Source organism: Musca domestica, unplaced genomic scaffold (assembly GCF_030504385.1).
Source record: "Musca domestica strain aabys unplaced genomic scaffold, Musca_domestica.polishedcontigs.V.1.1 124, whole genome shotgun sequence".
NCBI lineage: Eukaryota > Metazoa > Arthropoda > Insecta > Diptera > Muscidae > Musca > Musca domestica.
The window spans coordinates 750970-1327685 of record NW_026712162.1 but is presented as its reverse complement, the minus strand read 5'-3'; the positions used below and the strand labels follow the sequence as shown (position 1 = coordinate 1327685).

The following is a 576716-nucleotide window of genomic DNA, read 5'->3' as shown; positions in this document are numbered from 1 at the left end:
TGAGTCTTAAAGTTGGCAAGTTGCTCGTGCGGTTAATTTAGTGTTTGGACCGAGTATGCATGTGTGTGTATGAAAACAACTTCTTAAAACATGTTCACCTCTAACTTCTCTCACCTGCTCTCTCTCTCTCTCTCTCTCTGTCTCTCGTTGTTGCCCCTCCAAAAACTTTGTTCATCGGTAAATGCACTCCATGGTTTGGTCTTCTGGATGCTGCTGCTGCTGCTGTTGTTGTGCAACGTGCATTGAAAGTGCAAGTGAATTTGTTAGCTTGTTTGGGCCTCATCGCCATCACACACATGAGCTCATGCGGAGGGGGGGATGCCTTTGTGTGTTGTCTTGGCTGGTTTGCAATTCCTTTTCCTTTTTGAGTAGCAAAATAGAAAAAAATTTAAAAAAAAAAAATTGTTTCACGTTTTTATCTCTGCAATGTAAGCATTTTTTCTTTAATGTTTGTTTTATTTGTTGGCATTTTGTTGAAACCAGTTTTATGATCGATTTACGCTGGCTAAGCTAACATTTAAGTTAGGTTTCGTTTCGTTTCGTTTCTTATGCCACTCTATCATCAAATAAAACAATTTTTAGCCATTTCGATCATTTTTCTAATCCAGCGAATTGCCTGCATGTATGTTCAATGGTCCTGTGTTCGTTCAATATTAATTGAGTGATAGGTTGTTATTAGTTTCCTCCCCTCCCCCTCCTCCCTCCTTTGGTACCAGGACCATGATGACGGATGGTGGTGATAAATTTGATGGATTTTTGCTGATGACTGGCTAAGCCATTCATTTTCGTTTTAGGAGGGGGGGAAATATTTTCACAAAATTATTTTCTTTGTAAATTTCAAAATTATTTGCAATTTGCCAATCGAACCGAGCGTTGATTGCTTTTTTCCCATTCATTTTGTGTGAGTTAATAAAAAAAACGACGTTGGCCAACAGGCTGGGTAAAAATGCGATTTGATTGGAAATTCAGTTGAAGTATTCGTGACATATGGTCACCATTCGTTATCATGTGAGTAGACTTTTCAATATTTTATATTCAGCACAGTTTTGAAATGAGGAGTTTTTTATACCCTACACCACATAGTGGTAAGGGTATTATGTCTTTGTAACATGAGAAGGAAACCAGATAGACCCATAGTTCCTTTTGATGATGACGTTTTTCGTCGATTTAAGCATGTCCTTCCGTCCGTCTGTCCATGTATTTTTGTAAACAAAATGCAGGTCGCATTTATTATTCGATTGAGATGAAATTATCTAAATAACATTTGTTTGGCTCAACGACGAACCCTTTTGAAATTGGTAAAAATCGGTCTAAATTTAGATATAGCTCCCATATATATCTTCGTCCGATTTACCTTTTATTGTGCACCAAACGTGTAATATCAGTCCGAATCGTATGGAATTTTGCATATACACCCAAATTAGGCCGGAAAATATGTATGCCAAATTTGATCGAAATCGGTTCAGATATAGCTATAGCTCCCACATATATTATTCATCCGATTTGTTATTTTTGTTCACCACCGCCATAATATGCACTCTGCAACAACAATATTGGGGGAAATATATCAAATACAGGTTAGAAATACATTTGCTAAATTTTATCGAGATCGGTTCAGATTTGGATATAGCTCCTCCCATATATAACTTCGTCCGATTTACCTTTTATTGTCCAAATGGGATGGAATTTGGCACTTACGACAGAATTGAGTCTAGAAGCTAGTATGTCAAATGTAGTGAAGATCGGTTCAGATATAGCTATAGCTTCCATATATATTTTTCATCCGATTTGTTATATTTGTTACCCACAACCGTAATATACACTCCGTAACAACGATATTCTGGGAAATATATCAAATATATATATATATATATATATATATATATATATATATATATATATATATATATATATATATATATATATATATATATATATACATATATATATATATATATATATATATATATATATATATATATATCTTCATCCAATTTTATGTTTCTTGTGCACCAAATGGCTAATATCAGTCCAAATAATGTGAATTTTAGCACTACCGACCGAATTTAGTATAGAAATAAGTACTTTAAATTTGGTGGAAATCGGTTCAGATATAGCTATAGCTCCCATATATATGTTTCATCCGATTTTGTGTTAAAGTCCCTCACATTCGTAATATACACCCCACAAAAATGATATTTAGTACCAGATATTCGATTCAGCCCAGCAATACATGATTCAAATTTTATCAAGTTCGGTTCAGATTTGGATATAGCTCCCCCATATATCTTCGTCCGATTTTAGGTTTTTATACCCTCTACCATTATATGGAGGGTCGTTCCGTTTGTAACTCCTCGAAATACTCATGTCAGACCCAACAAAGTTTATATATTCTTGATCAGCGTAAAATTCTAAGACGATTTAGCCATGTCCGTCTGTCTGTCTGTCTGTCCGTCTGTCTGTCTGTCTGTCCGTCTGTCTGTTGTAATCACACTATCTTTCGAATGAATTGAGATAGATTTCTAAAATTTTGCACACATGTTTAGTATTCCAGGAGGCAGGTTAAGTTCGTAAATGGGCCATGTAGGTCCACGTTTTCATATAGCCCCCATATAACGGTACCTCCCGATTTTCGGTATTTTAATGATTTTAACGACATTATTCACCGGAATTGTTTCAAATTTGGTATTTGAAGTTCGATTTGGATACTTCACCCTAAGACAGAAAATTGTCATTGCAGGTCCACATCTTCGTATAGCCCCTATATAACGGTACCCCCCTATATTCGGTATTTTGATGATTTTTGCGACATTATTCACCGGAATTGTTTCAAATTTCGTTCGAATTGAATACTACACCCTAAGACAGAAAATTATCTATGCTGGTTCAGGTCTTCGTATAGGGCCCATATATCAGTACATCCCTATATTCAGTATTTTGACGATTTTAGGTACAATACCCACCGAAATTGTTTGAGGTGCGGTATTTGAAGTTCGTAATGGATGCTACAGCCTGTGACAGAAAATTGTCTATGCAGGTCCAGGCCTTCGTACAGCTCCGATAAAACGGTACCTCCCTATATACGATATTTTTATGATTTTAGCAACATTATTCACCGTTTATTTCAAGTTACGAATTTGAATATGGTAATAGCTTATGATAAACAATGCCTATGTAGGCCTACATCGTATACACCTCAATATAATGCTTATAATTGGTATTTTTAAAATTTTAACAGAATGTTATAATGATTTTATTTTCTGAAAATTTCCAAATTCGTTCCGAATGGTGAGGGTATTCAAAGTTCGGCCCGGCCGAACTTACTACTCTTTGACTTTTTTTTTTTTGCATCAAATGGCTAATATTAGTCCAAATAGATTTTCGCACTTCAACCGAATTTAGCATAGAAGCAAGCATTTCAAATTTTCTCCCATATATATGTTTCATCCGATTTGCTGTTTAAATCTCCAACTTTCGGAATATGCACTCTACCATAATTATATTTTGTACCAGATATCTTATAGAGCTCAGAAATGCCCAATATAAACCTTTATTTTACGAGAACTGTACTAAATATGCATAGTGGTGTAGGGTATCATATAGTCGGCCCGCCCGACTTTTGAGCTTTCCTTACTGGTTTTTTTTTTCAAATTTATTTGCTATATCTTCTTAAATAAATAAAAAAAAAAGAATCGATATTTTATTTTGAATCCACCAAATTGAGAGTCAACATGGCCTGGCACATAGAACCTATCCTGTCCATAGTGAATCCATCCATGTTCTATTGAAACTTTGGCCAGACATTAAGTAAACACCAACGAACCATTCTAACAAACAGTTAATGGAAATTTTGGCAAACATGATGGAAATGGATTTTCCCAACAAAAAGGCTTTCTATGGTAGTACAAAAAAGAACGTGCACACAACTACCGATGTAAACATGAAGGATTAATCCAAATGTAGGGTCAATGAACTCTACTGAAGTGATGAGAGCTGTGAGTTATGTGAAAGGAAAAATAATAGAAGGTCTCTATAAAAAATCTGTAATTAATATAAGACCCATAGGAATTCCGTCGTGCAGCCATAATTTCTATCGTCTTTCTGTAATTCTCGAAGGAAGTTTTGATTCAGACCATGGGATCCACTATTCGAGCCATGAGAACAATCTTGCACTGCAACCGGGCAGAAGACAAAGCTAGATCGTCTCCAAGTGTCCTATAAATGGTTCAAAATCGATTTTCAGATGAAATATACATTTTTAAATGATATACAGGGTGAGATGAAAAAACTGTAACCAAATTCAGACTACTGTCAATTCAAAGCCACTCGTCCGGCAGCTGTTAAAATTATTTCAGTGACATCTCATTATATTGTTTACAAGCGTACAAAAGCATTTTAGGGAGAATTTTCCAGAAAAAAAAATTATTCGTGATGGAATTCAAGCGTGATAGGGTGATTTCTTTATATTTGGCTGGAAAACCACAGGTGACTATCGTTAGAGTACTCCAGCATTTAAATGTGAATATATTTTTTGTGTCTCGTACCATCGCTCGTTATCGTGATACTGGTAGCGTAGCCAGATGTCAAGGAAGTGGACGGAAAAAACAGCAACATCAGCAGAAATGGTTCGAAAAGTAAAGAAACGACTTGATCGAAACCCACGTCGCAGCGACTGAAAAATGGCTCGTGAGCTGAACATATCGCAATATTGCATTCGGCAAATATTGAAAAATGAGCTCGGCGTAAAGCCATTGAAATTCCAAAAAGTGCAAGAACGTACACTGCAACAGAAAATAGACTCAAAAGAGCTAAAGAGTTGCTTCGCTTGGCCGAAAGTGGTGAATTGCCGAATATGGTTTTCTCATTCTCCGATGAGAAAACATTCGTTGCCCAGCAGTTTGTAAATAAACAAAATTATCGTGTTTACTTGTCAAAGAGGTCAGCTGAAAATGTGCAACTTCGGTTGGCCACCAGAATTCAAGCGCCATGGCCATGGTGATGGTGTGGGCCTCCATAACAGCAGATGGTCGCTCTCCACTGGTATTAATCGACCGTGGGATCGGAATGCTGAATATTATCGCGAAAATATTCTGGAGGGTATATTAAAGCCTTGGGCACGCAAACATTTTGGCCGCAGACCTTGAACATTCCAACAGGACTCAACACCATCGCACTGAGCACGCGCCACCCAAGAATGGTTACAATATGAGGTTCCTCGCTTCAATTCCAGCTCACAATGGCCAACAAAATCTCCGGATACCAATCCGTTGGACTATTGTGTCTGGAGTATAATGGAAAGCAAGGTTGGCACTAAAAAATACCAAAGTGTCGATCACCTCAAGCAAGCGCTTCGCCGGGAATGGGCCAAATACCGCAGAGTAACATTCGGGCATCCATTTGCTGTTTGAAGGCCATAATTCGTGCCATAGGTGACCAATTCGAGGAAATCTAAATTTATTCTAAAATTTGATGATATTTCCGACATTTTTTGCTTTTATTCAAGGAAATTTAAAGAAAAAAAATTAAAAATTATGGCATTTAACTTTGTTGCAGTTTTTTTTATCTCACCCTGTATTTCCATAATAGCCATTAGTTTAATTAAAAAAAACAGAATTTCCTCTTTTTAAATGGAGACCCTTTAAAGGTTTTCTACGAATTAAAGGTAAGAAAGTCTACCAGATTGAGAATCTTTGTATAAGGCCGTTCTGATGCAGAAGATCTTTTTACAGAGAGGTTCCCTAAAATTAAAGAAAAAACTTATGTTTTTTTTTCGAAATTCTGCCAATTTATTTCTTCTCAGATTCGAGTCAAACATTTGATATTCAGAAAATAAAATATTCGCACTAATCTTGTATTTGTGTAGCTGTATTTATACAGCTGAAATCTAAGAGCAATTAAACTTTACGCTACTTAGGTAACATTAACAAGAGCACCCACAAATATCTAAGCCATCCCAAAGCAGCATGTGTTCCAATTTTTAGTAAGATTATTTTGCAGTGTTTGAATACAAGGATGGAAAAAGTAAAATGCATTTGAAAGCATCGAAAAATGTCAGTTGCCAGAATGAGAGGGTAGCTCCTGTTGCTAGAAGACGAGGAGGTGATTAGGACATATTTTATTCAATTGATGAAAAGAGAAAGAAATTTTCTGGCAAAGAGGGCAAGATTGGGACTTGTTCTCTCCACACAATAAACAAGAGAGACAGATATAAACTCTCAGCAATTGACCGTTTATTTTTGCATCTGCTTCTTGAGGGGGGTAACATAAAGATTATACCTATATATTCCGATTTCCCTTTAGCGTCCAATGAAATAAATTTCGGCAGTATCGAATTATACAGCTGATAATATTAAAAAAGTGACGTTTTCAATTGATTCAAGTTTTTGATCACCTTTTGTGTGCACATATGCTCCTGGGATCTCCCTCATACATAAAATATAGGGAACCTCATAAAAATAATGACACACGTTATGTACATAGAGGGGTACCATTTCTATTGATGAGAGAAGAATGACCTTCTCTATTAAGAAGATTCTAAGAAGCGAAGAGGGAGCCTGTTCTACAAACAGAAACGGAAGACTTATTTTACGAATAGAAGCTATGGTGTCCTTAAACAACTTGAGGCGGAGAACCTGTTATACGTTCATAATAAAGAACCCCTTTTTATAACCAAATCCGGAACTTCTTTCATGAATAGAGGACTGTTAAATCTTACGAAAAAAGAAATGGCTGGACCTCCTCTATAACTGGAAGAGGTAATAACTTCTAAGACAAAATAGAAGAAGAAGAGAGCTGTTTGCCTTCAATCCAGAGTAGTATTTCTGGTAATATGCGCGTAGAAGAGCTTCCACTCTTCTATTTTTTTACAAAGAGGAAGAGGACCTCTTCTATATGACTGAAGATGGGAGTGGGTTCTTATTTAATGGAAGAGCTCCGGCTTCTCTATGAATAGAGGAGATCCTGCCATTCTTTGAATGAACGAAAGGAAAGGAGACTCTGCTTTTCTACGGATAGAAGTAGAGCTCCTGCTCTTCTGCTACGGATAGAAGAGCTCCTGCTATTCTATAGATAGAAGAGCTCCTGCTCTTCTGCTACGGATAGAAGAGCTGCTGCTCTTCTGCTGCAGATAGAATAGCTCCCGCCCTTCTGCTACGGATAGAAGAGCTCCTCCTATTCTGCTATTGGTAGATGAGCTCCTGATCTTCGGCTACGGATAGAAGAGCTCTTGCTCTTCTGCTACGGATAGAAGAGCTCCTGCTCTTCTACTACGGATAGAAGAGCTGCTGCTCTTCTGCTGCAGATAGAAGATCTCCTGCTATTCTGCTGCAGATAGAAGATCTCCTGCTATTCTGATATGGATAGAAGAGCTCCTGCTCTTCTGCTATGGATAGAAGAGTTCTGGCTTCTACTCTTCTGCTATGGATAAAAGAGTTCCTGCTATTCCTGCTACGGATAAAAAAAGTCTTGATCTTCTGTTACGGATGGAAGAGCTCCTGATCTTCGGCTACGGATAGAAGAGCTCCTTGTCTTCTACTGAGGATAGAAGAACTCCTTGTCTTCTGTTGTGGATAGAAGAGCTTCTGCTCTTCTAGCAGATAGCTTTTATAGCAGATAGAAGAGCTCCCGCTCTTCTAGCAGATAGCTTTTATGGCAGATAAAAAAGCTCAAGCACTTCTACACATAGAAGGCTCCCCCTCTTCTAGCCTCTTCTAACAGAAGAAATCCTGCTCTTCTACAAATGGAGGAGTGCCTGCTTTTTACGATTGAAAGGGAGCTTGTATTCTTCTTTGCATCGAAGAGAGCTTCTGCTCTTCTTTGCATAAAATCGAGATTCTTCTCTAGAAAGGAGATTCCAGTTTCTCCTTTTCTCCTGAGCTCCTTTTCTGCTATAACTAGAACATATATTTTTTCTTTCGTTTTCTATCAAAATAACAGTTCCTTTTCCATGACGGAATAATACCACTTCTATCTCTACATAACTTGTATTTTCTCCTTTCTATAAATCATTTACATATATCTCCCTTATTTCAACAACCACCCTAATATCCCCACATATGCCAATGACACATTACAAGGAGTCAGTCATTAACATGTTTACACTCTCTGGTGGGCACATTAAATCAAAAGCAAATACATGTGGTCTAACAAACTGTCAGATGTGTAGGCACTTCCGTAATTACCACGCTCCCTTACCTCCGCTCACCATGTTCGAACAAACGGCAACTTAAAGCGACAATGTTGTACTGTCACTGTAGGAACTGTATGCATATTTAACCAGAGACAGACAGAGAGAGAGAGAGAGAGTCAACAAACAGGCGTGTCTTGCTATCTCCAGAGATACAATTTCCGAAACAGCAACAACTACTACTGCAACTACAACTACAACAAAATGCATTTCTCATGGCTTTACAACTGTTTCTCTGTTGATGTAATTGTTCAATGGAAGTTACAGTTTTTACAGCGGGGTTGGTTAAAACCAATATAAATGTGTGGTACATTTTTCCTCCAGCCCCCGCTACTGACCAGGATCAATGCGTACCACAACATATCATTGTTGTGTTCCCAGTATTCTGTTGTTTTGTTATCCTTGTTTTTTTTTTTTGTTTTGTTTTTGAGTCGGTAGTTTATTTGGTTTACCATAAAAATACATGGGCATTGTTTCTTCTCTTGGGGCATTTCAACTACATTGAGGCTGGAGATGGGTGGTTGGATAAACCCCACCGTAAGCCGTTGCAGCCTCATCATCAGTCATTATTCATATGTGCAATGTTGTTGCAGTCAGTCAGGACATCTGACTGCTGCTGTTACTGCTACTGTGGTGGGTTGTGTGCTTTGCTGTTATTTTTCGCCTTTATTTTTTTTATTTCCGCACACATGGAATTCCAGTTGGGGTTTTTCTTTTTCTTCTCCCTGATACTATGCTAAACTCCCTCAAAAATTTACTGCCCATGGAGGTGAGGGGATCCACATGCCTAACATAGTTGCTTACTTTTGCAGGGTTTTTTGAAGTTGTTTGTTCCTTTTTTGTAAATCGTTTGTGGCTTTTACATTCTCTTGGTGTATTTTTTTTTGGTCAGTGGGTTATAATAGCTTGTGAGAGAAGCTTTTATGCTCTTCCCTTGAACAATGGAATTTTCATAAAAGCCATATGCAATATTGCTAGAATAACTCCCATGTAGCCGGCTCCATTGTACAAATGGGAATTGCTTTGTGAGGATTGTTATTACCGAGGAATTTCTATAATTGAAACATTTTTTTTTCTTCAATAAAAAGTAAACTCAAATTGCTGAAATAAAAACGATGATAATTTCATTGGCAGTTTATTTTTTAGAGGGCAGGGTGTATGAATTTTACTATAAAAATTACAGTAAATGGAAAAGGTGGACTTGACTTGAGCCAAAGCTACCTTAATATCCAATCAAGGTTGATTTAAAGGTTGATTTAAAAATTGATGAATTACTTCCATCCATAATTATTGCAAAGAGGGCGTCCTTGAAGATTTTGATTACGAAAACTCCAGGCAATTCTAGCTTGGAAGGAACATATAAAACATTTTCTTAAGCAATCGCAAAAATTTTTGCAAGGAGGTCCACGAAAAAAAAAAAATTCTTGAATACATAAGGTCCTTAATAGGATATTTAAAGAAATCCACGATTTATAAAATCAAGAAGTCTTTGAAAAATATCTACAAAATCCACGACTTTTATACAAGAGAGGTTCTTGTAAAATATTTTTAAAATCAACATTTTCGGATCAATTTTGAATTTTAAATTCCTAATTTTTATACCCTCCACCTTGGAAAGGAGGGTATATTAACTATGTCATTTCGTTTGTAACATCCTTAAATATTCGTCGTAGATTCCATAAAGTATATATATTCATAATCAGCATACAATTCTAAGTCGATTTAATGATGTCCGTCTGTCTGTCTGTTGAAATCACGATACAGCCCCCATTATTTGACGTAGGGCGCCAAAATTTAACAGAGCAATTTGTATTGTTTCTTGGATGGTTGGTATTGAAAATGAGATATATCGGTCCACGTTCTGGTATAGTCCCCATATAACGGTACCTCCCGATATTCGGTATTTTGATGATTTATGCCACATTTTTTCGCTGATTTGTTTGAAAATTGGTATTTGTATGTCATAACGGGTCCCTGTACGTGTGGCAAAACATGGCATGTATAGGTCCTCGTTTCGGTATAGCTCCCATATAAAGGTACCTCCCGATATTCGGTATTTTGATTATTTTTGCCACATTTTTTCACGGATTTTTCTAAAAATTGGTATTTGTTGGTCATAATGGGTTCCAGCTCCTGTGGCGAAACATTGCATGTATGGGTCCACGATTTGGTATAGCCCCGATATAACGGTACCTCCCGATATTCGGTATTTTGGTGATTTTTGACCCATTTTTTTTCACGAATGTCTCTGAGAGTTGGTAGTTGTAGATCATAATGGGTCCCAGTTCGTGTGGCGAGTCATTGAAACTATAGGTCCACGTTTTGGTATAGCCCCATATAACGGTACCTCCCGATATTCGGTGTTTTGGTGATTTTTGAAACATTTTTTCACGAATTTTTCTGAAAATTGGTATTTCTAGGTCATAATGGGTTCTAGTTCCTTTGGCGAAACATTGCATTTGTAGGTCCACGATTCGGTATAGCCCCCATATAACGGCACCTCCCGATATTAGGCATTTTAATGGTTTTTGCCACATTTCTTCTAATGTTTCCTTTATCCTAATGTGGAGGGTATTTAAAGTTTGGCCCGGCCGAACTTAATGTTTTTTACTTGTTTTCTTTCTTCCTTTCCAGAAAATCAAAGATTTTCTGACTCTTAGTTATGAAGTCCTTGAAAATATCTTTCAATTATCGGGTCAATTTTGAATTTTAAATTCCTTGACAAAAATGTTTGACAAGGAGTTCTGGCCTGGAAGTAAATGAAAAATATTTTCAAAAGTCCATGATATAAATAAAAGGGAAGATCTTGAAAAATATATTAAAAATAAAATTTTAAAAAGAGTTTAAAAAAATATGTGTTTTTTAAAATAAGTTTTAGAAAATCTATGATTCATAATAAATGTTTAAAAACACAATCCTTAAAAACTTTTTTAAAGTAAAAAGATCTACGGCTTTGAAAAATATACTGTTATTGGAAACAATTTTTTAAAAATTTCTAGATTCTTAAAAAATCCACGATTCTTAGAAAATCCACGATTTTTAAAAAATCAAAGATTTTTAAAAAATCAACGACTTTGAAAAAAAAAAATTCATGATTCTTAAAAATTCCACGATTTTTAAAAAATCCACGATTCCTAAAAAATTATTACTTATTTACTTATGCAGGGTGAGATGAAAAAACTGCATCCAACTTCAGACTGCTGTCATTTCTAAGCCACTCGTCCTACAACTGTTAAAATCATTCCAGTGACAGCTTATTATATTGTTTACAAGCGTAGAAAAGCATTTTAGTGAGAATTTTCCAGCAAAAAAAGTTATTCGTGATGGAATTCAAGCGTGATAGTGTGATTTTCTTTACATTTGGCTGGAAAACCACAAGAGGCTATCGTTAGAGCACTCCAGCACTTAAATGTGAATAAATCTTTTATGTCTCGTACCTTCGCTCGTTACCGTGATACTGGTTGCGTAGCCCGATGTCAAGGAAGTGGACGGAAGAAAACATCAACATCAGCAGAAATGGTTCGAAATGTAAAGAAACGACTTGATCGAAACCCACGTCGCAGCGACCGGAAAATGGCCCGTGAGCTAAACATATCGCAATATTCCATTCGCAAATATTGAAAAATGAGCTCAGGATAAAGCCTTTGAAGTTCCAAAAAGTGCAAGAACTTGCACCGCAACAGAAAGAAAATAGACTTAAAAGAGCTAAAGAGTTGCTTCGCTTGGTCGAAAGTGGTGAACTACCGAATTTGGGTTTATCCGATAAGAAAACATTCGTTGTCCAAACAAAAAGATCGTGTTTACTTGCCAAAGAGGTCAGCTGAAAATGTGCACCATCGGTTGGCCACCAGAAAGTACTCAAGCGCCGGCCATGGTGATGGTGCGGGCCGACATAACAGCCGATGGTCACCCTCCGCTCGTATTAATCGACCGTGGCATCAGGATAAATGCCGAATATTATCGCGAAAACATTCTGGAGGGTATATTAAAGCCTTGTGCACGCAAACATTTTGGCCGCAGACCTTGGTCATTCCAACTGTACTCAGCACCAACGCACTCAGCAAGCGCTACCCAAGAATGGTTACAAAATGACCTCGCTTCATTTCCAGCGCACAATGGCCACCAAAATCTCCAGATACCAATCCGTTGGACAATTGTGTCTGGAGTATTTTGAAAAGCAAGGTTGGCACAAAAAATTGGGAATGGGCCAAAATACCGTAGATCAAAATTCGGGCAGCGTGTGACGGTTTCATTGACCGTTTGAAGGCCATAATTCGTGCCAAAGGTGGTCAATTCGAACAGATCGAAACTTATTCTAAAATTTGATGATATTTCCGACATTTTTTGCTTTTATTCAAAAACATTAAAAAAAAAATGTAGGAATTATGGCGTTTGACTTTGTTGCAGTTTTTTATCTCATCCTGTAATCGTATCCTCAATTAAATTGTTGTGTAGATTTTTAACTGTTGGCCTAATACCATTGCAAAGGCGTTGTGGGTCAATGCTTCTTAATAAAATCATATCCCAATCTGAACCGATTTCAGTATAATTTGATAAAATTTACTTTTACACCAAATTCTGTCTTGCCTTCCATATTTCATTGGAATTGATGCGTCAAATATATGAAATCGACCGAGAACATGTATATGGGAGTTATATCCATATCTTAACCGATTTCTAATAAATTTGTCAAATTAATTACTGTAACCAAATTCCGCCACACATTCTGAGTTTCAATGGGATCGGTCAAATATATCGTGTTTCGTGCATAAGATACATTAAATCGGTCGAAGTATATATATGGGAGTTATGTCCAAACCTAAACCGATTTCAATATAATTTGGCAATTTTTTTTCGCACCAAATTTTGTCTCTCTGCCCGAATTTCATTGGAATCGTGTTTGGGGCATCAAATATGTGTAATCAGCCGAACATATACATGGGAGCTATATCCAAATCTAAACCGATAATTTGACAAATTTATTTTTTTGATCAAAATCCCGTCACACATTCCAAATTTTATTAGAATCGAACATACATGTCGTGTTTGGTGCATCAAAAAAAAAAAAAAAATAAATAACCGGTTGAAAATATATGTGGGAGCTTTATCCAAATCTGAACCGATTTCAATATAATTTGGCCATTTTTGTTTTTTTTTTTGTTCAAAATTCCGTTACGCATTCCAAATTTGGAGAGTGTATCTGCAATCGATATGTGCATATAAAATCTAAATATTTGGGAGGAACTTCCGATTCTGATACTATATCTCCAGTTCCAAGAGGAATTTCAAAAATTTATATAGCCTATGTTACTTTCAGGCGATGTTGCGGTATACTTGGAAATTTTCAGGAAAATCTGTTCAGCGGTTTTTGAGTCCATAAATTACAAACGAACAAACATTTTCCGCTTTTATAGATATAAATTTACTGTAGATAAAGCCAGGAAGTCCAAAAAAATATGTTCAAAATCTTGGCCAGGATTCCTTTGAAGAAATTTTTTCAGGAAATTCTGAACAAGAATGTGGAAAGGAAATTCTGATATATGTGTGACTTCCTTCTCTTTCTAAATGGTATGTGATCTATTTGAAAAATGTTAACCAGTTAAGGAGAGAGGGACCGGAGAGAGTGAACCGTCATATGGAATGCAAGCTCCAAGAGATACAATATTTGGGTATTTTTTAGTATTTGTTTTCAGAAAACTACACTTTATTTACTTATTTGCGGTACTCTGGGACTATATGCGAAGGTATAAAATTCTAGCTAGATATGAGGAAAAACGAAGTTTTTTTTAAGTTTTTTAAGAAGAAAATGTTGACCTCTTTGACCCCAGCCGTGACACCCATAAAAATTTTTAGAATTTTTCCACTCCTTTGCATTTTATATCATTTTTAATACACACAACACATAAACTTAGCCATTTTTTCTAAAAGTGCAATGTGTAGTACTTTTTAGTCCCACTTTTGTACAAATTCCTAAAACTCCACTTTACTTTGTGACATTTTGAAAAAATCGAAAAATTTGATAAATTTGAAATAGGTTAAAATTGATATGGTAAAACATGTCTTATTTTGAAATATTTTTAACAACCTTTATAAAATGCCACAAAAATCATCCTCACCTCTCCCTCTTTTAAAGGAAATGATTAATTAGTTCAACGAAATGTAAAATAAATTCAATGTCACACACGTGCCAATATAAAAAAATTGTCTCCGTTCGCTTGCATGGCAAAGACATGTGAAATAATTGTGTGTGTGTTTTTTTTTTTTTCGGTGATGAATATCCTTTTTCCATTTCTATCAATTCTACCAATTAAGAATAAAACAATGATTAAAAGCAATACGAAATATCACACGTGCATATATTTTGAGGGCGAGTGTGTGTGTGAGTGCGTTAAACAAGTATGTACATGACATTGTGTCATGTCAATTATTTTTCATTTCATTCGTCACGGTGATGCGTTTCCTTTCGTGTCAATGGAAATTCCTTGAATTGACAAAAAAAAAAATTAATGTCCTTTTGAACTTTACAACGATGTGGAAATGAGGTCTTTATGATAATTTTTTTATTTAATTCAACTTTATTTATTAAAATTACCTGAAATTTGTAATTTAGGAGTCATAGGTAATTTAGGGGAGTTCCTTTATTAATTTCCGATCAAATAACACATTTGTCAAATTAAAAAATCAACTTTCTGGAACATTAGCTACTTTTAAAAAAAGGTAGTTTTCAACATCTTCAGAAGATTTAATTTCTAACAAGTTAAAAAACAGTAAGTTCTGCCGGGCCGAACTTTGAATACCCTCCACCATTTGGAACGAATTTAGAAATTTTCAAAAAATAAAATCCTTAAAAAAATCTATTACAATTTTAAAAATACCGAAGATAGTAGTTATTTTGGAGTGTATACGACGTGGACCTATATATGCATTGTTCGTCATAAGCTATTGCAATATTCAAATTGGAAACTTGAATTAAACATTCAATAATGTAGCTAAAATCATCAAAATATCGTATATACCGTTATATCGGAGCTGTGATAAGACCTGAACCAGCATAGACAATTTTCTGTCACAGGCTGTAGCACCCATTACGAACTTCAAATACGAACTCTCAAACAATTTCGGTGAGTATTGTACCTAAAATCGTCAAAATATCGAATATAGGGAGGTACTGATACACGGGGCCTATACGAAGACCTGGACCTGTAGACAATTTTCTGTCACAGACTGAAGTTCCCATTATGAACTTTAAATACGTAATTTGAAACAATTCCGGTTAATAATGTGGCTAAAATCATCACAATACCGAATATTTGGAAAGTACCGTTATATGGGGGTTATATAGAGATGTGGACCTGCACAGACAGTTTTCTGTCATAGACTGTAGTATCCGTTTCGAACTAAAAAAATCAGGAGTATATATTTTGCCCTCAGTGGAAAATATCAGGGAAAAAATTGTTCATCTGGCAGTCCCTCAAAAATTCCTTTCGAGTCCTTGCCGATTTAAAATCGAAGGGACTGTTGGTAAAACATGGGGTGAAGTCAAAGTCTCTTTACTTTAGTATATTATACACTAAAGGTCTTTTTATACCCTCAGCCATATGGCTACAGAGGGTATGTATCATTTGATAGGGCCAAAACGTGTCTCATCGAAATAATGGTTTTAAACCCTAGGTCTCAAATCCGTTTCAGGACATTTGGAGTCGATCTACGATTTCCGTTCCTTTTTCCGTCTGTCTGTCTGTCTGTCTGGCTGGCTGAATTGCTGGCTGGTGCGCATGACGACTCTCGAAGGGAGTATCCGATTTGATCCAAACTTGGCACATCGTAATATTTTTTTTTTCAAACTTAGATCGAGTTCGGATATGGCCAATATCGGTCCACTCCACCTGGCACCTCAAACACAGTCGAAATTAAAAAAAAAAAAAAAAACAAATATTTTACTGCACAGAAAGTGAAAGGATAATCCTATTTTGCTCCAACTTTGCAAATCCTAATATTTGTATCTGTGCTATGTCAGGTTCGAAATTTGACAATATTGGTCCACTCCATCAAGTACCTCCCCACAAAGGATCAACCTTTTGGATAATCAACACTCTTATAATATGTGATGTAATACTCCGATAGTCTCCAAATTACACACATCACAGTATTTTTATTAAGCCAAGGTCTGGTGGGAAGTTGCAATATATGGTCCACTCCTTCTGGTGCTTCGTGGGATGGTGTGGAAATTGGGATCCACTCCTTCTGGTACCTTTCCACAAAGGGCCACCAAAAGTGTTTTTTTTTTTTTTTTTTTGAAAGGACAAATGTGTACTTTTTTTAAAGTGTTTAAAGATACCAAATTTTATATTTTCTAAGAACACATTTTCAAATACCATTTGACGTCGCCAAAGACGACCAGACTCACATTTAAAGAATTTTCTTTTGAGAACATTACAGTATTCCAAGGACCAATTGTCGATTTTTTAAACAACATTGTTTCATGACAATCAGTGCAACAGACAAGGATTTTTAAGACTATTTTTTTCAGGGACAATTAGAAAAACAAGCGTAGATTTATTGTCAGAGATCAGCAGATCAACCAAAAATGAATTTATAAAAAAATATTTAAGGATCATGAAAGCCACCAGAAATTGTTCTTTCAATAACATTTTTTTCAAGGAGCATCTGATTGGCAAAAGCTAATTTTTGTAACTCTTTTAAAAAACCATCAGACCCCTTTAATGGGTACATTTTTTCAAAGACACCAACCAAGAACAGTTAAGAGCATAAATCTGTTTTTTTATATATTTTGAAAGACTATCGGTAGAAACAAGAATTTTTTGGAATACTTTTCAAATACCTTATGCGACACCAAATGTGAATTTTAAGAAATACAGAGTGTGATAAAAAAGTCAAAGGTCATAATTTTTACATTTTTTTTAATTGTATTAGATGAGAGCAAAAAAATGTCGGAAATAGCAAATTTTAGAATAAGTTTAGATTTGTTCGAATTGGTCACCTTTGACACGAATTATGGCCTTCAAACGGCCAATGGAACCTTCACACGCTGCCCGAATGTTGCTCTGCGGTATTTTGGCCCATTTCCGGCGAAGCGCTTGATTGAGGTGATCGACAATTTGGTGTTTTTAGTGCCAAAATACTCCAGACACAAAAGTCCAATGGATTGGTATCCGGAGATTTTGGTGGTCATTGTGGAAATGAAGCGAAGGAACCTCATTTTGTAACCACTCGCACTCGCGTGCTGAGTGCGATTGTGCTGAGTCCTGTTGGAATGTCCAAGGTCTGTGGACAAAAAGATTGCGCGTCCAAGGCTTTAATACATCCTCCAGAATATTTTCGCGGTAATATTCGGCATTTATTCTGAGCCACGGTCAATTAATACGAGTGGAGAGCGACCATCGGCTGCTATGGCGGCCCACACCATCAGCATAACCGGCGCTTGAGTTCTGGTTGCCAACCGAAGGTTCAGATTTTCAGCTGACCTCTTCGGCCAGTAAACAGGATCATTTTATTTGTTTACAAACTGCTGGACAACGAATATTTTTTCATCGGAGAAAACCAAATTCGGCAATTCACCACTTTCGGCCAAGCCAAGCAACTCTTTAGCTCTTTTGAGTCTATTTCCTTTCAGTTGGAGTATAAGTTCTTGCACTTTTTTGGAGTTTCAATGGCTTTACCTCGAGCTCATTTTTCAATATTTGCCGAATGGAATATTGCGATATGTTTAGCTCACGGGCCATTTTTCGGCCACTGCGACGCGGGTTTTGATCAAGTCGGTTCTTCACTTTTCGAACCATTTCTGCTGATGTTGCTGTTTTCTTCCGTCCACTTCCTTGAAGTTGGTCCACGCTACCAGTATCACGGTAACGAGCAATGGTACGAGACACAATAGATTTATTTAAATGCTGGAGAGCTCTAACGATAGCCACTTGTGGTTTTCGAGCCAAAAATAAAGAAATCAAACTATCCCGCTTGAATTCCATCACGAATAACTTTTTTGTGGAAAAATCTCAACAAAATACTTTTGTACTTTTGTACGTATAGGAAGTAGTCTATATAGTCCAAATCTGGCACATAGTAAAATTTATATCAGTCTTAGGCCAATATTGACCAACAGCTGCGGATCCTTCCCCATAAAGAGTCAAAAGTTTGAATAATCATAATTCAAGGCTGGGGGTATAAATCTGTCAGCAAAACCAACTGATACTTTTTTACTTCATATATCTGCAGAAGATTTTTAGTCCTAAAAAATCAGGAGTATATATTTTGTCTTCATGGGAAAATATCTACATTGTTTTCTGGCAGTCCTAAAAATAATCCTTATTGTCTTAATATCGGAGAAGACTATTGGTACAATATACTATGGATCTTAAGTAAATACCTCAAAAAGTCATCAGACATAATAGCTAAAAACCCCGAAATGTTAATATTTTAGGAGTTATGGCCATTTTAAAATATTGAATAATTCATGCCTCAAAAAGTGATCACAAATAATAGCTAAAAACCCCGAAATGTTAATATTTAAGGAGTTATGGCCATTTTAAAATATTGAATAATTCATGCCTCAAAAAGTGATCACAAATAATAGCTAAAAACCCCGAAATGTTAATATTTAAGGAGTTATGGCCATTTTAAAATATTGAATAATTCATGCCTCAAAAAGTGATCAGAAATAATAGCTAAAAACCCCGAAATGTTAATATTTAAGGAGTTATGGCCTAAACTATTGAATAATTCATGCCTCAAAAAGTGATCAGAAATAATAGCTAAAAACCCTGAAATGTTAATATTTATGGAGTTATGGCCATTTTAAACTATTGAATAATTCATGCCTCAAAAAGTGATCACAAATAATAGCTAACAACCCCGAAATGTTAATATTTAAGGAGTTATGGCCATTTTAAACTATTGAATAATTCATGCCTCAAAAAGTCATCACAAGTAATACCTAAAAACCCCGAAATGTTAATATTTAAGGAGTTATGGCCATTTTAAACTATTGAATAATTCACGCCTTATTATTTTAATATGTTTTCTAAAGTTTTTGAAATTTTATCACTGAATAGCGCAAAAGATTTTTCAGTTCTTACTTCAAATGATAATATCTCAATTTCACATTTTATTGTTTCGACGCCATTAGATTTCAACTACTCAGAAGCAATAAAAAATATTATTATTTCTAGCTGCACTAATTTAGCCATTACTACAGATAATTGATGAGGATTTTATGTCTGGTGCTTCCTTTCCTTCGAAAGCCTTTACAAGCACTTCTAAATGGTAATAAAATTTAATGGTCAAAATGTTAAGATAATCGTCCAACATAAAGTAGTATTAATTAAGTTCTGCCTACTGCAGTGTTTTTGGGATCTAAGTAATGGATGCATATGATATAAAAAATTAATGTTGAATTTTGTTGGAAAAAATAAATTGAAATGTTGTTATTTCCATAAAAAAATATAAAGAAAACACTGTCATATTTTGCCTTCGAAGCATTAAATAAAAAATATTCGAAAAAAGAAATTTTCTTGAATATCAAAACAAAAAGAAGTTGACCTAAATTTTATTTACATTATACCTCGTATCCTTCCTCTACCAAGGTAAACATACCGTCATTGACATCAACAGCCATAAATCACTGCAACTTTCATTTCAATAATGCAGCCTAAAAGAGAACAACAAAGAAAATACAAATTGTTTTACGTTAATCTAAAATTTATTATCGAACGAAGTTTTAAATAAAAAGGTATGAAACTATTAAAAGTAGATTTGTATTTAAAAGAAATGTGAAAATCTGCGAAAGTGGAAAGAGGAAGTATCAGAACAATGATATAAACACACAAAAAGGATAATTTGTATACCTTACTACACTATGTGTTGACCACGCCAAAAGTTTTGTAACATGGATCTTTCTATCTCATGGAGCTGATTGGATTTGACTGGGTATGTCCGTCTGTCCATGTTAATTTGTAATCACGCCGCAGATCGCAATTATGGCCTGATCCTAACTAAATATTGCAAGGAGTTAGGTTTAGAGTAAAAGTAGAAGCCTAATGTTTTTAGAGATTATGGCAAAGTATTTAGGGGCTAAAATTGAACAAAATCGGAAAATTATCCTGATCTTGCTGACGCTCCACAGGTTACAATTAAAGACAAATCGACACGGAATTTCGCATGGGGTTAGAGCTTAGGACAGGGTAGAAACAAATCATTTTGAATGGCAATTAAATAATTTTTAGTAGAAAATATAAACCACAACTTTTGTGTGAAATTGTTTTAAAACCTATCAGCAGAACAGCAGCCGTAAAAATATTGCAAATACCACTAGTCAAATATGAAAGTTTAATACTTTGCAGAACTGTATGTCATTATTTCAAAATCGACCAAAATGGGTTTGGGCCTAAAAGGTTTTTCCAACATATTATAAGTGTTGTAGGGTATCACATGGGTTGTCTGCCCGGCCATATCCTTGCTTGCTTGTTTAAATCTGATATTTCTTATTCTTAAATAATCATATTTAATAATATTGTTCAAAAATACATGATTGGAGTCCTAATTTTCCTTAAAAAAATATATTTGAAATAGTATTATAGCCTCTTTTGTCTTTTAACATTTTAAAGGACTGTTAATCCTTGAAAAATATATTCTTAATATCCCCAATTGTAGACTCAAATGTTCTAACACAAATATTCTTACACAATGTCAAGGTTGATTGTCATTAAAAAAATACTCAAAATTCTCTATTTTCTGGGGTTACATAATGGGTACAGCAATCATACTCTTATGAAAATTAGAAATTTCGGTTTAAAAAATCCGAATTACACTATTTATTGCTTTAGTCCAGGATATAATGTACATATAAGAATCCAGGCATATGGTTCTGACGATTTAAAAAAAAAATATATAAAAGAAAAAAAAAAAAGATATATAAAAGAAAGATATAAAAAATGTCCGCTTAATGCTAAAAAAAAAAAAAAAATAAATTCGTATTTGCGTTTTTTGATAATTATTAAAAAAAGATTACTCTGTCTGCAATAGAATTTAAACCAATGGGGGATTGTTCCAGACTTAAGCAATAATTTAAATATATTCTTTAACATGTTCAACTTTTTTTTGTCCGGTTAAATATTAAGAATTGAAAAATTTTTTTTTTATTAATTTCTAAAGCCACGATTTTAAGACTATTTTTTCACTGAACTGATGGTCCCTGAAGTTTTTTCAGGGATCATCAGCTCAGAAAAAAGTTTTCCATAAAAATCCGTATTGAGTCCTAAAAATATTCTGAAAAAACTCACATTCTTGAAAAACATATTTTTTCAAGAAATCAAAGTAAATAAAACTTAGTTCCTCAAAGAATAGTTTACGATATCCGGCATTTAAAAAACTCAGATAGTTGAAAAATTATAAAATAGGGTAGTTAAAAAAATATTATTAAAAAATATTTATATTATTAATATTATTCAGTCCTATAAAATTAGTTCCTTGAAACATATTCTATATTCTTCTCTAAAAATAATGTGTTTATTTTGTATTTGAAGATATATTCATAAAATTCCATGTATTTTCGGTATTTTCATGATTTATGCCACATTTTTCATCGGATCTGTCGATATTTTTAGTTCAGAATGGTTTCTACAACCGGTGGCAAAACATTGGCTATATTGGTCCACGGTTTCCATATAACAATTCTCATCGATGCCACAGAATTGGTATTGGAGACTCGTAATAGTTAACAATTCTTGTAGTAGATTTGTAGTTTGAATTGTCTATATATGTTCCTGTTTTGGTATGACGTCTATATATCAATTCCACTTATTTTATAACACACTGAACACATTTTAACTACATTCTCCAACTGATCTTGCTGCTATTTGCAGTTTGAAATGGGACACGTGTAAGTCCTGATGGAAATTCTGATCTGCCGAACTTATTTTTTATACTTCTTAACAATCAAAGTGAGGTCTTGGAAAAATATTACTAAAAACCCAAGTTTGGTCATTGGAAAAAAAATTATTTGCCTAGACTAATCGTGTATTATTGAAAACATTTTTGCCAAAACATGTTTTTTTTTTTTGGAAATCCGATCTTTATAAATACTCTTTAAATAAAAGATTTTGGATAATATTGCTAAAAAACCAAGTTTAATGTTCCTTAAAAATATTTTGCTTTTAGCAATCTGATTGTTCCTGAGGAAAAAATTAAGAAATCATTGTTTATATAACTTAGGTCTTTGAAAAAAATGTTCCTAATATTTTGTGTGTCTTGCTGTCCTTTTAAAATATTCTTAAAAATTCATGCAGATGTCTTTGGTGGTCCTTGAAAAAAAAAATGAAAATAACTTTAATTTTATGGGATCTAATGGTCCTTGAAATTGTTTCGTGGCATGCTATGCTCACGAAATAGTTTTCTTTAAAAATTCACATTTGCCCCTTAAAAAATATACTCGAAACAATCTGATGGTCTTTAAAAAATTATTTAAGAAACAAAGCTTGTGTGGCTTTGGTCGTCTGAAATATCCATGTTCGTGGCTATAAGAATTCTATATATTTTTAAAAATCACATTTGCTGACGCTAAAGGTCTTTGAGAAATATTTCTAAAAATCCTTCATTTGGCAATCTGATGGTTTTTGAAAACATGCTAAAATCCACATGTCCAAATCTAATTTCTCTTGAAAAAAAATTTATTTAAAAAAAATCACGTTTGTGTCTTTGCTGGTCTTTAAAATAAAATATGCGTAAAAATATATATTTTAAAGTGATCTGATAATCCTTGAAAAATGAAAAATATCAACTTTTGTCAATCTGATGGTCCTTGAAACAAAGTTCTTCAAACCCCTCTTGTGGTGGTTCTAATGATCCTTAAAATGTATTTTTTTTATAGATTCTTTTTTTTATCTGATGATCACTGACAACAGATCTACGTTTTTTATTCTAATTATCCATGAGAAAATCGTCTTTAAAATCCTTGTCTGTGTCTCTGTCATGAAACAGTATTGTTAAAAAAATCGACAAATGGTTCTTGAAATCCACTTTGGGTGGCTCTAATGTTCCTAAAAGAATATTCTTAAAATGTGGGTCTTCTTCGGAAAGAAGTATTTATATATCAGTATTTATATATTTATCAACTAAAAAAGTCCACTTTTGGTATTTTAAAAAAAAAAAAAAAAAGTAAAGTAAAATCCAAAAAAATTCTTAGAAAATATTTTTCCGAGATTTAATGGTCCTTCATAAAATATTTTGAAAAGACCAGTTTTTATATAGGTCTGCTCGTTTTTGTAAAAATGTTCTCTTAAATCCTTATTTTGCACTCTGCTCGTCCTTAAAAAATTAAAGTTATGTATTACCAATCATCCATGTAAAAATATTGCTGAAAATCCTTATTTTGGACTCTCCTTTTCCTTTAAAAATGAGAGGATCAGACCTGAGATCGTCCTTTGTGACTCCGTGGGTGTTCAAAAACTCATTCTTGAAAAATCCACGTTATGTTCGTCCGCATCAAATACGCTTACAAATTCCATGTGCTTGTTAGCACACAAAAGGTGCAGGTATATAATTTTCGCAATGGGCAAAACTCCTTCAAATTCTTATTTATAACTTCCATTTGGTTTGGCAATCTCAAATGCTTAGTCGGTCTGATTAAAGTTCAACTCGAATAAAGATGAACAAAGAAAATCTCAAATATTTGTTGCTGTCATAAAGAATAGGATAAAAAAGGAGTAAATAACGAAAAACTCCAAATACAAAAGGATAATGTTTTGCTCTTTAGGGATTGAATTTGATTTTTTTCTTTGCAAGGAATTTCGCTTGAATTTCTTTCTCCTATTTTCTTCTTTACAGGGAAGTAAGTATTAAAAGGAAAACGTGCTGATTTTTGTAGGTTTCTTCATCCCCGACTCCTTTGGAGTCCCATGCCGGAGACATGATTTTTCATTTCGTTTTAACAACAAAACACCATTTGGTAAATCCTTGGGTTTTGTCTTCGTTTTAAGATTTCTTTTATTTGTCAATTTTTCCTTGTTGTTGTTGTTGGCAAATACACAAATACAAACTAAATTTACAATTTTACACATTTTTAGCACATTCACACTTGTGCTGTTATTATTTTTTTCTCTCTTTTTTTCCATTCTTTACAAAAATTGTTTGCCAAAGGCATAGTAGCAACAATAAAACCAACATTGGTGGTAATATTGAAATAATTTTAAGGATGTTTTTTTTAACATTCCAAGTTCCTGAACAACAACAACAAAAAAGTTTTCTTGAAATGTTGTTCTTATTAACTGTTTATCTTTATTGTGTTATGTTGTTCTTGTTAGAAGGGCGAAGACAGACAGACAGCAAGGGCATGAAGGGTGCAAAGCAGAGACACATCTTTATTTAGTTTACCAAACCCCCGTAAGATGAGAAGAGAGAGAGAGAGAGAGAAAGAGAGAGTGGGAGAATACAATAGGAAATTCTACAAAAATTCTAAGGAATTCTTTGTGGATGTTTGTTTCGATGCTTCTGAGAAAGGAAGGAAACAAGGATATAAATATAAGTTTATATACATATAACAGATGTGAGGAATATAATTATGTAAATAAATTTATATATCTATAGAATATGGACTGTTTTTTTTTTTCAAATAAAAATAAGTAAAAAAGCATGGTAAAATAAAAAATCATTAAAAAATAATGCATAATTTTGTCATTGAAGAAATTTCTTAAAAAATCCAAAATTATTTTATTTTGGTCCTTGAAAAATTTGGCATAAAAATCAACGACCTTTTACTCCTACAAAGAATATATTCTTAAACCAGTTAAGAAAGGTCGGAAGTCGGGCGGGGCCGCCTTTATGTAGAGCCATCCACAATATAAATAAATGTTTTTACAATGATCGTTTTTATACCCTCCACCATACATAGTATGGAGGGTATATTAAGTTCATCATTCCGTTTGTATCTCATCGAAATAATAATTTTAGACCCAACAAAGAATACATATTTTCGTGATCAGCGTAAAATTCTAAGACGATTTAGGTCAAGTTCGAAGATGGACTATACCGGTCCACGATATCGTATAGCTCCCATATAACGGTACCTCCGATATTCGGTATTTTGATGATTTTAGCCATAATTTTCAACAGAGTTGTCTTAAATTCTACACAAGGAGTTCTTTGTGAGCACTTTACCCCCTGAATGAGAATTGTTTATATAGGTCCATGATATCGTAAAGCCCCCATATAACGGTACCCCCGATATTCGGTATTTTGATGATTTTACCCACATTTTTCAATGGAATTGTCTGAAATTCCACACAAGAAGTTCCTTGTGGGTATTTTACCCCCAGACGTAGATTTGTCTGTATAGGTCCACAATATTGTATATCACGCCAATATATCGGCACCTTACGATATTCGGTATTTTTAAGATTTTAATAGAATTTTTAATGGATTTTATTTTTTTTTTTTAAATTTCATAATTCGTTCCAAATGGTGGGAGGGTATTCGACCCGGCCGCACTTAGTGCTTTTTTACTTGTTTAATGCATATTTTGCCTTTAGGGCAGTTTAGAGTAGAACGTATATCCTACTGCGAATATGTTTCCACTAAATTAGACGGAGACATTTATAACTGAGCCGATTTTCACCAAATTGGGTATACCTTCTTCTAGGCTGAATTCGGTCGGATGTGCTGAAAAAGCATCCTATTTGAACGAATATTACATATTTGGCACACAATAAAATTGAAATCGGACGAAGATATATATGGAATTTATACCTCAATCTGAACCGATCTTGATAAAATTTAATCAAGGTATTTCTGAGCTCCATAAAATATCTGATACCAAATATCATTCTTGTGGAGTGCATATTACGCGTGTGAGGGACTTTAAACCCCGAATGAATCGTATATATGGGAGCTATAGCTATATCTGAACCGATTTTCACCAAATTCGATGTAGTGGCTTCTAGATTGAATTCAGTCGCATATATCAAAATTAAGGACATTTAGACTGATATAGGCCATTTGGTGCACAATTAACCCGAAATCGGTTGGCGATATACATTAGAGCTATAACTAACTTTGAACCGATTCTAACCAATTTCAATAGAATTCGTCCTTGGGCGAAACAAATATTGTTTGGAAAAATTCTTCTCAATCGAAATCTTCAGAGGATATCTTGTGTTCGTAGAAATAATTGGATGTATGAAATATGAAGATATCCGGATGTGCTTATTTCGGATTTTGTACTCGTTTTGGTTATTCAAAGCTTTGACCCTTTATGGGGGAGGTATCAGAAGAAATGGTCCGATCTCTACCATATTTATAACACATCTTGTTTTAATGGAAATATTGAGATATGCCAAGTTTGAATGGAATCGGAAATTAATTTCGTGTTTCACGAAAATTTCAAAATTTTCACCCTTTGTGGGGGGAGGTACCAGAAGGAGCAGACCCATATATCCCATATTCATAGCAGATTTTGTGTTAGTACAAATAATGGGATATATAAAATATGAAGAGAACCTGATGCTTATTTCGAATTTTATTATCATTTTGGTTATTCTAAACTTTGACCCTTTGTGGTGGAGGAACCAGAAGAAATGGTCCGATCTCTACCATCTTTATAACAGATCATGTTTTGATGGAAATATTGAGATGTACCAAGTCTGAATGGAATTGGATGTTAATTTTGCGTTTTATTAGCTTCATGGATATTCATAATTTTTACCCTTTGTGGGTTAGGTACCAGAAGGAGTGGTCCATCTTCACATCAGACCTTGGGTTAACAAAAATATTACGATGTGTGTAATTTGAAGACCATCCGACTCTTAGGTCACATTTTATAAGGGTTATAAATTTATTCATATTCAATTTTTTCATATTCATAACGTTGACTCTTCGTGGGGGAGGTACTTGATGGAGTGGACCGATATTGTCCTTTTTCGCACAATGATGCAAATATTTGGAATTACAAAGTTGTAGCAAAATCGGATTATTCTTTCTCTCCCCGAGCAGTAAAATATTTTCTTTGAAAATTTTGACCTTTTGTGGCGGAGGTACCAGATGGACTGGACCGATATTGCTCTTGTCCGAACTCGATCTAAGTTTGATAATAATATTACGATGTACCAAGTTTAAACCAAATCGGATACTCCCTTCGAGTAATCGTGCGCACCAGCCAGACAGATGAACGGACGGACGGACATCGCTATATCGACTCCAAGTGTCATGAAAAGGTCGTTGGTCGGATATTTTAATTTTCCATTTATTGTTATAAAATCCTACCCAAATAAAAAATATCCAATAAAAACAATAAAAAAAAAACTTTAAAAAGAAAACTTGTATTTCGAAAAATTTTCATTGTCAACCCGACAACAACTGAGGAGCATTGTTCTCGCCGATTCATCATCAGCATCAGCATTTATAAAGTTGAAAAAGTTTTCGTCGTCTTCGTAATCATATTTCGATGATGTTATGAGAGTTGCATCAAAAGTTCTGCTTTCTGTCTCTCGTTTTCTCGAAGTGTCTTATCTCGTTTAATCTTTCATGGAATTGGAAAAGAAGCAAAAGGAAAAAAGTTCTCTTAACTTGATTTTATTCCTTAAACTATTTGTTCTGTTTGCAATACTTTTATGCATTAAAGTTGAGAGTTTGTTTTTGCCAAGTTAGGATTTCTTGCTTTTATTTTTTTTTATTATTTTCAAACAAAGAAAAGATGATAGGTAGTATTTGTTTAGGAAAAAAGCAGCGATAAGGAATTGAATGGAGATATGAAGTCAGGTATTAGAAAAAGAGACAAATAAAATACAAGAATAGAATTCTGCATAAGGATAAGTGTGCACGAGATAAGAAAAAAATTAAGAGAACGTGTTATGCGTGAAAAAAATTAAATTGAAAAAAACTCCTGAAGAACTTCCAATATAAAATATTAGGGAGGTCCTCAGGAAGCTTCCTGAAGAACTTCCAAAATAAAATATTAGGGAGGTCCTCAGGAAGCTACTGAAAATTGCAAAACCTTCATTTATAGAAGGCCCTCCGTAGACAAAAAAAAAACACTCGAAAGTCTCTATAGATAAAAGGCATCTTAAAAATCGGTGAGAGATCCTGGCAAAGATCATTTGGCTCAACACCGAGAACCTGGTATTTTGTAGGAAATAAGAAGTTTTGGAGGAGAAGTTTTACTATACCCTCAGCCATATGGCTAGAGGGGGTATACAGGGAGAGATGAAAAAAACTGCAACCAACTTTAGACTGCAGTCATTCCCAATCCACACGTCCGACAGTTGTTAAAATTATTCCAGTGACAGCTCTTTATATTGTTTACATGCGTACAAAAGCATTTTGGTGAGAATTTTCCAGAAAAAAAGTTTTTCGTGATGGAATTCAAACGTGATAGTGTGATTTCTTTATATTTGGCTGAAAAACCACAAGTGGCTATCGTTAGAGAACTCCAGCATTTAAATGTGAATAAATCTTCTGTGTCTCGTACAATCGCTCGTTACCGTGATACTGGTAGCGTAGCTCAACGTCAAGGAAGTGGACGGAAGAAAACAGCAACACCATCAGAAATGGTTCGAAAAGTAAAGAAGCGATTTGATCGAAACCCTCGTCGCAGTGGCCGAAAAATGGCTCGTGAGCTGAACATATCGCAATATTCCATTGGGCAAATATTAAAAAAATGACCTCGGGTTAAAGCCATTGAAATTCCAAAAACTGCAAGAACTTACATCGCAACAGAAAGAAAATAGACTCAAAAGAGCTAAAGAGTTGCTTCGCTCGGCCGAAAGTTGTGAACTGCCGAATTTGGTTTTCTCCGCTGAGAAATCATTCGTTGTCCAGCAGTTTGTAAACAATCAAAATGATCGTGTTTACTTGCCAAAGAGGTCAGAAGAAAGTGTGTACCTTCGGTTAGCCACCAGAATTCAAGCGCCGTCCATGGTGATGGTGTGGGCCGCCATAACAGCCGATGATCGTTCTCCGCTCGTATTAATTGACCGTGGCATCAGAATAAATTCTGAATATTATCGTGAACATATTCTGGAGGGTGCATTAAAGCCTTGGACACGCAAACATTTTGGCTGCAGACCTTGGTCATTCCAACAGGACTCAGCACCATCGCACTCTGCACTCGCCACCCAAAAATGGTTACAAAACGAGGTTCCGCGCTTCATTTCCAGCGCAAATTGACCACCAAAATCTAGGTATACCAATCCGTTAGACTATTGTGTCTGGAGTATTTTGGAAAGCAAGGTTGTCACTAAAAACTACCAAAGTGTCGATCACCTCAAGCAAGCGCTTCGCCGGGAATGGGCAAAAATACCACAGAGCAAAGAGAAAATATTCGTTGTCCTGCAGTTTGTGAACAAACAAAGTTATTGTGTTTACTTGGCAAAGAGGTCAGCTGAAAATGTGCACCTTCGGTTGGCCACCAGAACTCAAGTGCCGGCCATGGTGATGGTGTGGGCCGCCATAACAGCCGATGGTCGCTCTCCGCTCGTATTTATCGACCGTTCCGCTCGTATTAATCGACGTTGCGAAAATATTCTGGAGGGTGTATTAAAGCCTAGGGCAAAAAAACATTTTGACTGCAGACCTTGGACATTCCAACAGGACTCAGCACCATCGCACCCAAGAATGGTCACAAAATGAGGTTCCTCGCTTCATATCCAGCGCACAATGGCGACCAAAATCTCCGGATACCAAACCGTTGGACTATTGTGTTTGGAGTGTTTTGGAAATCAAGGCTGACACTAAAAAAATACCAAAGTGTCGATCACCTCAAGCAAGCGCTTCACCGGGTATGGACCAAATACCGCAGAACAACATTCGGGCAGCGTGTGACTTTTTCATTGGCCGTTTGAAGGCCATAATTTGTGCCAAAGGTGACCATTTCGAACAAATCTAAATTTATTTTAAAATTTGATGCTATTTCCGACATTTTGCTTTCATTCAATAAAATTTAAACAAAAATGTAAAAATTATGGCGTTTGACTTTGTTGCAGCTTTTTATTTCACCCTGTATATCATTTGATACGGCCAAAGCGTGCCTCATTAAAATAATGGCTATATATCCTAGGAATCGACATAGCGATGTCCGTCCGTCTGTCTCTCTGGCTGGTGCGTACGATAACTCTCAGAGGGAATATCCCATTTGGTTCAACCTGGGTACATCGTAATATTATTATCAAACCTAGATCAAGTTCGGAGATGGACAATATCGGTCCACTCCTTCTGGTACCTCCGCCACAAAAGATCAAAAACATCCGATGCCACTCAGACTTGGTACATCTCAATATTTCCATCAACACGAGATCTGTTATAAAAATTGTAGTGATCGGACAATTCCTTCTGCTACCTCCCCCCACAAAGAATTCATAATTTAAATAACCAAAACGATCATAAAATCCGGAAAAAGGATCCCCTGCACACATCTTCAAATTTCAAACATCCAACTATTTTTGATAACACAAGACCTGCTGTGAAAATGGGATATATCGGCGCACTCCTTCTGGTACCTCCCCCATAAAAGGTTCACAATTTCCAATATTTTTATCTGCCATAACTTGGGAAACATGTCGGCGATCCTATACAACTTGCTATATCTAAATATTTCCCATAGCCAGAAATCTGATATGACTATGTAATTAATCGGAATTTCTGATTTCTTATAAAATTGGATATAATTGTTCGATTTCTTTAAAATTTTGCACGTGCCAATTTTTTATCTGTATTAAATGAAGTGGACTATTTCGGTCCGCTATATCTGGTACCTGACACATATTTTCCAAAAATTTTCACATATCTCATATAAAGTATAGGAAGTAGACGATATAATCCAAATATGGCACTATACAATATTTATATCAGACTTTATTCAGATACGAATTGGACAATATTGTCCAACTGCTTCGGAACCTCCGCCATAGAGGGTCAACAGTTAGAATAATCATAACTCAAGGCTGGGGGTATACATCTGTCGGTAAAACCGACTGATACCATTTATCTTGTTTTCTTAGCTATTTTGAACGTCTTATATAAGCTTTTTTTTCTTTTGAAGTTCATTTCTTTCCCCTTGTATCCTGTCCTAATACCACCTTAAACATATAATCCCGATTAATTCTTCTAAAACAGAATTATGCTCAGACACATTAAGAGTTATAAGCTGTTTACATTTTTGCAACGACCTTTTCTTGAACAGAAAATAAAAAATACGCAAAATAAATATAAAATAATATTTAATTCCTCCTGGGGCCAAGACAAAACAAAAACATAATGTGATGCCATGGAAGAAATAAACTGAACCAAAGCCCCCCTCTCCACCTCGCTCGGCCTGGCATAAAATGAACATTAGTTACGGCTAGCCGCAAGCAAAACTCTGAAGGTCATGTCGTACATTTATTTTGATAAAATGCTTTAAAACGCTTACAAAATATACCAAGAGATCTGTTTTGGGTACAATTTTCCCCATCCTGCCCCCCCCCACATCATGGACTCTGGGGAGAGATAAATGTCAGTCTGTGCCAAGCACGAGCAACAAGACATAACAAATTTAAAATTTTGTTTTGTAAGAATTTCGTGTGTAGCCTTTATTCCTTCGATGCCGTTTTCTTTGGTTCGACACCGTCAAGGGTAAAGATTACAGTTACGGCCGGGTAACGACATTTTTGTTGCGAAAAACCTTTTGCCATTAAATTTCATTTATGAGCTTAATGAAAATTCATAAATTATTCAATTAAAAATTCAAAGAAAATTTTTGGGGGCGAAAACAAGGATAACAGCTACTCCAAGGTGGGCACAGCAATTTAACCCTTTTTGTCATGTGTGGCAACATGTTTGAGGAGGTCTGGTGGGAAAAATAACAAATGAAAGGAGGTGTGAGATTATCGTTTTGTTTAGATTGGAGTTTGGGATTTCAATGTTATTAATGATGCCTATTTAAAAGAGGTGTGAAAGAGAGGAAATTAAAATCAGTAAGGAAAGGAGAAAAGTCTGGCGGGGCCGACTATATGATATCCTACACCATTATGCATAGTTAGTAGAGCTCCTGTAAAAAAAAAAAATATGAATTGATAGCGATGCATGGTTTTAGAGTAGTCACCATTTGAGAACTATTTCCAACTCTGAATCTATTTTCGGCAAATTTGTTTGGAGGCTTTTGTACCCTTAGTACCAAATAACTTTGCTGTATAGTGTATGATATGACTTCGAAGAGAATTATATTAAAAACATATTTATTTGGGGCAATAGATATACCAGACCGGGTTCCACCAAATGAAAAAAATCGGTTGAATATGAAAATCTATGAAATTTGGGCTGATATTACTTATATGGAGGACAATAACCGTAAAATCGGATGAAGAGGTATATCTAAGGTATATATATAAATCTGAACAGATCTTGACAAAAATTTGCCAGAGGTATTTTCGAGCAGTGTCTGATGCCCGGTATCAAATGTCATTGTTGTGGAGTGCATATTACGCATGTGAGGTACTTTAACACCGAATCGGATGAAACATATATATGGAAGCTATAACTATATCTGAACCGATTTTCACCAAAATTTGAAGCACTTGCTTTTAGCTAAAATGCAGTCAATTTGGGCTGATATTTGACATTTGGTGCCTGAAATCTGACTAAGTTATATACGAGAGCTTTATCCAAATCTGAACCGATCTTGAAAAAATTGTACGCACTTATTTCTGAGGTGTATCTGATGTCTGGTACCAAAGATCATAGTTGTACAGTGCAAATCTGATGAAGCATGTGGCTATATCTGCACCGATTTTCTGTACTTGCTTCCAGACTTAATTCGATGGGATGCGCCAACATTCAGACCATACAGATACTGGGCATTTGGTGCACAGTTAACCCGAAATCGGTTGAAGATGTATATGTGAGCTACATCAACATCTGATTTGATCTCGATAAAATTTGATAGAGATATTTCTGGTCTGTATCAGGTATCAAATATTATTCTTATGGAGTGCATATTACGAATGTCAGGGACTTAAACAACAAATCGGTTGAAAGCTTGATCTGAACCTAATTTCATACACGTACGTACTTTCTTTTAGACTTAATTCTGTTGGAAGTGCCAAAATTCAGGTCATTTGGATTAAACTTGGCCATTTGGCGCACAATTAACGCGAAATTGGTCGTAGAGATATATGGGAGCTATATCTAAATTTGAACCGATTTTCACCAATTTCAATAGGGTTCGCCTTTGGACCAAACAAATATTGTTTGGAAAATTTCATCTTAATCGGATAATAAATGCGACCTGGATTTTGTTAACGAAAAACCTACTCAGAAAGTGAGTCTATGAAGGTCTATCTTGCTTCCTTCTCCATGTTACAAACAAAAAGACATAATAGCCTTACCACTATGTGTAGGGTATAAATATGCAGAAAGTATGACCTTCAATAATTCTCTCTTTATGGAAGACCTTGAGAAGGTCTCCGGTTTTTAGAAGACCTTCACAAATCTTCTTTCTATAGAAGACCTGGGACTGTTCCTGAGAAGGTGTTCCGTCTATGTAAGAAGTTGAAAAAAAAAACCTGATAACTACTGGAGGCCTTGAGAAGGTCGTCAGTTCATAAAAGAAGTTGTAAGATCCTTTTTCACACAGGGGACTTCCAAAGCGAATTCTCTATATAGAAGAACATTAGGTCTTCTGTTTGTATGTGACCCCTCAAATTCCGTAACAAACAGCAATGACATAAATATTTTTCAAAAAAAAAAAAAAAAAAAAAAATGCTGTCGAAGGAATTTCATGAACGCCAAGGAAAGTGGGGTGGAGGATGCCTGCGGTGGTTTTTCACTATAAAGACGACAATAATAATTTTAAGAAAATTCCTGCATATCCCTATGTAACGAAAGGCAATGTATGCTTAACAAGGAAGATGATAGCAGAATAAAATTTAATTGGGTGGCAATGATTAAAGTTCAAAAATATGCCAAGAGAGTGAGGAAGAAGAATTTTTGAAACCTAATGAAAATAAATTAACGTTATATGATTTTCACAAAGAGGATATCAAGAGAGAGCAATCTAAAATGAATAATTGAAATATTATAAATGTTTCTTTTTTTTTGGGGGGGGGGGGGGGGGGGGAGGACAGAATATAGACATGCCCGGCCGGAATATAGCCATGACAAATAAAGAAAATTAAATATTTCCTAATTAAAAATGTGAAATGTTTAAGGAACTTGAATGTTTAAGAAAGGGAGGAGGACTAAGTCCAATAATCCCAAAGAAGAGAATTTTTATTAGATATTTTTCCAAAGGACTTTCAGGGGGACCAGGGGACCTTACAAGTTTCTTTTTAAATAATTTTATCAAGACCCACCTAAAATTCAATCGTGGGTCTTTATATTATATTATTACAGGTTTTTTTTCAAATATAAAATATAATTTTCTCTAACCAATACCAAATATAGTCAGTACCATTTAGTACTTTTCCTACAATTATTGTATACATTTCCGAAACAACCTTCATATCTCTATTCCAAATGCCAACAGTGGCCTAATTATCAAGCTTGAGGACTCCAGCCCCATTTCTTCAACAAATACCAAATTTAGTACCATTTAGTACTTTCGTAAAAATATAGGACACATTTCCATACCACCGCCAAATATTAATTTCGCCATACCATATGTAATCTATATATCAAATTTTATCTCAATCGCTTTAACCACTACCAAGTTTAGTACTATTTAGTACTTTTCGTACAATTTCCAAACCACTTCAATTTCTCAATTTCAGACCTTAATGTCAAATCTAAGGATTTCTTCTAACAATACCAAATATAGTACTATTTAGTAATTTTCTTACAAATATGGGATGCGTTTCCAAACCACCGCCAAATCTCAAAAATAGATACTGTCAATAATTTAAATATCATTTTTCAGAATCGTATCTCTATCTCTTCACTCAATACCAAATATAGTACCATTCCGTACTTTTCGTAAATTTATAGTACACATTTACCAAAATGCAGGATTGCAGCTCTATTGGTTCCCCTAAATGCTAATTGTAACAAATTTAGTACATGTTTTCGAAATTTGTACGTATATGTACTAAAATATACGTACAAATTTCGAAAACATCCTCCCTAGGCCAATCCTACACTCCGACAGTAATTTTATTTCCAAATTTGAGGACAAATTGTAACAATTTTAGTACCATTTAGTATACATAAGAACAAAGTTTCATAACTACCTACATCATACAATCCAAAAGGAATCTTAACTCAAAATTTCAGGTTTCTAAATCTATCGGTTCTTCCAAAATTTAAATTGTACCAATTGTAGTACTATTTAGTACATTACAAATTTTCATAACTACCTGCATCATACAACCCAATTGAAATCTTATTTCCAAATTTCAAGATTCTAACTCTATCGGTTCTCCCAAAAAAATTAAATTGTACCTAATTTAGTACCATTTAGTACACATAAGTGCAAATTTTCAAGACTACCTACCTAACCTAATCCTACAATGCAATAGTTATCGTTTTTTCGAAATTTCAAGATTTCAGCTCCATTAGTTCACCTAAATGCAAATGTACTAAATTTAGTACATTTTAGTACATAGACATGCAAATATTTAAAAACTTTCTCATACGCTAATCTAGCACACCAACAGTAATCTTAATTCACAATTTCAGAATACCAGCTCTACTGGTTCGTCCAAATCCAAATTATATCCGAATTTCCATAATTACCTGCATCATACAATTCGGTAGAAATTGTATTTCCAAATTTCTGGATTCTAAAATTACAGGCTCTCCGAAAATTTAAATTGTACCCAATTTAGTGTCATTTACACTACACATAAGTACAAATTACCAAAACTTTCTACACACCCTAATCCTACAAATTTGACAATTCCATCTCTATTGGTTCTCCTAAAATTTAAATTATACCAAATTTAGTACACATAGGTACGAATCTCCAAAAATATCTACATTCCTTAGTCCTACATTCAGCATTCCAGCTTTATCGAAATTATACAAAATTTTGTACCATTTAGTACATTTCCTGCACATAAGTACGAATTTCGAAAACTACCTCTATACAGGATTAAAGCCACTCGTCCGACAGCTGTTAACATTATTCCAGTGACAGCTCATTATATTGTTAACAAGCGTACAAAAGCATTTTGGTGAGAAATTTCCAGAAAATAATTATTCGTGATGGAATTCAAGCGTGATAGTGTGATTTCTTTATAATTGGCTGGAAAACCACGAGTGGCTATCGTTAGAGCACTCCAACATTTACATGTGAATAAATATTTTGTGTCTCGTACTATCGGTCGCTACCTTGATACTGGTAACGGAGCCCGACGTCAAGGGAGTGGACGGAAGAAAACAGCAACATCAGCAGAAATGGTTTGAAAAGTAAAGAAACGACTTGATCGAAACCCGCGTCGCAGTGGCTGAAAAATGACTCGTGAGTGGAACATGTAGCAATATTTCATTCGGCAAATATTGAAAAATAAGCTCGGGCTAAACCCATTGAAATTCCAAAATATGCAAGAACTTATACCGCAACAGAAAGAAAATAGACTCAAAAGAGCTAAAGAGTTGCTTCGCTTGGTCGAAAGTGGTCGAATTTGGTTTTCTCCGATGATGATGATGAGAAAACATTCGTTGTCCAGCAGTTTGTGAACAAACAAAATGATCGTGTTTCCTTGCCAAAGAGGTCAGCTGAAAATGTGCACCTTCGGTTGGCCACCAGAACTCAAGCGCCGGCTATAGTGATGGTGTGGGCCGCCATAACAGCCGATGGTCGCTTTCCGCCCGTATTAATCGACCATGGCATCAGAATAAATTCTGAATATTATCGGGAAAATATTCTGGAGGGTGTATTACAGCCTTGGGCACGCCAATATTTTGGACGCAGACCTTGGATATTCCAAAAGAACTCGGAACCATCGCACTCAGCACGCGTCACCCAAGAATGGTTACAAAATGAGGTTCATCGCTTCATTTCTAGCGCACAATGGCCACCAAAATCTCCAGATAACAATCCCTTGGACTATTGTGTCTGTAGGATTTTGGGTTGGCACTAAAAAATACCAAAGTGTCGATCACGTCAAGCAAGCGCTTCGCCGGGAATGGGCCAAAATACCTCAGAGAAACATTCGGGCAGCGTGTGACGGTTTCATTGGCCGTTTGAAGGCCATAATTCGTGCCAAAAGTGACCAATCCGAACAGATTTAAACTTATTCTAAAATCGGATGCTATTTCCGACATTTTTTGCTTTCATTCAGTAAAATTAAAGAAAAATGTAAAAAATATGTCGTGTGACTTTGTTGCAGTTTTTATCTCACCCTGTACTGGTTGTCCCAAAATTTTAATTGTACCAAACTTAGTACACATAAGTACGAATTTTCAAAAATGTCTACATACCTCTGTTCGACAATGCAATAGTAATCTTATTTAAAAAAAAATCCAGCATTCCAATTCTATCGGTTTATCCACATACAAATCGTACCAAATTTAGTGGCGTTTAGTACTTTTCGTATACATGAGTACACAAGGACCAAAGCTACATCCTTACATCGACCCTGCTCCTCAACCTTGATTCCCATTCCAAATGTCAAATTTTTAGCTCTAACCGTTCGATGATATGAAATGGTACCAAATGTGTGCTAATATCCAAAAGCCCTTTGCTACAAGGGTAGTAGTGCCAAATACAAAGAGTTCCATATTTCCGTCGTTCAAGTACCCATCCTTATCGGACACCTTGGAACCAAGAGTGACTCTCAGCCAAAATTTCAAGATTCTAGCTTCAACTGTTTCGTTTGGGCGTTGATGAATCATTAAGTCAGTCCGTCAATTACTTTACTCTTTTATGAATAAAGATTTCTTTAAGGGAGTTACTCTAGCTTTTAAGTCGGCAAATTTTGACTCTTAAAGGCTGAATTCCTGAAATTCGAAAATTTAGCGTTTTTTTAAACGGTTTAATTAAATATTTGAATAACAGATACAACAGCTAGTATCTCTCGGGTTCAATAAACTCCAGGACATATGCACTGAACCCAAAAAAAAAAACGTAATCCTTAATTACCCCGCAAAAAAGTGGTAGCGTTACAACAGTAATGCCAAAAGTTCATAGCCTCTTCGAATGTGGTTGTTTCAGACGTTTCTATTTTTTTCTGATTTTTTTCTTTATTTTATTTTTTTTTTTTTTTTTTTTGAGGTCACACAAATGTATATTTTTTATTTCTCATTCCTAGGCTTTGGGCTAAGTCAGGCTAACGCGACAACACAGAACAGAAGGAAGTCGTCGTTATGTGTGTTTTTTTCATGTGTGACTGCACAAATGTCAATAATCCTTAAACCTTTTGACGGTTGGAATGGCGAGAAGGATAAACTTATGTGTGTGTGTGTGTGTATTTTGTAATCATTGGTTAAGAGGGAGCCTAAAAGAGGTTGTGGTTTTTTCACACACCACTGACTAGGCGATGAAAGAGGCCAAAATGCACACACACACACAAAAACACATATAATCTGAACACACACACTCACACACATTTGGAGCCTAGGCATTTAATGTTATTTATTTTTCAAGCTTTTAGTGTGATTAAATATAGCTGATGTTGCTGCTGTTACAGCTGCTCCAATGTTTGTTTCACATTGCTCTCTTATTCTTCTTCCCGTTGTTGTTATTGTTTTTGTTGTCCTCCTCTTCGTTGTTGTTTTTGTTGGGCATATTAGCAAGTGAGTGGTTTGGATGTGGGAATCCTGTTATGTTTTTGTTTTTTTTTTGTTTTGTCTGTTCGCTGTGGTTAAAAAGCCCTAAATGAAACCAACCACATAGATTAAAATGCTTTTCAGTAACGGCTTAAAACGTCCTGAGGGATATTTTCGCTGTGTGTGTTTGTTTGATTGAGGATTGTTCACAACGGTTTTTATTACGTGTGGCCGGTGTGTGCATCGTTACATCAGACATAGTTAACGATATTAAAGTGAATAGTGTGTTTTTGGGGTTTTATGCCATCATCACATTGTAGGGACTAAAGATCCTGAATCCTTTTTTTGTTTGTGTTTTTTTTTTTTTTTTTTTTGGGAGTAGCCCCAAAAGAACATTTATATAAATTATAAAAAACGGAGTTTTAACTATTTTTGGACAGTATATATTTTTTTATAGTTGAGACAAGTGGATCATTCTAATAAAACTCTAATAAAAACATCAATTTAAATTTATTTCTGTCACTTTACCCAAATATAAACATCATATACTAACCGAATTGACTCTTTCTATCTCTTTCAGGTATGTGGGTATACTCTTCAGAATAATATTTTGGGTAAGAATTTTTTTAAAATCTGATGACAATTAAAGTGACTATAGGTTACTTGAATTTTGCAAATATAGCTTTATTAAAACTAGTTTATTTTGTGAAGCGTTTACCTGGCCTCTCCATAGGATTACACGGCCTGAGTTTCGATTTTTGGTACCGTCACCTGTAATTCTTCTTTCAATAAGTGACACTTGAGATATTATAATAAAATATTTCACAAATAGTGTCTAGATTGCTTTTATATCAATAAAAATCGGGTGGCAGGCAATTCATCTGAATACATTCGAGGAGAAAGGAATTTTTTCAGGTGAAAAGATTTCGGCTAGGAAATATTGGTGTTTTTGTGGGATCAGAGGCCATTCTATGGATAATTCTCTATCTGAAATGAATCACGTTGCCTACGATGTGAAGGGAATAGCACTAATAGATCTGGCTCAGAAATGTTTGCGGCATTGCTAGCTCAACTGCTAATGCTTAGGAAGTACTCGAGTAAATTGTTCTTAGTTGGGAGTTAGTTACTACCGGCTAGGAGGTAATCAGGTATATCGCTTTCGGCTTTACAGTATTTGAGCATCGTTTGGTTTGGTTCTTGAAAAAATATTCATAAAAAATCCACGTTTGGTTCTTGAAAAAAATATTCAATAAAAAATCCACGTTTGGTTCGTGAAAAAATATTCATAAAAAATCTACGTTTGGTTCTTGAAACAATATTCAATAAAAAATCCACGTTTGGTTCTTGAAAAAATATTCAATAAAAAAATCCACGTTTGGTTCTTGAAAAAATATTCATAAAAAGTCCACGTTTGGTTCTTGAAAAAATATCCATAAAAATCCACGTTTGGTTCTTGAAAAAATATTCATAAAAAATCCACGTTTGGTTCTTGAAAAAATATTCAATAAACAAAATCCACGTTTGGTTCTTGAAAAAAATATTCAATAAACAAAATCCACGTTTGGTTCTTGAAAAAAATATTCAATAAACAAAATCCACGTTTGGTTCTTGAAAAAATATTCATAAAAAATCCACGTTTGGTTCTTGAAAAAATATCCATAAAAAATCCACGTTTGGTTCTTGAAAAAATATTCATAAAAAATTCAAGTTTGGTTCTTGAAAAAATATTCATAAAAAATCCACGTTTGGTTCTTGAAAAAATATTCATAAAAACCAAGTTTGGTTCTTGCAAAAATATTCATAAAAAATCCACGTTTGGTTCTTGAAAAAATATTTATAAAAAATCCACGTTTGGTTCTTGAAAAAATATTCAATAAAAAATCCACGTTTGGTTCTTGAAAAAATATTCAATAAAAAATCCACGTTTGGTTCTTGAAAAAATATTCAATAAAAAATCCACGTTTGGTTCTTGAAAAAATATTCAATAAAAAATCCACGTTTGGTTCTTAAAAAAATATTCAAAAAAAAATCCTTGACAAAATATTCATAAAAAATCCACGTTTGGTTATTGAAAAAATATTCAAAAAAAAAAAAAAAACCGCATTTGGTCCTTTAAAAATATTCAAAAAAAATTCGCATTTGGTCCTTGAAAAAATATTCATAAAAAATCCTCGTATGGTCCTTTAAAAATATTCAAAAAATCCACATTTGGTCTTTGAAAATTATTAATAAAAAACCACGTTTATTCCTTAAAAAATACTCATAAAAAATGCACGCTTGTTTCTTAAAATATATACAAAAAATCCAGTTCAAAACAAACTACGATTGGTCTACAAAAAATCAAGTTTGTACCCAAAAAAAAAAATAAAAAAACTTTTCGTCCTAAAAAATCTACCAATATTAAAAAACACGTATGGTCCTTAAAAATTTATGTTTGCTCAATAAAAAAATCCACTTTGGTCTTTGGAAATATTACTACTTCACGTTTGATCCTTAATAAATACTCTTAAAGATCCATTTTTGGTCCTTAAAAATATTCGTAGGAAATCCACGTCTAGTCCTTTAAAGATTCTTAAACAAAATCTGAAAGAAATCACGGTTTGTGGCTCCCAAATTCCTTGAACAAATTTCTTAAAAGACCACTTCTGGTGCTTGCTAAGGTCCTTGAAAAGCTATCATCAAAAAAATGTTGACTCTAAAAGTTCTTGAGAAAAGTATGCTGAAAAATCTACATTCAGTAGATCCTTGTAGGTCCTTGAGAAAATACTTGAACAAATCTCACATTTTGTACCTCTGATGGTCCTTGAAAAAGGTATTCCTAAAGAATCCACATTTAATAGCTCTGAAGGTCCTAAAAATATTTTTAAAAAGTCTTTTGGAAAATTATTCTTAATAGGAACAGGTCTGAAGATCTTAAAGCCCATACAAATAATCAGAGAATCCACATATGATGTATTTAAGAAAATCGCTAAAATTCTACGCTTCGTGGCTCTGATGGTGCTTTTAAAAATATTCTTAAAAATCCCTGGGGGTCCTGACGACATTTTTTTAATGTCCTTTAAATATTTTTAAGTCCTGAACAAATATTCTTAAAAACAAAAGTTTGGTGGCTCTAAAGGTCCTCGGAGAAATATTCTTGAATAAATTTGTAAGATCCACAGTTTTTTGTTCTAAACGTCCTTGAAAAAAATATTTTTAAAAAATCCCGGTTTGTGACGCTAAAGGTCCTTGGTAAATATAACTAAAAATACACATTTCAGACTCTGATGGTTCTCGGAAAAATATTCCTTAAAAATCCACGTTTGGTGGCTGCGAAAGTCCTTGAAAAATTCCAGGTTTGGTGGCTCTGTAGCTCTTTGAAAAATTATTCTTAAAACCCACTACCGTTAGCTCTGAAAGCCCTTGAAAAAATGGAATAAAATGTTTTTTTTTTTTTTTTGTAGTCTGATGATCCTTCAGAATATATTCCTAGTCAGTTTACGTTTGGTGGTTTTCAATGTCCTTGAAAAAATATGCTTAAAGTGTCCGTCTAGCGGCTAAAAAAACACGTTTCCGATCCTAAAACAAAAGTTGAAAACAAAAGTTTGGTGGCTCTAAAGTTCCCCAGAGAAATATTCTTGAAAAGTTTTTGAGACCCTATAAAATCCAGTTTTTTGTTCTAAACGTCCTTGAAAAAAATATTCTTAAAAATACCGGTTTGTGACGCTAAAGGTCCTTGGTAAATATAACAAAAAATACACATTTCGGACTCTGATGGTTCTTGGAAAAATATTCCTTAAAAATCCACGTTTGGTGGCTGCTAAAGTCCTTGAAAAATTACAAGTTTGGTGGCTCTGTTTCTCCTTGAAAAATTATTCTTAAAACCCACTACCGTTAGCTCTGAAAGCCCTTGAAATTTTTTTTTGTCTGATGATCCTTTCCAATTTCCTTGAAAAAATAAGCTTAAAGTGTCCGTCTAGCGGCTAAAAAACACGTTTCCGATCCTAAATCTTCTTGGAAAAATATTCCTAAAAATCCATGTTTGGTGATTCCTAAGGTCTTGAAAAATGCTACGTCTGGTGGCTCTGAAGGTCCTTGAAAAAATATTCTTCAAACCCACAAATTATTGCTCTCAAAGTCCTTGGAAAAATATTAATAAAAAATGATTTTTTTTTGGCTTGGTGATCTTCAAAAATTTATTGTAAAAAGTCCACATTTGGTGGTTCCAAGGTCCTTGAAAAAATATTCGTAAAGTATCTGGGTCTAGTGACTCTTAGGGCCCTTGGAAAAAAATCCTAATTCTTGTAAAACCCTGGTGGCTCTAAATATATTCTTAATCCGTGTTTAGGGCTCTTCAGTCCAAATAAATATTTTGTGAAAGCTACCTTAGAAAGGTCCTTGAAAAAATATTGTTTAATATCCTTGAAAAGTATTCCTAAAAATCCACATTTGGTTGCTTGCAAGGTCCTTGGAAAATAATCTTTATTTTTTAAGGTTGTTGTTTTGGTGTCTTTAAAAATGCTTCAAATATATTTTCCTAAAAATCCACGTTTGCTAGCTATAAGGATCCTTAAATATATTTTTAAAATTTTTCCGGAAAGAAAGGCCTAAGGTCCGCTAAAAGATGTACTTAAGAAATCCGCGTTTGGTGGGGCTAAAGGTATTAGAAAACACATTCTCAAATAATCCACGTCTTTTGGTTCTGATTGGATTTGGAAAAAATGTTACTAAAATACTATGTTTCCAGCTCTAAAAACCTCAAAATTGTATTTTAAAAAAAATCCACGGTTGTGCCTTAAGCAATTCTCGGGTGGTTGCTCTGAGGGTTCTCGAAAACATATTCCTATAAATTTGCGTTTATGGCTCTAAAATTCCATTAAAAAATATTTCAAAACAAATCTAAATTTACTAGGCTTTGTTGTAATTTTTTTCAAAAAAATTCACCAAATTTTCAGAATTCCAATCCGAAATAAAACCGAATGAGCAACATTTCGAGCTCAAATACTGCCAATATAGTCTGTAGCACAAATTTCACTTTGCACATGATGTTGCGTTTCTGGGAAGAAGTGATATTTTTGCACTTTTATTTATTCTTCACTTATTTCCCTAATACATCCATTTAATGGGAAACGTTTGCTCCTCGGGGCTACTATTTTGTTACTATATACTTCACACATACACACACATACTGACACTGAATGAAGAATATCTCTCTACCACAGCCTCTTCTGGTTGGCGTCCTCTGTGTGTGTGTGTTTTTGCCAAGCTTGTGCCAAACTGCGTGACAACGAAAATAAGAACACAATTTATATCAGTCATAAAACATGTTTTGATGTTGCCACCTACCTCCCCCACCCACCCTGAAAAACGTACAATTTCCCAGCAAAACAAGAAACAATACCGAAAAAGGAAGGTTAATTTTTTTCTTGGAAAATGCTGTTCTGTGCCCCCAATTCTCTGACTACCCTGGCAAAACCTTTAAGGCCAAATGTTTCAAAATAACAAGCCATTCAATGCCAGAAGTAAGTCTTTCTTCTTTTTTTTTTTTGTTGGTTCTGGCAAACCATTCATGGTATTCATTCCTGTTACTGGGAAATCGAAGTATTGTCCCGCAGAACCGGCAACAAGAGAGAAAAACACAACAACAAAAAATGGAACAAAATGTAAATAAAATTGTATGGGAACAACAACAACAACAGTAACAAGGACGCATGTATGCATGCAGGTTCGCTTGAAGACATATAAACAATTGAAGCATTTACTGAGACACGAAGGCAAATTCAAGCGAACCATTTAAATAGATATTAAATGAAGATGTTACCCCGAACCGATATCGTATGTGTAGGTATGTAGGGGATCCATTCTTCCGCTTACAATACAAGCAAATAGAAATTTTGGTTGTGGCCCCAAGAGCTATTTTTTTGTTTGTGTTGTATGTGAGTGTGTGCCACAATAGAGTTATTTCACTGTGCCAAGGGAGACAAATTGTGTCCAATATTTTTGCAATGGTAATGGAGAAATATTGTGAAATTCGTTATCCCTCTGTTGGCAATAGATTATTTCGTTAAAAGATAATTTTCTATTGATGGAATTTTAAAATTTCTGGAAATTATTTTTTTAAGATATATTGCAAATAAAATTAATTATTTACTGCGTTGTAGACATCGAGGTGAGGATTAATATTTGCTTTTAAATTGGGGACGTTGTTTTAATTTTTTTTTTTTTGTAGGCGTAGTTGAATTTTTATTCATTCTTTAATTATACCCTTAGAAGGTATATTTCATTTGATACGGCCAAATAGTGCCTTATCGAAATAACGGTTTTAGACCCTAGGTCCCTTCGGACCAAATCCGTTTCAGGATATTTGGAGTCGATCTAGCGATGTCCGTCCGTCCGTCTGTCTGTCTGGGACGCATGATAACTCTCGAAGGAAGTATACGATTTGATCCAAACTTGGTACATCGTAATATTATTGTCAAACTTAGATCGAGTTCGGAGATGGACAATATCGGCCCACTGCTTCTGGTACTTCCCACACAAAATGTCTTAATTTTCAAAGGAAATAATTTACTGCACAGAAAAAGAAAGGATAATCCTATTTTGTTCAAACTTTCCGAATCCTAATATTTGCATCAGTGCTAAACTAGACAATATCGGTTCACACCATCAAGTACCTCCCACAACATTTTGTCAACATTTTGAATAATTATAAGTCTTATAAAATGTCACAATATTGTTATTAAACAAAGGTTTGGATTGAAGATGGAATATATCGGTTCACTCCTTTTGGTACCTCCCCCCACAAAGGGTTAAAATTTTGAATATCCAAGAAGCTCATAAAATACGAAATTAACATCCGATTATACTCAGACTTGGTACATCTCAATATTTCCATCAACACAAGATCTGTTATAAAGATGGGAGAGATCGGACCACTCTTCTGGTACCTCTCCCTCAAAGTGTTGATGTTTTAAATAACCAAAATAATCATAATATCCGAAATAAGCATATAATTCTCTTCAAATTACACACACACCACAATGTTTTTTATTAACCCAAGGTCTGGTGCGAACATAGGATATATCGGTCTACTCCTTCTGGCACCTCCCTCACAAGGAGTCAACATTTGGAATACTCATGAAGCTCATAAACCACGAAATTAACATCCGATTATATTCATACTTGGTACATCTCAACATTTCCATCAACACAAGATCTGTTATGAAAATGGGAGGGATCGGACTATTTTTTCTGGTACCTCTTGCACAAAGGGTTCTAGATTTTGGAAAACAAACTCTCAAAGGTAGCGAAATAAGCAACCAACTCTCTTCAAATTTCACACAAAAAAATATTTTTATACCCTCCACCTTGGAAAGGAGGGTATATTAACTTTGTCATTCCGTTTGTAACATCCTTAAATATTCGTCGTAGACCCCATAAAGTATATATATATATTCATAATCAGCATAAAATTCTAAGTCGATATAACGATGTCCGTCTGTCTGTTGAAATCACGATACAGCCCACATTATTTGACGCACCAAAATTTAGCAGAGCAATTCGAATTGTGTCTGGGATGGTTGGTATTGAAAATGAGATATATCGGTCCACGTTCTGGTATAGTCCCCATATAACGGTACCTCCCGATATTTGGAATTTTGATGATTTATGCCACATTTTTTCACGGATTTGTCTGAAAATTGGTATTTGTAGGTCATAACGTGTGGCAAAACATTGCATGTATAGGTCCAGGTTTTGGTATAGCCCCCATATAATGGTACCTCCCGATATTCGATATTTTGATTATTTTTGCCACATTTTTTTAACGGATTTGTCTAAAAATTGGTATTTGCTGGTCATAATCGGTTCCAGCTCCGGTTGCGAAACATTGCATGTATGGGTCCATGATTTGGTATAGCTCCCATATAACGGTACCTCCCGATATTCGGTAATTTGATGACTTTTTGCCACATTTTTTTTCACGTGTTTGTCTGAAAATTGGTATTTGTAGGTCATAATGGGTTCTAGCTCCGTTGGCGAAACCTTGCATGTGTAGGTCCACGATTTGGTATAGGCCCCATATAACTGTACCTTCTGATAGTCGTCATTTTAATGGTTGTTGCCACATTTCCTCTAATGTTTCTTTTACCCTAAGGTGGAGGGTATTAAAAGTTTGGCCCGGCCGAACTTAATGTTTTTTTACTTGTTGCTAACACAAGCTAACAAGTCACAAATGGAATGAAGGATAGATGTACCCACAGTGGTTTTTGGATATTCGAAATTTAAGGTTAGGTAAAAATACTAAAATGGTACTAAACTTATAAAATAGTACCATTTGGTACTACGTCAACAGATAGAGCCAACAATTTGGTATAAGAATCAAGGTTGGAAAATAAATTTGATATATGAAGGCAGTTTTAGAAATGTGTACTAAGTGTGCGAACTGTACCAAATGATTCTAAATTTGGAAAATTTTGGCTTAAGATGACTGGATGAAGCTGCAATTTTAATTTTTGTATTGGGGTCCCTGTTGGTAGTATGTTCCTGGTAAAGAGTTGGACTTGGAAATGTGTATTTGGTATAATTCGGTATTGGGTTAACAAATAGTTCTTGAAATCTAAAAATTTGATATTGGGGTCCACCATTCAAGTTTAGCCTGGGCATAAAGAGTCGGTTTCGGAAATGTGTACCATAATTGTACGAAAAAGTTCTGAATAATACTATATTTGGTATTGGGCGAAGGGATGGAGATAACATTCTGAAACTTGAAATTTAGTTACTGTGCTTGAGATTTGGCGGTGGTTTGAAAATGTGTCTAATATTGGTACGAAAAGTACTAAGTGGTACTTAATTTGGTATTGAGTGAAGGGATAGGGCTGGAAATTTAATATTGAGGTCTCTATTGGTATCTGGAATTAAAATACGGAGATGGTTTTAGAAAATTGTACTTTAATTGTACGAAAAGTACCAAATTTCTTATTGGGTCTTAAGTTAGAACTGATTTTCTGAAATTTGATGTGGAGGCCACATTTGGTGTCTGTGTTTTTGAGATATAGGGGTGATATTGGAAATTTGTACTATAAATGTACCATAAGTACTAAATTGTAATACTTTTGCTTTTGGGCAAAGTCACTTTTGGAACCTATGGTTGAGAGAAAGAGCTGGTTTTGGATATGCGTACTAAAACTGTACTAATTTTGGTGATGGGGGAAATTAAAAAGCTAATATACTGAAATTAGATGTTAAGGTCATTGTTGCTATCTGAACTTGAGATATGGAGACTGTTTTGAAATTGCGTACTTTAACTGTACGATAATAACTAAATGTTAATAAATTAGTATTGGGTGAAGGGATTGAGCTGAGATCCTAAATTTGGTATATATGTCACAGTTGGTGTCTGCGTTTGAGGTATGGAGTTGGTTTTGGAAATTCGTACTATGAACGTATGGAAAGTGCAAAATGCCACAAAATGTGCCGTTGTGTGTTGAGACATACGAGGTGGCGTAAATGTAATCCTCCTATCAGAAAATGCTATAAATATTGCGATTGAGCCCTAATTTTTGGTCTGTTTTGACATTTTTGTTGTAAATACATGCAAAATACACGTTGATAAACAATGTTACGCCACACTGCTCCAGAACGTGGAGAATTGGTGACTATTTATTTGACCAACAATCGATCGGTGACTTTGGCACAAAGTGAATTTCGTCGGAGATTTCCTGGCCGTATAATGCCTACTGGTGAAACAATGTGACTTTTAGCCGCTCGCCTTAAAGAGGCTGGCACAACAAAAGTTTCTGGCAGACCTCGGAGTATCCGTTCTGCAGAAAATATTGATGCTGTACCCGAGGATGTCATGGAAGCGCCGTCGACATCGACCAGACGAAGTGCCACGCAAATATAGTCATGAGTGATGAGGCCCATTTCCATCTTAATTCGGGTGTAACCCACGAAGAACCAGTACACCCGCTCAGAGTCGCTATATTGTGAGTTGTTTTCGCCGGGCCAAACTTTTGATACCTTTGGATAAAGAAAATATTTTTACTTAAAAGTATCTGAATTCAAATACAGTACGACAGTTTGAATAATGCTTCTGAACTTTTCAAAAAAAAAAAAAAACCTAAAATGGGTGAGGCCGTTATATGTGGGCCATATCAAAACGGAAACCTCCATACACAATTTTATATTTCAAGGATTATCATCTACCAAATCTTCTTAAATGTCAAATTTGAAACGATTTCGTGAGTTAATATGGCTAGAATTATCAAAATACAGAATATTGGTGGGTATATGATGTCTCGTGTTGATACATGCTACCTTATACAGTGTATTGTGCCAACGTGCTAAAATTTGAAGATTCTATTAAAAAACAGTTTTTTTCTACCTTTTAGTATGAACTTCCAATAATCCCGCCTCTAACCTCTACTCGCCAACACCTAACCATATGCCAATTGATATCTACCTCCATCACATAACCCAGCAAAATCTCAATTTCGTATTCCATTCTCCCACTGTATATTCTGTTTTTATAAAAACCCCAAAAATAAAACGCTCACAACAACACCGACTACCCATTCAATTTTCATTGATTGAAAGAACTGTAACTTAAGGGATTTAAATGACAGAACCGACAAAAAGTAACTCAAAAAGTTTTGTTTTCCACACAAGCCAAGCCACCCATGCGATAACAACAGCAACTGCTGTATCCCTACTCGCTCTCCTCTCTCTCGCTCTCCTCTAGCTCAATTTTAGATTTTACCTTATGAAATGTGGCAATTTCGTGTGTGTGTGTGTGTATGTGTGTGTGTGGAATGGTTATAGGTAAATTTTGATTTTCACAATACCCAACGTTTACACAAGCAGGTGACAGAGGTCGGTTTGCCAGAGGCGGGCAGGAAGAGAAAGCTGAAAAACTTTTGGCAATGTTTAGTAGTTTTTCATCTTTATTGATGGAAATTTTATGCGTTAGAAACAACAACGCAACTACAACCTCCATATTTTCAACTACTTACCCTACTGGGTATCTTAGACCCCAAACACAACAAGAACCACGGTCATCATCATGGCTGGTTTCGGTGCGAACTTTCTGCAGAGATATTTGCATTTAAGCCACCTTCGGATTTTTTGGACAGAATATCCTTATTTTTTGTGGGGTGGGTGGAAGTGGGGGTTTGGTTTTGTGGTTTTGTAACAACATTCAAATTGAATGGAAATGAATTGTTCAACAGATTGAGTTTGATTTTTTAATGGCCCTAAATGGATGGGAGGGAGGTAGGTAAATTAAAGATTTACCAAATAAATGGGAAAACCGAATTTATGTCACTTGTCGTGCAATGCCTGGTGTTTGGGTTTTTTTTTTTTTGGGTGGTAGAAGACCATAGTTTTGTATTTTATCTTTCGAAATTAGGTCACATGGCATTGGTAATACAATTTTGTATTGATTTTAGTTTTCTGTCCACAATTGCAATTTGAATATGGGGTTAATTAAAAGAAGTTTGAAAGTGAAAGAAAAAAATTGAAAGTTTTTTTTTATGGACTGGGCTACGGAGTGATTAAAAGTGGGAAATATATTAAAAAAAATAAATAAATCAAGACATATTTTAAGTTTTTAAATAGCGAAAATTTTTTGGAATAGCTTAAAATAAATATCCTACTTTTTATAACCTCCACCATAGTATGGAGGGTATATTAAGATGGTCTTTACGTTTGTAACACCTCGAAATATACATTTTAGACCCCACATCATAAAATACTATGTAGATTTAGCGATGTCCGTCTGTCCCTCTGTGGAGATCACTCTAGCTTCCCAACGAAATGAAGTAGGTTGATAAAATTCTACTCAAATATACATTTTTCCTGTATGACTTTTGGTATTGAAACCGGGCCATGTCCACGTTTTAGTATTGCCCCCATATAATGGTACCTCCCTATTTTCGGTATTTTGGTTTTTAAGTGACATTATGCACGGGAAATATTTTAAATTTGAAGTTCCCAATGGATATTACAGCCTGTGACAGACAATTGTCTATGCAGACCCACGTCTTCGTATAGCTCTCATATAACGGTACTTCTCGATATTCGGTATTTTGATGATTTTAGCGACTTTATTCACCGGAATTGTTCCAAATTTTGTATTTGAAGTTCCTAATGGATATTACAGCCTATGACAGACAATTGTCTGTGCAGGTCCACGACTTCGCATAGCCTTCATATAAGGGTACCTACCGATATTCGGTATTTTGATGATTTTAGCGACATTATTTACCGGAATTATTTCAATATTGGTATTTAGAATTCGTAATGGATACTACAGCCTGTGATAGAAAATTGTCTATACAGGCCCAGGTCTTCGCCCTATATAACGGTACCTCCCTATATTCCGAATTTTGATGATTTTAGCTACATTATTCACCAGACTTTTTTCAAGTTTCATATTTGAATATTGTAATGGCTTATGACAAAAGTTGTCTATGCAGGCCCACGTCTTCGTATAGAGCCCAATATAACGGCAATATTCGGAATTTTTAGGATTTTAACAAAATTTTAATGGTTTTAATTTAAATTGTTTGATACCCTCAGCCATATGGCTACAGAGGGTATATATATTTTGATAGGGCCAAAACGTGCCTCATTGAAATAATGGTTTTAGACCCTAAGTCTCTTTGGGCCAAATCGATTTCAGGATATTTGGAGTCGATCTAGGTGCGTTCGTCCGTCAATCTGTCTTGCTGGTAAGCACGATAACTTTCAAAGGGATATCCAAACTTGCTGCTTAGTAATATTATTATAAAACTTAGATCGAGTTCGGAGATGGGCAATATCGCTCCACTCCTTCTGCTACCTCCCACACAAAATGTCAAAATTGTCGAATAAAAAAAATAATTCACTGCATAGAAAGAGAAAATATGATCCGATTTTGCTCCAACTTTGCGAATCCTAATATTTGCACCAGTGCTAGGTCAAGTGCGAAAATGGACAATATCGGTCTACTCCATCAAGTACCTCCCCCACAAAGGTTCAACATTTTGAATAATTAAAACTCTTATAAAATGTGATGTTAGTGTCCGACTGTCCTCAAATTACACACACCGCAATATTTTTATTAGCCCAAGGTCTAGTGTGAAATTGGGACATATCGGTCCTCTTCTTCTGGTACCTCCCCCAAAAAGGGTCAAAATTTTGAATATTCATGGAGCTCATAAAACACGAAATTAACATTCGATTTCATTCGGACTTGACACATCTCAATATTTCCATCAGCATAAAATCTGTTAGAAAGATGGTACAGATCGGATCATTCCTTGTGGTACCTCCCCCACAAAGGGGCAAAGTTTTGAACAACCAAAACGATCATAAAATCCGAGATAAGCATCCGGTTCTCTTCAAATTACACACATCACAATATTTTTATTAACCCATCGGTCCACTCCGTCTGGTACCTCCCCCACAAAGGATCGACATTTTGAATATCAATAGAGCTTATAAAACGCGAAAATAACATCCTATTCCATTCAGACTTGGTACATCTCAATATTTCCATCACGACAAGATCTGTTATAAAGATGGTAGAGATCGGACCATTCCTTCTGCTACCTCCCCCACAAAGGGTCAAAGTTTTGAATAATCAAAACGATTATAAAACCCGAAATAAGCATTCGGTTTTCTTCATATTTCACACATCCCATTATTTCTACTAATACTAAATCTGATGCGAAGATGGAATGTATTGGACCACTCCTTCTGGTACCTCCCCCACATAGGGTCAACGTTTTGAATATCCATGAAGCTCATAAAAACCAAATCAAGATTTGATTCCATTCAGACTCGTTTCATATGAATATTTCCATCAACGCAAGATCTGTTATAATGATGTAGAGATCAGACCATTTGTTCTTGTACCTCCCCCTCAAAGGGTTCAAGATTTTGAAAAAAACAAAAATGCACAAAGACATAATACCCTGACCACAGTGTGGTGTAGGGTATAAAAAACACAAAAAGCGGAATAAGCATCCAACCCTCTTCAAATTTCACACACTCACAAACATTTTTGCTAACACAAGATCTGTTGTGAATATGATATATATCTAAAAACCTCTTGTGGTACCTCAACCACAAAGGGTCAAAATTTCAATAATTTTGTCTGTCATAATTTGCGGAACATGTCAGCGATTCCTTACAACTTGATATATCTAAATATTTATCATAACCAGAAATCAGAAATGAATATGGAATTTATGATTTCGCATAAAGGATACCAGGATACCAAAATTTGGCGAACTTATTGGGAAATTATACTAAATCGTAAAAATACTTAAAATCGGAATTTACCTTTATATGGCGGCTTAATCAAATGGGGGACCGACATTACCATTTTATTTTAAATTCACAGTTCTATATCAAACTTCAAGGCACTGTCTTAAATTTTTGAAAAATATAGCTCAACAAATATTTGTGTATGTTAAAGGCTATATATTGGCCACTAAAAAGAGTATCCTAAGAAGCTAAATCCGTTTTGCGGATTTTTTCCACTAACGATTACCACACCTCAAATTTGCCACAACTCGTTCCGACAACTCGTAGCGAAATTGGAAAAACGCTAAGTTTATCAACTTAGCGTTTTTTAATTTAAACCAAAATTGGAGATATTCTTTATAGTACATATTAATTTTTCAAATTTCTATTGTTCAGAGAGCCATAATGAAATTGTTTCTAAAATATTTCTGTCTTTGACATTTCACCCAAAAGTTAAAGTCATTCATCCTTAATAAAATAAAAGATTTTTTCCTTTTTTTTTGTATATCGCCAATTAATTTTCCTATTAATTTTTCTAACACCTTATACATTACCCAACCCCTCTACCCCCAATAACCCAACAAGTGTCACATCAGAACAAATACATTTGAACATTGATGTCATTAACCTTTTCAACAACTTTTCAACAGTCAAAAAATATACCAGCACTTAACACCAATTGCTTCAGTTGCGTATACAAAAAAAAAAGAAGAACAAAAAAAAAACAACGAAAAAAGACAAGACATATATCTTCCAAATGCCACAAAATCTACCTACAACAGCAAAAGTACCATTCGTCATGTCAAATATCTTAACCGCTCAATTCATACGCACACTCATTGACTCCATCAACTTTTTGACACTTTATTTTGATCGGTTTCCCCTAAAATTAATTTTTGGAAACAAAAAACAAAACCAGAATGAAATGAAATGGAATGAAACTGTAACACCCACACACACGATCAGCCGATACTCACTTCAAATTTGGTTATTTGTGCGTGGCATTGTTATTCCAACAAATAACCACATTTATGACTATAATGTGAGTGTGTGTGTGTGTGGTTGGTATTTGGGGAACAAAAAATATGTAGCTGCTGGTGCGTAAGATAAATATCTGAGCATAAAAATATACACAAGTATATTTAGTTAAGACGAATTTTCTAAGTCCTACAGCTCTTCTATTGATAAGAGAGCCTTTAAAGAGGTTCTCTTGACGGAAGAGGCTTTAAAGCTCTTCAAAGGATTGAAAGGCTACAATAGCCTTTAAAGCTCTTTTAAAGCTAGAAGAGCCTTTAAAGCTCTTTTATAGCTAAAAGAGACTTTAGAATTTTTTGTAGCTAAAAGCGCCTGTAGAGCTCTTTTATAGCTAGAAGAACCTTTAAAGCTCTTCTATAGCTAGAAGAGTCTTTAAAGCTCTACTATAGCTAGAAGAGCCTTCAAAGCTCTTATATAGCTAGAAGATCCTTTAAAGCTCTACTATAGCTAGAAGAGCCTTCAAAACTCTTCTATAGCTAGAAGAGCCTATAAAGCTCTTCTACAGCTAGAAGCTATAGTTAGAAGAGCCTTTAAAGTTTTTCTATAGCTACAAGAGCCTTTAATGCTCTTCTATGGCTGAAAGACCTGTTGAAGCTCTTATATACCTGGAAGACCTGCTGAAGCTCTTCTATACATAGAAGACCTGCTGAAGCTCTTCTATACATAGAAGACCTGCTGAAGCTCTTCTATACATAGAAGACCTGCCGAAGCTCTTCTATACATAGAAGACCTGCCGAAGCTCTTCTATACATAGAAGACCTGCCGAAGCTCTTCTATACATAGAAGACTTGCCGAAGCTCTTCTCTACATAGAAGACCTGCCGAAGCTCTTCTCTACATAGAAGACCTGCCGAAGCTCTTCTATACCTCGAAGACCTGCTGAAGCTCTTCTATACATAGAAATGTAGAAGACCTGCTGAAGTTCTTCTATACATTGAAATCTTATGAGGCCCGCTCTTTTTTCTACTATGAAGAGCATTTAGAATTTTTTTTTCGTAGATTATGATCTTCAGGAGGGAAAAAAAAACAATTTATTCAAAGCTCATCTCGTTATCTCAGTGCCTTACAACCTGTATGACAAACCTATCTAACCACTCAAGTTGCTTGATGCTATTCATATATTTCTAAGTCTATATATATTTTCTATAGCTAGAAGAGCCTTTAAAGCTCTTCTATAGCTAGAAGAGCCTTTAAAGCTCTTCTATAGCTAGAAGAGCCTTTAAAGTTCTTCTATAGCTAGAAGAGCCTTTAAAGCTCTTCTATAGCTAGAAGAGCCTTTAAATATATAGAAGACCTTCTGTTTATAAGAGATCTTCCCAACATAGAAGACCTGCTGAAGCTCTTCTATAAATAGAAACCTTATGAGACCCTCTAAAGCTCCTCCTTCAGAACTTCATTTTTGTGCAGAAGAGTTTCAAGAGTTTCTTGTATGAAGAGCATTTAGAAATTTTTTCCGTAGATTCAGATCTTCAGGAAAGAAAAAATATATAATTTATTCAAAGCTCATCTCCTTATCTCTTTGCCTTACAACCTGTATGACAAACCTATCTAACCACTAAAATTGCCTGATGCTATTCACATGTTTCTAAATCTATTGACAATTAATGGCGTTTCACTTTTCTTAACTGGACTGGTGATGGTCAGGTAATGATGGTGGGCAGTTCTCTATGAACAGTTGATGAAATAAATTTTGAATTGTTTTTGTTTTCTTCATCCTCGTCTTGTTTACAACCTCGAGTTTGGTGGTCATCGCTATGTTATGGACGGTAGCGGCGCATGCGTAGCTGTAATAAGTGGGCGTGATATCGCCTTAGATTACATGTTGTTCGATGTGAGCGTGCTATTGCTTTTGTTGTTGTAATTCATTTGTATGTTATGTTTAGTGTCCATTAGTTTTGAGGTTTATTGCTTTGATTGCATGACATGTATTTCCTTTTCTTGATGTTTTTTTTTCTTCTTTTTCATCAAATGAATGTTGTAAACGAACGCATGGTCAAATGGTGTTAATCTTTGATTAAAATTGTTGGCCAACAAATGAGTTTCGGAAATATGATCGGCATGCCAGCGACATAATATGGTTTTAACATTTGTCGTTAACATTTGGTGTGAAGTATGATTGCAGTTGGTTAAGAATATTTTTAATACAAAATAAGCTATAAGGCAATTGATTTTCGGAGCTGAAGCTGGTACATTTGTAATCCACTTGTAAAAACAAATTACTTTGTAGAATATATAATATCTGACAGATTATCTTTACATAAATATTACCATGAATTACACAAAATGTTGGTAGTTCTAAATTTTGTTAAAATCTGCAAATCAAATATGACTATAGGGGGAACGGTATTTAAACATGCATGACTATATCTAAGCGCGTATCGTTTGAGATTTTAATTAAACCAGAAATATTTTCAGATTACTTATCAAAATGTAATGACATATTTCATAAATTTGAAAATATATATTTTCGGAATATTTATTTTCAAAATAATGTAATTTTAAAGATACGACCTGTCTTTTTAATACCCTGAGCCATTTGGCTATAGAGGGTATATATCATTTGATACGGCCAAATCGTGACATTTAGAGTTGATCTAGGGATGTTCGTCCCCCCTTTCGCCCGTCGGTCTGCTTGTCTGGCTATAACTTTCGAAAGACGTATTTAATTTGATCCAAATTGTTACATCGTAATAGTATTTTTAAACAAAGGTCGATATTTCGACAAAAGAATATTTTACTGCACAGAAAGAGAATAGATAATCCGCTTTGCTCCAACTTTGCAAATCCTAATATTTACTAGGTCAGATGAGAAAACGAATAATCTTTCTCCATCAAAATTTTCAATAATTTTACTTCTTATAAAATATGATGTCTTCAAATTACACACATCTTAATATTTGTATCAACACAAGGTCTGGTGTGAAGATGAAATATATCAGTCCACTCCTTCTGGTACCTCCCTCAAAAAGGGTCAACATTTTGAATAACCAAAACGACCATAAAATCCGAAATATGCGTCCGGTTCTCTTCATATTTTACACATCCCATTATTTCTACCAACAAAAAATCGGCTGTGAAGATGGGATATATCGGTCCATTTTCTCTGGTACCTCCCACATAAAGGGTCAAAATTTTGATTACCCATGAAGCTCATAAAACGGTAAATTTACATTCGATTCCAATCAGACTTGGCACATCTCAATATTTCTATCAACACAAGATCTGTTATGAAGATGGTAGAGATCGGACCATTCCTGTTGGTACCTCCCCCACAAAGGGTCTACATTTTGAATAACCAAAACCACCATAAAATCCGAAATACTCATCCGGTTCTCTTCAAATTACATACATCACAATATTTTTATTAACCCAAGGTGAGGATGGGATGTTTCGGTACACTCCTTCTGGTACCTCCCTCACAAAAAGTCAAAATTTTAAGTGTACATGAAGCTCATAAAATGCGAAATTAACATGCGATTCCATTCAGACTTGGCACATCTCAATATTTCTATTAACATAAGATCTGTTATGAAGATGGTAGAGATCGGACCATTTCTTCTGGAACCTCCCCCACATAGAGTACAAGATTTAGAAAAACAAAACGCTCACACAAAGAGAAATAAGTATCAAATTTCACACATCCAACTATTTTTTTCTAATGTAAAGTATGTTTACCTCACCTCACCTCGGTACCTCACCAGACGGAAGAAAGCAGCAACATCAGTAGAAATGGTTCGAACCTGCTTCGCAATGGCCGAAAAATGGCTCGTGAACTGAGCATATCGCAATATTCCATTCGGCAATTATTGAAAAATAAAGGGCAAGAACTTACACCGCAACAGGAATAAAATAGAGTCAAAAGAGGTAACGAGTTGCTTCGCTTGGCCGAAAGTGGTGAACTGCCGAATTTGGTTTTCTCCGATGAGAAAACATTCGTTGTCCAGCAGTTTTTTTTTAACAAAAAAAATTATCGTGTTTAATTGCCAAAGAGGTAAGCTGAAAATGTGCACCTTCGGTTGGCGACCAGAACTCAAGCGCCGCCCATATTGATGGTGTGGGCCGCCATAACAGCCAATGGTCGCTCTCCGCATCAGAATAAATGCCGAATATTATCGCAGAAATATTCTGGAGGGTATACTTAAGCCTTGGGCACGCAAATATTTTGGCCTCAGACCTTGGACATTCCAACAGGACTCAGCACCATCGCACTCAACATGCGCCACCCAAGAATGGTTACAAAAAGAGGTTCCTCGCTTCATTTCCAGCTCACAATGGCTAACAAAATCTTCGAATTCCAATCCGTTGGACTATTATGTCTGGAGTATTTTGGAAAGCAAGGTTGGCACTAAAAATAGTGTTGATCACCTCAATCAAGCGCTTCGCCGGTAATGGGCCAAGATTCCGCAGAGCAACATTCGGGCAGCGTGTGATGGTTTCATTGACCTTTGCAGGTCATAATTCGTACCAAAGGTGACCAATTCGAACAAATCTAAAAATATTCTAAAATTTGATGCTATTTCCGACATGTTTTGATTTCATTCAATAAAATTTTTAAAAAAATGTAAAAATTATTTCGTTGGACTTTGTTGCTGTTTTTTTTTTTATCTCACCCTGTACATCTGTCGGTAAACCCGCTTTTATGGCGCTTTTATGAGAGTATGAGAGTTTTTATGTCTTCCGGATCCTATAGTAAAATTTCATGACAAATAGTTTTGTAGGATATTTGGACTTCCTACGATCCTGTTTTAAGGGAATTTTCAAGCAGTTTGGACAAAGGATAAAGTTTTAATTTGTTCAACCAAAATCATTTTCTTCAATATTGCCAAGGACATTATATACGGGTTGCCCATATTCGACGGACCTTTGGGCCCCTTGGACCCATTCCAATCGACGAGGCTTGTCCGCAGGCAACATTCTTTGCGTCAATTGAATTTTATACGGGAACAAATGCAAATCAATGCGAATAATCCGTTGTAAAGTAGACCGAGCCATGGCCAACTGCTGAGAACGGCGTTTTTGGGATGTTCTTGGGGACCTCTCAACTCTCAACTCGTACGGCAGCGATATTCTCGGCCGATCGCCTTGGTCGACTTTTATATGGCCTCTTCGGATTAGAAAGAGCCTTACCAGTCGAAAATTTTTCGAATAAACGTTAATGGTGTTCCTAGAAGGCGCACTTCTCACATTTTTTAATGTTTTAAAAGCACGTCGAGTTTTCACAATTGACTTCTTCTGTTGAATGTAAATTTCAGAGCGCTCGCGTGTCGTGTATTGGTTCATGGTAAAAATCTGCTTGGACTGATGCTTCAAACGCGGTATGTCATTAAGCGATGTGACATCTCTGTCAAAAGTTATGGCGTTGCCAGATGGGTCCGTCGAACATGGGCAACCCTGTACATAAAATGAAAGGATTATAAGGATTGTTTATCCGAAAATTTCCAAAAATTTGGAAGAGGGGTGAACTTCCCCCCCCCTTCTTTATTTGAATTTGTGGTATAAACTTTCATTGATACACGTATCTTCTTACTTTCATAAAATCCTGTTTTTTCTGTTATTATTTTTTCGTGTTGCACAGTGTAATTTAAAACCCAACATGATCACCCCCGGATAATCTGTCATTATATTATTACATCTATTTTTATTCTTGCTAACTTCAACATTTTGTTATCAAAACAATCCATCAAAAATTCATTCTTCCCAAGGAATGTCTTTGACATGCCTCCTCAAAAAGGATATCCGAAATTCAAATCTCTGTCCTGACGTCGTCATTTGTCTATTTTTACTTACGCCTAATTATAATTGATATATACTCTACATAGGTAAGAGAGTACGTGTGTGAGTGTAGGACCAAAAATAACTAAACTTTTGTAACATTTTCCCATTATTGCCTACATTTTTGCCTACTCCTTTCCACCAAAAAAAAGTGAGTGATGTAATTGAAACGTAAAACGAACAGCAGCATAAAAATATATTTTTAATGGACGTTTCTGTCAGTGTCACAAAAGTTTCAATGTTGTATGCGCTAGGCACAACAACGACAACAACAGCAACCAGACCAAACAAAAAATTCAAGTCGACATGGATCATTCATGTTTACATACAACATGTAGCAATGGGTGAATTTGAAAGGATACATGTATCTGAGTGTGTGTGTGTGTATGTGTTTGGGTATTTGAAATAACATTACATTGTAGCAACACGAAGGAGATACGTTTAAAAATTATTCAAGTATAATTTGTCTAAATTTATATTTCGGCTGCTGAGGCGTACGAAAGAACATGGAATATGTTTGGAAGAACACAAAACACAACATGTCAAAAGCATAAAACCATGCCACTACTCACACACACACACACACTCACAGACACTTATATGCAACCGAAATTCTAAATGCACGTACTTTTTGGGGATTTAATGTGTATACATTTTGCTTTCCGACATACACATACATGCCTCTTACGTTCGGTTCGGATATTGCTTATTATGTTTGTTAAGTGTGCCAACATAGAAATTTGTTAGTTTTGCATTTAAGTTGGAGTACATTACGCGAGCACACAGTTAGAAGACTATTTATGGGTGGGTCATGGCTGGGAAACACTTCGCAGGTTGTTTATAGCAATAGAAGTTTTACACCCTCATTCATATGGCATAAACGTGCCTCATGGGAAAACGGTTTTGATACCATAGGTCTCTTTCGTCCCTTTCAGGGCATTTGGAGTCAATTTATCTGGATCTGTAAACGATCAATTTCGAAGGTTCGAATTTGCACAAACTTGGAACATCGTAATACTATTACCAAGTTTTATTCGAAATTTTCAATAAAAAAAAAAAATAAAATTAAAAAAATAAATATTTTGCTGCACAGAAAATAAGGAAAATTCGAGTTTGTAAATCCTAATATTTTCATTAAATGGACAATATCAATCCACTTCATCAAGTACCTTTATTTAGGTCCGATACGAAATTTACAATATCGACCCATTTCTTCAGAGCATACTCCATAGAAGGTCAACAATTTGGAAAATCACAACAATAGTCAAAATATATTTCAATAATCGAATATGGGCTGTCGGCACAACCGAAAGATGAAGAGGGTATACAGGGTTGCCCATATTCGACGGACCCATCTGGCAACGCCATAACTTTTGACAGAGATGTCACATCGCTTAATGACATACCGCGTTTGAAGCGTCATTCCAAGCAGATTTTTACCATGAACCAATACACGCCACGCGAGCGCTCTGAAATAGTTGAAATTTACATTCAACAGAAGAAGTCAATTGTGAAAACTCAACGTGCTTTTAAAACATTAAAAAATATGAGAAGTTCGCCTTCTAAGAACACCAGTAAGCGTTTATACGAAAAATTTTCGCCTGGTAAGGCTCTTTCTAATCCGAAGAGGCCATATAAAACTCGATCAAGGCGATCGGCCGAAAATATCGCTGCCGTACGAGCCAGTGTTGAGAGGTCCCCAAGAACATCCCAAAAACGCCGTTCTCAGCAGTTGGGCATGGCTCGGTCCACTTTACAACGGATTATTCGCATTGATTTGCATTTGTTCCCGTACAAAATTCAATTGACGCAAAGAACGTTGCCTGCGGACAAGCCTCGTCGATTGGAATGGGCCCAAAGGTCCGTCGAATATGGGCAACCCTTTACTATTATTGAGCTTGATTCGAATTCGAATTTGGAGATATGCATTTTTTGTGGGAGAATTTTTCATAAATTCAACAATCCTTAAATGATTATACCCTCGGCCATATGGCCAGAGAAAATATATGCCTCATCGAAATAAAAGTTTTAGGGCATTTGGAGTCAATCTAGCGATGTTTGTCCATCTGTCTAGCTGGTGCTCACGATAGCTCTCGAAAACTTGGTACATCGTAATATTATTGTCAAACTTAAATCGTGTACTGAAATGGGCAATATCGGTCCACTCCTTCTTGTACCTCCCCCACAAAAAGTCGAAATTTGCAAAAACATATTTTTCTGCACAGAAAAAGAGAGAGAGAGAGAGACTTTGCAAAACCTAATATTTTTATCAAATGGACAGTATCAGTCCACTTCATTAAGTACCTTTATTTAGGTTCGATACGAAATTGACAATATTGACCCATTTCTTCAGAGCCTACTCCATAGAGGGTCAACAATTTGAAAAATCACAACAGAAGTCAAAATATATTTAAATAATCGAATATGGACTGTGGGTATACATCTGTCGGCAACACCGAATTTTTAACTATTTATACCCTCAGCCATATGGTTGGAGAGGTTATATATCATTTGATACGGGCAAAACGTGCCTGATCGAAATTACGCTTTTAAACCCTAGGTCTCTTTGAACCAAATTAGTTTCAGGACATTTGGGTCGATTTAGCGATGTCTGTCCGTCCGTCTGCCTGGCAGGTGCGCACGATAACTCTCGAGGAGAGTATCCGATTTGATCCAAACTTAATACACTGTAATGTTCAAACTTAGATCATGTTCGGAGATAGATAATATCGGTTCACTCCTTCTTGTACTTATCCCTGTTGTATTTCACTCATACCATTATTTTTACCAACACCAGATCTGCTGTGAAAATGGGATGTAGCATTTGACCCACAAAGGGTCAAATTTTTTAATATCCATGAAGCTCATAAAACGCAAAATTAATATCCGATTAAATTTAGATTTGGTACACCTCAATATTTCCATCAACACAAGATCTGTTGTAACGATGGTAGTGATCGGACCATTTCTTCTGGTACCTCCCTCACAAAGGGTCAAAGTTTTGAGTAATTAAAACGATTATTAAATCCAAAATAAGCATCCAGTTCTCTTCATATTTCACACATCCCATTATTTCTTCTGACAAAAGATTTGTTGTAAAGATGGAATGTATCGGTCCACTCCTTCTGGTACTTCCCCCATAACGGATCAACATTTTGAATATCAATGGTCCTTATACAACGCGAAATTACCATTCAGACTTGGTACATCTTAATATTTCTATCAAAACCAGATTTGTTATAAAGATGGTAAAGATCGGAATATTCTTTGTGGTACATCCTCCACGAAGGGTCAACGTTTTGAATAAACAAAACTATTATAAAATCTGAAATAAGCATCCGGTCCTCTTTATATTTTACACATTCCTTTATTTCTATTAACACAAGATCTGCTGTGAAAAAGGGTATATCGGTCAACTCCTTCTGGTACCTTCCCCACAAAGGGTCAAAAATTTGAATATCCATGAAGTTCATGAAACGCGAATTTGACACCTGATTCCATCCAGACTTAGAACATTTAAATATTTCTATCAACAACAGATTTGTTATAAAGATGGTAGGGATCGGAAAATTCCTTGTGGTACCTTCCACACAAAGGGTCAACGTTTTGAATAACCAAAACGATTAAAAAACCCGAAATAAGTATCCGGTTCTGTTCATATTTCACACATCCCATTATTTCTACTAACAAAAGATCTGTTGTGGAGATGGGATATATCGGTCAACTCCTTCTGGTATCTCCACCCCACAAAGGGTCAGAATTTTAGATATCCAAGAAGCTCAAAAAAACGCGAATTTAAGATCCGTTTCCATACCGACTTAGCACATCTTAATATTTCTATCAACACTATATTTGTTATAACGATGGGACAGATCGGAACATTCTTTGTGGTACCTCCCCCACAAAGGGTCAAAGTCCGAAAGTTCAAAATCCGAAATAAGCATCAGGTTCTGTTCATATTTCACACATCCCATTATTTCTACTTGCACGAGATCTGCTGTAAATATGGTCCACTCCTTCTGGTACTTCCACCACAAAGGGTCAAAACATCCATGAAGGTCATAAATCGCGAAATGAACATCCGATTCCACTCAGACTTGGCACATCTCAATACTTCTATCAACACAAGATCTGTTATAAAGATGGTAGATATCGGAACATTTCTTGTGGTACCTCCCCCACAAAGGGTCAAAGTTTTGAATAACCAAAGCGATTATAAAATCCGAAATAAGCATCAGGTTCTCTTCATATTTCACTCATACCATTATTTCTACTAAAACAAGATCTGTTGTAAAACTGGGATATTTCAGTCCACTCCTTCTGGTAGGTCCCCAACAAATTCTCAAAATTTGGAATATCCATGAAGCTCATAAAACGTGAAACTATACTCCGATTCCATTCAGACTTGGCACATCTCAATATTTCTACCAACACTAGATTTGTTATAAAGATAAAACAGATCGGAACATTCCTTGTGGTATCTCCCCCACAAATTGTCAAATTTTGAATAACCAAAACGATTATAAAATCCGAAATAAGTATCGCATAAAATACGAAATTAGCATCCGAATCCATACAGACTTGGTACAGCTTAAAGATGGTAGAAATCGGACCATTTCTTCTGGTGCCTCTCCCACATAGGGTTCAAGATTTTGAAAAACAAAATGGGCAAAGAAAGCGAAGCTAGCATCCAACTCTCTTCAAATTTAACACATTCAAACATTTTGCTCACACAAAATTTATTGTAAAGATGTTATATATCTGCGAACCCCTTCTGGTACATCCCCCACATAGGGTTCATGATTGTGAAAACCAAACTCTCGAAGAAAGCGAAATAAGCATCCAATTCTCTTCAAATTTCACACATCCAAATATTTTTGCTACCATCAGATCTGTTGTGAAGATGATATATATCTGCAAACCTCTTCTGGTACCCTACCCACAAGGGGTCAACATTTTCAAAACTTTTATCTGTCATAACTTGCGAAACAATTCTTTACAGCTTGCTATATCTAAATATTTCTCTCAACCGGAAGCCTCAAATGAATATGGAATTTATGATTTCGCATAAAATTGAATAGGAATGTTCGATATTCTTGTAATTTACTTTATTTTACTTACTTCGGTCGAAGATATTTGGTACCTCAGGCATATTTTAACATTTTCTAAATAAACATATCTCATAAAAAGTGAAGTAAGTGGCGAATATTGTCCAAATCTGGCACGTTGCAATATTTATATCATATTTATTTAGCTCCGATGCAAAGTGGACAATATTGGCCCTTTCCTTCAAAACCTACTCCGTAAAGGGGCAACAATTTGAATAAGTACAATATATTTAAATAATCGAAAATTGGTTGAGGGTATACTGAGGGTCGGCTAAACCAACAGATACTTTTTAATTGGTCTATTGTTAATATTACGATTTGTTACAAAACTTTTCTTTCCAAACCAACTTATAATGCTTTCTTCACATGGGGCATTTAAAATTCCGATTCCACAAACTAATCTAAAAATAGAATAGTTTAGATGCCATTAAATTAAGAATAAATATCATAGGATGTTGAAGACAATTATATGTTCCAAAAACGCACGATTTTAGAAAACTCTGCCATTTTTTATATACGTAACATTGCCCATAACCTATGTTAAGCGCAGTTTAACTCTTGGAATACCAAAACACATACATGCATATATAGTTATCATATTTCTTTGTCATGGAATGTTCCATTCTATCGAAGTTTTTGTTTTTAATAAATTCTAGTTCTCCGAAGTGATCAATCAGCTTAGTTTAGGTACTTTTGTATAGCTCTTCTTTCACAAAATAGTATATTTCCATTGATTGATTCGTCAATAGGTACTCTACCTATATCCATCGAAATGTATATGGATATGTGAAAAAAAGTACACAGCCATTTAAGTGAACATCAATATTCCAAGTTATGAAAACTTTATTATTATGTCCTGAAGATAAAAGAAGACTTTTAACAGGAAATCAAACAAACAAAAGAAAAAATTGCTAAATATTATCTCCTAGTTCATGGAATAACAAGGTAAACTTTTAATGGAAAAAAATTACTCAATACCAACTATGATATTATGTGATGTTCGGATGAAATCGATAAGTATCCCTTGGCCATGTTATGGAATTAGTATTTTGTTAATAGATTTGTTAGAATATTTTTGAAGGATATCAGCTTTATATTATCAGAATATCATATCGGAAAACATGATAATCAATGAATTAATCCTGTTAAATATTTGGCATGTAATTGAATACAACAGAATCCAGAAGCAATTCTACTCAGAAGAGATTTTCTATGTTGGAAAAAAAAAACTAAACCCCAATTATCAATACTGAAAATTAAATAAAAGCTTAAAATGGCAAAACTCGAATCTTAAATCAGAAAAAAAACAAGTTAAAAACTATCAGTCGGTTCTGCCGACAGACGTACCCTCAGCCAATGTTCGATTATTTAAATATATTTTGACTTCTGTTATGATTATTCAAACTCTTGACCCTCTATGGAGTGTGTTCTGAAGGAATGGGCCAATATTGTCCATTTCGTATCGGACCTAAATAAATACGATATAAATATTGGTAACGTGTGAGTGAAGTACCAGATATAGTCGACCGGAGTATTCCATTTTCAAACTTTATTTAATGCAGATATAAAAATTGGTATGTACAAAAAATCGGACATTTACAAGAAAATCGAACATTTATATCAAATTTTATGCGAATAATAAAATCCATGTTCCTCCCAAGTTTCTGTTTGAGAAAAATATTTAGATATAGCAAATTGTAAAGTATCGATGACAGGTTTCGCAACAAATCTTGTGTTAGCAAAAATTCTGTTTGAATTTGAACCCTATGTGGTCCGATCTCTCCCATCTTTATAACAGATCTTGTGTTGATAGAAATATTGAGATGTGCCAAATCTGAATGAAATCGAATGTTAATTTCGCGTTTTATTAGCTCCATGGATATTCAAAATTTAGACCCTTTGTGGGGGAGGAACTAAAGGAATGGTCCGATCTCTATCGCCTTTATAACAGATCCTGAGTTGATAGAAGTATTCAAATGTACCTAGTCCACATGGAATCGGATGTTTATTTCACGTTTTATGAACTTAATGAATATTCAAAATTTCGACCTTTTGTGGGGGGAGGTACTGCATGAGATTCGCCCAGAACGAGTGCACCGATATATTCCATCTTAACACCAGACATTGGCTTAATAAATCTATTGGGATGTGTTAAATTTGAAGACAATCGGACTCTTACATCACATATTATAGGAGTTGAAATTATTCAAAATTTTGACCCTTTGTGGGGGAGGTACATGATAAACTGGACCGATATTGCCCATTTTCGAAGCTGACCTAGTACCGACGGAAATATTTGGATTTGCAAAGCTGGAGCAAAAGCGGATTATCGTTTCCCTTTCTATGCCGAAAATATATTTTTTGAAAATTTCGACCTTTTGTGGGGAGATGCCACAAAGAGTGGATCGATATTGCCCATCTCCGAGCTCGGTCTAAGTTAGACAAAAATATTACGATGTACCAAGTCTGGATCAAATCGGATACTCCCTTCGAGAGTTATCGTGCGCACCAGCCAGACAGACAGACGGACGGACGGACATCGGTAGATCGACTCCAAATGTTCTGAAACGGATTTGGTCCAAAGAGACCTAGGGTCTAAAACGGTTATTTCAACTTGGCACGTTTTGACCGTATCAAATGATATATACCGTCTCTCTGGCTGAGGGTATAAAAATTGGTAAGGATATGGGATGCTTTTGGGACTACTAGTAATGACAATTACATACCCTCTGCATTGGCAGTAGGTCTAAAATAATAAAAATCAGGAGGTATCGTTACACGGGGTATTGAAGGATGGAGAGACCAACAGATGGGCATGGCTAATTTGCACCCTGATTCCGGGAAAGTATTTTTGTCTTAGGAAAGAACCCGGATACTAGGATATTTGATCCGAAAGTACGGATCCAAGAATCGGTTTAGATCCGGACCTACTAAACCGATATGGACAATAAAGGCATCATTTGGAAGTCAAAGCTATCCTACAGATGGGGTTATTTAAAACGGTTCCGGAGTTGTACCAAATTATTGATGTTTTGGACCAGGATTTTTTTAAAGATTACTAAGAGGAACAAAGCGTTTCTACGGAAATACTGCATCAGATTAGGTAAGGTACGGAAGGTTGTTAAGAATATATACAGGGAATGAAAAGTACCTAATGATATGAAATGTAATTAGCTACATAAAGATGGGGATCATAAAAAGGTGGAGTGAGTTTCGAAAAAAAAATGTACAAAAATTAAAAAAAAAATAAATTTTGTATTGTTGGGAGCAGATACCCCACAGATACCAACAGAGATCTCTATGTCTGTAACGTCCAAGAGAAGTAAAAATTTTTGCGAAGTTTGAATCCGAAAGCTGTAGTTTTTCGTATTTTTTTCGAGGACTACCATACCAATAATCGTGATGGTTTTAAAAAGACCGCTATTTTGTCAGCCGATCTTAAAATTTTCGGTTCGTTCCCACAGTTTGTATTAGGCCTTTTTAGTACTCAAAAGGTAGACTTTCTAGGTTTATTATATTATTTACGTTTTTCCTTTTTCGGAAAGAATAATAGGAAAATGTTCAACTTTTACATCGAAAAATTTTCAAAATTTTTCATTTTGAAGTTTATTAAGGAGGAGATTTATAAAGCCAATTCACAATGGACCCACATCCAATTTTTTTTGCCCACAACTGTGACCTCAATATCAAATTTCCGCTCTATTCCTTCACCCAATACCGAATTTAGTAACATTTAGTGGGCATATCCAAAGCAATCTACATCTCTGCATCCTAGATACCAGCAGTGATCCAAAGTAAGTAACATTTAGAAATTTTTAAAATTTTCAATTTTTTTTTTTTTTGCAAAACCTCAAGAAGATCTAAATACCAGATACCAACAGAAATCTCAATATCAAATTTCCGGATTTCATACAAATTCCATCACCCAATACCAAATTTAATACTATTTACTTCTATTCGTACAATTATAGAACACATTTCAAAAACAACCGCCATATTTCAATTCCAAATACCAACAGAGACCTCAATAATCCAATTTAGTACCATTTAGTACTTTTCATAGAAACCACCACCAAATCTAACAGATACTATCAGTAATCTAAATATAAAATTTCAGAATTTGATCTAGATATTAACGATGTCCGTCTGTCTGTCAGTTTAAATCACGATACAGCCGACATTATTTGACATAGAGCTCCAAAATTTGGCCAAACAATTTGTATTGTCTCTAGAATGGTTGAAAGTTAAAATGAGATATATCGGTCTACGTTTTGATATAGCCGCCATATAGCGATATGTCGCGGGATATATTTATGAATACACCATTAGAAGGACTGATGTACATAAATTTCAATTCCTATATATTTTTGCCCTCCCCAAAAAAAATTAGTTTAATTTCTATAGTGAATGAGAAAGGTTCTAAACATCCTTTCGTTTCACAAATATCTATAAAAAATTACTGATCTTCGGCGGGCCACTTATTTATAATTTTTCTTAAAACCATTATCTCAATACCTTAATTATTTTTTTCTCTTCCAAAATAATTGATAGTTTATTAAAATATAACAGCGATATTTTTTATCAAAATATAAATTTCTGCGAATAAAAATTGTCTATGTTTCTTCAAAAATAGTCTTTAAAAAAATATTCTTTAAAAACCACGGCTAATAGGCTCTTCAAAAAATATTCTTTAAAAATCCGCGTCTCGAAAAATCCACGTCTTTAAAAAATCAACGCCTTCGATATAATCTTAAGATAATATTCTTTAAAAATTCCACGCATCGAAGGCTCTTTAAAAAATCCAAGTCTCGAAAGCCCTTTAAAAAATATGACACAGATATAAAAATAAAAAAGCAACAAAGTATTTCTCACTGTGTATAGAGAGGTGAAGCGACATTTTCAATATTTATACCCTCAGCCATATGGCTACAGAGGGTATATACAATTTGATAAGGTCAAAACGTGCCTAGTCGAAATAACGAATGAACCAAATCCATTTCAGGACATTTGGAGTCGAAGTAGCGATTTTCGTCCGTCTGTCTGACTGATATCTGATTTTTTCCAAACTGGGTACATCGTAATATTTTTGTCAAACTTAGATCGAGTTCGGAGATGGGCAATATTGGTCCACTCCATCGGGTACCTCCCCCACAAAAGTTCGAAATTTTCAAAAAATATATTTTTTTTGCACATAAGGAGAAAGGATAGTCCGATTTTGTTCCAACTTTGCATATCCTAATATTTACGTCAGTGCTAGGCCAGGTGTGAAAATGGACAATATTGCTCCACTCCAATGGTCAAAATTTTGAATAATTACAACTATCATAAAATGTGATGTAAGAGTCCGATTGTCTTCAAATTTCACACATCCCAATATTTATATTAACCCAAGGTCTGTTGTAAAGATGGACAATATCAGGCCACTCCTTCGGGTACCTCCCCCACAAAAGTTCGAAATTTTCAAAAAATATATTTTTTTTTGCACATAAAGAGAAAGGATAGTCCGATTTTGCTCCAACTTTGCATATCATAATATTACCGTCAGTGGTAATAGGCCAGGTGTGAAAATGGACAATATTGCTCCACTCCAATGGTCAAAATTTTGAATAATTACAACTCTCATAAAATGTGATGTAAGAGTTCCGATTGTCTTCAAATTTCACACATCCCAATATTTATATTAACCCAAGGTCTGTTGTAAGGATGGACAATATCAGGCCACTCCTTCGGGTACCTCCCCCACAAAAGTTCGAAATTTTCAAAAAATATATTTTTTTTTGCACATAAAGAGAAAGGATAGTCCGATTTTGCTCCAACTTTGCATATCATAATATTACCGTCAGTGGTAATAGGCCAGGTGTGAAAATGGACAATATTGCTCCACTCCAATGGTCAAAATTTTGAATAATTACAACTCTCATAAAATGTGATGTAAGAGTTCCGATTGTCTTCACCAAGGTCTGGTGTAAAGATGGACAATATCAGGCCACTTCTTTTGGTAACTCCCCCACAAAAGTTCGAAATTTTCACAAAATATATTTTTTTGCACAGAAAGAGAAAGGATAATTCGATTTTGCTCCAACTTTGCATATCCTAATATTTGCGTCAGTTCTAGGTCAGGTGCAAAAACGGATAATATCAGTCCACCCCATCAGGTGCCTCTCTCACAAAGGGTCAAAATTTTGAATAATTATAACTCTTAAAAAATATGATCGTCCGATTGTCTTCAAATTTCACATATCCTAATATTTTTATGAACTCAAGATCTGGTATTAAGACGGAATTTATCGGTCCACTCTTTCTGATACCTCCCCCACAAAAATTTTCGAATTTTTTAATATCCATTAAACTCATAAAACGCGAAATTAACAACCGATTCCATTTGGACTTGTCACACCTGGATACCTCAACCAACACAGGATCTATTATAAAGATGGTAGAGATCGGACCTCACCCACAAAGGGTCAAAGTTTTGAATAACCAAAACGTTTATAAAATCCGCAATAATCGTCAGATTCTCTTAATATTTCAGAGATACAAACATTTTTGTTAACACAAGATCTGTTACGAAGATGGGATATATCGGTCCTCTCCTTCTGGTGCCTCCGCCTCAAAGGCTCCAATATCCATGAAGCCATAAAAATCGAAATCAACATCTGATTCCATTCCAGACTTGGTAAATCTCAATATTTCCACCAGCACAAGATCTGTTATAATGTTCGTAGATATCTGTCCATTTTTTTTTACTACTTGCCCCACATAGGCTTCATGATTTTGAAAAAAAAAAAAAAAAAAAACTCTCAAAGAAAGCGAAATAAGCATCTAACTGTCTTTAATTTTCACACATACAAACATTTTTGCTAACACAAGATCTGTTGTGAAGATGCTATATATTTGCGAACCCCTAGCGGTACCTCAGACACAAGGGGTCATAATTTTCAATATTTTTAGCTGCCATAAAATGCAAAACAACTCAGTGATTTTTTACAACTTGCTATATTTAAATATTGTCAAGAGTTTGAATAATCATAACAGAATTCAAAATATTTTAAAATAATCGAACATTGGCTGAGGGTATACATCTGTCCGACACTATTTTACTTGTTTTTTTTTTATTTCAAAAAACATACAATCGCAAAATAATTTTGAATTTCTCTGCCTCACCCGGATCTAAACGGCCTTGCTTCTATTTGTAGTTTAAAGTGGAACACGTTTGAATTTAGATACTTTTATATAAAAAAAGGCGTCTTTACCCAAAGGAGGTAGGTATTAACAGTTCGCTCCTGCCGAACTTAATGTTTTTCTTTACTTGTTCTGTAACTGTACTGGATTTTAATATTTCTCTCTATGCCCTTTTGGCTTTTAATTCAATTTAATTTTGCATCATTTGATTAAATTATAAAGTCTTTCCAAATAATTTTGATTGAATTATGAAAATCTTTTAAAATAATCAAACAAATTGCAATTGAAATTACATTGCATTTACAATAAGAAAGAAAGGAGAAAAAAAAACAACAGCAACAATAACAAAAGTGTCCATTAGCCAACCAAGGTGAATGCTCTTGAAAATGAAACCCATTATACAAATCACTGGCACAGACTCTCCAACAATTCATTCATGGTAAGACATTTTTTCTCTTCCCCCTCTCCTACCATTTCTCTTTAATCTGGTCTTGGAAAATATGTCTCTGCGGGCAAAAGTGAATTAAACTCAAATTGCCTGTAATAAAGCAAATCATTGTGCCATGATGCCCAAAGATAAGCCATTAGAGGTGGACAGGCGGATGGACAGACATACAGACAGACAGACATACAGACCGATTTGTGCACACAGAGATGTCGGTAATACTAATGTATTACCACAAAACAACAACACTTGACTTTCCTTCTTGGTTTTGAGGTGAGTGTTTGTGTGTGTGTGCGTTTGTCTTGGACCCAACAACTTGTTTACCAATGGTCAAAATATTTAATGGTTTTTCTTTCTCTTCAGACTATGGGAGATTAGATTTCAAGTTTAGTTTGTGGTCCAAACAACAAACTTAAATCTGTCTCATTAGACAGTCAAAGTCTGTGGCATAGGTATTCTCTGCAAACTCATTTCAGACAAGTAGGCTGGATTATTGTGGTTGTTGGTAATGTCTGGGTAAATAGAGTATTTAAGGGGGGAAAGAAATGATGCAATTGACCACTTCATCTTCACCGTAGGTGGACAGTCCGTTTGATGGATAGAAAATAGATAGATAGATAGATAGAAAAACCCGTAAGGAAAAGTGAAAACTCGGGCTGGGCTGACTATATGATACCCTACGCCACTATGCGTATTCAGTTCAGTTTATTGGGGATTTATGAGAAGTAAATCATACTACCCATGAAACAAATAACATTGCTGTATGAAATGATTTTGGCATGAAATGACTTCGGAATGATATAACTTCGATAAGGATTATATTAAAAATGCGGAGTTTCATCAAATGCTAAAATTCGGTTGAATTTGAAAAAAAAAAATCTATTCAATTTGGGACGATATTATATGTACGGTAAGCAATAATCGTAAAATCGGATGGAGATGTATATCGATGCTAATAAAAATCAGAACCGATCTTAACAAAATTTGGCAGAGGTATTTTCGAGCAGTATCTTCATAGCCCGGTATCAAACATCAGTGTTGTGGAGTGCATATTACACACACTTATAACCCCAAATCGGATGGATATGTATATATTTATATGAGTTATAGCTATGTTTGAACCGATTTTCACTAAAATTTGAAAAAAATGCTTTTAATCTGAATTCCATCGAAAGTGCCAAAATTCAGTCCGTTTGAGCTAATATTACCCATTTGGTGCACAACAAAACCTGAAATCGGATAAAGATATATATGGGAGCTATATAGAAACACTTATTTCTGAGCTTTCTCTGATGTGTGTTACCAAATATCATTCTTGTGCAGTGCATATTACGCATTGAGGGACTTGAAAATCGGATGAAACATATATATGGGAGCTCTAGCAATATCTGAACCGATTTTCTCCAAATTGTATGTACTTGCTTCTAGACTGAATTCGGTTGGATGTGCCAAAATTCAGGTAGTTTGGACTGATATCGGCCATTTGGTGCACAATTAATCCGAAATCGCTTGAAGATATATATGCAGGGTGAGATAAAAAGACTGCAACAAAATAAAACGCCATAATTTTTACATTTTTTTAGTTTATTGAATGAAAGCAAAAAAAAATCGGAAATAGCATCAAATTTTAGAATAAGTTTAGATTTGTTCGAATTGGTCACCTTTGGCACGAATTATGGTCTTCAAATGGCCAATGTAACCGTCACACGCTGCCCAAATGGTGCTCTGCGGTATTTTGGCCCATTCCCGGCGAAGCGGTTGCTTGATCCACACTTAGGTATTTTTAGTGCCAACCTTGCTTTCCAAAATACTCCAGCCATAATAGTCCCACGGATTGATATCCGGCGACTTTGGTGGCAATTGTGCGGTGGAAATGAAGCGATGAACCTCATTTTGTAACCAATCTTGGGTGGCTCGTGCTGAGTGCGATGGTGCCGCGTCTTGTTGGAATGTCCAAGGTCTGCGGCCAAAATGTGGGCGTGCCCAAGGCTTGTATACATCCTCCAGAATATTTTCGCTATAATATTCGGCATTTATTTTGATGCCACAGTTGATTAATTCAAGCGGAGAGCGACCATTGGCTGTTATGGCGGCCCACACCATTACCATGGCCGGCGCTTGAGTTCTCGTGGCCAACCGAAGATGCACATTTTCAGCTGACCTCTTTGGCAAGTAAACACGATCATTTTGTTTGTTTACAAACTGCTGGACAACGAATGTTTTCTCATCGGAGAAAACCAAATTCGGCCAAGCGAAGCAACTCTTTACCTCTATTGAGACTATTTTCTTTCGGTTGCGGTGTAAGTTCTTGCACTTTTTGGAATTTCAATGGCTCGGGGTAAGCTCTTTTTTCAATATTTGCCTAATGGAATATTGCGATATGTTCAGCTCACCAGCCATTTTTCGGCCACTGCAACACGGGTTTTGATCAAGTTGCTTCTTTACTTTTCAAACCATTTCTGCTGTTTTCTTCAGTCCACTTTCTTGGCGTCGGGCTACGCTACCAGTATCATGGTAACGAGCGATGGTATGAGACACAGAAGATTTATTCACATTAAAATGGTGGAGTGCTCTATCGATAGCCACTTGTGGTTTTCCAGCCAAATATAAAGAAATCACACTATCACGCTTGAATTCCATCACGAATAACTTTTTTTCTGGAAAATTCTCAACAAAATGCTCCTTTGGCTAAACAAATCTTATTTGGAAAATTTCATCTCAATCGGATAATAAATGCGACCTGCATTTTGTTCACAATTATACATGGACGGACGACGGACTGACATGCATATAGTAACTCAGAAAGTGATTCTATGAAGATCCTCAAAAGTAACTATGGGTCCATCTCTCTTTCTTCTCCGTGTTACAAACATAAGTCATAATAGCATTACCACTATATGGTGTATGGTACAAATAGGCGAAAAATAGAAGACCTTGAAAAGGTCTCCTGTCTTTAGAAGATCTTGAAAATTCTTCTTTTTATAGAAGACCTTGAAGACACCTGAGAAGGTATTCGGTCTATGTAAGAAATTAAAAAATTATATAAGTTCACATATAAGTAGACGACCAATTACTGTTTCTTAGAATATAATATATTCTATGTATAGAAGACCAATTAAATCTACCAAGGATATAGATCCATTGAGGTATTATATGAATAGAAAATCAAATCACTTTTCTAGAATGAGAAGGCCAATGTGACCCCTTAATAGGATTTCTCATCTTTCTTTTATTTGTCATTTCGCAGATCATGTGATTTTCGTTTGTTTTTTGTAGCAATAAATAATTTCTTAGAAGTCCAATGTTTGAGAGGATTTCCTTGAAAATTCGTTTCAATGAAAGTCAATATTTAAGAAGCTGCGCCTGCATTCACATTCGTGGAAATTAATGTTTTCCAACCACTCTCGTTTATTATTCAATGTGCGTTCGCTTAAAGTTTAATTTATGCTTTGTCAACAGATTAATGCTGTAGCTTATTATTCACCCGTGTTTATTTTCGCAGTAAAACAATTAATGTTTTCATTTGAAAAATGAAAATATTTCACATTCAATTAAACTTCGGTAAAATTTAATATTATAATTAGTTAAAAGTTGAAATGAAAGTGAAATTGGATTGGACTGTTTGGAAAATATTTTCAATTGAAGAGCTGCATACGAACACGTAAACTATTTGGTTATTAAATACGTATTTAAGGCAATTACTGTGCAAAAAAATCCTTGCTTAAAAACTATATTTAAAATACTTATTATATTAAATTTAATATTAATTTAAAATTAAATGAAATTAATTTATATTTAATTTTAATTCATTTTTTATATTAAATTTTATTTATTAATTAAATTTAAAATATATATAATATACTATATTTATTTATTATGTATATATTATATACTATACTATAAAAATCACATAAAAAAATCTATCCCTAAAAATGTTAAAAAAAAAACATTAAAATATATTCTGAAAATTACGGTTTGAAAAAATTAATTCTTTGAAACTATATATATTAATAACCATACACGTTTAAAAAATGATTCCATAAAAACTAAATAAAATCAATTCATTAAAAAAAAATTATGAAAAATATACTTTTAAAAATCCAATATTTTAGAAAATAATTGTTTATAATATTATTATAATAATAATAATAATAATAATAATAATAATAATAATAATAATAATAATAATAATAATAATAATAATAATAATAATAATAATAATAATAATAATAATAATAATAATAATAATAATAATAATAATAATAATAATAATAATAATAATAATAATAATAATAATAATAATAATAATAATAATAATAATAATAATAATAATAATAATAATAATAATAATAATAATAATAATAATAATAATAATAATAATAATAATAATAATAATAATAATAATAATAATAATAATAATAATAATAATAATAATAATAATAATAATAATAATAATATAATAATTAACAAGTAAGAAAGCAGTAAGTTCGAACTTTGAATACACTCCACCATTTAGAACGAATTTGACAATTTTCAAAAAAACTAAAATTCGTTACAAATTCTGTTAAAATCTTAAAAATACCGAATATAGCCGTTATATTGGGGCCTACTCGAAGACCTGGACCTGCATAGACAATTTTCTGTCACATGCTGTAGTACCTATTAGGAACTTCAAATACGACACCTCAAACAATTTCAATGAGTATTGTACCTAAAATCGTCAAAATACTGATATATGGCGCCTATACGATGACCTGGACCTGAACAGACAATTTTTTGTCACACACTGTATTTCCCATTAAAAACTCTAAATACGAAAAATTAAAACAACTCGGGTGAATAATGAATTTGAAATCATCAAAATACCGACGTGGGCCTGCATTCGCAATATTTTTTTATAGGCTGTAGAATCCATTATGAATTCTAAATACGAAATTTGAAACAACTGGGGTGAATAATATACCTAAAAACGTCAAAATATCGAATATCGGGGGTACCGTTGTATGTGGGATATACGATATTGTGGACCTATATAGACATTTCTCTTCCAGGGAGTAAAGTGCTTAGAAGGAACTTCTTGTATGGATTTTCAGACAATTCCATTGATAAATGTAGCTAAAATCACCAAAATGCCGAATATGAGGAGATACCGTTATATGTGGCGTACGAGATCGTGGACCTATGTAGGAAATATTCTTTCAGGTGGTAAATTACTCAGAAAGAACTCCTTTTGTGAATTTTCAGTCAAATTCATTTAAAAATTTGGCTAGCGGGATTTCAACAGACGGACGTACGGACGGACAGGGCTTAATCGAATTTTACGCTAATGAAGAATATATATACTTTGTTAGGTCTATTATTATTATTTCGATGAATTTAATATACCCTCCACACTATGTGTGGTGGAAACAGTTATTGAAAACAATTAAAAAGCAAATAAGTTCAGACGGTGCCAATATATAATACGTCCCACCATTGGGAAGAAACTTGCAGAAATTTATAAAGGCTCCATTGAATACGCCTCCTAATTTTTTAAAAATTCCGAATATTATGTGGTTATAAGAAAATATGAACCATTATAACCAATTATTTGCCAATGTGGGCGGTTTCTATTACAAACTCAAATTACCAAGTTAAAAATGTAAAATAGTAAAATATCGCAAAATAAAAGGTACCCTTATATGGAGGATATGCGAAGACGTAGATCTGTACAGTGAATTTTCTGTCATAGAAAGTACTATCCAATGAGAATTCTAAATTCTTAATTTTAAATAATTCCGATTAAAGAGGTACCAATATATGGGGGTTAAACGAACAGGAAGAAAATACGCAAATCACTGTCAGTGTAGGTAGTATCCATAATGAACTCCTAATACCAGCTTCGATAAAATTTCGGTGAAATATGTTACACAAATCAACAAAATACCAAAAATGGGAAGTCCTTTAATATGGAGACTTCCAAGCCACTCGTTAGACAACTGTTAAAATTATTCCAGTGACAGCTCATTATATTGTTTACAAGCAAATGGCTATCGCTAGAACACTCCAGCATTTAAATATGAATAATTTTTTTTGTCGCGTACCATCGCTTATTACCGTGATACTGGTAGCGTAGCCCGACGTCAAGGAAGTGGTGGGAAGAAAACAGCAACATCAACAGAAATGGCTCGAAAAGCAAAGAAGCGACTTGATCGAAACCCGCATCGCAGTGGCTGAAAAATGGCTAGTGAGCTGAACACATCGCAATATTGAAGAAGTTAAAAAGCAGTAAGTTCGACCGGCCCGAACTTTGAATACTCTCCACCATTTGGAACGAATTTGGAAATTTTCAAAAAATAAAATCCTTACAAAATTCTATTAAAATTTTAAAAATACCGAATATAGCCGTTATATTGGTGTCTATACGACTTGGACCTACATAGGCATTGTTTGTCATTAGCCATTGCCATATTTAAATTCGAAACTTGAAATAAACGGTGAATAATGTTGCTAAAATCATCAAAATATCGTATATAGGGAGGTACCATTATATCGGAGCTGTGCGAAAACCTGGACCAGCATAGACAATTTTCTGTCACAGGCTATAGCATCCCTTACTAACGTCAAATACGATATCTCAAACTATTTCGGTGGGTATTGTACCTAAACTCATCAAAATACCGAATATAGGGAGGTACTGATATATGAGGCCTATACGAAGACCTAGACCAGCATAGACAATTTTCTGTCACAGACTGTAGTTCCCATTACGAACTCTAAATACGTAATTTGAAACAATTCCGCTGAATAATGTCGATAAAATCATCAAAATACCGAATATCGGTAGGTACCGTTATGTGGGTATACGAAGAGTGGACCTGCACAGACAATTTTCTGTCATAGGCTATAGCATCCATTTCGAACTTCAAATACCAAATGTGAAACATTTCCGGTTAATAATGTCGCTAAAATCATCAAAATACCGAATATCCGGAGGTACCGCTATATGGGGACTATATAAAAACGTGGACCTACATGGCCCATTTACGAACTTAACCTGCCTACTGGAAAAATAAAAATTAAAAATTAGTTCGAGGTAAAGCCATTGAAATTCCAAAAAGTGCAAGAACTCACACCGCAACAGAAAGGAAATAGACTCAAAAGAGCTAAAGAGTTGCTTCGCTTGGCCGAACTTCACTTGAACTGCCGAATTTTTCACCTAGTACACCTTCTCTGATCCTTGAACCGATATTCTGAATAAAAAAAATCTACGTTTGTGGATCTTATCTTATGATCCGTAAAAAGAATGCTCAACCATCCACCTTGCTGTCCTTTATAAAATATCACTATTATGGCTTTAATATTCTCTGAAATTACATTATTTAATAATTTTTGTTCTCCATTACTCTATGACCATATTGACTGACAATTTAATAATATTACAAACCTTCAGCTAGATGTATAATCCGCTTATGGGATGCTGCTAGTCTATTTTGTATTTCAATACACAAAATTTTCATTCAATGTTTTTTTTTTTAAATAAAAACATGCCCTGCTATTGTTTGCTTAAATTTTAATCACTTAAAGTGACAATGCAATAAAATTTAATATATAAAAAAATATAAACTTTAGTTCAATTTTTGTTCATGAATTTAATTCACTGCAATAAATTTCTATTCAATTCTCGAAATAGAGGTAATCAGATATGTGTGTATGTGCTGCAAAAAATGTGAAAGCTCTTAAATTTCTCAATAAGCATCAATCAATTTCCTTTTCCAAAGAATTCAAATTTATGATTTTTTTTTTTTTTGAATGAAAGAGAAAACAAAACATTGAATTGAAATGTAATAAAGCACAGCACAATTATTGAATTAAATTTTACCAATTATTTCGATAATACAATATATGTGTGTATATATGTATGTAGTAAGCAAACAAAACAAGCATTTTTTTGAGATTCCAGTAAGGATTGGTTTTGTAGTTTTATTTTTATTTTAATATTTTTCCAAGGAAATATTTATTTTATTGTCTAACTTTTACATTAAGTGATTATTTTTTGGAAATTGTTATTATTTATTTTTATACCCTCAGCCATATGGCTACAGAGAGTATATATCAGAGAGTATATATCAGAGAGTATATATCATATATATATATCATACGGCCAAAATGTGCCTTATCGAAATAACGGTTTTAGACCCTAAATGTCTTTGGACCATATTCGTTTCAGGACATTTGGAGTCGGTCAAGCGATGTTCGTCCGTCCGTCCAAATGTCTGTCTGGCTGGTGCACACAATAACTCTTGAAGGGAGTATCCGATTTCGTCCAATTTCGGGCAATGTCCATCCACACCTTCTGGTACCTACTACACAAAAGTTCGAACTTTTTAAATTAAATACTCTATTGCACAAAAAGAGAAAGTATAGTCCTATTTTGCTCCAACTTTGCAAATACTAATATTTGCATCAGTGCTAGGTCAGGTGCGAAAATGGACAATATTAGTCTACTCCATCAAATACCTCCGCCACAAAGGGTCAACATTTTAAATATCCATTAAACTCATAAAACCCGAAATTAATATCCGATTACATTCACGTTTGGCACATCTCAAAATTTCCATCAACACAAGATCTATTATAAAGATGATACAGATCGGACGATTCCTTCTGGTACCTCACCCACAAAGGGGTAACATTGTGAATAATTATAACCCTTCTAAAATTTGATGTTAGAGTCCGTTTGTCTTCAAATTACACACATCACAATATTTATATTAACCTGGTGTGAAGATGAAATATATCGGTACACTCCTTCTTGTACCTCCACCATAAAAGCCAAAACGATTATAAAATCCAAAATAGGCATCCCGTTCTCTTCATATTTCACACATACCACTATTTCTACTAATACAAGATCTGTTATGAAGATGGGATATATCGGTCTATACCTTCCGGTACCTCCCCAATGTGATGTGTTTAATTTTAAGATAATCGGTGACCACTATATACACCGACTCCAATGGAGTGGATCGATATTGTCTATTTTTGCACCTAACCCAATACTGATGCAAGTATTAGGATTTGCAAAGGTGGAGCAAAATCGGAGTATCCTTTCTTTTTCTGTGCAGTAAATAATTATCTTTGAAAATATTGAAATTTTGTGACATGAAAGGAGTTGACCGATATTGCCCATCTCCGAACTCGATCTAAGTTTGGTAATAATCTTACTATGTACCAAGTTTGGACCAATCTATTAATTTTAGAAAATCTTATCCTTTAGAAAATCTTTATTTTTTTTATTTATTTATTTATTTATTTATTTTTTTTTTTTTTTTTTGAAACAAAGTACAAATCTTTAAAATTAGTAAAAAAAATTTAAAACATCACAAATATTTAAATCCTGAGCGAAATAATTTTTTTTATTACACGTTTCAATCTTAAATTTCTAAGAAATTTTTTTAAATAGGCACGCTTGTGGCTACGTCGTCCTTTTGAAAATATTTTTTTTATATCTGCGTTCGTGTCTCTTTTGAGTCCTTTCGAAAAGGACCCACAAAGGGTCAAATTTTTTAATAACTATTACTCTTATTAAATATGTTGCAAGAGTCTGAAACTCTTCAAATTACACACATCACTATATATTTATTAACCCAAGGTCGGGAGTGAATGTAGAATATACCGGCCAAGTCCTTCTGTTACTACCCCCACAAAGGGTCATAACTTGGAATATCCATGAAGCTCATAAAATGCAAATTTAACATCTGATTCCATTTAGACTTGGAACATCTTAATATTTCTGTCAGTACAAGATCTGTTATAAAGATGATAGAGATCAGACCATTCCTTCTGGTATCTCCCTCCAAGGCGCCAAAGTTTTGAACAACCAAAACGATTATAACATCTGAAATAAGCATCCAGTTCACTTAATATTCACACATCCCATTATTTCTACTAACACAAGATCTGCTATGAAGATGGAATATATCGGTTCACTCCTTCTGGTACCTTCCCAACAAAGGGTCAACATTTTGAAAATCCGTGAAGCTCATAGAACACGAAATTAACATTCGATTCCATTCAGACTTGAAATCAATAACTGATTCCATTCAGACTTGGCACATCTCAATATTTCCATTAACACAAGATCTGTTATAAAGATGGTAGAGCTCATACAATTTCTTCTGGTACCTCCCCACACATAGGGTTCAAGATTTTGAAAAACAAAACGCTCATAAGATCCGATATAAGCATCCAACTCTCTTCAAATTTCGCACACACAAACATTTTTCTTATCACAAGGTCTGTTGTGAAGATGATCTCGTACCTTACCCACAAAAAGTCACAATTTTCAATACTTTTTATGTGTCATAACTTGCGAAACAAATATTTTTCTCAAAGAGAAACCTGAGATGAATATAGAATTAATGATTTGGCATATATTTGGGTATAAATGTTCGATTTTCTCGTAATTTTGCCGATCGACTATATCTGTCTGGTACCTCACGCACATTTTAACATTTTCTAAAAATTATCACATATTTGATATAAAGTGTAGGAATTAACCATTATAGTTCAAACCTGGCATGACGCAATATTTATATCATATATTTTTAGGTCCGATATGAAATGGACCATATTGGCCCATTCCTTTGGAACCTACTCCAACGGCCAATCGTTTGAATAATCATAACAGAAGCCAAAATTAATTTAAATAATCGAACATTGGCTGGTATACCGAACTGAGGTATACAAAACTGACAGATACTTTTTAATTATATCCTCCACCATTAACTTTGTCATTCCGTTTGTAACTCCTCGAAATACTCATGTCCTTCCGTCCTTCCGCCCGTCCAACTCATGTCTGTCCGTCTGTCTGTTGTAATCGCGCTATCTTTCGAACGAATTGAGACAGAAGGCTAAAATTTTGTACACATGCTTATTTTTCCAGTAGACAGGTTAATTTCGTAAATGGGCCAAGTAGGTCCACGTTTTCATATAGCCCCCATATAACGGTACCTCCCTATATTCGGCATTTTGATGATTAAAGGGACATTATTAACCGGAAACGTTTCACATTTGGTATTTGAAGTTCATAATGGATTATATAGCCTATGACAGAAAATTGTCTATGCAGGTCCAAGTCTTCGTATAGGCCCCATATATCAGTACCTCCCTATATTCGGTATTTCGATGATTTTAGCGACATTATTCACCGGAAATGTTTCGAATTTGGCATTTGAAGTTCGTAATGGATGCTATAGCCTATGACAGACAATTGTCTGTGCAGGTCCACGTCTTCGTATAGCCCCCATATAACGGTACCTCCCAATATTCGGTATTTTGATGATTTTAGCGTCATTATTTACCGGAATTACTTCAAATTACGTAGTTAAATTTCGTAATGGGAACTACAGTTTATGTCAGAAAATTGTCTATGCAGGTCCAAGTCTTCGTATAGCCCCTTATAACGGTATCTCCCAATATTCGGTATTTTGATGATTTTAGCGTCATTATTCACCGGAATTGTTTCAAATTACGTATTTAGAGTTCGTAATGGAAACTACAGTCTGTGTCAGAAAATTTTCTATGCAGGTCCAAGTCTTCGTATAGCCCCCATATAACGGTACCTCCCAATATTCGGTATTTTGACGATTTTAGGTACAATACCCACTGAAATTGTTTGAGATGTCGTATTTGAAGTTCGTAATGGATGCTACAGCCTGTGACAGAAAATTGTCTATGCTGGTCCAGGTCTTCGCACAGCTCCGATATGAAGGTACCTCCCTATATACGATATTTTGATGATTTTGGCCACATTATTTACCGTTTTATTTCAATTTTCGAATTTGAATATGGTAATGGCTTATGACAAACAATGCCTATGTAGGTCCACGTCGTATAGACCCCAAAATAATGGCTATATTCGGTATTTTTAAAATTTTAACATAATTTTTTAAGGATTTTATTTTTTTGAAAATTTCCAAATTCGTGCCAAATGGTGGAGGGTATTCAATGTTGGCCCCGGCCGAACTTACTGCTTTTTGACTTGTTTTCTTAGATACTTCTGTTTTTATATATATATATATATATATATATATATATATATATATATATATATATATATATATATATATATATATATATATATATATACATATTTTTTTTTTCTAATAAGTTATTTCCTTCAATTTTATCTCGGGTGAAAATTATATTTTAATTTGTAATGTTTGAAAAACAATTTTGTCAATATTTCTTTTATATATGTACTCCTTGGAAATGTACATGTCATAATAGCACTATATATCAGCATCAATTAACAATTTGTTATAATCCGCTCAGGCTTTGTCGACTATGTTAGTGGAAAGGATATTCTTTAAACATTTATTAAATATATAACTTACAAACGTAAAAGTAATTCATTAGACCCATAAACATTCCAAACGAAATTATAATATAAACTATTTGTGTTTTTTTTTTTGTAATGAAAAAGTTCTCAACAAAAGTTTTGGTCAGCTGGAATTTTCCAAGTTGAGGATACCTTTGGCTTACCTCAACAATTCCTTCAAGAGAGTATCTTGTTTATTGACCACTGCTTTCTAATTAATTTCAATGTAAGCAATTCTCTCAAAGTAACAAATTTCCGAACATTAATGAATAGATAAATACACACACATACACCCACCCATACCCGCTGCATCAGTATGTGTGCATGTAGATCCCAAACTATGTATGTTGATTAATTATCATAATTCAATATATGGATTTAATTTCATGAGTATGGGTGATGAATAGTTTGCTGTTTGTTTGTTTGTATTCATTGGATGAATGAATTCAATTGATTGTTGTGGTAGTTTTGATGCTTCCGAATTAATTTCTGCACACATAAATATGCATATACATACAAAATGAACAAATCTTCGATAATTGAAACTAATAATACATTGGTATTTGTTGTTCGATTGAAATTAAAATACCATACACACACACACAAAATATTTATTAATTACTGCCTAAATCTGTGGCAGACCCCAAAATCGGCTCTAATCATAAAGCTGCATATAATTTATTCAGTTCTCACTTGCTGGAATTTAAATGCGATTAGGGAATCGGTTATTTATTATAAATAATTTCCATCAATTTTTGATGAATATTTTATGTATTTGAAGATAATAGAAAGGATAAATGGCGAAAATAACTATAATCGAGGTCTTTCTAAGAATACTATTGTAAGGATCAGCGAGGATTTTTAAATAAATATTTTCATGGACCACCACAACAAATAAGGGTGGATATTTTAGATAAAATTTTTCAAGGTCCACGTGGAGACACGTGAATTTAAAAAAAAAAATATTTTTTCAAGGACCACCACAACAAAAAGCGTGGATTTTTTAAACATTTTTTTAAGGACCACCACAACAATAAGTATGGATTTTTTAAATACATTTTTTTCAAGGACCCCCACAAAAATAAGCCTGGATTTTTTAAATAATTTTTTTTCAAGGACCACCACAACAATAAGCCTGTATTTTTTAAATAATTTTTTTCAAGGACCTAAAAGCGTGGGGTTTTTAAATACATTTTTTCAAGGACCAACAGACCAATAAGCGTGGATTTTCAAAGAATATTTTTTCAAGGACCAAGAGACCAATAAGCGTGGATTTTCAAAGAATATTTTTTCAAGGACCAAGAGACCAATAAACGTGGATTTTTAAAGAATATTTTTTCAAGGACCAAGAGACTAATAAGTGTGGATTTTCAAAGAATATTTTTTTCAAGGACCAAGAGACCAAAAAGCGTGGATTTTCAAATAATATTTTTTCAAGGACCAAGAGACCAATAAACGTGGATTTTCAAAGAATATTTTTTCAAGGAACAAGAGACTAATAAGTATGGATTTTCAAAGAATATTTTTTCAAGGACCAACTGAACAAGATGGTATATCTGCCAACCCCTTCTGGTACCACAACCACAAAGGGTCAAATTTTCAATACTTTTATGTGTCATAACTTGCGAAACAAACATTTCTCTCAACGAGAAACCCGAGACGAATATGGATTTTTAAAGCATATTTTTTCCAAGACCAAGAAGTCAATAATTTATAATTATGGGGAAATTTCGGCAGATTATGAAAGTGGAGCTAAAAAGAGAAGACACGTGTATCGGAGTTTTGAAAGTTTACATCAAAATTTAACCAAAAGGTTTCACACCTTTGGACATTTTCTGAGTAAGATTTCTCGGAATCTATGCATTTAGGGCTTAAAGTGTCTTCACCAATATTGCAGATAATTTTTTGAAAATATGCTTAAAAACTACCATTAAATGGGTCGTAGCAAGTCGTCGTATACGGCCTAAAAGTCTAAATCTTACCTAAACGACAGCAATTCGTACTGACTGAGATGAAAAAACTGCAACCAACTTCAGACTACTGTCATTTCTAAGCCGCCACTCGTCCGACAGCTGTTAAAATTATTCCAGTGACAGCTCATTATATTATTTACAAGCGTACAAAAGCATTTTGGTGAGAATTTTCCAGAAAAAATTTTATTCGTGATGGAATTCAAGCGTGATAGTGTGATTTCTTAATATTTTGCTGGAAAACCACAAGTGGCTATCGTTAGAGCACTCCAGCATTTAAATGTGAATAAATCTTTTGTGTCTCGTACCATCGCTCGTTATGGTAATGCTGGTAGCGTAGCCCGGCGTGAAGGAAGTGGACGGAAGAAAACAGCAACATCAGCAGAAATGGTTCAGAAAGTAAAGAAGCGACTTCAGCGAAACACCGTCGCAGTAGCCGAAAAATGGCTCGGGAGCTGAACATATCGCAATATTCCATTCGGCAAATATTGAAAAATAAGCTCGGAGTAAAGCCATTGAAACTCCAAAAAGTGCAAGAATTTACACCGCAACAGAAAGAAAATAGACTCAAAAGAGCTAAAGAGTTGCTTCGCTTGGCATGTGGTGAATTTGGAATGTGGCGAACTGCCGAATTTAGTTTTCTCCGATGAACATTCGTTGTCCAGCAGTTTCTGGGCCGCCATAACAGCCGATGGTCGCTCTCCGCTCGTATTAATCGAAATCAGAATAAATGCCATATATTATCGCGAAAATATTCTGGAGGGTGTATTAAAGCTGTGGGCACGCAAACATTTTGGCCGCAGACCTTGGGCATTCCATCAAGATTCAGCACCATCGCACTCAGTACGCGCCACCCAAGGAGTCGTTACAAAATTAGGTTCCTCGATTCATTTCCAGTGCACCATGACCACCAAAATCTCCGGATAGGTTGGCACTAAAAATATCAAAGCGTCGATCACCTCAAGCAAGAGCTTCGCCGGGAATGGGCCAAAATACCGCAGGGCAACATTCGGGCAGCATGTGACGGTTTCATTGGCCTTTGACGGCCATAATTCGTGCCAAATGTGAACAATTGGAACAAATCTAAACTTATTCTAAAATTTGATACTATTTCCGACATTTTTGATTTCATTCAATGAAATGTAAAAAATATGGCATTTGACTTTGTTGCAGTTTTTTTTTTTTTTTGTCTTACTTTTTATAAGTCTTTAAAAACACATTTTAGGGTTAAAACAGTACTTTATTTGAGTCTACCCATAAAAAAGCCTACAAAGCATTATTTTAGAAGGATGGCGTCAAAGACAAAAATATTCTTCACCAAATGTTATTATAAGTCAGCAACACGAATGTTTCAAAAAACAAAATTCTAATGTTTTGAAAAATTTTTGTCCAGTTTTCTTAAAGGAATATTAAATTTAGTTTCAGGCAAAAAAAAACTCCTCATCCAATTTTGTTTAAGGTCATCAAAGAAAAGAAATCTCTAGTTCCATTATATATCAAAAAAAAGATATCTGTTTCAGTATTGCCAAAAAAACGCGAAAATATTTTGTAATTTTTTCCTTCGTCTTTTTTATGTTGATGAATGACAGTTAGTTAAATTTTTTAAGCAAAAAGTGTCAATGGAAGTGGTACTCTGCAAATTTCACTTTTAGTCTCAAGATAAACTATGCATTTAGGAATAATCGTTTTTAAGAAAATTACATTCCAAGTTTATGTGCTACAAAGGAAAGTTATGTGTTTTGGTTTTACTCTTACTGTATTATACATCAAATTTATACCCAGAAAATAATAAAAAAATCTTGCTTATCTTTTTTAAAAAAATAGAACTTTTTCATGATTCACTACAAATTTATTTAAAATTTTCCCGTCCAATAGACTGCCTCTTTTGCGGAAAATGTCAAGCACTCGTTTATTAAACGAAACGCTAAAGGAGTTTCGGGTTAATAGGCCAGATTTTGCTAAGGTTTTATGAAGTTTTACTACATACAAGGATGGAGAAAAAATGCATAATATTTAGGATAGAGAACTTTGGATTACCGTCAGAATCACTGCTAAAGGGTGTTTTTTAAGCTAGATAGAACTTCAAATTGTAAAAAGTAACACAAAAAATTAAATTTTGATGAAACTTTTTTTATTTGTTTCAATGCTTGAACATCGCAACGAAATTATCCTTATTATATTATCCTTAAATTATCCTATACTTTGAAAATCAGGCTCTAGAGCAGTTGGCAAATGACCCGTTCTTTTATCGCAAAATTGTGTTCAGCGATGAGGCGCATTTTTGGCTTAACGGGTTTGTTAATAAGCAAAATTGGCGCGTATGGAGTGAGACCAATCCACAAGAGATCCTACAGACTCCATTACATCCAGAAAAATGCCCCTTATGGTGCGTTTTTCACGTTGGCGGCATCATCGGACCTTATTTCTTCAAAAATGAGGCCGGAGCTCGCGTTACTGTCAATGGAGATTGTTACCGCACCATGATCCATGATTTTTTGTTTAAAAATATGGATGACATTGATCCGGAGGAGATGTAGTTTTAACAGGATGGCGCTACGTGCCATACGGCGAACGCAACCATCGACTTATTGAAATCAAAATTTGGCGATAAGTTGATTTCGAGAAGTGGACATGTCAATTGGCCTCCAAGGTCGTGCGATTTGACACCTCTCGATTATTTCCTGTAGGGCTACGTGAAGTCACTGGTTTATGCTAATAAGCCAGAAACAATTGAAGCCTTGGAGGCCAGCATTGTTCGTGTTATTCGTGACATACGGCCAGCAGTGCTCGAAAAATTGGACGTCCAGAATGCACTTCGTCAAGAACAGCCGCGGTGCCCATATGCCCGAAATCATTTTCAAATGTTAATGTCACGTATTGACCTTCCGAATAAAAAAAAAATTTTTTTGATAAAAATTTAATATTTTGTGTTATTTTTTACAATTTCAAGTTCTATCGGACTTAAAAAAACACTTTTTACAAAAAAATCGGCCATATTGATTTTTTTTTGGTATGGCCCTATATATATATATGAGGAAGCAAGGATTTAAGTATATTTTACGTTTTGGCCATGTGTATGATTAATTTTCGCTTCGTTCCTATTGTTTAAAAAAGCTATTTACAAAAAAAAAAAAAAAAAAAAAAAAAAAAAAAACATCAATATAGGTCCGCCATTTCCAAATAAATTTCAAATATATGTAATACACTTTTAATCTATTTAAATAACGAAAGAAATTCCCAAAACATCGCATAAATCATATAAATTTCCCTTTCAAAATTGCAAATTACCAGTTTGAATATTTATTTTCAATGCAATTTAAATAATTTCACCAATAACTTTAATTAGTCCATTTTTTAATGTGATCTTATCTGGTTTTTCAATTTCACACCCAACATTTTATAAATTAGTCGTTTTTTGTTTTCGAATTTTTATCAAATCAGGCATGTAGACACGTTTCCACACCATTAACCAAACATTTCATTTCGAACTGCTAACCAGCCACCCAACCAGCGCTCAACCAGCAAACAGCAGCAATTGGTTTGTCTCATTTTCACCAAACATGTCTCAAATCCGAGCCAATTAGTTGCCATGTAATGTCTATTTAGTTAAATGTTTGACGGTGTGTGTTTTGTGTGTGTGTGTACTTCTTTAAATATGAAAAGTGACTCAATGCGGGGATAAATTGTGCCATGGTTGCCATAGCTGAATTATTGGCGGCTTTATGCGTGAAATGACGAAATTATTTCGCATAAACAGAGTATGCCTGGAAATTACCAGATCGACTGTAATTCCTCAAGTTGTGGGCGTAATGTTTTCTTTTCTAGTCTTGTCGTTTAATGGTATAGACCATTGAGTTATTTCAAATATTTTATTGAATAATTTGACTTGTGAGAAGAATTGTTTTCTAATTTGTTATACAAGTTAAGATATTTTACCGGTACAGGTTTTTTTATGTAAATCAAACAAAATGTATAACAACAACAAATATGTGGGCGAATGGTTAATAATTTAATTAAAATGTAATTTGTTGTAAAGAGGCGATCACTTAAGTACCCTATCTTTGCACGTCAAGAAGTGGGCCAAAATTGTATCAGAAATTTATTGTAAATTTCAAACGGTAAGGAAAATATGTAGTGGCAGAGTTAAACGATAGTCCAGTAGAAGTATTTGTAATCTCAGTCTACTACTTCCATCGTATATAAAGTTTTTCATTCCGTTTGTAACACCTCGAAATGTACATTTTAGACCCCACAAAGTACAGGGTTGCCAATATTCGACGGACCCATGTTTTTTTTTAAATCATAGAAAAAAATAAAAATGTGGCGGTTGGCAATGTTAATCATTTAATTTGTTCCAAGTAGATTTGTTTACATCAATTTTTATACCCTCCACCATACTATGGAGGGTATATTAACTTTGTCATTCCGTTTGTAACTCCTCGAAATACTCATATCAGACCCAACAAAGTATATATATTCTCGATCAGCGTAAAATTCTAAGTCGATTTAGCGATGTCCGTCTGTCTGTCTGTCGGTCTGTCCGTCTGTCTGTCTGTCTGTCTGTTGTAATCACGCTATCTTTCGAATGAATTGAGATAGGTGGCTAAAATTTTGCACACATGTTTATTTTTCCAGTAGACAGGTTAAGTTCGTAAATGGGCCATGAAGGTCCACGTTTTCATATAGCCCCCATATAATGCTACCTCCCTATATTCGGTATTTTGATGATTTTAGCGACATTATTCACGGGAATTGTTTCAAATTTGGTATTTGAAGTTCAAAATGGATACTACACCCTAAGACGGAAAATTATTCGTGCAGGTCTACGTCTTAGTATAGCCCCCATATAAGGGTACCTCTCTATATTCGGTATTTTGATGATTTTAGCTACATTATTCACCGTTTATTTCAAGTTTCGAATTTGAATATGGTAGTGGCTTATGGCAAACAATGCCTATGTATGTCCACGTCGTATAGACCCCAAAATAACGGCTATATTCGGTATTTTTAAAATTTTAACAGAATTTTTTAAGGATTTCATTTTTTGAAAATTTCCAAATTCGTTGCAAATGGTGGAGGGTATTAAAAGTTCGGCCCGGCCGAACTTACTGCTTTTTAACTTGTTGAATATGATATCTCTGAAATGGCCGCCTCTGGCGTTGATGACGTATTGTGCCCTTTTTGCTGCATTTTCCATCGTTTTTGCCAACATTTCGGCCGGAATAGCGGCTATTTCTTCACGAATGTTGTCCTTAAGCTTTTCTACGGTCCTTGGCTTGTTAACGTAAACCTTTGACTTCAAATATCCCCACAAGAAGAAGTCAGGCGGCGTCAAATCGGGCGAACACGGTGGCCAGTCCAAATCACCACTTTTCGACATCAAACGGCCCGGAAACAAATTCTTCAGAAAATCGATTGTTATGCGACTTGTGTGCGGTGGAGCGCCGTCTTGTTGAAACCAGAACTGCCTCATACGCTTTCGACGAATAATTAGCATCACAAAATTGGTCATCATGTCGCGATAACGCTCCTGATTGATGGTAACAACATGGCCATTTTCATTTTGGAAGAAAAACGGCCCAATGACCGTTTTCGCACTAACGCCGCACCAAACTGTGTCTTTTTCGTCATGTAGAGGCACTTCTTGAATCTCCTGAGGATTTTCAGTGGCGTAAAAACGGCAATTTTGCTTATTTACGGGCTTCATCGGACATCATAATTTTGTTCCAAAATTGCTCGTCATCTTCGGCCATTTCGATGACTCTTTGTGCCCATTCCAATCGACGAGGCTTGTCCGCAGGCAACATTCTTTGCGTCAATTGAATTTTGTACGGGAACAAATGCAAACCAATGCGAATAATCCGTTTTAAAGTAGACCGAGCCATGCCCAACTGCTGAGAACGGCGTTTTTGGGATGTTCTTTGGGACCTCTCAACACTGGCTCGTACAGCAGCGATATTCTCGGCCGATCGCCTTGGTTGACTTTTATATGGCCTCTTCGGATTAGAAAGAGCCTTACCAGTCGAAAATTTTTCGTATAAACGCAAAATGGTGTTCTTAGAAGGCGCACTTCTCACATTTTTTTTTAATGTTTTAAAAGCACGTTGAGTTTTCACAATTGACTTCTTCTGTTGAATGTAAATTTCAACTATTTCAGAGCGCTCGCGTGGCGTGTATTGGTTCATGGTAAAAATTTGCTTGGACTGACGCTTCAAACGTGGTATGTCGTCATTAAGCGATGTGACATCTCTGTCAAAAGTTATGGCGTTGCCAGATGGGTCCGTCGAATATGGGCAATCCTGTATATCATTTGATACTGCCGAAACGTGCTTCATATCGGTCTATTCCTTTTGGTACATCCCCCACAAAAGGCCGGGATCTGTGCAAGCTCAAGTGCAAAAATGGACAATCTCGGTCTACTCAATCAAGTAGCTAACCCACATAGGGTCAAATATTGAATAATTATAGCTCTTATAAAATGTGATGTAAGAGTCCGATTGTCTTCAAATTACACACATCACAATATTTTATTAAACCAAGGTCTGGCGTGAAGATGGAATATATCGGCCCACTCCTTCTGGTACCTCTCCCACAAAGGGTCAACATTTTGAATATCAATGAAGCTCATAAAACGCGAAATTTACATCCGATTCCATTGAGACTCTATGTTTCCATCAACACATGATATGATATAAAGATGGTAAAAATCGGACCATCTCTCCCTCAAATAGGGTTCAAGAATTTGAAAAAACAGAACACTCAAAGAAAGCTAAGTAAGCATCCAACTCTCTTCAAATTTCACACATACAAACATTTTTGCTAACACAATATATATTGTGAAAATGCGAACCCCTTCTGGTACCTCACCCACAAAATGTCAGAAAATTTTAATACTTCAGAACCTACTCCATAGAAGGTCTACAATTTGAATAATCAATGATGATGATGGTATACATCTGACGGCTAAAGCGATTGGCATTTTCAATTTATTTTTTGAAAAATGTTAAGAAGTGCTTAAGGTACCCGATATAGTGTGCCGACGTACTTGCAATTTATCTAATACTGATAAAAATATTGGGATGTTTAACACTTTAAAAAATCGAACATTAATTTCAAATTTTATGCGAGTAATTGTTAATCAAAAATTTTGTTAGGGAGGTACCAAATATATATATATATATATATCGGTACCGATACATTCCATATTCACATCAGATCTCTAATTGAGAGAAAAATTTAGATACGCTATAAATCCCAAACAGATTATTAGAAATATAATTGTTCAAAATTGTGACGCTTTTTTGGGGAAGTACCAGAATCCTTATTTCTCAATTGAAGAGCGTTTTGTTATTTAAAATTGAGACCCCTTTGTGGAAAAGGTTCTAGTAATTAGTAAAAATATTGGAATGTGTGAAACATGATGCGAATCGGATGCTTATTTCGCATTTTATGAGAGATATATCTATTCAAAATTTTGACTGTGGGGAAGGTACCCAAAGGAGTAGATCGATATACATTTCATCTTTATGCCAGATCTTGGGTTGAGAGAAATATTGGGATGTGTCTAGTTTTTTTTTTTTTTCAAAATTTGCACCCGTTGTATGGAAGGCACCATACGGAGTGAACTGATTTATTCCATTTTCACACCTTATCTTGTGTTGGTAGAAGTATCAGAATGTTCGAAATTTGAAGACATTCGAACGCTTATTCGACATTTTGTAAGATTTGCATCCATTCAAAATGTTGACCCCTTTATGGGGGAGGCACTTGATAGGTCGATTTTACCCATTTTCGCACCTGACCTAGCACTGAGAGGAAATATTGCGATTTGCAAAGTTTGCACGAAAGTACTAGAGACCTAGGGTCTAAACTCATTATTTCGACGAGGCTCGTTTTGTGTATTTTCACTTTAGCGCTAAAAATAAATTTAAAAAAAAAATTCACAATTAATGTATTTGATCCAAAAAATTAAAAAAAAATCCTAAAAAAAATTCAAATTTAAAATTTGTTAAATTATATTAAAATTTTATTTTTCTTCTTTCCAGGTAAGCTGCAAAATCTTTAAAAGTACACTAAATATGTCGTTATTCATTCGTGGTAAGTACTTACCCATGGGCTGCATATGAGCAGAAATTGCACAGAAAAGAATCATATTCATTATATTTCGAAGAATCACATGGGATTTTCTGTATTGATATTAGCAAGAAAGGCATCTTTGGGAAGGAAGTATATACGTTTGCAAAGAATTTGATATAAAATTGATTCATTGTCTCTATAAAATTCAAATATTTTTTCCATATTTTCTAATACACTGATATTGTCTAAACTTTACAACCATTGGGTCATAATGGGATAATCCGATGTTGAAAATAAGTAAAATATTAAGGCTCCTTAATACAAATCTCAAATGTTTTGCTTCCCTTTGTAAATAAAAACTATAATTTATCCGGATTAATTTTGCAAAATAAAAAAGTCATGTTCGGAACTTGCTTGCAACTGATGTATTTTATTCAATCCATTGCAAACAAAAGGACATAAGCCTTTTTTTTCTATTTTTAATATTGAAAAAAAAGAAACAATATTTTGTTCTAATCCTAGCCTAACACACAATAATTCTATATAGGCCACAGGATAAAAAAAAACAGGACCAACGTAAATCATTCAATGTAAAACTGATGTAAAGTTACAACAAAATAACAAAAACATCAAACGTCGAACGTCGTATGAACAAAACAGAATCTAAACACCAACTAAGTATTGTTCCAAATGGCAACAACAACAACGCTCTCTGCCAACAGCAAAAACAACAACAACAACGTCATAATGAATTCAATAAGTTTCGGACAAGAAGTCAAACCCAACTCAACTAAATTGAATGCAGCAATAGAACACCCGAACAACAATAAAGAAAATAACAGAAAATAGAAACGAGAAGTAAAAAATAACACCCAACAACAATAACAAACAAGTTAAAAAGCAGTAAGTTCGGCCGGGCCGAACTTTTAATACCCTCCACCATTTGCAATGAATTTGGAAATATTCAAAAAATAAAATCCTTAAAAAATTCTGTTAAAGTTTTAAAAATACCGAATATAGCCGTTATATTGGGGTCTATAAGACGTGGACATACATAGGCATTGTTTGTCATAAGCCATTATCATATTCAAATTAGAAACTTAAAATAAACGGTGAATAATGTAGCTAAAATCATCAAAATATCGTATATAGGGAGGTACCGTTATATCGGAGCTGTGCGAAGATCTGGACCAGCATAGACAATTTTCTGTCACAGGCTGTAGCATCCATTACGAACTTCGAATACCACATCTCAAACAATTTCGGTGGGTATTGTACCTAAAATCGTCAAAATACCGAATATAGGGAGGTACTGATATATGGGGGCTATACGAAGACCTGGAGCCGCACAGATAATTTTCTGTCACAGGCTGTAGCATCCATTACGAACTTCAAATACCACATCTCAAACAATTCCGGTGAATAATGTCGCTAAAATCATCAAAATACGGAATATAGAGAGGTACCGTTATATGGGGGCTAGGCGAAGACGTGGACCTGCACAGACAATTTTCTGTCTTAGGGTGTAGTATCCATTTTGAACTTCAAGTACCAAATTTGAAACAATTCCGGTGGATAATGTCGTTAAAATCATCAAAATACCGAATATCGGGAGGTACCGTTATATGGGGGTTATACGAAGACGTCTATCTTAGACTGTATTATTCATTACGAATTTCAAATACCAATTTTGAAACAATTACGGTGAATACTGTCGCTAAAATCATCAAAATACCGAATATAGGGAGGTACCGTTATATGAGGGCTAATGAAAACGTGGACCTACATGGCCCATTCACGAACTTAACCTGCCTACTGGAAAAATAAACATGTGTGCAAAATTTTAGCCATCTATCTCAATTCATTCGAAAAATAGCGTGATTACAACAGATAGACGGACAGACAGACGGACAGACAGACAGACGTACATCGCTAAATCGACTTAGAATTTTACGCCGATCAAGAATATATAAACTTTGTTGGGTCTGACATGAGTATTTCGAGGAGTTACAAACGGAATGACAAAGTTAATATACCCTCCATAGTATGGTGGAGGGTATAAAAACTTTCAGGCAATAAATAGCAAAAATTGTTGCTCCAATGCCAGTCCAGTCCAGTTCAGTCATTGTTGCTGTTGGTGTTACATAAGAAGCCTGGCATTTCATTTAAATGCCTTGCCTTCTCCATTGGATTCCAGTTCTTGAACATTTGAAATACTGAAGTTCTTGTTTTTGTTGTTGTTCCAAACAGATGACATATGAGCTTGAGTTGTTTTTCTTGTCAGGTTTTTCTCTGTTTTTTCCGAACAATGCAAAAAGGGATCAAACTTCCTGAATTGTGGAAGGAGATGAAAGGAAGGGAATAGAGATCAAGAAAATGAAAACAGAAATGAACAACATCGTTGCATGGCAGCCATTCGAAGTAACAAAAGTAACTTAGATGTTGTTGCCAGTGCTGCTTCTATTGTTGTTATTCCTCTCCCATTGTTAACTGCAAGTCTTGGACTTCCTGCAAACATGACGAATATGTTTTCCGAGTTGATCCCTAAACACGGCATTACATTGAAAAGGCTGTCCATAGATTTTAGCCAAGTGAACGGATATCTGGAAGAGAGAACAAAGACGTGTTTTTGTTGTTGTGGAAATGGAGGTGAAAGAAATAATGCCAGTCACAATAGAAGGACAGCAAGAGCCATCAATGAATTTCGAACACAACCTTTTCTTAGTGAAAGAAGGGTATATGATGGAAGATTTTCAAACCCTAGTTCCAGTATAAAACCAGTAAAATAGTATCAGTCGGTTTTGCCGACAGATGTACACGGTTGCCCATATTTGACGGACCCCTGACTCTTTGGGCCCATTCCAATCGACGAGGCTTGTCCGCAGGCAACATTCTTTGCGTCAATTGAATTTTGTACGGGAACAAATGCAAATCAATGCGAATAATCCGTTGTAAAGTGGGCCGAGCCATGCCCAACTGCTGAGAACGGCGTTTTTGGGATGTTCTTGGGGACCTCTCAACACTGGCTCGTACGGCAGCGATATTCTCGGCCGATCGCCTTGGTCGACTTTTATATGGCCTCTTCGGATTAGAAAGAGCCTTACCAGTCGAAAATTTTTCGTATAAACGCTTAATAGTGTTCTTAGAAGGCGCACTTCTCACAATTTTTAATGTTTTAAAAGCCCGTTGAGTTTTCACAATTGACTTCTTCTGTTGAATGTAAATTTCAACTATTTCAGAGCGCTCGCATGGCGTGTATTGGTTCATGGTAAAAATCTGCTTGGACTGTCGCTTCAAACGCGGTATGTCATTAAGCGATGTGACATCTCTGTCAAAAGTTATGGCGTTGCCAGATGGGTCCGTCGAATATGGACAACCCTGTATACCCCCGCCTTGAGTTATGAACGTGTCAGACTATATCGACCACTTCTTCTACTTTATATGAGATATGTGCACATTTTCGAAAATATGCGTCAGGTAACAGATATAGCGGACCGAAGTTTTCCATTTTCATACTTCATCTAATACAGATAACATATATATATGGTATGTGCAAAATTTGAAGGAAATTGAACATTCGTATTCAATTTTATGCCAAATCATAAATTCCGAAAAAATCATATCAGAATACTGGTTAAGAGAAATATTTAGATATAGCAAGTTGTTAAGAATCACCGACTTGTTTCGCAAGTTATGACAATTATATTTTGGCAGATCTTGTGTTGATGAAAATATTGAGAAGCACCAAGTCTGAAAAGAATCGAATGTTAATTTTGCGTTTTACGAGCTTCATGGATACTAAAAATTTTGACCCTTTGTGGGGGAGATACCACAAGGAGTGGACCGATGTATTCCATTTTGGCACCGGACCTTGGGTTAATAAAGTTATTGGGATATGTGAAATTTGAAGACAATCGGTCTCTTATATCATCCAAGTCTGAATAGAATCGGATGTTAATTTAGTGGTTTAAGAGCTTGATGCATATTCAAAATTTCGATCTTTTGGTTGGGGGAGGTACTTGATGGAGTGGACCGATATTATTCAGTTTTGCACCTGATCTAGAACTGACGTAAATATCAGGATTTGCAAAGTTAGAACAAAATCGGATTATCGATTCTCTTTCTGTGCAGAAAATATATATATTTTTTGAAAATCTCGATCATTTGTGTGGGAGGTACCAAAAGGAGTGGACCCATATATGCCATCTTAACACCAGACCTTGGGTTACATTAAATATTGGGATGTGTAAAATTTGAAGACAATCGGACTCTTACACCACATTTTATGAGAGTTTTAATTATTTAAAATGTTGACCCTTGGTGGGGGAGGTACTTGATGGAGTGGACCGATATTGTTCATTTTCACACTTGACCTAGTACTGACGCAAATATTAAGATTTGCAAAGTTGGAGCAAAATCGGATTACCGTTTTTCTTTTTCTGTGCAAAAAATAAATTTTTTGAAAATTTCGAAATTTTGTGGGGGTGGTACCAGAAGGAGTGGACTGATATTGCCCATCTCCGAACTCGATCTAAGTTTGACAATAATATTACGATGTACCAAGTTTGGACCAAATCGGATACTCCCTTCGAGAGTTATCGTGCGCACCAGCCAGCCAGACCGACGGACGGACATCGCTCCAATCGACTCCAAATGTTCCAAATGGTCTAAAACCGTTATTTCCACTATGCACGTTTTGACCTATCAAATTATATATACCCTCTGTAGCCATATGGCTGAGGGTATAAAAATAACTTTCGGGGAACATTTTTTTCATTCAATCCCAACAAACATCAAGACAATTTTCAATGTACCAAAATTCTAAAATATCATTTAAAAATTTTAATTTACCATTTACCATACCATAGGGCAGGGCCAGCCATTTGATACCCTACAACATTAGAATTTGAGATAAAGTTTTTGCAGATCCTTTTGACTAAAATGAAGATTTACCTAAAAATCATCCACATATCTACTATATAATAAAACCAGTAAAAAAAAGGTCAAAAGTCGGACAGGACCGACTATATGATAGCCTACACCACTGTGCGTATTTAACAAATAAGCTTATATTGAGAATTTATGTGAAATAGATCATACCAACTATGCCAATAAAATAACATTGGTGTACGGTGCATGATATGACTTCGATAAGGATTATATAAAACAAATAAAAAAGCTTTAAGTTCGGCCGGGCCGAACTTTGAATACCCTCCACAATTAGGAACGAATTTTGAAATTTCCAAAAAAATAAAATCCGTTAAAAATTCTATAAAATTCTAAAAATACCGAATGTAGCTGTTATATTAACGAAACTTGAAAAAATATGGTTGAATAATTTAGTTAAAATTATCAAAATATCGAATATCGGGAGGTACCGTTATATGGAGGCTATACGAAGACGTGGAACTTTCGCAGACAATTTTCTGTCATAGGCTTTAGTATCCACTACGAACCTCAAATACTAAATTTGAAACAATTCCGGTGAATAATGTCGCTAAAGTCATCAAAATACCAAATATCAGGAGGTATCGTTATATGAGGGTCGTATAGCCGTGGGACGTGGACCTGCACAGACAATTTTCTGTCTAAGGCTGTAGTATCCATTACGAATTTCAAATACCAAATTTAAAGGAATTCTGGTGAATAATGTCGCTTAAATCACCAAAATACCGAAAAAAGGGAGGTACAATTATGTGGGGGCTATACCAAAACGTGAATCTGCATGGTCCATTTTCAATACCAAAAGTCCTGCAGATAGAGGGTGAGATAAAAAAAACTGCAACAAAGTCAAACGCCATAACTTTTACATTTTTTTTAATTTTATTGAATGAAGGCAAAAGAACGTCGGAAATAACATCAAACTTTAGAATAAGTTTAGATTAATTCGAATTGGTCACCTTTGGCACGAATTATGACCTTTAAAGGCCAATAAAACCCTCACATGCTGCCCGAATGTTGCTCTGCGGTATTATGGCCCATTCCCGGCGAAGCGCTTGCTTGAGGTGGTATTTCGGTATTGTTATACCCTCCATCTTGGAAGGGAGGGTATATTAACTTTGTCATTCCGTTTGTAACATCTTTAAATATTCGTCGTAGACCCCATAAAGTATATATATTCATAATCAGCATAAAATTCTAAGTCGATTTAACGATGTCCGTCTGTCTGTCCGTCTGTCTGTTGAAATCACGATACAGCCCACATTATTTGACGTAGAGCGCCTAAATTTCTTTATTTATTTATTTTTGCCACAATTTTTCACGGATTTGTCTAAAAATTGGTATTTGTTGGTAATAATGGGTTCCAGCTCCGGTGGCGAAACATTGCGTGTATGGGTTCATGATTTGATATAGCCCCCATATAACGGTACCTTCCGATATTCAGTATTTTGATGATTTTTGCCACATTTTTTCGCTGATTTGTCTAAAAATTGGTATTTGTGGGTCATAATGGGTCCTAGTTCGTGTGGCAAAACATTGTATGTATAGGTCCACGTTTTGGTATAGTCCACATATAACGGTAACTCCCAATATTCGGTATTTTGGTGATTTTTGACACATTTTTTCACGAATTTCTCTAAAAATTGGTAGTTGTAGATTAAATGGGTCCCAGTTCGTGTGGCGAGTCATTGAAATTATAGGTCTACGGTTTGGTATAGCCCCCATATAATGGTACCTCCCGATTTTCCGTAATTTGATGATTTTTGCCACATTTTTTCACGGATTTGTTTGAAAATTGGTATTTGTAGGTCATAACGGATCCCTGTGCGCGTGGCAAAACATAACATGTATAGGTCCACGTTTTGGTATAGCCCCCATATAAAGGTATGGGGGCTATACCAAATATATCGGGAGATTCGGTATTTAGATTATTTTTGCCAGATTTTTTCACGGATTTGTCTAAAAATTGGTATTTCTAGGCCATGATGGGTTCTAGCTCCTTTGGCGAAACATTGCATGTGTAGGTCCACGATTTGGTATATCCCCCATATAACGGCACCTTCCGATATTCGGCATTTTAATGGTTTTTGCCACATTTCTTCTAATGTTACATTTACCCTAAGGTGGAGGGTATTAAAAGTTTGGCCCGGCCGTACTTAATGTTTTTTTACTTGTTTAGTGTCAACCTTGCTTTCCAAAATACTCCAGACACAAGAGTCCAATGGATTGGTATCCGGAGATTTTGTGCGCTGGAAATGAAGCGAGAAACATAATTTTGTAACCATTCTTTGGTGGCGCGTGCTGAGTAGGATGGTGTTGAGTCCTGTTGGAATGTCCAATGCCTGCGGCCAAAATGTTTGCGTGCCCAAGGCTTTAATACACCCTCCAGAATATTTTCGAGATAATATTCGGTATTTATTCTGATGCCACGGTCGATAAATACGAGCGGAGAGCGACCATCGGCCCACACCATCACCAAGGGCTGCGCTTGAGTTCTGGTGGCCAAGCGAAGGTGCACATTTTCAGCTGACCTCTTTGGCAAGTAAACACGATAATTTTGTTTGTTTACAAACTGCTGGACAACGAATGGTTTCACATCGGAGAAAACCAAAAGTTCACCACTTTTCTTTCTGTTGCGGTGTAAGTTCTTGCACTTTTTATAATTTCAATGGCTTTACCCCGAGCTCTTTATTCAAGATTTGCCGAATGAAATTTTGCGATATGTTCAGCTCACGAGCCATTTTTCGGCCACTGTGACACGGGGTTTCGATCAAGTCGCTTCTTTACTTTTCGAACCATTTCTGCTGATGTTGCTTTTTTTTTTTTTCTTCCACTTCTTTAACGTCGGTCTACGCTACCAGTATCACGGTAACGAGCGATGGTACGAGACACAAAAGATTTATTCACAATTAAAAGCTGGAGTTCTCTAACGATAGCCACTTGTGGTTTTCCAGCCAAATGTAGAGAAATCACACTATCACGCTGGAATTCCATCACGAATAACTTTTTTTTCTGGAAAATTCTAACCAAAATGCTTTCGTACACTTGTAAACAATATAATGAGCTGTCAGTGGAATAATTTTAACAGCTATCGGACGAGTGGCTTAGAAATGACAGCAGTCTGAAGTTGGTTGCAGTTTTTTTATCTCTCCCTGTATAGATATAGAAGATTTTCATTATACTGCATTTTTCTATTATTCTACCAATATAGGACGTATTGCTTAAATGGTGTATATCGGCTCCTTCTAATAACACCTTCACTACAAATGCTTAAAATTTTTTAGATCAATAAAAATGGTAAACAATAATACTTAAACCGGTAGCATAGCGTAATACAACTGTACTGAGTTTTTTCGTTTATGTCCCCTGAGAATCGGAACAATTTTCAAATATTAAAATAAGCTGGTAAAAAAAGTTAAGTTCGCCCTAGCCAACATTTTAAACACCCAACCTTTAGAAAAACAAATATAGACAATTAATAGAATTATTGGGATTGTTAAATACCAAGTTTGTAACACGAACCCTATTACGAACTTCATATACCCAATCCGTAATAAATCTGATAGGAAATATGTGTAAAATCCTCAAAATATCGATTATCCAAAGGTATCCTAGGCACAACGCAGACAATTGTGCCAAGAGTCAAAGCTCGACGTCACATAATATGGGCTGTATCTTGACTTTAACCGACAGACGAATATAGTTAAATCGACGTAGAATTTTATCTTGAACACGAATTTATATATACTTCATGGTGTCTCCAACGAATATTTAGATGTGTTTTAAGGAAATTACACATTTAATACAACCTACAGGGTTGCCCATATTCGACGGACCCATCTGGCAACGCCATAACTTTTGACAGAGATGTCACATCGCTTAATGACATACCGCGTTTGAAGCGTCAGTCCAAGCAGATTTTTACCATGAACCAATACACGCCACGCGAAAAAGTTGAAATTTACATTCAACAGAAGAAGTCAATTGTGAAAACTCAACGTGCTTTTAAAACATTAAACAAGTTAAAAAGTATCAGTCGGTATTGCCGACAGATATATACCCTCAGCCTACGTTAGATTATATAAATATACCCTCTATTGCAGCAGGTTCCGAAGAAATGGGTCAATATTGTCCATTTCGTATTTTATGCCAAATCACAAAAACAGATAAAATTATTGAAAATTGTGACACTATGTGGGTGAGGTGCCAGAAGGGCTTCGAAGATATATACAAATCTTGTGTTAGCAAAAATTTTGTATGTTTGAAATTTGCAGAGATGCTTATTTCGCTTTATTTGAGCGTTTTTTTTTTAAATCTTGAACCCTATGTATGGGGGAGGTACCAGAAGAAATGGTTCGATCTATACCATCTCTATAACAGATCTTGTGTTGATAGAAATATTCAGATGTACCAAGTCTAAATGAAATCGGATGTTAATTTGGCGTTTTATGAGCCACATGGGTATTCAAAATGTCGACTCTTTGTGGGGGAGGTACCAGAAGGAGTGGACCGATATATTCCATGTTAACACCAGATCTTAGGTTTATAGAAATAATGGGGTGTGTGGAATTTTAAGACGTTTGGTTCCTTACATCACATTTTATATGAGTTATAATTAGTCAAAATTTTGACCCTTTGTGGTGGAGGTACTTGATGGAGTGGACCGATATAGCCCATTTTCGCACCTGACCTAGCACTTACGCAAATATTAAGATTCGCAAAGTTCGAGCGAAATCGGATCATCCTTTTTCTTTCTGTGCAGAAAATAATTTTTTTGCAAATTTCGGCATTTTGTGGGGGAGGTACTTGATGGAGTGATCCGATATTGTCCATTTTTGCACCTGACCTTGCGCTATTACAAATATTAGGATTTGCAAAGATGGGGCAAAATCGGATCATCCTTTCTCTTTCTGTGCAGAAAATATATATATTTTTTTGGAAAATTTCGACCTTTTGTGGGGGACGTACCAGAAGGAGTGGACCGATGTATTCCATCTTCACACCAGATATTACGCTAATAAAATTATTGGGATGTGTGAAATTTGAAGACAATCGGACCCTTACTTCACATTTTATAAGAGTTGTTATTATACAAAATTTTGACCCTTTATGGGGGAGGTACTTGATAGGGTGGACCAATATTGTCCATTTTCGCACTTGACCTAGCACTGACAAAAAATATTAGGATTTGCAAAGTTGGAGCAAACTCGGATCATCATTTCTCTTTCTGTGCAGAAAATATATTTTTTGAAAATTTCGACCTTTTGTGGGGGAGGTACCAGAAGGAGGGGACCGATATTGCCCATCTCCGAACTCGATCTAAGTTTGACAAAAATATTACGATGTACAAAGTTTGGACCAAATGGGGTACTCCCTTCGAGAGTTATCGTGCGCACCAGCCAGCCAGACAGACATACGGACGGACGGACGGACATCGCTAGATCGACTCCAAATGTCCTGAAACGGATTTGGTCCAAAGAGACCTAGGGTCTAAAACCGTTATTTCGACTAGGCACGTTTTGACCGTACCAAATTATATATACCCTCTGTAGCCATATGGCTGAGGGTGTAAAAATGTGAGAAGTGCGCCTTCTAAGAACACCATTAAGGGTTTATACGAAAAATTTTCGACTGGTAAGGCTCTTTCTAATCCGAAGAGGCCATATAAAAGTCGACCAAGGCGATCGGCCGAGAATATCGCTGCCGTACGAGCCAGTGTTGAGAGGTCCCTTATACACCACTACAGTCACACACTGAATTTAGAGCACACCAATCTTAATAGGTGTTGTTATCAATGGTGGTTAATCTTGTTAAGCTCCATTTAAGCTGGGGACAATATTGAAACCTATTTTCCTCGTGGAACATTTGCTACACACAAGGTGAGGTATTCTGGTTGCCAATGAAACACACACACACTCATGAGAGCCAGAATACATTCATTCACCCATATCCCCAGTATTTCCCTTTAGCCATTCTCTGGCATAGAATGGAATGATGATGGTGATCCTGGCCGTCCTTGTCCTATGTCCATGGACCGCCACACATCGACAGCCACACATGTGTGAGATTCTTGTGGCTTTGAATTGTGTATTTAATATGGATTGCATTATGACAACTAATGGAATTCTTTTCATTTCATTATAACATTTCCTTCCGATTGGCAGGAAAGGCAAAGTGACAGCAGGCTCCATGACAGTTGAAATCCAGTTAGTTTCATTAAAAACAAAGAGGGGGAGGGGAACACAAAAAAGAACAACATCTAAAAGGAAAAACATTGTTGTCGTAGGGCTAAAGGGTGATGGTGCGAGGGAGAGAGGAAGATGCGGAGAGGGGTGGCTGATAAAAGTTATGTGGAATTGAAAAGCTTTATAAAGCTAGCCAGCGAACACTATCCCAAGGATGTAATTTTACCATACTTCAATTCAATTCTATTTTCTGTTTTCCCATCAGTTGATGCTGTTCCTACTGTCATTGTTGTCGTTGTTGTTGCTGGTGGCAGTGATGCCGATGCTGATGCTGGCTGGATGATGTTATTCATTGCTGCAGATGGTGTTACTGATGTTTGCTTATTTGGTGTTCATTGTGTTTGCAATCATAGAGAAATCTCTTTCAGTTCCGAATGCCGAATGGTGACTTTTTGCATTGCCAGTGTATATGTGTGAGAGTGTATGTGTGTCTAACGACATCAGAGAGTGAGTGTAGGATTGTTTGTCTTCCTTTTCGCTGCATTTAGATCAACAGTGCATTTTTATGTTTTTCTTTTCTTTTTTATCTTTTTTTTTGTTTGCCTTTTAATGTGTTGTTGTTGTTTTTTTTTTTTTTCTTTACTTATTGAAGTTATGCCATTATTGCATTTTGTTATCATCGTCGTAATGGAACAATAAAACGTCCCAACAAAAGGACAACGACAAACTTGCGGCAAAAGAATCACACTTCGCTTTTAGTAAAATTTTCTTGAGAACAAAAGTCAAAGAAAAGTAGATGGCACAAAAACCGCCCCTCCCCTCCATTAATGTACACCCATACCATAAATGTTAAAGAAATTACCAAACAAAACTGGGTCATAAAATGTTTTTGAGAAAATCTTGAAAGTTTATATTTTTACTTCAAAATTTCGGAAAAGTTTTTCTTCCTTTCAAAAGTCAACAGGAAAATGAAAACCTTTGCTAGCTTTGACACATTCTCGGAAATATGACAGGGCTTGACTGGTTCTGTATAATTTCAATAACTCATGCTGAGTAGGAAGGAGGAAAGGAATTAAGTTTAGTATTTTTTTCTATTTTTTTTATGTTTTTTTTTTTATGTTGGAGGAGTTTTGGAGCCTTATGAAAACCATTATTGTAGCTCTGAAAATAGCCTTCACAAATGTACCCTTCAGAATGTTCTGACAGAATCCATTTTATGATACCCTCTTCCATAAATAGTTTGGAGGGTATATTAAGTTCGTCATTCCCTTTGTAACTCATCGCCCTTTCCGTCCGTCTGTTTTAATCACATTTTGCACAGATTTCTCTTTTGTTTGCAGGCAGGTCAAGTTCGAAGATGGGTTATATCGGTCCACCATATCGTATATTACCCATATAACGGCACCCCCCGTTATTCGAGATTTTGATGATTTTAGCCACATTTTCCAACGGAATTATCTGAAAATCCACACAAGGAGTTCCTTGTGAGTACTTTATCCCTTAAAGGATAATTATATATATACAGGTCTACGATATCATGTAGCCCCACTATAACGGTACCCCCCCCCCCCAACCCCAAAATTCGGTATTTTGATGATTTTAACCACATTTTTTAACGGAATTCTACACAAGGAGTTCTTTGTGAGTACTTTCCCCCAGTGTCTATATAGGTCCACAATATCGTATATCCCCTGTATATATCGGCAACTGCGGATTTTGGGTATTTTAAAGGTTTTTAAAGAATTTTTAATGGATTTTTTTTGAAAATTTTCTAATTCTTTCAAAGTTCGGTCCAGCCGAACTTACTGCTTTTTTACTTGTTTAATGTTGAAAATTTCTTAAAAAAAACTATAATCCTTATGGCCTTAGAATAATTACGATATCAGCCTAGAAAAAAATTATAATCACGATAAAATGCAATTCACAAATTTTCAAAAAAAAAGCAACAACATTATGTCCTTGGATATTTTTTTATATTATATTGCAACCTTATATATATATCTTTAAAATATATACACGATTAGAAATCCACAATTATAGCCTTCAGTATATTCCTTAAAAATCCACCAAAAATTTTTTTTGACCTGGTTCTTGAAAAATTCCAGGATAATTTGTCTTTTGGTCCTTAAAAAAAGTAAGAATTGCTGATCTGTTGGTTCTTGCAAAATTCCAGGATTATTAGTCTATTGGTCCTTAAAAAAATTTAGAATTTTTGATCTGGTGGCCCTTAAACAAACTTATTTAAAAATCCAGGATTATTGGTCCGATGGTCCTTGAAAAAATGCGAATATACAAAATCCACTATTATTGAATCTTCTTCAATTTCATGGAGAAAGTTTTTGGAAAAAATCCATGATTATTAAATTTTTCGGTCCTTGAAGCAATCTTTTTAAAAAAAAACTCACGATTATTAAAAGTGTTGTTCATGGATTTTTTTAAATAGTTCAAGGTTATTAATCTGTTGGTCCCTGAAAAAGCACGGTTATTTGTATCTAACAAATCCACAATTATTGGCATTTTGGTCCTTGAAAAAAATCATATATAAATCGAAGATAATTGGTCTGTCAATTCTTGAAAAAAATAAATTAAAAAATCTACGATTATTGCTTTGTTAGCCCTTGGGAATATTTACCTTAAAAATCTAATATTTTTATTGGTTTAGGCCCTTAAAAAATTTTATATAAAAGTTTGGTTATTGAAAATATTTATTTAAAAAATCCAAAATTATTCATCTGTTGACTTTTAAAAACTTAATTTGAGAAACCTATGACTAGTCGCCTGTTGATCATTGAATATATTTATTTAAAATTCCACGATCATTGGTCTGTGAGTCCTTGAAATAAATTATTAGAACAAATCCACGCCTAGTGGTCTGTGAGTCCTTGAAATAAATTATTAGAAAAAATCCACGCCTAGTGGTTTGTGAGTCCTTGAAATAAATTATTAGAAAAAATCCAAGCCTAGTGGTCTGTGGGTCCTTGAAATAAATTATTAGAAAAAATCCACGCCTAGTGGTCTGTGGGTCCGTGAAAAAATAAATTTCAAAAGACCACGATTATTGGTATTTTGGTCCTTGAAAAAATCAATTAAAAAAGATCACGATTATTGGTATTTTGGTCCTTAAAAAATTAATTTAAAAATCCACGATTATTGGTCTGTTAGTCTTTGAAAAAAACTTATTTAAATGTCGCTTATTATCCTTGAAATAATTTATTAGAAAAAATCTACGCCTAGCGGTCTGTAGGTCCTTGAACAAATTATTAGAAAAAATCCACGCCTAGCAGTCTGTGGATCCTTGAAATAAATTATTAAAAAAAAAATTAACCCCCAGTGGTCTGTGGGTCCTTAAAACAAATTATTGGAAAAACTTCACGCCTAGTGGTCTGTGGGTCCTTGAACAAATTATAAGAAAAAACCACGCCTAGTGGGCTGTGAGTCCTTAAAACAAATTATTGGAAAAACTTCACGCCTAGTGGTCTGTGGGTCCTTGAACAAATTATAAGAAAAAACCACGCCTAGTGGTCTGTGAGTCCTTGAAATAAATTCTTAGAAAAAATCCACGCCTAGTGGTCTGTGGGTCCTTGAAATAAATTATTAGAAAAAATCCACGCCTAGTGGTCTGTGGGTACTTAAAACAAATTATTGGAAAAACTTCATGCCTAGTAATCTGTGTGTCCTTAAAACAAATTATTGGAAAAACTTTTTTTTCTGAAATCATCCGCAATGATTGATTTTTTGGTCCTTGAAAACATCAATTTAAAAAGGCCACGATTGTTGGCATCTTGGTCCTTAAAAAAATTAATTAAAAAAATCCACTATTATTGGTCTGTTAGTCTTTGAAAAAAGTTATTTAAATGTCGCTGATTATCGGTCTGTTGTTTCTTGACAATTATTTAAAAAAAAATTATTATACAAAAAAAAATCAAGGCCACGATTATTGGCATCTTGGTCCTTAAAAAAATTAATTAAAAAAATCCACGATTATTGGTCTGTTAGTCTTTGAAAAAAGTTATTTAAATGTCGCTGATTATCGGTCTGTTGTTTCTTGACAATTATTTAAGAAAGAATCCACGATGGTTGGTCTTTTGGTCCTTGGAAAACATTACTTAAAAAATCCACAATTATTGGTCTGTTGGCTTAAAAAATTAATATAAAGGCCCACGAAATGAAAAAAAAATGTATATAAAAAATCCGCGATTATTGGTCTGTGGGCCCTTGAAAAATACTTTATTTTTAAAAAAAATCCAAGCCTAGTGGACTGTAGGTCCTTATTTTTTTTTTTTATTTTAATCCACCATTATTTAGTTTTTTTCACAACTTTGAAACTGTTGTTCTTCTTTTTTTTTTTTTTTTTTTTGAAACTATCCACGGTGATAATTATTCTTTGGGTCTTTGAAAAATTCACTTTTAAAATCCAATATTACTTGTCTTTTGGTCCTTGAAAAAAAAAACATTAAAAAATCGACGATTATTGGTGTTTTGATCCTTGAAAAAAAAATTATTTAAAACTCTACGATTGTTAGTCCTAAGAAAAATTTACTCAAAAAATCCACGATATTGTCCTGTTGGTTCCAAAAAAAAAAAATTATCCGAGAAGTCTACAATTTTTGTCCTTGATTTGGACCATGAATAAACATATTTAAAAATCCACAATTCTTAAACTTTGAGTCTATTCAATTTTATTTTTTAATAACCTCGATTACTAGTTTTTGTCCTTTAAAATAAAATGTCCTCTTGGTCCTCAGATAAAACTGTTAAAAAAGCAGCAATTCTTAGTTTTTTATTCCTTTCATTTTTTTTCTTTAAAAATCAACCATTATTAGTTTTTTGGCCTTTAAAATATATTCTGAAAAATTGATTTTAATACATACATAAAAAACTAATCGGTTGCCAAACATTACACTTCTTATGCTAAAAATGTAATAAAAATGTCAGCTCTTAAAAAAGCGATTTGAAAATGTCAATGTTTACCCACTTGAATGCTAAAACACAGGCAGTCATTGTTTTTTTGTTTGTTTGGATTTTTTTTTTTTTGCTTTTTGCAAACCCAACTCTGTAACATATTTACCCTTAATACAATACTGGCAAACAAAGTGCAAATTCATGTTGAAAATTTACAGCTAATCATCACCATCAGCAGAAGGAGGCGGAGGAGGAGCAGAAGCAGTTGTAATAGCCCAAAAATAGGCCACGTTTGGTTTAGTGTTATTTACACTGGCGGCTGTACAAGGATACATTTGTGTTAAGGGCTGGAGAGGACATCAACGGCGCTTGAATTTAAACGAAAATTTGATCTCATTTTCAAAAGCATTTAAAATTAAAATCCGCACAAAGTGTTAATGAATTAAAATTTAATTTCTCGAAAGTTAATTTCAAATAAGTTCTAGGAATATTGTGTTTTATTCGCTTTTAAATCGGTGTTTTAATGGTATTACATTTCGTAGAAATCGAATTGAACAATTGGATAGCTGCAGAACACGAAATCAGTAGTTTGTGATTTTTGCTTTGTACTGTAGTCCAACTAAGAGTTTAATCGAAATTTACACGCCATTTGAGAATAATATTTCATTTTTCTTCTTCTTGAAATGTTGTCTTGAAGCTGGCATTAATAGTTTACATTTGGTTTCCAGGAAATATCTCCGTGGTTACTAATTATGGAAAATGTCCATCATTTCATATCGAAATTCAAAAATTAAACATGTTTCCTTAAAACTGCCTTCTTAAAAGAGGAAAGTTTTCAATAAAACTGAAATCGTTTCGCTCGGTCTACACCTCAGGGAAGGACACACAATTCACAGAATTTGAATACGCACAGAGTTTGTATTCCAGTTAAAAATAACATAAAGGGCATTCTGCGAACTTTATACTTCCATATTTCCATTATTATTTTATGAAAATATCGAACAAAAGTACATCCACATGTTTGCATGTGGTTGTGAAAAATACCAATTTCCAACTGACATTTTCAATAGAATTTAACAAAGGCTTAAGTTTTACTTTCGCATATTTCGAAACAGCAAGTTCAGGGAAACTATTGTTGAAAAGTTCAGAGAGGTTCAATCGAACATGGTACATATTTTCAATTTAAATTAAAAAAAAACACTGGACAACACTATTACGTCCTTAAATCACATAATTTTTGGAGGACGAATAAACGTGGATTTTGTGAGCAATATTTTTAAATCGTTGAGTTTTTTTTTTTTTTTTTCAATAATTTTTATTTTTCAAGGAACAATTGAGCAATAATCATTGAATTTTTAAATACATTTTGAAATAACCCTCAAAGTAGTAAAAGGGGTTTTTTTCAAAGACTGACTGACCAAACATACATTTTTCAAAGGACCAACAGACCAATAATCCTAGATTTTTAAATTATTTTTTTCAAGGACAAACATACCAATAAGCGTGGATTTTTTAAATTAATTTTTTCAAGGACCAACAGACTAATAATCGTGGATTTTTTAAAAATATTTTTTCAAGGACCTATAGACCAATAAACATGGATTTTTTAAATTAATTTTTTCAAGGACCAACAGACAAATAATCGTGGATTTTTTAAATTAATTTTTTCAAGGACCAACAGACAAATAATCGTGGATTTTTTAAATTAATTTTTTCAAGGACCAACAGACAAATAATCGTGGATTTTTTAAATTAATTTTTTCAAGGACCAACAGACAAATAATCGTGGATTTTTTAAATTAATTTTTTCAAGAACCAATAATCGTGGATTTTTTTAATTAATTTTTTCAAGGACCAACAGACCAATAATCGTGGATTTTTTTAATTAATTTTTTCAAGGACCAACAGACCAATAATCGTGGATTTTTTAAATTAATTTTTTCAAGGACCAACAGACCAATAATCGTGGATTTTTTAAATTAATTTTTTCAAGGACCAACAGACCAATAATCGTGGATTTTTTAAATTAATTTTTTCAAGGACCAACAGACCAATAATCGTGGATTTTTTAAATTAATTTTTTCAAGGAGCAACAGACCAATAGTCGTGGATTTTTTAAATTAATTTTTTCAAGAACCAATAATCGTGGATTTTTTAAATTAATTTTTTCAAGAACCAATAATCGTGGATTTTTTAAATTAATTTTTTCAAGAACCAATAATCGTGTATTTTTTAAATTAATTTTTTCAAGGACCAACAGACCAATAATCGTGGATTTTTTAAATTAATTTTTTCAAGAACCAATAATCGTGTATTTTTTAAATTAATTTTTTCAAGGACCAACAGACCAATAATCGTGGATTTTTTAAATTAATTTTTTCAAGAACCAATAATCGTGTATTTTTTAAATTAATTTTTTCAAGGACCAACAGACCAATAATCGTGGATTTTTTAAATTAATTTTTTCAAGGACCAACAGACTAATAATCGTGGATTTTTTAAAAATATTTTTTCAAGGACCTATAGACCAATAAACATGGATTTTTTAAATTAATTTTTTCAAGGACCAACAGACAAATAATCGTGGATTTTTTAAATTAATTTTTTCAAGGACCAACAGACAAATAATCGTGGATTTTTTAAATTAATTTTTTCAAGGACCAACAGACAAATAATCGTGGATTTTTTAAATTAATTTTTTCAAGGACCAACAGACAAATAATCGTGGATTTTTTAAATTAATTTTTTCAAGGACCAACAGACAAATAATCGTGGATTTTTTAATAAACTTTTTCAAGGACCAACAGACAAATAATCGTGGATTTTTTAAATTAATTTTTTCAAGGACCAACAGACAAATAATTGTGGATTTTTTTAATTTATTTTTTCAAGGACCAACAGACAAATAATCGTGGATTTTTTAAATTAATTTTTTCAAGGACCAACAGACAAATAATCGTGGATTTTTTAAATTGATTTTTTCAAGGACCAACAGACAAATAATCGTGGATTTTTTAAATTAATTTTTTCAAGGACCAATAATCGTGGATTTTTTTAATTAATTTTTTCAAGGACCAACAGACCAATAATCGTGGATTTTTTTAATTAATTTTTTCAAGGACCAACAGACCAATAATCGTGGATTTTTTAAATTAATTTTTTCAAGGACCAACAGACCAATAATCGTGGATTTTTTAAATTAATTTTTTCAAGGACCAACAGACCAATAATCGTGGATTTTTTAAATTAATTTTTTCAAGAACCAATAATCGTGGATTTTTTTAATTAATTTTTTCAAGGACCAACAGACCAATAATCGTGGATTTTTTTAATTAATTTTTTCAAGAACCAATAATCGTGGATTTTTTAAATTAATTTTTTCAAGAACCAATAATCGTGGATTTTTTAAATTAATTTTTTCAAGAACCAATAATCGTGTATTTTTTAAATTAATTTTTTCAAGGACCAACAGACCAATAATCGTGGATTTTTTAAATTAATTTTTTCAAGAACCATTAATCGTGGATTTTTTAAATTAATTTTTTCAAGAACCAATAATCGTGGATTTTTTAAATTAATTTTTTCAAGGACCAACAGACCAATAATCGTGGATTTTTTAAATTAATTTTTTCAAGGACCAACAGACAAATAATCGTGGATTTTTTAAATTAATTTTTTCTAGGACCAACAGACCAATAATCGTGTATTTTTTAAATTAATTTTTTCAAGGACCAACAGACCAATAATCGTGGATTTTTTAAATTAATTTTTTCAAGGACCAACAGACCAATAATCGTGGATTTTTTAAATTAATTTTTTCAAGGACCAACACACAAATAATCGTGGATTTTTTAAATTAATTTTTTCAAGGACCAACAGACCAATAATCGTGGATTTTTTAAAATTAATTTTTTCAAGGACCAACAGACCAATAATTGTGGATTTTTTAAATTAATTTTTTCAAGGACTAATAGACCAATAATCGTGGATTTTTTAAATTAATTTTTTCAAGGACCAACAGACCAATAATCGTGGATTTTTTAAATTAATTTTTCAAGGACCAACAGACCAATAATCGTGGATTTTTTAAATTAATTTTTTCAAGGACCAGCAGACCAGTAATCATGGATTTTTTAAATTAATTTTTTCAAGGACCAACAGACCAATAATCGTGGATTTTTTAAATTAATTTTTTCAAGGACCAGCAGACCAGTAATCATGGATTTTTTAAATTAATTTTTTCAAGGACCAACACACAAATAATCGTGGATTTTTTAAATTAATTTTTTCAAGGACCAACAGACCAATAATCGTGGATTTTTTAAATTAATTTTTTCAAGGACCAACAGACCAATAATCGTGGATTTTTTAAATTAATTTTTTCAAGGACCAACAGACCAATAATCGTGGATTTTTTAAATTAATTTTTTCAAGGACCAACAGACCAATAATCGTGGATTTTTTAAATTAATTTTTTCAAGGACCAACAGACCAATAATCGTGGATTTTTTAAATTAATTTTTTCAAGGACCAACAGACCAATAATCGTGGATTTTTTAAATTAATTTTTTCAAGGACCAACAGACCAATAATCGTGGATTTTTTAAATTAATTTTTTCAAGGACCAACAGACCAATAATCGTGGATTTTTTAAATTAATTTTTTCAAGGACCAACAGACCAATAATCGTGGATTTTTTAAATTAATTTTTTCAAGGACCAACAGACCAATAATCGTGGATTTTTTAAATTAATTTTTTCAAGGACCAACAGACCAATAATCGTGGATTTTTTAAATAAATTTTTTCAAGGACCAACAGACCAATAATCGTGGATTTTTTAAATTAATTTTTTCAAGGACCAACAGACCAATAATCGTGGATTTTTTAAATAAATTTTTTCAAGGACCAACAGACCAATAATCGTGGATTTTTTAAATAAATTTTTCCAAGGACCAACACATTTTAGACCCCACAAAGTAAATATATTCATGATCAGCATAAAATTCTATGTCGATTTAGCGATGTCCGTCCGTCTATCCGTCTGTCCGTCTGTGGAAATCACTCTAGCTTCCGAACGAATTGAAGTAGATTGATAAAATTTTACTCAAATGTATGTTATGTCTGCAGGACTTCTGGTATTGAAAATGGGCTACGTAGGTCCACGTTTTGGTATAATCCCCATATAACGGTACCTCCCGATATTCGGTATTTTGATGATTTTAGCTACATTGTTCACCGGAATTGTTTCAAATTTGGTATTTGAAGTTCGTAATGGATACTACATCCCATGACAGAAAATTGTCATTGCAGATGACATAAAGCTCCCATATAACGGCACCTCCCGATATTCGGTATTTTGATGATTTTAGCGAGTGTATTCACCGGAATTACTTCAAATGTGGTATCCGAATTTTTAACGGATACTACAGCCTATGAAGGAAAATTGCCTGTGCAGGTCCACGTTTTTGTATAGCCCCTATATCTTTATTCGGTATATTGATAATTTTATCTACACTATTCACCGATTCTAAAGTTGCCAAGAACCAATAATCGTGGATTTTTTAAATTAATTTTTTCAAGAACCAATAATCGTGTATTTTTTAAATTAATTTTTTCAAGGACCAACAGACCAATAATCGTGGATTTTTTAAATTAATTTTTTCAAGGACCAACAGACAAATAATCGTGGATTTTTTAAATTAATTTTTTCTAGGACCAACAGACCAATAATCGTGTACTTTTTAAATTAATTTTTTCAAGGACCAACAGACCAATAATCGTGGATTTTTTAAATTAATTTTTTCAAGGACCAACAGACCAATAATCGTGGAATTTTTAAATTAATTTTTTCAAGGACCAACACACAAATAATCGTGGATTTTTTAAATTAATTTTTTCAAGGACCAACAGACCAATAATCGTGGATTTTTTAAAATTAATTTTTTCAAGGACCAACAGACCAATAATTGTGGATTTTTTAAATTAATTTTTTCAAGGACTAATAGACCAATAATCGTGGATTTTTTAAATTAATTTTTTCAAGGACCAACAGACCAATAATCGTGGATTTTTTAAATTAATTTTTCAAGGACCAACAGACCAATAATCGTGGATTTTTTAAATTAATTTTTTCAAGGACCAGCAGACCAGTAATCATGGATTTTTTAAATTAATTTTTTCAAGGACCAACAGACCAATAATCGTGGATTTTTTAAATTAATTTTTTCAAGGACCAGCAGACCAGTAATCATGGATTTTTTAAATTAATTTTTTCAAGGACCAACACACAAATAATCGTGGATTTTTTAAATTAATTTTTTCAAGGACCAACAGACCAATAATCATGGATTTTTAAAATTAATTTTTTCAAGGACCAACACACAAATAATCGTGGATTTTTTAAATTAATTTTTTCAAGGACCAACACACAAATAATCGTGGATTTTTTAAATTAATTTTTTCAAGGACCAACAGACCAATAATCATGGATTTTTTAAATTAATTTTTTCAAGGATCAACAGACCAATAATCATGGATTTTTTAAATTAATTTTTTCAAGGATCAACAGACCAATAATCGTGGATTTTTTAAATTAATTTTTTCAAGGACCAACAGACCAATAATCGTGGATTTTTTAAATTAATTTTTTCAAGGACCAACAGACCAATAATCGTGGATTTTTTAAATTAATTTTTTCAAGGACCAACAGACCAATAATCGTGGATTTTTTAAATTAATTTTTTCAAGGACCAACAGACCAATAATCGTGGATTTTTTAAATTAATTTTTTCAAGGACCAACAGACCAATAATCGTGGATTTTTTAAATTAATTTTTTCAAGGACCAACAGACCAATAATCGTGGATTTTTTAAATTAATTTTTTCAAGGACCAACAGACCAATAATCGTGGATTTTTTAAATTAATTTTTTCAAGGACCAACAGACCAATAATCGTGGATTTTTTAAATAAATTTTTCCAAGGACCAACACATTTTAGACCCCACAAAGTAAATATATTCATGATCAGCATAAAATTCTATGTCGATTTAGCGATGTCCGTCCGTCTATCCGTCTGTCCGTCTGTGGAAATCACTCTAGCTTCCGAACGAATTGAAGTAGATTGATAAAATTTTACTCAAATGTATGTTATGTCTGCAGGACTTCTGGTATTGAAAATGGGCTACGTAGGTCCACGTTTTGGTATAATCCCCATATAACGGTACCTCCCGATATTCGGTATTTTGATGATTTTAGCTACATTGTTCACCGGAATTGTTTCAAATTTGGTATTTGAAGTTCGTAATGGATACTACATCCCATGACAGAAAATTGTCATTGCAGATGACATAAAGCTCCCATATAACGGCACCTCCCGATTTTCGGTATTTTGATGATTTTAGCGAGTGTATTCACCGGAATTACTTCAAATGTGGTATCCGAATTTTTAACGGATACTACAGCCTATGAAGGAAAATTGCCTGTGCAGGTCCACGTTTTTGTATAGCCCCTATATCTTTATTCGGTATATTGATAATTTTATCTACACTATTCACCGATTCTAAAGTTGCCTATGACCCTAATATAAGGGCTAGATTCGGTATTTTTAAGATTTCAACAGAATTTTTAACGAATTTTATTTATTTATTTATTATTATTTATCTATTTATTTTTTTTTTTTTTTGAAATTTTTGAAATCAGTTCCAAATGGTGCAGGGTATTCAAAGTTTGACCCGGCCGAACTTACAGCTTGTTTATTTGTTTAAATTAATTTTTTCAAGGACCAACTGACCAATAATCGTCGATTTTTTAAATATTATTTCAAGAACCAACAGTAGATATTCGGTATTTTGATGATGTTGGTCAAATTTTTTAACGAAATAGTTACAAATGTATATAGTATGTATATAGCCCCATATAGAGGTACCCACAGGTATTTTTCGATTTTGGCCATATTTTCCAACGGATTTGTTTCAAATTCGATATTTATAGTTCAGGGTTTTATGCGCTTTAACTGCATTCTTCAACCGATTTTACTGGCATATGCGGATTGAAGTGCAACACATTTAAAACCAGATACTTTCATTTAAAAACATTTTTAACTAATGTTAAGGGGTACTGAAAGTTTGGGCAGGCAGAAAATATATTTTTTTTCTTTTTCCAAAAAAAAAAAATAAACTGCAAGGACCAAGAGACGTAAAATCATACATTTTTAAGCATAACTTGGTCACGACACGTGAATTTTTAGAATATGTTGTTTATTTTTTCCAAATATTTGTCAACTGCTCAATAATTTTCTAAATCGTGGCCTTTTTGAGAAACATTTTTTAAGAACTAATATGGTCACAAGACGTGATTTTTTACCATTTGTGTCTTGAACACAAGGATAATAACATTGAATTTTTTAAACACATTTTTTGGGAAGACTCAAAAATTACTAATCCATTTGAAAAAGTTTTCCGTATTGTGCTATAACGTTTTGGTTCATAATTTATCTAATATTCAAAAAAAAAAAAAAGAAATTGCATTTTCATTATTTTCCCATTTAAAGGCCACGAACTACTAATTAACCTTTCAATTATTGTTCCATAATTAATGATCGACTATCAGCAAACATTTTAAAATTACCATAGTTGCCATAATATAATTAACGTTCGGAAAATATGCATGAATTTGTTGATTAGTTAATAGTTGATTACCATTTCGCCTCAATAATGTCAATTTATTAATGAAGAAAATTAAAAGCTAATAAATTGATGGCAAATATATTTCCCCTTTAAACCATCAGGTCGTTCATCTTGCCGTTCATGCATAATTTTTAAAAGATATTTCTCCACATATATATTTTTAAATAAAGTAGGAGAAGAAATATCATCTCATCAGACCATGACAAATGATATGTCAAAGGAACGCAAAACAAGCTCGTAAGAGTCAAGCATCGCCAACCAACTGTAAACGCAAAAATTCAAAGGTCTATGGCAGCGAAGAAGTGATGATGATGTGGACGAACATCTGTCAGGAGAACTCCTTTTGCCCAAACCGTTTGTGAAATTTGTAAAAATAGCGTTGTGTTCGCTAACCTTCGTGTATGTTACACAAACACACACAGACACAAGATACTCATAATGTAGTTAAAGGTTAAAAAAGTCATTGACATTAGACCGTGTTTGTTCAACTTTTTTTCAGGAATGTAAGAATTTGCATGTAAATCAGTCTGTAGGTATTGTAATGTGTAAATGAGTTTTTTGGGGGGGACATGTAGAAACATCCATACGTACATACGTTAAAGTTTTCTTTTTTTTTTCAAAATATATTCTCAACTACATCTGAATTGTGTATTTATTTTTAGGAAAATACTCCCTTCTATGAATTTTCAGAGTAAACCCATATTACCAAAAATGACGGATTAACATCCGGACAAAACAACTGTATCCGGAATATTGAATTATTTCTAATTTTATTTGGTTTTGTTTTTTTTTTAAATCTTGAACCCTTTGTAAGGGAGGTACCAGAAGAAATGGTCCGACCTATACCATCTTTATGTGTGAAATATGAAGAGAACCGGATGCTTATTTCGGATTTAATGCTCGTTTTGGTCATTCAAAATTTTTACCTTTTGTGGGGGAAGTACCAGAAGAAATGGTCCGATCTCTACCATCTTTATAATGTTGGTGGAAATATTGAAATGTACCAAGTCCGAATAGATTCCGATGTTGACATCGGGTTTTATGAGCTTCTTGGATATTCAAAATGTTGACTCTTTGTGGGCGAGGTACCAGAAAGAGTGCACCGATATATTCCATCTTCACAGAAGATCTTGTGTTAGAAAAAAAGGAGATGTGTGAAATATGAAGAGAACCGGATGCTTATTTTAGATTTTATAATCGTTTTGGTTATACAAAACTTTGACCCTTTGTGGGGGAGGTACCAGAAGGAATGGTCCGATCTCTACCATCTTTATAACAGACATTGTGTTGATGAAAATATTGAGATGTATCAAGTCTGAATGGAATCGGATGCTAATATCGCGTTTTATGAGCATCATGGATATTGTAAATGTTGATATTGTCCATTTTCGCACCTGGCCTAGCACTGACAATAGTATTGGGATTTGCTAAGTCTGCACAAAATCGGATTATCTTTTCTTTTTTTATATGGTACTTTATTTTCTGTGAAAATTTTGTCCTTTTGAGGGAGAAAGAGTGGAGCGATATTGCCGATCTCCAAAGTTGATCTAAGTTTGACAGTAATATTACGATGTACCAAGTTTGGATCAAATCGGATACTCCCTTCGAGAGGTATCGTGGGCACCAGGTAGATAAACGGACGGACAGCTCTATATCGACTCCAAATGTCCTAAAACGGATTTGGTCCAAAGAGACCTAGGGTCTAAAACCGTTATTTCGGTAAGGCACCTTTTGGACGTGATAAATGTTATACACCAGCCTCTGTAGCCATGTGGCTGAGAGTATAAAAAATCCGTAGTTTTACAGAAACGTTATGTTCTAGGTTTAGGTCCGCACGGAATTCTGAAATATAAACGTTATAACCAATTTAAAGGAAAAAAGGGAGTTTTAATAATTGGGATTATTGTTGGGGAGAAGCAAAATACGGATATTTTAGACTTTCGGCCCTCACCTATTTTCCATCTAACTTTTAACTCCACACAATACACAATTTTTGTTTTTTTTATCGTTTTGTTTCGGAAAGTTTATTTCAGGAGTATAGCAATATTTTCCCTTTTCATACTTGACTTAATTTAGATATAAATATTTGCATGCGGCAACGATAGCGGATGAGATTCTCATGTATTTATACCCTACACCACATAGTGGTAAGGGTATTATGTCTTTGTGCATTTGTTTGTAACAGGCAAAAGGAAACGAGATAGACCCATAGTTCCTTTTGATGAGTCGATTTATGCATGTCCGTTCATCCGTCTGTCCATGTATTTTTGTCAACAAAGTACAGGTCGCATTTATTGCTCGATGCAGATGAAATTTTGCACAGATCATTTGTTTAGCCCAAGGACGAGCCCTATTGAAATTGGAGATAATCGGTCAAAATTTAGATATAGCTCCCATATATATCTTCGTTCGATTTGTTTTTTATTATGCATCAAACGTGTAATATCAGCCCGAATTGTATGGAATTTTGCATATACACCCAAATTAGGCCTGAAAATAAGTATGCCAAATTTGATCGAAATCGGTTCAGATATAGCTATAGCTCTCATATATATTGCTCATCCGATTTGCTATTTTTGTCCCCCGCAGCCGTAATATGCACTCTGCAACAACAATATTTGGGAAAATATAGCAAATACAGCTCAGAAATACATTTGCTAATTTTAATCGAGATCAGTTCAGATTTGGATATAGCTCCCATATATAACTTCGTCCGATTTACCATTTATTGTGCACCAAGCGTCTAATATTTGTCTAAATGGGATGGAATTTGGCACTTATGACCGAATTGAGTCTAAAAGCTAGTATGCCAAATTGGGTGAAGATCGGTTCAGATATAGCTATAGCTTCCATATATATTGATCATCCGATTTGTTATATTTGTTACCCACAGCCGTAAGATGCACTCCGTAACAACGATATTCAGGGAAATATATCAAATACAGCTCAGGAATATCTTTGCCAAATTTTATCGAGATCGGTTTCGATTTGGATATAGCTCCCATATATATTTTTTAAATTATTGTTCACCAAATGGGCAACATAACATCCGAATTTAAAAGATACAAATGCTTCGGCATATTTAGTCCTTTGAACTTTAAACTAAAATTATAATCATAGTGTGTATGATTGAATTTTTTTCCATAAAAAACGTTTAATTGTTATGCGGAGCTCTACTAAATTAACAAAGTGGTGTAGGGTATGATAAAGTCGGCCCCGCCCGACTTTAAGACTTTCTTTACTGTTTTTTTTATATTTTAAACTTTTGAAAAGGAGGCATTTAGAGAGTTTGATATTTAATTTTCACATTTATCGCAAATGGAACACATCAAATCGAAAATTGACAAATATCAAATTTTACAAGAGATTATCTTATTGAAAATATTAACCTTTTGCAGGGGATGTAATTTGGATGGAATTTTTTAAGAATGTCAATTTCGTAGCTGATTTCAGCTTGATATGAATATTTATTTTTGGCAAGTTCGAACTTTTATGTGGAGGTGCCAGAAAAAGCGGGCCCATATAGCCAACCGTTAAAAATATTCGCAGGTATTAAGATTAGATCAAATCAGGTACTTCCTTCGAGAGCTATCATTTTCCCCAGTCAGACAGACGAATGCATAAATAGAATGCGCCCACTCCAAAGATCCTGGTGGGGATTTCCTCAAAAGAGAAATCGGTGCTTTCGATAAGGCACATTATGACCTCATCCAGGTATTCTCTGTATCTATAAGGCATAATATTCAGGATTTGAATTTTTATGATCGCTGGGGACCAATGGCCCAATACTTAGTACCTTTATGTAATGTTTGCAACCCCCAGCCCCCTCAATACATTTTGGACTGATTGGTGTTGAAAATTTTACTCATATTCATCCACATTCGCATTTGGGATTCATTACCTGATATCTCTTGTTTTTCTTTTTTGTCTTTTTCCATTCCATCACAAAAATACCTAATTCCTAATTTTAGCCACTGTTCTCTGAAATGTGTTTGTAGCATTCTTCACGCCATCATTTATCGTCGAATGTGAAAACCTTTTGCCCTAAAGCCAAACATTTTTCAAATGTGTCTATGGTAAGGGACATGTTTGAATCTCCATATGTACATACACGTACACTAGGGCGGAACGATTTGTATGGACGGCAAAAAATGTTAATGGAAGCGTTGCGTTTCTGATTCCTGCGGTTGTACTGAGCAATAAAAAGTCCCCAAGATCATATGTCTACGGTGGAAATCGAACCAGCCCATTTTGGCTTCAAGTTTTTTCTCAGACATTATTTTGTTTTGGAAGATATGAGAATGTTGCCCGGCAGATATTTAAAGAGGCAAAATAGCCAATTTTAAAATGCTCATAACTCCTTAAATATTGACCTTTTGGAGTCTTTAGCAGTCTTTAGAAAAGTCTCTCTAGTCTTTAGAAAATTTTGGCGAAGTTTCAAAAGAAGACTTGTAGCTATGGGCTATAATGTCTCTGATCGCATTACTTAAAAACTACTTCGCTTTCATGGTCAAAAAGTCGAAAATATGGAAATTCAAATTTCATTTGAATTTAATTTTGGGAAATAAGAAAATATTCCTGGGCTCATGTTTCTTAAATTGTTTAAGTTTGAAAGGATTTTTGTAGCTCTTGTCTCGGACTATTATTTCTCTAAATACACAGGGTTGCCCATATTCGACGGACCCATGTTTTTTTTGGGCCCATTCCAATCGACGAGACTTGTCCGCAGGCAACATTCTTTGCGTCAATTGAATTTTGTACGGGAACAAATGCAAATCAATGCGAATAATCCGTTGTAAAGTGGACCGAGCCATGCCCAACTGCTGAGAACGGCGTTTTTGGGATGTTCTTGGGGGCCTCTCAACACTGGCTCGTACGGCAGCGATATTCTCGGCCGATCGCCTTGGTCGACTTTTATATGGCCTCTTCGGATTAGAAAGAGCCTTTTTCGTATAAACGCTTAATGGTGTTCTTAGAAGGCGCACTTCTCACATTTTTTAATGTTTTAAAAGCACGTTGAGTTCTCACAATTGACTTCTTGTAAATTTCAACTATTTCAGAGCGATCGCGTGGCGTGTATTGGTTCATGGTAAAAATCTGCTTGGACTGACGCTTCAAACGCGGTATGTCATTAAGCGATGTGACATCTCTGTCAAAAGTTATGGCGTTGCCAGATGGGTCCGTCGAATATGGACAACCCTGTATAACTTAGGAAAAAAATTGTTTTCACTGTCAAAAAGTCGAAAATATAACAAGTTTTTCACTTTTTTATATATTTTGGCTATGACAACTGAGACTTTCGGCCTAATATTTAGACAAAAATTGTAGGCAAGACAGTAGCTAAGAACGAACTGTCTTTATGTGTAGAACTTGTAAAAGTGCACATTTTCGTTAAAATATTGGTAAATTACCATTAATGTTTTCGAATCGTTCCACCCTAATGTACACATATATGTATGTATTTGTATCTGTGCATGTAGAGCATCCATCCTTTTTCCTGGCTGTTGGCAAAATCTAGGAGCATATATTACTGGCAGACAATGACAAACAAGTACACAGACACACATACACTCACATACATACAATCTGGTGTCTGTCGGCTTTAAAATGTTCAATTTACATAAAAATGTCATCAATATCACAAAAGTGTGAGAGAGGGGGAAAATGTAAAACCCGACCTGCCAGCAACATGAGATGGGTTGTCGCGCAACACGGAGATAGTTATGCTAAAACTGTAATACGGTAATACCTTGATATGATACTTATGATTCCATGGGATTTCTAGCAGATAATAATCATTAATCTCATATTCGAATCGTGGGGTTTGCAGGGTTTTGAAAGATGCGATACGTAACAAGCACTTGGACTAAGTTTTAATGCCATCAACCTTACGGACGTGTTTAGAATAAATAAATTAATGAGTTGATTTTTTTCCATCTTTTTTTTTTGTGTCCTTGAAAGACAACAGAAAAAGTCAATTGTGAAAAAAAAATGTGAGAAGTGCGCGTTCTAAGAACACCATTATACGAAAAATTTTCGACTGGTAAGGCTCTTTCTAATCCGAAGAGGCCATATAAAAGTCGACCAAGGCGATCGGCCGAGAATATCGCTGCCGTACGAGCCAGTGTTGAGAGGTCCCCAAGAACATCCCAAAAACGCCTCAGCAGTTGGGATTATTCGCATTGATTTGCATTTGTTCCCGTACAAAATTCAATTGACGCAAAGAATGTTGCCTGCGGACAAGCCTCGTCGATTGGAATGGGCCCAAAGGTCCGTCGAATATGGACAACCCTGTACTATTTATTTTATTACACCCTCAGCTATATGGCTAGAGAGGGTATATATCATTTGATAACGTGTCTAATCAAAATAACGGTTAAGGACCCTAGGTCTCTTTGGACAAAATCCGTTTCAGGACATTTGGAGTCGATTTAGCGACTCCCTTACAAAGGGTCAAAATTTTGAATAACAAAAACGATTATAAAATCCGAAATAAGCATTCGGTTCTTCTCTTATTTCATAACACCCATTATTTCTACAAGATCTGCTGTGAAGATGGGACATATCGATCCACTCCTTCTGGTAGCTCCCCCACGAAGAGTCAGAATTTGGAATAGCCATAAAGGTCATAAGACGGGGAATAAACATCTGATTCTCCCCCTCTAATTTCACACATCTCAATTATGGCCTTCAAACGGCCAATGAAACCGTCAAACGCTGCCCGAATGTTGCTCTGTGGTATTTTTGACCATTCCCGGCGAAGCGCTTGCTTGAGGTGATCGACACTTTGGTATTTATTAGTGCCAACCTTGCTTTCCAAAATACACCAGACACAAAGTCCAACGGATTTGTATCCGGAGATTTTGGTGGCCATCCTGCGTTGGAAATGAAGCGAGGAATCGCATTTTGTAAGCATTCTTGGGTGGCGCGTGCTAAGTGCGATGGTGCTGAGTCCTGTTGGAATGTCCAAGGTCTGCGGCCAAAATGTTTACGTGTCCAAGGCTTTAATACACCCTCCAGAAAATTTTCGCTACAATATTCGGCATTTATTCTGATTTCGATTAATACGAACGGAGAGCGACCATCGGTTGTTATGGCGGCCCACACCATCACCATGGCCAACGCTTGAGTTCTGGTGGTCAACGGAAGGTCCACATTTTCAGCTGATCTCTTTGGCAAGTAAACATGACCATTTTGTTTGTTTACAAACTGCTGGACAACAAATGTTTTCTCATCGGAGAATACCAAATTTGGCACTTCACCACTTTCGGCCAAGCGAAGCAATTCTTTAGCTCTTTTGAGCCTATTTTCTTCCTATTTTTGAAATTTCAATGAATTTACGCCGAGCTCATTTTTCAATATTTGACAAATGGAATATTGTGATTTGTTCAGCTCACGGGCCATTTTTCGGCCCCTGCGATGCGGGTTTCGATCAAGCCGCTTCTTTACTTTTCGAACCATTTCTGCTGATGTTGCTGTTTTTTTCCGTCCACTTCCTTGACGTCAGGCTACGCTACCAGTATCACGGTAACAAGCGATGATACGAGACACAAAAGATGTATTCACATTTAAATGCTGGAGTGCTCTAACGATAGCCACTTGTGGTTTTCCAGCCAATTATAAAGAAATCACGCTATCCCGCTTGAGTTACATCACGAATAATTTTTTTTCTGGAAAATTCTCACTAAAATGCTTTTGAACGCTTGTAAAAAATATGATGAGCTGTCAGTGGAATTATTTGAAAAGCTCTCGGATGATTGGCTTAGAAATCACAGCAGTCTGAAGTTGGTTGCAGTTTTTTATCTCACCCTGTATGTTGTAGAAGCCAGTTGTAAATATTTTTATATGTAAAATTTTTATATAGATCATTTAACATTTTTTGTCCATTTCAACAAGAAATTCAGTGAATTAAAATTAATTCAAATGAATTCGATATCCAGACAACAAATCGAAGGACGATCATGTAAAATTCGATTCACAAAGCGATTAGGCGATTATCAATAGTAACTATGGACTACCTCAAAACGGCACCTAACTACCTACCTTTATCATCTACTAAATTGACCATAACATCTCTACACAATGTAATATTTAATATTTTTCCACTCTCCATACTCTTTTTTTCTGGCACAACACATTCAATTGTTGAAAAGTTCTCGCAAACAAACAAAATGTAATCATGAGAATTCTATGTAAATTTGTTTCATTGTGAAATTTTGCAGGCACTGCAAGAACAAAAAAAAATATATCAAAGTAGATTCCTGGAAATTTACCATTACCCAAAAATTCGAAAATATACAGCATACATATATTTTATGTGAAACACCACCCCCCACAGAAAAACGCCCCTTTTGCATTCTATGTTGCCAAGGCAACTTTTGTTGCCAAATATGAATGGAAACTGAAATTTACATTTATTGCCATTGGCAATAGAAAATAGTACACCATGCCATAGAAGAAAAAATTACAACAGCCGAGTAAATTGTTAAAAATCCTCTGAATGATGCATATTTGAATTCTCAGCTTTTAAATGCAAATCAATTGCCTGCCTCTGTAAAAATATTTCAATTGAAAAATTTACAGGCATTTGGATAAATTGCTGAATGAATGGATAACGAACTTGAAGGAGGGGACGATTCTAAACATTAGAGATTTGAGATAGGTACCAAGATAAGTGGGGAAAGAATGTATTTCCTACGTCTCATTTTTGACGCTTCGCCAGAGTATGGAGGAGGGTATGTTGGGTTTGTCAATCCTCGAAATATACATTTTAGACCCCACAAAGTATAAGAGCACCCACAAGACGCCACAAAGTCTAGATTGTTTATTTCGAGGACTGACAAACCCAACATACCCTCCTCCATACTCTGGCGAAGGGCAGATCAGCCCAAGATACTATGTCGATTTAGCTATGTCCGTCTGTCTGTGGAAATCTCTATAACTTTCGAACGAATTGAAGTAGGGTGATGAAAATGAAGTTGGGATGCATTTTAGGTCCGTAGAATTATTGATATTGAAAATGGGCTATATAGGTCCACATTTTGATATAGCCTCCATATAACTGTACCACCGAATTTAAGGTGTTTTCGCTGTTTAGGTATTTTTTTTAACAGAATTTCCTGTAAATTCACATTTTATGTTCCCAATGTATAGGAAACATCTTTGCAAAGAACTATCCCTATAGGTCCAGCTCTACGTATAGGCTTACCAGAGATTCGGTATTTTAATGATTTGTGTCACATTTTTCACCGGAAAAGTTTCAAATTTTAAATTTAAAACTCCTTATGGCGTCTAGGTCTTTGAGAAAATTTTCTATAGCTCTTATAAAATTACCATTTATATAAAATGATTTCCAAACAAGTAAAAAAGCTGTAAGTTCGGCCGGGCGAAGATTTGAAAGCCCTCCACTATTTGGAACGAATGTGGCAATTTTCAAAAAAATAAAATCCTTTAAAAATTCTATTAAAATCTTAAAAATACCAAATGTAGCCGTTATATTAGGGTCTATACGACGACGTGGACCTATATAGGCAACTTTTGTCATAGGCCATTACAATATTCAAATGCGAAACTTGAACAAAAATTGGGTGAATAATGTACCTAAAACATCAAAATACCCAATATTGGGAGGTACCGTTATATGAGGGCTACACGAAGACGTAGACCTGCACAGACAATTTTTTGTCATAGGCTGTAGTATCCATTACGAACTTCAAGTACCAAACTTGAAAAATTTTTGGAGAATAATGTCGATTAAATCACCGAAAAAATTGGCTATACAAAAACGTGGACCTACATGACCCATTTTCAATACCAAAAGTCCTGCAGACAAAATACACATTTGAGTAAAATTTTATCAATCTGCTTTATTTTGTTTGGAAGCTAAAGTGATTTCCACAGACGGATGGACATCTCTTAATCGATATAGAATTTTATGCTGATCAAGAATACAGGGTGACATGAAAAAACTACAACCAACTTCAGACTGCTGTCATTTCTACGCTACTCGTCAAACAGCTGTTAAAATTATTCCTGTGACATCTCATTATATTGTTATCTGAGAATTTTCCAGATAAAAAATTATTCGTGATGGAATTCAAGCGTGATAGTGTGATTTCTTTATATTTGGCAGGAAAACCACAAGTGGCTATCGTTAGAGTATTCCAGCATTTAAATGTGAATCAATCTCGTACCATCACTCATTACCGTGATACTGGTAGCGTAGCCCGACGTCAAGAAAGTGGACGGAAGAAAACAGAAACATCAGCAGAAATGGTTCAAAAACTAAAGAAGCGACTTACTCGAGACCCACGATTCGTTAGCTGAACATATCGCAATATTCTATTAGGCAAATATTAAAAAATGAGCTCGGAATAAAGCCATTGAAATTTCAAAAAGTTCAAGAACTTACACCGCAACAGAAAGAAAATTGACTCAAAAGAGCTAAAAAGTTGCTTCGCTTCGGCCGAAAGTGGTGAACTGCCGAATTTGGGTTTCTCCGATGAGAAAACATTCGTTGTCCAGCAGTTTGTAAACAAAAAAATGATCGTGATTACTTGCCAAAGAGTTCAGCTGAAAATGTGCACCTTCGGTTGGCCACCAGAACTCAAGCGCCGGCCATGGTGAAGGTGGGCCGCCATAACTGCCGATGGCCGATCTCCGCTCGTTTTAATCGACCGTGGCATTAGAATAAATGGTGAATATTATAGCGAAAATATTCTGGAGGGTGTATTGAAGCCTTGGGCACGCAAACATTTTGGCCGAGGACCTTGGACATTCCAACAGGAAAGGTCAGCACCACCGCACTTAGCACGCGCCACCCAATAATGGTTACAAAATGAGGTTCTTTGTTTCTTTTCCAGCGCACAATGGCCAACAAAATCTCATGATACCAATCCGTTTGACTATTGTGTCTAGAGTATTTTGGAAAGCAAGGTTGGCACTAAAAAATAGCATAGTGTTGATCACCTCAAGCAAGCGCTTCACCGCGAATGGGCCAAAATACAGCAGAGCAACATTCGGGCAGCGTGTGACGGTTTCATTGGCCATTTGAAGGCCATAGTTCGTGCCAAAGGTGACCAATTCGAACAAATCTAAACTTATTCTAAAATTTGTTGCTATTTCCGACATTTATTGACTTCATTCAATAAAATTAAAAAAAAACGTAAAAATTATGGCGTCTGACTTTGTTGCAGTTTTTTATCTCATCCTCTATATGACCGATTCGAATGAAATTTAGAATGTGTGGCCGAATTTTCGATGTAGCTCCCATATACAGGGTTGCCCATATTCGACGGACCCAACTGGCAACGCCATAAGTTTTGACAGAGATGTCACATCGCTTAATGACATACCGCGTTTGAAGCCTCAGTCCAAGCAGATTTTTACCATGAACCAATACACGCCACGCGAGCGCTCTGAAATAGTTGAAATTTACATTCAACAGAAGAAGTCAATTGTGAAAACTCAACGTGCTTATAAAACATTAAAAAATGTGAGAAGTGCGCCTTCTAAGAACACCATTAAGCGTTTATACGAAAAAGGCTCTTTCTAATCCGAAGAGGCCATATAAAAGTCGACCAAGGCGATCGGCCGAGAATATCGCTGCCGTACGAGCCAGTGTTGAGAGGCCCCCAAGAACATCCCAAAAACGCCGTTCTCAGCAGTTGGGCATGGCTCGGTCCACTTTACAACGGATTATTCGCATTGATTTGCATTTGTTCCTGTACAAAATTCAATTGACGCAAAGAATGTTGCCTGCGGACAAGCCTCGTCGATTGGAATGGGCCCAAAAAAAACATGGGTCCGTCGAATATGGGCAACCCTTTATATATTTATGGCCGATTTCACAAATTTGACGCACCAATTTCAATTAAATATGGAAGGTGTGATGGAATTTGGTGTAAAAGTAAATTTTGTCAAATTATATTGAAATCTTTTCGATTGGGATATCATTTTATTAAGAAGCACTGACCCACAACGCCTCTGCAATGGTATTAAGCTAACAGTAAAAAACTACACAACAATTTAATTGAGGATACGATTATTACGGGGAAGTATGTTGTTGCCTCGATTTCACTAATTGCAACAGAAATGCTACTCAACTTCAAAATATTCGTATATAAAATTATTATACCCTCAGCCATATGGCTACAGAGGGTATATATCATTTGATACGGTCAAAACGTGCCTAGTCGAAATAACGGTTTTAGACCCTAGGTCTCTTTGGACCAAATCCGTTTCAGAACATTTGGAGTCGATCTAGCGATGTCCGTCAGTCCGTCCGTCTGTCTGTCTGGCTGGCTGGTGCGCACGATAACTCTCGAAGGGAGTATCCGATTTGGTCCAAATTGGGTATATCGTAATATTTTTGTCAAACTTAGATCGAGTTTGGAGATGGGCAATATCGGTCCACTCCTTCTGGTACCTCCCCCACAAAAGGTCGAAATTTTCAAAAATAATATATATTTTGCACAGAATGAGAAAGGATAATCCGAATTTGCTCCAACTTTGCAAATCCTAATATTTGCGTCAGTGCTAGGTCAGGTGGGAAAATGGACAATATCGGTCCACTCCTTCTGGTACCTCCCCCACAACTTTGCATATCCTAAAATTTGCGTCAGTACTAGGTCAGGTGTGAAAATGGACAATATCGGTCTACTCCATCAAGTACCTCCCCCACAAATGGTCAAAATTTTGAATAATTACTATCTCATTAAATATGATGTAAAAGTCCGATTGTCTTCAAATTTCACACATCCCAATATTTGTATTAACCCATGGTCTGGTGTGAAGAGTGAATACATCGGTCCACTCCTTCTGGTACCTCCACCACAAAATATTGAAATTTTGAGTACCCATGAAGCTCATAAAAGGCCAAATTAACATCCGATTCCATTTAGACTTGGCACATCTGTCGAAATATTTCTATCATATTTTTGGGTCCGATAGGAAATGGGCAATATTGGCCCATTCCTTCAGGACCTGCTCCATAGAGGGTCAAACGTTTGAATAATATTAACACTAGTTAGAATATATTTAAATAATCGAACATAGGCTGAGGGTATATATCTGGCGGCAATACCGACTGATACTTTTTAACTTGTTAAAGCGCATTTAAGTTAAAAATTGGTAGCCAAGCGCACCTGCTTCAGCTGGTAATTAATAAAAAAATTGCGAAAGAGATATTTAGAATTGGCTAAGTTTAAATGGGATTCATGGATCGATTCCTAATTAAACAGTTTTTACCTCTTTTTATGTGGAATATTGCAATTCATGTAACGAAGACTTTCAATACCTAAAATTCTAAAAGTACTCTTAATATACCTTAATCTTAATGATACTGACATTGATGTTATTTAATGGAAATAAGAAACATGCCTCGTACATGATATAAACAATACATTATAATCATTTTAAATGTTTTATTAAATATATATGTATAACTATATTTTATATAATATTGAAGTTGTTAGACATTTATTTTAAAATTATCTAATATTGCACTTTTGTTTCAACAACAATTACCCAAATAAAAAAAAATACTTCTAAATTGAGTATTTGTTTGCAAATAATTACGCTGAATGAACAAACAAATAAACGAAACGAACTAACGACTAATTGGCTTGTGTTTTCAAGTCAACATTGATTCAGTTTTCAGTTCAAAATGGAGGCATATTTACCGCAGACATGGGAAATTACCGAAGAGATGATGTGATGCAGGATGGCACTCATCCGTAGAAACACTCACACACACACACACACACATTCTCTAAAACCAAACTCTAGCAAAACATATAAAACTAAAACTGCTGGGACGTGACCGTAGCCGTGGGTGTGGCTGGCTGTAGGCATTATGTCTCCGGTTTATTTTTCGCACATATTAAATTCATGTAAAAGTTGGAATGGTTTCTGTTTTTTTTTTTTTTTTTCTAATATATTATATTGCACTGCAACCCACCCATGTGAGGTGCATTTGGGAGAGACAGAGCGATAGAGAAGTTGAAATTAAAATGGTTTAGAACATCGTCTCTCATGTGGTTTGCCATGCCTGACTTTCGTTCGTAGGCCGTCGAAAAGTTGTGAGCAGAACTAAAATTTACATATCTACTAAATTATGCATGCCTCTTTGTTTGCCATGCCTGGCATGTGACAGTGACCATGGAAAGTTGTAACCAAACAATGGAATATGTCAATAACAGCATAACATGCAATAAATTCTAATTTTATAGAATATGCATGGCGGAGATTGGAGATTTGTTTTTTTTTTAATTAAAGAAGGGTTTTTACAAAAATTAATAAAATTTGAAATGTTTGCCAATGGGATACCTAGAGAAGATCCTTTGTGTCGATAATAGAGGACTTTCCATAAACGGAGGATTTATAAAGTTCGTAAGTTCCAGAACGGGCGGTAGAGAGTCCTTTATTTATAGAAAACCTGCGACAGGCCTCTTCTACCTATGGAAGACCTGAAATAGATTTTCTGTGCAAATCAATGAAGTTCTTCTGTCAATATAACGAGTTTTTATACCCTCAGCCATATGGCCAGAGAGGGTATATATCAATTGATACAGCCAAAACGTGCCTAATCGAAATAACGATTTAAGGCCCTAAGTCTCTTTGGCCCAAATCCGATTTAGGACATTAGGAGTTATTATAGATCGAGTTCGGAGATGGGCAGTATCGATCCACTTCTTCTGGTACCATCCCCACAAAAGGTCAACATTTTCAAAAAAAAAAAAAAAAATGCTGCATAGAAAGAGAAAGGATAATCCGATTTTGCTCCAATATCGCAAATCCTGATATTTGCATATGTGCTAGGTCAGGTGAGATAACGGACAATATTGGCCCACTCCATTAAGTACTTTTCCCACAAAGGGTCAGAATTTTGAATAATTTTAACTCTTATAAAATGTGATGCACGACTCCGATTGTCTTCAAATAACACACATGGTAATATTTTTATTAACCCAAGTTCTGGTATGAATATGGTACCATCCTTCTGGTAGCTCCCCCACAAAGGGTCAAAATTTTGATTAACCATGAAGCTCATAAAACGCGAAATTAACACCCGATTCCATTCAGACTTGGTACATCTCAACATATCCATCAACACCAGATTTGTTGTAAAGATGGTGGAGGTCGGACTTTTTTTTCTGGTACCTCCCACACAAAGGTTCAAAGTTTTGAATAACCAAAACGATCATAAAATCCGAAATAAGCGCCCGGTTCTCTTCATATTTCACACATCCATTATATCTACTAACACAAGATCTACTGTGGAGATGGGATATATCGATCAACTCCTTCCGGCCCCTCCCCCACAAAGAGCCAACATTTTGAATATCCATAAAGCTCATAAAACACGAAATTAACATCCGATTCCATTTAGACGTAGCACATCACAATATTTTCATCAACACAAGATCTGTTGTAAAGATGATAGAGGTCGGACTATTTCTTCTGGTACCTCCCACACAAAGGGTCAAAGTTTTAAATAACCAAAACGATTATAAAATCCGAAATAAGCATCCAGTTCTCTTCATATTTCACACATCCATTATTTCTACTAACAAGAGATCGACTGGGAAGATAAATAGAGATCGGACCATTTCTTCTGGGACCTCGCCCACATAGGATTTAAGGTCTTAAAAAAAGGGAAATAAGGATCCAACTCTCTTTAAACTTCACAAGATATGTTGTAAAGATGATATATCTGCACGGCACGGTCTTAATTTAATATGATATAAATATTTCGATTTTTATCATATTTTTTTAACTCCGATACGACATGGAAAATATTGGCCCATTCCTGCGGAACCTACTTCATAGAAGGTTTACAATTTGAATAATCATAACACAAGTCAAAATATACTGAAATAATCGAACTTTGGCTGAGGATATACATCTGTCGACGAAACCGACTGACATTTTAACTTCTTTTGCTAATAGAGAACCTGATCTGTTAATAGAAGACCTACAGTTTTTGGTTTATTAATGGAAAACCCCATACAGGTATTTTAGGTATTTTATGGAAGACCTTCAACATTTTTATATATGTGAAATTTTTTATATGTGAAAAATATATCGAAATACTGGGAGCAAATATTTTCCAATATTGGAGTATTTAATTATTTACTGAAACATTTTTGCATTTTTGATGGACCATCAACAGTGTTTATATGTGTGTTTGTGTTTATTATCAAAAAAAAAGTCTTTGCTGCATTAACATTAAATCAAAATCCATTTTATTATTTTGAAGCATATCATAAATCTTCCAAATGTGTGACAATTGCGCATTAAGGATCCCAATTACCGTTTATGATATAAAACTTCGTTTATGACTGATTCGAAAGGTTTTTTACATATATTTAATGGCTCTGAAAGACAAAAAACATCATACATGATGCAGGAAAACAAAATATTTGACTGAACTTTTGTAGCACAAAAATATTCTTTCTCCTTTGAACACGATCTGAGTTGGGTACAGATTTGGACCGAATTTAATAATTCCTTCGCTCACATAGCCTGATCAACTCAAAATGTTCTAAAAGAAATTTCGTCATAACTATGAACTACCCACACTTTTTCGAAGAAGATGTTGTGAAAACATTAAGAAAAATCCAAAATTTTTACCAAGAAGACGTTGGGAAATTAAAGTAAAACAAGTAAAAAAATCAGTAAGTTCGAGCGGGCCGAACTTTGAATAGTCTCCACCATTTGAAACGAATTTGAAAGATTTCAAAAAAATTAAATCGATTAAAAATTCTGCAAAAAATTGAAAAATACCGAATATAGCCGTTTGATTTGGGTCTATACAAAGACGTGGACCTTTTACAATAGCCATTACAATATTCAAATACGAAACTTAAAAAAAAAATCCGGTGAATAATGTAGCTAAAATCGTCAAAATTCCGAATATAGAGATGTACCGTTATATCGGAATATACTAAGACCTAGACAATTTTCTGTCACAGGCTGCAGTACCTATTAGGAACCTCAAATATGAAATTTCAAACAATTTAGGTAAATATTGTACTTAAAATCGTCAAAATACCGAATATAGTGAAGTATGATATGCCTAAACGAGAACCTGAATACACATTTTTTGTGATAAGCTGTGGTACTCATTACGAATTCTAAATACGAAATTTAAAACAACTCCGGTGAATGATGTCCCCAAAATTGTCAAAATATTAAATAGCGTTATGCGGGATATACGATATCATGGACCTATATAGACATTTCGCTTCCAGGAGGTAAAGTGCTTAGAAAGAACTTCTAGTGTGGAGTTTTAGACAATTGCATTGTCTAAAACTCCACACTAGAAGATTTAGCTAAAATCATAAAAATATCGAATATCGGAGGTGTAGCGTCATATGGGAGATATACGATATCGTAGACCTATCTAGGCAATACTCTTCTAGAGGGTAAAGCACTTAGAAGGAACTCCTTTTGTTGATTTTCAGATAATTTTATAGGAAAAGTTGGCTACAATCGTCAAAAATGCCGAATATCGGGGGGTACTGTTACATGGGGGCTATACGATATCGTGGACCGATAAAGCCCACCTTCGAAATTGACCTGCCTGCAGACAAAAGACTGATCTGTCCAAAATATTAGATTCCTAGCTTTATTCGTTTTGACTCATGTGTGATTACAACAGACGGACGTTTTAGAATTTTACTAATATTATAATTTCGATGAGTTACAAACGGAAAGACGAAATGGTGGAGGGTATAAACAAAATCCGTAGAAAAATACCTCCTTAATGAAACCCCTTATATGGTGGCTATACGACTTGCATACGCAATTTTTTTCTAAAATCATCAAGATACCACCGAATATTGGGAGGTACCGTTATATGGGGGCTATATGAAAACGTGGACCGACATGGCCCATTTACGAACTGCCCACTCGCAAAATATACACATGTTTACAATATTAGCCTTCTATCTCATTTCGTTCCTAAGATAGCGTGAGTAAAACACACAGACAGATGGAATCGCTAAATCGACCAAATTTAAACAAATTTAAATCGAGAAATTTAAACATTTTAGTCTCAAGCACTAAATGGCAAAATATCTTGGATTTTTTTGGCCAAATTGACCGAAACTCGTGAATTAAAAAAATATTTTTTAAAAACCAATGGTCTAATAGTCGTGTGTATTTAACCAATTTTTTCGCGAGAACCAACAGATCATTAATTTTATACGACAATAGTTATATGTGACAGTGACAATAAAAAAGTGTATTTTAGATGCTATGGATAAGAACATTAACAAATCGAAGTCGTGCGGGGCCGTCCATATGATACCCTACAACACTACAATGTGTCAGAAGCCCCCTTATGTCCAAATCCATTTGGAAGATTTCTATCTTTGATATCACGGAGCACTGCCCAGATATTACCCTTAGCATTTTGACCAGGGCCATTTGCCCAATATTTACGCACTCCGTCGTGCTATCAGTTGTTGTGGTCCATTTTACAGCTAAATATAATCCAATGGTCATCCAAAATGCTAGAATTCTTTCCCGTACTTAACTCTCTTCTTATGCAAAATTCCGTGTCGATTGGTTTCAATTGTGTGTTCAGGAACATTCTTCTGTTTTTGGTTCATTTGAACCCCTAAATATTTTGAGATTATCTCCAAAAGCAAAGAGGCTCCTTTGTATCTCCAAATTTGGACTCATCTAAATGATTTGCTTGTCCAAGATATTTGGCTATATTCGTTAACGAAATCAGCATAAACAATTTAAAAAGCAGTATGTTCGGCCGGGCCGAACTTTGAATACCCTCCACCATTTGGAACGAATTTGGAAATTTTCAAAAAATAAAATCCTTAAAGAATTCTGTCAAAATTTTAAAAATACCGAATATAGCCGTTATATTGGGGTCTATACGACGTGGACCTACATAGGCATTGTTTGTCATAAATTCGAAACTTGGAATAAATGGTGAATAATGTAGCTAAAATCATCAAAATATCGTATATAGGGAGGTACCGTTATATCGGAGCTGTGCGAAGACCTGGACCAGCATAGATAATTTTCTGGCACAGACTATAGCATCCATTTTGAACGTCAAATACGACATCTCAAACAATTTCGGTTGGTATTGTACCTAAACTCGTCAAAATACCGAATATAGGGAGTTACTGATATATGGGGCCTATACGAAGACCTGGACCTGCATAGACAATTTTCTGTCACAGAAAACTGAACTCTAAATACGCAATTTGAAACAATTCCGGTGAATAATGTCGCTAAAATCATCAAAATACCGAACATCGGGAGGTACCGTTATATGGGGGCTATACCAAGACGTGGACCTGCACAAATACCTTTCTGTCATAGGCTGTAGTATTCATTTCGAACTTCAAATACCAAAGTTGAAACAATTCCGGTGAATAATGTCGCTAAAATCATCAAAATACCGAATATCGGGAAGTACCGTTATATGGGGGCTATACGAAGACGTGGACCTGCACAGATACTAATATCTGGAGGTACCGTTATATTGGGGCTATATGAAAACGTGGACCTACATGGCTCATTTACGAACTTAACCTGTCTACTGGAAAAATAAACACGTGTTCAAAATGTTAGCCTTCTATCTCAATTCGTTCGAAAGATAGCGTGATTACAACAGACGGACGGACAGACAGACACACAGACGGACATGGCTAAATCGACTTAGAATTTTACGCTGATCAAGAATATATATATTTTGTTGGGTCTGACATGAGTATTCCGAGGAGTTACTAACGGAATGACAAAGTTAATATACCCACCATAGTATGCTGGAGGATATAAAAAGTCAGAAATTCGCATTTTGTGTATTTCGGATATCATCTGCAAGAGATGTTGGTATTTTTTCACACAAAAGTAGTGGTCCATTCTACCCGGTGCCTAAACTCTAACTAACGGAGGATCAGACGACAATTGCAACCTGTGTTGTAAGGTGACAAAATAGTACAACATTTAGTCAAAATGCGATAAAAAATATGCGATTTTTTTAGATTTTATACTTTTATGCCAAGAGGTCATTCTGAATTGACAGAATTTGTCAAAATCGGTCCAGTCATTCTTGGGATATAAGTATTATAGCTAACATCCCCTTCCTTTGTATATATACATTGTATATATTTCGCTATATATATCCGATATAGTTACTATCGGGATCTATGTAACGATCAGAATTGACCTGTTCTTCTATCTCTGATATCGCCGGGATTAAAAATATCCGCGGTTTAATGGAAAATTTGACTTTTTTTAACACAAATGTTATGGTCTATTCCACCCACTAAATATTACCCGATGACCATCAAAATTGGAAAGCTTCTGCCCAGCCCTAAGGTCTAGCGCCATGCTAACTTCCCCGTCGATTGGTCTATAAATGCGACCTGTAGAGGAACTGCAAAATCAGGAAAATGTTCAGTTTTTGGTCCATTTCAACCACTAAATATTATGCGGTAATCTCCAAAAGCAATAGATTTATTCTGGCTCTAGCCCCGCCTCCATTCTAAATTTCGTGAAGATCGGGCCATAATTGCGACCTGTAGAGTGATTGCAAATTAACATGGACAGACGGACGGACGGACATACAAAGCTAGATCGACTTAGCTCGGCGGGATAGGAAGATCCATATATATTTTCCTATGTAAGAAACCAATATTTCGAGGTGTTACATAATTTTTGGCCCAATCAAACTTATAATACCCCCAACACATAGTGTTGTAGGATATAAAAATACATTGACATTTGTTAGTCATGCTTTAAATTTGAATTTTCCATTATTTTACGGCGCCGATGTTTTACCTTCTAGGTTGTAAATATAAGCTCAAATAACCAAAAAACATATTTTCATTCCTGCTTGCTTGCCTTAAGGCCCTTTGACCATCGAACTTATGTAAGACAAAAATTATCTAATTGACATGAAATATACTAATTTTTCTTTAAACATTTACGTGTTTTCCCAAACGTATAACATCGGCCAAGACATATGAATGATTGAAAAACTTTCAAGACATCTGGCCAAGAGATATGTTCTGTTTTTTGACAAGGATACAAACATGATTTTCCACTTACAAGCATTTAAATATACATTAATGTTTACACGTTATCAATTTCCTATATATTTGTGTGTGTGTGTGTGTATTCTCATCACAGTGACGAAATGTAATTAGTAGGGAAACTTCGGAATTGTTGATGTAAATGGCCCATCAATCTTTTGTGTTTTCCACTTGTGTGTGTGTGTGTAGGTTTGCTCAACACGCAATACTTTAATATTCAGGGATTCTATTTTAATATCTTAAGCAATTAACTTTCTTTTGCAAAAAGAAAATTATGCTTTTCAATTATTGTAATTAAAAATATCTTTCACAATCTGCAGAGTTTTTAAAGATATTTTAATATTCTGTGTGTCAAAAAAAAAAAAGAAACAATATTGAAATTACTTTAATATTCCACTTAAAATAATCCCATCTCTTTCTTATGGCCAATTGAACTGAAAAAGTTCAATAATAATTTAATGAATTTTAATTTACAATGCAATGCAACTTCTGCCGCTTTGCTGCTGCTGGCCAGCAGAAGTGCCCTCCGTTTTATTTTTGGTTTTTTGTTTTTTTTTTTCTTCGTGGAAATCATAATTAATTTTAATGTTTATTTTTTGCATATGAGGCCATAAATTATCAGCTATGTATGTATTCTCCCAACTTTTAAAATGGGGGGATGGGGATGTTTTCAGTTTCAGAAGAATTTTCAATTTAATGTAAAGCATACTTTTAGGTATTAATCCCATTTAATTACATACAAGTAGGTATTTTATCATTTTGTTTAATTAATTGCATATCGGTTGGAATGAATGAAATGTGTGTATGTGTTGGTGTGTGGATTTTTTTAATAATTTTTTTCAAGGACCAATAGACCAATAAGCGTGGATTTTTTAATTTTTTTTTTTGAAGGACCAATAGACCAAGGACCAATAGACCAATAAACGTGATTTTTTTTAATTATTTTCTTCAAGGATCAATAGACCAATAAACGTGGATTTTTTAAACAATTTTTTTCAAGGACCAATAGACCAATAAACATGGATTTTTTAAAATATTTTTTCAAGGACCAATAGATCAATAAGCGTGGATTTTTTAAATAATTTTTTTCAAGGACCAATAGACCAATAAATGTGGATTTTTTAAATTATTTTCTTCAAGGATCAATAGACCAATTAACATGGATTTTTTAAATTATTTTCTAAAAGGACCAATGGACCAATAGACGTGGATTTTTTAAATTATTTTTTCAAGGACCAATAGACCAATAAACGTGGATTTTTTAAATTATTTTTTCAAGGACAAATAGACCAATAATCGTGGATTTTTAAAATTATTTTTTAAAGACCAATAGACCAATAAACATGGATTTTTTTAATTATTTTTTTAAGGACCAATAGACCAATAAACATGGATTTTTTTAATTATTTTTTTAAGGACCAATAGACCAATAAACGTGGTCTATTGGACCAATAAATTATTTTTTCAAGGACCAATAGACCAATAAACATGGATTTTTATTTAAATTATTTTTTCAAGGACCAACTGACCAATAAACGTGCATTTTTTAAATTATTTTTTCAAGTATCAATAGACCAAAGTAAACGTGGATTTTTTAAATTATTTTTTTCAAGGACCAATAAACGTGGATTTTTTAAATTATTTTTTTCAAGGACCAATAAACGTGGATTTTTTAAATTATTTTTTTCAAGGACCAATAGATCAATAAACGTGGATTTTTTAAATTATTTTTTTCAAGGACCAATAGACCAATAACCGTGGATTTTTTAATTTTTTTTTCAAGGACCAATAGACCAATAAACGTGAATTTTTTAAATTATTTTTTTTCAAGGACCAATAGACCAATAAACGTGGATTTTTTAAATTATTTTTTTCAAGGACCAATAGACCAATAAACGTGGATTTTTTAATTTATTTTTTTCAAGGACCAATAGGTCAATAAGCGTGGATTTTTTAAATAATTTTTTTTTAAGGACCAATAAACATGGATTTTTTAAAATACTTTTTAAAGGACAAGAGGCCTGGATTTTTTTAAATAATTTTATTTGAAGGACCGAGTGGCCAATAAACTTGGATTTTTTAAATAATTTTTTTCAAGGACCAAGTGGCAATAAGCTTGGATTTTAAATAATTTTTTAAGGACCAACAGACCGATTAGCGTGGATTTTTAAAGAATATTTTTTCAAGGACCAATAGACCGATAAGCGTGGATTTTTAAAGAAGACCAATAAACGTGTTTTTTAATAATTGTTTTAAAGGACCAGTAGACAAATAAACGTGTTTTTTTAATTAGTGCTTTCAAGGAGCGATATACCTATGAATGTGGATTTTTTAAAAAATTTGTTCAAGGACCAATAGACCAATGGATTTTTTTAAATTATTCTTTTCAAGGACCAATAGACCAATAAATGTGGATTTTTTAAATTATTTTTTTCAAGGACCATTAGACCAATAAACGTGGATTTTTAAATTATTTTTTTCAAAGACCAATAAACTAATAATCGTTGATTTTTTAAATTATTTTTTTCAAGGACCAATAGACCAATAAACGTGGATTTTTTAAATTATTTTTTTCAAGGACCAAGTGGCCAATAATCGTGGATTTTTTAAATTGTTCTTTTCAAGGACCAAGTGGTCAATAAGCGTGGATTTTTAAATTATTTTTTTCAAGGACCAACAGACCATTAATTGAGAATTTTTAAGTAATTTCTTCCAAGGACCAACTAAGTGATTAACGAGAATTTTTTTTAATCATATTTTTCAAGGAGCAATTGACCAATAAACGTGCATTTCATAAAATAATTTTTTCAAGGTCCAAAACCTTATTGGTCCTTTATTTTTATATCATTTTTGCACTCAATATACAGAACATGAATTGTGGATTTTAAAAAATTATGGGTAATATTGACAAATATTTGTGTTTTTTCGATTTTTTCATTTTCTCAGTGTTCTTTAATTCATTAAATTTTTTTCTTCTCCTTCTCTTCATTTCAGTTCTTCGCCAAAAATCCCACTAATAACTACATGCCACACAACAACAATACACGAAACTGAAGCAACAACAACAACTACTACTACTACTTCCAGTACATCTCGACGTCCAACATTACAACGTCAAGATTATTCTTGCCTCGATTCCAGTGAAGCACAATCGGACGATAGTCATCTAACACGAGAGTCAATTACACGCGAATCACAAAACGATGAACTATCCTCTTCGACATTGGATAAAATTGATGTGAGTACCCTACCGTTGCCGGCATTGCCACCGAAGAAGCGACGCACCAAACTCAGAGCCAGTCCATCCAAACATCACAATCGCCGTTATGGCAGTCCTCAACACCACCAAACGCCGCACGCACACTCAGAGCTAAGAGACTGTCACAGCCCTAGCGAAAAGTCAACAGCCGGGTCGGCGGCGACGAAAAGCAACGAAGATTACCAACATCTGTCGGCCTTTCAGAAATACGTTGCCAAGCGTCGCGAAAGCCTGGAAGCATCCTCGCGCAGTTTCAACGAGAAACTGGAGGCGCGTAGAATGCATTACCACATGGGTGGCAGTGGCGGTGGTGGATCCAGTGCTTCGACCTCAAGTGGTGCCGGTTTACACATGCCTACCTATTTGTTTGGGGAACATTACTATGGGGGTTCGGGCTCCCGCCAAGCGGTGGCACCTGCCAACAAGGAAGAGATTTATTTGAACAAATCTGGTTGGGTACAGGTCAATACGAAACGCAGCAATGATGAAAATCGTGGCTACCGCCGTTCCAATTATGGCCATCAAAATGGCGATTTGCGCAATACCATACGGGTGATACAGATCGATAATACCAGACGTTCCGACATGACACGGCAGGCATTGCTGCAGCATCAACATGCCATTGTGGAACCACCGAAGTTTGTCAGCAGCAAAGTGGAGGAGTTGATACAGCGCAATGAGGCGCGACTGGGAGCCAGCAATGGCAAGCGAGATTCAGCTTTAAGGCCCGGCTATCGGATTGTGGATCCGCAAATAGCCAGTATACTCAATGAACGTCCTGGTTTCTTGCCTGTGAAAAATCTCAATGATCACGAATCCCCGCCTCCCATAACTCCCATTCTCTCACCACCACCTGCCTTTCAAGATAGTAGCATCAAAGCCAAGTCTTTCGATCGCCGAAGAACCATTGCCAGTCGCCCCAGTCCCCAACCCCAGCCGATTGTCAGCAACTGCAATCTGCAGGCCGGACCCAACAACAAGGGTATGGTCTTTTCGCGCAGTTTTGAGTATGACAATCGCAGGCCCACACCCACGGACACCTATGTGGAGACATTCTCGCGCAGCTTTGATGGCAATCTAACGGAGAGGCCTGTCAAGCCCGTACCCATGCCCCGAGATAGATCGCCCAATTTCAGTACACTAACGGGAAATTCACCAAACTATTTGAGTAAAAAAGACTCGGGTGGTGGTAGTAGTGGTAGCCTAAGATCACGTGACTCTTCACCCAAATATCAATCACCAGCCGCATCCATATCGTCATCGCAATCGCCACAGACCCAAAAGACCACAGCCTATCTGAATACTTCGGTAAAAGAAGCTCCTCCCTCGTATAGTGTGGCCAGTGGCCATAGTACATCACCGGTGGCCAATCGCTACTCACCACGCTCCCAGCATCATGAGCGGTCGTCGTTTGAACGCTCGAAAAGTCACAATGTTATGGGACGTTCAAGAAAGTCGCAGTTCAGTCGTACCGGAAGTGGTAATGTTGGTGCAGCGGCCGTTGTAAACAACTTGAATGTGTCCCGATTTCGTAGCTTCGATACACCGATGAGTCAACGTTTGAATTCATGTGATAGTGGTGCCAGATCAGGTGAGTTGTGATGAAAATTATTCAAATAATTGCTGTAGAAGTTAGTCGGAAGGTTTACTTTGCTCCCCTATAATTCCGATTTCGAGACCCTATCCTATTCCCGTGGAAAAATTTTCAAATTATTTTCCCTCGTCGACCGCTCTATAACAATATTGTACCGTTTTTTTAATTCTTAGAAACGTTTATGTCCTGTGTGCATGTTTTCGAAAACTCCACCTTTTTTTTCTCAGCCCGTTTTCTAAATTTCAAAGGGAAAACTTTTACCAAGCGGTCCACTCCTACTGGTACCTCCCCCACAAGAGGTTGGAATTTTGAAAACAAAAATAATATTTTATAATGCACAGAGAGTTAACATTTTGAATAATTATAAAATATCTTGAAATCGTATATATATATATATATATATATATATATATATATATATATATATATATATATATATATATATATATATATATATATATATATATTTATATATATATATATATATATATATATATATATATATATATATATATATATATATATATATATATATATATATATATATATATATATTAACACAAGCTCTGGTGTAAAGACAGGGTATATCGATCCACTCCTTCTGGTACTTCCCCATAAAGCGTCAAAATTTTGAATACCATGAGGCTCATAAAATGCGAAATGAGCATCTGATTCCATTCAGACTTTGCAAATCTCGATATTTCTATCAACACAAGATATGGGATGGTAGAGATCGGACTTTTCATTCTGGTACCTCCCCTACAAAGTGTCCAAATTGTGGATATCCGTGAAGCCCATAAAACGCGAAATTATCATCCTATTCTATTCTTGGCACATATCAATATTTCTATCAAAACTAAATCTAGTACAAAGATGATAGATATCGGACCATTCCTTCTGGTACCTCCCTCACGACGGGTAAAAATCTTGAATAAACAACACGATCATAAAATCCGAAATAGGCACCCGATTCTCTTCACATCACATCCCATAATTTCTTCTAACACTAGATCTGATTTGAAGGTGGGATATAACTTCTGGTACCTCCCCCACAAAGGGTAAAAATCTGAATATCCATGAAATACATACAACACGAAATTAAGATCCGATTTTATTCGGACTTAGCACGTCTATATTTCAATCAAAGATGGTAGAGATCGGACCACTTTTTCTGGTACCTCCCCCATAAATGGCCAAAATTTTGAATACCCATGAAAACATGAAATTAAGATACGATTTTATTCGGGCTTAGCTCATCTCAATAATCCTATCAAAACACGACCTGTTATAAAAATGGTAGAGATCGGGCCATTTTTTCTGTTACCTCCCCTACAAAGGCTCAACATTTTGAATATGCGTGAAGCCCATGAACCACGAAATTAATATCCGATTCCATTCGGACTTGGAACATCTCAATATTTCTGTCAAAACAAAATCAATTATAAATACGGTAGAGATCCGAACATTCCTTCTGGTACCTCCCCTACAAAGGGTCAACATTTTGAATATCCGTGAAGCCCATGAACCGCAAAATTAATATCCGATTCCATTCGGACTTGGCACATCTCAATCTCGATTTATTTATTTTTTTTCTTAATTTTTTTGTGGAGTCTAACGTCATTATTTCGAAAAGTTACGTAGCATGGATGAGGGTATAAAACACGCATATCCTTGACGATTCTTTGCGTTTCATTCAGCGAGAGATAAAAAAAACTGCAACAAAGTCAAATGCCATAATTTTTACATTTTTTTTTTTAAATTTTGTTGAATGAAAGCAAAAAATGTCGGAAATAGCATCACATTTTAGAATAAGTTTAGATTTGTTCGAATTGGTCACCTTTGGCACGAATTATGGCCCTCACACGGCCAATGAAACCGTCATACGCTGCCCGAATGTTGTTCTGCGGTATTTTGGCATATTCCCGGCGAAGCGCTTGCTTGAGGTGATTGACACTTGGGTATTTTTTAGTGCCAACCTTGCTTTCTAAAATACTCCAGACACAATAGTCCAACGGATTTGTATCCGGAGATTTTGGTGGCCATTGTGAGCTGGAAATGAAGCGAGGAACCTCATTTTGTCACCATTCTTGGGTGTTGGCGCGTGCATAGTGCTATGGTGCTGAGTCCTGTTCGAATGTCCCAGGTCAGCGGCCAAAATGTTTGCGTGACCAAGGCTTTAATAACCCTCCAGAATATTTTCGCGATTATATTCGGCATTTATTTTAATGCCAAGGTCGATTAATACGAGCGGAGAGCAGTCATCGTCTGTTATGGCGGCCCACACCATCACCATGACCGGCGCTTGAGTTCTGATGGCCAACCGAAGGTGCACATTTTCAGCTGACCTCTTTGGCAAGTAAACACGATAATTTTGATTGTTTACAAACTGCAGGACAACAAATGTTTTCTCATCGGAGAATCCCAAATTGGGCAGTTCACCACTTTCGGCCAAGCGAAGCAACTCTTTAGCTCGTTTGAGTCAATTTTCTTTATGTTGCGGTGTAAGTTCTTGCACTCTTTGGAATTTCAATGGCTTTACCCCCGAGCTCATTTTTCAATATTTGCCGAATGGAATATTGCGATATGTTAAGCTCACGAGCCATTATTTGACCACTGCGACGAGGGGTTTCAATCAAAGCGCTTCTTTACTTATGGAAGCAATTCTGCTGATGTTGCTATTTTCTTCCCTCCACTTCCTTGACGTCGGGTTACGCTACCAGTATCACGTTAACGAGCGAAGGTACGAGACACAAAAGATTTGTTCACATTTAAATGCTGGAATGCTCTAATGATAGCCACTTGTGGTTTTCCAGCCAAATATAAAAAAATCACACTATCACGCTTGAATTCCATAGCGGATAACTTTTTTTCTGTAAAATTCTCACCAAAATGCTTTTGTACGCTTGTTACCAATATAATGAGCTACCACTGTAATAGTTTTAACAGCTGTCGGACGAGTGGCTTGGAAATGACAGCAGTTTGAAGTTGGTTACAGTTTTTTTCATCCCACCCTGTATAATCTCAAAATTGCTTAAGAAAAGTCGTCTTCGCTCATTCAAAAAAACGGTGATGTTTTCACCCAACTTTAAATTTAAATTTTCCTTAAATTCCAATTTTCCTTTTTTTTAAGAAAAGGACTTTATGCCCCCAGGCCACTTTGCAAACTTTGACATAAATCATCTTTTAAAGAAATCATCCTTCCTGTCGAACACGAATAACATTTCAAGTTCTGCATCAAAGGCTTGTTTAGCAATGCGAATGAACTTCTTGCCACGACAAAGGAGCCATAACGTTTTGTCTCTCGCTCTCTCTGTGTGTCTCTGTTAACCCATCCATTGATGATGGTTTTGTTGATTCAATGAATTTATTGCTTTTCAGTCAACCATCGATTCCTTTGGCATTGTTTGTCGTCAAGGAAAATGTGCATAGCCAATGTTACGAACCAACGTCGTCCTCATCCTCCTTGTTGTCGTCGTTCACCAAATATAGCAACAAAAACGATAACTACAAAAACGTATATCCTTTTTCCCATTTTAAGGCAATCAAGCATAACAATAATGATAAAACTGATCGAGTTTCAATTGTTTACATTCATTCAATGGAAGAAAACATGGAAACATCTCGACAGGATTTTTGCTTTATCCACCTCCTTCTCCTCCTCCTCCAACTCTTCAAGAAACCCAAAGGAGGCCATATGAAGCAGCATTGACAGTTTGTTGGCTTGTTTGCATAAAAGCAACTGAATATTGCTAAAAGACAATATCCTTAACTTGTAACCAGGAATAGGTCCTTTGTCAATGTTTGTGTTTACAAAATCCTGGATTTACTTCCTGTTTTCCCAGCGAGCTGGCTGACTGGATGGATGGCTGACACAACAAGGAAATGATGATGGAGCGACGAATGCAAGTGAAACACAAACCTATGTTTAAAATTTACAATGGGTAGGCGGGTGTGCGGTGGGGAAGGCGAAAGAATAAAGAGATAACTAAATAATGCATTTAAATTGCTTCATTGCTTCAGTCTGTATGAACAACAGGAGGAGGAGGACTGAGAGGACATTCGTAATACAAAATGTCTGCACAAATATTGAATTATTTATTTAGAAATTGCTGGCCAGCGACTGGGAAAATATGTTATTGTCTCCAAAGGAAGAAGATCTCTTCAACGTTATCGATAGATACAATATATCTGGGAAAGGACATAGTTTTTCTAAGGGAAGTCTATAGAGGGCATACGATTTACAGAATTTTTCTGATGTTCTACCATGTATTCAAGCCCCCATAAAGTCTTGCATCTTTAATATACAGATTACTTAGAAGGTTTTCTGAGAAGTTCGCAAGTGTTTGAAAGGCGTATGGAAAATGTTCGATGTGAAAATGCCTTTAAATATTCTCGACTTTAGTAGGTTTTTTGTAATTATTCGAAGTTTAGGGGTCAACGATCTTTCAAATGTCTTGAAAATCTGATCTCTTAAACATTTCCTGAATAATTGAAGACCGTTAAACGATCGTCTCTCGTAGAGTCGCAGAAGTACAAAAAACTCTTCTAGAGTTGCTAGTAAAAGAAAGGCTCTCAAAAGTCCTTAGCTTGTAAGGAGGCTCCTAAAAAGTCTTCTTTTTAAAGGAGGTAGCTTAAATTACAACTTTAAAATTTGGTATGCGATTAAGTAAAGGTGCGACAAGCTTGGCTTTATGGCAAGCTACCGACGGGAGTTAACTGATTAGACGATCTTGTCTCGTAGAGTTGCAGAAGTACAAAAAACTCTTCTAGGGTTGCTAGTAAATGAAAGGCTCTCAAAAGTCCTTAGCTTGTAAGGAGGCTCATAAAAAGTCTTATTTTTAATGGAGGTGGCTGAAATTAAAACTTTTAAATTTGGTATGTGATTCAGTAAAGGTGCGACAAGCTTGGCTTTATGGCAAGCTACCGACGGAAGTTAACTGATTTTGACCATTTTTCAATAATTATAGAAATAATTCTGTTTAGGGGTCAACGATCTTTCAAATGTCTTGAAAATCTGAAAACTGAAAGTCTCTTAAACATTTCCTGAAGAATTGAAGACCATTAAACGATCGTCTCTCGTAGAGTCGCAGAGGTACAATAAACCCCTATAGGGTTTCTAGTAAATGAAAGGCTTCAGAAGACCTTGTCTTGTAAGGAGGCTCTTAAAAAGTCTTCTTTCTAAAGGAGGTAGCTAAAACCAAAACTTTGAAATTTGGTATGTGATTCAGTAAAGGTGCGCAGGGTCTAGGCAAGCCTGGCTTTATGGAAAGCTGCCGACGGGAGTTAATTGATTTTGACAATTTTTTTTTTAAATTATAGAAAAAATCCTGTAGATTTTAAAAATACTGCTAAAAATTATAGACGTGTTTATTGCCGATTTGAAAATGTACATCGCAAAGTAACTTAAATAGAATAGAAATGTAGTACATTCCACATATTTTTTTTGGAAATTCTCAGATCAATATTCCTTAGAATCCGTGGTTTGTAGGTATATAGTGTCTTCGGTTAAAATAGTCATAGCAATACGAGAACAATTTTAACACTCAAGCGAGTCACCCAAGGGGGTCTTTTTTACACCCTCAGCCATATGGCTGATTGGATATATATTATTTGAAACGGTCAAAACGTCCCTCATCGAAATAACGGTTTTAGACTCTTGGTCCCTTTGAATCAAATCCGTTTCAGGACATTTGGAGTCGATCTAGCGATGTCCGTCCGTCTGCTAGTCTGGCTGGTATACATTATAATATTTTTTGTCAAACTTAGGTCGACTTCGGAGATGGGCAATATAGGTCCAACACTTCTGGTAACTCCCCCACAAAAGGTCAAAATATTCACAGAAAATAATTTTTCGTATAGAACAAGAAAGAATTGACAAATTTTTTTCAAGTTTTACAAATCTCAAAGCGTCCCACTCAAAGCGTCAACATTTTGATAAGAACTTGAAAAAGGCATCCGTTTCTCTTCATATTTCACAAATCCCAATGTTTTTGTTACCTTAAAATCATGTGTGAAGATGGTATCTATCGGTCTACTCCTTCTGGTACCACCCCCACAAAAGTACGAGACTTAAAAATAAAATATTTTACTGCACAAAATCCTAACATTTGCATCAGTGCTAGCTCCGGTGCTAAAATGGACAATATCGGTTCACTCCAAAAAGTACCTCCCCCACAAAGGTTCCACATTTTTTTTACGGTCAAAACGTGCTTCATCGAAATAACGGTTTTAGACCTTAGGTCTCTTTGGGCCAAATCCGTTTCAGGACATTTGGAGTCGATCTAGCGATGTCTCGAAAGGAGTATCCGGTTTGGTCCAAATTTGGTACATCGTAATACAATTATCAAACTCAGATCGAGTTCGGAGATGGGTAATATCGGTCCACTCCTTCTAGTACCTCCCACACAAAATGTCACAATTTTAAAAAAAAATATTTTATTGCACGGAAAGAAAAGGATAATCCGATTTTGCTCCAACTTTGCGAATCGTCATATTTTGATTAGGTAGGTGCAGAAATCGACAATATCGGACATCGACAATATATAAAGGGTCTAAATTTTGAATAACTATAAATCTTACACAATGTGACGAAAGTCTCCGATTGTCTTCAAATTACACATATCACAATATTTTTATTAACATAAGGTCTGGCTTGAAGATGGAATATATCGATCCCATCGTTCTGGTAACTTCCACATCCTTCTGGTAAAAATTTTGAATAACCATGAAGCTCATAAAACACCAAATTAACATTCGATTCCATTCAGACTTGCCAAATCTCAATATTTCCATTAACACAAAGTCTGCTACAAAGATGGTAGATATCGGACTATTCGTTCTGGTTCCTCCCCTACATAGGGTTAAAGATTTCGAATAACCATAACAATCATAAACCCCGAACTGAGCATCCAGTCCCTTCATCTTTCACACCACCGAAGTATGGAGGGTATATTAAGTTTGTCATTCCGTTTGTAACACCTCGAAATTTACATTTTAGACCCCACAAAGTACATGTATTCTTGATCAGCATAAAATTCCATTCCATCACTCTAGCTTCCGAAACAAAGAGAAAACAAACACTTAAATCAAAATGAAGTACGTTGATAAAATTTTACTCAAATGTGTATTATGTTTGCAGGACTTTTGGTATTGCAAATGGACCATGGACCGTTTTGGTATAGCCCCCAAATAATGGTACCTCCCTTTTTCGGTATTTTGGTAATTTAAACGATATTATTCATCGGAAATGTTTCAAATTTGGTATTTGAAGTTCGTAATGAATACTACAGCCTCAGACAGGAAATAGTCTGTGCAGGTCCACGTCTTCGTACAACCCCCATATAACGGATCCTCCCGATATTCGGTAATTTGATGATTTTAGCGACTCTATTCAACGTAATTGTTTCAAATTTGCTTTTTGAAGTTCATAATAGATACTACAGCCTAAAACAGAAAATTGTCTGTGCAGGTTCACGTCTTCATATAGCCCCCATATAACAGTACCTTTTAGCTGACTTTTTAACGTTTTTTTTTTTTTTTTTTTTTGGAAAATTGCAAAATGCATTCGCACTGCCCGGCCATAACTTACGAAACAAGTCAGCGACTCTTTACAGCTTCCTATTATTAAATATTTCTTTAAACCAGAAACCTGAGATGAATATCAAATATATGACCTCGCATAAAATTTGATATAAATGTTCGATTTTCTTGTAATTTTGCCTATACCAATATTGGTATCTGTATAAGATAAATTATGAAAATGAAATACTTTGGTCGACTATATCTGGTATTTCACGCACATTTTAGTATTTTCTAAAAAAATATCACATATCTCATATAAAGTTAAGGAAGTAACCCATATAGTCCAAACGTGGCACATTACAATATTTTTATTATATTTATTTTGGTCCGATACGAAATGGTCAATATTGGCCCATTCCTTCGGAACCTACGCCATAGAGGATCAACAATGTGAATAATCATAACAGAAGTCAAAATATATTTAAATAATCGAACATTGGCTGAGGGTATACATCTGTCGGCAAAATCGACTGATACTTTTTGACTTCTTTTTGATCTTTTTTTGTCTGAACAAAGAAGGCCTTTTATTGAGGTTTTAGTGGTAGAAAAGTTAGTATATGTTATATATGTTTTCCTTAGACATATGCTTTTTATAGGGGTCCTATAAAATAAATACCTTATAATCCAATATTGTATAAACATTGCTCCTTACATCACATTAAATTTCCTATACGCTTAAGATGCAAGGGACCATCAATTGTCCCATGATTGCCTGTTTGGCTGGCTACACATCTGCCAACTTTGAAGGCTTTTGTGGAGTTGGAAAATTCCTCAAATGGATTGACCATGCATTTTGTCATCTTGTCTTCTTTTTTCTTACGATTTTCTTTACTACGTTTCTGCACACATCATTTATTTGGATGCCAATTGAATGGTATTGGCAGAAGACATTTCAAACAGGGACATTTGTGTGGGGTAAAAGCAATAGAAAATATTTAAAGAATTATTTAAAAATTATTTAATGTAAAGCACTTTAAAAATTAAAACAGTTCCAACAACTGCAAATGAAATGGAATGGAATCGTTTTGCAATGTGTATTTGTTTTGTATTCTAAGAATATTTCGTTTGGGAAAAGTATAATGGGAAATCTCATAATATTGACCTGTTTTCAATCTCTTCTTTTTCACATGGACATTCCCATCAAGCAGTATCTTCCTCAAAGGCAAATTTTTGCATCTTTAGCTATGACCTTGGGCTACTTTTTATTACATAACGTTATCTATATTGGCACAACATTTTTCCCAACTGTGCCCATTTCCAAATGGCAGCATAGTCATCTGGCCATACCCCCCAAATAACCATTTTCCTATTAAATAATTTCAATATTTCTAATATTATTTGAAGTGACTCTTGTCCATAATTTTTTTGCATTGCCATACATTCAAATACTTTTTCAATGGCCATTTGATAACTGTTTTCTTTTTTTTTATTTTCTCTGTATTTTTTCTATGTCCTTTGAAAACAAATATTTGAAGCGCACATGTCCTTGTGTGTCTGTGTCACACTCAAAGGCCGTTCTCCGGCCATCTGAGGAGGGACTAAAACTTTGTGAATATTGGTACCGAACAAAACCCTGCTGGATAGTTTGTTAAATAACATAAAACGAAACTACTTCAAACTATTTGCCATTGAATAAGAATATAAAGAAAGTGGTATTTGAACAAGAAAAGATGAAATGATAATGGTCGATCAATTTTTAAATTATTTAGAAAAAAATATCCGATGTTTATTTTAGCAAAGAATTAATAGTAAGGCGAAAGGGATTTAGGTATTGATGAGATATCATGTATTGACCGAATAGGAACAATTTATTTTCAAGAGGGAAAATAATAAACCGCACCGTATGCTTATTTCGGATATATATATATATATATATATATATATATATATATATATATATACAGGGTGAGATATTAACTTTGGGTATATTAACTTTGTCATTCCGTTTGTAACATCTCTAAATATTCATCGTAGACCCCATAATATATATATTCATAATCAGCATAAAATTCTAAATCGATTTAACGATGTGCGTCTGTCTGTTAAAATCACGACACAGCCCACATTAAATGACGCAGAGCGTCAAAATTGAGCATAACAGTTTGTATGGTATCTAGGATGGTTGGTATTAAAAATAAAACATATCGGTCCACGTTTTGATGTAGTCCCCATATAACAGTACCTCCCAATATTCGGTGTTTTTATGATTTTGCCACATTTTTTTACGGATTTGTCTGAAAATTGGTATTTGTGGGTAATAATGGGCCCTAGTTCGTGTGGCGTAACATTTTATGTATAGGTCCAGGCTTTGGTATAGCCTCCCCTATAGTGGTACCTCCCGATATTCGGTATTTTGATGATTTTCGCCACATTTTTTTTCACGGATTTTTCTAAAAATTGGTATATGTTGGTCATAATGGGTTCTAGTTTCGGTGGCAAAACATTGCAAGCATAGGTCCACGATTTGGTATAGCCCCCATACAACGGTACCTTCCGATATTGGGTATATTGATGGTTTTTCACACATTTTTCACGGATTTGTCTAAAAATTGGTATTTGTTGCTCATAATGGGTTCTAGCTTCGGTGGCGAAACATTGTATGTACGTTTTTGTATTGCCCCATATAGCTGTACCTCCCGCTATTCGGTATTTTAATGATTTTGCAACATTTTCCCATGAATATGTCTAAAAATTTGTATTTGTTGGTTAATTGGTTCTAATGTTTCATTTACTCTAAGGTGGAGGGTATTAAAAGTTCGGCGGCCGAACTTTTTTTCAAATTTTATTAAATGAAAGTAAAAATGTCGGAAATAGCATCACATTTTGGAATAAGTTTAAATTTTTACGAATTGGTCACCTTTGGCACGAATTGTAACCTTCAAACGGAAAATGAAACCGTCACACGCTGCCCGAATGTTGCTCTGCGGTAATTTGGCCCATTCCTGGCGAGGCGCTTGCTTGAGGTGATCGACACTTTGGTATTTTTAAGTGTCAACCTTGCTTTCCAAAGTACAATACTCAAACGGATTGGTATCCGGAAATTTTGGTGGTCATTGTGCGCTGGAAATGAAGCGAGGAACCTCATTTTGTAACCATTCATGGGTGTTGGGGCGTGCTAAATGCGATGATGCAGAGTCCTGTTGGAATGTCCAAGGTATGCGGCCAAAATATTTGCATGCTCAGGGCTTTTATACACCGTCCAGAATATTTTCGCGATAATATTCGGCATTTATTCTGATGCCACGGTCGATTAATACGAGTGGAGAGCGACTATCGGCTCTTAAAGCTGCCCACACGATCACCATGGGCTGCGCTTGAGTTCTGGTGGCCTACCGAAGGTGCTCATTTTCAGCTGACCTCTATGGCAGACGATCATTTTGTTTGTTTACAAACTGCTGGACAACGAATGTTTTCTCATCGGAGAAAACCAAATTCGGCAGTTCACCACTTTCGCCCAAGCGAAGCAGCTCTTTAGCTCTTTTGAGTCTATTTTCTTTCTGTTGCGGTGTAAGTTCTTGCACTTTTTGTACCCTCCACCAAAGTATATATATTCTCGATCAGCGTAAAATTCTAAGTCGATTTAGCGAAGTCCGTCTGTCTGTCTGTCTCTCCGTCTGTCCATCTGTTGTATTCACTCAGTCTTTCAAACTAATTGAGATAAAAGGCAAAAATTTTCCACACATGTTAATTTTGCCAGTAGGCAGGTTCAGTTCGTAAATGGGCCATATAGGTCCACGTTTTATGTAGCCCCCATATAACAATACCTCCCGATATTCGGTATTTTGATGATTTTAGCGACATTATTCACCGGAATTGTTTCAAATTTGGTATATGAAGTTCAAAATGGATACCACAGCCTAACACAGAATATTGTCTGTGCAGGTCCATGTCCTCGTATGACCGTCATAAACGGTACCTCCTGATATTATGTATTTTCATGATTTTAGCGAAATTATTTACCGGAATTATTGTGAATTTCGTATTTAAAGTTCGTAATTGGTACTACAGCCTATGACAAAAATTCTTATGTGCATGTCCACGTCTTCGTATAGCCCCCATACAACGGTACCTCCCGATAGTCGGTATTTTGATGATTTCAGCAAAATTATTCCCCGGAATTGTTTCAAATTTGTTAGTTGTAGTTCGATATGCATACTTCAGCCTAAGACAGAAAATTGTGTGTGCAGGTCAACGTCTTCGTATAGCCCCCCATATAACGGTACCTCCCGATAGTCGGTATTAAGATGATTTTAGAGACATTACTCACAAGAGTAGTTTCAAATTACGTTATAGAGTTCGTATAGGGAACTACAGTCTGTGACAGAAAATTGTCTTTGCAGGTCCATTTCTTCGTATAGGCCCTATATATCCGTACCTCCCTATATTCGGTATTTTGACGAATTTAGGTACAACACTCACCGAAATTGTTTGCGATGTCGTATTTAAAGTTCGTAATGGAAGCTGAAGCCTGTGACGGACAATTGTCTATGCAGGTCCAGGTCTACGTATAGCTCCGATATAACTGTACCTCCCTATATATGGTATTTTGATGATTTTAGCTACATTATTCGCCGTTTATTTCATGTTTCGAATTTGAATATGGCAATGGCTTATGACAAACAAGGTCTATGTAGGTCTACGTCGTATAGACCCCAATGTAACGGTTGTATTCGGTATTTTTAAGATTTTAACAGAATTTTTAACGAATTTTATTTTTTTGAAAATGTCCATATTCGTTCCAAACAGTGGAGGGAATTCAAAGCTCGGCACGGTCGAACTTACGGCTTTTTAACTTGTTGGAATTTTAATGGATTCACCCCGAGCTTATTTTTCAATATTTGCGAATGGAATATTGCGATATGTTCAGCTCACGAGCCATTTTTTGGCCACTGCGACGCGGGTTTTGATCAAGTCGCTTCTTTACTTTTCGAACCATTTCTGCTGATGTTGCTGTTTTCTTCTGTCCACTTCCTTGACGACGGGCTGCGCCACCGGTATCACGGTAACGGGCGATGCTACGGGACACACAAGATTTATTCACATTTAAATGCTGGAGTGCCCTAACGATACCCACTTTCGGTTTTCCAGCCAAATATAAAGAAATCACACTATCACGCTTGAATTCCATCACGAATAAATTTTTTTTTTGGAAAATTCTCACCAAAATGCTTTTGTACGCTTGTAAACAATATAATGAGCTGTCACTGGAATAATTTTAACAGCTGTCGGACGAGTGGCTTAGAAATGACAGAGGTCTGAATTTGGTTGCAGCTTTTTCATCTCATCCTGTACATCTTGGTTAAATAGTTAAAAAAATACATTTCAAATTTATATTTAAAGTGGAAATTATATGAAAAAAATTTTTCTTATCTTCGGCAAATTTTGAGAATCCTAGCTGAATAACAAATTGTCCAACTTGCTTTTTATATTAAAAGTGCTTAAAACTCTTCTCAAAATTATTTTTAAACGATTGTCCTTTTCTGTAAATATCTAATTTCTAAAATCTAATTTTCCCAAATCACGAAATGTTGCGTTGCACTCTAACAGCTCTTCATAATCACATAACACCATTCCGCTTATCCAATGCACTAAAATTATTTTATTATTTTTACATTAGCACTCTCACACATACATACATACCACACATTTTTCGTAACTCTGTGACTTTTTTGGAATTGCATTTCCACAGTTTACTTATTACATTGTATTACTTTAAGTGTCCACTCTTTTTTCGCTGCTATCGCATTGCAACCAGCACTGGTATTAATTTTACAAACTTGACTTGATTCAAAATTCTCTCCCTCCACCAACACCCCTCCCCCCAAATGCTGTGTTGTAACGCTCACAAAGTTTTCATGACAAATGTAAAGTTTGCTCAACAAATTTTCAAAAAAAACAACGAAAATTGTACACTGCGATTTTGGCTTAGATTTATTTACTCAGCTTTTTCATGTTCGTCGCCATGACCCAGGCAAAGGATTTGATATTCTTTTCGTTGGGGGTTTTTTTTTTCGCCACACTCAGCCAGCACACAAGGTCCATTCACCAGCCAACCCCCCTGGCCGACCCACTCGAACTGTATCAAAAAGTCCATATAACTTTTTTTCTGTTGGTTTTTATAAAATCTCATATCTGGATGACAATAAATCTGCAACCAATTTGATAACAGAAACTTAGGAGGGAAGAGGAGGACGAAGTTTCTATTGCAAATATTGCTACTGCTAAAGCTGCAGGGATGGAAATTCGTTGAAACATGTCATTGTTCTCAAGCAGATCTTCTTTGGCCTTTGGAAGGGATTCTACGGATCGAAGACCTTGATATGGTATTTTATGGACAGAAGAACTAGAAAATGTTTTCAAAGGCAAGAAAAGAAGAGATATTTTGTCCACGGACCTTCAGAAGGTAGTCCTTAGGAGGAAAATCACGAGAGGGTATTCTATGGACAAAAGTTTTTGGGAAAGTATTCTTAAGAGTCCTGTGAATATTTTATGGACAGAAGAACTAGAAAATGTTTTCAAAGGCAAGAAAAGAAGAGATATTTCGTCCACAAACCTTCAGAAGGTAGTCCTTAGGAGGAAAATCATAAGAGGATATTCTATGGACAAAAGTCTTTGGGAAAGTATTCTTAAGACTTCTGTCCTTAGAATAACCTCTCGAAGGTTAGAGGACCCTGAGAAGGTCTTCTCAGGATTTTTTATGAACAGAATCTGTTTAAAGGCCGTCTATGAACTGAGGATAATGGTTTTCTATGGGCAGAAAGGTTCTTATATTGACAGAGGAATCGTACGAAGTCCTGTGAATATTTTATGTACAGAGGAACTAGAAAATGTTTTCAATGGCAAGGAAAGAAGATATATTTTGTCCACAGACCTTCAGAGGAAAATCATAAGAGGGTATTCTATGGACAAAAGTCTTTGGGAAAGTATTCTAAAGACCTCTGTCCATATAATAACCTCTCAAGAAGGTTATAGGACCCTGAGAAGGTCTTCTCAGGATCCATTATGAACAGAATCTTTTTAAAGGCCGTCTATGAACAGAGGATAGAGGTTTTCTATGGGCAGAAAAGTTCTTCTATTGACAGGGAAACGTAGAAAGTCCTGTGAATATATGCCCTTAAAAATGTCTTCTAAGGACAGAGAAAGATCTTCTATGGTAGAGGGTCTTAAGATGGTCCTCTAGAATTTCTTCTAAAAGAGGTCCCTAAGAATTTCTTCTATGAAGAGAAGACCATTGGAATGTCTTCTATTGACGAAGAAGCCTCAGGAGGTCTTCTGTTGACAGAAGACCTTGAAAAGGCCTTACAGAAGGCCTTCGGATGGACCCCTATAAAAATATGATCTTTAGTAGGTCTTCTACGAAAAGGCGACATTTAGAAGATCTTCCAGCGAGAAAAGGAAATCAGAAAGTTTTCTATGGAGGAGAAGATAATTTATAAACAGAATGTCATGGAGATGTATTCTATAGACAGAGGAGCCTTAAGAAGTGTTTTGTGGACAGAAGATCTTGAAAGAAGATTGTATAGAGAAGATCTTCCAAGGACAGAATGCCCTAAAAAGGTCTTCTATAGACATAGAACCTTTAGAAGGTCTTATACTACGAGAGGACTATTAGAAAGTTTTCTATGGATATAAGCTCCTGAGAAAGTCTTCTATTGACAGATGAACCTTTGTAGTATGTATAGAGGGCCTTCTGGAGGCCATCTTCAAAAAGACGATCGTTAGAATACATTCCATGGACAGAAGTTTTCCTATTGATAGAGGACCTTTAGAAAGCCCTCTATAGAAAGAGATCCTTAAGAAGGTCTTCTATTGACAGAGGAGCCTTAGGAAGTGTTCTGTCGACAAAACACCTTTAAAAGGATCTTCCAAGAACAGAAAACCCTCAAAAGGGTTTCAATGGACAGAGTACCATTAGAAGGTCTTCTATGAAGAGAGGGATTTTAAAAAGTCTTCCATGGATATACAGTCCTGAGAAGGTCTTCTATTAACAGAGGATCTTAAGAAGGTCTTTTGTGGATAGAAGACCCTGAGAAGATGTTCTAAGGAATCTTTCGAAGATCTTCTATGAGCAGAGGTTATTTGAAGAAGACTGTTTTCTTGGCACAGAAATCCTTGAAAAGGGTTCTTTTGTCAAAAAGTAATAAGAAGTTCTTCTATTGGCAGAGAAAACGTAGGAGGTCTTCTGTAAACAGATGGCCTTGAAAAGGTATTCCATGAATAAAATACCATGAGGAGATTTTTCATGGACGGAGGTCCTCAGAAGGACTTCTATTGACACACGATCTTTAGAAGGTTTCCTATGAACAGAAGTCCTTGAAAATATCCTTGAGGGTCAGGAGGTCTTCAAATGGTATTCCATAGACAAAAGCATATGAGAAGGGCTTCTACGGACAGGGAGACCTTAAGAGGACTTCTGTGGACGAAAGACCATGGACAAAGAACGATGAGAAGATCTCTCATGATCACAAAGACCTTAAGAAGATCTTTTGTAAACAGAAGTATTTTAGAAGCTTCCCTGTAAATCAAAGACATTTGAACGTTCCTTGAAGGATGGAAGACCTTTAAAAGGGCCCTTGCGAACATATTCTATTGCCTGATGACCATGCGAAAGTCTTCAATGGGTAGAAGATCTTAAAGAGGTCTTCCATGGAAAGAATTTTGATAGTAGAAGGATCTTTGGAAGTTCCTAAGAGGTTTTTTTTCTTTTGAAAAAAAAGTTGATCTTAACATTTTAAAATGTCCATCCCTGGCTGGCTGTGGCAAAATCAAGGAAAATATTTTTTCTCCAATTAGAGTAAAGTGATATTTGTTATTTCAATGTAGGAGAGCAAGGTCACTTCATAAAGCAAGGAGATTTCAAAAATTAACGCTGGAGTTTGTAATAATCTGGCAACGAATGAAAAATGCGATAAAATTACGAACATTTTTGTACTTTTCTAAGCTAAATGAGAAAATCGAATATTATCATGGAGTTGCTTATGTTGTAAATTAAACGGATTAGAAAAAAACTCAAAACTAATTTTTGACAAAAAAGTTTATCCAAAAATTTCATCATTGGTTTTCACTCATCAAAATTTTTTTTAAATTTTTTCTTCCTCCTTTTTTTCCAGATCTCTCTAACGATGAGTTGGACAATGAGGACGATGATGCCGGCTCCTCGGAATTTCTCAACACCAACAGTTATCATCCGTCTACGTCGCCTTTTAAATCGCAACGCCAGCGTTCGCTGACACCTGATCGCAATGAATCACACAGTTCGTCGAGTAGTTTACGCAAACAGCGCTCACTAACACCCGAATCACGTTCACTAACACCGGAAGATCGTCGCCGTAAGGGATCGCAGATCTCGTTGATGGGTTCGCGTCAAAATTCCAGTTCACGTAGCAATACCCTGGAACGTAAACATGAAAAAGTGAATATTTCACGTAGCTCATCGAGTTCAAGTTACAGTGGCCGGGAACATGATAATCATGGCATTGGCGTTGGTGGAGGTAATGGTCTGAATGTTGTTGGTAGTGCGCAGTATCGGAGATCGGTTAGTCGCAATGCCAAACAGGCGGAGGAACATCGCATTCGAAGATCAAGGTGAGTGAGGTGTGCTTTGTTAAATAAGATCGATTTTTGGAGATTTTTACTTAAAGTGAAGAAATGTACTAAACGGTACAAAATAGTACACAATTATTATTTGTAGTGAGATAGATTTATATGTAAGTGGATAGGTAAATGAAAACAGACATAAAAACATAGAAATAGATAGGTAGATATCAAGAAATCAAAATCTTTGGAAATTTCTCACGGATCCCTCGTAAAAGTACCAAAAGGGACAAATGGGATAATTCTCTGTGATAATGTGATCAATAAGGCATAAGCCACCATTGGATAAAAAATTTGTATATTCGGAAACTCGTACTTCAAGCGTGCGAAAAATACTGAAATGGGCCCTAGTCGTAAAAAACGGCCGGGAAAAATTGCAAACTCAAAATGTTGCATAAAATGGTACAGTGAAGCGATGATTTTGGATATCTAGGTTATTGAAGGGAACAAAATGTACTGAATGGTACATTATTGATATTGAGCGATCGGAAGGGATTTAATGATTAAAATCTTGTTTTAAGGTCAACCTTGGCAATGAAGTAAGTCACAATCCAGCGGAAATTTATGAAAATGGTATATTTTGCAACTAAGCCCATTAGGCCCTTTTAAGAGGACCTCTCAAGTATGCAACGTATTTTTAGAAAATGAGGGTACGAAGTATACAGGTGTAAGAGTATGAGATTTTTCGGAAATTAGTACAATTAGGGTGCAAAAAGTACTAAATTGTAATTGAATGATCGGAAAAGTTAGAATTTTGCCTAGTACGAAGGTCATTCTTGGCCTATGGGTTGAAGTATGGCGATGCTTTTATTCATTCGTACTTTAAGGGTACCAAAAGTACTAAATGAGACAATATGGTACATATATATTTTTTTAAATGTCATCGTTATATTTAAAACAAGTAAGCAAAGGCTACAGTCGAGCGGGGCCGACCGTTGAATACCCTACAACACTATAATAAACGATACAGTTTATATAGGCGAGATACTCGAAAGAATTCCACAAGATATTGTGACAAATAATAAAGGAAAACCATCAGGTTTCGTTCTCTAATTTTTGAATAATGGCAACTTAAACTAATTTAAATGTTTTTCCTAGATCTGGAACCAATATTTCCCAAAGACCTATAATCTCCCAGAAGTGGCAAAAGATTAACATTTATTATTGGTTTTTGACTGAAACGCATCTATATGAGATACAGACATTTGACTATATTCTTCAAAGAAATCAGCGTTATTTGTGAATTCTCCAAAAAGTCACTGGAATAGACATTTTCGTATTTTGTCTACAAAAGTTAGCAAACTATTTCACACATTGAATATTTTTGGATGGCCATCCAAAACTGCTTGGCTTTTGCAATGTCCTGTAACCCCCATTCAAATGTGCCTGAGGATCGGGCGATAATTACGACCTACTGACAATTTTGCAGTTTTTTGGTCCATTTCAACCCCTAAATATATGGCGATCATCTCCAAAAAGAGTAGACTTCTATTCTGACCCTCATCTTATCCCCATGCAAAATTTCGTAAGGATCGGGCCATAAATGCGATCTGTATATGATATCCTGTAATCCTAACTACTTAGTTTTGTTAGCTGTAGAAATATTACCACATGTTGACAAAATTGAAAAAATATGAGAAAATTTAAAAAAATCAATATTTTCATCTTCATAGAGATATTTTTATTCGATTTTTTAGACGTTTTTTCTTTCCTGCCAAGAGGCCATTCTGAATTAATGAGAACTGTCGAAATCAGTTCAGCCGTTCTCGACATATAAGAGATCTTTCAAGCATATCTCCTTTGATAGACATATATATCGCACATATTTTGCTATATATCCGACTTGTTGGATGTTAAAATCAATGTAAAGGTCAGAAGTAACCTTGTCATGGCTTTGTGATTTCGCCGGTATTTAAAATATTCGCGGTTTCATGAAAAATTTTGAATTTTTTCAACACAAAAGATATGGTATATTTTACCCGCTAAATATTATCCGATGACCACCCAAATTGGTAGGCTTCTTCTCCGCCCTAAACTCTAGCTACATGCGAAATTCCGCGTCGATTGTTCTATAATTGCGACCTGTATAGCTACTGCAAAATCCGACATTTTTTCAGTATTTGGTCCATTTCAACCCCTAAATATTATGCGATCATCTCCAAAAGAAATAGGGTTCTATTCTGACCTAAGCCCCACCTCCATTCTAAATTTCGTGAAGGTCGGGCCATAATTGCGACCTGTAGAGTGATTACAAATTAACATGGACCGACGGACAGACGGACGGACGGACATACATAGCTAGATCGACTCAGCTCGGCGAGCTAGGAAGATCCATATATACTTTCCTATATGGGAAATCAATATTTCGAGGTGTTACATAAATTCTGGCCCAATCAAACTTATAATACCCCCAACACATAGTGTTGTAGGGTATAAATATTAAATATTGGCCATTATTGGGTGGAATACGCCCGATTTTTTGAAATACAAAAAGTACTAAATGACACATCAATACTATCAAAATTTGGAAAAAAGTTTAAACTTAGACATTCTGTCAGTCATCGTTCAGAGGGGTAAAAAGAGTATTCACTTTGTGCAATCTGTTAGAGCTAGACATTTTACGTTGATCCTACTCCTGCAGTAGATAATTGAAATTTTAATTGAAACAAAATCGCTTAACTCTTTTATAAAGCGAAGCGGATATTTTAAAATTTTATGTGAGGCTCACTCCAGGTTTAGATGTGGAAAGATTTTTACGATACATATTGTGGTTTTGGGAAAATCGTACAAAAAGGTACTAAAGTGTCCTACACATTTCTATACCCTCAGTCATTTGGCTAATGAGGATATATCATTTGATGCGACCAAAGCGTGACTCATTTTTAGACCCTAAGTCTCTTTGTACTAAATCTGTTTCAGGACATTTGGAGTCGATCTAGCGATATCCATCGGTCTGTCCATCTGACTCTCTGGCTGGTGCTCACGACAACTCTCGAAGGGAGTATCGCATTTGGTACATCGTAATATTTTTGTCAAACTTAGATCGAGTTCGGAGATGGGCAATATCGGCCCCCTCCTTCTAGTACCTCCCATACAAAATGTCAAAATTTTCAAAGAAAATAATTTATTGCACAGAAATTGAAAGGATAATTCGATTTTGCTCCAACTTTGCAAATCCTAATATTTGCGTCAGTTCTAGGTCAGGTGCGAAAATGGACAATATCGGTCCACTCCATCAAGTACCTCTCCCACAAACGGTCAAAATTTTGAATAATTACAACTCTTATAAAATTTAATGTAAGAGTCCGATTGTCTTCAAATTTCACACATCCCAATATTTTTATCAACCCAAGTTCTGGTTTTAAGATGGAATACATTGGTCCACTCTTTCTGGTACCTCCCCCACAAAAGTTCGAAATTTTCAAAAAAATATTTTTTTTTTTCACAGAAATAGAAACGGTGATTCGATTTTGCTCCAATCTTGCAAATCCTAATATTTGCGTCAGTGCTACTTCAGGTGTGAAAATGGACAATATCGGTCCACTTCTTCTGGTACCTCCCCCACAAAGGGTCAACATTTTGAATAATTACGACTCTTATAAAATGTGATCTTAGAGTCCGATTGTCTTCAAATTTCACAGATGGTACCACCTGGTACCACACCCACAAAAGTTCGAAATTTTTAAACAAAAAAAAACAAAGAAAGAGAAGAAATAATCCGATTTTGCTCCAACTTTTCAAATCCTAATATTTGCGTCAGTTCTAGGTCAGGTGCAAAAATTGCTAATATCGGTCCACTCCATCAAGTGCGTCCCCCATATAGGGTAAAAATTTGGAAATGTGATGTAAGAGTACGATTGTCTTAAAATTTCACAGATCCCAATATTTTTACAAACCTAAGATCTGGTGTTAAGATGGATTATATCGGTCCACTTCTTCTGGTACCTTCCCCACAAAGGGTCGAAATTTTGATTATCCATTTAGCTCATAAAACGCGAAATTAACATCGAATTCCATTTAGACTTGCCACATCTGAATATTTCTATCAACACAGGATCTGTTAAAAGACTTTAAGATCGGACCATTCCTTTTGGTAGCTCCCCCACAAAAAGGTCAAAGTTTTGAATTACCAAAACGTTTATAAAATCGCAGATAAGCATTAGGTTTTCTTTATATTTTACACATCCTATTATTTCCACTAACAAAAGATCTGTTGCGTAGATGGAATATATCGATCCACTCCTTCTGGCACCTCCCCCACAAAGGCTCAAATTTTTGAATATCCATGAAGCTCATAATATTCGAAATTAACATCCGATTTCATTCAAGACTTGGTATATCTCAATATTTCCTTCAACACAAGATACGTTATAAAGGTGGTAAAAATCGGACCATTCCTTCTGGTACCGCCCCCACAGAGAGTCATAAAACCATAAAATCCAAAATAAGCATCCGGTTCTCGACAAATTTCACACATGCCATTATTTTTACTAACACAAAATCTTCTCAGAAAATGGGATAAATCGGTCCACTTCTTTTGGTATTTCCCCCATCTTCAAATTTCACAAATCCAAACATTTTTGCTAACGCAAAATCTGTTGTGAAGATGATAGGTATCTGCCAACACCTTCTGGTACCTCACCCACAAAGGGTCACAATTTTCAATACTTACATCTGTAATAACCTGTGAAACAACTCGGGGATTCTATACAACTTGCTATATCTAAATATTTTTCTTATCCAGAAATCTGATATTAATATGTTATTTATCGAAATTTATGATTTCGTATAATTTAAAATTTGCACATACCTGTATTTTATCTGTATTAGCTGAAGTGGTCCGCTATGTCTGGTACTTCACTCATATTTCCACATTTTCCAAAAAATTTGCACATATCTCATATAAAGTATAGGAAGTACACGATATAGTTAAAATATGGCGCGTTGTAATATTTATATCAGTCTTAGGTCATATACGAATTGAACAATATTGGCCAACTGCTTCGGAACCCCCCTTAGGGTCAACAGTTAGAATAATCATAGCTCAAGGATGGGGTATACATCTGTCGGCAAAACCGACTGATTTTTTTTTAACTTTTTTTCTATTTGCAACTAACCCACCTCTTTCTCTCTCTCTCTCCATCTCTCTTTTTGCAGATCCCTCCAACTGACCGAACGTTCACCGAATCGAGCTCACAAGATGATCGTTTGTGTTGGCCAGCCACATGCCAATTCGAATCAGCCACCCATTTATCAACAGGCCAATCTGCGCAATAATCAAATGGCTTCGATGGGGCCGACAAATAATTTTCCACCCACAATACGAACTACCGGAAAATCCCAATCAATTCTATTGGGTCCGACAAATGGAGGTGGTGCGAAAATTGTGCGACAAAACGATATTGATAAAAGTCGTTCATTCGATTTTGATTATTGCAATTACAATTCACAGACGAATGCCATGAAGGCCCAGCACAGCAATAACTCGCTGCTAGGCAGTGCAGGGGTGTTAAATCGCGATGCTGCGATGAGATTGGATTTTGATAAATCACGTTCCTTTGATGATGACTACAGGGAGGCGGTGGTGAGCAATAATAATTTGAATGCGGCGGCAATGCGTTATTTGCAGGCGGCCGCCGAGTCATCGGAAAGGAATCATCAGCAGAGAATGCGTCGATCCTCACCAGTTGAGGGTGGCGGAGGAGGAAGTGGTGGAGGTTCTCGTAATACACGATCACCACAGTCGTCGGGATCGTCTTGCAATAATTTGAGTGTGCCCCGGCAAACCACCAGTCCCCAGAATTATGGCACACGATTGTGTGATCATGAAATGACCTATGACCTAATGCGCAAGAGCTTGGATCGTTCACCGATTATGGAATTCCGTAGAGGTGATAGTGCTGGCGGAGGCAGCAGTGGAGGTGGCGGCGGAGATTATGACATGCCCATTATGCGCAATCGCGAGACGATTAATTCGGGTGGCAATTCGGAATTGAATTTTATGAATAACGATGGTCGGATCTATGAACATGTCAGCTCGAATTCTTTGAAACAGCAACGGTCGCTGCGCAGAACCCATAGTCCCAATGAGTCACACTATTCGCTGGAACGTGGATCCCATGATCGTGGATCATCGAGGGATGAGATGACACCACCTGATGCGCAGCCAGATTATCGCAACGATTACAATGATATGTATCGGCGCACCCGAAGCACAAATCGTGGAAGGTATTGAGGGAAGAATTTATACACCAGCAAAATTTGTACGACTAACAAGTTTTTTGAGAATCCAATTAACTGAATTTGAATTCACAACTCACACATACACACACACACACACCAATTTACAGTGGTGGTTAAAAATTTAGCTAACCTATTGATAATATTAATAAAAATTACAAAAAAAAAGCAAATAAAAGAAAAACTTGTAGTGATTCCCACATTTTTTTTTAAACAAAGAGAAAAATACCCAAAAATACTCAAAAAAAAAATGTTAATTTAAGTGTTGAAATACCAAAACAGCAAGAAAAAAAAACCTACTAATACTATTAAATGTTTATAGAAAACTTTTCCCCACAAAAAAAAAAAATACCAAAAAAAAAATGAGAATAACAACAAATGAATTTCACCACTTTGTGTTTGTTTAAGAAGAAGAAGACTGCTTGGCAAGACATATTTAAAATGAAAACAAAAAACATAACCTAAAAAAATAATTCAAATTAAACATTTTCCGAACACCTGAACTTTTATGGATCAACTAAGAGTAGAATGTATTATGTTTAACAAATAACTAAACAATAACATAGACTAAGCCCAAGAGAAGAAGAAGAAGACGAAGAAGAAGAATAATAAAAAAGAGACAACAGAAAATGATAGCAGAAGAAACAACACACGATTAACCAAGAGTCTGTAGTGCTAATGTTAACTATTAAGAAACTCACCATATTAACAGAACAAAAAATTATTAACAAATAAAAAGGAAGTATTAAAAACCAAAAGAATATTCAATAAAAACGAAATATATCTCCCAAAACAATAACCAAACAAAAGCTTTAATCTCTTCTTAACTGGTTTGCAATGGTTTCCAAATGGGGCAATACTAACAACCACCCTTGATGGTATGTGGCTATGCACAATGTAATTTATGGTAATTCATCACATGCTTAATAATACAAAAACACATACTCACCACCTTTATCTCCTGTATTAGTTTTTAGTTTTTTTTTAATGATTTACATATTTAAAAAATTGTTGTTCTTAATATTTATTTAATTTAAGTTATTTCTAGTTATAGCTTCATTTATTAATAAAAAAATATATATAAAATAATAAATAAAAATTATACATAAATAAATATAATAATTAATTTTTATCATAATTTTTAATAATAATATTATTAAAAATAATATTATTACAATTAAAAATTAATATTTAATAATTTTTTATGTAAGACAACAGTTTGTGTTTTGGCCTTTTTAGTACTCAAAATGCACAATTAGTTCAGAAACTTATTAAATCTTACCGAAATACTCAGATTTTCAAGGTCTTAGTTTTTATTCAATTTTTTTCTTTTTCGGAAGGAATAGTAGAGAATTGTGTACCTTATACAGGGTTGCCCATATTCGACGGACCCATGTTTTTTTTTTTTTTTTTTTTTTTTTAAATCAAAGAAAAAAATAAAAATTTGGCGGTTGGCAATGTTAATCATTTAATTTGTTCCAAGTAGATTTGTTTACATCAATTTTTGAATATGATATCTCTCAAATGGCCGCCTCTGGGTGTTGATGACGTATTGTGCCCTTTTTGCTAAATTTTCCATCGTTTTTGCCAACATTTCGGCCGGAATAGCGGCTATTTCTTCACGAATGTTGTCCTTGAGCTCTTCTACGGTCCTTGGCTTGTTAACTTAAACCTTTGACTTCAAATATCCCCACAAGAAGAAGTCAGGCGGCGTCAAATCGGCCGAACGCGGTGGCCAGTCCAAATCACCACTTTTCGACATCAAACGGCCCGGAAACAAATTCTTCAGAAAATCGATTGTTATGCGACTTGTGTGCGGTGGAGCGCCGTCTTGTTGAAACCAGAACTGCCTCATACGCTTTCGACGAATAATTGGCATCACAAAATTGGTCATCATGTCGCGATAACGCTCCTGATTGATGGTAACAGCATGACCATTTTCATTTTGGAAGAAAAACGGCCCAATGACCGTTTTTGCACTAACGCCGCACCAAACTGTGACTTTTTCGTCATGAAGAGGAACTTCTTGAATCTCCTGAGGATTTTCAGTGGCGTAAAAATGGCAATTTTGCTTATTTACGGTCCCATTCAATGTGAAATGGGCTTCATCGGACATGATAATTTTGTTCCAAAATTGCTCGTCATCTTCGGCCATTTCGATGACTCTTTGGGCCCATTCCAATCGACGAGGCTTGTCCGCAGGCAACATTCTTTGCGTCAATTGAATTTTGTACGGCAACAAATGCAAATCAATGCGAATAATCCGTTGTAAAGTGGACCGAGCCATGCCCAACTGCTGAGAACGGCGTTTTTTGGATGTTCTTGGGGACCTCTCAACACTGGCTCGTACGGCAGCGATATTCTCGGCCGATCGCCTTGGTCGACTTTTATATGGCCTCTTCGGATTAGAAAGAGCCTTACCAGTCGAAAATGTTTCGTATAAACGCTTAATGGTGTTCTTAGAAGGCGCACTTCTCACATTTTTTAATGTTTTAAAAGCACGTTGAGTTTTCACAATTGACTTCTTCTGTTGAATGTAAATTTCAACTATTTCAGAGCGCTCGCGTGGCGTGTATTGGTTCATGGTAAAAATCTGCTTGAACTGACGCTTCAAACGCGGTATGTCATTAAGCGATGTGTCAAAAAGTTTGGGGTTGCCAGATGGGTCCGTCGAATATGGGCAACCCTGTACACTTTTTTGAAACCACCTCCATATGCAGCGACCCTAATAACAAAATTTCAGATTTCAAGTACTACCTCTTCACCCAATACCAAATTGTACCAAATATAGTACTATTTAGTACTTTTCGTGCAAGTGTAGTACACATTTCCAAATCTCTTTATCACAAACCCATCACCAACGGGGCCCCAATACAAAATTTCGAAATTCCAGCTTCATCTATCCACCTTAAACCAAACTGTTCCAATTGTAGTACCATTTAGTACAGTTTTCACACTTAGTACATATTTTCAAAACCATCTTCTTATGTCAAGATTACTTTTCAACTTTGACTCTCGTATCAAATTTCAAATTTTTAGCTCTATCCGTTCACGTAATACCAAATGGTAACATTTTAGAAGTTTTGTACCATTGTTAGACCTTTTCGTACCCTTAAACCTCGAATTTCCAATAACGCTTTGGTACATCTATTTTGCACTCAGTCTGTGACTCTCATTCCAAATTTCAGAATTCTAGCTCAATCCGTTTGTCCAATACAAATTATTCAATATTCAGTACATTTTAGTACTTTTTGTACATTTCCAAACTCACGAATTTCCATTTGAAACTTAGCCATTTCACACTTCTATGTACCAAATCGGACCCTTTGGCAAAATTTATATTTATTTATCCACTTATTTATGTAATAATTTAGTTTTTTTTTTTTTTGTTTTTTTTTATGTTAATTTGTATATGTTTTTTTTATACCCTCCACCATACTATGGAGGGTATATTAACTTTGTCATTCCGTTTGTAACTCCTCGAAATACTCATGTCAGACCCAACAAAGTTTATATATTCTTGATCAGCGTAAAATTCTAAGTCGATTTAGCGATGTCCGTCCGTCTGTCTGTCTGTCTGTTGTAATCACGCTATATTTCGAATGAATTGAGATAGATGGCTAAAATTTTGCACACATGTTTATTTTTTCAGTAGGCAGGTTAAGTTCGTAAATGGGCCATGTAGGTCCACGTCTTCGTATAGCCCCCATATAACGGTACCTCCGGATAATCGGTATTTTGATGATTTTAGGGTCATTTTTCACCGGCATTGTTTCAAATTTGGTATTTGAAGTTCAAAATGGATACTACACCCTAAGACAGAAAATTGTCTGTGCAGGTCCTCGTCTTCGTATAGCCCCCATATAACGGTACCTCCCTATATTCGGTATTTTGATGATTTTAGCGACATTATTCACCGGAATTGTTTCAAATTTGGTATTTGAAATTCGTAATGAATACTACAGTCTGTGACAGAAAATTGTCTGTGCGGGTCCAGGTCTTCGTATAGGCCCCGTATATCAGTACCTCCCTATATTCTGTATTTTGATGATTTTAGCGACATTATTCACCGGAATTGTTTCAAAATTGGTATTTGAAGTTCGTAATGAATAGTACAGTCTGTGACAGAAAATTGTCTGTGCGGGTCCAGGTCTTCGTATAGGCCCCATATATCAGTACCTCCCCATATTCGGTATTTTGACGATTTTAGGTACAATACCCACCGAAATTGTTTGAAATGTGGTGTTTGAAGTTCGTAGTGGATGCTAAAGCCTGTGACAGAAAATTGTCTATGCTGGTCCAGGTCTTTGCACAGCTGCAATTTAACGGCACTTCCTTATATACGATATTTTGATGATTTTAGCTACATTATTCACCGTTTATTTCAAGTTTCCAATTTGAATATGGTAATGGCTTATGACAAACAATGCCTATGTATGTCCACGTCGTATAGACCCCAATATAACGGCTATATTCGGTATTTTTAAAATTTTAACAGAATTTTTTAAGGATTTTATTTTTTAAAAATTTCCAAATTCGTTGCAAATGGTGGAGGGTATTAAAAGTTCGGCCCGGCCGAACTTAGTGCTTTTTAACTTGTTTATTTTTTAATTATTTTTACGTACCTCTTTAATATATATTATTAACGTATTTATTGCTTATTTACAGTAAATATTACTATTTTTTTTTTTGTATTATTTCTTTTGTATTAAGTAGTATTATTTCATTTTTTATTATTAATTTATCATTATATATGATTTTTTTTATTTTTAAATTTTTAACCCATTGATTTTTTATATTTCACTGTTTTTTATTTTAGGTCATTTATATATATTTTTTTTGGATTTTTTATATTTTCATAATTAATAATTTAGTTTTCCTCATTTATAATTTTTTTTTAATTTTCATTCACTTTTGCAAACTTCCACATTCATTTTTTCAGCGATTCCCCAAAATCTTCGCACTCAAAAACTCTGCATATTGCCAAAAACTCCAACTGCTCGCCAGCTGAAGACAGGCTTTGTTCGAATGGGCCCAAATCATGTGGATCGTGCCAAAGTCTACCCTATGACAAACAACACGACTACTTGAAATCATTGACTCTCAAGAGAAACCACCTCAATCGCCCATTATCACTTCAGAACAATAAAAACCACACCTTGCCATCCACTTCTACAAATGGTCATACGAAGCACCCTAATATATCAACTGTTAAGGTCAATGTAAACAATAATGATACTGCCACATTCTCATCATCTTGCACTGAAGAAAAATCACCAGTTGGACCTTTTTCACCAGGCTCTGCACTAACAAAAACACGTTCCTCAAACAATATCTCTCAGTGGACATTGCTGTGCAAAAATGCCACAGCTTCAACTTTTTCGCTCTCAGCAACATCTGCCGCAGCCAAATCTCAAACAACTGTTTATCACAATGGCGGCGACAATGAGAATGGCTGCAGTGCAACACCAACTCCTCGTCATACCCTTGTCAATGTCAACTCGACCATGAACTCATCCCAACTGCGACCGCCATCGTTAATGTCCGGAACTATGTTGACAGACACACCTCGTGTCATTCCACTGGCTGCAACATCTTTGGTGTTTTTAGGTGATTGTGAAATGTCAGTGACACCAAAACGGAACGACTTGGGTGATGAAGTTGATGGAGCAACCAGTGACATTTCTGAGAAACTGCAGGATAATGTGGCAATCGCTGGTATGTGTGATAATGGTGCTGCCAACTTGAAAGTCGACATTGGAACAAGGTAAGTTAATAGGTCAGAGCCCTAAAAATAGTTTCTTGTGAATTCAAAGCCACGATCCTCAATGTCCTTAAAAAAAATTACTAAAAGATTTTCAGTATACGTTCTTTTATACCCTCAGCCATATGGCTAGAGATGGTATACAGGGTTGCCCATATTCGACGGACCCATCTGGCAACGACATAACTTTGGACAGAGATGCCACATCGCTTAATGACATACTGCGTTTGAAGCGTCAGTCCAAGCAGATTTATACCATGAACCAATACACGCCACGCGAGCGCTCTGAAATAGTTGAAATTTACATTCAACAGAAGAAGTCAATTGTGAAAACTCAACGTACTTTTAAAACATTAACAAGTTAAAAAGCAGTAAGTTCGGCCGGGCCGAACTTTCAATACCCTCCACCATTTGCAACGAATTTGGAAATTTTCAAAAAATAAAATCCTTAAAAAATTCTGTTAAAATTTTAAAAATACCGAATATAGCCGTTATATTGGGGTCTATACGACGTGGACATACATATGCATAGTTTGTCATAAGCCATTACCATATTCAAATTCGAAACTAGACCCGCACCGACAATTTTCTGTCACAGACTGCAGTTCCCATAACGAACTTCAAATACCAAATGTTAAACAATTCCGGTGAATAATGTCGCTAAAATCATCAAAATACCGAACATAGCGAGGTGCCGTTATATGGGGGCTATACGAAGACGTGGACCTGCACAGACACTTTTCAGTCTTAGGGTGTAGTATCCATTTAGAACTTCAAATACCAAATTTGAAACAATTCCGGTGAATAACGTCGCTAAAATCATCAAAATACCGAATATAGGGGGGTTACCGTTATACGGGAGCTGTATGAAAACGTGGACCTACATGGCCCATTTACGAACTTAACCTGCCTACTGGAAAAATAAACATGTGTGCAAAATTTTAGCCATCTATCTCAATTCATTCGAAAGATAGCGTGATTACAACAGACAGACGGACAGACAGACAGACGGACAAACAGACAGACAGACGGACATCGCTAAATCGACTTAGAATTTTACGCTGATCAAGAATATATGTACTTTGTTGGGTCTGACATGAGTATTTCGAGGAGTTACAAACGGAATGACAAAGTTAATATACCCTCCATAGTATGGTGGAGGGTATAAAAAATGTGAGAAGTGCACCTTCTAAGAACACCATTAAGCGTTTATACGAAAAATTTTCGACTGGTAAGGCTCTTTCTAATCCGAAGAGGCCATATAAAAGTCGACCAAGGCGATCGGCTGAGAATATCGCTGCCGTACGAGCCAGTGTTGAGAGGTCCCCAAGAACATCCCAAAAACGCCGTTCTCAGCAGTTGGGCATGGCTCGGTCCACTTTACAATGGATTATTCGCATTGATTTGCATTTGTTCTCGTACAAAATTCAATTGACGCAAAGAATGTTGCCTGCGGACAAGCCTCGTCGATTGGAATGGGCCCAAAGGTCCGTCGAATATGGGCAACCCTGTATAACATTTGATACGGGTTTAGACCCTAGATCTCTTTGAACCAAATCCGTTTCAGGATATTTGGAGACGATCTAGCGATGTTCGTCTGTCCGTCTGGTTGGTGGCACATAACTCTTAAATGGAGTATCGGATTTGGTCCAAACTTGGTACATCCTAACATTATTATCAAACTTAGATCGAGTCCGGCGGTGCACTCTTTCTTATATCTGCCCCACAAAGGGTCACAATTTTAAAAATCTATGAACCTCATAAAACACGATATTAACATCTGATTCAATTCAGACTTGGCACATCTCAATATTTTCATTAACACAAGACACAAGGTATAAAGATGGTAGAGATCGGACCATTCCTTCTAGTACCTCCCCCACAAAGGGTCAACATTTTGGAAAAACCAAAACGATCATAAAATCCGAAATTAGAATCCGGTTCTCTTTATATTTCACACATTCCATTATTTCTACTATCACAAGATATGCTGTGAAGATGGGATATATCGGTCCACTCCATCTGGTATCTCCTCCACAAAGGGTCAAAATTTTGAATATCCATGAGCTCATAAAACGCGAAATTAACATTCGATTCCATTCAGACTTAGCTCATCTCAATATTTCCATCAACACAAGATGTGTTATAAATATGGTAGAGATCGGACCATTCCTTCTGGTCCCCCCCCCGCAAAGGGTCAACATTTTGGAATAACCAAAACGATCATAAAATCCGAAATAAGAATCCAATTATTTTTACTAGCACAAGATATGTTGTGAAAATGGCGCACTTCTTCTGGTACTTTTTTGAAAAAAAACTCCCTTCAAATTTCTCACATCCAAACATTTTTGCTAACGCAAAATTACTTGTTGAGATGATAGATATCTGCCAACCCTTTCTGGTACCAAACCCACAAGGGGTCACAATTTCCAATACTGTCATAACTTGCGAAACAAGTCGGCGACCAGAAATCTGATATAAATATGTAATTTATCGGAATTTATGATTTCGTAGAAAATTGGATATAAATATTCGATTTCCCTTAAACTTTTGTACATACCAATATTTTTATCTGTATTAGATAAAATGGAATATTTCGGTCCGCTGTATCTGATACCTCATATTTCCACATTTTCCAACAATTTTTACGATATTGTCTAAATATGACACGTTGTAATATTTATATCAGACTTAGGTCAGATACAAATTGGGCAATATTGCCCAACTGCTTCGGAACCTCCCCCATAAAGGATCAACAGTTAGAATAATCATAACTCAAGGCTGGGAGTATACATCTGATAACATGTTATTATATATCCTTCATTGTTCAATATTCGTTGAATATTCTTAAATTGTTTAAAAAATCTTTGTAAATAGTAATTTAATTGTAAATAGCCAATCCACACCAAAGGTGTTCAAAAATATTTTTTACTAAAATTTAAAAAAAAAAAAACATAAATTTTAAAAAGTTTCTTAAAAAGTCCCTATTTTTGTCTTTAAAAACTGGAATGAAGGTTCTTGAAAAATAGTGCTAACATTTTTTTATTTATTTCTTCGGTTCCTCTTTTATTAAGCTTACGATCTCGACACTTGTGTAAAAAAAGCTTTTTGTCATAGAAGTTATTTTTAAAATAACTTCTGGGAAGAATATCTTAGGAAAAAAAACAAGGGAACTGATGAGGATTGGTACCTCTTTCCGAAACCTAGGTATTCCCTGCCTTACCCTCTGGTAAACATTACCACCGTTCTCCACTAATAAACAAACGTTATTTTTATAAAAACAACAATAAAGGGATTAAGCCTGACCATTTTGCATCAACAAAATTCCTAACATTCCTCGAAAATATTTTATATTAAATTCGATACCTGCAATTCTTGTAATTCTTGAAAAAAATCCCTGAAAAACGAAAAGAATGTCCTTGAAAAAATATTTCTTAGAGTCCTTTAAAACATTTTCCAAAAATGTCTACACCTATTTTCCCCAAAAACTACACTCATGAATATTCCTAAAACACAAATATTTTTAATGGTGCTTGAAAATATTTTCTCAAAAATTCTATGATTATGATTCTCCCTTAAAAGTTCTAAGAAATAAATATATGGTAAAGTACGCATGGGTTTTATCCTCCCAATTTTTTTATAAATTACAATCTATGAAAATAATTAAAAAATGGAATTACTTTTTCATACACTTAACCGCAAAACTCTTGAATAAAAATGTTACACAAAATTAAATGAAATTCATTGAAATGTTCTTTGGGAATTAGAAAATTGCTATGTTCGTGACATACATAATTACACATGCATATGTATACATGTATACACACATCCATACATAAATTCCCGTGCGCCCATACCCATCTCTCTCTCTCTCTCATAATGAACTTAATTGAAATTCTCCGAAAGTAATTCATTCACGTGAACCATTCTCAAACTCTCTGTGTGAAATGAAGAAGAAGATTGATATGTTACAACAAAAATTATTAAGAAAATCCATCAAGGATTCCCTCCTTTTTTTCCACTTCATATAGAATTCATAAATTGAAACAGCTTGCCGGCCACATCTTTACTATATTTTTTGATCCCAAACATATATCTACAGACATTATTCTCACTCACTGCTACATGAATAACATACAAATGAAATGGCAACACACACGCACGCACACTCACACAAAGAAGGAGAAAAAGACGAAGAAGAAGAAATATTTATTGTGAATTAAACAAAACGATTTCTAAATGGACACCAACTGGGTCTTGGCATGCAAACACATATTTTTGGTTAGGCCAGTTTGGCGTATGTATTTAACAAAATAGAAAACCAATTAGTAATAAATACTTAAATAGGCGGCAGAAGAAACTTAACTTCAAAACCAGTAAACAAAGTCTTAAAGTCGGGCGGTCCGACTTTATGATACCCTACACCACTTTGCTAATTTAGTAGAGCTCCGCATAACAATTAAAAGTTTTTATGGGAGAATTCAATCATACACGCTATGATTATAATTATAATTTAAGGTTCAAAGGACTAAATATGCCGAAACATTTGTATCTTTTAAATTCGGACTTGTATTGCCCATTTGGTGCACAATTAATTTGAAATCGGATAAAAATATATATGGGAGCTATATCCAAATCTGAACCAATCTTCACAAAATTTGGCAAAGATATTTCTGAGCTGTATTTCATATATTTCTCCAAATATCGTCGTTACGGAGTGCATATTACGGCTGTGGGTAACAAATATAACAAATCGGATGAACAGTATATATGGGAGCTATAGCTATATCTGAACCGATCTTCAACAAATTTGACATACTAGTTTCTAGACTCAATTCGGTCCCATTTGGGCAAATATTAGACGTTTGGTGCACAATTAAAGGTAAATCGGACGAAGTTATATATGGGAGCTATATCCAAATCTGAACCGATTTCGATAAAATTTAGCAAATGTATTTCTGAGCTGTATTTGATATAATTCCCAAATATATTGTTGTTACAGAGTGCATATTACGGCTGCGGAAGACAAAAATGACAAATCGGATGAACAATATATATGGGAGCTATAGCTATATTTGAACCGATTTCGATCAAATTTGGCATACTTATTTTAAGGTCCATTCTGATCGTACGTGCAAAATTCCATACTATTCGGACTGATATTACACGTTTGGTGCACAATAAAAGGCAAATCGGACGAAGATATATATGGGAGCTATATCTAAATTTTGACCGATTATCTCCAATTTCAATGGGGTTCGTCCTTGGGCTAAACAAATGATTTGTGCAAAATTTCATCTGGATAGGGCAATACATGCGAACTGTACTTTGTTTACATGGACAGACGGACGGACGGACGGACATGCATAAATCGACTCAGAATGTGATTTTATGCAGATCATCAAAAGGAACTATGGGTCTATCTCGTTTCCTTTTGCCTGTTACAAACAAATGCACAAAGACATAATACCTTGACCTCCTTGTGGTGTAGGGTATAAAAAAATCGGCAGCTTATGTTTTACAGGAGGTCTTAATAAGCATAGAACTTTTAAGATAATAATTTCAGGGTCTTTTAGGAATATTTTCAAAGACTATTAGGATCTTTAAAAATTAAAATTTAAAAATTATCCTGAACGTCATTGAACAATATTAGTGAAAGTATTTCAATACAACTTTCTTATAAATCCATGATTATTAAATTGGTACCCCTTAAAAAAATGGTTAATACTTCCACGCCATCAAGGACTGTAAGTGTCAAAGCCCTTACCGAAATTTCTTGAACATACATTTTTTATATTTTTTTTTTTCAAAAGTCTACACTCTTAGAGTCCCTGAAAGATATCCCTTACAATCTTAAGAATTGTCTAAGCTATCTAAGTTCACACATATGGCCTCTAAAGCAATATACAGGGTTGTCCATATTCGACGGACCCATCTGGCAACGCCATAACTTTTGACAGAGATATCACATCGCTTAATGACATACCGCGTTTGAAGCGTCGTCGCGAACGCTCTGAAATTTACATTCAACAGAAGAAGTCAATTGTGAAAACTCAACGTGCTTTTAAAACATTAAAAAATGTGAGAAGTGCGCCTTCTAAGAACACCATTAAGCGTTTATACGAAACATTTTCGACTGGTAAGGCTCTTTCTAATCCGAAGAGGCCATATAAAAGTCGACCAAGGCGATCGGCCGAGAATATCGCTGCCGTACGAGCCAGTGTTGAGAGGGCCCCAAGAACATCCCAAAAACGCCGTTCTCAGCAGTTGGGCATGGCTCGGTCCACTTTACAAGGGATTATTCGCATTGATTTGCATTTGTTGCCGTACAAAATTCAATTGACGCAAAGAGTCCAAAGAGTCATCGAAATGGCCGAAGATGACGAGCAATTTTGGAACAAAATTATCATGTCCGATGAAGCCCATTTCACATTGAATGGGACCGTAAATAAGCAAAATTGCCGTTTTTACGCCACTGAAAATCCTCAGGAGATTCAAGAAGTGCCTCTTCATGACGAAAAAGTCACAGTTTGGTGCGGTGTTACTGCGAAAACGGTCATTGGGCCGTTTTTCTTCCAAAATGAAAATGGCCATGCTGTTACCATCAATCAGGAGCGTTATCGCGACATGATGACCAATTTTGTGATGCCAATTTTGTGATGCCAATTCGTCGAAAGCGTATGAGGCAGTTCTGGTTTGAACAAGACGGCGCTCCACCGCACAGAAGTCGCATAACAATCGATTTTCTGAAGAATTTGTTTCCGGGCCGTTTGATGTCGAAAAGTGGTGATTTGGACTGGCCACCGCGTTCGCCCGATTTGACGCCGCCAGACTTCTTCTTGTGGGGATATTTGAAGTCAAAGGTTTACGTTAACAAGCCAAGGACCGTAGAAGAGCTCAAGGACAACATTCGTGAAGAAATAGCCGCTATCCCGGCCGAAATGTTGGCAAAAACGATGGAAAATGCAGCAAAAAGGGCACAATACGTCATCAACTCCAGAGGCGGCCATTTCAGAGATATCATATTCAAAAATTTATGTAAACAAATCTACTTGGAACAAATTAAATGATTAACATTGCCAACCGCCAAATTTTTGTTTTTTTCTTTGATTAAAAAAAAAAAAAAAACATTCGTCCGTCGAATATGGGCAACGCTGTAATTGTTTATAAGTGCGGTTGTAAGATTTAGAAGATTTTCCAAAATAATTTTAGTTTTATTTAATTCTTTGGTTCCTCTTCTATTGAGCTTACATTTGGTAAAAAAAAGGTTTTTTTTCTCATAGAAGATTTTTTAATAACTTCTGTCGAGAATATCCCAGACAAAAAAAAAGGGAACTGATGAGGATTGGTGGCTCTTTCCGAAACCTAGGTTTTGTAACAACAAAGTACTATGGTATCCCGAACAAACAAAGCCAACACTATTCTAATTCCCAATAATCTCAAAGTCCTTGATAATATCTTGGTAATACATTTTTCTCAAATGCCCTTAAATATATTTCATTAAAAGTCAAAGCTTATGTACTCGAAGGACTCTAAAAATATTTGTTTCAAAATCCACTCCTTTGGCATTGAAGATCCTTAAAATATTTTCTTAAAATCCACACTTATGTGCCCAAAGGTTCTAATGTGTTCGACGATTCTTCAAATTTTTTGAAAAATCAACGCTTAAGTTTTCGAATTTCTTTACAAATAAATTTTTGAAAGTCCACTGCAATAGACATCCATAATATTTTCCTAGAAGTCCTTAAAAATATCTGCCTAAAAAGTCCAGGATTATGAGCCCCAGAATTCTCAGAACATATTCCAGGAAAACCACGCATTTGATCTCGAAAATCCTTTAATATATTTCCTTAAAATCCCCACTTTTGTCCCCCAAGGTCCCCAAACATATTTTGTAAGGTTCACTGAAATATTTTTATACCCTCCACCTTGTAACATCCCTAAATATTCATCGTAGAGCCCATATGTTATATATATTCATAATCAGCATAAAATTCTAAGATGATTTAACTATGTCCGTCTGTCTGTTGAAATCACTATACATCGCACATTATTTGACAAAGAGTTCAAAATTTAGCAGAAAAATTTGTATTTTGTCTAGGATGGTTGAAATCGCAAATGAAATATATTGGTCCACGTTTTGGTATAGTTCCTATATAACGGTACCTCCCGAAACTCCATATTTTGCCCAATTTTTTCCGATTTTTCAGAAAATTGGTATTTGTAGGTCATAATGGGTCCTAGTTCGTGTGGCGAAACATTGTATATATAGGTCCACGTTTTGGTATAGCTCCCATATAACGATACCTCCCAATATTCGGTATTTTGATGATTTTTGCCACATTTTTCCACGAATATGTCTAAAAATTGGTATTTGTTGGTCATAATGGGTCCTAATGTTTCCTTTACACTAAGGTGGAGGGTATTAAAAATTCGGACCGGCCGAACTTAATAATTTTTTTTTACTTCTTTAAAATCATATCTAGATCCTAGAAATCAACAATGACCTAAACATCAAATTTCAGGGTTCAAGCCCTATACATTCATTCAACGACAAATTAGGTACCATTTAATACTTTTCGAACAATCATAGTATGCACTCCCAAATCCGACACCTTTTCTCAAAACTATATAGCACCGGTAGCCTCCATATCAAAATTTTAGAATTCCAGCTCTATCCTAAAACCTAATTCTTAATTTATTACCAAACTTTTCTCTCTCTCCACCCTAGACACCAACAGTGACCTCTATACCAAATATCAGAATTCCATCTCTAAGTCCAACACCCAACGGCACATTTTGCAGTGTTTGACCTCTTTCTCTCATCCCTTCACCCACTGAAAAATTTTGTATAATTTGATTCTTTTCGCACAGTTGAAGTACGCATTTTCAAAAAAAATCTCCATCTCAACTTCGGACACCAAATTTCAGGATGCCAGCTCTGTAATTTCCACCATTACCGAAAATAGTATGATTTAGTACAATTATGGTACGCATATTCAAAACCACTTACTTGTCTCAACCGCAGACACCAACAGTGATATCCACATTAAATTTCAGGATTTCAGCTCTATTCCTTCAATTAGTACAATTTAGTACTTCTCGTGCAACTATAGTACACATTTCCAAAACGGCCTTCATATCTTAATTCCAAATGCCAACTGGGACCTTAATATAAATTTTCGAGATTCCAGCTCTATTCCTTCACCCAATACCAAATTTAGTACCATTTAGTACTTTTCAAACAATTATAGAACAGATTTACAAAACCACCTCCATACCCCAATTTCAGATACCAAATAAAACCAAATTTGAGGATTTCAGCCCCATCCCCTCACCCAACAACAAATGATACTTTTCGTACAAATATAGGACGAATTCCTTAGCCAGATTTACACGACCACCTCCATATCCCAATTTCAGATACCAACAGAGATCTCAAAACCAAATTTGAGGATTTTAGGCCCATTCCCTCATCCATTAACAAATGATACTTTTCGTACAAATATAGGACGAATTCCTAAGCCAGATTTACAAGACCACCTCCATATCCCAATTTCAGATACCAACAAAGATCTCAAAACCAAATTTGAGGATTTCAGCCCTATCCCCTCGCCCAACAACAAATGATACTTTTCGTACAAATATAGGACGCATTCCTAAGCCACAGACACCAACAGTGACATCTACATCAAATTTCAGTGTTTTAGCTCTATTCTTTTCTCCAATATAAAATTCAGTACTATTTAGTACTTTTCGTACGAATATAGCACATATTTCCGAAAAAAAAACTACATATCTCAATTCGAGATACCAACAGAGAACTCAATACCAAATTTGAGGATTCCAGCCCTATCCCTTCACCAAATAACAAATTTAATACAATTAGGTACTTTTCGTACAAATATAGGACGCATTTCGAAACCACCTGCATGTCTCAATTCCAGATACCAACAGAGATCTCAAACCCCAATTTGAGGATTCCAGCCCTATCCACTCACCCAACAACAAATTTTGTACCATATGGTACTTTTCGTACAAATATAGGACGCATTTCCTCTATTCTTTTCTCCAATATAAAATTCAGTACTATTTAGTACTTTTCGTACGAATATAGCACATATTTCCGAAAAAAAACTACATATCTCAATTCGAGATACCAACAGAGAACTCAATACCAAATTTGAGGATTCCAGCCCTATCCCTTCACCAAATAACAAATTTAATACAATTAGGTACTTTTCGTACAAATATAGGACGCATTTCGAAACCACCTGCATGTCTCAATTCCAGATACCAACAGAGATCTCAAACCCCAATTTGAGGATTCCAGCCCTATCCCCTCACCCAACAACAAATTTTGTACCATATGGTAATTTTCGTACAAATATAGGACGCATTTCCTAAGCCCACCAACAACCACGCCCACATCACAAGTGACATCTATATCCAATACCAAATACGAACAGAAATCTCAATACCAAATTTTGAGGATTCCAGTCTTATTCCTTCACCAAATAATAAATTTAGTACCACTTAGTACTTTTCGTACAATCATAGTACATATTTCCAAAGCCACCTGCATATTTCAATTCCAGATACGCACAGAGATCTCAATATCAAATTTGAGTATGCCTGATCTATCCTTTCACCTAATACCAACGATAGTACCATTCAGTACTTTTCGTACAATTATAGTACACATTTCTGAAACCAACATCATATTAGGGTCGATGTTCGCGTGTAACAGCAACAGCCAGAAAAGGTGTGCGAAAGATTTTCTATATATACAGGGTTGCCCATATTCGTCGGACCTTTGGGCCCTTTGGGTCCATTCCAATCTACGAGGCTTGTCCGCAGGCAACATTCTTCGCGTCAATTGAATTTTGTACGGGAACAAATGCAAATCAATGCGAATAATCCGTTGTAAAGTGGACCGAGCCATGCCCAACTGCTGAGAACGGTGTTTTTGGGATGTTCTTGAGGACCTCTAAACACTGGCTCTTACGGCAGCGATATTCTCGGCCGATCGCCTTGGTCGACTTTTATATGGCCTCTTCGGATTAGAAAGAGCCTTACCAGTCGAAAATTTTTCGTATAAACGCTTAATGGTGTTCTTAGTAGGCGCACTTCTCACATTTTTTAATGTTTTAAAAGCACGTTGAGTTTTCACAATTGACTTCTTCTGTTGAATGTAAATTTCAACTATTTCAGAGCGCTCGCGTGGCGTGTATTGGTTCATGGTAAAAATCTGCTTGGACTGACGCTTCAAACGCGGTATGTCATTAAGCGATGTAACATCTCTGTCAAAAGTTATGGCGTCGCCAGATGGGTCCGTCGAATATGGGCAACCCTGTAATACCTGTAGAGAGATGTATGTCTATAGAGTACAGAAAACTATGGCCTGTAAAGGGCTTAGTATCTTTAGAGAATCAGTGAAAGGAAGACTATGTATACAAGTCTTCCTTAAAATTCTATAACTCCTTTAGTAGATGCTTACATTTTTTTTTTTTTTTTTTTTTTTTTTTTTTTTTTTTTTTTCGTTCGTTCCCACGCCTCTCACTCCCACCCCTGCCGACCGAGGGGGCGACCTCCCCATACGTAGGGAGCGCGTACACACCAAAGACCGGGAATGGTGGGTTAGTTGTGAGTTAGTGGTGCCAGCTACAGTCAAGTACATCAGCCGGCAAAGTAATAGGTAAAAATACACTATAGAGAAAGGAATTAAAGAAAACATATAACATTTATAACAAATATAACAAATATAAACAAATAACAGTGAAAATAATGTGTTAAACAAAGACTACTGTTCAAAGGCTGGTGTCTATTGTTTCCGCAGAGGGAATTGTAGACTAGGTGCCGTTAAAATGAACTTAAAGATTCTGACAACTAGTGCTCAAAGGCTGGGTCTACTGGTTCCGCAAAGGGAGATGTAGATCAGGTGCCGCAAAAATGAGCTTTTTAAGATAAAAAAAAAAATAGGTAAGTGGACATATACAATCACATGTGGAGAATAGATCTTTTAATAGAGTTCAACGAATTACTTAAAAAAATACTATTACATAGACTATTGTAAATTACACATAAGGATCTCAATGGATTACTGAAAATTAGTTCTTGCGAGAGATAACTTTAAAGGTTCGAAATGACGAGTTCTACGAGAAGGAATATTATAAGTAACTTCCCCAGTTAAAAAATGAGAATCAATCAAACCGCGTGTTAATTTGATAATAAATAACGCTCTTAGCATAAACCGCCTCCTTTCAAGTGTTGGGAGATCAATTAACAGTAAACGATTTTCATAAGGTGGAAGTAATTCTGTCGGGTTCCAGTTGAGGCCCCGTAGAGCAAAAATCAGGAATTGAACTTGAACTGATTCGATTTTATCTGAGTAGCATTTATAAAAAGGACTCCACAGAATACATCCGTACTCTAATATTGGGCGAACTAAACTTACAAATAATCTTTTGGTGACATATGGATCATCGAACTCTTTAGACCAGCGTTTTATGAAACCTAGTAAAGACTTGGCTTTATTAACACATGAGTCGATATGTAAGTGAAAACGTAGTTTAGGATCTAGTATAACACCGAGGTCAGTAAAGGAATCAACATTTTCTAATTTGTATGAACCAATAAAGTAGTTAGAATGTATTGGCTGAGATCGTGACAAGGAAAATTTTTTGCATTTCTTAAGATTAAGGGACATACCGTTGGCACTGCACCAGTTCACAAGGGAATCTAAGAAAATCTGTAAGAAAATCGAATCGTCAAGGGAATTTATATGCATGTAAAGCTTCACATCATCAGCATACATTAGTATTTTAGAGAATCGAATGTGATCCGGGAGATCATTAAGATACAAAACAAAAAGTAAAGGGCCCAAATGACTACCCTGAGGTACGCCAGAAGAAACAACAATATTTTTTGAAAATGAATCATTGAAAATGACTTTTTGGGTACGACCCTCCAAGTATGATGAAATCCAGCCTAACAGAGCTGTCGGAAAACCCATAGTATCGAGTTTATAAAGCAAAAGCTTATGCACTACGGTATCAAAGGCTTTACTGAAGTCTGTATAAATAGCGTCAGTTTGTTGTTTATTTATAAATCCGTTGTGAACATGGCACACAAATTCTAAAAGATTAGAAGTAGTAGATCTGCCTTTCATAAAACCATGCTGAAAAGGTGATAATATGCTTTTTATAAAATGTGACATCCGACGTGAGACTAAGAGTTCGAAAAGTTTAGGAATGGCACTTAACTTAGCAATACATCTATAGTTATCTATGAAACGTCTATTGCCTGATTTATGGAGTGGAATAACAAAACTCGATCTCCAGAAGCTTGGAAAATAACCTATTTTCAAGGAGTAATTAAATATCTTAGTCAATGGTAAGTATAATTCTCTAGCACAAGATTTTAAAATATAGGTTGGAACGCCATCAGGGCCCGGGGAAAATGAGGAGCGTAATGTCTTTAAACCATTTAAGACTTCGTCTTCGGTTAAGATAATGCAGGGAAAGTGATTCAATGAAGTGGTATGAATTTCGCAAGGGCCTCTAGCTGTGCCCTGGGTATAGGATGACTGAAAAAAGTCAGCAAATAAATTTGCAATTTCAAGATTGTCTGAAGACTCTTTACTACCAAGTTTCATGCTGGAGGGAAATTTCTGAGCTCTCCTTTTGGAGTTTACAAATTTAAAGAAATTCTTTGGATTGTTTAATAAATTCTGCCGCATTTGGGCTAAATGCTGAGAATAACATTTGGAGTTTTCCGAATTATATCTATTTCTTGCCATGGAATATTTTGAATAATTTACGGCAGTGTTAGATTTTTTGAAATTTTTGAAAAGTCTATTTTTAATATTACGTAGACGTCTTAGTGTAGGTGTAAACCAAGCAGGGCCTTGGTCAACTAATGGTTTTGCCATTGGTACGGAGCTAGCTAGAGCTAAATTGAGCTGTTCATAAAATTTAGAAACACGTGAATCAATGTCGCCATTGATGCACCACATAGAACCTGATAAGAAGAACCCCACCACCTTTTTTATTCAACCTGTCCTTTCTGAAAATTAGATAATTATCAGGAAATATTTCTGTATCAAGAATATCAGGTTTAAGCCAAGTTTCAGTAAAAACAATTATTTTATGTTCACAGTATACGCTTTTAAGAAAAACATTACTCAATTTAGTGTTAAGACCTCTTACATTCTGATATAGTATAGATATGACATCATTTAGTTTTTTGATACTGTTGGAATATTCACAGATCTAGGGGTTTTTGTACGTTCTCTAAAAACAAATTCCTTTACTAAGGCACCATCAGGCCAAAACGAGTTACAGACAATAGTATTTACTATTTTGTGAGGCACATTTATTTTAAAAGAGGATATTTCACGTCGTTGAGAGGAACTAAATTTGAATACATTTATATCGTTGTCTGACAGATCGGTTATTTTAGATTTCACATAGTTACGAATAGCATCAGTTGAAGTATTTGGGTGCAGCCTAGATAAAAATACAGTTTTACGAGGCGCAACAACAATTAACTGATTAGAAAGCGGTTGATTAAAGTCTTCATTTAGATCAACTGTAGGGTTTAAATGTGTATCATTTACTACGATAGTAGGTGGGTTGGGAGTATTTTTTGCAAATGACGTTGATGAGGTTTTTTTTCCCTCCAGTGCAAGAACTAACGTTCGGTGCAGGAACAGCCGGATGTGAGTCACTACTGCATTGAGTATAGTTCTCAGTAGGGGGGTTAACCACAGTAGGAGAATTTAAACTTATTAAGTTATCAGGGTCTGAATTAGTGGAACTAAGAGTACTAACAACGCTAGCGGACTTTTTCCTTTTAGGAGAAACATCTAAAAATTCAAAGGTATTAGAAAACCTTTTAAATTTGGCTAACATGCCTATTTCTGTTATTTTCGGAATTATTAATTTTAAATGCACCATCAACCAACCAATTCCAATTAAAACCATTTTCCACTTCAAGACACTTCCCACCGATAGCCATTTAATCTTTCTTCGCCTCAACATTCATTCTTAAGTAGTTTCAAGTTTCTTTGCGCGTTTATTGTTATTTGTTTGTTTGGCAGACCAAAGTGTTTGTTTGTTTGTTTGCTTCAATGCCATGGAAAACCATTAACGGAAAATTGTGAAAATAATTTTCGTATGGTTTGCTTTCGAACAACTTAAGATTCATAGTTCTCCTGTCATGGCATTTAAATATTCATTATTTTGCATAAATCATATTGTTGTGGTTGTTGTTGTTGCTCTTGGATATTTTGTTATCATATTGTTTACTCCTTTAGTTCTAGGCTGGCTGCCAATACCAGAAATGGTTGGGACTACAACGAAAGGCTAACACAGCAGCCACAAGGAGCAGCAGCAGCATCAGCACAACAACCACAAACAGGGGCAGTATCACCACCATCATCGACAATAACAAATAAATCAAGAGATAACAACAGCAGCAACAACAATAATAACAACAAACTTCTAATGACAATGAAAACCGTTGATAGTGCCAATATCGGTTGGAGGGATCCAAGTTCTGGTGATAGTTATAACAGGAGCAGTCATGGTGAGACCAGCCCCCATGGCAATGACAGCAGCTTTGGGACCAGGGCAAATGGCCATTGCAATGCCACTGGGGTCGTTATTGGTGGGATGAGTAACAACGCGAACAACAAGAGCAGCAGCAAACATCCCAACTGCAGCAATTTAGCCAATTCGAATGCAAAGTGCGAACCAACAATAAGTTTCCTGCCAAACGCCAGTGACAGCACGGCGAAGTTCATTGCAAGTTGCACGAAAACTTCAGAAGCACAACCACAACAACAACAATTAGTCGAGTTGATAAGGACTCATCGAGAATCGAGAAGTTTGAGTTCGGTCTCGTTACCGGATATTTTGCATGCAGCTGACAGTGGAATGCATCAACTAGTGGGGTAAGTGGAACTCTTTTTTTAAATGTTTTTTTTTAAATGTAGTAACAAATTATTTAAAAAAAAAATAAAAAATTAAAAAAAATACTCCAGAGCTGAACACTCTTAAAAAAATTACATCGCAAATTATAAAATAAATTTAAATTTCACCATAATTTTGGGTCAATATTTTTAAGGACTCTCCAGCATACTATTCAAGGACTTAGATATTACACACATTAAAAATATTCCCAAGGCTTTTAGACATATTTTTCAATTAACTTTGGGTTCATAATCATAAACATATGTTTTTCGAGAATTTTGTTTTTTCAAGTTCTAACAATGTTGTAAGCGTACATTTTTTTAGGAAAAACATTCCGGAACTCTTGAAATATTCTTCAATGACTATCGTATTTTTCACTACGTATTTTTCTACAAAAAGATACTTTTATGAAAACTTGTCTGGGATCAATCTTATAAGTGAGGATTTTTAAGAATTTTTACATTATTTTTCAAGGCCCGAAAAGGTAACAGGCGTACTTTTTTATACCCTCAGCCATATGGCTACAGAGGGTATATATCATTTGTTATACCCTCAGCCATATGGCTACAGAGGGTATATATCATTTGATGCGGTCAAAACGTGCCTAGTCGAAATAACGGTTTTAGACCCTAGGTCTCTTTGGACCAAATCCGTTTCAGGACATTTGGAGTCGATCTAGAGATGTCCGTCCGTCCGTCTGTCTAGCTGGCTGGTGCGCACGATGACTCTCGAAGGGGGTACCCGATTTGGTCCAAACATTGTACATCGTAATATTTTTATCAAACTTAGATCGAGTTCGGAGATGGGCAATATCGGTCCACTCCTTCTGGTACCTCCCCCACAAAAGGTCGAAATTTTCAAAAAATATAGTTTCTGCACAGAAAGAGAAATTATGATCCGAGTTTGCTCCAACTTTGCAAATCCTAATATTTTTGTCAGTGCTAGGTCAAGAGCGAAAATGGACAATATTGGTCCACTCTATCAAGTACCTCCCCCTACAAAGGGTCAACATTTTGAAAAATAACAAATATTATAAAAAGTGTGAAGTAAGAGTCCGATTGACTTAAAATTTCACACATCCCAATAATTTTATTAGCGTAATATCTGGTGTGAAGATGGAATACATCGGTCCACTCCTTCTGGTACCTCCCCCACAAAAGGTCGAAATTTGCAAAAAATATATTTTCTGCACAGAAAGAGAAAGGATGATCCGATTTTGCTCGAACTTTGCGAATACTAATATTTGCGTAAGTGCTAGATCAGGTGCGAAAATGGACTATATCGGTCCACTCCATCAAGTACCTACACCACAAAGGGTCAAAATTTTGAATAATTATAACTCTTATAAAATGTGATGTAAGGAACCAAACGTCTTAAAATTTCACACACCTCAATATTTCTATAAACCTAAGATCTGGTGTTAACATGGAATATATCGGTCCACTCCTTCTGGTACCTACCCCACAAAGTGTCGACATTTTGAATATCCATGTGGCTCATAAAACGCCAAATTAACATCCGATTCCATTTAGACTTGGCACATCTGAATATTTCTATCAACACAAGATCTGTTATAAAGATGGTATAGATCGAACCATTTCTTCTGGTACATCCCCCATACATATGGTTCAAGATTTTGAAAAAAAAAACGCTCAAATAAAGCGTATTTCGCTCTGCATCTCTGCAAATTTCAAACATACACAATTTTTGCTAACACAAGATTTGTATATATCTTCGAACCCCTTCTGGCACCTCACCCACATAGTGTCACAATTTTCAATAATTGTATCTGTTTTTATGATTTGGCATAAAATACGAAATGGACAATATTGACCCATTTCTTCGGAACCTGCCGCATAGAGGGTCAAACGTTTGAATAGTCGTAATACTAGAAAAAAAAATATTTAAATAAATAATAAAATTAAAAATAATAAAATTTCAAGGACCAATAACCCATTTCAATCCGAGATTAAATTTTTATTTTTCAATTTTCTACTAATTTAAGATCTGCAACGATGAATGGATATATCGGCTCACTCCTTCTGGTACCTCCCCCAAAAAAGATCGTAATTTAAAAAAAAAAAAAATATTTGATTGCACATCATCCGATTTTGCTACAACTTTGCAAATCTTAATATTTGCATCACTGCTAGGTCAGGTACGAAAATGGACAATATCGGTTCACTCCATCAAGTACCTCCCCACAAAGGGTCAGAATTTTGAATAATTATAACACTTATAAAATGTGATGTAAGAGTACGATGATCTTCAAATTACACACATCACAATATTTTTATTAACCCAAGGTCTGCGGTGAAGATGGAATATATCGGTTCACTCCTTCTGGTACCTCTCCCACAAAAAGTCAACATTTTGAAAATCCGTAAAGCTCATAAAACACGAAATTAACATTCGATCACATTCAGACTTGGCACATCTCAATATTTCCATTACAAAAGATCTGTCATAAAGATGGTAGAGCTCAGACAATTTATTCTGGTACATCCTCCATAAAGGGTCAAATAACCAAAACGATTATAAAATCCGAAATAAGCATCCGGATCTCTTCATATTTCACACATTCCATTAATTCTACTAATTTAAGATCTGCAACAATGATTGGATATATCGGCTCACTCCTTCTGGTACCTCCCCCAAAAAAGATCGAAATTTAAAAAAAAAAAATATTTTACTGCACGTCATCCGATTTTGCTCCAACTTTGCAAATCTTAATATTTGCATCACTGTTAAGTCAGGTACGAAAATGGACAATATCGGTTCGCTCCATCAAGTACCTCCCCACAAAGGGTCAGAATTTTGAATAATTATAACACTTATAAAATGTGATGTAAGAGTACGATGATCTTCAAATTACACACATCACAATATTTTTATTAACCTAAGGTCTGGTGTGAAGATGGTATATATCTGTCCACTCCTTCTGGACCTCCCCCACAAAGTGTCAACATTTTAGAAATCCATGAAGCTCCAAAAACGCGAAATTAACATCCGATTCCATTCAGACTTGGCACATCTGAATATTTCAATCAGCACAAGATCTGGTATAAATATGGAAGAGATCGGACCATTCCTTCTGGCTGGTACCGCCTCCGCATTACATTATTTCTATTAAAACAATATATGGTGTGAAGATGGGATATATCGGTCCACTCCTGCAGGTACCTCCCCTACAAAGGTCACAATTTTGAATATCCATGAAACTCATAAAACCCGAAATTAACATCCGATCCTATTCAGACTTGGTAGATCTCATTTTAACACAAGATCTTGTATAAAGATGGTAGAGATCGGACCATTTGTGCTGATACCTCCCCACAATGGTTTAAAGTCTTAAATATCCAAAACGATCATTAAATCCGAAATAGGCATCCGTTTCTTCACATATTTTACACATCCCATTATTTCCACTAACAAAAGATCTGATGTAAAGATGGGATATATCGGTCCACTCCTTATGGTACCTCCCTCACAGATGGTCAAAATTTTGAATATCCATGAATCTCATAACACGCGAAATTAACTTCCGATCCCATTCAGAGTTGGTAGATCTCAATATTTCCATTAACGCAAGATCTGTATAAAGATGGTAGAGATCTGCTGGTACCTCCCCCACATTGCGTTCAATATTTTGAACAACAAAACGTTCAAATAATGCGAAACAAGCATCCAACCCTCTTCGAATTGCGGGCACACAAACTTTTTGCTAAAACAAAATCTTTTCAGAAGATGGAATATGTCCGCGAACCCCTTCTAGTACCTCACACTCAAAGAGTAAAAATTTTCAATACTTTTATCTGTCATAACTTGCGAAACAATTCAGCAATTCTTTACTATTTGCTATATCTAAATAAAGGGTGAGATACAAAAACTGCATCAAAGTCAAACGCCATAATTTTTATATTTTTTCAATTTTATTGAATGAAAGTAAAAATGTTGGAAATAGCATCAAATTCTAGAATAAGTTTAGATTTATTCGAATTGATCACCTTTGGCACGAATTAAAATGGCCAATGAAACCGTCACACGCTGCCCCAATGTTGCTCTGCGGTATTTTGGACCATTCCCAGCCAAGCGCTTGCTTGATGTATTCGACACTTTGGTATTTTTTAGTTCCAACCTTGCTTTCCAAAATACTCCAGACACAATAGTCCTACGGATTGGTATCCGGAGATTTTGATGGCCATTGTGCGCGGGAAATGAAACGAGGAATCTCATTTTGTAACCATTCTTGGGTGGCGCGTGCTGAGTGAGAAAACCAAATTCGGCAATTCACCACTTTCGGCCAAGCGAAGCAACTCTTTTGAGTCTATTTTCTTTCTGTTGCGGTGTAAGTTCTTGCACTATTTGGAATTTTAATGGCATGACCCCGAACTCATTTTTCAATATTTGTCGAATGGATAAATGCGATATGCTCACAAAACCATTTTTCGGCCACTGCGACGCGGATTTTGATCAAGTCGCTTCTTTACTTTTCGAACCACTTCTGCTGATATTGCTATTTTCTTCTGTCCATTTCCTTGATGTCGGGCTACGATACTGGTGTCACGGTAATGAGCGATGGTACGAGACACAAAAGATTTATTCACATTTAAATGCTGGAGTTCTCTAACGATAGCCACTTGTGGTTTTCCAGCCAAATATAAAGAAATCCCACTATCACGCTCGAATTCCATCACGAATAACTTTTTTTCTGGAAATTTCTAACCAAAATGCTTTTGGACGCTTGTAAACAAAATAATAAGCTGTCACTGGAATAATTTTAACAGCTGTCGGACGAGTGGCTTAGAAATGACAGCAGTCTGAAATAGGTTGCAGTTTTTTCATCTCACCCTGTATTTTTAACATTTTCTCATGTTAAGTGAAGTGGACAATATTGGCCCATTTCTTGGGAACCTATTCCAAATATGGTCAACAATTTGAATAATCATAACAGAAGTCAAAATATGTTTAAATAATCGAACTTTGTCTGAGGGAATACATCTATCGACAAAACCGACTGATACTTTTTGACTAGTTTTAATCCGGTTTTATGGATGTAGTCCCAAGCTAAATCTAATATACTGCACAAACTTTGTAATCATTTTATCATACACGACTTTATATATCCCACGATATCTAACGGAAGATATTTAAAAAAATGTTCAAATTCCAAATGCATAGCCTTCATATTCTGATATTATTTCTTCTTACAAAAATAAAATTAAATTAATTTTTACATTCAACTGATACAATTTAAATGACATGTATTTCAATATATATTCGTACATGATTGTATTCTATGGAACTCGTTACATATAAATTTAATGATACGTGCACAGTTAATATTACATGACATCTTCCCCTCATTACATTTACACAACCAACTCCCTACCTACATACCCCCCATTTGGAAAAATTACATTTCGATGAGATTTCCCTGTTCTCGCCGTCGTTACTTGAGCAACACTGATGACATTTAAATTCCATTTTTTAATCGACCCAGATTTCGTCGAGCATTAAGTAATATTAAAATAAACCATTTTTTGCGGTGTTGTTATTTTTTGCCTTCCTTTTACTTCTCTTCTCCCGAATTCCTTCCATTCAGCTTAAAATAATCGCTTAAACACAATTGCCGTGGGAGGGCTTAAAATAGACGTAAATACATGACCTTTAAATTACCTCATACATGTGAGAAGGCTTTCCCCGAGTTTTCTAACCCCAATTTTACACTTTCGTTAAAAATAGCCCGCAAATATCTAAGAGGTGTTTATATTTGACACTTGCAATGAAAACACTAACCATTATTGCTGGTATCGCGTTGATAGGATTGTTTTCTAAAAAGGATTTGCATAAATTAAATTTACCCCAATGAAGAATGTGTTACGGAATTTCTGGGATGTTGAGTGAATATTAAATCAATTTATGCAAAATCCTATTAAAACATGTTTCATATTTGTAAAAAAAAAAATAATTTAATTTTTTTCTCTGGGAATTGTAATCCTAGTGTGGAGGGAAGAGCACTGAGGAAGGTAAATGAATCAAAGATAAATATCGCTAAAATGCTACTCAATATTGAATTAAATCTTTAATGTTGATTTTTTTTTTAAATATTTCAAGGACCAACAGACCAATAACCCAGAATTTTTTAAACATTTTTCCCAAGGACTTCTAGGGTGTTTATTTTAAATAAATCTTTTCAAGGACCAACATACCAATAAGCGTGGATTTTTCTAACATATTTTTTCAAGGACCAACAAACTTAAATTTTTAAAGAATATTTTCAAGGACCAATAAGCGTGGATTTTTTAAATTAATTTTTTTCAAGGACCAACAAACTTAAATTTTTAGAGAATATTTTCAAGGACCAATAAGCGTGGATTTTTTTTAAATTAATTTTTTTCAAGGACCAACTAACTTACATTTTTTAAGAATATTTTCAAGGACCAATAAGCGTGGATTTTTTTAATTTAATTTTTTTCAAGGATCAACTAACTTACATTTTTTAAGAATATTTTCAAGGACCAATAAGCGTGGATTTTTTTAAATTAATTTTTTTCAAGGACCAACTAACTTAAATTTTTTAAGAATATTTTCAAGGACCAATAAGCGTGGATTTTTTTAAATTAATTTTACATTACATTTTTTAAGAATATTTTCAAGGACCAATAAGCGTGGATTTTTTAAATTCATTTTTTCAAGGACTAATAAGCGTGGATTTTTTAAATTCATTTTTTCAAGGATTTTTAAGAATCAAAATTTTATATAAATATTTTTTTGAAGGTTCAACAGTTCAATCCGCTGGTTTTTTAAAGAATATTTTTTTCAAGGTTCAACAGTGCAATCCGCTGGTTTTTTAAAGAATATTTTTTATCAATAAGCGTGGATTTTTAAATAATATTTTTTCAGGGAACAACTGACCAATAAACATGTATTTCGTTAAAAAAAAAATTTCAAGGGCCAACAGACCAATAAGCGTAGATTTTTAAATACTTTTTCAAGGACCCACAGACCAATAAGTCCAATTTTTTTAAAGGACCCACTTGGATTTTTAAATATATTTTTCAAGGACCAAAAGACCAAAACACTTGGATCAAAGGCCAACCGAAGAATAAGCTTTTATTTTTTAAATTAATTTTTTTCAAGGACCAACAGTCCAATAAGTTTGGATTTTTTAAATTAATTTTTTTTCAAGGACCAATAAGCGTTAATTTTTTAAATATTTTTTTTTTCAAGGACCAATAGACAAATAAGCGTTAATTTTTTAACTATTTGTTCTTCAAGGACCAATAAGCGTGGCTTTTTTAAATATTTTTTTTAAGGACCAATAGACCAATAAGCGTAGATTTTTCAAAATACTTTTTTTTCAAGGAACAACAGAACAATAAGCGTGGATTTGTTAAAATAATTTCTTTTCAAGGACCAACGAATTAAACGTAGATTTTTAGGAACATTTATTGAAGATTATTCGGTTTTTTAAATATTTTCGAAGTCCTTTAGAGTCATTAAAAGTGGATTTTCAAGAATGTGTTTTTATGATCCTAGAGATGCAATAAACGTTTTTTGAATACTTTTTATAACGCGGATTTCATTAAACAGTGTTTTTTTAAGAATATTTTTTAAAACGTGGATTTCATTAAACGGTGATTTTTAAGAATATTTTTGATGATCTTTGGGCATGGCATGGAACGTGGATTTTTAAGAATATTTTTTGAAGATCCTAGGGAGGCATTCACAATATTTTTAAAGATCCTTGAGAGGCATTCAGAATATTTTTTTTAAGATCCGTGGGAGGCATTAAACGTGGATTTTTAAGAATATTTTGGAAGATCCTAGGGAGGCATTCAGAATATTTTTTTAAAATCCTTGGGAGGCATTAAAGTGGATTTTTAAGAAAATTTTTTGACAATCCTTGGGATACATTAAGCATGGATTTTTAAGAATATTTTTTTGGAAAGCCTTGGGAGGCATTAAACGTGGATTTTTAAGAATATTTTTTGAAGATCCTAGGGAGGCATTCAGAATATTTTTTTTAAATCCTTGGGAGGCATTAAAGTGGATTTTTAGGAATATCTTTTGACGATCCTTGGGATACATTAAGCGTGGAATTTTTAAAAAATATTTTTTGAAAAGCGTGGATTTTTTTGAACATAATTTGAAATTTCCTAATTGGACTAGAATATACGATTAACCGTTTTTGGATAATTTCTTCTTAAGGCTATCTGGTTAATATTGACGGATTTTTGGAGAGTTTTAATATGACAATCAATAATACATGAATTTTTGCCGATTTTTTTTTTTTTCTTACCGAAAACTCTGTCTCTTAGTCTAGAAATACTTACATCTCACATTGTTTCAAAGACAGCTACATTCACTTACATTTCTTTATCGATGTGATTAATGTTAATAATGGCCTTTTGTAATAGAGCAATATACAATCAAGGATAAATAGACAAAATTCGAATTATTTTTTAATAGCTTTCCAAAGACCAAAAGACCCACTATAGCAAAGATTTAGCATACATTCTTTCAATGACCTGTAATACCTTAACATATCTAAACAGATCAGATTTTTAAACTAATTATTTTAAAGACTAACATTTGTTTGTCTATTAGTAGATGTTGGTGGAATATTTTTGGAACAGCGGACCAGTAATCCTGGATTTTTTAAATATATATTCCAAAAAAACTGAAGTCGTATTTTTTATTTATTTTATTATTTTATTATTATTATTATTATTATTATTTTTGTTATTATTATTATTATTATTATTATTATTAATATTATTATTAATATTATTATTATTATTATTATTATTATTATTATTATTATTATTATTAGAGTTCATACATTCTCAGCGTTTGCTGGAATTTACGCACCGGGTCTTTGACCAAAGGTTGCGCTCTGTTGGGATGTAAAGCATCCATTATATTTTCTTATCCGATTGTCTCCCTTATTATTGATGTTGCCTTTATCAGCACAGCTTTCTGCATTTCGGTTAGGATCTTGCTATGTATGTTTAACTTTTCTATAGATTTTGTAGTTTCCAGTGGTATAGTACCTAAAGAGCTTATTACTATTGGTAGAATTTCTATTTTCTGAAGTGTTAATGAGTTTTTCAGGTACTGTGATAATGGTTGGTATTTAGATTTCTTTGTGTTGATGGTTTCTACTATATTGTTGTCTAGTGGGACTGCGAAATCTATTATTTTTGCTGTGTGTGCTGTCTTGTCTATGATTATCATATCTGGTCTATTTGGTATGGTTATATCTGGTGGATTATTCACCAGTATTGATCTATCCCAGTATATGGTATAGTTGTCGGTTTCTAGTATGGGCTTCGGGTGGTATTTGTAGTAGTATGTAGTGCGTTCATTGATCTTTAATGATTTGATTATATTTATGTAGATTATTTTTCCAATATTGTTGTGTCTTGTTGTGTAGTGATTGTGCGTTAGTGTAGTGCAACTGTTGAGTAGATGTGCTATTGTTTCTGAGGCTGCCCCACACCTTCTACATTGGTCGTTTGGGATAGTGTTGTCGTGCATGATATATTTCCTGTAGTTCCTCGTTTGTATTACCCCGTCTTGTATTGCCATTATGAAGCCTTCTGTTTCGGCATATATATTACTGTACTTGAGCCAATTTGCTGTATTTTCGGAATCAACGTATGTTTTGTAGATATGGTTGGGGTATTTCCCGTGTTGTGGTTTTGATTTCCATTTTTGTAATAATGATTGAATACTGTCGGTAGGTCTTTCTGTGTAGTTTTTTAGGTTTAATGGTGTAAGGTTGTCGTCGGATCTTGCTATTGCGTTGTAAAGTGCCGATGTTGTTGCTTTCGTCGTGAAATAGTTCGTTAATGAATTTATTTGTTTATCATGTAAGTTTTGGATATTAAGAAGTCCTCTTCCACCCATCTTCCTTGGAATATATAATCTTTCCAAGCAAGATTTAGGGTGGTGTTGTTTATATCTGGTCAATGTTTTTCTAACAGTCCTATCTAGGTCAGTTAGGTCTGTGGGGGTCCATGATATTATTCCGAAGGTGTATGTTAAGAGAGGTATTGAGTAGGTGTTTATTGCCTTTATGAGGTTCTTTCCATTGAGCGCAGTTTTACATATCTTTTGAAGTCGATTTGAGAGTTCTTGTTTTATTTTTACTTTATGGGTTGTATGGTCGATAGTAATGTTTTGTCGGATACCCAGATATTTGTAGTGCTCCTCTTTTAGAAGTGGATTTATTTGTTGTCCAGTCGATGTGCTAAATGTTTCTCCTGTATTGTATTTACCTTTGGTTATGTTTTGCGTTTTACATTTGTCAATTCCAAATGCCATTTTGATGTCTTTGGAGAAGATTTCCACAATTTTTAGCAATTGGTTCAGGTTGGGTTTTGTTCCAGCGTATAATTTAATATCATCCATGTAAAAGCAGTGTGATATTCTGAAGTTTTCAGTTGTTTTAAGTCTATAGCCGTATAGGCTTTGTTTGAGGAGTGTAGAGAGAGGGTTGAGTGCTATGCAGAAGAGCAGTGGGCTTAGAGAGTCGCCCTGGTATATCCCCCTTGCGATCCTGATTGGGTTTGATGTTAGATTGTCGGATCCATTTCGAACATGTAGAGTGGTCTTCCAGTTTTGCATAAGTTGTTTTATGCATTTTATTATTACTGGGTTGATGTTATATATGGTTAATACATCAATTATCCAGGAGTGTGGCACGGAGTCGAAGGCCTTTTGGTAATCTATAAAGGCAGCATACATGTTCTTACGATTTTTTATAGCTTGCTTCGTTACAATACTGTCTATTATAAGTTGGTCCTTGCATCCCTTAGTTCCTTGTCGGCACCCTTTTTGCTCTTCTGCAATTATGTCCTGAGATACGCAATATTCGGATATTTCTTGGCTTATACATGCCGTGAAAATTTTGTATGCCGTATTAAGACATGTTATTGGTCTGTATTGGGCCGGAGAAGATGGGTTTTCAGTTTTAGATTTGAGGTATGTTATCCCGGAGCTCATGTCGGCAGGTATATTTTCGGGATGTTCTAGCATATTGTTAAATATTTTAATAATTTGCGGATGTAGAGGAGTAAGATACTTGTAGTAGAAGTTGTGTATTTTGTCCGGTCCGGGTTGTTTCCAATTGTGCAGTTTTTTAATTACTTTTTTGAATATGGGTTCTGTAATTGTGTAGTGACTCATGTTGAGGTTTGTTGAGGTGCTTTCGATGATAGTATTTATCCATGCAGGATGAGGATTGTGGTTGACTTCTTGGCTCCAGATTGCTTTCCAGAAGTGCTCTATTTCCATTATATTAATATTGTTTTGGGTGGATGAAATCGGTATTGAATTTGTGGCTAGACTGTTATAAAATCTTTTTTGGTTATTTTGGAACTGTTTGTTTTGTTTTGACCTTTGATAGCTTTTCATGTATGATCGTAGTCTTGTTGTGTATTTTAGTAGTCTTTGTTTTATAGTGTCGCGAATTTGTTCTATAGAGCTGTTCCTTGGTTCAAATTGAGTGTGGATTATGTATTTTCTTTTTATATGGTTTAATTTATTTTTACACCTTTTCCCTGTTTTCCCGCTTATGTGGCTTGTGATTACGCCTAAGTCCCGTCTATATTGGTCTATCTTTCCCTGTAATCTGAATTGCCACCGGGGTTTTAGGTGGGTTTGTTGTTTCGACGTTGGATTGTTTATTTTAGTTCTTCTTGTTGGTGTATTATAGGGTTTTGACATGCTGGGTTTTTGTGTTTTGTTAGTTAAAGTAGCTATGGTGTTGGCACTACAGTATATAAGTGCACTTAGGTGGTTATAGTTGAGTTCATCTGATAATTCATGTGGTAGGATGTGGTTGTTTACTATTGATGTTATTGCTTTTAGTTTTTTCGAGGGGATTGGTTTTGCTATATATGGTCTGTTTTCGGGGCTGATTCCAGAGAACTTAATTTTCATTTCGTTGAAGGTTTCTATTGTTTTTATTATTATATCAGTGTGTGGATCTGTGTTTGATGCTTGGGGTGATCTGTGTGGGGTATCACTTAGTATTGTGTTTTCTGGAATGGTATTAATCGTATCTGGATAGGTTGGTGTTACATTAGGTACGATACTACTTGGGGGTATTTGTGACGTAGAATCATGTTGTGATTCTCGTTCTACAGATTGTCGTATTTCTTCTTGTACGGTTACTGGAATTAAATTATTTCTTATTATAGCAGCTCGTCTGTCTGCTATGTTTTGTTGGGTGAGATGGGATAGTTCAGGGTACTCGGAAAGAAAGAGAGTATACATTTGCTGCCTGTAACCAGTTTGGTTTTCCGCGCGTTTGGCTTTAAAGTACGCCTTTAGGACTGACATATTCATGTCTTGCGTCCACTTTATTCTGCGTCGCGGCAGCCCTGTCGTAGCGGTCGTCTGTTCTCGAATAACAGAGGAAGCGCGTGTAACAGGTGGACTTATGGTTGTGTTGGTCCGTTGTTCAGATGTGGAAGTTAGTTGGTTTGTTGTGGTAATGTTATTATTATTATTTTGTGTCTCCATATTTGTTTTTTGTGGGTTTGGGTATTTTTGTTGACGTCTGCCTACCCAAAAGACGTGTGGTGTACAGCCGCCCCTGACCTGGGAAACAGACGCTGACCTGAAAGCCGCTCGATTCGAGACAGACGCTCTCGGGATTCACTTGGGGTCCGCGGGGTCGTTAGGCCCGTCATCCTTTTGGAGGATGCCCCTGCGTATTTATTATTATTATTATTATTATTATTATTATTATTATTATTATTATTATTATTATTATTATTATTATTATTATTATTATTATTATTATTATTATTATTATTATTATTTTTATTTTTATTATTATTATTATTATTATTATTATTATTATTATTATTATTATTATTATTATTATTATCATTATTATTATTATTATTATTATTATTATTATTATTATTATTATTATTATTATTATTATTATTATTATTATTATTATTATTATTATTATTATTATTATTATTATTATTATTATTATTATTATTATTATTATTATTATTATTATTATTATTTTGAAGCAAACAAATCATTTATCGTGTATTGTTGGAAAAAAAATTTTCCAAAACTAACAGACCAATAATTCGGATATTTTTTTAATAGTTAGTGTTAAGACCAAATAAATAGAAGATCCTGTGTACCAATAAGCGTTTTTAAATTATTTTTTTCAAGGACCAATAGACCAATAAGCGTTAATTTTCTAAATATTTTTTTTTTTTTTCAAGAACCAATAAGCGTGGATTTTTTATATACTTTTTTTTCAAGGACCAATAGCGTTATTTTTTTTTAAATATTTTTTTAAGGACCAATAAGTGTGGATTTTTTTTTAATAATTTTTTTTCTAACACCAATAAGCGTGGAAAAATTGCGTATTTTAAAAAATACGCTTTCAGTGAGAGAGCAATATTCAAAAAATTTTTTTAATTATTTCAAGGACCCATAGACAAAAAAGCCGTTGAATATTTAAAAAAAAAATTGTTTTTAAGATTTAATCGTGGACATTTTTAAAGATTTATTAAGGCCTTCAAAACCGCGGTGCGTAATTTAGGAATGTTAAAAACTTGTATCATGGATTTAAAGAAATTCAAATCTCAGCATCAAAACGTGTAATTTTAAGAATATGTTTTATAGTTGGATCATAAGCACCAAACTTGAATTTTGATAATATTTTTCGACGATCAACTTGAAGAAGAAAGCGTCAATTTTTTAAAATATATTTTTCGAGTGTCTATCGGCAGCATTAGACGTGAATTTTCAAAATTTGTATATATTTCTACGACGACCATCAGAGCTGTAATTGCGGATTTTACATTTTTTCCTGTAACAGCCCTTGAAACAATGATGTCTTAAATTTCTTTAAAGACTGCCACATCCAGTCACAGTTCTATATCGATGTCATTAATTTTAATAACAACTTTTACACAGGCAAAGATGATGCCTCATCTCCACATTTGCCCTTTTGCCAGAGTTAGTTTTCCGGGTATTAAAATAAAAAAGTTCCCATCTATTTTAATACCCAAGTATACCAACCAATAGGCCGCTTATGAACTGAACTTTAATTTTATTTTTAATCATACTTAGTGGAACTTTGCTAGTTATCAGTTATGATTGCTGCCATACTACAATGAACTGCAAAATATAGATGTGCGGAGATGTGTTAGTGTTTGTGGTTGTATTCATACAAATTTTCAAATAGTCTTAATGTACTTCTAGAGCGCACACATACACAAAGAAAAACTTATTTAGTTCAACGATATGATACTATGTTAACAACATCAGCAGCAGTAGCAACAAAAAGAAAACATGTGATGAATGATGAGATGACACAGCTGTTGTTGTTTGTGGGAGGATTACACTATCATACAATTTTTTATTTTTGGGAAATGGTTGCAGAGATGCTCTTGAGAAGATTTCTGAATAACGTTGAAATTTTTGAAAATCTGGCTACTACGTTAAGTAGATAGTTGCCGTTCTACATAGACATGGGTTAGTTCGATCATAATGATTTTTCCTACAAAGCGATATTGGTCGATTTTGCTGACAAATGCATACCCTCAGCCCATGTTCAATTATTTAAACATATGTTGACTTCTGTTATGATTATTCAAATTTTTGACCCTCTATGGAGAAGGTTCAGAAGGAATGGGCCAATATTGTCCATTTAGTATCGGACCTAAATAAATATGATATTAATATTGCGACGTGCCAGGTATGCACTATATTGGTTACTTCCTTCACTATATAAGAGATATGTAAATATTTGTAGAAAATGTTAAAATTTTCGGGAGGTATCTGATGGAGTCGACGGAAATATTCCATTTTCATCTTCATCTAATACAGATATATATTGATATGGGCAAAATTACAAGAAAATTGCACATACAGAGGGTAAGATGAGAAAAATGCAACCAACTTCAGACTGCTGTCATTTTTAAGCCACTTGTCCGACAGCAATTTTTAAACAAACGAAATGATCGTGTTTACATGCCAAGAGGTCAGATGGAAATGTGCACCTTCGGTTGGCCATCAGAACTCAAGCGCCGGCCATGGTGATGGTGTAGACCGCCATAATAGCCGATCGTCGCTCTCCGCTCGTATTAATCGACCGTGGCATCAGAATAAATGCCAAATATTATCGCGAAAATATTCTGGAGGGTGTATAAAAGCCTTGGGCACGCAAACATTATGACCGCAGACCTTGGACATTCCAACAGTACTAATCACCCTCACACTCAACATGCGTGCGATATATGTATTTTTTTTTTTCTTTTTTTTTTTTTTTTTTGTTGAAAATTTCGACCTTTTGCTTAGGAGGTACCACAAGGAGTGGACCGAAATTGACCATCTCCGAACTCGATCTAAATTTGATAATAATATTGCGATGTGCCAAGTTTGGATCAAATCGAATACTTCCTTCAAGATTTTTCATGCGTACCAGCCAGCAGGCAGACAGACAGACGGATGGACATCGCTAGATCGACTCCAAATGTCCAGAAACGGATTTGGTCCTACACGTCAGAAGCTCAATTTTGATTTATCAGTAAATGAAAAACGTCTACGTTGTATTATTAGTATTGCCATGTCTTAGAATAATTCATTTCATTGTTTTTACTGTCTCCTTAAATTAGCCATAACCAAGACATTATGTCCCAATATAAAAATAATACTAACCAATAAACAATTGTGTGGCAGTTAAGTGTAATGTTTTATATACCTGCATAGCATATGAGCATACATATTCTGTAAAATATGTATGTATGTATTGGTGTTTGCATGAGTAGGCTTAATTTTGAAACTTTATTATAATATGACCACCACAATGATACACTGAACAACACACTCACAGATGTGTGTGTGTGCATTGACATTTACCATTTATTATCTCATTGACCAAGCCGGCGGATGTATTACAACGATAGCCTATGTTGTTGTTATTGTTACTATTGTTGTAATATAATAGTTGCGTGCTTCAACAGCATCATCATCGTCATCACCATCATTGTCATCAGCTGTGTGTGTAAAAGATACATCCGTTTACACGCACAATAGGTGATGGAGAATAAGGTGTCTTGAAATGAAAAATGAAAAATTAAAGAAATATTTAAAAAAATCACGATTTCTGGTCTTCTGGTTCAAAAAAAAAAAAAAAAAAAGCTCTAAGTTTGGACTGGCCGAACTTTGAATATCCTCGACCATTTGGAACGAATTTGGCAATTTTCAAAAAAATAAAATCAGTTAAAAATTGTGTCAAAATCTTAAAAATACTGGACCTGCATAAGCAACTTTTGTCATAAGCCATAAAAATATTCAAATGCGCAACTTGAAAAAAATCGGTGAATAATGTATCTAAAATCATCCCCATTATATGGGACCTATACCAAAACATGGACCTGCATAGACAATTTTCTGTCATAGGATGTAGTATCTATTACGAATTGCAAATACCAAATTTGAAACATTTCTAGTGAATAATTTCGCTTAAATCACCAAAATACCGAAAATAGGGAGTTACCATTGTATCGGGGCTATACCAAAACGTGGACCTACATGGCCCATTTTCAATACCAAAAGTCCTAAAGACATTATATACATTTGAGTAAAATTTTATTAACCTACTTCATTTCATTTCTAAGTCGACGTAGAATTTTATGGCGATCAAGAATATATATATATATATACTTTGTGGCATATATACTCGAGCTGTTACAAACGGAATGACAAACTTAAATCTACGATTACCGTTGGTCCCTGAAAAAATGTTTTTAAAAAATCGACTATAATAGTTATTTTTATCCCTGAGAAAAAAGGTAAAAAATCCACTATTTTCTCTTTTGTTCCTTGAAGAAAATTATTTAAAAAACAACAGCATTATAGATCCTTTGATCCTTCAAATATTATTCAAAAAATTTAAAATTTTATGCCTTCGATCGGTAAAAAATCCGTTGATCCTTAAAAAAATTATTTAAGAAATCCACGATTATAGGTCTTATGATCCTTTAAAAAATATTTAATAAATCCACAATAATTTATCTGTTAATTCTTAAAAAATTATTTAAAAAATCCGCGATAATTGTACCGTTGATCCTTGAAAAAAATTATTTAAAAGTCCACGCTTACTGGTCTATTGGTCCTTAGAAAAAATTATTAAAAAAATACCCTCTTATCTTGAAAAAATTTATTTAAAAAAATCACCCCTTATTGGACTGCTGATCTAAAAAAAATATAAAAAAATCCCCTCTAATTGGACTGCTGATCTTGAAAAAAAAATATATTAAAAAATCCCCGCTTATTGGACTGCTGATCTTGAAAAAAATTATTAAAAAAATTAAAGCTTATTGGTCTATTGGTCCTTGGAGAAAATCATTTAAAAATCCACGCTTACTGGTCTATTGGTCCTTCTATAAAATTATTAAAAAATCCACGCTTTCTAGTCTATTGGTCCTTGGAGAAAATTATTTAAAAATCCACGCTTTCTGGTCTATTGGTCCTTCTATAAAATTATTAAAAAATCCTCGCTTTCTAGTCTATTGGTCCTTGGAGAAAATTATTTAAAAATCCAAATCTATTGATCCTTGAAAAAAAATATTTAAAAAATCCACGCATAGTGGTCTGTTGGTTTTTTGAAAAAAAATATTAAAAAAACCCACGCACAGTGGTCTGTTGGTCCTTTGAAAAAAAAATATTTAAAAAATCCACGCATAGTGGTCTGTTGGTCTTTGAAAAAAAATATTTAAAAAATCCACGCATAGTGGTCTGTTGGTCCTTTGAAAAAAATATTTAAAAATCCACGCTTACTGGTCTATTGATCTTTGGAACAAAATAATTAAAAAATCCAAGCATAGTGGTCTATTGGTCCTTGATACAAATTATTAAAAAGTCCTAATTTTCCTAAAAAAAAATATTATTTAAAAAATCCACGCTTTTTGGTCTATCCAACGTTGGTGGTCTGTTGGTCCTTAAAAAAATTAAAAAAAATCCACATTTATTGATCTGTTGATCCATGAAAAATTATTCTTTAAAAATCAACGCTCATTGAAAAGATTTCCTTAAAAAATTCAAGTGTATTGCTATGTTAGTCCTTGAGAAAACATATTCAAAAATTTGCGATTATAGGTCCTCAAAAAAACATACTTAAAAAACACGAGTAGAGGTCTTTTGATCCTTTGAAAAATTATTTAAAAAATCCTGGACTTTTAGCCTGTTGGTCCATTAGAAAATTATTTAAATAAATCAATCCACGACTGTAGGACTTTTAGTCCTTGAAAAAAATCCACGACTGTAGGTCTTTTTGTCCTTGAAAAAAATCCACGACTGTAGGACTTTTAGTCCTTGAAAAAATTTATTTTAAAAATCCACGACTGTAGGTCTTTTAGTCCTTGAAAAAAAATCCACGACTGTAGGTCTTTTAGTCCTTGAAAAAAAATCCAAGACTGTAGGACTTTTAGTCCTTGAAAAAATTTATTTTAAAAATCCACGACTGTAGGTCTTTTAGTCCTTGAAAAAAAAATTATTAAAGAAATCCAAGCTTAGTGGTCTATTGGTCCTTGAAAAAAAATATTTAAGAAATCCAGGCTTAGTGGTCTGTTGGTCCTTGAAAAACATTATTTAAGAAATCCAAGCTTAGTGGTCTATTGGTCCCTGAAAAAAATTATTTAAGAAATTCATGCATATTGGTCGGTTGGTCCTTGAAAAAATCATTTAAGAAATCCACGATTAGTAGTCTGTTGGTCCTTGAAATAATTATTTAATAAATCCACGTTTAGTGGTCTGTGGTCCTTGACAAAAAATTATTTAAAAACATCCTAGATTCGTGGTTTGTTGGTCGTGTGAAAAAAATTATTTAAGAAAACAACGTGTGTTGATCCTTGAAAAAAATAATTTAAGAAATCCACGTCTGTTGGTCCTTGAAAAGAAATTATTTTAAGAAAAATCCTATATTCGTGGTTCGTTGGTCCTTTGAAAAAAATTATTTAAGAAATTCACGTTTATTGGTCCCTGAAAAAAAGTATTTTTAAAATCTACGCTTACTGGTCTGTTGTTGGTCCTTTGATAAAAATTTTAATCTTTTTCAATTCACCCTATTAGTCCAACAAAAACTGCACACAGCTGGCATTAAGTGTACTCCATTGCAATCACACGTTTACACATGAAAAGGTTATCTGCTTCAACATGTAATCATTAAACGTAAAAATTGTTATAAATATTTTTCTCTTTTTTGCGTCTGTTTACTGACCCTCCTTTTTTCTGCTCGGCCGTGCTAACATTTTAATTGAAACCACATGCGGTGTCCCACGCCGCCTGCCATCCAGCCAGCCTGGACAAAAATGGATGTTTTATCTAAATTTAATGCCGCACACGGTTCAATTGAAACAACAGTTGATGATAATAATAGGTTCAATAGGTTAAGCGAGAATTGCTTTCGAGGGAGGAAAAAACAATAATTTTTTTGTTACTTCAATGGGTGTTGTTTGTTAACTTTTATTTTTAAGGGTGTAAATAATAATGGGCCGCCCAAACAATAATTCGAAATCAATGAAGTCCATGCTGAGCTGTAATGAAGTAAATTTTGCAGAAAAAATTAACTCAACTCTTTAAAGGTTAAAATTTGTTTAAATAGAATAAAATATTTTTTTCGCATCGTTTTCCCATGATAAATACATTTTGTTCGGACCAACAATTCGTTTTTCGTTTTAACCAAGTTTTTCCAATAGATTGCTGCTATTGGCAAAGGCATCCAACAAAACACCAGTTGTCATAGGAATATTGGCATAGCATTTTCCTGGAAATCCTATCCTTTCGTCCCAGCAAATTATTGTGTTTCACAACAAATGATAAAAGGATGTCGAAACAGCGGAAAACCGTAAAATATAATAAATAATTCAATACACATTTTTTTGGCAAATTGTATTTGCAATTTGTTGCCAAAGGAAGATAAAAAAGACGAGATAATTTTAAAAACGATTTATTTTCTCAATTACCAGAAAATCGCAAAATCAAATTTTTATCGGATAGAAGGATATGAAGATGGAATATATGAAAACTTGTTTAAAAGTGTATTTTTAAAAACATGTTTTAAAGGACCAACAGATCAAGAAATTTGTATTTTTAAAAAAAAAAACTTTTTTTCAAGGACCAAGAGACCAGTAAGCTTTGATTTTTTAAAAATATTTTTTTAAATTAATTTATTTAAAAAAAAATTCAAGGACCAACACACGTGGATATTTTAAAACATTATTTTAATACATAAGCGTGGATTTTTTAAATATTTTTGTCAAGGACCAATAGACCAATAAGCTTGGATTTTTTAAATAATTTATTTTTCAAGGACCAATAAGCGTGGATTTTTTAAATATTTTTTTTCAAGCACCAATAGACCAATAAGCGTGGATTTTTTAAATATTTTTTTCAAAGACCAATAGACCAATAAGCGTGGCTTTTTTAAATAATTTTTTTCAAGGATAGACCAGTAAGCGTGGCTTTTTTAAATAATTTTTTTCAAGGATAGACCAATAAGCGTCTATTTTTTAAATAATTTTTTTCAAGGACCAACTGACCAATAAGCGTTGAATTTTTTAAAATAATTTTTTCAAGGATTAACCGATCAATAAGCGTAGATTTTTTAAAATATTTTTTTCAAGGATTAACCGGTCAATAAGCGTAGATTTTTTAAAATAATTTTTTCAAGGACCAATAGACCAATAAGCGTGGATTTTTTCAATATTTTTTCAAGGACCAATTGACCAATAAGCGTAGGTTTTTTAAAATATTTTTTTCAAGGATTAACCGATCAATAAGCGTAGATTTTTTAAAATATTTTTTTTCAAGAATCAACCGACCAATAAGCGTAGATTTTTTCAAATAATGTTTTCAAGGATCAACCGACCAGTAAGCGTAGGTTTTTTAAAATAATTTTTTCAAGGACCAACTGACCAATATGCGTGGATTTTTTAAATAATTTTTTTTTTTCAAGGACCAACTGACCAATAGGCGTAGATTTTTTCAAATAATTTTTTTCAAGGATCAACCGACCAATAAGCGTAGATTTTTTAAAATAATTTTTTCAAGGACTAACTGACCAATAAGCGTGGATTTTTTCAAATAAATTATTTCAAGAACTAACTGACCAATAAGCGTGGATTTTTTAAATAATTTTTTTCAAGGACCAATATACCAATAAGCGTGGATTTTTTTCAATATTTTTTTTTCAAGGACCAATAGACCAATAAGCGTGGATTTTTTCAATATTTTTTTTTTTTTAAAAACCAATAAGCGTGGATTTTTTCAATATTTTTTTTTTAAAAAACCAATAGACCAATAAGCGTGGATTTTTTAAATAATTTTTTTCAAGGACCAATTGACCAATAAGCTTGGATTTTTTAAAAAATTTTTTTCAAGGACCAATAGACTAATAAACGTGGATTTTTTAAATAATTTTTTCAAGTACCAATAAACCAATAAGCGTGGATTTTTTCAATATTTTTTTTTTCAAGGACCAATAGACCAATAAGCGTGGATTTTTTCAATATTTTTTTTTAAAGGACCAATAGACCAAAAAGCGTGGATTTTTTCAATATTTTTTTTTTTTTCAAGGACCAATAGACCAATAAGCTTGGATTTTTAAATAATTTTTTTCCAGGACCAATAGACCAATAAGCGTGGATTTTTTAAATAAATTTTTTCAAGGACCAATAGACCAATAAGCGTGGTTTTTTTAAATAATTTTTTCAAGGACTAATAGACCAATAAGCTTGAATTTTTTAAATAATTTTTTCAAGGACCAACTGACTAATATGCGTGGATTTTTTGAATAATTTTTTCAAGGACCAATAGACCAATAAGCGTGGATTTTTTAAATAAATTTTTTCAAGGACCAATAGACCAATAAGCGTGGTTTTTTTAAATAATTTTTTCAAGGACTAATAGACCAATAAGCTTGAATTTTTTAAATAATTTTTTCAAGGACCAACTGACTAATATGCGTGGATTTTTTGAATAATTTTTTCAAGGACCAATAGACCAATAAGCGTAGATTTTTTAAATAATTTTTTTTCAAGGACCAATGGACCAATAAGCGTGGATTTTTTAAATAATTTTTTTTCAAGGATCAACCGACCAATAAGCGTAGATTTTTTAAAATAATTATTTCAAGGATCAACCGACCAATAAGCGTAGATTTTTTAAAATATTTTTTCAAGGATCAACCGACCAATAAGCGTAGATTTTTTAAAATAATTTTTTCAAGGATCAACCGACCAATAAGCGTAGATTTTTCAAAATATTTTTTTCAAGGACCAATAGATCAATTAGCGTGGATTTTTTAAATATTTTTTTTCAAGGACCAATAGACCAATAAGCGTGGAGTTTTTAAATAATTCTTTTTCAAGGACCAATAGACCAATAAGCGTGGAGTAAGCTTGGATTTTTTTAATATTTTTGTTTCAAGGACCAGTAGATTTTTTTAATATTTTTTTTTCAAGGACCAGTAGATTTTTTTAATATTTTTTTTTTTTTTTTTCAAGGACCAGTAGACCAATAAGCGTGGATTTTTTTAATATTTTTTCAAGGATCGACAGATCAATAAGCGTGAATTTTTTAATAATTTTTTTTTCAAGGACCAATAGACCAATAAGCGTAGATTTTACAAATATTTTTTTTTTAAGGACCAATAGACCAATAAGCGTAGATTTTACAAATAATTTTTTTAAGGACCAATAGACCAATAGACGTGGAGTTTTTTTAATATTTTTTTTCTTTTTTAAAGGACCTATAGACCAATAAGCTTGGATTTTTTTAATTTTTTTTTCAAGGACCAGTAGATTTTTTTAATATTTTTTTTTTCAAGGACCAGTAGACCAATAAGCGTGGATTTTTTAAATATTTTTTAAGGATCGACAGACCAATAAGCGTGGATTTTTTAAATAATTTTTTCAAGGACCAATAAACCAATAAGCGTGGATTTTTTTAATAATTTTTTCAAGGACCAATAGACCAATAAGCGTGGATTTTTTAAATATTTTTTTTTCAAGAACCAATAGACCAATAAGCGTGGATTTTTTAAACATATTTTTTCTAGGACCAACAGACCAAAAAGCGGGAATTTTTTCATTTATTTTTTCAAGAACCAACAATAAGCTTGGATTTTTTAAACATATTTTTTCTAGGACCAACAGACCAAAAAGCGGGAATTTTTTCATTTATTTTTTCAAGAACCAACAATAAGCTTGGATTTTTTAAACATATTTTTTCTAAGACCAACAGACCAAAAAGCGGGAATTTTTTCATTTATTTTTTCAAGAACCAACAGACCAATAAGCGTGGATTTTTTAAACATATTTTTTCAAGGACCAACAGACCAAAAAGCGGGGATTTTTTAAACATACCAACCAATCGTGGATTTTATAAATATTTTTTTTTCAAGGATCAAGGATTTTTATGAGAATTGTGTAACGTTAAATCGTGGATTTAAAAAACAAATTCGCGATCATTTTGGAGAATAAATATTTATTTAGAATATTTTTTTTTCAAATCCTTCCCTTTCTCTCGCAAAATTTCCATTTCCCTTAATTAAACATTTTTCGATATTTACACAACTAACAATTTCACATTGCTAAAATCTCATTGTCTTAAAGCGCAAATGTTTTCCCATGAAAATTTCCCTCCACTTAAAACAATGCCATCAATTTGTCATTTCCCAGAAGACTTTCATCATGGCTTGCCATAACAATGTCAATATACCAAATGATTTGTCGTTGCTCTTAAGTGGAGAGCAGAAGTTAATACTCCAAAGACATGGCGCTTTCCATCCTACGTCACATGTACTTACCCGGTGTGGAAGTCACTGGGGGAGTTAAACATTGACGAAAGATACATTAGAGAAAATGTAATGTTATCTTTGAAAAAAATGCGAAACCAAAAATCAATATTTCCACTTAAAAGTATTTTCGAAAACAGCATGCTGCGGTTAGAACAATAAAAACAACAAAACAATTTCAATGGAATTTTATTGACTTTGGGTGGCAGTTGGTGACGTTTTTATTGATTCGGTGATGAGGAAAATGGAGAAGTAGGAATATTTAATGTACAAAAATATGAGTTTTTAACATAATAATTTAAAGTTATAAAAATGGAAAATAAAAAATATATTAAAATTATAATTATTATAATAATTGACTTATGGGTCTAGATTACAATGTGCAGCCCAAATAATTATTTTTTGGAATAATCCAGTACATTATGAAAAAATATCTTAAAATAGAAAACACGTATATCGCCGTTTTGAAAGTTTACCTTGTAATGTAAACTAAATAGAGGGTGCAAGTTCCCCTGTAAAGATTACATTAAATCTTAATGCGACAATTTCAAAAATGTAGAAGAGTAGGCAACTTTTTCTCCTTATCAGGGATACTTTGCGATGTAAACCTTCAAAACACGTGTTTTTTGTTTTAAGGTTTACTTTCATAATCTACTGGGGTTTTCCTGTAATATAGCCATATTATTTTTCTCACAATGGACCCACATCCTATTTTTCTGTCCAAAACTGTTTCAACGTCTCCATATATAAAACCTAGAAACAATAGTGACCTCAATATAAAATTTCAAGATTCAAGCTCTATCCATTCATTTAGTAGTACCCTTTAGTACTTTCCGAACAATTTTAATATGCATTTCGAAACAACCACCACAAAATACTAACACAGAGACCCCAATATCAACTTGCCTGACTCCATCTCTACACATTCACTCAATACCAAATTTAGTGACATTTAGTACTTTTCGTATAATATTAGTACTCCTTTGCAAAACGGTTACACATCCCAATCCTAGACATTAACAGTAATCGCAATATAAAATTTCATGGTTTCATCTCTATTCCTTCATTTAGTACCAAATTTAGTACTTTTTGTACAATTATGGTATACATTTCCAAAACCACCTCCATATCTCAATCTCAGATACCAATCGAAACCTCAATATTAAACTTGAGGATTCCAGCCCTATCTCTTCACCCAATACCAAATTTAGTACCATCTAGTACTTTTTGTATCAACATAATACACATTTCAAAAACCACTTTCACATTTCTTAAACACAGATACCATCAGCAATCTAAATATCAAAACTAAGATTTTCAGCTCTATCCCTTCACCCAATACCACATTTAGTACTATTTAATACTTTTAAACAAATATAGGGCGCATTTCCAAAACCACCTCCATATATCAACAGAGACCTTAATATAAAATTTCAGGATTCAGGCCTTTCCTTTTAGCCAATACCAAATTTTGTAGAACTCATTTCCAAAACCACCTCCACGTCAAAATTCCATATACAGGGTTGTCCATATTCGACGGACCCATCTGGCAACGCCATAACTTTTGACAGAGATGTCATATCGCTTAATGACATACCGCGTTTGAAGCGTCAGTCCAAGCAGATTTTTACCATGAACCAATACACGCCACGCGAGCGCTCTGAAATAGTTGAAATTTACATTCAACAGAAGAAGTCAATTGTGAAAACTCAACTTGCTTTTAAAACATTGAAAATGTGAGAAGTGCGCCTTCTAAGAACTCCATTAAGCGTTTATACGAAAAAAATCAACCAAGGCGATCGGCCGAGAATATCGCTGCCGTACGAGCCAGTGTTGAGAGGTCCCCAAGAACATCCCAAAAACGCCGTTCTCAGCAGTTGGGCATGGCTCGGTCCACTTTACAATGGATTATTCGCATTAATTTGCATTTGTTCCGGTACATAATTCAATTGACGCAAAGAATGTTGCCTGCGGACAAGCCTCGTCGATTGGAATGGGCCCAAAGAGTCATCGAAATGGCCGAAGATGACGAGCAATTTTGGAACAAAATTATCATGTTCGATGAAGCCCATTTCACATTAAATAAGCAAAATTGCCGTTTTTACGCCACTAAAAATCCTCAGGAGATTCAAGAGGTGCCTCTTCATGACGAAAAAGTCACAGTTTGGTGCGGCGTTAGTACGAAAACGGTCATTGGGCCGTTTTTCTTCCAAAATGAAAATGGCCATGCTGTTACCATCAATCAGGAGCGTTATCGCGACATGATGACCAATTTTGTGATGCCAATTATTCGTCGAAAGCGTATGAGACAGTTCTGGTCGCATAATAATCGATTTTCTGAAGAATTTGTTTCCGGGCCGTTTGATGTCGAAAAGTGGTGATTTGGACTGGCTACCGCGTTCGCCCGATTTGACGCCGCCTGACTTCTTCTTGTGGGGATATTTGAAGTCAAAGGTTTACGTTAACAAGCCAAGGACCGTAGAAGAGCTCAAGGACAACATTCGTGAAGAAATAGCCGCTATTCCGGCCGAAATGTTGGCAAAAACGATGGAAAATCCAGCAAAAAGGGCACAATACGTCATCAACTCCAGAGGCGGCCATTTCAGAGATATCATATTCAAAAATTGATGTAAACAAATCTACTTGGAACAAATTAAATGATTAACATTGCCAACCGCCAAATTTTTATTTTTTTCTTTTATTAAAAAAAAAAACATGGGTCCGTCGAATATGGGCAACCCTGTACTGTATTTTAATACTGTATAGGATGCCTTTCAAAACCACCGCCAAATCTCAAAAACAGGTACCATTAGCAAACTTAATACTCAATTTAGTACTATTCAGTATTTTTCGTACAATTACAGTTCACATTTCCGAAACCACCTCCATATGTCCATGCTACACACGAACAGCAACCCTAAGGCTAAATTACAGATTTAAAGCACTATCTGATCACCAAATTCCAAATTGTACCAAATATAGTACTATTTAGTACTTTTCGTGCACTTGCATTTTTCCTCAATCCAACCACCAACAGGGACCCCAATACATAAATTTCAAAAATTTTTGCTTCATCCTTAACACTAAGCCAAACTGCTCCAAATTTAGTACATTTCCAGAACCTCCATCATATATCAAATTTATTTTGCAACCTTAATTCGGATAATTCCTGGTATCTATCCTGCACTCCATCATTCCAATTTTCAGAATTCTAGCTCATTCTGTTTGTCCAATGCAAATTATAAACTTTTTAGTACTTTTCGCACCCTTTGAGTACGAATTTTCCAAAAATCCAGCTTCATCACACGCCAACGCAAGAAGACCGACCCTCGTGCAAAATTTCAAGATTCTGTTAATCTATTTTCGAAATTTTTCAGTTTCTATTTCACTTTTTATACCCTCTACCTTGGAAAGGAAAGTATATTAACTTTGTCATTCCGTTTGTAACATCCTTAAATATTCGTCGTAGACCCCATAAAGTATATATATTCATAATCAGCATAAAATTCTAAGTCGATTTAACGATGTCCGTCTGTCTGTCTATTTGTCTGTCTGACCGTCTGTATGTCTGTCCGTCTGTCTGTCTGTTGAAATCACGATACAGCCCACATTATTTGACGTAGAGCTCCAAAATTTAGCAGAGCAATTTGTATTGTGTCTAGGATGGTTGGTATTGAAAATGAGATATATCGGTCCACGTTCTGATACAGTCCCCATATAACGGTACCTCTTGATATTCGGTATTTTGATGATTTATGCCACATTTTTTCACGGATTTGTCTGAAAATTGGTATTTGTAGGTCATAACGGGTCCCTGTGCGTGTGGCAAAACATTGCATGTATGGGTTCACGTTTTGATATAGCCCCCATATAAAGGAACCTCCCGATATTCGGCATTTTAATTTTTTTTGCCACATTTTTTTCACGGATTTGTCTATAAATTGATATTCGTTGGTCATAATGAGTTCCAGATCCGGTGGCGAAACATTGCATGTATGGGTCCATGATTTGGTATAGCCCCCATATAACGGTACCTCTCGATATTCGGTATTTTGATGATTTATGCCACATTTTTTCCCGGATTTGTCTGAAAATTGGTATTTGTAGGTCATAACGGGTCCCTGTGCGTGTGGCAAAACATTGCATGTATGGGTTCACGTTTTGGTATAGCCCCCATATAAAGGTACCTCCCGATATTCGGTATTTTAATTTTTTTGCCACATTTTTTTCACCGATTTGTCTGAAAATTGGTATTTGTGGGTCATAATGGGTTCTAGCTCCTTTGGCGAAACATTGTATGTATAGGTTCACTTTTTGATATAGCCCCCATATAACGGTACCTCCCGATATTCGGTAATTTGATGATTTTTGACACATTTTTTCACGGATTTGTCTGAAAATTGGTATTTGTAGGTCATAATGGGTTCTAGCCCCAATATAACGGTACCTGCCGATATTCGCCATTTTAATGGTTTTTGCCACATTTCTTCTAATGTTTACTTTCGCCAAAGGTGGAGGGTATTAAAAGTTCGGCCCGGCCGAACTTACTGCTTATTTACTTGTTTTTCCTTTTTTAATGTCGCCTGTTTTGTGCTGTTGTTTGGAGACAATGCCTCCGTTTCCACTTTGGCAGTACTAATTCGATGACAATTAAAATAATATTACTTATTGCACAATAAAACCCATACAATTGCCAAGCATCACAAGGAAATGCCATAAACATTTTATTGCCTAACTACAACTAAAATAATTTATTATAACAATAATACTAAAATAATGGCAAACTAAGACACTCATCTAACATGCATACTAATGATAATATCCATCATTCCATTTGGACAATAAAAATAATTCCTCTCCGCTATAAATGTTTGTTGTCGTAATATTTCCTTATAGGTATAGTTTTGTACATACAAAGAAAACATTATGGTATGACTACCCACATGACGAACATCAGTTGTCTTGCATTACTAAAAATATGCACACATCCACATTCAAATATCACACTTGACTGACTGACATCTGACACTTTTCCAAGTCCTTCAATGCTTGGCGAAAGTCACATAAAGTGCATAGCAGACATTTGCCAAAATTGTTATAAACTTCACTTCATGTGCTTGGCACGCTCTCGCACACACACAAACACAGACACCAAAACAAATATCCTTAGCATTGACCATGAAAACCATTCGGGCGTATGAGTTATATATAATAATTGTAATTCGTATTACTTATACGTGATGGAGATGCAAATGGTTGTAGTTATCTTTTTTGGCACAACTATTGAGAGTTTTGCAACACATGGATATTGTAGAATGGTATGTATGATGACGCAGAGGCAGAGGGGGTGATTTTAAAAAGAGAACTAGTTTATATATGCAAGGGATGAGCAGTTTGCCATGTCCAAACATATTTTTGTGTCTTATTGTCTAGAATATTTAGAGGATCTTTATGTGGAAGTGACTTATTATTAAAGAAAATTCGGAAGAATTGTTGTTTCTACACAATATAATGTACTGAAGAAATTATGATGTTTTAAAAAAATATATTGTATTGGAATAAGAAAAAGCTTATTTCAGCAGAATCGATTGATAAAAAATGCTATAATTTTAAAAATCTCCAACGTTGTAGTTACATTATGAGATACCCCACACCCAGAAAATTTGTGTGTGAGTTTTTTTCCTAAATTTATGTCTATTATAGGTAGTTTGTCAAAGAGGTCTCACATCCTGATATAATGCCGTTTGGAGGTAGAATGTTGCTGTTTTATAATCATCAACAGAGGCAACAATTTTATCCTTCCGGCAAGGATTGTGGCATTGAATCTGGTATAGATGATGTTCAAATCGACTAAAAATCGACATTTACAAAGATTTACAGAATAGTGTTGGCTTGTTTTCTCTGGATACCATAGTATTTTGTTGTTGCAAAATGGTCAGGCTTAATCCCTTTATTGTTGTTTTTATAAAAACAACGTTTGTTTATTAGTGGAGAACGATGGTAATGTTTACCAGGGGGTAAGGCAGGGAATACCTAGGTTTCGGAAAGAGCCACCAATCTTTATCAGTTCCCTTGTTTTTTGTCTGGGATATTCTCCCCAGAAGTTATTTTAAAAATAACTTCTATGACAAAAAACATTTTTTACCCAAGTGACGAGATCGTAAGGTCAGTAGAAGAGGAACCTGAGAATTAAATAGAACTAAAATTCTTTTGGAAAATCTTCTAAATCTTACAACCGCACTTATAAACATTTATATCTTTCTCCACTTGTTATGCTTTCGTTCTACCTGAACGAAGTAGCATAACCATGTAAGTTGGTTTTGTCTTGTTGTGCGTTGGTATGAATAAAACCACAACAATTTAATTTTTTTTAAAAATTAATGTTTAATTTCCAAAAGACAAAATAGAACTCTCTAGAAAATGTAAAAATTATTTTGTTGTCACCAAATACCAAAAACTGAATGTCAAGGCTAACTTGACGAAAAAAGAAAAATACAAAATCAAAGATGACTTGATCACATAAAAATAATATTTTTATGATACTCAAATTGCCTGTGACTTTGCAGCACCTGGTAGAAATCGTCTGTAGAAGTTTATCATACCCAGAAAACGACGAAGATCTTTGACAGTGCTGGGTCTCTTATATGCTTGTATTACCTGAACTTTGCTAGGAAGAGGTCTTAACCCTTCTTTTGTTACGAGATACCCAAGAAATTCCAATTCCGCAACTCCAAAAACACTTTTATCGATGTTGATAGTTAAACCATATTGGCGCAGTTTCTCGAATAATCTTCTAAGATGATTTTGATGTTCTTCCGCACTTACTGATGCCACGAGAATGTCGTCTATATAAACGTAAACGAATTCTAAGTCTCTACATACCTCGTGCATAAATCGTTGGAATGTTTGTGCAGCGTTGCACAATCCAAATGCCATCCTAGTAAATTCAAAATTTCCAATCGGTGTTGCTACTGCTGTCTTTTTTATATCTTCTTCTTCCACTGGTATATGGTGGTAAGCTTTAACCAAATCAATTTTGCTAAAAATTGTCTTACCATCCAGCAATGCACCAAAATCATGAATATGTGGAACTGCGTATCGGTCTGGGACGGTGCGAGCATTTAAACCACGGTAGTCACCGCATGGACGCCACTCACCATTGGATTTCTTCACCATATGTAGCGGACTAGCCCAACTGCTATTTGATGGACGACATATACCAAGACGAATCATTTCCTCGAATTCTTTCTTCACAATTTGTAGTTTTTCAGGTGGAAGACGTCTGGGTTTGCTGAAAACGGGTGGACCTTTCGTAGTTTCGATATGATGCTTAACTGAATGTTTTGCTCTAGATTTGAAATTAATCTTTGTTAAGTCGTTAAATTCTCGCAGCAATGTCGTATATTGAGATGATCTCGAAATGCATTTAATAGCGGAATCCTGTACACTTGCTATAGCACCATTACATTTCCAATTGGTGTGGGGGTCTATAAGAGTATTATTCTTAATATCGATAAGTAGTCCATATTTCCCCAAAAAATCTGATCCAATAATAGGTTTTTGTACATCAGCAATTACGAAGTTCCATTTAAACAATCGATTCATTCCCAAATCTATGGAAAGGGTTTTTGTACCATATGTCCTAATCGGAGTTTGGTTTGCGGCATACAAAACAAGCTGACTGGGAGGTTGATTTCGCATGGATTGCGACACAGGATATACCGTTAAATCTGCCCCTGTATCTACTAAATACCTGGTTTTCGATTTAATGTCTCGAACAAACAGGCGACATATATCTGGGGTACACTCATCCGTCACCAAAGATGGTGCACCATTCAGTTTTCCGAAGTTGGAGGCTTATAATTGCATGGAGCAAGACATTTTCTGGCTTTCTCCCCAAATTTGAAATGATACCAACAATAAGGTTTTGATTTGCTTCCGGAATTTGACCGTCTATTCCTTGATGATGATGACTTGCTACGGCTTCTTGACTTCCTGAAGGAATTTATCTGCGTGCAGAGCGTTTGCAATTTCTTCTCAATTTCCTCTAAACGAGTGCTCGATGGATAAAAGCTGCACACATCCGATTCACTGCTATCCGCAATCTTATCGGCCATCGTTGATAATTTGTCAAGACTATCTTCACTAACTGACAATATCGCCTTCATTTGTGAAGGAAGACGTTGCATCCACCACTGCTTCAAAATGTCGTTTGAAACCTTACCTTGAGACAAAGACCGCATTTCGGATAATAACTCTGAAGGCTTCTTGTCTCCAAGTTCAACGTTAGTCAAAAGCTTCTTGAGACGCTTCTCCTCTGAATCCGAAAAACTGCTAATAAGTTTTTCCTTAAGCTTGTCGTACATGTTTTCCGCAGGAGGATCGACGATGATGTTTGATACCTTCTCCAAAATACTGCTTTCAATAGATGCGACAATGGTATGGAATTTTGTGGAATCTTGCGTAATACCAGCCATAATGAATTGCGATTCCATTTGTTTAAACCAAAGCAGCGGGTCTGAACGCCAAAATGGTGGAGCTTTCACAGCTACTCGCGAAACTTCCATTGATGGTCCAGAATTTGTAGCGGTGGTTGCCATTAGTAGGTCTGATTTCCGTTCAATTGGCTGTTCTTATTTTTTGTCCGGGGTCACCAATTTGTTGTGCGTTGGTATGAATAAAACCACAACAATTTAATGTAAAAATTATTTTGTTGTCACCAAATACCAAAAACTGAATGTCAAGGCTAACTTGACGAAAAAAGAAAAATACAAAATCAAAGATGACTTGATCACATAAAAATAATATTTTTAAAGTAAATTATTATTGAGTACTTTCCGGCCGCCACAGTCTGTTACAACAAAAATACTATTAATAGACAAGGTACGGTCGACGAAGGGGTTGTAACGATTTACAGAATATCTTAATTTTAGAACGTATCTCTTTGGCCCTTCTTAGCCCAAGGTATAAGAAAAGAGTTATCAAAACGTACAGGATTTTATGTCATTTTCAATATACTTTTTGTGAAGTAATAGTTTCCGGATCTAAAATTGTTTAACTTAAAAAATCCTTAATATTAGTAGTATTCAGTAATTCAAGGCAAAAAGTGCCATGAAAAAAAAATTCTCCTCCACCATAGCATGGAGGGCATATTAAGTTTGTCATTCCGTTTTTATATTACTCGAAATATACATTTTAGACCCCACAAAATATCTTGATCAGCATAAAATTATATGTCAATTTAGCGATGTCCGTCGGTCTGTCCGTCTGTGGAAATCACTCTAGCTTCCGAACGAATTGAAGTAGATTGATAAAACTTTACACAAATGTATATTATGTCTGCAGGACTTTTGATATTAAAAATGGGTCATGTAGGTCCACGTTTTGATATAGCTCCCATATAACGATACCTCCCGATATTCGATATATTGATGATTTTAGCGACAATATTCTTCAGAATTCTTTCAAATTTGGTAATAATAATTTTAGCAACATTATTAACCGGAATCGTTTCAAATTTGGTATTTGCAATTCGTAATGAAAACTACAGCCTTAGACAGAAAATTATCTGTGCATGTCCACGTCTTCGTATAGCCCCCATATAACGGCACCTCCTAATATTCGGTATTTTGATGATTCTAGCGACATTATTCACCGGAACTGTCTGTGCAGGTCTACGTTTTGATATAGCCCCCTCATAATGGTACCTCACCGATTAATTTTTATCACCGATATTTTTTCAAGTTTCGCATTTGAATATTGTGATGGCTTTTAATAACAGTTGCCTATGCAGGTCCACATCGTAATATAGACACTAATATAAGGGCTAAATTCGGTATTTTTAAGATTTTAACAGAATTTTTTTAAGATTTTAGTTTTTTTTTTTTTTTTTGAAAATGATCAAATTAGTTTCAAATGGTGGAGGGTATTAAAAGTTCGCCCCGGTCGAACTTACAGCTTTTTAGTTTTTTACCCATAGTATGTATGAGCAGGAAGTTTCTAATAAACATTTTTTAAAGTTTTCAAAAACTATTTTAAAAAATATCCACGATTTATTGTCTAAACATTTTTTAATGTTTTCAAAAACTATTTTAAAAATATCCACGATTTATGTCCTTGAAGAAAAAAACACGATTTATTGTCTAAATAAATTGATCCACCTTTTATACAAAATTCAAGATTTCTTAGTTTAAAGTTTTGGAAAAAAATCCTCAAAAATTAAAAATATCTTAGCCCGACAAATTCTTGTTGAAAATATTTTTTAATCGAAAATATATTTTTCGTCGGAAAATCATTTAAACCCCTTTCTAAAAAAAATACTAGAAGATGTCCTTAAGAAACACTTTTTAAAAAAATCCATAACCAAAGAAATCGGGTCATATATATTTCATTTCCAAAGTAATATCTAATGGACAAAATATTATTTTATTATAGAACAGTGTTGGCTTGTTTATTCGGGATAACATAGTATTTTATTGTTGCAAAATGGTCAGACTTAATCCCTTTATTGTTGTTTTTATAAAAACAAAGTTTTTTATTAGTGGAGAACGATGGTAATGTTTACCAGGGATACCTAAATTTTGGAAAGAGCCACCAATCCTCATCAGTTCCCTTGTTTTTTGACTGGGATATTCTCCCCAGAAGTTTTTAAAAATAACTTCTATGACAAAAAACTTTTTTTACCCAAGTGACGAATGAAGTAATGTTTAACCCCTGGTAAATATTACCACCGTTCTCCACTCATAAATAAACGTTGTTTTTATTAAAACAACAATAAAGGCATTAAGCCTGGCCATTTTGCAACAACATTATTTTATTATTTTTCCCATTTTCGGTGTGGAGATGAAGTACCAGCAAAAGTAGGTATTCTCTATTTCCACACCAAGGCGAAGTTTTATATTCAAATGTTACGAATTTTAAAATAAGTTGTTGACTCGGAGAGCTCTATGTGTGATTTAAGATTTTCAAAAATTTCTACTATTTATGTGGCAAGTATTAGAACCAGTATATTCTATGTTAAAATACGATGTAGACAAAAATTTTGAGAAGTGCGGAATTTAAAAATTTAGAAATTTTCTTTATAAGTGATTACTATTTATCTAACATTTTGAACCATTAAGGTGGGGGAAATGTTAAAAGGGGCAGATAGATCTTTCATTTCTGCGACTAATCTATGACTAATATAAATATTACGATATGCGAAGTTCGACGAGAGAGGCGTTTTTTTTTTTTTTTTTTTTTTTTTTTTTGACAAAATTTGATATTTTTGAGTATCAGAAGGAATTTAATTTGTTCATCTACGAACTCTATCTGAGTTTGAAAAAAAATTACAATATACCAAGTTTCGAACAATTCGGACACCCCCTTACGGAGCCACCGGGTGACAAATGGACAAACAGAATTAACTATGCCAACTGCAAGTTTTCTAAAACAGATTGCTTCCATCGAGAGATAGGGGCGAAGACTGCATACATAAATCAGAGGATATAATAAATAACCCATATTTTCTAAACCTTTTATTTATTTTGTTTTATTAGAAAGTTTATTTTTTTAATTTTTAAATGATTGCATCAAAATTTGTTTATTTAGCAAAAATTTATTTTTTAATTGTTTTTTTTTTGCGATTTTTTCACACTGAAGGTCATGATGCTGAGTTAGCTCGATTTTCCAGGACAAAAAACAATTTAATGAATTGGAAAATAAAAAATCAATTCACATCACTATTCATAAAACTAATAAACATTCTATCATCTCTAAAAAAATTGACCTTGGACTCATACAATGTGGCAAAACAAAACATAAAAAAAGAAACAAACCATAAAATGCTAAAAACCAAACAAAACAAGAAAAACTAAAGCAAACACACAATAAATATATATTTTTTAATTTAATTGAAAGAGAAACACTCACACACAGACACAAAAAAAAAATGCAAACAAACCATAAACAAATTATCTTTCGTTGCATAAATTGTAAATGAGCGGGGAGGAAAAACAGAGTAGTGTTTTGTTGGTGCTCTCATTGCCATTGCAGCGCTCTTATCACCTAACCAGGAAACGAGAAACTGAGCATGGAACAAGAAATGTGTTTGCAAATGCTCAAACTACCTCTCTCTCTTTCCGATAACCTCTCTCCGTCCAATGTTGGGAACCATGGCAAAAATGATACTTTGCACTGGCCTTTGCCACTGTCACACACACACACACACACATTGCCCTGTGTGTACGCGCCCCAGTATCGTTCCCATGGTTCACTGACTTGGTTTGCTTTTCCGCTTTTCAGTTTGTCTTGTCGTTTTGTTCTTGTGTTTGTGTTGGTGTTTTGAGTTCTCAACTGCTTCAGCTCCTTCCAAAGCACTTGCTTCTTCAATATAGTCCAGTGAGTGACTGAGAGACTGACTCTTTGTATGTTTTGGTTTTTCCTTGACAGCCAACGGGCCATGGAAAATTCGTTTGCATTGTGTATGTGTGTGGGCGTGCATGTGTGCGTGCGTGGGTCTGTGCATGTTCTTTTCTTGGTCAAAGAGGGAAAAAACCTTTGAGGTATTTTTTCATAATTCATAAATGTGTCATAGATGCAAGGAAAAGAAATATACAAGGCATAGAGCGTTACACGAACATATATGTCTGTGTTATAAGTGAATTCAGAAGTATCTTCTGCTTGACGTATCCATATGGACATTAGGGTAGCATCTTAAAAAAACAACGAAAGAAGATTATCAGCCTTTTGAAAGTCTTGGAAAGGAGTTTTTATAAATATTTAGAGCAAAAAACAATTTTTATACCCTCAGTCACATGGCTACAGAGGGTATATATCATTTGATATACGGCCAAACCGTGCCACATCGAAATAACGGTTTTAGACCCCAGGTCTATTTGGACCAAATCCATTTCAGGACATTTGGAGTCGATCTAGCGATTTCCTCCCGTCCGTCTGTCTGGCTGGTGTGCACATTAACTCTCGAAGAGAGTATCCGATTTGGTCCAAAATTGGCACATCCTAATATTATTATAAAAACTTAGATCGAGTTCGGAGATGGGCAATATAGGTCCACTCTTCTTGGCACCTCCGCCACAACAAGTTGAATTTTTCAAAGAAAATATTTTATCGCACAGAAAGAGAACTGATCATCCGATTTTGCTCCAAATCTCAATATTGTCATGTGAGAAAATGGACAAAATCGGTCCACTCCATCAAGTACCTTTTCCACAAAGGGTTAAAATTTTGAAAAGTTACAACTCAATATAAAATGTGAAGAAAGAAACCGATTGCCTACAAATTACACATTTCACAATCATAATCTATTTATTAACCCAAAGTCTGGTGTAAAGATGAAAATAAAAGGTCCACTACTTCTTGTACCTCCACCACAAAGGTCAATATGGGATATGATATATGAATATGGGATATATCGGCGTACAATCAATAAAAAATTGTACTAGCGTTTGTAGTACTTATTTCCAAAAATACTTCCAAATTTCAGGACTCCAGCTCTATAGACTGACCCAAAACCGAATTGTACAAAATTTTGTACCATTTAATACACATATGTACGAATTCTCAAAAGTTTGTACATAACCCAATCCAAAACTTCAACAGTAATCCTAATTCCAAATTTCAGGACTCCAGCTCTATCAGTGTACACAAATTCATATTGTACCGTCAGTAATGTTAATTTAAAATTTCAGCGTCCCAGCTCCATCCGTTCCTCCAAATTTAGTACCATTTCTATAAACTTCCGAGACTACCCCCTTACATCGACCCTACTCCCCAACCAGAATTCCCATTTCATGTTTATACCCTTAACCTTCACTTGAAACGAAATAGTACCAATTGTAATACATTTTAGTACTTTTCGTATACTTATAGTTCGAATTTTTACATCCATCATACACTCCATCAAAGACCTGTATTCAAAATTTAAGATTCTAGCTCTACTGGTTTGTCAAAAACCAAAAAGAGTACCATTTTTCCAAAAACCTAGACCTAGAAAATCTTTCAAAGGTCTTCACCAATAATCATTTTTGAAAATTTCTCCACCGACGAAATTCCCAAGATCGCAGGTGACCGTGGTGGAATATTGACAAGCGAGGAAGGTCAGGAATTACGTCTTTGTGTTCGGGTGACGCTGGACTTCGATATGTTGACGATTTAATTGGTTGGAATGTTGATGTCTAGATCTTCGGTACATTTGTCTTCTAGACCGGGAGCAGCCGTCCAGGTCGTTCGGGTTCAGCAGCTTGCAAAAGGTATTTTTGGCAGCTGTTTACGTGTTTAGGTCTTTGCAAATGGATAGGAACTCGTTCAGGATGCACGGATTCTGAGGAATCGTAATCCGAAAAGTGTGGAAGAGTGGGAATTTGCCCCCTCTATTTTGGTTACTTTTCGGTGTAAACTTATAATCTGCTGGATTTTCCTCGTATTTATTGAAAAAATCTAACTTTATCACACAGTGTAATTGAATTACTGGACACTCAACTCAATGAGAGCCAGTCTTGATAAAGTTATCCCCAGCTTTCAAAATATTTTCTTTGGTATTTTTAAGGAGCATCATTCATTTTCATTTTTGCAAAAAAAAAAATATTTTTAAGAGCCAAAACACGGATTTTTTGATTGTTTTTGATTTTAAGATTGTTTTTCAAGGACTAAAACAGTCACAAAGCCCGACTCCTTTGCAAACGTTAGCCGGATCAAATTCCGAATATTTGATTAATCACCAACGAAATCGTAATTTTTTTCAAGGACCAACAGACCAATAAACGTGGATTTTTAAATAATTTTTTTCAAGGACCAACAGACCAATAAACGTGGATTTTTTAAATAATTTTTTTCAAGGACCAACAGACCAATAAACGTGGATTTTTTAAATAATTTTTTTCAAGGACCAACAGGCCAATAAACGTGGATTTTTTTAATATTTTTTTAAGGACCAACAGACCAATAAACGTGGATATTTTTAATAATTTTTTTTTAAGGACCAACAGACCAATAAACCTGGATTTTTTAAATAATTTTTTTCAAGGACCAACAGACCAATAAACCTGGATTTTTTAAATAATTTTTTTCAAGGACCAACAGACTAATAAATGTGGATTTTTTAAATAATTTTTTTCAAGGATCAACAGACCAATAAACCTGGATTTTTTAAATATTTTTTTTTTTCAAGGATCAACAGACCAATAAACCTGGATTTTTTAAATAATTTTTTCAAGGACCAACAGACCAATAAACGTGGATTTTTTAAATAATTTTTTTCAAGGACCAACAGATTAATAAACGTGGATTTTTTAAATAATTTTTTTCAAGGACCAACAGACCAATAAACGTGGATTTTTTAAATAATTTTTTTTCAAGGACCAACAGACCAATAAACGTGGATTTTTTAAATCATTTTTTTCAAGGACCAACAGACCAATAAACGTGGATTTTTTAAATATTTTTTTTAAGGACCAACAGACCAATAAACGTGGATTTTTAAATATTTTTTTTAAGGACCAACAGACCAATAAACGTGGATTTTTTAAATAATTTTTTTCAAGCACCAACAGACCAATAAACTTGGATTTTTTAAATAATTTTTTTCAAGGACCAAAAGACCAATAAACGTGGATTTTTTAAATAATTTTTTTCAAGTACCAACAGGCCAATAAACTTGGATTTTTTAAATAATTTTTTTCAAGGACCAACAGACCAATAAACGTGGATTTTTTAAATATTTTTTTTCAAGGACCAACAGACCAATAAACGTGGATTTTTTAAATATTTTTTTTCAAGGACCAACAGACCAATAAACGTGGATTTTTTAAATATTTTTTTTCAAGGACCAACAGACCAATAAACGTGGATTTTTTAAATAATTTTTTTCAAGGACCAACAGACCAATAAACCTGGATTTTTTAAATAATTTTTTTCAAGGATCAACAGACCAATAAACCTGGATTTTTTAAATAATTTTTTCAAGGACCAACAGACCAATAAACGTGGATTTTTTAAATAATTTTTTTCAAGGACCAACAGACCAATAAACGTGGATTTTTTAAATAATTTTTTTCAAGGACCAACAGATTAATAAACGTGGATTTTTTAAATAATTTTTTTCAAGGACCAACAGACCAATAAACGTGGATTTTTTAAATAATTTTTTTCAAGGACCAACAGTCCAATAAACGTGGATTTTTTAAATATTTTTTTCAAGGACCAACAGACCAATAAACGTGGATTTTTTAAATAATTTTTTTCAAGGACCAACAGACCAATAAACGTGGATTTTTTAAATAATTTTTTTTCAAGGACCAATAGACCAATAAACGTGGATTTTTTAAATAATTTTTTTCAAGGACCAACAGATCAATAAACGTGGATTTTTTAAATAACTTTTTTCAAGGACCAACAGACCAATAAACGTGGATTTTTTAAATAACTTTTTTCAAGGACCAACAGACCAATAAACGTGGATTTTTTAAATAATTTTTTTCAAGGACCAACAGACCAATAAACGTGGATTTTTTAAATAACTTTTTTCAAGGACCAACAGACCAATAAACGTGGATTTTTTAAATAACTTTTTTCAAGGACCAACAGACCAATAAACGTGGATTTTTTAAATAATTTTTTTCAAGGACCAACAGACCAATAAACCTGGATTTTTTAAATAACTTTTTTCAAGGACCAACAGACCAATAAACGTGGATTTTTTAAATAACTTTTTTCAAGGACCAACAGACCAATAAACGTGGATTTTTTAAATAATTTTTTTCAAGGACCAACAGACCAATAAACCTGGATTTTTTAAATAATTTTTTTCAAGGACCAACAGACCAATAAACCTGGATTTTTTAAATAATTTTTTTCAAGGACCAACAGACCAATAAACCTGGATTTTTTAAATAATTTTTTTCAAGGACCAACAGACCAATAAACGTGGATTTTTTAAATAATTTTTTTCAAGGACCAAGAGACCAATAAACGTGGATTTTTTAAATAATTTTTTTCAAGGACCAACAGACCAATAAACGTGGACTTTTTTAAATAATTTTTTTCAAGGACCAATAGACCAATAAACGTGGATTTTTTAAATAATTTTTTTCAAGGACCAACAGATCAATAAACGTGGATTTTTTAAATAACTTTTTTCAAGGACCAACAGACCAATAAACGTGGATTTTTTAAATAACTTTTTTCAAGGACCAACAGACCAATAAACGTGGATTTTTTAAATAACTTTTTTCAAGGACCAACAGACCAATAAACGTGGATTTTTTAAATAACTTTTTTCAAGGACCAACAGACCAATAAACGTGGATTTTTTAAATAACTTTTTTCAAGGACCAACAGACCAATAAACGTGGATTTTTTAAATAACTTTTTTCAAGGACCAACAGACCAATAAACGTGGATTTTTTAAATAACTTTTTTAAGGACCAACAGACCAATAAACGTGGATTTTTTAAATAACTTTTTTCAAGGACCAACAAATCAATAAACGTGGATTTTTTAAATAACTTTTTTCAAGGACCAACAGACCAATAAACGTGGATTTTTTAAATAATTTTTTTCAAGGACCAACAGACCAATAAACTTGGATTTTTTAAATAATTTTTTTCAAGGACCAACAGACCAATAAACTTTGATTTTTTAAATAATTTTTTTCAAGGACCAACAGACCAATAAACTTGGATTTTTTAAATAATTTTTTTCAAGGACCAACAGACCAATAAACTTGGATTTTTTAAATAATTTTTTTCAAGGACCAACAGACCAATAAACTTGGATTTTTTAAATAATTTTTTTCAAGGACCAACAGACCAATAAACTATAACCGACTTCGGTTATTTTTTTTCGAGAACCAATAGAGACAAAACCCGGGATTTTGTTAAAGGATGTTTTTCGGGAACTTACAAAGCCTCAATCGTGGAGTTTTTGAAAATATTATTACAAGACCAACGGAGGAGCAATCGCAAAATTTTTAAGTTTTTTAATATTAAGTCTTTCTCAAGGTCTTCTCCCATGAAGAAATTTTGAATATCCCCTCCAATTTTTCTATGCGGATACATTTTGTTAGACACTGTCCAAAAGCCCCCCATTTTAAATCTGTTTCATTGTTTTTGCCAATATTTGCTTGTCCTGTTAAGATTTTTTTCAGGGACAAAGTGCAGTTTTTAAGATTGTTTTTCAAGGATTAAAACAGTCACAAAGCCCAACTTCTTTGCAAATTCCGAATATTTGTTTAATCACCAACGAAGTCGTGTCTAGAATTGATCGATCAATCAGCTGTTAATATTTTTTTCGAGGACCAATAGAAACAAAACCCGGGATTTTGTTAAAGGATGTTTTTCGGGGACTAACAGAGCCTCAATCGTGGACTTTTCGAAAATATTATTACAAGACCAACTGAGGCGTAATCGTAGAATTTTTAAGTATTAAGTCTTTCTCAAGGTCTTCTCCCATGAAGAAATTTTAACAAGTAAGCAAAGGCTATAGTCGTGCGGGGCCGACCATGTGATACCCTACAACACTACAATATGTAAAAATCCCCCTTACGTCCAAATCTATTTTGGAAAAATGTTTCTGTTTTTGGTTCATTTGAACCCCCAAATATTTTGCGATCATCTCAAATGCAAAAAAATGCAATAGGCCCCTCTGTATCTCAAATTTAAACTCATCTATATGATTTGCTTGTATACGATATGCTGCTATATTTGTCAACGATATCAGCATAAAAAAGCCAGAAGTTCGCCTTTTGTGTATTTCGGATATCGTCTGTAAGTAATGTTAGTATTTTTTCACACATAAGTAGCCCGCTGTCCTAAACTCTAACTTCATGTAAGATTTCGTGTCCTTTGTTTTTTACTTGTGACCTTTATAACGGCTGCAAAATCAGGAAATTTTTTAGTTGTTGGTTCATTTCAACCCCTAAATATAATGCAGACATCTTTGAAAACAATAGGCCTATCCCTTCTGAGCCTATCCCTACCCTTGTGAGAATTTTCGTGAGGATCGGACGATAATTGAAATCTGTATATAATAACCCCAACCTGTGTTGTAAGGTGAAAAACAATTTTATATTTTGTAATATTTATATTTTCAATATTATAAGTCAAATTGAAAAAATCGCATGAGACAAAAAATATGAAAAAATAAAAAAATGTCACAAAAGACGACAAAATCTATATTAACATCATTATTGATACCTTTTTATGCGATTTTTTTAGGTTTTATTCCTTTATGTCAAGAGAGCATTCTGAATTGACAAAATTTGTCAAAATCGGTCTAGCCATTCTTGAGATATAAGCATTCTAACTAACATCCCCTTCCTTTGTATATACACATTGTATATATTTCCCTATATACTATCGGCATCTACGTAACGGTCAGAATTGACCTGTTCGTCTATTTGTGATTTCGTCGGGATTAAAAATATTCACGGTTTAATGGAAAATTTGACTTTTATTTAACACAAATGTTGTGGCCTATTTCACCCACTAAATATTACCCGCCCTAAGCTCTAGCCCCATGCTAACTTCCGCTTTGATTGGTCTATAATTGCGACCTGTAGATCAACTGCAAAATCAGGAATGTTTTCAGTTTTTGGTCCATTTCAACCCCTAAATATTATGCGATTATCTCCAAAAGAAATAGGGTTCTATTCTAACCCTAGCCCCACCATTCTAAATTTCGTGAAGATCGGCCCATAATTGCGACCTGTAGCGTGATTACAAATTAACATGGACAGACGGACGGACGGACATACATAGCTAGATCGACTCAGCTAGGCGAGCTAGGAAGATCCATATATACTTTCCTATGTGGGAAACCAATATTTCGAGGAGTTACATAATTTTTGGCCCAATCAAACTTATAAAAACGTTTACTTATTGGAATCATCTGCATCATTGGAGTATCTAATAAAACATTTCAAAATTGTATGGTCTTTAATGAAGGGCGTAAGGGTATTATGTCTTTCTTTGTAACATGGAGAAGAAAGCCAAATAGCCAAATAATTACTTTTGAGGATCTTCATAGAATCACTTTCTGAGTCGACTTAAGCATATCAGTCCGTCAATCCGTCCGTCTGTCCATGTATTCTTGTGAAGAAACTGCAGGTCGCATTTATTATCCGATTGAGATGAAATTTTCCAAACACGATTTTTTTTAGCCCAAGAACGAACCCTATTGAAATTGGTGAGAATCAGTTCAAATTTAGATATAGCTCCCATATATTTTTTTACCGATTGCCAATATCAATCCAAATGACCTGAATTTTGGCACATCCAACCGAATTGAGTATAGAAGAAAGTACATCAAATTTGATGAAAATAGGTTCATATATGGCTATAGCTCCCATATACAGGGTGAGAAAAAACAAGTTAAAAAGCAGTAAGTTCGGCCGGGCCGAACTTTGAATACCCTCCACCATTTGGAACGAATTTGGAAATTAAAAAAAAAAAATAAAATCCGTTATATTGGTGTCTATACGACGTGGACCTACATAGGCATTGTTTGCCATTAGCCATTACCATATTCAAATTCGAAACTTGAAATAAGCGGTGAATAATGTAGCTAAAATCATCAAAATATCGTATATAAGGAGATACCATTATATCGGAGCTGTGCGAAGACCTATACCAGCATAGACAATTTTCTGTCACAGACTATAGCATCCATTACTAACGTCAAATACGGTATATCAAACAATTTCGTTGGGTATTGTACCTAAACTCGTCAAAATACCCAGATAATTTTCTGTCATGGGCTGTAGTATCCATTTCGAACTTGGAAAACCAAAGTTGAAACAATTCCGGTGAATAATGTCGTTAAAATCATCAATATACCGAATATCGGGAGGTACCGTTATGGGGGGGGGGAATGTAAATTAACAGGTGTGCAAAATTTTAGCCTTCTATCTCAATTCGTTCGAAGACAGGGTATAAATACCGCCTCCAATGAACAATTTTTCTATGCGGATACATTTTGTTAGACACTGTCCCAAAGCGCCCATTTTAAATCTGTTTCATTGTTTTTGCCAATATTTGCTTGTCCTGTAAAGATTTTATCCCATAAATACACACATGAGAAATTACATGTACAGGTACATACACATACACATGTATAAATCTGCAAGTGTTTAGAGCGTGCTGGTCGTAGATTTTGTTTCTTAAATTTGTGTTACTACGATCGGAGCACGTGTGAGGTCCATTGGTCAGGACAAGACAAGAGATGAGATGAGATGGGATGTTGGTGTTGCACATGCACACACGTACATATACACATGTAATTGTTTGGACATCTGGGCAATGGGAGCATTCATGTGGAGCTGGTATGTTGTTGCTGTGTTGCTTTTGTTGAGCTGCTGTTGTTTTTGTTATACTCTTAGTTGTATTGTGCAATCTGTTGTGTAAGAACACTTTTGGTTTTTTGTTTTGCAATTCCCCTTAGCTCGTCGTAGTAGTTAGAATTTGAGTTGGTATTTTTGTACACATATATTTTCTCCGTTTTCCTTTTGAATGGCAGTCTCCTACTTTTACTCATGCGACTTACTCCCCGGCAGGACTCGTGTGTGTGTTTTGATTTTTATGTTCTTTTTTTCTCCTCATGTGGCCATAAATAATTTGTTATTTGTATATGGACTTTAAGGCAAAATCCAGAAGCTGGAGACCACTTAAAGTTTTGAAAAATGCTTCCAGGACTTTGTTCGTTTGTTTGCTAAGCAGAAAACAAAAGTTAACTTTGCACCAACAAAAGTAACAACACTTACTTTGGGAACTTTTGTTGTGATTTCATTGTTTTTGTTTTTGGGCATTAAAGACTTACTTAGTTTTTGTTGTTGTTGTCCTTTCCTGTTCGAAAGGACAAACGAGACATGTGAAACATGTTGTCGTAGTTCATCATTAAATGGACAAAAGATTATGGGGCCGCCGCCCAAAGGTACGGAAGCCAGTTTCTTTCACATACACGTGAACACACACACACCTGCCTGGCCTTCTTTTTGGGTCAAACAGAATAAACAACAACGATGATAGATGTTGTTATCCAAGCCATTTAATTGGCTACTTTTTTAATGAAGACGACGAAGAAGCAATTTTAGAGTTTGTCTAAGAGGCTTTTAACTTCCGTGTTGATGAGAGAAGGTGATGTATTTCTCGAATATGGGTCACATACACTTATAAGCAAGGTAGTTCATATTATAATTTAGAGATTTAAAAAAGGTGAAAGAAAATTTCAGGAAATAGAAGACTTATTGGAGGTCTTCTTTATATAGAAGAGCTTTCAGAGGTCTTCTATACACAAAAGTCTGTCTGGAAGTCTTCTAGGCACAGAAGACCTTCTGGAGGTCTTTAAAACACAGAAGTTCTTCTTGAAGTCTTCTAGGTAAAGAAGATCTTCTGGAGGTCTTCTAGACACAAAAGAACCTTCTGGAGGTGTTCTATACAAAGAAGGCTTTCTGAAGGAAGAAGAAGAAGGCAAAAAAGGCTTTCTCCTATACCCAGAAGTCCTTCCGGAGGTTTTTTATACACAGAAGACCTTCTGGAGGTATTTTAGGCACAAAGGAACTTCTGGAGGACTTCTAGACACAGAATACCTTCTGAATGTCTTCTAGGCACAGAAGACTTTTTGAAGGTCTTCTAGACACAAAGGAACTTGTGATTGTCTTCTAGGAACAAAATACTTTCTGGAGGTCTTCTAGACACAGGAGATGTTCGGAAGGTCTTCTAGGCAGAGAAGAGGTCTTCTAGGCACAAAGTAACTTCAGGAGGTTTTCTAGGCACAAAGGAACTTCTGGAGGACTTCTAGACACAGAATACCTTCTGGATGTCTTCTAGGCACAGAAAACCTTTTGAAGGTCTTCTAGACACAAAAGAACTTCCGAATGTCTTCTAGGCACAAAATACCTTCTGGAGGTCTTCTAGATACAGAAGATGTTCGGAAGGTCTTCTAGGCACAGAAGAGGTCTTCTAGGCACAAAGTAACTTCTGGAGGCTCTCTTTACATAAAACACCTTCTGGAGGTTTTCTAGGCACAGAAGACCCTCTGAAAGTAGGTACAGAAGATCTTCTGGAGGTCTTCTAGACACAGAAGACCCTCTACAGACCCTTTATGCGCAGAAGATCCTCTAGAAGTTCTCTATACACAGAAGACCTTTAGGAGGTCCTCTATACATAGAAAACCTTCTTCTTTAGATATTCTATGCACAGAAGACCCTCTGAAAGTAGATACAGAAGATCTTCTGGAGGTCTTCTAGACACAGAAGACCCTCTACAGGTCCTTTATGCGCAGAAGATCCTCTAGAGGTGCTCTATACACAGAAGACCTTTAGGAGGTCCTCTATACATAGAAAACCTTCTTCCTAGGTATTCTATGCACAGAAGACCCTCTGAAAGTAGATACAGAAGATCTTCTGGAGCTCTTCTAGACACAGAAGACCCTCTACAGGTCCTTTATGCGCAGAAGATCCTCTAGAGGTGCTCTATACACAGAAGACCTTTAGGAGGTCCTCTATACATAGAAAACCTTCTTCCTAGGTATTCTATGCACAGAAGACCCTCTGAAAGTAGATACAGAAGATCTTCTGGAGCTCTTCTAGACACAGAAGACCCTCTACAGGTCCTTTATGCGCAGAAGATCCTCTAGAGGTGCTCTATACACAGAAGACCTTTAGGAGGTCCTCTATACATAGAAAACCTTCTTCTTTAGGTATTCTATGCACAAAAGACTGGACCTTCTATACACAGAAGACCTTCTAGTGGTATTCTATACACAGAATAGCTTCTGGAGGTCTTCTATATATAGAAGACGTTGTCGGGGTCTGTTTGCATCGATAACCTTATGGAGGCCTTTTAGATATCTTCTATACTCGGAAGACGTATAGGGGTCCTCTATACACAAAAGACGTTCTGCAGGGGTCTTATACATAGAAATCTTCTGAAGGTCGCAGAAGTTGTTCTAAAAAACCCCAAAGAAGAGTTTCTAGCGGCCCCCTGGAAATAGAAGACCCTATAGGGGTATTTAGTTAAAGAAGACCGTATTATGATTTGCTTTCTAGAAATAGAAGACCTTCTGGGTGTCTACTAGTCAAAAAAAAAACTCTTCATTGTCTTCGAGCGATAGAAGATCTCTTGATTTTCTAGACCTTCTTGTTTTTCTGATGGTATTCCAAGGATAAAAGGTAGTCTTCTCGACATAGACCCTTTGATAGTCTTCTAGGAATAAAAACCCTTAGATGAAGAGGACCTTCTACGTTTAATAAAAAATAAATTATTTATTCCAATACATTAAAAAAAATTTATTTATTCAAAATTCCAAAAATTATGAAATCTTCATATTTTCATTTGTTCAAAAGTTCGTTTTTTTTTTCCTCTATTCCTTGCATTGTCAGAAAACTTTGCATAAACGACAATAGCTGTTCATATTTTGAATTTTCTTCTTTTTCTTTTTAAGGAAATCACAAGTGAAATATTTAACAGCACGAAGTTGAGAAAGAAAACTACAAGTTTTTTTCAGCACTTCCGTGTGGTTTTTTTCCTTTTGGATTTTCTTTTAAAAACTTAACGACGACATTCTGATAAAAAAAATACTAAAGTTTAGTTAAGAAAGTTGTCAACAGGAGTTTCAGGGTTTTTTTTCGTTCTGAAAGCACCAATCATAGGTAAATCGGGAAGAAGGAAAATGAAAACTTTTGTGTGGCGAAAAAAACTTTGTTTGTCTGCGTGTGTTTGGAAAATGTCTTTTTCGTTGATATTAAAATACAATGACAATGATTGCACAAATTACAAAATTTACATTCATTTAAAAAAATTAATTTTTATTCCCTCCACCATACTATGGAGGGTATATTAACTTTGTCATTCCGTTTCTAACTCCTCGAAATACTAATGTCAGACCCAACAAAGTATATATATTCTTGATCAGCGTAAAATTCTAAGTCGATTTAGCGATGTCCGTCTGTCTGTCTGTCCGTCTGTCTGTCTGTCCGTCTGTCTGTCTGTCTGTCCGTCTGTCTGTCTGTTGTAATCACCTTTCGAATGAATTGAGATAGATGGCTAAAATTTTGCACACATGTTTATTTTTCCAGTAGGCAGCTTAAGTTCGTAAATGGGCCATGTAGGTCCACGTTTTCATATAGCCCCCATATAACGGTACCTCCCTATATTCGGTATTTTGATGATTTTAGGGACATTTTTCACCGGCATTGTTTCAAATTTGGTATTTCAAGTTCAAAATGGATACTACACCCTAAGACAGAAAATTGTCTGTGCAAGTCCACGTCTTCGTATAGCCCCCATATAACGGTACCTCCCGATATTCGGTATTTTGATGATTTTAACGACATTATTCACGGGAATTTTTTCAAATTTGGTATTTGAAGTTCGTTATAGGAACTACAGTCTGTGACAGAAAATTGTCTGTGCGGGTGCAGGTCTTCGTATAGGCCCCGTATATCAGTACCTCCCTATATTCGGTATTTTGATGATTTTAGCGACATTATTCACCGGAATTGTTTCAAAATTGGTATTTGAAGTTCGTAATGAATACTTAAGTCTAAGATAGAAAATTGTCTGTGCAAGTCCATGTCTTCGTATAGCCCCCATATAACGGTACCTCCCGATATTCGGTATTTTGATGATTTTAACGACATTATTCACGGGAATTTTTTTCAAATTTGGTATTTGAAGTTCGTTATAGGAACTACAGTCTGTGACAGAAAATTGTCTGTGCGGGTGCAGGTCTTCATATAGGCCCCGTATATCAGTACCTCCCTATATTCGGTATTTTGATGATTTTAGCGACATTATTCACCGGAATTGTTTCAAAATTGGTATTTGAAGTTCGTAATGAATACTTAAGTCTAAGATAGAAAATTGTCTGTGCAAGTCCATGTCTTCGTATAGCCCCCATATAACGGTACCTCCCGATATTCGGTATTTTGATGATTTTAACGACATTATTCACGGGAATTTTTTCAAATTTGGTATTTGAAGTTCGTTATAGGAACTACAGTCTGTGACAGAAAATTGTCTGTGCGGGTGCAGGTCTTCATATAGGCCCCGTATATCAGTTCCTCCCTATATTCGGTATTTTGATGATTTTAGCGACATTATTCACCGGAATTGTTTCAAAATTGGTATTTGAAGTTCGTAATGAATACTTAAGTCTAAGATAGAAAATTGTCTGTGCAAGTCCATGTCTTCGTATAGCCCCCATATAACGGTACCTCCCGATATTCGGTATTTTGATGATTTTAACGACATTATTCACGGGAATTTTTTCAAATTTGGTATTTGAAGTTCGTTATAGGAACTACAGTCTGTGACAGAAAATTGTCTGTGCGGGTGCAGGTCTTCATATAGGCCCCGTATATCAGTACCTCCCTATATTCGGTATTTTGATGATTTTAGCGACATTATTCACCGGAATTGTTTCAAAATTGGTATATGAAGTTCGTAATGAATACTTAAGTCTAAGATAGAAAATTGTCTGTGCAAGTCCATGTCTTCGTATAGCCCCCATATAACGGTACCTCCCGATATTCGGTATTTTGATGATTTTAACGACATTTTTCACCGGAATTGTTTCAAAATTGGTATTTGAAGTTCATAATGAATACTACAGTCTGTAACTGAAAATTGTCTGTGTGGGTCCAGGTCTTCGTATAGGCCCCATATATCAGTACCTCCCCATATTCGGTATTTTGACGATTTTAGGTACAATACCCACCGAAATTGTTTGAAATGTGGTATTTGAAGTTCGTAATGGATGCTACAGCCTGTGACAGAAAATTGTCTATGCTGGTCCAGGACTTTGCACAGCTCCAATTTAACGGCACCTCCTTATATACGATATTTTAATGATTTTAGCTACATTATTCACCGTTTATTTCAAGTTTCCACTTTGAATATGGTTATGGCTTATGACAAACAATGCCTATGTATGTCCACGTCGTATAGACCCCAATATAACGGCTATATTCGGTATTTTTAAAATTTTAACAGAATTTTTTAAGGATTTTATTTTTTAAAAATTTCCAAATTCGTTGCAAATAGTGGAGGGTATTAAAAGTTAGGCCCGGTCGAACTTAGTGCTTTTTAACTTGTTACTGATTTATTTTGCTTTTAAAAAGCTATAAATTGAAAACATAAATTAGGTTTTTTTTTTGAGGAGTAAATTAACTCCCAGGAGAAATGTCATTACAGTGGCTATCATAAAATTTCGAAAATTATGTTTTAATTAAAGACCCCAAGGTATTTATGAATACCCAAATTATGTGAAATGCTATAAAAAGGAAATGAACTCCGGGGGAAGACCGACCACTTTAATATCTTTTAAGATGCCTAAGAGCTCTTTAAGTCTTCACAAAAATGCAAATGAAAATAAAAACGTTTTGATTGCCCTCTTTAAGTCACCAGGGTTCATTGAGAGATGAGAAGAGCTTGAGATGGTTAACTATTTCCAGTATACATTCCATAATTGTTGTATTTTTTTTAGTTTTATTTTTTCTTTTCAAATAAATTGTGTTTCAATCAAAGGTTGAAAATATTTCCCCCAACTTTGCAAAATATGGATTTTTAACTTGTGGTGTGCAAAGATTATAGCTGAAGAATTTTATGAATGTTTATAAATAAAAACCAGTAAAGAAAGTCTTAAAGTTGGGCCGACTTTATGATATCCTACACCACTTTGCTAATTTAGTAGAGCTCCGCATAACAATTAAACGTTTTTATGGGAGAATTCAATCACACATGCTATGATTATAATTACAATTTAATGTTGAAAGGATTAAATATGCCGAAGCATTTGTATCTTTTAAATTCGGACATGTATTGCACATTTGGTGCACAATTAATTTGAAATTGGATAAAGATATATATGGGACCTATATCTAAATCGGAACCGATCTCGATAAAATTTGGCAAACATATTTCTGAGCTGTATTTGATATATTTCCCTGAATATCGTTGTTAACGGAGTGCATATTACGGCTGTGGGTAACAAATATAACAAATCGGATGAACAGTATATATGAGAGCTATAGCTATATCTGAATTGATCTTCATCAAATTTGACATACTACCTTCTAGACTCAATTCGGTCGTAGGTGCCAAATTCCATCCCATTTGGACAAATATTAGACGTTTGGTGTACAATAAAAAGTAAATCGGACAAAGTTATATGTGGGAGCTATATCCAAATCTGAACCGATCTCGATAAAATTTAGCAAATGTATTTCTGAGCTGTATTTAATATATTTCCCCAAATATTGTTGATACAGAGTGGATATTAGGGCTGCGGGGGACAAAAATAACAAATCGGATAAACAATATATATGGGAGCTATAGCTATATTTGAACCGATTTCGATCAAATTTGGCTTACTTATTTTCAGGCCTAGTTTGGTTGTATGTGCCAAATTCCATACTATTCGGGCTGATATTACACGTTTGGTGCACAAATCGGACGAAGATATATATGGGAGCTATATCTAAGTTTTTACCGATTATCTCCAATTTCAATTGGGGTTGTCCTTGGGCCAAACAAATGATTTGTGCAAAATTTCATCTCAATCGAATAATAAATGCGACCTGAATTTTGTTCACAAAAATACATGGACAGACGAACATGCATAAATCGACTCAGAAAGTGATTCTATGCAGATCATCAAAAGTAGCTATGGGTCTATCTCGTTTCTTTTTGCCTGTTACAAACAAATGCACAAAGACATAATACCCTGACCACCTTGTGGTGTAGGGCATAAAGATAAAAACGACAAAAGCACTTTCTATTTTTTTTTACAATTTTCGTAAAGTGATTTAAAATGCTGTTATTTGTTTTCGCTTGAAATTATTTGCATAACTAAATTTGTAAATTTTTATAGCCACTTTTTTTGATGGTTATGCAACATTACAAGGCAGTTTGATTTATGGCTTAAAATATGGGCATGTTTTTATGTATTTTGTAGACTGAGAGATTATGTCTTTATATACGATTTTAAATATTAAATATAATATTTTATCTAGGAGCTATAGAATGCGCCTTAAAAATTTGAAAGCTTGTGGTTTATCGTCTGGAGAGGAAAATTTTCAATTCGGAGTGTTGGTTAATGTCAATAGAGTTAAACATAACAAGTAAGCAACGGCTATAGTCGTCCGGGGCCGACTATGTTATACCCTACAACACTAGAAGCCCCCTTATGTCCAAATCCATATTGGAAGATTTCGCTTTTCAAATTAGGATTTTGACTAGGGACATTTGCCCAACATTTATGCACTCCGTCGGGCTGTTAGTTGTTGTAGTCCATTTTATAGCTAAATATAATCCAATGACCATTCAAAATGCTAGAATTCTTCCCTGCCCTTAACTCTCTTTACAGGCGTGTCGATTGGCTTCAATTGTGTGATCGGAAAAACATTTCTGTTTTTGGTTAATTTGAAACCCTAAATATTTTGCAATCATCTCCCAAAGCAAGAAGCCCCTCTGTATCTTCAAATTTGCTTGTGTACGATATTTGGCTATATTCGTCAACGAAATCGGCATAAAAAAGCCAGAAGTTCGCCTTTTGTGTATTTCGGATATCGCCTGTAAGTAATGCTGGTATTTTTTCACACAAAATTAGTGGTCCATTGTACCCGCTGTCCTAAACTCTAACTTTATGCGAGATTTCGTGTCCTTTGGTTTCTATTTGTGATCTTTATAACGGATGCAAAATCAGGAAAATTTTTAGTTGTTGGTCCATTCCAACCCACTAATATATTGCGGACATCTTTGAAAACAATAAGCCTAGCCCTTCTGAGCCCAACACTACCCTTGTGAAAATTTTCTTGAGGATCCCCAACGTGTGTTGTAAGGTGAAAAAAATTACAAAATATTAAAAGTCAAATTGAAAAAATCGCATGCAATAAAAAATATGAAAAAATAAAAAAAATGTCACAAAATACTACAAAATCTATATTTACATCATTATTGACATATTTTTCCGAGATTTTTTTAGAATTTATACTTTTTTGTCAAGAGGGCATTCTGAATCGGTCCAGCTATTCTTGAAATATAAGCATTCTAACTAACATACCCTGCCTTTGTATATACACATTGTATATATTTCGCTATATATCCGATATATTTACTATCGGCATCTACGTAACGGTGGGAATTGACCTGTTCGTCTATTTGTGATTTCGCCGGGATTAAAAATATTCGCGGTTTAATGGAAAATTTGACATTTATTTAACACAAATATTGTGGCCTATTTCACCCACTAAATATTACCCGATGACCCGATGACAAAATTGGAAGGCTTCTGCCCAGCCCTAAGCTCTAACCCCATGCTAACTTCCGCGTCGATTGGTCTATAATTGCGACCTGTAGAGCAACTGCAAAATCAGGAATTTTTTCAGTTTTTGGTCCATTGCAATCCCTAAATATTATGCCATCATCTCCAAAAGGAATAGGGTTCTATTCTGGCCCTAGCCCCACCTCCATTCTAAATTTCGTGAAGATCGGGCCATAATTGCGACCTGTAGAGTGATTACAAATTAACATGGACAGACGGACGGACGGACGGACATACAAAGCTAGATCGACTCAGCTCGGCGAGATAGGAAGATCCATATATACTTTCCTATGAGGGAGATCAATATTTCGTGGTGTTACATAATTTTTGGCCCAATCAACCTTATAATACCCCCAACACATAGGGTTGGTTGTAGGGTATAAAAATTGTATCACATTTTACGAAAACAAACTAAAAAGTATCAATAGGTTTTGCCGACAGATGTATAGCCTCCGCCAATGTTCGATTGCTTAAATATAGTTTGATATCTGTTATGATTATTCAAATTGTTGACCCTCTATGGAGTTGGTTCCGAAGGAAAGGGCCAAAATTGCCCATTTCGTATTGAAACTCTTTGAGCGTTTCGTTTTTCAAATTTTGAACCCTATGTGGGGGAGGTACCAGAAGAAATGATCCGATATCTACCATCTTTATAATTGATCTTGTGCTCATCAAAATATTGAGATATACCAAGTCTGAATGGAATCGGATGTTAATTTCGCGTTTTATGAGCTTCATGGATATTTAAAATATTGACCCATCGTTTGGGAGGTACCAGATAGAGTGGATCGATATATCCCACCTTCACAGCAGATATTGTTTTGGTAAACATAATAGGATGTGTGAAATATGAAGAGAACCGGATGCTTATTTGGAATTTTATTATCGTTTTGAATATTCAAAACTTTAACCTTTTGTGGGGAAGGTACCAGAAGAAATGGTCCGATCTCTACCATCTTTATAACAGATCTTGTGTTGATAGACATTATTATTAATTTCGCGTTTTATGAGCTTCTTGGGTATTCAACATTTGGTCCCCTGTGGCACAGATCTAGTACTGATCTAGTACTGCTGCAAATATTAGAATTTGCAAAATTGAGGCAATTTTTTTTTTTTTTTTTTTTTTTTTGAACTTTTTAAACTTTTGATGTGGAGGTGCCAGAAGCAGTGGAACGGTATTACCCATCTCCTAACTCGATCTAACTTTGACAATAAAATTACGATATACCAAGTTTGGACCAAATACTCTCTTCGGGAGTTATCGTACCACCAGCCAGCCAGACAGACAGACTATCGGGCGGACGGACATCGCTAGATCGACTCCAAATGTCCTGAAACGGGTTTGGTGCAAAGAGAACTAGGGTTTAAAACGTTATTTCGATGAGGCACGTTTTGGCCGTATCAAATGATACATATTTTTTGTTGCTTTTTACACATGTCTTTGAACGAAGATCAGGATTGTGTTATCTATCAGACTAGCAAATGCCCGCTTAGTCAGCGAAAAATCCACCTTAAAACTTTGAAATTCCTTCCAACAATTCCTGTTAACCTGTTTTAGTACTCAAAATGCATAGAAGACCGTCTGGGGTCTTCTACACACGGAAGGCCTTCTGGAGGTCTTCTATACAAAACGGAGCTCCTTTAATTGTTTTATACAGAGAAAACTGTCTTAAGGTCTTCATTACATAGAAGACTTTCTGAAGGTCTTCTCTACATAGAAGACCTTCTGGAGATCGTCTTTTTATAGAAGACCTTCCGGAAGCCGTCTTTTTATAGAAGACCTTTTTGATGCCGTATATTATACAGAAGACCTTCCGTCTTCTTCACATACAAGACTTTTACACAGGAGACCTTCTGGATGTCTTCTTTGCTCCAGAGACCTTCTGGAGGTCTTCTTTACTCCAGAGACCTTTTGGAGGTCTGCAATACACTGAAGAGCTTTTGGAGGTTTTCTGTATACATATTTTGACAAAAAATTGTACAAAATTTCCTAGGCTGTACTATATTTTCAGACTTTCAAGGTTTTATATATCACTGAATATTTTCCTTTTTTTAGAAAGTGCAAGAAAATGTTTACCAGGAAATGCACCAAAAAATATTCAAAATTTAAAAATTAAAATTTTCATTTTGAAGTTTGCCGAAGAGGATATTAGTAAAAATTTCGGAATTTCAGCTCTATCCCTTTACCTAATATCAAATCGTGTAACATTAAGTACGCACATCCAAACAATCTACATCTCTCCATCCTAAACACCAACAGTGATCCAAAATTAGTACCATTTAGAACTTTTCGAACAATTACAGTACGCATTTGCAAAACCACCACCAGATGCCAAAAGAGACCTCAATATATAATTTCGGGTTTCCATCTCTAAACATTCCCTCAATCCCAAAGTTAGTACCACTTAGTACTTTACGGAAAATTATAAAAGGCATTTTCAAAACAATCTCCATATCTCAACATCTGATACCAACAGTTACATCTATATCAAATTTCACAATTTCAGCTCTTTTATTTCCCCATTACCAAATTTAGTACCATTTTGTACAATAGTACTATTTAGTACTTATCGTATAATTATAGTACCTATTTTTAAAACAATATCCATATCGTTCACAAATAGTGACATCCATATCAAGTTTCATGATATCAACTTTTACTGGCCTTTTTAGTACTTTTTGTGCAATTATAGTACACATTTCCAACACCACCTTCATATCTCAATTTCAGATACCAACTGAGGTCTCTATAACAAATTTCGGGATCACAGATCTTTCCTTCACCCAATATTCGGTTTAGTACGTTTTTTACTTTTTTTAGTACTTTTCGTACACTTATAGTAAACATTTCTAAAACCACCTACATATCTCAATTCCTGATACCAACAGAGACCTCAATATCTAATTTGAGGAATCCCTTCACTCAATACCAAATTTAGTACCTTTTACTACTTTTCGTATGAATGTACAACGCATTTCCAAACCACCGCCAAATCTCAAATACAGATATTATCTGTAATCTAAATATCAAATTTCAGAATTTTATCGCTATCCCTTCACCCTATACTAAATTTAGTACTTTACAATTATCGAACACATTTCCAAAACCACCTTCATATCTCAATTCCGTATACCAACAAAGTCCTCAATATTAAAATTGAGAATTTCAGCTCTACTCTTTCACCCAATACTAAATGTAGTACTATTTACTATTTTTCGTACAATTATAGTACAAACTTTCAAAACCCCCACTATATTTGACATCTAGATACAAACAAAGACCTCAATACCAACTTTCGGCATTCAAGCTCTATCTATTCACCCAGTACCAAATATAGTTCTATTAAGTACTTTTCGTACTATTATAGAACACATTTCAAAAAACACCTCCATATCTAAGTTTCAGATACCAACAGAGACCTCAAGATCCAGTTTGAGAATTCCAAGCCTATCCCTTAACCCAATACCGAATTTAGTACCATTTAGTACTTTTCATACAAATATTGAACGCATTTCCAAACCACCGCTAAATCTTAAAAACTGATACCCTCAGTAATCTAAATACACCAATTTAAGAATTTTATCGCCATCCCTTCACCCAATGCTAAATTTAGTACCATCTAGTACTATTGGCTCTATTAACGTACTCATTTTCGAAACCACCTCCATATTTTAACCACAGACACCAGCACTGACATAGATATAACATTTCAGGATTTTAGGCCTATCCCTTACCCCAATACCAAATTTAGTACTATTTGGAACTTTTCGTACAAATATAGTACACATTTCCAAAACCACCTCCATAATTCAAATCGTAATGCTAACAGAGAACTCAATATCAAATCTCAGGATTACCGCCCTATCCCTCCACCCTATGCCAAATTTAATATCAGTACCAAATTTAGTGCCATTTTCGTACAATTATTTGACAAGTATTGACGCTTCGCACCATACCAAATATAGTACCTTTCAGTACTTTTCGTATAATTATAAATTAAATTTTGCAAAAATCATTTGTTTGGCCCAAGGATGAACCCTATTGAAATTGGAGATAATCGGGCAAAATTTAGATATAGCTCCCATATATAACTTCGTCCGATTTGCCTTTTATTGTGCACCAAACGTGTAATATCAGCCCGAATAGTATGGAATTTTGCACATATTATTAGGCCTGAAAATAAGTATGCCAAATTTGATCGAAATCGGTTCAGATATACCTATAGCTCCCATATATATTGTTCATCCGATTTGTTATTTTTGTCCTCCGCAGCCGTAATATGCACTCTGTAACAACAATATTTGGGGAAATATATCAAACACAGCTCAGAAATACATTTGCTAAATTTTATCGAGATAGGTTCAGATTTGGATATAGCTCCCACATATAACTTCGTCCGATTTACTTTTTTTTTTGTGCACCAAACGTCTAATATTTGTCCAAATGGGATGAAGTTTGGCACTTACGCCCGAATTGAGTCTAGAAGCTAGTATGTCAAATTTGGTAAAGATCGGTTCAGATATAGCTATAGCTCCCATATATACTGTTCATCCGATTTGTTATATTTGATACCCACAGCCGTAATGTGCACTCCGTATCGACGATATTCAGGGAAATATATCAAATACAGCTCAGAAATATCTTTGCCAAATTTTATCGAGATCGGTTCCGATTTGGTTACAGCTCCCATATACATCTTTATCCGATTTCAAATTAATTGTGCACCAAATGGGCAATACAAGTCCGAATTTAAAAGATACAAATGCTTCGGCGTATTTAGTCCTTTAAATTTTAAATTATAATTATAATCATAGCGTGTATGATTGAATTCTCCCATAAAAACTTTTAATTGTTATGCGGAGCTCTACTAATTTAGCAAAGTGGTGTAGGGTTTCATAATTTCGGCTCCGCCCGACTTTAAGACTTTCTTTACTTGTTATACCCTCCACCATACTATGGAGGGTATATTAATTTTGTCATTCCGTTTGTAACTCCTCGAAATACTCATGTCAGACCCAACAAAGTATATATATTCTTGATCAGCGTAAAATTCTAAGACGATTTAGCCATGTCCGTCTGTCTGTCCGTCTCTCTGTCTGTCTGTTGTAATCACGCTATCTTTCGAACAAATTGAGATAGAAGGCTAAAATTTTGTACACATGTATATTTTGCAAGTAGGCAGGTTCGTAAATGGGCCATGTAGGTCCAAGTTATCATATAGCCCCCATATAACGGTACCTCCCGATATTCGGTATTTTGATGATTTTAGCGACATTATTCAACGGAATTGTTTCAAATTTGGCATTTGAAGTTCGTAATAGATACTACAGCCTAAGACAGAAAATTATCTGTGCAGGTCCACGTCTTCGTATAGCCCCCATATAACGGTACCTCCCGATATTCGGTATTTTGATGATTTTAGCGACATTATTCAACGGAATTGTTTCAAATTTGGCATTTGAAGATCGTAATAGATACTACAGCCTAAGTCAAAACATGAGCCATGTAGATCCACGTCTTCATATAGCCGCCATATAACGGTACCCCCCGATATTCGGTATTTTGATGATTTTAGCGACATTATTTAACGGAATCGTTCCAAATTTGGTATTTGAAGTTCGTAATAGATAGTGCAGCATAATACAGAAAATGGGCCATGTAGGTCCACGTCTTCGTATAGCCCCCATATGCCGTACCCCCGATATTTGGTATTTTGATGATTTTAGTGACAATATTTACCGGGATTGTTTCAAATTTCGCATGTTCGTAATATATACTACAGCCCATGCCAGAAAATTGTCTCTGCAGGTCCAGGTCTTCGTACAGCCCCCATATGACGGTACCCCCTATATTCGGTATTTTTAGCTACATTATATACAGAGTTTTCTTCAAGTTTCGTATTTAAATATTGTAATAACTTATGACAAAAGTTGCCTATGCAGGTCTACGTCGTCGTATAAGCATTCGGTATTTTTAAGATTTTAACAGAATTTTCAACGGATTTTATTATTATTATTATTTTTTTTTGGAAATTGCCAAATTGGTACCAAATGGTGAAGGGTATTAAAAGTTCGGCCCGGCAGAACTTACAGCTTTTTACTTGTTTTTATATGGTTTTGGAGCCTAGGTCCTTTTAGACCAAATACGTTTTACGACATTTGGAATCGATCTAGGGGTGTTCGTCCGTTTGCCTGGCTGGCTCGTACGATAATCGTAATATTATTGGTAAACTTTAATCGAGTTCCAAGGTGGGCAATATCGGTGCCTGGATTATTCCTTCCGGTACCTCCCACACAACGTGTTAAAATTTTTAATAACTCTGGCTCTCATAAAATGCTAAATTATCATTCGATCAGAACTTCATGAGACCATTCTTCCGAATCCGGGCCGAAAAGTGTTAGAAAGTTGTCAAAAAAAAAAATTAGAAATGCGCACCGAATTTCCCATGAATATCCTTGCGGATTCGGCCTGACTTCGGTTCTAAAGCTAAAGCTAAGCTTTCAGACTTTTATCCGAACCTTCGGCCCGACAACAAGTCAACTTTCGGTCAGAAGTCAGCCCGAATACGCATCGGACTTTCGGATCGAAGTCGGATCGAACTCGGACCGTTTGGTCCACTAAGTAGTTGTAAATGCTATTGATATACCAAAATACAGAGATTCTAAACGAATGACAAATTTGATAAAATCTGCCATAGATAACAAAGAACAAATTATGTGTTTATCCGCCTGTCGTTTTCAATTAGTCATTCATGTCATTCAGCGGAATATAATTTGATTTCCCAGGAAAAATTATAACAATCCATGTAATACAATATAAATATTATCTACAAATGATTTATATTTAATTAAATATTTTCAAGCGATTAATGGAGCAGCCACAACAAAAAATAAGTTTTGAAACACAAACTCAATTAGGTGGAGGAATTTGGGTATTTTTCCACATTAGTTTCTATTTTGTGAAAATTCATTTAACTGCTGGCGTTGGCGCTTCTATCAACGTTTTTTGGGTGCTAACAAATCCATATTTATGGCATTCATAAACGGAAAAGCTATGACATGACGGTAGAAGCTTCCTGACTGATGGGTTGAGGGTGTACAAATTTTGAGTCTCGTTATTAAAATTTATAACTTTTTGCATGTAATTCTATAGCTTTGGCCAGTCAGCCAGCCAGCCAGCAAGCTAGCTAGTGGTAGTAAAGAAGTCTACGGGCAGCATGTTTTTTTTTTTCTCTCCTTATGCTGCTTGTAATTCAAGCTTACCGTAAAGTATAAAATGTTGCTGATGATATTACGTTGAAGTTGTATTTCGTATAATGCTGATGTTTTCGTTTTTTTACCTGTAGCTGGTGCCTGGTTGGTTAGCGATAGCAAATGCTGCCATGCCATACCACAATTCACAAGGACGTTCGCCGCTCAGCCTTTATTATCATCACCACCAAGCAAGAACTTGCTTTTGGAAAAGGCAAAAAAACGCGAGCAAATGAATGGAAGCATGGAGTAAAAAAGAGAAAAAACCGAAAAACAGTTGAAACTTCAGCACTTTAGCCAAAAAAATGTTTATGCATTTTTCACATAAGTTTTTCTTTATCGTTCTATTTCCCCAAAGGAAGCGGGAGGGAGCTCACTTTACTATAACCAACAAAATGCGGTTTAATGAACTTTTATGAGCTCTCCATTTCGGGGAAACGTTGCAATCATGAGTTATCTATGAAAGTGTTGTTGGAAAGTTTAAAAAACTGGTATATAAATAAAACCAATGAGAAGTGGATTAAAGAAAAGAAAAAACAATAAAAAATTATTAAAGTCGGGCGAGCCGAACTTTGATTTCCCTCCACAATTTGGAACGAATTTGGAAATTTTCAAAAAAAAAAAAAAAAAACAGTAAAGAAAGTCCTAAAGTCGGGCGGGGCCGATTTTATGATACCCTACACCACTTTGCTAATTTAGTTGAGCTCCACACAACAAGTAAAAGTTTTTATGGGAGAATTCAATCATACACCCTATTATTATAATTATAATTTAAAATTTAAAGGACTAAATACGCCGAAGCATTTGTATCTTCTAAATTCGGACTTGTATTGCCCATTTGGTGCAAAATTAATTCTAAATCAGATAAAGATATATATGGGAGCTAAATCCAAATCTGAACCGATCTCGATAAAATTTGGCAAAGATATTTCTGAGCTGTATTTGATATATTTCCCTGAATATCGTTGTTACGGAGTGCATATTACGTCTGTGGGTAACAAATACAACAAATCGGATGAACAATATATATGGGAGCTATAGCTATATCTGAACCGATCTTCACCAAATTTTGCATACTACCTTCTAGACTCAATTCGGTCGTAAGTGCCAAATTTCATCCCATTTGGGCAAATATTAGACGTTTGGTGCACAATAAAAGGTAAATCGGACGAAGTTATATATGGGAGCTATATCCAAATCTGAACCGATCTCGATAAAATTTAGCAAAGGTATTTCTGAGCTGCATTTGATATATTTCCCCAAATATTGTTGTTACAGAGTACATATTACGGCTGCGGAGGACAAAAATAACAAATCGGATGAACAATATATATGGGAGCTATAGCTATATCTTAACCGATTTCCATCAAATTTGGTATGCTTATTTTTAGGCCTAATTTGGTTGCATGTGCAAAATTCCAAACTATTCGGGCTGATATTACACGTTTGGTGCGCAATAAAAGGCAAATCGGACTAAGATATATATGGGAGCTATATCTAAATTTTTACCGATTATCTCCAATCTCAATAGGGTTCGTCCTTGGGCCAAACAAATGTTGTTTGGAAAATTTCATCTCAATCGGATAATAAATGCGACCTGCATTTTGTTCATAGTGACGGACTGACATGCATAAATCAACTCAGAAAGTGATTCTATGCAGATCATCAAAAGGAACTATGGGTCTATCTCGTTTCCTTTTGCCTGTTACACAAAGACATAATACCCTGACCACCTTGTGGTGTAGGGTATAAAAAAATATAATCCATTAAAAATTCTGTTAAAATCCTAAAAATACCGAATGTAGCCGTTATGTTAGGGTCTAAATCATCAAAATACCGTATATCAGGAGGTACCATTATATGGGGGCTATACGAAGACGTGGAGGTGCATGGACAATTTTCTGTCATAGGCTGTAGTATCCATTTCGAACTTCAAATACCAAATTTGACACATTACCGGCGAATAATGTCGCTTATATCACCAAAATACCGAAAATAGGGAGGTACTTTTACATGGGGGCTATACCAAAACGTGGACTTACATGGCCCATTTTCAATAGCAAAAGTCCTGCAGATATAATATACATTTGAGTAAAATTTGATCAACCTATTTCATTTCGTTCGGAAGCTAGGGTGGTTTCCACAGAAGGATAGACGGACGCACATCGCTAAATTGACATAGAATTGTATGCTGATCAAAAATATATATACTTTGTGGGGTCTAAAATGTATGTTTCGAGGTGTTACAAACGGAATGACAAACTTAATATACCCTCCATACTATGGTGGAGGGTATAAAAACAAAATTTAAAAACGAATGTATTTATATACCCTACACCAATATTTCGAGGAAGTATTGCAAGTGAGTTTAGGTCCAGAGTTAATGAAATTGCACTTCCCGACGAAATCGCACATCTATATATAGGGTGCCTTTCTAAGAGCTTGCAGATTTGAAATTTAAACAAATTAAAACGTATTAGTCGGTTTTGCCGACAGATGTATATCCTCAGCCAATGTCCGATTATTAAAATGTAGTACGACTTCTGTTATGATTATTCAAATTGTTGACCCTCTATGGAGTAGGTTCCGAAGGAATGGGCCAATATTGTCCATTTCGAATTGGACCTAAATAAATATGATATAAATATTGCGACGTACCAGGTTCGGACTATATGGGTTACTTGCTAGACTTTATATGAGACATGTGATAATTTTTTAGAAAACATTAAAATGTGCGTGAGGAGCCAGATATAGTCGACCGAAGTATTCCTTTTTCATACTTCATCTAATACATATACAAATATTGGTATGGCTAAGATTACAAGAAAATCGAACATTTATATTCAATTTTATGCGAAATTATAAATTCCGATAAATTCCATATTCATCTCGGGTTTCTGGTTGAGAGAAATGTAGAGATATAGTAAGTTGCGAAGAATCGCTGGCTTGTTTCGCAAGCTATGTCAGATAAAAGTATTGAAAATTGTGACCATTTGTGGTTTAGCTATCAGAAGGGGTTCGCAGATATATATCATCTTCACAACAGAAATTTGAAGAGAGAGTTAAATGCTTGTTTCGCATTTTCATATCTTGAACCCTATTTGGGGGAGGTACCAGAAGAAATGCTCCGATCTACCTCGTTTATTGAGCTTCATGGATATTCAAAATTTTGACCCATTGTGAACGACCCCTGAACGAGTGGACCGATATATTCATCTTCACAGCATAACTTGTGTTAGTGGAAATAATGGGATGTGTGAAATTTGAAGAGAACCGGTAGAATATTTTGGATTTTATAAATGTTTTGGTTATTCATTTGGGGGAGGTGCCAAAAGGAATGGTCCAATCTCTACCATCTACAACATATCTTGTGTTGATAAAAATATTGAGATGTACCAAGTCTGAATGGAATCGGATGTTAATTTCACATCTTATGAGCTTCATAGATATTCAAAATGTTGAACCTTTGTGGGGGAGGTACCAGAAGGACCGATATACAACGCCATAATTTTACATTTTTTTCCCTTTTTTTGAATGAAATTAATTTTATTGAATAAAAGCAAAATATGTCGGAAAAAGCTGCAAATTTTAGTATAACTTTAGATTTGTTCGAATTGATCACCTTTGGCACAATTTATGGCCTTCAAACGGTCAATGAAACCGTCACACATCGTCCGAATGCTGCTTTGCGGTATTTTGGCCCATTCCCATCGAAGCGCTTGCTTGAGGTGATCGACACTTTGGTATTTTATAGTGCCAACCTTGCTTTCCAAAATACTTGAGACACAATAGTCCAACGGATTGGTATCCGGAGATTTTGGTGGCCATTGTGCGCTGGAAATGAAGCGAGGAACCTCATTTTGTAACCATTCTTAGGTGGCTCGTGCTGAGTCCTTTTGGAATCTCCAAGCTCTGTGGCCAAAATGTTTGCGTGTCCAAGGCTTTAATACACCCTCCAGAATATTTTCGCGATAATATTCAGCATTTATTCTGATGCCACGGTCGATTAATACGAGCAGAGAGCGACCATTGGCTGTTATGGCGTCGCACACACCATCACCATGGACGGCGCTTGAGTTCTGGTGTCCAACCGAAGGTGCACATTTTCAGCTGACCTATTTTGCAAGTAAACACGATCATTTTTTTTTTGTTAAGAAACTGCTGGACAACGAATGTTTTCTCATCGGAGAAAACCAAATTCGGCAGTTCACCACTTTCGGCCAAGCGAAGCAACTCTTTAGCTCTTTTGAGCCTATTTTTTTTTGTTGCGGTGTAAGTTCATGCACGTTTTGGAATTTCAATGGCATTACCCAGAGCTCATTTTTCAATAATTGCTGAATGGAATATTGCCATATGTTCAGATCATATTCCGGCCACTGCGACGGGGGTTTCGATCAAGTCGCTTCTTTACTTTTCGAACCACTTCTGCTGCTGTTGCTGTTTTCTTTCGTCCACTTCCTTGACATCGGGCTACGCTACCAGTATCACGGTAACGAGCGATGGTAGGAGACACAAAAGATTTATTCACATTTTAATGCTGGAATGCTCTAACTAAAGCCCCTTGTGGTTTTCCAACCAAATGTAAAGAAATCACACAATCACGATTGAATTCCATCACGAATAACTTTTTTTCTGGAAAATTCTCACCAAAATGTTTTTGTACGCTTGTAAACAATATAATGAGCTGTCACTGGAATAATTTTAATAGCTGTCGGAGGAGTGGTTTTCAAATGACAGCAGTCTGAAGTTGGTTGCAGCAAAACCTAGATCAGCGCTTCCCGAATTCTAGCTCTATGACATTACCCAATACAATGTATTCAATTCTCAGAACCTGTAAGTGCTTTCAGAACACTGATAATTCGGATTTCAACTATTTAATGAGGTTTGGGACCTGTAGTATAATTTTATTTCAACCTCTATTTAGGCTTCTTCGCGATGTAAATTTTGAAAAACCCTGATACCGTGTCTTCCTCTTCAAGCTCTATTTTCATAATCTATTGAGGTTTTCCTATAATTATGGAAAATTTAATTAGGCGTACCATTTTGTACACCTCTGAAAATTCAGAATTCTACAAAATTTCATTCTACAAAAATGGGTAGTCACAAAACGGCAGATTAAAAAAAATATTTGGACCCTCCTTGGATTATGACCCAAAACATTTCACTACTAGATGTTTCTTCATAGAAACAACCTTGGCCTTAAGGTATATATCTTCTACAAAAAACAATTTCGCTGTGTTACAAACGCAATGCCAAATTTAATGTATCCTCCCTTCCACGGTAAAAAGATTTAATAAAAATGTCAACTGCCAAAGCGTTTTTTTCCTAACAATTCGCTTAGGTTTGTTATGACAGTCCCAGGATAACAATTGTTTTGTTTATCACACATATGCCATATGTATTAACGAACGTATGTACGTACGTTTGTATGCATATATCACTTAAACATACATACATGCACACACACACACACAACCAATGCTGGACGGTTTGTGACATGTGCCATGCCTCCACACTTTGTTTACGTTTCTAAAAGCTCTTGCTCCACAACAACAACAACAACAACAACGACAAAATGTCCTTGAACTTAGTCATTGAAGTGGTTGTTGGATGCCGGAATGACTGACTGAATGACTTTTAAAAATCCCCTCTCGAAAGTAGGATGTTAATTTCCTTTGAAAGCTAACAAAAACTAACTTTTGCAAACAAGAAATAAAACCAAATCATGGGCTAATACTTTAAGGCTTTAACTCAATTCTGGGAAAAGGGGGATTATTGTTGGAAAAATTTCTAGAATTTGATTTATTTCCAATCTGATGGTTATCAAATATGGAATGAAATTTAAATGAAGTCCGTCGCCGATTCGAAGAAGCAAATTGAGGAATAAGCTAAAAAAAATTAATTGGACCCCCTGCCCATTAAACTTGGATTTTTAAATAATTATTTTTCAAGGACCGACAAACCAATAATTGTGTATTTTTAAATAATTTTTTTCAAGGACCCACAGACCAATACACGTGGATTTTTAAATAATTTTTTTTCAAGGACCGACAGACCAATAAACGTGGATTTTTAAATATTTTTTTCTCAAGAACCCACAGACCAATAAACGTGGATTTTTAAATATTTTTTTCTCAAGAACCCACAGACTAATAAACGTGGATTTTTAAATATTTTTTTCTCAAGAACCCACAGACCAATAAACGTGGATTTTTAAATATTTTTTTCTCAAGAACCCACAGACCAATAAACGTGGATTTTTAAATATTTTTTTCTCAAGAACCCACAGACCAATAAACGTGGATTTTTAAATAATTTTTTCTCAAGGACCTACAGACCTATAAACGTGGATTTTTAATTAATTTTTTCTCAAGAACCCACAGACCAATAAACGTGGATTTTTTATAGATTTTTCTCAAGAGCCCACAGACCAATAAACGTGGATTTTTAAATAATTTTTTTTCTCAAGACCAATAAACCTGGATTTTTAAATAATTTTTTTCAAGGACCGACAGACCAATAAAACTGGATTTTTAAATAATTTTTTCTCAAGGACCACAGACCAATAAACGTGGATTTTTTAATAATTTTTTCTCAAGGACCACAGACCTATAAACGTGGATTTTTAAATATTTTTTTCTCAAGCACCCACAGACCTATAAACGTGGATTTTTAAATAATTATTTCTCAAGGACCCACAGACCTATAAACGTGGATTTTTAAATAATTTTTTCTTAAGGACCCACAGACCTATAAACGTGGATTTTTAAATAATTTTTTCTCAAGGACCCAAAGATTTATAAACGTGGATTTTTTAATAATTTTTTCTCAAGGACCCAAAGACCTATAAACGTGGATTTTTCAATAATTTTTTCTCAAGGACCCACAGACCTATAAACGTGGATTTTTTAATAATTTTTTCTCAAGGACCCAAAGATTTATAAACGTGGATTTTTAAATATTTTTTTCTCAAGGACCCACAGACCTATAAACGTGGATTTTTTAATAATTTTTTCTCAAGGACCCAAAGATTTATAAACGTGGATTTTTAAATATTTTTTTCTCAAGAACCCCCAGACCAATAAACGTGGATTTTTAAATAATTTTTTCTCAAGAACCCCCAGACCAATAAACGTGGATTTTTAAATAATTTTTTCTCAAGGACCCAAAGATTTATAAACGTGGATTTTTTAATAATTTTTTCTCAAGGACCCAAAGACCTATAAACGTGGATTTTTCAATAATTTTTTCTCAAGGACCCACAGACCTATAAACGTGGATTTTTTAATAATTTTTTCTCAAGGACCCAAAGATTTATAAACGTGGATTTTTAAATAATTTTTTCTCAAGGACCCAAAGATTTATAAACGTGGATTTTTAAATAATTTTTTCTCAAGAACCCCCAGACCAATAAACGTGGATTTTTAAATAATTTTTTCTCAAGCACCCACAGACCTATAAACGTGGATTTTTAAATAATTTTTTCTCAAGGACCCACAGACCTATAAACGTGGATTTTTAAATAATTTTTTCTCAAGGACCCACAGACCTATAAACGTGGATTTTTAAATAATTTTTTCTCAAGAACCCACAGACCAATAAACGTGGATTTTTAAATAATTTTTTCTTAAGGACCCACATACCTATAAACGTGGATTTTTAAATAATTTTTTCTTAAGGACCCACAGACCTATAAACGTGGATTTTTAAATAATTTTTTCTTAAGGACCCACAGACCTATAAACGTGGATTTTTAAATAATTTTTTCTCAAGAACCCCCAGACCAATAAACGTGGATTTTTAAATAATTTTTTCTCAAGAACCCCCAGACCAATAAACGTGGATTTTTAAATAATTTTTTCTTAAGGACCCACATACCTATAAACGTGGATTTTTAAATAATTTTTTCTTAAGGACCCACAGACCTATAAACGTGGATTTTTAAATAATTTTTTCTTAAGGACCCACAGACCTATAAACGTGGATTTTTAAATAATTTTTTCTCAAGAACCCACAGACCAATAAACGTGGATTTTTTTATAAATTTTTCTCAAGGAACCACAGACCAATAAACGTGGATTTTTTTTTATAAATTTTTCTCAAGGAACCGCAGACCTATAAACTTGGATTTAAAAAAATTTTTCTCAAGGACCCACAGACCTATAAACGTGGGTTTCTCAACGACCACAGACCAACAAACGTGGATTTTTTAATAATTTTATCTCAAGGACCAACAGACCTATAAACGTGGATTGTTAAATAATTTTTTCTCAAGGAACCACAGACCTATAAACGTGGATTTTTAAATAATTTTTTCTCAAGGACCCACAGACCTATAAACGTGGATTGTTAAATAATTTTTTTCTCAAGGACCCACAGACCTATAAACGTGGATTTTTTAATAATTTTTTTTCAAGGACCCACAGACCTATAAACGTGGACTGTTAAATAATTTTTTTCAAGGATTCAAAGACCAATAAACGTGGATTTTTAAATAATTCTTTTCTCAAGGACCCACAGACCTATAAACGTGGATTTTTAAATAATTTTTTTCTCAAGGACCCACGGACCTATAAACGTGGATTTTTTTAATAATTTTTCTCAAGGACCCACATACCAATAAACGTGGATTTTTAAATAATTTTTTTTTTCAAGGACCCACATACCAGTAAACGTGGATTTTTAAATAATTTTTTTTTTTTCAAGGACCCACATACCAGTAAACGTGGATTTTAAAATAATTTGTTCTCAAGAACACACAGACCTATAAACGTGGATTTGTAAATAATTTTTTCTCAAGGACCCACAGACCTATAAACGTGGATTTTTAAATAATTTTTTCTCAAGAACCCACAGACCAATAAACGTGGATTTTTAAATAATTTTTTCTCAAGAACCCACAGACCAATAAACGTGGATTTTTAAATAATTTTTTCTCGAGAACCCACAGACCAATAAACGTGGATTTTTAAATAATTTTTTTTTTCAAGGACCCACATACCAGTAAACGTGGATTTTTAAATAATTTTTTTTTTTCAAGGACCCACATACCAGTAAACGTGGATTTTTAAATAATTTGTTCTCAAGAACACACAGACCTATAAACGTGGATTTGTAAATAATTTTTTCTCAAGGACCCACAGACCTATAAACGTGGATTTTTAAATAATTTTTTCTCAAGAACCCACAGACCAATAAACGTGGATTTTTAAATAATTTTTTCTCAAGAACCCACAGACCAATAAACGTGGATTTTTAAATAATTTTTTCTCAAGAACCCACAGACCAATAAACGTGGATTTTTAAATAATTTTTTCTCAAGAACCCACAGACCAATAAACGTGGATTTTTAAATAATTTTTTCTCAAGAACCCACTGACCAATAAACGTGGATTTTTAAATAATTTTTTCTCAAGAACCCACAGACCAATAAACGTGGATTTTTAAATAATTTTTTCTCAAGAACCCACAGACCAATAAACGTGGATTTTTAAATAATTTTTTCTCAAGAACCCACAGGCCAATAAACGTGGATTTTTAAATAATTTTTTCTCAAGAACCCACAGACCAATAAACGTGGATTTTTAAATAATTTTTTCTCAAGAACCCACAGACCTATAAATCTGGATTTTTAAATAATTTTTTCTCAAGGACCCACAGACCTATAAATCTGGATTTTTAAATAATTTTTTCTCAAGGACCCACAGACCTATAAACGTGGATTTTTAAATAATTCTTTCTCAAGGACCCACATACCTATAAATGTGGATTTTTAAATAATTTTTTTCGCAAGGACCGACAGACCAATAAACGTGGATTTTTAAATAATTTTTTCTCAAGAACCCACAGACCAATAAACGTGGATTTTTTTATTAATTTTTTCTCAAGGACCCACAGACCTATAAACGTGGATTTTTTTATTAATTTTTTTTTCTCAAGAACCCACAGACCAATAAACGTGGATTTTTAAATAATTTTTTCTCAAGGAAAAAATATTTTTCGTTTTTTCAAAATCAAATCAAAATCTTAAACTATTTTGTGTTTGTTTTGATTTTTAACCACTGTTCCCATATGCTTACCTGCTTTTCCTAAAAATCCAGACACTCACGTAGTTTTGATTTGAAAATAACGTCGTACATGATTAAACATTCCATTGCGATGATGTTTTATCCAAGAATATTACTACGTATTAAAATATTATAATATTTACATACCTACACACATTAACTATATATATATCTCATGAAATTTTCATTCAACAGGGCCAAATTTCGTTTTCATATCGAAACATTTTCTCAGTTTAGTTATGCCTTAACCTCTAAATAACGATGGCAACAACAAGAAGACGAAAAGTGACTCTCTCATGGCTGCTTCATGTGTGTGGATTAACCCCATTACGAGCACTCACAACATTTTGCGACCTTATTAAATTGTATACATACTTATAGCATACTTTTAGGCACACGGCACATTTCATGTGTTGCTGTTGCATGTTTCTTTCTCATTTTGTATCTAACCAAATATTCCAGCAACAAATGGAATTGTCGCTCACGGCGGAGAGCAAGTAAACAACATAACATGTCGAAAGTGATGCTAACTGTGCGTGAAGGAAAATCACTAAAATTACATTACTACTTTTGCATTATAAAGCGATTTCAATTAGAAAATTTAAAGATATATAGTTTTTGCCTAAGCAATACCTGTTAAGAATATCCATAGAAAGGCAACTCAGTTAATTCATTTCTGGTATAACTGTGTTATAATTAGTGGTATGCTTGTGGAAAATCCTGAAAGAGTAGATATTTAATTGCAATTTATTTCTTCTAATTTAATTATTTATTATGGGAAATGGTTTTCATACGGACATTGATTAATGACAAGTTCACTATTATGATTTCTGCGCAAAAGAAAGTAGTACTGGGGCTAGATTCTTTTTCTATGAAAATATGAAATGAATATTTCCTTTATAAACTTATTCATTTGACATTTCTTTCCTTTATAAAAGTTTTCATAGAACAAGAATTGAAGCCCTGATGAGAACAAATAAAGTTACAATCTTTTAACCATATTTAAAGGTTTTGTGTGGGATTTGAAAATGAATATATTAACAAGCCATACAAATTATATCTCTGACTTTAATAGTACACATTAAAAATCATAGAATTTTTAAAAAAATTGTAATACAGTGTGTCTCATATTACTTTACAAATATTCATAGTTTTCAATTTGTTTTTTTTTTAATATTTCACAGCTAATGGCGTAAAACAGTCTAGTTGTTTGCATTATTCTTATTCTCGACATAGTTAGATTTATTATATTATTATTATATTATATTATATTATATTATATTATATTATTATATTATATTATATTATATTATATTATATTATATTATATTATATATATATTATATTATATTATATTATATTATATTATATTATATTATATATATTATATTATATTATATTATATTATATTATATTATATTATATTATATTATATTATATATATATATTATATTATATTATATTATATTATATTATATCTATTATATTATATTATATTATATTATATTATATTATATTATATTATATTATATTATATTATATTATATTATATTATATTATATTATATTATATTATATTATTTATATTATATTATATTATATTATATTATATTATATTATATTATATTATATTATATTATATTATATTATATTATATTATATTATATTATATTATATTATATTATATTATATTATATTATATTAATTATATTATATTATATTATATTATATTATATTATATTATATTATATTATATTATATTATATTATATTATATTATATTATATTATATTATATTATATTATATTATATATTATATTATATTATATTATATTATATTATTATATTATATTATATTATATTATATTATATTATATTATATTATATTATATTATATTATATTATATTATATTATATTATATTATATTATATTATATTATATTATATTATATTATATTATATTATATATATTATATTATTATATTATATTATATTATATTATATTATATTATATTATATATATATATTATATTATATTATATTATATTATATTATATTATATTATATTATATTATATTATATTATATTATATTATATTATATATATTATATTATATTATATTATATATATTATATTATATTATATTATATTATATTATATTATATTATATTATATTATATTATATTATATTATATTATATTATATTATATTATATTATATTATATTATATTATATTATATTATATTATATTATATTATATTATATTATATTATATTATATTATATTATATTATATATATTATATTATATTATATTATATTATATTATATTATATTATATTATATTATATTATATTATATTATATTATATTATATTATATTATATTATATTATATTATATTATATTATATTATATTATATTATATTATATTATATTATATTATATTATATATTATATTATATTATATTATATTATATTATATATATTATATTATATTATATTATATTATATATATATTATATTATATTATATTATATTATATTATATTATATTATATTATATTATATTATATTATATTATATTATATTATAGTATATATATATTATATTCTATTATATTATATTATATTATATTATATTATATTATATTATATTATATATATTATATATATATTATATTATATTAGACACTAAATTACCACAGAAAGAAAAAGGCTACTACTATTGTCAGGTGTCACAATATATTTTATACAAATCACATTTTTGCCTAAATTGTCCAGAAAATGGTCGAAAACGGTATTTTACCTTTAGTTAAGCTTTTTATTGCTCTCTATTATAGTTTTACGATTTTTAACGACATTTAACGTAAATTGGCGTTGTATCAATTGAAATAGGGGATGGGAATAGAATTGAAATTGAATAGGAAAATAGGAGTACTTAAGCAATCTATTTTTTAAATATAGAATTAAAATTTAATCTATACCCTAACAAAGCGGTCGTGTCCCTTCCTCGCCCTATGACATTTGGTCCTTCGAGCAAGATAGAAAATCTCACCTTCTCACAAAACACAAAAGAAAAGTTTCTATATATATAGCATGGTCTATCCCTAGTTTTAACAACAAAATTTTGCAAACATCTACATATCTAAATATATTTATATTTATATATGGCCTTTTATCTTTTTTTCCAACAATTCGGGGAGGAAATGCTGTGGTTTCGGAAATATCCACCAATTCTGTCAATTTCCTTTGTTTATTTCGGTGATATATTCTTCACAAGCGTTTTTCAAAATAAAAAACAGTTTTATTTCAAATTGATCACAAATGGCCGAAGAGTAACCACAACTATCGCACACAAATATTTTTTGACAGAGGCTTTCAAGCTTCTAAAAGTCATAAAAGCCATTTCGATCGTGAATTGCTGTTAAAATGTGCAAAATATTGAATCTCGCCTTAGAAAGGTCCGAAAGCATAAAATGCCAAGTTGAAGCCTATTCGCTTGACTGTAAATAGGTAGTATTATTATGTGGCAACTACTTGCATCGTTTTCAAATTTTTTTCGTATGGAGTTGAAGACAAAATTATTGCCCGTCAGTTAGAAAATGCGGTCAAAACCATAAAACCAGAAAAAAATTGGTATGGAGTTGACGTACTAAATGATAACCCTAAATAGTAAATTATAATCAATTGGTCGGAAAATGCGACCAAACCCTTCAAAATGTTGACTGATTTGGACCTTTTAAGAACTTTAAATTTCAAATTGCAGGTATTTCCATTGGAAAATCACATGAAACGCACAAACCCCATATGGGGATAATTTTATATGAGACCAATGCCTAAACGTAGGCCAATATTACCCATCTTCGAATAAAAATCACTCCTATTCTGCTAGAATTTTAGATTTGGTCCTTTACAAACACAAAGAGATAGTGCATTGTATCATATCTATCATAAAATATATTTTTGAGGCAATTTATGCAAGTCCGTCCCTCCATGTGTCCAAGTATTTTTGTAATAAATGTAAGAGGCCACATTTATAGCCCGATAAAGATGGAATTTTTCAAAGTTAATTTATTTATACCGGGAGCTAACTCTATTGAAATAAGTGAGATTTGTTTTAAGTTTTTCTATTGTTCAAATACACAATTTAACCCATTCTCATGTCTATTCAAATGCATAATATCTTTTGGAATAAAATGGCTTTTATCCATACAATACTTTGCACTCGAATTCGAGCAGGAGCACTCCTTGAAGAAAGAAAAAAAATCTAGCATACTCTATTTTTCAATGTTACTTAAATTAGAGCGAGCATAAGTTTTTCGTTTTTGAGTGAAAAATAGCTCAACATCGAACAGATTCTACTCTTGTATTTGTTATTTCGTTGTTATATTTGTAAAAATATTTATTTCTTAGCTCACATCTGCAAACAAAACAAAGCCAAATACATTGAAGAACATCAGTCGGACATATGCGTCTTCTGTTTCGCAGAGCTGTAGATGTGTGTATCTAAAATTATAATTGAAGATAAATTTTCTGCGCCAAAAAAAAAAATAAAGAAATATTGGTTTTGCCATTTTTATACCCTACACCACAAGGTGATGATCTGCATAGAACCACATTATGAGTTGATTTATGCATGTCAGTCCGACCGTCTGTCCATGTATTTTTGTGAACAAAATGCAGGTCGCATTTATTATCCGATTGAGATGAAATTTTCCAAACAACATTTGTTTGGCCAAAGGACAAACCCTATTGAAATTGGAGATAATCGGCAAAAATTTAGATAAAGCTCCCATATATATCTTCGTCCGATTTGCCTTTTATTGTGCACCTAACGTGTAATATCAGCCCGAATAGTATGCAATTTTGCACATATAACCAAATTAAGCCTGAACATAAGTATGCCAAATTTGGTGAAGATCGGTTCAGATATAGCTATAGCTCCCATATATATTGTTCATCCGATTTGTTATTTTTGTCGTCCGCAGCCGTAATATGCACTCTGTAACAACAATATTTGGAGAAATACATTTAATACGGCTCAGAAATACCTTTGCTAAATTTTATCGAGATCGGATCAGATATGGATATAGCTCCCATATATAACTTCGTCCGATTTACCTTTGATTGTGCACCAAACGTCTAATATTTGCCCAAATTGGATGAAATTTGGCACTTACGACCGAACTGAGTCTAGAAGCTAGTATGTCAAATTTGGTAAAGATCGGTTCAGATATAGCTATAGCTCCCATATATACTGTTCATCCGATTTGTCATATTTGTTACTCACAGCCGTAATATGCACTCCGTAACAACGATATTTAGGGAAATATATGAAATACAGCTCAGAAATATCTTTGCCAAATTTTATCGAGATCGGTTCAGATTTGGATATAGCTCCCATATATATCTTTATCTGATTTCAAATTAATTGTGCACCAATTGGGCAAAACAAGTCCGAATTTAAAAGATACAAGTGCTTCGACATATTTAGTATTTTGAACTTTAAATTATAATTATAATCATAGCGTGTATGATTGAATTCTCCCATAAATCCTTTTATTTGTTATGTGGAGCTCTACTAAATTAGCAAAGTGGTGTAGGGTATCATAAAGTCGGCCCCGCTCGACTTTAGGACATTCTTTACTGGTTTAATTTGTTTAAGTTTTACTGTTCTCATGCGGGGACGTACATACACCTCTTCAAATTAAACGCCGTGTTGACATCACTTTTGTTAATGTCTCCAATTGCAAAAATATAAACAGCAGTATTATGGAAATGAAACGAAATAGGAATGAAACATACAAGAGGTTTGTTTACATTTTCTTGCAAGGTGAAGTGAGTGGCAATGGTCAGAAAATGCATACAGCTACGGCTGGCTCTCTCTCTTGTGCTCTCTCTTTATTTGACTCTCCTGTGTACAATGTTAGTGAGCCCAACCAAGAAACAGTTAACGAAGGCATAACTAAAAAAGTCACCACCACTACAAAATAAACCATTTATGGCGGTCGTTGAGAACAACTAGGAAATGAAACAAAATACAATGCTGCTGCCGCTTGGCGATGGTGTGCAAGGTGGTTTCTGCTGTTGTTATTGTTGTTTTCGTTTTCTGTTGTTTTCCCATTTCTCACCAGGTTCCATTCTCACTTGGGTTTTATGTTTTAGTCTGTTTTTGTTTCGCAAACGGTTATATCGGAATTTGAAGTGCGGTTTCTTTTCAATCCACGGTATTTTGTTTTTTTATGAGAAAGAAAACAATGAAATTTGCTTAAATTAAAGTGCAAAAATTAGCAAATTTAAGTCGCAGCTCCTTGGAAATTGTTGTCAATTATTGAAATGGAAAAAATTTGAAGTCAATTGAAAGTAAAAATTGTTGTGAAACTGAAATTTGGAAGCAAATTGTGAATCAATAGCCATTCTAAGCTAAAAATAACTGTGGAAAGTGGCAACAAAAAGTGCATCTGTCAAACGTGGGGATATTCCAAATAAAAATGTCAAAGTTGAAGAGGTCTACATTTTGGTTCTCAATGAAATTGTTTTCTTCTTCTCCTTCGGGTGTGGGTGTGAGAGAGCGTGTGTGAAATACAAAGTGTGAAATTGATTCTAGAAGTGCCCTAATAACTTAAAAATCTCCAATTGGAATTAAAAACATAAGATATTCTGGAAATTCTTATAAGAATAAAATCGCAGTCTTAATTAAAAAATATAAAAACTGGTATTCGAAAAAAATATCCTTAAAGAAATACCCCAAAACGAAAAAAGTGTATAACAACAATGAATTTAACCACGACAGCAGCAACAACAGCAAATTTAGAAACAACCTTCGGCTCCCTGACAGCAGCAGCAGCCTCCTCAAAATCAACAACTGCAGCAGCATTGCAAAATTCACAGCAACAACAACAAGAAATGCCGTCAGATGTTTTGTGCGCCAACGCATCATCCATTGCTCCGGTCTCTTCTTCTTCTTCCTGCTTATCGGCATCGTCCTCTGCAAACATTCTCAAAGAGCGGCAGCAGGAAAACATTGAAAATCAAGAACAACTCCCCACCAGCACCCTGGCTGGTGCTACCACCATTAAAATCCCAGTGACAGCCGACCACCCAACAAAAATGGACACTTCACCACCACAATTATCGTCGAAATTTTTGGCTAAAAGCCAAAATAATTTAACAGCAAATGAGCAGCAACAACAACATCATGTTCAACATCTGTTATTGGATACAGCAACAACAACAACAAAAACGGCAGCAGCCGCCACGACAGTAGCTACCTCATCTTCAACAATAATTGATAGTGGGCGTGGGTCTGTCAATGAGTGTGATTCTTCTTCTTCGGTGGAGGATATTTTTCCCCGAACCTCTGTCGCCGACAGTTCGGATCGTCAAGTTAGCAAGAAGCCTTGCACTTTGGATTTCTATGCCAGCCATGGCTCCCAAACCAAATGGTATCTACCACCCACCACGGTTACGACCGGTCCATCAGATGTTATTAAAATTAATATCACCTCGGATATGGACACCTGTTTAATGACAATTTCAACGGCCAGCATTGCCGAGCCGGAATCTTCGACGGTGACGCCACCCTTCGAATCGCAGACCGGTAATGGAGAGGAAGGTGATTATGATGAGATGTCGGCAGCAAATGATAAAATGTAAGTAAAGGGCAAATCAGAAAGAAGGGAGCGAGGAGGGAGGGGTTTACTTGGAATTTTCAAAGTAAGAGACACTGAATAAACAAGGTAGAAGGTCCTTGGTAGCACCACACAGGGTATGGAGGTTATAATAATTTCGTCATTCCGTTTGTAACTCAACGAAATAATAATTTTAGACCTTGATCAGCGTAAAATTCTAATTGAGGTTGCGTCTGTCTGTTCGTCTGTTGTAATCACGCAAAAGTCAAAACGAAGATAGGAAAATTTGCACAGGTTCGTCTTTTGTCTGCAGGTAGGTCAAGTTAGAAGATGGGCTATATAGATTCACGATATCGTATAGCCCCCATATAACGGCATCCTCCGATATTCGGTATTTTTATGATTGCAGACAAATTTTTCAATAAAGTTGTCTGAAAATCTACAAAAGGAGCTTCTTCGGAATACTTTACCCCCTCGAAGAGTATTGTCTATATAGATCCACGATATTGTATATCCCCCATGTAACGGTACCTCCCTATATTCGGTATTTTGCTGATTTCGATGAGAGCAAAAAATGTCGGAAATAGCATCAAATTTTGGAATAAGTTTAGATTTTTTTCGAATTGGTCACCTTTGGCACGCCATTCCCGGCGAAGCGCTTGCTTGAGGTGATCGACACTTTGATATTTTTTAGTGCCAACCTTGCTTTCCAAAATACTCCAGACTTCAATAGTCCAACGGATTGGTATCCGGAGATTTTGGTGGCCATTGTGCGCTGGAAATAAAGCGAGGAACCTTATTTTGTAATCATTATTGGGCGGCACGTGCTGAGTGCGATGATGCTGAGTCCTGTTGGCATGCCCAAGGTCTGCGGCCAAAATGTTTGCGTGCCCAAGACTTTGATACACCCTCCAGAATATTTTCGCTACAATATTCGGCATTAATTCTGACGCCACGGTCGATTAATACGAGCGGAGAGCGACCATCGGCTGTCCATTGGCTGGCGGCCCACACACCATCACCATGGCCGGCGCTTGGCCAACCGAAGGTGCACATTTTCAGCTGACCTCTTTGGCAAGTAAACACGAGCCCTGCGATGCGGGTTTCGATCAAGTCGTTTTTTTACTTTTCGAACCATTTCTGCTGATATTGCTGTTTTCTTCCGTCGACTTCCTTGACGTCGGACTACGCTACCAGTATCACGGTTATGAGCGATGCTACGGGACACAAAAGATTTATTCACATTTAAATGCTGGAGTGCTCTCAACATAGCAACTTGTGGTTTTCCAGCCAAATATAAAGAAATCACACTCTCACGCTTGAATTCCATCACGAATAACTTTTTTTCTGGAAAATTCTCATCAAAATGCTTTTGTACGCTTGTAAACAATATAATGAGCTGTCACTGGAATAATTTTAACAGCTGTCGGACGAGTAGCTTAGAAGTGGCAGCAGTCTGAAGTTGGTTGCAGGTTTTTCATCTCTCCCTGTGCGTTCCAAGGAACTGGTAATTTTGTCCATAGAAAAAATACAACCTCAAGGGTCTGGGGGAGTTTTTCTACAGGAAAGTAATAAAGTCCCACGGGACTATGAAAGTTAAGATTTAAAAAGACTGTGTCTAAAAAGGCACTAGAAGCACAGCCACCCGAAAACTTGCGTTTTTCACATTTTCTTTATTTGATTTTATTTTTCTTATTTTCCGTACATAAATATTGTCTTCCATTTCCCATCCAACACATGTGCTAGCCCACATTTTTACCCATTCTTACAGAATATCTATGTTTCAGTGTATGTGTGTACTGTCATACAATTTATGTTTTGTGCGGAATTATTTCATTATAAAATACCGTAATCTCCTATTAAATTAAAAACGATACAAAATTGATTGAATCTCGGATCAAACATCCGATACGTTTCCGAATATCGCATCAAACATCCTATATTTATCCGATTTTCCGATAAAACTATAGAACAAATTCAGATTTTTTTCCGAATTTCGTATCAAACATCCGAAAATTTTCCGAATTTCGCATCAAACATCCTATATCTCTCCGAATTTTACTTTTTTCTTTGCCGAATTCTATACGAATTCGCCCCGAAACTCTTATGTTCTTTCAGATTTTTTTTCCGCAAAATCTTTCAGAATCTTGGGCAATCTCACACAATTTTTTTCCGATTTCTTTCCGAATTTGACATCAGAGTCGGAAACTTGTGCAGAGTTTTTTTCAGAATTCCGAAGAAAATCGAAAAAAAAAAATGTTTGCTGGGAGGCCACATTTTTACCCAATCTTACACAATATCTATGTTTCAGTGTATGTGTGCACCGTCAAACAATTTATGTTTTGTGCGGAATTATTTCATTATAAAATACCGTAATCTCCTATTAAACTAAAAACGATACAAAATTGATTTATTTTGAAGAAAAAAAAAAAAACAGTTAAACCAATTAGTTGTCATCGACGTTACAATTGATATTCAATTACATTGTCGTCTCGCCCACCGCCACCTCAGCTCTTTTATCCTTGTCCACTTTGTAGCAAATTTATTGGTTGTTTAGCAAAAAATGTGAAATATTTGCTATTACACACATACACACACACTTGAAAACACAGACACAAAAAGCTGACAGTTTCAAAAATGATAAATTGATAATTAATAAAATTAACACATGTTGTTGTCGTTGTCCTTGTTGTTGTTGTTGTTAGATGTAACATGTGGAGAAAACTTTGTGGCTGTTATTGTGGATAATTTATTGGTAGTTCTTCTGTAGAAAAAATTTCGATAGAAACTTAAGACTGTAAAAATTAGAAACTTAGAACTAAAAAAATACATTTCAAAATTTGGAGTAGAAGAAAATTTTGTCAAAAACAGAACAATGTTCTTTTATTCAATGCAGTTCAAGGCACATTATTTTTAAAGCAGATTTGTTTCTATAGAAAAATTCAGTCCAAAGCGCCATAAAAGTGATGGAGAATGATGACTTTTTCTATAAATTAATCGCCAAAGTTCTTTTTTTTCAATAGAGAAAATTCTTCCGATTTTCATAAAAAAAATATTCCTTCTGTCGGACTGAATATATATTTATTGAACTAAAATATTCATTAAAAAAAAACTTTACTAATATAAGAAAAATAAAAAACATTGGCAATAAATTTATAGAAACAGTCTGCTGTATTTTCTATAGTCTGCTTTAATCTGCTTTAAAAATAATGTCCTATGAACTACATTGCATAGACAAAAAAAAAAAAATACTTTCTTTTTGAAAACATTTTCTTCTACTAAAAATTTTGAAATGTATTTTTTAGAAAAAACAAGTAAGCAAAGGCTACAGTCGAGCGGCGCCGACCGTTGAATACCCTACAACACTATAATAAACGATACAGATTATATAGGCGAGATACTCGAAAGAATTCCACAAGATATTGTGACAAATAATAAAGCAAACCATCAGGTTTCGTTCTCTAATTTTCGAATAATAGCAACTTAAACTAATTTGCTCATTTACAATTTATTGGTAGATTTTGCACGTAAATGGAACCAATATTTCCCAAAGACCTATAATCTCTCAGAAGTGGCAAAAGATTAACATTTATTTTTGGTTTTTGACTGAAACGCCTCTATATGAGATACAGACATTTGACTATATTCTTCAACGAAATCAGAGTTAATGAAATAGTCAGAAGTGCGTCTTTCCTGTATTTGTGAATTCTCCAAAAAGTCACTGGAATGGACATTTTCGTATTTTGTCTACAAAAGTTGGCAAACTCCTTTACACATTGAATATTTTTGGATGGCCATCCAAACTTGGCTATTGCAATGCCCGGTAACCTCCATTCAAATGTGAGTGAGGATCGGGCGATAATTACGACCTGCTGACAATTTTGCAGTTTTTTGGTCCATTTCAACCCCTAAATATATGACGATCATCTCCAAAAAGAGTAGGCTTCTATTTTGACCCTCATCTTATCCCCATGCTAAATTTCGTAAGGATCGGGCCACAAATGCGATCTGTATATGATATCCTGATATCCTAACTACATAGTTTTGTTAGCTGTATAAATATTACCAAATGTTTAATTCAAAATGAAAATATGCCAAAAATATGACAAAATTGAAAAAATATGAGAAGATTTACAAAATCAATATTTTCATCTTTAGAGAGATATTTTATGCGATTTTTTTAGACGTTTTTTCTTTCCTGCCAAGAAGCCATTCTGAATTAATGAGAACTGTCGAAATCAGTTCAGCCGTTCTCGACGTATAAGAGATCTTTCAAGCATATATTCTTTGATAGACATATATATCGCACATATTTTGCTATATATCCGATTTGTTGGATGTTAACATCAATGTAAAGATCAGAAGTAACCTTGTCATGGCTTTGTGATTTCCCCGGGATTTAAAATATTCGCGGTTTATTAAAAAATTTTGAATTTTTTCAACACAAAATATATGGTCTATTTTACACGCTAAATATTATCCGATGACCACCCTAATTGGTGGGCTTCTTCCCCGCCCTAGACTCTAGCTACATGCGAAATTCCGTGTCGATTGGTCAGTAATTGCGACCTGTATAGCTACTGCAAAATCCGACATTTTTTCAGTATTTGGTCCATTTCAACCCCTAAACATTTGGCGATCATCTCCAAAAGAAATAGGCTTCTATTCTGACCCTAACCCCACCTTCGTGCAAAATTTTGTTAGGATCGGGCCATAATTGCGACCTGTAGCGTGATTACAAATTAACATGGACAGACGGACAGACGGACGGACGGACATACATAGCTAGATCGACTCAGCTCGGCGAGCTAGGAAGATCCATATATACTTTCCTATATGGGAAAACAGTATTTCGAGGAGTTACATAAATTCTGGCCCAATCAAACTTATAATACCCCCAACACATAGTGTTGTAGGGTATAAAAGCCTTCGATATACTGAATTTGTTTATAAAACAAGTTAAAAAGTATGAGTCGGTTTTTGCCGCCAGATTTATACTCCCAGCCAATGTCGATTTATTTAATCATATTTTGACTTCTGTTGTTATTATTCAAATTGTTGAGCCTCTATGGAGTAGGTTCCGAAGAAATGGGACAATATTGTCCATTACGTATCGAACCGAAATAAATATGGTATAAATATTGCGAAGTGCCAGGTCTGGACTATATTCGTTACATCCTTCACTTTATATGAGACATGAATTTTTATTTTTTATATGAATTTTTAGTAGATGTTAAAATGTGTGTATTCCATTTCATTTTTATATTTCATCTAATACAGATAAAAATATTGGTATGGGCCAAATTACAAGAAAATCGAACATTTATATCCAATTTTATGCGAAATCATAAATTCCATATTCATCTCAGGTTTCTGGTTGAGAGAAATATTTAGATATAACAAGTTGTATAGAGTCGCTGACTTGTTTCACAAGTACTGACAGATAAAAGTATTGAAAATTGAGACCAATCCTGGGTGTGAGGTACCAGAAGGGTTTCCCAGATATATATCATCTTAACAGCTGATTTTATGTTAGTTAAAATGTTTGGATGTGTGAAATTTAAAGAGAGATGGATGCTTAAACCCTATGTGGAGAAGGTACCAGAAAAAATGGTCGAACTCTACCATCTTTATAACAGATGTTGTGTTGATAGAAATATTAGAATGTGAAAAGTCTGAATGGAATCGAATGGTAATTTGGCGTTTTATGAGCTTCATGAATATTCAAAATTTTGACCCTTTGAGGAGGAGGCATTAGAAGGAGTGGACATATATATCCCATCATCACAGCATATCTTGTGTTTGTAGAAATAAGGGATATGTGATATACGAAGAGAATCGGATGTTTTTTTTAGGATTTATGATTTATTTATGATCATTTTGGTTATTGAAAACTCTGATCCTTTGTGGGGGGAGGTACCAGAAGAAATGGTCCGATCTCTACCATCTTTATAACTGATCTTGTGTTGATAAAAATAATGAGATGTGCCAAGTCTGAATGGAATCGGATGTTAATTTCGTGTCTTATGAGCGATGCTCTGGTTATTTAACATTTTAATCCTTTGAGGGGGAAGGTCGCAAAAAGAGTAGACTGTTATTATCCATCTTCACACCAAACTTTGGGGTAATAAAAATATTGTGATGTGTGTAATTTGAAGACAATCGAACTCTTACATCAAATTTTAAAAGAGATATAATTATACAAAATATCGACCCTTTGTGGGTACTTGATGGAGTAGACCGAGATTGTCCATTTTCGCACAAGACCTAGCACTGATGAAAATATTAAGATTTGCCAAGTTGGAGCAAAATCGGTGTATCCTTTTTCTTTCTGTGCAGTAAAATATTTTTTATATTCTAAGTTTGATAATAATATTACGATGTACCAAGTTTGGACCAATTTGGATACTTCCTTCGAGAGTTATCGTGCGTACGAGCCAGCCATACAGACAAACGGATATCGCTGAACCGACTCCAAATCCTGAAAGGGATTTGGTCCAAAGAGACCTAGGGTCTAAAAGCATTAATTCCATGAGGCACGTTTTGGCCGTATTAAATGATATATACCCTCTGTAGCCATATGACTGAGGGCATAGAAATTGGCTGTAATTTATCTATATTTTATCTATAGAACACTATTTTCAGTTTTTTTTTTAGTTTTTTACTGTAGCAAAATTTAAAATGTTGCTTAAACTGAAAAACAATTTGAACTCTATTTTTTAGTTTTTTTTTTAAAAATTTTATTTACAGTGGATATTTTTCTAATATACAATATTTTTATGGTGAGCGATAACCGAAAAATCGGATGATGATGTATATCGAAGCTATATAAGAATGAACCGATATCGATAAAATTTGGCAGAGGTATTTTCGACAGGTATCTGATGCACGGTATCAAAATATCATTGTTGTGGAGTACCCCAAATCGGATGACACATATATAGGAGCTATAGCTGTATGTGAACCGATTTTCACCAAATTCGAAGTATTTGTTTTTAGGATGAATATTCAGTGCATATTAGCCCTTTGGTGCACATAAAAAAACTGAAGTCGGATAGAGATTTATAGGGGAGCTATATCTAAATCTGAACCGATCTTGACAAACATTTAAACATTTATTTCTAAGCAGTTTCTGATATCCAAAGATTATTGTTGTGGATTGCATATTAAGCGTGTGATTGGCTTAAAGCCCCGAATCGGATGAAACATATGCATGGGAGCTATAGCTATATCTGAACCGACTTTCAGCAAATTTGAAGTACATGCTTCTAGTCTGAATTCTGTCAGAATTGCCACAATTCACTCCATTTGTGCTGATATTAGCCATTTAGTGCACAAGAAAAACCCTGAAATCGGAATAAAAGGGAGCTATATCCAAATCTGTACCAAAATTTGAAACACTTATTTCTGAACTGTATCTGATATCTTGCACCAAAGGTTATTGTTGTGAAGCTCATATTACGCAAGTGAGAGACTTAAAACCCCAAATCGGATCTGAACCGAGTTTCACCAATTTTGAAGTACTTGTTTTTAGAATGTATGAAGTCGGAATTGCCCAAATTCAGGTTGTTTGAGCTGATATTAGCCATTTCGTGCTAATATCTAGCTATATCCCAATCGCGTCCGAACTCGATAAAATTTGATAGAGGTATTTTTGAGCTCCATAACTTATCTGGTACCAAATATCATTCTTGTGGGGGGTGCATATTACACATTTGATGGACTTAAAATTCCAAATCGGATGAAACATATATATGGGAGCTATAGCTATATCTGAAGTGATTTTCTCCAAATTTGATGCACTGGCTTCTACATTGAATTTCTGTCGGATGTGTCAAAATTCAGTCATTTGAACTGATATTGTCCATTTCGTGCACAATTAACCTGAAATCGGTTGGAGATATGTATGAGAGCTATATCTAAATTTAAACCAATTCCCACCAATTTCAATAGGGTTCGTCCTTGGGCCAAACAAATATTGTTTGGAAAATTTCATCTCAATCGGATAATAAATGCTACCTGAATTTTGTTCACAAAAATACTTGGACAGACGAACATGCATAAATCGACTCAGAAAGTGATTCTATGAAGATCTTCAAAAGTAACTATGGGTCTATCTCGCTTCCTTCTCCATGTAATAAACAAATACAAAAATACATAGTACCCTTTCCACTTTGTGGTGTAGGGTATTAAAATGTTGTTAAACTTCTATGTTGATTTAGCGATGTCCGTCCGTCTGTGGAAATCACTCTAGCTTCCGAACGAATTGAAGTAGTAAAATATACGAATTGAAAATTTTGCCCAAATGCATGTTATGCCTGCAGGACTTTTGGTATTGAAAATGGGCCATGTAGGTCTACGTTTCGGTATAGGCCCCATATAACGGTACCTCCCAATATTTGGTATTTTGATGATTTTAGTAAATTCGCTAAAATCACCGGAATTGTTTCAAATTTGGTATTTGAAGTTCATAATGGATACTCCAGCCTATGACAGAAAATTGTCTGTGCACTTCCACGTCTTCGTAGAGCCCTCATATAACGGTACCTCCCGATATTCGGCATTTTGATGATTTTAGCGAACTTATTCACCGGAGTTGTTTCAAATTTGGTATTTGAAGTTCATAATGGATACTACAACCTAAGACAGAAAATTGTCTGTGCAGGTCCTCGTCTTTGTAGAGCCCCCATATAACGGTACCTCCCGATATTCGGTATTTTAATGATTTTATGGACATTTTTCACCAGAATTGTTTCAAATTTGGTATGTGAAGTTCGTAATGGATACTACAGCCTATGACAGAAATTTGTCTGTGCAGGTCTACCTCTTCGTAAAGCCCCCATATAACTGTACCTCCCAATATTCGGTACTTTAATGATTTTATGGACATTTTTCACCAGAATTGCTTCAAATTTGGTATTTGAAGTTCGTAATGGATACTACAGCCTATAACAGAAAATTGTTTGTGCAGGTCCACCTCTTCGTAAAGCCCCCATATAACGCTACCTCCCGATATTCGGTATTTTAATGATTTTAGAGACATTTTTCACCAGAATTGTTTCAAATTTGTTATTTGAAGTTCGTAATGGATACTACGGCCTACAACAGAAAATTGTCTGTGCAGGTCTACGTCTTCGTATAGCCCCCATATAACGGTACCTCCCGATATTCGGTATTTAGATTTTATCGACATTATAACCAATTTTTTTTTAAGTTTCGCATTTGAATATTGTAATGGCTTATGACAAATGTTATCTACGCAGGTTCATGTCGTCGTATAGAACCTTTATATAATAGCTACATTCGGAATTTTTAAAATTTTAACAGAATTTTTAACGGATTTTATTGTTTTTGAGAATTGCCAAATTCGTTCCAAATGGTGGAGGGTATTCAAAGTTCGGCCCGGCCGAACATATAGCTTTTTTACTTGTTATATAAAAAAATTGTTTGTCGTTTTCTATGCATACATTTCTGCTGTTCTATATATTTTTTCTAAGGGGAAAATAAGCTGCCTATTTGGATTCTATTTGGTACATAGAAAAAAATCCTCTAGTACAGCATGTTTTAGTAGAAACCTAAATAAAAATTCCTTCCCTCAGAACTGTCTTTTTGTCCCGTTCCTGGGCTTTATAGGCAACATTTTTCAATCCCTATGTACTGTTTTTTTTTTCTATAAAATTTATATAGAATTCTCTGTCATATACTTTATTTTTCACACTCTTATTCCCCCTATTTCTAAACAAACAACCCTTAAATACCTCTCAAAAAACTGCGCAGATAATTGCTGCAAAACCTTAAATTTAATTTCCTGTTTTAAAAGCCACTTCGCAACTGTTTAATATTGAATTACATAAACCACTTGACATAATATGCTATTATATGTCAAGATTCTATTGTTGTTCTCTTCGCCCCTCTTCCGCTGTATGCTCAAAATTTAATAACAATTGTTCAATAAATCATTCGGTCATTGATAGGTTACGCATAGAATGAGCCTAGAAAGAAATATTTGCTTTTGTTTGAAATTAATGTTTTATTTATGTGTGCCAATATTTGTTATGGTTAGTAAACGCTGAAAGAAATTGGGCGTTTAACTTTGAGCATTATAGATTTAATGAAACGACCACCACGACCAACCCATCCCTCTAGACGCTGTGGGTGGCAGGCAGGGTTGGTTTTCGGTTTGTTTGTTGGCGTTATTCTCTGTGTTAAAAGGCGATTTGTGTTCGTCGTTTATGGCTTTTGTTTGGCTGGCAACAGATGATATTTTTGCGGCCCATTAAATCGATTAAAACATTGAATAGATGGAAAGTAAACAAACACAGATTTTATTAAAATTTCCAAAATAAGACATATTTTTTGGGGCAAGTACAAAAATGTAGACATTGAAACAAATAAATTTAACAAATATGCAATTTTTTAGGCAATTTGACTGTATTTTTTCCATTAGAAAAAATAGACATTTACTTTTGACTTTTATCAAAAAAAAAAAAAAAAAAATAAATAAATAAATAAATAAAATAAAAAAAAAATAAATAAATAAATAAATCTGCAGTCGCCGGGGTCTGTATTTTTTTTAATAAAAAATATTTTTGCTATAGACTATGCACTGTATTTACTCTATAGAACAAATTCCCTAAAGACTATATTTTTTATAGCAAAAAATCGGCAAATCCTGGCAAATTTTTTTCTTCAAACAAATTTTCATAACCCTTTTTGAGTTAAATGTTCTACAAAAAAGTCATTATCCCCTGCGATTGTATTTTTCGTAGAGAATTCTGCTGTCCTATGGAACTGTAACTTTCGTATAGAAAACAGGTTAAAAAGCAGTAACTTGAACTTTGAATACCCTCCACCATTTGGAACGAATTTGGAAATTTTCAAAAAATAAAGTCCTTAAAAAAATTCTGTTAATATTTTAAAAATACCGAATATAGGCGTTATATTGGGGTCTATACGACGTTTACCTACATAGGCCTTGTTTGTCATAAGCCATTACCATATTCAAATTCGAAACTTGAAATAAACGGTGAATAATGTAGCTAAAATCATCAAAATATCGTATATAGGGAGGTACCGTTATATCGGTGCTGTGCGAAGACCTGGACCAGCATAGACAATTTTCTGTCACAGGCTATAGCATCCATTAAGAACGTCAAATAAGACATATCAAAAAATGTCGGTGGGTATTGTACCTACCGAATAGAGGGAGGTTCTAATATATGGGGCCTATACGAAGACCTGTACCTGCATAGACAATTTTCTGTCACAGACTGTAGTTTCCATTACGAACTCTATATACGTAATTTGAAACAATTCCGTTAAATAAAGACGCTTAAATCATCAAAATACCGAATATCGGGAGGTACCGTTATATGGGGGCTATACGAAGACGTGGACCTGCACAGACAATTTCCTGTCTTAGACTGTAGTATCCATTTCGAACTTCAAATACCAAATTTGAAACAATTCCGATGAATAATGTCGCTAAAATCATCAAAATACCGAATATCGGGAGGTACTTATATATGGGGACTATTTGAAAACGTGGACCTGCACAGACAATTTTCTGTCCTAGGCTGTAGGATCCATTACGAATCTCTAATACCAAGTTTGAAACAATTCCGATGAATAATGTCGCTAAATTCATCAAAATACCGAATATCGGGAGGTACTTATATATGGGGGCTATATGAAAACGTGGACCTACATGGCCCATTTACGAACTTAACCTGCCTACTAGAAAAATAAACATGTGTGCAAAAGTTTAGCCTTCTATCTCAATTCGTTCGAAAGATAGCGTGATTACAACAGACAGACGGATATACAGACGACTTAGAATTTTACGCTGATCAAGAATATATATACTTTGTTGGGTCTGACATGAGTATTTCGAGGAGTTACAAATGGAATGACAAAGTTAATATACTCTCCATAGTATGGTGGAGGGTATAAAAATGTCAGTCCAATCGAACCGTATTTTTTTATAGAAAAAATTTCACGGTACTGTATGACCACATTTTTTCCAAGGGAAAGAGTCAATAGTATCCTGCGGAGAAAAATCGATAGTTCCTAGGCACTATATTTTTACTATATAAAATATTGTCTCTCCAAACTCAATCTTTCATAGAAAAGATTTTTTCCTAGAAGCTGTATTTTTAGAAAAAAATCTGCAGTTTCTTCGGACTTTAATTTTTCTATATAAACAATTCCGCAGAACTATATTTTTCCAAAGAAAAAATGTTGCTCTTTCAAGGGCTGTTTTTATACCCTCCACAATAGTATGGAGGGTATATTAAGTTTGTCATTCCGTTTGTAACACCTCGAAATATACATTTTAGACCCCACAGCATAAAATTCTATGTCGATTTAGCAATGACCGTCCGTCTGTCCGACTGTGGAAATCTAGCTTCTCTAGCTTCCGAACGAAATGAAGTAGGTTAATAAAATCTTACTCAAATGTATATTATGTCTGCAGCACTTTTCGTATTGAAAATGGGCCATGTAGGTCCACGTTTTGGTATAGCCCCCAGATAATGGTACCTCCCTATTTTCGGTATTTTGGTGATTTTAGTGACATTATTTACGGGAATTGTTTCAAATTTGGTATTTGAAGTTCGTAATGTATACTACAACCTATGACAGAAAATTATATGCGCAGGTCTACGAATTCGTATAGCCTCCATAGCCGCATTACCTTGTATAGCCCTCTCGATATTCGATATTTTGATTATTTTAGCGACATTATTCACCGGAATTGTTTTAAATTTGGTACTTCAAGTTTGTAATGGATACTACAGCCTATGACAGAAAATTGTCTGTGCAGGTTTACGTCTTCGTACAGCCTCCATATAACGATCTCTCCCTATATTGGGTATTTTGATTATTTTAGCGACATTATTTACCGGAATTGTTTCAAATTTGGTATTTGAAGTTCGTAATGGATACTACAGCCTATGACAGACAATTATCCGTGCAGGTCCACGCCTTCGTATAGCCTCCATATAACGGTCTCTCCCGATATTCTGTGTTTTGATGATTTAAGTGACATTATTTACCGGAAATGTTTCAAATTTGATATTTGAAGTTCGTAATGGATACTACAGCCTATGACAGAAAATTATCCGTGCAGGCCCACACCTTCGTAAAGCCTCCATATAACGGTCTCTCCCCATATTCGGTATTTTGATGATATCTATTCACCGTAATTGTTTTAAATTTGTTATTTGAAGTTTGTAATGGATATTACAGCCTATGACAGAAAATTGTCTGTGCAGGTTTACGTCTTCGTATAGCCCCCATATAATGGTACCTCCCTATATTCGGTATTTTGATGATTTTAGCTAAATTATTCACCGATTTTTTTTTTCAAGTTTCGCATTTGAATATTGTAATGGCTTATGAGAAAGTTGCCTATGCAGGTTCACGTCGTCGTATAACGGTACATTCATATTTTTTTAAGATTTTAACAGAATTTTTAACGGATTTTATTTTTTTGAAAATTGCCAAATTCGTTCCAAATGGTGGAAGGTGTTCAAAGTTCGGCACGGTCGAACTTAAAGTTTTTTTTTTACTTTTTTTATATAAAAAATTCCGCAGTACCAAAGGACAGCATTTTTTGTATTCCTCTACAGCAATAAAAAATGCACCTTTAAAATACCCTTTTTACAGAAAGTCCTTTAGACTCAATTTGTTAAAGAAAAAGTGGACTGTATAGAAAAAAATTTGTAGATCCAAGAAGATCTTAAAAATATCTCAAACTCCTTCCAAAATAATATGTCCTCTACCAGTTAATCATCAGTACTGGCTAAATATAAGCTAAATAGAACATTAGCAAGTATTCCCCCCATCAAAATGAGTGTGTTACGAACACGTGACCACAGCGACTTTTAACAGAAAAACAATCACCCGCATCAGTGACCATCCTCCAACGACGACATCACATTATCATCATAGTCGTCATCAGCCACATTACACCCCGGTTGGAAATATTAAAGGCTGCCATGTACACCATTTCAACACCACCCGTCCGTCTGTCACTTTGTCACCCAAATCGAAGACAATCTTTAAAAGGCTTCGGCATGCGTTCATTCTTTTGTTGGTTTCTCGCCTTTATTGAAGCAACAAATGTTACGTGATGTTTATCATCGCCGAGAAAGAAAGTGATAATTGGTATTGTTGTAGCATCGGAATGTGTGTCGTAAATGGGTGATGCGTGTGCGATGCACAAACATACATACAAATGTATGTAAATACGTGATTGAAGGATGAAGCCTATGCTGGCAAATGGAAAACAAATCAAAGAGGAGGGAAATTGTTTTATATCTGATACCGTAACTACTTTTTGTTGTGGGAGGGGGTAGGGTTGAGTGGGGGTTAATAGGAAAATTGTAGAGTTGTGGGAGAAAGGCAAAAAAGGAAATGAAGGATATTAGAAGTCTGATTAAATAAATTAGCAACACTCACGCACATTGGCCACAAATGATATTCAGGGAATATTAGAATGCTTCTAATTATAAAGGGTGCAGATTTTTGGCGTCTTATTTCGAAAAAATGATCAAAAATATTTTATCCTGCGTTTTGATTTCCTCTATAAGAAATTACAATCATAGATTTTTGAAGATTTTTTCTGGTCTCCTAGTACTGTACTGTACCAAAACGTGACTCATCAAAATAATGGTATTAGACCCAAATCCTAATATTTGCATCAGTGTTAGGTCAGCTGTGAAAATGGACAATATCGGTCCACTCCATCAAATACCGACCCCATAAAGGGTCAACATTTTGAATAATTATAATTCTTATAAAATGTGACGTAACCGTCCGATTTTCTTCATATTACACACATCACAATGTTGTTTTTATTAATCCAAGGTCTGGTGTGAAGATGGAATATATCGGTCCACTCCTTCTGGTACATCCTCTCCCCCACAAAGGGTCAACATTTTGAATATCCATGAAACCCATAAACCCGAAATTAACATCTGATTCCATTCAGACTTCCCATATCTCAATATTTCTATCAAAACAAGATTAAGAGTTATTAAGATGATAGAGATCGGGCCATTCGTTCTTGGACCACCCCCCCACAAAGGGTCAAAATTTTGAAAAACCAAAACAATTATGAAATCCGAAATAAAAATCCGGTTCTCTGCAAGATCTGCTGTGAAAATGGGATTTATCGGTCCACTCCTTCTAGTGCCTCCTCCACACAGAGTTAACATTTTGAATATCCATGAAGCTCATAAAACGCAAAATCAACGTCCGATTCCAATTCAATATTTCTATCAACACAAGATCTGTTATAAAAATTGTAGAGATCGGACCATTTCTTCTGGTACCTCCCCCACATAGGGTTCGAGATTTAAAAAACGAAATGCTCAAAGGAAGCGAAGTAAGCACCCAACTCTCTTCAAATAGTCTAACCTTGGCACGTGGCAATATTTATATAATATATATTTAGGTCCGATACGATATGGACAATATTGGCCTATTCTTTCGGAACAATTTGAATAATCATAACAGAAGTCAAAATATATTTAAATAATCGAACATTGGCTGAGGGTATACATTTATCGGCAAAACCGACCGACTATTTTTTAACTTTTTTTATGAGATTTTCTTTTGATATTCTGTAAAATAACCATCTTCGGGCCTCCTATAAGAGTACTGTACTTTTCCTACAGGAAACATGTCACAGATAAGGAATCTAAGGATATTTGAAGGCAACTTATATGAATCAGCAATACTTACGCAGAGTTTGACAGAGTGAAGATTTTTTAGCTTCTTTAGGGTAGGAAATTGATCGGAAATATTTAGCCCACCAATTTTTTTTTTTTTATGAGAAGATTAAACTACTAAATGTCATATGATTTTCTACTGGACATTTTCGTTGGTAGAACCGCCGATTTTGACCTAAAACTCTATACCCTTGATTTTTTCGCCTCTCTATTTTATTTCATGCAAGTTAATTTTGGTCCTTTTTTTGGAATATTTTCTAGGCGGCAACACTGCTAAAAATAATTGTTTTTTTTTACATCGACCTCCTAAAACTCTATACCCTTGATTTTTTCGCCTCCCTATTTGATTTCATGTCAAGCTTATTTTGGTCTTTTTTGGAATATTTTCCAGGCGGCAACACTGCTAAAAATAATTGTTTTTTACATCGACCTGCCAAAACTCTATACCCTTGATTTTTTCGCCTCTCTATTTGTTTTCATGTCAAGCTTATTTTGGTCTTTTTTGGAATATTTTCTAGGCGGCAACACTGCTACAAATAATCGCTTTTCTTACATCGACCTCTTGAACCTGTTTTTATAAGGGAAACAAATCGATAGTCGATTATTAGGAATGCTTACACACTTTGGCCACAAATAAGTTCCAATGAATCTAAGAATATTTTTATTTATAAAGTGAGAAGATTTTGTCAGTCTTATTTCGAAAAAAATTGGCCCAACGATTTGTATCTTCTGTGAGAAAAAGTAAATACTGGTTTTTATAAGATTCCCTTTTGGTCAACTGTGAAAATACCATTTTCTAGTTTCCTATAAGAAAACCATGTATGGTCGGTCTCCTACAACAAAAAATATCTATTATTTTTTATGAGAAGGCCATCTAGGAGAAAAATATAGGTTCACCTTAAATAAAAGGAATTCCCAGTATTTTTTTTTTTGTGAGAAGACACAAAACTTCACACCCTTTGTGAGTTCCACAGTTGATTTTTTCGCCTCTCATTTAATTGATTTCATTCCAAGATAATTTTGGTAATTTTTGGGCCTTTTATGCAAATGAATTCTAGGTGGCAACACTGCCAAAGAATAATCACTTTTCTAACATCGCTTAATCAACGATTTTCTCATCATTTTCCTTCTCCTAATTCTCTTTCTCAGTCTATACCTCACACCCTAGCCCGCATTTTTCCACAATCAACAGGAGGGTGGTCTGTTAATTAAATTTTGCTCCCAACAGTGGCAAGGAAATGGTAAAAGAGAAAAACAAATATCACAAATTAACCATTAAAGCCATAGAGTCAATGGATTTGTCGCATAAGGCGCCATACAAACAATCAGTCACTCAGTCACCCCTATTCTACAGGCAGTTCTCCGTTTGTTTCCATGCTTCCCCCCCTTAAAATTGTGTTAAAAGTTAATTTTTTGAGGTTAGGGTTGGTGTGAGTCCTATGTTTCCGGCTTGTTAGTTGGCCTCAAACATCGAAATGAATATACACAAACATACATGGGCCAAAAACCAAGAAATATCTCTCAACCATGCCATGTTTTTGGCAAAAACTGAATTTTATGGTGTGAACATCAGCCGGGCATGAAATTAAAATGGCCCGGACTAAATTAAAAAATAATCGTGAAGGACAATTTTTAAACCAATTTCCCGTTTGTTTAAATTATCTCTGGCATTTAGCAAGATTGTATCGCAACAAGAGGAGTGTTGTGTGTATGTGGATGTAGGGGGAACAGACTGGTTTCAACAGGTTTTGATAATCATAGAAGACATAGCTTCTATGGGCCTGCTCCAGAAGATCACGGATTTTTTTATTAATAATAAAATACCCCCTCACAGGAACAGTGTAATTTTTCCTAATAAAAAACTACAGTACAAAGGAACTGCGGAATTTTTCTATGAAAAAATATCAGCCAGGGGTTAAAAAAATTGTCTACTAAAAAAAAAAAAAATATTTTTGGACTATGAATCTTTTTTTCGGAAAATATTATGTCCCTGGAAATGCGAATTTTATACCCTCCACCATAGTATGGAGAGTATATTATGTTTGTCCTTCCGTTTGTAACACCTCGAAATAATCGTTTTAGACCCCACAAAGTATATATATATTTTTGATCAGCATAAAATTCTATGTCGATTTTGCGATGTTCGTCCGTCGGTGGAAATCCCTCTAGCTTCCGAACGAAATGAAATAGGTTGATAAAATTTTACTCAAATGTGCATTATGTCTGGAGGGAGGACTTTTGGTATTGAAAATGGGTCATGTAGGTCCACGTTTTGGTATAGACCCCATATAACGGCACCTACAGATATTCGATATTTTGATGATTTTTGCGACATTATTAACCGGAATTGCTTCCAATTTGGTATTTGAAGGTCGTAAAGGCCTACTACAGCCTATGAGAGAAAATTGTCTGTGCAGGTCCATGTCTTCGTATAGACCCCATATAACGATACCTCCCGATATTTGGTACTTTGATGATTTAGCTATTCACCGGAATTTATATATTGAAAAACTACAATCCAGAGGTCCAGAGTCTGAGTCTCCCGAAACCTTATTTCTATATCGGAAAAAATATTTCTATGGTACAAATTTGTTTCTACAGCCCTCGCAAAGGACTGCAAAATATTTTTTTCTGCAGCAAAAAAAGTCCCCTTAAACTATATAAAAATAAATCTTCTGGAGAAAAAAACAGTACCAGAGGATATCGAATTTGTTTAATTTAAACAACAAAAAACCTATGCGACTTAGGAATTTTGTCTATAGTAAAAATAAAGTTCCAGAAGCTTTTGGGTTTATTCTATTACATAAAAAATAAAGTCTTTTCGAGAGTCCGTCGCCTTTTTTTCGATAGGAAAAATACGGTCCTCAGGGGACTGGGAATTTTTTTTTCTGTAAAAAAACTCCATCCCGGCAGTCTTTTTTCTCTCGTAAAGATTCAGTCCTCTGGGTGGTGCGACATTGTTTTAAAAGGAAAAAAAAATCAGGGCTAATACTGTATTTTTTTCATAGACTGTATTTTTCATAAGATGTACCAGTACCAGAGGATATCGAAATTTTTTTAATTAAACAACAAAAAACGTATGGGACTTAGGAATTTTGTCTATAGTAAAAATAAAGTTTCAGAAGCTTTTGGGTTTATTCTATTATATAAAAAATAAAGTCTTTTCGAGTGTCCTCTGGCTTTTTTTCGATGGGAAAAATACAGTCCTCAGGGAAGTGGAATATTTTTTTTATAAAAAAACTTCATCCCGACAGTATTTTTTCGATCGAAAAAATTCAGTCCTCTGTGGGTGCGACATTGTTTCAAAAGAAAAAAATCAGGGCTTATACTGTATTTTTTTCGTAGAATGTATTTTTCATAAGATGTTGACCTGTTGGATTTCGTTGAATAGAAAACTATTAGATCATGAGCAGCCAATTGGTCATTTTCTTTGAGAAAAAGATCTATTAGATTTTTTTCTATATAAAGATATGTAATCTCTGATTGAGAAATTGTTTCCCATGAAAATAGGTATTCCTCTTTCTTTGAGAAAAAAAAAACCTATTAGTCTTCCATGAGAAAATCTACTGTGGTTCTATGAGAAGATTTATTATTTATTGACGGGATATATCATTTGATTCGGCCAAAATGTGCCTCATCGAAATTACGGTCTAAGACCCTAGGTCTCTTTAGACCAAATTCGTTACAGGACATTTGTAGTCGATCTAGCTATGTCCCCCCATCTGTCCGTCTGGCTGGCTGCTGCGCACGATAACTCTCGAAGGGAGTATCCGATTTAATCCAAACTTGGTACATCGTGATATTAATGTCAAACTTAAGTCGCGTTCGGAGATGGGCAATATCCGTCCACTCCTTCTGGATAATTCGATTTTACTCCAAATTTACCAATCCTAATATTTGCATCAGTCAGCTGCGAAAATGGACAATATCGTTCCTCTCCATTAAGTACCTGGCCCACATAGGGTCAACATTTGGAATAAATATAACTCTTACAAAATGTTATGAAAGGGTCCGATTGTCTTCAAATTACACACATCACAATATTTTTAGTAATCCAAGGTCTGGTGTGAAAATGGAATACATCGGTCCACTCCTTCTGGTTCCTCCCCAACAAATGGTCAAAGTTTTGAATAACCAAAACGATCATAAAATCCGAAATAAGCATTGGGTTCTCCTCAAATTACACACATCACAATATTTTTATTAACCTAAGGCCTGGTGTGAAGATGGGATGTATCTGTCCTCTCCTTCTGGTACCTCCCCAACACAGGGTCAAAATTTTGAATATTCGTGTGGCCCATAAAACACGAAATTAACATTCGATTCCATTCAGACTTGGTACATCTCAGTATTCCAACAACACAAGATATGTTATAAAGGTGATAGAGATCGGACCACGTCATCTTGTATCTCCCCCACATAGGGTCAACGTTTTGAAAAACCAATACGATTATAAAATCCGAAATAAGCATTCGGTTCTGTTCGTATTTCACACATCCCGTTATTTCTAACAACACAATATCTGCTATGAAAATGGAATATATCGGTCGGCTCAATCTGGTACATCGCCCACCAAGGGTCAAAACTATGAAAGATATTTCTGAGCTGTATTTCATATATTTCCCTCAAATCGGATGAACAATATATATGGCAGCTACAGCTATATCTGAACCGATCTTCACCAAATTTGACATACTAGCTTCTAGACTCAATTCGATCGTAAGAGCCAAATTCCGTCCCATTTGGGCAAATATTAGACGTTTGGTGCTCAATAAAGTTAAATCGGACGAAGTTATATATGGGAGATATACCCAAATCCGAAGCGATCTCGATAAAATTTAGCAAAGGTATTTCTGAGCTGTATTTGATATATTTCCCCAAATATTGTTGTCACAGAGTGCATATTACGGCTGCGGAGGACTATAATAACAAATCGGATGAACAATATATATTGGAGCTATAGCTATATCTGAACCGATTTCGAGATCAAATTTGGCATACTTATTTCCAGGCCTAATTTGGTTGTATGTGCATGCATACTATTTGGGCTGATATTACACGTTTGGTGGCCAATAAAAGGCAAATCGGACGAAGATATATATGGGAGCTATATCTAAATTTTTTACCGATTATCTCCAATTTCAATAGGGTTCGTCCTTGAGCCAAACAAATGATTTGTGCAAAATTTCATCTGGATCGGTTAATAAATGCGAACTGTACTTTGTTCACAAAAATACATGGACAGACGGACGGACGGACATGTATAAATCGACTCAGAATGTTATTCTATGCAGATCATCAAAAGGAACTATGGGTCTATCTCGTTTCATAATACCCTGACCACCTTGTAGTGTAGGGTATAATTAGAATATTTATTGATTGATAATCTTGATTTTATTTGAGAAGATATATTGTTCTCCTTAAAGAATTTCTATTGGTCTTCTGTGAGAAGCCATGTTGGGCTCCCATGAACTCCCATAAGATTTTAGAGGTCATCTATAAAAAAAAAACATCAAACGAAATTAATATTTCCCCCTGTCCCCTTGTCCTCCTCCAAATTTAGTAGTTTACTGACATTAAATTTTACAAATTCTGTGTCAATGTTCCCTATTCTCTGGCTGCGATATCCAAAGGACATTTTACTTTTATTGCCACAGCAATTATCTTCTTCTTCAGTTAAATTAACCTTAACATTAAACTTTAGAGGGTGGTGTACTTAAAGGCAGGACGATGACGAAGTAACCACTATTCCAGTTGCATGGTCGTGGTCCTCATGCATATGCATGCAGGAGTATATAAATTAATGGCAGCCAAGGATACAACCACAACAACAACAATAATAAAAATGGAAGAAAAACTTTACCGTAACACAACATTTGTAGTTGTAGATGATGGCTTATACAAACATACAGATTGTCGTATACATTGGAATACAAAAAGACAACAAGTCAAGCCATTGGCCAACCAAAACCAGTGGAGTCACTTAGTAATCCCATGAGAACCAACACAACTTGCTGGCTGTTTGAGTTCCCTATGTCCTGCTTTTGTTTTTCAACATTAAGTTGGTATTTTTACGAGCGGGAACTTTTTTTTTATTTATTTGGAAAAAGATATTCATTTCGGTGGCGGGAGTAGTAGTAGTGGGTGGCATGGCGTGTTGGTATTCAAGTTGAAACAAAGGGATTGTGACTTATTGGCCATTTAGTTTACAGCTTATTGTCTTTTTATGTCTTAAACTAAGTATAAGGTAGCTTTCCTAATTCGTAGTGAAATATACTAGACAATAGATGTACTGAAGAGAAAAGTTTCTTTGAAAGGATCCAACTGATAAAAAGGATAAAATAAACAACTGAAAAATGAATATTTAAAACTCAAGGTTAGAAATATTTTTAGAAATTTCGACCATATCTCAATGGTATTTTGACGCTTCTGAAGCTATTTCCATGGATCGTGGAGAGCAAAATTTTTATAGGATACTCCAGGGTTTTAGTTGAAAGACCCCCTTTTTGTCCTCTCACCACATAGTGTCTTTGTGCATTTGTTTGTAACATGGAGAAGGAGCGAGATGGACCCATAGTTACTTTTGAGGATGTTCATAGAATCCCTTTCTGACTCGATTTATGCATGTCAGTCCGTCGTCCTGTCCGTCTATCCATGTATTTTTGTGAAGAAAATGCAGGTCGCATTTATTATCCGATAGAGATGAAATTTTGGCCCATGGACGAACCTTGTTGAAATTGGTAAGAATCGGTTCAAATTTAGATATCCCATATAAAACTTTAACCGATTTCTGGTAAATTGTTTACGAAATGGCCAATATCAGTCCAAATGACTTGAATTTTGACACATCCGATCGAATTCGGTCTAGAACCAAGTACATCAAGTTTAGAGAAAATCGGTACATAAGGATACCGAGGTCAATGAAATAAATAGTTGCGTGAGCCCTCGCCCTCATATGAATTGGTGGTATTTGAAAAATTTATGATTTTCTAAATACACACGAGCAATGAACGGAAAATAAATCGGATATTCATGGGCAATATGAAGGGTATATTAAGATTTCAGGATATTTGGAGTCGAAGTAGGGGTGTCCGTCTTGTTGGCTGGTATGCACTATAACCATCGAAGGGAGTATCCGATGGTACGTAGTAATATTATTGTCAAACTTAGATCAAATTCGGAAATGGACAAAATCGGTCCACACCATCTGGTTCCTCCCCCACAAAAGATCGAAACTTTCAAAAAATATATTTTCTGCACAAGGAGACAAATGATAATCCAATTTTGCTCCAACTTTGCAAATGCTAATAATTGCGTCGGTTCTAGGTCAGGTGCGAAAATAAACAATATCGGTCCACTCCACCAAGTACCACCCCCACAAAGGCTCAACATTTTGATAAATTACAACTCTTATAAAATGTGATGTAAGAGTCCGATTGTCTTCAAATTTCACACATCCCAATATTTTTATTAACCCATGGTCTGGTTTTAAGATGGAATATATCGGTCTACTCCTTCTGGTACCTTCCCCACAAAATATATAGCTATAACTCAACAACAACATCCGATGTGGCATCCATAGTGAGGTTCCAAATAAATGGGCCACAGATGGACCCCTGAGTGCATCCACGTTGAACATCCATTCAGACCGAAGCACTGGATACCATGACACAAGCCTTCCTCTCATGAAAGTAACTAGACCAAAGACTAATTTCCTGGCAACCGATCACTAACAATTTCGTGAGTACGCTATTCCACAAAAGGAAGTCAAATACACCCTTAAAGTCGACAAAAATGCCAACGACATACTTGGCATTTGACCCGCTCAGGCTATTCTGCACATGCAACCACGCGTCTACAGTACTTCTACCCTCGGTGAAACCGTATGATGCGACGATGTACCTTCAGAGTAGCACTCCTTAAGCATAGACACCATAATCCACTCCAGTCGCATTTCCAAGGACTGAAAGAAGACTCATGCCCCGATACGAGCGGGGATCGTTCCTTAATCTATCTGGCGACTTAAGTAGCAACACCACTCTCGCAATCTTCCACGCAAGCAGGAATTACCCTTGGCTCATGCAGCGGCTAAACACTGACTTGATATACTCAGGCACGACCTTCCAGATGGCTTTATACATCCCTTCAGTCATACCGTCAATGCCAGGCGACTTTCTGTTTCTAATCCGGCAAATACTGTCCGAAACTTCTGAACTTTCCACTGCGAAGGATCAGCCAATTCATCATCAAGCGGAGGAAATGTCTGAGTCTCCGAACTTGGAAAGAATGATACCAACAAAAGCCCTACGCTATCTCCCAACCCCGAGGTTATTGTTGTAGAGCTGCTACGCACTGTCTGTAGGTCACCCTGGCTACTTGAGCCACCATGCCAGCACACACGGCATGGATCGTCTTTATTGTCCTGGATAAATTTCCTCCAATTGTCTTCTTTACTCCAAGACAGCTCGTCCTTGTACGTCCCAAGGAAAGCAAGGAACTCAGCCTTACGCTGAACCAAGTCATCCGCATTGGTACGTCTAGCCCGTTGGAATTTCTTCCTAAAGCGACTGAGTCTCTTTCCGCATCAGACTTAGCTCACGGCTTCACCATTTGACCTTACTTGGTTTTACCTTACGGCGTCATCCACTCGTTCAACTTGCTAACCTGGTCATATAGTCTGCTGGCCATTAGTCCGCTAATGGCATAGCAGCCTCCCTAACACTGTACGCATGTAGGTCCCAGTTCACGTCTCGTAAACAGGTAAACAGTCTGGTGCTATTGAGTTGAGTTGCTGCGAAACTGTGTGCGGAAGGTGCATATGTCAAATGGTTCAGGTTCAAAATGCGGAGGCAGGATCCTGTTCCCTTGTGTTATCGATGCCTTGGCTTTGATCATCGGATAAGGGAGTGCCGAATGCGAACGGATGTGTGTTGGAGATGTGGTGGCCCTGGGCATATGAGCGTGGAATGCCCGAATCCAATTCGTTGCACCAGACTTCCATGGCCCACTCGCCAAGCGAACGCTCTTTTTGAAAGCTTCAGGGGAGAGAACATCATATATATGTTTCATCCGATTTGGGATTTTAAGTCCCTCACATGCGTAATATGTACTCCACAACAATAATCTTTGGTACAAGATATCAGATACAGTTTAGAAATAAGTGTTTCAAATTTTGTCAAGATCGGTTCAGATTTGGATATAGCTCCTTACATATACCTTTATACGATTTTAGGTTTTTTTTTGCGCACCAAATTCCTAATATCAGCCCAAATGGACTGGATTTTGACAATTCCGACCGAATTTAGTCTAGAAGCAAGTACATTAAATTTGGAAATCGATTCAGGAGGAAGACAAACAAACATGACCTTTTTTTCATGGGTTCAACCGGAAGCAGTGTCCTCTAAGCAAATGAAAATGAATTGAACTTGAGTTTAAGTAAAAAGCAATTAAAGTTTACTCTTGTCATTTGAGTTTGAATTGATTTGACTATCATTTATTTCCACACGCTTTTACTTTGTCCTGATACTGTGATTACTTGAATATCCTTCGGAAATTGTGTGTTATTACAGCTATAAATAAACGACAATGACTATTACTCTAATAGCCATGTCCTCTAAGGATGTCGAGGTCAATGAAATAAATAGTTGCGTGAGCCCTCGTCACATATGAATTGGTGGTATTTGAATAATTTATGATTTTCCAAATACACACGAGCAATGAAAACGTGTCCTAATGGTCGTATTTTCCATCATTGTTGTCACAGGGATATTTGATTTTTATACCCTCCACCATACTATGGAGGGTATATTAATTTTGTCATTCCGTTTGTAACTCCTCGAAATACTCATGTCAGACCCAACAAAGTATATATATTCTTGATCAGCGTAAAATTCTAAGACGATTTAGCCATGTCCGTCTGTCTGTCTGTGTGTCCGTCTGTCTGTCTGTCTGTCTTTTCTAATCACGCTATCTTTCGAACAAATTGAGATAGAAGGCCAAAAATTTTGCACACATGTATATTTTGCCAGTAGGCAGGTTAAGTTCGTAAATGGGCCATGTAGGTCCAATTTATCAAATAGCCCCCATATAACGCTACCTCCCGATATTCGGTATTTTGATGATTTTAGCGATATTATTTAGCGGAATCGTTCCAAATTTGGTATTTGAAGTTCGTAATGGAAACTACAGCCTAAGACAGAAAATTATCTGTACAGGTCCACGTCTTCGTGTAGCCCCCATATAACGGTAGCCCCCATATAGCGACATTATTTAGCGGAATCGTTCTAAATTTGGCATTTGAAGTTCGTAATAGATACTGCAGCATAAAACAGAAAATAGGCCATTTAGGTCCACGTCTTCATATAGCCCCCATATAACGCTACCTCCCGATATTCGGTATTTTGATGATTTTAGCGACATTATTTAGCGGAATCGTTCCAAATTTGGCATTTGAAGTTCGTAATAGATACTGCAGCATAAAACAGAAAATGGGCCATATAGGTCCACGTCTTCATATAGCCCGTAGCCCTCGTTATTCGGTATTTTGATGATTTTAGCGACATTATTTACCGGGATTGTTTCAAATTTCGCATGTGAAGTTCATAATGCATACTTCAGCCCATGCCAGAAAATTGTCGGTGCAGGTTCACGTCTTCGTATAGCCCCCATATAACGGTACCCCCCCCCCCCCATATTCGGTATTTTGATGATTTTAGCTACATTATTAACAGATTTTTCTTCAAGTTTCGCATTTAAATATTGTAATAACTTATGACAAAAGTTGCCTATGCAGGCCCACGTCGTCGTATAAGCATTCGGTATTTTTAAGATTTTAACAGATTTTTTAACGGATTTTATTTTTTTTTTTTTTGGAAATTGCCAAATTTGTACCAAATGGTGGAGGGTATTAAAAGTTCGGCCCGGCCGAACTTACAGCTTTTTAACTTGTTTTTTGTTCAAAGTCGAGCATGCTAAGTTTAGGTAAAATATGTGAGAACGGAAAATAAATCGGATATTCATGGACAATCTATAGGTTCTTATACCCTGCACCATAACATGAAGGGTATATTAAGAATTTCATTCCGTTTGTAACTCATCGAAGTAATAACTTTATACCTAACAAAGTATATATATTTATGATCAGCGAAGTTGGCCTATATCGGTCAACTTTTTCGTATACCACTCATATTACTGTACCCCCTCATTATAAGCATTTCGACGATTTTCTGCACATATTTAAACGGTATTATCTGTAATTTGTTATTTGAAGGATATTACGGGCTCCTAGCCACCACTAAGAAGCAACTAACATAGGTCCACATTGTGGTATATTTACCACATAACGGAACTAGCCTATATTCGGTATTCGGATGGATTTCCCCAATTTTTTCAACGGATTTGTCTGAAATTTTGTATTTTAAGTTTCTAATGGGTGTCTAAGTGCCTTACAAAAAATTACTAATATAGGTCCTCATTTTGACCTTGTATATATAATGGTGGAGGGTATCAAAAGTTCGGCCCGGAAATTACTACTTCTTACTTGTTTTAAGCACAGACTACCGATAAAATGTATTTTCATAAAAGAGCGCTTAATGTTTATCCCCATTCCCACATTGGCATTTAGCTAGCAAAGACACAAACCACTTCAAACATACAATGGCTTTATTTTACCGTGGAACTTAAGACCGAAACACAAGCGTTTAAGATACAAGTTTTGTTGGTTCTGATGTGAGTATGGTTTGCTTTATTCGGAGATATTTGTTACAAAAGATGTATATATATATATCATTTGATACGGCCAAAATCTGACTCATCGAAATAACAGTCTTAGACCATAGTCTCTTTGGATCTAATCCGTTTCAGGATATTTGAAGTCGAAGTAGGGGTGTCCGTCTTGTTGGCTTGTATGCACTATATCTATCGAAGGAGTGTCCGATGGTACATAGTAATAATATTGTCAAACTTAGATCAAATTCGGAGATGGACAACATCAGTCCACTCCATTTGGTACCTCCCCCACAAAATATAGAAATTAAAAAAAAAATATTTTTTCTGCCCAGAAAGAGGAACGATAATCCAATTTTGGTCCAACTTTGCAAATGCTTATATTTGCGTCAGTTCTAGGTCAGGTGCGAAAATGGACAATATCGGTCCACTCCATCAAGTACCACCCCCACAAAGGGTCAACATTTTGAAAAATTACAACTCATAAAATCTGATGTAAGAGTCCGATTGTCTTCAAATTTCACACATCCCAATATTGTTATTAACCCAAGGTCTGGTTTTAAGATGGAATATATCGGTCTACTCCTTCTGGTACCTTTCCCACAAAGTATCGAAATTAAAAAAAAAATATTTTTTCTGCACAGAAAGAGCAACGATAATCCGATTTAGCACCTACTTTGCAAACGTTAATATTTGGGTAAGTTCTAGGTCAGGTGCAAAAATCCCCTACAAATGGTCAACATTTTGAATAATTACAACTCTTATAAAATGTGATGTAAAAGTCCGATTGTCTTCAAATTTCACACATCCCAATAATTTTATTAACCAAAGGTCTGGTGTGAAGATGGAATATATCGGCACACTCCTTCTGGTACTTTCCCACAAAGGGTCAAAATTTTGAATATCTAAGAAAATCATAAGACGCGAAATTAACACTCGATTCCATTCAGGCTTGGCATATCTCAATATTTTTATCAACACAAGATATGATATAAAAGTCGTAGATATCGGAAAATTCCTTTTGGTATCTCCCCTACAAAGGGTAAAAGTTTCGAATATCGAACAAAACAATTATAAAATCCGGTTCTCTTCATATATCACACATCCCATAATTTCTACTAACACAAGATCTACGGTGAAGATGGCATATATCGGTCGTAGAGATCGGATCATTCCTTCGGGTACCTTCCCTACAAAGGGTAAAAGTTTCGAATATCGAACAAAACAATTATAAAATCCGAAAGAAGCACCCGGTTCTCTTCATATATCACACATCCCATTATTTCTACTAACACAAGATCTACGGTGAAGATGGCATATATCGGGCGACTCCTTCTGGTATCTTTCCACAAAGGGTCAAAATTTTGAATATCCAAGAAGCTAATGTAACGTAAATTAATATTCGATTCCATTTAGACTTGGCAAATCTCAATATTTTTATAGACACAAGATCTGTTATACAGATGGTAGGGATCGGACCATTTCTTCTTGTATCTCGCCCACAAAGGGTCAAAATTTTTAATAACCCGAAATAAGCATCCGGGTCGCTTCATATTTCCCGCATGCCATTATTTTCACTAAAACACGATCCGCTGTGAAAATGGAATACATCGGCATATTCCTTCTGGTACTTCTCCCAAATCCTATGTATCTGGTACCTCACGCATATTTCCACATTTTCCCTATAACGTATAGGAACATATCACATATAAAGTGTCGGAAGTAGACGATATAGTCCAAATATGGCACGTTGTAATATTTATATCAGACTAAGGTCAGATACAACTTGGACAATATTGGCCAACTGCTTCGGAACCTCCCCTATAAAGGGTCAACAATGTGAATACTCATAACTCAAGGCAAAACCGACTTATACTATTTTAGTTGTTATTAAAAAAAAAAAAAAAAAAAAAACAAGTAAAAAAGCTGTAAGTTCGGCCTGGCCGATCTTTGAATCCCCCACCACCATTTGGAACGATTTTGGCAATTTTCAAAAAAATAAAATCCATTAAAAATTCTATTAAAATCTTGAAAAAACCGACGAATGTAGCCGTTATATTAGGGTCTATACGACGACTTGGACCTGCATAGGCCACTTTTGTCATAAACCATTACAGTATTCAAATGCGAATCTTAATCACAAAATTAGGTGAATAATGTAGCTAAAATCACCAAAATTCCGAATATAGGGAGGTATCGTTACCGGGGCTATACGAAGACGTGGACCTGCGCAGATCATTTTCTGTCATAGACTGTAGTATCCATTACGAACTTCAAATACCAAATTTGAAACATTTCCGGTAAATAAATCATCTAAATACCAAATATCTGGAGGTACCATTATATGAGGGCTATATGGAGACGTGGACTTGCACAGACAATTTTCCGTCGTAGGCTGTAGTGCCCATTACGAGCTTCAAATAACAAATTTGAAACATTTCCGGTAAATCATGTAGCTAAAATCATCAAAATACCGATATAGGGAGATGCCGTTGTATGGAGGCTATACGAAAATGTAGACCTACATCACCCATTTTCAATATCAGACATAATACACATTTGAGTGAAATTTTATCAACCTATTTAATTTCGTTCGGAAGCTAGAGTGATTTCCATCGACGTACATACGAACGGACATCGCTAAATCGACATAGAATTTTATGCGGATCCAGAATATATATACTTTGTGGGGTCTAAAATTTATATTTCGAGGTGTTACAAATGGAATGACAAACTTAATACACCCTCCATACTATAGTGGAGGGTATAAAAACGTATTTTTCATGCTTATGGATTTTTTTTAGAATATTATTCTTTTTTTCCGAAATTTCGATTCAGCCGATTTTTCTCCTTCTATGGCTAGTAAAGCATACCAACACCATTTTTTCTCGGAATATCTAAAAGGATTGTATTTCCCAAAGAATGGGGTTTAGCAAATATTAACATTTTTAAATGACTTAATCCTAGGTAGCGGTTCGTTTGTTGTGTTGTTTTCTATTCAGGTTCTTATTGTTGTTTATTTTTTTTATTCTGGTCAATGATAATATACCGCCTAATGATAAATCAATAAATGGTTTATTTACACTGCTGCAGAATATGGTATGACTTCATGTCAGAGTTTCTCGCCACTGTATGTTGTGTATGCAGCCGTTGATTTTGTTTTCCGTCACTCCACGGAATATTTTCTAATTTAACTCGGGGGCAATGTGGTTTCACCTCTCTCTGGCTAAATGATACGTGACTTTTTTTTCAATATTTGGCCAGTGTTTGAGGGTTGGGGAAATTATTAGATTTGGGTTAAAAATTTTTATCTTTTGATGTTTTTCTCTGTAATTCGTTTATCTGTTTTGTTTTTTTCAGTTTAGTCTTATTTTTAGTCTTTTGTTTTGTGAAATTTTTTCCTATGAAAATACAGGTAGTTCGTGGCTCAATATTATTTGTAAACATGTGTGTTTGTATGTCAGCCAACAATTTTGTTTAAATTTATTGTTGCTACCACTCCTCTGTGGCGATTATTTATCTCTTCGGCTTTTCTTGTCACCAATAAAAATATCTTTATTTTTTTTCTGGGGGGATTGTCTTAAAGAAATTTTCTTTGTAATTTGAGATTGGATATTTTTGATTTTTCTTATCTTAACAGGTATGTGAAAATTTTAGTGGGGAAGATCAATAGAAAGAGAATCATATTTCTAACTGGGTCAATGGGCTATGGCTTTGAGAATTGAGATGGGAAATTGAGAGCTTCAATTAAGTTTACTTGAAAAAAATTAAGAGATATAAAATTGTTTGAAAAAAATTCTTCGAAATCTACTGAAGAGATTGAACTTAAAATTTAATTTTGTGGCATAACTTATTTATTCAATTCTTCATATATTTTAACAACATTAAATTTTCTTTTTTTTTCAGGTAAGTTCCAAATAAAATTGTTTAAAGAAAATATAACTGGTAAGTCTTATACGATATAAAACAGGTTTGAACACATAAAGTTATGTTAAAAACCAGTATAGAAAGCCTTAAAGTCGGACGGGGCCGACTTTATGATACCCTACACCACTTTGCTAATTTAGTAGAGCTCCGCATAACATTTAAAAGTTTTAATGGGAGAATTCAATCACACACGCTATGATTATAATTATAATTTGAAGTTCAAAGACCGAAAAGCCGAAGCATTTGTATCTTTTAAATTCGGACTTGTATTCCCCATTTGGTGCACAATTAATTTGAAATCGGATAAAGATATATATGGGAGCTATATCCAAATCGGAACGGATCTCGATAAAATTTGGCAAAGATATTTCTGAGCTGTATTTGATATATTTCCCTGAATATCATTGTTATGGAGTGCATATTACGGCTGTGGATAACAAATATAACAAATCGGATGAACAGTATATATGGGAGCTATAGCTATATCTGAACCGATCTTCACCAAATTTGATATACTAGCTTCGAGACTCAATTAGGTCGTAAGTGCCAAATTCCATCCCATTTGGAGAAATATTAGATGTTTGGTGCACAATAAGAGGTAATTCGGACGAAGTTATTTATGGGAGATATATCCAAATCTAAACCGATCTCGATAAAACTTAGCAAATGTATTTCTGAGCTGTGTTTGATATGTTTCTCTGTAACAACAAAATACAAATCGGATGAACAATATATATGGGAGCTATAGCTATATCTGAACCGATTTCGATTAAATTTTGCATACTGATTTTCATGCCTAATTTGGTTGTATGTGCAAAATTCCATACTATTCGGGCAGATATTACACGTTTGCTGTACAATGAAAGGCAAATCGGACGAAGATATATATATAGGAGCTATATCTAAATTTTGACCGATTATATCCAATTTCAAAAGGATTCGTCCTTGGGCCAAACAAATGATTTGTGCAAAGTTTCATCTGGATAGGGCAATAAATGTGAACTGCACTTTGTTTACAAAAATACATGGATCAATACTATGCAGATCATCAAAAGGAACTATGAGTCTATCTCGTTTTCTTTTGCCTGTTACAAAAAAATGCACAAAGACAGAATACCCTGACCACCTTATGGTGTAGGGTATAAACAATTATTTAAAAAAGGCTCCAATTGACATACGGGGTGATATAAAAAAACTGCAACAAAGTCAAGCGCCATAATTTTTTCATTTTTTTTTATATTTACATTTTTAATTGACATACAGGGTGAGATAAAAAAACTGCAAAAAAGCAAAACGCCATAAATTTTACATTTTTTTTTAAATTTTATTGAATGAAAGCAGAAAATGTCGGAAATAGCATTAAATTTTAGAATAAGTTTAGATTGGTTCGAATTCGCCACCTTAGACACGAATAATGGCCCTTCAACGGCCAATGAAACCGTCACTCGCTGCCCGAATGTTGCTCTGCGGTCCATTCCCAGCGAATCAGTTGCTTGAGGTGATCGATACTTTGGTATTTTTTAGTGCCAACCTTGCTTTCTGAATTACTTCAGACGCAATAGTCCAACGGATATCCGGAGATTTTGGTGGCCATTGTGCGCTGGAAATGAAGCGAGGAACCTTATTTTGTAACCATTCTTGGGTGGCGCGTGCTGAGTGCGATGGTGCTGAGCCCTGTTGGAATTTCCCAGGTCTGCGGCCAAAATGTTTGCGTGCCCAAGGCTTTAATAACCCTCCAGAATATTTTCGCGATTATATTCGGCATTTATTCTAATGCCCAGGTCGATTAATACGAACGCATAGCGACCATCGGCTGTTATAGCGGCCCACACCATCACCATGGCCGGCCCTTGAGTTCTGGTGGCCAACCGAAGGAGCACATTTTCAGCTAACATCACGATCATTTTGTTTGTTTACAAACTGCTGGACAACGAATGTTTTCTCATCGGAGAAAACCAAATTCGGCAAATCACCACTTTCGGCTAAGCGAAGGAATTTCAACGACTTTGCCCCGAGCTCATTTTTCAATATTTGCCAAATGGAATATTGCGTTATGTTCAGCTCACGAGCCATTTTTCGGCCACAGCGAAGCGGGTTTCAATCAAGTCGCTTCTATACTTTCCGAACCATTTCTGCTGATGTTGTTCTTTGACGTCGTGCTACGCTACCAGTATCACGGTAACGAGCGATGGTACGAGACACAAAAGACTTATTCACATTTAAATGTTGGAGTGCTCTAACGATAGCCATTTGCGGTTTTTCAGCCAAATATAAAGAAATCACAGTATCACGCTTAAATTCCATCACGAATAACTTCTTTTCTGGAAAATTCTCACCAAAATGATTTTGTACGCTTGTTAACAATATAATGAGCTGTCACAGGAATATTTATAACAAATGTCGGACGAGTGGCTTAGAAATGACAGCAGTCTGAAATTGGTTGCAGGTTTTTTCATCTCATAATTAGCCACATTTTTCACGGGAATTGTTAAAAATGTATGTAAAGTATTGTAATGAATTTTGTCTTCTGTGACAGAAGACTGCGGGAATTCATAAGGCAGAACCTCCGAATTTTGGTTTTTGGTGATTTTAGCCATACTGTTATCACACATCGCTTTTTTGTATACCCTCAGCCATATGGCTAGACCCTAGGTCTCTTTGGATCAAATCCGTTTCAGGACATTTGGAGTCGATCTGGCTGGTGCGCACGATAAGTCTCAAAGGGAGTACCCGATTTGATCCAAACTTGGTACATCGCAAATTATTATCAAACTTAGATCGAGTTCGGAGATAGGCAATATCGGTCCACACCTTCTGGTATCTCTCCCACAAAAGGTAAAAATTTTAAAAAATAATTGACTGCACAAAAAGAGATTTTGCTCCAGTTTTACAATACCTAATATTTCCATCAGTGGTGTCTCAGGTAGGTGGACAATATCGTTCTACTCCATCAAGTACCTCCCCGATAAAGGGTCAAATTTTTGAATAACTATAAATCTTGTAAAATGTGATATAAGAGTCCAATTGTCTTTAAATTACACACATCACTATATTTTTTCCAAGGCCTGCTGTGGAGATGGAATATATCTGTCCACTCCCTTTGGTACCTCCCCCACAAAGGATAAAATTTTTAAATAACTATGAAGATAAAAAAATGCGAAATTAACATCCGATTCCATTCAAACTTGGTACATCTCAATATTTCTATCAATACAAAATTTGCTAAAAAGATGGAAGAGATCGGACCATTTCTTCTGGCACGTCCCCCACAAAGGGTCAAAGTTTTGAATAACCAAAATGATCATAAAATCCGAAATAAGCATCCGGCTCTCTTCATATTTCACGCATCACAATATTTGTATTAACCCAAGATCTTGTGTGAAGATGGAATATATCGGTACACTCCCCATTAAGGGCCACAATTTCGAGTATCCATAAAGCTCATAAAACGCAATATTGGCCAATTGCTTCGGAACCTCTCCCATAAAGGGTCAACACTTTGAATAATCACAACTCATGGCTGGGGGTATACATCTGTCGACAAAACCCACTGATACTATTTTACTTCTTTTAATCCACAATTACAACTCTCTCTCTGCCCTTCGAAAAATAATTTTTAAAATCCCACGACTTGAGCTCTGTTTTTTTTTCATGGAAAATTGTAAAAAAATTATAGGAGTAGAGCTATAATTGCCCTTGGAAAAAAATGAAAAAAAAAAAATCCACGAATAAAGCTCTACATGTTCCTGAAAATGATTTTTAATCTAAGATTAGAGTTCAATTTGTCCTTGAAAAATAATTTTTAAAAATCCACAATAAGAGCTCTTTATATCCTTGAAAAAATATATTTTTTTTAAATCCACGATCCAATTTGACCTTAAAAAAAAACTTTTAAAAAAAATCAAAGATCTTAGCACAAATTGTACTTAAAAATAATTTTCAAAATCCACAATTGGAGTTAAATTTTTCGTTAACAATTATTTGAAAAAATCTTTTCGTCCTTGAAGAATCACTTAAAAAACGACTTAATCTTTACATATTCTTCAAAAAATATTTTTAAAAAATCCACGAATAAAGCTCTTTCAAGAAATCCATGATTTCACCTCTATATGTCCGTTGGATAATACCATTCAAATTCCTACGATTTAAGTGGGATATGTCTCTGAAAAAATATTAAAAAGAAATCCAAGTTCGAAGTTCAATTTGTGTCTAAAAATGATTTTTGAAGAATACACGATCAGAGCCTTAAAAGATTTTTTTTTAAATCGCAATTGGAGCTCATTTTATCGTTAACAAATAGTTTAAAAGAATTACGACTGGAGCTAAATTTTGCTCCAAAACAAGGTTATTTATATCCTTGAAAATATTTAAAACATCTAAGATTAGACATCAATTTTAAAAATCTTAAATCCACTATTGGAGGTCCTTGAAACAATCCAATACTACAGCTTTCTTTGTCCATTAAACATTTTCTTAAGAAATCCACGACTAAAGCTCTCTCCTCATTGATAAAATATTTTTAAAAAGTTCACAATTAGAGCTCTCTTTGCCTTGGAAAAATATTTTTAAAAAATCCTGGAATATTTCTTATTTTTATTATTATTTATTTATTATTCTTTAAAAACTCCACTTTTATTTATTTTCCTTGAAAAAAATGTTAAAAAAATATCCGAGGGTCCTTGGAAAAATATTTTTAAAAATCCTCAAATGTTTATTGTTTTTGGGAAAATATTTTTAAAAGTCCACTTTTATTCATTGTCGTTGAAAAATATTTTAAAAAAATCCCTTTTTGCTCCATGTTATTTGATAGTAAAATATTTTCAAAATATCCTCCTTTGTGTCTTCGTTTTCTGTGTATTTAACCTTTCATTAATAAATTAATATTTCTTCCTGTTTGAGTGCGCATTGTATTGAAGTACACATTCGAATAATTTGTGTGAATCTTTCCAATTACATTGATAAAAATCCCATTAAACCTGACCCCTGTTCTCTTTTTGTTCATTGATCCTTTCACATCTCTCCCTCTCTCTCTCTCTTCTGTTTACCCACACAATTAATAGTTTCCTGTTTCCCATACACCAACAGGAGAAACATAAAAGAGTAACAACATCATAAGAATTCTATAATTTATAAGCGTTGAAAGCGTATTTTCATTATTTATGAAAAGTGCGAACGTGCTCCCCGTGTGTATGAGTGAGTGGGGCAAATGTGGTGTGGTGTGTTGTGTAGTGCGATGGTGGTGCGCCTGTGTTTGGTATACTTAAATTTCCAAAGATAATCACGTAACATAATTCATACGGTAACAGCGAAGATGAAGGACGAGCAGAAGGACCATCAACCACCAACAACACCGCTAAGAGGTCAGAACACTGGTGGCCTTCCCAAGAGCTGCCTGCCAGGAGGTAATTGCAATCGAAGAAAGAACGCCATTGCATCTGCTGCTTGTTGGCTGCAAAGTGTGGTCTTTAAATTGCACTTTACGTCAATATGATGGTCGAACGTGAGATACTTTATGCATTCGTTTTATGAGAGCGAGGGAGAGCGACATCCTTAATGGTTAAGTGAAGTAAAATATATTCTCATTTCCTGAAAAAAAAAAAATGTTTTATGGTTCCACGTTGTTTTTGTTTCTTTTTTTGCAAGAATCCCCCCTGCATTATGTCATTTCCCGATTGTTTCTTCTTCTTACTGCTTTTTACCTGCCTGCCACTTTCAGTAGAAAGTAAAAGTTGTTCAACGCTCCTAGTTTTTTTCGTTTTCGATTTTTTACTTATAAGAAATTCCAATCATTTACCACAATTGATTGACAAACTTTGGCCACCACCATCGACCAACCAACCAACCAACCGACCAGAACACCAAATATAGAAAGTGTCACTTTTACACATCAAACATGTCGCTCACGTAATAAGCGCGTTCATGTTGTTGTCGTCGTCGTCCACCATTATTACCGGCTCATATTTTTTTCTGCTGTTGTTGTCTTTATCGCAATTCACTGCCAAACTTGTTATAATGGCGATAGTGCCATTTCACTGCCTGGCGTTTTTATGTTACCCGTTTTTTTTTGCAATAAACACCGCCAAATTGCAGCTATTGACCAAAAGAACAACTGACAAAGTTACATAAATCGCTGAGGAGCTGGGATTTTTTGTTGATGATTACAGGAAAATAATTTCACTCGGGTCATAATGTTATGAAAAAAGACAAATATTAAAAATTCCACATTTGTAATTTAATTAACAAAAATATTTCAAATATTTTTATGATTTTCAAACATGTTGTAACGTAATATTAAATTATGCCGAACACACAATCACTTAAGCAAAAGAAAATTAGTACAAAATTTTCGGAGGGAAAAAGTCTCAAAACAAGTAAATTAGTATCAGTCGGTTTTGCCGACAAATGTATACATCCAGAATGCGTTATAATTATTCAAACACTTGGCTCGTTATGGGGGAGGTTCCGAAGCATTTGGACAATATATAACTATTCGTATCTCACCTAAAACTGATAAAAAATATTACAATTTGTCATATTTGGACTATAGGGACTATTTTCTACACTTTATGTGAGATATGTGCAAATATGCGAAATATGCGAAATATGCGAAATATTCCACTTCATCTAATACAGATAAAACAAAAGTTTAAAATTTCAATTGTGGCCTATATAGAACGACTAGAAAATTAGAAGAAATAATTTTTTTTAGACAATTTGCACCTCTAAATGTACATCTTAAGAACAGTAGGTTTTAATTTTGACCCTAACCCTACTCCCATGCAAAATTTCGTCAGGATCGGACGATAATTGCGATATGCATATAATACCCTCAAAACGTAGTGTTTGGGGGGTGTAAAAATTTAGAAAATTTACAATTTAAAATTGTAAGTCAAATTGAAAAAATCGCACGCAATAAAAAATATGACAAAAATTGAAAAAAAATCGACAAAAGATATTCCCTTTTTAATTGGTATATTTTTCCGCGATTTTCTTAGATTTAATCGTTTTCTGGCAAGAGACCATTCCGAATTTATGGGAATTGTGAAAATCGGCCCAGCGGTTTTTGATTTATAGGCAGAATAAATAAGATCAATTCTTTTTCATATAAATTGTACCTATTTTGCTAAATATCCGATTTCTTGGCTATGAGCATCACTGTAATGGTCAGAAGGTTTCTGATTGGTAGGTTTCTACCCAGTCCTAAATTCTAACTCCATGTAAATTTTCGCGTCGATTGGTTCATAATAGTGGCCTATATAGCAACTGTAAATCAGGAAAATTTTCTGTTTTTGGTCCATTTTAACCCCTAATTATCGTGCGAACATCTCCAAAAACAACAGGGTTCTATTCTGACCCTAACACAACCTCCATTTTCCATTTCGTGAGAATCGGACCATAATTGCGACCTGTAGCTTGATTACAAATTAACATGGACAGACGGACGGACGGACATACATGCATAGCTAGATCGACTCATCTCGGCGAGATAGCAAGATCCATATATACTTTCCTATGTGGGAAACCAATATTTCGAGGTGTTACATAATTTTTAGCCAAATCAAACTTATAATACCCCCAACACATAGTGTTGTAGGGTATAATGAAAGTATGCCAAACACACAAATACATACGCAAAAGAAAATTAATACGATATTTTCAAAAGGAAAAAGCCTCAATTGCCTGATGGTCAAAAAAAACTTTAGAAGGTATTGTATTAATTAGTTTTTTTTTTTTTTTGGAAAATACGTATAAGTTAAATTTGTCCTTGAAAAAAATTCACATTTTCAACTTTTTTCCTAGACAAATATTTAAAAAATTAATAAAAATATTCTTAAAGATTTTCGGGAGGGGAGCTCAACTTTTTACATTAAAATGTCTACGGATACAAATTCTTGTAATTTTGTATTAAATACCCATTATTACAGTTCTATTTATCCTTCGATTGCTGCTCTTCTTATCCTTGAAAATCCTTTATACGGCCAAAACCTGCTTCATCGGAATAACGGCTTTAGACCCTACTTCTCTTTGGAACAAATCCGTTTCAGGACATTTCAAGGTCGATCTAGCAATGTCCGTCCGTCCGTCTGTATATATTTTTCCCAGGATCAAAAGACCAATGATGGTATATTGTTTCGAGGACCAAGAGACAAATAATCGTGAAATTTTTAAAAATATTTTTTTAAGGATCCACCTACAAATTTTAATGGATTTCTAAAGGGCTTTAAAGGCTAAATCACATTTTTATGTAATATTCTTAGACCTGTTGTTGTTTTTTATTGTTGACCTGTATATTGATTCTTATTTACTTTATTTTGGCTTAAGGTCAATTGAAAAACATCAGTGCTTTATTTTTATAATTTTGATATTTATTTTCCGATATGACTGTCGAAGACAGTCGAAATTCAGGGAAAAAATTTTTATTGACAAAAGCAACAGTCTTGTTTCACCGTCTATGCTAAACTGACCTTAGACCTTTAATATATTTTCTTATTAGACATTTAAGCTAAAATGTATTTTTTTTAAAACTTTACTTTAATCAGTTTTTTAAGAAATTTTTTCTAAGGTTTCAAATCGTAAAAAAGAATACTTCTCTGAGAGATTCCTAGCTCCAATAAAGCATCTTATTTTTTCTGGGGGTCATAGAGCTCAAACCTCATAATTATACCCTCAGTCAAATGGCTACGGCCTCATCGTAACAACGGTTTTAGACCCTACGTCTATTTGGACCAAATCCGTTTCAGGATATCTGGAGTCGAACTAGCAGTTTCCGCCCGTCCGACCGTCTGTCTGGCTGGTGCACACGATAATTAGCGAAGGAAGTATCCGATTTGGTTCAAACTTGATACATCGGAATATTATTATCAAACTTTGATCGAGTTCGGAGAGGGGCAATATCGGCCCACTCCTTCTGGTACCTCTCCCTATGGTACTATTTTACTGCAAATAAAGATAAATACAAATAAATAATCAAATTTTGCTCCAACTTTGCAAATTCTAATATTTGCTTCGGTGCTAGGTCAGGTGCGAAAATGGACAATATCGGTCCACTCCATCAAGTACCTCCCCCACAAAATTTTGAATAATTACAATTTTTATAAAATGTGATGCAAGTGTCCGATTGTATTCAAATTTCACACATCTCAATATTTTTATCAACACAAAGCGTCCTCCTCCTCTGTTACCTCCCCCAAAAAGGGTCAAAATTTTGAATAGCCATGAAACTCATAAAACGTGTCATTAACAATCGACTCCATTCAGACTTGGCACATCTCAATGTTTCCATCAACACAAGATCTGTTATAGAGATGGTAGAGATCGGACCATTTTTTCTGGTACCTCTCCCACTAAGGGTCAAAGTTTCCAATAATCAACACGATTATTAAATTCGGAATAAGCATCCGGTTCTCTCCATATTTCACACATCCCATTATATCTACTAACACAAGATCTGCTGTAGAGATCGGTCCACTCCTTCTGGTACCACCTCCACAAAGGCCCAAAATTTTGAATATCCATTAAGCTCATAAAACGCGAAATTAACATTCGATTCCACTCAAACTGGCACACCTTAATAATAGATCTGTTATAAAGATGGTAGAGATCGGACCATTCTTTCTGGTACCTCCCCCAAAAAGGGGTTACAATTTTGAACAAATTGTTGCCTTGATATTTCACGTATTCCATTAATTCTACTAACACAAGATCTGCTGTGGATAAGGAATATATAGGCAGCCTTTATCGGAAATTGTGATTTCGCAAAAAATTGGATATATGTTCGATTGTCTTGTAATTTCGTCCATACCAATATTTATACCGTACACCACAATTTGGTCGGGGTATTATGTTTGTAATTAGCAAAAGGAAACGAGATAGACCCATAGTTCCTTTTGATGATCTGCATAGAATCACATTCTGAGTCGATTTATGCATGTCCGTCCGTCTGTCTGTCTATGTATTTTTATATCCAGGTACAGGTCGCATTTATTGCCAGATCTAGATGACATTTTGCACAAATCATTTGTTTGACCCAAGGACCAACCCTATTGAAATTAGAGATAGCCGGTCAAAGTTTAGATGTAGCTTCCATATATACAGGGTGAGATAAAAACACTGCAACAAAATTATTTTTTTTTAAATTTTATGAATGAAAGCAAAAAATGTCGGAAATAGCATCAAATTTAAGAATAAGTTTAGAATTGTTCGAAATGGTCACGAATTATGGCCTTCAAACGGCCAATGAAACCGTCACCCGCTGTCCGAATGTTGCGCTGTGGTATTTTGGCACATTCCCGGCCAAGCGCTTGCTTGAGGTGATCGACACTTTGGTATTTTTCAGTGCCAACCTTGCTTTCCAAAATACTCCTGACACAATAGTTCGACGAAATGGTATCCGGAGATTTTGGAAATGAAGCGAGGAACCTCATTTTGTAACCATTCTTGGGTAGCGCGTGTTGAGTGCGATGGTGCTGTTGGAATGTCCAAGGTCTGCAGCCAAAATGTTAGCGTGCCCAAGGCTTTAATACACACTCCAGAATATTTTCGCTTTAATATTCGGCATTTATTCTGATGCCACCGTCGATTAATACGAGCGGCGAACGACCATCGGCTGTTATGGCGGCCCACACACCATCACCATGGTCGGCGCTTGATTTCTGGTGGCCAACCGTAGCTGCACATTTTCAGCTGACCTCTTTGGCAAGTAAACACGATCATTTTGTTTGTTTACAAACTGCTGGACAACGAATGTTTTCTCATCGAAGAAAACTAAATTCGGCAGCTCACCACTTTCGGCCAAGCGATGCAACTCTTTAGCTCTTTTAAATCTATTTTCTTTCAGTTGCGGTGTAAGTTCTTGCACTTTTTGGAATTTCAATGGCTTTACCCCGATATTTGCTGAATAGAATATTGCGATATGTTCAGCCCACGAGCCATTTTTTGCCACTGCGACGCGGGTTTCGATTAAGTCGCTTCTTTGCTTTTCGAAACATTGCGTGTCGATATAGTGTAAACCTGACACGTCGTAATATTTATATCATATTTATTTAGGTCCGACAATATTGCCCCAATGAACAATACTGTCCCATTCGTTCGAAACCTACTCCATAGAGGGTCAACAATTTGAATAGTCATAACAGAAGTCAAAATATTTTTTAATAATCGAACATTGGCTGAGGGGCATACATCTGTCGGCAAAACCGACTTATACTTTTTAAATTGTTTTTTTTTCAAAAAATATTTTTGAAAATTTTGAATTTTTTCAATTTTTTAATAATTTTTGATTATTGTCTTATCGGTCCTTTGTTTACAAAAATTTCGGTTATATCATTAATCAAACGAACAACTATAATTGTCGTCTATTGGTCTTTGAAAAATATATTCAAACATCCACGATTTTTCTTTAAAATTCCACTATTTTAGCCATGGTTGAGCTTTTGAAAAATTTGTTCCAAACTCTAAAATTATAGTCTTGATTACGATTATAGCTCTGATAGTCATCAGGTAATATAAATTGGCCTCTGACCTGGTATGAATGCATAATCGTGTGGCAAATTGTTGACTTTATCAAGCACATATCATTAAATTTGTCCTCCATTTTGGAAATTTATTTTCCCCAAAACTTAATTAAGGTCTCTGCAATAAGCCTTCCAAGGCCCAGGCCAAACGCCAGACAATCCATTATTGCGATTTTTATCGCCATCGCTGCAATTCAATGTTGAATACGGCTCGTGGGTGCTGCTGTCAAAGTCTGGCATACGAATTACACACAACAACAGCAACAACAATGCAGCAGCGGCAGATTAACAAATTGGGAGTCGAACCACAAAGCAATTGTGCTGCAATGTTGTTGTTCCTTCTGCTGCTGCTGCTGTTCTTCAACCAAACCAAACTATAATAATCTACCAGACAAACATCATTTTGACGAAGAAAACTACAAACAAACATCAAACCGAAAAAATAACCAGCCAGCCAGCAGAGAACAAACATTAAGGCTAGAGTAAATTGTTTGCAATTAAAACGCTGTCAGTTGTATGCTTGGCTAGTTGAACAACAGCAAAAGAGGAGCTGTGCGAGGCAAAAACACCCAGCCTACATTAAGCGAACATGTGTAATGAATTTTAAACAACATCGCTGCCAATTCATCAGCCGTCAAAAGAAGCCACCAACAAACCGAGCGACGAACCAAGCATTCATTCAACGAAGCAAGAATGCCAATACCATAGCCACAGCCATCAACAGCCACAACCATGGGCCATGATCACAAGGATACATAGCGAACCAGTGTGACGTTGAAGCGAACCCCTCCAACGAATAGAAGCAAACCAACGAAATTAACGTTTCTTTCTTTTCTGTTTTTTTTTTTTTTTTTCTTGCGTGCTCAAATATTAATTTTAATATTCTCTCTGTGCTGCAGCACGGAGAGTGTCTGTCTTTCGACTAATGAAAATTGTGGGAAATTTTAATTTGTATTCTTTGTTTGGAAATGAGAGATGCCTCGAGGAAACATAACAAAATTCTTCCGTTTTTTTTTTTTTTTGAGTAACGGCAGCTCAAGATTTGATTGCATTAGAGGAGTCCTTTAGAAAATATTAAAATTGTTTTTAACAAAATATATCTTTAAGGAGAGTTACTAGATTTTTAAAGCGATTTTTAAGAATATTTTCTTACTTTACAGCAGAATAAAGGACTAAAGAATAAACCCAGAAATGTCGTAGATTTAAAACAAACAAGTTTAAAAGTATCAGTCGGTATTGCCGCCAGAGATCGATTATCTAAATATATTTTGACTAGTGTTAAGGCTATTCAAACGTTTGACCCTCTATTGAGCAGATCCCGAAGGAATGGGCCAATATTGCCCATTTCCTATCGGACCCAAAAGTATGATATAAATATTTCGACAGATGTGCCAAGTCTAAATGGAATCGGATGTTAATTTGGCGATTTGTGAGCTTCATGGGTACTAAAAATTTCAATATTTTGTGGGGAGGTACCAGAAGGAGTGGACCGATGTATTCCCCCTTCACACCAGACCTTGGGTTAATATAAATATTGGGATGTGTGAAATTTGAAGACAATCGGACTCTTACATCACATTTTATGAGAGTTGTAATTATTCAAAATTTTGACCATTTGTGGGGGAGGTACTTGATGGAGTGGACCGATATTGTCCATTTCCACACCTGACCTAGTACTGACGCAAATTTTAGGATATGCAAAGTTTGTGTGCAAAAAATATATTTTTTGAAAATTTCGGCCTTTTGTGCGGGAGTTACCAGAAGGAGTGGACCGATGTTGCCCATCTTCGAACTCGATCTAAGTTTGACAAAAATATTATGATGTAGCCAATTTGGACCAAATCGGATACTCCCTTCGAGAGTTATCGTGCGCACCAGCCAGCCAGACGACAGACAGACAGACGGACGGACATAGCTAGATCGACTCCAAATGTTCTGAAACGGATTTGGTCCAAAGAGACCTAGGGTGTAAAACCGTTATTTCGACTAGGCACGTTTTGGCCGTATTAAATGATATATACCCTCTGTAGCCATATGGCTGAGGGTATAAAAATTATGGACCACTTGTGGGCGCGTCGATTTTTAAGAAAGTTAATTTTAAGGACGAATCTTGAAATTTTCTAATATTTAAGTTTATTAAAAACGTCAGGAACAAGGTTTTTAAGGACGTCTTTATGAAATATGTTTAGGAACTAATAAACATTTTTCTAGGAAAAAATGTGGATTAGTTAAATAAATGTTTTCCAAAAGTGATCATGGTTTTGTTCGGAAAATTGTTGGTATATTTTTCAAAGAAAAATAAAAATATTATATTCGTAGACCTTTTTGTCAAAGGCTAGTTCAAAGAAGACTCGTGGCCATATGGCTAGAGAGGGTACAGGGTTGTCCATATTCGACGGACCCATCTGGGAACGCCATAACTTTTGACAGAGATGCCACATCGCTTAATGACATACCGCGTTTGAAGCGTCAGTCCAAGCAAATTTTTACCATGAACCAATACACGCCACGCGAGCGCTCTGAAATAGTTTATTTTCAACATTTACATTCAACAGAAGAAGTCAATTGTGAAAAAAAATGTGAGAAGTGCGCCTTCTAAGAACACCATTAAGCGTTTATACGAACAATTTTCGACTGGTGAGGCTCTTTCTAATCCGAAGAGGCCATATAAAAGTCGACCAAGGCGATCGGCCGAGAATATCGCTGCCGTACGAGCCAGTGTTGAGAGGTCCCCAAGAACATCCCAAAAACGCCGTTCTCAGCACCAAAATCTCCGGATACCAATCCGTTGGACTATTGTGTGTGGAGTATTTTGGAAAGCAAGGTTGGCACAAAAAAATATCAAAGTGTCGATCATCTCAAGCAACGCCGTATTCGCATTGATTTGCATTTGTTCCCGTACAAAATTCAATTGACGCAAAGAATGTTGCCTTCGGACAAGCCTCGTCGATTGGAATGGGCCCAAAGGTCCGTCGAATATGGGCAACCCTGTATATATTATTTGATACGGCCAAAACGTGCCTAATCAAAATAACGGTTTTAGACCCTAGGTCTCTTTGGACCAAATCCGTTTCAGGACATTTGGAGTCGATCTAGCGATGTCCGTCCGTCTGTCTGGCTGGCTGGCTGGTACGCACGATAACTCTCGAAGGAAGTATCCGATTTCATCCAAACTTTGTACATCGTAATATTATTGTCAAACTTAGATCGAGTTCGGAGATGGGCAATATATTGTCTTCACAAAAAGAGAAACGATAATCCGATTTTGCTTTTGCCGTTGCATATCCTAATATTTGCATCAGTGCTAGGTCAGGTGCGAAAATGGACAACAACGGTCCACGTCATCAAGTACCTCCCTCACAAAAGGTCTTGTAAAATGTGATGTACGACTCCGATTATCTTCAAATTTCATACATCCTAATATTGCTATTAACCCAAGGTCCTGTGTATAGATGGAATATATTCTGGTACCTCCCCACAAAGGGTCAACATTTTGAATAACCAAGACGATTAGAAAATCCGAAATATGTATCCGATTCCCTTAATATTTAACACATCCCATTATTTCTTCTAACACAAGATCTGCTGTGAAGATGGGATATATCAGTCTACTCCTTCTGGTGCCTCCTTCACAAAGGGTCAGCATTTTGAATAACCACGAAGCTCATAAAAAGCGAAATGGGCATCTGATTCTCTTCAAATTTCACACATCCCACTATTTCTTCTAACATAAGATCTTCAGTGAAGATGGGATATATCGGTCCACTCCTTCTGGTACCTCCCCCAAAGATAATCAACATTTTAAATATCCATGAAGCTCATAAAACGTGACATTTCATTCAAACTTGGTACATCTCCATCCACACAAGATCTGTTATAAATATGATAGAGATCGGACCACGTCTTCTGGTACCTCCCTCACATAGAGGTCAAGATTTTGAAAAACAAAACGCTCAAATAAAGCGAAAAAGCCATCTAACTCTCTTCAAATTTCGCACACAGAAACGTTTTTGCTAACACAAGGCCTGTTGTGAAGATGAAATGCATCTGCGAACCCCTTCTGGTGCCTCAGCCCCCCAAAAAATATATCTGCGAACTCCTTATGATACCTCACCCACAATGGGTGATAATTTTCAATAATTTTAACTGTCATATCTTGCGAGACAGGTAAGCGATTCTCTACAACTTGCTTTATCTTAGTATTTCTCTCAACCAGAAACTCGAGATGAATATGGAATTTATGATTTCCCATAGAATTGAATATAAATGTTTGATTTTCTTGTAATTTTGTCCATATCAATATTTTTATCTGTATTAGATGAGGTATGAAATTTAATACTTTGGGCGACTATATCTGATAATTTTTTACATTTTCTAAAAATCACATATGTCATATAAAGTGAAGGAAGTAGTCGCTATATAATCCAAACCTGGCACGTCTCAATATTTATATTATTTTTATTTAGGTCCGATGCGAAATGGACAATTTTGGTCCATCCCTTCGGAATCTACCCTATAGAGGGTCAACAAAAAAAGTCCAAAGGGGGGTATACATCTGTCGGTAAATCTGACTGATACTTTATAACTTGTTGAAATAATGGTTGATTTTTTATTTATTGCAAGGATCAACAGACCTTATATCTTAAAATTAGAGTAACTTTTTCGAGGATCAATATATAAATAATCTGGGTTTTTAAAACAATATTTTCACGACTCAAAATCTTTAAATTTTAATGCTTTTCAAGGACCAATATATTTTGGTTTTGTTATATTTTTATACCCTCCACCTTGGAAAGGAGGGTATATTAACTTTGTCTTTCCGTTTGTAACATCCTTAAATATTCCTCTTAGACCCCATAAAGTATATATATTCATAATCAGCATAAAATTCTAAGTCGATTTAACGATGTCCGTCTGTCTGTCCGTCTGTCTGTCTGTCTGTTGAAATCACGATATAGCCCACATTATTTGACGTAAGCGTTTAGCAGAGCTATTTACCTTGTGTCTAGGATGGTTGGTATTGAAAATAAGATACGTCGGTCCACGTTCTGGTATAGTCCCCATATAACGGTACCTCCCGATTTTCGGTATTTTGATGATTTATGCTACATTTTTTCAGGGATTTGTCTGGAAATTGGTATTTGTAGGTCATAACGGGTCCCTGAGCGTGTGGCAAAACATTGCATGTATAGGTCCACGTTGTGGTATAGCCCCCATATAAAGGTACCTCCCGATATTCGGTATTTTAGTTTTTTTGCCACACTTTTTCACGGATTTGTCTAAAAATTGGTATTTTTGGGTCATAATGGTTTCCAGCTCAGGTGGCGAAACATTGCATGTATGGGTCCATGATTTGGTATAGCCCCCATATAACGGTACCTCCCGATATTCGGTAATTTGATGATTTTTGCAACCTTTTTTCACGGATTTGTCTGAAAATTAGTATTTGTTGGTCATAATGGGTTCTAGCTCCCGTGGCGAAACATTGCATGTATGGGTCCATGATTTAGTATAGCCCCCATATAACAGTACCTCCCGATATTCGGTATTTTTATGGTTTTTGCCACATTTTTTCACTGATTTGTCTAAAATTGGTATTTGTGGGTCATAATGGGTCCTAGTTCGTGTGGCGAAACATTGTAATTATAGTCCGCGTTTTGGTATAGCCACCATATAACGGTACCTCCCAATATTCGGTAATTTGATGATTTTTATCAAATTTTTTCACGGATTTGTCTGAAAAGTGGTATTTGTAGGTCATAATGGGTTCTAGCTCCTTTGGCGAAACATTGCATGTGTAGGTCCAAGATTTGGAATAGCCTCCATATAACGGTACCTCCCAAAATTCGGCATTTTAATTGTTTTTGCCACATTTCTTCTAATGTTTCCTTTACCCTAAGGTGGGGGTATTAAAAGTTTGGCCCGGCCGAGCTTAATGTTTTTTACTTGTTTTATTTTAAGAGGATTTTTTAAAAATTCAAGGACCGCTGATGTTTTGTTATATTTTTATACATAAAATATTTTGAATTTTTTTTTTTTTTTAAATATATTATCAATGACCAACAATTATATTTTTAACACGTCTTATGAAGGTCCAACGGATTAACTACCTTAAGCATTTTAAAAGTATTTTTCATTGTTCTAGAATGTGTGTGTTCTAAAGAACCAACACCAATAAATGTTATTGAAAGTTTCATTGGCCGCCTTAAAGTATGCATTTATTTGCTAATTAAAAACCCTATAGCTCTACTTTCATTTACCAAAGATTGCTTTCAATCCAAACGAATTTCAATCGAAAAATTGTTATTGGTAAACCTTTTTGAATATTTCCATTTCGTTCATTGAAAAACAAAACTAAAATTGTTTCGTTTCCATATCCTTTGCTTAATGGAAAAGCTGTAGTTTTGTGTTTGTTTCATTACTTCTGGTTTTTTGCTTTGTAAACCAGAAAATTCATAATCCAGACATCTCGTTTTGACCATCACCCCACGGCCAACAGACCTTAACAATAACAACATCGAGAACTATTGTAAATTGCAGGCAGACCATAAAATTCAATAACAACTTTTGCATTTTTTTTTTCTCAGTCTACTTCAGCTTTACGTCGTCCTCTCGAGCCCAGCCTATAAATATGCAATGGTTTTGTTTGTTTGTAGTAATTGGTAATATTGCCAATTAGCAAGAGTAAAAATATGTTTCCTTTTGTATGCGCTGCGGTCTCCTCATAATTCTCTCACTCACTTTAATTTATAGTTTTTAATAAAGGCTTGGTGGTGGCGTTTGGCATGAAATTTATGTTTTGGCTACAAAGAAAATACCTTTTCCTTGAGCCCGGCCAGAATTGATAACGACCCAAGGCAATGCCGTAATAAATTATGGCAGGCTGACTGCCGATTGTAACCTTTTAGAGGATTACAAACGGAAATGCCCTTGGTAATTGATTATTTATCAACGATGTGGTTTAATCAAAGTAACGAGGAGTTGTTTAAAGTTACACATCCTTAACTGTTTAACAAAAGCCCCTTAAAATAGGCTATTGTATTTTATATTTAATTATGAAAATGTTTACTAGAAGTTTTTACTTACTCCTTTCCTTATATTTCTCTAATTAATTAGAAAAAAAATATTTTAAAAAATTTTAGAAAAATTGTTTTCTAGTTTCTTTCTTCTTTGACTAGTTTTCCTACAAAGCAGGCTAATTTAATTTTTGTTAAACGAAAAAAAATACACAGCTTCGTTCTCAAAAATGTTCAAGGAGCTGTACATAATTCTATGGACGAGAAGAAGTTATCAGAATTCACTTTTATAAATTGCTTAGAAGTTATGAGCAAAACAGTAGCTGTAACATGTCGTTATGTTCAACGGGAAGTTGTCGGAAAATTAAAAGCATTTAGTTGTTTTTAGTTTTGAAGTAATATTCAAAATATTTTAGAAGTAGAGAGAGACACCATTTTTACTCCAATGAATACACAGAAGTTTGGCATATGATATAAGGATGACAACATATCAAAACAAGTAAAAAACACATTAAGATCGGCCGGGCCGAACTTTTAATACCCTCCACCATTCAAGTCTCCATTATTGCAAGTTTTAAATGGCAAATTTAAAAAAAGCCTTATATAAATGTGGAGGATTATCGAAATTGGGTGAAGGAATTAGGCAAGAAGAAGGAAATTTTTTATTTAGGCATCTGATGGTGTCAGAAGTTAAAATATAGAGGTAGTTTTGGAAAAGCGTCCTATATATGTACGAAAACTTCTAAATAATACTAAATTTGGTATTGGCTGAAGGAATAAGGCTGGAATCATGAAATTTGTAATATAGGTCTCTGTTGGTGTCTGAGGTTAAGATATGGAGGTGATTTTGCAAACGTGTCCTATATTTTTACACAAAATACTATATGATACTAAATTTGGTATTGGATGAAGGAATTAGGCTGTAATCCCGAAATTTGTGACTTTGGTCTCTGTTGGTGTCTGTGGTTAAGATATGGAAGTGGTTTTGGAAATGTGTCCTATATTTGTAAGAAAACTTCTAAATAATACTCAGATTGGTGTTGGGTGAAGGAATAAGTTTGGAATCTCGAAATATGTTATTTAGGCCTCTGTTAGTGTCTGTGGTTAAGATATGGAAGTGGTTTTGGAAATGTGTCCTATATTTGCAAGAAAGCTACTAAATAATACTTAAATTGGTATTAGGTGAAGTAATAAGGCAGAAATTCCGAATTTTTTTATTTAGGCCTCTGATGTTGTCAGAAGTTAATATATAGAGGTAGTTTTGGAAAAGCGACCTATATATGTACGAAAACTACTAAATAATACTAGATATTCAATGTCCTGCCACTAGAGCGAAAACCCATTAGGAGCTGCAACTACCAATTTTTAGACAAATCCGTGGATAATGTGACAAAAATCATAAAAATACCGAATTTCGGGAGGTACCGTTACATGAGGGCTATACGAAAACGTGGACCCACACATACAATGTTCCGCCACCGGAGGTAGAATCCAGTATGACCTACATATACCAATTTTTAAACAAATCCACGACAGGAAAGTGGCAAAAATCATCCAAATACCGAATCTCGGGAGGTACAGTTATACGGGTGCTATACCAAAGCGTGGACCTATCCCATACATTTAATGTTCCGCCAGTGAAAGAATAACCCATTATGACGTATATATACCAATTTTTAGTCAAATGCGTGGAAAAATATTGCGAAAATCATCAAAATACCGAATATTGGGAGGTACCGTTATATGGCGCCTATACCAAAACGTAGACCGATATATTTCATTTTCAATATCGCTGTATCGTGATTTCAACAGACGGACATTGTTAAATCGACTTCGAATTTTATGGTGATCATGATTATATATATATACCTTATGGGGTCTATGCCGAATATTTAGGGATGTTTTAAACGGAATGACAATGTGAATATACCCTCCTTTTCAAGGTGGAGGGTATACAAATCCATGAGTGGTTGTTGAAAAAAAAAAAAAAAACATTTGAAACCTCCACGATCATATCCTTGTTAGTTCTAACAAATATTCACTTGATGTTCTTTGAGGAATAGGTTTAAAAGCTGTAACGCTCCTTAAAAAATATTTAAAAAAGATCCGCATTTAAAACTTTGAAAGTCTTAGAAAATTATATTTCAAAAAAAATCCGCATTTAAAACTTTGAAAGTCTTAGAAAAATATTCTTAAATATGTATATTTCAAAAAATATGTAAACCTTAAAGAAGGTCCACAGGGCTATGGGCTGTAACGTTCCTTAAAAATACTAAAAAAACCGCATTTAAAACTTTAAAAGTCTTAGAAACATATTCTTAAATATGAATACTCCAAAAAATATGAAACCCCTAAGGACGCTCCATAAACATAAACTCGAAAAAATTCCCATATAAGAATTTTAAAAGAATTTGAAAAATATGCCTTAAAAATACTATGAAAGGCCTATGAAAACTATTCTAACCTTATCTAAGATTCGAGTTTCTAAAGCCTTATAGCAAAAAATAATTTAAAACAAGTAAGCAAAGGCTACAGTCGGGCGGGGCCAACCGTTGAATACCCTACAACACTTTAATAAACCATACAGTTTATATAGGCGAGATACTCGAAAGAATTCCACAAGATATTGTGACAAATAATAAAAGAAAACCATCAGGTTTCGTTCTCTAATTTTCGAATGATAGCAACTTAAACGAATTTGCTCATTTCCAATTTATTGGTAGATGTTGCACGTAAATGGTCTTCCTAGATCAATATTTCCCAAAGACCTATAATCTCTCAGAAGTGGCAAAAGATTAACATTTATTATTGGTTTTTGACTAAAACGCATCTATATGAGATACAGACATTTGACTATATTCTTCAACGAAATCAGCCTTAACGAAATAGTCAGAAGTGCGTCTTTCCTGTATTTGTGAATTCTCCAAAAAGTCACTGGAATGGTCATTTTCGAATTTTGTCTACAAAAGTTGGCAAACTATTGCACACATTGAATATTTTTGGATGGCCATCCGAAACTGCTTGGCCTTTGCAATGTGCTGTAACCCCCATTCAAATGTGCGTGAGGATCGGGCGATAATTACGACCTGCTGACAATTTTGCAGTTTTTTGGTCCATTTCAACCCCTAAATATATAGCGATCATCTCCAAAAAGAGTAGGCATCTATTCTGACCTTCATCTTATCCCAATGCAAAATTTCGTAAGGATCGGGCCATAAATGCGATCTGTATATGATATCCTGATATCCTAACTACTCAGTTTTGTTAGCTGTAGAAATATTACCAAATGTTTAATTCAAAATGAAAATATGCCAAAAATATGACAAAATTGAAAAAATATGAGAAAATTTTACAAAATCAATATTTTCATCTTTAGAGAGATATTTTTATGCGATTTTTTAGACGTTTTTTCTTTCCTGCCAAGAGGCCATTCTGAATTAATGTGAACTGTCGAAATCAGTTCAGCCGTTCTCGACATATAAGAGATATTTCAAACATATCTTCTTTGATAGACATATATATTGCACATATTTTGCTATATATCCGATTTGTTGGATGTTAACATCAATATAAAGGTCAGAAGTAACCTTGTCATGGCTTTGTGATTTCGCCGGGATTTAAAATATTCACGGTTTAATGAAAAATTTTGATTTTTTTCAACACAAAAAATATGGTCTATTTTACCCGCTAAATATCATCCGATGACCACCCAAATTGGTAGGCTTCTTCCCCGCCCTAAAGTTAGCTAGCTACTTAGTCTAGCTACATGCGAAATTCCGCGTCGATTGGTCTATAATTGCGACCTGTATAGCTACTGCAAAATCCGACATTTTTTCAGTATTTGGTCCATTTCAACCCCTAAACATTTGGCGATCATCTCCAAAAGAAATAGGCTTCTATTCTGACCCTAACCCCACCTTCGTGCAAAATTTCGTAAGGATCGGGCCATAATTGCGACCTGTAGAGTGATTACAAATCAACATGGACAGACGGACAGACGGATGGACGGACATACATAGCTAGATCGACTCAGCTCGGCGAGCTAGGAAGATCCATATATACTTTCCTATATGGGAAACCCATATCTCGAGGTGTTACATAAATTCTGGCCCAATCAAACTTATAATACCCCCAACACATAGTGTTGTAGAGTATAAATACGCTATGAGCTGTGTAATCCATCGAAAAATATTCTTAAAAAGTCCTGAAGGAAATGAACTCTAAATACTCTAGAACCAAGTTAAAAGTAGCAGTCGGTTTTGTCGACACATGCATCCCCTCAGCCAATGTTCGATTATTTATTTGGCTTCTGTTATGATTATTCAAATTGTTGACCATCTATGGAGGCTCCGAAGAAATGGGCCAACATTGTCCATTTCCTATCGGACCTAAATAAATATGCTATAAATAAATACGTAATATCAGGTTTAGCCTATGTTGATTACTACTTTCACTATATATACGATATGTGATAATTTAAAAAAAAATGTTAGAATGTGCGTAAAATTGCGTGAGGTACCAGAAGGCGGGGGTTCGCAGATATATATCTTCAACTTCACAGCAGATCTTGTGTTAGTAGAAATAATGGAATATGTGAAATATGACGAGAACCGGATGCTTATTTCGGATTTAATAATCGTTTTGGTTATTTGAAACTTTGTGGGGGAGGTACCAGAAAAAATGGTTCGATATATTCCATCTTAATAAAAGATTTTGTGTTGTGTTCAAATTTGGACCCTTTGTGGGAGAAGTACCAGAAAGAGTGGACCGGTATATTCCATCTTCACAGCATATCTTGTATTAGTAGAAATAATGGGATATATGAAATATAAGGAGAACCGGATGCTTATTTCGGATTTAATAATCGTTTCGGTTATTTGAAACTTTGACCCTTTGTGGGGGAAGTACCACAAGGAATGGTCCAATATCTACCATCCTTTTAACAGATATTGTGTTGATGGAAATATGCCTAGTCTGAATGGAATTGGATTTTAATTTCGTGTCTTCATGGATATTCAAAATGTTTACCCTTGTGAGGAGATACCAGGAGGAGTGGACTGGTATTTGCCATCTTCACATCAGACCTTGGGTTGTTAAAAATATTGTGGTGTGTGTAATATGAAGACAATCGGACTCTACCATCACATTTTATAAGAGTTATATTTATTCAAAATGTTGATACATTGCGGGGGAGGCACTTGATTGAGTGGACCGTCACTGTCCACTACGCACATGATGCAAATATTAGGATATGCAAAGTTGGAGCAAAATCGGTTCATCTTTTTCCTCTCTCTGTGCAAAAAAATGTTTTCTTTGAAAATTTCGACATTTTGTGGGGGAGGTACCAGAAAGAGTGAACCGATATTGCCCATCTCTGAACTCGATCTAAATTTGATAATAATTTTAAGATGTACCAAGCTTGGAGCAAATCGGAATTCCCATCGAGAGTTATCGTGCGCACCAGCCAACAGACAGACGGACGGACTTAGCTAGATCGACTCCAAATGTCCTGAAACGGATTTGACCCATAGAGTCCGTTATTTCGATGAGACACGTTTTGGCCGTATTAAATTATGCATAACCTCTCTAGTCATATGGCTGAGTGTTTAAAAAACGTACTTATTTCTGAAAACACTATATAACCTAAGAGCACGAATTCTGTGGGTCCATTAAAAAATTATTTAAAAATCCACGATTATTGCTCTAGTGGTTCTCGAAACAGAGATTTAAAAAATCCTCAATTATTGCTCTGTTGATCCCTTAAAAAAACTGTTTAAAAAATCTACGATTATTGCTTATTGGTCTTTGAAAAATATATTTAAAAAATCCACGGTTACGCTCCATAGGTTATTGAAAAACTATTTCTAAAACAATTCTGGATTATTGAACGGTTCTGTCTTGAAAAGAATTATTTAAAAGATAGAGATAAGTACTCTATATATTTCAAAAATCAATGATTATTGCCGTATTGGGCTTTTAAAAGTATAATATTTAAAAAATTCAAAATCATTGTTCATTGCACGATACGATTTAAAAAATCGAGATTATCGGTATGTTGACCCTTGAAAATAATTATTTAAAACAAGTAAAAAGGCTGCTAAGTTCAGCCGGGCCGAACTTTTGAATACCCTCCACCATTTGGAAGGAACTTGAATATTTTCAAAAAAATTCCGAAAACTACAACTCAATTGAAACCCGTTATATGGGGACTATACGAAGGCGTGAACCTGTTTACGATATTTTTTTTTGTCATAAGCTGTAGTACCCATTGCGATCTTTAAATACGAAATTTGTTACAATTCCGGTGAATAATGTCGCAAAAATCATGAAAGTACCGAGTATCGGGAGGTACCGTCATATGGGTGCTATACGAAGACGTGGACCTGCATACGATTTCTTTTGCCATAGTTTTTAGTACCCATCAAGATCTTCCAAAAGTAATTTGAAACGATTTCGGTGAATAATGTTGCTGAAATCATCACAATACCGACTATCGGGAGACGTGGACCTGCATACCAAATTTTTTGCCATTGTAGTACCCATCAAGATCTTCCGATGCGAAATTTGAAACGATTCCCGTAAATAATATGGCTAAACTCATAATAATACCGACTATCGGGAGGTACCGTTATATGGGGGCTATACGAAAACGTGGACCAACATGGCCAATTTACGAACTTAACCTGCCTAATGGTAAACCATGCATGTATGCAAAATTTTTGCCTTCTATCTCAATTCATTCGAAAGATAGCGTGATTACAACAACAACGGACCTCGCTAGATCGTCTTAGAATTTTACGCTGATCCAGAATATAAAGTATAAAACGGACTGACAAAGCTAATATACCATCCATAGAATTGTGGAGGGTATAAAAATGCGAATATTGGTCTATTTGTCCTTAAAAATATATGTTTTCAAAATCAATGATTATTGACTTATTGACACTAAATTTTTTTTTTATAAAATTCAAGATTATTTATCGATTGACCAAAAAAAAAAAATGAAATCAATTTTAATAAAAAATTTGAAGTGTCCTTAAAAAATCATCGTTTATTGGTCTGCTGGTATTGAAAATAAATATATTTTTATACCCTCCACCTTGGAAAGGGGGTATATTAACTTTGTCATTCCGTTTGTAACATCCTTAAATATTCGTCTTAGACCCCATAAAGTATATATATTCATAATCAGCATAAAATTCTAAGTCGATTTAACGATGTCCGTCTGTCTGTCTGTATGTCCGTCTGTCTGTCTGTCTGTCTGTCCGTCTGTCTGTTGAAATCACGATACAGCCCACATTATTTGACGTAGAGCGCCAAAGTTTAGCAGAGCTATTTGCATTGTGTCTAGGATGGTTGGTATTGAAAATGAGATATATCGGTCCACGTTCTGGTATAGTCCCCATATAACGGTACCTCCCGATATTCGGTATTTTGATGCTTTATGCCACATTTTTTCACGGATTTGTCTGAAAATTGTTACTTGTAGGTCATAACGGGTCCCTGAGCGTGTGGCAAAACATTGCATGTATAGGTCCACGTTTTGGTATAGCCCCATATAACGGTACCTCCCGATATTCGGTATTTTAGTTTTTTTTTGCCACATTTTTTCACGGATTTGTCTAAAAATTGGTATTTGTTGGTCATAATGGGTTCCAGCTCCAGTGGCGAAACATTGCATGTATGGGTCCATGAATTGGTATAGCCCCCATATAACGGTACCTCCCGATATTCGGTATTTTAGTTTTTTTGCCACATTTTTTCACGGATTTGTCTAAAAATTGGTATTTGTGGGTCATAATGGTTTCCAGCTCCGGTGGCGAAACATTGCATGTATGGGTCCATGATTTAGTATAGCCCCCATATAACAGTACCTCCCGATATTCGGTATTTTGATGGTTTTTCTCACATTTTTTCACTGATTTGTCTAAAAATTGGTATTTGTGGGTCATAATGGGTCCTAGTTTGTGTAGCGAATCATTGTAATTATAGGTCCACGTTTTGGTGTAGCCCCCATATAACGGTACCTCCCGATATTCGGCATTTTAATGGTTTTTGCCACATTTCGTCTAATGTTTCTTTTACCCTGAGGTGGAGGGTATTAAAAGTTTGGCCCGACCGAACTTAATGTTTTTTACTTGTTTAGATTCACGCTTAGAGTTATCATGTACCTGGAAAATGCATTTCTAAAAAATCCACTTTTACTTCTCTATTGATCCTTAATTTTTTGTTAAATTTCCTCTTTTATTGATATATTACTTGTCTATGTTGTGGGCTTGAGTCATTTCTCACAAATCGCTTAATTTTTTTACAACTACTTACTTTGTGCCCATGAAGACAATCCGATATAAAGGCCATTAAACCATTGCATGCGAACAGTCGTCACAGAGCATTACATGCCAAGTCATGTAATGGTATTTTGATTTTTATTGTTGGAAATACAGATTATTGAAATATTTTTAACTTTTGCTACTTTTTTTTGCTGTTTTTGCAAAGTAAAGGCTTAGATTCATTTGAAATCCATTAAAGAGATTCTGCAAAGAAATTCCACTCTATCATTGCCTCAATTTCTTGGTCAGCCAAATGGAGTAGGGGCAACAAAAAATTGAATCTGTGTGACCGCAGCTTTCTTCTCATCATTAATGCGATGTCTGACATTTGGGTTTTGTTGCGTTTGTTTTTAATAATTTTACTTTACGAGGTCATCTCTTATGAATTCCTCTTTCCGCTGACGGTCTGTCATCCATTTTTTTTTCTTCTCTATTTCAATAGAATTTTCACAACGGTGTAAAATAATCGCTCAATGTGAAATTAATGATGTGTGAAATTATCTCTACAACTTGACAGAATTGGGTGATGACTGTTGTGGCCCATAGGGGCAAGCAAGAGGGCAGGGGGGGCAGAGCCATAGGCAAGCAGACAGAAAGCTAGAAAGGGCATTCAGGCATGCAGCTTACATTTGTATAACATCTTCCAACTTGTAATATTTTTCTGTGTGAAAAAAAAATTGTTTATGTTTTTATGGAATGTGACAAAGTGATTAAATCATTAGGAACACAACACAGGTCAGACCTGGGGAAGCTTTTAAACTATGTTACATTTTTTCCCAATTTTCTGTTTCTTTCCTAAGCTCATTAACATTTTTGACATGGAAAATGAAGAAAGCAAAAAACTCGCACCCAAAACATGCTTAGATTTTTTATTTTTATTGGAAAATTTATGTTTAAACATTTAACTGCAATTTTATGGAAAATAGCTAACAACAACCTGGTGCTGAGAGTGCAGTCACCCACCCATCCACCAGCTGCCAGCATGCCGATGTTTCCATATCGTTTGAACTTGATTAACATTTTCCATAGCATTTTTTATGGATGTAATAAACATAAAATCAGTTGAAACACAACACCATGGCCTTTGATTGAATGCGGAGCGTGTCCAAAAACGCCCACTACCACTTGAGTGCTTACGGCGGCAGCTATCCTTCATTGCTTTTTACCGCCAAACATATCAATTTAATGGGATTATAAAAATTGTTCGAAGATATGTTAACAACGTTTTTTTTTTTTTTTTTTGAATTTAAATTTTTATTAACTTTAATGTTGTATTATGCTAATAATATGAATTAAGTTCTAAATACAGTTATAATCCAAGGAAAAAAAATATTTTTATGGAGTGCCACTCGTCCTAATCATGGATATAAATTTTATTAATAATTTTTGAATAACCAGAGTCTCTCATGGAAGCATATGTCATTGGCTATAGTAAAAATTTGAAGAACAATTTAAGACCATTTATGTCAGGACATTTGGTGCCGATCTGGCGTCCAAATTCAATATTTTCCATAATTACAGGAAAAATACAGTAGATTTTGAAAGTAGAGCTAAAAATAAAAAAGTAAAACAGCTGTAATTTCGGCCTGGCCGAACTTTGAATACCCTTCACCATTTGGTACAAATTTAACAATTTTCAAAAAAAAAAAAAAAAAAAAATAAAAATAAAACAAAATCCGTTAAAAATTCTGTTCAAATCTTAAAAATACCGAATGCCTATACGACGACGTGGACCTGCATAGGCAACTTTTGTCATAAGTTATTACAATATTTAAATGTGAAACTTGAAGAAAAATCTGTTTATAATGTAGCTAAAATCATCAAAAACAAGTTTAAAAGCAGTAAGTTCGGCCGGGCCAAACTTTGAATACCCTCCACCATTTGGAACGAATTTGGAAATTAAAAAAAAAAATGAAATCCTTAAAAAATTCTGTTAAATTTTAAAATCACCGAATATTGCCGTTACATTGGGGTCTATACGACGTGAACCTACATAGGCATTGTTTGTCATTAGCCATTACCATATTCAAATTCGAAACTTGAAATAAAGGGTGAATAATGTAGCTAAAATCATCAAAATATCGTATATAAGGAGGTGCATAGACAATTTTCTGTCACAGGCTGTAGCATCCATTACGAACTTCAAATACCACATCTCAAACAATTTCGGTGGGCATTGTACCTAAAATCTTCAAAATACCGAATATAGGAATGTACTGATATATGGGGCCTATACGAAGACCTGGACCTGCATAGACATTTTTCTGTCATAGACTGTAGTTCCCATCACGAACTCTAAATACGTAATTTGAAACAATTTCGGTGAATAATGGCGCTAAAATCATCGAAATACCGAATATCGGGGGGTACCATTATATGGGGGCTATACGAAGACGTGGACCTACATGGCCCATTTTCTGCAGCATCTATTACGAACTTCAAATGCCAACTTTGAAACGATTCCGGTAAATAATGTCGCTAAAATCATCAAAATACCGAATATCGGGGGGTATGGTATATGGGGGCTATACGAAGACGTGGATCTACATGGCCCATTTTCTGTTTTATGCTGTAGTATCTATTACGAACTTCAAATACCAAATTTGGAACGATTCCGTTAAATAATGTCGCTAAAATCATCGAAATACCGAATATTGGGGGGTACCGTTATATGGGGGCTATACGAAGACGTGGATCTGCACACACAATTTTCTGTCATAGGCTGTAGTATCGATTACGAACTTCAAATGCGAAGTTTGAAACATTTCTGGTAAATAATGTCTCAAAATTATCAAAATACCGAATATCGGGAGTTACCGTTATATGGGGGCTATACGAAGACGTAGACCTACATGGACCTAAATTTTCAATATCAAAAGTCCTGCAGACATAACACACATTTGTGTAAATTTTTATCAACTTACTTCATTTCGTTCGGAAGCTAGAGTGATTTCCACAGACGCACGGATTCCTAAATCGACATAGAATTTTGTGCGGATGAAGAATATATATATATATATATACATATATATATATATATATATATATATATATATATATATATATATATATATATATATATATATATATATATATATACATTTATATATATATATATATATATATATATATATATATATATATATATATAACACATTATGACCTACAAATATCGAGTTATAGACAAATCCATGAAAAAATGTGACGAAAGTCATCAAAATAACGAATATGGGGAGGTACCGTTATATGGGGGGCTATACCAAAACGTGGACCTATACATACAAAGTTCTGCCACACGAGCTAGAACCCATTACGACCTACAAATACCAATTTTTAGACAAATACGTGAAAAAAATGTGGCGAAAATCATGAAAATATCGAATATCGGGAGGTACAGTTATATGGAGACTACACCAAAACGTAGACCGATATTATCTCATTTTCAATACCAACCATCCTAGATAGAATACAAATTGTTCTGCTAAATTTTGAATGTCTTAAGTTTATCTGCAAGTTAACTAATTTTTCAGGTATCGGAAAATTTTCAAAAATTCTACAGGAATACAACTTATACAGGGTTGCCCATATTCGACGGACCCATGATTTTTTTTTTAAAAAATCAAAGAAAAAAATAAAAATTTGGCGGTTGGCAATGTTAATCATTTAATTTGTTCCAAGTAGATTTGTTTACATCAATTTTTGAATATGATATCTCTCAAATGGCCGCCTCTGGCATTGATGACGTATTGTGCCCTTTTTGCTGCATTTTCCATCGTTTTTGCCTACATTTCGGCCGGAATAGCGGCTATTTCTTCACGAAAGTTGTCCTTGAGCTCTTCTACGGTCCTTGGCTTGTTAACGTAAACCTTTGACTTCAAATATCCCCACAAGAAGAAGTCAGGCGGCGTCAAATCGGGCGAACGCGGTGACCAGTCCAAATCACCACTTTTCGACATCAAACGGCCCGGAAACAAATTCTTCAGAAAATCGATTGTTATGCGACTTGTGTGCGGTGGAGCGTCGTCTTGTTGAAACCAGAACTGCCTCATACGCTTTCGACGAATAATTGGCATCACAAAATTGGTCATCATGTCGCGATAACGCTCCTGATTGATGGTAACAGCATGGCCATTTTCATTTTGGAAGAAAAACGGCCCAATGACCCTTTGCGCATTAACGCCGCACCAAACTGTGACTTTTTCGTCATGAAGAGGCACTTCTTGAATCTCCTGAGATTTAAAGTCAGCAAAAAGTCAGCACCGAAACCCTACATATTTATATATAACCATTTATGTTACCAAATACCACCTCCCCTACCGCCAACTAAATTTAATCTCCTCTCTATTAATTGACCAAATGAAAATGTTTTTATACTTTCCACACCAAAAAAATTTATTAGCAAACATTTCCAAAACACATTTCCTACAAATTTACCTTTTGTTTGCGATTTTCTCATTAGCAAATAAATTGTATTAGTTTTCAACGAGAAACCTTAGCAGCTTAGCTGTGAAGCCTTAACGTCCCATGCAATAGTTAATAATTAACAAGATGCCTGACAATATGCTATGAATATTGTATGCAAAGCTCATTTCCCCATAACCTGTATGGTTGGCTGTGTATATGTGTGTGTTGTGATGGTATATATAATTCTGGCTAATAGCAACATGCAATATTTGTGCCATTATTAACGTCAAGAACATTTCTCTATAGATTAATATTATTTTTTCACATAAATTTCGGCTCACAAGGTAAATGGGTGTTATTCGCCATAAAGTATGCCAAGGGATTTTTAAGCTTTAAGCGAAATCTTGTTTGTTTTATTTGTTTGAAAAAAAAAAAAACCGAATATATTAAATTGTTCTCGCTTTAATCTCGCATATATCTGTTTCTTTCTCGCTTTAATTGTACGGGAAAACAATATTATTGTTTTTATTATTAAACACCATATTTATTATCTACTTTCAGGCTGTGGTTATTTAACAATTTTATTGCAGTGTGGTAGATTTTAATAACAAATTGTCATTATGTGGTCAGACACGCATACGCACACCAACGCCAAGTTATAATTACGTTTATTTGGTATTGGGTTTTAAATTAAATAAATAAAATATGTATTTAAATTTGGACGGTGGTTTTGTTGGTGATAGATGTAAAAGACTATGTCGATAGGTATTTGAATACTGATTGAAAATGTTAAAACAAAGCGAATGTCTAGTAGTTTATATTAAAATTCATTTTTCGATCAATGCCAACAATTTTATCGTTATCTATTTGGAGAATTGGACAACAAGTAGTCAAAACCCGCGGCCAAATTCACTTCGTCGATTTTAGCCCGATTTATTTTAAAGTTTCGTTAGAATATTAAATTAAATATGTCAGGGTTAATCACCACTTGTTTCATTATACCCTCCACCTTGGAAAGGAGGGTATATTAACTTTGTCATTCCGTTTGTAACATCCTTAAGTATTAGTCGTAGACCCCATAAAGTATATATATTCATAATCAGCATAAAATTCTAAGTCGATGTCCGTCTGTCTGTCTGTCCGCACGTCTGTCTGTCCGTCTGTTTGTCTGACCGTCTGTGTGTCTGTTGAAATCACGATACAGCCCACATTATTTGACGTAGAGCGCCAAAATTTAGTAGAGCAATTTGTATTGTGTCTAGGATGGTTGGTATTGAAAATGAGTTATATCGGTCCACGTTTTGGTATAGTCCCCATATAACAGTACCTCCCGATATTCGGTATTTTGATGATATATGCCACATTTTTTTACGGATTTGTCTGAAAATTGGTATTTGTAGGTCATAACGGGTCCCAGTTCGTGTGGCGAGACATTGCATGTATAGGTCCACGCTTTGGTATAGCCCCCATGTAAAGGTACCTCCAGATATTCGGTATTTTGATTATTTTTGCTACATTTTTTCACGGATTTGTCTAAAAATTGGTATTTGTTGGTCACAATGGGTTCCAGCTCCGGTGGCGAAACATTGCATGTATGGGTCCATGATTTGGTGTAGCCCCCATATAAAGGTACCTCCCGATATTCGGTATTTTCATGGTTTTTGTACATTTTTTCACGAATTTCTCTGTAAATCGGTAGTTGCAGGTCATAATGGGTTCTTGCTTGGTATTTGTAGGTCATAATGGACCCTTATTCGTGTGGCGAAACATTGTATGTATAGGCCCCCGTTTTGATGATTTTTGACACATTTTTTAACGAATTTCTATGAATATTGGTAGTTGCAGGTCATAATGGGTTCTAGCTCCTTTGGCGAAACACTTTATGTATAGGTCCACGTATTTGTATAGCCCCATATAGCCGTATTTCCCGATATTCGGTATTTTGATGATTTTTGGCACATTTTTCTAAAAGTTGGTCATAATGGGCTCTAATGTTTCCTTAACCCTAAGATGGAGGGTATTAAAAGTTTGGCCCGGCCTAACTTAATGGTTTTTTACTTGTTTTTATCTAAACTGGGCACAAAAACATTCATTTCGATATCGAATGTTAGAATCTTAAAAAATGCTCGGTTTGTTAACACCAAACATTTTAGAGCCTAAAAGTATGCACTATGCCGTAAATACTATAGATGTCGTTCCCTACAACAACTACAGGGTGAAATAAAAACAAAGTCAAACGCCATAATTTTAAATTTTTTTTTTAAATTTTATTGAATGAAATCAAAAAATGTCAGAAATAGCATCAAATTTCAGAATAAGTTTAGATTTGTTCGAATTGGTCACCTATGGCACGAATTATGGCGTTCAAACGGCCAATCAAACCTTTGAGGGGGGTGGACCGACATTGTCATGGAGCGGACCGATATTGTCAATTTTCGCACCTGACCTAGCACAGACAGACGGACGGACGGACATCGCTAGATCGACTCCAAATGTTTTGAAACGGATTTGGTGCAAAGAGACCTAGGATTTAAACCCATTATTTCGGTCCGTTCTGGCCGTATCAAATTATATATACCCTCTGTAGATATATGGCGGAGGGTATAAACGCGTTTATTTCATATCTTAACTAATTTTATGAGTTTATATAATATACATTTTTCGGTGATAAATAATGTCGTTAATTTTCAACAATGACCAACAAGGAAGTAATCTTCGTCTTTTTAAATATTTATTCAAAGATCTACAGGCCTATAATTGTGGATTTATAAAAATATGTTTGAAGTAACAGGTCATAATTTTTTAAGATATCTATAGTTCCATAAATCAAATATTTATGAATTATTTATTTATTTATATTTTCAAGAGCTTAATAATTATTGATTCTTTTTTTAATATTTCCCTGAAAGTCCATTTTTATTATTTCACCAAATATATTTTTCCTTTTCACCCAAGTAGTATGCTCTATGGCAATTAATTCAAAGTATATTACCTTGGAAAAAATATAGCATGCCTTCAGGCTATTGCCAACAAAACCCATACAATTAAATTTCTTAATATTTCAAAAATATTGTTAACACGACATTTAAATAGGCAAGTCAGAAAAGTCAGTGAAATAATAAATTACCTGACCTTGACCTGGGCTAACTTTGACATGAAAATAAATTGCATACTTTTGGACGAAAATGCATTTGACGAAAATACAGTAAGAGGGAAATTAACCGCCTTTTATTAAAAGCGAATAACTGGTCATGAAGATGTTTAAACTATTTGTCCTCAATTTTTCCAATTATTTTCAACTTCTTTATATTTTTCAGATTTTAAGGAAAATGTATGCTAACCATTATTTCTAAATTCTTAATTTCTTTTTAGGTAAGTTAAAATTGAAATTTCTGAACAGGAAGTATTAATAAGGGTGAGTTAAGAAATTGATTTTAGGGTGATTTGAGAAATTTTGTTGAACTAGGTCAACAAGAGACTTCAAAAAAGTTTCAGTGAATATATTTTCAATGTACTTTACAGAACTACTAAATATTGTGGAAATTCTATAGAACCTCTATATACAGATTTGGATTTTTAAAATATATATTTTTCAAGTACAAATGTTCAAACAATTTAAAAAAAAAAATTTTCTAATTACCGATATGGCAATAATCACGTTAGTTTTACAAATGTACAGGGTTGCCCATATTCGACGGACCCATCTGGCAACGCCATAACTTTTGACTGAGATGTCACATCGCTTAATGACATACCGCGTTTGAAGCGTCAGCCCAAGCAGATTTTTACCATGAACCAATAAACGCCACGCGAGCGCTCTGAAATGGTTGAAATTTACAAGAAGTCAATCGTGAAAACTCAACGTGCTTTTAAAACATTAAAAAATGTGAGAAGTGCGCCTTCTAAGAACACCATTAAGCGTTTATACGAAAAATTTTCGAATGGGAAGTCGACCAAGGCGATCGGCCGAGAATATCGCTGCCTTACGAGCCAGTGTTGAGAGGTCCCCAAGAACATCCCAAAAACGCCGTTCTCAGCAGTTGGTCATGGCTCGGTCCACTTTACAACGGATTATTCGCATTGATTTGCAGTTGTTCCCGTACAAAATTCAATTGACGCAAAGAATGTTGCCTGCGGACAAGCCTCGTCGATTGGAATGGGCTCAAAGGGCCCAAAGGTCCGTCGAATATGGGCAACCCTATAAGTTCAAGTACAACTGGACCGTGGTTATGGTTTTTTAATATATCTCAACTATTCAGGATTTTTTAACATATTTTTCAAAGACTAACAGACAAATCGACATCAGCTTTTATACATACATATTTTTAAAGGACCACCAGACCAATAATTGAGGACCCTAATTTTTTTAAGACCATGAATGCTACAATCTTGAATTTTTAAACAACGACACCCACTCCAATAATACAGGGTGAGATAAAAAAACTGCAACAAACTCAAACGCCATAATTTTTAATTTTTTTTAATATTATTGATTGAAAGCAAAAACCTCAAATTTTAGAATAAGTTTAGATTTGTTCGAATTGGTCATCTTTGGCACGAATTATATCCTTCAAACGGTCAATGAAACCATATTCACACGCTGCTCTGCGTTATTTTCACCCATATTTCGCGATAATATTCGGCATTTATTATGATGCCATGGTCGATTAATACGAGCGTAGAACGACCATCGGCTGTTAAGGCGGCCCACACCATCACCATGGCCGGCGCTTGAGTTCTGGTGGCCAACCGAAGGTGCACATTTTCAGCTGACCTCTTTGGGAGGTGAACACGATCACGATTCTCATCGGAGAAAACAAAATTCGGCAGTTCACCACTTTCGGCCAAACGAAGCAACTCTTTAGCTCTTTTGAGTCCATTTTCATTCTGTTGCGGTGTTAGTTCTTGCACTTTTTGGAATTTCAATGGCTTTAGCCCGAGCTCATTTGTCACGCGACGGCAAGGCGACGCGGGTTTCGATGAAGTCGCTTCATTACATTTCGAACTATTTCTGCTGATGTTGTTGTTTTCTTTCGTCCTCTTCCTTGACGTCGGACTACGCTACCAGTATCACGGTAACGAGCGATGGTACGAGACACAAATAACTTTTTTTCCGGAAAATTCTCACCAAAATGCTTTCGTACGCTGGAATAATTTTAACATCTGTCGGACGAGTGGCTTCAAAATGAAGTTGGTTGCAGCTTTTTCATTTCACCCTGCATATTCATGATCAGGATAAAATTCCAAGACGATTTAACAAAGTTCGTCTGTCTATCTGTCTATCCGTTGTATTGAGTCCGAGATGGTTGGTATTAAAAATGAGATATATCGGTCCCCGTTTTGTTATAGCCGCTATTTAGCGGTACCTTCCGATACTAGGTATTTTGATGATTTTTGCTAATTTTTTCACGGATCTGTCTAAATATTGGTAATTGTATTTTGTAATGGGTTCTAGCTCCTGTGGCGGAGCTCATAATCATAGTAGCATTTATCCACGAATTTGTTTTAAATTTGGTATTTAGGAAGATTTGGTAGATGGTAATCCTTGAACTATAAAATTGTCTATGGCGGTTCCCGTTTCGATATGACCCCCATACAACGACCTTACGCACTTTGTGTGTGTGTTTTTTTTTTGAAAAGTTTGTAGTTTAAAGCGGGACACGTTTGAATTCAGAAATTTTTATATAAAAATGTTTTCTTTACCCAAAGTCGGAGGGTGTTAAAAGTTCGACCGGGCCGAACTTAATGTTTTTATACCCTCCACGAAAAAAGGTATTTAGGGTATATTAAGTTCGTCATTCCGTTTGTAACTCATCGAAATAATCATTTTAGACCCAACAAAGTATATATATTCTTGATCAGCGTAAAATTCTAAGACGATTTAGCCCGTCTGTTGTAATCACGCTACAGTCTAAACGAATTAAGATAGGAAGCTAAAATTTTACACAGATCTCTCTTTTGTCTGCAGGCAGGTCAAGTTCGAAGATGGGCTATATCGGTCCACGATATCGTATAGCCCCCACATAACGGTACCCCCGATATTCGGTATTTTGATGATTTTACCCACATTTTTCAACGGAATTGTCTGAAAATCCACACAAGGAGTTCCTTGTGGATACTTTATACCTCGGCAGAGAATTTTCCATATAGGTCCACGATATCGTATAGCCCCCATGTAACGGTACCCCCCGATATTCGGTATTTTGACGATTTTACCCACATTTTTTAACGGAATTGTCTGAAAATCCACACAAGGAGTTCCTTGTGGGTACTTTATACCTCGGCAGAGAATTATTCATATAGGTCCACAATATCGTATAGCCCCCATATAACGGTACCCCCCGATATTCGGTATTTTGCTGACTTTACCCACATTTTTCAACGGAATTGTCTGAAAATCCACACAAGGAGTTCCTTGTGGGTACTTTATACCTCGGCAGAGAATTGTCCATATAGATCCACGATATTGTATAGCCCTCATATAACAGTACCCCCGATATTCGGTATTTTGATGTTTTTAGCCATATTTTTCAACGGAATGGTCACAAGGGGTTCTTTGTACACAAGGGGTTCTTTATGAGCACTTTACCCACCGACAGAGAATTCTCTATATAGGTTAACGATAACGTATAGCTCCCATATAACGGTACCCCGCGATATTCGGTATTTTGATGATTTTAGCCACATTTTCCAATCGTATTGTCTGAAAATCCACACACGGAGTTCCTTGTGAGTACTTTACACGCAGACATAGATTTGTCTTTATAGGTCCACAATATCGTATATCCCCCCATATATCGGCACCTTCCTATATTAGATATTTTAAAGATTTTAAAAGAATTTTTATTGGATTTTATTTTTTTGAAAACTTTCTAATTCGTTCCAAATGGTGGAGGGTATTCAAAGTTCGGCCCGGCCGAACTTACTGCTTTTTTACCTTTTACTTGTTTATTTATTTTTTTGAAAAATTTATTGAGGCTATAATCGCGGATATTATCAAATTGAATTGAAAAGAAAATTGAATTTAAAGAATATTTTTTAGAGATCGACAGATCAATAAACAAAGTGAAGAAAACATTTTCAAAGACTATCGTGAATTTAAGAAAGTTTTGAAGTTTCTAAATAGATTTTACTAGTCGGAGATTTTTAATTTTTTACATTATTTTATCGGCTATAAAATGGAAGGATGTCCCGGAGAACTATGCTTAAATTATTTGTTATTCATAAAAGTCTTCTACAAGCTATGCTGTCGAATTTCATATATCAAAAAACCGTGCACTTGTATCATTTTTGTGCTTAATAGATAGTTTTACATAATTACTTAGTTTCCAAGCTCTATTGGCGTAAAATGTTTTCAACTTTTACTGAATATTCGAAATTAACCTATTACAAGTTATTACTACAAAGCCCTACAAGAGTTCAAGTGCTTAATTAACGGCATAAAGAAAGCCACAGCGAAGGTAATGATTTTCCCATAATGTCAAAAGAGGTCATTAACGCTTAACTTATGGTTCCATGCGGCAGCAACAAAAAGCAAAAGAGAAGCGGCGACGGCGGCGACGGCGGCGTCCATGAAGCGGAAGCAGAGTTACTGCCAACCTGTAAAAAGTTGTAATATGAAAAGTTTTTCTCTTGGTTGTTTTTTTCTCATCTCTCGCTTGTCTGGCTAATTTGATTTTTTTGCCTTCATTGACGTTGAAGTTACCTCCTGGATGGATGGTTGAGGTCACCAACACGTCAATGAAAAGAAGGCAGAAACCTCGATGAAACGCTACGCCCAAGCGAACAAGTGACTTGGTTGGTGTTTTGTTTTGATTTCTTTTTTCGTGAGTGTTTTTTCACATTTCTGAAACATGCCGCTGCGTTTACCGGTTCACTTCTCTAGTCGAGGGGGTGGGTGGTGGAGTGAAAAAGTGATTGAAAGACTTTCTTTCAGTGTTTTTTTATTTTCTTTTCTCTGCACATGGCATTTATCACACGTATGCTAGCAGTTCGCATTATGTGTACTTTTGCTGCATTGCATATGAATTATGTGTGTGTGTCGTCTCGTCAGTTCCCGAATAGACATCAGCAGGTTACATTAAGTTTTAATGTGACAGACGGATACGGAATACCGTCAAAACCAACAACATACCAACTTCTTGTGTTTTTATGTTTTTTTTTTTTTTTGTTTTATTTGACGACTTTTCATACAATTCATGTGTTGGCAATTAACGGTAATTTCTTCTGCGCGTACATTTGTTTTATTTTCGATGTGTTAATATTTTCAACATTTTAAATACACACGTGTGTAGGTATGTAATGTATATGGTTTTTCTTCCATTCCGACCTCTATGACTTCCTTGCTGCCATTATTATTATTATTGTCAGTCAGTCGTATGTCTGTCTGTCAATGCATTTGTTAATGTCATTTATTACATTCATTTTTATGAATGTCACCGAGGCATGTTTGTGCGTGCCTCAATAAATGGAAATATGAATAATTATTTTTCGAAATGCTATATTTGGTAGTTGTCACTTTTTCTTTTTTAAAACGAAATTGTGTTTTTAAGAAATTATTAAAATAAATTCACGCCTTAATGTATGCTATATTTAATTTACAAATCTTCATTGTGGCATATTGTAATAGTAGAAGGGGGATGGGGAAATGGGATACGCGAGTTAGGGTATCTAAAACATATTATTCATGTAACCTAATTCGGCAAAATATTTCCTCATAATATTATTTTATTCAAAAATTCATGATTAGGGCTCTAATGGAGTTAGAAAAAATTAATTTAGTACAAAATAAAACGACATGAAAAAATATTCTTAAACAATTATATTTGAAAAAATGTTTGTGGCTCCAGAAATCATTAAAATCTACGTTTAGTGTTGATGATCCTTGGTCCTTGAAAAAATATTTTCAAAACGACCACATTTTATGGCAATGGACTTTGAAAAATATTCTTAACAAATTCATGTTTTGTGGCTCTGATAGACTTTGATATAATATTCTTAAAAATAAAAAATATGTGTTTGAGAATTTTTATGGCCCATAATAAATATTCTTAAAAATTCATGTCTGTGGCTTTAAAGGTCCTCACAAATCCTTTAAGACACCAACGTTCGTGGAAAATTTTTTTTTTAAAAATCCACTTTAAATCTGAGCCATTAAAAGCCCTTAGTCCTTAAAAGAGTATTATTAAAATGTTAATTTTATAGCTCTGCTTGTCCTTAAAAAAATTTGTATCCTTTTATTGAGGACTTAATTTAAACAGGTAAAAAAAGCGGCTGAGTTCGACCGGACCTAACTTTTAATACACTCCACCGTTTGAAAGAAACTTGAAAATTTAAAAAAAAAAATCCGAAAACTACCACTTAAATGAAAACCGTTATATGGGGACTATACGAAGTACTGGACCTGCTTACGAAATTTTTTGTTATAGGCTGTAGTACCCATTACGAACTTCAAATTCGAAATTGGAAGCAGATCCAGTGAAGAATGTCGCTAAAATCATTAAAATATCGAACATTGGGAGGTACCGTTATATGGAGGCTATGCAAAGACGAGGACCTGCATACAATTTTTTTTGCCATAGGTTGTAGTACCTGTTACACCATAGGTTGAAGTACATATTACGAACGTCGTTCGTAATAAAAAAAATCGTATGCAGGTCCACGTCTTCGCATTAGCCCCCTATAACGATACCTCCCGATGTTCGATATTTTAATGATTTTTTTATATGAAATTTGAAATAATTCCGCTAAACAATGTTCCTAAAATCGTGAAAATACAGAAAATTGGGAGGTGCCGTTATATGGGAGCTATACGAAGACGTGCACATACACAGACAATTTTCTGTCATAGGCTGTAATACACGTTGCGAACTTTAAATATGAAATTTAAAAAAATTCTGGTAAATAATGTCGCAAAAATCATGAAAATGTCGAATATCGGGAGGTACCGTAAAATGGGGGCTATTCGAAAACGTGGACGGACGTGGTCCATTTATTACCTATCCTGCCCTCTGGTAAACTATGTATGTATGCAAAATTTCCGCCTTCTCTCTCAATTCGTTCGAAAGATAGTGTGATTACACCAGACAGACCGACTGACGGACATCGCCAAATCGTCTTAGAATTTTACGCTGATCCAGAATATTTATGCTTGTAGGGTCTATTATGAATATTTCGGGGAGCTACAAACGGAATGACAAAGCTAATATACCCTCCATAGAATGGTGGTGGTTATAAAAATATTCTTAACAAGTACAAATGCAGTAAGTTCGGCCGGGCCGAACTTTGAATACCCTCCACCATTTTGAGCGAATTAGAAAATTTTCAAAAAAAAACTCTAAAAATTCTGTTAAAATCTTAAAAATACATAATACCGGAAGGTGCAAACATATAGGGACTATACGATATCGTGGACTTATATAGATAATTCTCTTCCAAGGGATAAAGTTCCCACAAGGAACTCCTTGTGTGGATTTCCAGAAAATTCCGTTGAAAAATGTGGTTAAAATCATCCAAATACCGAATATCGGGGAGGTACCGTTATATGGGGACTATAGGATATCGTGGATATCTTTAAAGGGATAAAGTACTCCCAAGAAACTCCTTCTGTGGATTTTCAGACCATTCCATTGGAAAATGTGGCTGAAATCATAAAAATACCGAATATCGCGGGGTACCGTTATATGGGGGATATACGATATCGTGGACCTAGATAGATAATTATCTTCCAAGGTATAAAGTTCTTACAAGGACCCCTTGTGTGGAATTTCAGACAATTCCATTGTTAAATGTGGCAAAAATCATCAAAATACCGAATATCAGGTGGTTACCGTTATATGGGGGCTATACGATTTCGTGGACCTATGTAGACAACTCTCTTTTAGGGGGTAAAGTACTCACAAAGAACTCCTTGTGTAGGATTCCAGATAATTCCGTTGATAAATGTGGCTAAAATCATCAAAATATCGAATATCGGGGGTTCCGTTAAATGGGGGCTATACAATATCTTGGACCTCTATAGATAATTCTCTTTCGAGGTATAAAGTACCCGCAAGTAACTCTTTGTGTGAATTTTCAGATAATTCCGATAAAAAATGTGGGTAAAATCTTCTAAATACCGAATATCGCAGGGTAACGTTATATGGGGGATATACGATATCGTGGACCTATTCTCTCCCAGGGGACCTTTAGTAGACCTAAATAATGTTCTTTAAAACATCTACATTTATGACTCTTATAGTCCTTGGAATATATTCTTAAATAAATCGTCTTCGAAAAAATATTTGTAAGACATCCACGGATGATGGCTCTAATGGTAGACCTTGAGAATTATTCTTATTAAATCGACTTTTGTTGTCTCTATTGGTCATGTGTATTTGGTTGGTCTTAAAAAAAATATAATTTGATACCGCTGATTGACCCTGAAAACTTCTTAGATATTCACCGTTTTGTGGCTCTAGTATAACAAATTCTTAAAAATTCCTCGTATGGTGCCTCTGATAGTCCTTTTAAAACATTTACAAAAATCCACTTTTGGTAGTTCTATTTATCCTAGAAAAATATTCTTAAATGAACTCCATGTTTTGGAGCCTCTAACAGTCACTAAAAATTATTATTTAAAAATTAACGTTTGGTGCCTCCTATAGTCATTTGTATTCCTATTGATCCAGGAAAAATATACTGCAAAAAAATCCAAGTTTGGTGGCTCTGACAATCCTTGAATTATAATCTTAAACAATCTAAAAAATCCACATTTGGTCCCTTGATGGACCTTGAAAGTCTTAAAAAATAGCTTTTGTGTGCCTCTGATAGAACATCAAAGAAAACCACATTTTGTGGGTCGGGTGATCCTTAAAAAAATGTTTTTGAAAACATAAACTTCTGGATAGTCTGATAGAGCATGAAAAATTTAAGTTTTGTAGCTCCGATTGATTTCTAAAAAAAATGCATTTCATTTTGTAAAATATTTGAACATTGTAAAATATTCATTAAAATCCACGTTTTCTAGATCTGATGGAATTTGAAAGGATATTTTAAAAAATCCATGTGTGGTGGCCCTAAGGTTTCTTGAAATGGTGGTTGGTAGCTCTGATTGTAGTCCATTAGATTAAAGATTAAAGTACTTTTGATCCTTACAAAATAGATGTAAAAAATCCAGGAATATTATCGCTGATTCCTGCCTTTAAAAATGTTTAAGAACCTACGATTATTTCCATGAAGTCCTTGAACAAATAAATGGTATTTATTGTTATAAATTGTTAATTTGTATTTTTTCAAAATATTATTAATGAAATCAACGATTGTTGACCGTTAGAAAATATTCTTGAAAAATCCATCACTATAATTTTGTTGGACCTAGAAAATGTTTAAAAAAATCATAGATTATATCTTTATCAAGTTCTAAAGAAAATATTCCTAATAATTAAAAATCTTAGACAATATACAAAATAATCCATGGAATTGATGGCTCATGAAATAATATTTTTAAAAATTCACTATATTTGTCTTTGAAATAATATATTTTAAATAAATCCTCGATTTGGGCTCCGGTTTTATATTTAATTGAACTCCTAAATATATGCTTTAAATTTCTAGCCATTTTAAATTTTGTGTGAACGCATACATTTCATTACGACTATCTATCATTTACCATCTTTCCAATTATCCTTGTCATTTACATTTTTATTTGTTCTAGGCTCCTAAAATGCATTATATCTCGCACATTGCAGCTTCTTAATGGCAATGCCTTTTAATATCTCGGTTAAAATTCACACATGCTGAGATTAATGTCGTTTGATCCATGAACTGCCAACTTCCATGCATGTCTGTGCTCTGGCTCTTATCACGACATTGCAAAGCCAAATGCAATGAAATTTTAAACGCCAACAAAACTATTTCTCCTCGCATAGTTTGTAACAGCAAACTGGCGATGTTGCACCGACAACAACAACAGCAATTAAAATCTTTAACTACAAAATTCATAATGTTGCTGTTATTGTTGCCATTGTCTATAATTGAACCATGAAGAAGTGAGAAAACTTGCAGCCACAGAAAAAATAGATGAGATAGGCATCCCATGGAGTCGAGAGATATGTCTCTTAAATACTTGAACTATACGCAACAGACGCAGCAGCATGATGAAAAATGAACACATGATGACATTATTAACATGAAAATGTGAAAGATATATAAGACAAAGACGTTTTTGGCTGCTAGCGGAATGTAATTACGGGCAATAGAATCCGGAAAAATGCCACAGACATGCAAATGATTTGTGTGCCGCGGCATAAAGACAAAGCGCGAAATTAGAACATTTCAGCAGCAATAGATATTGCTTTCCATAGAACAGAATTGAAGTACTGTTGGGGCCGGTAATGTTTACCAAAAATAATTACAATACAATCTATAAGAATCACAAGAAAAGGGTTAGCTATATGAATATCTTTCGAAAAAAAAGTTTGAAAGTATCAGTCGGATTTGCCGACATATGTATACCCTCAATGTTCGATTATTTAAATATAATTTGACTTCTGCGGTTGTAAGATTTAAAAGATTTTCCAAAAAAAAATAGTTTTATGCAATTCTTTGGTTCCTCTTCTATTGAGCTTTCGATCTCGTCACTTGGGTAAAAAATAATTTTATTTCATAGAACTTATTTTTAAAATAACTTCTGGGGAGAATATCCCTGAAAAAACAAGTAAAAAAGCTGTAAGTTCGGCCGGGCCGAACTTTTAATACCCTCCACCATTTGGCACAAATTTGGCAATTTCCAAAAAAAAAAATAAATAAATAAAATAAAATCCGTTAAAAATTCTGATAAAATCTTAAAAATACCGAATGCTTATACGACGACGTGGACCTGCATAGGCAACTTTTGTCATAAGTTATTACAATATTTAAATGCGAAACTTGAAGAAAAATCTGTTTATAATGTAGCTAAAATCATCAAAATTCCGGTAAACAATGTCGCTAAAATCATCAAAATACCGAATATCGGGGGGTACCGTTATATGGGGGCTATACGAAGACGTGGACCTGCACAGATAATTTTCTGTCTTAGGCTGTATTATCCATTACGAACTTCAAATGCCAAATTCGAAACAATTTCGGTGAATAATGTCGCTAAAATCATCAAAATACCGAATATCGGGAGGTACCGTTATATGGGAGCTATGATAACTTGGACCTACATGGCCCATTTACGAACTTAACCTACCTACTGGCAAAATATACATGTGTGCAAAATTTTAGCCTTCTATCTCAATTAGTTCGAAATATAGCGTGATTACAACAGACAGATGGACAGACAGACAGACGGACAGACAGACAGACGAACATGGCTAAATCGTCTTAGAATATCCGATTTAATGCGACATCAGAAATTCCATATTCATCCCAGGATTCTGGTTGGGAGAAATATTTAGATAGAGGAGGCTGTAAAGAATCGTTCACTTGTTTCGCAAGTTATGACAGATAATTGAATTGAAAAATGTCAGCCTTTGTGGATGAGGTAGCAGAAAGGGTTGGCAGATGTATACCACCTCCTCAACGGATCTTGTGTTGGCAAAAATGTTTGGATGTGTGAAAATTGAATATAGTTGGATGTTTTTTTTTTCGCTTTTTGAGAGTTTTGATTATTCAAAATTTTGACCCTTTGTTGGGGAGGTACCGGAAGAAATAGTCCGATCCCTACCATCTTTATAACAGATCTTGTGTTGAAATATTGAGATGTACCAAGACTGAATGGAATCGGATGTTAATTTTGCGTTTTAGGAGCTTCATGGATATTAAAAATTGACCCTTTGTGGTGGACGTACCACAAGGAGTGAACCGATATATCCCATCTTCACAGCAGATCTTGTCTTAGTAGAAATAATGGGATGTGTGGAATACGAAGAGAACCGGATGCTTCTTTCGGATTTTATAATCTTGTGTGTCTTATTCAAAACTTTGACCCTTTGTGGAGGAGATACCAGAAAGAATGGTCCGATCTCTACCAGCTATATAACAGATCTTGTGTTGATAGAAATATTGAACATTTTGACCCTTTGTGGGGAGAGGTACCAGAAGGAGTGGACAGATATATCCCATCTTCACAGCAGATCTTGTCTTATTAGAAATAATTGGATGTAAGATATATGAAGAGAATCGGATGCTTATTTCGGATTTTTTAATCGTTTTGGTTTTTCAAAACTTTGAAAAAATTGTCCGATATCTACCATTTGATAGAAATATCGAGATGTGCCAAGTCTGAATGTAATCGGATGTTAATTCCGCATTTTATGAGCTTCGTGGATATTTAAAATTTTGAACCTTTGTGCGGAAGGTACCAGAAGCAGTGGACCGACATATTCCATCTTCACACCAGACTTTCTATTATTAAAAATATTATGATGTGTGCAATCGGAAACTTACATCACATTTTATGAGGGTTATAATAATTACCAATTTGGACTCTTTGTAGTGGAGGTACTTGATAGATGAACCATTTCGTCCATTTTCACACCTGACCTAGCAAATATTAGGATTTGTAAAGTTAGACCAAAATCGTATTATCCTTTCTCCTTCTGCACAATAAAATATATTTTTGGAAATTTCGACCTTTTGTGGGGGAAGTACCCAAATTAGTGGGACGATATTTTCTATCTCCGAACTTGAGATCGATTCGGACCAAATCGGATACATCCTTCGAGAGTTATTGTGCACACCAGGCAGCCAGATAGACGGACGGAGGGACATTGCTAGATCAACTCCAAATGTTCTGAACCGTTATTTCGATGAGGCACGTTTTGGCCGTATCAAATGATATATACCCTCTCTAGCCATATGTCTGGGGGTATAAAAGGATTCTAAAGCTATTGAAGATGAGTAAAGGTTGTAAAAACAACCTTAAATCAATTTTTTAATAATCTACGAAAAATATTTTTAAAAATCCACAATTAAAGCTCTAAACACCTGTCTAAATTGGAAGAATTTTAGAAGAATTTTACTTAAAATCACGATTACAACATTTCGATCTTTGATAAAATATCGTTTCCCAATTTGCATAAAAATCTATGTCAATTTAGCGAACCGTTCGTCTATCCGTCTGTGGAAATCACTCTAGCTTTTTGAACCAAATGAAGTAGGTTGATAAAATTTCACTCATATATATACTATGTCTGCAGGACTTTAAGTATTGAAAATGGGACACGTAGGTTCACGTTTTGGTACAGCCCCCACATAATGGTACCTCCCCATTTTCGGTATTGTGGTGATTTAAGCGAAATTATTAACCGAAATGTTTCAAATTTGGTATTTGAAGTTCATAATGGATACTATATCCTATGACAGAAAATTTTCCATGCAGGTCCCCGCCATCGTATAGCCCCTATATAACGGCACCTCCCGGTATTCGGTAGTTTGTTTATTCCCCGGATTTGTTTTAAATTTGGTATTTGGAGTTCGTAATGGATTGTACAGCCTAAGACAGAATTTTGTTTGTGCAGGTCCACGTCTTCGTATAGCCCCAATATAACTGTAAATCCATATATTCGATATTTTGATAATTGTAGCTACATTATTCACCGATTTTTTTTTAAGTTTCACATTTGAATATTGTAATGGCTTATGACTAAAGTTGCCTATACAGGTTCACGTCGTCGTATAGCTACATTCGGTATTCTCACGATTTCAACAGCATTTTTTTTTTTTTGAAATTCGTTCGAAATGATGAAGGGTATTTAAAGTTCAGCCGACCGAACTTACAGCTTTTTTACTTGTTAGAAATACACTATTGTCCTCCATTAGAATAACAATTGTAGCTTTTTAGGTCCTGGAAAAAGTCTCATTCAAAACCCCAAGGAATTTTAACAATGGAATTTCCAAATGTTTAAATTTCGCTTTAATTTATTAATTTTTTTCTCCAATAGAGAATTGTGGCACTCGGTTTTTTTTCAACAACTCGTATGCTCACACATCTGCGGCAAATAGCTTCCGCTTTGCTTAGCCAACAAATAATTCTATTTAAAAAGAAATGGAAAAAAGTAAAAGTTGTCTGTCTGATTTGTCACGGCGGATAAGTATTTTCGAAATTTGTGAACACTAAACACGCAATGGATGCATTTGTACTGCTGCACTTGTGGCATGTATTTAGTCCCATTAAACATTTTGTACATCGTTTCTCTAATCAGGTCATTGTCTTCTAGACATTCGATTTAAGTAAAAAGTATGCAATGACTCATACAAAATTTTGTGTTTATAGAGAACGTAGATTATGTCTTTTTTTTTCTTCCTAAAATTCCAAATTTCATTTTTATTCGAAGAATGCTCCAAATAAAAATAAAATATGACTAAATCTAAATGTTTTATTTTTATTAAGTTAGGTTGGTTTCATATTTGGTCATATGTCTAATCGACTTAATTCTATAAAATAATATGTGTTGACTTTCAAAAACCACAGACCAAAATGTGTACACCCACCACATTTAACAATATTTATGTGTTTTAGTCCCAACAATAAAATTAATAATTTTTAAAATATTTAAAATGGAACAGTGACAAAAACGCATGGGTGATGTAGATAAGAGAAATACATTCAATACGACGTTTGAAGTTTCGAAAAAATACTTGGAGTAAAAAATAAATTTTTGTGGGTTATAAGAAATAATGTTCTGTAGATAAAACAAAAATGTATCCTTTTTCGTACAAATTGTACCAATAATTAGTACTTTTCGTTCATTAGTAGTAGAAAAAATTCTCAATACCATCATCATATTTCCATACAGAACGAAGAGTAAACCTTAAATCAATTTTTTTTTTAAATTATATCAAAATGTAATTAATGGTTTTGAATCTAGTACCACTTCGTAAACTTGTAAAGATTATTTTCTAATAAACTTCACCCCAAATTCACACATTAAAACTAATCTTAAAATTCATGGTACCCAAATACCAGTCGCACTAAATAAAGTACCCTGTTGTACTTTACGCAGACGTGCTTTTATTAATCCCACCCACAAACAGTGGTTCTCAGATAAATTTTGAAATTTAACACTACATTCAGTCATTTCCAATGGTACTTTTTTGTTACTTTTTGCATGACTAAGCTACAATATTTGGTATATTGCTATATGTTTTGTCCCTTTTTAGTACATAATTGGCAAACCACCTTTATTCAAGGCTCTAGCTCTTCGAGGCCAGTCAATGCCTGTGGTATAATCTTTGTACTAAATCCGTTTTAGGACATTTCGAGTCGATCTAGCGATGTCCGTCCGCCAATCTATCTGTCTTGCTGGCTGGTGCACACGATAACACTCAAAGGGAGTATCCGATTTGGTCCAAACTTGGTAAATTGTAATATTATTGTCAAACTTAGATCGAGTTTGGAGATGGACAATATCGGTACCTCCCCCACAAAACGTCGAAATTTAAAAAAAAAAATATTTTTTTCTGCACAAAAGCGAAGCAATAATCCGATTTTGCTCCAACTTTGAAAATCCTAATATTTGCATCAGTGCTAGGTCAGGTGAGAAAATGAACAATATCGATTGACTCCATCAAGTACCTCCCCCACAAAGGGTCAAAATTTTGCATAATTACAACTCTTATAAAATGTGATGTAAGAGTCCGATTTTTTCTTAACCCAAGTTCTGTTGTTAAGATGGAATATATCGGTTCACTTCTTCTGGTACCTCCCACAAAAAGGTCGAAATTTTCACAAAAAAAAAATAAATAAATAAATAAATATTTTCTGCACAGAAAGAGAAGCAATAATCCGATTTTGCTCCAACATTTCAAATCCTAATATTTGCGTCAGTTCTAGGTCATGTGCAAAAATGGATAATATCGGTCCCCTCCATCAGTGCTGACCATATCCATGAAGGTCATAAAATATCCAATATCCATGAATGTCATAAAACGCGAAATAAACATCAGGTTATTTTTATATTTCACATATCCCATTATTTCTACTAACATAAGATCTGCTGTGAAAATGGGATATATCGGTCCACTCCTTGTGGTATCTCCCCCACGAAGGGTCGACATTTTGAATAACTATGAAGCTCATAAATCGCGAACTTTTCCATTCAGACTTGGTACGTCCAAATATTTTTTATAAACACAAGATCTTTTATAAAGATGGTAAATATCGGACAATTTCTTCTGGTACCTCCCCCACAAAGGGTTAAAGTTTAGAATAACCAAATCGATTATAAAATCCGAAATAAGCATTCAGTTTTCTTCACATTTCACACATCCCATTATTTCTACTAACACAAAATCTGCTGTGAAGATGGGATATATCGGTCAACTCCTTGTGGGACCTCCCCCACAACAGGTCAAAATTTTAACCATGAAACTCATAAAACTCGAAATTAATATCCGATTCCATTCAGACTGGGTACATCTCAATGTTTCCATCAACACAAAGTCTGTTATAAAGATGGTAGAGATCGGACTGTTACTTTTGGTACCTTCCCCTCATAGGGTTCAAGATTTTGAAAAACAAAGCGCTCAAAGAAAGAGAAATAAGCATTAAATTCTCTTCAAATTTCACATATACAAGCATTCTTGCTAACACAAGATCCGTTTTGAAGATGATAACTATACGCGATCCCCATCTCGTACCTTACCCACAAAGGGTCATAATTTTCAATACCCTTATATGTCATAACTTGCGTCCAAATATTTCTCTCAACCAGAAACTTGATATCGAACAAAAGTGGATATAAATTTTCGATTTTCTTGTAATTCTGCCCATACCAATATTTTTTATCTGTATTTGATGAAGTATGGAAGTAGAATACTTCGGTCGACAATATCTGGTATCTCACGCTCATTTTAAAAATTTCTAAAAATGATCACATATCTCATATAAGATGAAGTAAGCTGTCGGTATAGTCCTAACCTGACACGTCGCTATATTTATATCATATTTATTTAGGTCCGTTACGAAATGGACAATATTGGCCCATTCCTTCCAAACCGACTCCATGGAGGTTCAACAACTGGAATAATCATAACAGAGCTCAAAGTCAAAATATATGTAAATAATCGAAAATTGGCTAACGGAATACATCTGTCGGCACAACCGACTGCAGCTTTTTAACTTTTTTTTTTTTTTACTTAAATATTAACCATAAATTGTTATCAGTTAACCCTTTCTGCCCTCATGTTTTTACTCAATTAAATTTGAACAAATAATGCAATTAAATTTAATTTTTTTTTTTTGTTTTCCAAAGCCGTGTGTTTAACCCCTTCACAACTTCTATTTCATAGTCAAGGCTCAGAAAAAAAAATTAAAAAAAAATCAAAAACAATACTTGAATGCGAATATTTTAAACGCCAATTTTTTTTTTTGTGTTCGTCATTTAAAATTCAATCACCGATGGTCATTTAAAACGCAGCCAAATGCCAATAATAAAATTTGCATTATTTGCTTGAGGTTTTTTTTCCTGTTGTTGTATGCCGCCGTCATCGTCCATCAACAATGCGGACGAAGAAGTGTAGAGCAGCCTCACAATAAAGGCTAGCAATAAATCAGAGTTTTTTTTTTTTTTTTTTTTTTTTTTACCAAACTGCGCCGCACATGAGGCAGGAATTGAATTCAGAGCAACAAAAATCTAAATTTATTCTTTTTTTCATGTCACACAAACACACACGTAGACGGGGGGAAACAAAATGCTAACACAATTTAGTGGAAATTTCAAATAAAAAAATTTGGAATATTTTATATAGATTGTGTCTGATACATAAACGTACATACATTTGATTTAAATGTTTTTTTTTTTCAGTTTTGCATTTTTAGCATTGTTAACAGACAATTTTCGAAACAATCGCAAATTCCAGGCGCATTTGCCCTTGAATAGTTTTTAAAGCCGTTATTTGAATTGTTAAATTCACAATTTAGCCTTCTCGAAACAGGGGAAATATTTAAAAAAAAAAAATGAAACAAATTGTTTTATGATTTCCGGAATATGTGTGAAAAAGATTTGTTCAAATATTACTTGATTGTTTCAAAAAATGTCTACGTACATGCCAAAAAAAAAGAAGAGCAGTTGAGCGAGGCTGAGTCTATATATATTTTTTTTAAATTGAATGGGCTTCCAAGGATGAATTCCATCGTATGCGCCAAAATTGCTCTAATTTGGTAGGATATTACGAATTGGGTTGGTGTACAATAAAATGAAATGGCGTGAAGATATGTATGTGGCTGCCAGGGATCAAGGATTTGGGGCGGACCCTCTCTGAAAAGGTTACATTCTTGGATTCTTATACCCTCAGTCATATGACTACAGATACTAAACTACATATGACTGAAACGTGCCTCGTAATGTTCGAAAAGAGTATCCGATTTGGTCCAAACTTGGTACATCGTAATATTATTGTCAAACTTACATCAAGTTCGGAGATGGATAATATCGGTCCACTCCTTCTGGTCCAGGGTTGCCCATATTCGACGGACCTTTGGGCCCATTCCAATCGACGAGGCTTGTCCGCAGGCAACATTCTTTGCGTCAATTGAATTTTTTACGGGAACAAATGCAAATCAATGCGAATAATCCGTTGTAATGTGGACCGAGCCATGCCCAACTGCTGAGAACGGCGTTTTTGGGATGTTCTTGGGGACCTCTCAACACTGGCTCGTACGACAGCGATATTCTTGGCCGATCGCCTTGGTCGACTTTTATATGGCCTCTTCGGATTAGAAAGAGCCTTACCAGTAGAAAATTTTTCGGTATGTCATTAAGCGATGTGACATCTCTGTCAAAAGTTATGGCGTTGCCAGATAGGTCCGTCGAAAATGGGCAGCCCTGTACTTCCGCCACCAAATCTCGACATATTCAAATAAAAAAACTAGCTTCTTAGGAAGGGATTTTGCTCTTGCTTTGCAAATCCAAATATTTTCATCAGTTCTAAATCAGTTGCGAAAATGAACAACATCGTCCTACTCCATCAAGTACCTCCCCCACAAAGGGTCAAAATTTTGAATAATCATAACAATTGTTAAATGTTAAATAATAGCCTAATTGTCTTCAAACTACACACATTCTAATATTTTCACCAGTAAACGATCTGATGTGAAGATGGACTATATCGGTCCTCTACTTCTGGTACCTCCCCCCCAACGGATCAAAACTTTGAATAGTCATAAAGCTTATAAAAAGCGAAATGAGCATCCGGTGCCTTTTAAACTCAGCATATCCTTATGCTTCCTCCAATACAAATGCTGTCATGAAGATGGAATATATCGGACGACTTCTGGCGGTACCTCCCCCTCATAGGGTCAAAAAATTGAATAACCAAAACGATTAAAAAAATGTGAATTGAGCATCCAATTCTCTTAAAATTTCACTCATTCCAATATTTTTACTTAAGCAAGATCTGGTGTTAAGAAGGAATATATAGGACCAATCCTTCTGGTACCTCCCCCACAACGGGTCAAATTTTTCAATAACTATATTTCTATTCAAATTCGACGCATCCTGATATATTTATTAACTCAAGATCTTTTAGAAATATGGTGTACATCGGACCACTCCTTCTGGTACCTCCCCTACAACGGTTCAAAATTTGAAATAACCGTTAAGCTTATAATACGTGAAATGAGCATTCGATTCCTTTCAAACTTGGCACATCCTAATGTTTCCACCAATACACGATCTTCTGTTAATGTGGTATATATTGGCCAAATCGTTCTTTAAACTCCCCCACAAGATTTAGAGGTCTCCCCTTTAAATAAAAGCGTCTTCTCTCCCTCTAAAGCTATTAGAGATTTTTCTCCCAACAATACAAAATGTCTTGTCAAAATAGAAGAGCAACAAGCCTTGATTTTTGGGAAAAATAATTGAGAAATTAAAAAAATTAATCCTTGAGATATAAATCTTAAAAACTCCGGTTGTGTGGCTCTGCTGGTCCATAAAAAATATCCTTAAAAATCTACGTTTTGTGGCCGGTTTGACCCTTGCAAAAATATTTTGAAAAATGCACGTTCCAAAAATTTGATCAAAATTCACATTTTAAGGCCTGTTAGTTCCTGAAAACATATTTTGGAAAATCCAAGATTTAAAAATATTCTTTAGAATGGACGATTTATGCCCTATTTTTTTCTTAAAATATCAACAAATCCCCAACTTCTTTTTTGGTTCTGGAAAAAATATTTTCAATATATGCAAGTTTGTGTTGGTTCTTAGGGAAGTAGAAGTTTTCCTGTTGGTCCTTGAAACAAATAGTTAACAAATCTGCGATTATTGGTCTGTTTGTCCTTAGCAAATTTCTTTTAAATTCCACTATTGTTGGTCTGTTGATGCTTCAAATAAAGCAAAAAAGTCAAATTTTTAAATATATTTTTCTTAAATTGTGTCCTAAAAAATTTTAAGTAAAAATGAATTTTTGTAGCCCTCTTAACATTAACAGCACTCCGTTAATGGCTCTGTTAACCACTATGTCCAAAATTTGATTTGTTTCTTCGTTTCGATTTTTATTAATTTTACATCTGAAAGAAGACCATAGATACGATACCTTAAATATTCTAATAAAAAAACAAAATATCAATTAAAGGTATATCGGAGATCTCGAATCGAATTAAAAATTCCGGCACTAAATCTTATGCGACCGTTTACATAATTTTACAACTAATACAATCCCTAAAGATCCTTAAAAATTTGATTTATTCTAGAACGTTGACCTATTTCACCTTTCCGTGAAACCTAATACATAATCAATTTTTCCAAAATTTCAAATTGAAAATTTTTCAGACAATAGGAAACCAAGGAAACTTATCAATTACTTCGTTTTTGGTTTTGTTATGTTCTTTGAAAATTTTAGAAGATTTACAAGAGGCCACATATATGTCAATCACAATTAAATATTTCATCAAGGACTTTACGATGTCATGATGGCTGGCATAGGCATACAAAAAAAAAATGTTTGGAAGTGATCTCCAATAACTAGGAAACCATTTGATAGCCATTCTAATTCTTCGTAATCAAGACAAAAGTAATGTAGACTTTTGCAAGTACTTGCTACCTATCATTAAAGCACACACACACAATCTCAATATTCTGCCTAAATATTGTCTTCAATAACAAAGGACCAACCAACTAACTCCAGCAGATGTTGCTGGTCCATGGATCCAATCTTTAGTTTAATTGTGTCCTCTTCAATGATAATGGACGTCATCATGATGATGTTCTGCCAAAATGCTCCATCTTCAATGAATAAACAATTAAAATCATTACTAGAACAAATAACAGTAAAGCGGAGGAGGAGGGGGAAGAAGAAGAAGAAGACGACGACAATAACAACAAAGACATCAAAACTTTTGTCCTTTTCATTGTTCTCCACTTTTAGCTGTGTTATTCTATTGTTTCTTATAAATTTACTGCTGCTATAGTTGTTGCTTTTTGTTTTCTTGTCTAGAAAAGAAAAAAAAACTTTGCTAATAGACAAGTTGTGTTTTAGTTTTGTTTCTCCTCCTTTCCTGGCTAATCCTCATCTTTTCTCTAAGCCCTGGAGAAAGAATGGGAGAGGTATTAAAAACTTTGCATTGCTTTTCGTTTATATCTGCATATTCAGCAAATCTATTCTTTTTTTTCTCCAAATAATGAAAATATTCCAAAAAGAAGGAATGGGCATTAAAACTGCAGACAAAGAAATAACCGAGGGATATGATGATGGAACAATCGGAGATGTGAAGATGAAGTACCAGCAAACATTTAGAGGTGGGAAAGCTTGCGCCACCAAAAAAATTGAAAAAGGACTAATGGAGCAAAAACCGTCATGGTCCTATAAAACTTATGCTCATGGATTTTTTAATACATACTTTGGGCTGATCAATGTTACTGGATTTTAAGACAAGGATAGGCCAGGCTCATGGATTTTTAAAGAATATTTGTTTCAAGAACCATCAGACCAATAAGCGTGGATTAAAAAAATCGAGGACTAACCGACTAAAAAGCTTGGATTTTTGTTAGAATATTTTTTCAAGGACCACCGGACCAAAAAGCGTCGATTTTCAAAGAAAATGTTTTTAAGGACCAACTCACTAATGAATGTGGATTTTTAAGGATATTCTTACAAGGACCACAAGACCAAAAAGCGTGGATTTTTACAGAATATTTTTTCAAGGACCACCGGACCAAAAAGCGTGGATTTTTAAAGAATATTTTTTTAGGGACCAACTCACCAATGAGTGTGGATTTTTTAAGGATATTTTTTCAAGGCCCAACAGGCAAATAAGCGAGGATATTTAAAGTATATTTTTTCAAAGACTAATTAGCGTGGGTTTTTAAAGATTTTTTTACAAGGACCAACAGACCAATAGCGAGTATATTTAAAGAAAAATTTTCAAGGACCAACAGATCAATAAGCGATGATATTTAAAGTATATTTTTTCAAGGACTAATAAGCGTGAATTTTTAAATAATTTTTATCAAATACCAACAGACCAATAAGCGTGGATTTTTAAAGAAGTTTTTTTTCAAGGACCAACAGACCAATAAGCGTGGATTTTTAAAGAAGTTTTTTTTCAAGGACCAACAGACCAATAAGCGTGGATTTTTAAAGAAGTTTTTTTTTTTCAAGGACCAACGGACCAATAAGCGTGGATTTTTAAAGAAGTTTTTTTTTCAAGGACCAACAGACCAATAAGCGTGGATTTTTAAAGAAGTTTTTTTTCAAGGACCAACAGACCAATAAGCGTGGATTTTTAAAGAAGTTTTTTTTCAAGGACCAACAGACCAATAAGCGTGGATTTTTAAAGAAGTTTTTTTTCAAGGACCAACAGACCAATAAGCGTGGATTTTTAAAGAAGTTTTTTTTCAAGGACCAACAGACCAATAAGCGTGGATTTTTAAAGAAGTTTTTTTTTCAAGGACCAACAGACCAATAAGCGTGGATTTTTAAAGAAGTTTTTTTCAAGGACCAACAGACCAATAAGCGTGGATTTTTAAAGAAGTTTTTTTTCAAGGACCAACAGACCAATAAGCGTGGATTTTTAAAGAAGTTTTTTTTCAAGGACCAACAGACCAATAAGCGTGGATTTTTAAAGAAGTTTTTTTTCAAGGACCAACAGACCAATAAGCGTGTGTTTTTAAAGATTTTTTTTTTTTTTTCAATAACCAAAAGACCAATAAGCGTGGATTTTTAAAAAAATTTTTTCAATAACCAAAAGACCATAAGCGTGGATTTTTAAAAAAAATTTTCAATAACCAAAAGACCAATAAGCGTGGATTTTTAAAAAAAAATTTTCAATATCCAAAAGACCAATAAGCGTGGATTTTTAAACAATTTTTTTCAATAACCAAAAGACCAATAAACGTGGATTTTTAAAAAATTTTTTTCAATAACCAAAAGACCAATAAGCGTGGATTTTTAATGAATTTTTTTTCAATAACCAAAAGACCAATAAACGTGGATTTTTAAAAAATTTTTTTCAATAACCAAAAGACCAATAAGCGTGGATTTTTAATGAATTTTTTTTCAATAACCAAGAGACCAATAAGCGTGGATTTTTAAAGAATTTTTTTTTTAATAACCAAAAGACCAATAAGCGTGGATTTTTAAAGAATTTTTTTTTTAATAACCAAAAGACCAATAAGCGTGGATTTTTAAAGAATTTTTTTTTTTTAATAACCAAAAGACCAATAAGCGTGTATTTTTAAAGATTTTTATTTTCAATAACCAAAAGACCAATAAGCGTGGATTTTTAAAGAATTTTTTTTCAATAACCAAAAGACCAATAAGCGTGTGTTTTTAAAGATTTTTTTTTTTCAATAACCAAAAGACCAATAAGCGTGGATTTTTAAAGAATTTTTTTTCAATAACCAAAAGACCAATAAGCGTGTGTTTTTAAAGATTTTTTTTTTTCAATAACCAAAAGACCAATAAGCGTGGATTTTTAAAGATTTTTTTTTTTTCAATAACCAAAAGACCAATAAGCGTGGATTTTTAAAGATTTTTTTTTTCAATAACCAAAAGACCATAAGCGTGGATTTTTAAAAAAATTTTTTCAATAACCAAAAGACCAATAAGCGTGGATTTTTAAAATTTTTTTTTTAATAACCAAAAGACCAATAAGCGTGGACTTTTAAAGAATTTTTTTTTAATAACCAAAAGACCAATAAGCGTGGATTTTTAAAGAATTTTTTTTTCAATAACCAAGAGACTAATAAGCTTGCTAAGGACCTATCGTGGATTTTGAAAGAATAATTTTTCAAGGACATCTCGTGGATTTTGAAAGAATATTTTTTTCAAGGACCTCTCGTGGATTTTTAAATCATATTTTGTCAAGGATACCAGACCAATAAGGATCAACACCCCATAAAACGTAGATTTTTAAAATAAACGTGGGTTTCTTAAATAATTTTTTCAAGGACCAATTGACCAATAAATGTGGATTTAAAAAAAAATACCAACATACCAATACGCCTGGATTTTTGAAATTGTTTTTTTTTTTTTTTTAAGGACCGGCAGACCAACAAACGTTGACTTTTTAAGTATTTTTTTTGTTTTCAAAGACCAACTGACCAATTACTGTGGATTTTTTTGAGGACCAGCTGACCAATGAACTTGGAATTTTTAAATAACTTTTTTCGAGGACCAATAATCAATATTCGCTGCTTTTTTATATTTTTTAAAGGACTTAGAGATCAAACATCTTGGATTTTTTAAATAATTGTTTTCATGGACCAACAGACCAAAAATCCTGATTTTTTTTATAAAAAACGTGTGTTTTTAAACATTTTTTTAAGTACCAGCTGCCCATGGAGTTTTTTCAAGGACCAACAGGCCCGACTATCGTGGATTTTTAAGACATTTTTTTAAGAACCAACAGACGAGAATTTTGGTACATACTTTGTAGGCAGACCGTTAGTCGTAATTTCTTAAACATAATGTTTGGAAGGACCCATCGATCAATAATCGAAGATTTTTTAACGTATTTTTCAAGAATAAACAGACAAATAATCAAGGATTTTTGATATATATGCTTTTAAGGACTATCAAGCACAGGGTCAATTTATCCACAAAACGTGGAATAAGAATAAGAGGGCCATCAGCATGGATTTTTATTTTTTAAGGTCTAAAAAGGCAACCAAGCGTGGATTTGTAGGAAGAAATGTAAGGACACAAAAATTTGTAAAATTTCGTTTTTTAAGGATCTCTTTATAAATCAAAAAAAAAAAAAAATTACACAAACTTTGGATTTTACGAGCATTTTTTTCAATAACCATTATAGCAAAAAGCTTGAGTTTTTAAATAATTTCTTTGAAGAAACTAAAAGGTCTAGGGGCTTGAAAGGCCAATTTTTGTAAGAATATTTCAATATTTTATTTAAATAGCCACACAATTTTGATTTTTAGGAAAACTATATTTTAAAAATGCACCAGTGAATCCTTTGAAACATATGATTATATTAATTTTATTGTGTCTACCGTTATGTCCTTGCAAAATATTTAAAAGAATCAGTTTTGATTCTCCTCTCCTTTTTAAAAAAATACACAATTTAGTCCATCATTACCCTAGAAAAAAAATTCTTAAAAATCAACCACCAAGTTTATTTTCCTTTAGATGTTTTTAATTGTCCATCAAAATTTTTTTCTCAAAAAATTCGCAACTGGTCTTTTGACTGTACTTGAAAATTTTCGGTAGTGCCCTAAAAAAATATTCTTAATATATCCAATGTATTAAAAATATCCTTTAAAAATCAATGATTGTGTTTAAAACGAAAAAAAATGGTTAAAAAATAAGTACTGTGTCTCTAAACCGATACTCTTAAAAAAATCCAAGATTGCCTTTAAAATAATATTCCTAAACAAACCAAGATTTTCGTCAGAAAAAAAAATCTGAAATATATTTAAAACAATCCTCTTTAGCATCCTTAATTGTTCTTGAAAATAAAAAAGCAATTCAAAATCCACGATTGAGTCCTTATTTATCTTTTAAAAAATATATGCTTGAAAAATCCACTATTGTGTCCTTGATTGACCTTAAAAATGTATTCTTTAATTGTTCTGAGGATATATTCGTAAAATTCCTTGTTAATATCCCTATTTGTTATTTTAAGCCTGTAAAAGAATCCGAGTTACGGTCCATATAAGTTTAAAAAAAAATCTATTAAATTAAGTCCTTGATTGTCTTGGAATAAATATCTTAAAAATCCACTACTGTTTCCTTACTTATCCTCGAAAAAATAGCCTTGCATTTTTTATGAATATTTTTGTCAAGGACTATGAAGGACATTAAATTTGTCTCAGTAGTATTTTGTCGAGAGACATCAAAGACAGATTTCGTTAAACAGCATTCGAGGACATAATCCTGTAAGAGTCAACAAGAACAAATAGAAATTTTTAGAAAGAATTTCGAGGACCATGCATGGCATAGTCGTTGATTTTTTTTTTTCAAATATTTAGTCAAATGGATTTTTTCGGAATCTATTAAAGGATCATTGCGGATACATACATACACGTTTTTTTTTTTTTTTTTTGTAATGATTTTTCTCCCTTTCCATTCTCAATTTCTCTCCCAAATGTTTGCTGGGTCATCTTCTGCATCCCCTGTTGAACAACTTGCTGCCAACAATGGATTGCAGACATTACAATTATGGCACACAATAAATTCCATGAATTCTAATACATCCTCGAAACTTAGTCTAGAATTAAACAAATAAAACTGACTGCTTTTTTTTTTTGCTCGCCAAAATATAAACAACAGACTTTGGCCGACAGAAATTACTGCAATGTTTAGAGGCATCCAAGATAGAAGAAGAAAGAAAAACAAATCATTATTTATGAACTATTACTGTTTAAAAAAAAACCGCTGAGTTGGCACTTGGCCAAACAAAACGAAAAACCAAGCACCAGAGTCAACACCAAGTTGCCGGCCATAGCCATGGGACATGGACAGATTTGCGGTATTATTTCCATGCTTCCAATTACTGTACACTTTTAGACGGTAATGTTGATTTTAGTGATTTTGCCATTGTTCGCTTTTGTCATTTGCCATAGAGATGGATGGATGGATGGATGGATAAAACGATGATATTGATTTATATTTTGTTTGTTTGTTCTTTTTTGTCTTCTCTATGAGACCATGTACTTGGTGGCTTGGATAATAAACTTCGCAGTAATTAGAAATGCAGTTGTATGTCTAGGCATTTCTTAGTAAAGGAATGACATCTGTTGGAAAAGATTTTTCGAAGAACTGTAAAGAATCTTTGCGAGAAGGCAAGGCGGCACCTACATCGGGTATATCAATTTAGGTGGCCATGACTTCTGTGTATTAAAGAAGAAGAAGATGAGGAACTGGTTCATACTAGACGCCCAGATGAAACGGTTTGTGCCGGAATCTAAAATTCTGCTTGTAGGACGATACTCTTAAGGGAGTGAAATAAGTAAATAATATATTATCGAGATAGAATTCCACGCTTACAAATCATAAAAATGTATTATGTTCATCGCGCTTTCAGCGGCGAAGCTCATTTTTGGCTCGAAGAAGCAGAATTGCAAAAACTATCAAACGAGGGCGCTTCAATTGACGCAGTAGAATACAACTTTGGAACATTTATTCTTACAATACCGGCGGAAATGTTGGTAAGAATTGGCCAAAATTGCACTAAGCTGATGGGCCGTTTGGGGAGCAGTCGGAGTCAAAATTTGCATATATTAAATTATTTGGACCGTACTATCGATTCAAATAAAAAAGTATATATACCGACAGAAATGTTGGAAAAAAAATACCCAAAATTGCACTAAGCTGATGTACCGTTTTTGGGATCAGTCGGGGTTAACATTTACATAAAATAATATTCAAACATTAAATTATTTGGACCGTACTATCGATTCAAATAAAAAAGTATATATTCATGTATTTTTCTGAATTTTATGTCCTTTTTTATCTTTCCTATAGCTCTTGAAAATCACTCTTTATAAGTTCGGTACCAAAATATGGACCGTTTTTCGCCCATTTTCAATATCAAAACAGAACCGTAGATTTTTAAAAAACAAATATTCTTTAATTCAGAATTGTAAATGTTTCATTCTAGGGCCAGAATCAAGGTTCATAACAATAATTTTAAAAAATATTTTTTAAGGTTCTAAATCGTGGATTTCTTACAAGTAACACTCAAATGAAAATCAATGCATAGATCTTTAAAAATTATTAACAACAAGTAAAAAAACTGTAAGTTCGGCTGGGCCGAACTTTGAATACCCCTTTGGGACGAATTTGGCAATTCCCAAAAATAATAAAATCCGTAAAAACTTCTGTTAAAATCTTAAAAATACCGAATGTAGCTATTATATTAGGGTCTATACGACGACATGAACCTGCGTAGGTAACATTTGTCATAAGCCATTACAATATTCAAATGCGAAACTTAAAAAAAAATCGGTTATAATGTCGATGAAATTAAAATACCGAATATCGGGAGGTACCGTCATATGGGGGCTCTACGAAGACGTGGACCGGCACAGACAATTTTCTGTCTTGGGCTGTAGTATCTATTACGAACTTCAAATACCAAATTTGAAATAATTCCGGTGAAGAAATTCGCTAAAATCATCAAAATACCGAATATCTGGAGGTACCGTTATATGGGGGCTATACGAAGAGGTGGACCTGCACAAACAATTTTCTGTCGTAGGCTGTAGTATACATTACGAACTTTAAATATCAAATTTGAAACAATTCCGGTGAATATATTTGCTAAAATCATCAAAATACCGAATATTTGGGGGTACCGTTATATGGGGGCTCTACGAAAACGTGGACATGCACAGACAATTTTCTGTCTTGGGCTGTAGTATCCATTACGAACTTTAAATACCAAATTTGAAACAATTCCGGTGAAAAATGTCGCTAAAATCATTAAAATACCGAATATCTGGATGTACCGTTATATGGGGGCTATACCAAAAAGTGGACCTGCATGGTCCATTTTCAATACCAAAAGTCCTGCAGACATAACATACATTTGAGCAAAATTTTATCAATCTACTTCAATTCGTTCGGAAGCTAGAGTGATTTCCACAGACAGACAGACGGACGGACATCGCTAGATCGACATAGAATTTTATGCTGATCAAGAATATATATACTTTGTATGGTCTAAAATGTGTATTTCTAGGTGTTACAAACGGAATGACAAACTTAATATACCGTCCATACTATGGTGTAGGGTATAAAAATCCACAATTTGTCCACAAAAACCCTTGAAAAAATTATACTTAAATCTAAGTCTACCGGTTCCTTTCCTTGAAACGTTTTTTTTTTTAATTCTTGATTATAGGTCTGCTGGTTTTTAAAGACAACTTTTTCAAAAATGGTCAGTAGGTCTTTAATAAATTGATAAAAAATATACGAGATTATTGATCTGATGTTCAAAAAAAATTAATTCACCATTAATGGAAAGTGAGTCCTGGAAAATTTTATTTAAAAATCTACGATCATTAGTCATTGGGTTCTTGAGAATTTTCATTTCAAAAATTCAAGATTGTTTTTTGTCACAATACTAGCCTTTTAGTCATTATTTTTTTTTTAAATCAATTACACTCTCCTGGGGGTCCTTGAAAAAAATATTTTAAAAATCGGTATGTTGATCCTTGAAAAAAAAAAATATTGTAAAATCCACGATTATTGAGTTGTTGGTACTTGACAAAAATATTTTAAAATCACAAATTGCTGTTTCTAAAATAAATTATTTAAAAACCCCTTTCATAAAAAAAATATTTAAAACATATAAAATTAATATTTAAAGGCTTCTTGAAGAATTAATTAAAACTAATTAATAAGTATCAGTCGGTCTTCCCGACAGATGTATACCCTCAGCCAATGTTCGATTATTTAAATATATTTTGACTTCTGTTACGATTATTCAAATTTTTGACACTCTACGGAGTAAGTTCCGAGGGAATGAGCCAATATTGGCCATTTCGTATCGGACCTAAATAGATATGATATTAATCGACTACTTCCTTCACTTTATATGAGATATTTGATAATTTTTAAAAATTTTTAAAATATGCAAGAGGAGGTACCAGCTATAGTCGACCGAAGTATTCCATTTTCATATTTCATCTAATACAGATGAAAATATTGGTAAGAGCAAAATTACAGGAAAATCGAACATTTATATCCAATTTTATGCGAAATCATAAATTTCATATTCATCACAGGTTTCTGCGAGAGATGTGTTTTGATTTTCAAAATCTTGAACCCTAAGTGGAAAAGGTACTAGAAAAAATGGTGTACCATCTTTATAACAGATCTTGTGTTGATAGAAATATTGAGATGTGCCAAGTCTGAATGGAATCGAAGGTTAATTTTGCATTTTATGAGTTTCATGGATATTCAAAATGTTGAGCCTTTGTGGGGAGATACCACAAGGAGTGGACCGATATATTCCATCTTCACAGCAGATCTTGTGTTGGTAGAAATAATTGGATGTGTGAAATATGAAGAGAACCGGATGCTTATTTCGGATTTTATAATCGATTTGGTTTTTTAAAACTTTGACACTTTGTGGGGGAGGCACCAGAAGGATTGGTTCGATCTCTACCATCTTTATGACAGATCTTGTGTTGATGAAAATATTGAGATGTACCAAATCTGAATGTAATCGGATGTTAATTTCACGTTTTATGAGCTTCGTCGATATTCAACATTTTGACCCTTTTGCGGGGGAAGTACCAGAAGGAGTGGACCGATATATTCCATCCTCACACCCGACCTTCGGTTGATAAAAAAGACCTTGTGATGTTTGTATTTTTGAAGACAATCGGTCTCCTACATCACATTTTATAAGAGTTCTAATTATTCAAAATTCTGACCCTTTGTGGGGAGGTACTTGATGGAGTGGACTGATATTGTCCATTCTCGAACGTAACCTAGCACTGATGCAAGTATTAGGATTCACAAAAATAGATTACAAATAAAAAATATTTTTTTTTTGGAAATTTTGACTTTTTTTGGGAGGTACCAGAAGAAGTGAACGGATATCGCCCATCTCCTAACTCGATCTAAGATCGATTTATCAAGTCTGGACCAAATCGCTTATCATGCGCACCGAGAATTATCATGCGCACCAGACAGACAGACAGACGCACGAACGGACATCGCTAGATCGACTCGAAATGTCCTGAAACGGATTTGGTGCAAAGAGACCAATTATCTAAAACTGTTATTTCAAAGAGGCACGTTTTGGCCGTATCAAATGATTTATACCCTCTGAAGACATGTGATTGAGGTTATAAAAAAAATTTAAAATTGTGTCAATAAGGGCTTACCCTTCTGGAAATCACTAAGAATTATAATTTCTCTAAATAATCATCTCATAGCATTTTTTTTATATATTATATTTTTATACATGCTATCCTTAAATTAATTAAAACCTTGTTACTGCCTTTTCGTTTCTTTTAATCTACAATTAAATTGTTTTTAAAAGGCAGGTGATGACTATAACCCTTGAAGAAAAAATATTAGATTTCAAAAGTTTTTGGGTATATCCTTTAAATCGTCTTTTTAATGGCAAGTTTACTTTTATTTATTTACTTACCTCTTCTAACTGTCGTCCAGGTATTTATTTACACAGGCAAATTTGATTTTAATCTTTTCTAAAAATATCTTAATACTTATCTTACAATCGGAAAGTAAAAGTACATTTTCTTTTTGTTTATTTAGGTTTAACAAAATGTCGAAAGTACACAATTTTTCCTTGACATTTATTTTCTATTGAGCGTTTTATTTTGTTTATTTATTTTTGTTTTTTTATTTATTTTTTTATTTATTTTTTTTTTTTAAAGAAATTGTATACTTAGGGTTGACAGAGTTAAGGAAAGTTGGATACGCCAAGGTTTAACTAAATGTTTGGCACCTAATAATATTTAAGGAGTTATGGCCATTTTAAACTATTGAATAATTCATGCCTCAAAAAGTGATCACATTTAAAGTTTTAGCTCCCCGAAATGTTAATATTTAAGGAGTTATGGCCATTTTAAAATATTGAATAATTCATGCCTCAAAAAGTGATCACAAATAATAGCTAAAAACTCCGAAATGTTAATATTTAAGGAGTTATGGCCATTTTAAACTATTGAATAATTCATGCCTCAAAAAGTGATCACATTTAAAAGCTAAAAACCACGAAATGTTAATATTTGAGGAGTTATGGCCATTTTAAAATATTGAAAATTTCGTGCTTCAAAAAGTGATCACAAATAATAGCTAAAAACTCCGAAATGTTAATATTTAAGGAGTTATGGCCATTTTAAAATATTGAATAGTTCATGCCTCAAAAAGTGATCACAAATAATAGCTAAAAATCCCGAAATGTTAATATTTAAGGAGTTATGGGCATTTTAAAATATTGAATAATTCATGTTTGGCACCTAATAACTACCTTAACTATTTCTGAGCCAGCTCTTGTAAAACGATTCCGAACGAAAAACATCAAATGTGTCTTTGCAATTTTTGGATTTCAATTAAAACACTTCAAAATATGAAATATTTGCTAGTAGTGTTTTTTTTCATGCGTATTCACATTTGGATCGTGGTACAAAAAAACTTAGTTTCGTCTGAGGACATGAAAGTCGTTAGACATTATGTGAAGTATATTTTTAGGCGTCAAATATTTATTTTTCAATGATGCATAAATGTCAACATATTTTTCTTTTTTACTTTTTTTACAGGTAAGTCCAGTGTATTTCTTTATGTGGCGGAATTTCCAAAGAAAGGTATTTATGTGTATATAAGTTATCCGAAGATGGCGAAATATTATTTACTTATATTGCTATTGCATTTTTATAATCTACCAGCAAGTCTCTTCTACTTCGTCAGTGAAAAGCCCTTCTTAAAATATTATATTCGTTCCAGCAGTTCCTGTTAGGCCTCTTACCATATATTAAGTTCTTCATTCCGTTTGTAACTCATCGAAATAATAATTTTTAAAACTAACAAAGAACATATATTCTTGATCAGCGTAAAATTCTAAGACGATTTAGCCATGCCCGTCCATCCGGCTGTCGGTCTGTTGTAATCACGCTAGAGTCAAAACGATTTAAGATAGGAAGCTACAATTTTGCACAGATATGTCTTTTGTTTACAGGCAGTTCGAAGGTGGGCTATATCGGTTCAACATATCATATAGCATCCATATAACGGTACCCCCGATATTCGCTATTTTTCAATGCAATTGTCTCAAAATCCGCACAAGAAGTTCTTTCTAGGCACTTTACCCCATGGAAGAGAAATGTCTGTATAGGTCCGCGATATCGTAAGGCCCCACGATATCGTATAGCCCCATTGCTGCCCCTAACCCCCATATTCGAGATTTTGATGATTTTTTTATGAATTTCCTATTTAGAGTTCGTAATGGGTACTACAGTCTATGAAACAAAATTGTCTACGCAGGTCCAGGTCATCGTATAGCCCCCAATATATCGGTAGCTCCCTATATTCGGTATTACTACATCCTGTGACAGCACAGGATGTACGGTATCCCATATATTCGTTGTTTCCATAATGTTAGCGACATTATTCAACGAAATTGTTTCAAATTTCATATATGAAGTTCGTGATGGATAGTTCAACATATAATGGAAAATTGTCTATACAGGTCCACGTCCGATATAACGTTACCTTTCTTTATTGGGAATTCTGATAATATCAGTGGCTTTATTCTCCATTTTTTTTCAAATTCATATTTAAAGTTCGGAGTCGGTACCACAGCCTATGACAAAACCAGTAAAGAAAGTCTTAAGGTCGGGCGGGGCCGACTTTATGATACCCTACACCACTTTGTTAATTAAGTAGAGCTCCACATAACAATTAAAAGTTTTTATGGGAGAATTCAATCATACACGCTATGATTATAATTATCATTTAAAGTTCAAAGGACTAAATACGCCGAAGTATTTGTATCTTTTAAATTCGGAATTGTATTGCCCATTTGGTGCACAATTAATTTGAAATCGGATAATGATATATATGGGAGCTATATCCAAATCTGAACCGATCTCGATAAAATTTGGCAAAGATATTTCTGAGCTGTATTTGATATATTTCCCTGAATATCGTTGTTACGGAGTGCATATTACGGTTGTGGGTAACAAATATAACAAATCGGATGAACAGTATATATGGGAGCTATAGCTATATCTGAACCGATCTTCACCAAATTTGACATACCAGCTTCTAGACTCAATTCGGTCGTAAGTGCCAAATTCCATCCCATTTGGACAAATATTAGACGTTTGGTGCACAATAGAAAGTAAATCGGACGAAGTTATATATGGGAGCTATATCCAAATCTGAACCGATCTCTATAAAATTTGGCAAATTTATTTCTGAGCTGTATTTGATATATTTCCCCAAATATTGTTGTTGCATAGTGCATATTACGGCGGCGGTGGACAAAAATAACAAATCGGATGAACAATATATATGGGAGCTATAGCTATATCTGAACCGATTTCGATCAAATTTGGCATACATATTTTCAGGCCTAATTTGGGTGTATATGCAAAATTCCATACAATTCGGGCTGATATTACACGTTTGGTGCACAATAAAAGGTAAATCGGACGAAGATATATATGGGAGCTATATCTAAATTTTAACCGATTATCTCCAATTTCAATAGGGTTCGTCCTTGGGCCAAACAAAAGATCTTTGCAAAATTTCATCTGGATCGGGCAATAAATGCGACCTGTACTTTGTTTACAAAAATACATGGACAGACGGACAGACGGACGGACGGACGGACATGCATAAATCGACTCAGACTGTGATTCTGCCCGTTACAAACAAATGCACAAAGACATGATACCCTGACCACCTTGTGGTGTAGGGTATAAAAATACTTATGCAGGACCACGTCTTCGTATGGCTCCCATAAAACGGGTTTCCCTTGAGCGGTATTCTTCGACGGATTTTTTTTTGGATATTTTTCAACTTCCTTTTAAATTAAAGTTTCTTCCAAATAAAAAGTTCGGCCCTGCCGAACTTAGCTGATTTTTTCGAAAAGAAGAATAGGAAAATTTTCACCTTCTGCACCAAAAAGTCTTTAATTTTATTCATATTGAAGTTTACCGAGGAGGCTATTAGTAAAAGCATTGCATAATGGACTCACATCCAATTTTTCTGTCCAAAACTTTTTCAACGTGTCCATGTGTAAACCGTAGAAACCAACAGTGACCTCAATATTAAATTTCGGGACAACGGCCCATAGCCAAATTTAGTACCATTTAGTTCAATTACAGTGCGCATATCCAAACCATCTTCTTTTCTCAACTACAGACACTAACAGTGAAATTAGTTTCAAATTTCAGGATTCCATTTCTATTCCTTCACCCACTGTAGAGCTTAGTACCATATAGTACTTTTCGTTCAACTTAGTACCATATAGTACTTTTCGTTCAATAATAGTGCATATTTCCAATTCCAAATACCAACCGGATCCTCAATAGCAAAATTTGGGAATTTCAGCCCTATCCCTTCTCCTAATACCAAATGTAGTACCTTTTAGTTTTTTCGTACAAATATGGAATGCATTTCCAAACCCACCTGCAAATCTCAATATACCAGATACCAAGAGACGTCAACATCAAATTTCAGAATTTCAGCTCTTATCAATTATAGTACACATTTTCAAAACCACTTTCATATTTTAACTACAAATAACAACATAGACGTAACAAAGTTCAAAATTTCAGCTCTATTCCATCATCTACTACTAAATTTAGTACTATTTAGTACTTTTCTTATACAGTTAGTACACATTTCCAAATCCACCAACATATCAACAGAGATTTCAATATCAAATTTGAGGATTCCATCCCCATCCCTTAATCCAAAATTTAGTAAATTTCCTACAAATATAGGACACAATAACAAACCTACGCCAAATCTCAAACTCAGCTTCCATCAGCGATCTCTATACCAATTTCAGATTTTATCTATATCCCTTGACCCAATACCAAATATAGCATCATTCAGTACTTTTCGTACAATTGTAGTACACATTTTCGAAACCACCGCCATATATCCAGGCTGCACTTGAATAACGACTGTAATACCAAATTTCAGATTTCAAGCAATGCTTAATTGTGCCAAATACAGTACTATTTAGTACTTTTCGTGAACTTGTAGTAACAATTTCCAAAGGAAAACCACATATTTATTATGAACATACCACCGAAATTTCAACTTCGTCGGTTCACCCTAAATTCAATTGTTCCAAAACCAAACCAAATTTCAAGTTTTAAGCGCTATACGTTTTCCAAATGGTATCATTTTTATACCCTCCACCTTAGAAAGAAGGGTATATTAACTTTGTCATTCCGTTTGTAACATCCTTAAATATTCGTCGTAGACCCCATAAAGTATATATATTCATAATCAGCATAAAATTCTAAGTCGATTTAACGATGTCCGTCTGTCTGTTGAAATCACGATACAGCCCACATTATTTGACGTAGAGCTCCAAAATTTAGCAGAGCTATTTGTATTGTGTCTAGGATGGTTGGTTATGAAAATGAGATATATCGGTCCACGTTCTGGTATAGTCCCCATGTAACGGTACCTCCCGATATTCGGTATTTTCATTATTTATGCCACATTTTTTCCACGGATTTGCCTGAAAATTGTTACTTGTAGGTCATAATGGGTCCCTGTGCGTGTGGCAAAATATTGCATGTATGGGTCCACGTTTTGGTATAGCCCCATATAACGGTACCTCCCAATATTCGGTATTTTGATGGTTTTTGCCACATTTTTTCACTGATTTGTCTAAAAATTGGTATGTGTGGGTCATAATGGGTTCTAGATCGTGTGGCGGAACATTGTGTGTATAGGTCCACGTTTTGATATAGTCCCCATATAACGGTACCTCCCAATATTCGGTACTTTGATGTTTTTTTACACATTTTTTTCAAGAATTACTCTGAAAATTGCTAGTTGTAGATCATAATGGGTCCCAGTTCGTGTGGCGAGTCATTGTAATTATAGGTCCACGTTTTGGTATAGCCCCCATATAACGGTACCTCTAGACATTCGGTAATTTGATGATTTTTGCCACATTTTTTCACGGATTTGTCTGAAAATTGGTATTTGTAGGTCATAATGGGTTCTAGCTCCTTTGGCGAAACATTGTATATGTAGGTCCACGATTTGATATAGCCCCCATATAACGGTACCTTCCGATATTCGGTATTTTGATAGTTTTCGCCACATTTCTTCTAATGTTTCCTTTACCCTAAGGTGGCTGGTATTAAAAGTTTGGCCCGGCCGAACTTAATGTTTTTTTACTTGTTTTTATTTTATAGAAATTTTCATAACCTTAAATTGCGAATTTCCAACAACCCCCATGGTACATCTATCCTATACTCTATCAGGAACTCATTCCAAATTTCTAGCTCATTCCCTTTGTCAAATAAAAAGTATTATATTTTGAGTACTTTTCTCATCCTTTATTACGAATTGCCAAAAATCCAGAATTATTACATGTCAACGCAAAAAGACTGGAAAATTTTAAAATTCTGGCTAGACCCCCGAAATGATTTTATAATGCATGGATGTACACAGACATCCATGTAATCTAACATGAAATCTTTGCGACATCAATTCTAAATATCTGTAAAAGATCAACGATTATTTGATGTGGAATACGTCCTAAGACTCGAAATAAGATTAAAAGCTACGGGTTTCCACAAATCCGTCCTTTTTTGTGTATTCAGGTCTAGTTTCAATTTTTGGTATGGTCTCCATGTACAGGGTTGCCCATATTCGACGGACCCATGTCGTCATCTTCGGCCATTTCGATGACTCATTCCAATCGACGAGGCTTGTCCGCAGGCAACATTCTTTGCGTCAATCAAATCAATGCCAATAATCCGTTGTAAAGTGGACTGAGCCATACCCAACTGCTCAGAACGGCGTTTTTGGGATGTTCTTGGGGACCTCTCAACACTGGCTCGTACGGCAGCGATATTCTCGGCCGATTGCCTTGGTCGACTTTTATATTGCCTCTTCGGATTAGAAAGAGCCTTACCAGTCGAAAATTTTTCGTTTAAACGCTTAATGGTGTTCTTAGAAGGCGCACTTCTCACATGTTTTAATGTTTTAAAAGCACGTTGAGTTTTCACAAATGGCTTCTTCTGTTGAATGTAAATTTTAACTATTTCAGAGCGCTCGCGTGTCGTGTATTGGTTCATGGTAAAAATCTGCTTGGACTGACACTTCAAACGCGGTATGTCATTAAGCGATGTGACATCTCTGTCAAAAGTTATGGCGTTGCCAGATGGGTCCGTCGAATATGGGCAACCCTGTACAGCTACTCCCCATAGAAGTTATTAAATTTTTTTGCAAAAGCAGTGACTGAATTTTGCCATTTCGGTTTCTAAGTCGATCGATAAAAGACAAATTGGTCCATGTTTTGGTACAGCCTCCCTATCACCTATATTTAAATGATATCAAATAAAATGATGCACTCTCAGATAAAAAAACCTATTTTTTTCTCATAAATTTATTTTAAATTCATATTTAATAGTCCACCATAAAAGCAAGAAGAAAAGAAAAAAACACCATTGGAACTTGAACTCATAATACCCTCGCATTATAACAATCACAAAAAAAAACTGACCGCCGCCACCCCATTTAACAGAAAAAAAACGTTGTGTGTCTAACCATTTGTCAGTTTGCCCTTTTCTTTTATGATTTGAGGCATGATAGCTTTTTTGCTCTCCTCTCCCCCTCCCTTTCTTCGTCCCATAGTAAACCCAACAAAAATGTATAAATTTTCAGTTCATTGACTTATCACTGTTTACATTATCATATTTCCCTGGGAGGGATCTTGATTTCATCATTTCACTTTTCACGGCTGCTGTTTTGTTGGTGTTGTAGTTGTTGGTCGTTGGATGCTTTATTGTTGCTGTGAGGGTTCTAAGAGAAAGAAAACTTAAATTTTGTTGTTTTACAAAAAGTTTTTAATATTTTTGGTTCTAGTTAAAAAAAAACTACAACACCACAAACTTAATTGTGGTTCTGCAGCGTGTAAAAAGCTTACATCCCATCATTAAAATGAAATCTCTTATCTGTAAAAACATTTGTCTTCGAATTGTTAAAAATGTTAATCGCGTTGTTATGGTTTTAGTTGTGGTTGTTAAGATTTGAGTGATTTATGTTGAGATTTGTGTTTCACACTTTTATTTCGTTGTTTGCTGAGATTAATTTTATAACCGATTCGACCCCATGAACCTGATTAGATTATTATGGTTAAGCATTAAAAGCGTTCTTAATAGCTCTCTGTCTCTCTCCCAGAGCATGGGAAGAAATAGTTTTTTTTTCATAAAATTATAATTTTTCTTTATTATCATTTTTTATGTTTTTAGAACATTGAGAGGAATTTATGGAAAATGAAAGCATATTAAATAATTACATGTGTGTGTGTATTTATGTATATCAATGACATGTATTAGTATGTATTAAAATACCACTGAAAATATGATTTTTGAAATTATAAATTAATTTAAAGAAATCTAAATTTTGAAAAACTCATTTAATATGGTATTTTTCACATTCCTATCGTCCTACAAGAATAAGTATTAAGGTTCAGATTTTGTTTGAGAAAAAAATACAACACAACAACAAAAAATACAACACTGCGGAAAAGTGGTATTTTTTTTCCTGTAAAAAAGCTTTTAAATGTGAATTAGAGCAAAAAAAGTGATTTTTCGATCTTTGTTCAACAACCTTCAGAGTTCTTGATGTGGATTTTATAAACTTTTTTGCAATCATCACTAGAGCCACAAAGTGAATTTTTAATTTGTTTTAAACCACAATCACATCCGCTCTTTTTTTAACCCTCCAACATACATAGTATGGAGGGTATGTTAAGATCGTCATTCCCTTTGTAACTCATCGAAATAATAATTTTAGACATAACAAAGTATATATATCCTTGAGCAGCGTAAGACGATTTGGACCTGTACATCCATCAGTCCGTCTGTTGTAATCACACTAGGGTCAAAACGAATGAAGATACGAAGCTAAAATTTTGCATAGATTAGTATTTTGTCTGCAGGTCAAGTTCGAAGATGGACTATATCGGTCCACGATATCGCAAAAGCCCCCGTAAAACGGTACCCTCCCCCCAAAATTCGGTATTTTGATGATTGTAGCTAAATTTTTAAATTAAATTGTCTGAAAATCCACAAAAGGTGTTCCCTCTGAGTACTTTATCCTCTGGGAGAGTATTGTCTATATAGGTCCACGATATCGTATATCCCCCATATAACAGTAACTCCCTATACAGGGTGATATGAAAACACTGCAACCAACTTCATTTCTAAGTCACTCGTTCGACAGCTGTTAAAATTATTCCAGTGATAGCTCATTATATTGTTTACAAGCGTACAAAAGCATTTTGGAGAGAATTGTGCAGAAAAAAAGTTATTCGTGATGGACTTCAGGCGTGATAGTGGGATTTCTTTATATTTGGCTGGGAAACAAGTGGCTATCGTTAGAGCTCTCCAGAATTTAAATATGAATAAATCTGTTGTGTCTCGTACGATCTTTCGTTACCGTGATACTGGTAGCGTAGCCCGACGTCAAGAAAGTGGACGGAAGTTAACAGCAACATCAACAGAATTGGTTCGAAAAGTAAAGAAGCGATGTGATCGAAACCGGCGCCGCAGTGGCCGGTTCGTGAGCTGAACATATCGCAGTATTCCATTCGGCAAATATTGAAAAATGAGCTCGGGCTAAAGCCATTGAAATTCTAAAAATTGCAAGAACGTACACCTCAACAGAAAGAAAATATACTCAAATGAGCTAAGGAGTTGCTTCGCTTGGCCGAAAGTGGTGAACTGCCGAATTTGGTTTTCTCCGATGAGAAAACATTCGTTGTCCAGCAGTTTGTAAATAAACAAAATGATCGTGTTTACTTGCCAAAGAGGTCAGCTGAAAATGTGCACCATCGGTTGACGACCAGAACTCAAGCGTCGATCATGGTGATGGTATGGGCCGCCATTATAGCCGATAGTCGCTCTCCGCCCGCATTAATCGACCGTGACATCAGAATAAATGCCAAATATTATCGCGAAAATACTCTGGAGGTGTATTAAAGCCTTGGACACGCAAACAGTTTGGCCGCACACCTTGAACATTCCAACATGACTCAGCACCATCGCACTCACCACGTGCCACCCAAGAATGGGTTCCTCGCTTCGTTTCCAGCTCACAATGGCCACGAAAATCTCCGGATACCAATCCGTTGGACTATTGTGTATTTTGGAAAGCTAGGTTGATTCCAAAAAATACCAAAGTTTCGATAAGCTCAATCAAGCGTTTCGCTGGGAATGTTACAAAATACCGCAGAGCAACATTCGGGCAGCTAGTGACGGCTTCATTGGCCGTTTGAATGCCATAATTCGTGCCAAAGGTGACCAATTCGAACAAATCTAAATTTATTCTAAAACTTGATGCTATTGCCGACATTTTTTACTTTCATTCAAGGAAATTAAAAAAAAATGTAAAAATTATAGAGTTTGATTTTGTTGCAGTTTTTTATCTCACCTTTTATACCCTCTCTAGTTATATGGCTATATTTTTCAAGGAATATTTTTTTGAAAGTACCGCAGGACCACAAATTGGAATTTTCAAGTTTATTTTCACGTTTGTGGCACTTGAAAAGATGTTTAAAAAATCAAAATTAGATTTTTCCTTTTGGGTCCACAAACACGATTTTTTTAAACATTTTTCTCAAAAGCCACAAGCTTGAAATTTTAAGAATTTTCGAAAATTTTTGAATCTACCAAATTTATTATTTTTAAGATCATTCTTTGGGAACCACCAAAAACACAATCGTAGATCATAAACTTTTTTTGAAGTGTCACAAAATGGACTTTTAAAACATTTCCAGGGAATCTTCATACGTGAATTATTTAAACCTATTTTGAACGCAAATTTTTTAATTGATATTTCTAAGGAGCATAATAACCAGAAACTTGGATCTATTTAAGATATTTTCTTAAGATCAAAAGTTGTACTGACAAATATTTTTGAAAAACATTTTCATGAGTGCTTTTAGAGGACAAATTCAAATGGGGATTTTTTAAGAACAATTTTCAAAGGCCGATGGCTCCAACTTGATTTTTTAAGAATATATTTTCAAAGAGTTTGTAATTGATTTTTTGAATATTTATAAAAGCACAAAATATTATTTTTTTCAGAAATATTCCTTCAAAGCCTTTTTGTGGATTTTTATCAGATTCATAAGCAAACGGCTTGAATTCGTTGTTGAAAGGGGGTGGGGTATTTTTTCAAAAACCAGCAAAATTGGAGTTACAAACTTGATATTAAACTTGATTTTTTTCAAGAATGTTATTTTCAAAGACTTTCAGAGCTACGAAACGTTTATGTTTCCAAGAATACTTTTTTTTAGATATTTTAAGACCACAAATTTGATTTTTTAAGTTTTTTTTTCAGGACTTCAAATTCTGATTTTTTTAAGAATCTTTTAAAGACATGAAAACGTGTTTTTATTACTTTTTTTCAAAAGCCATAAACATGAATTTTTAAGAATTTTCAAAGATTGTTGGATTCACCAAATTTAGATTTTTAGGTGTCTCAAATGGATTTTTAAAAGTTTTCAGCGATCATTAGAGTCTTCATACGTGCATTATTTATGTATATTTTTAACCCAATAATAATATTTTTAAGGGCCACAAATAATATTTTTAAGGTCGTGGATTTTATTAATATACAGAAAAATATTTTTAGGAAACATATTTTTTAGAGGACAAATTCAAATGATGGTTTTTTAAAAATGTTCAAAGGCCCAAATTGATTTTTTTAAGAATATATTTTCAAAGAGTTTGTAATGGATTTTTTTTAATATTTTTAAAAGCACAAAATATTATTTTTTGGTTTTCTGAAATATCCCTTTTTGTTGATTTTTTATGAAGAACCATCAGATTCACAAACAAACGGCTTGAATTCGTTGCGGAAAAGGGGGCCTTATATAGGTCCTTTCATTGAAATCTAAAATGATTTTTGTGTTAAAGTGTTTTTTTTTTTTTTTTTTTTTTTTTTTTTTTTTTAATTACTACATTTAGCTCAGCTGAATGCAGTTAACGAGGAAATTAAATACTTTTTCTATTCATGGCTCCAATAACAACAGCTATGAACTTCTTCATTTTTCCCAACATTGTCTTGAAGTTGTTGTTCCTCATTGATTTGAATAAAATTCAATGCCTTAACGTCGATGCAACATTGTTTGTGTTAAATCGTGTGTTTTGGTTTTGAAGGAAATTTTCCATAAACAACAATAACACAAATATGTGAACGTAAAATGAAAATTGTTAAGGTTTTTTCTTCCTTTATCAAAGGTAGAAATATATGTTGTTCAATGAAAATATTTATGTTTATGAAGGTAAAAGACAACACACGCATACAGCTACATATGAAAGTATGGGTCTGAAGGTATGAGGTTTTCGTTGTCTCAGTATCGCGTGGCCTCGAAAGATGATTTGTAGAATGACGCATAATGTCACAGCTTCACTGGAATAAATTTTAGGATATATATTTCCCACACAATTAACTATAGTAAGGACTTTGGAATGCATCATCCTCTCTTTACATATTCCACTCTACACATATTTTGTTGAATATCTTTCAAATGAATTATATTAATCGGATTTAATTTATTTTTTTCGAGTTTACTTGTTTTTATTTTTTTTTCGAATTTGCTTTTATTTGCATTGTATTTGTTTCCTCATTGTACTCAAACTGAATGAGTGAGTAAATGCAAGAGCAGACCATGATTGCCATTAAATAATTAAATCATGAGCTTTCAAAACGATTTGCTTTCATTCGAATATTGCTGTCTTTTTTTTTTTCCAATGCGCATACTTCAAATTGCCGATTATAATCGCATTTATGCCATTAATTGTTGAGAACTTATGCAAAATGAAGTAATTCTTTTTTGTGTGCGATTTCTGTAACCATTGTTTTAATATATTTATTACATTTAAAATTCAATGGTATTCTTTTTTTTTGGAAAGAATTTAAGTACAACAATGAAATAATATTTTTTCAAGAATATTTTTTAAAGCTATAAATTCTGAACATTATAAAAATGTCAAGGAACTTCAGAGTCCCAAAAGTGAAATTTTAAGTATATTTTCCAGAACCCTTCATCCCTTATCTTCGTTGAGTTTTTCTTATCACATGTTAAAAGAGAACCACACTCAAAAAAGGAACATAATTTGTCAAGGAGAGTAAAATTTTTATTAAAGCATATTTTCTGGAGGACCATCAGTGCCTCAGAATTGGATTTGTATCTTGAGAATATTTTGTCCAAATAAAAAAAAAACTGAAAAACAAGGCAAATCTGAGCCACGATCATACATTTAAAGGAAGGATTAATGTTTTCAGAAATGAAAAAAACGCCGTGACTCTAATAGCCCATGAAAAAAAATTTACGTTTGTGTCTCAGAAGCATGTTTAGAGAATCCATATATGTGCCTTTGACAAAAACAAATCTAAGCCAATTGTACAACAATTGTAGCCTTAATGTGTCTTGAAAATGTATATAAAAGGATCCTTGAAAAAAATAGCTTTTAGGAAATCCAAACCCAAATCCACGTTTAATGGTCAAAAGGACCTTGAAAAAAATCTTTTTTTAAGAAAGCAAAGTTGCTTGGTCAAATTTTCCTTAAAAAAATATATATATTTTTTACGAAATCCACGTTTCTTCGTCAAAGGGTCCTTGAAAATTATTTTTTAAAAAAAAAACACGTTTCTTCGTCAAAGGGTCTTTAAAAAAAATAAATATTTTTTTAAGAAAAACCACATTTATTCGTCAAAGGGTCTTTAAAAAATAAATATTTTTTAAGAAATCCACGTTTCTTCGTCAAAGGTTCCTTGAAAAATATTTTTTAAGAAAACCACGTTTCTTCGTCTTGGAAATAATAAATATTTTTTCCACGGTTGTTGATCAAGGAGTCTTAACATTTTTTTTCTAAAAATTCACATTTCTTCGTCAAAGGGTCCTTGAAAATTTTTATTTTTAAAATCCACGTTGCTTTGTCAAAGGGTACTTAAAAAAATAATTTTTCAGAAATTCACGTGTTTGGGTCAATTCGTCCTTAAAAAAAATATTTTAAAAAAAAACTTACGTTTCCACGTTGCTTTGTCAAAGGGTATTTAAAAAAATAATTTTTCAGAAATTCACGTGTTTGGGTCAATTCGTCCTTAAAAAAAATATTTAAAAAAAAAACTTACGTTTCTTGGTCAAAGGGTCCTTGAAAATTTTTATTTTTAAAATCCACGTTGCTTTGTCAAAGGGTACTTAAAAAAATAATTTTTCAGAAATTCACGTGTTTGGGTCAATTCGTCCTTAAAAAAATATTTTTAAAAAAAAACTTACGTTTCTTGGTCAAAGGTTCCTTAAAAATTATTTTTTGAGAAATCCTCGTTTCTTCGTCAAAGGGTACTTGAAAATTAAATGGTTTTTAAGAAATCTACGGTTCTTGTTCAAAGTATCCTTGTAAAAATATTTTTTAAGAAAATAACGTAATTGGGTCAAGTGGTCCTTGAAAAAATATTTTTTATGAAACTTTCGTTTCTTGGTCAAAGGGCCTCAGAAAAAATATTTTTTTTAAAGAAATCCATATTTCTTCGTCAAAGGTCCATGGAAAATAATTTTTTTTAAAGAGTCTTGAAAAAATAAATATTTTTTAAGGAATCTACGATTCTTCGTCAAAGGCTACTTGAAAATAAAAATATATTTTTTTAGAAATCTACGGATCATGGTCAAATGTTTCTTGAAAAATATTTAAAAAATGCACATTTCTTCGTCAAAGGGTCCTTGAAATTTTTTTTGTTTTTGAAATTCACCTTAAAAAAATATTTTTTAATAAATCCACGTTTCTTCGTCAATGGGTCCTTAAAAAAAGATTTTTTTAAGAAATCTACGGTTCTTGGTCAAAGGACCCTTTTAAAAATATTTTTTTAAAGAAATAACGTATTTTGGTCAAATCGACCTTGAAAAATATTTTCTAAGAAACTTTCGTTTTTAGGTCAAAGGGTCCCTGAAAAAATATTTTTCAAATATTCACGTTTCTTCGTCAAAGGATCCTTGAGAAAATAACTGTTTTTTAAGATTCTTGGTCAAAGAATCCTTGTAAACATATTTTTTGATAAAATAAAATATATTTTTTTAATAAATCCACATTTCTTCGTCAAAGATCCATGGAAAATAAATAAGTTTTTTTTAAAGAGTCTTGAAAAAATAAATATTTTTTAGGGATTTCTCGAAAAAATAAATTTTTTTAGGAAATCCACAGTTTTTGGTCAAGGGGTCCTTTGAAAAGTATTTGTTAAAAATTTGTTTCTTCATCAAAGGGTCCTTGAAAATTTTTTATTTTTGAAATCCACGTATCTTTGTCAAAGGGTCCTTGAGGATTTTTTTAATCCACGTTTTTTGGTCAAAGAGTATTTTTTTTTTTTTTTTTTTATATCCAATTTTCTTTGTCAAAGAAATAAAAAAAAAAAAATATTTTTTATTTAAAATATAATTTTTTTTAATATCAAGGAGTCTTGAACAGATGGTCCTTAAAAAATCCACTATTGTGGTCGAGTCATCCTTCAAAATATATATTTAAAAAAATACATGTTTGTCGGTCAAATAGTTCAAGAACTATCTCAGGTTTTTCGTTGTTTGAAAAATATCCTTTAAGAATAGACTTTTTTTTGATAGGTCCTTGAAAGAATATTCTAAAGAAAATTCAACTTTGCAGCTCTAATGCCACTTTCTCGTTTAAATACCATCCATCTCTGAGCATTGTTCCCCCACTCTGCCCCCAAATCGAATTCGTTGTAACATTCATGCCTCCTAATCGTTGCGGTAATATTCTTCACCCATAATTTATTCGCAATTGAAAATTTTCAAATGTCTGGTTTTTATGTTCTTCCGATCTTAATTTTGAATTCCATTGATGATGGTGGTGGCGGTGGTGTGGTTGGAATAAATTTATTATTCCTTGTGCCAGACAGCGAACGAGAAGAGCCGACGAAGAAGGAGTAGAAATACCCCTTTTGAGAACTGACATAATTAATAATTTATGGCGGAACCTGCTGACAATTCTCCACCCACCCAAGTGTTGAAGTGTGCAATGCAATCGCGCAGAATTATGGCAATTCTTGGGCAATGGAAGAAGAACAATTCCAACAAGGGAGATGGGGGGAGGTATGGAAACCTCCACAAAGTTCCCCTCGAAAGAGTTGTTTTTTTTTTTCTGGCATCAAAACCAATTCAAGACGACAGAGTAAGTTGTTGTTTGTCAGCCAAATCAAATTGAGTTAGTTACCTCTCTCACCCTCGTTGTCAGTGTTCGTCTGCTTAATCATCAAATAAAACCAGAATCCAACAATTCTAGTTCATCTTCCAAAATCTTGGATAAGGAGGATGGGTGTACTCCAGGGAAGGGAAGGGAAGAACAACAAAGAAACTGCTACATTAACTATGCAGCTTTTATTTGTTTATGATTGTTGCTATTGTTGTTGTTTATTACTATTTTTGTTACTGTTTTTTTTTTTTAGTTCGTATGCAAACAAGCGGCCGTTTTCCACATCCATCAACGAGTTTATTCAACTCTAGCGACTGCCATTGCTGGAAGAAGAATATCTAATTTTTTATGTGAGAGAGAGAGAGATGATGGTGGTTACATTCGTGAACGGATACTGCTGTTCAAAAATCCGTACCTTTGTGGGATGGCGTTGAGGTTGGTTGTTGTCATCGTTGATGTTGATTATGTGCTAATGCATCACAGCCAGTCAGTCAGACAGACAGCCATCCAGCCTCATCAGCATCTTCTCCCACAACTTCCTTATCACTTGTTATGTGCGTGTGTGTGTGAGTGTCTCGGTGTTTGTCTATCGGTTTTTGGACAGTTGTAGGCAGTTGTTAGACAAAGTAATGTTCAAAAAGTTTCTAAATCTTTTTAGTTTTATGGCACTCTAGAGCGTAATTGTGTGCCTCAGGGGGTATGGTGAGGGACCCGGCAAGGGCAAAAAGTAATGATAGAAGTTTTTGTTCCTCATAATTTGTATTTTAAGTTGTTTACAGTCGTTACTTTAATGTTTGATGTGTAGTTGGATTTTTTCTTTCTGAGGAAGTGATCCGGATGGAACAGTGACTTGGAGCTCTTTTAAGGGCAGATGAAGAAATTATAACATTTCTTGTAAAAATTCCACAGCCATTTCCTTTAAAACTCCACGGTTTGAGCTGGGTCAAAAAGACCTGAAAAAAATTTTTAACAAGTTAAAAAGCAGTAAGTTCGGCCGGGCCGAACTTTGAATACCCTCCACCATTTGGAACGAACTTGGAAATTTTCAAAAAATAAAATCCTTAAAAAATTCTGTTAAAATTTTAAAAATACCCAATATAGCCGTTATATTGGGGTCTATACGACGTGGACCTACATAGGCATTGTTTGCTATTAGCCATTACCATATTCGAATTCGAAACTTGAAAGAAACGGTGAATAATGTAGCTAAAATCATCAAAATATCGTATATAGGGAGGTACCGTTATATCGGAGCTGTGCGAAGACCTGGAGAATTTTCTGTCACAGGCTATAGCATCCATTACTAACGTCAAATACGATATCTCAAACAATTTCGGTGGGTATTGTACCTAAACTCGTCAAAATATCGAATATAGGGAGGTACGTTCGTATAGGGGCCTATACGAAGTCCTGGACTTGCATAGACAATTTTCTGTCACAGACTGTAGTTCCCAATACGAACTCTAAATACGTAATTTGAAACAATTCCGGTGAATGATGACTCTAAAATCATAAAAATACCGAATTTCGATAGGTACCGTATATGGGGGCTATACGAAGACGTGGATCTGCACAGACAATTTTCTGTCATAGGCTGTAGGCATTACGAATCTCAAATGCCAAATTTGAAACAATTCCGGTGAATAATGACTCTAAAATCATAAAAATACCGAATTTTGGGAGGTACCGTTATATGGGGGCTATACAAAGACGTGGATCTGCACAGACAATTTTCTGTCATAGGCTGTAGTATCCATTACGAATCTCAAATACCAAATTTGAAACAATTCCGGTGAATAATGTCGCTAAACTCATCAAAATTCCGAATATCGGGAGGTACCGTCATATGAGGGCTATAAGAAGACGTGGACCTACATGGCCCATTTAAGAACCTAACCAGCTTACTGGAAAAATAAACACGTGTGCAAAATTTTAGCCTTCTATCTCAATTCGTTCGGAAGATAGCGTGATTACAACAGACGGACAGACAGACAGACAGACGGACATGGCTATATATACTTTATTGGGTCTGACATAAGTATTTCGAGGAGTTACAAACGGAATGACAAAATTAATATACCCTCCATAGTATGGTGGAGGGTATAAAAATCTACATCTAAAAGTACTCGGAAATTTTTTTTTAAAAAACTTACGTCTTCAAAGCACCTTGAAAAATATTTTGAAACATATATAGGCGTGAAAAAATCTATAGGTCTATACAACTAGAAATTCTTAAAAATTTAAAATCGGTAGGTCTTGCAGCCCATGAAAAATTATTCTTTAGAAATCCTCGTCTAGAGGTTTGAAGCAGGTCTAAATTCCCTCTGAAAAAAAATCTTAAATTGTAGGTCTTAAAGCTCTTCAAACACACTTCCACTATTTTAGTACCGAGTATTCGTGGCCAAAAAAAAAAAATCATAAAAATTTTCAGATAAAGGTCTGAAAGTCCCTAAAATATTAAAATATGGGTCCAAAAGTACTTGAGGCAAAATATTCTTTTAAAATGTATCCTTAGAGAATTATGTGTCTAAATTTCCTTGCAGATCTCGTTACTGAATATGTCGTTTGAAAATATTAAATTAAGGGTCTGAAAATTTGGAAAATAATTCTTTATAAAATTCTTGTCTCTAGATAAGCCTTTGAAAAAATGCTCCTAACAATCCAAAAAAAGTACTTAGAAATATTATTAATCCAACAGTTACTTAATATTAAATTTCAGGACAACGGCTCTATAATTTCCCCCATTATCAAATTTAGTAGCATTTAGTTCAATTATGGTACGCATATCCAAAACCAGCACCTTTTCCGCAACTGCAGACACCAACAGTGACATGCATATCAAATTTCAAATAAATAAAAAAATATTAATTTAAATTCTGAGTGTATTGGCCCTTGAAAAAAATGTTGAAAAATTCATTGATTATTGGTCTGATTTTCCTTAAGAAATATTATTTAAAAAATCCACTATCGTTAATCCTATAAAATCCAAAATTATACCATTAGTCCTTGAAAAAAAAAAAAATATTTAAAAATCTTCCATTTCATCAGTGCAATTTTCATGGATTTTTAAACCCCCAGCCATACGGCTTTAGAAAGCCCATGTCTATACAACTATAAATTCTTACAAATTTAAAATCGTTAGGTCTTGGAGCCCATGAAAAATTAATCTTTAGAAATCCACATCTAGAGGTTTGAAGTAGGTCTAAATTCCCTCTGAAAGAAAATCTTACATTGTAGGTCTTAAAGCTCTTCGAACATTATTTTATTACCGAGTATTCATGGCCAAAAAAAAAAAATCATAAAAATGTTCAGATAAAGGTCTGAAAGCCCCTAAAATATTAAAATATGGTTCCAAAAGTACTTGAGGCAAAATATTATTTTAAAATGTATCCTTAGAGAATTGTGTGTCTAAATTTCCTTGCAGATCACATTACCGTATATGTCCTTTGAAAATATTAAATTAGGGGTCTACCTGAAGGTCTGAAAATTTGAAAAAAAATTCTTTATAAAATTCTTGTCTCTAGATAAGCCCTTGAAAAAATGCTCCTAACAATCCAAGAAAAAAAAGTACTTAGAAGTATTATTAATCCAACAGTGACCTTAATATTAAATTTCAGGACAACGGTTCTATAATTTTCCCCATTGCCAAATTTAGTAACATATAGTTCAATTATGGTAGGCATATCCAAAACCAGCTCCTTTTCCGCAACCGCAGACACCAACAGTGACATGCATATCAAATTTCAAATAAATAAAAAATATTCAAATAAATTCTTATTCTATTGGCCCTTGAAAAAATGTTGAAAAATTCATTGATTATTGGTCTGATGATATTCCTTAAGAAACATTATTTCAAAAATCCACTATCGTTAATCCTTTAAAATCCAAAATTATACCATTAGTCCTTGAAAAAAAAATATTTAAAAATCTACCATTTCATCAGTGCAATTTTCATGGATTTTTAAACTCCCAGCCATATGGCTATAGAGGAGTTGTTCTAGCGACGTCCGTCCGTCCTTCCTTCTGTCTATCTGGCTGGTACACACGATAACTCTCGAAGAGAGTATCCGATTTGGTCCAAACTTGTTTAGACTAATGTTATTATCAAACTTAGATCGGGTTTGGAGATGGGCAATATCCGTCTACTCCTTCTGATACCTTCCCAACACAAGGTCGCAATTTCAAAAAAAAAAAAAAAATATTTTACTGCACAGAAAAAAAGTGTATATCCGATTTTGCTCAAACTTTGCAAATCCTAATATTTGCATCAGTGCAAACATGGACTATATCGGTCCACTCCATCAAGTACCTCCCTCCACAAAGGATCAACAATGTGATATAAGAGTCCGATTGTCTCCAAATTACACATCTCACAATATTTTTATTAGCCCAAGATCTGGTATGAAGAGGGATTATATCGGTCCACTCCTTCGGTACCTCCCGCAAAAAAAAGGTCAATATTTTGAATATCCCTGGAGCTCATAAAACCCGAAATTAAAATCCGATTCCACTCAGACTTGACACATCTCAATTTCTCTATCCACACAACATCTGTTAAAAAAAAATTGTAGAGATCGGGCCATTCCTTCAGTTACCTCCCCACAACATTTTGAATAACCAAACCGATCATAAAATCCGAAATAAGCTTCCGATACTACTCTTCATATTTCACACATCCCATTATTTCTTCTTCTGCTGTAAAGATGTGATATTCATGTCCACTCTTACTAGAACCTCCCCCACAAAGGGTCAAAATTTTGAATATCTATGAAGCGAAATTAACCTCGTATTCCATTCAGACTAGGCACCTCTCAATATTTCCATCAACACAAGATCTGTTATAAATATGATAGAAAACAGACCATTTCTTTTGGTACCTCCCCCCGCATAGGGTTTAAGATTTTGAAAAAAAAAAAACAAGTTAAGGTTATTCAAACGTTTGACCCTCTATGGAGCAGATCCCGAAGGAATGGGTCAATATTGCCCATTTCCTATCGGACCCAAAATATGATATAAATATTTCGACAGATGTGCCAAGTCTAAATGGAATCGGATGTTAATTTGGCGATTTATGAGCTTCATGGGTACTCAATATTTTAATATTTTGTGGGGGAGGTACTTGATGGAGTGGACCGATATTGTCCATTTTCACACCTATCCTAGCACTGACGCAAATATTAGGATTCGCAAAGTCGGATCACATTCGGATTAGCCTTTCTCTTTCTGTGCAAAAAATTTGTTTTTTTTTTTAAATTTCGACCATTTGTGGGGGAGGTACTTGATGGAGTGGACCGATATTGTCCATTTCCACACCTGCCCTAGCACTGATGCAAATATTAGGATTTGCATAGTTGGAGCAAATTCGGATTATCCTTTCTCTTTCTGTGCAAAGAATATATATTTTGAACATTTCGACCTTTTGTGGGGGAGGTACCAGAAGGAGTGGACCGATATTGTTCATCTTAACACCAGACCTTGGGTTAATATAAATATTGGGATGTGTGAAATTTGAAGATAATCGGACTCTTACATAACATTTTATGAGAGTTGTAATTATTCAAAATTTTGACCATTTGTGGGGGGAGGTACTTGATGGAGTGGACCGATATTGTCCATTTCCACACCTGCCCTAGCACTGACGCAAATATTAGGATTTGCAAAGTTGGAGCAAATTCGGATTATCCTTTCTCTTCCTGCGCAAAAAATATATTTTTTGAAAATTTCGACCTTTTGTGGGGGAGGTACCAGAAGGAGTGGACCGATATTGCCCATCTCCGAACTCGATCTAAGTTTGACAAAAATATTACGTTGTAGCCAATTTGGACCAAATCGGATACTCCCTTCGAGAGTTATCGTGCGCACCAGCCAGCCAGACAGACAGACAGACGGACGGACGGACATCGCTAGATCGACTCCAAATGTTCTGAAACGGATTTGGTCCAAAGAGACCTAGGGTCTAAAACCGTTATTTCGACTAGGCACGTTTTGGCCGTATCAAATGATATATACCCTCTGTAGCCATATGGCTGAGGGTATAAAAACAGAACAATATTGGCTCATTACTTCGGAACCTACTCCGTAGAGGGTCAATGATTTGAATAATCACAACAGAAGTCAAAATATATTTAAATAATCGAACATTGGCTGATTGTATGCATCTGTCGGCAAAACTGACAGATACTCTTTACCTTATTTTAATTATATTCTTCAAGGACCAAATGAAGGATAATCGTGGAGTTTTACGGTCCCAAAGGACAATCATGGATTTTTTCAAATACATTTTTTGTAGAAATGTTTTTTTTAATAATTTTATGCGAGGACCTTACTTTCAAATTATCAGAACTCGAAATCCATTTCGAACCCCCTGTGTTCTGGCTCATCTCTTAATAATATTTCATCACTGATGCATTTCGCTTTTTTATATCGCTGCAATGCAACAACGCATTTGAATGCATTTACTTTATGTCAAACAACAACAAAAAAAAACTATCTTTCCGCCTGAGGTCGTGATTAAAATGACTTAGAAATGCATCGGAGAGGAAGTAATAAAATTCTAAGGAACCTTCTTTTTTTGTGCCCATGGCTGTGGAAGACTCAAGCATATGGAGAGAGCTTGAATGGATGGCAAAAACCCAAACAAAGTTTAAATCAACTTTAAGGTCAGTGAAGTGCATTCCAGGAGAGAGTTAGCAGTCCGTATTGTTGTTGTTGTTGTTGTTAGTGTGTAAAGCAGCTACAATGTATGATACGTGGAGCTGCTCATGTGTGGCACGTGTTGTTGTTGCTCTGTCTGATTTACGTCTTTGTTCTCGTCGAAGTGGTGGCAACATGCAACATTCTCGACATGCAACTGTTGCTACTCGTCTGTCGCCGTGTGCCGTGTGCCGCCTGACGCTGCAACAGTGTAGCAAATATTTGAACATATTTTTCATGCCGTGGCATGAAGGTGGCGTTTACCGCCCTGCTGCCTGTCTGTCTGTCTGTCTTTTGCCTGTTGGGCCGGGTGATGGCGGTATTTCTTTTCATTTCAGAGAACTGCTGCCGTTGGTTGTGGCATTGTCAAGATATTCTTTTCTGGAAAGAATTTCATTTCAATGTGGTTTTATTTATCTTTCTTCATTGTGGCAGAGTGACGATGACAACGGCGGCGGTGGCGACAATGACGACGACAGCGGTGCCATTATTTGCTGTTGTCGGTTGCCTAAGTCAGACCAACAAGATGCCGTCTAGAATAGGGCGCTTGAAGTGTGATACCACTTCTTGAGGCCCAAGTGTTTGACTTCGTCTGTCGTTTTCTATTTGTTTGGCTGCTGCCATATGCTCTCCTCCGCTCCGCTCCACTCCCCTCTCCTCCTCCTTCTACGTCTACATTCTTGTAAACTATGTCACACCTTTGGCAAAAAAAAAACCTGAAAAGAAAAACACGAAATGAAAATTAAATAAAGGAAATATGTAATGCGTGTTGTTGCCTTTCCTGCTGCCTGCACAGGAAGGTGGTAATGTGTGTGTGCCCCTGTGTGCGAACGTGTAAACATTTTGGACTACAAATATTTGCTAAATATTTAATTTATGGCATTCATTTCGGGTTCGGGACAAGAAAAGCGAAACTTAAGAAGTTAAATTATTACCCCACAACAAAAACACAAACAACATGGGCGACAAACAGGTAACATGGTTGGAATGGTATTGTTGTCGCGATAGCTCAATTTCCTAGAAACTGGGGGAAAAAAGGCGTACTGTAATGCACAACAAATTGACAGGAAACGATAACAAGTACTAATGTTAGTTAGCATTTTTAACAAAAAAATTCAAATTTTCCGATAACATTTGTACAAACAAGGCATTAGATGTCAACGAGGGACCGAGGGAGGATAGAAGTCGCGGATATTTAAAATTTCATTTTTAAGGACCAACTAATTTTTTTTAAGAAAAAGTCTTGGATTTTTATGAATAAACAACTAAAAATTATATATTTAAATTACCAATTATTATTTTAAATAATATTTTCAAGGATCCACAGTAATGGAATTTTTTGGCATCTTTAAACTAATTTATTCAGGGTCCACGTAAATAGTGGTGGATTTTTAAACATATTTTTCAAGGACTATCGGACCATTAATCGTGGGATTTTCAAATTAATTATTTTAATGATCAAACGTCCAATAATCAACGATATTTTGGATTAATGTTTGCAAGATTCAATATTTTTTTTTAATTTAATTTTTCAAGGATTATGTTTTTAGAATATTTTTTCAAGGACAAGAGACTAATGAGCGTGGATTTTACAGAATATTTTCTCAAGGACAAACAGATTTTTAAAGAATATTTTATCAAGGACTTGCAGACCAATGAGCGTGGATTTTTAAAGAATTTTTTTAGGACCAGCAGCGTGGATTTTTGAAGAATTTTTTTAGGACCAGCAGAAAGCGTGGATTTTTTAAGAATATATTTTCACGGACCAGCAGAAAGCGTGGAATTTTTAAGAATATATTTTCACGGACCAGCAGAAAGCGTGGATTTTTTAAGAATATATTTTCACGGACCAGCAGAAAGCGTGGATTTTTTAAGAATATATTTTCACGGACCAGCAGAAAGCGTGGATTTTTTAAGAATATATTTTCACGGACCAGCAGAAAGCGTGGATTTTTTAAGAATATATTTTCACGGACCAGCAGAAAGCGTGGATTTTTTAAGAATATATTTTCACGGACCAGCAGAAAGCGTGGATTTTTTAAGAATATATTTTCACGGACCAGCAGAAAGCGTGGATTTTTTAAGAATATATTTTCAAGGACCAGGAGGCAGAAAGCGTGGATTTTTTAAGAATATATTTTCAAGGACCAATATTTAATAATATTTTTTTTCGACAACCAACAGACCAATAAGAATATTTTTTTCTGCGGCCAGCGAATCAATAGGCGTGGATTTTTTAAGAATATTTTTTTCTGCGGCCAGAGAATCAATAGAAGTGGATTTTTTAAGAATATTTTTTGTGGGGCCAAGGTTGGGTTTTTAAAGGATATTTTTTTTCTAGGACCACCAGATCAATAAGCGTGGATTTTTTAAGAATATTTTTTTCTAGGACCAGCAGTTCAATAAACCTGGATTTTTTAAACATATTTTTTCAAGGACCAGCAAACCAAACAGATTGTATTTTTTAAATACAGGATCAGCAGACCGAAAATTTTAGATTTCTTAACAAATATATGTTCGAGAACTATCAGATCAATTAGTGTGGGTTATTTAAAAATATTTATTCTAGGAGCAGCAGATCAATAACCTAATACAGATTTATTATTTGCTTCCAATTTAATCTTAAGCATAAATTCCATATTCATCTTAGGTTTCTGGTTGAGAGAAATATTTAGATATAGCAAGTTATAAAGAATCTCTGAGTTGTTTCGCAAGTTATGGCAGATAAAAAGTATTAAAAATTGTGACCCTTTGTGGGTGAGGTACCAAGAGGTATTATTTTGCTTTCTTTGAGCATATTGTTTTTCAAAATCTTGAACTCTATATGGGGGCGGTGCCAGGCCTGGATGGAGTTGGATGTAAATTACACGTTATATGAGCTTCATGGGTATTAAAATGTTGACTTTTTGTGGGGTGGACGCATAAATTCATAAATTCATTCCATCTTCACAGCAGATCTTGTGGAAGTAGAAATAATGAGGTGTGTAATTTAAAGACAATCGGACACATGCACCACATTTCATACGACTTATAATTATTCAAAATTTTACCGTTTGATAGGGAGAAGGTATTGCCCATTTTCGCATCTGACGTAGAACGGCTGGAAATATTACAATTTGCAAAGTTGGAGCAAAATCGGATCGTCCTTCCTCTTTCTGTGCAGTAAAATATTTTGTTGAAAATTAAGCGACCTTTTGTGGGGTAGGTACCAGAGGGAGTGAACCGATATAATATTACGATGCACCCAGTTTGGATATTCCCTTCGAGAGTTATTGTGCGCACCAGCCAGGCAAACAGACAGACGGACGGACGGACATCTCTAGATCGACTCCAAATGTCCTGAAACATATTTGGTCCAAAAAGACCTACGGTCTAAATCTGTCATTTCGACTAGGCACGTTTTACCGTATCAACTGATATATACCTCTGAGCGTATAATTATTGTTCTATTGGACTTTGAAAATAATTATTACAAAGATCCATGACAAAAGCTCTGATGGTCCTTAAAAACATTTTACAAACAAAACATAAAAACAAATAATTTAAAATTACACGTTTGTCGATCTCTTGGTCCATGAAAACATTTATTTGTAAAATCAATTATTTGCATGTGGTTCTTTAAAAAATATATGGGCCTAGAGTATTTTTTTTTTTTTTTTTTTTTTTTTTTTTTTTTTTGGTTTCAAAAATTCATGATGACATAATTCATAAAAAATCAGGATTTATGGTTTGTTAGTCCTTGAAGAAACTGATTTAAATATGTATGAAAAACCAATTTCTTTTTTCTCCATAACTTTTTATACCCTACACCACATAGTGGTAAGGGTATTATGTCTTTGTGCATTTGTTTGTAACAGGCAAACGGAAACGAGATAGACTCATAGTTACTTTTGAGGATCTCCATAGAATCAATTTCTGAGTTGATTTATGCATGTCAGTCCGTCTGTCCCTCCGTCTGTCCATGTATTCTTGTGAACAAAATGCAGGTCGAATTTATTATCCAATTAAGATGAAATTTTGCACAAGTCATTTGTTTGGCCCAAGGACGAACCCTATTGAAACTGGAGATAATCCGTCAAAATTTAAATATAGCTCCCATATATATCTTCGTCCGATTTGCCTTTTATTGTACACCAAACGTGTAATATCAGCCCGAATAGTATGGAATTTTGCACATACAACCATATTAGGCCGGAAAATAATTATGCCAAATTTGATCGAAATCGGTTCAGATATAGCTATAGCTCCCATATATATTGTTCATCCGATTTGTTATTTTTGTCCTCCGCAGCCGTACTATGCACTCTGTAACAACAATATTTGGGGAAGTGTATCAAATGCAGCTCAGAAATACCTTTGCTAAATTTAATCGAGATCGATTCAGATTTGGATATAGCTCCCATATATAACTTCGTCCGATTTACCTTTGATTGTGCACCAAACGTCTAATATTTGTCCAAATGGGATGGAATGGGAAATTTGGCACTTACGACCGAATCGAGTCTAGAAGCAAGTACGTCAAATTTGGTGAGGATCGGTCCAGATATAGCTATAGCTCCCATATATATTGTTCATCCGATTTGTTATATTTGTTACCCACAGCCGTAATATGCACTCCGTAACACCGACATTCAGGGAAATATATCAAATACAACTCAGAAATATCTTTGTCAAATTTTATTGAGTTCGGTTCAGATTTGGATATAGCTCCCATATATATCTCTATCCGATTTCAAATGAATTGTGCACCAAATGGGCGATATAAGTCCGAATTTAAAAGATACAAATGCTTCGGCGTATTTAGTCCTTTAAATTTTAAATTATAATTATAATCATAGGGTGTATGATTGAATTCTCCCATAAAAAACTTTTAATTGTTATGTGGAGCTCTACTAAATTAACAAAGTGGTGTAGGGTATCATAAAGTCGGCCCCGGCCGACTTTAGGACTTTCTTTACTGGTTAAAATTGTATTAATGTCGTCTACCAATATGACCAACAAGAATTCATTTAAAACCTAAACTTCATGTCATTGAAACCGCCACTTTAACATTTTAAGTGTCTTCACTCAACTTCTTGTCAAGAAACTCAGAACCATAAACAAATGAACAACCAAAAACATATTACGACTTATTTAAATGGCAATTAACGTTGTATCTTTGCGACTTTTTTTGTGGAATTATATCATCGTTTTGTTAACCGACCGCTGCTGTCACATTTCATTGTCATGTCACAATTAGAACCTTAAATTTTGAAATACAAAAAAAGCGTTTGTGATGTTTAACATGTTATTTACAAATAATGGCACGTATGATATCACCTGGTGCAGTTCCACTTGAAATGAAATATTTAAAAAAAAAGAAATATTTTATAAAAGTTTCTTGACTCTCATGTGTAGAAATTCGCTTTGGAAGGGAGGGAACATTTCAAGCAGACTCTGTGAATATTTAATAACGAGAGGCATCATGACCGTCTATAGAAACTATAGAGACAGCCTTCAGACCGTCTATAGAAACAGCCTTCAGACTGTCTATAGTGACGGCCCTCGGAGCGTCTATAGAGACGGCCTTTAGATCGACTATAGAGACGGCCTTCAGAACGTCTGTATGCATCCCTCTCTTTGTCATATTTTCATATCTTGGTGATGTCATGCCTTACATTTAAGCCCTTCTGCTTAAAAATATTAGACATAATCTCTTGCAACAAATGACTTCTACAACAATTACCTTCCCTTCTTGTTTTCAGTAGATCAACAATAATTGTCTCCTTTGAAAGCCAAAATAAGAACAACAAATCCTTTTATTCAGCAATCAAATCTCTAAATTGAAAGACAAGAGAAAACTTTGCTCCACTCAAAAGAACAAATGATAAAGACATTCGAGTTTGGTTAAATTACTTTAACAATTGTCGTATTTCTAGGTTATCAGCTCCTCCTGTTTTTACTTAGCCAAGCAATTCAACTAATTTAACCTAGCCCAAGAAAGTAGAAAACCACTTCATTCAGAGACCACAGCTAAGTGCTTCGTTTCCGTTTTTGTCGTTGTACAACTAAACACATACATACACACAGATACTCACACTCACCCTGCCACGAAGAAACCACAATGGCCAATAATTCCAAGAGTTTACTTTAATGGTGTCTAATATCCCAAGAATTGCCTCAAAGAATGCTCAACTCTAGTCAAGAATGGTCGGGAGGATAATTTAAGTATTAGTTCGTCACTTGTGTTGTCCATTTGACAATTTTTGTCGGAAGTTTTCCATCAGCCGAGAGGAAGAAGTTAACACAACCACCATCGTCACCACCATTTCCATTGACAAGGCTTAGATAGAAGGACAAGAAGTCAACATTAATCTCTTGACATGTATTTTGTAGAAGAACCATTCAAAGTGGCAAGTTAAGTAATTGTTGGTGGAGGGGTAGGGAGGGGAGAGGAGATAATTGTTGTGTTGCATGACATAATTTCTAGCTCTGTGTCAATTATTGTGTCAGAATTAAAAAAAGAAAATTTCGACACATTCCAAGTAATGGTATTCTAAAGAGAGAGGTCCTTTTATAGATACATAGAAAGAAATATCGACAGGTCCTTTAAAAAAATTAATTAATTGGATCAAGTTTTAAGGTCATTGAAACATTTTTTTTAATCAACGTTTATGGTCCTTGAAAAAAATTGTTTAAAAAATCCAAGTTTATGATCATTGAAAAAAAAATTTAAAAAATCAACGTTTATGGTCCTTGAAAAAAAATTGTTTAAAAAATCCAAGTTTAAGGTCCTTGAAAAAAAAATAATTTAAAAAATCAACGTTTATGGTCCTTGAAAAAAAAAATTGTTTAAAAAATCCACGTTTAAGGTCCTTGAAAAAAAAAATAAAAATCAACGTTTATGGTCCTTGAAAAAAAAATTGTTTAAAAAATCCACGTTTAAGGTCCTTGAAAAAAAAATAATTTAGAAAATCAACGTTTATGGTCCTTGAAAAAAAATTGTTAAAAAAATCCACGTTTAAGGTCCTTGAAAAAAAATAATTTAGAAAATCAACGTTTATGGTCCTTGAAAAAAATTTGTTTAAAAAATCCACGTTTAAGGTCCTTGAAAAAAAAATTCATTCAAAAAAATCCACGTTTAAGGCCCTTGAAAAAATTCATTCCAAAAAACCACGTTTAATGTCCTTAAAAAAATTCATTCAAAAAAATCCACGTTTAAGGCCCTTGAAAAAATTCATTCCAAAAAACCACGTTTAATGTCCTTAAAAAAATTCATTCAAAAAATCCACGTTTAAGGCCCTTGAAAAAATTCATTCCAAAAAACCACGTTTAATGTCCTTAAAAAAATTCATTCAAAAAAATCCACGTTTAAGGCCCTTGAAAAAATTCATTCCAAAAAACCACGTTTAATGTCCTTAAAAAAATTCATTCAAAAAATCCACGTTTAAGGCCCTTGAAAAAATTCATTCCAAAAAACCACGTTTAATGTCCTTAAAAAAATTCATTCAAAAAATCCACGTTTAATGTCCATGAAAAAATTCATTCAAAAATCCACGTTTAAGGTCCTTGAAAAAATTCATTCCAGAAATCCACGTTTAAGGTCCTTGAAAAAATTCATTAAAAAAATCCACGTTTAAGGACCTTGAAAAAATGCATTCAAAAAATCCACGTTTAAGGTCCTTGAAAAAATTCATTCCAAAAAACCACGTTTAATGTCCTTAAAAAAATTCATTAAAAAAATCCACGTTTAAGGCCCTTGAAAAAATTCATTCCAAAAAACCACGTTTAATGTCCTTAAAAAAATTCATTCAAAAAATCCACGTTTAAGGTCCTTGAAAAAATTCATTAAAAAAATCCACGTTTAAGGTCCTGGAAAAAATTGTGTAAAAAAATCCACGTTAAGGTGCTTGAAAAAATTCATTCAAAAAATCCACGTTCAAGGTCCTTGAAAAAATTCATTCAAAAAATCCACGTTTAAGGTCCTTGAAAAAATTCATTTAAAAAATCCACGTTTAAGGTCCTTGAAAAAATTCATTCAAAAAATCCACGTTTAAGGTCCTTGAAAAAATTCATTCAAAAAATCCACGTTTAAGGTCCGTGAAGAAATTCATTAAAAAAAAATCCACGTTTAAAGTCCTTGAAAAAATTCATTCCAAAAATCCACGTTTAAGGTCCTTGAAAAAAATTGTTTAAAAAATCCACGTTTAATGTCCATGAAAAATTCATTCAAAAAATCCACGTTTAAGTTCCTTGAAAAAAATTCATTCAAAAAATCCACGTTTAAGGTCCTTGAAAAAATTTTTTTAAAAAATCCACGTTTAAGGTCCTTGAAAAAATTGTTTAAAAAAAATCCACGTTTAAGGTCCTTGAAAAAATTTATTCAAAAAATCCACGTTTAAGGTCCTTGAAAAAATTTATTCAAAAAATCCACGTTTAAGGTCCTTGAAAAAATTCATTCAAAAAATCCACGTTTAAGGTCCTTGAAAAAATTCATTCAAAAAATCCACGTTTAAGGTCCTTGAAAAAATTCATTTAAAAAATCCACGTTTAAGGTCCTTGAAAAAATTCATTTAAAAAATCCACGTTTAAGGTCCTTGAAAAAATTCATTTAAAAAGTCCACGTTTAAGGTCCTTGAAAAAAAATATTTTAAAAAATCAACGTTTAAGGTCCTTGAAAAAAATTGTTAAAAAATCCACGTTTAAGGTCCTTGAAAAAATTCATTCAAAAAATTCATTTTTATATGTCTATTCGTCCTTGAAAAAATCCGAGATTATTTGTCTGTTAATCCTTTAAAAATCCAGATAATAAAAATTCTCAGAAAAATTACATATCGATATTCATTATCCACTACTCTGTATAGGTTTACTATCCACTTGTTTTGAGATTGTCACAATTTTTTCCACGGAAGTTTTGAAATTAATTCTTGGTCTGATATTTTACCCACCTGAAGGCCCATTAATTTAAACAAAGTTTGACAGTTTATTGATCAATTTATAAATTATATCCATAAATTGAGTTGGGTTTCCCAAACCCAGTAGGGACAGGTAATAGTAATGAAATGTCATATCTTTTCCGTTTCCCTAACAAAATAGCAATCACCTGAAATCTTAACTTCCTTTTTGTTTACCTCAGCTCTTTCTCTAGTCTTCCCTGCCTCAAAATTCCTATCCAAACGTAATCAAAATCTAATGCTTACACAAACTGAAATTTTGTGATTAAATATTCCCACAGAAAACTGAATTTAGAATTTTCTTTGCGTTTCTATTTTTAGAAGAAAAAAATCTAATCTAAAAATAATTGATTATGCACATCCGCTTCGTTACGACAGTAAGTACTCACTGAATGTCGCAGTAAATCAGTCACAAAGTGAGGAATCGAGGGAAGGGCCTCAATGAACGGCTGAGTGAGGGAACAAAATTCAGTTTTTTTGTGTGGTGATTGGATGTGTGTCACTGGAGTTTGAGTTGAGTATTTGACACTTCACACCATTTTTAATGACTTCTTCCTCCCTCACTACTTCCTTCTTGACGACATCTTTTATCTATCTCTCGCATTGATCGTGGGGACCTGCCAGTTACTCCATACAAATCATTGAAAATTCTGTATTACATTTGGTAACTGAAAAGAAAAAAAAAAACAATTGAAAATAGAGGTCATTAAACTTAATATTTTCCATTTCCCAAACTGAAAAGTTAATTTTCCCTCCTTGGTAGTTATTTTCATTTCTATCTTTTCTTTATTTAAATGCAGTGAAATTTTTTCATGAAATTAAATCTAGCATATTTTCTTTTGTGTTCGTTCTGTAAATGATAAACCGCTTAGAAAAAATTATTTCTTTTGCTGTTTGAAAAAAAAAAAACAATTGAGGAAAAAGATGAGTATAACGTTTTTAATTTTGCTCCCTACTCACTTCTTCCACCCTCTTCTATTGTCTGCTTAATTGCATGTCCAAAAAAATTTGTTCAACGCTCTCTCTACAACAACGATGCACATTTCCTTCATGGCTTTCTGGGTTTTAATGGTAATGTGTTCTGATACTAATGGCCAGCTGGCCAAGCATATGCCATAACGAGAACATATTCTTTTTTTTTTGGAGATTTAATTAATTAAAAAAAAATATTTAATTTTCCACTGCAGTTTGTCGGAAACGTTAGGAACTTGCAGTGCTCGTTGTTAGTTCGGAATAAATAATGTGGAAAGCACACAAATATTTGAATAGCTCAGACACTCTTGGCAACGATCTATAGACAAATATTTCAAATATTTTAAAATTTATGGTAACAATTTGTAGAATTACTTAAATTTAAAAACTATATCGACCACTATTAAAACCATAAAATTCATTATAATAATTTTTTTTTTATTTTTATATTTAGACCCTAATATATCGGCTACATTCGGTATATTTAAGATTTTACAGAATTTTTAACGGATTTTTATAAAATATCAGAAGCCTTTCACAGATGTGGATTTTTAAAAAAGATATTTTCAACGGTTATTTACAAGCTCTGATTTTTTAAAAATATTTTTTCAAGGACCACAAGAGTCATAGATGCGGATTTCTAAAAAGTATTTTTTTAAGTCATAATTGTGGATTTTTTAAAATATTTTTTCAAGGACCATCAGAGCCACAAATTTGGATTTTTAAAAAATATTGTTTTAAGGACTATTCGAAAGCGAAGATTTTTTAAAAATATTAAGACCATCAGGGTCACAATCGTGGATTTTTTAAATATATTCAACATATTTATTTTCAAGAACCAGTCACAAGTGCGAATTTTTTAAACTTTTTTTCAAGGGCCAGTCACAATCGTGGATTTTTTAAAAATATTTTTTTCAAGGGCCAGTCACAAGAGTGAATTTTTTTAAAAATATTTTTTCAATGTCCAATCACGAGCGTGGATTTTTATTTTTTTTTTTCAAGGCCAGTCACAAACGTGGATTTTTTAAAAATTTTTTTGTTCAAGGGCTAGTCACAAGCGTGGATTTTTTAAAAATATTTTTTCAAGGGCCAGTAACAAGCGTGAATTTTTTAAAAATATTTTTCAAGGGCCACTCTCAAGCGTGGATTTTTTAAAAATATTTTTTCAAGGGCCAGTCACAAGCGAGGATTTTTTTAAAATATTTTTTCAAGGGCCAGTCACAAGCGTGGATTTTTTGAAAATATTTTTTTCAAGAGCCAGTCACAAGCGTGGATTTTTTAAAAATATTTTTTTCAAGGGCCAGTCACAAGCGTAAATTTTTGAAAATATTCTTTCAAGGGCCAGTCACAAGCGTGGATTTTTTAAAAATATTTTTTCAAGGGCCAGTCACAAGCGTGGATTTTTTAAAAATATTTTTTCAAGGGCCAGTAACAAGCTTGAATTTTTTAAAAATATTTTTCAAGGGCCACTCACAAGCGTGGATTTTTAAAAATATTTTTTTCTAAGGACGGTCACAAGCGTGGATTTTTTAAAAATGTTTTTTTTTTTCAAATGCCAGTCACAAGCGTGGATTTTTTAAAAATGTTTTTTTTTTCAAATGCCAGTCACAAGCGTGGATTTTTTAAAAATATTTTTTTCAAGGGCCAGACATAAGCGTGGATTTTTTAAAAATATTTTTTTTTCAAGGTCCAGACATGAGCGTGGATTTTTTTAAAAATATTTTTCAAGGGCCAGTCACAAGCGTGGATTTTTTTAAAAATATTTTTCAAGGGCCAGTCACAAGCGTGGAGTTTTTAAAAATATTTTTCAAGGGCCAGTCACAAGCGTAGAGTTTTTTAAAAATATTTTTCAAGGGCCATTCACAAGCGTGGATTTATTAAAAATATTTTTTTCTAAGGCCATTCACAAGCGTGGATTTTTTAAAAATATTTTTCAAGGGCCAGTCACAAGCGTGGATTTTTTTAAAAGATTTTTTTTCAAGAGCCAGTCACAAGCGTGGATTTTTTAAAAATATTTTTTTCAAGGCCCAGTCACAAGCGTGGATTTTTTAAAAATATTTTTTTCAAGGGCCAGTCACAAGCGTGGATTTTTTAAAAATATTTTTTTCAAATGCCAGTCACAAGCGTGAGTTTTTCAAAAATATATTTTCCAAGGGCCAGTCACAAGCGTGGGTGTTTTAAAGATATATTTTTCAAGGGCCAGACACAGGCGTGGGTGTTTTAAAGATATATTTTTCAAGGGCCAGACACAGGCGTGAATTTTTTAAAAATATTTTTTCAAGGGTCAGTCACAAGCGTGGATTTTTTAAAAATATTTTTTTCAAGGGCCAGTCACAACCGTGGATTTTTTAAAAATATTTTTTCAAGGGCCAGTCACAACCGTGGGTTTTTCAAAAATATATTTTTCAAGGGCCAGTCACAAGCGTGGATGTTTTAAATATATATTTTTCAAGGGCCAGACAAAAGCGTGCATTTTTTAAAAATATTCTTTTCAAGGGACAGTCACAAGCGTGGATTTTTTAAAAATATTTTTTCAAGGGACAGTCACAAGCGTGGATTTTTTTAAAAATATTTTTTTCAAGGGCCAGTCACAAGCGTGGATTTTTTTAAAATATTTTTTTCAAGGGCCAGTCACAAGCGTGGATTTTTTAAAAATATTTTTTTCAAGGGCCAGTCACAAGCGTGGATTTTTTAAAAATATTTTTTTCAAGGGCCAGTCACAAGCGTTGATTTTTAAAAAATATTTTTTTCAAGGACCAGTCACAAGCGTGGATTTTTTAAAAATATTTTTTTCAAGGGCCAGTCACAAGCGTGGATTTTTTAAAAATATTTTTTTCAAGGACCAGTCACAAGCGTGGATTTTTTAAAAATATTTTTTTCAAGGACCAGTCACAAGCGTGGATTTTTTAAAAATATTTTTTTCAAGGACCAGTCACAAGCGTGGATTTTTTAAAAATATTTTTTTCAAGGACCAGTCACAAGCGTGGATTTTTTAAAAATATTTTTTTCAAGGACCAGTCACAAGCGTGGATTTTTTAAAAATATTTTTTTCAAGGACCAGTCACAAGCGTGGATTTTTTAAAAATATTTTTTTCAAGGACCAGTCACAAGCGTGGATTTTTTAAAAATATTTTTTTCAAGGAACTTTACAGGTGCAAAGGTTGATTTTTCAAAAAAAAAAAAAAAGTCAAAAATATTTTTTCAAGGGGCAGACACAAGCGTGGACTTTTTAAAAATATTTTTTTCAAGGAACTTTACACGTGCAAAGGTCGATTTTTCAAAAAAAAAAAAAAAAAAAAAGAATTCAGAAATAAAAATATTTTTTCAACGGCTATCAGAGAAACAAACGTGGATTTTTTAAAAATATATTTTCAACGGCTATCAGAGCAACAAACGTGGATTTTTTAAAAATACCTTTTCAACGGCTATCAGAGCAACAAACGTTGATTTTTTAAAAATACCTTTTCAACGGCTATCAGAGCAACAAACGTGTATTTTTTAAAAATACGTTTTCAAACCTAATTAGAGCTATAGACGTGGATTTACAAAAAAATCGAGCACATTTGGAGCTATAGACGTGGATTTAAAAAAAATCAAGCACATTTAGAGCTATAGACGTGGATTTAAAAAAATCAAGCACATTTAGAGCTACAGACGTGGATTTAAAAAAATCAAGCACATTTAGAGCTATAGACGTGGATTTAAAAAAAGTCAGGGATCATCACAGTCACAAACGTGAATTTAAAAAAAAAAAAAAATTTCAAGCTTTTTTCAAGGACCAACAGGCAGGATTAAAAAAAATTCAGGATTGTTTTAATAGACCAACAGACCAATGATCGAGGATTTTAAAATAATTTTTTAAAGAACCAACAGACCAATGGTCGTGGATTTTTAAAGATTTTTTTGAGGGACCAACAGTCCAATGGTCGTCGATTTTTAAAGAATTGTTTAAAAGACCAACAGACCACTGTTCATGGATTTTTAATGAATTTTTAAAGGACTAACAGACCAATGGACGTGGATTTTTAATGCATTTTTTAAAGGACCAATGGTCGTCGATTTTTATAGAATATTTTCTCAAGGACCTACAGGACAGTAAGCGTGGATTTTTAAATAATATATTTTCAAGGGACCACCAGACAAATAATCGTAGTTTGTTTCATTTTTTTTCAAGGACCACCTGACCAATTATCGTAATTTATTTCAGTTTTTTTAAGGACCACCAGACCAATTGTCGTAGTTTCAGTTCTTTTTTTCAAGGGACCACCAGACAAATAATCGTAGGTTGTTTCATTTTTTTTTTTTTTCAAGGACCACCGGACCAATTATCGTAGTTTCAGTTCTTTTTTTCAAAGACCATTAAGGTTATAATCGTGGATTTAAAAAAAAAATATTTCACAAGAACCATGAAATGACCGTAAAGATTATAGTCGTGGGTTTTTAAATAATGTTTTTCTAGGACTAACAGACTAATAATCGTGGATTTTTAAATATTTTTTATGGACCATGAAGGCTATAATCGTGGATATTTGAAGAATTTCTTACAAGGACCATTAATGCTATAATAGAGGATTTTTTAATGAATTTTTTCTAGGCCCAACAGACTATTAATCGGGGATTTTAACAAGATTAATAAGTAATTTTTCTTCCGAATAATTAAATACGGATTTTTGAAGATGTTTTAAGAAGCATCAAAGCTATACTCAAAGACTTTTATCTATGAATTGTAAATAATATTTGAAGGACAATCCATGTAAGAATATCACAATTTTCTATAAAATTTCCTTAGACATCATTTTAAGCTTCATTTAGCGTTTTTCCAATTCTATTAATGCCACGCTCCAGTCATTGTCGGCTAGTTCTATTGCACTGATGTGCCCGTGTGCTCATTATGAATTCTAAAAACGTACCAAAAACCTAGTTCTTCATTAATTCTTGTGCATATTCAAAGAACTCCACTCCTGAAAAGCGCCCGCGCCTGCACACTCTCTCACACACACACATTTGTTTTGTTATGGCATTTCATTTGGAGGGAGCCATTCTTCCATGGCTACCAACTAATGTTGCATTGCTGTGGCCTATGAAGAAGTGCATGGCAAGAATTCTACCTCGATTTAACGCCAGGCAGCAGAGATGGTTGGTAATTGTGTGGCGAGCGGGTGGCTGACTATATATAATTTAAGTAGTTTCAGTTAGTTTTTAGTTTTATTCTTTTTCTTCGTTTTCCTTTTTTGTGGGTTGATGATTTTCTCTTTCTTTTCAATTGCCTGAAGTTCTTCGTCGTTACCACTGCCACTGCTTCAACGCGGTTATGAGTTTTGATGCACTACATGGATACAACCATATCCCCCTTCCCCTTGCCAACATGGTGTTGTAAAAGAATGCATGCTTGAATGAGTGGGTTAGAATGACTTCGTCTCTCCGTCTGTCTGTCTGAAGCCAGATGTAGCACAAGCCGTTTTATATTTATGTTGGCGTTAAAGGGTTTGGTGTTGCTGCTTTTGGATTTAAGACGGCCTTTCTCAGACACGTGCCACACTTTTGATTTTATATTTTTTTATAGAAAGACATTTGATGTTTTTCTGTGGTGTGGCGCCTAAAGGATCCCCATTAGAATAGTTTAACATTTAAAAATTGTTTTCTTGTTTTTTTTTGGAAGTTGGAGCCCAGCCTATAGGAAGTGGTTAATAGTTGTCAATAAAAAAAGACAATTCCAAAAAATTTGGTAATTTAATATGTGTCTGTAGTTTTTAATTTATTTCATTAATATTTATTTTAATGATTAACTGTTTGGTAATTATGGCGCCCAATGCGGGGACTGGCTTTAATGTAATAAAATTAATGACAATTCTAATAGCCCTTAAAAGTGTCTCTATCTCAATGCCTGACTATGATCGAATTGGACAGAAAACGTCGAATATATAATATAAAATATATATAAAAAAAATACTTTTGTCGTGGATTTTTTAAATTCATATTTTCAAGGGCCAATAGACAAATAAACGTGAATTTTTTAAAGGACCAATATACAAATAAACGTGTATTTTTAAATTATTTTTTTTAGAACAAACAGACTAATAATCGTGGATTTTTTTTAATGATTTGTTCAAGAAGCTTGGATTTTAAAAATTAATTTTTTCAAGGACCATTAGACCAATAAGTGCGGATTTTTAAAATTATTTTTTAACGGACTTACAGACCCATAATCGCAGATTTTTTAAATATTTTTTTAAGGACTAACAGGCCAATAATCTTGGTCCAGTCCAGTCCCATAATCGTAGATTTTTTAAACATTTTTTTAAGGACTAACAGGCCAATAATCTTGGATTTTTTAAATGAATTTTTCAAGAAGCGTAAATTAAATTAAAATTAATAAATTAATTTTCAAAGGAGCAATTAATTTTTTCAAGGACCAATAATCGTGGATTTTTTTAATTAATTTTTTTAAGAACCAATAATCATAGATTTTTTTAATTAATTTTTTTAAGAACCAATAATCATAGATTTTTTAAATTAATTTGAAAAGGACCAATAATCGTGGATTTTTTAAATTAATTTGAAAAGGACCAATAATCGTGGATTTTTTAAATTAATTTTTTCAAGAAGCAATAATTGTAGATTTTTTAAATTAATTTTTTCAAGGACCAACAGACCAATAATCCTGGATTTTTTTAATTAATTTTTTCAAGAACCAATAATCATAGATTTTTTAAATTAGTTTTAAAAGGACCAATAATCGTGGATTTTTTCAAGAAGCAATAATCGTAGATTTTTTAAATTAATTTTTTCAAGGACAATAATCGTGGATTTTTTTAATTAATTTTTTCAATAACCAATAATCGTAGATATTTGAAATTTGAAATTTTTTTAATAATTTTTTTAAAGACTATCAGTTCGATTATCTTGGATTTTTAAATGATTTTTTTCAAGGACCAAGAGACTAATAATCGTTAATTTTTTAAATAGTTTTTCCAAGGACCAGTAGACCAATAATCGTGGATTTTTAAAATTAATTTTTAAAGGAATAACTGTCCAATAAATGTTGATTTTTTAATGAATTTTTCAAGGACAATAATCGTGGATTTTTTTTAATTAATTTTTTCAATAACCAATAATCGTAGATTTTTGAAATTAGTTTTAAAAGGACCAATAATCGTTGATTTTTCAATAATTTTTTTCAAAAAGAAATAATCGTAGATTTTTAAATTAATTTTAATAGGACCAATTATCGTGGATTTTTTGAATAAATTTTTTCAAGGACCAACAGACCAATAGTCGTGGATTTTTTAAATAATTTTTTCAAGGACCAACAGACCAATATTCGTTGATTTTTTGAATAATTTTTTTCAAGCACCAACTGACAAAAAAACTTGGATTTTTTAAATAATTTTCTTCAAGGACCAACTGACCAAAAAACGTGGAGTTTTTAAATAATTTTTTTCAAAGACCAACTGACCAAAAAACGTGGATTTTTTAAATAATTTTTTTCAAAGACCAACTGACCAAAAAACGTGGTTTTTTTAAATAATTTTTTTAAAGGACTAACAATTGTGGATTTTTTGGTGATTTTTTTCAAGGACTAGTAGACCAGTTATCGAGGTTTTTTTGTAATTTTTTTAAAGACTTTCAGTCGTGGATTTTTTAAGTGATTTTTCAAGGACCAGTAGACCAGAAATCGAGGATTTTTTTAATATTTTTTTTTTTTTCAAGGACAAAAATACCAATAACCTTTGATTTTTTAAATAATTTCTTTCAAGGACCAACAGACCAATAATCATACATTTTTCAAATAATTTTTTTCAAGGACTAACGTCTTAACAGTCGTGGATTTTTTAAATTATTTTTTCAAGGACCAACAGACTAATAATCCTGGAGTTTTTAAGTATTATTATTATTATTTTTTTTTTTTTTTTGAAGGACTAACAGTTCAATAATCGTGGATTTTTTTTTTCAAGGACCAGTATTCGTGGATTTTTTAAATATTTTTTTTCAAGGTCCAACAGATCAATAATCGTGGATTTTTTAAATATATATATATTTTTTTAATTATATATTTTTATTATTTCTTTAAACGTGCTGACCAAAAACGTGAATTTTTTTAATAATTTTTTTAAAGACTATCAGTTCGATTATCTTGGATTTTTAAATGATTTTTTTTCAAGGACCAAGAGACTAATAATCGTTAATTTTTTTTAAATAGTTTTTTTTTTTTCAAGGACCAGTAGACCAATAATCGTGGATTTTTAAAATTAATTTTTAAAGGAATAACTGTCCAATAAATGTTGATTTTTTAATGAATTTTTCAAGGACCATAAGCGTGGATTTTTCAAACTAGTTTTTTAAAGGACTAAAAATTCAATAGCCGTGGATTTTTTTAAAGGACCATTAGACCAAGAGGCTTGGATTCTCAAATTAATTTTTTAAAGAACTAAAAAAATAATTTTTTTTGTGAATATCTTTTTATAAACATTCTTTTGTCAAGTTAAAGAAATATAACAATTTTTCTTTGCTCTTGACAATACCATGTGATTGTCATAATTTTTCATTTTTTTTTTTTTTGTTCTTGCCTTTGTCCCTCACCAATGACACACATCAATCATTATGTATGTATGTCGTCATTATAGTATTTTCTCTTTTACTACAAAAGACGTGGATGAAAAAAACCCTGTCTTTGTAAGTGACTTTTCTAACTGAATGACTAACCGACTGACTGGCTGGTGCTTTCCTTTGAATTGGGATTCCCTCAGCTCCCCTTTTTCGTCCTTCCATTTCTCCAGCTCATTGCTTTTCTTTGTGCACTCTTCAATTAATAAGAGCTTTTTGTGGCATTATGTCTGTAGTAATATTTTGTTCGTTTGTGACTCAGTCACTAGAAATTCCCCCATTTTTTTGTCGGTCTGTCGTTCGCATTCCCTGATTACTGCTGAGATTTCTATACGCTCTGGCTGTCAGTTGCAGCAGTAGCTGCATGACATTCATAGCGAAAGAAATGGGAACAAAGGAGTAGCTACGACAAAGAAGGAGCACAAAAGACGAAAGGTAAAATTGCATTGCTACCCGAATTTGTTCTTGAAATGATGCACTTTTAACCGTGACATGATTGCTGGCGCATTGCAGCAGTACCACCCGCTGCTCTGAAATAACTCAGGGGTAGAGTTATGAACAAATGCAGCACGGTGGCCCTGTCATCACACATATAATACATATTTTGCAAATTAATAAAGGAATCATCAAAAGCAATGGGGGTTCTTTAAGGCTAAAGAATATATATTAATATTCTGAAATACATATGTGTTTGTGTGTGTTACTTCCTTCCCTATAATTTTTTTTGCCACTTGTTCTGCTTCTATTTGCATGAATACTTTTTAATTTTCTTCTTCTTGGAGAATGACAGGAGAAGTATCCTGCGGCTGAATGCAGACAATTTTTAATCATCAAAGTACTTCATATTTTACATCCTTTGGTCACAAGAGGGTGGAGTGCATTGACTTTCATGCATTGGACGTTTCAAGAGCAAGGAAGTATTTTATAAAGGCCCTTGACTTGCCTTGGCAATGGAATGAAATGTCAATGGGTCTTACAATGGGATTTCAAACAGAAAACTAATAATAAGTCTTTTCATAGAAGACCAATACGTCTTCTCTTAGAAGGACCATACGGTCCTCTTATAGTCTTCAGAAAGTCTTCTTATAGAAAAATGCGTTTTTTTAAAGAGCAATAGGTCTTCCATGAGAAGAACAGTATTCCCATAGTAGTAGGAAGTAGATCTCTTTATAGAAAGCCAGTACGTCTATTTATAGAAGACCATTAAGTCTTCTCATCGAAGACCAGCAGGTCTTTACATAGAAGACCGGCAGGTCTTCTCATAGACGACCAGCAGGTCTTCTCATAGAAGACCAGTAGGTCTTCTCATAAAAAACCAGCAGGTCTTATAGAGTAGGTCTTCTCATAGAAGACCAGTAGGTCTTCTCATAGAAGACCAGTAAGTCTTTTCATAGAAGACCAGTAGATCTTCTCAAAGAAAACCAATAGGTCTTCTCACAGAAGACCAGTAGGTCTTCTCACAGAAGATCGGTAGGTCTTCTCACAGAAGATCGGTAGGTCTTCTCACAGAAGACCAGTAGGTCTTCTCATAGAAGACCAGTTCGTCTTCTCAGAGAAGACCAGAAAGTCTTGTCATAGAAGACCAGTAGGTCATCTCATAGAAGATCAGTGGGTCTTCTCATAGAAGACCAGTAGGTCTTCTCACAGAAGACCAGTAGGTCTTCCCACAGAAGACCAGTATGTCTTCTCACAGAAGACCAGTAGGTCTTCTCACAGAAGACCAGTAGGTCTTCTCACAGAAGTCCAGTAGGTTTTCTCACAGAAGACCAGTAGGTCTTCTCACAGAAGACCAGTAGATCTTCTCATAGAAGACCATTAGGTCTTCTCATAGAAGACCAGTAGGTCTCTCATAGAAGACCAACACATCTTCTCTTAGAAGAATCATACGGCCCTCTTATGGTCTTCAGAAAGTCCTCTTCTAGAAGAATGCGCTTTTTCTAAAAGAACAATGGGTCCAGACCAGTGTTCTCATAGTAGTAGGAAGTAGATCTCCTTATAGCAAGCCAGTACGTCTAATTATAGAAGACCAGTAGGTATTTTTATAGAAGACCATCAGGTATTTTTATAGAAGACCAGCAGGTCTTCTCATAGAAGGCCAGAAGGTCTCATAGAAGGCCAGAAGGTCTCATAGAAGACCAGAAGGTCTTCTCATAGAAGATCAGTAGGTCTCATAGAAGACCAGTAGGTCTCATAGAAGACCAGTGGTTCTCATAGAAGACTAGTAGGTCTTCTCATAAAAGACCAGTAAGTCTTCTAATAGAAGACCAGTATGTCTTCTCAAATAAGTCCAAGAGCTATTTTAATAGAAGAAGTAGAAGAGGCCTTTTCAATAGGTCTTCTCATATAAGACCAATAGGTCTTCTCTTGGAAAGCTAGTAGGTCTTCTCATAGAAGACTAGTGGATCTCGTCATATAAGTCCTCTAGGACCTCGCATAGAAGATCTCTCTCTTATAGAAGACCAGAAGTCTTCTCATGGAAAACCAGTAGGTCTTCTCTTAGAAAACAAAAAGGTCTTCTCGTAGAAGAACAGTAAATCTTCTCATAGAAGACTAAGAGGTCTTCTCATAGAAGACCAGAAGGTCTTCTCATAGCTGACCAGTAGGTCTTCTCATAGCTGACCAGTAGGTCGTCTCATAGAAGACCTCTAGGTCCATAGAAGGCAAAACGGTCTTCTTATAGAAGACCTGAAGGTCTTCTCATAGAAGACCAGGCCGGAAGGTCTTCTCACGGAAGACCAGACTGGAAGGTCTTCACATAGCAGACCAGTAGGCCTTCTCATAGAAGACCAGAAAGTCTTCTCAAAGAAGACCAGTAGGTCTTCTCATAAAAAAAGATCCACAGATCAAGACAATGGGTCTTTACGAAGAGGGGGAAATTACCATCTCATTGAAGAACCTGTAGGGCTTCTTGTGAAAGTTCAAGATCATTGAAGCCGAGTAGGTCTTGTCATAAAATAAAAATTGTACCTCTCATTGAATATCTTAGGAGGTACTTTCATATTGGAGACCAATGTGTTCTTGTCATAGGAGATCAATTAAAAGGTCTCCACCTTGAAAGCCTTTCTTCTGTTTTATTATTTTAGCATATTTTTATTTTTGCTGATATCAGCAGTACCAGTTGCCTTTTTGACGTCCAAACTTTAATGTAAAAAAAAAAAATAAAATAATATTAAATTTTGCGCAAAATGACAATGCATGTGAGAAATGCACATGGAAACTGCTACACCATCAGAAATCAGGCGTAGCAAATGAAAAGCAAAAAATCCCCCCCATTCAAGTGAACACATTATGACGCACCAGCGTCGCCTGTCACCAGTGAGACAACAGTGTTAGTGAACGTGGAAAAAAAGTTGAATTGAATCCGTTCAAAATGAATTAAATTTAAGTCCAAAAGAAAACCAAGAACTGCCTCAACGCTTTGCTTCACTGGTGACAGAGGAGGAGAATTGAAAGCCATCAGCAGTTTTAGTAGCGTTTTTTGTTTTGCAATTTGTTTTTCTCTTCGATTCTACAAATAGAGCAGTGAAAATAAAGAAAACACAACAATTGAGTGCAGTAGTCGGCCAGTGCAACAAAATAAATTAAATTAGTAAACAAATGTAGTGGAGAGACCGAGCCCCATCTATTCGATTAACAGCCAGCCAGCCAACCGACCAACCACTCATTCATCTCTCCAACTAACCAACCATCCATCAACTGACCGAAACGAAGCCATGAAAAAATCCATCACCGTCACTAATCATAACAGCCACCACCGCCATCGATAATGGATTGCTGGAATGCAGCGAAAAAACGACATAAACCATAGAAATACTTGGATTCAACGGCTGGCTGGCTAGCTGACTGGTCGTCCAGACAAAAAAAATGGAAAAGAGTTCTGAGATTGGTTGTCTGGTTGCTGCAGGGCCTGTTTGCAACAGGGATTTTTGCAATGGACATTTGGATATTTGTTTGAGGGCGGCGTGCAGGCGAGCATTTAATTTGGGAGGTGATGGGGAGGGGTGTTACGCTTTTGCAGAGATGTTCTTGCAATGAATCACCATCGCGATTTACACTTGAATTTGAATTCATATTTCTGGTGACATGTTCGAAATTGAATTTATTTTCATAAAATTTAAATTGAATGAAATTCAAATATTTTTTTTGCATTATGGAAAGTATGCCAAACTTTTTTTTATAGTCAAAATACTTTTGTTGCAATAAAATTGAGCTTTGTATGTATACGTTTGTGAGTTCTTTCAATCTTCCAGCTGAATTATTTTATAGACCATCTTCAAATCCTCTCATAGGTTATCCGTAAGTTTCCTCCTGAAACGTCAGCAAAATCCATTTATTTTCTTCTCAAAGGACATCTATAGTCCTTCTCAAAGAATATCTTTACATCTACTCGCAGTAGTGTTGTAAATTTCCTCCAAGCTATCTGGCTATTGGCCTTCCAACATAAGATCGACTGACCTTCTTATAATAGAAGATGTTCTAAAGAGAGATATGTTAATCTTCTGACGGAAGATATGTTTCTTATAGAAAATCTGTAGAACTTCTGCCAGAAAAACTACAGGAAAATTAAAAACAAATATATGGTTGAGGTATTCGAGGGCAAATAATTGACTCAAAAAAATTTTAGAAGAATTCTCAATATCGAGTTTTTGGAACTTCACGAAGCTTAGAAGTCCTTTGCAAAAATTCATATTTTCGAACACCCCAATACCTGACGAGTTCCAAAACATTATTTACATCTAATGTGTCTGGTTAGTCCCTAAAAAATATTTAAAAATCTGCTGTGCTTAAAAAGTACCCATATATTTTTTAAACTACTATACCTGGAAAACGCCCGCAAAGTTATTTTTAATACAAACACGACTGGGTTGTCCTTGAAAAAGTTATTTGAAAATCCACGATGAATGAAAGAATTTTATATAATTTCTTAAAAAAAAATCGGCGATGCTTGAAAGGGTCACTATTGCTGGATATGTATTTAACTAGGAAGGTCCTTAATTGATATTCTATTTTAAATATTTTATGATGCCTAAAAATTCCTCAAACCCCTTTTTATAAATTGTAATCCATTCAAAATACAGGTAGAGATAAAAAAACTGCAAAAAGGTCAAACGACATAATTTTTACATTTTTTATGAATGAAAGCAAAAAAATTCGGAAATAGCATCAAATTTTAGATTAAGTTGAGATTTGTTCGAATTGGTCACCTTTGGCACGAATTATGACCTTTGAACGGCCAATGAAACTGTCACACTTTGCCCGAATGTTGCTCTGCGGTATTTTGGCCCATTCCCGGCGAAGCGCTTGCTTAAGGTGATAGACACTTTGGAATTTTTTAGTGCTAACCTTGCTTCCTACCTACTCCAGACACAATAGTCCAACGAATTGGTATCGGGAAATTTTGGTGGTCATTGTACGCTGGAAATGAAGCGGGGAACCTCATTTTGTAACCATTCTTGAGTGGTGCGTGCTGAGAGCATTAGTGCTGAGTCCTGTAGGAATGTCCAAAGTCTCCGGCCAAAATGTTTGCGTGCGCAATGCTTGAATACACCCTCCAGAATATTTACGCGTTAATATTCGGCATTTATTCTGATACCACGGCCGATTAATACGACCGGAGAGAGACCATCGGCTATTATGGCGGCCCACACCATCACCATGGCCGGCTCTTGAGTTCTGGTGGCCAACCGAAAGTGCACATTTTCAGCTGACCTCTTTGGCAAGTAAACACGATCATTTTGTTTTTTTTTACAAACTGATGGGCAACGAAAGTTTTCTCATCGAAGAAACCCAAATTCGACAGTTCACCACTTTCGGCCAAGCGAAGCAACTCTTTAGCACTTTTGAGTCTATTTTCTTTCTGTTGCGGTGTAAGTTCTTGTATTTTTTTGAAATTCAATGGCTTTACTCCGAGCTCATTTTTCAATATTTGCCGAATGGAATATTGGGATATGTTCAGCTCACGACTCATTTTTCGGCCACTGCGACGCGGGTTTCGAACCAGTCACTTCTTCACTTTTCGAACCATTTCTGTTGATGTTGCTGTTTTCTTCCGTCCACTTTCTTGACGTCGGGCTACGCTACCAGTATCACGGTAACGAGCGATGGTACGAGGCACAAAAGATTTATTCACATTTAAATGATGTGCTCTAACGATAGCCACTTTTGGTTTTCCAGCTAAATATAAAGAAATCGCACTATCACACTTCAATTCACGAATAAATTTTTTTCTGGAAAATTCTCACCACTAAGCTTTTGTACGATTGTAAACAATATAATGAGCTGTCACTGGAATAATTTTAACAGCTGTCGGACGAGTGGCTTAGAAATTACAGCATTCTGAAGTTGGTTGTAGTTTTTTCATCTCATCCTGTATTTCCTTGTGGGGTCTAAAATGTATATTTCGAGGTTTTCCAAACGGAATGACAAACTTAATATACCCTCCATATTATGGTGGAGGGTAAAAACATATAAATCTAAAATGTGCCAGCCCACAAATTCCCAAACAATATCTCTCCTATAACATTTATTTTATTTAACGAAATTATCTTCAGCGCCATTTAACTCATCTAACCAATACTCGTATTGTTCAGTAAATACTTCTCACACTTATTTTTGTCCACAGGGAATACACTTGGTGTTGGTAATAGACTAAGATTTCCTTCAAATTTTAAAACATCCAATTGGAATAAGCCTTTTATTCCAAACAATACAATAATAAAACTAAGTGCCCCGCAGAACCACAAGAAACCCATTTTTATAATTTAACCAAACGAAACGACATGTGGCGCTGTCCAAACAACCATCCTAATTGTAATCAGAGTTCGGCGTAAGAGAGTGTGAAGTAATTTTTGATGTCGTGCTGTCATTGTAAATTCTCTCTGTATTTCTCTCTAATTTCCACTCATTTTGGATTGGTGTCGTTTTTTTTTTCTCGACAAAAGTAAATTGTCAACGATTAAGAACATTTTGACAGGGGCTCGCCCTGTTGTTGCTGTCTCAGTGGGAAGGGTAATAAACTACCCAGTAAGTGGCTAAATGACTGGCTGGCAGGCAGTCTGTCTAGCGTCTGGCGACTGGTTTCATGTGACACACATTGAACAACAAATGACACACAATGGGGCGAGAGAGCGGCATAGTTGACTTTGATTTTTTTTTTTTGTGCCATAAAAAAGGAAAACTCATTTTTTAAACATTTTTCTTTACAAATTTCATTTTTTTTTCGAACAGAAATGAAAGGTTAATGGGGGAACAACCTTCAAGGGGATTTGTTCGACCACCCAAATACCATTGTAGGCAATTGTATTTAGTTACCATGGCTATGATACCGGACACCAGAAAAATGTAATTATGTTTTGGAAACAAAATACCCTCCCCTCTTCTCTAGACAATGAAAATTTAAAATGCGATACGAGAGATTGGAATCTTATTTCGCTGTAACAAGATTCCGCCGCTCTGACCATTGGTTGGCTCTGAAACTTATAGGGTTTTTGAGTGATTGTCATCACTCGTCATGAAATTCGATATGAATTCTTTTTTTTCGTTTTTCTTTTTGGTTACCAAATAAAACAACAACAGGCTGTGGATGGGTTTTGAAAAATTTAAACTCCATTTAGGATCATAAGTCTTAATATACATTTATTAACTGCTTTGCAGGAGAAAAATTTTATATATTTCCAAAAAAAAAGTAGGTAAATTACCGTCTAATGGGGTCCTATAGTACTTACACTGCGCATGGAAGACCTTGAGTTCTTATGTTACCCATATCGGACTCTATCCTCTAATATACTTCATAAAACACCAAGAGTCTTCTTTGATCTATCGAAGAACTATAGAAGACCTGGAGGTCTTCTATGGTCTATAAAAGACCTGGAGGTCTTCTATGGCATATAGAAGACTTGGAGGTTTTCTATGGTCTATAGAAGACCTGGAGGTATTGTATGGTTTATAGAAGACCTGGAGGTCTTCTATGGTCTATAGAAGCGCTGGAGGTCTTCTATGGTCTATAGAAGAGCTGGAGGTCTTCTATGGTCTATAGAAGAGCTGGAGGTCTTCTATGGTCTATAGAAGAGCTGGAGGTCTTCTATAGTCTATAGAAGAGCTGGAGGTCTTCTATAGTCTATAGACGAGCTGGAGGTCTTCTATAGTCTATAGAAGAGCTGGAGGTCTTCTATGGTCTATAGAAGAGCTGGAGGTCTTCTATGGTCTATAGAAGACCTAAAGATCTTATATGGTCTATAGAAGACCTAAAGATCTTATATGGTCTATAGAAGACCTGGAGGTATTTTATTGTCTATAAAAGACCCGGAGGTCTTTTACGGTCAAGAGCTGGAGGTCTTCTATGGTCTATAGAAGAGCTGGAGGTCTTCTATGTTCTATAGAAGAGCTGGAGGTCTTCTATGGTCTATAGAAGAGCTGGATGGTCTTCTATGGTCCATAGAAGAGCTGGATGGTCTTCTTTGGTCTATAGAAGAGCTGGATGGTCTTCTATGGTCTATAGAAGAGCTGGATGGTCTTCTATGGTCTATAGACGAGCTGGAGGTCTTCTATGGTCTATAGACGAGCTGGAGGTCTTCTATGGTCTATAGACGAGCTGGAGGTCTTCTATGGTCTATAGACAAGCTGGAGGTCTTCTATGGTCTCTAGACGAGCTGGAGGTCTTCTATGGTCTCTAGACGAGCTGGAGGTCTTCTATGGTCTATAGACGAGCTGGAGGTCTTCTATGGTCTATAGAAGCGCTGGAGGTCTTCTATGGTCTATAGAAGCGCTGGAGGTCTTCTATGGTCTATAGAAGCGCTGGAGGTCTTCTATGGTCTATAGAAGAGCTGGAGGTCTTCTATGGTCTATAGAAGAGCTGGAGGTCTTCTATGGTCTATAGAAGAGCTAAAGGTCTTCTATGGTCCATAGAAGAGCTGGTGTTCTTCTATGGTCTATTGAAGATTCTGGAGGTCTTCTATGGTCTATAGAAGATTCTGGAGGTCTTCTATGGTCTATAGAAGATTCTGGAGGTCTTCTGTGGTATATAGAAGATTCTGGAGGTCTTCTATGGTCTACGATCTCTTAAAAACTGTGGTGTCTTCTATTTTCTCTTGAAGACCTTGATTTCTTCTTTGGTTTCTAGAAGTCGTTGAGATCTTCTATGGTCTATAGCAGACTTTTTAATCTTCTATGGCCTATAAAATACCAAAAAGTCTCCTTACTGGTCCTGTTGCTCTCTCGCCGATTCCTTATTGTTGATACTATTTGAAATTTAATCTTTATTTTATCTCAACACTTCATCTTTAAAATTGAATCCCATAGTACTTTCAAAAGACTACCTCCCTCATTGCTGATAAAAATTGCTAACATTATTATCCACCATCCATCAGCGTGTAATTAAAAAGCGATAAATGTTAAATAGAGGAGAACTCCCTTGTAGAACACCATAATACCAAAAATAAAATAACAACAAATAAAAATATTCCCACTGAGCCATAACATTTCATCTTCGCATGGCTTCTTAGCCGCCGAATGCTGCATGATGGGAGCATAAAAATGCATTACTGCGTTGGGAAAATAACAATTTTTTTATGATTATTACTTCAGAATTTATTAAATACGCATGTACCCTCGCACACATATACACAAAGGCACACTACCATGGGTGTCTTCTGGAGAAGCATCTGTTTAATATCGATTTATGAGTTTTCATTTCGATATTTATGAGATGATCAGATGAGAAGTATTTGAAGATTTGTTAAAGATAACCCATCCCGTCGAAGATGCTACGGAGGGAGAAGAAGTGATCAATTGTTCAGGGAGTTATTAGAAATATGCGGGCGATTTGTATCATCTCATTGTCGGCAACAACTGCAACAGCAACAATAATGCATCATACCACAACCAGTTGTTCGATGCTGCTGTTGTTGTTGCAACTCTTCATCATCCGCATTCATTAAGGATGGTCTCTAGTTGAAAAGTATATGCTGAGGCATAATTATTTATGGGCTCCTCCTCAGTTAAATGGGAATGCACACTTCGTCTTGATTATATTGAGATTTATTACGCCAAAGCCTTTACAATTTGGAGTTTGTATATCAACAAACAAACAAGCAAACAACGAGGGAAAACAGGAAAATAAATCAATTATCAATTTTGATGTTAAACTGGAATGCGTTGCAATGTGAATTTTCAGGAAAAATGTTCTCGAGAACAAAATTTTAAGGTCTTCTATTGGAATGAAAAGCCTCAATGGTCTTCGTTTAGTAAAAAAAAGACTTCAGTGGTTTTCTATAGAGACTGGAAAACCCCTAGGCCTTTAATATTCAAAAGAAGACTTTAAAGTCTTCTATAACTAAGAAACTCTCAAGATCCTTATATAGGGTATAAAATACTCCTAGGTCTGTTATTGTCAATAGAAGACGTAATGGTGTACCAGAGCGTATTCATAACATCCATCTCCTCTGAAACAATTAGAAAACCCTTAGGTATTCTATAATCAATTAAAGACCTCATGGTTTTCCTAAATGTTTTCTATAGCGATGAGAAGACCTCCAGATCTTCTATAGCGAATAGAATAGGATAACCTCAAGGTTTTCTGTGTTGAAGGAAAGTCTTCAAAGTTTTCTGTTGTGAATAGAAGACCACAAGCACATTCATAAGCAAAAGAATACTTAACGTTTCTTTATTGCGAATAGAAGACCCCCAGGGCTTCTATAACTCTTGGAAGACCTCCAGATCTTATGAAGCAATTAGAAGAAATCCGGGTCGTCCGTAGCGATTAGAAAGCGTTGAGGTTCTATGTGAACATTTGAAGACCCGACCCCGAAGTCTTCTACATAAGTTATTTTCGTCTATGGACGTTAAAAGTCCTTTGGGTCTTCTATGGAAGTCAGAATGCCTTCTGGTCTTCTGTGGAGGTCAGAAAACCTTCTTTTGTCAGCGTTAGACAGCCTTCAGGCTTTCTATGCACGTTAGAAAAATTTTAGATCTTCTATGGACGTAAGGAGACTTCAAGATTTTCTAGAGAGACGAGAAGATCTCAAGAACTTCTATGGACGTCACAGTACTTATTGGAAGACCTCCAGATGTTCTGAAGCGATAAGAAGACATCCGGGTCGTCTATAGCGATTAGAAAGCGTCGAGGTTCTATGTGAAAATTGGAAGACCACGAAGTCTTCTACAGAAGTTCAGATCGTTCATGCACGTTAAAACACCTTTAAGTTCTCTATGGAGTTTAGAAGGACTTCAATTCTTCTATGATTGTCAGAAGACATTCAGGTCTTCTATGGACGTCAGAAAACATTCTTTTATGCATGTTAAGTAGCCTTCTCGTTAAAAAAAAACTTTAGATCTTCTGTGGACTTATGCGACCTCAAGATATTCTAGAGCGAAGAGAAGATCTCAAGAACTTCTATAAACGATAGAATACCTTATTTTAAGGACTTTAAAAGTCCTTTAAGTCCACTATAGACTTTTAAAGACCTTCAAGTCATCTATGGATATTAGAAGCCTTTCAGGTCTTCTTTGGACGTTAGAACGCCTTCAGAAGTTCTACACACATTGGAAGACCATCAGATCTCCTGAGGACGTTAGAACACCTTAATGTCCGCTATGGACAATAGAACACCTTAATGTCATCTATGGACGTTAGAAGACCTTCAGGTCTTCTATGGACGTTAGAACACCTTCTGATTTTCTAGGCATATTAGATGACCATCAGGTCTCCTGTGGACGTTAGAACACTTCTATGGACGTTGGAACACCTTAATGTCCTCTATGGACGTTAGAAGGCCTTCAGGTCTTCTATAGACTTTAGAAGGTATTCAGGTCTTCTATAGACTTTAAAATCGCTTCAGATATTCTATGGACGTAAGAAGGCTTAGGTAAGCTTATGTGAGTGACGAAGATGGGCTATATCGGTCCACGATATCATAGCCCCATACAACGGTACCCTTTAGCTACATTTTTCAATGCAATCATCAGAAAATCCAAAAAAGAAATTATTTCAAAGTACTTTACCCCCTGAAAGAGAAATTGTCTATACAGGACCACGAACGGGGCACCATTGTATGGGGGCTATACGAATAGCCCTCATACAACGGTACCCCCCGATATTCGATATCTTGATGATTTTAGAGACACCGGAATTGTTTCAAATTTCATATTTGAAGTTCCTAATTGTTACTATAGCCTGTGCCAGAAAATTGTCTATGCAATACCTAACGGCACCTCCCTGAATTCGGAATTTTGATGATTTTAGCGACATTATTCACCGGAATTGTTTCAAATTTTATATTTGAAGTTCGTAATGGTTGCTATAGCCTGTGACAGAAAAGTGTCTATGCAGGTCCACGTCTTCGTATAGCCCCCATATAACGGTTCCTAACGATATTCTGTATTTTGAAGATTTTAGCGACATTATTCACAGGAATTGTTTCAAATTTCGTATTTGAAGTTCCAAATAGGTACCGCAGCCTGTGACAAAAAATTGTCTATGCAGATCCAGGTCTTCGTATAGCCCCCACATATCGCTATCTCCCTATTAAGTTCGGCCGGGCCGAACTTACTGCTTTTTTACTTGTTAGTAGGTTGTAAAAATTATTACAAGATATAACTTAAACGTTTTGTGACTCACATCAAAAAAGCACTTAAATGAAGTGGCAGCTAAAACAAACCCATCCGTTCCATTCACATTATATTATCATTTATACATCAATATGAACGCTTTATTATATTTTCCAATATTTTATTAAATTTAGTAGCTTTATATGAAAAATTGCTCTGGGTAAAGTGGCAGCTAAAGCAAATTGATTACCTCAAGGACTTTTATAGACAATAGAAGAGTTTGCGATACTCTTCAGATAATAGAAAATATTTAAGTAGTAAGACATTCTAGGGTGGAGGGATTTTTTCACATGTTCCATATGATGTATATTACATTCGCGCTTATACAAGTGGCTGTTAAACCAAATTTACGATTGTTTTCCCCAAATTCCCAATATTGTCAGGTAGTTTATAATAATTTTCAGTTTTGAAGAGAGTGCTTCATACAGTATTAAAATATATATATATATATGCCATACATTGCGACAGAAGCCGCAGTTAAAGAAGTGGCAGCTAGAATAAAAACTGCTATACCAATTTCATTAAGGCATAACCTAGAATCGGTCGATATTTAATATGCAATTTTTCTTTTCCTATTTCTAAGATTCCGTTGCTTTTAACAAAAAAAAATCTCACTAGTGGCAGCTAAACCCAAATTATTGTCCCAAGCTCTTCTGTAAATAATAGAATGTTTTACGTTTTTCTTTGGACAATAGAAGATCTCAACATTTTTATACCCTCCACCATAGTATAGAGGGTATATTAAGTTTGTCATTCCCCTTGTCCGTCTCCCCGTTTGTCCCCTCCCCGTTAGTCCGTCTGGGGAAATCAATCTAGCTTCCGAACGAATTGAAGTAGATTGATAAAACTTTGCTCTAATGTTTGTTATGTCTGCAGGACTTTTGGCATTGAAAATGGGCCATGTAGGTCCACGTTTTGGTATAGCCCCCATATAACGGTACCTCCCGATATTCGGTATTTTAATGATTTTAGCGAATTTGTTCACCAAAATTGTTTCAAATTTGATATTTGAAGTTCGTAATGGATACTACAGCCTATGACAGAAAATTGTCTGTGCAGTTCCATCTCTTCGTAAGGCCCCCATATAACGGTACCTCCCGATATTCGGTATTTTAATGATTTTATGGACATTTTTTCAACAAAATTGTTTCAAATTTGGTATTTGAAGTTTGTAATGGGTACTACAGCCTAAGACAGAAATTTGTCTGTGCAGATACACCTCTTCGTAAAGCCCCCATATAACGGTACCTCCCAATATTCGTTATTTTAATGATTTTAGGGACATTTTTCACCAGAATTATTTCAAATTTGTTATTTGAAGTTCGTAATGGATACTACAGCCTATGACAGAAAATTGTCTGTGCAGGTCCTCGTCTTCGTAGAGCCCCCATACCTCCCGATATTCGGTATTTCAATGATTTTATGGACATTTTTTCACCAAAATTGTTTCAAATTTGGTATTTGAAGTTCGTAATGGGTACTACAGCCTATGACAGAAAATTGTCTGTGTAGATCCACGTCTTCGTATAGACCCCATATAACGGTACCTCCCTATATTCGGTATTTTGATGATTTAAGCGGATTTATTCACCGGAATTGTTTCAAATTTGTTCCAAATAGTGGAGGGTATTCAAAGTTCGGCCCGGCCGGACTTACGGCTTTTTTACTTGTTAAAAAGTAAATTTTAAATGTTGGTTGGATTTTTTCAGGATTTTGCATATTTCGATTTTAAAGGTCGCTGATACGCCAGTTGCTGTTAAAAAAGAGCTATGAATTTGTTAACCCAATTTCCAATCTTGTCGGGTAATTGATAAAAATTTACAATTTGGATATTAGTATATTAACATATTTATCTGAATTATTTTGGCAAAAAATAAAAATGGCACTTAAAAATATGTCAGCTATATCAAACTCTAATAATTCGCATTATATCGTAAAAAAAGCTCCTCAAATCTATAATATTTTCAATATTTGTTTTCCTTCCTTTGCCAAAAGTCTCTTTTAACCCAGTGGCAGCTAAACCAAAAATACTGAACAATTTATAAAATTTGCATCTTATAAATGAAAATCGCACTTCATCGAGTGGCAGCTAGGCCAAAATCAAATATATCATTCCTATGATATCATTATTTTAAATATATTGGTTTAATTTACAATGCTTGATTTTAGTTTCCAATATTTTAATATATTTTGTGTCTTGTAAATAAGAGTCGCACTTATTCGAGTGGCAGCTTACGCAAAAATTATTGTACCATTCATATTATGTCATCGTTTCAAATAGGTCTACTTTTAGTGTGTAATGTTTGTTCCTATTTTTATTATTTCAATATTTGTCGATAAAAATTGCTCTTAATCGTGTGGCAGCTAAACCAAAAGCTGCTGTAGGGTAACTACAATGGCAGCCTATTAAATCTTTCGACGTTATATAAGCAGTAGTTTCTCAAATGTCCTATACTACAAAGCATTTCCATGCTTCCACTTAAAAATCACTCTCCAGCTTGTGGCAGCTAAAGCAATGTTATAATGTATTTTGTGTCTTGTAAATAAGAATCGCACTTATTCGTGTGGTAGCTAATGCAAAAATTATCGTAGTATTCGTATTATGTTATCGTTTTTTATAGGTCTACATTTAATTTATAACGTTTGGGTCTATTTTTAATCTATCACTAATTTTCGATAAAAATTTGTCCTTAATCGTGTGGCAGCTAAACCAAAACCTACTGTAGCATCCCTTCTATGGTGCCACTTTTAAATCATTTGACATTTAATGTGCAATGGTTTCTCAAATTTCATATACTGCAAAGAATTTCCTTGTTTGCACTTAAAAATCGCTCGGAGTGAGTGGCAGCTAAAGCAAAACTACTGTATGGCATAAACCCAACAATTTCTTTATTTTTTTAAGTTTCAATGAATTTGTTTGTCTTCCAGCCAAACCCTGCAGACTAGTGTTCGTTTCCACGAATTAGAGATAAGACAATTTAAATCAATACAAATAAAACCTCGAGTCATCAGACAATTGAGAAGACAACAAATTTAGATCAGTAGCCAAGACGTCACTATCACGAAAACATTGAACATCGGCAGAAAGAAAAAAAAAAGCGAAACGTTTGTGTCACACAATGAGCAAAATTGCCGGCCAAGGTCTTGTGGCCTTCGCATGGAGATTTCTCCTACTGTCTTCGATTTATGGGCCATTTTACACGGCAGCCCAGGGCGGAGGATCGTTTGATGAGCGACGTCTCCAGCAAATTTCTCAAAGTATGAATCCAAAACTGAAGATGTGCGACGATTTCTACAGCTATGCCTGTGAAAATTGGCAGGGTCCGGAATTAATTAAAATTTTGGAGGAGAAAATTCAGGGGGACACCTTGGAGATACTTGAGCAGTTGTATCGGGCAAGTGAACCGAAATTTTTACGGGAATTATATCAATACTATGAGGCCTATAAGGAGGTGGAAAATCCCCAACCATTGGAATATTTGAAATGGTTGAGGGTTTATGAAAACATGCAATGGTCTTTGGTGGAAAATAAAACCCTGAGCGGGGAGAAGCCATGGAAATGGAATGTGGATTGGTTGGAGTTGTTGGCAAAGTTACGGCAATTTGGTTTCAATGACCTATTCTTTCAAGAGGATGTTATTCAGAGTAAAGAGGATCCCTATAAAGGCGTGGTGGAGCTGAAGATCCCAGATTTGTCATATCTGTATGATTTTGAACAACAGGTTTACATTTTGGGGGATTTGATAGATGAAAGTCTGGTGGAGTCATTGGCTGAATTCCAGGCAGAGTTATCGAAAGTGACCCTGGAATTGGTACACTCGGAGGAGAGTGATGATTTTAATTATCGGTATTTGGATATGGCAAGCTCCAGTCGGGTTGAGGGCAAACTGGTGACTCTCAAAGATCTCTATATGCCCTGGCTGAATAAATATTTACAGCTGATTTTGCAACAAACCCCCCTAGATCCCAACATGCAAATTCAGGTGCAAAGTGTGAAATATTTAAAGAGAATCTACAGCTTCCTCAGCAAATATGACAATCAAATGCTTTGTGATTACATACAAATAAAGTTTCTCATATTTCTCATGAAGGATGATCGAATCCATTATAAAATGGATGCGGTGAATAATATTAGGAAAAATTTCCCCATGATTCTGCAATGGATTCATGGACGCATACACAAGGAGCTGCCAAGGGATGTGGGGGTCGTACAAAGACTTTTCAGCAATTTGAAGGAAAATTTCAAAAAGGTTCTCCAATCCAAGGCCTCCACTTTACCCAGCTCCCTTATGGAATACATGATGGCAAAATTGAATACCTTGGAGTTGGTGGTTCTCAATAAATCCTCCATGGAATTGGAATTCTATTATGGTTCATTATCGTTCCTCAGCACTGAGTAATATGGCAATCGCCTGCGTTTGAATCGTTTTAAATTTCAAAAACAACACTCGAAATTGCAAAAAGTTTATCCCAGGAATTCCTTGGAATATTTGGATATCCGACCAACTGGTAGCGATAAAAAGGATTACCCCTATCCATTGCCATTATTATATCCTCGTTTAAATATCATTTCCCTACCCCTAACCCTGCTGCAGGAACCATTCTATCAAACCAATATGGGAGAACTTTTCTCATATAGTTCGCTGGGATATTTGCTGGCCCATGAACTTACCAAAGCCTTTGATTCTCAGCATTTGAAAATTGATGCCCAAGGCATTGAACATACCGTCCTGCCTGGTCGTAAACCCAAATCCGTCGAAGATACAGAAGATGATGACGAAGATGATTTTTCCAAAGATCCTGTCATTGATGATTTGGCTGGTTTGAATCTTGCCTACACAACCTTCGCCCGAGATCATGCTGTGATCTTGCCTCAGGTTATCACATTGCCCAACAAAGTAGCCCTATCTATGGAAAAAGTGTTCTTCCTGAATTATGCCCAACTATTTTGCTCCTCTTTCTGTGGTTTCCATCCCATGGCCGATTTCCATAGCTATGATGCCTGTGCCCGAGTCAATACACCCGTGAGACATTCGGTGGTATTTCGACAGGCATTCAGTTGTGGTGCCTTGTCTGAGGAAGATGTAGCGGAGTTTGCCTTGTTGCCGAAACCTAAAGGGGATATGCGTTAGTATTAAATGGAATATTTCAATATTGTTCTGAAGTTAATTTGAATTAGAATAATAAAGATTTTCAATCAAAAACGTGGATTTTTTTACCCTCTTAATAATCTCCACCATTTGGAAGGAACTTGAAATTTTTCAAAAAAAAAACTTCCGGAAACTTAAATGCAAACTGTTATATGGAGACTATACGAAAACATGCCGAGTATTGGTAGGTACCGTCATATGGGGGCTATACGAAGGCGTGGACCTGCATACATAAATTTTTGTTATAGGCTGTAGCACCCATTACGAACTTCAAATACGAGATTTGAAATAATTCCGGTAAATAATGTCGCAAAATTCATGAAAATACCGAATATCGAGAGGTACCGTTATATAGGGGCTATACGAAGACATGGACCTGCTTACGAAATTTTTTGCCATAGGCTGTAGTACCCATTACGAACTTTAAGTACGAAATTTGTTACTATTCCAGTGAATAATGTCGCACAAATCATAAAAATGCCGAGTATTGGGAGGTACCGTCATATGGGGGCTATACGAAGACGTGGACCGGCATACATAAATTTTTGTCATAGGCGGTAGCACCTTTTACGAACTTCAAATACGAAATTTGAAACGATTCCGGTAAATAATGTTGGTGAAATCATCAAAATACCGAATATCGGGAGCTACCGTTATATGGGGGCTATACGAAGACGTGGACCGGCATACATAAATTTTTGTCATAGGCTGTAGTACCCATTAAGATCTTTGAATGCGAAATTTGAAATAATTCCGGTGAATAATGTTGCTGAAATCATGAAAATACCGAATATCGGGAGGTAGCGTTATATGGGGGTTACACGAAGACGTGGACCTGCATACAAAAATGTTTGTCATAGGCTGTAGTACCCATTACGAACTTTAAATATGAAGTGTGAAATAATTCCGGTAAATACTGTCGCTAAAAGCATGAAAATACCGAATATCGGAAGGTACCGTTTAATGGGGGCTATACGAAAACGTGGACCGACATGACTTATTTACGAACTTAACCTACCTACTGGTAAACTATGCATGTATGCAAAATTTTAGCCTTCTATCTCAATTCGTTCGAAAGATATCGTGATTACAACAGACAGACGGGCAGACAGACGGGCAGACAGACAGGCAGACAAGCGGACAGACAGACGGACATCGCTAGACCGTCTTAGAATTTTGATATCCAGAATGATGATCCAGAATATATATACTTTGTAGGGTCTATTATAAATATTTCGAGGAGTTACAAACGGAATGACAAAGTTAATATACCCTCCATAGAATGGTGGAGGGTATAAAAACACAAGAAACATGTATCGGCGTTTTGAGACTGGGAGGTAATCAAAATTGGGCGGGGAAGTCCTAAAGTCCCGGACCAGATTTGTAATTATTACATTTAAATAATTTTGTAAAACTTGATCTTAACAGAAAAATTCGTTGCTGGATATCTGGATGTCTTGCCATAGAAGAGCTGGGTGTCTTTCCGTAGAAGAGCTGGAGGTCTTTCGATACAAGAGCTGGAGGTGCAATGTCAAAGAAGAGCTTTGGTTAGGTTAGGTTAAAGGACGCGCAAGTACCATATGGCAACCGCTTCACGCGGAGACCTGTAGGTCCATTGTGTTCATCCTAGAAGAATAGTAAGAAAAAAGGAAGGAGTGGTTGATAGAAGGGAGTGAAGATAGGAGATAGAGTTATAGAGTGTGATCTACGGCTGAGGTATTTGCCGTATCGCCTTTAGCCACATGAATCTTCTGGCTAATTGAAGGATTACTATAGGGTCAGTGTTAGAAAAAGAAGACAGATCATGTGACACTAGTTCTCCCACCAGCCTGTGTCTCACATTAATGAGTGCTGGGCAGTGGCAGAGCAAGTGTTCGACTGTCTCGATTTCTTCTTTATCTTGACAGATCCTACAGTAGTCAATGTCATCGCTGTCCCATTTCAAGGTCATTGTCCTCACCTTACAGTGACCTGTGATGATACCCACCACAAGCTTTAGATCAGGTTTCGACAATAACTGTAGCGACTTTGTTCTCCTCTCTGAAAGGGTGGGTCAGATTCTTTTGGAGATGGTGCAATCCATTTCGTCTTCTTTCCAAGGAGAGCTGAATTTCTTCTCTCCAAGAACAGATACATTCTCCCCTACAATAGAGGAGTGTCTTATCGGAAGCAAAAGGTCCCCCTCGAAGAAGATATGAAGATCTTACCCTAGAAGAGCTGAGGAAATGAATGAATCTTCTCACAAAAGACCAATGGAAAACTTTATAGAATATCAGTTGGTCATCTCGAAAAGACTATAGGAGTCCTAAACAAAATCCCCTATATCCCTCGTACTTTAATATTCTAAATTTGTCAAAAATTGTTTTGTTGCTGGGTCTCTCCGCTCCTAGATATGTTATCTTCAATACAAAATGACTCTACAAGTCAAATATTTCGCCATAACTTTCATAGTCTCATCGGGAGGTAAGCAAAATTGGGCCGGGCTGTTCCAAAGACCAAGTCCAGATTTCTTATTTAACGTCTCAATCTTTCTATAAAACTTGATCTAAACCCAAAAATTTATTTCTTTCTTTTCAGGTAAGTGAATATTTTCATATAAACGATATTTATTAAAATATATATGGTAAGTCGAAAAGTATGTATCCATAAGATGTATCTGGTAGAAATTGAAGAGAATTTATTAAAAACTGTAATTTCGAAACTCTCATTCTTAAATATTTTGCTGTTTATAAAATAAAAATTTGCTTACATTTACGACAAATATATTTTACGAAAAAAGATTTCCATATTCACAAACGCATTTCTCAATGTCTTCTGTGTCTTGTCTTGGCGAACAGCAAAAAAATCTATTGCAAAAAATCTAAAATTGTACTGTTATGTCGTTGTTTGGTCTCAAGTGGCAAATAATATGACGCCACATAAAGAAATCCAATGGCAATAACGCAACACATTTGCACAAAAAAAGATAAAATCTCAACTAGCCATATTATGTCTTGCCATGGAAGGAGGTGGAGAAAGGCACTTGGTTGCGAGAGTGCTAACAAAATTTTTCATATTCGCTAAAGAAACCACACTTTCGACGAAATGAGCATCATTATTATTCCACTTTAAACTTTTGCTAACATCCTCGCCAACTCTTTCGAGCTTCTTTATCATTGCCAGTGATTCAACAGCAAACTAGCCATGCTCTGTCCAGAAAGAGCTATGTATCCACACGCAGCCAACCAATATGGTGTGAATTGCAACAGAACAACTGTCTATGATCTTGTTCCCTGAATTTTTCTTATTTCTTTTTCTTTTCGCATGGCTAAGGAGGAAAGACCGAAGACTTGGCCAAGAAATTCTGCCACTAAATACATATATTTTGGTTTAGAATATTTTGTTTGTGCCACAATTACAAATGGAGTGGTGGTATTATCATCGAGTCACACTCCCGAAGCTAGCTTCGTACATGACAGCAATATATGGATGCGGTTCTCTGAACATGTGGTATGACATGTGTGAACCACTCCATTACGTTATTGATCTTCAAAAATGGTCTAATGTTAAAGTTACGTTATTCTGGGTATCCATTACACATATTATCTAGACGTCATTTGTTGTTTACTCTATCTCTCCTCTACCAGGGACGTAGATATAAAAATAGTGGAAACGAAAGATACTTGTAGTCTTAAGGTCTTCTGTTGGCATTAGAAAGCAAAAGCCAGCCAGGGAATTCTAATTCTGAAAGTTTTTTTTGAACAGTAGAAACCTCAACATCTTCTGCAGACAGGGGAAAAAGTATATGTCTTCTATAAGCAATGAAATCTATGCGGAACTCAAGATCTTTTAAAACGTTGGGTCTTTTCATGGGACCTTAAAGCAGACCTTGAGGTTTTCTTAAAACAGACCTTGAGGTCTTCTGAAGGTTTTCTCCTAGAAAGCGGCATCCCTTCACCTAGAAGAGCTTTAGGTCTTCTCCGAGAAGAGCTGGAGATCTTCTCCGAGAAAAGCTGGAAGTCTTCTCCAAGAAGAGCTGGAGGTCTTCTCACAGAAGAGCTGGAGGTCTTCTCACAGAAGAGCTGTAGGTCTTCTCTCCAGGAAGAGCTGGAGGTCTTCTCTCCAGGAAGAGCTGGATGTCTTCTCTCCAGGAAGAGCTGGAGGTCTTCTCTCCAGGAAGAGCTGGAGGTATTCTCTCCAGGAAGAGCTGGAGGTCTTCTCTCCAGGAAGAGCTGGAGGTCTTCTCTCCAGGAAGAGCTGGAGGTCTTCTCTCCAGGAAGAGCTGGAGGTCCTCTCTCCAGGAAGAGCTGGAGGTCTTCTCTCCAGGAAGAGCTGGAGGTCTTCTCAGAGAAGAGCTGGAGATCTTCTCAGAGAAGAGCTGTAGGTCTTCTCAGAGAAGAGCTGAAGATCTTCTCAGAAGAGCTGAAGATCTTCTCAGAAGAGCTGAAGATCTTCTCAGAAAAGCTGAAGATCTTCTCAGAAGAGCTGAAGATTTTCTCAGAGAAGAGCTGGAGATTTTCTCAGGGAAGAGCTGGAGATCTTCTTAGAGCTGGAGATCTTCTTAGAGAAGAGCTGAAGATCTTCTCAGAGAAGAGCTTTAGGTATTCTCAGAAGAGCTGAAGGTCTTCTCATTGAAGAGCTGAAGGTCTTCTCATTGAAGAGCTGAAGGTCTTCTCATTGAAGAGCTGAAGGTCTTCTCATTGAAGAGCTGGAGGTCTTCTCATTGAAGAGCTAGAGGTCTTCTCATTGAAGAGCTGGAGGTCTTCTCATTGAAGAGCTGGAGGTCTTCTCATTGAAGATCAGGTGGTCTTCTCATAGAAGAGCTGGAGGTCTTCTCATATAAGATCTGGTGGTCTTCTCATAGAAGAGCTGGAGGTCTTCTCATATAAGATCTGGTGGTCTTCTCATAGAGGATCTGACCGTCTTCTCATAGAAGATCTTCCATGAAGCGGAAGGTCTTCTCTTCAAGAAGAGCTGTAAGTTTTCTCTCGAAGAAAATCTGAAGGTCTACTCTCCAAGAGGAGTCTCCTCTCTAAGAAGATGTAGAAGTCTTCTCTCTAAAAATACAGGAAGGTTTTCAGAAGCGAAAGGTCTTCCCTCGAACAAGATCTGGAGATTTTACCATAACATAGCTGGAAATCTTATCCTGGAAATAAATGGGTCTTTTCACAGAAACAGTTGAAAAATTCATAGAATATCAGTTTGTCATCTATCAAAAGATATACGAGCCCCGAACAAATTCTCCTAAATGTAGTTTTATCCAATTTTTCAATGTGTCCTTTTGTATTTCCCTCATCCTTGAATATTCAAAATTTGCAGAATATTTTCTCTTTCTAATAGCTCCTCCTTCCGCCTGTCTTTTTGTTATCTTCTCAATACAACATGACTTTATAAGTCAAACATTTCGCCGTATCTTTCATTTGTCTTCCCAGAATATATGTTGGCGGCACACAACACCAAAGGATACGAATTTGACGCCACCATTTGTTTAAAACCTATCAGCTCTTGGTGTTGTTCTTTTTTTTTGTGTGTGTGCATTAGTGGCAGTGGCAAAGGAACCGCTGCCGCTTTCGTAGCATTGGGTAATGTCAACACTCTTGAAATCTCAGTTGGGTTGTGTTGTTCTTGCAATGCTTCGTTCTTCCTTGTTTCGGCTGGGCATGATGGTGTTGGGGTAGCGGGGAATAACTTATGTTCGGTTATCAGGGAAATATTTGCTGGTAGTGCCTTCATATATGGCCGAACTCCCTATATGTGGATAAATGTTTTGAAATGTTGGTTGTTTGTTTATTTACATTATAGTTTTTTTTTTTCTTCTTCTTCCAAATGTCTTAACGCTTAGTCAGGGTGTGACATTTTTTGTTTGGCTGTCCTAAGAAAAACTTCTAATATAAGTTTTGTGACAAAAACTGTATTATCTAAACACGCCTACAAGCGCCTTAAAGTGGGGTATATTTGTTTGATACAACTAATGGAAGCCTAACACAAGTTTTCTGTTCCTTGGGGAGCTGTGTTCTGGCGCTGTGGTGTGCCGGGACAGCGTTAAAGTTAATATTTGAAAAGCAAGCGGCGACACACACATTAGCAAGGAAATGACAGACAGCAGCTACATTTTCCAAGGGATCCAATTTTCCTATCCAAACAATGGAAATCTCATTGAAATGATATATTTTTGTTTACATCACTTAAATTAAATGTTTAAATTCTCATAAGAGGAATAGTCTATGGGAGCAATGGACTGTGCGACATTTATGGATTTATTTTGGCGGCCTAAGGCATATGACTATTGAAGTGTGGAAAAAATGTTAATATAAGTTAAAGAATATTCTTTTTATAAATAAATACGATTTTTAAATAATTCATGGGATAGAAATCAGCCTAAAATTTTAGGGAACATGCAGTTGAAAGGGGGAATCGTAGGTACAATTGGCACTGAAAATAACCAAAAATTAATTACCCGACTATTAGAGTTCTTCCAATTCTTTTAAAGCCCTAATGCACTGTTTCTTAGCAAATGAGTGATTTTTTCTAGCCTTGAGGGTATAAGGGGCTATATTTAAATTCTATCCAATTAAGATCTTCATATAAAACAAGTTAAATAGTATCTGTCGGTTTTGCCGACAATTGTATACCCTAAGCCAATGTTCGGTCATTTAAATGTATTTTGACTTCTGTTATGATTATTAAAATTGGTAAATAGGTTCCGAAGGAATGGGCCAATATTATCCATTTCGTATCGGACCTAATTAAATATGACATAAATATTGCAACGTGCCAGGTTGGGACTATATCGACTATTATATGCCGTATGTGGTAATTTTTGGAAAATGTTAAAATGAGCGTGAGGTACCAGATATACAGGGCTGTCACTTGTGACTTACTCATAAAGCTGCTTTGCAGATTTATGGTTTATGGTCCTTTAAAAAATCCTTAAAAAATCCACGTTTATGGTCCTTTAAATAACCCTTAAAAAATTTTTAAAAATCCACGGTTATAGTCCTTTAAAAAATCTTTAAAAAATCCTTTAAAAAATCCACGGTTATAGTCCTTTAAAAAATCTTTAAAAAATTCTTTAAAAAATCCACGTTTATGGTCCTTTAAAAAATCTTTAAAAAATCCTTTAAAAAATTCCTTAAAAAATCCACGTTTATGGTCCTTTAAAAAATCTTTAAAAAATCTTTAAAAAATCCACGTTTATGGTCCTTTAAAAAATCTTTAAAAAATCCACGTTTATGGTCCTTTAAAAAATCTTTAAAAAATCCACGTTTATGGTCATTTAAAAAATCTTTAAAAAATCCTTTAAAAAATCCTTTAAAAAATCCTTTAAAAAATCCACGTTTATGGTCATTTAAAAAATCCTTTAAAAAATCCACGTTTATGGTCATTTAAAAAATCCTTTAAAAAATCCACGTTTATGGTCATTTAAAAAATCCTTTAAAAAATCCACGACTATGGTCCTTCAAATATTATTTAAAAAATCCACGTTTAAAGTTTTTTAAATATCCTTTAAAAATTCTTTAAAAAATCGTCGTTTAAAGTTTTTTAAATATCCTTTAAACATTCTTTAAAAAATCCACGTTTATAGTCCGTTAGATTAAAAATTGTTTAAAAAATCCACATTTTTAGTCTTTTGAAAATCCTTTAAAAATTGTTTAAAAATCCAAAGCAAATGAAAAGTGACAGCTCTAAGCAACTTGGTTTATTTCCAATAACAAAACCCATAACATTGGCTTCTATGACAACCAAAACCGGTAAAATTCTAATTCGAAAATAAAACCAATTACATTGATTTTCATGACACCAAAGCATTTTTTCTTGTCGTTTTTAAAACCAATAGTGACAAAATTGGTTTCTATGACAGCCCTGATAGTCGATCGAAGTATTCCATTTTCATACTTCATCTAAAACAGATAAAACTATTGTTATAACAAAATTACAAGCAAACCGAACTTTGATATATAATTTTATGCGAAATCATAAATTTCATATTCATCTAGAGCAAGTTGTAAAGAATCGCTGACTTGTTTCGCAAGTTATGACAGATAAAAGAATTGAAAATTGTGAGCCTTTGTGGCTGAGGTAGCAGATCTTGTGTTACCAAAAATATTTGTGTGCGTGTGTAAAATTGTAAAAGAGATATGGATGCTTATTTCGCTTCTTTTGAGCGTTTTGTTTTTAAAAAATTTGAACGCTCTGTGGGTGAGGAACCTGAAGAAATTGTCTGATCTCTACCATCTTTAAAACGGATGTTATTTTCACCTTTTACGAGCTTCATGGTATTCCAAATTTTGACTCTTTGGTGGGGAGGTACCAGAAGGAGTGGACCGATGTATCCCATCTTCACAGCAGATCATGTTGAAATTTGAAGAGAATCGTATGTTAACTTTGCGTTTTATTAGTTTCATGAATATTCAAAATTTTGACCCTTTGTTAGGGAGCTACCAGAAGGAATGGTCGGATCTCTACCATCTTTATAACAGATCTTGTGTTGATGGAAATACTGAGATGCGCCAAGTCTGCGTTTTATGAGGTTCATGGATTTTCAAAAATTTTGGGGATGTACCAAAAGGAGTGGACCAATACATCTTTACATCAGATCTATTGTTAGTAGAAATGATGCGATGTGTGAAGAGAACCGGATACATATTTCGGATTTTATGATAATTTTGGTTAATCAAAACTTTTCCCAACTTTATAGCAGATCTTGTGTTGATGGAAATATTGAGATATACCAAGTCTGAATGGAGTCGGATGTTAATTTCGCGTTTTATGAGCAACATGATATTCAAAATTTTGACCCTTTGGGGGAGATACCAGAAGGAGTGGTCCCATATATTCCATCTTCACAGCAGATCTTGTGTTAGTACAAATAATGGGATGTGTGAAATGTGAAGAGAACCGGATGCATATTTCGGATTTTGGTTATTCAAAACTCTGACCCTTTGTGTGAGAGGTACCAGAAGGAATGGCCCGATCTCTACCATCTTTATAACAGATCTTGTTTCCATACAAATATTGAGATGTGCCAAGTCTCAATGGAGTCGGATGTAAATTTCACGTTTCTAGACCTTCGTAGATTTTTAAAATTTTGACCCTTTCTGGAGGAGGTACCAAAAGGAGTGGACCGATATATTCCATCTTCACACCAGACCTTGGGTTAATCAAAATAATGTGACGTGTGTAATGTCAAATGTCAAAATGTTGACCCTTTGTGGGGAGGTACTGGGCCTATATTGTCCATTTTCTTACCTGACCTAGCACTGATGCAAATATAAGTTTTTGCAAAGTTTGGAGCAAAATCGGATCATCCTTTCTCTTTCTGTGCAGTAAAATATTTTCTTTGAAAATTTGGACCTTTTGTGAGGGAGATATCAGAAGGAGCGAGCCGATATTGACCGAACTCGATCTAAGTTTGATAATAATATTACGATGTATCAAGTTTGGACCAAACCGGATACTCCCTGCGAGAGTTATCTTGCGCACCAACCAGACATCGCTAGATCAACTGCAAATGTCCTGAAACGGATTTGGTCCAAGGAGAACAAGCTTCTAAAACCATTTTTTTTCGATGAGACACGTTTTGGCCGTATCAACTAATATATAGGTATGGCTGAGGGTATACAAATCCAAGATTTTAAACCTCCATAATTTTTTTTTTCTCTCAAAATAATCAATTACTGAAAAAAATGTATTTAAAAATTCCGGAATTATTACCACGATACCCTTGGAAAGATATCTTTAAATGATTTCCGATCAAAGCTTTCATCGTCCAAGGCCAATTTTTCACAAAATTATGGGTGTCTTAGAAAAAAAACTTTTATAATGGAGTTTTGCTTTTCTTACTGTCAAGTACTTGACCAGAATGTTTCAAAAGCTCAACTATTATAGCCGTGCTAGTTCTTACAAAAAAAAAATTCTTAAAAATTCTTAAAAATTCCACGAGTTTTTCTTTAAAGGTTCCACGAGTTTTTCTTTAAAGGATGTTACTTAAGCCCACGATTAGTGCTTTGATTGCTTGAAAAATCCTGTACAAAATTCCGTGATTATAACCATGACTGTCCTTTAAAAATAAATTCTTTAAACATAAATCTACGGTTTGTCATGACGGTTTAAATCATGGCGTTTGTCGAGTAAAGTCCCTCAAAAGCCTATTTAAATCTTCCACGATTAAAGCCTGGACGATCCCTGTAGGCATGTCTTAAACAACAATTGAAGAATTGTTGTTGTATTTGAAAAAAAAAAACTCCTATTAAGTCAGAACATATGCGAAAAAAAACCCTTAAATTATTAATTCTTAAAAAAAATCTTAAAAATTATCCACGACTATAGCCTTGATGGACCTCGAAAAATATATATTTCCGGATTTCCTTTTCCAACATCTTCGATTAAAAATGTTTACACAGTTCCTACAAATGTTGAGACCGCACGAACAGACTTTTACCTCGCATTTTGCAAAATCATGCCGATGGTGGCTCCCTATTATATTATTGCTCTGTTATATGACATATCAAATACTGATAATATGTCCAGGATATTGTATGAAAATTGCTCCGCCACCCTAAAACTAAGAAGTACAATTGATAATGGAAACATAATTTTCAGCCGATCTGGTTTTAGTTACAAATTTTTTATACCCTTAGCCATATGGCTACAGAGGGTATGTATCATTTGATACGGCCAAAACGTCCCTAGTCGAAATAACGGTTTAAGACCCTAGGTCTCTTTGGACCAAATCCGTTTCAGAACATTTGGAGTCGATCTAGCGATGTCCGTCCGTCCGTCTGTCTGTCTGGCTGGCTGGTGCGCACGATTAATCTCGAAGGGAGTATCCGATTTGGTCCAAATTGGCTACATCGTAATATTTTTGTCAAACTTAGATCGAGTTCGGAGATGGGCAATATCGGTCCACTCCTTCTGGTACCTCCCCCACAAAAGGTCGAAATTTTCAAAAAATATATTTTTTGCACAGAAAGAGAAAGAATAATCCGAATTTGCTCCAACTTTGCATATTCTAATATTTGCGTCAGTGCTAGGTCAGGTGTGAAAATGGACAATATCGGTCCACTCCATCAAGTACCTCCCCCACAAATGGTCAAAATTTTGAATAATTACAACTCTCATAAAATGTTATGTAAGAGTCCGATTGTCTTCAAATTTCACACATCCCAATATTTGTATTAACCCAAGGTCTGGTGTTAAGATGAACAATATCGGTCCACTCCTTCTGGTACCTCCCCCACAAAAGGTCGAAATGTTCAAAAAATATATTTTTTGCACAGAAAGAGAAAGGATAATCCGATTCTGATCCAACGTTGCATATCCTAAAATTTGCGTCAGTACTAGGTCAGGTGTGGAAATGGACAATATCGGTCCACTCCATCAAGTACCTCCCCCACAAATGGTCAAAATTTTGAATAATTACAACTCTCATAAAATGTGATGTAAGAGCCCGATTGTCTTCAAATTTCACACATCCCAATATTTATATTAACCCAAGGTCTGGTGTTAAGATGAACAATATCGGTCCACTCCTTCTGGTACCTCCCCCATAAAAGGTTGAAATTTTCCAAAAAAAAAAACATATTTTTTGCACAGAAAGAGAAAGGCTAATGAAGGGGAATACATCGGTCCACTCCTTCTGGTACCTCCCCCACAAAATATTGAAATTTTGAGTACCCATGAAGCTCATAAATCGCCAAATTAACATCCGATTCCATTTAGACTTGGCACATCTGTCGAAATATTTATATCATATTTTTGGGTCCGATAGGAAATGGGCAATATTGGCCAATTTTTAACTTGTTGTTAGAAGATTCTGGTTTCTGAGAGAATAATCACCTTCATTGCCAAAAAAAAACTTTGGGTTTCCCTCGGAACTCACTCACTTCCACTCATCTTGATGAGTGGTTTTAATTGGAGGTTTTCGGATTTGAGATACTGGGTTCTGGAGAATCCCTATACATAACTTATTACCTTTGATTTTTTTAATTACTGTCTAATAATTATTTGTTTGCTCTTTTTGCATCAATGATGTCAATATCAGCAATCAAAACCCCTAATGGCTCTTTCATTTTCCATGCCAACAGAATAATTATCTTTGGATTATTCTCGCCATAACATCAATCAACTGTCGTCATGCCATCCATCCATCCATTCAATACTCTACTCTAGATGCTGCTGATGATGATTGGCAGAAAATTACACAAAGTCAATAACTATTCTTTACTTTATTACTTCTTTTCTTTTGTCATTATTGTTCGCTTCTAATTTATCTGTGATTTTTTTTTCGATTTTTTTTTTTTCAATTTCAATGTACCAATGTCTGATTCAAATAATGTAGTCAGTCTCTGTAATGTTATGCACTTCAATAGCTTTTCCACTTCCTTTGATTTGCTTTTCTTCCATGGCACTCTTCTTCTTTACTTTTCTCTACTAAGACTTTGTTTATAGCAAACGCAAATAACTAGGGCTCACATGGCAATTTTGTTGTGTTGTTTTTTTTTTTTTTTTTGCTTGTCCAGACAATGAAAAAACATTACATCCCATTTTCCCCCCCTTGTCCTCTTCCACCCTTTCTGTGTGTGTGTGCCTGCCCTGCGAAGAAAACAGCAAAAGATATCCGTATCACCATGTAAAGTAATAATCATGAGAATTTCAGTTTTACACACTTTATCCATTTCCTGTAGATTATCCGTCGCAGTCGTCTTCATCATCATCACCAGCATCAGCATCAGCAGCAATGTCGTTCTTGTCTTCATTTGCTGTTTCGTCTTCCAAACATCTGGACAGAAACCCAAAAGAAAAAAACCAAACAAAACATCTTCTCACCCAGTCTGCTGCTGCTACTGCTGTCCAAGAGATATTCACATGGTTGGTGTTGCTGCTGCTGCTGCCGACCCAGAAGCACCAGCACTTATAGCTTTAACTCTTAAGCGAGTAATCAGTTAATAAGCTTATTATCTTATTCCAGTATTACATACACTGTATTTAATCGCACAGAATGGCCTCATTTCACTAAAGTTCTACAAATGACAGACACACTGAGTCTTTTGTGGAGCTCCAAGAGAAACAATATGGTGTCTGTATGTACTTTTTAAATTCAGTTTCTTCTTTGATGTTGTATTTGTAGTTTACAGTGGAATGGCAGAGATATTTTCCTTAAAATTTCACAAATAATTTACGTTGATGACATTGATCTTTTAAAAATCATCGATTATTTCCAAAAGTATAGCTTTGAAGATCCTTACAAAATTCTTTTAAAAAATCAAAATTACAAGTTTAATGGTCCCTAAAATGGTTTCTTTAAAATGTCCTATATATACAGGGTTGCCCATATTCGACGGACCCATCTGGCAACGTCATATCTTTTGACAGAGATGTCACATCGCTTAATGACATACCGCGTTTGAAGCGTCAGTCCAAGCAGATTTTTACCATGAACGTGCTTCTAAAACATTAAAAAATGTGAGAAGTGCGCCTTCTAAGAACACCATTAAGTGTTTATACGAAAAATTTTCGACTGGTAAGGCTCTTTCTAATCCGAAGAGGCCATATAAAAGTCGACCGTACGAGCAAGTGTTGAGAGGTCCCCAAGAACATCCCAAAAACGCCGTTCTCAGCAGTTGGGCATGGCTCGGTCCACTTTACAACGGATTATTCGCATTGATTTGCATTTGTTCCCGTACAAAATTAAATTGACGCAAAGAATGTTGCCTGCGGACAAGCCTCGTCGATTGGAATGGGCCCAAAGGTCCGTCGAATATGGGCAACCCTGTATATACTTTATTGTCCTTAATAAATGTGAAAAAAAAACAATTATTGTCTGTATGGTCCTTGGGAAAATTTCTTTAAAAATCCATGCATATAGCTTTTATTGTTTTCTTTAAAATTTCCACGAATTTAGAGTTGAATGTCCTTGAAAATTCTTCTTTAAAAATCCATAATTTTAGCCTTGATGTTACTGGACAAATTCTTTATGAAATTCACGATTATAGCGCTAAGGTCCTAAACAAATTTTAAAAAAATATCTACGATCATAGCATTGATGGTCCTTGAAAAAATTATTTTTGAAATTTAAAATCCACAACTATTGTCTTAAGTTTCTCTGGAAAAAATCCTTAAAAATATCCAAAATTATTGCCTGAATTGTGCTTGAAAGAATTCTTTAAAAATCTACAGTTATTTTCTTTAGTTTCTTTGGAAAACGTCTTAAAAAGTCCGCGATTATTGCCTGAATGATCCTTGAAAATTTCTTTAAAAAGTCCACGATTATTGCCTGAATGATCCTTGAAAATTTCTTTAAAAAGTCCACGATTATTCCCTCAATGATCCTAGAAAATTTCTTTAAAAAATCCACAAATATTGCCTGAATGATCCTTGAAATTTTCTTTAAAAAGTCCACGATTATTGCCTGAATGATCCTTGAAATTTTCTTTAAAAAATCCACGATTTTTGCATTGAGATCCTTGAAAATTATTCAAAAAATCCAAGATCATTGCCTGTATGACCTTGAAAATTTGTTTTGAAATATCCACGATTATTGCCTGAATGATGCTTGAAAATTTATTATAAGAATCCGCAAAGTTCATTGAAAGAAATTATAAAAAAAATCTTTAAAAATCCGCAAAGTTCCTCGAAAGAAATCATAAAAAAATCTTTGAGTATTGCCTAAATTGTCCTTGACAAAAATTCTTTAAAAAGTCCATGGCAGTTGCCTGGATTATCCTTAAAAAAATCTTTAAAATTCCACGATTATTGCTTTAAGGGACCTTAAAAATCTTTAAAACCCCACGATTATTGCCTTAAGGGACCTTAAGAAATCTTTAAAAACCCACATTTATTGTCTTGAGTTTTATTAAAGAACAAATCTTTAAAAAGTCCACGATTATTGCCTTTAGGGACTTTGAAAAAAATTCTTGAAAAATCCATGATTATTACCTGCATTGCCCTTAAAAACAATTCTTTAAAAAATCCGCAATTATTGCAATGATGGTCTTTGAAATATAAAAAGTCCACGATTATTACTTCGAGAGTCCTTCTTTAAATTATCCGCCATTATCCCTAGGATGGTTTTTAAATGAATTTTTAAAAATCCACGAGTATTGACGGGAATCGCAAAAAAAGTTGATGAATATTGCCTTGATGGTCCTTAACAAATTTTTTTTAAAAAAATCACACTCATTGTCTGGATTGTCCTTGAAGAAAATTCTTTAAAAAATCCGCTGTTATTGCCATGATGGTATTTGAAAAAAAAAAAATTAAAAAAAATCTACAATTGTCGTGGATTGTCCTTGAAAAAATATTTTTTTTAAAAAAAGTCCATGAATATTGCCTTGAACGTCCTTGACAAAAATTCTTTAAAAAATCCACCATCATATTCGGTATTGTCCTTGAAAAACTTCTTAAAAATTACACGATCATTGCCTTGAGGTCAAAATATTTAACAAATCCAAGGTTATTGTCTTGAGGGCCCTTAAAAATATTTAAAAATTCTACAATTATTGCCTTGGTCTTAATCCTTGGAATCAAAAAATCCTAGAATATTGAATTGATGGTTCTCAAAAAAAATCTTTAAAAATGTACGATTGTTGCATTCAAAAAAAATTAAAAAATATTTAAATAATCCAAGTTTGGTCCTAGAAAAAAGTTGTTTACAAAATTCACATTTCTGATGGTCCTTGGTAAAATATATTTTAAAACAATCAACGTTTGTGGCCCTGAAGATCTTTGAAAAAATCTTAAAATAGATTAACGTTTGTGGCTCTAAAGGTACTTGGAACAAATTTTTGAAAATATCAACGTTTGTGGATCTGATGGTAATTGGAAAAAAATTAAGACATCAACATTTGTTACTCTGGTGATACTTAAAATAATATTAAAACTCCCATGTTTGCCACACTGTTTGACCTTTGAAGAATTGTTTAAACAATTTTTTTAAACGTTTGCCGCACTGTTTGACCTTTGAAGAATTCTTTAAACAAATTTTTTAAACGTCTTTCCATTATACTCTCTGAAGAACTATTATTTTATTCTCAAAAACCACATTTCCCAACACTGTGCTGCTGATCATAAAGTATTCTCTGCCCTCTACAACTCTTAATGCAACACCATAATGCACCTGGAGGCAAGCAATGCTGCTTAATCAGCAACTTAAAACAGGAACCCAAAACCCAGCACCAAAATATTGCCGCCGATAACAACTGGCCAAGAGTAACAATTCGAACATCAGATCATAGCCAGCCCATAATACATATCAGATGACATGTCGTAATACTCTCCAAAATGAGTGAATTAAGTCCCATCTGTTTATGATGGTACCCACAATAAGAACAGCAACAACAATGCCAACAACTCCAACATCAGCAATGGGGAATGGATGACAGCTCACATGTATGCTATGTGTCCAAACATCACCATGGAAATTGAAGAATGGCTAATAAAATGTCTGTGTGACTTTGTTTCGAACAGAAGCTAGTGCAATTGTCTCCCACATAAGGGAGAGGGGTCGCAGGGGTTGTGTTTACTCATGGCAAATGCATTTTAGTTCACTGTGTCGAGTTTTCGAAAAATGTATTCCCTAAATTAAGAGTGACTAATACGTTTAGGTGGGGGAGAGGAGAAAATATTGGAAGCAAAGTCCATATTTGTGGAGTGACAAATTCAATGCAAGGAATTTTTGGGTGTAATAGGGTGTAATGTTTTTTTAATTGTTTAAGAATATTTTGTAAAGGATTTTCAGAGTTGTAAAAAAATATTCCAAAAAAAATATGTATTTAAGATCATCAGGAACATAAACGTGAATCGTTGGGAATATTTTTTCAAGAACTTGGTTTTTTTTTCCAAAATTTTGTTTAAGAGGCAACAAAGCAACAAAAATATATGTCCTTATGAACAAATACTTTTCAAACACTTTCAAAACGACAAATATGGATTTGTTTATATTTGTTCATTGACCTGTTTGTCAAAATTTTAGCAGTCATATGCCCCTACTTCTGAATTTTCAAACTATAATTTTCCAAGGACATACGCACGGATTAACAAAATACTTGAACCAAGGACCACTCTCAAATTATTTAATTATTAATTATTTATTTTTAAGGCCCTATTCTCATGCTCGTGATTTTTTTTTAAATATTTTTTCAAGGAAACCAGAGTAAATTTAATTTTTCAAGGATATCATTACGTGGGGTTTTCAAAAATATTTATTGCATGGACATTCTTTGACAGATAAGTTAATTTTTTCTAATATTTTTCAACTTATTTTTCTCGTGGATCATTATTTTTTTTTTTATTCCAAGGACCTTTATGGACGTGTTTATGTTTTTTAAACTCATTTTTACTCGAGGATTTTCAAAGATTATCTTTATCTAGAGACTTTCATGGTCAAACCCGTGGATTTAAAAAAAGTATATTTTTTTAGAGATTATATTTTCCCAAGAACATTTATACTCGAGATTTTTTAAAAATAATTTTAAGAATATTTTTTAAAGGTAACTTCAAGGCCATACTTAAGGTTTTTTATTGAATTTAAAGAATGTTTTTCCAAAATCTGGATTTGGATTGAATTATTTTAAGGAACCTCAAGTCCCCACTCATGAGTGCTTAAAGAGTATTTTTTCCAAGGACCTCATTGCGATTCTCGCGGATTTTTAATTATTATTTCATTGCGATTCCCATGAATTTTAAAATATTATTTTTTCCAAGGATTTTTGTAACTATTCTCATGGATTTTTAAAAACATTTTTTTCCAAGGGTCTTCATAACCTATTCTTTTTTTTTTGAAAAAATATTTTTTCCGGTGATCTTCATTGCCATTCTCGCTGTTTTTGTAAACACATATTTTCCAAGTACAGGGTGAGATAAAAAAAACTGCAACAAAGTCAAACGCCATAATCTTTTAATTTTTTTTTTTTTTTAATGTTATTGAATGAAAGCAAAAAATGTCGGAAGTAGCATCAAATTTTAGAATAAGTTTAGATTTGTTCGAATGGTCACCAATAAAACCATCACACGCTGGCCGAATATTGCTCTGCGGTATTTTGGACCATTCCCGGCGAAGTGCCTGCTTGAGGTGATTGACACTTTGGTATTTTTTAGTGCTAACCTTGCTTTCCAAAATACTCCAGACACAATAGTTCAACGGATTGGTATCCGAAGATTTGGGTGGCCATTGTGCACTGGAAATGGAGCGAGAAACCTCATTTTGTAACCATTCTTGGGTGGTGCGTGCTGAGTGCGATGGTGCTGAGTCCTGTTGGAAAGTCCAAGGTCTGCGGTCAAAATGTTTGTATGCCAAGGCTTTAAAAAACCCTCCAGAATATTTTGGCGATAATATTCGGCCGATTAATACGAGCGGAGAGCGACCATCGACTATTATGGCGACCCACACCATCACCATGGCTGGCGCTTGAGTTCTGGTGGCCAACCGAAGATGCACATTTTCAGCTGACCTCTTTAGCAAGTAAACACGATCATTTTGTTTGTTTGCAAACTGCTGGACATCGAATGTTTTCTCATCGGAGAGAACCAAATTCTGCCGTTCTCCACTTTCGGCCAAGCGAAGAAGCTCTTTTGAATCTATTTTCTTTCTGTTGCGGTGTAAGTATTTGCACTTTTTGGAATTTCAATAGCTTTACCCCTAGCTCATTTTTTTTCAATATTTGCCGAATGTAATAATGCAATATGCCACTGCGACACGGATTTCGATCAAGTCGCTTCTTTCGAACCATTACTGCTGATGTTGCTGTTTTCTTCCGTCCACTTTCTTGACGTCGGGCTACGCTACCAGTATCACGGTAACGAGCGAAGGTACGAGACACAAAAGATTTATTCACATTTAAATGCTGAAGTCCTCCAGTGATAGCCACTTGTGGTTTTCCAGTCAATTATAAAGAAATCACACTATCACGCTTGAATTCCATCACGAATAACTTTTTTTCTGGAAAATTCTCACCAAAGTGCTTTTGTACGCTTGTCACTGGAATTATTTTAACAGCTATCGGACGAATGGCTTAGAAATGACAGCAGTCTGAAGTTGGTTGCAGTTTTTTCATCTCACCCTGTATATTTTTCCAAGGATCTTCTTGTCTAGAATCGTATATTTTGAAACACTTTTTCCTAGGACCGGCGGCTTTTGGATTTTCTAAAAATATTTGACCAAGGTCCTGAATGACCATAATCCTGTATTTTTAAGAATATTTTTTTCAAGGATCTGAATGGCCATTCTCGTGGATTTTTAAAGAATATTTTTTCATACTGCGGTAGGGAATTTTTTAAAAAAATGTATATTTCCAAGGATCTTCTTTTCCAGAATGGTATATTTTTAAACAGTTTTTTTTCTAGAACCCTATTGACAAGAATCGTATATTTTTAAACAGTTTTTTCGAGAACGGGCGGCTTTTGGATTTTCAAAAAATATTTTTAACAATTAAAGACCCTAACGATTTTTGAAAAAAAAAATATTTTTCCAGGAATTTTCTACTCTAAAATCGTTAATTTTTAAACAGTTTTTTCTAGGACTTTCTTGTAATTAATCGCCTTCCTAACTTTCTTTAAGGACCTTCAAGTTCATAATCGTGGAGAATTTATTTTATTTTATGATTATTATTATTATTATTATTATTATTATTATTATTATTATTATTATTATTATTATTATTATTATTATTATTATTATTATTATTATTATTATTATTATTATTATTATTAGTATTATTATTATTTTTATTATTATTATTATTATTATTATTATTTTTATTATTATTATTATTATTATTATTATTATTATTATTATTATTATTATTATTATTATTATTATTATTATTATTATTATTATTATTATTATTATTATTATTATTATTATTATTATTATTATTATTATTATTATTATTATTATTATTATTATTATTATTATTATTATTATTATTATTATTATTATTATTATTATTATTATTATTATTATTATTATTATTATTATTATTATTATTATTATTATTATTATTATTATTATTATTATTATTATTATTATTATTATTATTATTATTATTATTTTTATTATTATTATTATTATATTGTTATTATTATTATTAATATTAATAATAATAATAATAATAATATTATTATTATTATTATTATTATTATTATTATTATTATTATTATTATTATTTCATTTATTTATTTATTTATTTATTTTTTTTTAAAGAATTTTGTGAAGGACCTTGCAGGCTTTTAGACATGAGTTAAAAAAAAAATTATCAGAGAAATTAAAATGTCTAAACCTGCATTTTTGAAATTTTTTTCAATTTCCTTCGTATCTACTACTGTTTTTTTTAACCTTGGGTTTTTTAAAGGGATTTTTAAAGACTTTCAATTTTTTTCAAAATCCATTAGTGCTATAATAGCAAACTTCTGGAAGAATTTTTTGAAGGACCTTCAAGGACCACAGTCCACCAAGGTTAAAAGAGTACATTTTTTAAACATTTCTTTGAAGAACTTTTTTTAAGCATTAACGGGGTCTTTGAAGAAAAAATTCTCAAGGATCATCAAGTCTATATTGGGCGATCCTCAGGGAGATTATTTTAGATTATTTAGGAGATTTACTTTCAAGTCAATAATTGTGATTTTTTCGAAGAGATTTTTCATGGTTCTTCCAGGCTGTAATTATGGATTTCTTCCAAATTTGTAATGTTCATGGGCCCATAATATTGAATTGTTAAAGACATGTTTCCAGGATCTGCATACTTTTAATGGAGAGTTTATAAAGAGATTTTTCAAAGATCTTCATGCCCTTAATGGTGGATTTTTTAAAGAGATGTTTCCAGGATATCCATGCCCTTAATGGTGGAGTTGTTAAGAAGAGTTGTCCAGAATCTTGATGCCCTTATTGGTGGGTTTTTAAGAGTTGTTTGCAGGGACCTTAAATCCTATAGCCGTGGCCTTTTTAATAATTTCTTTCAAGAACCTTCTAGTTTATAATCGTGAATCATTCAAACATATTTTTCAGGATTTTCATGTCCTTAAAGAAGGAGAGTTTTTTTTCAACTACTTTAATTCTATTATATTTCATGTTTTAATGATTTTGTTCAAAAATCGTCAAATTGATAATTTTGTACTTTTTACAAATTGTTTTTATAATCATCATGTTTAAGGTTTTTTGAGAATCTTTAGTTCCATGATTGTCAATGTTTTAAAAAGTTTTTATTTCAAGGACCTCCAAGTCTGCAATCATGGAATTTTTAACAACTTCCTACAAGGATGTTCATGTCTATAATCGTGCAAGGTCCCAGAAGGTATAATCGTATTGTTTTCCAAGGACCTCAACGTTTTCAACATTTCCTTAAAGGCTATTTTTATGTTGTTTTCCATGGACCTCAAAGAATGTAATAACATATTTTTTAAGCTGTTTTTGTCAATACCCTGCAAGTCTATCACGGAAGATTGTTAAGGAGATTTTTTCAAGGACTATCAATCTATAATCCCGAACTTGTATCCAATTTCTATAGTCGTTCATATTTTAAAGATATTTTTGAAGCTTTTTTTGGAGGATCTTATATATAACCATCCCAATCAATATTTTATCTTTCTCTCCCTCTTTTCATGTTGCTCATTGAGCATTTCAATGCAATTTTCATTTCCTAACACACTCCGTCCGCATCCCAAAGCATTGTGGTCCAAATCTAAATATGCCAAAGTGAAATGAAGAACACATCAAACGACTACAAATATGTCGGTGTGTGATGATGGTGAAGACATGACTGTACGCAGTCAGTGCAATTATGAAATTTCAATGTTCAATGGAAGAGGTGCTGCTGTTGTCAGTGCTGCTGGTGCATCCATCTACCCTCCTCGTGTCAGTCATATCGGACAATACTTTTCATGTTGTATTGTTGGTTTTATAACCGCCATTCCACAAACGAAAACATTTGCTATTCTATCGACCAACAGTTTCGTTCCTCTTCTTTGGTTCCTACGCCGGACTTTCATTTCCAAACAGCATCGACTGGTATCAGCATCAGTATTCAGAGTATCGAAATATATATTACTGGAGATGATTTCACATTAATGACTGGGAGGGGGAGGATGTATGTTGGTTGAGTGTGGTTGGTGATTTAGGGGGGAAATCCAACACACAGTAGCGATGGAGGACAAATGTGTAAAGCACATAACTAAAAGACCTCGTTGGTGGATTTTTTCCCAAGAGACCCCTCAAAGGTCTTCTAGAAGATTTGCAAAAGGGTTTTTTTTTTTAATTTTTATACCCTCCACCATAGTATGGAGGGTATATTAAGTTTGTCATTCCGAAATATAAATTTTAGACCCCATGCAGATGTGTGTTGGTTGAGTGTGGTTGGTGATTTAGGGGGGAAATCCAACACACAGTAGCGATGGAGGACAAATGTGTAAAGCACATAACTAAAAGACCTCGTTGGTGGATTCTTTCCCAAGAGACCCCTCAAAGGTCTTCTAGAAGATTTGCAAAAGGTTTTTTTTTTTCAATTTTTATACCCTCCACCATAGTATGGAGGGTATATTAAGTTTGTCATTCCGAAATATAAATTTTAGACCCCATACCCATGCATATATATATATATATATATATATATATATATATATATATATATATATATATATATATATATATATATATATATATATATATATATACATTTTGGTATAGCCCCCATAGAATGGTACCTCCCGATACTCCATATTTTGATGATTTTATCGACATTATATGCCGGAATTGTTTCAAATTTGACATTTGAAGTTCTTAAGGAATACTTCCACCTCCATATAATGGTACCTCCCTTTTTTCGGTATTTTGGTGATTAGGTATTTGAAGTTAATAATAAATACTACACCCTATGAAGGAAAATTGTCTGTGCAGGTCCACATCTTCATTTAACCCCCATATACTGGTACCTTCCTATATTCGGTATTTTGATGATTTTAGCGACATTATTCACCGGAAATGTTTCAAATTTGATATTTGAAGTTCGTAATGGATACTACAGCCAAAGACAGAAAATTGTCTGTGCAGGTCCACATCTTCATTTAACCCCCATATACTGGTACCTTCCGATATTCGGTATTTTGATGATTTTAGCTACATTATTCACCGGAAATGTTTCAAATTTGGTATTTGAAGTTCGTAATGGATACTACAGACTGTGACAGAAAATTGTCTTTGCAGGTCCAGGTCTTCGTATAGTCCCCATATATCGGTACCTTCCGATATTCGGTGTTTTGATGATTTTAGCTACATTATTCACCGGAAATGTTTCAAATTTGGTATTTGAATTTCGTAATGGATACTACAGCCAAAGACAGAAAATTGTCTGTGCAGGTCCACATCTTCATTTAACCCCCATATACTGGTACCTTCCGATATTCGGTGTTTTGATGATTTTAGCTACATTATTCACCGGAAATGTTTCAAATTTGGTATTTGAAGTTCGTAGCAGATACTGTGACGGAAAATTGTATGTTCAGGTCCAATTGTACCTTCCTATATTCGGTATTTCGATGATTTTAGCTACATTATTCACCGATTTTTTGTTTCAATATTCGCATTTGAATATTGTAATGGCTTATGACAAAAGTTGCCTATACCGTTCCACGTTGTCGTATAGACATAACGGCTGCATTCGGTATTTTTTAAGATTCTAACAGAATTTTTAACGGATTTCATTTTTATGAAAATTGCCAAATTAGTTCCAAATGTTGGAGGTTATTCAAAGTTCGGCCCGGCCGAACTTACAGCTTTTTTACTTGTTTTTAATGGTTATTAGACCTTATCAAGTTCTTCGATACCTAGAAGATCTATCCTCACAAAGGACCTTTGTCTATGCAACCCCTCTCAGAAGTTTTTCGTCCCAGGAAGACCTCGTACAGGTCTTTTATTTCTGAATTCATTCATCTGCATTTTTTTTTTTTTTGAATTATTTAAAATTAAATTTTGCACTTTTTACCTCCCTAATACCACAGTAACTTCTAATCTTATTTGCACTAGCTTGCTGGCTGGTATCTCTCGTGTGTGTGCTTCTCATTCTAAATGGCTTGAATAGAAATGACTTGTTGGCTTAATGCCTGAGCTTATTGGAGTTATGTACAAACCAACTTTCGTCGGTGGTACTACAAAACTCTGATGTGAATGCCACGGATTGATGGCAAAGTGATTTGAGAACTTATGCCAAAATGGATAGAAAAAAAAAACAAAACAAAAGAGAAAACTGAAAATGTTAAATTGAGATTTCGGGGTATTATTTTCGCAACACACACACATACTCAAAAACGTTACACAGAATATTTTATAAATCAAATCAAAAGCTAACAAGCCAAAACCATTACTGCAGTGGATAGGATATTCGGTACTGATCCAAATTTCAACTGCTAATGACTAGCAATAATATTGGCAGACAATATTCTCCTCTCCCCCTCTCTTTTTGTCTTGCTTCCACAGATAGTTGCCTTTTGTGTTGCCATCTGAAATAAAAACTCAAGCCTCAATTGAATTTAGAACAGAGTTAATTGGCCAGCACGATTAGGTGTATCGGCGCTGAAAGACATTAAAATAGAGGATAGATGATTGAATGGAAAAACAAAACAAAAAATCAATGTTTGAACAATTCACATATGAATGTGAATTTTTACGGCCATCAAACATGCAATGCAATGAAAATTTCTGCCTCAGCCAACCACCACCAACGGCATTGAAAACTGTTGTGGCATTTTTCAATTTTTTGTTTTACCAAAGCTTGCCATAGACGTGGTCAGCCAGAACATGGCATGTTCTTGAATTTATCTAGTTTATGAGAGCAAAATCAATTTAGTTTAGATGGTATTAAATTCTAGACTAAATTCGTAACAACGAGCAAAGAATATTAATTGGAGATTTAAATGCAAGTGAAAATATGCAAAAATTAATATAAATTTAGAGGCAATTCTTGCCATAAAATAGCTGTAAGATAGCTTATAGCTCCAGAAGAGACGTGACGGCACCAAAAATAAAAAATCTGTGTTAGTGCCTACCAATGTCCTTTAAAGAAGTTTTTTTTTAAATCTTCGATTATGGCACTGTCCTTGAAAAATATTTTTAAAACCAGTTCTTAAAAATCATTTTAAAAAATCTTCATCTGTTGCTCCAATGGTATTTAAAAAAAACACGTGTGGCGTCTCTCGAGGTCCTTGAAGAGAAATTCTTAGAAGTTCACGTTATCGTCCTTGCAAAATAATATTAAAAAATACAAGTTTGTGGCTCTAATCGTCCATGAAGAAATACTTAACAAAATCCGCCTTCTTGAAAAAATATTTTAAAAAATCCGTGCCCTTGAAAAAATATTTTAAAAAATCCGTGACCTTGAAAAAATATTTTAAAAAAATCCACGTTTGTGGCTTCAATCTTCCTTGAAGAAACATTTTAAAAAATCTGCATCCTTGAAAAAATATTTAAAAAATCCACGTACCCCTTGAAGAAAAATTCGTAAATACACCTGCGGATTAAATCTTCCTTCAAAAAATATTTTAAAAAGTCCCAGTCTTTTAAGAAAAATCCTTAAAAGAGCACGTTGAAGTTCCTTAAAAATAATATTTTTAAAAAAATTTCGTCAACGGAAAACTATTTTAAAAAAATCCAATCCAATCATCCTTAAAAAAATATTTTTAAAAATTCACGTTTAGTGGCTCTAACCATTCATTTTAAAAAAACACGTTTCATGGCCTTTAAAGAACTCCACAGCTCTATCGTCCTTGAAAAAATATTTTAAAAAATATACGTTTTGTGGCTCTAAAAGTTTTTAAACAATATTTTTTAATAAATCAACAACAGTACGTTAAGGGTTTTTTAAAATATTTTTAAAAAATCCACACCAGTACGTAAAGGGCCCTTCAAATATTTAAAAAAAAAATCCACGTTTAATGGCTCTTATGGTCTTTGAAAATTATTTTTTGCAATACTGCAAGTTTAATACCTTTGGAGATCCTGGAAAAAATATTTAAATAGAGATTTAAATAATACACATTTATAGCTCCAATGATCCTTGAAAATATTCTCAAAATATCTACGCTGTAGTCCCTAATGGCCAGAAACATCCTTGGAGAAAAAAAATTATTGAAAAGTCCATGAAATTTCATGGAAATAATATTCCCTAAATTTCCACAGGTATGGTCATGAAGGTCCTTCGAAAAAATCGTATTTAAAACTCACGAGCATGGCCCGAAGGTCCTTGAAAAAATATTGTTTAAAAACCCAAAAGAATTGAATTGGTCCTTGGAATTAGGATTCTTAATATTTCACAAGTGTGGCCCCGAAGGACCTTGGAAAAAAAATTCACGAGAATGACAATAAAGGTCCTTGAGAGCTGTAGTAGGTCTTCCGACCCCAGAAGAGCTAACATAGAAGAGTTGTAACAGGTTTTCTGGTCATTGAAGAACTGTAGCACGTCTTTAGCCTTAGAAGAGCTGTATCAAGTATTTTGGCCCTAGAAGATCTATAACAGGTCTTCTGTCCTTAGAAGAGCTGCATCGGGTCTTCTGTCCTTAGAAGAGCGGTATCGGGTCTCCTGGCCATAGAAGAGCTGTATCGGGTCTCCTGGCCATAGAAGAGCTGTAACAGGTTCTCTGGTCATAGAAGAGCTGTAACAAGTCCTTTGGCCCCCGAAGCGCTATAAGAGGTCTTTTGGTCCAATAAGGACGGCAACATGTCTTTTGGTCCCAGAAGATTGTCATTAGAAAAGCTGTATCGGATCTTTAGTCCTTACGAAAGCTGAATCGGGTCTTCTGTCCTTAGAAGAGCTGTAACAGATCCTCTGGTCAAAGAAGAGCTGTAACAAGTATTTTGGCCCCATAAGTGCTATAACAGGTCTTTTAGACCCAGAAGAGCTGTAACAGGGTTTCTGGCCCCAGACGATCCAAAGCAGGTCTTCTGGCCCTGGAATATCTGTGACAGGTCTTTTGGAGCCAGAAGTGTTGTATTGGGTCTCCTGGCCCAGAAGAGCTGTAACACGTCCACTGGTCATAGAAGACCTTTTGGCCCCAGAAAGTCTATAACAATCGTTTTTGCCCCAAGAAGAACTGTAACAGATGTTTGCTCCCAGAAGAGCTGTAAAAGGTATTTTGGCTGTAGCATGTCTTCTCGTCCTAGAAGTGCTGAAGCAGGTCGTCAACCCCTAAAAGTGCTGTAGCAGGTGTTCTGTCCCCAGAAATGCTGTAGCAGGACTTCTGGCCATAGAAGAGCTGAAGCGGATCTTCTGGCACTAGAAGAACACCGTTCTCTGGAACTAGAAGAGCTGTAATGCACCTTCTGGCACTAAGCTGTAACGGGTCCTTTGATCATAGAAACGCTGTAACAGTTACTCTGATTACAAAGCTATAACAGGTCGTCTGGCCTTAAAGGAAGATTATATGGCAATATAGTACCCATAGCTTTTAGGTCATAGGGGACCGGTAGGATGTCGTCTGATCGCAAAACACCAATTGGAGCTCACCTGAACAATAGACACATAATGAACTTTCAAAAGGTCTTCTGTCCATAGAAGACTTGAAAATGTTTTTGTGCCATAGAAGTCCTTTACAGGCCCTTAAGTAAAAGGGTCTACAAAATGTCATCCATGTTTACAGCATTGGTAGAATGCCAGATTTTTTTGGAATAATTTTTAAAGATACTTTTTTTTCTCCATTATTGTGCTAAGAAAACAATTTTTAAATTTACCCTTGAAACCTCGACCCTCCTCAACAGTTTCGATAAATATTTACCTTCATGAATTTGTCGCATTTAATGGATTAGAAGGGGGTTTTTCTTATTTACTATTGATTAGATATGCATTTAATCCTTTCTTTGCCCCTATCCCCTATTTACACCCTTAAAAACGCCCATTACTTTTAATGGACTCTTGTTTAAATTTGTAAGGATTTGGAAATCCATTTCATTTCGAAATTCTCCCCATTTGACAATGGAAGTACTTCAGACGTCTGCCAAACGGCCAAGAGCCACAAGAGGAGAGAGAACAAAAAATCATGGGAGAAAAAAATGTCTGCATAAAATTAATTTTCAACTCACTGCCAAAATTGGTTACCACCTCTTGTTTGACATGATGGCTGGCTGCCTGCCTGTTTTATAACCTCCACCATACTATGGAGGGTATATTAACTTTGTCATTCCGATTGTAACTCCTCGAAATACTCATGTCAGACCCAACAAAGTATATGTATTCTTGATCAGCGTAAAATTCTAAGTCGATTTAGCCATGTCCGTCTGTCTGTATGTCTGTTGTAATCACGCTATCTTTCGAACTAATTGAGATAGAAGGCTAAAATTTTGCACACCTGTTTATTTTTCCCGTAGGCAGGTTAAGATCGTAAATGGGCCATGTAGGTCCACGTTTTCATATAGCCCCCATATAACGGCATGTCCCGATATTCGGTATTTTGATGATTTTAGCGACATTATTCACAGGAATTGTTTCAACTTTGGTATTTCAAGTTTGAAATGGATACTACAGCCTATGACAGAAAATTATCTGGGCAGGTCTACGTCTTCTTATAGCCCTCATATAACGGTACCTCCCGATATTCGGTATTTTGATGATTTTAGCGACATTATTCACCGGAATTGTTTTAAATTTGGTATTTGAAGTTCGTAATGAATACTACAGCATAAGGCAGAAATTTGCCGGTGCAGGTCCAGGTCTTCGTATAGCGACCATATAATGGTACCTCCCTATATTCGGTATTTTGATGATTTTAGTGACATTATTCACCGGAATTGTTTCAAATTTGGTATTTGAGATTCGTAATGGGAAATACAGTCTGTGACAGAAAAATATCTATACAGGTCCAGGTCTTCGTATAGGCCCCATATAACAGTACCTCCCTATATTCGGTATTTTGACGAGTTTAGGTACAATACCCACCAAAATTGTTTGAGATATCGTAGTTGACGTTAGTAATGGATGCTACAGCCTGTGACAGAAAAGTGTCTATGCTGGTCCAGGTCTTCGCACAGCTCCGATATAACGGTACCTCCCTATATACGATATTTTGATGATTTTAGCTACATTATTCACCGTTTATTTCAAGTTTCGAATTTGAATATGGTAATGGCTTCTGACAAACAATGCCTATGTAGGTCCACGTCGTATAGACCCCACTTAAAAGGCTTTATTCGGTATTTTTAAAATTTTAACAGGATTTTTTAAGGATTTTATTTTTTAAAATTTCCAAATTCGTTCCAAATGGTGGAGGGTATTCAAAGTTCGGCCCGGCCGAACTTACTGCCTTTTAACTTGTTTCTTTTATATTGTTGGCGGCCAAAGTAAAGGATTGAAAGACGACTCCTTTATCCTTTGTGTGGTGGTTGCACCAAACAAAGTCACCGATTCGAAAAAAACCTCAAGATATTTAAACAAATTGCAAAGCAGCCAACCATCATATGAATGAATATCCATAACACTCAACAATGTTCTGAGTTTTTTTTTTTTTTTTTTTTTTTTTTGTCATTCAAAACCCCCTCGCACCACCACCAGAAAAAACAAACATAAAAACCATCAGTCAGTCAGTCATTGAAAAAAATTAAAACGAGAGAAAAAAAGACACAAATATGACAGAACACCAGCAAAACCAAAACCGTGCACCCAACCATTTCATAACTTTTTGGAAAAGAAAACAAAAAACGAGGAGCAACGAAAACACTAACCGAAAAAAAAATTGTTTGATATTCATTTTTCGGAGAGTGGCAGAGATTTGGAAACCAAACTCCTCAAAACCACAATGACAGTGTAAGACCACAGGTTTTTTTCGTTCGTACGTTTGTTTATTTTGTTTTTTTTTTTAATAAAGTTGAATAAATATTTTGGTGTTGCTCATTTTTTTTGGTTGTTGGCTAAAAATGATGATGTTTGGAATAAAGCCAACCGCAAAATTTAATTTAATTTTAAAATAACACAAAATATTTTTAAACATTTGCGTTTTTAAAATTTCGGAATGTCACAACGTTAAAATGTGGAAACTGGAACTTGGTAATGTTAGGTTAGGGTGAGTTTTAGTTTCGCATAAAAGAATAAATTATATATTTCTTATAATGGGCAGGGAATGGTCTAATTTTGCCGTTTTATGGGAACTAGATGCCGATGTACTGTAGGATCGTAGAGCTAAAAAGTCAAGAAATCTTTAAACCTCTTAAATTTTCTGCAACCATATAATCCCAAGCGCATCAGAGGGAACTAAAAATATTTCTTGGAAAAAACCCGGCCATGGCGAAAGTATTACAGTGTAGGGCATAAATAACGCAGTAACGCTGAGTCTTGGCACCTATAATCATGGGTAGTGTAACTGTCAATTACAGGGAGGAGCAGACTGTGTAGCTCAAGGAAGTTCAATCTTGCACAGTCTTTTGTGACCGGTACGTATAAAGATGAGGCAGCGGAACAAAACAAAATATCTTATCTTCAAAACAAGTCATTTGTTGTGAACTAATGGGAATTCTTCCACAAAGAGGAGACCTAAGGATATCACAAACCAATATTCAAGTGCTCGAGACTTTAGTGTGTGGAAGTCAATGTTCGAATCTCGACAAGCCCATCAACTGGGGGACTAATGATCCAAGACATCCAGATAAGCTTTCGCCGGTATGAGACGGCAACAGGACTTTTTATCGGTAATCCTAAATTTGCTTTTTCTATACCCTCCTCTATACTTAGTATGGAGGGTGTAACAAGTTTGTTCTCCTTATAACATTAGACCCAAAAAAGTATGCCGATAAAGCCATGTTCGTCCATCTGTTGTAATCAGTTTTGGTCAGAACTGTCTTTTATCTGCAGAAGATGGGGTATATCGGGTCACAATGTTGTAAAGACCGTGTAACGTACCCTTATATATCCGATATTTTGATGCTTTGAGACACAGATTTCAACGAAATTGTGTGAAACTCCGAATCCAAGACATCCAGATCGGCTTTCGTCGGTATGAGACGGCAACATCGGTAACCCAAAATTTCCTTTTTTATACTCTCCATTAAATTTAGTATGGAGGGTGTAACAAGTTTGTTCTCCTTATAACATTAGACCCAAAAAAGTATGCCGATAAAGCCATGTTCGTCCATCTGTTGTAATCAGTTTGGGTCAGAACTGTCTTTTATCTGCAGAAGATGGGGTATATCGGCTCACGATGTTGTAAAGACCGTGTAACGTACCCTTATATATCCGATATTTTGATGCTTTGAGACACAGATTTCAACGAAATTGTCTGAAATATCCGATTTTCAATTTCGTAATATGTACCAATGCCTCTGTACTTCGTAGTTGGTACTAATGCCTCTGACATTCACATATAGCCACCATATACAATTACCCCTATATTTGGCGTTCAAAGATTATACCCTCACCCATATGGCTACAGAGGGATTTGGAGTCGATCTTCGATAACCCTAGAAGGAAATATATATGTATCGTCCAAACTTGAAGCAGTGAAGAAGTCCGATCTCTACCATCTTTATAATACATAGTACGTTGATGGAATGAATGGAATCGGATCTTATTTTCGCGTTTTATGAGCTTCAAGGATATTCCAAATGTTTTCCCAAAAGGAGTAGACAATCTTCACAGTCGGATCTCTACCATCTTTAGAAAACATCTTGTGTTGATGGAAATATTAATGTGTACCAAGTCTGAATGGAATCGGATGTTAATTTCGCGTTTTATGAGCTTCTTGGGTATTCAAAATATTGACCCTTTGTGGGGGAGGTACCAGAAGGATTCAACCGATATATCCCATCTTAATAGAAGAGCTTGTGTCAGTAGAAATAATAGGATGTGTGAAATATGAAGAGAACCGGATGCTTATTTCGGATTTTCTATAATTTTGGTTATTTAAAACTTTGATCTGTTGTGGGGGTGGTACCAGAAGGAATGGTTTAATCTCTACCATCTTTATAACAGATCCTGTGCTGATAGAAATATTGTGATGTACCAAATCTGAATGAAATTCGATGGTTATTTCGCGTTCTATCAGCCTTATGTATTTTGAACATATTGACCCTTTTGTGGAGGAGGTACCAGAAATAGTGGATATATTACATCTTCAAACTAGACCTTGGGTTAATAAAAATATTGGGATCAGTGTGTAATTTGAAGACAATCGTACCCTTACATCACATTTTATAAGAGTTATAATTATTCAAAATGTTGCAAATATTAGGATTCGCAAAGTTGAAGCAAAATCAGATTATTCTTTCTCGTTCTGAGCAGCATTTTTTATACCCTCCACCGTTTGTAACATCCTTAAATATTCGTCTTAGACCCCATACAGTATATATATATATATATATATATATATATATATATATATATATATATATATATATATATATATATATATATATATATATATATATATATATATATATATATATATATATATATATATATATATATATATATATATATATATATATATATATATATATATATATATATATATATATATATATATATATATATATATATATATATATATATATATATATATATTAATAATCAGCATAAAATTCTAAGTCGATTTAACGATGTCCGTCTGTCTGTCTGTCCGTCTGTCTGTCCGTCCGTCTGTCTGTCTGTTGAACACACGATACAGCCAACATTACTGGACGTAGAGCGCCAAAATTTAGCAGAGCAATTTGCATTGTCTCGAGGATGGTTGGTATTGAAAATAAGATACATCGGTCCACGTTCTGGTATAGTCCCCATATAACGGTACCTCCCGATATTCGGTATTTTGATGATTTATGCCACATTTTTCACGAATTTGTCTGAAAATTGGTATTTGTAGGTCATAACGGGTCCCTGAGTGTGTGCCAAAACATTGCATGTATAGGTATAGCCCCCATATAAAGGTACCTCCCAATATTCGGTATTTTAGTTCTTTTGCCACATTTTTACACGGATTTGTCTGAAAATTGGTATTTGTTGGTCATAATGGGTTCCAGCTGCGGTGGCGAAACATTGCATATATGGGTCCATGATTTGGTATAGCCCCCATATAACGGTACCTCCCGATATTCGGTAATTTGATGGTTTTTGCCACATTTTTTTTCACTGAATTGTCCAAAAATTGGTATTTGTGGGTCATAATGGGTCCTATTTCGTGTGGCGAAACATTGTAATTATAGGTCCACGTTTCGGTGTAGCCCCCATATAACGGTACCTCCCGATTTTCGGCATTTTAATGGTTTTAGTCACATTTCTTCTAATGCTTCTTTTACCCTAAGGTGGAGGGTATTAAAAGTTTGGCCCGGCCGAACTTAATGTTTTTTTACTTGTTTTAACTTCGACTTTTTGTTGGTTGGTACCAGAAGGAGTGGACCGATATTGTCCATCTCCGAACTTTATCTAAGTTTAATAATAATATTCCTATGTACCAAGTTTTGACCGAATCGAATACTCCCGTCAATACTTATCTTGCGCAACAGCCAACCAGACGGACGGACATGGCTATATCAACTCCAAGTGTCCTGAAACGGATTTGGTCCAAGTAGACCTAGGATCTAAAACCGTTAGGTTTATGAGGCACGTTCTGGCCGTATAAAATGATATATACCCTTTGTATCCATATGGCTGAGGGTAAAAAATAAGTATCGAATTTTGTGGCACTTTGTGGGGGAGGTAGCAGAAGGGGTCGTTCGATATATATATATCTTTTCCCCACAAGATCTTGTGTTAATAAAAATATTGAGATGTATGCAATTTAAAGAGATTCGGATGGTCTTTTCAAAATTTTATAAGCGTTTGGTTACTCAAAATTTGTACCCCTTTGTGGCGGAGGTACCAGAAGGAGTGGCCGACATTGTACATTTTCTCACCAGACATAGCATTGACCCAAATTTCTGGGCATTTGCAAATTTTTCTCAAAATTAGATGGAAACGGAGAATCGAGGGTCTAAAACTGTTATTTCGATAGGGCAAGTTTTGGCCGTATTAAATTATATTCCCTCTGTAGCCATACGGCTGAGGGTATGAAAAACAAACAAAGGCATATGGTCGGCAAAGCCAACTGATACTTTTCACCTTGTTTCTTTTTTTTTTAAGAATATCCATTTGAGGATCATTAGTGGATTCTTCAAGACAATAGACTTTCCATTGGCCTTTTCACCTCAAACGTTAAATGTTTACCAAACGTAAAAATTCACATTTTCCCGCAGGTGGAAAATACAAATATCATTTATTGATATTTGTTTTAAATAGTTTTTTTCTTTTATTTACTTTGCTCTTCTCTTCATCTTGTTATTTGTTTATATATTTTTATATATATATTTTCGAAAGAAAAAAACCATCTTCGAAGATGTGCAGCAGCATGCACATGTTTAAATAATCCTTCTCCTGATGGCAAGGGTAACTCAAGTAGTTTCCCACAACTTCTTGTCTTAAATCCTTTTTTTTTTGGCAAATACCTGAGGCATTCAAATAGCTGGGAAAAAAATTCCCATCAAAAATTCAATCTTTGTGAAGTGAAATATGCTTGTCATTAGGACGGGGAAGCAGGCGAGCAGAACAAGAAGGGAAAATGAATCCAAAGGGAAATTGTCAATGGTCGTTTTGTTGAAAAATACAAATTTCACACATTTTTGAATCCTTGGCTAAATTGAGTTGTTTCCTCGCATCTCGGGCAGAGAATTCGCGCCCAGAGAAGAAAGAAAAAAAAACACATGTTCCAACGCCAGCCATCACCTGTATTTAAGCTATGCCTAGGCAAACAATTGAAATGCGGACGCTGCTGCTGTTCCTACAAATCCATCTCTCAAATTAACAAAACACAAGAGGTATCTGTGTGTGTGTGACAACTAATAGCTAGTCTTATACCTCCGCCCTGGGAGGTGATTATGTGCCGTACTCTACGCACAAAATGCCAAAGTAGGAATTGTTCCTTCGATTTTCATCTGTGGCAGACTGTTGTTGTTGGTGCATGGCATTTAGGTGAACGTGTTGTTTATGGCATTCCATGTTCTCTGGACAAAATATGGTCAACAACAATGTAGTTGGAAAACTTTATTCGGCAGCATGCCTTGCAAACGACCGAGGGAAGAAAGGAACCGCCTTGTGTAGCCTCGCTTGGGTGTGGACAACAGCAATTTTTAAATCTTGGGATTAAGCAATTTTAACCGCTCTATGTGGTTACAATTCTTACACCATTTTACTATTACTTCCAACTTCATCTTCCCACTGTCCTTCCTTCCGTCCTTCCTCTTGTCCTTCCTCTTTTTTTGCGGATTATACACAGAATTCGTTGATTGTTAAATATCATACATGTGTGCGCGCATGCATGCATGCTGGGAAAATTTATTGCAAAGCTGGACAACAAAACACATAACGACCTACAAAACGACGACAAAGAAGCAGAAGAAAAAGAAACTGGACATGATTTTAGTTGGTATTCGTCCTTCTAGATATTTTACCGCCAATCTAGGCAGGAGGCACGCATGTTTTCCATATTTTTTCATTGTCGTTGCGCGATCGGCATACATGCTGTATCCTCCTCAAGGATGACAGCCATTCCATGCTTGTTTTTTTTTATAACCTTGCAATAACTTAATTATGCCATAACGAGCGTGTTAATGTTACAACACAGTTTTGACAAATTAACAAACTAGGTGCGGGCATATTTTGAGCAGATGTGTTTGTTAAAGACCATCAAAAGGGGTTTAATGCGTTTTTATACCCTCCACCATAGTATGGAGGGTATATTAAATTTGTCATTACGTTTGTAAAACCTCGAAATATACATTTGAGACCCCAAAAAGTATATATATTCCTGATCAGCATAAAATACCATGGCGATTTATCGATGTCCGTCCGTCTATCCAAGTGTGGAAATCACTCTAGCTTCCGAACGAAATGAAGTAGGTTGATAAAGCTTTACTCAAATAGTTGTTATGTCTGCAGGACTTTTGGTATTGAAAATGGGCCACGTAGGTCCACGTTTTGGTATATCCTACATATCATGGTACCTCCGTATTTTCGGTATTTTGGTAATTTAAGCGACATTATTAACCAGAAATGTTTCAAATTTGGTATTTGAAGTTCGTAACGGATACTACAGCCTATGACAGAAAATTATCCGTGAAGGTCTACACTTCGTATAGCCCCCATTCAACAGCACCTCCCGATATTCTGTACTTTAATGATTTTAACGACATTATTCACCGGAATTGTTTCAAATTTGGTATTTGACAGAAAATTGTCTGTGCGGGTTCACGTCTTCATATAGCCCCTATCTAACAGTATCTCCCGATATTCGGTACTTTGATGATTTTAACGACATTATTCACCGAAATGGTTTCAAATTTAGTATTTGATATTCGTAATGGGTGCTACAGCCTATGACAGAAAATTATCCCTGAAGGTCTACACTTCGTATAGCCCCCATTCAACAGCACCTTCCGATATTCGGTATTTTGATGATTTTAGCAACTTTATTCGCCAGAAATGTTTCAAATCTGGTATTTGAAGTTCGTAATGGGTGCTACAGCCTATGACAGAAAAGTGTCTGTGCAGGTCCACGTCTTCGTATAACCCCCATATAACGGTACCTCCCGATATTCGTTATTTTGATGATTTTAACAACATTATTCGCCGGAACTGTTTCAAATTTGGCATTTGACGTTCGTAATGGGTACTACAGGCTATGACAGGATATTGTCTGTGCAGTTCCACGTCTTCGTATAACCCCCATATAACGGTACCTCCCGATATTCTGTATTCTGATGATTTTAACGACATTATTCCCAGATATATTAAATCGGTATTTTTAAGATTTAAAAAAAATTTAACGGATTTTATTCTTTTGAAAATTCCAAAATTCGTTCCAATTGGTGGAAGGTATTCAAAGTCCGTCCCGGCCGAAATTACAGCTTTTTTAATTTTTATTTTTATACCCTCAGCCATATGGCTACAGAGGGTATACAGAGTTGCCCATATTCGACGGACCCAACTGGCAACGCCATACCTTTTGACAGAGATGTCACATCGCTTAATGACATACCGCGTTTGAAGCGTCAGTCCAAGCAGATTTTTACCATGAACCAATACATGCCACGAGAGCGCTCTGAAATACTTGAAATTTACATTCAACAAAAGATGTCAATTGTGAAAAAAAATGTGAGAAGTGCGCCTTCTAAGAACACCATTAAGCGTTTATACGAAAAATTTTCGACTGGTAAGGCTCCTGCTAATCCGAAGAGGCCATATAAAAGTCGACCAAGGCGATCGGCCGAGAATATCGCTGCCGTACGAGCCAGTGTTGAGAGGTCACCAAGAACATCCCAAAAACGCCGTTCTCAGCAGTTGGGCATGGCTCGGTCCACTTTACAACGGATTATTCGCATTGATTTGCATTTGTTCCCGTACAAAATTCAATTGACGCAAAGAATGTTGCCTGCGGTCGATTGGGATGGGCCATGGGTCCGTCGAATATGGGCAACACTGCATATCATTTGATACGGTCAAAACGTGCCTAGTCGAAATAACGGTTTTAGACCATAGCTCTCTTTGGACCAAATCCGTTTCAGAACATTTGGAGTTGATCTGGTGAAGTCCGTCCGTCTTTCTGTCTGTCTGGGTGGTGCGCACGATAACTTTCGAAGGGAGTATCCGATTTGGTCCAAATATGGTACATCGTAATATTTTTCTCAAGCTTAGATCGAGTTCGGAGATGGGCAATCTCGGTCCACTCCTTCTGGTACCTCCCCCACAAAATGTCGAAATTTTCAAAAAATATATGTTTTGCACAGAAGGAGAAAGGTTAATCCAATTTTGCTCCAACTTTGCAAATCCTAATATTTGCGTCACTGCTAGGTCAGGTGTGACCATATCGCTCCACTCCTTCAGGTACCTACTCCCCCACAAAGGGTCAACATTTTGAATAATTACAAATCTTATAACATGTGATGTAAGAGTCCGATTGTCTTCAAATTTCACACGTCTTAATATTTATATTAACCCAAGGTTTGGTGTTACGATGGAATATATCGGTCCACTCCTTCTGGTTCCTCCCCCACAAAAGGTCAAACATTTTCAAAAATATAATCCTAATATTTGCGTCATTGCTAGGTCAGGTGTGAAAATGGACCATATCGCTCCACTCCTTCTGGTACCACCTCCCCCACAAAGGGTCAACATTTTGAATAATTACAACTCTTATAAAAAGTGAAGTAAGAGTCCGATCGTCTTTCACACATCCAAATATTTATATTAACCCAAGGTCTGGTGTTAAGATGGAATATATCGGTCCACTCCTTCTGGCACTTCCCCCACAAATGGTCGAAATTTTAAAAAAAATATATTTTTTTTCGGCACAGGAAAAGAAACAATAATCTGATTTTGCTCCAACTTTGCAAATCCTAATATTTGTGTCAGTGCTAGGTCTGGTGCGAAAAATGGACAATATCTATCCACTCCATTAAGTACCTCCCCCACAAAGGTTCACAAATTTGAATAATTACAAATCTTATAAAATGTGACGTAAGAGTTCGATTGTCTTCAAATTTCACACATGCCAATAATTTTATTAGCCCAAGCACTGGTGTTTTGATGGAGTATATCGCTGAGGGTATACATCCATCGGCAAAACCGACCGATATATTTTTACTTGTTTTAAATTGAAAATAATTTTCAAAAGATTTTCCATTGATACAGTTTTTCTGGAAAATGCCACAGCCAATAGAAGTTATTGGGGATATTTTTATTAGGATCATTAAACCCACAAATCACGATTAAAAACTTAAATTTAGGACAGCCAAAAATATTTCGAAGGACTTTTTTCCTTCAAGGATCATCAACGAAAATAATTGAACTTTTTTCCAGTACTCTTCAAAGGACTTTGGACACCCAAAAATATTTCGAATGACTTTTTTCTTCAAGGTTAATCAAAAAACAAGTTGATTTTTTTTAGAATATTTTTTGAAGAACCTTCAGAGCGACTTAGGTTATTACAAATGTTTTTCCTAGGATTATCAAACCCACAAATTATGACATATAAACAATATTTGTTAAGGACACCCAAAAATATTTTGAAGGAATTTTTGTTTTGAATACTCTTCAAGGATTATCAAAGAAACCAAAGTTGATTTTTTTTAGAATTTTCTTCGAATGATCTTCGGAGCCACTAAATTTTGACTTTTTAGGAATACAAAGTAACAAACATGGCGCTTAGCTTCATCAAACCCACACATCAGGATTTAAAACCAGTAAAGAAAGTCTTAAAGTCGGGCGGGGCCGAATTTATGATACCCTACACCACTTTGCTAATTTAGTAGAGTTCCACATAACAGTTAAAAGATTTTATGGGAGAATTCAATCATACACGTTATGATTATAATTATAATTTAAAGTTCAAAGGACTATATATTCCGAAGCATTTGTATCTTTTAAATTCGGACTTGTATTGCACATTTGTTGCAAAATTGATTTGAAATCAGGTAAAGATATATATGGGAGCTATATCCAAATCTGAACCGATCGCGATAAAATTTGGCAAAGATATTTCTGATAATATTTGATATATTTCCCTGAATATCGTTGTTACGGAGTACATATTACGGTTGTGGGTAACAATTATAACAAATAGGATGAACAATATATATGGAAGCTATAGTTATATCTGAACCGATCTTCACCAAATTTGACATAATAGCTTCTAGACTCAATTCGGTCGTAAGTGCCAAATTCCATCCCATTTAGACAAATATTAGACGTTTGGTGCAAAATAAAAGGCAAATCGAACGAAGTTATATATGGGAGCTATATCAAAATCTGAACCGATCTCGATAAAATTTAGCAAAGGTATTTCTGAGCTGTATTTGATATATTTCCCCAAATATTGTTGTTGCAGAGTGCATATTACGGCTGCGGAGGACAAAAATAACAAATCGTATGAACAATATATATGGGAGCTATAGCTATATCTGAACCGATTTCGATCAAATTTGGCATACTTAATTTCAGGCCTAATTTGGGGGTATATGCAAAATTCCATACCATTCGAGCTGATATTAAACGTTTGGTGCACAATAAAACGCAAATCGCATGAAGATATATATGGGAGCTATATCTAAATTTTGACCGATTATCTCCAATTTCAATAGGGTTCGTCCTTGGGCCAAACAAATGATTTGTGCAAAATTTCATCTGGATCGGGCAATAAATGCGACCTGTACTTTGTTTTAAAATACATGGACAGACGGACGGACAGACAGACGGAGGGACGGACGTGCATAAATCGACTCAGAATGTGATTCTATGCAGATTATCCAAAGGAACTATGGGTCTATCTCGTTTCCTTTTGCCTGTTACAAACAAATGCACAAAGACATAATACCCTGACCACCTTGTGGTATAGGGTATAAAAAAAAACTTTCCGAAACATATTCTGAAGGACTTTTTTGAATACTCTTCAAGGAAAAGCCAAAGAGAAGTTGGCTTTTTTTAGAATATTATTCGAAAGACCTTCGGAACCACTAAGTGTGGACTTTTTAGGAATATAAAGTCACAAACGTGGCTCTTTGAAAAATGACAGAGCCCAGAGAAGTCAAGTTGTTTAGGACACTTTGCCAGCTTCATCAAAACCACTAATCAGGGTTTAAAAAAAAAATAAGGACACCCAAAGATATTTTGAAGGACTTTTTTGAATGGTTTTCAAGGAAGAGTCAAAGAAAAAAATAAAGAACTTTTCACTCTCCAGGTTGATTTATTCATCGTTTTATAATTCTGAATAATTTCCATTCCCGAAATGTCGGTACAATCATTATCCCCCATCATTTTATAGCTTCTCTAGAATGCTTATCCTGGAATCTCTCATATCTTCATGCAACCGAGAATTAAACGTTCCGACATTATTACCCCTCGCTGGACAACCAATACAACAACAGCAACAACCTGCCAGATACAAGCTGCAACAACAACAAATGAATGCGCATCTTCTTTGGTATTCTTCTGGGGTGCCCCAAAAACAACATCAATTGCAAGTGTAACAAAGCCAGCCAGCCAGCCATGTATGGCCTTCTGCTGCAATGTTGCTGCTGTCTTTGGCATCTTCCTTGACTGTTGGTCAAAATGGAACGACAAAGTCATTGTCGTTTGATGATGGTAATTTTTTTTTGCAGCAGTGGCAGGAGTGAAACCTGTTTATTCAAGTCTTTAACTTTACAAGGACGACTGACGGCTATGGCGCGAGTTAATTCTTGTAGTAATCCGAGTATTAAAAAAAACACAAGTTTATTCGTTGGTTGCTCAAAAATTACTCTTCTTTATTGAAAACAATAATTAAAAATGAAAGTTACGATTATAAACTTATTTAAAGTGAAAATTGCAATAACTGCATTTTGACAATTTATAAAATTATTAGTAATTCTATAGCTGGTGGCCTGTTTACAATTCTTTGAAATTTAAATATATGCTTATTTAACAATTCTTTTATTGAACAATTCTTTATTTTACAGTTCTTTTTCGGTCTGTTGAACTATTTAAAATTCTTACTAATTTTATATGTAGCAATTCATACGGTTATTGACTTATTAGCAATTCTTAATAATTTTTATTATTTATTTGCTTGATTTAACCTTGGTGGCTTTGTAGGTGCTTGTGTTAATGTTGTTGTTGTTGATGTTGATGTTGTTTCTGTAACTCCTCCCCCCTTAGTATGGAGCGATGGCCAAAAGAATTGATGGTCAGAAGCGACAACAGTATTGGCGGGAAGTTCATTTACCACTAATTTTGTCTTCTGTTTCATTATATAGGTGAAAATTACAATTCCAATTATTAACATTAAAGTTCCATAATTTATGTGTCTGTGAAGTTCTGTATTGTTTGATAACTCTTCGATGGCTAACTTATTTTCTAGATGGTACTCTTTGAGTTTAGGTATATTTAAAGTTTCTATTGTAGACAAAGGTTTTATGTTTATTTCTGTGGGTAGTTTTACAATAAAATCGTCCCAATATATGTTTGGGTTATCTTCGTAGATAATTCCGTTAATAATAACATTACAGTTTTTAAAATTTATTAATAAGTTGCCTTCAATATTATGTTTTCCGGAGTTACATGATGTTTTCATTTCTGTGGTCGGTAAATTTTTTATTAACACAAGTCCTTGTTCAGGTTGTGATATTTCTGTAATTTGGCCTATATTATTGAGATTACAATTAGCTTCTAAATTACTTATGATTTTTCCAAAGCATGAAGAATTTTCCATAGTTTCTTGTAGTGAACTTTCTTTACAATAATATATGTTTTCGATTTTCTTACATAAATTTTCGAAATATTGAATTTTATTATTATTATAAATTGTGTAAGGTTTTATAACTATTTCTTTTGTTTTATTAATTGGTATAGGAATTGTATGGGAAATTGTGTAATTGGTTAATGGGATGTGGGGAATTTGAATGTTAAAAACGATATTGGTATCATTGTAAAATGCCTGTAATTGTAAGAGTTCATATAAATGTTCTGTTGTATCAATTTTAATTGACTGATTCTCTAAATTGTTCCCTATTTCTTCTAACTCTTGCGTATTTAATATCATCTTGGGTATAATTCCGAGGCTAGACAATGTCATCGCTTCAGAAACATCTTTAATATGATTTGTCAGTAAATCAATGTGGAAATTAATCTGATTTAAATACTGCATATCATTTATAAGTCTTGAGTTGGAGTTTATGCTATTTTGAGAATTCTTTATTGACTCTACTATTATATCTTGTTCTTTATTTATGTGGTCTGTGATATTTTCTATTCTTTCAATGATTCTAGTACTAAGTATATTCTGTTTACTAGTTTCAGTTTGTAATTTATTTGTTAGATTAAATATAGCCTGGTTAATACGGAGAGCATCATTATCGTCCATATTACCTGTGATAAATTTAACTGCTGAACCTATACCATTAAATAATCCTCTTTTCCTGCGGTATTTAGGAGTTATTGAATTCAATTTATCCTTAAGGTCTTTAAGTTTAAATTTTGTTACCTTTAAGGAATCTCTGTTGTAATATGTGGGAGTAAATTGTTTGACAGATTCCTCAATTTTCATGACATTATCACTATATGAATCTAATTTTATTATATGTATAAGGTTGATATAGTCAATTATTGTTTTAGCAGTTCCCAGTTTTATTTGTAATAATCCCTGGGTGTCTTTTAAATTGTGTATCTCCAGTGTTTGTGTGTGTATCATGGGTATTAATCTGAAATAAAAGATTATGAAAATTGTTTTTTTCTTATTTTTGATTTGTGAAGTTTCGTGTTTTTTGTAGTAAGTAATGTTGCTTTGTTGTTTTGTTTCACTTTGTGCCTAGAAAATCTCGGTGTTAGTTTGTTTCTCCTACATTCCTTCCTGTATATATAGTTATCTACATCATAATCTAGTGGATCTTGTCTGTCTGCATTAAGTTTTTCTATGCGTTTGTCCGTGTCGGTTTCCAATTTTTCCTTAATAGATTCGTAGAGTTGTGTTCGAAATTGATTAATTTTAGAAAGATATTCGTGTTCATTGTTAAATGTAATTTGACGGTTAATTTTATAGGTTCTTCCATAGAAAAGTTCGAAAGGTGTAATTTTAGTAGAAGAATGTATTGCGTTATTATAGGTTATAAGAACTTCTGTTAGGATGTCGTCATGATCCATTTCTAACTTTTTTTCTTTAATTTTCTCGACTATTAATCTGTAAGTTTCAGTTAATGTTGAATGGAGTCTTTCTACGGGGGAATTGCTAGAAGATTGTTGAAAAGATGTAAAGTGTAGGTCAATTTGGTATTGCTGACAAAAGTCTTTAAATATGTTTGATGTGAATTCGGTTCCTTGGTCACAAACTATTTTGTTAGGTATGCCATGCAGGCTAAGAAAATGTTTTAAAGATTTAATAACGCAAAGGCTGTTTCTCGCTGTTAGAGTATATGCTGCGGCGAATTTGGAAAATTTGTCTATAATGGTTAAAATATTTTTGCTGTTAATCGTGTAAATGTCTATATGTATTATATCTAATGGTTTTACAGGTGTGGGAGGTTTTTCAAACTTATTCTTCGGAGGATGTCTATCATATTTTAGTCTTTGGCATGAGGTACAATTACTTATTGTTTGAGCTATCTTTGATTTCATGTATGGAAAGTAATATTCGCGTTTTAGGTGGTCATAGGTTTCTTGTATGCCTCTGTGATTATTGTTTTCGTGATAGTCTTGAATGATTTTATCCTGATTATCGTTTTCTTTTATGTCCTTTACTATTTCAGTACACCTAACTAAACGAAAAATTTTGCTTTGTGCAAAATGTTTGGAATATACATTTTGAATAATGCGAAAAGTTTCATTATCTGTAAAAATTGCCGTGGTTTTATTGGGCGCTAGATGATTTTTAAAAATTTGTGTTATAATTTCCTCTGTATAATTGGGGTATGTAAATGTTTTTCTATATTTGTTTTTAAAAACTACTTCTTGTTTTATGTGAGAATTAGAGTTTCCTGTCTTAAATAATGTTTGTAAATTAAAATCATTTATTGGTTTTTCCGAAATCGGAATACCATCATCGCAGTTTTCCTCTGCAGAGTGAATAGTACTACCAGAAGTGGCTTGATTTGACGTTGTATCAAATGCATTTATGTTTAGATTGACTGATGTGTCAGTCTTTATGCGACTAAGGGCATCGGCGTTTGTGTTTAGTTTGCCTTTTTTGTATATAATTTCATAATCGAATTCTTCTAGTCTCAATCGCCATCTTATTAATTTAGAGTTTGGCTCTTTCAGGCTCATAATCCATGTGAGTGGTTTATGATCTGTTATGATTCTGAACTGGTGACCAAATAGGTATGGTCGAAAATATTTTGTAGCCCAAACAATGGCTAAGAGCTCTTTTTCTATTGTTGAGTAATTGATTTCCGATGTCGTGAGTGTGCGACTTGCGTAACAAATCGGTTTGTCGTTCCCTATAGGTCCTTGCGAAAGAATGGCTCCTAGCGCAAAATTACTTGCGTCTGTCGTAAGATTGAAAGGCTTAGAAAAATCTGGATATTGTAAGATAGGGTCATTTACCAAGAGTTGTTTACAAATTTCAAACGTTTTTTTATAGTTATCGTCGACTATAACAGTTTTATTTTTCTTCAGACAAGCTGTAAATGGCTTTGTTATTTTGGCAAAGTCTTTAATAAATTTACGGTAATAACCTAGTAGACCTAAAAACGATTTTATTTCTTTTTGATTTGTGGGTATAGGAAAGTTTTGGATCGCCTTTATTTTGTCAGGATTTGGTTTTACTCCTTCTGTGGTCACTAAATGGCCCAAAAATGCGCATTCCTTATGTAAGAATTCAGACTTATCTAATTGAATCTTAAGATTAGCTTCTCTAAGGGCTTCAAAAACTTTTCTTAAATTTTCCGAATGTTCTTGGAGTGAGGTTGAATAGACAATGATGTCGTCTAAATAGACAAGACACACTGTTCCTATCAAATCTTTAAGAACGCAATCCATCACCCGTTGAAATGTTGATGGTGCATTTTTTAAGCCGAAGGGCATTCTCACAAATTCGTAGTGCCCATTTTCTACTGTAAATGCTGTCTTGGGAATATCTTTTGGATTCATTTCTATTTGATGGAATCCGCTAGCCAAGTCCAATGTGGTAAAATACATGCACTTGCCAAGTTTGTCCAGTATTTCATTTATGTTTGGTATTGGGTATCTATCTGATATTGTTTTATCGTTTAGTTTCCTGTAATCAATAACTAAACGCCACTTTTTTTTCCCACTAGCATCTGCTTTTTTTGGGACTATCCAAACAGGTGCACTCCATGGTGAGTAGCTTTCCCGTATGATACCCTGATTTAACATGTCTGAAATTTGTTTTTTTACTTCTTCTTTGTGGATATGGGGGTATCTATATGATTTTGTGTAAATAGGAATGTCGTCTCTTGTGACAATGTTGTGTTTGATTTTATTGGTGAAGGTAAGGGACTGATTATCTTGAAGAAAAATATCTTCAAATTCTTTACATAGTTTTGTGATAACCTTTTGTTCTTCCATATTCAAATGATCAATTCTAAGATTGTCCAGTAACTGAGGGCTTTGAAATTCAGGAATATGTTCGAAGCTTATATTATTAATTTCCCTATAATATGAATTTTTTATTGGATCTACTTTAATTGGGTTTTCGATTAAAATTATTTTGTCCGAGTTTGACTTATTATTTATTTCAACGAAGCTGTACCAGTTTTCAGCCTTGTACATACCAGGTGAAATGGTTACTTCTGGGTTAATTGATATTGCGGGGATTAGGAAATCGCCACTTTCTAAATCTACAGGAATTTTCATAATTGCTTTAGTTTTTGGTGATATAAGAAATTTACCGGAAGTTAAGTTTGGTTTAAAAGACAAAGGGATGCAGCAATTGTTTGTAATTAATTGCTTTTTCTCGAGGTCTATTTTTGCACCTAAATTAGTAAGTATATCGAGTCCAATGAGACCATCGAAATAGTTATGAAATTTAAAGACAAAGAATTCCAGGATTCCACATTCTCGGAATTCTATGAACATAGGGATGTTAACTTTTGTATTCAATTGGTGTTTGTTTAACACAGTGGTTATGATTATTGGTGCACAGTTTTCTATGTTTAATTTCCCTGTATATTCTGGGTTTATAAAGGATGCTGATGCGCCTGTGTCTATAAGAAAACGGAGTGGACGCCCAAATGGAGATGAAATGTTTATGTAAGGCAGGTTAGTGCCATGTTTGTTTATGTCTAGGTATCCTGTTGGGTTTTGGAGGCATCTAATTGAAAATTTTGTACATCCTCTATCTCGTTGTAATTGTCCAACTCAGGTAAATAATTAGGAATGTTATAGTTTACAGGATCTGAATAGGTATTAAAGTTCCTATAGTTATGGTCAATATGATGTACTTCTCTTGGAAATCTACGTGTTTGTCCACTATTATTCCTTAGATGAGTATAGCCTGAACTAGTGTCCATGGGTTCTGGTGGTGGAAGATTTGTGTTACTGTCTAAACGTTGTTGTCTAAAATTGCTAAATTGGTTTTGATTGTTTGTGGCTGTAGGGTATTGTGTTTGCATAGGTGTTGGTAAAAAACTCTGTGCTAACTGAGGTCTATTAATTGGTGTTGGTAAATTTAATTGGGGTCTATTAAATGGTTGATTCATTGGTAATTGTGGTCTATTGAAATGCATAGGTGGACTATAAATCGCGTTTTGTTGTCTATAATGATTTGGAGTGAATGGTTTTTTAATGTTAGGGTAAGAATGTTGTGAATTGTACTGTCTATGAGTTTCTTGCCTTTTCAAAATGTTCCTGTTTTCTTGTCTTATATAAAACATGTTTTGTTCGGTAATACAGTATGAAAAAGCTATCGGTAAAGTATCTGGCTTCATAGCCCTAATGGAAGAGCCTAATGGTTCTCTAAGTCCAGATAAAAATGTGTTAAGGCACATTTTATCAAATAAATCTCGTTTAGCTTTTATTATGTTGGCATCTACCTCGTGTATCATCAGATTATTGTTAATTGAAGCTTGGATCTCTACAACTGAACTATAAAACTCCTCAAGTGTCTTATTATTTTGTTTTAGTAGGTGTAAGTCTCGAATCAATGAAGTTTCATTTCGTTTATCAGAGTAATGTAATATGAGATTATTTTTAATGCTCTGCCAGCTCAAGTCTGTGCTATACATATTCAAAATCTCATTTGCTTCTCCTTCAATTTTGTTACGTATAGACCTTAAAATCATCTTGCCAAGAGGGGTGCCATCAATGGGTGTTAATACTGTAAGTATTTCCTCCACATTGCTTATGAAATCGTATAGCAATCTCGGATTTCCATCAAATTTTGGAAGATCCTTGACAGCATCTGGGATTCTTAAGGAATCCAGTATATTTCTTTCTGTCGAGGGTGAACTGTTCGTAGAATTCATTACACCACTTTGATTATTTTGACTGATACTCATATCGGTTTCAGATTCTGGGATAGGAATAAGGGTTCTTGGGATAGTATAAGGACGAAATTTACGCATATGCTTATTTTTTCTCTTTAATTCAATCAATTATTTTCTTTAGAAAGCAAAATTATTTTATAATATCGAAATATATATGTTTATATTTAAATATATTCACTTAAATAATATTTAATAGGTAAATTATTTAAAATATTATCTATTTTTTCTTTTCTTTGAAAAACACGGTTAAATTGTTTTATATTTGTTCACAATATAAGTTTTCACTTTTACTTTTATTAGTCTTTAAACTGAATCTTGAATCTTTAAAATATGTTTCTATTTTATCTTTTAGTAAAATATTTAATAGTATTGCTTGTTTCTAGCACTTTTCCACAATAAATTTGGTAATAATAGAAATTTTCACTTACAATATTAAAATTATAGTTCTTATTGACATTATTGTTGGTAACGTTGACTGGAATCGGTTGTCCTTAAAGTAGTTTTCCTTGGCAGATGTCCGTACAGATGTCCTCTCTTGTTGGTTCTGCTTTTCCTCGTGATGATCCGTCACGGATGCTGGTTCTGTTCTGTTCTTTTCAGACGATTATCCTTCGTCTTCTATGTAATTCCGTGCGCTTTTTTTTTCGTTTGCGATAAACCGTCACAACACTTATTTAATTTTTTTTTTGTAGCGCAGGAACCAGAACTACCCGACTGCGCCAGTTAATTCTTGTAGTAATCCGAGTATTAAAAAAAACACAAGTTTATTCGTTGGTTGCTCAAAAATTACTCTTCTTTATTGAAAACAATAATTAAAAATGAAAGTTACGATTATAAACTTATTTAAAGTGAAAATTGCAATAACTGCATTTTGACAATTTATAAAATTATTAGTAATTCTATAGCTGGTGGCCTGTTTACAATTCTTTGAAATTTAAATATATGCTTATTTAACAATTCTTTTATTGAACAATTCTTTATTTTACAGTTCTTTTTCGGTCTGTTGAACTATTTAAAATTCTTACTAATTTTATATGTAGCAATTCATACGGTTATTGACTTATTAGCAATTCTTAATAATTTTTATTATTTATTTGCTTGATTTAACCTTGGTGGCTTTGTAGGTGCTTGTGTTAATGTTGTTGTTGTTGATGTTGTTTCTGTAACTCGCGCAACTACATCTGTAACGGGGCAAAACCAGAGGGACAGACACACAACCAGCCACATGTTCGTCCAAAGATGACAGTTGCAAAAACCGTTCAGTACCTGTTTTTACCTTTTCCATACCTTGGTATGTCCAGGTATGTACCTGTCGTTAATTTCAAAAGAATTTCGTGCCCGAGCAACTGAAAAATGTATTCAAATTTTTCACATTTTTGGGTTCTTTGTCACCATGCAGCTAAACTGCAGCGGCATTGCGGCGTTTGGTATCTTATCGATGCATTTTGTAGAACATAGTGAATAATTTATTAAAGTAATTTTACCGAATTATCTAGAGGGGTGGTAATTAATTAACATTTTAAATGAACGTTTGCTAGAACAGGGATAGGAAAAATTTGGCTTTAGGGAACGAACATATGTTGGGATGTTTTCTTGTACCCCAATGGACTAGTACTTTTAAATACGTATATTTTCACTTCTGTTATGATTATTCAAATTGTTGACCGTCTATGGAGTTGGTTCCGAAGGAATGCGCCAATATTGTCCATTTCGAATCAGACCTGAATAAATATGATATAAAAATATTGGAACGTGTCAGGTTTGGAAGTATTGAGATTTGTCAAGTCTGAATGGAATCGGATGTTAATTTCGCTTTTTAGGAACTTCACGGATAGTAGACCTTGGGTTAATAAAAATATTGTGATGTGCAGGTTGACGACAATCGGACTCTTACATTACATTTTATAAGAGTTATAATTATAAGTTTGACCCTTTGCGGAGAAAATACTTGATGGAGTGGACTGATATTATCCATTTCCGCATCTGACCTAGCACTAATGCAAATATTAGGATGTGCACAGTTGGCACAAAATCGATCATGCTTTCTCTCTCTGAGCAATTTTTTTTATACCCTACACCACAAGGTGGTCAGGGTATTATGTGAAATGAGATAGACCCATAGTTCCTTTTGATGATCTGCATAGAATCACATTCTCAGTCGATTTATGCATGTCCGTCCGCCCGTTCGTCCGTCTTTCCATTTATTTTTTAAACAAAGTACAGTTCGCAATTATTGTCCTATCCAGATGAAATTTTGCACCAATCATTTGTTTGGCCCAAGGACGAACCCTATTGAAATTGGAGATAATCGGCCAAAATTTAGATATAGCTCCCATATATATCTTCGTCCGATTTGCATTTTATTGTGTACCAAACGTGTAATATCAGTCCGAATAGTATGGAATTTTGCACATACAACCAAATTAGGCCTGAAAATTAGTATGCCAAATTTGATCGAAATCGGTTCAGATATAGCTCCCATATATATTGTTCATCCGATTTGTTATTTTTGTCCTTCGCTACCATAATATGCACTCTGTAACAGCAATATTTGGGGAAATATATCAAATACAGCCCAGAAATACATGTGCCAAATTTTATCGAGATCCGTTGAGATTTGGATATATCTCCCATATATAACTTCGTCCGATTTACCTTATATTGTGCACCAAACGTCTAATATTTGTCCAAATGGGATGGAATTTGGCACTTAGGACCGAATTTAGTCTAGAAGCTAGTATGTCAAATTTGGTGAAGATCGGTTCAGATATAGCTATAGCTCCCATATATACTGTTCATCCGATCTGTTATATTTGTTACCCACAGCCGTAATATGCACTCCGTAACAACGATATTCAGGGAAATATATCAAATACAGCTCCGAAATATCTTTGCGAAATTTTATGGAGATCGGTTCCGATTTGGATATAGCTCCCGTATATATCTTTATCCGATTTCAAATGAATTGTGCACCAAATAGGCAATACAAGTCCGAATTTAAAAGATACAAATGCTTCGGCTTTTCGATCTTTGAACTTCAAATTATAATTATAATCATAGCGTGTATGATTGAATTCTCCCATAAAAACTTTTAATTTTTATGCGTAGCTCTACTAAATTAGCAAAGTGGTGTAGGGTATCATAAAGTCGGCCCCGCTCGACTTTAAGACTTTCTTTACTGAATTTAAATTGACCTTTTGTGGGGGATGTACCAGAAGTTGTGGACCGATATTTCCCATCTCCGTACTGGATTTAAGTTATTACGATCTATCAAGTTTGGACCAAATCGAATACTCCCTTCGAGAGTTATCGTGCGCACCAGCCAGACAGACGGACGGACGGCCGGTCGGACATCACTAGGTCCTTCAAATGTCCTGAAACGAATTTGGTCCAAAGAGACCTAGGATCTAAAACCGTTATATATCTACCCTCTCTAGCCATTTGACTGAGGGTATAAAAAGGTGTGGAAGTTTAAAAACAGAGACACTCCCTGTAAAAATCTTCTGACTATAGAATATCTGAAAATATTCTGCTTTCTACAAAATTCCTTTAAAGGGTCTACGGTCTTACAACACCCTTGAAGGGTATTCTCTTCTATAAAGAATCTTACTGGATTTGTTCTCTCTACAGACCACGAAAAGGCCAACTGTGTTTGATGGACCTTCAAATGTTTTCTCTCCCTAAAAGACATTAAAGAGGTCACCTGTATCTATATATATATATATATTGATAGAGAAGAAAACCTTTTAATTACTTTCCCTCTTCAGGCTCTTTTCTCCTAAGAATACCTCTTTCTGTTGCAATCATGCTTTCTTTCGAACAAATTGATATAAAAGACTAAAATTTTGAACACATGTGTATTTTGCCAGTCCAGAAGGTTAAGTAATGTCAGTCCACGTTTTGGTATAGCTCCCACATAATGATACCTCCCAATAGTCTGCATTTTAATGATATAAGCGATATTATTCACCGAAATTATTTCAAATTTCGTATTTGAAGTTCGGAATCAGTACTACAGCCCATAAAAGAAAAAAAACTACGTGAGCAGGCCCACGTCTTCGTATTGCCCATATATAACTATACCTTCCTTTATTCAGAATTTTGATAATATTAGCGACATTGTTCATCGAATTTTTTTTTTAATTATTTATTTGAATCTCGTTGTGAGTGCTATAACATATGCCAGAAAATTGTTTACGCGGGTCCACGCCTTCGTCTAGCCCACATATAGCCTACCTCCTTTTATTCGGTATTTTGATGATTTTAGCGGTATTATTCACGGAATTGTTTCAAATTTCGTATTTGAAGTTCGGAATCGGTACTACAGTCTATGTCCGGAAACTTCTTATGCAGGTCCACGTCTTCGTATAGCTCCCATATAAAGAATTTTAAACGGTATATTTCGACGGATTTTTTTTAAATTCTCAAGTTCCTTAAAAATGGTGGGGGGTATCAAAAGTTCGATCCGGTCGAACTTAGGTGATTTTTTACTTGCTATATCTTCTCTTCTAAAATGCTTTCATAAGATTTTCTCACCTCAAAAAACTTTTGATGTACCTGGAACATACCAGTTTTTGGAACCCTTAAGGGGTCTCCTTTTTATAAATAGCTTTCTATCTATATAGCACATATTGCAAAGGGTCTTTTTCCTAATAATACATTAATAAGGGCCTAAGGGGGTTTGCCTCTATAGCTTATGAAAACATTTTACATGGCCTTCTGTCTATAATTTTTTCTTTCGGTAGAATAATGGATTCTATTATCCATGTTTAATGATTACAATTTTGCTTTCCAGTCTTCTCCAGAATCGATGCTGGTTGGCAGCAATCATAAAACGAATTTTCAATAATACTTTCAATATCCGCTTCTATCGTTTTTTTTTCTTTATCATTTAATTGTTGAAATTTATGAAGTTCCAGTCATAAAAGTCAAGTGGTTTTTTTAAACAATTTTTCACTTGAAGCTTTCAAGGGTTTGAAAATGGGGCCATAAATCATTCTCGATGAAGTTCTCAATGAATCTGCACATCAAAGAAGTACAAATGACAGTTTACCAAAAAAATCCCTTCTAAATTTCCCAATAAAAATAATCTTCTCATATTGCATGCATGCCGGTCTATGCCGGTGTTTGTTTACCTTGTGCGATAACCTATAAAATTCCCCCCACAAAGAAACACTTTCCTTTTTCATTTCCAATTTTTTTTTTTTTTTTTGAAAAGTAATAACATTTTTATGGTGGGCAATAAATTAAACAAATAATTTTGTCTGTCCGTCCGTCCAGAATTTTTATTTACTGAGGTATTTTCTTAGTTTTCAAAAGGGTTTCCATTTGCTTTCGATGATATGAAGTTTCAAAGTAAAAACCCCAAAGAATGTTTGAATAAAACCCATGCCATATAGGGAATACAACAATACCCGCTCCTTATAATTATTTTATGATTTATGGTGGCCGGTGGAACTAACACCTCTTTTGTGAGAGATAAAGAGAGAGGGAGAGAGTAAATATAGAAATAAAAAAAAACTAAAAATAAATATCGAATAAATGACAGGTAACTAAACCACCGATGATCCGATCGATAACAATGATTGCGAACCAAATGGTCAGGTAAAAACTACTGAAATCGATATTGTTGAGCGCAAATGTAACATGATACTCAGGGGATAAGTTCTCAACCAAGGAAACAAAAAAATATCACTCATTTTTGAGTACATTTGAGAAAAACTCAAAAAATTGTTCTCTTGGAGGAGATCTACAAACGTTAATATCTACAAAAGATAAATTTCTTACAATGAAAATAAGCGTTCCGTTCAGGCGAAGTCGATATCCAACAGTTCTTCTTGTTCTTTTACAGGGCTAAATCTACAGCCGATATTTAATAAGTGGCCGGGTCAGTATCGAACTCCTATTCCATCACAAAAGCATATCATTATAGTCTTTTCCTCCTCCATTAGAAGGTGCTCCATTGATGGAAGGCTTTAAAAGGGTATATTTTTATATACAAAAAATTGAGGAGATCTGCAAACGTTAATATCTTCAAAATATAAATTTCTATATCCTACAGTTCTTCACTTTATTTTACGGGGCTAAATCTCCAGACGATATTTAATAAGTGGCCGGGTCTGTATTGAACTCCTATTCCATCACAAAAGCATATCATTCTAGTCTTCTCCTCCTCCATTAGAAGATGGAAGGTTTTAAAAGCGTATATTTTTATACCCTCAGCCATATGGCTAGAGAGGGTATATATCATTTGATATGGCCAAAAAGTGCCTCAACGAAAAAACGTTTTTTAGTTCTCTTTGGACCAAAACCGTTTCAGGACATTTGGAGTTAATCTGGCGATTTCCGTCTGTCTGCTGATTGTAGCGCACGATAACACTCGAACGGAGTATCCGATTTGATCCAAACTTGGTACATCGTAATATTATTATCAAACATAGATCGTGTTCGGAGATGGACAATATCGGCCCACTTCTTTCTGGTACCTCCCCCACAAAAGTGAAAATTTTCTCCAAAAATATTTTACCGCACAGAAATTGAAAGGATAATTCGATTTTGTTCCAACTTTGCAAATCCAAATATTTGCATCTGTGCCAGGTCAGGTGCGAAATTGGACAATATCAGTCCACTCTATCAAGTACATCCCCTACGAAGGCTCAGCATTTGGAATAATTATAAGTCTTATAAAATGTGTTGTGACAGTCCGATTGTCTTCAAATTACACGCATCCACATATTTTTATTAACACAAGATCTGATGTGAAAATGGAACATATGGTTCCACTCCTTCTGGTACTTCCCCCACAAAGAGTCAGAACTTTGAATATCCGTGAAATTCATAAAACGCAAAATTAACATCCGAATCCATTCAGACTAGGTACATCTCAATATTTCCATCAACACAAGATCTGTTATAAATATGGTAGCGATTGAACCATTCCTTCTGGTACCTCCCCTACAAGAGGCCAAAGTTATGAAAAACCAAAATTATTATAAAATCCGAAATAAGCATCCGGTTCTCTTGATATTTTACACATCCCATTATTTCTATTAATAAAAGATCTGCTGTAAAGATGGAATATATCGGTCCACTTCTTGTGGTATCTCCCCCACAAAGGGTCAAAGTTTTGAATATCCGTGAAGCTTATAAAACGCAAAATGAACATCCGATTCCATTCAGACTGGGTACATATTAATATTTCCATCAGCACAAGATCTGTTATAAAGATTGTAGACATCGGTCCATTTCTTCTGGTACCTCCTCTACATAGGGTTCAAGATTTTGAAAAACAAAACGCTCAAGGAAAGCGAAAAAGGCATCCAATTCTCTTCAAATTTCACACATGCAAACAGTTTTGCCAACACACTATCTGTTCTGAAGAAGGTGTATATATCTGGGAACCTCTTCTAGTACCTTGCCCACAAAGGGTCACAATTTTCAATACTTTTAACTATCATAACTAGCGAAAAAATCAACTATTAATTACAAATTGCAATATCTAAATATTTCTCTCAACCAAAAACCTGAGATGAATATGGAACCTACTCCATAGAGGATCAACAATTTGAATAATCTTAACAGAAGTCAAAATATGTATAAATAATCGAATATTTCCTGAGGATATTCACCTGTCGGCAAAACCAACTGATACTTTTTAACTTTTTGCAAAGAAAATAAATGTTCAGATGGGTTGAAGATAATCCTCTACAGATCTTCTATATAGGATAAACCTCTATCATCAAATTTCCAATAAGTGGCCGATACTCTGTTGAACCCCTTCATCCATCCATGGAAGACACGAAGAAGTCTTGCATTTAATTTTCCTCTTTAGAAAGACTTTTATCCCGAAACGACTTCAGAGGCTTCTTTATACATGGAACCTCTTTACAAGGTATTTCATCTATTAAAGATCCCTTGAGCAGATCTTCCTATTTTGGAAAACCTTGAGAGGGGCTCCTTCAGATAAACTCAAAATAACTCCCTCTAAAAAGGGAACATCAACAAATCCATTAGTTTCGCTTTTGGAATGAAAGTAAAAAAGACGGCATTTGTGTTGCAGAACATTATTTCTCCAAAAAAAAAAAAAAAAAAAAAAAACATCTGCTGCTGTCCCATACACGAAAAAAATTAAAGGGCATTAGCAAGCCCAGTGTGTGATTATTGTTGAGCTCTCCTCCAAAAATCCCTCTCCTTACAATCCCCGCACACACACACACTTCCATTTACCTCCAAATGTTTGCACAAAACATGGTTAACACACTTAAGAGGCGATCCTTAAGGAAACAAAAAATTCGCTCTACACTAAGGACGCCACCATTCATACTGCGAGAGCTACAACAAGCACTCATGTGCATACCTAGTACCCTGTATGACCAACATACACTCATTTTGTTGTTGTATTAAAGCAGACAGCTGTTCCTTAAAGGGTTTTGAAAAAAAAACAGACGAAATCATGTGGCGCGTGTTCTTCAACAATAAAAAGTAGACAATACACCAAAAAAAAGAGAATAGGAATCGATCCCAATGTTTTTTTAGAATGGTAATGGACAGGCATTGCTTTCGAACAACAACGACGCCAACAACAAATTATATCAGGCACACTTGTTGCCTACTTTTTTAGGGGATTTTTTTTTTTACTTTTGTGGACAAGTGTTAAATTTTGTTTTGAGTCGTTAATGAAGAGCAGCTGTTCCTTTTCCTTTTCTTTACTTCAATCTGGTTTTTGTCGAGATTTGAATTTTTATAATTCAATTCCTGAAATTGAACATGTCAAACATAAAATCCGACAACATATCTATATATCTCCATACTCCACTGAAACCAAGTAAAGCTGGAATTTGACATACTAACAAGATGGAGCTCGATGTCGTTTCTCATGGCTTTGAACGTTAAAAAATCATAACTTTTGCTCCTTTTAATCCACCTTTCATAATTTGGTCCTTGAAAAAAGTTACCAAGTGCCATAAAACTCCTTCTAAAAATCAAATCGTGGTCCTAGTGGTTCTTGAGGTAATATACTTCAAAAATCCACGATTTTCGACTCTGATAGTCACTAAAAAAATATTCCTACAAAAACTCTATACTTGTGGCTTTGACAGACTCTAGAAAATTATTCCAAAAATATCTTTGTTGATCACCTTGAAAATTTTTCTCAAAAATTCACAATTTTCAACTCTGATGATCCTTGAAAAGAAAATCTTAAAAAAATCAACTTTGATGACCATGGACATGCTTTCAAAATGCAGTGTTTGTGGCTCTGATGGTCTGGTCTGTTGGCAAACAAAAACAATTCTTAAATAATCCACTTTTGGTTGCTTCGATGACCTTGAATAATAAATGGGGCAGATAGCTCTGTTTCTTAAAAATATTGAAAACAAGTAAGCAAAGGCTACAGTCGAGCGGGGCCGACCGTTGAATACCCTACAACACTATAATAAACGATACTGTTTATATAGGCGAGATACTCGAAAGAATTCCACAAGATATTGTGACAAATAATAAAAGAAAACCATCAGGTTTCGTTCTCTAATTTTCGAATAATAGCAACTTAAACTAATTTGCTCATTTCCAATTTATTGGTAGATGTTGCACGTAAATGGTCTTCCTAGATCTGGAACCAATATTTCCCAAAGGCCTATAATCTCTCAGAAGTGGCAAAAGATTAACATTTATTATTGGTTTTTGACTGAAACGCATCTAAATGAGATACAGACATTTGACTATATTCTTCCACGAAATCAGCGTTAACGAAATAGTCAGAAGTGCGTCTTTCCTGTATTTGAGAATTCTCCAAAGAGTCACTGGTATGGACATTTTCGTATTTTGTCTACAAAAGTTGGCAAACTATTTCACACATTGAATATTTTTGGATGGCCATCCAAAACTGCTCTGCTTTTGCAATGTCCGGTAACCCCCATTCAAATGTGCTTGAGGATCGGACGATAATTACGACCTGCTGACAATTTTGCAGTTTTTTGGTCCATTTCAACCCCTAAATATATTGCGATCATCTCCAAAAAGAGTAGGCTTCTATTCTGACCCTCATCTTATACCCATGCAAAATTTCGTAAAGATCGGGCCATAAATGCCATCTGTATATGATATCCTGATATCCTAACTACTTAGTTTTGTTAGCTGTAGAAATATTACCAAATGTTTAATTCAAAATGAAAATATGCCAAAAATATGACAAAATTGAAAAAATATGAGAAAATGTTACAAAATCAATATTTTCATCTTTAGAGAGATATTTTTATGCGATTTTTTTTAGGCGTTTTTTGTTTCCTGCCAAGAGGCCATTCTCGACATATAAGAGATCTTTCAAGCATATCTTCTTTGATAGACATATATATCGCACATATTTTGCTATATATCCGATTTGTTGGATGTTAACATCAATGAAAAGGTCAGAAGTAACCTTGTCATGGCTTCGTGATTTCGCCGGGATTTAAAATATTCGCGGTTTAATGAAAAATGTTGAATTTTTTCAACACAAAATATATGGTCTATTTTACCCGCTAAATATTATCCGATGACCACCCTTATTGGTAGGCTTCTTCCCCGCCCTAAAATCTAGCTACATACGAAATGTATGTATGACCTGTATAGCTACTGCAAAATCCGACATTTTTTCAGTATTTGGTCCATTTTGACCCCTAAATATTATGCGATCATCTCCCCACTTCCATTTTAAATTTCGTGAATTTGGTCCGATAATTGCGACCTGTAGAGTGATTACAAATTAACATGGACAGACGGACATACATAGCTAGATCGACTCAGCTCGGCGAGCTAGGAAGATCCATATATATTTTCCTATATGGGAAACCAATATTTCGAGGTGTTACATAAATTCTGGCCCAATCAAACTTATACTACCCCCAACACATAGTGTTGTAGGGTATAAATATTGATTTTTAAAAAAATATTTATAAAATCTACGGAATTTCCTGATAGACCTTGAAATAAATCTTAAAAAATTAACATTTTGCGGCTTAACAGTATGTCCTTTATAGACCTTAATCAATATATCAAAAAAATCAACAAAGCCGGCTCTGATGGTCCTTCAAAAAAAAAAAAAAACAAGTAAGACAAAATCATTGAAACCTTGAAAAATATTTAAAAAAAAATTTCGCGTTTTAAAAAAAATCCTCAATTATGTCCTTGACATACCTTCAAAAATATTTAATAATGAAACTTGGAAAGTATTCTATAAAATTTCAAGTTTGGTGGATGTGATGGTCCCTGTAAAAATTTACTTAAAAAAATCCTCGATTATATTTTTATGTGACTGCAAAAGCCCTTGGAAGCCAATTACCGGATGAGATAAAAAAACTGCAACAAAGTCAAAAGCCATAATTTTTACATTTTTTTTTTTAATTTTTATTGAATGAAAGCAAAAAAATGCATAATAGCATCAAATTTTACAATACGTTTGGATTTGTTCGAATTGGTCACCATTGGCACGAATTATGGCCTTCAAATAGCCAATGAAACCGTCACACGCTCCCCGAATGTTTCTCTGCGGTATTTTGGCCCATTCCCGGCAAAGCGCTTAATTGAGGTGATCTACACTTTGGTTTTTTTTTTTTTTTTTTGGTGGCCATTGTGCGCTTGAACTGCAGCGAGGAACCTCATTTTGTAACAATTCTTGGGTGGCGCGTGCTGAGTGCGATTGTGCTGAGTCCTGTTGGAATGTCCAAGGTCCAAGGCTTTAATACATCCTCCAGAATATTTTCGCGATAATATTCGGTATTTATTCTAATGTCACGGTTGATTAATACGAGCGGAGACCATCGGCTGTTATGGCGGCCCGCACCATCACCCTGGCCGGCGCTTGAATTCTGCTGGCCAACCGAAGGTGCACATTTTCATCTGGCCACTTTGGTACGTAAACACGATCATTTTGTTTGTTTACAAACTGCTGGACAACGAATGGTTTTTTTTTTTTTCATCGGAGAAAACCAAATTCGGCAGTTCATCATTTTCGGCCAGGCGAAGCAACTTTTTAGCATTTCTTTTTGTTGCGGTGTAATTACTTGTACTTTCAATGGCTTCACCTTCAGCACATTTTTCAATATTTTCCGAATGGAATATTGCGATATGTTCAGCTCACGCGCCTGATGTTGCTTTTTTTCGGTCCACTTCATTGACATCGGGCTACGCGGTAAAGAGCCATGGTACGAGACACAAAAGACTTATTCACATTTAAGTGCCGGAGTGTTCTAACGATAGCCACTTGTGGTTTTCCAGCCCGATATAAAGAAATCACACTATCACGCTTGAATTCCGCCACGAATAACTTTTTATCCGGAAATTTCTCACCAAAATGCTTTTGTACGCTTGTAAACAATATAATGAGCTATTACTGGAATAATTTTAATAGCTGTCGGACGAGTGGCTTAGATATGACAGCAGTCTGAAATTGGTTGCAGTTTTTTCATTTCACCCTGTATATTATAACAAATCAGGGTTTTGTGCCTCCGCTGTTCTTTAGAATATATTATTTTCTCTTCTCTTTGTTTTTAGTGTCTTTGAAAATTATTCTTAAAATCCACGTTGGTGGCTTCAATTGTCCTTGTAAACATATTCTTAAAAAAAATATTATGGTCCTGGGAAAATATTTAAAAAACAGGTTTTGGGGCTTAGGTTGTCCTTGAAAATTATTCTGTAAAAAATTCCCTTTGTGACAGTCAGAGTACTTTAAATAATATTTAAAAAAAATTCTGTTTTGTTGCTCTACTGATCCTTGATAAAATATTTGTTAAAATCGATAATTATGTTTCTGGTAGCCTGGTAGCAAATAACATCCCAAAACTCATTAGGAAACTCTTAATTTTTTCTCTTTAAAATCCCTTTGTATTGCACAGAAATGTTTCAATACAGGGAGTGATTAAGTAAAACTACGCATTTTATATTTATGAACATTATCCAAGGAAGCAAGCACTTGAGGAAAAAAACATAGATTTTTATTCCTATAGCACTTTAGCTACAACTACTTCCTCTTCCCTAGATGGTCGTAGGTATTTCTTCCACACTTACACATATGCATCCTTAAAGAAGCAAAAACACTAGTCTCTAGCAGCCGGGGCTTCTTGTCACGGTAAAAGGATCCTCTTCTTACACAAATATGCACACATCCGGTACTTAAAAATCTACAATCAAAATAAAAATAGATGAGGCGAACACACTCACACATACACCTGCAAAATAACTATGATAACCATAAACTCTCCTTACTCCAGCCTCTTCTTCTTCGAACCTAAGTCAATTTAGGCTCACAAGAGGAGGAAACTCATAAAATTCCATCCTTCATTTGGAAATGAATATCAAATTACTGTGATTTCTTACAGACATTCCTGGGGATGTGAAATTTGTGAAATCAAGCGAAGAGGAAGTGAAGAGAGGACACATTTTGCAAAAGGAAAACTGCTGTTTTCCTACAAGTGAAGTTGGCTTCGAAGTACTTCGAATGAAATAAAACACACATGTGCGGGAGCAGTTGTTGGAAGGCGGACAGGGAGAGAGACAATTACCATATGTAAATGATGGGTGTCTGCATGTGGAACAGTTTACATATGGGAAAATCGAAAACATATGGAATTTGAAAATATTTTTTTCAGAAAGTAACAAATTTAGTATACGAACAGATTAAGTTTTTATGGCATTTCTTTGAAACATATATATATATATATTTTTTTTTTTTTGAAAAAATTTGTTTCAAAATTATTTCACTTTTTTCTCTATGAAATTGAGGATCTATAAAATCATGTCATATATCCAAATGACCTATAAAAGGTTCTTTATCTGTAGGAAAGCTCAAGAAATTTGATTACATATGGAAAATCCATAAAGAGCTCACAATCGAAAAAATAGCTCGAGTAAAGACTTCCATTCATATATACAGGGTGAGATGAAAAAACTGCAACCAACTTCAGACTGCTGTCATTTCTAAACCACTCGTCCGACAGCTCTTAAAAATATTTGGTGAGAAATTTCCAGAAAAATAGTTATTCGTGATGGAATTCAAGCGTGATAGTGTGATTTCTATTTATTTGGCTGGAAAACCAAAAGTGGTTAACGTTAGAACACTCCAGCATTTAAATGTGAATACATCTATTGTGCCTCGTAACATCGCTCGTTATCGTAATACTGGTAGCATAGCCCGAAGTCAAGGAAGTGGACGGAAGAAAACAGCAACATCAGCAGAAATGGTTCGAAAAGTAAAGAAGCGACTTGATCGAAACCCGCGTCGCAGTGGCCGAAAAATGTCTCGTGAGCTGAATATTTCGCAATATTCCATTCGGCAAATATTGAAAAATTAGCTCGGGGTAAAGCCATTGAAATTCCAAAAAGTGCAAGAACTTACACCGCAACAGAAAGAAAATAGACTCAAAAGAGCTAAAGAATTGCTTCGCTTGACCGAAAATGGTGAACTGCCGAATTTGGTTTTCTCCGATGAGAAAACATTCGTTGTCCAGCAGTTTGTAAACTAACAAAATGATCGTGTTTTCTTGCCAAAGAGGTCAGCTGAAAATGTGCACCTTCAGTTGGCCACCAGAATTCAAGCGTCGGCCATGGTGATAGTGTGGGCCGCCATAACAGCCTATGGTCGCTCTCCGCTCGTATTAATCGACCGTGGCATCAGAATAAATGCCGAATAAATTCTGGAGAGTGTATTAAAGTCTTGGGCACGCAAACATTTTGGCCGCAGACCTTGGACATTCCAACAGGACTCAGCACCATCGCACTCAGAACGCGCCACCCTAGAATGCTTAAAAAATGGGATTCCTCGCTTCATTTCCAGTGCACAATGGCCAATAAAATCTCCGGATACCAATCAATTGGACTATTGTGTCTGGAGTATTTTGGAATGCAAGGTTGGCAATAAAAAAATACCAAAGTGTCGATCACCTCAAGCAAGCGCTTCGCCGAGAATGGGTCAAAATACCGCAGAGCAACATTCGGGCAGCGTGCGACGGTTTCATTGGCCGTTTGAAGGCCATAATTCGTGCCAAAGGAGACTAATTCGAACAAATCAAAACTTATTCTAAAATTTGATGCTATTTACGAAAATTTTTCGCATTCATTCAAAAAAATTTAAAAAAAAGGTAAAAATTATGGCGTTTGACTTTGTTGCAGTTTTTTATCTCACTGTGTAGTCTATATCCTTCTGTTTAGAGAAAACCTTTAGATTTTCTTTATTTATATAGGAGTTTTTTCTATCTATAATGTATTAATATTTGAAATCCCTGCAGAAAGGTATTCTCTCTACCCAAAATCTAGCCTGTTGTTAAAATAATATATATTAAATTTAAAATTTTAAAAATTTTCATTTCCATCCTCACTCTACAGGGTGAGATAAAAAAACTGCAACAAAGTCAAACGCCATTATTTATTTTTTTTCTTAAATTTTATTGAATGAAAGCAAAACATGTCGGAAATTTCATCAAATTTTAGAATAAGTTTAGATTTGTTCGAATTAATCACCTTTGGAACGAATTATGGCCTTCAAACGGCCAATGAAACCGTCACACGCTGCCCGAATGTTGCTCTGCGGTATTTTGGCCCATTCCCAGCGATGCTCTTGTTTGAGGTGATCGCCACTTTGGTATTTTTTAGGGGCAACCTTGCTTGCCAAAATACTCCAGACGCAATAGTCCAACGGATGGGTATCCGGAGATTTTGGTGGCCATTGTGCGCTAGAAATGAAGCGAGGAACCTTATTTTGTAACCATTCTTGAGTGGCGCGTGCTGAGTGCGATGGTGTTGAGTCCTGTTGGAATGTCCAAGGTCTGCGGCCAAAATATATGCGTGCCCAAGGCTTTAATACAGCCTCCAGAATATTTTCGCGATAATATTCGACATTTATTCTGATGCCACAGTCGATTAATACGATCAGAGAGCGACCATCGGCTGTTATGGCGGCCCACACCATCACCATGGCTGGCGCTGGTGATGGTGTGGTGGCCAACTGAAGCTGCACATTTTCAGCCGACCTTTTTGGCAGGTAAACACTATCATTTTGTTTGTTTACAAACTGCTGGACAACGAATGTTTTCTCATCGGAGATCGGAGAAAACCAAATTCGGCAGTTCACCACTTTCGGCCAAGCGAAGCAACTCTTTAGCTCTCTTGTGTCTATTTTCTTTCTATTGCGGTGTAAGTTCTTGCACTTTTTGGAATTTCAATGACTTTACCCCGAACTCATTTTTCAATATTTGCCGAATGGAATATTGCGATATGTTCAGCTCACTAGCCATTTTTCGTCCACTGCGACACGTGTTTCGATCAAGTCGCTTCTTTACTTTTCGAACCATTTCTGCTGATGTTGCTGTTTTCTTCCGTCCACTTCCTTGACTTCGGGCTACACTACCAGTATCACGGTAACGAGCGATAGTACGAGACACAAACGTTTTGTTCACATTTAAATGCTGGAGTGCTCTAACGATAGCCACTTGTGGTTCTCCAGCCAAATATAAAGAAATCACACTATTACGCTTGATTTCCATCACGAATAACTTTTTTTTTCAGGAAAATTCTCACCAAAATACTTTTGTACGCTTGTAAACAATATAATGAGCTGGAAAAATTTTAACAACTGTTGGATGAGTGGCTTAGAAATGATATATTTCTATTTGAAACCCACAGAGAAGGCCTTTCTTCCCATACTAAACCTACCCTGTGGTTAATAAATATTTAAAAAATATAAATTATATGGTTTTTTTATAATTTCAATTTTTTTATTTCTATCCTCTATCTAAATGTCTGCCACACACAAAAGTAAAACTTTTAATCACAAAAATGTTCTAAAAATCTGTTTCAAACCACAAAATGTATAGCTTTTATTTTAGCCTAAATCAACCACACGACCTTTTTCGCAACAGGATAAAATCAAATTTCAAAAATATGCAATCAAATGTTTCCAATTTCAATAATTTCCATTACGACTCCTGAATAGACATTAGTGATGGCATGTATGGAAATTCTGCAGGTTTTATACCCTCAAAATTATTTGTTCAAGGACAAGCAGAGCCTAAAATTAAATTATTATATATTTTAGGAATATTTGTTCGAGGATTTTTAGATTTATTTTCAAAAACTAACAGAGCGCCAACAGTAAGTTTTAAAAAAAAAAAAAAAAAAAAATAAATATCAGAGCTACCAAAAGTGAGATTTTTTTTAAAAAATATTTTTTATAGGAACAGCAGAGCCATTTTCTATAATATTTAAGGACTATCAAAATTTCTTTCAAGAGCAAATTTTTAAAAAATATTTTCCAGGGACCAAGAGCGCCAACAGTAATTTTTTTTTTAATATTTATGGTCTATTAAAATTCAAAAGTAAATTAAAAAAATAAATAAATATCAGAGCTACCAAAAGTGAGATTTTTTTAAAAATATTTTTTATAGGAATGGCTCTGCTCATTTTCTATAATATTTAAGGACTATCAAAATTTCTTTCAAGAGCAAATTTTTAAAAAATATTTTCCAGGGACTTTTTATAGGACCAGCAGAGCCATTTTCTATAATATTTAAGGACTATCAAAATTTCTTTCAAGAGCAAATTTTTAAAAAATATTTTCCAGGGACCAAGAGCGCCAACAGTAATTTTTTTTTAATATTTATGGTCTATTAAAATTCAAAAGTAAATTAAAAAAATAAATAAATATCAGAGCTACCAAAAGTGAGATTTTTTTAAAAATATTTTTTATAGGAATGGCTCTGCTCATTTTCTATAATATTAAAGGACTATCAAAATTTCTTTCAAGAGCAAATTTTTAAAAAATATTTTATTTTTTAAAAAAATACTTCTGGAGCCACCAAACGTGGTATTTGAAGAATAGTTTATGAAGGGCGTGGACTTTTTTGAAAAAAATTATCAAATCTAAATTTTTAAAAAGATTTTTTCAAGGATGTTTCGGTCCACAACCGCGGATATATCAGAAAATTTTGTATGACGACGTTTAATATTTATTTTGAAGGATTATTTTTGTTTCTTTCAAGGACTAAATTTTTTCAAACCAAACATGAATTTCTTTGGATTTTTTTTTTTTTTCAATAACCCCAGACATGAATATTTGAACAACATTTTTTCATGGACGACCAGAACCATTTAACATGGATTTTTTATTAATATTTTTTTTTTTTGCTAACCCTTGCAAGAGTCTCAAATGTGGATTACTTTTGAATATTTTTCAAAGACCACAAAGGTGGATCTTTAACAATAGTTTTAGGAGCACGAAGGTAAGGATAGTTTTGTAAGGACCCTCATTTTTCTTCTAAAGTAAAGGAAAGGTTTTAAACGTTTTCTAGATTTTCAACATTCGTTACTTATGACAATTTTTACCAACCATCTCTGTTCGGTTAGCTCTATGACTAAAACTGATTATTTACCATACAGCGATTCTCTAACCCCCATTAATTTTAAAATCTCCACACGCACATCCCATCGTTCATTCTACATATGTGAATATGTATGTCGTACGTAGCTATTGAATATGTCATATCTGCATGCATTTGGTTCGTTTTGTGCCTTCATTTTCATAAATCATGTTTATTGTTCCAAAGCCATGAATCGTTGGGGGTATTTCGTTTTTGTCATTTTAAATTAAATCAAAATTTGATGGCTTTCTAATGAACCCTCTTTTATTTTTTTGCTGGTGATACTATATAGATGGGTTTGATATGTGTGAGCGGGTGTGTGTGACAAATATGGATGTATCATGGCATACCATTGAATGGATGTGATGGAGATGTGGTAACAATGCCCCAGGGATTTGAATAGAATGGTGATATATTCAAATGTGTATTCAAGTGGGGTGATGGAGAGACTCATTTTAACATTTTGGATTTTTTTAGGGAAGAAGACGTAGGGTAGACGTTAAGATTTTGTACTCTATAAATAGTAGATTTTTCAATGTGTGTTTTTTTTTTTTTTTTTTTTTTTTTTTGACAGAAACCTATTCTATAGATAGGAAATTCTAGCAGGGTTTTCGAATATATACCCTTAAGTCCTTTTAAAAGTCTTCTGTAGACCAGTGTAATTTTGAGGCCTGGATAAAACACCTTAATGAGCTTTCTGTTGACGGAAAACCCACAAAACGCCTTCAATGGATAAAATACATTTTAAAAATATTAAATAAAAGAAACACCCTCAAAAAGATATATTGCTAGAAGAGGAGGTCGTCCGTGGATAAAATATTTTTAAAGACAGAATAAACCCCATCGAATGACTTTAAAAGTCTCTCCTGCAGATAGAAAATCATAACTAGTCTTATTTACACAATAGATATTTTTTGAATTCTGCTTTTGATAGACAAACCACTTTCAGGAAGCCTTCTACAACAGATCCTCTAAACGTCCTCTGTAGACAAAAGAAAAGTTTTTTTTTTTTTTAAATGTTCGTAATAACCCATATTTTTGGCTCCCATGGTCCGTTTTCGATTATTTGCGAATCTTAAAATTTTCTCAAAAATCTATGTTTGGTAGCTCTGTAAAAATCTTGGTGGCTCTAGTCTTACTTGGTTACGTTGAATGCTCTAGTCTAGTTCTTAAAAAAAACGTTTGTTCTTGATGGTCCTTGAAAAAATATTCTTAAAAAATCAACGTTTCTTCCTTTGATGGTCCTTGAGAAAAATATTTTTAAAAAATCAACGTTTCTTCGTTTGATGGTCCTTGAAAAAAATATTCCTAAAAAATCCACGTTTCTTCCTTTGATGGTCCTTGAAAAAAATATTCTTAAAAAATCCACGTTTCTTCCTTTGATGGTCCTCGAAAAAAATATTCTTAAAAAATCCACGTTTCTTCCTTTGATGGTCCATTGAAAAATATTCTTAAAAAATCCACGTTTCTTTCTTTGATGGTCGTTCAAAAAAAAAAATATTCTTAAAAAATCCACGTTGATTCCATTAATGGTCCTTGAAAAAATATTCTTAAAAAATCCACGATTCTTCCTTTGATGGTCCTCGACAAAAATATTCTTAAAAATCCACGTTTCTTCCTTTGATGGTCCTTAAAAAAATATTCTTAAAAAATCCACGTTTTTTCATTTGAAAAAATATTCTAAAAGAAAATCCACGTTTCTATCCTTGATGGTCCTTGAAAAAAATATTTTTAAAAAATCCACATTTCTTTCTTTGATGGTCCTTGAAAAAAATATTTTTAAAAAAATCCACATTTCTTCCTTTGATGGTCCTTGAAAAAATATTCTTAAAAATCCACGCTTCTTCCTTTGATGGTCCTTAAAAAAATATTCTTAAAAAAGTTCACGTTTCTTCCCTTGATAGTCTTGAAAAAAATATTCTTAAAAATCAACGTTTCTTCGTTTGATGGTCCTTGAAAAAAATATTCTTAAACATCAACGTTTCTTCGTTTGATGGTCCTTGTAAAAAATATTCTTAAAAAATCCACGTTTCTTCCTTCGATGGTCCTTGAAAAAATATTCTTAAAAAATCCACGTTTCTTTCTTTGATGGTCCTTGAAAATATTATTCTTAAAAAATCCATGTTTCTTCCTTTGATGGTCCTTGAAAAAAAAATATTCTTAAAAAATCCACGTTTCTTCGTTTGATGGTCCTTGAAAAAAATATTCCTAAAAAATCCACGTTTCTTCCTTTGATAGTCCTTGAAAAAAATATTCTTAAAAAATCAACGTTTCTTCCTTTAATGGTCCTTAAAAAAATATTCTTAAAAAGTCCACGTTTCTTTCTTTGATGGTCCTTGAAAAAAAATTCTTAAAAAATCCACGTTTCTTCGTTTGATGGTCCTTGAAAAAAAATATTTTAAAAAAATCCACGTCTCTTTCTTTGATGGTCCTTCAAAAAAATATTCTTAAAAAATTCACGTTGCTTCCATTAATGGTCCTTGAAAAAAATATTCTTAAAAAATCCACATTTCTTCCTAAGAAGAAAAAAAATATTATTAAAAAATTCACATTTCTTCCTCCGATGGCCTTTGGAAAAATATTCTTAAAAAATCCAAGTTTCTTCCTTTGATGGTCCTTGAAAAAAATATTCTTAAAAAATCAACGATTCTTCCTTTGAAGGGCCTTGAAAAAAGTTATTCTTAAAAAATACACATTTCTTCCTTTGATGGCCTTTGGAAAAATATTCTTAAAAAATTTACGTTTCTTCCTTCGATGGTCCTTGAAAAAAATATTCTTAAAAAATTCACGTTTCTTCCTTCAATGGTCCTTGAAAAAAATATTCTTAAAAAATCCAAGTTTCTTCCTTTAATGGTGGTCCTTGAAAAAAATATTCTTAAAAAATCCACGTTTCTTCCTTTGATGGTCCTTGAAAAAAATATTCTTAAAAAATCCAAGTTTATTCTTTTGATGGTCCTTAAAAAAATATTCTTAAAAAATCCACGTTTCTTCCTTTGATGGTCCTTGAATTTTTTTTTTAAATCCACGTTTCAATATTCTTAAAAAATCTACGTTGAAAAAAATATTCTTAAAAAATCAACGATTCTTCGTTTGAAGGGCCTTGAAAAAATTATTCTTAAAAAATCCACATTTCTTCCTTTGATGGCCTTTGGAAAAATATTCCTAAAAAATTCACATTTCTTCCTTCGAAGGCCTTTAAAAAAATATTCTTAAAAAATCTACGTTTCCTCCTTTGATGGTCCTTAAAAAAATATTCTTAAAAAAGTTCACGTTTCTTCCCTTGATAGTCTTGAAAAAAATATTCTTAAAAATCAACGTTTCTTCGTTTGATGGTCCTTGAAAAAAATATTCTTAAAAATCAACGTTTCTTCGTTTGATGGTCCTTGTAAAAAATATTCTTAAAAAATCCACGTTTCTTCCTTCGATGGTCCTTGAAAAAATATTCTTAAAAAATCCACGTTTCTTTCTTTGATGGTCCTTGAAAATATTATTCTTAAAAAATCCATGTTTCTTCCTTTGATGGTCCTTGAAAAAAAAATATTCTTAAAAAATCCACGTTTCTTCGTTTGATGGTCCTTGAAAAAAATATTCCTAAAAAATCAACGTTTCTTCCTTTAATGGTCCTTAAAAAAATATTCTTAAAAAATCAACGTTTCTTCCTTTAATGGTCCTTAAAAAAATATTCTTAAAAAGTCCACGTTTCTTTCTTTGATGGTCCTTGAAAAAAATTCTTAAAAAATCCACGTTTCTTCGTTTGATGGTCCTTGAAAAAAAATATTTTTAAAAAATCCACGTCTCTTTCTTTGATGGTCCTTCAAAAAAATATTCTTAAAAAATTCACGTTGCTTCCATTAATGGTCCTTGAAAAAAATATTCTTAAAAAATCCACATTTCTTCCTAAGAAGAAAAAAAATATTATTAAAAAATTCACATTTCTTCCTCCGATGGCCTTTGGAAAAATATTCTTAAAAAATCCAAGTTTCTTCCTTTGATGGTCCTTGAAAAAAATATTCTTAAAAATCCACGTTTCTTCCTTTTATGGTCCTTGAAAAAAATATTCTTAAAAAATCCAAGTTTCTTCCTTTGATGGTCCTCGAAAAAAATATTCTTAAAAAATCAACGTTTCTTCGTTTGATGGTCCTTGAAAAAAATATTCTTAAAAAATCCACGTTTCTTCCTTTGAGGGTCCTTGGAAAAATTTTCTTAAAAAAACCAGGTTTTTTCCATTGGTGGCCCTTAAAACAATTTTTCTTAAAAAATCTACGTTTCTTCCTATAATGGTCCTTGAAAAAAATATTCTTAAAAAATCAACGATTCTTCCTTTGAAGGGCCTTGAAAAAAGTTATTCTTAAAAAATACACATTTCTTCCTTTGATGGCCTTTGGAAAAATATTCTTAAAAAATTTACGTTTCTTCCTTCGATGGCCTTTGGAAAAATATTCTTAAAAAATCTACGTTTCCTCCTTTGATGGTCCTTGAAAAAAATATTCCTAAAAAATTCAAGTTTCTTCCTTTGATGGTCCTTGAAAAAAATATTCTTAAAAAATCCACGTTTCTTCCTTTGATGGTCCTTGAAAAAAATATTCTTAAAAAATTCACGTTTCTTCCTTCAATGGTCCTTGAAAAAAATATTCTTAAAAAATACAAGTTTCTTCCTTTAATGGTGGTCCTTGAAAAAAATATTCTTAAAAAATCCACGTTTCTTCCTTTGATGGTCCTTGAAAAAAATATTCTTAAAAAATCCAAGTTTATTCTTTTGATGGTCCTTAAAAAAATATTCTTAAAAAATCCACGTTTCTTCCTTTGATGGTCCTTGAAAATTTTTTTTTAAATCCACGTTTCAATATTCTTAAAAAATCTACGTTGAAAAAAATATTCTTAAAAAATCAACGATTCTTCGTTTGAAGGGCCTTGAAAAAATTATTCTTAAAAAATCCACATTTCTTCCTTTGATGGTCTTTGGAAAAATATTCCTAAAAAATTCACATTTCTTCCTTCGAAGGCCTTTAAAAAAATATTCTTAAAAAATCTACGTTTCCTCCTTTGATGGTCCTTGAAAAAAATATTCCTAAAAAATCCACGTTTCTTTCTTTGAAGGTCTTTGAAATATTATTCTTAAAAAATCCAGGTTTCATCTTTGATGGTCCTTGAAAAAAGGATTCCTAAAAAAATGAACGATCATTCCTTTGTTGGTCATAAAAATGTTTGTTCTTCCTTTGAGACCCTCTAGGTCCTTGACAAAATATTTAAAATAACAACTACATTTGTGGCTCTTGAGCCGCATGAGAGGACATTCTTAATCAGGTTTGTGGCAAACGTGGTCCTTAAAAAATCCATGTTTGTGGTTTTCTTATTCCTCACAAAACTATTTCTAATAAAACTACGTTTAATGGCTCCTGATGATACTTAAAAACTCGTACTTGTGTCCGATGGCCTTTCAAAAATATTTTTTTAAAAGTCCATGATTGAGGTTTTCACTTTTTTTTTAAAAAATTATTGAAAAATCATTAAAACATATATTTTTTAAATTTACATTTTAGACTCTCCGGATTATTAAAAAATATTCAAAACATATTTCTCTACCCACTCTAGTGTCCATTTATCATCGCCTTTCTCTCAGAACGTATGGTTACAAAAATTGTCAACATATGAAAATCAATAACAATCAGCAGTAGCACTCACTATCACAATCATCACCAATCTCCTCCTCCTCATCCTCCTGCTTCTCATCATCATAACCACAATGACAAAACAATGTAATAAAAACACTGTCACCCTCCACCCTCGGATTCTTTTCCCTTTTGGACTGAATGATTGCAACAATTTGTGTAAATAATCCTATTGGATTAATAACAGCCCAAGTGGTAACAGATACCGCCAACCAACTATCCAGCTCAGCGAGAAAACTCATCCCCTCAAAATGCACCATCATTTCAAGTGAATCAAATTGTAATTGTTGATAATGAAATCCAGCGGATTTGTTTCAGTTACAATTCATTAAGCTTTTAGGTGGGGGAGTGGGTGAAGGGTACAGTAAATCTTTGCAGAGCTCAAAATACAGGCCAACCAAAATATGAAACATCTGTTTCAAAAATTAACGAATGAAGCCCACAACCACCGATTTTAAAATTAATGTTGCTTTTTTGATGTTTCAAGTTTTTGTTGTCATATGTCCACACAGATACTGAAACAAACACACACAGTCAATGTTCATCTGAAAGATGAGTTTTTTTTTGAGTATCTGTCAGTCTGAGAACCAACAACAACAACATGTCCAAAACCCAACAACTGCAACTTCAAACCTTAAGCACTGAACCACTAACACCAACTCCATTGTCATCTCTAACGCCATCGGAGTGTAAATCTGTAACTGCATGAGTGTATGTGCCAGCATTTGCAGCTTCATCAGCCTTAAGCAACTGTTGTTCTGAGGAGTACTTGTTGTACTGAAGACTATGATGTCTGTCTGTCTGCCTGCCTGTGACTGCCTCTTGTTGTTCTTGTTCTGTCCCGGCAAAGTAAATTGAAAATGACAGTTGGTTGTGTGTCAAAAGAAACAACAACGGAAAAAATTGTTTCAAACTTCACATTTGTAAGATGACACAGAACGACCGACGCACAACTGCACACAACCCAGAGCTATGCTCCGATACAGATGTGTGTTACTCACATAAGCAAAAGTTGTAGAATCTTCCCCCCAAAAAAAACACGCATACAACTCTCTGGGCACGTTTCGTTCGATATCATTATGCATGTGTCGTTTTTCTGTCAGCTACGTTCTGGAGTTACAGTGGGGGAATAGATTAAAAATTATTTGAAAAAAATTAAAAGGGGGTCTTTGTGTACTAGAAGAGTATGAAAAGTACTAAATTTGGTATCATTTGTGTTGGGCGAACGGATAGAGTTAGAATTCTGAAATTTGAACTGTGGAAGGGAATTAGAAATTTAAGTGAACGAAATGTAATAATGGGAACTAATGTGGCACTATAATCGTTTTCATTTTTAAAAAATATATCTAAAATATTGAAATTTTATGTGAGAATAAAATTTGGAAAGTATACCTGAGCTAGAATTGTAAATATTGGTATGGGGATTACACTCAAAGCGTGTAGCGTTTAGAGCAGAATGTGGATTCGGAAATTCGAGTATATAGAGTACGAAATGCACTAAATGGTACGAAATTATGTGTAGGGTATAGGAATATAATTGGAATTATGATTTTGGGTATACGGGTCACTGTGGGTGTATAGATTGTGAATAATGAGATTTGTTGCAAATACGTTTTGTATGGTGTGCGGATCAATCCTTTTAGTACTTCAGCGATAAAAGGAGTTTCTCTGCAAATCTGTATTCTGTCTATAGAAGAGCTTCAAAAACTCTTCGGTATATAGAAGACCTTCATAAGGCCCTGGGGAAGATTTTATTTTTTCAGAGTGCCTTACGACAAACGGGAATTTTCAGGAGATCATAAAATGCTATTGTGTTCACTTTTTGGTTCAAAAAAGATCTTCAAAAAATCTTCAAATTTTCAAAAATCAAATTAAAATTTACTCTTGGAAATCTTCAGGGCTACTTTAAGCCCTATGTCTTTATAGATCCTTTCCAGAAGGCCTTCTGTCCATAGAAGGTAATAAACTTAGCTCATAGCATGGGGCCTTAGAAAGCCATATGGGGCTTCAGTTTGTAGACATTTTCACCTGTCTTCACCTGATCACCTGCCTGCACGAGGCCTTATGAAGGTCTAAGGGACTTCTGTTTTCAGAAAATTTAAAATAATCTTATATTTGTAGACAACTTTTACGGGTAGACAACTAAAGGTGGTCATTAGAGGGTCATATATCACAAAAAGACTTTTAAAGGGTCGTCTTCTTGTAGAAGGTTCGTCAATGTTTTAATACTTGCAGAAGGCCGTAGGAAGATCTTCTGTCGTCAGAGGGTCTTTTATATTTAGAAGACCTTCTGTCTATAGGGTTCTGGTTTTTTCCTTCATAATTTCTATCGAAGCCCTATTAAATGTCCGGTCTGTTTAAAGAAGATCTTAACTAGATCTACTGCTGTCCATAAAGGACGTGCATAATACCTATCGTGCCTATCGAAGACCATTATAGGGTATTCGAGCTTTAGAATGACTTTTGGGCGTCTTCTAGCTTCATTAGATCTATAGAGGACTTTCCAGCTCTTCAAAACATCTACACGGGTATTTTTTTCTTTTTGAAAATCGAGTGTTGCTTTATCTGTAACTCCAATTTAAAATAAAATTTTGCCAGTATCCCCCTCTTCAAATTTTTGCTAAAAAAAATGTTGAACATGGCCCGAAAACGTAACGACCACCTCTTGCTCTATTTCGAAGAAAAACAATCCAATTATACCTCAGGACCAAAATTCGCACCAAACAGTCCGTCTTAAGTAGACTTCCAGAAAATGTCTTGTCTGCAGAAGACCATCGGAAGATTTTCTACAAATAGAACTTCTCTGTAGAGAATGCCTTTACAACGCCTCTTCTCGCAGGGGCTTTTTAGCATTTATTTCCTCTATAATCCAAATATCTACGAGATGTGAGAATAGTTATTTATGCCCTCATTAACGTTGAGCGCCACTTATTTAAAAACATCTCATTTGGTTATGAACTCTTTTTTTAGCAGGCCTGCAAATATTCTTCCATCTAAAAAAACATTCACAAATTACTGGACTTCCAAAAAAAAAAAAAAATTTCTCTAATGGAAATGCCTTTTTAAGATTATTTTGTATAGTATTATTTTGTATAGTATTATTATTATATATTATTATTATTATTATTATTATTATTATTATTATTATTATTATTATTATTATTATTATTATTATTATTATTATTATTATATTATTATTATTATTATTATTATTATTATTATTATTATTATTATTATTATTATTATTATTATTATTATTATATATTATTATTATTATATTATTATTATTATTATTATTATTATTATTATTATTATTATTATTATTATATTATTATTATTATTATTATTATTATTATTATATTATTATTATTATTATTATTATTATTATATTATTATTATTATTATTATTATTATATTATTATTATTATTATTATTATTATTATTATTATTATTATTATTATTATTATTATTATTATTATTATTATTATTATATTATTATTATTATTATTATTATATTATTATTATATTATTATTATTATTATTATTATTATTATTATTATTATTATTATTATTATTATTATTATTATTATTATTATTATTATTATTATTATTATTATTATTATTATTATTATTATTATTATTATTATTATTATTATTATTATTATTATTATTATTATTATTATTATTATTATTATTATTATTAGTATATTATTATTATTATTATTATTAGTATTATTATTATTATTATATTATTATTATTATTATTATTATTATTATTATTATTATTATTATTATTATTATTATTATTATTATTATTATTATTATTATTATTATTATTATTATTATTATTATTATTATTATTATTATTATTATTATTATTATTATTATTATTATTATGATTATTCTCATTGCAATCGTTTAAGGGTATTTGTTGGCAAATTAGAGGCGAAGACTTTAAATGTCCAATAAACGTTGGGCGCCACTTTATAAGATCTATAATTATACCCTCCACCATAAATATATATATATTATTTTAAGTTTGTTATTCCATTTGTAACACCTCGAAATATACATTTTAGACCCCACAAAGTATATATATTCTTCATCAGCATAAAATTCTATGTCGATTTAGCAATGTCCGGGCGGACATTGTGGAAATCACTCTCCCTTCCGAACAAAATGACGTAGGTTGATAAATTTTTACTCAATTATTATGTCTGCAGGACTTTTGGTATTGAAAATGGACCATGTAGGTCCACGTTTTGGTAAGCCCCCATATAACGGTACCTCCCTATATTCGGTACTTTGATGATTTTAGCGACATTATTTACCGGAATTGTTTCAAATTTTGTATTTGAAGTTCGTAATAGATACTTGAAGTTCGTAATAGATAGTTCATCGTAGAAAAAGAGCCATGTAGGTCACGTCTTCGTATAGCCCTCATTATCTGTACAGGTCCACGTTTTATAACCCCATGGTACCTCCCTATATTCGGTACTTTGATGAGCTTCGTTTCGCATTTGAATATTGTAATAGCGTGTGACAAAAGTTGCCTACGCAGGTCCACGTCGTAGTATAGACCACAATAGACGCCTACATTCGGTATTTTTAAGATTTTAACGGAATTGTTAACAGATTTTATTTATTCTTTTTTTATTGCCAAATTTGTACCAAATGGTGGAAGGCTTTTAAAGTTCAGCCCTGCCGGACTTACAGCTTTTTTACTTTTTTTTATAAATATTGTTATGGTTTTTATTTTGTTAGTATAATTAATTTTGCTAAAAGCAATTCATCACTACCGCTACAGACTTCAAACTAATATGTTTAAGATTAATGGATGGAAGACCTTCAGAAGACTTCAAATTTATAAAATATCATTAGACGGCCTTTTATAGAAGTTTGTTTATTTAAAATAAGTAATTCTATATTATAACCCTTTATTTGTAAATCTCATCAAAATTTCCCCCACTGTTCTTCGGAAAAGATTTGCATCGTCTACACAACATTCATTCTGGTCCGCTCCGTACCGGCCTGGTTTGTCGTGTTACTTTATCAGACAGTTGTCATTACTTTACCTACCCTAATGTTGTGCTTAATATTTTTCTGCTTTTTTCTCTTCCTCTTCCTCGTATGCGGTTCTTTGTTGATTTTTGTGAATGAAGGGAATCTTATGAATGTTCCACATAGTAGAAACCAACCATGAGAAAGAGAGAGTGAGTGAAGACCTTAGCCGGCAGTTTGAAATTATTGAACAAAAAAACGAAATAACGACACAACAATACAATAAATTTACTCGCATTGAGTATTTTTGTTGTTGTTGCTGGTGGCATTGATGTCATTGTTGTTGCTTTTAAATATACATCCTCTTTGGATTGTGCGGAGTTGTTTTTGTATGTTTTCCCTAACAAGTATCTGCATACTGTATGTTCGTTCGTTTGTTCGTTCAGAAGAAGAAGAGTTTAATGAAAATGCAGAGCGTAGGTATTGGTGACCACAGAAGTACGTGTGTGCATCTGTGTGCGTGTGTATCTATGTGCGAGAGTGTGATGTTTTTATATTTTAAGGGCCTTTTCGGTTACTTTTTCAACATTTCATATCAAATGCATGCATAGGCATACCGCAAACAGAAAAACAAACACACACACACATCATTTTACTCACACTCTCTTTGAGCACACACACACAGATACTCTGGCAAACACCGAAAAAATCCTATGGTTGTTTATACTCCATACACCAGGGTTTTGTTAGTCTTACTCTAAACGTCTACGGGAACGTATCTCGAACTATGCCCACAGAATGGATTACCGTTAACGAAGCAGCTAGCGATCTTAATGTTTAAATCTCGCTCTCATGAATTGGAAGCGTAAATGAAACGTAAAAAAATACGCGCGTGACTTCCTCCCAAAAAAAAAAATAATAAAAAGTGCATTCTATGAAAAACGACAGAAGGAAAGAAAAAGAAATTAAAAAAATATATGAAAAACGCAAAAAAAAATTAAATAACCCAAATTCTTAAGGTTTTAAATGGAAGAGTGTTTGTGTGTGTCGTCTATCTGTGTTTCCAATGTGCATTTCACTGGCAATTGCAACGGCTACAACAACAACTGCAACAATATTTGCCGCATACCCCCAATGTGAAATGTTATTATGCTAACCCATGGGGACCGTATTATAATACGGCAATTGTGGATATACGTTTTACGTGCTCATAAAACCAAACGTTACAACTTTATAAGCGTTAAAAGGTGTTCAAATTACCAATGCAACAGCAACAACTACAATAATAGTGGATGTGTCATTTTAACAACAACAAAAACACCAACAACCTTTTTACACCACAATTTCATTGTAATCTTAGTCATTGTCGTTGTACAACAACCATTTTGCCATAAAATGTTAAATCGTAAAGGTTCATATACCCTAACATGTGCAAAACTGTCACAGACTTCATCGCCAGCAGCTGCCGCAACAATGTTGTCAACAATTGAATCCGCATCCTGTTTATCATTTATAGCCACCACAAATATGGAGGAAACATCTTCACCGCCACCGGCATGTTCTCCATCGCCATCCTCTACATTATCCTCAGCGTGTCAGTCGCCATCCCCAGCCTCAACATCACCACCCTCATCGTTGGCGACATCACGTAGAGCCAGCTCCCTGGCCATGACAAAAAAACGCACAGCTCTTTTGGCCAAATCAGCCTCGGCTGCATCGGCCATGCAACGACGTCAAAGGTAATTATAAATTAGCAGCAGCAGGAGGTGATGCAGAGGGGAGAGGGGGATTTCCCAAACCCCTAGTTAGTGGTGGGGTTTTCACGACAATAAGTTATTTAATGAAAAAGAAAAAAATTAGAAGGGATTTTTTTTATAAATATTGTTGTATTTTTTATTTAATTGAGGGATTATCCAGAATGGGATTTTCTAATACAAATTTGAAAATGAAAACAAAACATATAAATAAGAAGAAAATATGTATATAACTTTTTAAATTTCGTTCACATTGGAAGTTATTGTCCTTATCTAACCTTTATACCCGCCTGCAACACACGAAAAAAAACTTTGAAAATCAATCGGGAACATAATATGGACCCATACAAATGCTAAACCTGGCTTGAAAAGCATATTTTTCTTTTGAAATCCTAGTATAGATATTAAAGAGAAGGGAGAATTAATTGTATGGTCCTATAAGGATGGGCGCCACTTAACAAAAATCTTTTTATTCATGTTCTCATATTAAACTCAGCTGCATTTTCACCGAATCTTGTGATATTTGCAAATTCCAACTTGGGCGCCAAAAAATTAAAATTTACCAACCTGTGTTGAATAGTGTAATTCTGCTATAAAAATAGAAACCAAAACCGAATATAAAAGAGATGTCCGTTGGGCGCCACATTACATGTTTTTTTTTTTAATAATTTTATATGAGCCTTTAACGTTGGGTGCCTTCGGTTGACTGCACTCAGCTTTATTTTCGCCTAAATGCGATAATTGCAAAATTACAATGTTTCAAGTTGGGCGCCACCAAAAAAAAAAAAGAAAATTTACCGAACCAATGTATCTGGATCTGTGTTGAAAAGTGATATTTCGCTATAAATGTAAACCAGAACCATACACCAAAGAGACGTCAGAATTTTTGGTTTTTAGAGATTGAAGAATAGTTTTGGGTGCCTTTGGTAGGCTGTAGTCAGCTTCATTTTCTCCGAAATTTGCGATAATTACCACTTTTTAAGTTGGGCGTCACTTAAAAAAAATGAAAATTTACCGAATCAATTGGTATTATATCTGAATCTGAATCTGTGTTTAAAAGTGTAGTTTTTCTAAAAAAATGTAAACCAGAACCATGTATTAAAGAGACGTCAAAATATTTGGTTATGGGCGTTATGTTAGCGTTGGGCGCCAATTTATATTTTTTTCTACTATTAGAGATTAGAGAATAATTTCCTATGAGCCTTTAACGTTGGGTGCCTTCGATTGGCTGTGTTTCTGTGTTTCAGGGACTAAAGAATAGTTTTGGAGTGCCTTTGGTAGGCTGCACTTAGCTTAATTTCCGCCGAAATTTGCTATAATTGCAAAATTACCACTTTTTACGTTGGGCGCCACTTTTTTGAAAAAAAAGAAAATTTATCGAATTGGAATTATAATCTGGATCTGTGTTGAATAGTTTAATTTCGCAATAAAAAATAAACCAGAGCCATATATCAACGAGCCTGCATAATATTTTGTTATGCTCCGTTTAGCGTTGGGCGCCACTTTATATTTTTTCTATTGGAGATTAGAGAATAATTTTCTATGAACTTTTAACGTTGGCCGACGTTATATAATCATTTTCCGAAAATATCAACGAAATATAAATTCGAAATGAGAAAAAAAATATTAAAAAAAATAATTTTTTTGGAATAATTCGAACCTTAATATGATTATTTATCAAAACTGGGTCTATATTAATGTTAACGTTGGGCGCCACTATATTAAAATAAATGTGTTTTTAAATGCGACTCTCGTTAAATTTCCTAACAACGGGGAGGCATATCAAATCTGTGACTGGTCGCTCCATTATCCTCTTATTATAAGAGCTCGAAAATTGGTTTACATAGTCAGGAACTGAATGGAAATTTGGGTGCCACTTTAAAAAATATGTGTAAAATCGTCCTCATTAACATGTTTTAGATATCAGAATGATACAGGAAAAGCATGTTACTGAAGAATTAATTGACAAAAATTATTGGGCGCCATATCGTTTGATCGCAAATTTTTCTTAAAAAATTTAAAATAAATTAAAAAATTTATCAGCTCCGTGTTTTAGGCCAGAGAATCTTGGAATTTTACTGAAAAAGGACTTTTTACTACGAAAAATAAAAGTCACGCCTCAAATTTATATGAGAATAATTCTCAAGTATGCCCTTTTAATGTTGAGTGTGACTTCTTTATTTTTATATCCTTCTACAAAAAAAAAAAATAAATAAAAAAACATTGAAAACAAATCGTATAACCGATGGGTTTCACCGAATGGTTAGAATTGGTATTAGAATGTAAATTTTCCCTCTATGATGTTATAATAATTTTGTATTCTGCCTTTTCCATATTGGGCGCCACTTTTTCAATGCAGATACTTTTTATTATTATTATTATTTCTATATGGATTAAAATCATGATAGTTCCTCTAGGAATTATGTTTTTGACAAGTTTTCCAAACCTATAGCGTCCTTGAAAAATTGATTCTATCCCGTGACAATTAAATTTAATGGTGTATTGATACAAAGCCAATTATATATCATGGTTTTTACGGTGGAGGCCACAGTATTTGGATTATAATGAAAAATTTTCAATATCAGCCTTCTACTTATAGGTCAGTCTGTCCAATTTACTAGGTAGAACATATTCTCACTGTGGGTATACGAGCCAAGGTTTTGGAATTTTACAATCCTTGGCCATATTTTTCAGGTTGCAGATTCTTGTATATCACTCAAGTAATGAAACCCCCGAATTGAAGCCAACCAGAGTTAGCTGCAATTCAAGTTCCTCCTATGGTTGTATGAAGTTTCGCCTGGGAAAAATATAAATGCAATAAGTAAAAATATATTGTTTATAATCCTCTTGAACATTGCCTACTTTTCTTGAGTATTTTCTGATTCCCCATTTTCTTCTTATTTCGGTACTTAAAAATAAAACTCCTAAAACATCTGTTGCAAATGCTCCTTGGAGGTGATACCTAAGAAATCAAATCCTCCCCAAAAAAAAATCACATTCCCTTTCATCAAAAACCGTAATGCCCTGTTAATCTTTCTTTGTTTTCTTCTAAATAATTAGAAATGGTGTTTTTTTTTACCTGAAATCAAATAAAAAACTCAACTATCACCTGTCAATATTATTTGATTTTTCCTTCCCCCTTTATAACCATCACATCACATCAACCCAGTCTTGCGCTTATCGGTAGTTCTTTTTAATTATTTTCTATTTCACATTTTCAAAATGTTTCAGTGTTTTATTTTTTCATGAAATTCAACAAGTAACAATAAAAACTCCCTCTCGCTCAGCATCCATATGGCAACAGAGTTTCATTATTTTTCGGCACGCACACACATATGGCGCGGCCTGGCTGGGAGACAATGGGCGATTCCAGAGAAAAACAGAAAGGAAATCCATGTATGCTACAATTTCATCAGTAATTATTGATACACTATCTTCCTTCAGTTCTCTTTTGCTCGTCTCCTTGGCATTGTTAGTACACGACGCATAGCTGAAAGGATAACAATAAAGGAATTCTAAGAATTCAATGCTCGCACACGAATTCAATGCTCGCATAAGAATTCCAGTTGTGAAGCAGCAGTATGTGTCCGTGGCATAAGGAAAAAGGATAAGCAAGGAGTAGAGTACATTGGGTGGTCCTTCTTCCCAAAAATAAATAGCCTCTATTCCAGGTCTCATTTAAAATTTTTTGTCCCTCTGTACGTGTGCCTGTAATCCTTTTAGTTTTGTCAAACCCATCATAAATCACTTTTCGTAGTTAGTACTTTTAACTTCCTCGTTTTTTGCTGCTGTTGTAGTAGTTTTTGTTGGTTTTCTAACTAGTTGTTGCAAACAATTTCATGCTGTGGTTGCTACACATTGTTCGAAAGTGTTAAAAGTTCTGCCAGACTCTCTATGTGTAACATCGTATGTAACTTTTGTTGAATATTTATTCACCTTTCAAGGATACGAATATTTGTAATTATTGTTTGCATTTTCATTTGTTCGGGTAATTGGTTTAGTAGTTGGGCGTTGAGTTAAAAATGTTCTCACTAGAAGTCAAGGTAAAATTGAATTACACGATATTTTGGAGAGAGGGTATGTGTGATATTTGAAGCTGAGGGGTGTTGGCTAATGGGGGAATGAGGGGCTAAGAAGCGTAATGGAAATAGAGAATGATTTCTAAAAAGTACCATGAAAATAAACCCTTTGATATCAATATTTCATACATTACACAATAATGGCGCCCAACGTGGGTTTCTCATAGTCTTTTTTATCATCGCATGATGCTATTCAATCAAATCGAAATATATATTTTAAAAAACAATTATGCTGATCAACCGTAAACTTTTCGGAAACAGGGCTTCAAACTTTGTTTATTAATGGCGCCCAACATGGGTTTCTCATAGTGTTTTTACATAGCATGATGCCATTTAGTCAAATCAAAAAATATATTTTAAAAAACAATTATGCTGATCAACCGTAAACTGTTCGGAAGCAGAATTTCACGCTTTGTTTATAATTGGCGCCCAACGTGGGTTTCTCATAGTGTTTTTACATAGCATGATGCCATTCAGTCAAATCAAAAAATATATTTTAAAAAACTCATATGCTGATCAACCGTAAACTTTTCGCAATCAGGGCTTCACATTTTCTTTATTAATGGCGCCCAACGTGGGTCTCACTTAAAGTGGTCAAAATATCGGAAAGATTATTTGTATGTAAATAAATTAACAAACAAATGGCGACCATATAGAAAGAAAATAATAAAAAATACAACATACCACAAAAATGGCGCCCAACAGGTACTGATTTGACGATTCCACGTTATAAAATCTATCCTTCATCTAAAAAAGACACTATTTATTTGAATTTCTTTTTCTCTCTATCTCGGCTAAGATTCTACAAATCCACTCTATCGCTTCTCTCTAACCCATCAACAATGGTGGATATTGTCTTTCATCTTCCACATTCGCCAAATCGTTGGGCTATTTTAAAGATCAGTTTCCTGCTGTTTAATCTCTTTTTACCTGTACATCATTCACCTTTGGCATCTTTGCATTCACAAAGAAAATGGTTTTCCCAAAAATTGTGTTTCAGTTTTTTTCGCAAAGGACAAACTGTCTTGTCCTTGTGTTGTTCATAAGGCAAAATTGGAGAGCGGTACTCTTTTAAGGGATTAAAGACAATGAATGGCCACCCCTGATTTTTTCAAAAAATACCCAAGACAGGTAAATGCGAATTTAGGGTGTGTTGCAATTTTGCACAAGGGACAATGGAAATCTTTTGGATTTAAATTTGAACGCATAGTTTATAGGGGTGGAATTACAAATTGCATATTTCCTTTTTCTCTTTGTTTCTAGAAGAAGGAAATATGTCATAAACATTTATGGTCTTGTTCCGGAGGCAAGAAATATATTTCCATTTGTTGATTATAATTAAAAATTTAGATTTTCTTAGATTTTATATAAAGCTCTGTTTTCGAAAAAAAATCTTTGCAATCCAACCAAGAAAATTTTTATAAAAATGATTTAAATTTTTAAATATAATTCTATTTTTTTATTTTTCTAACTCTTATCTTTTTATTACAGATTTCCTCGTACCGCAACAACAAATGATAGTGTCAGTGTAATCGGTGTTCGCAATGGATTCCTCACAAATTTGGTAAGTTTACTCCCAGTATTTTCAAAATAACACTGTTAAATGATAATGAATTTGATTTTTTACGCCTTAAAATGGCGCCCAACATGGGTCACTTCATAAATATTTCTTTAAAAAGCTTTTTACTGCCGTTGAAATTCTTTTATGAGTTAATATTAAAATACCAAAACAATTGGACTATCAACTGCGTAAATTGGCGCCCAATGTGGTTTCTTTAAATCACAGCCCAATGTGGCTCAAAAAATTCGCAGTTTTTTTATTATCCATTCAAAAGTATTTCTAAATAATTTAACTGTATCTGTATTGAGTTCAGACATCCCATCGCATGGCGCCCAACGTGGGGCGTGATTTAATATTAAAATACCAAAACATTAACTGCGTATATTGGCGCCCAATGTGGTTTTTTTAAATCAAAGCTCAATGTGGCTCAAAAAATTCGAATTTTTTTAATTATCCATTCAAAAGTATTTCAAAATAATTTAACTGTATGTGTATTGAGTTCAGCCATTCCATCGCATGGCGCCCAACGTGGGGCATTCGTTGAACATTTCTTTAAATTGCCTTAAATTTAAACGGAATATAGTAAGTGGCGCCCAAGGACAAAATTTCAGATGAATAAGATAGGATTTTTTCTGCTAACTTGCAATCGTTCTCTAATTACAAGACAACAATTTAAAATGGGCTCTGCTTTTCAAATAGAGTATAAAAAGTGGCGCCCAATGTGGATTTAAAACAGTTTCTCTTAATCCAAATAATTTTTAGCAGGCCAAAAATTGTCTCCGCAAATAATGGGTTATTGGAAAGAATTTTAAAATGTGAAGTGTATTATTAACTCTGAAAATATTAACTTCCTTTAAGATATAGGTTTCCACTTTTGTTGGAAAATGGCGCCCAATTTGGGGGTTTTAGGCAAATAATTGAAAATCTTATTCCCACTCACGTTTTGATGCTGTCTCAAAATATCGACTCCATCATCTCATAATTAAACATAACAGTCTAATTGAGCGTCGAATATGATGATTGGCGCCCAATGTGTGTTTAAGGGTGTTTGTATTAATGAATATAATTTAAAAATGTGGCGTATGTCCTATATTCTTAATTAAGTGTTGTACCCTTCGAAAAATATCTTAATTTGAAATAAAATAAAATGCATATGGAAAATGGCACCCTAGGTAGACAAATGAGTCAAGTGAGTAAGCGCTACTTACTACCCGAAAATGTATCACTTTTTTAGAAATTATTAAATTTTATTCCCAAATCAAATTTACAAAATTGCGCTCAATAATTTAAATTGGAAATTATATGATTAATTCATCGACGATAAATTTTTTGTAATTTTTGTAATTTTTCCAAATCTCTTAATTCACTTCCTGTAAATCCTTCCGAATCCTAAAGACTCTTTACCATTGTTTCCTTATAAGATCTGTGATAACAAATATCCTTTCATTTTGAATTCCATATTTTTTCATGAATTGAAATAATATGAATATCTGTTGCATTATTCATATAAACAAAAAAATTATCTAAATCTTTCTGCCTTCCTTCCCTCTTCATTAAATTCCCAAAATCCTGGAGATTATTTGATATTTCTTTTTTTTCTACAAATGAATTAGCATATTCTATGAAAGCAAGAACACAAAAAAAATATCCTGACAGATAACACTTGTGGTGTTGAAGAGTTTTGTGGTTTTCCTATGTACACAGATCAACGTATATGAATACCAATGGATTTATGTATGTATGTATGTGTGCATTTGAGTCGAACTGAGTAAACAAAGCATCCTGGATCTGGGCGGTGTTTGCATTTAAAAGAATTTTAAATGCATTTATGTTGGCATATGTTTTTTTCATTGTTTTTCTTGCGTTTCCAGGAAATTGAATCCTGTGGAAAGAAACAGATCCTGCACTCAAGTCTTAAAAATGATTTCTAAAATGCATTGTTTCTATTTTTTCTTCTTTGGGGTAGAGAGAAATTTTGTATTCATTAAATAGATGTGATTAAAAAGCGAGTCTGTCTGTGTGTATGTATGCACTTAAGAACATGTAGAAGAAAACGAAATTCAAGAAGCGGATATAAAAATAGATAAACATCAGGGTAATGCAACAAGCTGCCCCAACACCAGACAGCAGCAACAATGCAGCAGTGCATGATGAATGTTTGAATAACTGACTCGCTGCTACAACAGCTGACAATTGGGCGAACTTTAACACACCCATAGGCCAAACGACGACGAAGACGACGACAAAAAAACAAAGCAGCAACAACAAAAACTACATACACCACCAGACATTACATGTCCGCATACTTTGCTGTCCCTTCCTGGCATTATTTTTAGTGTTGCTTTTTGGTCGTCTGTTTCATTTTTTTGTTTAAACATTTCTGTTCTCTTCGAAATATAAAAAAATAAATAAACAAAATTGGTGTTGTTGTTGTCGCTTTTCTAGGGGTTCAGAAAACTCATTAATAATCAAACCAGCCAGTCAGTCAGTCAGCCAGACATTTGATTAGTCTTCCGAAAAAATACCAAGAATTCTCTTTCCTCCCTTCTCTCTCTCTCCACATAGAGTAGATATTTAACATTTGACATATGCCAGGGCTGAGGATAAGCCCATAGGGTTTCTGTTTCTTTTTCGATATCAACAATTTGTTTTATTTTCATGGGTGTTGATATTCGTTAGATACATTTTCAAGATAATAGTAAAAAAAAAAATAGGAAGAAAAATCCCAAACCATAACCACAAAATATGTTTATGAACTCAGAAAGAATAAAAAGGTTTACACCGCCCCGTTCATAGTTGACCGGTTATTCTGAGAAAATTCTTTTATGTTAATAGAGCATAAATTAAAGGCAATATAGCACTAATTAAAGGCACAAATGCTGCAGGGCATACAAAATTAGTGTTAGCCTCAAAAAATCAAACGCAATGCGACAGTAAGCCAATAGATGGCCTTGGAGATAATAACAGCTTCAAAACCATGAAGATGGAATGGTTTGTTTCTGTTAAAACCCTTGGCAATTAGTTGAGGATTTATTTGTCCGAGGCAAATAAAAGATTTTTTAAGTTAACACCTTTAAATTATGGTAATTTTCGATTAAGTGATAAAAAATGTTAATGAAAAGAAGTTGGGAGTGTGGCAGATGCCACAGGTCTCCCAAAGGGATCAATTAAAAGACAGAAGAGAACACTTTGTTAAACTGTCATTAGATTTATCTTAATTTGAGGTAAAGACTTCATTTAATACGGCAAGTAATCGGGTTATTTATCAAACATAAAAAATGGCGCCCAATGTGGGGAGTAAAAATGAAAACAGTTAAAAATATATCTTCCGATATAAATACAATCCTAAAAACTTTTAGTTTATTGAAAATTCTTATGCATTCAATCAGCAAATCAAATGTAGAAAATGGCGCCCAAGGTGTGACTTTTTAGTCACATTTATGGTTTAAATATCTTCTTCTAATTCGTTTGTTTGATATGCTCTACCTTATGATAACCATATAGTTCTTCCATTAAAGGACGCCCAAAATAAATTGGCATCTTCTCTTTTTGAAAATGAAGAACTATTTTGTCCCAAATCAAATATGGAAAAATGGCGCACAACGTAAGGATTATGTTGTAGTTTTTTGGAGACCTTATTCTTTGTTTTTTTATTTGAATGAAGTTCTCTACCTTGCATAATCAATATCATAAATTCAAATAAAAGACCCAATTGTAATTGTGTCGTACTTTCCAAATAGAATTGGTGTCCAATATGGATTGTATCGTTCGATATCAGTAAGCAGTTGATACCCAAGCCGCCAATAGAGAATGGCGCCCAACGTAGGGCTTTTATGAAGTTTTAGGATATTTCTTTTTTTATTTGATGTTCTGATGCTTTGAACCTAGAGTTTGACGCCCATTGTGGGTTTTCTTTTTTCTCCATTAAATTACTTTTCAACACTTCCTCCTACACCTTTCATATAACAAACCCGTCAATGTGTCGACCAACACAAAGCCTCCTTTTTTTTTTTTGAATTTTATTGCAGTGAGAGGGTATTAGAAAGTGTACACATTTTTTAAAGTGGCGCCCAATGTCAATATGTTAATTTACTTCAAATTAAATGTTACGCTCAAAATAAGATTTTCACTTGACGAATTTAAAATTTCTAAACCATATGCTTGTCCTAAATATTTTTCCCATATGTCGATCAATATTTGTAAGTGGTACGCACTATATTTTAGTTCCAGAATAAAATATTTTTGATTAACGAAGTGAAGATTTCTTAAAAAATTAAAGTGGCGCCCAATATAAAACACTCAATTCCAAAATCTAATATTTTCGATTATAATGGCAAAACTTTTTATCAAAGAAAATTTTTTTTAGTCAGAGACAAAGAAAATAACACAATTGGAATAAAATTCCACCATTTAAAAAGTGGCGCCCAACGTTGGGTTCTCACTTCAAATTGTGGGTTCTTCTGTATCTACTTTCCTATCTTTTTGGAAAGATTTACTTTAGATATTCCTTAATAATATTTGGTATTGGAAAACAATTTAAATGGATAACAAAAAGAAGTGGCGCCCAACGTAAGTCAGGCAGGTTTTCAAATTAATTTTTTTTTTGTGTATTTAATTTAATTTTTATTAAAATACTTTTAGTTCTAGATTTTAATATTCCAGCTTTTTCTTTTTTGTTTTTTTGTTCAAAGCAGTAGTTTTGGAAACAATTTTGCATTATTTTTTTAATAATTGTTATTTTTACCAATAAAACTCTATGTAAATTTATTTCATTTTTAATTTGTCGTCCAACATGTCATTCGAAAAAAATGTTAATGCTAACCTTCGGTTTTATTCCCTGAAAAAAATATAGGGAACATTTTCTATGTTCACCTATTTTTGGGTTTGGGACTCCATGTAAATTTATATAATTTTTAAATTGGCGTTCAACACGTCGTTCGAAAAAAAATGTTTATGTTGACCTTCAGCTTTATTTCCTAAAAAAATTATAGCATATATCGCTGCCATTTTCTGTGTTCACCTGGGTCGCTATATTTTTTTAGGGATAATTATTAAATTTCAAATTTTGCACCCGATGTTAAATTGTACTTTAATTAATTGCTATGATATTTTTATATTTATTTTAAAATTTAATTTGATTTGATGAATGCTTACGCCAGTTCACTGTCATGTTTCGGTGAAAAATTGGCTTCCCTTCAATAAATATTTTCTCTTTCTTGGAAAGTTCTCTGACCTTTTGTGGGATGCAACACAAGACATGGTTGTTTATTAATGAGTTCATTATCCATGTGCCCTCCCTGCACCCAAAACAAAAACCAAACACCACCCACCACACCTTCAAATTTCAATAGAAATTTCTAATATCCACCATATGTTCCTCTGGATACAATGAGTCTGTTTCGAAACACTTGCAATAACAAAAACACTGGTAGAAGCTTGTCAGTCAGTCAGTCAGTCTTTACATTAACAACATAGCTATTCTAATTTTTTCCCCTTCAAGCTGCTGTCATCGCTAATAACAATTACAACATGAAAGCTTTCAATGGATGTTTGGTTTGATTGGAACATCAAACAGAAGTTCTTTAGTTGAACAAAAATACTTGTTTTGTGAGTATGCAACAACACTAACACTTTCTCTAAAGAGAAAGACGGGGAGAGAAATGCCCCATTGCACTTGGGACACACCCTAACATATGTTTCTGTTTTCTTTGCTTTAACGCCTGCAATTCTCCGAAAAATAAACAATATCAAAATTAGGGGAATACTATTTTTGTGTGCGCCAAAGGTTGGTGTTGGGAATTATACAAATCATTCAAAAAAAAAATAAATAAAATAATAAAAAGCGAGGTTTATGATAAGAATTTGTAACTAGCTTTCATATAATTTTTTTAGAAATGCCAAACTAACCTAAACTATCCATTGAAAATAATAATAATAATAGTAATAATAATAATAATAACAATAATAATAACAATAATAATAATAATAATAATAATAATAATAATAATAATAATAATAATAATAATAATAATAATAATAATAATAATAATAATAATAATAATAATAATAATAATAATAATAATAATAATAATAATAATAATAATAATAATAATAATAATAATAATAATAATAATAATAATAATATAATAATAATAATAATAATAATAATAATAATAATAATAATAATAATAACAATAATAATAATAATAATAATAATAATAATAATAATAATAATAATAATAATAATAATAATAATAATAATAATAATAATAATAATAATAATGATAATAATAATAATAATAATAATAATAATAATAATAATAATAATAATAATAATGATAATAATAATAATATTAATAATAATAATAATAATAATAATAATAATAATAATAATAATCCCATCATGTTGAAAAAACAAGATGTCCTCAAAAAATTCTCCAAATATAAAAATTTTATTTTTTTAATGCAATTTTTTTTCTTTAAATATTTGAAATTATTTTTTGCCACACAACTTTAGTCACACAATATTTCCCTTTACATATTTTAATTAAAAACAACATATCCAGAACAAAGCTCTTCAAACACTTTAAGATGGCAGAAGACACTCAACAACCCCTCTAGTATGCCACCCCTGGCAATGACTAGAAACAACAAAAAAGAATAAAGAGATACATTTTTATAACATAAAAAAACTAAGCCAAGATGCCTGGGCTATGTGATATTTTTACAACAACAACAATAACAAAACACACATACATATTTTGACATTTGGCCCTTTCAAAAAGCTGTGTGTAATAAATCAATTTAATTTACTATGCAATTCACAAGAGGCCTCCTAGAAAATCTCGAATTTTATCTCAAGTAGCTTAGAAAGAAAGTAAGAGGAAAGAAAATAATTTAGCCATTGGATTCTCATTTAACAAATTCCAATTTCAATATTTTCACACCCTCTTGTACAGCAGAAGATATCAAAAACAAATCCCCCAAAAAAAATGGAAAATATCAAATTTCATTTCATTTCTCCGAAACAATCTGCTGCTGTCGAAATAAAGAAAGCAACATCTTTAAGTGCAGTTGGCAGCTGTTGTTCGTTCGAATGACTCTTAAGATTGTTTTTTTTATTAAGAACATGAAAAGCCAAAAATACTTGTTTAATCGAGAGGTAGCCAAAGTTTGGGATTTAAAATACAGATGGTTATATATCAAAGAGTTTGCGCTTGAATTTTTTATTTATTTTTTTTTTAAATTTTATTGAATGAAAGCAAAAAATGTCGGAAATAGCATCAAATTTTAGAATAAGTTTAGATTTGTTCGAATTATGGCCTTCAAACGGCCAATGAAACCGTCACACGCTGGCCGAATGTTGATCTGCGGTATTTTGGCCCATTCCCGGCGAAGCGTTAGCTTGAGGTGATCGACACTTTGGTATTTTTTAATACCAACCTTGCTTTGCAAAATACTCCAGATACAATAATCCAACGGATTGGCATCCGGAGATTTTGATGGCCAGGTTCCTTGTAACCATTCTTGGGTGGCGCGTGCTGAGTGCACTTCCTGAGTCCTGTTGGAATGGCCAAGGTATGCGGTTAAAATGTTTGTGTGCCCAAGGCTTTAATATACCCTCCAGAATATTTTCGAAATAATATTAGGCATTAATTTGCCACGGTCGATTAATACGACGGAGAGCAACCATCGGCTGTTATGGCGGCCCACACCATGGCCGGTGCTTGAGTTCTGGTGCTCAAACGAAGGTACACATTTTCAGCTGACCTCTTTGGCAAGTAAACACGATCATTTTTTTTGTTCACAAACTGCTGGACAGCAAATGTTTTCTCATCGGAAAAAATCAATTTCGGCAGTTCACCGCTTTCGGCCAATTGAAGCAACTCTTTCGCTCTTTTAAGTTTATTTTCTTTCCGTTGCGGTGAAAGTTTTTACACTTTTTGGAATTTCAATGACTTAACCCCGAGCTCATGTTTCAATATTTTCTGAATGGAATATTGAGATATGTTCAGCTCACGAGGCATTTTTCGGCCACTGCGACGGGGGTTTCGATCGCCTCTTTACTTTTCCAACCATTTCTGCTGATGTGGTTGTTTTCTTCAGCCCACTTCCTTGACGTCGGGCTAAGCTTCCAGTATCACGGTAACGAGCTATGGTACGAAACAAAAAATATTTATCCACATTTAAATGCTGGAGTGCTCTAACGATAGCCACTTGTGGTTTTCCAGAAAATATAAAGAAATCACACTAACACGCTTGAAATCCATCACGAATAACTTTTTTTCTGGAAAATTCTCACCAAAATGCTTTTGTAGGCTTGTAAACAATATAATGAGCTGTCACTGGAATAATTTTACAAGCTGTCGGACGAGTGGCTTAGAAATGACAGCAGTCTGAAGTTGATTGCAGTTTTTTTTCATTTCACCCTGTATTTCAGGTGACTATACACCCATCCCATGATTACAAAATGTCGGAGTGCTAAATTTTTCTAAAATTTGTGCTCTAAGATAACACCGGACTTAACATTTATAATGTCTAAAATATGGACTTTAGGGGGAGCTACTGAGGCAACCTTTCTCACATGCAGTATAGGAAGAGCCACTGTGGCCTCAATTAGGTCATACGCTGATTGGAATCCTTAATCTATCTTTCTTCCATATTTTAGGTTATTTAACGCCTAAGTAATGTAGACAACATTTCTGAGCAGTCTAGTCTTAAAATGATCGTGGTCCGTAATATGAATAGAATTTTAATTATTGAGCTGATAAAATCGTTTTAAAATCTTTAAAAAAATCCAATCTCTTTTGGTCTTCTCTCCCCTAATTACAGAAACTATTTAGAAAATTAAAACAAATCATGTCAAGTTCATTGAAATTAAAAATAAATGTTCAAATTTATTAAAAAAAAATGCTCGAATGCATTTTCCTGCATTAAAACAGCCCTGTAACGAAACATATTGGCCATGGCGAATTGTTGTAATGCATTCCAGCTACCAAGAAATGTGACCAATGCATAACAACAGCAACAATAACAGAAAAACACATTACTCATCAGGTTCATTCACTGGATTGCCGGCGAAGGCAGTAAATGAATTTCATGCATAATATTCGTGGCAGCTTTTTTTTTTTTTTTTTTTTTTTGTTTTTGAAATTCCAAACTTCACGTGGAATAAAACTTTAAATTTAAATTTTGTTGTTTTTCGATAAAATTCCTTTGTAACATAATACATTAATTTTTTTGTGTTGTATTAAGTCATGCATTGGATTGCAACAAATCAAATTATATATTAATGGCGATAACAACAAAATAGCAGAAGACGAAGAAGAAGAAATGGAAACCAACAACAATAAAGGGAGAATGCAAGAAAAAAGAAATCGTATAGGTATTTTTTTTATAATTATTTAGTTACATGCAAGATGGTTCATTCATTTACATACAACAACAACAACTAGAAATTCGTCATTCATTCATTGGACGGATATTGAAAATAAATGTTTACAAATTGTGGTAGCGCTGGCAGTTGGAGTTTTGTTACTATCGTTATTGTTAGAGGAGTTACCATAACACAATAAAAAAGGGCCATCAAGTCTGGCCCGAGTTGCAGCGGTTTTGCGTGGATTAACATCAGCCATATAAAAGAGAAAAAAAAAACTAACATAGTGGTTAAATCGATACTTAAGGAAGCATTTGAGGGTTTGTGTTTTTTATTGCTTTTTTTTTTTGCAAAATTTCTTCTTCCCCATGCAACGAACTTTTAAAGGTTTCTTTTGACGATATGTAATTGTGGTTTTGTCAAAGTGAAATCAATATTGACAATATATTTTTTTTATTCAATACATACAACACAAAATAAATTACATACCTTGCAGGGGTTTAGCTGATACTTTCCTATATATATAAATTTTTTTTTAGTAAATATCTAAATGGAGCATAGACATCATCTTGAAATCACTAACCGCATGAATAGTTTTTCTTTTCTTTCCTTTACACCACATACCACGCAATTTACGCAAGTAATTTGTGTTCGCATGGGAGGGTCTTTGACTTGCAAAATAGGAAATTATCGAAAAAAAGAGTTTTCATCATCATCGCCACGTCGTCGCTGTCATCAGGTAAATGGTATCAATTTCGATGGCATGTCAAAAATTATTTTGAAAATAAAATGTAAATGGATTTTTAGGGTTTGGCAAAGGTTTTAATTTCGATTTCTGTTGCGAAAACATATTTTCAATAAAACTCATTAACAATGCCTATGATAGAGATATGGTCCTTAAGAAAATATTTAAAAAATCCTCGATTTCAACATTGAAGATCCTTAAAAATTGTAAATAGGAAACCACGATTATAGCCTATTGATTTAAAGGCTTTAAAAATTCACGCCTGTATAAATGATGTCCCTTGAAAAATTAATAAAAATTCAATGATTTTGACCTTGTTGATCCTTGAAAGCGTATTTTAAAAATTCCCAATTATAACCCCAGATGATCCTTAAAAAAATATGAATATACATAACTCAAATCCACTTTTGGGTTCAGGTGCTCCTCATGTTTTAAAAAATCCGATTGTCTTTAAAAATTGTTTTTAAAAAATCCGCGATTGTGGCTCAGATGTTCCTTGAAAAAGTATTTTTTAAAGGTCCTCGTTTGTAGTTCAGATTATCCTTGAAAAATATTTTTAAAAAATCCACATTTGTGGTTCAGATTGTATTCGAAAAAATATTTTTAAAAAATCCACGTATGTGGTGCAGATGGTCTTCGAAAAAATATTTTAAAAAATCCACGTTTTTGGTGCAGATGGTCATCGAAAAAATATTTAAAAAATCCAGGTTTGTGCTTCAGATGATTCTAGGAAAAATATTTTTCAAAAATCCACGTCTTTGGTTCAAATGGTCTTTAAGAAAATATTTTTTTTTTAAATCCACTTCTGTGGTTAAAATTGTCTTCAAGAAATTATTTTTAAAAAATCCACGATTGTGGCTCAGATTGTCTTTAAGGAAATATTTTTTAAAAAATTCACGATTGATGCTCAAATTGTCTTTAAGAAAAAATCCACGTTTGTGGTTCAGATGGTCTTTAAAAAAATATTTTTATAAATCCACGGCTGTAATTCAAATGGTCTTCAAAAAAAAATTTTTAAAAAATCCTCGATTGCTATATTTAAAAAAAATCTTTTCCAAATATTTTCAAATATTTTTGAAAAAATCCACGTTTGATGTCCTCGAAAAAATATTAAAAAAAATCAAGTTTGTGGTCCTTAAAAATATTTTAAAAAAATCGGAGTTTGTTATTCAGATAGTCTTCCAAAAAAATATTTTTTAAAAAATCCACAATTGAGTCTCCGATTGTTTTTAAGAAAAAATTTTTTTAAACCGCGTTCAGATGATCCTTTCAGATCCTTGATCAGATGATCGTTGAAAGATATTTTTATGATCCTTGAAAAAATATTTTCAAAAAATCCACGTTTGTGGTTTAGATGATCCTTGAAAAAATATTTCTAAAAAATCCACGTTTGTGGTTCAGATGGTCTTGGAAAAAATATGTAAAAAATATTTGTTTGCGGTACTAATGATCACCGAAACAACAATTGAAAAACATAACTTTTTGCTCCCATAATATTAAAAATATTAATAAAAAAAACCGGATGGTTGGTCGGATAATCCTGGATATTCATAAAAATTCTCCTTTAAAGCCTTAGTGTTGGAGGGTCCATGCAAAAATTTGAAAAAATATTCTTTAAACTCCACGTTGAATGCCTTGAGGAGCTTTTCAAAAAAAAAACACTATTCTTGGTCTGATAACCCGGGAAGAACATTCATTGAAAATTCGCATCTAGCCTTACTTTCACAAAGATTCCTTAAAAGTCCACATTGAATGCCTTGTGGGTCCTTGCGAAAATGTTCTTGAAAAAAATGCTTTTAGAGCCTTGAAGTCCTTGAAAAAATGCTCTTTGAAAGTCCTTAAGGGTTCTTACAAAAATATAAATACTCTTTTAACTCCAAGTTGAATGCCTTGCAAACATATTCTTCAAAAATTCACGGTTGGAGCCTTGAGAATCTCTGACAAAAAATATTCTTTAAATACCTTGAGGATTCTTGCAAAAAGATACTTAAATAAATTCAAGTTTACTCAGGTACTTGAGAGTCCTAACAAAAATTTTCTTTTAAAACTGAATGATTTAATTCTTGAACGTCCTCTAAAAAATTCTTAAATAGATCCAGATTTAAATCCTTGAGGATCCTCGAAAAAATATTATAGAAAACTTAACGGATAATCCATAACATTTATGATGAGCATTGCAGATATATTCTCAAATAATCCATTTAAATCATCAATGGTCCTTCCAAAAGTAATTTTAATCGAAATTTAATCATCTTTACAAGAATTTTCGTTGATTTAAATGGGGTTTGTCATTAAATCTTCGAGAGTCATTCCAAAAATATAAATTCTATACTTAAAGCATTGTGGATCCTTAAAAAAAGTATTGTCAAAAATCCATGTCTAAAACCTTGAGGGTGGTGCTTGAAACAATATTTTTCAATTATTCCCATTTAAGTTTTCGAGAATCCTTTTCACGTTTTAATCCTGTAGGGTTCTTACGAAAAATTATCGAAAAAAAAAACACGTTTAAACCTTAAGGGACCTTAAATTATTTAAGATCTTCGCAAAAATATCCTTCGTTAAGCCTTTGAGAGTTCTTTTAAAAATAGTCTGAAATCATCTACGTTTAGCAGTCCTTGCAAAAATATTCTAAAAAAATTCTCGTTTAAATTCTTGAGAGTAATATTGCAAAAAAATTCGCATTAAAATGCCTTGAGAAGTGTTTTAAAAATCCACGTGTAAAGCCTGATGATCTTCAAAATATATTCTACAAAGGTCAATCATTAATAGATCACCTTTGGGATTTTTTTTTTGTTTAAGAGTCCCTCAAAGATACTCTTAAACCTAATTTTTTATATAATTTAATTAGCTATTTTTTATCTTCAGTTTAAATACAATTTTATTCAAAACCAAGGACATTTCAAAATATGCCGACAAAAGATTGTGCCGACAGCCTACAATTGAATATCTGCCATCAAAGATATTCAGTGTGTGTGTGTGTGGTTTTCGAATTTTAATTTAGTAACAATTAATTACACCTTCAATAATAATAAAAACAGTCTGCAAGCCATAAAAAATTGGAATGACATTGCTACATACACACACACATGTAGAAGCACATGTGTGTGTGTGTGTGTGTGTGTGAAACCAGCCCAAAAATAGAAGGCAATTAAAACATCATGAAGCCAACTTAAATGACAATAAAAAAAGTTAAACATTTTCATTTCCATTTTTGTTTCGACTAAAACTAAAAATAAAAAAATGAGATTTTTATTTGAACAAAAAAAAAAACAATAAAATCACTAGCATTTTAACACATCATATGGATTTTGTTTCTAAACAAAAAACCCCATTTCGAGGCGCTAAAATCACACAATAACTTTTAAGGTTATGTTTTTGGTGATGAGATGTTTTATGTTATGTGCTCCATAAAAAAGATAAACATATTTTTGTGCTCGTTTTTATGATTTTTGTGTGTCTTGTTCTCGTCCAATGCAATTGTCCCGTGGTAATGTTTGATAAATGCATTTAATGTCATCATTCATACTTCATTTTTTCAAAAAAAAAAAAAACAAAAAAAAACAGTCGTCGGAAATGTATTCTTGGCACTGGGGTTATGTTTTTATGGTCACATTTTTTTTTCTTGATTCCCCTCACCTAAAACATTAAAAATGCCAGCAAGCTTTGATGTTCTTGCTACTTTCTTCCATGATTTCTGCTCTTATTCTTCCTGCCATAAAACCGAAATTATATCAGCTGCAAAATAGTGCAATGCGTCGTTGTAAATGAAGTATGTCATTTCGAGGAACTATAAAAGTGCAAGTATTGTGTCATTTTTTTTGTCCGATTGTCGAGCAAAGGAAATGTAACCAACCAGTAATAAAAAATCTAGCAATGTCAGCTATTAGAAATGGTTTTAAAAATCACAGCACTTAAAATCACACATCAAGAATTGCTCTTAAAATTACGTCGAATATTAAAACGAAAGCGACGATATAACGAAAATTTCTTCCACTTTAATCAAAACTAGGGAAATAAAGTTTGCTTGAAAATTATTGCATATTTTTGGGGCGTTTCAAAAATTGAAAAGACTCTGGCATATTTCAGGAGTTGGAAACTGAATAAGAACATGTTTATAACAAAATTTAAATACTTTTGGGGATTTTTAGAATATCAAAAAATATTGCATACTTTTAGGAATTAAGAAAAAATATTGAAACGAAAGCTATGATATAAAGAAATTTCCCTACTTTAATCAAAACTAGGATAATAAAGTTGGCTTTAAAAAATGTTTTGCATATTTCAGAAGTTGCAAATTGAATAAGAAAAAGTTCAAAACAAATTGCATACTTTTTGGGATTTTTATGAATATTACAAATGTTGCATAAGGAATTAAGTAAACCTCACTTATTTTTTTCAAAATATATTAAAAATTGCTTTCCTCCAAAGCCAAAGTTTCTTTTCTTTCTTTTTGAAAAAATCACTATTTAACAAAACATACAGGGCTATAATTTTCGTTCTATGAAAATTTCAAATCAAAACTTTTATAAAGGAAACAATTGTCAAACGAGAAATGTTATAAAAAAATATTTTTCATTTCATATTTTCATAGAACAAGAATTGAAAAATATTCTTGAAAAAATGACTTTTAAAAATATATACAAAAATTAAAAAAAAAATCAACGATATCAATCAAAATGAAAAAAGCGATAATATAAAGAAATGTCCCTTCTTTAATCAAAACTAAGGAAATAAAGTTTGCTCTAAAGACGTGTTTGAAAATGATTGTATACTTTTGGGGTTTTCAAGAAATATAAAAGCTTTGGCATATTTCACGGAGTTGGAAATTGAATAAGAAAAAGTTTAAAACAAATTGCATACTTTTAGAGATTTTTATGATTATTAAAAGTGTTGCATACTTTTAGGAATAAAACAAACCTCTCTTATTTCTTTCAAAATATATATAAATCTTGGAAGGATGGAAACTTCCAAGCCATATTTTTTTTCTTTCGCATATTTTTAGGAGTTGAAAAATTAATAATTATTTTTATTTGCATTAACTTAACAAAATATACACTGCCTATTTTAAAGGCCAAAATTGGATAAAACCAATTTAACATTAAAATTATTGCCTATTTTTAGGAGCAAATATTGAAACCGTGGTAAATGGTGTTGAAATATATTTCGAAATGGATAAATTAATAATTGATATTTAAAATTTATAGCATATATTGAGGATTTGTATTATTTTAAAAATTATTTCCTATTTTTAAGGGCATTAATAATTAAATCTCGGTTGTGTTTTTGTATTTCAACGTGTCAAATTACATCATCAAAAAATTTCCGACGAAGGCCTTGGAGTATATGACAATATTATTTAATAACTGTATAAACAACGGTTATTTTCCAAGAGCTTGGAAGATAGCAAAACTTGTTCCTATAAGAAAAAAAACTGGAGACAGTGATATTAATAACTTAAGACCGATTTCACTTCTTTCAAATCTTGGAAAATTGTTCGAAAAAATTATTAAGGAAAAAATGGATGCTGAGTTGAGTGGTCCTTATATTTCTCAATATCAATTTGGTTTTAAGAAGGGAAATTCAACAGTTCATGCTCTTCTGAAATTCCACAACGACATTATCCAGAATCTTAGGGAAAAACGATGCACTGTGGTGGTGTCACTTGACGTCGAAAAAGCCTTTGACAAAGTCTATCACAATGGTATTTTATTCAAAATGATTGAGATTGGTTTTCAACCAACAACAGTGAAGCTTTTTAAAAGCTTTTTCGACGAAAGAAAATTCTATGCTCAAATTGATAACGTCCTGTCATCCTTTTGTGATGTAACCTGCGGCGTGCCGCAAGGATCCATATTAGCACCTCATTTATATAATATATCCATATACGACTTTCCCCATGTATTTGATGGATCCAAGGGTTTACTTTATGCCGATGACTCTCTTCTCTACGCTCACGATGAGTCCCCGTCAGTTGCTCTTCAACATGTCTCGTCGCATCTTAACCGAGTGAAATTTTTTTATTCGCAATGGGGCATTAAAATTAATGCCACAAAGAGTAAAGCAATTTGCATTAGAAATGCTTCCGGAAAATGCAAATATACTGTAGTGCCGGAAAGTAAACAGTTAGAGCTGCATTTGGATGGTGATGAAATTGAGTTCACTGATAACCTTAAATACTTAGGAGTTAATTTCAACCACCTTCTAAAATTCAACAGACATGCTGATTATAATTTAGAAAGAGCGAATCGCATTAAAGGTGCATTTTCAAATTTATTTAACAACAAATTTTTATCAGTTAGAACTAAATTATTCCTCTACAAAGTTAGCATACGTCCTGTCCTTCTGTATGCCTTTACTATTTGGTTCAACATTTCTCCAACCACGATGAAAAAATTAGAAGTTTTTGAGCGGAACATTATTCGGAAATGCTTAGGTCGAAATTTTCAGTCACTTACTAAGCGATATTCAAATGAATTCATTTACTATGAGAGCAAAATTACACGACTTTCAACATATGCACTTGATTTGATGAAGCGATTCGTAGAAAGACTTGTCGATTTCAATGGGTCTATTTTTCAGGAAATTTTAAACAGCGAACGTGAATTTAATTGGACGAATACGAATTATCTTTCCGCCTTAGGAATAATTCAAGGAGGGTCAAATTCATCTGGCCAAAACTTTTATTCTTACTCTACACCTGGAACACATAGGGGGTAGTTTTTTTTTATATAGTTTAAGTATTCATAATTTTAGTTTAATTGCTTTGTTTTGGTTTTTTTTCTGTAGTTGTAAGTCATAGTTATAAGTACACATCAAATTATAGATAAAACTCTATTCGCTACAGCAAGTGTCGGGAGCAAACACTATTTATCTTATTTATTGATTATTTGTTAAATACAATTACATATCTAAAGAATGTTTAAGCATGTAGCATACCCATTTTATATAATGATATTAGAATAATACATGATAGTTTTAAGTGTCCCTGATATTTATTGTTAATACCTTGTCTTTAATGAAATGAATGAAGTCTCAATAAATAAATAAATAATAAATAAATAATAATTGATATTTAAAATTTATAGCATATATTGAGGATTTGTATTATTTTAAAAATTATTTCCTATTTTTAAGGGCATTAATAATTAAATCTCGGTTGTGTTTTTGTATTTCAACATTGATTTGCTTTATTTTGAAAACTCCCTAATTAACATGAACATTTTATAAACATTTCATTGCATTAATATATTTCATAATGCCTTGGAAGTATTTTTCAATTATGTTTAATAAGCCAATTAACAATTACCTTAAATAAGTGCGAAAATAAGCTCTTAGAACAAGAAGAAATAATTATCATTATTCACTTTATGTTGGCAAATTAACGCATAAAGACAACAAAACACGGTTTGCTTCATGGCGTATTGCAACAGCAACATTGTAAAATCTGCAGAATATGGAAAACGAACAGAATTTCAAGCTACCATACTGCGACTAATTAACGGTGGGAGGTGATTAGGAACACCCACACACATTTACCTTTCCTACTCTTCCGAAATTGTTTTCAAAATATTATGAAATATTTTCCCGGAATTTAAAAAAAAACGCTAGGAGGAGAATGATTTAAGGGTGCTAAGAACAGAAACGGACAAAACACAACAACAGCAACAAGCAATGTTTACAAAATTAAATTGTTTGTTGTTACAATAGGACTCATCCGTTGTTTTTTCTCTCTCTCTCTCTGTTGTTCCTTCTACATCTTTGCTGTCAAGTAATTTTAATTACATAATTATCGTATAATGCCGTTAATGATGGCATACACATACATGTACTGTTTCCTCCTCTTGTATTCTAAACAACATTTTCAATTGTTTTTGTATTTATACAACAAAAAGAAGAAGAACAATACCAAAGCAAATTATATGTAATTTTATGGTAACTGAATATCTTAGACTTGGATGGTATTGTTTTGAATGTAATTACTTTGCAGCTCTAAACCCTGTTGGGTAGTAATACATTTTGGTGTTATTGGTTTTTTTCATTATTTCTAAGAAATAAATTTACAAATCCACTGGTTGCTGGCTTCTTATTTTCGTTTCTGGTTATTATTTTTGTGTCTCATCTGTCTGTTGTTTTGTTCATTGACATTGACTATTGTTAAGGTTACTGTTACAAGCTCAATTGCCTTTGGTAATTTTGAAAAAATATCTGATTTAGCCTTAACCTTAGTTTTGGTTTTGAGATGAAGAACAAGAAGAATACTTGAGTTTGCATTTACAAAAGCTTCTATTTCAAATGCTTTATTTTTTAAAATCAAATTCAAATTTAATATCAATCAAGAAAAAACCCACAAGTTTTAAGATAATTTTCTTATTTTATTTATATAGTATTTAATTTTTTTTATATGGTTATGATTAATATTATTATTATTATTATTATTATTATTATTATTATTATTATTATTATTATTATTATTATTATTATTATTATTATTATTATTATTATTATTATTATTATTATTATTATCATTATCATTATTATTATTATTATTATTATATTATTATTATTATTATTATTATTATTATTATTATTATTATTATTATTATTATTATATTATTATTATTATTATTATTATTATTATTGTTATTATTATTATTATTTTATTATTATTATTATCATTATTATTATATTATTATTATTATATTATTATTATTATTATTATTATTATTATTATTATTTTATTATTATTATTGTTATTATTGTTATTATTATTCAATATTATTATGATTATTATTATTATTATTATTATTATTATATTATTATTATTATTATTATTATTATTCAATATTATATTATTATATTCAATATTAGTATATTATTATTATTATTATTATTATATTATTATTATTATTATTATTATTATTATATTATTATTATTATTGTTATTATTATTATTATTATTATTATAGCTTCATTAGGAATTTGAAACTCATGCCCACACAATGATTTCAAGAATTCAAAATGCTCCTAAAAGTATGCAAGCATTTTTATGTAAATAATTTATAATTGCATTACAATTTTTATACCCTACACCACATAGCGGTGAGGGTATTATGTCTTTGTGCATTTGTTTGTTACATGGAGAAGGAAGCGAAATAGACCCATAGTTACTTTTGAGGATCTTCATAGAATTTCTAAATCGATTTATGCATGTCATTATTCCGTTTTTAAACAGATCCTAAAAGTATGTATTTTTTGCAAATGAGTTCTTTTTTACAATATCTGTAATTATGAAAATGATAAATAATTTATAATTCTCTCACATTTAAATAAAAATAATTTAGTTCTCTTATATTTAAATAAAAATCCAATATATCGTGTGAAGCTGTAGGATTACTTCATCAACTCCATTATATGAGTATAATGCCAATTATTTGATTTACAAAAAAATTTTATAAAATTTTCCAAACAATTTGTTCCTTAAACAATTGAAATAAAATCCAGCAATTTAAAGCACATTTTTAGGCCAATCCAGAAATAGACAGAAAACAAACAAATGCTATCATATGATCATCCCACGCAAGGACAAACCCAGGCAATGGAAAAGTTTTTTAATTAAAAACACATTCAACATTTTGTTAATTGAAAAACAGGACAAAGTATAAAATAGAGACATGAAAAACAATGGTTTAAAAATATATCCATAAAAATAGAAATGTTATGAATGAGGATATGTTGGGAACACATTGATGTGGAAGTGGTTGCAGAGAAGGCAATAAAAAGTAGAGACACTGGAATTGTTTGAGGCCCAAGACTTGGAACACTATTCTTGCAAGGGATTTTGAATTGCTTCAAAAAATTCAAGTTCATAAATTTAAAATGCATTTAAACAAATTAATTTCCCTCGAATCATTTTTTGTCATCATATCCATAAATTAGGCCCTTTGTCTTTCTGTATTCCATCCCTCCAACAAACCCTCATCTACACCAATGTGCTTCATTGCCATCGGTTAAATCTGTTTATAATCAAGTTAACACCAACCCATCGATGTGGTGTTTTTATGTGACATTTTGTCATCAATGCTATTAACTTATATAATTACAAATGAGAAGTGGTAAAGATGTAATGACCGATCAAAAGGATAGGAAACCAAACAAAATAAAATATTAATGGCATCCATGGGAACCTCAGAGGGAAAAACAATTTATATATGATAGATGAAGAAGAAGAGAAATAAAACAAACATTGCCACAACTGTATCCCGCCTCACATGTCCTCCTGCTCCTCGCTGCAAATGAATGGCATGACATAACATATCAGTTTACCAAAAACCAATAAAAAAAATCGAAAACTAATCATCAGCCTTTATGTCTGCCTGTCGGTCGGTCGGTGAGTCTATCTTGAACATTCATTGGTCTCTTTGAATCGCATAGATGCCGTATAAAGCAGCCATCTCGCTAATATTCAATTTCCATTGAACGCGACGAGATAGTTAAACCAACTTGCAATTCAATTAAGCAGCAAATGCATTTGTTTTGTTTGTTTGGTTGGTTGGTGTGAATGTATTTAAGATATGTAATTAAATCTCAATGTGTGGTGGTGGTGATGGTGTTGGACAGTCGTGCCATAACTTGCCTCATTTCAATCGCCATGGACTTGACTGAGTTTATTTGCCTCGAGATTTTTTAGCTTACATATTACACTTTATTTGCATACGAGTACATATCTTATCGGGGTATGAAGAATTTTATTTTGTTTTTGGTTTTTCATTTTTTCTTCTTCTTCTTCGAATGTTAGTTAGTTATGTTGTCGTCGTGCAAACTAATACCCACTCAATCATGATTTGTAGTTGCTGTGTCTTTTTTATTTGTTTGCTTGTTCTCAATTAGAAGGCTTGTTTTAAAAAGTGGTTCTATGAGAACTCTTGGCTGAAGATAAGTTAAAGACTAGTTTTATATATTGGTATTCAAATGAGAGGGGCGGTATGAAAAAATTATATTTTTGACAAAACATTAGATTTTGCCTAAAGGATGTAATTATTTTAAAATTTTGGATGGCAAAGCTTGAATGGCTTGTTTTTTCAATCTTTTTCCAGGATTTCTCAAAATATCTATATTTGTATATATCTTTAAATGGAAGAAATATGCATCTGCCTTAGATAGAAAACTTCTTAGGGCTCGTTTATATAAAATATATTCTTTAGATTTTCCATATATTTTTAGGGTTTTCTATGTTTACATGTCATTCTATGGCTTCCTAGGGATCTGCTGTGGGGTCTTGGAAGGAAAGAATATCACCTATTGATGATATTAAAAATGCAAGTCTTTTAACGGATCTTCTACATATAGAAGAACATACAAGGTAGAAACATGACCTCTGGATTTCGTATAAATCGAAGACCTTTCATAGGCTCTTATAAGTGTCTTCAATGGATAGGAGGCCCTTTTTCCTAAAATTTCCTCCATATTGTTAAAAAAGCCATAGTTTTTCATGCTTTGAGCCTTTTTATTTTTATATTTCTATTTTGCCTGAAATTATGCAATGGTTTTTAATGTTAACAGATGTTAATCTATTCTTAAAAGTCAGAAAATCACAGTGCTCCTAAATTTACATCAGGCCTAAACTAACCACTGTGTCTTAGTTGAACCTAAAAATTATGAGCTTTTTATACCCTCCACCATATTATAGAGAGTATATTAATTTTGTCATTCCGTTTGTAATACCTCAAAATAAAAATTTTAGACCCTACAAAGTGTATATTCTTGATCATCATAAAATGTTCTATGAGTTGTTCTATGAATTCAGAGATGTCCGTCCATCCGTCTGTGAAAATCACTCTAGCCTCCGAACGAATTGAAATAAGTTGATAAAATTTTACTCAAATGTGTGTTTGGTCTGCAGGACTTTTATTATTGAAAATGGGCTATATAGGTCGACGTTTAGGTATAGCCCCCATTAAAATGTCTCTCCCTATATTCGATATTTTTATGATTTTAGCGACATTGTTCAACGCAATCGTTTCAAATTTCGTAATAAAAGTTCGAAATGGGTACTGCAGCATGTCACTAAAAATTGTCTATGCAGGTCCACATCATTGTATAGATCCCCCATTATGATACCTCCAAATATTCGGCATTTTGATGATTTCAGCTACATTATTCTCCGGCCTGTAACAGAAACTTGGTCATGCATGTCCAGGTCTTTTTCCTTTTTTTAATTAACACGAATCTGAGTAGTGATGCAGGGGACTTTTGTTCCCATTCCCGCGTTTACCGTCCATTCGGAGCGAGTGCAGAAAATCCTTAGTTTCTAAAAATTCCCCTAGCTTTGTTAGGATTTTTTGATTAGGGTTCCAAGCATGCTTAAAGTCGGCTGCAACACTTGAGCCTGAAACAAAGATATATTTCTTTATTATGTTTTGCCCAAAAGTATGCACCATTTTACGCCGAAAATTTTGTTTTCATTCGGTCCTGTATGGAAAAATGTTTATTTCCAGAGTTCCCTTCCGTATATTGTGTTTTCAAGGCGAATAGGAAGAAAATTTGCATAAAAGTTTTGGCATTTTTCAGTCGAAAATTGTATTTTTTAATTTTTGTATTTTTTTATTTTAATTTTTGTTTTTATTTTTGTGTTTTTTTATTTGTTTGTATAGCAAAGATGTAAACCCTAGTGGCGGGAAATTTATTTTTTAACCCAGCATTTCCTAAATTCACACCGTTTTTCTCTTAGAAAATAATTGTTACAAGCCTGAAAATATGCACTACTTTTTAAATCATAACTGGAAGTGTGCCATAATTCGACCACAATAATCTTCCATGTCACAAAAAAAAAATCCAAAAAATTAAAAAAAAATCTTCAATTCCCCAAGAAGTTTTGTAAAAACTTAAAAATTTGGTGCCCTCTTCCTAAATTATGCAAAATTTAAGACTATTTATTTAAAAATTGCATCTCCCTTTCAACCATCTTCCCATACCTTCCTCGTTTTTTGGTATATGATTTATTTAAAAAAAAAATACGTCATACCTGTTGTAGTATCTTGCCTTAGACAATAACCAATAGTTTTGTTGTTGCTGTTGTTTGAACCCGCACCATATATTGTGCAAAGAAAAAATATTCTCAATTGAAAGTGATATGAGTTAATCACACAATTTTTTTGCTGTGCTGTTCTTTTTGTTTTTATTGAACCGGGGTGCTGCCTCTGCCATATGGGCGGACAGAAAGAAGGCAGGGTGATGTAGCCAACTTTGTCTCAATGTGTTTGTTTGTTTTTTGTTATTATTGTTTGTGTTTTTTTTTTTTATTATTATTGAATTCTCAACATATGTCTAGAAATGCAAGCATGTAAAAGAGTCTCGTCGTTTGAGGTTCTTGTCGTTTGGTTATCGGCATATTTCATATTCTCAGGTAAAATCAGTTAATAGCTATCGTTGCTTACGGTGACAACACCTGTTGTATTGAAAACGAAACGAAACCAAACGATTTTCTAACATTTAAATAATGTTTAATTTTCTAAACTAAATGTGATTTTTGTGTGGTTTGAAAGTAAATATTATGTGAATCTGACAAGCAAATCAAGGAAGTGTTGGAAAATATCAAACGAATATTTAATTGATATGTTAAACGAACGACAGTTATTAAAATAAAATACAAAAAATAATAAAAAAACAAAAAACAACAATGAAGAAAACAATAATACCTGTGCTCATGGATACCTATGGTCTGGTTAGATTTTGGGATTTCGATACCAGACCCGTTTCATCGGATACCTATTGGAAGAAATCCATCAATTGGTTTATTGCCAATGATTGCTATGATCGGCGACATCGCGATCCAATGGCTACAAAACAGAACATGGTTGGTAATTTTTTTTTTTTTTTTCAAATAAGTTGGGTAATTTTCTCAATTTTTGAAAATTACTTTCGTCTTTTCTCTTTCCCTCTCCCATGATGATGATGTAAGAAATGTTGTAATATTAGCAGTAATTTTTTTTTGTTTATTTATGATTTGAAAGAATTTTTTTTGTTTGGGGGTTTTCATTTGTTGAAAATTATCTCGGCGGCATTTTTTGTTGTTGCTTGTCCCCTTTGGTTTGGCATTCCTTTGGCTATTTATCACAAGATTCTTGTGTATTCTTTAGATAAGATTAAATATATATGAGGTAATTAGTATTGAGAGTTCGCTTCTTTAACTGTATGATACTATGGGTGCAAATACATTTTCAAGAAGTTGCCATAAGGCACGTTTACTAAGGTAGTTGTCTGGCGGTTATTTTCAGATTTATGATTCATATCAAAATCAAAAGTAACACATTCAACCACAAAAGAGGAATAATTCGTCACTTTTTTAAAATAACCCGATAACCCATTTTAATTATTTGTTGTGAAAATAAAAAATGTTTTTAATATTAAAAATATTTAATCGCTCTTAATTGGTCTAGATTTATTTCTGATTAAAGCTGAAATTATTTTTTACAGGGGAGATTTAATTGACATTGATAATTTTTAAATTATAAACTATAATTTATGGCATTATGAAATGGGAAGAAAATAATTTAGATGGTTAAACCATTAAAACAGAGGCTATCGCAATTGTTTCACTTTGTATTGCATTCTTTTAGGGGTCTAGAGATTTGTTTGCCTCGATCGTTATACATGTGAATAAAATTATTAGGACATTTTGATTTTTGTCTCAAACAATTTACAATTGATAAATATAAATAAAACAATATTTTAATAAGTGTTGTGTATTTTTAGGTCAATAAATTTGGATATTGGGGAGTTACTTTTCATAACATATTTTTTATTAATTTTCAATAGATAGAATAAAGTTCTAATATATTTTGTCGCACAATATAGCTAAGAAATTTTCATTTAAAAAACATACTTTTAGAAAATTTCAAAATAAGTCAACATTTGAAAATTTCATTTGAAAAGTATATTTTTAGGAAATTTCAAAATAAGTTCAAAATAAAAAATAATTCTTCTCTAGTCTGTTCTAATTATTTATTATATAATAAATGTTTTAATAAGTGGTGCATATTTGTAGGATGTTAAAGATTATCTTTTTCGTGAAATATACTTAAATTTGGGTTTCAACAGAAATTGTAAAGTGCTTACTTATTTTAGCACACATACTAAGAATTTTTTTCAAAGCATATTTTTAGGAACCTGAAAATATGACTAATTTTTTCTAATAATTAATTTTTAAATAATATATACAAGGTGGACTAAAAAATGCAACAAAGTCAAACGCTTTAATTTTTACATCTTTTTTTTAATTTCATTGAATGAAAGCAAAAAATGTCGAAAATTTCATCAAATTTTAGAATAAGTTTAGAATTGTTCGAATTGATCACCTTTGGCACGAACGATGGCCTTCAAACGGACAATGAAACCTCACACGTTGCCCGAATGTTGCTCTGCGGTATTTTGACCGATTTCCGTCGAAGCGCTTAAGGTGATCGCCACTTTGGTATTTTTTAGTGCCAACCTTGCATTTCAAAATTCTCCAGACACAATAGTTCAACGGTATGGTATCCGGAGATTTTGGTGGCCATTGTGCGCTGGAAGTGAAGGAAATGAAGAACCTCATTTTGTAACCATTCTTGGTTGGCGCGTGCTGAGTGCGATGGTGCTGAGTCCTGTTGGAATGTCCAAGGTCTTCGGCCAAAATGTTTGCTTGCCCAAGGCTTTAACAAACCCTCCAAATTATTTTCGCGATAACATTCGGCATTTATTCTGATTCCACGCTCGATTAATACGAATGGAGAGCGACCATCGGTTGTTATGGCGGCCCACACCATCACCATGGCCTGCGCTTGAGTTCTGGTGGCCAACGGAAGGTGGACATTTTCAGCTGACCTCTTTGGAAAGTAAACACGATCATTTTGTTTGTATACAAACTGCTGGACAGCGAATGTTTTCTCATCGGAGAAAACCAAATTCGGCAGAACACCACTTTCGGCCAAGCGAAGCAACTCTTTAGCACTTTTGAGTTTATTTTCTTTCTGTTGCGGTGTAAGTTCTTGAACTTTTAGGAAATTCAATCCCTTTACCCCGATCTCATTTTTCAATATTTGCCGAATGGAATATTGCGATATGTTCAGCGCACGAGCAATTTTTCGGCCACTGCGTCGCGGGTTTCGATCAAGTCGCTTCTTTACTTTTCGAATCATTTCTGCTGATGTTGCTGTTTTCTTGCGTCCACTTCCTTAACGTCGGGCTACGCTACCAGTATCACGGTAACGAGACGCAAAGAATTTATTCACATTTAAATGCTGGAGTGCTCTAACGGTAGCCACTTGTGGTTCTCTAGCCAAATATAACTTAATCACACTATCACGCTTGAATTCCATCACGAATAACTTTTTTCTGGAAAATTCTCACCAAAATGCTTTTGTACGCTTGTAAACAATATAATGAGCTGTCACTGGAATAATTTTAACAGCTGTTGGACGAGTGGCTTAGAAATGACAGCAGTCTGAATTTGGTTGCAGTTTTTTAATCTCATCCTGTATTTCTTAACATTAAATTCATAGATTTCATGTTAACTATAAATTATTAAATAATGTTGCATATATTTAGGCAAAATGCTTTGAATTGATTTTTCTTAAAAAAAATCTGAATAAAAATCGTTTTAAAACTTCATATCATCTCTACACTACACTACAGTCTCTCTTCCTGCCAATGATTTTTTTATTTACCCATAAAATTGTAAGAAGATGCATATTTTATGGATTTTTATTTCACGAATCAATTAAATTTTAAAAAACTTTGTTAGAAACATTTCTAGTATTAACCTCTCATGTTATTAATTCTTAATTCCTGTTGAAATAAACCATTAAAAATTCCAAAGCAAACATTGGGAACTACTTTTAGGCGCTTTTGTTAGTATACTTCAGATTGCTTCTAAACAATATTTAGTTTATTAATAATTCTAGGACTCCTCACAGAGTGGAGCAATTTCTCACGTTGCTCCACTCTTTGAGTAGTGCCCGCTATTATTAACAAATACCAAAAACAAGAGTTGATGCATACTTTTTGGCGATTTTAACAATATTACTTAGATATTTTCAGAACAATTGCAGCAATCATAGATAAAGTATTACTGCATATTTCTTGATTAAAATAGTACTAAATACAAACGTGTACATAAAATGAAATATTGTTGCATACTATTAGGATATACTTGAATATATATACTTATATATTCAAGTAATATTTATAAATTCTTGGCAAAATTGATTTATATTTTATACATTTTATTTGCCTCCTATACGCACAATATGTATTTAGCTCTAAAAATTTGCACTAATATTTATTTTTATTTAAATATTCAAGTAATTTCTTTTCTTAGCAACATGATTGATTTCCTTTCAACATTTCCGTTGCAAATTAAAAAAAATTATATCTCTAAATGAAAAAAACCCACAATAATGAATCAATTTTCTGTCAGCAAGCACAGGCAAATTGCAAAACCTAAACCAACAAACTGGAAAAAACTGAAACCCATTTATCAATGGCCAAAAAGTAATACTAAAAAATCCAATTATTTTTTTTTTTATCTACCAAGGCAAAGTACGAAAATAGCACTGGCTATCATAATTTATTTTCCAACTTGCAATGCAATGCAATTCAATCACCAAACTAAGATTTTCATTTTCTATTTTCTTCGTCTTCTTCGTCTTGCAGTCTCAACAAATGCGTGCCGTTTCCAGTCCATCTCTCACCGATATGGGAGATCATTGCCAAAGAGTACCATCGAGCAGTTCATCGTATACGAATAATGCCACCACCCAAACAGCTAGTCAAGAAGATTGTTGTCGGGCGAATACGACAAATAATGTTGCAACATCCGCGCCGGTGGTGGCCACCCAGAATGTTGGAGTTTTACAGAAATTCAAACGTACATTAACCAACTTCAATAAGCATCAACATCAGCAGCAGCAGCAGCAGTCGTCCAATCAAGCGGCAACACACGGCGGAACTTCAGCGGCAGCGTCATCTTCCTCCTCCTCCCAAAACCCAAGTGGCGGTGACAACAATTGTTGCAATACAACAACAGCAACAATGACAACAACAACATCTGCCAGTGGCACATTTCTAATGCCCGATACTGAAATGTCAACGGATGTCACCGATTCGACGAGTAATAAATACAGATTTGGTCCTTTGGTATGGCGTTCGTCGAAGGAGCGACGCAAGACGAAATATAATCGCCGTGATAAATGTAACAGCGGTGATTCTGGCATACAAATTGAACTGGAAAATGATGAGCAATTTGCCCGAGCCTTGGCGGCCAATGGTGGCAGTGGCGGCTGTTTGATGATGAATGGTTCACTGAATACGAGTAATGGCGTTACATTAATGTCAAATGGACGTAAATCAGAGGGATTGGTAAGTTTTCACATAAAATATGTTGCATACTTTTCGAATATGATTTAGTAGTGGATAATTGTTGCAGCCTAAAAGTAGGCAATGGTGAGTGATAAGAAATTTTTCGTAAAATTTGTGGTGCACTCTTTGAGGGACATAAAACTAAAACAATATGTAAGAGTTGAAGTAACCGTGTAGCCTTAAAGTATGCAATAACTTTGAAAACTATAAGAGGGCTTCCCCGATTTTCTTTCACAAAATTTTCTGTGCCTTACTTCAAAGATAGAAGACTTACGGTTGCTCATATATCACTTTAATTAGTATTTCCAGTAGAGGATTATTGCACGGTGTATTCATTATCTTTTTGAGAATTTTTTTTTAAACAGAAACCCAAAAAATTAATTTGAAAATGGTTGCATACTTATAGGCACTTGCGAGGGAAGTGTAAAAGAATTTTATGTAAATTTTGTATTTGTTTTAGAGAACAAAGTGGATTTTTATCAACTATTTAAATATTTTGCTAAAACTTTGAAATCTATAAGAGGGCTTCCCCGATATTCTTTCACAAAATTTTCTGTACCTTACTCCAAAAATAGAAGACTTACGGTTGCTCATATATCACTGTAATTAGTATTTCCAGTAGAGGATTATGGCACGTTGAGAATTTTATTTTAAACAGAAACCCAAAAAAATTAATTGAAAATCCTTTCATACTTATAGGCACTTGCGAGGGAAGTGTAAAAGAATTTTATGTAAATTTTGTATTTGTTTTAGAGAACAAAGTGGGTTTTTATCAAATTTTTAAATATTTTGCTAAAAATCTAAAAAAAAACTTCAAAAATTGCTGCATAATTTTAGGCACTAGTAAGGGATAGAAAGGTGTTTTGCTATTTAAGCGATTTTTTTTAGAAATACAATTTTAAAAAATAACCGTTGCATACTTATTGGTGTTTATGTCAGAAGGAGGTTTAACGATAGAAAAATATAGGATTCAGATAATTTTTGTACTTTTTGTATTTCTAGTTGGTGGCAGTGGGTACTCTTTATTAACAATTCAAAAGCACCTTTGTCTTACAACATTTTTTCCAAACTTTAAAAAAATTAAAAACATTGTTGCATACTTTTAGGTACTGGTTAGGGAATAGAGAGACCAACGATTATTTTTAAATTCAAGTGATTTTCTCTCTCTTAAATAGAATTTTAAAATGTTGCCTAATTTTAGGCGAAGTGGTAGAGAGAGAGGAAAAAAATTTCTAATCCAAAAAATAATGAATAAAGAAATACCTCTCAAATTTTTGTTGTGGTTTGATGTTCTAGATAATTTAGAAATGTTTCCAGATTTTTTTTAATAATATTTTTTTTTTAACTAAACATTTGTTAGAAATCTGTAACATTTGAATTATCATAATTATTATAATTATAATTTAAATACATTAAAAATTAATATAAATTGCTTCCTTTTCGTTTTAGAATTCCCTCCGATTTCGACAAGTACGCCGCACAAATTCCGCCAAAGTAACTTCAATGACCGATCAAAGTGTCTCCGAGGTTCTGAACAAAGCCAAAATGCTCAAACGAATGGACATTAATGGTGAACGGGAGGCACCCGAATCGTTGCCCACCAGGTCTTTGAGTCAACCCAATGGCCTAGAGTCATGTGGCATGACACGTAATGATTTAGATGACAGCGACAGTGATAGTGTTACCTCACACGAAGAAGGTAAGCAAAAACCCCGTTAAAGGTTAAAGTTCAAAAAATAATCACATTTTTCTCTCTTTCCCACTTTAGCCCCCTCCTGCTACTATCCCATCTACGCTGAAGTTCTGTACAATTTCACCGCTGCCGGACCGCAAGAGTTGGGCTTGGAAAAGGGTACCCTAATTGAGATTTTGCGCAAAGAAATCGGCCCCTGGTGGTTTGGACGCATTAAAAAAGAGGATGCCAGTTTAGTGGAGGAAATTCTCGATCCGGAATTGGGCTGGTTTCCCAAAGAGTTTGTACGCGTTATACACTCACCGGAAACAGATGCATTCTTTTTGCGTCATCTAGCCGACGAGGAGCAACGGCACAAGGACCAGCACATTAACCACATGCAAATTAATGAACTTTCATCGTCCACCATAGTGCAGCAGACTACCACCACCACATCATCCTCGGTAGTACCTGCTGTGGGCGTTGATAATCAAATGTTGTTGAATACATCATCGAGTGCTCCGTGTACACCCGTTAATACCAGTTCAGAGGATAATTGTAATACCACAATTATCGATAAGCACAATGTCACAACCATTGTTATTGAAACATCATCGCCGCCATCCACAGCATTGTTGTTGGAGCAGCAAAGCAGCGAAAGGACAATGGATCAGGATGAACAGCAGCAGCAGCAGCAACGTGATGCATCATCAACCACAACTACCACCCTAACAGCCAATGGCCAAACGGTGTTATCAACCTCACAAAGCCTTAATGTCATAATGGGTAGTACTGAAATATTACGCCGTAGTGCTGTCAAGGAATTATTGGATACCGAAGTTAATTATGTTAAGCTGTTGCAAGCTATCTGCGAGGGGTAAGTTGAAATACTGTTTTGCTTAAGGGTGGGCTTTTGAAAAGACATCTGTATGGGAGAAATGAAAATGATTGGCACACCTTCTTAACACCTTCTCCTTAAATATTTACCTGAAAATTTCCAGTATTTGCTGTTTAGAATTCGATATTTTTTGTATTATTCAAATAGACAACAAAGTTTCCAAAGTAGGCTGTGTTTGTGGACACATTTTGAAGACCTAAGACTTTTTAAATAATATTAAGAATAGGCCTACTTAAAATTAAAACTTTTTAAAAGATTCAGGATTAATTCCTCCATTGAATTTATTTTTCTATCATTGCAATACACATTGTTTTAAATACTCACCAACATCTCGAGCAGATTCCAACAATTTCAAAACTTACCGTACGTCTCTGGGCACCTATAAAATTGTTAGTTCTGAAATTTTTGGTTCGTTAAGTTATAGGTAGGGTTAAACAGTTATCACAGTCTCTAGAAAAGGCTTAGATTCATTCGAAAGTCTGTTTTTTGGTGGCTGGAGTGGTTCTAACGTCTAAAAAGTTGTCTTTTTCGATTTTACACAAAAACTGTAGCATACTTTTGGGATCATATACTACGTGCTTTGCATCAGCTTTGCGTAATTCTAATTTATTTTTATCAATAGCAATTCAATTCAAATTTATTGAGTCTTTTTTTAACACGAAAATTTACAATTTTGAAGGGTAGTTTTTATTTTGTATTTTTTTATAAAATTTAAATTTCGTTACATACTTCTAGGATATCTATGATATTTGCTCTTTAACTTGATTCTACTTCCTCGAAGGAAAAATATCTAATATATGTTGATGTTTACTTTGTGGTGGATGACAAGGATCAATTAATCTGAATTCAAAACTTAGATTTTGCAAATTTTTCAAAACCAAAAAATTGTTGCCTGCTATTGAGAGCAAATTCTGCATACTATGAATCAACATTTCGTAATTTTTGTTAATTTTTACCAATTGGCGAAATTTTCATATTTAAGTTGAGCTATAATCTTATGTTTTTAGAGTATTTAAATTTTGTTGCATACTTTTAGGATACCTTTGATATCAGCAGCATTCCTTATAGGGAAATATCTAATATGTATGAACATGTTTATTTTAAGTGGGTTGGAAAGGTCAATTTACGTGAAGTCAAAAAAGGTTTTACAATTCTTTGAAAAATGTAATTTGATATTTCGGATCCTCATTTAGGGATTTTTACTTATAACCAATTTGGATAGGTCATAAGTTACATAAGTTTCATATGGTGTAGGGTAAAAAAAAACTATGCCCAGTTAAAAAAATAATAATTTCGTATTTATTTATTTTTTTCTTATCTTCTAATTTTTTATTTGCAGTTATCTGCCCGCCATGAGCAAACGCATTGATATCTTCTCACCAAACAGCATACGCTTGATTTTCTCCAACATAACAGCTATATATAAGTTTCAAAGGCGATTTTTGGAGGCCTTGCGCAAGGGCATTGAACAAAATCAAGTTGGCAAGATATTTTTGAAAATGGTAAGTTTTAAAATTTTCTCCAATATTTTATAACAAAAACCTAACAAATCATCTTTTTTTAATTACAGCACAAAGGATTTTTATGTTATTCAACATATTGCAACTCATATCCCAGGGCCTTGATTGAATTGGAATCGTATGAAAGGGTTAAGGATGCTCGCACCATATTAGATAAGTAAGTCAAAAGAAAGCAACTGCAAATTGAACAAATTGTTGAAATATATTTCTTTTTTCGTTTTTTTAGTTGTCGCGAATCAGAAAATCTGGCCGAATTACCCTTATCCGCCCACTTGTTGGCCCCGGTGCAACGTATCTGCCGCTACCCCCTGCATTTGGCTGAAATTATGAAAACATCGGCCAAAGGCTCAGAACCCACACCATTTAGCCTACAGGAATTCGAACAAATCGATGTTAGCCAATTGGATATCCCAGATACGACAGAAACCATCGATATGGCCCTGGAGGCAATGAAATCCATAACCGAAGCTGTGAACGAAGGCAAACGCCACAGTGAAACCATTGCCCGTCATCAGGCGAGTTTTCAAAATTTCAAAGGTCCACCCTTGCATTTGCACAGCACCCGATTCTTTGTACAAATCGATGCAACACGCCAAAAACAAAATCTCTGGAACAGTAGCTGTACATTGTTTCTGTTCGACAATCAGCTAGTCTACTGTAAAAGGGATATTATTAAACGTTCCAATTTCATTTACAAGGGACGTATTTTCCTCGATCGTTGTCGTGTGGTCAATGTAAGGGATGGTAAAATGTTCGGTCACACCATTAAAAATTCGTTGCGCATTTATTGTGAATCCAGGGGGAAATGGTTTGATTTCAGCTTCCGTTCGGCCAATCGTAAACATAGATTTTTAAATACCCTGGCCTTGGAAAGACAATTCAGTGGCAAGTCTTTGTACATTTCGGAAATGATGAATTTCGATTATGCCTTTGAGGAAAGAGATTGTTCCGATGATCAATCAGACTATGAGGGAGCCGAAAATGAACAACAAAAACTCAAAGAGTTTCTTTATGAGGCTAACTTGAATAATGGCAACAACACCAATACATCGGGCGAAAGTTCAGTACCCGAATCACCAGCCAAATCTTTTAAATACAGTGATACCTTACCCAAAAAGTCTTCACATCGTTTGGAGTCGACTGCAAATAATGAAACACAGACGGGATCGCTGGGTAGGCGGCGTCTTGGCAATTGGTTTCGCAAACCCAAAAGTACCGCCTCCACACCAAATCAATCGCCCACCCACAAATCTCATCCCCCAGCGGCACATTCCACCGGTGATTTACAGCTGAGCGGCACCAGTGATATCAATGAATCGTATACAGTTCTCGAACATGCAGACAATGGTGGCGTGAGTTCTTAAAAGAAAGAGTGGAAAATTCGCAAAAGTATAAGGAGAGGAATAAAAAAAAACAATAACCTTAAAATCCCTGAATCTCAAGACTATAAATTTAAAAAGAAGAATATATTTTCTTTTAAGTTTAATATTTTTCGAACAAAATATTTTATGAAAAAATAACACTCGAAATTGTTAAGTTTTAATTTTTATTTGCTATGATAGAACAATGAAATGGAAAACGAAATGGGTTGGAAATATGAAAATAGTTGGTTGAATTTGATTTCCCACAACCCACTTTTTAATTTTATTTTTTGTATAAATCCCATAAAATTATTTGAAGTCAATTATAACTGTTGTTTAAAATATATATTTTTAAAAATATATATATTTACACTGTTTTTAAATTTACATTTTGTTTAAAGAAAAAAACAACAGTCATATTAAAACACCTTTGTAAAAATGATAAAAAAAATTTAACAATGTTTATTTTGAATTGTATTGTATTTAAGCTGTATAGTTGTATATTTATTACGTTTTTTTTATTCGTTTTTAAGTAATAGTCGTAAAACAAACTAATTTATTATTTTAATGTTAAATTTTAATTATGTAGTTATAGAAAAAAAGAAAAACCCTACAAACAAACAAAGCAGCAAACAAACCCAGAAGACGTTATAGTATTAAGTATTCTTTTTTTTTTAGTACTATATTATTTTTTTTAATATATATTTTTACAAAAGTTTTTTTTTCTTTAAGTTTCCTTTTTTAATATTAATTGTTACTAAACAAGAATTTTGAAAAAAAAAATAAAAACCTAAAAATTGAAAATAAAAACAATGTTTTAATTGAGTCCCATAAAAGTATTGAAGAGAAATAGAAAAACCAATAAATGTTAACACATTGAAAACACTAAGCAATTTTTTGTAAATGTTAAAAAAATGAGTTATTAATCGATTTCCAAAAAATTTATTTTTGTGAAAAAAATAATAATAGACAAGACATTAACAAATAAATATAAAAAGTTATAAATATTTAACTTTCACTGTAGCATTTCAAATGGAGTACAGTATGGACTTGATTTTAAAAAAGGTATCAAAAAAGTTATTCCAACGTAATATTTTTACTTTGGAATAAAAATGTTAACTAAGTAAGTTAGTGTTGTTTGGAAATATTGTAAGAATTCATTGCTCTTAAATTGAAATTTTCTTTTTTTAATGAGAACCAATATTAACAATATTTTTATTTTAAAACAAGATTGTTACATATGGTAATTTTCATCGATTGAAAATATTTGTTAGAAATTATTGTTTTTGAATAAAAATATTTTTACATTTTTTTATATTTGGAAAATGTTTGTTTTCAATTAAAACAAATTTTTTCCATTAAAAAGTGAAAATTTAAGAATTTTTTAATTTTTTAGTGGAAATTAAAAATATTCTTAATATTTTAATTCTCATTTTTCTAAATTTCTTTAAAATCCGTGCCTTTCCAAATTTTTATTTTATTTTTTTTTTTTTTTTGTTTTTGTTTGTTTTTCAATAAGAGTTCATAAATAATTGTTTAAAGGATTATACTGAAATTCGATGAAAAATGGATGGTATCGAAAATATCTATGTATCCACTTTTTTTTGAAAATGTAAATGAAACAGCTTTTTAATTGTTAATTTTTTGTTGAAATTAAATGTTTTTTTAATTTAAATTCTTTACAATTTTTTCTCCACTGAATTCGATATTAAAATCGATTTTTATTTTGAATTCTTTAAAAAAAACATACTAATTTTTTTCAGGTTTTAACGTAGCCCTTGAGGCTCCTAGCCTATTTTTCAAGGGAAAGAGGAGCTAAAATTTGATGTTATGCATTAATATTGAATACAAGATAATATTGTTGCATTAGCTATTGACTATTATTACAGAACCTATCACTCATACATACTTCCTCCACATTTTAGGCGGCCTCAAATTATAAAACAATTTTGAAAAAAAATGTATCCCATCAAATTTAAATCTGTTTAAATGTGTGGAAAGAGTTTATTTGATCTAACCAATATTGCCTTATTTAGTCCAAGCCTATTTTAGCTTCCAGCATTATATTTGCTCAATTGTTGTGTTTACGGAGTGAGCTAAGAAGGCAGTCCTTGGCCGAGTAAAGTTGTAATATTTCCAGACCCTACATTTGATTGTAGCTATTCTTCTTCCATTGTTAAAAAACACCCTGGTTTAGCATTTTTCTTTCATTTCAAAATAAAATACTATGAACTTCAAATTTATTTTTAAATATCAAGTTTTTTTGAATTTTTGAAAATAATGCATTTTTAGATTTTTTTAAAATAAAATTGCTCTCTTATTGGTATACCCGGAAAAAAAACTAAGAAACCTTTTGAAGCAATCAAGTTCATACTGTAATTATTAAGTAAATCCCAAACAAACCCCCAAGAAAAGTCGGGATTTAAAAAATAACATTAAAATAGTAACTACCAAAATAATAAAAAAATAGTTAAACTGTTTTAAATGAAATTACAGCATAAGAAAATGTTACCCTTATATACATATACATACATATACATATTATAATAAAAAAAAAACAAATGATACCAACATATGTATTTTCAAAAAAAGAATATACCAACAGAAATATACACAGTAACATATACATATATAAATTTTGTTTTATTTTTTCTTTATATATTATTTTTTTTTTTGCTAATTGTTTTAAATTTGGTAGAGAGAAGAAAATAAAACATATATATTTAGATAGACTTTATCTAGTAACCGATAGACAGACAGACACATGGCAAACTACCCACAGCAAATAATGATATTGTTATAGTAATAATTAAAATATACTAAAACCAAACCAAATTTACACAAAACAAAATAATAATAATTATTCATATTGCATATTGATCAACATGTTGATATTATATATAACAAAAAAAAAAAATATTTAAACATACAACTATTGCATCCATATATACTCAAATAGGCTTCAAGGGAATTCTTTGAGAAGAAATTTGGCACAAAGCGTTTAATATTAAAGGGAGCGTTTTCGTTAAATACGTTTGAAAAAACTTATCATAATTTTGAAATCTGAGCAAGGAGTGGCCGTTACGTTATCGATCCATATTGGTAAGGTTTTTATTATTATTTATTATGAAAAGGACTTGGGCAACATTTCGTTTCAATAGAACGGCACTACGTGCAAAAGAACTGAAGATATACTCGATTAAAAAAAAACAAATAACAAATAAAAAAACATTAAGTTCAGCGGGGCCGAACTATTAATACCCTCCACCTTTGGTTAAAGAAAATATGTCTATATAAAATTATCTGAATTCAAACGTGTTTCACTTTAAACCACAAATACCAGTAAGACCGTGTGGATATTGCTGTTAAACTTTACAAAAAAATGTAGAATGGGTGAGGCCGCTGTATGGGGGCCATATCAAAACTGAAACCTCTATAGACATTGTATACTTCAAGGATTCCCATCTACCAAACCTTCTTAAATACCAAATTTGAAACCATTTCGTAGGTAAAAGTGACTAGGATTATCAAAATCCCGAATATCGGTTGGTATCGTTATATATGCGCTATATGAAAATAAGCACCGGGCTAGAACCCATTATGAACTACAAATACTAATTTTTAAAACTAATCCGTAGAAAATTGAGGATAACATCATCAAAATACCGAATATTGGGAGATACTGTTATAAGTCCCCATATATACGAAAATTTGGACCTATACATACCATATTCCGCCACAGGAACTAGAACCCCATTACGAACTACGAATACCATTTTTGAGACAAATCCGTGGAAAAATGTTACAAAAATCATCTAAATACTGAATATCCGGAGGTTATATTATGAGGGGGCTATACGAAAACATAGACCTATACATACTATATTAAGCCATACTATATTAAGAACCCATTATGACCCAATTTTTATACAAATCCGTTGAAAATTATTGTAAAAATCATCAAAATACCGAATATCGAGAGGTACCGTTATATGGGGAGCTATACTATGTTCCACCAACGGAGCTAGAAACCATTACGAACTACAAATAGCAATTTTTAAACAAATCCGTGGAAAAATGTTGCAAAAATCATCAAAATACCGAATATCGGGAGGTACCGTTATATGGGTGCTATACATAAACCGATACATTTCTTTTTCAATATTAACAATCCTAGACACAATACAAATTGTTCCACCAAATTTTGAAGCTCTACGTCAAATAATGTGGGTTGTATCGTGATTTCAACCGACAGATAGACAGACACACAGACGGACATCGTTAAATCTACTTAGAATTTAATGCTGATTATGAATACATATACTTTATGGGGTCTACGACGAATATTTAGGGATGTTACAAGCGGAATAACAAAGTTAATTTACCCTGCTTTTCAAGGTGGAGGGTATAAAAAAATATAATTGACATGCAATGCGATGTTTTGGTCCCTGTTTCAATCGTAATATTTATTGCATTTGCTTATGGCTTTATTGGACCGAGGATGTATTTCTTGGTAATTTTATACGGAGAAACGCCTATCGTCAAATTTCTGATCTTTATTTGACAGTTTTTATTTGAAATATTCGAAATATTCGAATCACATTTAAAGACCTATCATTTTTTGCGATTTGAAAAAAAATTGTCAAAAATCGATCTACCCAATCAATAGATGGCGCTAAATTCATGTCTTTGCCAGTGTTGGTAAGTGGTTGTTTTTTGTGCACCCCACTAAAGGTGCGTATCTCAGATGGAATAGTAAGCCAAGACACAGCTCATTTGTTCATGCAGCACAGACACGTGACAGAGCAGTTTGTTTGTTATACAATAGATGGCAGAGTGAGATTGTTTTTGTGAACATACAAGGGAAATATAATAGTTTTAAATAATATTGGTGTATGAAATATTTAAATAATAATGAATGGTTTAAAGACACACTTAGAAATGGTGTTTTCCCCCACATTTATTTTATTTTCACATAAATTGTCATTCGGTTTGAAAATCTCAACATATATTTCTAGCTTTTAAAGACAACAATACTTGAAAAGTTTGGTATAAAACCCCTAGATAAACGGAATCTATAGATTTTCTGTATTTTTTGTAGACTTTTACCAAAATTTGTCACCGCTTGATTTTAAGTCCTATCAGTGAGTATAGACCCACTTTATATGCATGTCCCACAGTATGTTGCATCTAAATTTGAAACATTTTGGCAGAACTTTTCGCACTTTTAAGAACATAGCGTTGAAGTTTTGCACAGACTTCTTTATTATTCATTGGATGTTTAATATTAAAAGGATATTCCAATCATGGTACAATGAATTCAAGGTAGGGCAGAACTACCATATGATTTCAATTTTTTTATTTTTCTGGCCTAATATGTCAACTTCATTTGTTTATGTGTGCGTATTCTTTTCAATAATAAAAAATTGTTCAGAAAATATTCAAATTCGAGTGTTTTCAAAATGCTTATTGCAACGTATGCATCGACAAAGTCTACAGTTTTTGTCGCGAAATAAACCATAAGAGATATATAGAACATGATTTTGAAAAGAAATTTTGAACTTTCATAATAAATGCAACAAGTTGTTTGATTTGTTATTGTTTTTATACTAATTCTGACATTACAAGCCAAACAGGTAGACCTCTATACTTGCAATTTTTTCAAAGTTGGCCTACCTTCTCTTCATTGTACCATGATTCCAATGATTTCAAAATTAACGTCGTTTTATTGTTTTTTTTTTTTGTTTTTGTTTCAAAACCAAAATAATAAAAATCTCCCTGGTATGTGGGAGCAAAACTGCCTGAATATATTTTTGGATGGAGGCCCACCCAAAGACAGCTGAATGTTGAAGACTTCTAATAAAGGTCTGTTTTTTATGCGAATGCGAAAACTCAATTCCTAATTTCAAATGCCCTCGCATTTGTATCGTCTTGCTGTAAATCCGGCCCTGAATTGTTAGACATTTCAAAAAATCAATTTATCGAGAAAAAAATATATTGTTAAGTAATTTTTTTAGAAATAAAGATGTTTCTTCAGTCAATCGCTTTTATTTAAACAAATAAAAGTCAAAATTTTTTTCAATTTATAAAAACACCGAGTAGAAACTTTACCACTGAACCCATATCTTTTTATGTAAACTATTGTATATATTTTACACTATTAACCATTGAGAACTACACAATTTTAGTCGACATTCATTTTTATACCCTCCCTTATACTGCATAATCAGCATAAAATTCGAAGTCGATTTAACGATGTCCGTCTGTCTGTTTAAATCACGATACATGCCACATTATCTGTCGTAGAGCGTAAACATTTAGCAGAACAATTTGTAATGGGCCTAGGATGGTTGGTATTGAAAATGAGATATATCGGTCCATGTTTTGGTATAGTCCCCATATAACGGTACCTTTCGATATTCGGTATTTTGTTGAGTTTTGCCAGATTTTTGCACTTTTTTGTCTAAAAATCGGTTTTATTTAGTTCGTAAAGAGTTGTATAACCGATCCTGCCGATATTCGATATTTTAATAAAAATTGGTATTTTTATTTCAATGGCAATTTAGTTCCACGTTTTCCTATAGCGCACATATAACAATTTCAAATTTGGCATTTTAGAAGATTTGATAGATGACAATCCTTGAAGTATAAAATTGTCTAAAGAGGTTCCCGTTTTGGTATGGCCCCATATAACTGCATTATGCAAAAGGTGTTACTGGTATATGAAGTTTAAAGTGAAACACACTTGAATTCAGATACTTTTATATAAAAATGTTTCCTTTGTTCTAAGGTGGAGGGTATAAAAAATTTCGGTCCGTCCGAGCTTAATGGTTTTTTACATGTTCACCATAACAACATTTATGTTACCATTGGCAAAGATTTTTTAGGAAAGAGTGGCGAATTTATTTTTACATTGATTTCTTAAGAAAACATTGAAATAAAAATTATTTAGTCCAAGAAAAGTTATTTTACAAAAGATAAGTTTTTTATTATATTGTTAAGGAAAATAAATATAGAAAACCCATATTTTAAAAAAATACATCATTTTAAAAATTAGGTAATTTTCAGTTGAATATTACAACCAATACCCCCAAATAAATGCAACAATAAACGCCAAATAAATTTTAAATATTTTTTAGCTTAGAAGTTGACAAAATAATAATTATTCATATACACTGACAAAAAAAAAATAATATGAATAAAAATTATACACATAATTGAATGCCAAATACAATAATAAAGTAATAAACACAAGTAAAACTATATTTACATATTGGATTTTTAATAGAAAGAGAAAATGATCGTCAAATTGCATTACTCAGCAATAAAAAAAATTGCATTTCTTCTCCATTTAATATAAATGCGGATACTACCTTTTCTTAATACCTTCTCAATTAAAAAATAAATATTTTCAGCATATTGAGTTTTATTTACACATATAATAATAGTTGTATAATGATTTATTTGTTTTGTATCTGTTGTTAACATTATAATTTCGAATGCTAAACATTCGTTCTTCTACACAGCTTTTTGTAAGTACGATATAGGGGGGGAGGTTCTTTTAACTCTTAAATCTATACTAATGTTAGTAATAAATTACGATTTATTCAAATAAATAAATTCAAAATATACAATAATTGTTTTCAAAAATGTTTTGTAAAGAAGAATTTTTGAAAGATTTCTTAGGGTATTTTTTTTAATTTCAATGGAATATCTTTTGCGATTTCACATTTGATACTTTACACAAGATCAAAAATTCTGTTACAAGTTGCAACGATATTAATTGTAGCTGGGCTGAATTTTTCACATTCTGCACTCTGTAAAAATTTAACCTCTGGCCAAATCGGCTTTTCTCAAAATAACTCAAATTCGGTGGTTTCGTTATATGGGAGAATACCAACTTTGAATATTTTTGAGAGGAGTGAGAGAGAGAGAGTGAATATATTCACAATGAAAACAAAATATCAAACTTCTAACGTTTTGTTAGGACCGAAACCCTCAAAATACTGAAAATCAGTAGGTACCTTTATATTGGGCTATGTAAAATACTGGGCCAATATTGAATAGTTTCGTTAAAAAATTGTCTATCTATTTTACCACTTCGATAGAACAGCCCTCGCTTGTCTTTAGACATTATGAAGTATACACATAGTTTGACTGCTAAAGTTATAGCGAAAACAAGTTAAAAATTATGAGTCGGTTTTGCCGACAGATGTATACCCTCAGCCAATATTCGATTATTTAAATATATTTTGACTTCTGTAATAATTCTTAAAATTGTTGACCATGTATTGAGAAGATTCCGAAGGAATGGGCCAATATATACCATTTCGTATCGGACCTAAATAAATATTTATTAAAGGTTTGGACAATATCGCTTACTTCCTTCACTTTATATGAAATATGTGATAATTTTTAGAAAGTGTTAAAATGTGCTTGAGGTGGCAGATATAGTCGACAGAAGTATTTCATTTTCACACTTCATATAATACAGATAATATATAGAAAGTAGTAAAGAATCGCTGACTTGTTTCGTAAGTTATGACAGATAAAAGTATTGAAAATTGTGACCCTTTGTGGTTGAGGTACCAGAAGAGGTTCACAGATAAATATCAGCTTCACAACAGATATCGCTTTCTTTGAGCGTTTTGTTTTTTCAAAATCTTGAACCCTACGTGGGGGAGGTACCAGAAGGAATGATCCGATCTCTACCATCATTATAACAGGTCTTGTGTTGATGGAAATATTGAGATGTACAAAGTCTGAATGGATTCGGATATTAATTTCTCGCTTTATGAACTTCATGGATATTCAACATTTTGAACCTTTATGGGGGTGGTACCAGAAGGAGTTGACCGATATATCCCAGTAGATCTTGTTTTAGTAGAAATATTAAGATGTGTGAAATATTAAAAGAAACCGATGCTTATCTCAGATTTTATAATCGTTTTGGTTATTCAAAAAATTCACCCTTTGTTGGAGAGGTACCAAAAGGAATGCTTTTTTTTGAGCTTCATGAATATTCAAAATGTTGACTCTTTTTGGGGGAGGTACCAGAAGGAGTGGACCGATATTTTCACAGTAGATCTTGTTTTAGTAGAAATATTAAGATGTGTGAAATATTAAAAGAACTGGATGCTTATCTCGGGTTTTATAATCGTTTTGGTTATTCAAAAATTTGACCCTTTGTTGGGGAGGTACCAGAAAAAATGGTCCTATCTCTACCATCTCTATAGCAGATATTGTATTGATGGGAGTATTAAGATGTACAAAGTCTGTATGAAATAGGATGTTATTTTCGCGTTTTATGAGCTTCATGAATATTTAAAATTGTGACCCTCTGTGGTTGAGGTACTAGAAGAAGTGGACCGATATATTCCGTCTTTACACCAGATCTTGGGTTAATAAAAATATTGTGATCTGTGTAATTTAATAAATACATTGACCCTTTATGGGGGAGGTACTTGATGGAGTGGACCGATATTTTCCATTTTCGCACCTGACCTAGAACTGATGCAAATATAAGGATTTGCAAGGATGGAGCAAGCTCGAACTATGCAATCTCTTTCTGTGCAGTAAATTTTTTTTTTTCGAAAATTTCGACCTTTTGTGGTTGATGTACCAGAAGGAGTGTACCGATATTGTCCATCTCCCAACTCGATCTAAGTTTGATAATAATATTACAATGTATCAAGTTTGAACCAAATCGGATTTTCCCATCGGGAGTTATCGTGCACGCCAGCTAGTCAGACAGACGGACGGACATCCCAAGATCGACTCCAAATGTCCTGAAGCGAATTTGATCCACTAAACCATTATTTCGGTGAGACAGGTTTTGGCCGTATTAAATCATACATACCCTCCCCTTCTATCTATATGGCTGAGGGTGTAAAAATGTGCCACTTGGAGTCCTGAATCTTAATTGTTTTGTATAATGTGAAACTTTGAAATTGAATTGCTTCAAATTTCTTGTAAAAGTAAACAAAAAACAAATATCGGCAAGCTTACAAAACCTAAATTTAAATACTTTAACAAATTCTAAAGTTTTTTGGTTTTATTTCAGAGAATGAAATATATTTCTTTTAATTCTTCTCGTTATAATTGTGGGAGTTTTCTTTATTGTTAAATGTATAATATATAATATAATTATAAATAAACTATTTACAACAATCTTAATAATTCTAATAATAATAAACATTAATCAATGTTTAACAATTAAGCTGCAGGTATGTAAAATGGGATTTTTCATGTATGTATGTATGTATGCCTATTAAACGATTTTCCTTGTAATTTACGACAGACAGACAATAGGATACTTTTTAGTTTTCTTTGTATTGATTTTCGTTACAATTTTTAAATTGGTGTTTTTTTTTTATTTGATGAACGATTGTTTTGTGTATTTCCTTGTTTGAGATTATGATGTAAATATATATAATTATAGTTCATTGCTTAATTAATAATGTAATAATAATCAATAAATATGAGGATTCTCAGGGTGGTTCAAAGGAATGTTTTTCATTGTAATTTTTATCTTTTCTTTAAATATATAGTACTTAATTTTGACACAATTATTTGCAAAATTCATTGTAGTTTCATTTGTAGTATTATGCTGACGTTTTGTTTCCACATTTGAGATATTTGAAATTAAAACTGATAAATTGATTTCATTTGCAAATTTAACGTAAATATTCTTATCAAACATTGGATTTTTTATATATACTTGTACTTATTTATTTTATACAGGGTGAGATGAAAAAAAAAAAAAAAACAGCCAACTTCAGACTGCTGTCATTTCTAAGCCACTCGTCCGACAGCTGTTAAAATTTTTTCAGTGACAGCTCATTATATTTTTTACAAGCGTACAAAAAGCATTTTGGTGAGAATTTTCCGTAAAAAAGTTATTCGTTATGGAATTCAAGCGTGATAGTGTGATTTCTTTATATTTGGCTGGAAAACCACAAGTGGCTATCGTTAGAGCACTCCAGCATTTAAATGTTAATAAATCTTTTGTATCACGTGCCATCGTTCGATACCGTGATACTGGTAGCGTAGCCCGACGTCAAGGAAGTGGTCGGGAGAAATCAGCAGAAATGGTTCGAAAAGTAAAAAAGCGGCTTGATCGAAACCCGCGTCGCAGTGGCCGAAAAATGTCTCCTGAGCTGAACATATCGCAATATTCCATTCGGCAAATATTGAAAAATGAGTTTAGGGTAAAGCCATTGAGCTAAAAAGTTGCTACGCTTGGCCGAAAGTGGTGAACTGCCGAATTTGGTTTTCTATGAAGAGAAAACATTCGTTGTCCAGTAGTTTGTAAACAAACCAAATGATCGCGTTTACTTGCCAAAGAGGTCAGCTGAAAATGTGCACCTTCGGTTGGCCACCAGAAAAAATACCAAAGTTTCGATTACCTCAAGCAAGCGCTTCGCCGGAAATGGGCCAAAATACCGCAGAGCAACATTCGGGCAGCCTGTGACGGTTTCATTGGCCGTTTGAAGGCCATAACTCGTGCCAAAGTGACCAATTCGAACAAATCTAAATTTATTCTAAAATTTGATGCTATTTCCGACATTTTTTGCTTTCATTCAATAAAATTAAAAAAAATAAATAAATAAAAAATTATGGCGTTTGACTTTGTTGCAGTTTTTTTATCTCACCCTGCATATTAAATACAAAAAATTTCCAAATAGGGAACACATTAGGTATGTGGTGGAAAAAATGCCTCGTTTCATTCATCACAAGTCGATTTATTACATATCAAATTTTAAAACCCTTTATTTTGACTATGATTGAGGGCATGTTTTTTATGACGAATGCGAAAGAAAAACTCTATTTCAGGGGGGCTGTTTTATAATTTACTTAAAACATAAAATATAATAAAAACTCTTTTGGATTTTTTTGTTTCCACTTTCATTTTATCATACAAAACAGGCTCTGAATTTTGAAAATATAATTTCACAAGAGCTTTCTCTTTCTATTCGGCAAAAAGTATCAATTCGCCAGCCATCACATACCTGTAGTGGAATTTTTAGCTAATTTTTTTACATTTTCAAAGTTACCGATTTTTGTCGCTAATTCAAAAAAATGAGCTAGAGAATTCCACTACTAAATGTCGTAAGAATATTCACGTTAAAATTTAGAGTATTAACAATTAATGTTTTTATTTATAATTATTTATTTGGTGTATATAGAGCTTTGTGTAAGGTGTGTTATATTTTAAATCAACAATTGTAGCTCATTTCTTGTATTGATACAATATTGTTTTTTTTTTTTGTATTTTTTTTACATCATTTATTATATGCTAAGGTGCTTCTTAAAACTCTTTAAAAATGATTTGTCCTTTTGTTTTAAATTAGAACATTTACGATTTTTCAGTTTAAATAAGACACCTTAATATATTGCTTTAGCATAGGTTTAATTAATTATTGTTGTGTTCTAAAAAAAAGCATTGATTAAGCTTTTGCTTTTTAAAATCAAAACTACATAAAACGCAAATTACAAAACAAAACCTAAGCCTGACGGATATGTTTCTTAAGGTAAATATGAATTTTAAATCATGAAGTTAAGCCCTGTTAGACAATTCAAGACTTAAAATTCCTAATTCAGAAAACCAACAAAAACATTTTTTTAAAGAAACTTGAGGCTTTCAATGAGGGTTGGAAGAAGTTCTTATCGTCTGTCTTCTAGCTATTAACTTTGAGCTCTGCAAAGAGAAAGTAATATTTGGTTTCTACGAAGAAAACGTTGGTTTGAACATTAAAATTTGCAATGGACTTTCTAAAAAATAGAATTTTTTTGAAGTTGATTCTTATTGGGATTATTGAATATTAGCAACGAAAGAATCGAATTTTAACTTAGAAATGTTTTTCATTAAACTAACTATTTTAAGGGGATCAAATACTTTGCCTATCGATTCGATGTAAAATATAGCAATATAACCTCTTGCTTAATAACAATCCTAAATGCCAATACGCTTGCAAGCTCATCATGAACATCAAATATTAAAATTCAAATAATTTCACTTAAAAATATCGTTATGACATTCAAATACCTAATATTGCATAATAGCATGGACATTTGAAAAGTTTTCAGAGAGGTTGGAACCCCTTACAAACTTCAAAAGCAAAATTTCAATTTCATTGTAATATGTTCGGAAAAAAACAACAACATAACTAAAATCGGGAGCGATACAGCAAAACGTTGAAGTATATATACAATTTTCCACCAGGCGTAATAATACCTACTGCCACACAATTTCGTTGGAATAGGTAGCCAAAATTTGCAAAATACCAAATGTCGGGAGCGCTGTTGTATTGGAGGTGTACGAAAATGTTAACCTATATATACAATTTTGTGTCCGAGTAGAAGGCACTCATTACGAATTGCAGATAATAAATTTGAAATAACTCCGTTGAAAATCTTTCCTAAATAGTCAAAAAAAACTGACTATTGGAAGGTACCTTGAAAAAATTTCCATAACTCATTTTCTACGGAAAATCATTACAACAGACGGTCAATGCTAGATCGTCTTAGAATTTTGTTTCGATTAACAATATATACTTTATGGAGTTCCACATGACCGATTACAAAGTAAAAATCAAAAATTAATACACCTTCCATACTACGGTTAACATTTATTTTCGATTTTTATTAACCATTACACACCCACCAATTTTGGCTAAAAATAGTACCGTTTGGAGCCGTCGCAGTGATTGGGTTATTAGAATTCTATATGAAAAATACATTCAGAGGTCTACTATTAATAGAACATCCATTCACTAATGCCAAAGTTTGCAAAGCTGGTGCTAAAATGATTCCGATCTCCAAAAGTATAACTACCCACCGAAATCGAAACTTCGAAATTTCAAATTATTGCAAATTAGGTTTGCCCAAAAAGTTCTAAAATTATTTTTCCCGTAACGAGCCTAAAAAACAAAATTTGGTCTGTTCCAGAACTGCGAGAATGTAAAAGTTTATACTACGATAACCGATTTTCCCTTTATGATATCGAAGAAAATTGCAAAAATAGTAGATTCTTACATGTACTGGAACAGATCATTTGTAATTCATTTTGAAGAAAAATGAGACTGGGATCTTTATAATACCAAGAATTAGAGACTAATACTTAAACGCCAAAGCCTAAACCTAAAATTTTTTGTCCGAAGGGAGGGTTGATATTCTCCAAGACCCAATTACAATTAATTAATTGAAAATACATTTGCACCGATGACAATTGGTCTGGCAAGAATGTTCTTACTACTATAACCGATTATTCCTTTATGATATCGAAAAAAAATTCGAAACTAGTAGAAGATTCAGCCATATTAGAATGGCTGGACTGATTTTGACAAATTTTGTCAATTCAGAATGCCCTCTTGGCACTTTACAACACAGATTGGGGTTATTATATACAGATTACAATTAACGTCCAATTCTCACGAAAATTTTCACAAGGGTAAGGTTAGGCCTACTGTTTTCAAAAATGTCCGCAATATATTTAGAGGTGGAAATGGACCAACAACTAAAAATGTACAAATAGAAATCAAAATACACGAAATCTCGCATGAAGTTAGAGTTTAGGACAGCGGGTAAAATTGTGTGAAAAAAATACCAACATTTCCATTCTACCGAAACGCCGAAAAGAACTCACAGGCGATATCCAAAATACACATAAAGGCGAACTTCTGGCTTTTTATGCTGATTTCGTTGACGAATATTGTCAAATATCGTAGACAAGCAAATCACATAGATGAGTCTAAATTTTGGAGATACAGAGGGACCTCTTGCTTTTGGATATGAACAAAAACAGAAAAAAAAATCCTGATCACACAATTTAAGCCAATCGACACGCCTGGGAAGAGAGTTAAGGACAGGGAAGTATTCTAGGATTTTGGATGACCATTGGATTATATTTAGCTGTAAAATGGACCACAACAACTAACAGCACGACGGGGTGCGTAAATATTGGCCAAATGTCCCTGGTCAAAATGCTTAGGGTAACATCGGGGCAGGGCACTTTGACATAATTTCAAAAGCCAAATCTTCCAAAATGGATTTGGACACAGAGTTGTAGGATATCACATGGTCGGCTCCGCACGATTATAGCCTTTTAGAAAAATAGCAAAAATGCGAATGCTTTGAAAAGCTTATCAAACGTTGTGTGAACGATTTGAAATGTAGACAAAATCATCGATTGTAAAATTGAATTAAAAAATTATTAAATCGTTCTAAGGGTATTCTTCCCTTTCAACGTGCTTATGCAAATCATCACAATGCTATATTTTCAAAACCCGTGTAAATGAAATGTAGCGTGTTTCAAGCTTTGAATGGCCAACTGTTTTGTTTCGAACGATTTCAATACTTTCTACGCGAATCTACCTATAGAGGTAGACTCGATACGCTTTTAAACAATGCCATATAGATACATTTATACATACATATGTTTAAGTTTTAAATGGATTTCATTTATTTATTATTATTGTGACAGTTTGTTTTTTGGCTGTTTCTAATTCTTTTCAGTTATGCTTTTAGAAGTGCAATATTCTATATACTGCCTCTAGGCAAACAATATAAGAAACAAATATTTAAAAATTAATCAGCAGATTAGTTAAAACATGAAATAAGGCATTTGTTATTTGTCTTAGATTCAAATATAGATAAAATTTACAAATTTTGGGGTTTTGTAAATGTAATTTGCGTTTCTTGTAGACATGCTATAAATGCACTAAAATAATCTCCAATGAATAAATGTAGCTAAAATAATTATTAAAAAATAGTTATTAATTATTCACTCTGCATCTAAATTATTAATAATAATAAATTTGAATTTTGTATTTTATTTAAGTATTTATTTTTTTAGATTGATTTTAAGAAATAATTTTTGGTTCAATTTAAAAACAAATGATTTTTGTGCCGTTTTTTTTTTCTTCTTTTGGTTGTATTATTAAGAAAAATGGGCTTCTAATCAATATCTTTAGGGTTTTTCATTTGTTTGTATATTATTACGAAATTATCGAAGAATGTCTAAATAAATATGGCAACTCATAGCTGCCATACAAATTCAAAAGAGATACGTATTTTTATGTATTAGCTTTTTAATGAATATATTTACATGTTATATAAATGAGATATATTGTTGTTTTGGGAAATTTATATTATAATAAACTAAATTAAATATTTTTCTCTTAAATAAATTTTGTAATAAATATTTGAAATAATAAAGTAAACAACTTCCTGTGCAAATCTCTAAGCTATATAGGATTCATGCTATGGCAAATGGAACAAAAGTTGTAATTGTATAGGCAATACGTTTCCGTTAAGTTAAGTTGAACGATTGAAAAAAAAAAGAAACCAAATTCTCGTATTCAATATCGAAAAAATTCGAACCGGAAGGAATACGAATACAGGATGAGATAAAAAAACTGCAACCAATTTCAGACTGCTGTCATTTCTGGGCTACTCGTCCGACAGCTGTTAAAATTATTCCAGTGACAGCTCAATATATTGTTTACAAGCGTACAAAAGCATTTTGGTGAGAAATTTCCAGTAAACAAACAAAATTATCGTATTAATCGACCGTGGCATCAGAATAAATGCCGGAATACCAATCCGTTGGACTATTGTGTCTGGAGTATTCTGGAAAGCTAAAAAATACAAAAGTGCCGATCACCTCAAGCAAGTGCTTCGCCGGGAATGGACCAAAATACCGCAGAGCAACATTCGGGCAGCGTGTGACGCTTTCATTGACCGTATGAAGACCATAATTCGTGCCAAAGGTGACCAATTCGAACAAATCTAAATTTATTCTAAAATTTGATGCTATTTCCGACATTTTTTGCTTTCATTCAATAAAATTAAAAAAAAAAACATGTAAAAATTAGGCGTTTGATTTTGTTGCAGTTTTTTTTTATCTCACACTGTAAATGTTAGCTCGATTAAATTGAAAAATTCGTTAGAAACAACTAAATATCAAATGTTTGAATTGACCCCCGCTTCCTTTAACAAAAAAATTAATTTTCCTCAGCTTAAAATTCACAAATTCATTTCGATTAAAATGTTTTGGATACTGACTGCGGAAATTGGTATCAATTAAATATAAACTTTTATGAGTGAATCTCATTGGAGATTCAGAAAATTTTGTAGAAAAAAAGGAAAAATTTCACGAATTGTTCCATATCTTCCTTGAATAGTCCGATTTTTTTCTTCAATTAGCTTCAATTAGGAAACTAATTTCAAAAGTGTAATTAAATGACCTAATGTATGTATAATCCTTTAAGAATATGGAAATTTTGTTCCATTTGGCATAAAATGAAGATTCTAAGTTGAAAGGCTTCAGTTTGTATGTTTGAAAAATTATTTTTTTTCTCAACAACATCAAATAGTACTTAAAGATTTTGGTGTAACAAATCGGAAAGGCTATTTCTAAAAGTACTCATTGTATAGTGTAACCTTCTAGTAGTAACTTTTAGACCAAAGCTTAAGAAATTAATACTGTGCTAAACTCAGAAAATGAGACATTTGTTGGGTCAACGTTTAATGGCTGAGTTGAAAAATTGTGATACTTTAAATTTGTGACTATCGGAAGTGGATAAATCCGAGCAAACTTTTTGAAATATCTCCTAGACTTCATTCCTTTGTGAAGGCTTTCACATTAAATGCGGCTACTCACTTAGATACCCAAGTAAGGAATAAAGGCTACCATGTAAGAATGACTAATACAATGTATCCAAGATATAGTTTTCATCAGCTACCATTAAATCGGCCGACCTTTTTTCATATTCATTTTTTCTCACCAACCAGGCAGAAACTAGAACCTCTTGACAATTAGACCTTGATCAACTCTTGTGAACCTCCTGATTGTCCAGCAAACCTTTTTTGATGTTGTTGAGAAAAAAATTGATTTTAGGAACAGAAATTCTACAATTTCTTTTGCACAAGGTATTCTATGCTTTTTAAAAATTTTCTACAAATTTGCATTCAGTGTTTTCTTTTAGTTTTGAATATCTCATCAAGCACTACAATCCAAACGAAAATATATCATGACAATAATATATACCACGCTTACGTAATTTTTCATTCTATATTATTGTGTTTAAATGTATTTTCTTTGCATAAATATTTGATTTGTAAATAATTCCGTCATAATATAGATACTACTACATTATTTTTGTTTTCCATTTGTTGTTTTTAATATTTATATACAATCTAAGTAAGCAACAAATACTACATTATATTGTTTTATGTTTTTCTTCTTTTCTTTTAGCTTGTTGTGTATTACTCTCGGGAAAAACGCCATAAAATGTCTGCCTTTTCGGGTCAAAATTTGCTTATAGAAAAATAAATAGTGTGTTCCTTTTAGCATTCTTTCGTATGGGTTTCTTTGTTTGTTTGTTTTTGTATATAAAAATATATGTAGATATATGTTTGTAGCAAATCTTGACTTAAAGTCCTGCTTTACATTCAGTTACGTTTTTTTAGTCTCATGGAGTGCCTCATAGGAAGTTTTCTTTATCCCTTTACTTGGTGAATTTCATTTCAATCTTCATCTAGCGCTGTTTTATTTGGCTCTGGGTTCCGAGGGGGAGGGAGGGGAGGGTATTCAATTAGGCTACCGAATCACTTGATTTCATATCTCTTTCACGAAAAAAGCCTCTCTCCGTTTTACATTCCCTTATGGTGACCGTCTCATAATTCACTGTCACATCGGTGATAACAACTTTATTGGAAATGTTACATTTGCTGGGTAGCCAAAAGCGTGGTGGTAACGCTGGCGGTGACAATGGTGTTAGTGGGGTTGACTTTTGTTTGGGAGGGGAGTTTTCAAAAATTGCATCTAATTGTTGCTGACGATGTTGGTGCTGGTGGTTTTGTTGTTGCTGCTGATGATTATGGTTGTTGGAATTAATGTTGTTGTTAATCAAAGGCAGATGATTGTTTTCCGCTTCATGTTGACTGTCAGCTTGTGATGAGGATTCATCGTCATCATCATCTTGCTGCTGGTGATGATGCTGCTGCTGTTGTTGATGTCCATTATACTGCTGGGGTTTTTCTGAGGGGGTTGCCTGTTCAGGCCTTGAGGCTGGTGTTTCCGGTGAGAGGGGTTCAGTTTCTGCCTTCAATGGTGTGGAAATCGGTGTTGCGGTATCAACTGAGCAATGGATCTTGGCAGGGGGTGGACCATCTGGCGAAGTTTTAATTGTAACACCAATTTTACCCGACTCTTTTAATACTTCAGCCTTACGCTTTGTGCCCGCAACTTCTTTTCGACTTAATGGCTGGTCCTCTGAGCTGGACGAGTTGGAATCAGCTTCTGGTATAAAGGCCAAGGAGGAATTTGTGCTATTTGTAACGGCATGTTCAACAGATTTCTGTCGTTTATTTTCCGCATGGGTATGAGGTGATTCTGACCGCCGGCTATTGGAACGTTCCGCCTTGTGGTGATGATGGTGGTGGTGATGATGATGTTTTTTCTCTTTATCTTTTTCCTTGTCCTTTTCGTGATGGTGATGGCGATGATGTTGCTGCTGTTGAGTGACATCATTTGAGGCAGATGTTGATGGTGAAGCTGAACTGGCCGATATCGATTGTGATACAGAGGAGTTTGCCGGGCCCGTTGATGATGCTCCCACATGACTGTTGCTGTGACCATCATCATCATTGAACGTGTATTCATCCTCTTCAGATTCTGGTTCGGGGTCACGTTCTTTTTCCTTCTTTTTGGGACCCCGTTTGGAGGGTGTATTTGACGACTTGTTGCCCTGTTCATAGATTTCAATGAGCCTGCGATCAAGTATATTTACCTCGGGTTCCCATGTGTTGTAGCGTTGATTCCAACCTTTCCATTTTACACGATATTCCACAACGCCCTGGAATTAAGAGAAGAATTGTGAATTTGTTACTATGACGAATAAGAAAATATTAGGCAATATTTCTAAATAAAGATGTTAGGTCTTCTTTATACAAAAAAATAAATGGAAGTGTTTCTACCTCTATAGAAGACCCACCAGAAGAATTTATAGCAGGCCAATTGTAGATTCCTTATAAAAAGACCTTTGGTGCACCTTCATGGATATAGTGAAAGTCTTATTTTCTTATATGCACAAAAAAATAATCTGCTTAAAGAAGACCGAAGGCCTATGGCTTCAGTCTATAAAGACCTACAGAAGTGTGGATCAAGAGAAAACCTTTGGCTCTATAAAAAAGTCAACTCAAACAAATCCTAACACCTAGGACTTATGCATAGGGTGAGATGAAAAAACTGCAACCAACTTCAAACTGCTAAAAAATTCCAGTGACAGTTCATTATATTGTTTACAAGCGTACAAAAGCATTCTGGTGAGAATTTTCCAGAAAAAAAGTTATTCGTGATGGAATTCAAGCGTGATAGTGTGATTTCTTTTTATTTGGCTGGAAAACCACAAGTAACTATCGTTAGAGCACTCCAGCATTTAAATGTGAATAAATCTTTTGTGTCTCGTACCATCGCTCGTTACCGTGATACTGGTAGCGTAGTTAAAATGGCTCGAAAAGTAAAAAAGCGACTTGATCGAAACACGATTCGCAGTGGCCGAAAAATGGCTCGTGAGCTGAACATATCGCAACATTTCATTCGGCAAATATTGAAAAATGAGCTCGGGGTAAAGCCATTGAAATTCCAAAAAGTGCAAGAACTTACACCGCAACAGAAAGAAAATAGACTCAAAAGAGATAAAGGGTTGCTTCGCTTGGCCGAAAGAGGTGAACTGCCGTATTTGGTTTCCTCCGACGAGAAAACATTCGTTGTCCAGCAGCAAACAAAATTATCGTGATTACTTGCCAAAGAGGTCAGCTGAAAATGTGCACCTTCGGTTGGCCACCAGAACTCAAGCGCCGACCATGGTGATTGTGTCGGCCGCCATAACAGCCGATGTTCGCTATCCGCTCGTATTAATCGATCGTGGCATCAGAAAGAATGGTTACAAAATTAGGTTCCTCGCTTTATATCCTGCTCACAATGGTCACCAAAATCTCTGGATACCAATCCGTCGGACAATTACGTCTGGAGTATTTTGGGAAGCAAGGTTCGCACTAAAAAATAGCAAAGTGTCGATCACCTCAAGCAAGCGCTCCGCCGGGAATGGGCTAAAATATCGCAGAGCAACATTCGGGCAGCGTGTGACGATGTCATTGGCCGTTTGAAGGCCATAATTCGTGCCAAAGGTGACCAATTCGAAAAAATCTAAACTTATTCTAAAATTTGATGCTATTTCCGACATTTTTCGCAGTTTTTTCATCTTACTCTGTATAAACGTCGTGGGGTCTACGACGAATATTTAGGTATGTTATAAAAGAGAGTCAATTCAAAGAAATTCTAACATTTAAATCCCCATTCGTGGACTAATGAAGGTACTTAGTTATGGTCATGCAAAGTCTTCTATTTATAAATGACCTATAGAAGATATTTTTTACCCAAAGACCTATCAACATCATTTTTACTTTTTCTATTCATAGAATTCAGTCCATTCACAGAAGATCAATCGATATTTGTTTAAAGAAATCCTATAAGAAATATTTTTTTTGTTAATATGAAAGGGCTAATGGGGTCTTCCATCCATGAATACGTCTATCAAGCAGTCTTACTAAAAACAAGATCTTACGGATAGTATACTTTACAACACAGTATATTTTTAAATGAAGTAAATAAGGTATTTAATTTGTAGAATATATAAATTATTTAAGGATTTTATGTCTTATTGTCAAAAAAGCTAACATTTTGAATGAAATTTAATTTTGTATTATAAATTCATTTGCCAGATAGTTTTTTGTATCGTGTGCCACAAATATGTTACAGGACAGAAACGTTTCAAATATAAGGGTTACATTAACCATGAATTTGTAACAATTATTACGCAGGTAAGACATTCCAGCAACATCTTCATTAGTCCACATAAATTATCCAGAAATTTCGAAGAAAACATAGCATTTGAATTTTGAAAATGGCGCCAATGTAATCGAAACAATGCAACTAATATTGAGCAAAACACACGTCAGGATAACAGGACATCTCAAGGGAAAGGTGGTAATAAAACAAAAACATACGCCAGCATAAAAACGTATTCGAAAACGAAAATGAAATGTCGGCAGCGGGGAAAACAAATGTTTTAAACAGAAAATAAATTATACATCGATGAAATAGAACGTGCCTACAGCATTTACAGATGTAGGGATGGATATGTTTGTAGGGAGGAGCTGAAAAACAAATGATGCGGAACATCAGTAGTTGGAAAAAGTAATTTCTTCTGTCGCCAACCTAAAGACTTTCGTGCAGCACACACAAAATGTGTCTGGTGGTTGGGAACAAATAGAAGCAGATACAAATGTCGACAGCGAGCCCAAACAATAAGGATGCTTATTAAAATAAGGCACTAAAAAAACAACAACAGCTGTATGATGAATAACGAAAAACACAAAAATGTACCACAAAACAACGCAACACAAATGGCATAACAAGCAAATATATAGAGGTAGAACTAATAACTCATTAGCTGTGTAAATGTACACTTCAAATGAAACACTGTCAGGTATCGTACAAACAACACGAAACGTCCTACTAGCCTGGGATCAAAGTGAGAAAATGTAAAGAAGAAAAATAGGGATCAGTTTAAGCAAATGTTTAGACAATGCGTACTACGGCTTAAATGCATACAAACACACATTCACACACACACACACACACTATCTAAACAGACAGGAGGAAATTCTTTAGGTTTATTTGCTAATGGGTAGGTTCTTACCTAGCAAATTAGTTGCATAGGGATTAGTTGCCCTACAATGTGCAAATATTTGCAGTCGGGTAAAATATGTTCAACGTATAGAGGAAATTATGATTTTCTTCAAAATAAAAATAAAAAAAAGTTTAAGATGTATACATAAAATTGGGCAAAATGTTAACTAATACTTTTCAAATGTAATAATTTTGTATTTTCTCGACTCACATTCCGACTCCAACAAAACTTTCTTAACCGAGCCACAATTGGCAAACGTAGGTCGCAGGATTAGAGTTGTGAAATGGATATAGAACGTTAATACTAATATGGGGACATAAATAAAAAAATGATAATCTTAATGTTTGGAATATAGACACTGGTAAGAGTAAATTATTGAAAATGAACTGGAAAATCAATGATAAGACATATGCCTCGATTTAGCGCTTAAAATGGCAGATTCGAAGATATTTTACAAATCAACCAGTTGAGCGGGATTGAAAGTTTGAAAATGCAAAATTTCCACTAGATTTAGCATTGATCCAAAAAAAGTATTGTAATTATGACTTTGTGCATTATTTTTGGCGGCTTTTGGGTAAATGTGGACGAAAATATGGCGCAACGAAAAGGCTAGACACACAAAAATCGGATTAATTGTCTTAGTGCAGTGGGAAGTTTGGTGACGAGAAATAAATTAGGTCCATTAAAAGACAAGTAAGAAGGCCGCCAAGTTTATACCAGGTATGGAGACTTTGCGTGTATGAATAACGAATTGAAAGGTGGGCGCAGAAAACGCTGCAAAGGACAGGCATACCGTCTTTAGAGAGTGTTTTAAATCTAGTCACTTCAAGTTAGTCACATGCCGCTGGTTAGTACCAACTTCCCGAGTTCAACTTGATTAAGAACTGGCACCGCTGGCTCTGTTGTTGCTGCAGCAGGGTGACTGCAACGATTCATTTTTCCTGTGGAAATAGGGCTCCTTTCTACATTTGGTACTTAATTATCAAATTCTGGCTGGATTGACCCCACGTCGTCTAACTGCCGTAGTAAGTTCAACTGCTAAAGTATCAAGGACAAGTTGGCCACCAACTACCTCAAGGTCTAAGGTGTATGGTAACTATGCGGCGCCGGTGGGGTCAGTCCATGTTAGTGCTACGCAATGGAAAAAATATTAATTCTCAATATGACGCACTTAGAACTGCAACAGGGTGCATCATCATGATACCTATCGACCATCTACGTGAGATTGCTGCTGCAAAACTTCATACCATTCACCATCTACTGAACAAGCAACCTCTCCCCAGGCTTGTAAGGAAAGATCTTCATGATCTAGGGAGAAAGGAGAGGAAGTATAAGAGAGACCCTGTCAATCAATAGAACCATCAAGCAAATTGCATAGTAGTCACTCTAACTCGGAAACAGAAGTTATGAAGAAATACAGAGTGAATATGATCCTCGGAGATCATTCGCAACCAATAGGGTCCGAATTTATAGCAGTTCACAGTACACCTGTCAAGCTACGCATTCTCACCTAACTAGAGTATCGTTATGGACCATGGTCATACAGGTCGTATCTTTCTTGAACTTGGAGTTGGAAAAAAGATCCAGATTAGATCTAAGCAATTCGAGCTGGTACAGGAACAACCAAGGTGGTACATTGCCAAATAACGACTATAGAGTCGCCCTCATTCTCCCTTTTACAGAATATAAAAATATTCGCCATGAAATCCATAGCTAGTGCTATCTGATATGGATAACAAAAATCGAACCTCCATAACCAGGGAAGAAGAAATAACGATGCAATAAACTCTACAAGGAATATAATTCTGTGTTAATATTTTACAAGGAGCATGATCCCATTTTCTTCGGATGGGATTTAATTTGAATTCAAAACTAAATGATATACGCTTAAAAAAACAAAAGGTACAAAATGACCCATACACCATGGATAACATTATTTTTGCCATGAAACTATCAAATAATTCCTTTAAATCTTGACAATATAGGAACATCGGATTAACACCTCAACAGATTTAAAATTTCTACATTAACTTACAAATCTATACCAAATCCAAATAACCTACTAGTGACTAGTCTATAGCTTTCTACTTAGAATTTTACTTTAGGATATCTTCATATTGCCTTACGGTTGTCCTTGCTGGGAACTTCTTAAGAATAAAAGTACCAAAATAGGAATTTAAACTATTTTATAACGTTTACCAAAATTGGAAATAGAGGATATTTTACATCAAACTAAATCTCACATTCATGTTTTAAAATATTTTAATTACCTATACAAAAACAAATCTCCACACAATTTTTTGTTGAGCTCAGGAGAACAAAAGTGATTTACAGTAACTTTGTCAACCTAAACAGCGTGCAGACCTTCTCAGCAAGTTCGGTTAAAAAGAAATTCTCAAAACCTAAATTTCATATGGAACGAACCACTGTGCAATAGCATTACTTTCATATAACTAACTATCTCTGTTTCCAAAAGTGATAAGACAATTGTTGCATTTTTTACCGCAAAAATAAACTAATTGTGAATAATATAAAAATTATAAGAAAGGTAAAAACGAACGACTAAAATGATAGCAGATGACGAAGAAAAATACATAATTTCATACAGGCAACAATAATAAAAATAACAACAAAATTCGAGCACGAGACAACACGCAGACACACACACCATGTAACGTAATGCGTAAATAAGGAAGGAATACAGGCGAGGTGGAGAACCTACATATTGTCGCTGTCTTCCATCGGTTCATGGGCAATTTTGTGAATGAACACAAAACAGGAACAAGCAAGGAAAAAATAACAGCTGCCAGCAGATGTTAAGAGGATTACAGTTGGCAGGGCAAATTGGTTGTTTGGTTGGCGATGATGATGATGGTGGTGGTGGTGTTGCTGATGATTTTCTTGTTGTTATTGTTGTCAATGCCTTGGGTGTTTTAACCAGTAAACAGAAAGAAGCAACAAGGACTCCAAAGTCATTTATGAAACTGAAGGACAACAAATGTCATAAAATTTTACAAGGTAGATATTTGAGAAAAGTACTTTTCATCAGCCAATACTTGGCATAACTAAATTAAAAGCAAAAATTATAATTTTATACTCTTTAAAACACCTTTATTTTAATTTGTTTACATTACCTTTCTAATGCGTTTTTGTATAATACGCTCCGCAGCGTAAACGCGATCATCTGAGCTGCCCATAATGTTATCCAGTTTGAAGCCTTTAAATCAACTATTGCTCCAGTTAAATGTTTTTTAATCACTTTTTATCTCCTTATTAGCACTGGCAATAATTTTGCGCGCACACAATACAAACACAATTTATTTTTAATTTGGCAAATATTTGTGTTGTTTTTGATATCTTTCGACTTCTTTTTTACGTTGTTTATTATTTTTGCATAGTATATCTATGCGCCTTGCTTTGACTTAACACAGTCTTCTTTCATAACAAAATTGTTTTTATTTATTTTTTTGTTTTTGTAGTTACATTTATGTTAACTTGTTTCTTTATCATTTACTTTTAACGCGCCATCCACAATTTCAACCAAGGAAGAAACTTCTTGTTTCTTCTTTGAAAGCAAATAAAATAAACACAGCAGACGAACCAGAAATAAAACAAAAACGACACAAAACACGTCCTTCACACGTCTATATTGGCATCTCTTTCACAATCACACACTCCACACCGGTGTGTTGGCTTTACGTCCATCTATTTCTATCTCACTCTGGCAATTTTCCCAATTTTTTCTACATGTTTCTTTACAAAGACGATAAAAAGCCACAACGAAATGAGTTTTATCAATGAAATTTGACACTTATTTTATAGCTTTTCTGATTTAGTTTTTTGTTAATGTTAACTTTATTTCATAAACTTTATTACTGTTGCTTTTGTTATTGACAACTTTGTTGGTGTTGGCTTGAGTTTTTACGAGAAATTGTTTACTCAAAAATATGTTTCACTCGCGTCTCGTCGGTGTTTTCTACGTTAGTGATGACAGCTGCTGCTGATGGTTGATTTGTCTTGTCTAGTGCCAAAAAAAAATGTTGCACTAATCGATAATTCGCTGTAATCGAAAATCGATTAACAATGTGGATTGCATTTATCGGTGTAAAGTTGATGAATTTATTTTCGTAGCGTTTACACCATGTTTAAACGAAAAAGTCAGTACATTGCTTATGAGAGAAATTAGGAGGATTGCTTTCGAATCCCCATGGTAGAAGAATACAGGTAGATGCATCATGTTTACATATATCTACGGAAATAAATGGATTTCAAATTGATTTTCGATACATTTCACTAATTGGAATAATTTTTCGTTCCAGATTTAGAATTGCAAAAATATTTTGACAGCTCATTGTAACAGCAGCTGTGTTTATGCCCCTACCTGTATCATTTCATCATGCGAATCCTTATTAATTCTCATGGTAGAAAAATGCAATAAATATTTCTTCAAAAATAAGTATATTTGTATATTTTTTCCTACACGACGCCAATCGAAGGTTGTTATAATATGCATTTTTTAACGATATTTACAAATTTACAAATTGATTCCAAAATTGGTTTGACAGTTCGTTCCCAGTAGCTGTGTCGAAGCGTCTACCTATATTCTTCTACCATGTTAATTCTTTTGTCTTTACCTACGTTTACATAGTGTACATTGAAAATTTAAGATAACTTTCTAAAGCGGAATTAAATTAATTTCAACATGAAAATTTAAATTTTCTAGAAAATGATTTCTGTTCAATTGTTGAGCATTTCCAAAAATTGATTCGAATTTCCAAGTATAATTTTCTCTGATTTAATGTAAATAATGTATTAACACTACTTTTTTAGGCTAATAAATCTTTTTTTTTAATAAAAATGACAGCAAAAATGTAAAAAGTCAAAGTCGACTGTCGTTTAATATGTCACAATATATGACATGCCATAAAACAAGCTACCTTTGCTCATGGTACAAAATGGAGGTAGAACAGCTTCGTATAATTACAGAAATACAGCCTTGAGACTGTGCCAACTTTCTGCCAGAAATATTCAAAATTCAACAATTTGTTTTCAGTTCTTTTATATTTTGTGTTATTTATAAATTAAATAACGCAAAAAATAAATGAAATCCACACTGTTCAATCTTTGAACTGCATAGCAAAACTAGTTAATTTGATTTGTCAAACAAACAGTTTGTTTAAAAAAGTATTTATATTTTCTCTGTTCTAGAACTGCACGAATGTAAAAGATTTTTCTACTATATCCGATTTTCCCTTTATGATGTCGAAAAAAATTGCAAAACTAGTAAATTTTTGCAGGCTCTGGAACAGAGCAAATGGTAAAAGGTTTACCGTGTCTTACATAATATCGGCCAAGAAGCATGGCAGAGGAATAAAGGTAGACATATCGACACAGCTGAACTGTCAAACCAATTTTGGCATTAAAATTTTTAAATGAGAAATTATTTAAATTTGTAAAAAATCTTGAAAACGCAAATTAAAATAACCGCAGACTGACGTCGTATAAGAAAGCATATAAAAATCTACTTATATTTGAAATAAGAGTACGTTTATGTATATTAGGGTTAACCCACTCGATTTGGATTTAAATTGTCATATCCACTACTTTTACTTCAAATAAATCCTCTCAAAGTAGGTTAACCCTACAAAAAGTTCTAACGTAAACATGGCATAACATTTTAAAATTTTTGACAAATCAATGTTCCCAAGCGTTGATGCATCTACCTCTAATCTTCTACCAAGAAGACTGATGATAACCCATTTTATACCCTATTCAGACTGCAGTCATTTCTAAGCCACTCATCCGACAGCTGTTAAAATTATTTCACCAACAGCTCATTATATTGTTTACAAGCGTACAAAAGCATTTGGTGAGAATTTTCCAGAAAAAGGTTATTCGTGATGGAATTCAAGCGTGATAGTTTGATTTCTTTATATTCGGCTGGGAAATCACAAGTGGCTATCGTTAGATCACTCCAGCATTTAACTGTAAATTTGTGTCTTGTACCATCGCTCGTTACCGTAATACTCGTAGCGTAGCCCGACGTCAAGGAAGTGGACGGAAGAAAACAGCAATATCAGCAGAAATGATTCGAAAAGTAAGCGACTTAATCGAAACCCGCGTCGCAGTGACCGTAAAATGGCTCATGAGCTGAACATATCGCAATATTCCATTCGGTAAATATTGAAAAATGAGCTCGGGGTAAAGCCATTTAGATTTCACAAAGTGTAAGAACTTACACCGCAACAGAAAGAAAATAGACTCAAAAGAACTAAAGAGTTGCTTCGCTTGGCCGAAAGTGGTGAACTGCCGAATTTGGTTTTCCCTGATGAGAAAACATTCGTTGTCCAGCAGTTTGTAAACAAACGTGTTTACTTGCCAAAGATGTCAGCTGAAAATGTGCACCTTCGGTTGGCCACCAGAACTTAAGCGCCAGCCATGGTGATGGTGTGGGCCGCCATAACAGCCGATGCATCAGAATAAATGCCGAATATTATCGCGAAAATATTCTGGAGGGTGCATAAAAGCATTGGGCACGCAAAGATTTTGGCCGCGGACATTCCAACAGGACCCAACATCATTGCACTCAGCATGCGCCACCCAAGAATGGTTAAAAAGGAGGTTACTGGATTCATTTCTAGCGCACAATGGCCACCAAAATTTCCGGATACCAATCCAAGGCAAGAAAGGTTGGTACTAAAAAATACCAAAGTGTCGATCACCTCAAGCAAGCGCTTCGCCGGGAATGGGCCAAAATACCGCAGAGCAACAGCTGCGTGTGACCGTTTCATTGACTTTTTGAAGGCCATAATTCGTGCCAAAGTTGACCAATTCGAACTAATCTAAACTTATTCCAAAATTTGGTGTTATTTACGACATTATTTGCTTTCATTTAATAAAATTTAAAAATTATGGCGTTTGATTTAGTTGCAGTTTTTTTTATTTTAACGTTATCCGTCTGTCTGTCGAAATCACGATACAGCCCACATTACTTTTATTTGCTTAGCATGGTTGGTATTGCAAACGATATATCGCCATATAACGGTATTTTATTAAAAATTATATTATTAAAAACTGATATTTGTAGGTCATGATGGATTCTAGCTCCGGTGGCGAAACATTGTATCTATAGGCCAATGTTTTGGTGTATATGATTTTTGCCACATTTTTCCACGAATTTGTCTAAAAATTGGTATTTGTAATTCATAATGGGTTCTATCTCCGGCGGCAGAACATTGAATATTTAGGTCCACGTTAGTACCCACGAAATTGTTTCAAATTTGGTTTTTAAGAAGATTTGGATGACGACAATCCTTGAACTAAAAATTGTCCATAGGCGTTCCTGTTTTGGTATGGCCCCCATGTAACGGCCGCACCTACTTTATGTTTTTTAAGAAGTCTAACAGCATTATCCAAACGGACTTACTGGTATTTGTACCAAAAAGTTTGGTTTTTTAGTTATCCACAAAGCCTTTATCTCGTTAAAAATATATGTTAAGCCCTTATTGACTTATATTTTATCATAGCTCTGCAAATCAGAGTTCTTTTCAAGCTTCAGCAAAACCCTAATCGTTTTTAAATTTTATGGTAACATAACTATACTAAAAAGAATAAAAAATAAAAATTTACCTCTTAAATAAATATCTAATGATTATGCTAATGATTTCAATACCTTCCCCCTACATGCAAACTTTTTTCCTACCACTCTATTAAAGTTTATCTATAATCACTTTAACGCCCTAATAATGAGTTTCCCTGATTTTTTTTTTGGTGCACTTAAATGGTTGACACCATACCATATGAAATTATATAGCCCATACACACACACTCAAACATATCCCTACACCTTGTCACTTTGGTTTAATCGAATGTTAAATATGAACAGGTATCAGTCGGTGTTAATTAAATATTTCTCAGTCTGCTGATTTAATGTTCATCACCATTGGGGTCTGTGTCTGCCTCTTGGTCGTATCGGCCTGAATTGAAAGTGACTGTATAATTGAATCACACTACGACATTCGCACACACACAAACACACACACATACATCCATGTATGCCTGCCTGCCTGTCTATAAAACAAACAGCCAGATATCGTCAATTGTTTTATGGACAACCTTTTAGGCTGGCGACAAACACAAAAGCAGTGATTGAGTGAAAAATCAGAGTGGCATCACAAAAATTTGACTCCGCCACCCATCTCCCCTCTTTATTATTATTCTTATTATCCACCAGCTTGGCAATTTTGATATCTAACTGAAAATAGACCAAGTGACAACGTCACACATCCGTTTGCCGAAATATTAGTGACGAAAATTCATTCATTCTTTCATTCGGGAGCGAGCAAAGTGAGTGCGTAATCTAATCGCAAATGTTTGTTAGGACCTAAAATACATAAGTGTGAGAGTGTGTGTGTGTATGTTGCATGCATGTACGATGTACTTACCGTTGGATATTTTGGCTTTATAGGCTAAAAGCCAAAAATTGCCTATTTGTAATGACGAACATAGGCGAAGCGGAAGTTATTGACATCTAATGAAATCTCACTTCTTTAAACTACGTCACAGTACATATACGTATGCATACATGTATGTAAAGAGAATTTAGCTGGAAACACATTTAGAATTCCAGGAATTAAATTCAGCGAAGAGTTGAGAAATCCAATTAGCCATAAAAGAAAACAATATTTGGGTAAAGTTTTAGAGTCAACTGGAGAACTTGGTGAAAAATTCCTAAAAATCTACTATTTCAAATAAAAGTTGAAATGATCCATTATTTTTTTTTTAAAACGTTTGTGGGATTAAAAATATTCGTAGTTATGTGGACAATTTTTGAATGACAATTTCGTATTTTTTTGAATGAAAGTTATGGCCGCTAAATCTTGTGCGATGACCTCGGAATTGGTGGGCTTCTGCCCAGCCCCATAATCTAACTCCATGCTAGATTATGCGTCGATTGGTTAATAATTGTTGCCTGCAGAGCAGGATCAAAATCGGGAAATTTTTCATTTTTTCTGTTCCTGGTAAATGTTAACGCCTTAATATTTTCCGACCATCTCCAAAAACAATAGTCTTCTATTCTGACCCAAACCTCAACGCCATTTTCAATTTCGTGAGGATTGGTCTATAATTGCGGCTTGCAGCGTCATTACAAATTAATATGGGCAAGCGGACGGAAGGATACATACAGGGAGAAATAAAAAAACTGCAACAAAGTCAAACGCCATAATTTTTAAATTTTATTTAATGAAAGCAAAAAATGTCGGAAATAGCATCAAATTTTAGAATAAGTTTAGATTTGTTCGAATTGGTCACCTTTGGTACGAATTATGGTCTTCAAACGGCCAATGAGACCGTCACACCTGCCCGAATTTTGCTTTGCGGTATTTTGGCCCATTTCCTGACGAAGCGCTTACTTGAGATGATCGACACTTTGGTATGTTTTAGTGCCAACCTTGCTTTCCAAAATACTCCAGACACAATAGTCCAACGGATTGACATCCGGAGATATTATTATTGGCCATTGTGCGCTGAAAATTAAGCGAGGAACCACATTTTGTGACCATTCTTGGATGGCTCGTGCTGAGTGCGATGGTGCTGAGTCCCGTTGGAATGTCCAAGGCCTGCGGCCAAAATGTTTGCGTGCCGAAGGCATTAATACACCCTCCAGAATAT

General features: G+C 34.3%; 3 protein-coding genes across 6 annotated transcripts in view; 2 read left to right on the top strand and 1 right to left on the bottom strand.

Annotated features, from left to right (window-relative positions):
• Nucleotides 1-174982, top strand: part of LOC131800714 (serine-rich adhesin for platelets-like) — a 246346-nt gene extending 71364 nt beyond the window's left edge. Inside the window, exons 3-7 of the mRNA XM_059118394.1 lie at nucleotides 143871-145726; nucleotides 162421-162895; nucleotides 168062-169132; nucleotides 174087-174911; nucleotides 174961-174982. Of these exons, the coding sequence (XP_058974377.1) occupies nucleotides 143871-145726; nucleotides 162421-162895; nucleotides 168062-169132; nucleotides 174087-174911; nucleotides 174961-174982 (4249 nt within the window). The remainder of the gene's footprint in view (nucleotides 1-143870; nucleotides 145727-162420; nucleotides 162896-168061; nucleotides 169133-174086; nucleotides 174912-174960) is intronic.
• A 15320-nt stretch (nucleotides 174983-190302) lies between these two features.
• On the top strand, nucleotides 190303-545467 carry LOC131800713 (serine-rich adhesin for platelets-like). 4 transcript variants are annotated; one of them, XM_059118392.1, is made up of 8 exons: nucleotides 190303-190866; nucleotides 510250-510322; nucleotides 538129-538833; nucleotides 540283-540532; nucleotides 540602-541382; nucleotides 542743-542905; nucleotides 542974-543080; nucleotides 543150-545467. In XM_059118392.1, exons 1-8 carry the CDS (start codon nucleotides 190418-190420, stop codon nucleotides 544285-544287), a joined length of 3666 nt encoding a protein of 1221 aa, XP_058974375.1. In that variant the 5' UTR covers nucleotides 190303-190417; the 3' UTR covers nucleotides 544288-545467. The 4 variants fall into 4 exon arrangements, with proteins under 4 accessions (XP_058974375.1, XP_058974373.1, XP_058974374.1 ...); XM_059118390.1 differs by lacking the exon at nucleotides 190303-190866 and adding an exon at nucleotides 268558-270025 and having other exon boundaries at nucleotides 543150-545465; XM_059118391.1 differs by lacking the exon at nucleotides 190303-190866 and adding an exon at nucleotides 503607-504664 and having other exon boundaries at nucleotides 543150-545459.
• A 16879-nt stretch (nucleotides 545468-562346) lies between these two features.
• On the bottom strand, nucleotides 562347-571035 carry LOC101896004 (polycomb group protein Pc). Its single transcript, XM_005180386.4, has 2 exons — nucleotides 570179-571035; nucleotides 562347-564146 (listed from the first exon to the last, which is right to left on the bottom strand). The coding sequence occupies exons 1-2, from the start codon at nucleotides 570239-570241 to the stop codon at nucleotides 562884-562886; spliced, it is 1326 nt and encodes a 441-aa protein (XP_005180443.1). The 5' UTR covers nucleotides 570242-571035; the 3' UTR covers nucleotides 562347-562883.
• Between the last annotated feature and the right edge of the window lie 5681 nt (nucleotides 571036-576716).

Coding starts and splice junctions, on each gene's coding strand:
- LOC101896004 (XM_005180386.4), bottom strand. CDS start 570,241: ATGGGCAGCTCAGATGATCGCGTTTACGCTGCGGAGCGTATTATACAA. Junction 564,147..570,178: donor TACAAAAACGCATTAGAAAG/GTAATGTAAACA, acceptor TCTTAATTCCAG/GGCGTTGTGGAATATCGTGT.
- LOC131800713 (XM_059118390.1), top strand. CDS start 269,148: ATGAATTTAACCACGACAGCAGCAACAACAGCAAATTTAGAAACAACC. Junction 270,026..510,249: donor TCGGCAGCAAATGATAAAAT/GTAAGTAAAGGG, acceptor TTTTTATTACAG/ATTTCCTCGTACCGCAACAA. Junction 540,533..540,601: donor TGTTACCTCACACGAAGAAG/GTAAGCAAAAAC, acceptor TTCCCACTTTAG/CCCCCTCCTGCTACTATCCC.